Consider the following 576,716-nt stretch of genomic DNA (forward strand, 5'->3'; position numbering starts at 1 on the left):
CCTTATTAGCCGAGTTGCTAATAACTTGAGCCCAAGTTTTGGAAACTTTGGTAGAATCTGCTTTCGTATCTTCTCTTGTGTTCTCTTCATGGTTGTTTATTTGGGCAATCATTTTCCCTTTATCCTGGGATGATTTCACATTCATCACCTCTGTACTTCCACTACAGATTTCTTTATGTTTTGCACATCCGCCTTCATGCGCTGCCATTTTGTCTTCCCTATCAAGAGAGCTTCCTATAGCTATGCCACTTGTTCTTTTAACACTTTATTGCTTTTTGCTAATGCCTTGTTCTTAATTGTTATTATATGAATTTTATGATCTCTTTTCTGCCCTTTAGTTTCTAAAACCTTCAACCTTTGTTTTGCGTTTAACAATTCTTTCACATAAAGATCAGATCACCAAGTGAGAGGTGTGGATGTGGGACTATATAAGGCATAATCATCAATGACTTTTCCTCTTCCTCTGGACTTCTTGTTGCCACGTGCTTGTAGATGAGTCTTGCTTGAGTGCTTTTTGCGAAGGGCACGAGTACTTTTATTTTTAGACCATTTCTTCCTTGTTTGCTCCCATTTTAGGCGGACTATTCTTAGTTTTAAAATGCCCCAATATTGTTTGACATTGACCCAAACCCACTTCCCAGCTTTGGAGGATGAGGTCTCCTTCTTACTATAATGTAAAACACCATATTACTTTCTATGTAAATTTTTTCAATCACACAAAGCAAAAACAAAATTAAATATCAAAATTTTCAATTTTTTCAATCACACAAACAAAAAAAAAGTAAATATCAAAATTTTCTATTCTTTCAATTACACAAACCAAAAGCAAAAATAAATATCAAAATTTTCCATTCTTTCAATCATACAAACCAAAAACAAAAGTAAATATCAAAATTTTCCATTCTAACTCAACTAGTTGAAAGAGGGGAAAAGTAAATATCAAAATTTTCCATTCTAACTCAACTAGTTGAAAGAGGGGAAAAGTAAATATCAAAATTTTCCATTCTAACTCAACTAGTTGAAAGAGGGGAATGCCTTTCCAATTAATTATTAATTTGAATAATACAACTAGTTGAAAGAGGGGAAAAGTAAATATCAAAATTTTCCATTCTAATTCAACTAGTTGAAAGAGGGAAAAAGTAAATATCAAAATTTTCCATTCTAACTCAACTAGTTGAAAGAGGGGAAAAGTAAATATCAAAATTTTCCATTCTAACTCAACTAGTTGAAAGTAAATATCAAAATTTTCCATTCTAACTCAACTAGTTGAAAGAGGGGAATGCCTTTCCAATTAATTATTAATTTGAATAATAAGAAAATTAAATGACAAAAAGCAAAAAGTCCCCTAAGCTATAGCTACTGTCATGCACGTTAAATTTTCATTATGAAGTCTAAACTATAGATACTCTCATGGACGTTAAAATTTCATTATGAAGTGTAAAATGTGGAGGTTGACTCTTAAGGCTACGCGGACAAGGAAAAATAAGTAGATGTTCGGGTCGGTCGACGTTTGTGATAATATCGACAATAAAACCTAGAACTTTCTCCCTCACTAAAATTCGTCACTTTCTCCCCGCTCTTAAAATTCTTCACGCTGAGCTCCAAGGGGTTTTAGGGGTTTAAGACGGACACCGACATAGAAGCTCACAGTATCATATTGCAGCACGATAAACTGTTGCGAGGCGTCTGTTTCCTGACTGCTCCCTGTAAGTCCGTGGAGATTGAATCAGCAGGCAGCGAAGATGCAAGGAGAAGGCAAAGGTCAAGTTTGGGGTGGCGGTCGTACGGAGTTCAGGTGGCAAAGAGCGCTGGAGAGATTTGTGGCTCGTAACCCCACTTTGAGGGGTAATCCTGCTATTCTCAATCTTCTCGCAAAGGTTAGTACTTTTTCACACAAATCTGTAACGCACTTGCATTTTCATTGAAGAATGTATACAACTGTTAGATTCTGAAGTAATTTTCTCCACAGCTCTTACTTCATTAAAGTCGAAATTATTGATAAATATGGATAAAACCAGACTAGACTAAGCTGGCTGTAGGAGATGTTGCTGGTTATTCCAGACATAGCCTCAATAGGAATCAATTTTATTCTCATGAGTACTTGCAACATGGACAGTCGATGAGAGATGTGTGAAACATTTGCAAATATAGAATAGAACATATAGCGCCTCCCATAATTGAGAAGCAATAAAGAAATACGTGTTTGCAACAAATATATAATGTCCTTTAGCTGTGGGAATGGCAGCAACCTTTTATCACCAAAAATGTTCGGTACTTTTTCACACAAATCTGTAACGCACTTGGATTTTCATTGAAGAATGGATACAACTGTTAGATTCTGAAGTTATTTTCGCCACAGCTCTTACTTCATTAAAGTCGAAATTATTGATAAATATGGATAAAACCAGACTAGACTAAGCTGGCTGTAGGAGATGTTGCTGGTTATTCCAGACATTGTCTCAATAGGAGTCAATTTTATTCTCATGACTACTTGCAACATGGACAGTCGATGAGAGATGTGTGAAACATTTGCAAATATAGAATAGAACTGTAGCGCTGCCCATAATCGAGAAGCAATAAAGAAATGCGTGTTTGCAACAAATAGATAATGTCCTTTAGCTGTGGGAATGGCAGCAACCTTTTATCACCAAAAATGTTCAGTACTTTCTCACACAAATCTGTAACGTACTTGCATTTTCATTGAAGAATGGATACAACTGTTAGATTCTGAAGTTATTTTCTCCACAGATCTTACTTCATTAAAGTCGAAATTATTGATAAATATGGATAAAACCAGACTAGACTAAGCTGGCTGTAGGAGATGTTGCTTGTTATTCCAGACATAGCCTCAATAGGAGTCAATTTTATTCTCCTGACTACTAGCAACATGGACCGTCGATGAGAGATGTGTGGAACATTTGCAAATATAGAATAGAACATATAGCGCTGCCCATAATTGAGAAGCAATAAAGAAATGCGTGTTTGCAACAAATATATAATGTCCTTTAGCTCTGGGAATGGCAGCAACCTTTTATCACCAAAAATGTTCAGTTTCTTGAAGAAGTGGCTGTGCAGCTGCAAGGGGGCGTTGATCAGTGAAAACCAAATCATCCTGGCATTCAATTCAGTCCAGTACACCTCAGGCCGGCTTGTACATGCCATGATGAAGTATATGGAAGCACGTGCTTCTTGAAAGACTTCATTATAGGAAACTTTGTTGAGTTTCCTCGATCGCCAAAATTACCTTATTGGGTGTCTCTCATAGCTCTGAAGCAGGAGTCCATGCTCTGACCTTCCCCCCCACTTTTTTTTTTGTGTTGGCTAAATTAAATACTTGTATTAGCTGGAAATAGTTACATGCTATCTAGCCTCTTGTATGCCTTTGGTCTACCATTGGGGAAACCAAACCACTGGCAAAACAAGAGGCTCTTGACCAAAATAGAAATATATAGCATACAGTCTCAAAAATAAAGCAGGACCATTGCTTAGCAGTCTGAATGTCTACAGTGAAAAACATGCAGAAACTAACATCCAAACACCACAAACGAACAACAAAGCAAAGAGTAACAACCTTGACAGGCAAAACCAGCTAAGAAACCAGAGATACCAAAAACCCCAATTATTCATAGAATTAAGAGGAGGTGGAGACATCCACCTTGACAGGCACAGGATCCACGAGACTGTCAAGAGGAGCAGGTCCTTTGCCACACATGATAACTATCTCTATCCTCACCAGGCATTTGTCCATTTTTTTGAATTGCAGTTGGAGCTTCTCCATCATCAGTAAATTTTCATCTTTTGTGTCATTCCTTTCTAGGAGGATTTTACCCAAGAGTGACTTAAGCTGCCAATAGATGTCGATTGTGTGCAGATATTGGTTCAGACGACCTCTTGTGATTGGTGTCAGGTGTCACATCCATCATTAAGCAATTGTACATGGAAAATCTCAACTGTAAAACAGACAGAACTGTAAAACAATAATGACAGAAGGATCATGAAGAGACAGTTAAACACAAGAGACACAAAATTTTACCCGGGGAAAACCCAAACTAGGGAAAAACCCAACAACCTTTTCTTAGAAAATTTCCAATTCAACAAGAGATGCAATCTGATTTTTCCAGACAAATAAAGTCAAACTGACCAGTAAACAAGCCCAGGTCAAACCTGGTTAAACAAAGATATTTTCAGCCTCCTGTAACAGCTGGCAACCCAGGTCAAATAGGTCGAATTTTGGCCTCCTGTACCTCTCACAGAATTTCGGTCTGCTGCCCAAAAAACCTCAAAAAAGTTCGTGCTGCGGCCACATGTGCAAAGTGAAAACAGAGATAAAAGATGCTTGGTCATGCTCGTTAGACTTGGTCAACTTCCGGTCTGCTTCGTTTTTCTTTCCTTTGCTTGGATGAACAGAAGATTTGATGTTTTTGTGATCCAAATTGGTGCCACTGCAGGAGGACGAATTGCAATATATAGTGGATGAATTGTATATTATTCCTTGGCAGTCCAAAATCAGGTCTATGTTTAAAAAACGATCACAAACACACTAAAATGCCACAACACAAAGCACTTTGCACAGCGGAAAATGTACAGCAGTGAATTAATGAAGTACACCAGATTTTTTTTTTACGCAACCCAAAACTTGCTTGTATCACAACTTTAATACAACAAACGCAGAGCTCCTGTACCGGGGATCATGGCCCTTATAATTAGCTCTGATACAAGGAAAACTAGGGCTTGATGTTAACAACACTTGACTATCAATCTGCCCAAGAACAAGAACAACTTGACATACTTGCTAAAGAAGCGCTTACACCAGCCCTTTCAGTCCACTTGTCTTGAACATCTGGCAGGTCCTTTGCCGCCTATACTTACAGAGAATATGCTGCTCCAATACCTCTGCCTTAGCTGCTCACAAGGTCCTCTGCTGCTCAAGATTCTCTTGCATACATCAGCACATCAAATTCTGCTTTCTATCAATGACAATGCTCCTCCAATGTCACTGAACATAGGCCTTCACATGTCTGCCCTCTAACAACAACTCAGTTGCTTCAAAGTCACTGCACTTAGGGTCTTCAACAAATCTGCCCACACAACAATGATTTGAGACATCAGTCACTGTACTTAGGGCTCACAATGATCTGCCTTCTAATAGTGGTTTGGCTCCTCAAATGACATTGTACATAGGATTCCAAGTTAGGTCTTCACCACAGCAATTTTTCCTCTACAAATGGCTGTTCATTAGGCCTTCAAACATTATTTCCACACACAACTAGATGAACAGTCATTGACACATCACTCCAACATCTATCTCTAATAAATCTGCTCCTCGCTAGCCCTTCTTCCCTCACACTATACCAGCCCTTACTTCTGTCCCTTCACTCACACTTCTGTCCACAACCTGAGGCTGTTTCAGCCCTCTTTAGGATCAGACAACACCACAGAAACCTGCGAAGTGCTCTGAGGTACTGCGAACCCTTATCACAGAGATAAATAACACTTTGTTTCACCTTCTTGGGGTCACGGCCCTTCCCTTGATGCACAGAACATAGAGCGAGTATCTTTAGACTTCAGGACAGATCTATAAATGACAACGTATCATAGAAGGAGCCCTAACTAGGGCATAAACCAGCATCCTCAATCCTGCACAAACAGACCTCCTTAAGTGCATGAAAATCACAGGTTTGAACGTCCTCTTACCTGGGCATACTTGGCCTCCGTCCAAGCACAAGAAAGACCATAACAGCTCCAACTTTATTCTTCCTTAAGGCCTGCGGCTCACTGAGGTAACTCACACTCTTCTTGGGCAGATATCACTTGAGATTTGATGCTTACATGGATGATTTGACCTCCACTTAAGCCTCTCATATTTATGTCTTCTCTAATCATTGTCTTAGGGGCTCCAACATCATTTAGACAACTCATCAATGATTAGATTAACCAATTATTTTTTTGGGTCTTTAGCCCACCCCTTTCGGTCTAAAGCCCATCACTTGGGTACATTGCCCACATAATCACATTTATGTGGGTCAACTCCTCACAAACCCAGTACCCCAGGGGTTGTTGGAGTACCTCCCAAGCTACACATCTCAACATGAATGAGCTTGAATAGGTGTGTCCCTTAGCTGGGTTGACTTGACCAACTTTGGAGGAAAAATTTTGAATTTCAAAATTTGGCTTTTCCCTTGGAGGAGACTTAAATTCAAATTTATGTTTTTCATTTTCCTTTTCTTTTGTGGGCTAATACAATTAAGGAATATCGATTGTAGCTACAAGAATTCAATAATTGTCAGAGTCTGTGATAATTTCCTCCTTTGCCTCCCTAAACTCCTATTGAATTTCAGGAGGTGTTTGCATGTGAAAGAGCCAAGCGGAGGACTGAGCTCCAACCTTTGCACGTGCACTCCTGTGCAAACCCCTTCCACCTGCACCAAGGTGAGACTTGGCTTGTTGCCTTGGCATTCTTCTGGTGATCAATGTTGAGTTGAGACTACTTATTAGCAACCACCCACTAGAATATAAGTCTAGACCAATTATTGGAGACAACTGATACTTGGGGTTGCGTCAAGTCTTGACCAATTACTTGGAAACAATTAGTCTTAAAATCTTTTTGGCATGTAATGAAAGCTGTGTCTGCCCCTGGCCCAAGCCCTCTAACCACAAGACAAGAAGAGGTAAACCAGAACTAAAACCAACATAGGGTGTAAGGACATAGGCCAGGAGGGCCTGCTCCTTAGCCCAGAAAGGTGCTGAGCAAAAGCATGACTACACCAAATGACCAACTCACAACAAAGAGGCAAGATTACCAAGTTGTGCCCAAGAAAATCAATGGGAGATTGCGAGGGTCAAAAGCATAATAACATTACCAAACTGAAATGCACGGAGTGCCATCATGAACCAGCGCGTAAGAATGTTGAGAAACTTCCTGAATCTAAAACCCAATTAATACTTGAGGTGACGGTGGTTATGCTAGCCTAAGTTCTAACCCCCTCCTATGTCGCTGATCACCCCATAGAAGGTAGTTCATGCTTTGACCTGAGAGAAGTTATTACAAAGGCTTTTCTTTTCTCTTTTAAAGATCGTTTATTTTTGGGCTAAATATACACTATTTTGAATTGTGTCTTGATCAACAAAGGAATATTTCTTTGAAAAATGGAAAGACAAGCTATGTTAGAAAACTTAAATAGAAAATGTTTTTGTCAGATGGAAAGTAATATAGATAAGATAAGATAATTATATCAATGTCCAACAGATGACCACAAAAGTAGGTCAATGGGATTGAAGAGTACAACCGGTATGAATACAATGTGGAAGTGCAAGCACAACTCCTAGAAATGCCAGAAATAATAGAAACAAAGAAACCTGCCGAACAAGCAAATGGTTTTCAGACTTAGTACTTGCAAGTATAATTTGGCAATTGAAGAATGTAAGATAAACTATTAAAAACAATGTAAATGAAGTAAATAAGACAAAGGAGAGAAAAAATAAAAATAAAATAGGAGAGAAAAGGCGTAGGAATGGGAAATGAAAGTTTAGGCTTGTTGGCCTTCCCATTACCCTGGCACTCCCTGTTTGTTCCTATACTATCACTCTCAAAGGGTCTTTTTCCAAGTAGAGGAGGATGCACAAAGAGCCATTAGTTGCATTGTAAACTAGAGATAGCAGAAATGAAAGCTGAACAACCAATTAGGAACTTGAGTCATACACAAGAAGAAACTCGTTCTGGCTCCTATGATTAAGGCACAAATCAAGGAACCCTTTTCTCGCTAATATTTTCAACACTCCCACTTAGCTAGGAAGGTGTTCTTGTAAGAACCTTGTCCACCTGGTTCTGTCTTCAACTCTACCAAGTTCTCCACTACTGCAACTGCTCCCTCTAAACTCGAAGACTTCCCTGCTTTCTTTTGTAGGATTTGCTTTGAAGACCTGTTCTTTCCCACCATGTTTTGCGAGTCCACCACTTTAGTCACAAGTGCCATGTACCTTGTGTACCTAGTTGTCTGCTTCTTGATGTTGAGAGACTCAACTCTCTTCTAATCTCCCTTAACCAAATCCTCTGGCGACTTGGCTTGAAATTTCCCTATACTGGAAGTCTTTGATTGAGTGGTTGCGTCCACTCACCCTGGGCTATGCTCCTCATCATCCTGCTGGTCAACGCAACTGCCAACTAGCTTAACCTGAAACTGAGATACTAGTTGGGGCTCCATCTTGAGAGCTCTATCTTGCTCTCGCTCAACAACCACATCTCTACTTTGAGAACTCCTTGCCTTGTTGCTAAACGCTGCACGTGACTCTACCAGCAACTTGTAGAGATTCTTCACCCTCACACCTATTTGCTTCTTACATTTAGAAGCCAAGTGCTAGAGGTATGTCTTACCTCTGCTGAAGATGACATCATATCCCTTGTGCTCAAGGGTAGCTACCGAAACATGATTCTGCCTCAATCTTGGAACATAGAGAACATCTCTGAGACGAAGAGGACTGCTTGACTCCCTCAGAAAACTAACAATACCAACTCCTCAAGCTGCATATTAACCATCATCTCCTAGCTCAATCTGAAACTACATGTCCTTCTCATTCAGGTGGTTGAAAGTCTTCTTGTTCTCGGTCATGTGAAAGGAAGCCCCTGAATCAATATACCGTATACTACTATCTGTTGAGCTTGCCATGCAAGCAATCAATGAGAAATCTTTCTCGAACTGGGCAGAAAAGTCATCTACCTCCGTTGATGTATAACATGATCCTTCCTGACCCCTTTCTTCTTACTAGGACACTTAGAAGCATGGTGTCCAATCTCATGGCAATGAAAGCACTTGATCTTGCTTAGATCCTTCTTCTTGCCCTTTTGATTGGATTTGACCTCTCCTTGGCCCTTCTCGCCCTTCTTCTCGTCCACTATCATAAATGATTTCCCTTCTATGGTTCCTCTTTTGATCTCTTCCTGTATGCAACTAGTCCAAAACCTTTCCCAATTTGGAAAGTTCTCTCTCCCACTAATAGCATCCTTGAACCCTTTTCACGACTTGTGAAGTCCAAGTAAGGCAAAACTCACAAGGTCATGACCAGATACAACCACCTCCACCCCATGTAGTTCATCTCGTACCTAAGTGAACCTTGACAAATATGGGACAATGGGCTCATCCTTGCTCATTCGGATACTCCTCAACTTCTCCTTTAGAGCCAACTTCTTGGTATCACTAGTACTCTGATACAACTTCAGGAATGTATTGTACATCTCAAACGCTGTCTTCTTCTCATGGATATGATGCACTATATGATCTTTGATGCCTTCTAAAATGAGCCTCTTTGCCTTGATATCATTCTTATTATGTTGGGCCAATTGTTGGGGGTCTTGAAGGTGGTGCTATCGTCTGCTTGATGTACTCTCCCACTCCATTATTTTCCAATACTATCATGATCTAAGTTGCATGAAACATAGAAATGTTTCGGAGTTTCTGAAACAAGTACATTTAGAAATGTCACCTTCCAAAAATGGAAACGTCGGTCGAAACATCAATCGAAACGTCATATATGTATATATATAAAATATATATGAATAAATAAGTGCATAACACATTATCTTTGCAAGAAAAAAGGGAATACGACTCATAGATGACAATTTAGAAGGAAAAACAAGTCTATATTAACTCTCATAGATGATTACATGATGGTTGAGTTTCAACCAAGTTTCAAGTAGGTACGGCTTGAAACGCCGGGTTCCTAGAAGTTTCATGCAACATAGATCATGATCCTCCCTTTCCATGGAACAAGGTTCATTGCTCCCTCCAAACAATATCTTCTCTCAACCCTTGGTAAGACATCTTGCTTCTTGTATGGTTCTCTAAAACTTTCACACTAATAACCTATAATCCTTCACTTATGACTGTACTTAGGGCTTGGAGACTGCCCACTTCACTGCTCCTTTAGTCTTTCAAAATTTGTAAACTCTTGGGCTTCAGTATTTTTGCCACTGCTAGCACTCTTGTCGCTCTTGGGTGTGCTATCTTTATTCTGATCAACGCTCTGATACCATGTAGAAAATCCACGAAACTCTGATCTACTAGTATGACCAATCTTGTTAAAATTGGCAACTAGGGCCAGATTCCACTATTGGACAACTCATTTGATGGAGATGATTATTGCATTGAATTCCTCTTCGAGAGGACCAAAATTGACCTAAAGATCATCAAATTTGGACAAGCAGAAATAAGTTTTTGAATTTATGCCTACACGTGTAAATTGTCAAGGTCGGCCACATCATCGTGTAGGTTCATGAAGCCCAAGAGACATGTCACTTCACCCTCAACGACTTGTATAAATATAAATGACCTCTCACCTCATTTGGCATCATCATCACTCACACATTCTTCTCTCTCCTCTCATTGGTTCGTACAACTATTGGACATATTATCTCACTCGCACGTGTGGCAAAGGGGCACAAATTTTAGATAGAATTACAAGGCCAAATTTTTTAGATTTTCTTGTAGTTTGACCAACGTTGACTTTGACTTTCTAGGCAGATTTTGACTTAGATTTTCTGGGCATATTTATGTTTGGGCAGGGCGTACACTTTGGCACAAAAACCGAGGCATTTTGTGCACTTTGATTGTAGCAGAAAATTGTAGGTTGACCACAAACTTCAGGGCAGAAGTTTGTCCAAGTTTGACCACTGACTTTGGGACTGTTTTGGGCTAATTTTGACCTCCTGTTCAGGTTGAGTTTGACCGAGCTTGAAAGGAAACATTTTGCCTATGTTTTGACCATCGTTGACTTTTTGGTTAAAGGCTAAATTTGATTGTAGTTGATTGTAGATTTTCCAAGTTTGTTTTGACTTTGATTTGGCAAGTCATCTTTGACTTTTGTACCCTCTCTCTCTCTGCTGAACATTTGATATAATAATAAGAATATTTGATCAAAGGGTTTTCCCCACATTGGGGTTTTTCCAGTGTTCCACGGGGTCGTGTCCCCCCACTTGGGGGTCGAGTTTCCTAGCTCCCTTGCATTCTGGGGACTTGGGGATGAGAGGGGGTTGTTTTGCAATGCTCCCAAAAAACAGGGTACACGTGGAAACTTGAAAGGGGCCGTTTCCTAGGCGAAAGGGGTCTTGAGGGGTCGTTTCCCTAGAAAAAATTCACAATTTTTTTTATGAAACAAAAAATTGTATTTTTTAATATTTGTTGACTGACCAGGAAGGGTTTATGTTATATTCATTTCACATTTCATTTTTTGTTTGCTCCTTCGTTGAACTGGACACTGTTGCCATCGTTAAGCAACCTTCTGTTTGCTCCTTCGTTGAACAGAACGCTGCCGCCATCGTCAAGCAGCGTTTTGTTTGCTCCTTCGTTGAACGGATTACCTTGAGCAATTATGCTCATTTATCTTTTGATATGTTCTTATGTTATTTTGACTCTATAAAGTTAAAATTTTTGATTCTTGATGTATCAGACTTGACTTTTATAATTTTATTTCAATATTCAGTATTCTATGTTCATAGTTGGAAGTGGAACATCAATATGGTTTAAAGTTTAAAAGTTTAAACATTTATAATTTATTTTCATTGTGCATTTTTAGTAAGTTAGTAGACTAGTAGTTACATTATACAAATACAAACGTACATGTATGATGTATGATTATAATTTATATGATATTGATATCAATGATCACGCTTTTCGTTTTAAATTTGTTTCAGTTATATGATTCATCGATTTATATTTTATATTTATAAGTTTTTAAGACCCCGACGCCCCCCCCACGTTTCCTAAAAATTGGTGGGGAGCTTTTGCATAGTCCGCTCCTGCATAGCCCCGCTCCCTCGCCTCCTCGTCCCAGAAACTTGGTGGAACATTAGGTTTTTCCCCGGCATCCGCCAAATTTGGTGTCCTCTTGTCTTGGTTTGTCTTTTGCATTTTATTTTATTGTTCTATCTATAGTTCTTGTTGATGTGGTTGCTATTGGAAAACTAAATTGGAAATTGTCATTGGGTTGTTAAAGGAACATTGAAGTAATTGTGCTAAGCATGGAACATACCATTGTTAACTAAAGTTAAAATGGGATCAGAGGCCAGGTGAAGACAAATCCCAAGCAAGAGAGAGAAAAGCAAATCACTAAGGGAGATCTGTTAGACAAGATTGGACTAGCCTCAATGACCACTACATCTTATTTCAAATTTGAGAATAAGCTCAAGGACAAATTTGACTATCATGCATGGAAGATAACTTTGGACTTGACTTTGGAAGAGCATGGTGCCATGGACTATGCGTAGGGAAGAGTGGTGGAGCCTCTTTCAAATGCACCTGTTACTGCAAAGACGAAGTATAAGAAAGGTGAGGTCAAAGCTAAGAGAATTATCATAGTCTCCATTCAAAAACATTTGGTTGCCTATATTACAGATTTGGGAACATCTAAGGAAATGTATGATAAGCTGGTTGGGATGTTCAAAGTAAACAATGCAAATCAAATCCTCTTTCTTAAGAACAAGTTGAAGGACATCAAGATGGATAAAGGGGAGTCTATCCAATCCTACTTCATGAGGATCACAAAAATCAAGAATGGCCTTCTATCTATTGGAGAAGTTATTGTTGACACATTGCACTTGGAGGTCTTCCAAGATCATGGGATTTGTTTAACATCAACATTCTCAACAATGACAGGATACCTAGTTTCGATGAATTATTGGCTAGATGCTCTCAATAGGAGATAATGATGATGGAGAGAGACAAGCCCTCAAATGGAAATGAACCTACTTCTTTCTCTACTCATGCAAAGAAGAAAAATAATGTTGGTCCAAGGAGACAGGTTCAAGGGTTTAAGCAAGGATTCAAAGAAGGAAGGAAGGAAAGGAAGGTGCTACAATTGTAACAGGTTTGGCCATAATGCAAGAGAGTGTCCTCACAAGAAGGATTCTCCAAGGGATGACGACGACAACAACAACAACAATTACAAAGGCAATGACAATCAAAGAAACAACATGTTCAACAATAAAGTAAAGAGGAATGCTCCCGCTGCTCGATATGGAAATGGTTGACCTCCCAAAAGGATGAAAAATTCTAGGTATGAGAAAAGTAATTTTGTAGAAAAAAAATGGAGTTTTATCTTATTTTCGCTTTATCTACTACCTCTTCTCCAGATACTTTGGATCATTGGTTGATTGATAGTGGAGCCTCAAGGCACTTCACTGGGTACAAGGCGGCCCTCTCAAATTTGATGGAAAATAAGACTAATTTGGAGATCATACTTAGAGATAATGTCACATACCCCTTGAAGGGATATGTACTGTCACTCTTCACTTGAATCAAGGTCAAACCATTCATCTACAAGAAGTGTTGTATGTGTCCAATTTGAAGAAGAACTTGGTATCTATTTCTGCGATGGAAGATAAAGGCTTCAAGGTAGCATTCATTGATGGAAAGGTATGTATTTGGCAAAGAAATCCTAAAGATGCATTCACACTTGGATTTAGGGTTGATGGTCTCTATCAAGTTGGAGGAAGTCCTTATGGAGCTGTGATTTGCTATACTTCTCTTCAATCTGAATTATGGCACCGAAGCTTTGCCCACTTGGGTAAGGAAGATAGTCACAGGTATGCCCGAATTCAACTTGAATCATGAAGGAGTTTGTTAGGGTTGTGTAGCTGGGAAACTCACAAGGGGACTATTCCCATCTAGTGAAAGCCAAGCTACCGATATTCTTCAATTAGTCCATTCTGACCTATCTAGTATGTTGCTTGTAACATCATTGGGAGGATACTTATACTATGCGATCTTTGTGGATGACTTTTCACGCAAAACATGGATTTATTTCTTGAAGAAGGATGAAGTGTTCAAATGGTTCCGTTCTTTCAAAGCATTGGTGGAAAATCAAACAGGGAAGAAAATCAAGATATTGAGGACCGACAATGGAACCGAATATGAATCAAATGAATTCAATGACTTTTATAGAGAGGCTGGCATTAAGAGGGAGAAAACTGTTCCATACACTCTTGAGCAAAATGGAGTCGCTGAAAGGAAGAATCGAACAATCATGGAAGCCACCCGTGCCATGCTCCATGATCAAGGTCTATCGAAGTTTTTATGGGGAGAAGCTGCCAACATTGCCGTGTATGTTCAAAATAGGAGCCTGCATCAAGCATTGGATTTCCAGGCACTCGAGGAAATCTTCATCGGTAAGAAACTTGATGTTTCTCATTTTAGAATATTTGGTTGTCCCATGTATTTTCATGTGTCTAAAGAAAAAAGAAACAAGTTGGAAGCATTTGGGAAGAAAGTTATATTTGTTGGCTACAGTGAAAATTCAAAAGCATATAAAATCTATGTGCTTGGTCAAAGAGATGTAGAAGTAAGCCATGATGTCACCTTCGATGAAGATACTGCCCTTGGGAAAGCCAAAGATCTCCCTATCCCAAGGAAGGATGATGATGTTGTGGAAAAACATGATAATGCTCCAACAGATGAGCCTATGCCCGATGGATCCCATTGATCCACCTGTTGGTGATCCCTCCACCTTAAGGAAAAGACCTTTGTGGCTCAAAGATACTCTTGAAGATGCTGAAAAACATACTGCTCCAAGAGGACATTCTGTGAAAGTAAAAAGCCGAACAGGTATCAAGGGTACTTGGCAGCCATGAGTACTATCGTTCAAGCATAACCATGTAAGAAGCCGTAAAGCACCAAGTCTAGAAGGATCCGATGAATGAGGAATATGAATCTATCATGAAGAATGATGTCTGGGAAGTGGTGCCTAGACCCAAGGTTAAGTTTGTAGTCACCTCAAAATGGCTATACAAAATTAAACATGGCGCTGATGGGAGTGCTGAAAAGTATAAGGTCAAGTTTCGTTGCTTGAGGCTTCTCTCAAAAGGAAAGAGTGGACTATGATGAGATATTTGCATCGGCTGCCTGATATACCACTATCTGATTTATCATTGCTCTTGCCGCCACTCAAAGATGGAGTCTACATCAAATGGATGTTAAGATTGCTTTCTTACATGGCTCGCTTAAGGAGGAAGTATAGTTGGAACAACCTATGGGGTTCGAAGTACAAGATCAAAGGACACATGTATGCAGGTTGAAGAAATCTCTCTATGGGTTGAAGCAAGCCCCTAGGGCTTGGTATGAGAGGATTGGCAACTATCTTATGAAGTTGGATTTACAAGAAGCGATGCTGATCCTAACCTATACTTCAAAGTTAAAAAGGACATGCCTCTCTTTTTGGTCCTATTGTCGCTCAGATTGTACAGGCACAGTGCTACAAAAACTCAGGTCGGGGGCTGTCACTCTGATCCCCAACCTCTCTGTTCTAGCTGTCTCCCTATAATAGGCTATGGGGGGTAGTCCCTATGGAAGATTGAAATGAAAGACAAGTTGGCAACCAACGCGTCTGGGAGACACGATAGAATGGCCTAGCCACTTGGTTGATTTTAGCAAGTTTCAAAGGATTAGATTAAATTATCAATGAGACCAGTGCCATATGGAGTCAACTAAGTTGCTTTTAGATCAATTAAAGACCAAGTAACCAAATGAACAACCACTGCTTAAATGCCTAATTAATATATATGCTATGCAAATCCTAAGACCTAGGTGAAATGCAAGAGTTTTGCTTCTAATTATTTGCCCGTTCTAGATGATTCCTTCCTCCTAACTATTTTGGAACTAATCTCTAGAGTAGGTTGTGGGATAGAAGCCAACAGGAAGCAAGCAGAGGCTTGATTAACGAGACCTCCCCTTGTGTTCTAACCACTCGATGCCTCCGGCGCTGTAGAGACTGTGGCTTTGACGACTGCAAGGTCACCCTGTTAACCACTAAAGAGGTGCTAAGCTTCTCAAGCTAAATTGAGAAAGGTGGTCCTATTATTTCTATCAACCAAGTTTATGCTTGGAGGTAGGTTATTAAGTCCAATATTAGCTTAGAATGATGTGCAAGGTGAATGCGTGATTCTTGAGTTAAGATTGCTTAAATGTTTCCTTAAGTATTTAGTTATGATTTACTTCAAGTTAAGATAGCAAGTACTTAAAAATGCTTAGAAAAAGGCAATCTTAACCACAAGACAAGTGCCAATTTAACAAGTGCCAAAAAATGAACAAGAAATCCTTTCACAACAATTACCCAGGTGCTCAAGACAAAATTCTCTTCCACAAGATATTAACCAATAAATGATGATAATGATAGCAATTAAGGAAACTTAGAGCACTTATCCACTTAATAATTAGCCAATGATTTTCAATACGAGATGCCAAGAACAATTACTTGATACAATTAGAAATCTTCCAAAATATTCCAATGATGATTCCACAACAAGATTATCAATGATCTTATGCCAATATTACTTAATTCCAATTAAATTAGAAGCCTTCAAGTTATTAGATTTTCAATCAGCCAAATTCACAAATTGCTTAATAAACATTCAATGATATTCAATCCTTGATTAAGTTTTCATGTTAGTGAACTTAGTGCAAAGTTAATGATCTTTAGAGATTATGAATGAGCTTACACGAGACAAGCAAATGTTAGATTCCAAATAACCAATGCTAGCAACTTTCTTCACAATAGTACTTAAAATCATAAAACAAGTAACAATTAGAGCGTATGACAATGAAAGCACTCATGTAACTTGTATTCCAATGTTAAGATAGATCTATGACAACAGTGAGTTAATTATGATATTCAACGAACAATAGGACAGCAACAAGATTATTTTTATGAGATGTCCAATGCAAGCAATAGAAACCCAATTACCGAATTAACTTTGCCAACTCAATAATTTAGTTGTATTACCCTTTCTAAAGTGCAATTTGCCACTGCTATATCAGATCTGATTACTCTTATGACAGTCAACAATAAAACATAAAACAAGCCCAATGATGGGTGCTCAACTTATGTAATTAATTCCTTAATATGTCAAGCAACTTATGTATTGATTTTAGGCTTAGTCAAATGAGATGTTACCATTGTTATGCATTAGTTTACTTGCTGAAGCAAAACAGTGAGGAAGCAAGGGTTTAGAGATCAAACCCTTAGGCCTTAGGGCCTTGAAGTTCACTTGCCTGACTTGCCAAAATATTTCCGATGATTGGAACACTTGCAAACACCAAAATTTGTACCAAACACCTCTGCAAAACGCACCAATATTCAGCCCCAAAATCAAATTTTTACCATAGAGCTCAAAAGAGGCCAAATTAGGCAAGGAAGAGGGCTGGAAGAGGGGGAAACAAGGCTTAATAGGCATGCGGCTAAGGCTAAAGGCCTAGATAGGCTTGCGACTAAGGCCTAGAGGCCAAAAAGGGTTAATGACAAGCCTTGAAAGGCTGCTGCTAGGCTAAGGAGGGTCTGAGAGGCCCTAAAAGGCTGCGGCCTAGGGCTTTAAGGGCTTAAAGGCCTGCTACAGGGGTCACAAGGGCAAGCCAAGGTCTTAAAAGGCCTGCGGCTAGGCTTGAAGGGTAGGCCGAGGAGGAAAAGAGGGCAAGAGGGCTGGAAAAGGCCCAAGACAAGGTGAGAGGGAGTGTTAAAATTGGAAAGTAGGGCCGAATTCCACTGTTGGACAACTCATTTGATGGAGATGATTATTGCATTGAATTCGTCTTTTTGAGAGGACCAAAATCGACCTAAAGATCATCAAATTTGGAAAAGCAAAAATGAGTTTTTGAATTTATGCCCACACAAATATAAATTGTCAAGGTCGGCCACATCATCATGTAGGCTCATGAAGCCCAAGAGACATGTCACTTCACCCTCAATGACTTGTATAAATATAAGTGATCTCTCACCTCATTTGGCATCACCATCACTCACACATTATTTTCTATCCTTCTCTCATTAATTCGTCTTTTTGAGAGGACCAAAATCGACCTAAAGATCATCAAATTTGGAAAAGCAAAAATGAGTTTTTGAATTTATGCCCACACAAATATAAATTGTCAAGGTCGGCCACATCATCATGTAGGCTCATGAAGCCCAAGAGACATGTCACTTCACCCTCAATGACTTGTATAAATATAAGTGATCTCTCACCTCATTTGGCATCACCATCACTCACACATTATTTTCTATCCTTCTCTCATTTGTTTGTACAACTATTTGGCATATTCTCTCACTCACACGTGTGGCAAAGGAGGACGAATTTTAGACAAAATTACAGGGCCGAAAATTTTAGATTTTCTTGCAGTTTGACCAGTGTTGACTTTGACTTTCCAGGGAAATTTTGACTTTGATTTTCTGGGTAGATTTCTGTTTGGATAGGCTGTACACTTTGGCACAAAAATCGAGGCAATTTTGGCAATTTGACTGCAACAAGAAATTGCAGGTTGATCGCAGACTTCAAGGCAGAAGTTTGATCAAGTTTGACAGTTGATTTTGGGACTGTTTTTGGCTGATTTTGACCTCCTATTTAGGCCAATTTTGACTGGGTTTGTCTGAGCTTCAAAGGAGACATTTTGCTGCTGTTTTGACGATCGTTGACTTCCTAGTTAGGGCTATTTTGACTTTGATTTGACAAGTCAACTTTGACTTTTGTACTTTCTCTCTCTTTCTGCTGAACATTTGATATAATAATAAGAAGATTTGATCAAAGGGTTTTTCCCCACATTGGGGTTTTTCCCTGGCATCCACCAAATTTGGTGTCCTCTTGTCTTGGCTTGTCTTTTGCATTTTATTTTATGTTTTATCTACAATCACTGTTAATGTGATTGCTGTTGGAAAACTAAATTGAAAATTGCCATTGGCTGCGAAAGGAACATCAAACTAATTGTGCTAAGCATAGAACATACCATTGTTAACTAAAATTAACAAATCTGAAATAAAATTTCTTTTCACATAAACACAAAATTTCTCTACTAAAATTTGTAGCAAAATAGGAACACATATAAAACCACAGTCACACAATTCGAAAACACATAATTATCTAGGGAACCCAACTGGGAAAACCCTATGCTTGTTTGAGAAAAATTGACCAATACTCTTACAAATACCATTGTTTCAATTTGAAAGACACACTTTTCTTTCCTGCTTGTTTTAAGCTTGAAACCCTTGCAAGACTGCTGATTTTTCCTGCCCTCTACCAATCTGTGCACAAGCTTCTTTGCACACACTTCCTCTCTCAAACTCCACACATAAACTCATGCTTCCTATTGCTTGGTCTCACCAACTCGTGCTCACCAAAACAATGATTAAACTTGTGCCTTCGTTGTCCTTTTAAAGGCAATCCAAATGGTTAAAATTAGTGAGTTTTCCAATTAAGGAATGATTTTGTGATTGATTGAGTTAGCATGAGTTAACCGCTTATGCAACTCATCCTAAATCTTGAGACTCAACCACAAGTACTTTTCCTCAATTAACTTGCACTAGAAAAGAAAAAACTCGACTTTCAATTTCAACACATCAATTAATTGCATCCTAAATCGTCCTAGTTTTTAGGGATTGATTCCTCAATTATATGAACTCATCCTAATTTATAGGGAATCTCCTAATTTTTAGGAAGTCAAGCCATGCACAAGAAAGAACTTGTTTTGGCTCCTATGGTTATGGCACAAATCAAGGAACCCTTTTCTCCTAATATTTTCAACATACCAGTAGCTTGAAAGCCTCCATTGTTGGATGCCCAACTACTTCTGGAGATTGATTTTTTTCATTCCAAAGCTATCGCAATAGTGTAGGGAGTTTTTAAATTGGTTGGTTTTGGGGTTGGATGTTTTTCTCTTTCCTATGTTGAATTCTGTAGTTTCGAAGGTCTTCTAACTTGGTGTCTTAGCTAGTAAGATCTTGTTTTGCGGGGCTTGCATGTGCCATCGACGTATGCATGGGGGTTGTATGTGACATGCAAGGCATGCATGAGGGTTTCATGTGATATGCTATGTTACATGGTTCGGGTTTGAATTCGAGTTTGGCGACAATTAAGTTCGATTGTAATTCAAATTTTCCGATGAGGTTCGACGTTAAGTTCAAATATATATATGACAATAATAAAAAATAAAAATCAATCAATAAAGCTATATGAGTAGCAATGAGCAACCACGAGCCACAAATCATGACCACTATTCACTTCATGCTCTGGGCGGCGGGGACAAGCAGCGTCTAGAAATTGAATTCAGGAAATTGCAGAGAATACAACATGCAACTGCAACACTGAGCACCCTAGAGCGAGTACACTCAGACTGAAGTTGGCTTGTGAAAATCTATATACAGCCATGGTAAATAAAGCCAAGCCAGTGGCCATTGCGGGAAACTAATTTACGGGAAGCGAAACAAGAGAAAACCATGTGTTTCCCATGGCCTTTCTCATAAACCTTAAATTAACTGACAAAAAGCGCCCGAACTCTAACCTCGAACCCTAAAAAAAGTATAAAATCTGGCTTTAGGTTTGCGTTTAGGTTCGCCTTCAGGTTCGAATTTGAGGTTCGACTATCAGGTTTGCCGAACCTCAACGAATTTGATTTTTTTTTAGGTTCGCCAAATTTCGAACCTCAAGGTTCAAATTCAGCGAACCCTGTGACATAGGTGATATGCAAGGTATGCATGAGACATGAGACATGCATGAGGGTTGCATTAGACATGCATAACATGCGAGCTATTTATAAATTCTTTTCTATGTTTAGGAAAAAAGGGCCTAAGAAAAGTAAGTTACCTAATGTAAGTGACTTATCTTTATTAAATCAACAATTTAATCTTAGCCATCAAACTAGGCCTTAATGAAGTTATAAATTGAGCTTAAGGGAAAAGGCTAAGACCATACAATCATTGTTGAGCGTTTGAGCGAGTGAATTGCCTAGTGAGAAGGCTCGACTTGACCAAGGAGATTCAGGAGGACACTGAGGAGATTTTGGGAGGAAATCTAGAGGTTGAATTAGAGGAAGGAAGCCAAGCAACAAGTAATCAAGCCACAACCCACATGTAGATGCTCCTTAGATGCTTCTTAGATGCTCCCTCATGGTAATGTTAAATTCTTAAAGTAAAAGTGATATTCTCCTTTATTTTTCATTTTCATCCCTTTACTTAAATTTTTAACATTACCATGAAATGACTTGGGATTCAGCATCAATGGGATTGTGGCATTTCATTAGATTAATCATTATATTATGTATAAGGGTATGTGATTAGCATTTAATCAAGAGCACCAAATCCTATATGTACCCTAGTGTTGGTGGTGTTAATTGTTGAACTCCTTTGTCATGCCCTTAGCAAAAAATTACCTTTCAATCAAGTCAGAATCATCGATCAAGCATGTTAAGCTTTTTCTACCATATTTTAAGGCTTGGATTAGGTAGTTTGATCAAAATTGGGTAATGTTGACTAATATCCCTAGACAATCGAGTTAGAGGCAAAGGCTAGACAAGAGGAGAAGAATCTAGATTCTAGATGGTTGGTGCATCTAAAATTCTAAATGGTTGATGCAACGAAAATTCTAAATGGTTGATGCTCGAATAATTAATCATTTATGTACAATGGATGCCATATCTATCTTGTTTTTTGTACAAAATTCAAATATGCATGCTTCCATATCTTTTACAACTAATTTGGTATTATGGATGTTTTTTTAATATAAATGCAATATATATATATATATATATATATATATATATATAGTAGACGCTTCTGAGACGTTTCGCTCCCTAGAATTTTGGGAAATGACGCTTCCACGTCCCTGCTTCCAAAAAACGTCCCCGCTTCGTGCAACGTTGGCCATAGGCCCATATGTTCTAGTTTTGCATCATCCACCTTTTCTCTAGTTGTTGCAAGCTGATCATGTATCTGTGTGATCTTCATGAGGTAGTTAGTAACATTGCTAGCTTTTGACATCTGAATGAATTTAAACTTGCTTTCAGGATTATCTTCTTGTTCATGTTATTTTGGAACAAATCCATTAGAGCATTGAACATCTCCTAGGCCATCTTCTTCTTTGCTAAGTGAGGGATCAAGTGATCATTCATGTCATTCATAATAACCCACTGTGTTTTCATGTTACTTCTTTTCATGAGCTGCTAACTGCACTGGATCTGTTGGTGAAGGAATTACCTTATCCACAATTTCACAAAGGTCATTTTCCTAAAATAGCAAATTAACCCTTATCTTTCCAGGTAGGAAGTTTAAAACCCCATCCAACTGGTCTTCAAACCTGAGACTCGTTGCTATTTCTAGATCTGATAAGAAATTGCTGTGTGCTAATTCCTTCTAGCACCTACAACAATTTTTCTGCTGCTGGTTTATAGATTTGCGAAGATCTACTTGCAGATTTAATAAATCTGCTGAAACCTATTGTGGATCTGCGTTTGGTCCTTTAAACACCCACAAATTTTAATTGTTGGCTGATCTACTGTGCAAACATGAAATCAGCCTTCGTCTCAAAGTGTAAGCTTTGATAGCAGATTAAATTTCCTTAGTCTGAGCAACTGGCAAATTTATTTTCTAATAATTTCCTAACTGTAACTTAATTAAAAGTTTAGCTAAATAAGAAGCACTGCTGGGATTTTAACAGTAACTAAAATAAATCTTCAGTGGAAGCAAAATAAAACTATTCTCACTCATGTACACAGAAATTTCTGCCCTTCAATCTGCTGTTGATTAACTAAAATCACAACATACAAGGGCTCTCTTATTGGGAAAATGTGTCTGAGAAAAATGCAAATTACAACAAATTATTTTTGAATTTACTGGGCACCTTTACGACTTGTATGGTTGTCAAAAAATTTCTGGAACATCCCTCTGCCTACCAACTTGCTCTAAGACCCTCTTTACTAACCCGTGTGACTGTTTTCTGTGCAGCCATGCAGAAGTATGGCTGTGCTGTTGCCTATTGTATGACCACACATCTGTACGGCTGTTGCTCTAAGGTTCTGTCACCCTGTATGCCACCCCGAATGTCTGTTATACGGCTGCGTGGATGCTGTTGTACCTACTTCCCTGTACAATCTGCAGACTATTTCGTGGCTGCCCAGAAATTTATTTTTTGATTTCTGGCTGTTGGGTTCTCCTCCTCCCTTTGCTATTTGCTTGCACTCTTCTCCCTTAGACTTTGATCTCTGGATGAAATTTCTCCTTCACTCTTGGTGAGATCTCCTTGAATCACTGTCTTTCGTGAATCAATCACTTAATTGATTCTCATATGTGTCTTTCTCCTTCACCTAGCCTTGCTTTCATAAGTTTGAGCTATTGACTGAATCCACAACCCTGATCTCCAAAGTGTTTGACAATTGAGATTAAATCTCAACTCATTTGATATCAATGGTTGAGATTAATCTAAGTCACTAATGCAAGTAACCTTTGCATTCCATTAGATTGAACTCACTTTTCTTATAAAAATCAATTACAATTTAGTAATTTACTATAAATCTTTTGAGTAAAGTTATTTTGCTGAGGTTGAAGGCTTTGGACCCCTTCCACATGTCTAGACACTTAGATATGTGTGGAAGTACCTGTCCAATGCTACAGACATTAACAGAATTTTCACCATAAATTCGTCTTTGGCATCAAATAAAAGATGCCATGGTTAAATTTCCCTAACCCCAGCAAACAGGTAAAATATATTCTAGTAATTTTTCACTGTAAATTAAATTAAATTACAGATTACTAAATAAAATGCACAGCTGGGATTTTAACTGGCAAATAAAAAAAAATTAGCAGAAGCAAATTGAAATCGGTTTCGCACATGCACATATACTTTTCTGCCCTTCAAATCTCCTGTTCATAAATTAAACCTTCAGCATAGAATGACTTTCTTGACTGGGAAAATAAGCTTCCCATTGAGAAAAATAGAATTACAGCAAAACATTAATTTTTGTGTTTGAGGAAACCTCTGTTTCTCCAGCCCATACAGCCTGTACAACCTCTTTCTTCCCATTGTATGGTCCAACAATTCAGCCCCAGTACAGCCCTGCATTTTGGCTCCTGTATGGCTGCTCCTTTGCCTGCTTTTCTTGTTGCCCGGATTTGTCCTTCACATTCTGGTGGCTGGGTTTTCTCTCTTTGCTGCTCTTTTGCACTCTCCTCCTTTGGACATGATCTCTGGATGAAAGTCCTTCTCCACCGTTGCTGAGTTCTCCTTGAATGACTGTCCTTTGTGGCTCAATGCCTCTTTTTATGGATTTGAGAGATCTGTGGTTTTTATCTTTTGAAATGATCGGAGAATCCACAATAGAATTATTTTCGAACCAACGTTTCGAATCCCAAGTGGGATCCATCATCAGGGTAGAAGAATGATGATAAAAGAAGAGCAAACAGGAAGAATAAATACTAAGGAGGAAAAATTCAAATGGAAGAACAACAGTCGGCTATGCAATCTATGCTTAACCTGAGCAAAAGGAGGAATGAGATTGCTGTCCCTACAGTATTTTAGAAAATCCAAGTCTGCTGCTCTTCTTTTTATCCTCACTCTAAAACTTTCGAGTGAAAGGATATCACTCCAAACATCCCCTCCGTGCAGGGATAAGATTTTGGATTTGAGAGATCTGTGGTTTTTATCTTTTGAAATGATCGGAGAATCCACAGTAGAATTATTTTCGAACCAACGTTTCGAATCCCAAGTGGGATCCATCATCAGGGTAGAAGAATGATGATAAAAGAAGAGCAAACAGGAAGAATAAATACTAAGGAGGAAAAATTCAAATGAAAGAACAACAGTCGGCTATGCAATCTATGCTTAACCTGAGCAAAAGGAGGAATGAGATTGCTGTCCCTACAGTATTTTAGAAAATCCAAGTCTGCTGCTCTTCTTTTTATCCTCACTCTAAAACTTTCGAGTGAAAGGATATCACTCCAAACATCCCCTCCGTGCAGGGATAAGATTTTGGATTTGAGAGATCTGTGGTTTTTATCTTTTGAAATGATCGGAGAATCCACAGTAGAATTATTTTCGAACCAACGTTTCGAATCCCAAGTGGGATCCATCATCAGGGTAGAAGAATGATGATAAAAGAAGAGCAAACAGGAAGAATAAATACTAAGGAGGAAAAATTCAAATGGAAGAACAACAGTCGGCTATGCAATCTATGCTTAACCTGAGCAAAAGGAGGAATGAGATTGCTGTCCCTACAGTATTTTAGAAAATTATTTTCGAACCAACGTTTCGAATCCCAAGTGGGATCCATCATCAGGGTAGAAGAATGATGATAAAAGAAGAGCAAACAGGAAGAATAAATACTTGCTGTCCCTACAGTATTTTAGAAAATCCAAGTCTGCTGCTCTTCTTTTTATCCTCACTCTAAAACTTTCGAGTGAAAGGATATCACTCCAAAGTTTTTATAAGCTTGATTTATTGACCGAATCCACAGCTCTAATCTCCAAAGTGATTGACAACTGAGATTTGTTAATTTTAGATAACAATGGTATGTTCTATGCTTGCAACAATTACTTCAATGTTATATTAGGCCAATATCAATTTCCACTTTGATTTCAATAGCAATCAGATTAATGATTAATTCACATCGACATCAACTGAAGATTGAACATAAACAATAAAAATGCATGACTCATTGAAGTGTGCACAAAGATTAACCCAGGCTAACAAGAACTAAAATCAAATCAACTTTTATATGTACAAAACAATCAGGTAAAATATGTATGTTCCATTTCTCATCGTTTTTCACAATGCTTTGCTTTTAAAACATTGTTGCCAAGATGATGCTTACAACTTTCTATCACCAAAACTATCATAATGTCATGGCTATGAGTCATCCCAGCAATATATTCACAATCTACTATGAGTTAGCACCCATAGCCACAAATATGCTATGAATGCCAGTTGAATGCATGTAACAAGTTTTCAACAGCTCAGAAATTATATTCCTCTGTGGATGCACATCACAAATGCTTAATAGGGGCAGGTCTTTCTTTGCCATGTGAATGGTGCTTTAATGTATATTTTATGTGAATGGAGCAATACATGGTTGACTGTAAACAGTAGCTACTATTTACAGGCTAAAATGTTTAAGCTCTGTTTTTTCTTTAAATCTGTTAGAAAGTTGAAGTGAGACCTGTATCTCAGGGCTGGATTTTTATAGCTAATACTACCAAAATCAATGTACTACAGCAATAAGTCAGCATACCAAAGAAAATTACCTATTACGGAGGCAGACCTTAAGTCAAGAAAAGCAAGTAAAAAATCTCCCCTGGAAGAATTTTTTTAAACATTCTAAGCTTAAAAGGAACTCTAATGAAGCTTTTTTAAGCTCAAAAGGAACTCTGATGAATTTATACTTTCTGAATATTCACAAGAATGCTACTACAGATCAACTTGAACTCAAGTTCTCTTTTAACAATGACAGAAGAATTTCATCTGTTGGCATAGCCCCAATCATGAATCTTTCCTATTCCATGTGTTGTTTTGTTTCTCGGTCAAAATCAGATTTAATCCCGGGGAAGGGGCACGCAAGTGTCTTTGGAAAACTAATATTAACTTGAGCACAGCAGAACCAATGAAAAATTATGACTTAGACTATGGCATTAAGACAAACACATTAATCAACAATATAACTATAATTCAAAATCCGTTAATCAACAATATAACTATAATTCAAAATCCGTTAATCAACAATATAACTATAATTCAAAACCCACTCAAAAGCTTCAGAATTAACATCACGATAGAGAAATATAGGAGATGCCCTCTTTTCCAATGCCCATAAATCAAGATATGAATTTCGGGTTAGTAGGGTAAATCTAAGCCATGTTAAACGGAATCGATTGGATCTGAACCCACAACCACATTAAAAATTAGCTATATGATGAAGATGGTTTTGATTATTCGCAGATATCCCTCAAAAAAATACATATAATGGGGAAGAGAGGAGAAATGGGGAAAAAAGAAGTAACCTGTTTGAAGGAAGATGGCGAAATATGAATTGCAGTGTTTTTCGAAGGCTTTGAGGCGCATTTGCCCTGCAAGCAATAATAACAACCCTGTTCCCAAACCTCCAGCCAAGGAAACTACGCTTCCTTTTCTGACATATCCCACCACCCCTCCTATGATGACCGCCAGGCCATAAGGAATTGTGAAGCAAAAGTTGTGCATTATTGCTGTTGCCCGCTCCTCTTCTTTTACAAATGCGAAAGATATATGGATCTGCCTACACTCCCTCCACTGTTCTGATCTGTTGAAAATTCCTCCGCTCAAATCGCCTCCGTGTTTTTGTTCTGCCTGTCTCCATGGGGAGAACTCTACGCATGGTTCTGCCTGTCCGGGGGATGACCTCTGACTTTGGCATTGACCGGTGTAAACATAATTTTGAACTTTGCAAGCAATTGTCTCTTAAAAGTTACTTGGAGGTGGTTCGAGTGGTCAACCTGCCCTCAGTTTTAGTCAGCGTTGTTTGTGAATTGATCGCAGTGTTGTCGATCTGGCCTCAATGTCAGTAAGTGTCCGGGTTGCACTATTAATTTTTTAAGTAAACTAGGTTTATGCATTTTAAGAGTAAATGATTCCACAAATATTATTTATGACTAAAAATGCGAGAGAAGTACCTCTGGTCCTCTACCAATTTATCACAAGTGAATACATATATTTAAATAGATATTTAGAACATACAATGCGTGGTTTTTTTTAATGGTTTTCTTTTAATAAGAGAATTGATTCAAGGTGGAGGTCTCGGCTAATATCTTTCGACGCCAGTTTTTTCAAAGCTCTACTGCTTATTGTTTGTTGGGATATTTGGCACGAAATAAGATGAATTTTCAAGATAAATTATAATATGAATGAATGATATTTTAATGTCCACGGGATTAAAAATAGTGTATAATACTACTAGTTTCCTTGTTTTTTGACTTTTGTAATTCAATCTTTTTCTTACTCAAATTGATGATGAGCTGATCCAACCTTCTAACAGTCCTCTCATTGAAAAGACAATGCCAAGGAATTGATGCTATAACATACTCCTATAATTGTCCCTGATGTCTGTAAAAACATCACATTCCAAAATGAAATGTTTTTCCGATTCCACTGCCCTAGAAGTGCAAAAAGTATACACCCATTCTTCCCAAGCTTCTTTAGGCCTCTTCCACTGCCTCGTTTCACACCGAAGTTGATGTGAGTTAGTTCTTAATTGAGCAATAAGAATCTTTGCTCTTCACGGAATGCTAGCTCCAATGTACTCTTCTTGTTGGAGATCACAAGCGGGGTTAAATTCCTGAACATATTACTTCTTTCTACCCAACTCTTTCCCCATATACTCTTACGAAACTTCTCCATAACAAAATTCTTTAACTCCTTGCTATTTGTGGGATATGCATTGAGGTAAATATTCCATTTTTGTAGCCAAGGGTCTATGCCAAAACTTGATAGTTCTTGAAGATCATGTTCCTATTTCATTGGGGATTCATATACCTTCAGGTCACTCATCAACGTCATTGGCATAACACAAATAATAGTGAATCCATCACATTGCAATATCACACCATCCTCTACCAAATCATGCATTGCACTACCTCATTAGTCGTCTACCCTTATGGCTAGACATCTTGGTCCTCTTAGTGTATGCACTAGTAATTCATCCTACTCAATTTGTTGTTGGCCCCCACAAGTTAGTGAACAAGGTAGCCAAACCCTATAGATTCACCATGCACCCTTGACAAAGGTTGTCCAATGTGTCATTTTTCATGTCATACCACTTGCACCTCAAGTAAGGTAGGGATTTGATCTCACACTAAAATCCTTGCAATCTCCCCCATGTGAATTAGTGATGGCTTTGTCAACATTGTTTCATTAGATCCTCAAACAAAAAAGGAGTTGATGAAGATACATGTTTACAACATTCAAACATGGCTTTGATACTAAGTTGCACTGAAACGAATACGGATACGAGGTTTGAAACAGATACGACAAATTTTCAAAATATCAGGATATGACACGACAAGGAAACGACATGCATATATATATATTTCATATTACCATTCATCTTTTAGAATCTAGAATCTATATCTAAAAATGCATAGTCATCATCATGAATTCAACATAAACAAATCATCATCATCAATTCAGCGTAAACATTTTCATCATCATTAGTGATTATTATAACATTCGACATATTATCATCATCATTAATATTGTAATTAGAAATGCTACAACCTTTGTGCTTTCGGGTCCAACTCCTTCAAAGAACGTGTCATGCATGGCAGATGATATCTATCTTCCTTGCATGACAATTAAAAGGCCCATGGAATCATTGGGATATTCCATCAAGACCTATTTGAACATTTCAATCTTCTCAATGTCAGCTTGGTCTCATGACTATATGCAGGAATAAGATTGGCTAGAGAAGATTTATTATATTGGAGGGATTTATGAAATCAAGAGCAAAATCAATGACCATTAACAAAACCTTAACCAAAATGAAAATTAATCGCTCAAATAAATCTCTTTTCAAAGACATTCATCAAACCCTTTTATTTGCATTTTTGAACATCTATCTTTTTCTTAGTAAGAATCCTTGATAAATTTATGGAGTGTCGTTGTTTCTAAAGATTAAGAAAAGACTTTATGAGACTCGGTATATAGTGAGTTTATTTGCAAATATGATTTCTTCATTTTTATTATTTATTTATGGCTATACAAATTTTCAAGCTTTTAAACATTTTAAGGGTGGATTTTGATCACAATTTTCGTGGATTTGTTTTCGGAAATCCGGAAACGGATCCAAAAAAATTTAAATCCCTTGGAAACGTATCCAATTCCAAATCTAAAGTTTCCGATTTTTTGAAACGGCACAAAAATGTTTTTACAACATTTTGGACAAGAATCGTATCCGTTTATGTATCAGAACCGGGGATCCGCGTTTCCGGAAAATTTTTCAGGAGTTTCCGATAACTTAGCTTTGATACCATTTGGCAGAAGCCTAAACTTTTCATTTCACTTGAATACCCCATGCCACTCTAGAAGCCTAGTCACTACGTGGCATTAGTGGGATCTTACTAGTTAGCCATGGCCATTAGTTAGTACTTAGTAGTATCCCACGAACTACAAGTAACCAACATGCCATGACTAAACCCAAACTAGGAAATTTAGAGTAAGTGAAATGTCAATTTGATTTCACCATATATGATGCTAAAACATCACCATGCAACCATATGCAATGTGACATCGTTGCCTCCCCCAAGCCAACTATGCTTGAAATGTTGATTGGCCAACATAAGACCATGTTGTCATCCATCTATGTCAATATTTAACAAATCTAATATGCAGCGTTGTTGCTTAGTACTTGCCTCTTATGCAAAAAGTAATTGACAACCAAATTTATTGATGTCCAAAGTATATATATATATATATATATATAGTGAGAGAGAGAGAGAGCTTGAATTTTTATTAACTCCAAATCTGGTAGGTCTCTATAATACTAGTATAGCCCCCTTATTGTTATTATTGGTGTAGTCCCCTTATTGTTATTTTTAGTGTAGCCCCTTATTTTTATTGTTGTGCTCTTACTTTATTATTGTTATGTAGGCTCTGATTATATTGTGACTCCTTAGATTCCTATATATATATCAAGGAGGTCTTGTGATTTGTATCATCCAAGAATTGTTCATTTATGTGATGTAAAGGAGGTTGCCTCCTCGAAGAGGCTAATTTTCAAGAAGTCGATCTATATATATATATTTTTTGTGATCTGATTGCATAACATTTGGGATCAAAGCTTTAGATTTGAGGGTTTTGTTGCTTCAAACATGCCATCTTGGAATTTTCACTATCTTTTTTTCTACGAAGCTTTAGAAGTTGAAATTTCGATCACATGGAGACGAAATCTTGGTGATATTTTTGTAGAAATTTCAGATCTTGGTTTGCTATATTTTCTGAGATATGGTTCGAAGAAGTTAGGGTTTTTGCATGCTCGAGAATTCAATTTCGAACATGGGACCTTGGTAATATCATCATAACTTTATTTCCAAGAATCAAATTTGAATTTCGTAATAAGTGATTAAAAAGTGCATGGGTTGTAGTTTTTTGGCTATCAATTTAAGGGCCAAAGGTTGAAACTGTGACATGTGGCATTCCATACAACTTCACTTTATTGAACTAGTCCATAATCAGGTCATCGTGGGAGATTTGGCATAACTTTATATTGAGGAATCCAATCTTGGTCTGACTTGTGGCATTAGAAAGAAGATTGAGAGTGCTACCACAAGACTGGATTTCAAACCTTGGGAGGCCGAAATTTCAGAGATATAACAATTTCAATATCAAGCTCCAAAATGTAAGAAGAAAAAGATATATTTTTTAAAATTTCCATAAGTTTTGTTTGAAAAATCAGGTTGAAGTAATTCAAAGGGCATAGTAAAACATATATATCATTATTTGGTTCCAATACGTCTTGAAACAAAAAAATGGATACTCTCGGTAAACAACTAGAAAACCCTACTATGATACATGAAGAAGAGGAAGAAATGCAACATGATATATCAAAATTATGTGACCAAGTGCAACAAATTTTGCTCTCGCAAAGAGTAACCAAATATGAAATGGAAGCTAAGATGGATGGTTTAAAGAATGGTTTAAAATCATACATGGAAGGTTTGAATGATGGATTTAAAAAGAAACATATAAGCTAAGATGGATGGTTTGAAAAATGGTTTAAAAACAGACATGGAAGGTTTGAACGAAGGTTTGACAAAGTTGTTACAAGAAATGCTTCCTAATAGCTAAAAGATATTCCATGAAACTCATGATGAGAACAAAATGAATTTTAATTATGATTTTAGAGACTCTAACTTTGGATTGAAGACCAACCACATTCCAAAGATTGATATGAAGAAGTTTGATGGCAAGGATCTGGTAACATGGATACTACAGATGGTGCAATATTTTGATCTACAAGATGTGAAGCACACACAAAAGATACACATTACATCTTTATATTTAGAACTCCATAAATTTGTATGGTATCGATGGCTTTGTTCTCGTAACGACTAGCATTTGGTCAATTTTTACGGAGGAAATGATAGCACGTTATGAAGATTCCACATGGGAGGATGATAAATTTATACAGAAGCATCCAGAACTACTCAAGCGTTGAGGACAACACTTTTTTGAGGGAGAGGGGCATGTTAGGTCCCTATAATACTAGTATAGTCCCCTTATTGTTATTATTAGTGTAGTCCACTTATTGTTATTGTTGTGCCCATGTAGCCCCCTTATTGTTATTGTTGTGCCCCATATAAGCCCACTATTTGTTATTGTTGTGCCCTTGTAGCCCCCATATTGTTATTGTTGTGCCCCTCGAAGAGGCTAATTTTCAAGTCGTTGATCTATCTTTTGTTTTGTTTTGTGATCTGGTTGCATAACAAAATCAATAGAGCAATGAATAGATTTTATTAAAATTATAGAAATATAGAAAGTTTATAGTTATTAACATTTTGCTATGTGAAAGTTTTAACATATTTGACATTCCTTTGCAACTAGTAGAAATATGGTGAAAATAAATGTGATTAGGAATTCCTTTACAACTTCTCGACATCAATGGTGAGAATAACTACAATTATTATAATATGGTATAAGAAGAACACAAATCATTGCAATTATTATAATATGGCATAGGAAAAACATGAAGAGCATGCATAAAACATTTAAGTAAATAAGTAATGTGGCAATCATTTTTATTCAAAAAAATTGACTAGGTGAAAGAGTTAAGATTGTTAGGTTAATAGTGGTAGTTTGGAGTATCTACTATTGATGGTCCATGGTATTACATAATAAATATATTTAGTTTAATATCTACTTTTTCAGAACTTTAATAAACTTAAAACAATATTTCCTGAACATGACGAAAAAGGAAATATCATATTGGATTCTGAAGCAATCACAAAAACAAGAACCCGACAACTATGGAATCGATCAATTTCAGAGTATCTCATTAAGTGGAAGAACTGACCCGTTGAAGATTCCACATGGGAGGATGATAAATTTATACAGAAGCATCCATAACTACTCAAGCGTTGAGGAAAACACTTTTTTGAAGGAGAGGGGCATGTTAGGTCCTATAATACTAGTATAGTCCCCTTATTGTTATTATTAGTGTAGTCCCCTTATTGTTATTGTTAGTGTAGCCCCCTATTGTTATTGTTGTGCCCATGTAGCCTCCATATTGTTATTGTTGTGCCCCATATAAGCCCATGATTGTTATCGTTGTTTCCTTGCATTATTATTGTTATGTAGGTTTTGATTCTATTGTGACCCCTTAGACTCCTATGTATACCAAGGAGGTCTTGTCATTTGTATTATCCAAGAATTGTTCATTTATGTGATGTAAAGGAGGTTGCCCCCTTGAAGAGGTTAATTTTCAAGTCGTTGATCTATCTTTTGTTTTGTTTTGTGATTTGGTTGCATAACAAAATCAATACAGAGATGAATAGATTTTATTAAAATTATAGAAATATAGAAAGTTTATAGTTATTAACATTTTACTATGTGAAAGTTTTAACATATTTGAAATTCCTTTGCAACTAGTAGAAATATGGTGAAAATAAATGTGATTACGAATTCCTTTACAACTTCTCAACATCAATGGTGAGAATAACTACAATTATTGTAATATTGCATAAGAAGAGCATGAATCATTGTAATTATTATAATATGGCACAGGAAAAACATGAAGAGCATGCATAAAACATTTAAGTAAATAAGTAATGTGGCAGTCATCTTTATTATAAAAATTTGACTAGGTGAAAGATGTAGAAATTTTGAATAATAAACACATATTCAACAGAGATTATCCTGATTATACACTATTGATGAATACATGCATAATACATAACCTCCTCTACGTTGATCAACAATTTAGCAACATCAAAAACAATGAAACATCAATCGCATGCACACATTAACACATTATGTAACCCGGGGAAAGCTTACAGCGGAAAACCCCACACTATCTGTATATTAATGATTGAGAACATGTAACATTACATAGTACAATACTCCTCGCAAGTATCCAGCACTATCTCCACCTGTTACACACAAAACTAGCTCAGATTTGAACAAGTCATAGGTTCAAATCTTCTCCGCTGCTTTGCCTGCCTCTATCGCACAATACCTGCTGAGAATCACTCACACTGGAAATCACGTGAGCACAGGCTATTCTACTGGGCATATACTGGGTAATACTCATTGGCATGCTCAATACATTGCTTGTGCAAGACCTCATGCACAACTATAGTCACAACTAAGAGTAATCTCAACCTTTAACACCTATCTCCACTGAACTGTACATGCACTGAGTTAACTGATGTATTCTTCAGTTGCATTATGAGTTAATAATTAGTGAATTAATTTAATAAATTAATTCACATCACTCATCACTAGTCTATTTGCAGTTAGACTAATTACAACTAGTTAACCAAGTCAAACTGAACACAACTCCATCAACTCCACATCCAACTCCACAGAACTCACATGCATGAGTTCTAACTGATGTCCTGCATGCAATAGCTCAACTGACTCATAAGAAAAGCGTATTTCCTTCTGACAGTTGCATGTGCCACATCTGTAGCTCAAACTGAAGTGCTCCAAGAGGATAAGATAAAGTTTATAGTCTAAATATTATTATGAGACAATAATATTGGACTTTTCTATTTTTAGCCTAGCAGTCTAAAAATAGACTTTGATCACACCGCTGTGAACCAGAAATAGAAGTCCATCTATTTTTCCCAACATGACCAATCATCCATAAACAACATTCTGCAACTCATAGACATGATCCATATGTCTAAAAATAGACATAGTCTAAAAATCGACTTTGCGCCACAATTTGCCTGTGGGCCCACTTAGTGAAGGCGGCTCCTTTCCACTAAGCTCCATCATCTTGTTGCATTCTCAACACTCCCTCTCAACAAGATATGGATTATCAACAACCCCTATCCTGCCTCGGTGGTATTCGAATTTGCTCCTGGCGAGCGCCTTCGTCAAGATATCAGCATCCTGATCCTCCGTTGGAATGTATGAAAGTAACATGATTCTCCGCTGCACACAATCTCTGATATGATGGTATCTGATGTCAATATGCTTAGATCTATCATGAAATACAGGATTAGCTGAGAGTTTAATGCAACTCTGGTTATCACAGTAAATCACAGTAGGCTCCAAGTGAGAACCGAACAAACCGACTAGAATCTTCCTCATCCATAGCCTCGCATGCAGCCAAACTTGCTGTCATATACTCGACCTCTGCTGAACTGAGTGCCACAGATCTCTGCTTCCTGCTGTACCAAGAAACTGCTGTCGACCCGATATTGAAGACCCCTCCTGATGTGATTTTTCTGTCCGTTGGGCTCCCTGCGCAATCTGCATTCGTGAAGCCACATAGCTTCACCTCATCCTCCTGTTTGTACCACAATCCATATCCCGTTGTGCCTCTCAAATAACGCAATACATGCTTGCCCGCCTTCCAGAAGAGCTTGGTTGGCTTAACCATAGCTTGTGAAAGCTGGTTAACGGCATAGCATATATTGGGTCGTGTATTGACCAAATACATAAGCGACCCCACCAACTGTCGATAAACAGTGGCATCCACTTCTTCTGCCGAAGTGGCATCCTCCTTCCTCCAACCTCCAGGAAGAGAAGTATCAACAGGCTTGCAGCCATGCATGTTGAACTTCTGTAGTATCTCTCGAGCATACTTACCCTGAGAAACAAATAGTCCACCACTGCGCTGCCAAATTTCCAATCCCAGGAAATAATGAAGGAGGCCCAAGTCCTTCATCTCAAACTCCTTAGCAAGATCATCCTTGCATGAAAGTATCATCAACTCATCACCCTTTAGAATCAAATCATCTACATAAAGTACAATGATAAGCAACTTACCCTCCACCATAATCTCGTATAGGTTAGGATTCGCCTCACTCTTGGAGAATCCAAGTCCGGTGAAATAACTGTCTATCCGTGTGTACCAAGCATGTGGAGCTTGTTTCAACCCATACAACGCTCTCTTGAGCCTGCACACATGCGACTCGCTGTTGAAGATCTCAAAACCTTTGGGCTGCTCAATGTACACCTCCTCCTCAATGACTCTGTTGAGGAACGCAGTTTTCACATCCATCTGATGAATGTGCCATCCCATCTGCGCTGAGAGAGCAAGAATCGTCCGTATGGAAGAATACCTTGCGACAGGTGCAAAGGTCTCCTCATAATCGATCCCCTCTATCTGTGAAAAGCCTCGGGCAACAAATCTTGCCTTGTACTTCTCCACACTCCCGTGAGCTGCCTGCTTAACTTTGTAGATCCATCTCGAACCCACCACTGATTTCCCTTCCAGTCTAGGAACAATCTCCCATGCACTGTTTCTGACAGTCGAATCATACTCTTCCACCATGGCGTCTACCCATGCGGGATCCTCCACAGCTTCCTCGAAAGATGATGGCTCAGTCACAACACATTTGCTCATAAGAGCCATGTATCCAGTGTATTGATCAGGTGACTGTCTCTGCTTGCGTTGGGCTGTAGGTGGTCCTACAACTTTCTCTGCATCTTGATCCAGTTGCTTAGCTTTTGTTAAGCGCTTTCGCCCTCTGATGGTTGGCGCTGGATGAGTGGTCTCTTCCACTCCATGAATCTCGTCCTGTGGCTGATCCACGTCCTGAAGCTCATCTTTAGGAACTAATAGCTCCTCATCTGCATGCAAGTGTGGCTCCCTCTCAAGCGAACACTTCATGGCTTTCTCCTCCTGAAATTTTATATCGCGTCACACAACAGTGTTACCATTGTCTGGAAAATACACACGATAGTTGTGGGGCGTATCAGTGTACCCCACAAATATTCCAACCTCTGCGGTCGGTTCCAACTTCTTCCTGGCATCCTTCGTCACATGCATGTAAACGCTAGCACCAAAAATCCTCAAATGAGAAAGATCAGGCTTCTTACCAGAAGAAGCCTCCTCGGGTGTACTCATGCCAAGTATCTTGTGAGGACTGCATGCTTCCGCCCACAAGTGAAGGGGTAGGCCTTGATCATGCAACATCGCTCGTGCAACACCCACGATCGTTCTGTTCTTCTGCTCAACAACCCCGTTCTGCTGTGGGTTATGGGGAGCTATGAGCTCTTTTCGAATCCCTTCTGCACTGCAGAAATCCTTGAACTCGCCAGAGATGTATTCACCACCATTATCGCTCCTAAAAGCCTTCACCTTCTTCCCCGACTCCTTCTCGACCAGTGCTTTGAATTCACAGAACTTTGAATATGTCTCGCTCTTCTTCTGCATGAAGAAGATCCAGCGCTTACGAGAGAAATCATCAACAAAAATCACATAATACCTGTGTTTTGCTGTCGAAGCTACTGAGAAAGGTCCACACACGTCTGTGTGAATTCTCTCAAGGATCGTCGTGACGCGACTATCCTTCTCGTGAAAGGTGGCTTTCACAAACTTTCCCAAAGTACACCCCTTGCACTGATTTGACTGCGCAAGAGTGCCTTTAGGAAGCCCTGTAGTGATCTCCTGCAGTATCTTCAAGGCTCCATGGTGAAGGTGACCCAATCCCCTGTGCCACAACTCGCCATCATCCCGACTCACCAATCCTTCTGCCTTGCATGCCATTGCTGCGCATCCATCTACATGCAACTGATAAAGGTTCCTCACTTGAACCCCTATCTTCCGGGTTTCTCCAGTTGTCTTACTGCGCAGGAAAGCCTTTCCCTCGCTGAAAACAACATCATATCCCTTGTCTTCTAACATCGCCACAGAGATAAGATTCTTCTTCAATCCTGGAACATGCATCACTTCCTTCAATACGAAGGGTTTACCAGACTCCCTCTCAAAGGAAATGGTACTGATACCGGTCGCACTGTATCTACCATCATCGCCCATCTCGATGTGCACTCCAAGATCTTTGTCCTCCAGATTAGAAAACAAATCTCGATCTCCTGTCATGTGAAAAGACGCACCACTGTCCAAGAACCACACCGATCCCATCACACTTGAAACCAAGCATGCGATCAATGAAAAATCAAGCTCAAACTGCGAGGCTAGAGCCTCTCCTGCTGCAGATCCAGCAACTTGCTTGTTCTTCTTCTTCTGCAGACAATTAGTGGCATAGTGTACGTGCTGGTGATAGTGAAAGCACTTCACCTTGGACATGTCCTGCTTCTTGCCTTTCGCACTAGACTGAGAAGCTTTCTTGTTCTTCCCCTTCTTTGCTTTGGCAGCCAAAGCACAATTTTCTTCATCAGTTCCCTTTGATGAAGATCCGTCCCTGGTATTCCGCCTGATCTCCTCCTGCACAAGATCTGACCAAAGTCTCTCCCATCTTGGCAATTTCTCTCGACCATTGATAGAGTCCTGATAGGAATGCCAACTCTTCGGAAGACCAAGGAGAGCCAAGCTGACCAAGTCCTCATCATCGACAGTCACCCCCACACTTCCCAGCTCATCTCTGCACTGAGTGAACTTCGTGAGATACTTGGGCATACTGTCTCCCTTCTCACATTTGATGTTTTTGAGTTTATCCTTGAGCGCCAGCTTCCTCTGATCGCTCTTTCTTTGGAATAGATCTATCAAAGCTTTCCACATCAAGTATGGAGAAGCCTTACCATGCAGGTTGGACACAATGTGATCCTTCACGCCCTCCAACAGAATCCTTCGACACTTTGCTGTCTTCTTTTGCCAAGCATCAACCTGCGCAACATCAATAGGCTTTGGGACCTCAGCCTCTATGAAATCCTTCAGCCCGTTATCATCCAACACTGCCTCCATCCTGTCCTTCCATGCAATATAGTTTGAGCTGCCCTCAAGAGCATACTCCAATCGCAATCCGTTGAAAGACATTGCCTCGTTGATACCAAGAAAACACTGCTGCAAATTCGAATTCCACCAGCTCCAAACTCAACCGCCTCTGATCTAAGATTCGTGAGAACAAAGTATTTCTCGTACAGAGATTGACTGTATGGGATTTTACCGGATATCTCACCTTCCAAAGGAAGGATGAATCCAGAGGCTACCTGGCCCGATTACAGACTCTGCCTGAAGAAATAGAATGTAAACACTTCCTGAATAGTAGATCTGATGATCAACAACTCTGATACCATGTAGAAATTTTGAATAATAAACACATATTCAACAGAAATTATCTCGATTATACACTATTGCTGAATACATGCATAATTCATAACCTCCTCTACGTTGATCAACAATTTAGCAGCATCAAAAACAATGAAACATCAATCGCATGCACACATTAACACAGTATGTAACCCGGGGAAAGCTTACAGCTGAAAACCCCACACTATCTGTATATTAATGATTGAGAACATGTAACATTACATAGTACAATACTCCACACAAGTATCCAACACTATCTCCACCTGTTACACACAAAACTAGCTCAGATCTGAACAAGTCACAGGTTCAAATCTTCTCCACTGCTTTGCCTGCCTCTATTGCACAATACTTGTTGAGAATCACTCACACTGGAAATCACGTGAGCACATGCTATTCTACTGGGCATATAAAGGGCAATACTCATTGGCATACTCAATACATTGCTTGTGCAAGACCTCATGCACAACTATAGTCACAACTGATAGCAATCTCAACCTCTAACACCTGTCTCCACTGAACTGTACATGCACTGAGTTAACTGATGTATTCTTCAGTTGCATTATGAGTTAATAATTAGTGAATTAATTTAATCAATTAATTCACATCACTCATCACTAGTCTATTTGCAGTTAGACTAATTACAACTAGTTTAACCAAGTCAAACTGAACACAACTCCATCAACTCCACATCCAACTCCACAGAACTCACATGCATGAGTTCTAACTGATGTCCTGCATGCAATAGCTCAACTGACTCATAAGAAAAGCGTATTTCCTTCTGACAGCTGCATGTGCCACATCTGTAGCTCAAACTGAAGTGCTCCAAGAGGATAAGATAAAGTTTATAGTTTAAATATTATTATGAGACATTAATATTTGACTTTTCTATTTTTAGCCTGGCAGTCTAAAAATAGACTTTGATCACACCGCTGTGAACCAGAAATAGAAGTCCATCTATTTTTCCCAACATGACCAATCATCCATAAACAGCATCCTGCAACTCATAGACATGATCCACATGTCTAAAAATAGACATAGTCTAAAAATAGACTTTGCGCCATAATTTGTCTGCGGACCCACTTAGTGAAGGCGACTCCTTTCCACTAAGGATCCATCAGGCCGTCAACATCGAGCATAGGCTCATCCATTGGGGTTGTTGTTTTTCAACAACATCATCCTTCCTTGAGATGGGGAGATCTTTGGCTTTCTTGAGGGCAGTGTCTTCATCAGAGGTAACATCTCTACTTACTTCCACATTTCTTTGACTATATGCCTTTGAATTTTCACTGTATCCAACGAATACACCTTTCTTCCCAAAAGCTTCCAATTTATTCCTTTTCTCTTTAGGCACATGAAAATACACAGGACAACCTAAGATTCTAAAATGAAACACATCAAGCTTCTTACCGGTGAAGACTTGCTCGGGTGTCTTGAAATCCAAGGCTTGATGAGGGCTTCTATTTTGAACATATACAACAATGTTAGCAACTTCTCCCCACAAGAAATTCGGTAGTCCTTGATCATAGATCATGGCATGGGTGGCTTCCATAATAGTTCGATTCTTTCTTTCAACAACATCATTATGCTCTGGAGTGCATGGAACAATTGTCTCCCTCTTAGTGCCAGTGTCTCTGCAAAAAGTCATTGAATTCATTGGATTCATATTCGGTTCCATTTTCAGTCCTCAATGCCTTGATCTTCTTTCCCTTTTGATTTTCCACCAATGCTTTGAAAGAACAGAACCATTTGCACACTTCATCCTTCCTTTTCAAGGAATAAATCCATGTTTTGCGTGGGAAGTCATCCACAAAAATTACATAGTATATGTATCCTCCTAATGAAGTTACGAGCAAGGCACTAGACATTTCAGAATGGATCATTTGAAGAATATCAGTTGTTTTGCTTTCACTAGAAGGGAATGGTCGCTTTGTATGTTCCCCAGCTGCACAACCTTAAAAGATTCCTTCATGGTTCATATGAAACTCGAACATTCCTGTGACCATATTCCGTACCCCAAGTAAGGCTTTGTAATGTAAGTGGGTAAATCTCTGGTGCCATAGCTCACATTGATTAAAGTATCACTTGTCAATGCTCCCAAAGGACTTCCACCAACTTGATTAAGACTATCAACCCTAAATCCATGAGTAAAAGCATCTTTGAAGTTTCTATGCCATACACCTACCTTTCCATCAATGAAAGCTACCTTGAAGTCTTTGTTTTCCATCGCAGAAATAGACACCAAATTCTTCTTCAAATTGGGCACATACAAGACTTCCTGAAGATGTATGGTTTGACCATAATTCAAGTGAAGAGTAATAGTTCCTATCCCTTTTACGGGGTAGGTGGCATTATCTCCAAGAATAATCTTTAGATTAGTTTTCTTCTCAACTAAATTTGAGAGGTCTTCCTATCCAGTGAAATACCTTGAGGCTCCATTGTCAATTAACCAATGATCCAAGGTATCCAGAGGAGAGGCAATAGATAGAGCAAAAATTAGATAGAACTCATCTTGTTTTTCTACAATATTTTTTCATCATACTTGGCATTTCTTGTCCTTTTGGAAGGTCGATTATTTCCTTCTCTGGTTGCGGGAGCATTCCTCTTTCCTTTATTGTTATAGCTGTTGTTTCTTTGATTGTTATTGCTTTTGTAATTGTTGTTGTTGTCATCCCTTGGAGGATTTTTCTTGTGAGGACACTCTCTAGCATAGTGGCCGAACTTGTTGCAATTTTACCATCCTCCTTTGAATCCCTTGTTAGATCCTTGTACCTTGTCTTCTTGAATTAGATGGACGGACATCATTTCTTCTTTTTGCATGTGCAAAGAAAGCAGTAGGATCATTTCCATTGTAGGACTTATCTCTCTCCATCATCCTTGTTTCCTCTTGAGTGCATCTTGCTAGAAGCTCATCAAAACTAGGTATCCTATCATTATTGAGAATAGTGGTGACAAATGTATCCCATGGCCTTGAAAGACCTCCAAGAGCAATGAGAGCGAGTTCCCTGTCAACAATAACTTCTCCAATAGATAGCAGGTCATTCTTGACTTGAGTTATTCTTATAAAATAGGATTGGATAGACTCCCCTTTATCGATCTTGATGTTTTTCAACTTGTTCTTGAGAAAGAAGATTTGATTTGCGTTGTTCACTTTGGACATCCCAACCAACTTATTATACATTTCTTTAGAAGTTCCTAAATCAGAAATATAGGGAACCAAATGTTTTTGAATGGAGTCAATCAAAATTTTCTTAGCTTTGACCTCACCTTTTCTATATTTTGTCCTAGAAGCAGGTGCATTTGAAGGAGGCACCACCACTTTCCTTTGCACGTAGTTCATTACTTCATGCTCCTCCAAGGTCAAATCAAGAGTCATCTTCCAAGCATGATAATCTGACTTGTCATTGAGCTTATCCTTAGTCTTAAAATATGAAGTAGTAGCCATGGAGACTAGTCCTTGTCAACAAATGTCTTGGTGATTTCTTTTTCTCTTGCTTGGGCTTGTCCTCACCTGAACTCTGATAGAATGTTAATTTTAGATAACAATGGTATGTTCTATGCTAGCAATTACTTCAATGTTCTATTAGCCCAATAGCAGTTTCCGCTTGGATTTCAATAGCAATTAGATTAACCATTAATTCACATCGACAATAACTGTAGATAGAACGTAAACAATAAAAATGCAGAGGACAAGTCAAGACAAGAGAACACAAATATTTGGCTCAAGCTAGGGAAAAACGCTAGAAGGGGAAAACCATTAATCAATCCTTCTTATTATCAAATATCAAATGTTCAACAGAGAGAGAATATCCAATAGAGTACAATGAATAAAGTCAAAGTCAATGTGACTTGTTTTTTGTAAAGAATCCAAACCGATATCCAAAGACAAATCTGATCTTTCTGCAAATGCGAATTCCTGTAACCATACACAAATTCCTGTAAAAGAGAATTCTTGTGACCATACTCGAATTCCTGTAATTGCACGTGAATTCCTGCAATTTGTACGATCCAATGAAGAGATGTATGTGATGAGAGTGTTCAAATGAGGTTGGTACATCATGTATTTATATGCGTTTGAGGAGGGCTAATTAGTTTCTTAGGCCGACCTTAACAATTTGTGTACCTGTGGGCTTGACTTCAAAAATACACTTTTCTTATCCAAATTCAGTGCCTCCAGAGTCAATTTTGGTCCTCTCAAAAAGAGGAATTTTGTCCAAACATCATCTTAGGTCAATGAGCTGCCCAAAGTGGAATTCGGCCCTAGCTGCACATTTTAACAAGATTAAATCTCAACTTGCTTGAGATTAATGGTTGAGATTCATCTAATTCAGTAGTGCAAATAACCTTTGCATTTTATTAGATTAAAGTCACTTTCTTATAAAAAACAATTACTTTAATAAATCCTTTGATTAAGGTGAATTTGCCAAGGTTGAAGGCTTTGGATGACTTCCACACGTCATAAAACTTAGACCTGTGTGGAAGTACATATCTGATGCTACAAACATCAACATATTTTGCTCCATAAACTCGCCTTGGGCATCAAACAAAGGATGCCATGAAGTACATATCCGATGCTACAAACATCAACGAAGTTTTCTCAATAAACTTGCCTTTGGCATCAAATAAAGGATGGCATGGCTTCATGGATAGGAAAGAGCTATTCATGAACCATGGTCCTGAGAATTAATAGAGCTTTCGCCTCAGACTTGAATATGAACCTGGCCATCCATGAGAGAGAATGTGAAAGGATGAACTGTAACCAAGAATGGGAACCCATTTCTGTTGTGTCCAACTTCCATGCTGTTCCAAACTTGCCCTCCAACTTATGAATTTCCCTACTGAAGTCTTTTTTGTCAAATCGATTCTTTGGCTTATACCCATGTCTTTGTGGACCACCAATGAAACCCCACTTCCTTGACTCTTCAACACCTTATTCCGCTTGTTGCTTCTCACCTCCTTTACTCTCGTCTCTCCTTGCAAATTCTGTTATTCCAGCTGCCCAGCTATAAAACTGCCATCTCCTCCTTCTAAAACCCTATTACTTCCAATATCTTGGGGCTAGATATCTTTGCTTTTCGCATAGTAGAACTGTCCTCTCCCTCCAATGAACTCTGCTGACCATCGAACAAAGGATGATCCGAATCCTCACAATAGGACTGCAAAAAGGCATCACATTGTACCTCCTGCCAAGTTATCATTTGAGCCACTTACCCTAAGTTTGGATTTAGCAACATATTGTCCCCCTTTACCTCCCAAGGTCCTAGGGAGCCTTTCCACCAACATAGCGATACCACGGTAGTTAGCAAAAATTTCATCTTCAGGAAGCTGTCTTCAGAATAATCCATGAGCTGAATATCTTCCTCCATCCCTCAGATCCTTGGGTGGGAGATCAACATATCAGGCATTGAAACTGGCAGTCCATTTGTCAATAAAACCATTGATTTCATCACAGTTTATGACCACCTTTTAACTATTTAGTTTTATATTCTGTTTTTCTTAATCATATTGGATGCTTTGCATAATTTTAGGTTGTTGGTTATTTTAGTTTTGTATAGATATTTGGGAATTGATACTTACCTATGTTTTATGGTAAGATGACATTGGCACTTTAACAGGTCATTTCTAATGACCTTGGAAGTTTGAATGCGAGGAATTATGGATCTATGATGCACAAATATGATGCATTTTTTGTACTTATTTGTTGAGTTTTTGGAAAACAGTTATAAATAGCAGTTGTTTTTGTACAGGGGACCTATTTAAAAGCCGAGGATGTAATGGATGTTTTTTCAGAGATGCTGCTACATCCACACCTGACAGTTTCTGTTATAGGATGTTTTCGACCTCACTTGGTCAAAATTATAAATAATTTGGTAGAGATGCTTTACAAGTTACGGAGTTCGGGAGAACACACAGACAAAGGTTATGAGAAATTTGTTGTATATGAGTTTTGCGAAATAAAATTGAATCAGGCAAAATGGAGTCCAAAGCTCCATGAGTATGTAGTTATTGCATTCAGTCGCAGTCTTGAACTAGCACCCTTTTTGTTGAGGTCAGTATCATCTAATCTCGAAGTTGCATATTCAATTTCATATTCTTGTTATTTCATTTGATGGTGTTATTTTCCCAAAAGCAAAAATGAATAAATTTAGACATAAATTGGGACCACCTAGCCACAATTAACCTAAAAATAGTCATAATACTGAGAAAATCTGCCTGGATAAATACACCAATGCTTCGTCTCTCTGTTATATACAATTCCATCTTTAACAAGCTATTTGTCTTTGATATAACTTGTGACCCAGATGCCATCAGCACGCTCCTAAACTCTCCATGAGGAGAAGCTCGTGGCTGCTCTTGCCAGGCTGTATCTTGGTTCCTCTTACTCAGCCTATCTCACTGAACGTCAATCGCTTCACCATTGTTATGAATTTTCTCCTTATAGCCCATTGTTCTCTAGTTGCTTCTACTCCATTGCCACTGTCTCTCTCATCCACTGCTGAGGTATTTCAGCATTCCTAACATCTGCTCCAAGCTTGAGTGTATTGTATATTATGGGACTCAGGGAATTCAATTTAAAATTGCCTCAACTCTCTCCCTCATTTACTTTACAAAAATAAAAATGTCTAATTTTGAGTAATCCCAAATTTAGTACTTTCTTGACATCTTGCTCACATTGGGGATTGGCTTCCTACATGGCCTCTTACTGTCAGCTGAATACCACTCTGCTTTTTCCCTTATCTCTCTGTAACTTCTTTCTCCTACCCAATTCTCCATATAACACTATTTGATATCTGCTAATTGTCTCATTTTGCCTAATATGAATGGAGATTGTAATTGGGGTGCAGCCCAGTTAAGGCTACAGAAGTCGCAAAGCACTAATGTTATGTCTTACCATCCCTATTTTTTCATTAAGCCTACACCAGAAGTGTTCATGGACCTTTAAGAATGTGGATCTTCCTCCTATCAACTTAAAACTTTTGCAAGCCTGTGACAATTCCCTTTACATATTGTAAGAGATGACTATATTCACTTTGGAAGGTTCTAACCTATCTCTTTCTTTTGTTTTTTTCATCTGGATGTGTATTCAGGTTATGTTTGATACACCAGCACTTGAATTCTATGAACATTAGATCCCTTTATTCCTCCAACAGATCACATTCTCCAGTTCATTATTAGAGTTCACTCCCTCAAGATCAACAAACTTGTAGATGCAAAAGACCTTGAGCCAAGGGTATGGTTTTATCTTTAGGATTGGTTATCGATTAAGAACCTAAGAAAGAAAATATAATTACCCTACCTGTATCATGTTCTATCACCCCACTATCTCTAGCCCTAACTGGATTTCCTTTATCATCCATACCAAAGGATCTTTGTGGATTGACCACTCACTAATTGTGTTTTAATAGAGTTGGTGGCATTCTTTATTTTCATGTTATTTTCAATTATATCCGTGAAAGTTTTCTGTTTTTGATGAAATTCGCATGTTTGATGTGGTGCCATTTTAGCACTAATGGAAAAAAATGGCAGCAAAACTAGACCGAAGGGTTAGAGGGTTTATTAGGTATAAGGAATGGGGTACTCGATTTGCTAGTGGTGTCTATATATATATGTTAAAATTGGCAACTAGGGCCAAATTCCACTTTGGACAACTCATTTGATGGAGATGATTATTGCATTGAATTCCTCTTTTTGAAAGGACCAAAATCGACCTAAAGATCATCAAATTTGGATAAGCCGAAATGTGTTTTTGAATTTATGCCCTCACATGTGCAAATTGTTAAGGTCGGCCACATCATTATGTAGGCGCATGAAGCCCAAGAGACATGTCACTTCACTCTCAACGATTTGTATAAATAAGAGAGACCCCCAACCTCATTTTGCATCAATCTCATCTCACACATTCTTCTATCTCCTCATTTGATTGGTTCGTACAACTTATTGGGCATCTCTTTTCCTCACAGATGTTGCAGCAGAAGGACGAATTACAAGGCCGAAATTTCAGAGTCTGTTGCAGGTTTGATCAGCGTTGACCAGGGGTGTTTTTACCACATTTTATTGTGATTTTTGGGTCAAAATTTCGTGTTTGGCAGGCCACATTTATTGGCATAAGAACCGAGGCATTCTATTGAATTTGACTGTAGACCAATTGCAGGGTTGACCACAAAGTTGACCGCAAAGTTTGACCGCTGTTTTCATGACTATTTTGGGCTGAAGTTGACTAGCAAAGAAGGTTGAGTTTGATTGGGTTGGACTGTTTTCTGTTGTGTTGACCGATGTTGACTTTCTGGTTAGGGCACAATTTGATCGCTGTTGACTATAGATTTGATAGGGCCGTTTTGACTGTGATTTGGCAAGTCAATTTTGAATTTTGTACTCTCTCTCTGCTGAACATTTGATATAATAATATGAGGAATTGATCAAATGGTTTTCCCCATTTTGGGATTTTTCCACTGGCATTCGCCAAATCTAGTGTTCTCTTATCTTGGTTTGTCTTCTGCATTTTGTTATTCATGTTCTATCCATAGTTACTGTCAATATGATTTATGGTTAATGTGATTGCTAATGGAAAACTAAATTGGAAATTGTCATTGGGCTGCTAAAAGGACATTGAAGTAATTGTGCTAAGCGTAGAACATACCATTGTTAACTAAAATTAACATGGTATCAAAGCCCAGGCGAAGACAAAGCCCAAGCAAGAGAGAAAATAATCACTAAGAGAGATTTGTTGGACAAGACTATTGGACAAGTCTCCATGGCATCTACATCTTACTTCAAGATTGAGGACAAGCTCAATGACAAGACTGACTATCATACATGGAAAATGACTTTGGACTTGAGTTTGGAAGAGCATGATGTAATGGACTATGTGTAGGGAAAAGTGGTGGAGCCTCCTTCAAATGCACCGACAACTGCTAAGATAAAGTATATAAAAGGTGAGGTCAAAGCTAAAAAAGTTATCAATGACTCCATTCAAAAGCATTTGGTTGCTTATATTTCTGGTTTAGAAACGTCTAAGGAGATGTATGATAAGTTGGTTGGGATGTTCAAAGTAAACAATGCAAATCAAATCCCCTTTCTCAAAAACAAGTTGAAGGACATCAAAATGGTAAAGGGGAGCCTATCCAATCCTACTTCATGGGAATAACTCAAGTCAAGAATGACCTACTATCTATTGGAGAAGTTATTGCTGACAGGGAGCTCACTTTCATTGCACTTGGAGGTCTTTCCCTTGGGATGTATTTGTCACCACTATTCTCAACAATGACAACATACATAGTTTTGATGAATTGTTGGCTAAATGCACTCAAGAAGAGATGAGGATGATGGAGAGAGATAAGTCCTCCAAATGAAATGAACCTACTGCCTTCTCCTCTCATCCGAAAAGGAAGAATAATGTTGGTTCAAGGAGACAGGGTCAAGGATTCACGAAAGGAAGAAAATGAAGGTGCTATAATTACAACAGGTTCAACCATTACGCTAGAGAGTATGCTCACAAGAAGAATACTCCAAGGGATGATGGCAACAACAACCACAACAATTTCAAAGGCAATGGTAATCAAAGGAACAACAGGTTCAACAACAAAGGAAAGAGGAATGCTCTTGTTGCTCGAAACGGAAATGGTTGACCTCCCAAGAGGACAAGAAGTGCCAGGTATGATGAAAGTAATGTTGTAGAAAAACAAGATGAGTTTTATTTTATTTCAGCTCACTCTACTGCGTCTCCCCTGGATACATTGGATCATTGGTTGATTTATAGTGGATCCTCAAGGCACTTCATTGGATACATAGAGACCCTCTCAAATTTGGTTGAGAAGAAGACTAATTTGAAGACCATACTTGGAGACAATGCCACCTACCCCATGAAAGGGATAGGTATTGTCACTCTTCACTTGAATCAAGGTCAAACCATTTATCTACAAGATGTACTTGATTTGAATAAGAACCTGGTGTTTATTTTCGCAATGGAAGATAAAGGCTTCAAGGTAGCAGTCGTTGATGGAAATATACGTATTTGGCAAAGAAACCCTGAAGATGCATTTACTCTTGGATTTAGGGTTGATCAGTGTTGCGAACATCCCGATGTTATTGCGCTTTTTTCAAAGAGGCGATTTAATTGGCCGATAAAATCGACGATTTTTTAAATTTGAAAAAATCGCGATAATTTGGTAAAAATCGCAAGTCGACCAGTAATAATTGTGGGCCTAGGAAACGATGAGTTTTTAAAGGTAAATTTTAGTTTTTTTGGTTCACTTGTAAACAAAGGGCAAGAGTGAGAGCTAAGGAGGAGAAAAACTCATCTACATGGTCAAGAGAGGAGAAAAGTGAAGGAATTTAACATCCCAATCAACAAAAAATTCAAGTTTGGACCAAGTTTTTTAGCAGTGCGTGGTTTTCAGGTACGGGCATTAAATTTGGCCTTTTTTTCTCTTGTTTTTCTTTGGGTTTCTATTACCCATATAATTTCCATCATTTTTGCTTGGATTTGAGTGTTTTTTTTGTCATTTTTGTTTCATTTAGTGGAGAGGGTTTTTTTGGGTAAAAAATGCAAAATCTTGATTGTTAGTTTTATTGTTTAATTTATTCTTGTGCACGAATTTCACTTTGCACAAATTCCTAGACATGAGGTAGGGCCTTGCTCAAATACAAATTCAAAAATCATTCGAAGGGCCCTCAAATCATTGGAAGAAATAGAGACAACCAAACTTTCCAAGGCAACTTTGAAGAGTCAAATGGTAGGCGGTGGAGTGCCAGGATTGGGAGGTGACTGTGAGAGTGGTACATGTTCTTTTTCAATATTAGCATCTACACCCAACCCCATAGCTATTTCATCATTTTTTGTTCCTAGAACCACACGGGGTGCACAACCATTTATCAAGTCGGTTCTTAAAAAAAGGGAGAAGGAAGAAGCTGACAAGTTGTTGGGCAAGTTTCTTCTTTTGCAGTGATATTCTTTTCAGCATTGCTAGGGACAATCATTTTTTCCAGTGCGCGATTGATGCTATTGCTATTGTTGGCCTAGGGTACGAAGCCCCTTCATATGATGACTTTAGAGGGCGCATTCTTCAGAATGAAAAAGTTGATTGCACTAAGAGATTGGAGGAGTTTAGGGGATCATGGGCACACATAGGATGCACTATGATGTCAAATGATTGGTCTAATCAAAAGGGTAGAATTCTTATTAACTTCTTGGTTAATTGTCCCAAGGGAACATGTTTATGAAATCTATTGATGCATCAACACATATCAAAGATGCACGGTTATTATGTGATTTGTTGAACTTGTTCATTCAGGAGGTTGGTCCACAACATGCTGTCCAAGTCATAACGAACAATGCTGCAAATTATGTTGTTGCTGGCAAGATGCTTATGGAGAAACATCCTAACTTATTTTGGACAACTTGTGCTGCACACTTGGTTTGATGTTGGAGGACATAGGAAAAATTCCTTTTGTCAAAGATATTGTTGAATCATAAAAATATTACAAAATTTATATATAATCATGCATCTGTGCTTCATTTGATAAGAACATTCACCACCAACAAGGAGTTGGTGCACCTTGCCATTACACGGTTTGCCACTAGTTTCATATCCCTTCAATCCCTTTTGAATTCTATGTGGGATGTGAAGAGAATGTTTCTTTCATTGGAGTGGCATGCATTGTCATGTAGCCACAAGCTACAGGGAGAGGCCATATGCAGGTTAGTCATACCAAGAAAGCTTCTGGGCGGGAGTGTAGGAGGTGTGTAGCCTTACTGAACCTTTGGTAAGGGTTCTTCGATTAGTTGATGGAGACAAGCCCGCAATGTGCTATTTGTATGAGGCCATGGATAAGGCCAAAGAATCCATTCACAACTACTATGATGATAAGGGGGATGAGGGGTTTGAGAAACAACTCATATGGGAAGTGATTGATGACCGATGGAACAATACACTCCATCGTCCCATTCATATTGTAGGGATCTACTTGAACCCCACATTTTCTTATTTCTATGGTTTCTTATTTGATGTTGAGGTCATGGATAGATTCTTCACTTGTGTTCAGAAGATGGTGCCATCTCCAGTGGAACGTGCAGAAATCTCCAAAGAAATGGAGATATTGTTTGCGATGGAGGGTATTGTTTCATCGCTCATCAATCACTCTCCATATGACCTGTTGTTTCTCTAACCCTTCATCTTCCTTATCTTCATAATAAGCACAAATGGCTTCTTTGGCTGTATCCATGGCCTCATACAAGTAGTCCATTGCGGGCTTCTCTCCATCAACCAACCGAAGAACCCTTACCAAAGGTTCTGAAATGGCACACACCTCTACTCCTGCCCAAAAGCTTTGATCATATGAAACTAGTCTGCATATGCTCTCTCCCTCTGCTTTGCGGCTAATAGATAAAGCATGTCAATCCTGTGAAAGAAACATGCTCTTCACATCCCACATAGAATTGAATAGAGACTGGAGAGATATGAAAGTAGTGGCAAATCGTGTAATGGCAGGACGCACCAACTCTTTGTTGTTGGTGAATCTTCTCATCAAGCTAAGGAGAGATGCATGATTTTATATCAATTTTGTTATGCTCCTGGATGATTCAACAATATGCCTCACAAGATGAATCTTACCTATATCCTCTAACATCAAGCCAATACAATGAGCAACACAAGGTGTCCAAAACAAGTTATGATACCTCTCCATAAGCAACTTGCCAGTTGCAACATAATTGGTAGCGTTGTCCGTTATGACTTGGACAACATTTCGTGGGCCTATTTCCTGAATGAAGATGTCCAACAATTCACGTAATAAACGTGCATATTTAATGTGTGCAGATGCATCAACAAATTTCATAAACATTGACCCCTTGGGACAACTAACCAAGAAGTTAATAAGGGTCCTACCCTTCTGGTCAGTCCAACCATTTGACATGACTGTGCATCTAGTGTGTTCCCATGATGCCCTAAACTCCTCCAATCTAGCAGTGCAATCAATGTTTTCATCTTGAATAAGAGGTCCTCTCAATTCTGCAAAGGTAGGGGCTTTATACCTCGGGTCAATAACAACAACAACATCAAACATAGGTTGGTAGAATGGGTTTGTCTTGGCAATGTTGAATGGAACATCACTCCATAAAGGAAACTTACTGACCAACCTGTCAGCTTCTGCCTTTTCTTTTTTATTTTTTATGTGTCGATTTGATGCTAGGTTGTGCAACAGGCGTGGTTCTGGGAACAAAAAAAGTTGAGAAAGTTGAGGGGTTGGGACATGTGGGTGTGGAAGTTGATGTTGAAGAACCACTCTCACTTCCCCCAACTCTTGAGGCCCATACAAGTTGGATTTTTAGTGCTACCCTGGTGTCTTTGCCCTCCTCTTTTTCCATCAACGATTTAATGGTCTGCCAGATGATTTCTGGAGATGGATCTGGGCAAAGTTCTACATTTTGACCGGGAATTTGTCCCAAATGGAATTTGCCCTGACATATGCTTACCACATAGATTGCAAGTCAAATACATTCTATTGACCCCCCCAGATTCGGGATAGTATCACGTTCACCATATTCCCATATACGGTCCAAAAGCTTTGGCATTTTGTTGAAACTTTGAACTTGAATTTGAACCTGGGCACTAAAAAAATTGTAAAAAATAAAAAAATTGCCCATCACATAAGAAGCAAACAAAAATTTAATTGTTGATTTTAATTTTTAAATGCGTCTTCTCACTCTCTTGAACACACTCAGATTCACTAAACAAGCGTTTGAATTTTGTCATTTGATTCTTGAAAGTTGAAGTTTTGCTTCAATCTACTTTCTAAATAATGTTTTGATTCAAAATTCTAAGCAAAAATAAGATAAAAACAAACTAATAGTATTATAGAAAGATTTAAGAAGCCCTTTGTGTAAGAAAGACTAAGAGAGAAATTAAAATACGTACTTGGCAACAACAAATCGACACTTTGAATCTCTCATGTTGAGCAGTGGACAAATCTCCAAATATCCACCACAAAACTAGCAAATCTCCTCCTCTTGGGCAATGGCAAACACCTCCTCTCTCCACAGGGACGAATGGGAGCAAAAACAGTGAAAAATGATGGTTTTTTTTTCACTTTTCCACCTCTTATACGCGACCTGGGAAGTCTTGGTGACTTTTTGGGTTGACTCCTGATTAAATCAGGACTTTTATGATTTAATCCCGATTTTTTCGGGAATGGAAAAATTGGCAAAAAATCGGCCAGCCAAAAAAATCGTGTTTTGGGGATTTAATCCCAATTTTTACTCGGCTTTTTCCACACTGCCAAACATGTAGCTCCTCGGGATGTGAGCGCAACCGGAGTGTATTTGAAAAAATACACACCAAGAATCGCAACATGTTAAAATATTCCAATTAAATTTCTTGAATTCATTAAATAATAATTTTTTATAATTATTAATTTATTATTTACAGTCCCAACAACTTAATGACATGGTCTACGTCTACTACAATCTTCGATTATGGGTGAGGCAACTTGAGAGGACACTTGTTGTGGAGGCCACACCACTGCTGCATGGAGGGTTGAGGTTGAGAGGCCTATCATGGAGTGGACCCCTGATTGGTTAGAGCAGGAGGTAGTGGAGGGGGTAGGGGGGAGGCGAGAGGAGGAGGAGGAGGAGGAGGTGACACTACCTACCCTTGTCACCAGTAGAGGACGTGGTCTACCTCCTATAGCTCCTAGTTCTTCAACTTCTAGAGCACAATGGAGTCCACTGCCAACCCCACCACCTTCTTCATTTAGAGGGAAAGCTGAAAGCTATTACATTTTCTCAGAAGAGGGGCATGGGAAATTAGTAGTATTAGTTATTTGGTTCATTTCATTGTATATGACATTATGACTCATGATATGAGATACATTATTATTTTTTTTGTTGATATTTTGAGGCTGAGTTGGGACCCAGGACTTGGTATTCAGGACATGATTCACTATTATGTGTGATGTAGCACTAGACATGATATTACACATCTTATATATTAGTTCTCTTTTCATATTAATGTGTCAATGCATTTATTTTATGTTGTGGATGATTTAGATATTAAAAAAATTGAATATTTTTCTATTTGCCGAATTTTTACTGATTTTTACCAAAATTTTCCTGATTTTAAAGATTTTTTCTTTTTGATTTCGGACCCTCGCCTATTTAATTCCGATTGAGATGTTCGCAACATTGGGGTTGATGGTCTCTATCAAGTTGGTGGAAGTCCTTTGGGAGCTTTGGCAAGCGATACTTCACTTCAATCTGAGCTTATGGCATCGAAGATTTGCCCACTTACATTACAGAGCCTTACCTTGGGTAATGAAAATGGTCAGAGATATGCTCGAGTTCAACATGAATCATGAAGGTGTTTCTCAAGGTTGTGCAATTGGAAAACTTACAAAGGGACCATTACCTTCTAGTGAAAGCAAGACTACCGATATTCTTCAATTGGTCCATTTTGACTTGTCTGGTATGTTGCCCATAACATTGTTGGGAAGATATTATATTATGCAATCTTTGTGGACGACTACTCTTGCAAAACATGGATCTATTTTTTGAAGAGGAAGGATGACGTGTTCAAATGGTTTCGTTATTTCAAATCATTGGTGGAAAATCAATCAGGGAAGAAGATTAAGATATTGAGGATCGACATTGGAACTGAATATGAATAAAATGAATTCAATTACTTTTGCAGAGAGGTTGGCATTAAGAGGGAGACAATTGCCCCATACACTCCTGAGCATAATGGCGTTGCTAAAAGGAAGAATTGAACAATCATGGAAGCCACCCGTGCCATGCTCCATGATCAAGGTCTACCAAAGTTCTTATGGGGAGAATCTGCCAACACTGCTGTATATGTTCAAATTAGAAGCACGCATCAAGCTTTGGATTTCAATACACCTGAGGAGGTCTTCACTGGTAAGAAACTTGATGTTTCTCATTTTAGAATCTTTGGTTGTCCAGTATATTTTCATGTGCCTAAAAAGAAGAGGAATAAGTTGGAAGCTTCTGGGAAGAAAGGAATATTCGTCGGCTATAGTGAAAATTCAAAGTCATATAGAATCTCTGTGCCTGGTCAAAGAGATGTGGAAGTAAGCCGTGATGTCACCTTTGATGAAGATACTACCCTTATGAAAGCCAAAGATCTCCCTATCCCAAGGAAGGACAATGATGATGTTGTTGTCAAAAAACAGGATGAACCTCAGACAGATGAGCCTATGCCCGATGGATCCTATTGATCCACCTCCTGGTGATCCCTTTACCTCAAGGAAACATTCATTGTGGCTCAAAGATACACTCGAAGATGTTGAAAGACATATTGCTCCAAGAGGGACATTCCATGGAAGTAAGAAGCCAAACAAGTATCAAGGTTATTTGGCTGCTATGAGCACTATTGTTCACGCTGAACCATGCACATTCGAAGAAGCTGTAGAACCCCAAGTATGGAAGGATGCGATGAATAAGGAATATGAATCTATCATGAATAATGATTTCTGGGATGTGGTTCCTAGACCCAAAGACAAGTCTGTGGTCACTTCAAAATGGTTTTACAAAATCAAACATAATGTTGATGGGAGTGCTGAAAAATATAGGGCCAGGTTCTTCGTTTGAGGCTTCTCTCAAAAGGAAGGAGTGGATTATGATGAGATATTTGTCCCAGTTGCTCGATATACCACTATCTGATCTATTATTGCTATCGTTGCCAACCAAGGATGGAGCCTACATCAAATGGATGTCAACGCTGCTTCTTGCATGGCTCGCTTATGCAGGAAGTTTACTTGGAACAACCTCAAGGGTTCGAAGAACAAGATCGAAGGACATACGTATGCAGGTTGAAGAAAGCTCTCTATGGATTGAAGCAAACCCCTAGGGCTTGGTACGAAAGGATTGACAATTATCTCGTGACGCTGGGATTTATAAGGAGCTATGCTGATCCTAACCTATACTTCAAGGTTGAAAAGGACATGCCTCTTATTTTGGTCCTTTGTGTTGATGATCTGTTTCTAACTGATCCAGACCCTCTCATTTATCAATGAAAGAGGGAGTTGACTTCTGAGTTCTAGATGAAGGACCTGAGTTTGATGCATTACTTCCTAGGCTTGGAGGTATGGCAGAAGCCAGGTGAGATTTTCCTTTCTCAAGGAAAATACATTATGAAGCTGCTAGAGAGATGTGGGATGGTGGATTGCAAGTTTATGTCTACTCCGATGGAACTCAACTTCAAGAAGCTATGTGGAAGAGCTGCTGGGCCCAAATTGGCAAACCCTTTTGAGTATTGACAGATTGTGGGGGCCCTGATGTTCTTGGTTAACTCTCGACCAGACATATGCTTCGCTGTGAATACTTTGAGTCAATTTATGATTGAGCCTCATCACATATATTGGATTGCTGTTAAGAACCTCTTGAGATATCTCTGTGGCACAATCAACTATGGGCTGAGATACACTGCCGGGAATTTGAGGCTACATGGATTTTCTTATGCTGATGGGGTTGGCAGTGTGGTGGATAGAAAGAGCATGTCATAATGTTGCTTCTCATTGGGCTCTGCTTTGATTTCTTGGACGAGAAGGAAGCAATAATCGATTGCTCTTAAGCACCGTCGAGGCCGAAGCTCATCAGTGGGCTATTTGAGCATGTACTGGATACCATCGTGATCTATTGCGACAACCAAAGTGGGTTTCGCCTTTCAAAGAATCCCTTGTTCCATGACTGTTCCACACATATTGACATCAGGCACCACTTTATTTGGGATATGGTACAACAGGGAGCAATAAGGCTCCAACACATCAGGACTGACGTACAGATTCCTGACATTTTCACGAAGACCTTGGGGAAGGCCTTCCAAGAGAGACTTGGAGTCGTGGAAGGACCCTCCCACGAGGGTCCTGCTTGAGTTGGACACTGAGTTCCTGGGGTTTTGGGGTACTTCTTGGAGCTATGAGCGACCATAGGGTGAGTGGTTCACTTTCCCCTATAGGTGTGCTATGTACAGGGTGAGTGGTTCACCTCCCCCTGTGCTACCCCTTGATGCTTTGCATGTGTGTAGGGTGAGTGGTTCACCTTCCCCAACGATCGTTGGCACGTGTGTAGGGTGAGTGGTTCACCTTCTCCTATGGCATATGAGCAGGATGAACGGTTCACCTTCTTTTATAGATGCCTTAGCATACATCCTACCCATGTAGTCAGGGACTCGTGGGAAGTACTTCTCATGAGCTGAGAAAAGTGGATAGAGATCTGATCTGAAGGTCACTCTTGAGTGACCTCAGTTAACTAATTAATGAATGAAGGTATTACAGACTCATGTGCTGGTGTGTGTCTATGTTATTTTAGGCAACGGATCGATCAGATTGCAAAATACACAGACACTGAAAAATGGAAAACAGCAGAGAAACACAGTAAGCAAATGCAAGAACACAACAATTAATAAGGAGTTCACCCTATCCTCCAGGGCCACGTCTCCGGTTCAACTTTCAGTGGTGGCCTTCTTTTATTGTGTCTTTAAAGCAGAGATTTTACAATGAGGAGCTCACTGGGAGTCTCTTGAAACAGAATAAGGTTTGGTAGGGTGGTTCTTGGATTCCCAAGCCACTAGAGTACATAAAGTCTTTGCCTTACCAGCTCTTGACCTCTCTGGTCTTTAATGGGAGGATCCCAATGTGGTGCTCAATTCCCGACAGATCCTCTCAGTGATGCTCGATGCTGCCTTATGCTGTAGGTCAGCTCGACTCTCTGTCTTTCTGCTTCTTGCTTCATTATCTTTTCCTTTTCTCTGTCTTCGTTCTCTTCTTCTCTTCGTTCTCTGTCTTCCTCTCGGTGTCCTCCGTTCTGTTTGTTCATGGCTTTAAAGCCAATCGATCTCATGACTGTTCGATTCCCCTTTCGCCTCCGTCGGATCGCCTGTTGCTGTTCACTTGGAATTCCCTGCGTCATCATCAGCGGCTCATAGGGAGTGGCCACTTGTCCTCTCGCGAACTGCACCAGCTCTTCCTCGTCGGTTCGGTTTTTCAGTGACATTGTAGAATGAGTCATCCGCCAACTCAGCAGTCAAATCGGGCTTCACAATTCTTTATGGCGCAGCTTAATCCCCTGTCAAATCCGGTTCCCCATCGGGCGCGATCTCCGCTGTTAGATTTGGAGCTCCGAGATCCGACGTTATTCGCTCATTTTGCGCGGTTGACTTGCTTGACCGTTAGCGTGCGATGAGCGGCAGTTTTCTCTCTCCTCCGCCTGCCACGCATTGGGCGCTGAATGGAATCACTCGTTTTTCTCCAAATCCGCTTATCGCCCAAGGGTGCCCTCGATATACTGCCGGTTTTGGAGTGCGGGTCTCGCCTTTAGCCTTTTGCGCTTTCCCCACGGTTTTCCCGGCTTTTATGCGACTGAGCGCGTCAGGGCCTCTCCTTCTCGAGGGGTTTTGCTTAGCGATGCCGCTAATTGCGCATAAGAAATGGCCTCCTTTTCCCAATCCGGGCTTCCCAAGTGCCAGTTTTGCCTCTTGCGCGGTCTCCATGGGCCTCGGTCAGCGCGCTTTGACCGATGTCCTCGTCGTTCCTCGCTGTCTGCAAACTGCCACTATCCAGAGGTCTTCTTGATCGCTTTGTGCTCTTGAATTCAAAGTTTTGTCCTGATTTGATACAGTCATGACACTTTGAAATCTTCATGGATCCAATTCGGATCACGACCTTCCCACTGAAAAAGCTTTTGGACCACCAAAAGTTGGTTTTCAAGCATCGACTAAGTGAGGGTATAATTGTCTCACTTGTCCAATCTCTATCCACTTTGCACTGCTCGGCTTTAAACCTTTGAGCCCAATTCTGAGGTACTCAACATCTCCTCTATGCGTCGTCCTCACCTTCCTATCCAAAACTGTCTTCCTGCAATTCATTAGGATATTCAGGTAGCAGGTCATCAATAGAAGGCAATTGACTCTACTCTTCGGGATCCTCAATTAGAGAGGGTTCAAACAATCTCAAGCAATTTGCATTTACGACTGAGTAGATGTGCATGTAAGCTGGTAGATCAAGGCGAAAAGCATTCTCACCAATCTTCTCAAGTATTTTGAAAGGTCCATACTTGGTCACCAACTTGGAAACTATGCTCCATCCGATGCTTGTCATGCCTTGCCTTGTATTTGGCTTGGCTCTTTTCCAGCTGTTCCTGTACTGCCTGGTGGATCTCCTGGATTTGTTCAATGAACCTAGTTGCCTTGTCCACATCACTGTGTCCCTCAACTGTGGTATCTTTACCAAAGACAAAATCCAAAGGAGACCTTGGTGTGATACCAAAACAAATCTCAAAAGGAGATCTCTGTGTAGAAGAATGTTTTGCTCTGTTGTAAGCATGCTGCACATAACACAAATGTTCATCCCAAAGCTTAGGATGTTTGCTGCAATATCCTCTGAGTAAGTGGATCACTGTCCTATTGACTACTTTTGTCTGGCCATCAATTTGTGGATGAAACACTGTGCTTTTTTTAAGTTTGGTGTCCATCAGTTCCCACAGACTTGACCAAAACTTTCCCACAAATCGGGTGTCTCGATCAGATACAATTGAAATGGGTAATCCAAAATGAATCCATACATGTTCAAAAAACAATTTTCCAGTTTGTTCAACTATAATCTGTTTATTGCAAGGTATCAAAATACACATTTTGCTGAACCTATTCACAACAACATACAAATAATCGTGACCTTTCCTAGATTTAAGCAGTCCTCTAACAAAATCCATGGAAACACTTTCCCAAGGGTGAGAAGGAACTGGTAATGGAGTGTACAAGCCTAGTTTTCTATTGCTGGGCTTGCTTTTAGCACACATAGTACACCCTCTTACATATCTAGAAACTGTCTCATTCATTTTTTGCCAATAACAAAATCTTTGCAGCTGTGCAACTCTTTTACTTACCCCAAATTGACCTGATATCAGAGAAGTGTGTGCTTCTCTAATTATCTTTACTCTCTCAATGTGTGGAATGCATAACTTCCCACAATGGTATAAGAGCCGGTCCTTTACATGATAATCCAATACTTCTACTCGTTTGCTTTGACTTAAAGTTGCATATACATCTTTAAAGTCTATATCTTGAGCATATTGTTCAATGTAGCTTTCATGTAGCACAAAATTACGCTTAAGTATAGTAGATGCATTTATAATGGGTCTAGATAACATGTCTGCAACTTTATTATGTATGCCTTTTTTATATCTGATGACTAAATGAAACTGTTGTAGAAAACCCATCCATCTATAGTGCCTTGATTGTTGCAACTTAGTTTGGGAGTGTAGATATTGAAGTGGTTGATGATCAGTATGTATTACTGTCTCTTTGCCCATTAAGTAATGTTTTCACTTTTTCACACTCTGTACTAATGCATACAATTCTTTATCATATGTAGGATAGTTAACTACTGCAAGATTAAAAGTGTCAGAATGATAACATATGGGCTTACCGTGCTTGTCAACACTGCTCCCATGGCATAGTCACTGGCATCCGTTTGGATTTCAAATGGTCTTTGATGATCAGGCAGTGCTAGTACATGTGCTATACTAATCTTTTCTTTCAAGGTGTCGAAGGCTTTTTGCTGTTTGCCTCCCCACTGAAACACCTTGTTCAATCCTGTTAAAGCATGTAAGGGAGTTACAATTGAGGAAAAGTTAGAAATGAACTTCCTCTAATACTGTGCTTCCCCTAAGAAGCTTCTCACTTCTGTAGCAGACTTAGGTTTAGGCCAGTTTACAATGACTGCCACCTTAGAGGGATCTATTTTCAATTCACCACCCCCTAATATATGACCCAAATAATTCAGAGATGTTTTGCCAAATTCACATTTTGAGAGTTTAACATGAAGTTTTTCTCTTTTCAAAACATTTAGTGTCTGCTTAACATGCTTTAAGTGTTCTTCCCACGTTTTACTAAAAATCAGAATGTCATCTAGATACACAATAACAAAATCATCAAGAAAAGGTCCGAGTACATCATTCATTAATCTCATGGAAGTAGTAGGAGCATTTGTTAAGCCAAATGGCATAACCAACCACTCATACAATCCCTGCTTTGTTTTGAAAGCAGTCTTCCATGCATTTTGTTCTGCAACTCTGACCTAATGGTATCCACTGCGCAAGTCTAGCTTGGAGAAATAAACAACTTCTTTCAATTGATCTAAAAGATCATCTATGTGAGGAAGGGGATAATGATTTTTGATTGTTATCTTATTCAGTGCTCGGTAGTCAATGCACATTCTCCACGAGCCATCTTTCTTTCTCACCAAAACGATTGGTGACCCACATGGTGATGTGGTAGGCCTGATGAACCCTTTCTTGAGCAACTCCTGCACCTGCTTTTTGATTTCAAGATTCTCTAACGTAGACAACCTGTACATTCCAATGTTAGGCAAAGGAGCATCTTGCTGCAAAATAATATCATGCACTATTTCCTTTTTGGGTGGCAGACCTTTAGGTTCTTGAAACAAGATATCATACTCTAAAACAACCTTTTCTAAATCAGTTTTCTGTTTAGCATTACAACCCTTAAATACATTGGTTTTTTCAGGTTTCTTTTCCTTTACAACCATTAGTAAGAATTGTTTGCATGAATTTATCATTCTTTTCATCTGCCCTGAGTTTATGAGAGTATAATTATTCTTGAGTTTATGAGCTCTTACAAAGTATTCGATTCCATCTTTGACAAGTAGATACTTGTTCTCAGCTCTATAGAAAATAGCTTTTCTATCATACAAGTAAGGACTTCCTAAAACAATTCTACATATATCCAAAGAAATTATGTCTAACTCAACCTCATCTACAAATGCTGACCCAAAAGAAAACTTGAGTTTGCACTGTCTAGTCACTTGTAGTTGTGCTTTATCATTCAACCATCCTAATGGGTATGGTTTCTTGTGAGGTGTAGTTGCTAATCCCAACTTCTTTACAATTGCTTCAGAAATTAAATTTACTTGTGAGCCACTATCAAACAAAGTATCAATTTTTTGATGTTTTGAAATAACTCGAATATGGTAAAGCTCATGTATTTTTCTCTTATTTTCTTCATCAATAATAGTTTGTGCAGAATTACTAGTAGATGCTTCAAAATTCTTATCTTTTATACCTGTGGCTGCAATGGTTGTTTCATCTCCTGAGTCTGACCCCAAATCTTTTTGAATAGCTGTAGCAGTCTTCTTCTTCTTGCCCTCGAACTTCTTAGGTCTTAGCTCTGGATGCAGAATCCAACAATGCTTATCATCATGCCCATCCTTTTTACAGTGAGTGCATGAGGCTTTGCTTTTTTGTGGAGTGTTAGCCTTCCTTGCTTTCCACTTCTGTTTTCTTTTCTTGCTCTTGCTTGCAGTGGGTTGGGATGGTCCCCCAACTTCTGGATTTCCATTCTTTCCTCTAGCTTCTAGATGAGTAGCTTGTACAGATACCTCATCTATACTAGTGGGATTAAACATGAGGATGGTATGCCTCATGTAGCTGTGTAGACCACCAATATACTTCAAAAGAGTTTTAGGTGAGTCTAATGAGATTCCTAGAATCAATGCTCTCTTTCTAAATTCTTGAGTGTACCCTTGCACACTTTGCCCTTTCAACTGCCGAAGAGTTTGCCAACTCATCATGGCTTGTTGCATGTAGGCCAATGGATAGAACTGCTTTTTGATTGCAGAAACAAATTCACTCCAGACAGAGATAGTCTTACCATGTCTTTTCATATCAGCTTGGGTTCTACCTTCCCACCAAACCAAGGCAGTGCCTCCAAGGCGTAGGCTTGCCAGCTGAATCTTGCTCTTGTCTGAGTCAATGTTTTGTACTCTGCAATAAACATCAATTTGTCTAATCCAATTGTCCAACTTTTCTGCATTTAACTCTCCATCATATATAGGTAAATCAAATTTAACATCTAGTTTGATCAAAGATGTTTTCTTTTTGTGTTCAGGGCTGTTAGGAGGTGTGAGAAAGCTTTCCTCTTTCCCTTTTCCTTTGGAGTGGTCATGGAAGTGAGACTCATCTTCTTCTTTGTCTTGTTTAGAGCCTGATGAATCTTCATCCTTGTGTTTTCTAAAGTCCCTATACATTTCTTCTACCATGGACTTTATGGCTAGGAAACTTTCTATGAATTGAGGGTCTGGCCCCGTAGAACCTTCCTCTGACATTGTCTTCTGAGGATAGACTCTCCCAATTTCAGGATTAGTTTCGACCAACTCTTCTTCTCCTAATTTGAGCTTTGATCTAGTTAGCATTCAACAACTAAACCAACACAAGCTTGTCTAACCTTACAACCTAGAGCTCTGATACCACTTGATCTGAAAATCACTCGAGTGACCTCAGTTAACTAATCAATGAATGAAGGTATTACAGACTCATGTGCTGGTGTGTGTCTATGTTATTTAAGGCAACGAATCGGTCAGATTGCAAAATACACAGACACTGGAAAATGGAAAACAACAGAGAAACACAGTAAGCAAATGCAAGAACACAACAATTAATAAGGAGTTCACCCTATCCTCCAGGGCCACGTTTCCGGTTCAACTTTCAATGGTGGCCTTCTTTTATTGTGTCTTTAAAGCAGAGATTTTACAATGAGGAGTTCACTGGGAGTCTCTTGAAACAGAATAAGGTTTGGTAGGGTGGTTCTTGGATTCCCAAGCCACTAGAGTACATAGAGTCTTTGCCTTACCAGCTCTTGACCTCTCTGGTCTTTAATGGGAGGATCCCAATGTGGTGCTCAATTCCCGACAGATCCTCTCAGGGATTGCTCGATGCTGCCTTATGTTGCAGGTCAACTCGGCTCTCTGTCTTTCTGCTTTTTGCTTCACTGTCTTTTCTTTTTCTCTGTCTTCGTTCTCTTCTTCTCTTCATTCTTTGTCTTCCTCTCGGTGTCCTCCATTCTGTCTGTTCATGGCTTTAAAGCCAATCGATCTCATGACTATTCGATTCCCCTTCCGCCTCTGTCGGATCGCTTGCTACTATTCACCTGGAATTCCCTGCCTCTGCGTCATCATTAGTGGCTCACAGGGAGTGGCCACTTGTCCTCTCGTGAACCGTGCCAGCTCTTTCTCGTCGGTTCAGTTTTTCAGTTACACGGCAGAATGAGTCATCCGCCAACTCAGCGGTCAAATCGGATTTCAGAATTCTTTATGCTACGGCTTAATCCCTTGTCAAATCTGGTTCCCCCATTGGGCACGATCTCCGTCGTTAGATCTAGAGCCCCCAGATCCAACGTTATTCGCTCATTTCGCGCGGTTGACTTGTTCGACCGTTAGCGTGCGATGAGCGGCGGTTTTCTCTCCTCCGCTTGCCACGTGTCGGGTGCTGAATGGAATCGCTCAATTTTCTCCAAATCCGCTTACCGCCCAAAGGTGCCCCTGATATACTGCCGGTTTTGGAGCGCGGGTCCCGCCTTTAGCCTTTTGTGCTTTCCCCACAGTTTTCCTGGCTTCCATACGATCGAGCGCTTCAGGGCCTCTCCTTCTCGAGGGGTTTCGCCCAGCGATGCCGCTAATTGCACATAAGAAATGGCCTCCTTTTCCCAATCCGGGCTTCCCAAGTGCTAGTTTTGCCTCCTGCGCGGTTTCCATGGGCCTCAGTCAGCGTGTTTTGACCGATGTCCTCGTCGTTCCTCGATGGCTGCAAACTGCCACTATCCAGAGGTCTTCCTGATTGCTCTGTGCTCTTGATTTCGAAGTTTTGTCCTGATTTGATACAGTGATGGCACTTTGAAAATCTTCATGGATCCAATTCGGATCAAGATCATAACACTACAGATGGACGCATCGTGTATTGCCATGCTTCTTATGTCTAGGATGCATGGTGTTCAACAACTTGATCATTCAGGATCAAATCCGATTGAGGTTCTAATCTTGGACTTACTTTTGTTAGTGGAGAGTGGCAAGGTCTTGTGACTCATTCTTGATCAATTCTTTTTCATTATTACATCATTGTTCTGTTAGGGTTCTATAATTTATAGGATCTAAGGTAATTGAGTATTGTATGTTAGGAATATTATTTTGTAAATACTTGTCAATTTGCCAATGATTTCCAAATAAAAGAAAAAGAATTAAAAAAATGAAAAGAGGGTTTACACCACCAAACCAGACCAGATTGATGTCAGCCTTTGACATCAAAGCAGGCAAGATGCAGGTATCATTTTTGCAGCCCACTGTTCAGCAACCAAAAGCCTTTGTTGACTATAAAAAGACAAATTTTGAGGTCTTTGCCAGGAATGTTCATCCCATTGATCAGATAGAGTTCCACAAGTAGGTTGGAGAAATGATTTACTCCACCCTTACAGGAAAGGCCATGGCTGCCCACAATCTGCAGGATTAATTGGATAATGTGATAGTCCAATACAAACTGGAAAAGGCCTCCTCACAAGCCAAAGATAATAGGATAAAATCATTGGAGGACTTGGTCATTGAACTCGGCCATGATCCAAGTGACATTAAGGCTGCTGAACATGTCCTGATATGTCCTTAAGTGAATGAGGACATATCAACCCTTAAGAAATGACTTTCTTCATTCACTTAAGGTGTTATGAATATAATTCATAACAATTAAATAAATAAAATAAAAATAAATATTAAATATAATTAATATATTTTTAGGTTAAATAGTCATTCAATTAAGTGAAAAAGGCATGTCTAAAAGACATGCCCATTCACGAAAGGTCACCTGCTGAGGTATAAAAGCAGGGCCTCATTGTACATTCAAATCATCTTATCATCTTCTACAATTTTTATATATTAATAAATTATATTAAATACCTGTGTATTTTTATATTAAAGCCTTCAAGCTACCAGTCTTCGTGTTCCAGCTCTAAAAGCTATCAGTTTTTCATACTTCAGCATAGTTTTTATGCTACAGTGGTATCAGAGCTAGGACACGATATAATCATGCGGGCCTTTGAACGTAGTTCTCCGCACATCGTGCCATTACGTTCACATCTTGATTACGTTGAACAGCGTATTATTCAAGAAGCATTTCAGCATTTAGAAAAATCATGTGCAGAAGTTAAAGTATGTATAAAGGAAATCAATAATAAGGAAGATGATAGTGAAAGTGAAGGAATAGAACAAGGTGAAGCAGGAGAAGAAGATGTTGACCAGAATAGTGATAATCAAAATGAATATGTAATAAATGATATATTTGATGAAGATAAAGATGATGATCCAAATGAAGTTGAAGATGAAAGTGAAGATGGAAAAAGGGGCTTGGACAGACAGTCAAAGAGATTAAAGTTGGAGGCATCAAATACCACTGAGGATTCACAAGATGCCCCCCAAAATGCACCATCTCCACCCAATGATCCAAAAGTAAAGAAAGTTGCTGACAAGTTAGCATGTTTTGTGGCAAAGAATGGGAGACAGTTTGAAAATATTACCAGGGAAAAAAATCCTGGCGATACACCTTTCAGGTTCTTGTTCGATGTACATTGTCCTGACTACAAATATTATGAATATCGTGTTTCTGAAGAAGAAAGAGCACTTGCACAGACGAGGGATTCTCAGAATGCTGGGACTGCCAGTACAAGCAATACAACATCACGACAAGGCAACAATTTGCAAAAAGGTGCTCCTCAACAGCGAACAAATTATCAAACTCCAGCATCTGCACTCTATGATGCTGGTGGTGTAGATTCAAGATGGTCAAATCAATCAACTCATGTAGCTTGTTCCTCTGGTGACTGCACCACTGAGCCACCACCCACAGCAGCAGATCCAGTAGCCATGATGGAATACTATGTGAAGAAAGCTGCAGCAGAAGAGCTAAGGAAACCACCTAAGCAGACCAAAGATGAAATGCCCCCTCCAGCTTCCCTATCGGGTCCACCAAAGAAAGGTCACCACATGGGTGACTACATTCCTCTTGACGAGCTAGAAAAATTTCTAGCATCTTGCAATGATGCTGCTGCCCAGAAAGCTTACAGGGAAGTAGCAGAGAAGGCAAAAATTCAGTCAGATAATGTTGGGCATAAGCTATTGTCAAAGATGGGTTGGAAGGAAAGGAGAGGGACTTGGAAGTGGGAAGACAGGTCGTGCAGATCCTATTGAGGCAGGCCACCCTGACTGCTGTTCACCCATCACCGCGGCTAGACCATTCCCGCCTTTCGGGCCACACTCTCAGAATGAACCCCTTGCACAACCAGATGCACGATTCCCGCCCTGTGTGCCACACTCTCAAAATGCACTAACATCTCTGCAACAATGTGGACCAGTTCAGCCATTTTATCAACAACCATAGGCCTATTAATAATGTTAACAGGTTACTTCATTTGCGGCCACCTGAAGAGCTTCAAAACTTTCAAAGATCGTTTATATCACTGGCTGGTCGATTAAGATATTTTGTGATAAAGAACGACTTCCCGGATACTTTACAATATGCTGCAAAATCAGGGTTGTGGAGTCCTCACCATGACATCAAAGCCAAACTGAACGATGCTTTCAGAACATGTGATCATGTCCTTCTCTTTTTCAGCAATGACAAAACTGAGAGATTTGAGGGCTGTGCAAAAATGATGTCCAAAGTAAGAGATGTTGTTCCATGATTATGGGATGACCAAACAAGTGAGGCCAACGCCCATGCTTTCTGTGGCATTTCGCGTCTCGCTTACCTTGAAGGTGGCTACAGGAAAGGCATGGACAAAATTGTGTGCATAACACTGATGATCACAACATGCTCGCTTGTTCTCGTTGCCCTGTCCGACGTTCATTGCATCGTTCACCGTGTTGTCCTACGTATCGTGCCTGGCTGTCATCACCGCGGCTGGACCATTCAAACAGGCCACCCCGACTGCTGCGTCTGTTCACCCATCACTATCCGGCCATCCACTACCCAACAAAAAATAGTCCCAACGATCCGATCGCCGGTCCGACACCAATTGATAACGTGTCCAAACGACAAATCGCCACAGCGTTTCAGACGAAATTACACAGCGTTCGGACGGAAATCTGGCATGAGGGTTGAACCCATATTTTTAACTTTAATTTATATAGTTACGTTTAACATAGTTTAATTAATTAAATTATTTAAAATAAATAAATAAATAAATGAAAACAAAAAAATATATTTAAAAAAGAATATTAAATAAATTCTTAAATAAAAACAAAAAAATATATTATTTAAAAAAATCTTAAATAAAGAGTAAAGATAGAGAAAACCTAGCTTTAATACAACTATTAAAAAAAAGAATAAAAAAAAAACGAAGGGAATAGTTCTGATAAGCTACATGACGAAGGGATGACCAGATTATATACATTGAAGAAGACATATGCTAAGTGAAGAAAAACCCCAGCATTAAAGCTTTGAAGACAAAGCTTCCGAAGGAAGAGGCTATGTTATGAATGTAATTCATAACAATTAGATAAATCAAATAAAAATAAATATTAAATAATTAAATATTATTTAGGTTAAATAGTCATTAAATTAAGTGAAAAGGCATGTCTAAAAGACATGCCCATTCACGAAAGGTCACCTGTTGAGGTATAAAAGCAGGGCCTCATTGTACATTCAAATCATCTTATATCATCTTATACAATTTTATATATTAATAAATTATTATATTAAATACCTGTGTGTATTTTTATATTAAAGCCTTCAAGCTACCAGTCTTCATGTTTCAGCTCTACAAGCTATCAGTTTTTCATACTTCAGCATAGTTTTTATGCTACATAAGGACATATCAACCCTCAAGAAATAGCTTAAGCTGCCTCATTCACAACACCGACAGACAAAGGAGGTCCTGGAAAGTCAGAGCAATCGTGAAGAGATGATGGACCTAGTGCTGCAACTGAATGATTATTTGAAGGAGATGGAGAAAGAACTTGATAGCTTGATGTAGCTCAAACAAGCTAGTCTTAATGATGCTCCTGCAACTGTCATTCCAACAGTTACTATTGCTGTACCTTCTATTTTGGCAGCATCCTTAGCTCCCATTGCTCCAATGGCCACTGCACTACCGACATCTACACCAACTACATCGGCAACAGGATTGACAACAACAGGCTCTACAGGTGATGAAGCAAATAGGCTGGTCAAAGCAATGGAAGAAATGTCCATTTAGACCACGGAGATGAACAGACTTAAGGAAAAAGTCACCAGCCTAGAAACAGATTACAAATTGGCCCAAATCATGCACAGAGAAGAACAACAAAAGGCCACAGGGATGACTGAAAGAATCAAAGCTTGGAAAAAGAATTGACATTGAATGAACCTCTAGGTCAGGCTTAAGGAGCAACTGTGGGCCAATATCATTGACTCTGTCAATGATATTTGGCCATCCATCCAGGTTATTTTTGAACAAATTGATTTGATAAAGCAGGCTACAGAAGCCATTCAAAGAGTTAAAGCAGAACTTGGAGATATGCCAGAGGAAGTTGCAAGAATCATCCACTTCCTCAACTCCAAGAACAAGTATGAGCTGCAAGAACTAGAGATACCTAACAGGACATGTACAATTTTGGAAGTTAAAAGAGTCCTCACTAAGAGGAATTTGATGTTGAACTTGGAGGATAAGTGTCAAACCATGCAACTGGCCATTGACAGGTTCATGGTTAAGTTCAAACTTTTGAGGCAAAAGGGATTACCAAATCCCTTAGTTATAAATGATAAGCTAATGACACAGGAAGATTACAATAAGAAGATCAGGGAAGTGGCCAAAGATTAGGTAAACACTTCATCCATGAAGGGCATACCAATAGGCAAAGTATTATACCAAACTTTTGAAAACTTGTTTTACCTCCAGCATGAGGTAAAACACCTTTTTATTAATAAGCCAACTTTTGCCAAGTATACAGAGGCAGATGAGATATACAGAAAAATGCTCAATATCCAATTACCAGATGCTGAGACATGGGAAAAACTCAATGATTTACTGTAGGAATACACAGTAAAAATATGAAATGTACAGTTAAAAGTAAAAAAGCACGGTAAAAGGATATTGACAGGACAGCAAGGTCAAAGAGTATCAGATGAAAGGTCATAAGTAAATATGACTTGCAGCGTGAAGACCAAACAACCAAGCAACTTAAAGGGAAAAAGATCAAATACTAAAAGACAATAGAACCTAAATAACAGGGACATCAAACAACAGTTCAATAGCTGTCTCTATCTTTTTGCATGAAGATATATCCTTTTCCTAGATTAGTTCTTAGTGCAGTTTGAGATATTTTGTATTTTTTTTTTTGTATAAATACTTCATAATTCGAAGTATTGAGTGTGGATTGCTATACATCTGTAGAGTTAATTTTGATCTTAAACCTAAGGGTGATTGTACCAATTTTCAAGTCAACAGACTGGAGCAAGTAATAAAAAGATTGCACTACAGGATTCATGAGATGAGCTATTGCAGTGAAATATCTTCTTAGTCTGATTTTGTTACTTTCTTATGTGTTTAAACTTTCATAAACTTAAATGTTATTCAAATTTGAATGAATTAACTGGAAATATAACTCAGAATTTGTTTAAGTACACTCTGTTTTGCACAGTTAGTCATTTATATGTTTTCCTCTGATATCCGGATTTGAGAACCCTTAATTGCTCTCCCATCCCGGTTGAGGTCTTTCATTCTGTTCATAATCCGGCTTAAGGAACCCTTAATTGCTCTCTGGATCTGATTAGAAACCATTTTCACCATCCAGCCTTTGAGATCTGTAATAACTCACCTATCTTGCCCTATAGACACTGTTTTTAAAGCTTGATCCAATCCAGTTTGTCTAACATTCGACCCCATAGCCCAATAGTAAAAACAAACCTCTGTTCATCTAAGTAAGTGATACCACCACCCAAATTCAAATAAAAAACACTAGCACAATCATAACTAGCCTAAAATCAATTAACTAGAACAAAGTTAAATCATAAAGAGAGAGCCCTCTTTGAGATTAAGAAGGCTAGATCTTGATCTCCAAGGTTTGTTTGTGGTTACCTCTATCATTTCTTTTTCTGAACAAATTACAAGAAATTTTGGAGTGATAATAGGACGTCCCCAAAAAGTCCCAAATTTTGCGAGGGACGGCCTTGAAGTCCCCAAGTCCCCGAGGGCGTCCGTGGCAAATTTGGGGTGTTTCCGACAAATTCCAAAGTACTCGGATCACCAGAACGAAGGAACACCATGAATTATGGTGGGGATGGGTCTCCGTGCAGCATAGATTTTTACAAATAAAATAATTATATTTATATTGCTTTTACCTCCTGTTTCCATGCCTTGTCTAGATCCTGGCTTTTCAAACATCTGGCAGATCTATATCCAGATCCACATCTGCATCTGCACAATCCTGGTCACTTAGCCCTAGTCTTAGAGTGTTAGAGCATCTTTGCTTTGCAAATCATGCATGCCCTAGCGTTTGAGATCCTTATAGGTTTGCAAATATTTGTTGTTGCTTGCTAGACTGCTTCTATCCTGGAATTTGCTTCAGGGATATAATATCATTGTCACTGTGGAGTATATAATGTGCTGAATGAATGGGGTAGTTTTCTGCTACTAGAAAAATGCTCTTTTCTTTCTGCAATACACATTCACTGTCAGTATTCAGCTTGATGCTAGATTACTGTTTAGAAATACTAAGAACATGCTGGCGGAATATAATAATTGCATTATAATGTTGCTGACTGCTATTATGTATTTGTGCTGTCAGTCAATCTTCTGTCGATGAGCTTGACATCTGAACAGATGCATCCGGGTTTGATTATCTGCCATGATGTCTAGCCTGTGTTTTTTTTACCAGATCCCCTACAACATCTTTCTCAGAAGCTTCATTCTTCTTTGCAACCTTCCTCTTCTTCATGTATGACAATATCTTAATTCATGGAATTATCCCTGTTCACTGTTGTTTGTGCCCTCAACGCTCCTTGCATTTCACACAGTTGAAAAATTGAAGTCACTCTCAGGAAAATAGGAGGAAAAGTTCTTGGTAATATGAATGAATTGTCTGTTTGTAGTATCAATGAATTGTCTGTTTGACTGACGATCTAGATAATTAACTATTATTGTTTGTTTTGATAGCTTGTTTTGATTCATATGCTTTGCTAATGCAGGTCCATTTTGCAATATTTCACATTTGCTCCTCCACCATTTGAACGACTTCTGCAACTTCATAATTCCATCTCTATGACGGAAAAAGTAAATGATTTGTAAAATTTTTGAGCATTAGTAGGCAAATGCTTGAGATAGTATTTAGCTATTAGAAGTATCCAGTTTGCAATTACACAGCAAGTTCAAGTTATTCTGTTTTTGCTTAAATAATCTACAAGAACTATTCTAAATATTTCTGCAGGAATCTTTTCATTTATTGGATGTTGTACGGGCATCTTATCGTTTTCTGTATCTAGAGCCCAAAGTATTTTCTGAACTTTGGGATTGGAGTCCGTTCTTAGAGTTGCTTCAATGGCCTTGCTATTCTAATAGAGTTGCAATCACTTCAGAAACAGTTTATGATATTAGATGGTGTGCAGTTCAAGTACTGTCAGTAGTGCTGAGAATGAGTGATGATGCAACTCGGGTTATGGGCTCTAAACTATCTGGTCTGACAGAAAAAGTGGCTCTTGAATGTTTGCTACGGTAGTAATATAATTTTTATTTCTATATTGCCACAGCTCTTCTTTTTAGTAAATGCTAGAACTAGAATGGTTGATTAGCGTTGTGTTTTCGGGTAATTTGAAAATTTCTTACTGCAGGTGGGAGGAATTTTGTCAAGATGTTGCCTTGGAGAAGGCTGGATGGTATTTAGAATCAAAAGAATCAAGAAATGATGATCTACATAATGGTAACACGAGTTACTTTCTGGAATGTGATAAAGATGTGGTCAAATCAACAGCAAGCTTGAAAAGTTATGGTTCTGGACTTGCTTCTCATTTGGAGATCTGTGGTATTGAGCTTCCAGTCAGGAAAAGCTTGCAAAGTAAAGGGTTAGTAATTTGCAGTTCTATGTAATTCATTGGCTTTTCTGTAAAGTAAGTAGGTTATAATTGTTAGAGTCACGATTTATAGTCACGATTTATAGTATTTACTAATATTAATGACTATTTTTTACAGTCCCAAATATACTGCAAGCCCCTTTGTGATCACACCAAACATCAAGAAGAGCTTGGAATCGGTTGTCTTAGCAGTCAGTCAAGTCCAGCCTGTCCTTTTGGAAGGTCCTGCAGGAGCTGGAAAGACCATGTTGATAAATGAATTGGCCCAGATTACTGGAAATTTTGGTGAGCATGATTTGCGGTGCATTATGTGTTCTTGATGTGTATAGGTCTTTGTGGTTTTAATTCCGATATTTGTCATATTTCTGGGGCTTGGTACTTGATATCCAGCATCAATAAGTTTGAAAGGTATAGCGTGCTTGCTTGACTGTAACATACATAATACACCAATAATAATGATACTGAACAAAATTACATGTCTAGAAGGCATGTCTATTCAAGTACATGACCATTCAATCTATACTTAATAGTCCTATACATAACGTCACATGCTATTGGAATTGTCAATTATATTATATTATTAAATACATTATATTGATCCTAAATAGATTTCTCATTGTTTTCCTATATATTTTGCATATTCATTATATTAACCAGTTTGGTGCATTACAGTGGTATCAGAGCCCCTTTTGGTGCACTTCTGGTGATTATTGGCCTTTGGCTGCACACGTTTTTTTAGAGTTTCTCTGAGCCCAGTTTTTGACCACAAACTGGTATTTGGCCATTTAAATTTTAAAGTTTATAAATTATGTTGAATAAAGTATCAACTCCCATGCCAAATATTTGTAACTGGGAATCTTTGCAGAATCATTGAGCCAAGATCTCCATTATACAACATGATCAATTTGTGAAATAAGATTACATACAATAAATCAGTTGAAAAAGTAAGTATTGGGTATGTTTGTTAGTGGTCACCAGTTTAAGCATTCTGCACCCATACAAGCTGCCAAACGTGGCAGTAGCAGAAAAATAACAAAATAATTATAAAATAAAACTGCCACTAATCAGTGGAGGAGTCACAGTGTGGACTGTGAGGGTGATTCTTAGTCAGCAAATAACCATAGTGAAGACATACATGAGGCACATAACTAACCGAAAAAAGTTCGAGTGAAGATTTACTTGGGATGGATTGATCCATATAAAATGCAACAGTTCTCTTCAACACTTCGAAGATCATATTGTTTTGTTTCTTCAACCATGGCAATTTCAGCAACAAAGCATTAGGTGAAAGCATTACATGTATGAATGAAGATGCAGTTTTTCCAAATTATGCTTTGAGGACAAATCATCCTTGAATGGGGTGGCAATGTAACAAACATAAATATACCAATAACCAAAAGTTACATGTCTGAAAGGCATATTTATTTAAGTACATGACCGTTCGATTTGTATTTATGCACAACGTTACATCCTTTTGTAATCATCAATCATATTATATTATTGGATTCATTATATTTTCATATATGGAATTCTTATTGTTGTCCTATTTAATTTGGTTATTTATTATGTGACCCACTTGGGTTCATTACATTGATAAATATTATAGGTTCACTGATTTATAATTATGTAACGAACAAAGTTCGTACACTCAGAAGAATTCTTTGATACCAATGTAACAAACAAAGTTCGTTTACTTAGAGGAATGCTCTGATATCAATGTAATGAACAAAGTTTGTATATGCAACAATAATCTTCAGAATATTTCGAAGACAAAGACATCCATTGTAATACTAGTAATTGTATATTGAATATTGTATAGTAGAATTAATGAGATGATTACGATGAAGGTGAGCGCCTACTTATATACCCTAGGCAGGTACCTTTTCACCAACGGTTATGTCCTTCGGGACATACCTCTTCATTAACTAGTTACTAGCTAATTAATCATTATTTATTACTATTATTGTTTACATTATTTGTATTATTTTATATCGATTTTATTCATAACATTGCCTTCTATTCAAAAAGATTTGTCCTCAAAGCTTATCAGTGACAAGGCAATTATTTGTTCTTTGTCTCTGTAATCTATTCACATCTTTTGGAATTCTTTGATTTGTCATCTTCGTTGATACAAGCTGGAAGGATCCTCTAAGTGATAAACAAAATTCTCGCATTGAGAAGGGATCTAACCATCCTAAATCAATCTTTTGTGGAATCTTTCGATTACTGGAAACTTGTAATGAATTGTTATTGTAAGACTGGATGGTGCAAACATCAATTTTCTTTGGAACATAACTCTGTTCTTTCTGTTCGGAATGATACAGACTTGTAGATTCACTGAGATGTCTTTTCTTGTGATTCGGGTGTAGATAAGGAGTTCTTTTGCTTTGTTTTTCCGTTATCATGTGTGTGGCAATGTTTTGATTTATTTCAGGTTCTGACGTTGTTGAGTCAATTACAAAATCTTCACTTAGAATTTTCGTTGTCTGAATTGCAACATCTAAGTGTTTGTTTCTTCAATTGGCTTATCATCTTCTTGAGTTGTGGTATTCACTGTATCGATATTCATTGTTTTTTCTTCAACTTGAATTTTTACATTTGATGCTTCCTTCCCGATAAGTTGTTGTACCTTGTTTTGCAATGACTTCTTGTCCTTCTTAAGCTTTTTAAATGGAGTCAATGATTTTTCACTATGGTCTTTAAGCCGAGAAACTTCTTCATTCTTGTTAGCGGTGACATTGTCAACTTCCATTTTCATATTTTGTATCACTTTTTGATTTTCTTTAAAGAATTACTTTTGAGATATCTTGTATGTTTTTTGGCGTCACTAAATCTGGGTTCAGTGTAATGTCTTGTAATGTTATTTTTTTCTTCCTGTAGGAAAATGTCAAAAATTCTTTTTCACATTCAAGATAAAAGATCATAGTGTTTCCATCCAGGGTGATCCCAGAATAATGTCACCTTGTTCATTCCATAGGGATTGAATAGAGATTTGCGAGATAAAAGCATACTCCCCGATGTTTAACTGTAAATCAGTGATTTTGTATTGTTTTTTATCCAAGTCTAATTTTTGGATTATATTTGATTCAGGAATCACTAATTAGTTTGCGATTTTGGGCTTTATATAATTTTTATTTTCAGCGGATTAGATAGAGATAGTAAAATGTTTTCTTGCAAGAGTCCCTTTTACTTTAAATGGCCCTGAAGCACAATTATATGAAGTTTCTGGAAAATTTCTTTCCTTTATCTCTGAATTAAACTCCATCTGCATTTGTCAAAGATCAGGTTTAAAGGTAACCCCTTTAACTTTTATTAATCCTTCAACCCCTTTTTATGTAACTCCTTTTAATAACTTTATTTTATTTTTAAATAACCCTTTTTCTTTTAATATTAAAATCTTCTTTCAACCTTTTATAAAGTACTCACCTTAGAATTTTCATTAAAATATCGATAATTCCTTTTTTTTCTTATTTTAAATATATAGAATTCCTTTTGATATATTTAAACTCCTTTAATTCACTGAATATGTATATATAAACTTGGTAACTTGTACCCTTTACTAAACAACCTTTAAATAACCTTGACTATTATAACATGGATTATAATAATCATTTAATAACTTGTGTTAAGATTTTTGAATCAATCCTTGGGAAGTTGTGACTTTGGAATTATGGTGGCAATGGTTCTTAAATAAATGTTGGAACTGTTTAATAAGTGGTAGCTCTAAGATAGTACCACATGGATGCGATCGTAGGAAATAACCAAACAAATTGGAACTGACCAGTCAACGGATGTAAGAGTTAGTGACAGATAATCGGTAACCACAAAGATATGGAAAGGGATAGGATGGAATGATAACAATGAGATAGAGATGCAGTATAGCAGCTGGACAGACCTTCAAGTGGTGGCGACCTTCAAGTGATGGCGGTAGCAGCTCTCTGTGGCTGTGTTGTTGCTACAAGATAGTGGTGTCGCTCTACGACCAATGGCAGATTCACGTTGTGGTAGATGAACTGGGCACAATCGACACGATGGCGTTGGCGTCATCGACAACTCTGTGGCGGGCTTGACAACAGGTGCGATGGCGATGATGGGTTTATAGGTCGGACAAAAGCGGTTGTGATGTGGTTGTTCTTTGTTATTTTTGTTGTGGTCTTTGCGACAATGGTGGCACTGGCATTAAAGGTACGCACAAGCAATTATTTTTTGTGTTTTATTTATATAACCTAAGTATCCGAATTTGTCCAAACCCCTTGTCGAATCCGAATCCTGCGAATTGGATACGATTGGCTAGGAATTCGAATCCCAGAACAAGATTCCGCGTGTCTGTGCGAGATTCGTACGAATCCCGTACGGGCACATCGAATCCCGATTCCGGGATTCGAATCCCCTAAATCTGACTTCCGCGGACTTAAAAACGCGCTGTTCTTTTTTGTTTTCACCTTATTTCTCATTCACTTTTGCATAGTTTGAGCTGTGGGCAAGGAGCTAAGGGTTTGGAGCAAGGAGCTAAGGGAGTAGAGCGTTCGGTAAGGAGATTCAAGCACCAGGTAAGTGCATTTCTGCTCCATTTTTTTGCATTTCTTATTCTATTACAACAGTTTGTATATGATTTTTTGTTTATAAATTTGTGCATGTTTTGTTAATTTTTTTTACAGTATTCATGGCTCAATCAAAGGCAGCAGTTAGGGGGAAAAGGAAGGGGAAGAATGTCTCCATTGGAGATGCCCCTCCTCCCCCAGTATCATCAGAGTCTGCTGCAAGTAATGTTGAGGGAAGAGGAGGACCTAAAGACAACATTGAAAAATATCCCTTGTGGAAATATGTCACAAGAGAGGATGGGACAAGCACCAAGGAGAAGGAAGGAGGCAATGTGCAATGGAGATGCAACTTTTGTCACATTGCTTTCAAAAGCACATATTTCCGTGTGAAAGGCCATTTGTTAGCTTTACGGGGTTGTGGAATTGGAGCTTGTAAAGCTGTTCCTTTACAAAAGAGGAAAGAAATGGAAAAGGAGTCCACTAGTGGTATGGAAAATGTGGCTGCAAAATCAAGAAAAACCAAGAATGAAGACCCCCTTCCATTTTTGAGGAAAGGCACCACCAAATTTCCATTTGAGAGTTCTATTGGGGGATAAGCAACAAAAAGAAGAGCAATTACACTTGGTCCAATGGACAAGATTTTTCAAAAAGAGAAACGGGAAGAGCTTGATCTCACCATTGCCTTCTTTTTCAATAAAAACTTCATATCATTTAATGTTGCACGCTCACCTTTATTTATTGAGATGTGTCGAGCTCTAACTCACGAGTCTCCATCATGATATGTGCCTCCTGGTTCAAAGAAGCTTAGAACCACATTGTTGATGAAGGCAAAAAAAGAGATGCAAAAAATGCTTGAGCCTATTGTAGCATCATGGCCAACATCTGGGGTTAGCATTGTTTCCGATGGATGGACAGATCCAGCACGACACCTAATCATCAACTTCATGGTGTCTTCCTTGAATGGTCCAGTTTTCTTGAAAGCAGTGGATACACTTGGAGAATACAAGGATGCACAATTTATTGGTGAGTTATTTATTAAAGTTATTGAAGATGTAGGTGTTGATTCTTGTGTGCAAATCATTACAGATAATGCACCTGTTTGCAAGGCTGCTGGCATGATTGTGGAAGCTAAATATCCACAAGTGTTTTGGACACCTTGCATTGTCCATTCATTGAACTTAACACTAAAATCCATTGCTTTTGATGTGCTTTGGATTGGTAACATTATTGAGGATGCACGACATATCCGTAACTTTGTGCAAAATCATACAAATGACCTCACTATCTACAAGGAGTACACCAATCTATCATTGTTGAAGATTGCTGATACACGGTTCGTCTCTTCATTCATGATGTTGAAGAGGTTGAGGGAGGTCAAGACTACTCTTGGGTCCATGGTTATTTTTGAGTTTTGGTCTTTTTGGAGAAAGACGCATCAAGTAGCCTCTAAAAGAGTGAAGGACACAGTGCTAGATGATGCTTGGTGGGAGAGGGTAGATCTAATTATTCAGATCACGGACCATATCATTTCTTTGCTTCGATTTGCAGATAGAGACAAACCCATCCTAGGAGAGGTTTATGAGGGATGGGATTCCATGCTTGAGTTTATGAGGAGCATTATTCTACAGAGTGAGTGCCCCGAATATGAGACATCACCAGAGGCCTTCTGTGATACTATACATGATATTCTTGTCAGCAGATGGGACAAGAATTGTACACCTTTACATTGTTTGGCTCACTCATTGAACCCAAAATAATACAACCATGAGTGGCTGAATGGTGGACCTTCCCGCAAATTCCCTCCTCACATGGATGGTGAAATCTCACAGGGGAGGAAAGAGGCATTCAGGCAGGTTTTTCAGGATAGTGCATTGCTTGATGAGGTGGAGGATGCCTTTGTAGAGTTTTCCACTGGCACTAGTTGATTTGCAGGATATGATGTGATTAGAGACAGGGGGCTAAGAAGCCCTATTCTTGGTGGGCAAATCATGGGGCAACAAGCCCTCCTCTTCAGCAGTTAGCCATGAGGCTCCTCTCTCAGGTGACTTCATCCTCTTGTTGTGAGAGGAATTGGAGCACATATGGGAATTTGTATGGTGTGAAGAAGAGCAGGCTTGAGCAGTCCAGGGCAGAGACAATGGTGTATGTGCACACTAACCTTCGTCTTATTTATAGGCAGAGGGAAGAGTGGTTGAGGGGAAAGACAAAGATGTGGGATGTCTTTCCTGATGATATGGGTCTAGACAACAGTGTTGAGTTGGCATTGGCCAACATGGATCTCAATGATCCAATGCTAGAGCCTATTAGATTTGATGACAGTGATATTTTAGAGGGGTCATCCTCCACACCAACAGATGCAGAGGCGACTATGGATGCAGGGGAGGAGGGAGGATGCAGAGGAGAGCAGTGGTGACAATGATGATAAGGACATTGATGCTGATTCTGATGACGACTTTGAGGATTGATGACTACCTATTGCCTTGAGGCTTGTATACCTGTAGTTGTTTTATATTTTCTATTTCTATTTGCCATTGGCATTGCACTGGCACTACCTATGTAACACATTTTGATTTGATGACTTAATGAAAAAACTACAGTTGTCAGTGTCTTTATCTTACTATCTTGTAGTTGTAAGTTGTCTTTCTTTTATGAATTATGAATCATGATTTATGTGACCACTGACATGTATTTGAATTTTGTATGTACTATGCATGCTATAGATGAAGATCTAAGTTTGAAATCAATGAATTTGTATCATGAATTAGAATTTGTGTAAGAAATATCTAATTTTTAATATATATAGTTATATATATATTAATAAAATAATATATAATGAATCCTACGTGTCCTGTTCTGAGGGGTCAATGTGTCCGAATACGACACTCGAATCCTCGAATCCTACGAATCCCAAATCCCCATGTCAGGTGACTTAGTATATAACTTTATTTTTAATAATATTATTTTTATTTTGATTTTTGATTTTTTATTATTTATTTATTTTTTTAATAATTTTTTTTTGACTTCTTATTTCCAGTTGTATATATATAGAGTTCCCTTTTTTTATTAATTTTTTTTGAATATATATATATATATATATATATATATATATTACTAAACTTTAAAGGTATTGGATACAATGGTAGATCTACTTGGCCCTCAAACCTCGGCCTTTAACTTTGGCTTGCTGCTAGATCTACTTGGCCCTCAAATAATCATGAGAAGATGCTAAACCAAGATCCTTTCTCCTTCACCGTGGTTTGCTCTTGATCTGTAGTCAAGTTCAAATGTGCTTCCTTAGATTTCGTTGCTCTTGGATGATCCTTTGAGGTCTCACATGCTCCCTTATTTATATGTGTCTTGAGGCTAAACGACCAACCCATTAGGTGACACAAAACTTGCCAAGCCTACCTCCTTTTTGTGCCACTTTTACCCACACATATAAAGCAAAATTGATATCTTGCTTTGTAGACCTCTAATGTTAGTGCTTGAAGTTGCCCCTTGCTCCTCGAAGGGTCCTCTTCCATCTCCAAGAGTCAAACCAACAAAAGTCAACATGATTTTGGCCCAACTCCTTTGGGTGCAAAAACCCCACCTTGGGTTCTAAGCTCACAAACCACTTTTGTGGAACCCATTCCTTCAAAACCCTGAACCCTAGGGCTTGGAGTACCCTCCAAGTTTCAAATCTCAACACGATGTGCCTGGGGAAGCTTGATGGGGTCAATAGTCAAAACTCCACTTTACCAACCAATCAACCAACCCCCGTTGACACCCATTTCATGTTAAAATTCCATAAATATAAATGTATTTTATGATTTTGTATTCTAGAATCTATTATTCACTTTTATTTCATTTCAAAATTTCAATATTTCAACATTCATAATGGTTGATGGGGAAAATGTTGCAGTGGGTTCCGTATAGGAGGTGATAGATATGGTTATAGAGGCTATCAAAAACAAATATATGTGAGGATAAGAGTAAATGCATGCCTCTTTGGAAATGTTTGACGCTAGGTATGATATACAACAATATTGCTCATTGCATGGTAATGGGTATTTTTAAACCTCGACATAAATTTTGATAGCACTAAATTCAATGAGTATGAAAATATTACTAGAGGCCTTCTGACTTGCATCGAGAATTTTTTCCTCTTTGAAGTAATTCAAAGTTGCATAAGTAGACAATTACAAGATTACATGGCCCTTGTACAATTGTTTGCCTTTACTAGTGCAATACGAGAAAGTACATATTCTTTGTCAAGTACAAATTCTGAATTCTTAAAATTTGATGTAATTTTATTTCTTTTCATCTCTGATGTCCTTTATTCGTTTTTTAAATTTGATATGGCATATTGACCTCAACACTTTCTCAGTCTTTGGTGGAAAAATTTCGCTAGTGATATCCCTAAACTAACGAGATTTTCCATTTTCATCTTATGTTAAACCTACCGTGAGAGTATGTTCAAGAAAAGTCACCCTAAAATGCACAATTAGTTAATATCTATGTTGCATGAAACTTCTAGGAACCTAGCATTTCAAGCCATACCCGTACTCGAAACTCTGAAACTTCATCATCATATAATCATCTATGAGAGTTAATATAGACTTGGTTTTTCTTCTAAATTGTCATCTATGCGTCTTATTTCCTTTTTTCCTGCAGGATAATGTGTTATTCACTTAATGGTTGAGACATTTTATTGGTGTATTGTTCAAAATGAAGAAGATGTGTAATTTCTTTGTTGCCTAGTATGGAGTTAACACATGGTGTATATGTGTGTGTGTGTTTTTCAAGGGAAATCACTCTCTCTCTCTCTCTCAGCCTATCGAGTTAACACATGGTGTATATGTGTGTGTGTGTTTTTCATAGGCACGTAGCCATTAGAACAATATTTCTCATCATCATGTCATTCGTAGGGAATTGAATTTGGGTGGGGGAGATAAAAACCATGTTGTCGAACCACCTGAGATAACCCCAAATGAAAGCACATAGACACACACATATATAGAATTAGCATAGATCCATATTAACCATGGATATATGAAGTGTTGATAGGGATCAAATTTCTTGAGACACAAACTTTTCTTCAAGTTTTGCCCCTAAAAGAGATTTCCAGCTCAATTGATTTGATCCCTATCGACACTGGATAGATCTTGGGTTAAAATGGATTTACGCTGGTATATTATTGAAGGCATCAACTTAATTATTCTTGTGCTGTTAGTTGTGCCAGACAAAATATTGAAGTCTTATTATAATTACTATGTGATGATTTACTTTATTATTTTATGAAGTGGATCCCAAGTTAAGTCATGAGGCTATTAGTGTAGAAATTTTGAATAATATGACACTTACTCACAGAGATTGTCCCGATTATACACTATTGCGGAATACATGCATAATACATAACCTCCTCTACGTTGATCATCAATTTTGCAGTATTAAAAACAATGAAACATCAATCGCATGCACACATTAACACAGTATGTAACCCGGGGAAAGCATACAGCTGAAAACCCCACACTATCTGTATATTATGATGATTGAGAACATGTAACAATACATAGTACAATACTCCTCACAAGTACTCAGTACTATCTCCACCTGTTACACACAAACTAGCTCAGATCTGATGCCTCAAATCTCCTCCACTGTTTGCTTGCCTCCACTGCGCAATCCTGCAAGAGAATAATGATGAATGGCTCGTACGCCCTGGAAACGTGGCAGTACTGCCACGTTTCCAGGCCGTACGAGCCACGTTTCCAGGCAGTACTGCCACGTTTCCAGGCCGTATGAGCCACGTTTCCAGGCAGTACTGCCACGTTTCCAGGCCGTACGAGCCACGTTTCCAGGCCGTATTGCCACGTTTCCAGGCCGTACGAGCCACGTTTCCAGGCCGTACTGCCACGTTTCCAGGCCGTACGAGCCACGTTTCCCCAAATTTATGTGTTGTTTTTAATTTTTTTTTTTTAAATTTGTTTTTAATTTTTTTTTAGGTTTCCGGGATGTTCTAGAAACCTATTCTAAAGTTATAAAAGAGTAGTTTGTCTCATTCTCTCATCACACTATTCAACAAGTCGTTTCTCTTGGAGACTGACAGTTGTTTCAGCTAGGTCCTTCTAAAGAATGGGATGTGGATGCAGAAAATCCTGATTTGGATCTCTCTTGCTGCCCTGAATAGTGAGGTCGAATCTGATAGTGGAATTGGTGCATCTGCATCATCTTCTTCAGCACTACCATCCACTGTTGAGCATTGTGCTGCTTCTATTTTTGATGAGGATTGTTATGATGAGGATTAGTCTTTTGTGACTTGTCTCTATAGTTCTTGCAGCCTTATAGTCTTTATTGTACTTGCAGCCTCATATACTAATATAAATAAAGGCTGATTTTGGATTTTCCTATATTTTTATTCTCATTATGTGATCATTCATGACTCATGAGTAAATGTGATGTAAATTTAATCTTAATGTTTAAATGTAATAAATTATAATCATATAATGTAAATGTATCATTCATGCTTTATGATTGCACATATATATAATAATAATTTTTAAATATTTTAAATATATATATATATATATTATTATATATATTCGCGTTTCCCCGTTTCCAAAATTTGGGGAGGTCGCGTTTCGTTTCGCTTCCCGTTTCAGAACTCGTTTCTGTTTCCCCGTTTCGTGCAACTTAGGAACCGAACAACCCAACCAGGATCTTCCTCATCCATATAGCCTCGTATGCAGCCAAACTTGCTGCCATATACTCGACCTCTGCTGAACTGAGTGCCACAGATCTCTGCTTCCTGCTGTACCAAGAAACTGCTGTCGAATCGATACTGAAGACCCCTGTAGATGTGCTTTTTCTGTCCGTTGGGCTTCCTGCCCAATCTGCATCCGTGAAGCCACATAGCTTCACCTCATCCTCCTGTCTGTACCACAATCCATATCTCGATGTGCCTATGAGATAACGCAATACATGCTTGCCTGCCTTCCAGAAGAGCTTGGTTGGCTTAACCATGGCTTGTGAAAGCTGGTTAACAGCATAGCATATATCGGGTCGTGTATTGACCAGATACATAAGCGACCCCACCAACTGTCGATAAATAGTGGCATCCACTACTTCCGCCGAAGTAGCATCGTCCTTCCTCCAACCTCCAGGAAGAGGAGTATCAACAGGCTTGCAACCATGCATGTTGAACTTCTCCAGTATCTCCCGAGCATACTTACCCTGAAAAACAAATAGTCCATCACTACGCTGCCAAATTTCCAATCCCAGGAAATAATGAAGGAGGCCCAAGTCCTTCATCTCAAACTCCTTAGCAAGATCATCCTTGCATGAAAGTATCAATAGCTCATCTCCTGTTAGAATCAAATCATCTACATAAAGTACAATGATAAGCAACTTACCCTCCACCACAATCTGGTATAGGTTAGGATCCGCCTTACTCTTGGAGAATCGAAGTCTGGTGAAATAACTGTCTATCCGTGTGTACCAAGCACGTGGTGCTTGTTTCAACCCATACAGTGCTCTCTTGAGCCTGCACACATGCGACTCGCTGTTGAAGATCTCGAAACCTTCGGGCTGCTCTATGTACACCTCCTCCTCAATGACTCCGTTGAGGAACACAGTCTTCACATCCATTTGATGAATGTGCCACCCCATCTGCGCTGAGAGAGCAAGAATCGTCCGTATGGAAGAATACCTTGCGACAGGTGCAAAGGTCTCCTCATAATCGATCCCCTCTATCTGTGAAAAGCCTCGGGCAACAAATCTTGCCTTGTACTTCTCCACACTCCCGTCAGCTGCCTGCTTAACTTTGTAGATCCATCTCGAACCCACCACTGATTTCCCTTCCGGTCTTGGGACAATCTCCCATGCACTGTTTCTGACAATCGAATCATACTCTTCCACCATGGCATCTACCCATGTGGGATCCTCCACAGCGTCCTCGAAAGAGGATGGCTCAGTCACAACACATTTGCTCACAAGAACCATGTATGCAGTGTACCGATCGGGTGACTGTCTCTGTCTACGTTGATCTGTAGGTGGTCCTACAACCTTCTCTGCATCTTGAGCCAGTCGCTCAGCTTCTGTCAAGCGCTTTCGCCCTCTGATGGTTGGTGCTGCATGAGTGGTATCTTCCACTCCATGAACTTCGTCCTGTGGCTGATCCATGTCCTAAAGCTCATCCTTAGGAACTAATAGCTCCTCATCTGCATGCAAGTGTGGCTCCCTCTCAAGCGAACACTTCATGGCTTTCTCCTCCTGAAATTTTATATCCCGTCGCACAACAGTCTTGCCACTGTCTGGCAAATACACACGATAGTTGTGGGGTGTATCAGTGTACCCCACAAATATCCCAACCTCTGCGGTCGGCTCCAGCTTCTTCCTGGCATCCTTCGTCACATGCATGTAAACGTTAGAACCAAAAATCCTCAAATGAGAAATATCAGGCCTCTTACCAGAATAAGCCTCCTCGGGTGTACTCATGCCAAGTATCTTGTGAGGACAACGGTTCTGCACATATACTGCAGTATTGCATGCTTCCGCCCACAAGTGCAGGGGTAGGCCCTGATCATGCAACATCGCCCGTGCAGTACACATAATCGTTCTGTTCTTCCGCTCAGCAACGCCGTTCTGCTGTGGGTTATTGGGAGCTATGAGCTCTCTTCGAATCCCTTCTGTGCTGCAGAAGCCCTTGAACTCGCCAGAGATGTATTGACCACCATTGTCGCTCCTAAGAGCCTTCACCTTCTTCCCCGACTCTTTCTCAACCAGTGCTTTGAACTCACAGAACTTTAAGTATGTCTCGCTCTTCTTCTGCATGAAGAAGATCCAACACTTACGAGAGAAATCATCAACAAAGATCACATAATACCTGTGTTTTGTTGTCGAAGCTACTGAGAAAGGTCCACACACGTCTGTGTGAATTCTCTCAAGGATCGTCGTGTCGCGACTATCCTTCTCGTGAAAGGTAGATTTCACAAACTTTCCCAAAGTACACGCCTGCACTGATCTGACTGCGCAAGAGTGCCTTTAGGAAGCCCTGTAGTAATCTGCTGCAGTATCTTCAAGGCTCCATGGTGAAGGTGACCCAATCTCCTGTGCCACAGCTCGCCATCATCCCGGCTCACCAATCCTTCTGCCTTGCATGCCATTGTTGCGCAGCCATCTACATGCAACTGATAAAGGTTCCTGACTCGAACCCCTATCTTCCAGGTTTCTCCAGTTGTCTTACTGCGCAGGAAAGCCTTTCCCTCGCTGAAAACAACATCATATCCCTTGTCTTCTAACATCGCCACAGAGATAAGATTCTTCTTCAATCCTGGAACATGCATCACTTCCTTCAATACGAAGGGTTTACCAGACTCCCTCTCAAAGGAAATGGTACCGATACTGGTCGCACTGTATCTACCATCATCGCCCATCTCGATGTGCACTCCAAGATCTTTGTCCTCCAGATCAGAAAACAAATCTCGATCTCCTGTCATGTGAAAAAGCGCACCACTGTCCAAGAACCATACCAATCCCATCACACTTGATACCAAGCATGCAATCAACGAAAAATCAAACTCAAACTGCGAGGCTAAGGCCTCTCCTGCTGCAGATCCAACAGCTTGCTTGCTCTTCTTCTTCTACGGACAATTAGTGGCATAGTGTCCGTGCTGGTGACAGTGAAAGCACTTCACCTTGGACATGTCCTGCTTCTTGCCTTTCGCATCGGAGTGAGAATCTTTCTTGTTCTTCCCCTTCTTTGCTTTGGCAGCCAAAGCGCAATTTTCTTCATCAGGTGCCTCTGATGAAGATTTGTCCCTGGTATTCCACCTGATCTCCTCCTGCACAAGATCTGACCAAAGACTCTCCCATCCTGGAAATTTCTCCCGACCATTGACAAAGTCCTGATAGGAATGCCAACTCTTCAGAAGACCAAGGAGAGCCAAGCTCACCAAGTCCTCATCATCGACAGTCACCCCCACACTTCCCAGCTCAACCCTGCACTGAGTGAACTTCGTGAGATACTTGGGCATACTGTCTCCCTTCTCGCATTTAATGTTTCTGAGTTTATCCTTGAGCGCCAGCTTCCTCTGATCGCTCTTGCTTTGGAATAGGTCTGTCAACGCCAGTGTTGCACGAAGCGCCCCCCCGGTTCCAAGCCCCAAAGCGCGTCCTGTACGGAAGCGCCTAGGAAGCTTCGTCGGAAGCGGCGCTTCCGAATTCGGAAGGCCGCTTCCGAATTCGGAAGCGCTGCTTCGGCTTTTTTAGTCGCTTCCTGGAATTTCCGAAGCGCCGGACGGAAGCGCCGCTTCTTCCGAATTCGGAAGCGCTGCTTCGGCTTTTTTAGTCGCTTCCTGGAATTTCCGAAGCGCCGGACGGAAGCGCCGCTTCCATGCCTCCGAAGTGCGCTTCGTACGGCGCTTCGGGCCTCAAAAGCGCGACACTTCGGAGGAGGAAGCGCACGCTTCCGTACGCTTCGGGCAAGCAGGCCGCACGCAAGGGAAAAAGACACTTTTTTTTAATTATTTTTTTAAAGTTATGTTAACTTAGCATTAAGGGGGTGGGTTAGGGTGAGGTTAGAGTGAGGTTAAGGTGAGGAATGAAAAAAGCCCCCATTCATTCCTCATTTTCTCACTTTGAGTTTATGAGAGTTGGAGAAGAGAAGAGAGGAGAGGAGAAGGAAAAAGAGGAAAGGAGAGGAGAAGAGAGGAGAGCTGGGAGGAGTGAAGGAGGAGCTAGGAGAAGGAGGAGGAGCTTGGAGCAAGAGCTTGGAGGACTTCATCTACAAGAGCTAAAGAGGTAAGTTCAAAACCCAAACTCCCTTATTTTTTTGACAATTTTTTTGTATTTTTCTCCTCCCTCTCCTACTCTTTCCCATTGTTTCTACTTGCTGCTTTATTTACAGGTTGTCCACCACCTATATCCATATTCCAAGATGGCGTTCTTTTGGCTTCTATGTATCATTCCACTCTTGGTTTTAATGATGGCAAAGGTGAATAGGAATAGAAGGGAAGAAACATAAGAGGACAGTGGTGATGGTCCCAATATGAGTGACCCAATGTATGATGAGGAGGAAGGGTTTGAAGAGGAAGGGGATGAACCTGAAGGGGACACTGAAACACAAGATGGGAAAGCTACATCAACACCCTTGTGGAACTATGTGACCAAACTTGATGGGGGAAAGGGTGGTGGATCTTACAAATTTGTGTGCCCTCTTGGTTCTCATGGAGGAAAACCATATTGTGGTTCATATACCCGTCTGAGGAGGCATCTTTGTGGGGTGCTGGACAGTGATGAAAAAAAGGGTCTTGTGGGGGTACAAATTTGCCCAAACATTTCAACTGAAGAAAGAAGAAAATACATCCAAATAGAGATGGATGCACAACAAAAAAACAAGGAACAAAAAACTCATTCTAAATCAAGTGCAACCTCTAAATTTGGTAGTTGCTCATCTCCTCATGGTACTTCTGCAAGCTCTGGAGGTAGAAGAACAATAGGGGATTTCCTTAATGTTGCTAGGAGGGATGATGTGGATGGAAAGATAGTCCGTTTTCTTTGTGCTTGCGGTGTACCATTCAATGTGCTTCGCTCTCCCTATTGGCATGAAATGGTAAAGGCCATCAATGAAGCCCCAAAAGGATACAAGGCCCCCAACTATGAGAAAGCTAGAACAGTGTTATTAGAAAGAGAAAAAGCTAAGGTTCAAAGAGCTTTGACACGTTTTACAAATGAGTGGGTAGATTCTGGGGTATCCATTGTATCAGATGGGTGGACAAATATTAGAAACCAACATTTGATAAATGTTCTTGGTGTTTCTTCTAGTGGTGCAGTATTTATTGCATGTCATGACTCCTCCTCCATCACTGCATCTGCACAAAACATTGCAGATCTCCTATTGAAATCAATCAAAGATGTTGGTCCGAATAATGTGGTTCAAGTGATCACAGATAATGCAACAAATTGTAAGGCAGCAGGAAAAAATATTGAGCGTACTCATCCACACATCTTTTGGTCTGGGTGCCTGGTTCACACATTGAACCTTTTGATGCATGATATTGTGAAACACAAAGAATGTGGGTGGATTGCTGAGGTTTACAGGAGAGGGAAGCAGCTCACTAAATTCATCACAGGGCATACAAGGGTAAACTACTTCTATGGCACTTACTCTAAGTTGCAATTGCTTAAAATTGAAAAGACAAGATTTGCTAGTTATTACCTCACCTTTAGGCGGCTAGTGAAGGTGAGACAAGCTTTAACTAATCTGGTGTGTGCTGAAACATGGGATGAAATTAACACTGACATAGATGGTGCTAATGCAGTCAAGGACACTGTTCTTGACAGTTACTTTTGGGGACAGGTTAAATATGTTTTGCAATTCACCAAACCAATTTATTACATGATCAAGTTTGCAGATTCAAATCGACCAGTAATTGGGGAGGTGTATGAGCAAATGGATAGCATGTTGGGGTAGATTAAAGACATTGTTGAGCCTAGAGATACCACCTTGTACAATTATATTCGTGTAGAGGTGGAAAACCGATGAGAAATGCTAAATGTTCCATTGCATGCATTAGCATATGTTTTGACACCTAAATACTATCATCCATCATGGCTTTCAACACCAGCACGTGGGGGGGGGGGAAGCAAGAGAAAACCACACCAAGATCAAGAGGTTCACAAAAAATATATGGCTGCATTGAGTAAATTAATCCCCGATGAGGAGGAGGCTGCATTGGTACGGAGACAGGTGACCAACTATATGCTCAACACTGGTCCATTTGGGAGCATGCATGCAATTAAAGATCGAGAGACTTTTTCTGCTCTTGAGTGGTGGAACATGCATGGAGGGGGTACTCCACTTCTACAAAGTTTGGCATTGCAGGTGCTATCACAGGTGGTAAACACTTCTTCTGCAGAGAGGTGTTGGAGCTCTTATTCTTTCATCCACAGTGTTAAAAGGAACAGGTTGAATTTAGACCGGGCAGAGAGCTTGGTTTATGTTCCTTACAACTTGCGATTGTTGTCCCATTACTGTGAAGATGCAAAGTCTAATAAAGACTTTTTGATTTGGGACAAGAATCCAGAGGAGCCCAATTTGGAGGATGGAGTGTTGCGATTAGAGCAATTAGAGGATGCTCTTATCTAGGTATGTCCATTGTGGTATGAATTTTCCAATTTTCCCTTATAAAGCATTTCTCTAATTCATGTTTTTAATTTTTTTGTTAACTAGTGTTTTTTTTTTGCATGAATTTTTTGAGCGATTCTAGGATGATGATGGCCGTGTTGATATGCCACCCCCACCCCCATCTGGTCCCTTGGTTCCTAGGTTCCATGGTTCAACACCAACAGAAGGGGGTTCTTCTTCATCAGTTTCAGTGCCACGACTTCCACAGGCACCATCTTCTTCATTGCCACCACGTGGAGGCCCGCCACCACGTTCTATTCGTGGTGGAAGGAGGAGAGATTAGTAGATATATTCACAGTCTACTACTTTTTGTCATAGATTACTCATTAGACTTGTAGACTTGTGAATTTGAATTTTGAACCTTTTTGGCTTGGCGGTGACCAAGTGACATATTTTGTAAACATTATTATTTGAATTTTGGACATGACAAATGTTGACAGTTGCTCACTTGCTAGATAAATCATAATATGCTCTATGTTTTATGTTTTATAATATGCTTAAATGTTTTATGTTTTATAATATGCTTAAAAATTTGATGTATGTTTGTAATAGCTAGAATATAGATGATTGTTGTACATACTAGTAACTACAATGGAATCATGGATGCCATATCTATCTTGATTTATGCAAAAATATGCATGTTTTCATGTCTTCTACAATTAATTTGGTATTTGGGATGTTTGTTTTGATTATAAATGCAAAAAAATATATAATATATATATATATATATATATAGCAGACGCTTCCGCGGACGCTTCGCTTCCTAGATTTTTGGAAAATGACGCTTCGGCGTCCCCGCTTCCAAAAAACACTCCCGCTTCGTGCAACATTGGTCAACGCTTTCCACATCAAGTATGGAGAAGCCTTTCCATGCAGGCTGGACACAATGTGATCCTGCACGCCCTCCAACAGAATCCTTCGACACTTTGTTGTCTTCTTTTGCCAAGCGTCAACTTGCGTAGTATCAGTAGGCTTTGGGACCTCAGCTTCTATGAACTCCTTCAGCCCATTATCATCTAACACCGCTTCCATCTTGTCCTTCCATGCAATATAGTTCGAGCTTCCCTCAAGAGCATACTCCAATCGCAATCCGTTGAAAGACATTGCAGCGTTGACACCAAGAAAACACTGTTGCAAATTCGAATTCTACCAGCTCAAAACTCAACCGCCTCTGATCTAAAATTCGTGAGAACAAAGTATTTCTCATACAGAGATTGACTGTATGGGCTTTTACCGGATATCTCACCTTCCAAAGGAAGGATGAATCCAGAGGCTACCTGGCCCGATTACAGACTCTGCCTGAAGAAATAAAATGTAAACACTTTCTGAATAATAGATCTGATGATCAACAGCTCTGATACCATGTAGAAATTTTGAATAATATGACACTTATTCACAGAGATTATCCCGATTATACACTATTGCGGAATACATGCATAATACATAACCTCCTCTACGTTGATCATCAATTTCGCAGTATTAAAAACAATGAAACATTAATCGCATGCACACATTAACACAGTATGTAACCCGGGGAAAGCATACCGCTGAAAACCCCACACTATCTGTATATTATAATGATTGAGAACATGTAACAATACATAGTACAATACTCCTCACAAGTACTCAGTACTATCTCCACCTGTTACACACAAACTAGCTCAGATCTGATGCCTCAAATCTCCTCCATTGTTTGCCTGCCTCCACTGCGCAATCCTGCAAGAGAATAATGATGAATGGCTGAAGCAAACTCGTATTTCCTTGGCTGAACCACGCAATCCTCATTGGCATTACTCAATCCCACTGATTGTGCAAGATCTCATGCACAACTATAGTCACAACTGATAGCAATTTCAACCTCTAACACCTGTCTCCACTGAACTGTCCATGCACTGAGTTAACTGATGTATTCTTTAGTTGCTTTATGAGTTAATAATTAGTGAATTAATTTAACAATTAATTCACATCACTCATCACTAGTGTATTCTGCAGTTAGACTAAATACAACTAGTTTAACCAAGTCAAACTGAACACAACTCCATCAACTCCACAATCAACTGCACCAAAAACCAACCACATGAGTTCTAACTGAAGTCCTGCATGCAATAGCTCAACTGACCCACAAGAAAAGCGTATTTCCTTTTGACGGCTGCATGTGCCACATCTGTAGCTCAAACTGAAGTGCTCCAAGAGGATAAGATATATTCACAGTCCAAATATTATTATGAGCTAATAATATTCGACTGTTCTATTTTTAGCCTGGTAGTCTAAAAATAGAAACCGCCCATATGTCTAAAAATAGAAGTCCATCTATTTTTACCAACATGACCAATCATCCACAAATAGCATCCTGCAACTCATAGACCATGATCCATATGTCTAAAAATAGATTTTGCGCCAAAAATAGCCTGCGGGCCCACTTAGTGAAGGTGACTTCTTTCCACTAAGCTCTATCATCTTATTGCATTCTCAACAATTAGGAAGTCTAAATAAATCGGGTGAACAATTGTGTTTTCCAACCATCATTTGTATAAAAAGGTATCCTTTTTTGATTTTAATCACAGGTTGATGGTAAATCCTTTGTTTTATGAGTGTGATTTGATTGTTCTATTTTACTGTCATTCCAATTTGGTGACCTAGGGTTGATCTGTTCTCAATATCGCTTTTCCTTTTTCTGTTTCCATGTTTTAACTGCTTGTTTTGGGAATTAATCTTTGTCTGAATTAATGTAGATTTCTTGTAAGACATGTGGGAACAGTTAGACAACTTATTTGTTTTGCTGTTTTGTATTGGTTGTTATGGTTAATCTATTTCTTTTTTAAAAGAGGCCATAGTGGGTTTTTTGTTATCAATCTCGTGTTTGAGGACTTTCTGAAGAGTACTAATTATATTGTCTAGATCTCCGTTCATGCTTGAAAACTTCTTGTAAAAATGACATCTTGAATATGTAGTTTTATTTGCTTCAAGTACTTTTCTTGTGGAAGTACTGACCTCTGATGATCATATTTTGGGTTGCTTTGGTGTCTAGATGTCTTGTTCATACATTTGGATGACCAAATGGACAGCAAAACTTTAATTGGAAGTTATGTTTGTACTGAGATTCCTGGAGAATTCAAGTGGCAGCCTGGTTCTCTTACTCAGGTTGAATTTATCTGCTACCTTCATTCAGTTGGAGTCCTTTAGAATGCTTCATCAACAATTTGTGCAAAAGTATCTGTTTGACACATTAATTCGTTTTATAAGTTGTATTCTGCATATGGTGTGTTGCTTGTTGCAGGCTGTTGGCAAAGGCTTATGGGTTATTTTCGAAGATATTGACAAGGCACCCTCTGACATTCTTTCTGTTCTTACTGCTTTATTGGAAGACAGAAAATTACACATACCTGGTCGAGGAGAGGTATATGGGTGAAGTCTTTATTGCTTTTATTTTATAGATTCTAATTTACATACTACAGAGTGTAGATTTTTTCAATATGGCAAGTTTGCTGCTAGTTATGGTTGTTTGAATTTTCTAATTTTGATCAAACTCAGTTGTATCATTTTTACCAGTAGCTATATCCTTTGACAGGTTTAGGAGAATGGATTGGGAAATACTAAATAAGTTTTTATTTTTGTCGTAGCATACTGGAAACTTTAAACAATGAAGAAACTAGTGCTCTTAATGCTTTATTGTTGGTGTCTGAAGGAAATGTTAAAGAGTGCCCGATTACTTCTCATGGATGTGCACAATAAATCTAATGCTGTACATGCTTTGTTCATAATCAATGTTGAATATGAAGTTCCTTTTTATAATCTCTTTGCCACCAGTTGGTGTGATTATGGCATATTCAGTAGGCATCAATAGGTGTGATAACAGCAGTATTCAGTAGCAGGTACAAGATTCCATTGGTAGTTTAGCCTATTATACAATGTTGTACTTGTTCATAAGTAATGTTGTAATAATATTGGAGTCAGCCCATATGTTTTCTTGTTTGCATCTTTCTTCTTCTTGCATGTCAACGTTTACAATTGCACTATGATATCATTAAAATTAAACCACCAATTACTCGTTTTGAAACTCACCATTTGCTGTTATGATAACTGCTAGTTTGAAAATCTTCATGAATGTGAATGATATGTTTCATGGTATCTAATCATTGTTAGTGTCCCACGTCTTTGTTTTATTTCTGAATTGATGATTGAAGAGTTTTTAGCTGCTAAAGTAATTGTTGAAGTAGTTCTTTATGTCCTGAAATTTTTGTTTGTCAATGTGGAAATTTGGAGAATATCCCATGGTTACATGACTAAAGTTTTTAATGAGTTGGTGTGCTATGCATTCTTTTGTTGGTTAAATTGCTTGTGTGTGAACTCCTACGAAATATTTCAATACTTATACATTTGTGGCTTGGAGTGACATATCTCCCTTAGAATTTGATTTTACTGATATACTGAAAGAAAATCTTTGACAAAGTTTGTCATCTTCCTTTCTTGGGTGTAACCTTTTACATTCTTGTTCCAGGAGGTCTTTAGCAATGCTAGAGTTTAAAAGGTCATCACATAGCCAATATGAAATCAAACAGTGAAGACTGTAAAGCATGTCTTCTTTTGCAAAAGTGAGAAGATATTGGAAAATAGATTCAGTTGTAAATTTCAAATATGTTTTCTGGTCAGGGAAAACCATGGGCAATGCTGGAGAAAACCCCTGTTCCAGGAGGTCTTTAGCAATGCTAGAGTTTAAAAGGTCATCACATAGCCAATATGAGATCAAACAGTGAAGACTGTAAAGCATGTCTTCTTTTGCAAAAGTGAGAAGATATTGGAAAATAGATTCAGTTGTAAATTTCAAATATGTTTGCTGGTCAGGGAAAACCATGGGCAATGCTGGACAAAACCCCAGAACCAGTCAAGGTATCCAAAAGGATTGGGAGTTGAGACAAATTACAAGTGTCTGTAGGACGGCTGAATCTGAGAAAGTCTTGGATTTGGTGCAGTTCAACTTTAGTTAGGTTTAGGTTATTCACCTCTGGAGTTCTTAAAGTCTTTTTCAGTGACTTACTTTGACATAGTTTGCTAAACTTCTTCCTAACATTGGATACCTGTTAATCAAGTATTTGTGGACCCTTTGCTCCTGTAGTTCATCAGCTTTTGGCTGACATTATTTTAAATGAGGTTCTTGGCAGACATAACCTTTTTTGACCTTTTTGAGTTTTCCACATGAGTATAAAAGTGTAGACTTTCTTGATAGCCTTCAAAATTTTGAAACACTTGGACAAATCCTAGAGTACAAAGTCAGTTTAGTGTGGTAGTTGATTTGGAATGGTGCTTCGAGGGGCAATGGGACCTAGAGTGGTCAATGAGATTGAAGCATTTTCAAAAGCTTGATATGACACATAAACGGCCATTTATTACTCATATTTGGGATTTCAGATGTATATGAATAAAATGATGGTACTTGCTTTGGATAGAAATAATCATCCAACTATTTCCCACATTTGCTCATATCATTGGCTTGGGGATAGTCTCTAGTGGCAGTGGCATGCTACATCATGATAAACTATCGTTAAAATTATTGTTAGTTTAGGGTGTCGTATTTAATTTGTACACCAAAGCTATGGTAAAGTTTTGTTAGAATTGCACTGGTTTCCTTGGATGCAATGTAGATTGAAATAAATATCTAGTGCCATTAAGAAAATTTACCATTCTAAAGAAGGATATGAAAAAGATAGGACACGTGTTAAGTTTTGTAGATGTTCTATGCTAAGAGCAATTTCACTTTTCTCACAGCAATCATACAAGTAGATAAGCAAAATGCAGATAGAACATATAAGCAGATCTTACAGAAGACAAATCAGAAACAAGAAAAATGAATGTGTTCGTTTCGGCGGTCAACAGGATGCTTCAACCAGCAAAGTCTCCTTTGGTCAGCCAGCCCAGCATGTGTCACAACAACCCTCCAACCAGTAGATGAGTCAACCCAAGACGTGGAGAGGAGTTGTGTTCAAATTCTCTCCAACTTTTCCTGTATATATATCCATCAATGAGGGTGTGTGACACATCTGTTGGGCATGTGAGCCTACATTACAAAACTGGCTGACCTTGCACATATAATTTATTAAGAATAATAAATTCAAAATATAAGTTCTGCTCATCGGATTAAGACTATTTTTATATGGATTTTACACCTCTCAGAAAGAGGAATCCAACAAAAATATTAGCCTCTTAATCTGAGCATCAGAACATGGAGTTTGGACCTAGTTGTCCAATTTTAACACTCCCTCTCAACTAGGGAGAACTCCATCTATTAGTGCAATTAACATCGTGAGTCATCCCGCCGAAACTTGCTTTGCTGGCTTCTTTATTTCAGAACAGAAGTGGGTCAGTCACAAAGACATCATTCCCCGACTGACATAATCAGTCCAGAGGTCCCAGACCTCACAAATCTTGATCCCAGATCAAGTGGTTGGACCATGCCATCCTAGATAGAGAGTACGGCAATCTCTGATGCGTCCATCAGTCTTTGCTAATAGTCTCTAGCTTTTCCACACCTCATTGGCCAAATGAGAGGTACTTCCCATGAGCCCTGAACTCAATGGGTAGGATGCATACGGGGCACAGATTAAATGAGTGGCGAACCAACTCAATAATCACAGGGTGGGGCAGAAGCATTATGAGTGCTTATAGCTCCGAGAAGCTATCCCCAAAGCCCCCAGAGCTCCCAGAGCTCATCGTCCAACAGGACCCACATCATAGGGTCTTTCCACGACACCAAGACTCTCACGGAAGGTTAGGAACTTGACCTTCCCCAGGGGCTTAGTGAGAATATCCGCGACCTGCTCATCAGTTCCTATATGATCGAGCCTTACGGCGCCTCGCTGTACCATATCCCGGATAAAGTGGTACCTGATATCAATATGCTTGGATCGGTCGTGGAACACAGGATTCTCAGTCATACGAATCCCACTCTGATTATCACAGAGTATTACAGTGGTATCTAGCACATGTTGGAACTGCTCACTAAAGAGCTTCCTCAACCAAACTGCTTCACAACAGGCCATACTAGCAGCAATGTATTCGGCCTTCGCGGTGCTCAAAGCCACCGACTTCTGCTTCCTGCTCATCCATGAGATCGAAGCAGAACCAAGATTGAAACAACATCCAGATGTGCTCTTACGATCCACCACACTGCCAGCCCAATCGGCATCAGTATATCCCGGAGTATCACACTCCCGGCAGTGTATCTCAGCCCATGGTTTATCGTGCCCCGAAGATATCTCAAAAGATTCTTGGCACCAACCCAGTGAAAATGATGAGGCTCAACCATCTGTTGACTCAAAGTATTCACTGCAAAACATATGTCCGGACGGGTGTTCACTAAGAACATCAAAGCTCCTATGAGTTGACGATACTCAGTAGGATTGGCCAAGATAGGCCCTGCAGCGCTGCCACTCAACTTCTTAAAGTTGAGTTCCATTGGTGTCGACACGGACTTACAGTCCACCATCCCAAATCTTTCCAGAAGCTTCACAATATACTTTCCTTGAGAAAGGAAAATCTCTCCAGGTCTCTGCCAGACCTCCAGGCCTAGGAAATAGTGCATCAGTCCTAGGTCTTTCATCTCGAACTCAGCAGCAAGCTCCCTCTTGCATTGATGAATGAGAGGGTCATCACCTGTTAGGAAGAGGTCGTCCACATACAACACTAGAATGAGAGGCTTTCCTTCCTCAACCTTAAAGTAAAGGTTTGGATCAGCATTGCTTCGAGTGAAGCCCAGCTTCATCAAGTAACTATCCATCCTCTCATACCAAGCTCTGGGTGCTTGCTTTAACCCATAGTGGGCTTTCTTCAACCTGCAGACATAAGTGTCTCGATCTTGAACTTCAAATCCTAGAGGTTGTTCTACATACACCTCTTCCTTTATTGCACCATGCAGAAAAGCGGTCTTGACATCCATCTGATGAAGACTCCATCCTTGCGTAGCAGCAAGGGCTATGATGGATCGGATGGTGGTATATCGACCCACAGGTGCAAATATATCGTCATAGTCAATTCCTTCCTTTTTGAGAGAAGCCACGGGCAACAAATCTTGCCTTAAACTTTTCAGCACTCCCATCAGATCCATGTTTAATCTTGTAGAGCCATTTAGCGGTGACAACAGATTTGTCCTTCGGTCTCGGGACCACATCCCAGACATCATTCTTCATAATATCCTCATATTCTTCATGCATAGCATCCTTCCAGACTTGATGCTTGATGGCTTCCTCAAAAGATCCAGGTTCAGATTGTATAATAGTACTCATGGCAGCTAGATACCCTTGGTATCTACACGGCTTCTTACTTTCTCGGAATGTTCCCCTTGGGGCAGCATGACCCTCAGCATCTTCGGGGGTGTCCCTGAGCCATGATGGCCTCTTTCCTAGAGAAGGGGAAGGATCAATAGGGTCCATTGGCCCTTCAACATCAGGCATAGTCTCATCCTGGGGTTCTTCCAGATTTCCAGGTCTTTCTTCATGGTTTTCTTCAGATCTAGGAAGATCTACTACTTTCTTCAGGGAAGCATCTTCGTCAAAAGTGACATCATGGCTTATCTCTACTTCCCTTTGACCAGGTACATAGACTCTATATGCCTTAGAAGTCTCACTGTAGCCCACAAACATTCCTTTCTTCCTAGTAGCATCCAGCTTACTTCTCTTTTCTTTCGGCACATGAAAATAGACAGGTCATCCAAAAATTCTAAAATGTGAGACATCAGGTTTCTTACCAGAGAAAACCTCTTCGGGAGTTTTGGAGTCCAAAGCGGAATGAGGGCATCGGTTTTGAATGTACACAGCAGTATTTGCAGCTTCTCCCCCCAGAAACTTTGGAAGACCCTGGTCACATAGCATGGCACGGGCAGCTTCCACAATAGTCCTATTCTTGCGTTCAGCAACACCATTCTGCTCAGGAGTATATGCAGTGGTAGTCTCCCTCTTAATGCCAGCTTCTCTGCAAAAGTCTTTGAACTCATTTGACTCATATTCAGTGCCATTGTCAGTCCTCAAAATCTTGATCTTCTTTCCGGTCATATTTTCCACCAAGGCTTTGAAGGTACGGAACCACATGAAAGCCTCATCCTTCTTCTTCAAGAAGTATATCCAGGTTTTGCGAGAGAAGTCATCAGTAAATGTCATCAGTAATTACAACAGAAGTCAACACTTTGACTTGTCTGGATCTGTGCATAGATCATTTCTTATAATGATGAGATCAGTTGAAGACATTCTTCTTCTCTAAGGTGACGACTTCACCTATCCATTTCGTTCATCTGTTACACCTTACCATGTAGCACCATCATGCTGCATCATGCATCTTCATGCTGCTCATGATCACTGTGCTGCCCATACATCAAGCTGTCTCATTCATCATCGTGCTGCCCTTTACTGACATGCCCATGATGCTGCTTCTATCATTATGATCTGAGATTGTTCATCCTTATTATTTCCATTATGTTGAGTCCTTTTACAGGCATACGAAGGATCTCTTGACCATCATAGTTCTATCATTGTTGCTGTTCATCATTATGACTATTATGCCAAGACAGTCATATATATATATATAGATATGTAACACTGAGATAATCATTTAGTTGAGACAGTGTTAGAGCATGCTTACCCATATACATTTATATCCATGTGATTAGGTTGTTTATAAGGTAGGTCCGAAGTGGTCTTAAACCGAGACATATTGAACCTGTACTCACCAAATCTTGACTGTAGTTCTGCATGTATATAAATTGACTACATGTATATATATATATGTTGCCATCGTGTATATACATATCTCTGCATTGTTTGCCTGCATATATAAATATATTGCAGCGTTGTATCATAGCTTGCGTACATCATATCTATTTACTGTATATGATGACTGCCCAGCGTATATTCATGACTGCAACGTATTCATTTCCAACGGCTTCGTCATTTTCACTTGACTACAGCTACTTCATTTACTGCGGCTTCGTTATTCCTCAACTGCGGCTACCCCTTTCCTTGACTGCAGCTATCGCGGTTATAATTTCCATATACAGCGTATATATGTATCACGTAGAAAGGCCACACATGATCCAGGCTTCCCGTAGAATAGCCATACCTGTATACCGTATATATATAGCGTATATATGTATAGAATGGCAGAGAGGAATGCGTGAAAAGGTCTTGTTGACTCACTGTGTCTTATTGACCCATTGACTGTGTTTATATTTCTTCATAAGCCTGGTGCTTACTGCGGCTAGGGCATTACTGCGTCTAGGGTATCTGGACAGCGTATGAACTGTGTGGATGTCGTTTCATAACTGTATAAACCCTTTATTAACAGCGCGTTAATAAGTCTTTATCAAAACTGCGGCTCACCTTAGTTACGTGGCACCCTTGCACTTAACTGCGGCCTTGCCTTTCCATCATTGCGGCTTTCTGCGGCTTGATTGTGGCTCTCTCCATATCACAACAGCTGTGCTTACCCTTTATGACAACGACTTCTTATATCACTATGGCTACCATGTGGACAACGGCTAAGTGCTCCAGTTGTGCGTGTATAGACTACGTTCCACATATGACTGCGGCTCTTCGTAGCTGCGTTGCTTTTGACATGCGTTCTTCTGCGTATACATGACATCGTTGAGTTTCCATGACCGTTATACTGCGTATACATAACAGCGTTGACCATGGCTGCGTTATTCTGCGTATACATGATATCGTATGAATGTTTCCGTCATTTCACATAGGGTCTTACTACGGCTTCATAAACTGTGTATAAAAGTTTCCATGGATAGCGTATAAGGTTTGTTTTCATCCTCATAAGCCTGCGGCTGGCTAGGGCATTACAGCAATTAGGGCATCAAAGCAGTTAGGGCACCATAGGCCAGCGTAATCCATAGTGTATCTCCTTCTCCAAAAACCCAAGACGTGGAGAGGAGATCACTTGAAGTGAGTTTGTCTTCACCTCAGCTTTGATACCATGTTAAGTTTTGTAGATGTTCTATGCTAAGAGCAATTTCACTTTTCTCACAGCAATCATACAAGTAGATAAGCAAAATGCAGATAGAACATATAAGCAGATCTTACAGAAGACAAATCAGAAACAAGAAAAATGAATGTGTTCGTTTCGGCGGTCAACAAGATGCTTCAACCAGCAAAGTCTCCTTTGGTCAGCCAGCCCAGCATGTGTCACAACAACCCTCCAACCAGTAGATGAGTCAACCCAAGACGTGGAGAGGAGTTGTGTTCAAATTCTCTCCAACTTTTCCTGTATATATATCCATCAATGAGGGTGTGTGACACATCTGTTGGGCATGTGAGCCTACATTACAAAACTGGCTGACCTTGCACATATAATTTATTAAGAATAATAAATTCAAAATATAAGTTCTGCTCATCGGATTAAGACTATTTTTATATGGATTTTACACCTCTCAGAAAGAGGAATCCAACAAAAATATTAGCCTCTTAATCTGAGCATCAGAACATGGAGTTTGGACCTAGTTGTCCAATTTTAACAACACGATTGTTAGATTTTGTTGACACCTAATCTTCATGATTGGGTGAATTTATGTAAATAATTAAATTAGGAATGTGAACCGTCATCGGGAGATGAACTGAACAGTCACTCCCTATTGTATATAACAAAGACCTACCTAATGAAATAATACGAATCAGTTTTTTGCCTAATGGAGTTACTGCCTGGCCTGACATGTTATTAGAGCCAGCTCCTCTTTTAGCTCATGCTCCTTGTAACTCCTCTGTCTGTCTGCCATATTCCTTACCTACACTCTCTGTCTGCCTGTCTGCCATATTCTTTTTATACAGACCTGCACTTGACATTGCAAACGCTCCTCTCCCTGACACTGCCAACACTGCCCCTCCATATTGTCTTGACTGTCCTAGCGTTTCATGGTAATTATTAGCGCTGTCCTGGTAGCTTGCTCCACGTATTAGGTGGTAGCCTGAAACGTTCCTCTGTGCTCTGGTGGCCTATGCGCGACTTCATCGATTATTGCAAGAAACCGAGTAGCAAAATTGAACGTTGGTCTGACTGTTCTAATAGTTGAACGCTGGTCATGGTATATTCATTTCAAATAGTTGAACGATTGGCCCGGATTCACTGCTGTTACTGCGTTTTTTGTGAGAAGATGGAACGCTGGAACGCTGTCCTGTCTTGTTAATAGACCTGATATGCGTATGCGTGGTGATGTTTTTTGGATTTGCGTGGTTATTGTGGTTATAACACTTCATATGCATGGTTGCTCTTGTTGACTTGCGAGGCCGTAGTCCTTCTCGTCGTGGCAAAGATGTTTTAACTCTATTTTTCTTTCGTGTGACCGGACTGGACTGTTCATCTTGACTAGGATTATTATCAGCTTTGACAATAGAGGTCTGATATGTCCGTCTCATCAAATCTGCATCCTCTGTGTCTGTATTATCTGTCTCATAATCTTCTAGATTGACAGAAACTTTTCTTTTCCTAGTAGAACGACATAAAGTGATTGTATGCGACTGTTCATTCAAGTTCTCCACTTGAGTTGGTGGAGCTGCAACTGATTTGTAACTCGTGGCCTTTGAACGCTGATTGGTAACTTGTGGCCTTTGAACGCTGATTGGTAACTTGTGGCCTTTGAACGCTGATTGGTTACATGGTATATATATATATATATATAAGAGGTTGTCACAACGAATTTCACCTCCATCCAATGATTTTGCATTGACCCGTTGACCACATTGCCAGCGAGCCATCTCCTACTCTTTTTCTCTGCAATGATACCAGCAGTTTTGGCAGAGTGGCGCTGATATGTTAATTGAACGCTCTTTGCTCCATATAAAACTCCATATAAATGCTGTTGCCTTGCTTTGAAGAACGCTGGTATTGACTAACTAGATTGCGCCTTTTCAAAAAGGTCTTTTTATTGATCAATCTGTTGTCCGAACTTTAAATGAAGACATGACTCATTCCTACATCGCAGTTTTGAATGGATGAAGTTGTATGAAATGATGGCATTAGGGCTTATGTTGTTTGTTGATAACATGACATATATTGCATGATTGCAGTTGATTCCATTTTTGGAAAGTCATAGCAAATTATTGTTAGTGTTTTGCTACGAATACTGTAATTATTTTTGGGCTCAGTTCAAATTTTATAATGGAGAAGTTTGTTGAAAAAGTGAAGGGTTTGGAAAAGAAGACAACTCTTCTTGCACATAAAGAAGATAATCTTACTCAAGATTCTTCCAGAGCAAGAGGTAGAAGAGATTTCAGAGGCAGGGGGGGTAGAGACTCTCAAGGAGAAAAGGCAGATCTACACTGTATTCGCTGCAAAAGAAATGGATCACATGATGCCTCTACATGCAAGCTACCATGGGACAAAATTGAGCAGAAAAGAAACCAACAGAAAGGTAAAACTGATGATACAAACAAAGGTAAAGCACCTGAATCCGCTCACTATGTTGAGGCACAATGTAACATTGGAGTAAATTAAGATTTGTTTAATGCTTCACTTGCTTCTTGGAAAAATGATTGGTTGCTTGATTCAGGAGCAACCGGTCACATGACTCACAGAAAAGATTTTTTTTGAAGATTTCACTGACAATGTTGATGGAGCAGTATACTTTGCAGATCAATCAAAAATCAAGCCATCAGGGCTTGGCACAATCAGGCTTAAACTGCCCGGTCTTCCAGACTTTCTTCTGGATCATGTTCTATATCTCCCACAGCTCAAAAGAAACTTGCTGTCCTTGGTCCACATCCGCCAGCAAGGTCACTCCATTCATATGTTTGATGGCAAGCTTGAGGTAAGAAAAGCATCTGACCACTCACTTGTCATGAGGGGAATAGAAGAAGAAAGGCTTCTCAAACTGCAAGGAACCTCTGCTCATGCACAACATTTCTCATACAATGCTCACCATGAAGAAGGTGCACTTCCATCAAGTTTATTATGACATGCTAGATTTGGACATTTGAACTATGACAGTCTCTGCTTGTTGAAGAAAAATGGTGTTGCTGGTTTGCCGACAATTCCTAGAAAACTTAAGCAATGTGATGCTTGCATTCTAGGAAAGCATAGCAAACAATCTTTTCATGATTCACGTTCAAGAGCACATAGGAAACTTGAACTCATTCATTCAGATTTATGTCGTCCAATGCCTATTCCTTCTGCAAATGGAAATAAATATATCATGACGTTTATTGATGACTACACCAGAATGTGCTGGGTTTATTTATTGAAGAACAAATCTGATGCTTTTCAAACATTCAAGAATTTTCATAAATGGATTGAAAATGATGCACAATCTCATATTGGGTCTATTCGCACTGATAATGGAAAAGAATACACATCAAATGAATTTGAAAACTATCTTCGCCAACATGGGATCAAACATCAAACAACTGTGCCTTATAATCCCCAACATAATGGTGTAGCTGAAAGAATGAATAGAACAATCTTGAATATGGTACGATCCATGCTTTTCTTCAAAAATGTAAAGATAATGTTTTGGGCTGATGCTGTTCTATGTGTTGCATATATAAAGAATAGATGTCCATCTAATGCTATAAGAAACAAGACTCCTTATGAATTGTGGTATGGACATGTTCCTTCAGTAAAACGTCTCAGGGTCTTTGGTTCCACCTGTTATGCTTTGATATCAAAGGTACATAGAAACAAACTTGGTGCTAGAAGTCGTAAATGTATCTTCCTGGGGTACTCAAACACCTCCAAAGCATACCGCCTCTATGATGAAGTAAATAAAAAGTTTGTTGTATCTCGAGATGTAATTTTTCTTGAATCATCCAAAACTGACACTGTTGTTGAGCGACAACTTGATCGCTTGGATAGATTCGCAAAAGCAAAATCATTTCAAGAATTTGATAATCAGATTCCACATCTTGAAGGGGGGATTCCTATACTAGATCAACATGTGGAATCTTCTTCTCAAGAACACTCTCTCCCGCATGAAACTCCAACAACGGATGATGCTTTACGTGATGTAATTGATAGAATTGGGAGACTCAATCTTGACTCAGTCCCAACTCAATCAACAGAGCAGCCTAGACCATCTCAGAAAGGTCCCCCAAAGTGGCTGACAAAGACACTTGAAAGTGTTCATCCTGATGAAGTTGGAAAGACAGGAACCAGAAATTCAAACCGACAAAATGGAGGTGATGTAGATGACTCTAATTCACCTATTGATATGATTGTTTCTTATGATTGTGAATTGAACTTGTCTACAGATTTTGAACCAACTTCCTTCAAAGAAGCTGCTTCTCATGATGAATGGAAAGAAGCAATGCAAAAGGAGTATGATGCCCTCATAAAGAACGACTCTTGGAAGCTGGTTGATCCTCCATTTGGAACCAAACCAATTGGCTGCAAGTGGGTCTACAAGAACAAGTATAAAGCTGATGGCTCACTTGACAAGCACAAAGCTAGGCTTGTGGCAAAAGGTTTTGCACAGAAGGAAGGGGTTGATTATGAGGAGACTTTTGCTCCCACAGCAAAATGGGCTACCATCCGGACACTCTTTGCACTAGCAGCTCAGAACGGTTGGAAAGTCCATCAAATGGATGTAAAAACTGCTTTCTTGAATGGAGATCTAAAAGAGAATGTTTTTATGACCCAGCCTGAAGGATTTGCTGTGAAAGGACATGAACATAAAGTATGCAAACTTGTGAAGTCCGTGTATGGCCTCAAACAAGCACTGCGAGCCTGGTATGAAAACTAACTGAGCATCTTCTGAAAATCAATTTCAATCATTTTGATCTTGATGATGCAACTTTATTTGTCAAGAAAGTTGGGAAAACAGTTGTATATCTTGTGGTATATGTAGATGATCTTTTAATGACAGGGAACAATGAAAGCTACATAGCATCCATAAAGAAGGAATTGGGGAAAAGTTTTGAAATGACTGATTTGGGCTATGTTCATTACTATCTTGGCATTGAAGTAACCCAACATCCAAAGTCCATATTTCTTTCTCAAAAGAAATACATTGGAGATTTGTTGAACAGGTTTGGCATGACAGAGTGCAATCCTCTTACTACTCCAATGGAACAAAACTTAAAGCTCACATCTATTGAAGGAAAGGAATTTGAGGATGCAACAAAGTATAGACAGCTTGTAGGAAGTCTCAACTACCTAACTACTACCAGACCAGACATTTCATTTGCTGTTGGAATCCTCTCCAGGTTTATGCAAAAACCTTGTGAGGGACATTGGTCTGCTGCAAAAAGAGTTCTAAAGTACTTGAAGGGAACTCAAGACTTTGGAATCAAGTACACACAGGTGGATGACTTCAGCTTGATCGGATACTCTGATTCAGACTTCGATGGAGACAAAGAAACTGGGGTATCTACTTCAGGATATGCTATGAGTCTTGGATCAGGAGCTGTCTCTTGGAGATCACGCAAACAATTAGTTCCAGCAGATTCCACAACAGAAGCAGAATACGTGGCAGCAGCTGAAGCAACAAAAGAAATTGTGTGGCTCAGGAAAATTCTTGAAGATTTGCAGGTAAAACAAGTACAATCAACTCCACTCATGATTGACAACACTTCTGCAATAAAGTTGGCCAAGAACCCAAAGTTCCATGATCGAACAAAGCACATCAATACTAAATATCATCTGATTCGACATCATGTTGAGGCCAAAACAATCCATCTCCGTCATTGTTCCACAAATGAGCAAATTGCAGACATCTTCACCAAAGCGCTTGGAAGGGAAAAGCTTGAACGATTCAGAATGATGCTTGGACTCACCAACATCCTTTCAGATTAAGGGGGGGAATGTTGACACCTAATCTTCATGATTGGGTGAATTTATGTAAATAATTAAATTAGGAATGTGAACAGTCATCGGGAGATGAACTGAAAAGTCACTCCCTATTGTATATAACAAAGACCTACCTAATGGAATAATACGAATCAGTTTTCTGCCTAATGGAGTTACTGCCTGGCCTGACAGATTTGACTTATTGAATATAGTGCAATAGAAGGTCATGGTTGAGTTTTATGTGATAAGATATCTCCTGTTATAAGACTTCTGTTCACTCTTGTGAATTGAATATAGGTGCAAATTTCTAAACTTGACATAAGAGGTTGGAATGGAGTAAATCAGGGTTTGCCAGCCAACTTAGAGGAAATAATATAAACTTCAAGCAAAGAGACCTCTTCGAACTATCAAGAATGTCTTAACAATCTCTGCATTGATAATAACATGTTTTTTTTTTGGTTTTTAGTTTCCTTCGAACAATTTTGGTATAACCTTTGTTAAGATATTAAAGTAATATCTAGTACTTGCTTCATCCAAGCAATAATCCGATAAAATTCAGGAGATGCTTAGAAAGTTTTTGTTGGCCTTTTTGTTTATAAAGGATAAATACTGTAAAAATAAGCGAATCAAAATACGTGTCTTTGTCTGTGTATATATTCTATTACATATTAAAATGTATACAAAACTGCAAAAACTGCAGTTACATGTCATTCAAATTAGCAGTAGGTCCGAGACATTCTTGACTGACATTCCATTCCCATCTTAATAGTGTTGGTATTTTTGAGCCCATAAATTTAATTTAACAAGAAGAAAAATGCACAAACAAGCAGGAAACTGAAATTATAAATATTGACACAGGATATACATGGTAAAACCATGACAGTGTGTCAAGGAAACCTCCATGGGGCAAGGGAGTGGAATATGTTTATTAATCAAGGTGAAACAATGAATCTCCAATACATTTTACCTGTCAAGGTACAATATTTTAATCAACAGGCACTGTTACGAACTACCTATCATTATACAACTGCCGGATCAGTGAAACAAGATTTATTGAGGTATATTATTACATTTACATAATTCTTTAATGTTGTCATTTTTAACAATCTCCAACTTGACAACAATTTTCCTAATCCCTTTTCCATGTCCCTTCATCTTTTTTGCAAGCTAAGAGAAGCCAAACACCACTGCAGCTTCTCTACCAATTCTGGTTTCGTGAACCTCATTCTCTCATCAACCTATTCAGCAAGTCGTTTCTCTTGGAGACTAGCGATTTTAGCAAAGGAGAAGAGAGGAAGAGAGCAGTTGTTTCAGCTAGGGTGTTTTGAGCAGTGAGCAAAGTAGATTTCAGCAGCAAGAGCAAGAGATTTCAGCAGCAAGAGAAAGAGATTTCAACAACAGATTTGGAGTGCAGAGTTTCCAGCTATGACATTCTTGGCTTTTTGGCTCAGCTACAACCATATTTCTCTTCTCTTTTCTGGCATTTTGGGGTAGCTTCAGCTACAAAAAATTAATTTGGGTAAGCAACATTCATTTTGTTAGTTTTTTCCTACTATTTCTTCAATTTTTCTAGGGTTTATGCTGCCAAAAATATGAAAAACGTTTTTTATTTACAGATTTGTTTTTTTAATTTATTTTTGCAGCAATGGCTTCCAACCAAAGTGCAGCTGCAAGTTCAAGCCCTAGGGCCAACCCAAGGGCTGAATATTATCCTCTTTGGAGGCATGTGACGAAGCTTCAAAGATGTGCAGGTGGTGGCTCATGGGAATGGCGATGCAATCTTTGCAATAATTCGTACAAGGGCTCCTACCCAAGAGTGAAGGCACATCTTTTGCATGGAGGAGGACAGGGGATTGCAGGTTGCACAAAAACAACAGATCCATTGGCAAGGAGGGCATATCAAAGAGAGCAAGATGAGGCGGATGGTACTAAGAGAAGGCATGATGACCTTACTCAAGCTCCATCTAACATTGAGCCAAGGATTGTAGCTGAAGCAAGAAAGAGGAGAGCTGGTCCCACTCAACAACATGAACAACCAGCACCCAAAAATACCAGAGGGGCATCCCCTTCAGTTCAGGATAGCAGAATTGCTAAATTGGTGAATGTGCAAGCAAGAGAAGAAAATGATTCCAGAGTGGCTAGGTGCATTTATGCATGTGGTATCCCATTCAATGTTGTTCGCTCTCCTTACTGGCAAGATATGATGAGGGAAATTAACAAAGCTCCTCAAGGGTACAAGGGACCCAACTATGAGAAAGTCAGAACCCAGCTTCTCAAAAATGAGAAGGAGCTTGTGGAGGATATTTTAGCTCCAATTCGTTCTTCCTGGAGTAGCTCTGGGGTTACCATAGTCTCAGATGGATGGACAGATACAAGGCGCAAACCATTGATAAATATCATTGCCACTTCCCCCAAAGGAGCAATGTTTATCAAGGCAGAAGACTGCTCAGGAGAGGTGAAAGATGCACAGTTCATTGCTTATGTTATTATAAAAGTTATTGAACAAATAGGGCCTAACAGGGTGGTGCAAGTTATCACGGATAATGCACCAGTTTGCAAAGCTACAGGTTTAATTATTGAGGGGAGGTATGACCACATCTTTTGGACACCATGCATTGTCCATAATCTGAATCTGATCTTAGAGGAGATCGACAACAAAGTTTCCTGGATAAAGGAACTCACAGGGGAAGCAAGGGAGATTGTCAAATTCATCACCAACCACCACTAATCTCAGGCCATATTTCGAGAGTACTCCAAATTGGAGTTGTTAAAAGTTGCTGAGACAAGATATGCCTCAAACTTCCTGATGTTGTGCCGCCTTGTTGAGGTTAAGCATGCATTAGTTTCTATGGTGGTGAGTCAACTTTGGATTGAGTGGAGACACGCAGGTTCAGAGCGGGGTTCTATGGTGCGTAGATTGTGCCTTGATGAGGATTGGTGGAGCAAGGTAGATTTCTTGCTAAAGTTCACAACCCCTGCATTTGAGCTTCTTTGGAGTGCTGACACTGACCAAACTTTCTTAGGAGAGGTATATGATGGCATGGATTCCATGGTTGAGAAAACTATGGAAATCATTTCGCAAGAGTCTCCACAACTTTTGTTTGTTGATGATAATTTTGCTGGTTTGGTCAAGAAAATCATTGTTGATAGATGGAACAATTTCAACACTCCATTGCACACTTCAGCACATGCTTTGAACCCCAAATTTTATGACGAGGAGGTTATTGCTCGAAGCAATGGGAAGAGGAAGGCACCCCATAAGGATAGAGAGGTGGCTAATGGGGTGAAAAAAGCCCTTATGAGAATGTTTCCTTCTCATCTACACAGGGAGGTAAAGGAGGAATTTGCCAGTTTTGCTGTAGGAATAGATGATTATGCAGATATGTCAGCTTTGGAGGAGAGAAGCACCATGAATCCAATTAGGTGGTGGATTTGTCATGGAGCAAATGGTGTACATTTGCAAAACCTTGCCATTCGTATTCTTTCACAAGTGGCAAGCTCTTCATCAACAGAAAGGAATTGGAGCACTTATAGTTTTATTCATTCTATGAAGTGCAATAGGTTGGGCTCACAGAAGGCAGAGGATCTTGTTTATGTGCACTCCAACCTTTGCCTTGCATCTCGTAGGGGTCCAGAATACAACAATGGTCCTTCTAAAGAATGGGATGTGGATGCAGAAAATCCTGATTTGGATCTATCTCTCGCTGACCTGAATATTGAGGCCGAGTCTGGAAGTGGAATTGGCGCGTCATCTTCTTCAGCACCACCATCCACTGTTGAGCATTGTATTGCTTCTATTTTTGATGAGGATTAGTCTTTTGTCTCTATAGTTCTTGTAGCCTTATAGTCTTTATTGTACTTGCAGCCTCATATATTAATATAAATAAAGGCTGATTTTGAGATTTGGATACATAATAAAGGTTGCTTTTGGATATCCGATATTTTTATTTTCATTATGTGATCATTCATGAGTAAATGTGATGTAAATTTAATCTTAATGTTTAAATGTAATGAATTATAATGTATCATTTATGCTTTATGATTGGACATATATATATATATATATATATATATATATATTTAAATATTTTTAATATATTTATATATATATATATAATATATATATATATATATTCGCGTTTCCCCATTTCCAAAATTTGGAGAGGTCGCGTTTCGTATCGCTTCTCGTTTTGGAAACTCGTACCCGTTTCCCCGTTTCGTGCAACCTTGGTTGGCTCACTTCTAATTCTCGCTTAGGCCATCCTTTTACTTAAATTTTTAACATTTCCATGAAATAAATCAAGATGTCTGAGAGTGGTTCCAACCTCATTGTTTTTCATATGGAGAAAGAAGAATTTTAGATCTCCATCAAAGTCCAATAGGCAATAGTTTTTCAGGATTGGAGGGATTGCAACGTTTCCATTGGATTTTGTCATGTATGAGGTTATGGAACTAGTATTTAATCAAGAACACCAAGCCTTCTATGTACTTTGATGTTAGAGGCATTGGTTGTTGAACTCCTCTATCATGACTCTACTAAAAATGTACCCATCACTTAAACAAAATCTTGACCTGACAGGCCACGTTTTTTCTATCTTATTTTAATTCTTAGAGGGTTATATTAATGACGAAGATCCCAATATAGGCAATGATTTTGTTGATATGTAGGTATTTGTTGTAGCATGATTTTTTGTGGATGTTAGATGCCATCTAGAGCCTATTTGTTGATGTATTTTCGGTTCAAAGATGGATTGCACTTGATGCACATGAATATATATGCTTTTCTTTAAAATTTGAATATTTTGTGTTCTTGGTCAACTAGGTTTTTGGTCTAGTTTTTTTTATCGATTCCGCCATGTTCCTTGTCCACAAGGTTTTTCAGTTTGGTCACTGGTTCGGTTCTGGTAACATTGGGTTAGAGACTTGGTCATGTATAAACTCTCCAATTTGCTCCACAGATTTGTTGTTGAGCTCTCTTCAACAATGTTGAAGAGAATGTCATGCGCAGGCTCAACCTGATGATATTGAGAGCTGGGCATCCAAGTCCTCCCAGTCCAAATTGGTCACGCTGACAGGGCTCTTTCTTGCCCCATCTAATGCTTTGTGCAAGCCTTGCACTAGCAATTCCCGTACCTTCAACTTACACAATGCAAAATTATTTTTGCTGGTGAATTTCTCCACCTCAAGCTTGACATTAGTCATTTTTTCCATTTTCCTCCTACATGAGCTCCTTTAACAATTATAAAAAAAATTACTATCCCTTTTACTTCACAAATTGATTTTTGGGTTTTTTCACAGTTCTGATGTGAATCCTTCAACTAGGGTTTAAAAAAATTTCGTGCTTCCTGGTTTTGAGTTTTATAGTTTTTGTGTTTTCCACTAGGGTTAATTTTTTTTGTTGTTTCCTTTTTCAAAAAATACATACACCAATTTGATTTTCTACTCGGAAATAAATTGCATGAAAAATTAAACCACCATACTTGGCTTCCTTGACTTTCTGGCGACTTGTAGGGTTTGTGATTTACTTTATGGCCTCCTTCATTTGGCGACTAGTCCCTGGTTCTCTCAGCGTGCGACTACTTCTGCTCTCTGGCTCCCAATTATGGGTAGATTTGGTCCGTCTTCATTCTCTCGGTCACGAGACATAGTTGGCTCGTCATGAGCCCACCTTTTTTTCTTCTTCTTGTACTCGAGTTCTTCCACCGATGGGCCTAGACTTGACTTCTTTCACACTCGACGACAGCGAGGGTTTCACTCTACATGCATTTCTAAAAAAAAAACTACTACTCGACGTGTCTTTTACCTCCTAGTCTCAAGATAGAGTCGGATAAGTCTGAATTCATTCCATGAATGCCCGATTTCCTTCAATAGCTGAGCTCATTCGGCGTGACTCTCTTCATAGCACAAATGGTTTCTCTACTTTCTTCAATGGTTGAGCGTGTGGTTGGGCATAAATCTCTTCACAACGCAACCCAGTTCATGGTGGAGTCGGCTAGGTTCGAGTTTATTCAACGACTGCCCATAATCTCTAATGACTGCTATATATATCTATATTTTAAATGGTCGAGCCCGACTTCCTTCAACAAAGTTTATCATTGGTTCCTTTCCGTTGGGCGTGTTAGATCCACACAACATATCTTTTACCTCCTAGTCTCGAGATAGAGTTGGCTAAGTCTGAATTCTTTCAATGAATGCCCGACTTCCTTCAATAGCTGAGTTCATTTGGCGTGACTTTCTTCACAACACAAATGGTTTCTCTACTTTCTTCAATGGTTGAGCGTGTGGTTGGGCATGGATCTCTTCACAACGCAACGTAGTTCATGGTGGAGACGACTAGGTTCGAGTTTATTCAACGACTGCCCATATTCTCTAATGACTGCTATATATATCTATATTTTAAATGGCCGAGCCCGACTTCCTTCGACAAAGGTTATCATTGGTTCCTTTCTGTTGGGCGTGTTAGATCCACACAACATACATTCCTTTGGCGTTGCTCTCTGCATTGACAACTCTTGTGAGTTATTAGTGCTATACCTGGTGTGCTACCTGATATGCCTCTTCTAGGCCTAGACTGCCCTCTGTAGATCTCGAGCAACCTCCTTTCCTTAGCAGGACTGGTCTGCTTTAGGTCTGCGACCTATCATTTGTTTGCGGCCTACTAAATAGTCCTTCTGTCCCCCTTTCTTGCTACTGTAGGCCTCGACCTACCTATCTTTTCTGCTGCAAAAATTGTAGGGCATGGGCAATCCTCTCTTGCAATGCGGCAAAACCCTTACCTTAGCTTGCGAGTGCATATTTGCCAGAACAGGGTTTGGTCTACCCCTCCTAAATTGTTCCAAGCTCTGTCTAGGTGTTCCGGGCCTCGACCAGGTCTGTTACAAGTACAACCTTCAAAGATCTTTGGCCCCCTTTGCAATAGCTCTTGAGACCCTTGACTCCCTTGATCAGACCCTCGACCCTCTAGATCAAACCCTTAAGGCATCTCAGCCAACCTTCCAGTCTTGCGTCAAACCCTTTCTATGATTGTCGCTGACCTGACCAACTGTCTGCTAGGGCTCAACCCTAGTCCTGGGAAGATTGTGGCCTATTCAACCCTACTAGTATCTTTGGCTAGGGCAAACCAACCCTTCCTTTCCACATATCAGACTTCCTAACTTGACCTCATAGAACTCCTTCCTGTCCTTCAAGCTCTTACTCGACCTCTTTCCAGATGTCTGCGACTCTTCTAGGGTTGTCTAGGCTAAGTCTCTTCTAGCCTCCTCACACAACATAAATGTCCTCCCTTATGCCTTTAACCTCTCCATCAGCTTGTTAAAAGAGCCTGGATAACTCCATAAGCAAAACTGATAAATTTCTACATATTTTTGATTGAAAATGAGGGAAATATATACAATTTGAAATCAAAGGGAGGCAGTTTTTGTCTGCATAACTAAAAATATGGGAATTACCTAACTATGGCCTAATCTAAATAATTTACAAGAAATCCCGAAGGATTAGTTAACATTTTCCCCCTTAATCCGAAGGTACATCTGACATGCAAAGTAACATTCTGACTTTTCAAACTTTTCACATCCCTGTGCTTCGGTAAAAATATCTGTGATTTTCTCTGAAGTAGGATAATTTGTCAGATGAATTGTTTTGGTCTCGACATGATGTCAAATGAAATGATATTTGGTGTTGATATGCTTGGTTCGATCATGAAATTTAGGATTCTTGGCCAATTGAATTGCAGAAGTATTATCAATAAGAAGAGGCGTTGAAGTCTTTTGTTTCTCCTGCAAGTCTTCAAGTATTTTTCAAAGCCAAATGATTTCTTTTGTAGCTTGAGCTGTTGCAACATATTCGGCTTTAGTGGTAGAATCAACAGGAACAAATTGCTTTCGTGATCTCCAACTGATAGCAGTTGATCCAAGTGTCATCAAATAACTAGAAGTAGACATCCCATTCTCTTTATCACCATCAAAATCAACATCTAAATAGCCAGTGAGATGGAAGTCTGAAACTTTGGAATATTTGATGCCATATGTTTGAGTACCTTTAAGATATTTGAGCACTCTTTTTGCTGCTACCCAATGACCTTCACAAGGTTGATGCATAAATCTGGAAAGTATCCCTACAACAAAAGTTATGTTAGGATGAGTAGTGGAGAGATAAATCAAACTTCCAACAAGTTGCTTGTACTTTGTTGGATCTTCAAATGGATTGCCTTCATTTGAAGTAAGTTTCAGATTTTGTTCCATTGGAGTAGAAATAGGATTACAATCCATCATTCCATATCTATTCAATAAATTTCCAACATATTTCTTTTGAGAGATAAAAATATGTTGAGGTTTTTGATCAACTTCAATCCCTAGATAATAATGAAGTAAACTCAAATCTGACATATCAAAAACCTTTTGCAGTTCCTTCTTAACAAAAGCTATATAGTCATCATTGTTCCCTGTAATCATCAAATCATCAACATAGACAACTAGATATACAACTGATCTTCCAACCTTCTTAACAAAAAGAGTTGCATCATCTAGGTCAAAATGCTTATAATTCAACTTAAGAAGATGCTCGGTTAGTTTTTCATACCATGCACGAGGTGCTTGTTTCAAACCATATAAAGACTTCACCAATTTGCATACCTTTTGTACCTTACCTTTGACAGAAAAACCCTTTGGTTGAAACATGTAAACATCTTCCTTCAAATCTCCATTTAGAAACGCTGTTTTTACATCCATATGATGAATTTTCCATCCTTTCTGTGCTGCAATAACAAACAAGGTTCTAATAGTGCCCCATTTAGCTGTAGGAGCAAATGTCTTTGTATAGTCAACACCCTCTTTTTGTGCATATCACTTTTCTACAAGCCTTGCCTTGTGCTTATCAAGTGAACCATCAACTTTATACTTAGTTTTGTAAACCCACTTACAACCAATGGGTTTGATGCCATCAAGAGGATCCATCATCCACCAACCTCCAAGTACCATTTTTAATGAGTGCATTATATTTCCTTTACATTGCATTTTCCCATTCATTATGACTAACAACTTCTTCAAAACAAGTAGGCTCACTATCAACAGAGAAACTTCTATTTCAAAATCACCATATTTTCTTGGAATTGTTCTAATACGAGTTCTTCGTAATGGTTGCTCATCTTGTGGAGCAGACTCTTCTGGAATGCAAGTATTTTCTGTCCTTGTAGAAACACTTCTATCATTCAATTTCTCTTCAGCAGAACCATTATCATCAAGAGCCAAATTGATTGAAGGAAAATGCACAAACTAGTCTAGAATGGGAATCTCCCCTTCAGGATGTGGAAGATTATTATCAGATTCATAATAAAACTTTTTAGACATACACATTTCTAAATGACTGAGTTGTCTATCAACAATGGATGTATCTTTATCTGATTCAAGGAAAACCACACCTGTTGATAAAATAAACTTCTTATTTTCTTCATCATATAGCCTGTATGCCTTAGAAGTATTGGAATATCCCAAAAATATACATTTTCTGCTTCTTGCACTCAACTTGTTTCTTTGTTGTTTAGGAATCAAAGCATAACATTGAGAACCAAAAACTCTGAAATGTTGAACAACAGGAAGACGATTATACCACATCTCATATGGAGTTTTATTATTGATGACAGAAGAAGGACAACGATTTCTAATATAAGTTGCACAAAGCACTGCTTCTCCCCAAAACATCAACTTTACATTCTTAAAGAACATCATTGATCTAACCATATTAAGAAATGTTCTATTCATTCGTTCTGCAACACCATTTTGTTGTGGATTATAAGGAATTGTTGTTTGGTGTTTGATGCCATTTTCTTGCAAATAATTTTCAAAAGCATGTGAAGTATACTCGCCACCATTATCAGTTCTTAGAGTGCCTATATTAAGTTGAGTTTCATTTGTAATCAAGAGATGGAATTTCTTAAACACATAAAAAACTTGTGACTTTTCTTTCAGAAGATAGACCCAACACATCCTCGAATAATCATCAATAAATGTCAGTATATATTTATTACCATTAGCAGTTGCAATAGGCATAGGTCCACATAAATCTGAATGTATGAGACCTAATTTTCTTGAAGCTCTAGAAGTAGAACTTTGAAAAGACTGTTTACTGTGCTTCCCCAAAATACAAGCATTACATGGAGTAAGTTTTCTTGGAATTGTTGGAAGCCCCTTAATTCCCTGTTGTCTCATAATTCTTATACTATCATAATTGATATGACCAAAACGAGCATGCCATAATAAACTTGAAGACAAAGTATCATTTTGCTGGACCGAATGAGTAGTATTCAATGCAATGGATGACATACCTTTCAATTTTAAGAGTTTGTCTTCTTCCACACCAGTCATTACAGTCTCATTATTAGCTGCTCTTTGAATCTCCACTTTTCCATCAAATATGTGTATTGAATGTCCTTGTTGTCTGATTTGTATAAGAGACAATAAATTCCTTTGAAATTGTGGAATGTAAAGAACATCATTTAGAATATAATCTGCAAGTCTTGGCATCTTTAATTGAATAGATACGATCCCTGATGGTTTAATTTGAGATTTATCAACAAAATAGACTGCTCCATCAATGTTATGTTATGAATATAATTCATAATAAGTGACATAAATTAAATTAATGTAAATAATAAATAATCAAATATTAGTTAGGTTAAATGGTCATTAAGTTAAGTGAAAAGGCATGTTTAAAAGACATGCCCAGTGACGAAAGGACACCTGCTTAGGTATATATAGGCGGGCCCTCATTGTAAACATTCATCATTTATACATTATATATATATATAATAAATTATTATTTCGAATATCTCGTGTATTTTTACATTCAAGTCTCCAAGCTATCAGTTTTCTTGCTTCAGTACCAGTTTTTATGCTTCATGTTATCACTATATTTTTTCAAACAAATCTCTCCTAAAGGTCATATGACAAGTGGCACCTGTGTCTAAGATCCAACTGTCATGCCATGAAGAAAATGAAGTACTAAAGACATCAACGATATTGAAATTACAATGTGCAACAACATAATGTGCATTCTCAAATGATTTTCCTTTATCTGGAGGTGGTTGGTCTTTCTTTTCATTCATTTGTTCTCTTCTTTCACTGACTTTCTCCCAAGGAATTCTACAATTAGCAGCAATGTGACCACTTTTACCACATCTAAAACATTTGATAGCAGGCTTATCATTAAAATTCCTTTGTTGTCTATCATTTTGTTCCCTGTCTCCCTGATTATTTTTGCCCCCTACCTCTATAATTTCTCCTACCCCGACCTCTTCCACCCTTATTATTTCTAGCTGATTCTTCTTGAGATTTTTGATCTTTTTGAGCAAGCCACAAAGTTTCAACATTAGAATTGGGTAGTGGTTCTTTCTTACCAAAAGCCTTCTCTCTTTCTGCCATTTTCCTACTAATTTTTCAAAGTCTAACTCTTTTAATTGTCCACTAGCTTGGAGAGATTCCAAGTAATGTGAATAACCGGGGTAGAGAGCTTTTATAAAAGCAGTAAGCTGTAAATCAACTTTAACACTGGTAGACTCAGTTTCATGATTGATAGCTTTAATTTTAGAAGCCAGTTTCAAAAGATCATTATCTTTCATCTATAGATTAAACAACTTCCATATTAATTGGTTGATCTCCAATTTTGAATGTGAATCATAAATCTCTTTTAATTTTGCTAATGCTTCATATGCTAATTTACTTTGAATAATATATCTGCTTACCTCTTCTGTCACTGAAGCAAAAATCAACGCATAAGCCTTTTTATCCTTACTCTGCCAAATCTCTAGATGTTTTTCCTCTTCAGGCTGCTCTGGTGCATTACCTCCTTTTCCTTCACAAATTCCTTCCCACAGATCATTAAAAACAAGTGTATTTTTGACTTTTCTGTACCATTCTTGATAATTTTCCTTTCTAGAAAGGACAACACCAACTAATGAAATCAAAGAATTCATGTTTGCTATAATATTTGGTAGCGTATCATCTCTAAGGAATGCTCATTAACTTTTGTTATCCTCAAAATGCACAAAAATGTGTTTTTTATTTTTATCTATTTTATTTTTTTATTTTGTAAGTTGTAACTGTGAAAGGCAATTTCACAGTGTTTGTTGCTGAAACAAAATGTTTCTGAATACTTTATGAGAAGGATAATAACATCAAGCATTTAAAGTTCATCATAACGCCGCAAACAGAGTCTGAATCGATTATTTGTATAAAACAATTACGCTGTCAAGTATACAAAAACCAATCTCCAGGGATAAACAATGCTCAACAAACCATTGAATTTCCTTTCTATATCAATCCTTGTTCTGCTAGTTTGTTGTTCTATACTATATAAGTCGTATGAAATTTATGTCAGAGAAATCAATTGAAGACTTCTTTCACTTTTATTGCCATCATCATGGAAAGTAGGAAGCTACTTCTCAATGGGAGACTTTTAAAATTTCGAAGCATCCTATAACAAACATCAATAGCAAGGTTATGCGACTTACATGATTCAAATAATTTCTGATCTTTGTAAGTGCAAATTTTTTTGGGTACCAAAACTTCATAACAAAAATACAATCCAATTTGAGCCAGAACCCTTGCAAGCAGTTATGCACTGCACAGTTCGACCTTCACACACTTGAAACAGTCTGCAAGGCTTCACGACAATGCACCTGCTGCAAAATCCCCTTGTATTTGCCCTCGGTTGCATCCATGCTAGGCTCCAACACTATTGACATTGCAAAATCCTTGCAACATTTTTTGCCAAACTTCAATACTCAACAAGACTTACTAATGCAGTTGGGGTTTAATACGTCTTCGCAATTCGCCCACCTAGGCTCTGATGCGTCCACAACAAGATTCTTCAACTGTAGTAAGGAACTTCGAACCAGGCATGCTCTTAATCCCCCAAAACAATGGATCACCACCTGTGCTGTGCCTCTATCAACCCTTATGCTCTGATACCACTGTTAAAAGAGCCTGGATAACTCCATAAGCAAAAATGATGATTTTTTACGTATCTTATTGATAAAAAATGAGGCAAATATATACAATTTGTTAAACACACATGTGCAGCAAGAGAATTTGAAGGATAAAACATGAGAATACATTTTTATTAGCAAGAGATATACATTTATAGCACATAGTTTGAACGTTGGGTTCCACATCCCAAGGTCTCTTGGATTCCTTTTGTCTATTTGGCTTCCACACTAACCCATTGAGGATTAGGTGTCCAACATTCCCCTCCTTAATCCGAAGGGTTATGTATGAGTCCAAGAAGAGAGCTGTAATACAAAATGTGCAAAAATGCATGGCAACACTAGGCTGAATGTGCTCTTTTAAATGTTGGTATAAAGGGTGGTGGTTTAAGGATGACCACCAACACTGGAACGCTTACTGCAGTTCTCTGAACTCTTCCAAAACTGGCAAGAAGCTGAAGTCTTCTACTAGAGGAAGTGCTCCTATTGTTTTGAAGAGGGAAACCTTCAACCATGAAAGGGAGGTCTCACGTCGCATAAAAAGGGAGAACTTCAACCTAAAAAGGGAAGTCTCAACCTGTGATGGTTTAAGGATGACCAACAACTCTGGAATGCTTAATGCAATTCTTGGAACTCTTCCAAAACTGGTAAGAAGATGAAGTCTTCTGCTAGAGGAAGTGTTCTCAATTTTGTTCTTGGAATTCTTCCGAAATCAGCAAGAAGCTGAAGTCTTCTGCTAGAGGAAGTGTCCTAGATTACCAACTGATGGCATGCTTAGGGGCATCTTTGTCTCTGGCTACAAATTTGAAACTGGTGTGGCAGATTGTGGCTCAGGCTCGCTTGATGTGGCTTTGAAGCTTGTAGATGACCATCATTTCCCCCCTCTGTCAGATACAAGGTGAGATGATGGAGAAAACTCAACTGCAAGACTGTTCAATATTCTGGAACAAGTTTTGACATGTGATTGGAATATCTTTTGCCCGTTGCCAAGAAGTGATCCATTCAAGATGAATCTTTGTTCTTGCAGGATGTTTGTTTCTAAAGCATTTGTTTGAAGAATGATTGGTTTTATGACAGTGCTGACATGGATGAAGATCAAAACTGTGATCTTTTAAATGGCCAACTCGGTCACAGTGTTGGCATTTCACAATCTGTTGTTGTTGCTGTGGAAGAGGAGCAGAATCTGGAACTGCTGGACGTGAACTGTCGTGAGGAGCAGGTGAACTATCATGAATGAATCCAACACTTTGAAATTGGATTGGTTTGGAGTAGTCTGGAATATGAAAGGACAAGTCCTTGTCATATCCAAGACCAGTTCTGTGCTTGTTGTGGACAAGCTGTTCCGAAGGTCTGATGATGGGTTTGGGAAGTGCAGATTGAGTTTCTGCATCTGCATGTACAACTGTTGCTTTATGGGACCCTGTTTCAATCTTCTGAACAAAAATAGGTTCAGAATGACTCCTCTGTTTTAATTCTTCTTGTTGTAGCTGAGATTCGAGCTACAAAAAATCAATTTTCTCTTGTGCATTTTGTAGACAGACCTGAATGTCTGTGAAAGAAACTTTGCTAACTTTTGAATGTATCATGAGTAGTAGACAATATGAGAGTTTTGAGGAACTCTAATACTTCATTGATTCTGGCCATTTTTTCTTCAATGTTAGATTTACACCTTAAAAACTGATCACACCTACTACTCAATGCAGAAAATTAATACCCACTCACAGTACACAGCAATATCCTTTATAAATGTCAGCAAATGATTAGTGTGCAACCAGCAAGCACCAATTACAATCTATTACATAAAAAATAAGAGTTTACTCATGACCAACATTATGTTTGACAATACAACCGACAAAACTTTTCTCCATAAAAGATTACAATCAGCCCACCAAACTCTTTATGCAGCATTCGAATCAAGGAATCAATGCACTATAATGAGTTTTAAATACAATGCCACACTCGGGCAACAACAATTGCAAACTTGCTTGGATCCTTCAAATACTCCTTCAATTTCAAAGCAGAAATGATGGCTGTCAAAACTTCAACAACTATAGCACCATGTCATGGACAGGACTTGAATGCTCATATATAAATACTTTGACTAGGGTACTAATCAATATTCTATGATCTTTCCACTTTCTTCAAAGAAAACAATAGTCCACTGTAAGAAACCCAACCAGAATAACTAAGAGAAAACCACAAAGAGTCCTAAGTTTGTATGGTTTGGTCCAATGTAGTATTTTAACAAACAGTTTGTGTATCAACCAATTCTTTGTGGTTGCCATAGACCGTCACCACTGCACACATAGGAAAATTCCCTAACATTCCAATATGAACGAATCACCTTCTTGTTTATGAAGTCATTGAACATTAAATTGTGAGAAACAAAGATTACATGATAAATAAAATGCATTGCAGCTATTGTTCTTAAACACTACAAAATCCATGAAAAGTTGTAGCCTCCATGGAAAATGTATCTTTGGATCATACACAAAATATTAAGCATTTGAGTGGTTATTGAAGTCGAGAATAGACATCATCCTCTGCTAAAAGGAAATCCCAAGAACTTGAAGCTCTTTTAGCCATAAATACAACTAAATAAATTGCAATAATACGTGTTTTTTTTCCAGCAACAAAATATGCACACATTCAGTAAAGTCTCGTTTCAAGAATGAGCGTGTAATGGCTATACTCGTGTGACTGCATGGCAAAAAGGGGAACTGAATCTCCTTTCCACAGGGTCAATATCCTTTATATCTCTGATAACTTTGTAATGCTTGCAAGCTTATACATTGGGATTTCAGATGAACTTCCAAATCTTTAAATTGCCAGCTAAATCTAGCCGATACACATTTCCCCTTTCTCAGGAATGTCTAGAAAGTTTCCCAATTACTTCCAGATAAATCCAGTAGAGAAAATGTTCTTTAAGAAGGCATACATGATCAATTAAAACTTAAGACACAATTCAACCCTGTACTTGAGCTGGATATGGCCAACTGCGTTCAATTTCTAACAAGCAAGTAGCAATTCTATGTTAATGGATACGAGTCATCCTTTCCTCCATGCAAAGAGAATTAAGCCATCATTCCTGGAAATACAATCAAAACAGACGATAAATCAATTATGACTGTACTTCATAAAGAAGGATGTAAAGCTTTGTCCATTGCGACGCTGCAATGTACCATATTAATTACTCCGAACAACACTGGGAGCCAATCCTTCGTTTCTCAGATTAACCTCCACCACGAAATTCGATATCTGATACCAAGTGTTTTATAAATCCCGACGAGTTTTCTGTTTCACAAATGAAACCTAGAAAGGAAGAAGCGAGCAGACTACCGATATGCAAGTTTGGAAATGGTGAATGGAAAATACCCAAATATGGTAACGACGACAACATTCATTCTCTTGGTTGTCTCAGGAACTGCCAATTCAGAAGAATGCTGTATTCATCTTCAATTACACGTCCAGTGGGCCCGAAAAGAAGGGCAGATCAAGCTATAGAGCTGTTGTTCATGCAAGTTCATTGAAGGAGGATATGTATGGAGTAGATGAATTAGAAGCAGGGCGTCACAATCCAGAGCTTTCAGGAAACTATCGCCCAGTAACTAAGTTTAAGCCGAATCCCACAGTGCTGGAAGCCCAAGCTCGAATCTGTACCGGGCCTACTCAGACGAGACCCCTCAATGAACAACAGGCATTTAAGGTTCTTGACACCATCCTGCAATCAGCAAGAGGAGAGCTTAGAAATGAAGAAGCAGTTTCAGCGACACAACTTGGGGCATTCTTTGCTGGAATGACAATATGAGCTAATGCTTTTCCTGGAGCTACACAATGGAGTGAGGGAGAAACACGAGCAATGGGACTGTGATAGTGGATTGTGAGGGCCGAAGGAGCATTAATACCAACGTTCATACAATCCAGGCCAAGATAAACTCATAACTACGTCCTCCCGATTCTTCTAGAACAAGAGTAAACTTGAAAGGGTGTTGCTACATCTTTGAAGTGTGCTCAATGCAAAAAATGGGTATTGATTTGACACAGAGAGAATCAGGCAGAATTGTCAGATACGTTAGGGTGGCAAGGAGAATTTTGGTGTTGTCCGAGCAACAGAAATCAGATAGATGTTGAATAGAGTAGCTGGCAAAGGAACGCTAATGGAACACTGACAACACTGTAGGAGCAGGTATTCGATGGGAATACCAAGCGTTACCCATTATCACGCAGAGAGCAGATTATTACGACTGAACAGATTCAGAATGGCAGAGACATAATTAGATGAAATGGCTTGGTGTATGTAAGTAGCAAACTTGATAGACAGAGGTGGCAGCTAGAATTTTGTTGAGAAAATATTCATGAAATGCATAATTGATGGCAGAAATGATCTGCACATAAAGGCCATAAAACAAATGGCTCAAAGAAATTATGCAGGGCAAGAATATGCCTGCTCTGATACCATGTTAAACACACACATGGCAGCGATAAATATGAAAGATAAAACATAAGAGTACATTTGGCTAAAATAGTACAAGCAAGCCATAACTCCATAAATCTACTCCGCTACTATTGAACCCACTTATTAACAAGAGATATACATTTATAGTACATAGTTTGACCAATTGGGTTCCACATCCCAAGGTCTCTTGGACTCCTTTTGTCTATTTGGCTTCCACACTAACCCATTGAGGATTAGGTGTCCGACACAATTTGAAATCAAAGGGAGGCTGTTTTGTCTGCATAACTAAAAATAGGGGAATTACCTAAATATGACGTAATCTAAATAATTTACAAGAAATCCCGAAGGATTAGTTAACATGGCCTTCTATTGATACTTTTCCTTTAGGTGTCTTGGGTGCCCTCTTAGTCCTTCAAGATACCCTACTTCACCACTGAACAATTAATTAGAATATTAAATTCATTTCCTTGAGTTCTAACCCATTCCTTTGGGTCAAAACCCCAAACTCAAAACCATAAAGCCCCCAAGGCTTTTCCACTCGGAAATACCTTTTGAGCTATCAAATTTCAAAAATACTTTTGTGAATGCATTCTCAATGTTTGTTGATTCTAAAGGTGATGTTTCCGTGAAAGATATACTTTCTCGTTCTACAAATGCTTTTCCATCCTCGATACAAAATCGACATTATTGTGACTAGTTTCCTTGCTTAAGAGGTGATTATGCAAGGTATGCTATGGATGAGACATTTCAAAAGGAGAGCAAACAATTATCAGGCATTAAATGTCTTACCACCAGCGGACAATAATTAGAATCCATGACCTTTTACTCCACAAAAGCATGCCAAACTCTGCAAATCCATTGGCCATCCTTATGCAATCTACATGTAAGCAGACTCTCAATTCATGCATCAACTACGTTTCACCATTACCAAAATGAGCACGAATGTCTCTACTGCAAGTGCTATAGACCTTAACACAATCTCGATATGACTTTTCATGCTTAATTTAGTTCCAAAAACTACATTTGTGCTTAACAAATCTATGTTGTGACCATAATAATTTTATGTAGAAAATTCACAAGAAAAATTTGAAGGCTAATCAAAGTTACAACATTAGTTAATTCCATAACTAAAATCACAATAAAGGTCTTCGAGAGCCTGTAGAACCAATCTTGTAGGCTTAATGGTTCTTTGCAATGCCTTTTGCATTCTCTTAGCAAGCTCCATAAATTCCACCAAAAGCAGAGGAGAGCCAACCTAAAGTGCGATTTGTGTGTGAGGGTCCTTGTCACGCCCCTACACCTGCGGTAGTCTTCCAACCGCTTGTAGCAAGGTGCGGCACCACCGAACACGTTCTTTTCACCAATACTAACATTCGTGGACTACGCCTACTTTCACATTAACATACTTAGCTTGTGTTTCGCAACTAAGTAAAAGCAATTATCCTTTATACTTAATGAAGCCCATACTCATTCATTATCATCATGCAATTAACCAAGAACAACAATTGCAAACAAGTATAAAGGGGAGGGGCAACTCCCGAACAAGCCTGCCCGACAATATATTATATCAGTTTTCCAATAATACAATCATCAAGTATACTTGGCAAAACTCCAAGTCTATACTTAGAATATTTTACAACCAAGGCATAGAACAGCCTTTTACAATCATGTGCACCCTTGCACAAAGAGAAGTGCTCACCCTAGCCACTTATCCTTTCTACCAAGTCCTGCACATATAACCCGAACCTCAGCACGCTTGCCTACACTTCAACCGGCATAAGAAAACCCAAATCTGCACTTAGATAACCTACGCATGAGATATGCGCAGTCCTCATCTCCCTTGCGCAGATTCTACCTCTCTTCTATGTGCGTAGAAGTGATGATTCGTTGGTGTTAAAATGAGCCTCATGCTCCTTTACTTATACCAATCTTTGCGTATGTTTTAAGGGGTGTGCAGCCCCATGGCTGACCCCACAAGTTCATTAACATACGCCCATGTAACTCTATTACAAGTCGGCTTCCATATATTTTATATCGCATATAAAAGTGCTCACGCTCACACTTAGTCGCATTAAGTGTTTGCACATATCGTCGCTTTTATGTCGCATGTAATGTTGCATTATCGTCGCACAAACGTCGCACTTCTGTCGTTTGGCGCGCCCGCGTGCACGACCTTGCCCGGCGCCAGTCGCACCGCGGCTCGAAGGCCTTACAGTCCTTGTTTAATTAGTAATCCATATTGTCACGGGCTGCCTGTGGTTTGGTGGCAGTTTGGTTGTATGACCTGTCCATTATTCTCCGTCAACTTCTTCTCCAGTATGTTGTCACTCTATTGCAAAATCTATTGGCTCCCACATTTTGGATTGCGGGTTTTTTGATGGACTTTAATCACTGGTCATCAATTGTTGCAAACAATCCAATGTGATGCTTTCCAACCATTGCGGTTCAACCCTTGGTGTTTATGCCCATCTACTTCTGGTTTGGTCAACAAAATTTATGCACTTGCGTGTCACCGCTCGTGTGGTGAAGCCACAGAGACGACTTAGTTTATCAATGTGTTCTTGAAATGAACTCATCAGTTGGAAGCTTCAACATTATTTCCTTCAGGGTCCTTACAGTTCCCTCCTTCCATCATGCTCATCATTTTCAATGAGTCACCAACAAGCACAAGTGTTGCTTTGCTTTGTTCTTTCATTCTTCTTATTTTGCTTCCTTTGTTTTGACAACCTTCATTATGTGCCTGCAATTCTTAACAAAAGTACAACCAAGAAAAATATACAAAAACAAAAGCATGATGTCAATTCTGTCAATATAGGGTTTGCATGATCTCTCAAAAGGTGTACTTCTAGGGTTCTGATCACAAACCCTATATTTCTATTCTAACCCTTATTAGGGTTTTAGTGGAAACTTCAGCCCTAGGGTTTCGTCTTTCAAGCCTCATGGTTTATTCAATTGAACCCTCGCTAGGGTTTTATCATATACCGTAGATTATTCTTTCAAAATTTAAATCTGCAAACCCTTGATGTTATATTTCAAGTGTTAGGGTTTCCTTAGAGGGAACAACCAATTAAGGTTAGGGTTTTCACTATTCTAGGGTTTTCCAATCCATGTCCCATCTAGGATTTATGAACCCTAGATACAAAAACCTTAAAAAATTAAGATCTACAAACCCTAGATTCTTACAATGCAAAGTATGTTGCAAAACCCTAGTTAGTTTTCAAAGCCTTTTCAAATCATCATAACCATATGGAATGCACATAAACAATGTGCATACCTCTACAATATTACCATAGCTTCAAGGATCTGCTCCTTTCTTCATGTGTCAGTACCTCTTCAACAGATGCCTCAACTTCTCTAGAGCTATGACAATCTTCAGATATCATTACATTCTTTTGAACCAAGTCATCACATTTCTTGGAGATGATATAAACTGCTGTCCATTGACCATAATAATCGTCAAGTCATGCATTATTGTTATGACTATTTGATTATTGCCATATGTATCTAGTATCTGTTTCACACCATTAAGCTCTTTCTCATTGTTATATAAGAGAATGATATCACTGCTATCGTAGTGAAGTTATCAAACCATGGATACTGGAAATTGGTTAGACTGTTATAACGTTGTTGCCGTATAAGTCAAGATCGAAAATTAATTTGAAAGCAGTGTAGGCGTTGACAACGAGCTAAGAGCTACATGTACTGTTGCGAGCCATAGATAATGGTGAGATCATAACAAGATCATTGAAAACACCATTGCACGGGTCTGTCTCATCGAGTGAGACATCCGCTGAATGCAAGATTGCTCTAGATCATGTATAGAGTGACCATTCACAGGTGCAAGACCATCTGCTTGTGACACATAACAAGTCATAACCATACGGATGCGATCTTACAGTTAGGTTGACTTTCCATAACATATCAAGTATATAAATATCACTTAGAGTATTTGGTGGCCACAGTTACAATGTTGTTGACTGGAATATTCCCGAACTTACAACAAAGATCATCATGCCACTATTTTCAATGTCAGATCCCTAAGAACCATACAATGTTAGAGTGTGATCTATGAATCACCATCTCACATAACAATAGTTGATATAAGTCATAATCTTGGGCGTATATATTGAATCCCGGTACAAGCATCCGAGCCACTTAGTAGTTCAATGTGATGCCATACGAGTTACTGATTAATTTGAGTTACAAAGTATTACGTATCAAATGGAGCAAAGTTACTATAGAACAAGCTACAAAGATCACAAATGTGATGCATCCACTATATGTTTGAACCACAAAAATCTATTGCGTATTGCAATTGTAGTCATTTTCAAACTCTTACAAGCAAGTTACAGTACAATGAATCATTTCAGGATCTAGTAATACGAGATCCAATAACGAGCCATCAGAGTATATAATATATATATGAGCCTCTTACCTTAGAAATAGAGTGATCATGTTCATCAAATTAAGCGAGCCAATCCCGAGCTATTATAAATTTGATCCGTCACAGAGTGTAATATGTGACCACAGTGGATTTGCGAGCCATCAATCTAATATGAGCTTGGCACTTTGTGAATTAAGCCACTGCCAGTTAACGATTCCACGATGTATTGACTTATGCGATATCTTTATGCAATGTCACCATAGATACGATCCATAATAAAGTGAATCATAGAGTATCATAGTAAATATGATCTCAATGCGGGTCATTCAATATAATGATCCATTGTCTTTAGTGCATATAATGAGCCACTCATTTGAGCTTTTAGATTTGATCCACAGTATTCAATTTACACTGTGAGTAAAGCGAGTCACAATGAAATTACAGGTGTGTGAACCATAGTTGAGATGTCCCCAACATCTCGATTAGCCCACAAAGATTATTTTCAAGGATGCATTAGACTATGAATCTTCACCAACGGATGTGATCTTCAGCCTCCTGTTCCAGACCTTAGCTCTGATACCATGTTGGAAAATCGGGAGTCTTGTACTTTAATTTAGATTTTCCTTTCCATAGTAATTGCTTGTGAACTTAATTTACTTCTTTATTAATCTTGATTCTGATTCTTTCATCAAATAGTTACCATGACATGAACAAAGATCATAGAAACAAAAGAACACAAGATATAGGGTCCTAAGTCAGGGAAAAACCCCTCCTATGGGAAAACCCCCAAAAATCTCTTCTTATAGAATCAAATCAAATGAGATATCAAAGACCCATAACCACAGAAACTTCCACCCCTAGATGCCAAGTCAAACCTTCCTTCTTTCCAACAGATTCATCAGTGAGAGACCAACAACAAGAGATGTACAAAAGCAGATCTTCCACAGACTCTAGCTCAGGAAGATATGCACTCTTTCAGACTTTGCCCCTCCACTTCTTCTCTGCCCTTCTCTGCAATATTTCAGACCACAATCCATCAAGTGTGAGTGTCCAATTGAGATCCATCTTCCCTCTATTTATATAGTTCAGAGGGGTGTGAATAGCCATGTCCATTGGGGCATGGTAGATTTGACATGTAGGTTGAGTTGGCACCTAGAGGGGTTTGTGACCCAAAATTACATATTTAAAAAATCAATTTTTCCTTTTTCTTTACAATAGGTCCAAATAGGACTTTGACTCTTTTGACTCAAAAACCTAGAAGCATGAAGAACATGCTTGTCCAGAAAAATGATAATAATATTTCTTTTTCGTTTCTTTTGCTTTTTAAATAAAATATGTAATGTTACAAATTATGAGGACTGAAACTAGTTACATTCTCCAAGAAATGGGAGGTTGTTGGGTAAATGCAAGATGTTGTGTATACGACTGCCACCAACTTCCATTTAAACACTCATTGATATGAAGGTGGGCTGTATTTGGAAGCAAGCCTCAAGGCTTCACATTCATGAATTAATCTTCTTGCCATCTAGTCTGCAGTCAAAATTTTAATGGTAATCTTTGTATCCAATCGGAAGAGGGTTGTAGTGCTTAGTCACCGCATTCAGCAATTTGATAAAATTTGTTGAATCTCAAATATTCATGAACTTTTCTATTTATTTTGATTTGGATATTCGAACATTCTTGAAAAGTTTGCCTTCTATATATTTAAAATATACATACAACTTGTGTTCTTAGATTTTTTGGTTTCACAGGTTGGTCCTTTTCTAACTTGACTCCAGTCACAGACACACAGGCTGTTGTTTTTTTCCAAGCCAATGTTGATTTTATGTCTGAACATGCTATGGGAGATCTATGGAATTTAAACATTTTATTAAATGGAGTCTAACATTAAGTTTGCTACTGTTTTATTCATAGGGTCAGTTGTTGAGCTTCCAGGTTCCCCTAACTACCCAATATTAGTGACATTAATTTGGCTTTATCTATTTGAATGATATTATAATGGGAGTGTTAAAACTCCAGATCATTGTAGAGGAGGAAATAGTTGGATTGTTACCTAGGGAAGTAGAAAGCAGCAAGGGGAGAATCATGGAAGATTCTATTGCATAAAAGCTTGATAAAAATGGGAGGATATCAATATTTCAAATGTTTTCCTGAAGCATATTAGCAGGATAGTATACTTGATGTCCACTCTTCTAGATAAATATTAAAAACTAAATTATCTGCAGCTAAAGGTGTTTTGTTTTTTGGCCTGGGGCTTTGAGATCCAGTAAATGCTTTTCTTACATTCATCCAGTTGAGATCCTTTCGCAATAGGGTTACTTTCAAGAACTGAAGTTTAAATGGAATTGTAAATGTTTTAATGTTTTAACTACTGGGAAAACGACATTATGCTGTGATTTTACTTCTCTACATTTGTGTTTCTGAATATTTCCTTATCTGGGTGCTTTTCCAGTTATCACTTTCTCCTTTGCTACAAAATTCATTCCATGAAAATCCAATGAGTTGGTTTGTGTTGGTTGATTTAAGTACATTAATTTCTAGCTTCCTAGGGATTGTAATCTTGTATGGCCATTTTGAGAGTTTACCCTGTGATGTTTTCGCTTGGGCTTCACTTTGGTGCCTGTGAAGGAAAATCCTGGAGTGCTGTCTAATGTTTCATAGTGCAACAGGAGTATAAGGTTTTGTAGGTGGAAATTGTTATATCTATTTTGAAAGATTGTTGAGCTTAGAGCATTGTTCCTCCTGGCTATTATCAAGTTCAGTTTGCTAACAATTCTGAAATGAATTTGCCCAGTCGATACCTGCTGCAGAGGGATTTCAGTTATTTGCCACTATAACAAAAGTACAAACCGGCTCCAGTCATGGGATATCAGGTGTGTATTGATTTTTAAGTGGGATTATCTGGCTTACTGTTGAAGTATATGATATTTTATTTTGGGATATTTCAAAATTTCAGACAGGTATTATGAATAATCAATAAAAATTGGGCATGGATTTCTCCATATTGTAGTGCTCTTGTTTCATAGGTCCATTGTGTCAGATGCATGTCATTGATTTTTTCTGTTGGTTTAATATTCTTGTTGAGAAAAACTGTGTCTTATGTTACAAACTTACAAAAAATACGTCAAGTGATATCAAAAGCTTTGCTCTAGGCTGTCTTTTTTTGTGGCTGTTTGGGGCTGTTTTTGAATCTTTAAGACTGGTCTTGCTTTTACGATCAAATATGATGGATTAATTATCTTTAGAATAGTTTATTTAAATTTAAATAACACTTGAGCATCTATGGATGCTTTTGATCAATAGGCAGGGAATCATTTTACAGTTTGTGGAGAAAGGTTGTGATTGATGCTGCAAGCAGTGATGATTTGCTCAAGATTGTAAAGGCATGTTTTCCAATGCTGGAACCTATTGCTCCTAAATTGATAGGTGTGTATATCTACAAAATTACGTTATTTTTTTGTAATGGTTAACTATAATAATTTTTCTGTTATTTTTAGTGCATAATATAGATAGTTATTACATTTTACAGATACCTTAAACATGGTAAACACAAGTCCCAAATTTGGTGGCTATGATTCAGTCTGTTATGGTCAGCGTTTCTCAACAAGGTACTATATCGTTATTTGAATATGAGTTTTTTTTTTAATATTTATCTTCTGAATAAGTGCATTAATGTCTAATCCACGACATGGCTTGCAGGGATCTCTTGAAATGGTGCAAACGGATACTGGATTTGAACTTGAACTTTGATATTAAGTTGCTGTCAGTCTATGCACGTGAGCGTATTTTTAATGAGGTAACTTAGAGTATTTGCCCCTTGTGTTTTGGGTTGAATAATTGCCATTTCATGAATGGCTGTCAATTTGGCTTGAACTGGTGACCTCCACCTAGAAAGCACTCCTGGAATCCTGACTGTTTCATATATTATCTTTGCCATTACAGGCGGTAGACATCTTTGCAGCTTCTGTTGCTTGTAAGAATAGCAGACAATTTGTTATGAGAAACATTGCAGAAATTTGGTGTATATCTCAATCACAAGTAGAATATTTGGATCAGCTACACAAGCCCCAGATTCAGGTTTTCTCTCTACAAAATAATCTTGTTTTGGGCACTGTGCATACTTCCTATTGTCAAGTGTAAATTGTACTTACAATACAAATAATTTATGTTTCAGGATATGCAATCTATCATTCACATTGGGCGTGTTCCTCTAGATGTCCATAAAAAACAGGTTGATTCACAAAGACCTTATTTTAGGATTTTGGCCACTTAAAACATCATACATTGTTAGTAATGAGGGTTGTGTTCTTCATTCAGAATAAAACAACTTGGGCACACACTTTTGCAAATACTGGGAATGCATTACGATCCCTAGAGCGTGTAGCATGTTCTGTGAAGCATAATGAGCCTATTCTTCTAGTTGGTGAAACTGGTACTGGGAAGACTACCCTTGTGCAACATCTTGCAGTTAGGCTTGGTGTGCCTCTGACAGTCTTGGTATGTCTTGTCAAACTTTTTCGTGATTGATTTTATCGTTTATCTTTTATATTGTATTCAAGTCATAGAAAGGTAGTGATCGTGCGTGGTTTTTGTGGCAGAACCTTAGTCAACAGAGTGACAGCACGGACTTTTTGGGTGGATTTAAACCCATAGATGCTCGATCAATATGCATTCCTCTTGTAGATGTGTTTATTCCTCTGTTTTTTTCAACCTTCCCTTCAGAGGTACATTCTGGAGAGTTCCTTCTTATCTTCTGTTTTCATTGTCTTGATGAGATTTGGTGTTTTTAATTCCCTTGGTTGTAATTTTTATTTTGCTTTCTTGAAATTTACTTGAGTGCAGCGAAACACTGAATTTCTTGGGAGAGTTCAGCAATTCGTGGAGAAAAAGAAGTGGGAACATTTATTAAGAGCATTCCAGATTGCAGTTGATAAAGTGGCAAAGCTTGTGGAATCACAATCTCCCAGGAATATTGTACTACAGCCAGTAGCTTCCAAGGCAACAAATAATAGTGATGACGGAGCAACAACTACACTGAAAAGAAAGAAGTTTCTGGACACAGAGATAATAGAAAAATGGCATGTTTTTTCCGTTAATCTTCACAGAGCCGAAAGGCAAATTGAAGCTTCACAAACCTCATTTGCATTTTCTTTCATGGAAGGAGCATTAGTAAAGGCCATGAGAAATGGCCATTGGCTTTTATTGGATGAAGTAAATCTTGCTCCTCCTGAGACGCTTCAGAGGCTGAGTGGAGTTCTGGAAGGAGAAAAAGGATCTCTTTGCCTTACTGAAAAGGGAGATGTGGAATATGTTACTCGCCATCCAGGCTTTCGAATATTTGCTTGCATGAATCCTGCAACTGATATTGGCAAGCGGGATTTACCATTCTATATCAAGAATAGATTCACTGAATTCTTTGTTGATGACTTGCTAAATGTGGAAGATTTGAGTCTTCTTGTTTATCAATATCTTGAGGGTATGCTGCCTACTCTTCCTATTGATGATATTGTAAGGTTTTACAAAGAAGCTAGAAAAGAGTCAGAGACTAGATTGCTTGATGGGGCTAATCAAAAGCCTCAATATAGCTTGCGTTCACTGGCACGTGCATTGGAATACACAAGAGCAGCAACTCCAACATATGGTTTTCATAGAGCTCTTTATGATGGAATTTGCATGTTGTTTCTGACACTTTTAGATCAGCCAAGTGCGGTAGTAATGGAAGGAATTATTGCTTCAGTGCTGTTTAAGGAGCCTGGAACTACATGTGCACAGACATTAAATTCACTACTTAAGGCACCTCCTTGCCCCAGTCATAATCATGTTCAATTTGAACAGTACTGGATTGAGAAAGGAACATCTCAAGTGTCTCAGGCATCTGTTGAATTTTGCAAACACTATGTTCTCACAAAGAGTATAAGAGGACACCTGAAGAATATTGCAAGGGCTGTTTTTATTCGTAGATATCCTGTCCTATTACAAGGTCCAACCTCTAGTGGTAAAACAAGTTTGATTGAATATCTTGCAACTGTTACTGGTCACCGTTTTGTTCGCATCAACAACCATGAGCACACAGATTTACAGGAATACCTTGGGAACTACATCACGGATTCTTCTGGAAAGCTAATATTTCAGGAAGGAATATTGGTTGAGGCAGTGCGTAAGGGTTATTGGATTGTTTTAGATGAGCTTAACCTAGCACCTTCAGACGTACTGGAAGCTTTAAATCGTTTGCTTGATGACAATAGAGAACTCTTTGTACCTGAACTTCAGGCAACAGTTAAACCTCATCCTCATTTTATGTTATTTGCAACTCAGAACCCCCCTGGAACTTATGGTGGCCGTAAAGTGCTCTCTCGTGCTTTCCGTAATCGCTTTATGGAAATTCATGTAGATGATATCCCAGAAGATGAATTGTGCATGATATTAGAAAGACGATGTGAAATTCCTCCCAGCTATGCAAGCAAAATGGTAGAGGTTATGAAAGACCTACAGAGGCATAGGCAAATCAGCAAAGTTTTTGCGGGGAAGCATGGATTTATTACTCCCCGTGATTTATTCCGGTGGGCAGAGCGGTTCAAAAAGTCTGGTAAATCTTATGAGGATTTGGCAATGGATGGCTATATGTTGCTTGCCGAAAGGCTGCGAGATGAAGATGAAAAAGCTGTTGTACAAAGGGTATTAGAGAAACATCTTCGTGTGAAGATTGATATTGGGAAATTGTATTCAGAGGTATGTTAGCAATATTATGATTTTCAATTTGGAAATAATTTGACATCTCTTTTCCTCTTTTCTCCAGGATCATTAGCTATCTTGTGTGGGGGCTTGTCTGTTTAAGAAAAAAAATTACATATTTCTCTTGGTAGTGAAAAATTTAGGCTGAAGTTGTCGAGGCAGTTTAATTGCCTTTGCTAATAACATGCTGACTGGCATGGTTTAAACTATCCTTTGCTTGTTTTATTAACTAAATGTTATTTGTTCGAAACATATGTTAGTGTCTAGCTGTTGGAACAAATATTATTTTTGTTTTTTTGGACATTACTTTGTTCAGTTTGAAAATTGCAATACCTATGTGCAGAGTTGTCTTGCAAAGGATACCTTAATGTATTTTATGGAATATGGGTGGTTTTACAAGTTCCATTTTACATTTTTTTTTGAGTTAGTTGTGTAGCTAATGGTGGGGGGTGCTAGTGTCGTAGACTATGCCATATCAATACTAATATAAATATTATCCACAATAGGAGCAAGAGAAATAGCAATATCTTTTCTTTTAAGTGTCCCTCGAGTCTAAGTAACATGAAAACATGTTTTGACGAGGTTTTACAAAGTCTTGCTTTCCTCATTACTAGACTCCATATTCTTTGTTGATAATTTACATCAATAATACTTTGATTATGAAGCTCATGAATTCTTCGTAATGAGTGAGTGTACAAGGTTTGAGAGGTCCACTTGTTTAGTACGCCTTCAATATGTAATTTGATATATATATATATATATATATATATATACACCAGTGTTGCGAACATCGCGATTTTTTCATGATGCCAATTTAATCGCATAATAAAATCGGTGATTTTTTTGATTTGAAAAAATCACAAGCCGAAGGGAAAAAATCGCCGGTCTGCGTTGTAGAGCGATTTTAAAGGTCATTTTTTGGTTTTTTTTCCTCTCATTTTGCATACAAAGGGCAGAGGTGAGAGCTAAGGAGGAGAACTCATCTACAAGGGTATGAGAGGAGAAACGTGAAGGAATTTAGCATCCCAAGCGAACAAGTTTCAAGTTTGGACCAAATTTCTTTAGCAAGGCATGGTTTTCAAGTATGGGCATCAAATTTGGCCCTATTTTTTGTTTTTTTCTTGTTTTTCCTTGGGTTTCTATCATCCATATATTTTCCATGATTTTTGCTTGGATTTGAGTGTGTTTTTTGTCATTTTGTTGCATTTAGTGGAGAGGGTTTTTTTTTTTTTGAATATTTTTCTGGTAAATAATGCAAAATCTTGATTGTTAGTTTTATTTGTTTAATTTCTTCCTGTGCCCTAGTTTTTTTCTATTATTTTTTCTTGGGCTTGATTGTGTTTTTTTGCCATTATTGTTGCATTGAGTTTAGGGTTTTTTTGGTCAAGAATTCAAAATGTTGTATGTAAATTTTAATTCGTTTGTTTAACTTGCAATTCTTTTTGTGCCCTAGGTTCAAACTTCAAACTTCAATTTTACATTAAAACTCAAGATTTAACAAAGTTACAAACATGCCAAGGAAATTGGACTCTCTATGGGAATTTAGTGAATGTGATGGAGGATTTGACTAATCAAATTTGAGTTGAAAGTTATGTGGGCATCATATGATAGGGGTATACAGATTGAAGTTCCACCTTGCACAAATTTCTGGGCATGAGGTAGGGCGTTGCACAAATACAAATTCAGAAATCATCTGCAGAGCCCTCAAATCATTGGAACAAATAGAGACAACCAAAGTGATCAGGCAACTATAAAGAGTCAAGGTGGTACTGATTCTTCAACATCAACATCTACACTCAACCCCTTAGCTGTCTCATCATTTTTTGTTCCTGGAACCACTCCTGGTGCACAACCATCTATCACGTCAGCTCTTAAAAAAAGGGAGAAGAAAGAAGCTGACAAGTTGTTGGGTAGGTGTCTTCTTTGGAGTGATATTCCTTTCAACATTGGCAGGAACAAATCATTTTTCCAGCTTGCGATTGACGCTATTGCTATTGTTGGCCTGGGGCACAAAGCCCCTTCATATGATGACTTTAGAGGGTGCATTCTTCAAAATGAAAAGGTTGAATGCAGTAAGAGATTGGAGGAGTTTAGGGTCTCATGGGCACACATAGGATGCACTATGATGTCAGATGTTTGGACCGATCAAAAGGGTAGAACCCTTATTAAGTTCCTCACTAATTGTCCTAAGGGGACAATGTTTATGAAATTTGTTGATGCATCTGCACATTTCAAAGATACACGGTTATGATGTGATTTGTTGGACGTGTTCATTTAGGAGGTGGGTCCACAACATGTTGTCCAAGTCATAACGAACAATGTTGCAAATTATGTTGCTGTTGGCAAGATGCTTATGAAGAGGTATCTTAACTTATTTTGGACACCTTGTGTTGCACATTGCATTGATTTAATGTTGGAGGACATAGGAAAAATTCTTTTTGTCAAGGATATTTTTGAATCACGAAAAAACATTACAAAATTTATATATAATCATGCATTTGTGCTTCATTTGATGAGAACATTCACCAACAACAAGGAGTTGGTGTGCCTTGCCATTACATAGTTTTCCACTAGCTTCATATTTCTTCAATCCCTCTTGAATTTTATGTGGGATGTGAAGAGAATGTTTCTTTTAGAGGAGTGGCGTGCTTTGCCATATAGTCGCAAACCAGAGGGAGAGGCCATATGCAGGCTAGTTTCATACCAAGAAAGTTTCTGGGTGGGAGTGCAGGAGGTGTGTAGCATTACTAAACTTTTGGTAAAGGTTCTTCGATTAGTAGATGAAGACAAGCCTGCAGTGGGCTACTTGTATGAGGCCACGGATAGGGCCAAAGAATCTATTCACAGCTACTATGATGATAAGGGGGATGAGGGGTTTGAGAGACAACTCATATGGGCAGTGATTGATGAGTGATGGAACAATACACTCCATCGTCCCATTCATGCTGTAGGGATCTACCCGAACCCCACATTTTGTTATTCCTGTGGTTTTATATTTGATGCTGAGGTCATGGATGGATTCTTCACTTGTGTTCAAAAGATGGTGCCATATCCAGTAGAACGTGCATAAATATCCAAAGAAATGAGGATATACAGGATGGCAAGTGGCACATTTAGCCTTGAAATGGCTATTGTGGATAGGAAGATTAAAATGGCAAGTAAGCTTTAGCTTGTTTCAAATTTTATTGTCTCTTTATACTTTGCGTCAACTTTCCAATTTCAATTTTTTTCTTATGTTTATCTTATTTGTTGTGGATGCATGGTGGAGAAGCTATAGTGATAGAGTACCCAATCTCTAAAGGCTTGTCATTTGAGTGGTCGACCAAACATGTAGCTCCTTTGGATGCGAGCGCAACTAGAGTGTACTTGAAAAAATACACACCAAGAAGTGCAACAGGTTAAAAATATTCCATTTAATTTTTTAAATTCATTAAATAATATTTTTTTATAATTATTAATTTGTTATTTATAATTTATTAATTTATGACCCTTGTATAGGTTGGAGTTCTAGCGACTTAATAACATGTTCTACGTTTACTACAATCTTCGATTGTGGGTGAGGCAACTTGAGACGACACTTGATGTGGAGGACATCTCATTTGATGGGATTGACACCACTGTTGCATGGAGGGTTGAGGCCAAGAGGCTTATCATGGAATCGACCTCTGATTGGTTAGAGGAGGAGGTAGTGGAGGGGGTAGCAGCTGCAGGGGAGGAGGAGGAGGTGACACCACTTACCATGGTCACCAATAAAGGACGTAGTCTATCTCCTATAGCTCTTAGTTCTTCAACTTCTAGAGCACAACAGAGTCTACTGCCAATGCCAACCTCACCGCCTTCTTCATCTAGAGGGAAAACTGTTACATTTTCTCGCAAGAGGGGCAAAGGAAATCAATAGTATTAGATATTTGGGTCATTTGATTGTATATGATATTATGACTCATGATATGAGATACATTATTATATTTTTTGTTGATATTTTGAGGTTGAGTCGAGACTCAAGACTTAGTATTCAGGAAATGATTCACTATTATGTGTGATGTAGCACTAGACATGATATTACACATCTTATATATTAGTTTTCTTTTCGTATTTATGTTTCAATGCATTTATTTTATGTTGTGGATGCTTTAGATATTAAAAAAATTGAAAAAAATGATTTTTTTAGTATTTGCCGATTTTTTTCCCGATTTTTACAAATTTTTCTGATTTTGGACCCTCGCTGATTTAATCGTGATCGCTATGTTTGCTTTCAAGCCGTACACTGGTTTTGGGGTTATGCTTGGAGGAAAAACTCAATTAATGATTAAGTCCTCGTAAGGTCCTATTAATTAACCAAGTAAAAAAACCTCCCAGAGTAAACTCACTTGGTGACAAGGTCGCAAGTTACTTAGGCCCGTTACATGACTCAACCCATCATACTAGCATCACTTTACATCATCCCTGTAGGGCTTGTGGAATCTGAGTATAATAGAAGAAGATGAGAAGAAGAAGTAGAGGCGAAAAACTCTAATGATATGGTGAACTCTGATGGTACATGAAGCCTTTGATGCATCCTTGGGCATGGAGTCCTCAAAAATCTTTGGGTACACTTCAGTGTTAAACAAAATCCATGCTCGAAAAATAATATTTTTTTCTTTCTTTTGCATTTTACATAAAATATATAGGGACATAGTCTTGCAATTATGAAGACCGAACCTAGTTACATTTTTCCAACAACACCATACCAGGGTATTGCGATTTTTTCATAGATTCACCATAGGAATATGTTCATGATTTTGAGTATGTTCCAAGACTCCTTATTGATAAAAATAAAGGAAAATTACAATTAGTCATTCTTCTGGTTTTTGATGTAAAGGATTTCCTTATTGTTTTGATGCACCAGTGAGGTCTTAATTTTGGTTATGTCAACGAGTATAATATCCTTATACATTGGGTCCTGACTGCCTTTTAGTATATCAGTTGTGACATGTGCTGTTGTACTGCTTGTTGCTTTCTTCAACAGAATTGTGGCTTTCTTTGCACTAGAGATTCACTGCTCATGAAGTTGACACTTTAGGAAATTCTTGGAAATGTTGCTTCATTTTATAATGTTGTTGAGGTTGAAATGTTTACAATGCTACTTTTGTTAAAATTGGCAACTAGGGCCAAACTCCATGTGAGTCATCTTATTTATGGCAACTGATATTTTTCTTGGTTCCCTCTCATCGAAGGTGTATTATTGATCTAAAGATCGTTTGATTCCGATAAGTATTCATGGAGTTATGAATTTATTTGCGTTATAAGACAATTCGTCAAGGTCGGCCAAGAACCAAATAAACCCCACATGTGCTCAACATTTTAGTATAAATAGAGTTGGCCTTCAAGTCATTTCAACACACTAGGGATCTCTTCCTCTCTCTACTTGTCTTTGGGTTTTAGTAGGAGGAGAGATCCTCAAGAATAACGTTGCCCTGATTTAGAGGGCAAAAAGCCGGAACTACCGGAAAAGCTGGAAATGCCGGAAATGTCGGAAAAGCCAGAAAAGCTGGAACCACTGGAAAAGTCAGAAAAGCCGGAAATGCCGGAAAAGTCGAAAAAGCAGAAAATGCAGGAACTGCTAGAACTGCCGGAAAAGCTGGAACTGCCGGAAAAGCAGGAACTGCCAGAATTGTCGGGAACAACCGGAACTGCTGGAACTGCCGGGAACAGCCGAACTGCCAGAATTGCCCGGAATTGCTGAAACAGCCGGAGCATCTGTCTCCGAAGGACAGCAGCATGCAAGGGACAACTAACTAACATTGGGACAGTTGTATGGTACTTAGCAACGAATACAACAAGCATGCTAAGGACAACAAGCATGCTAGGGACAACAAGCAAGCAAGGTGCATCCAACACATAAGTCAGGATGGGAACATGGTGCAACAATGGCACATAATGCAGTACAATGATGGGTACAGTCATGATTAATGAAGTGTGATGAGATGCAACATAGTGATGATGGGTGCATCATTGTGCAGCACGGTGAGGTGCAGCATGATGACGAAATGCAGCACAACGATAGGTGAAGGAGTCACCTCGGAGAATTAGTTGAAGCAACATGTCTTCAACTGATCTCATGTATCATCTTCTTAGATGATCTATGCTCTTATCTAGATAAGTCAAAGTGTTGACTTCTATTGTAAACGTACTATCTCTCTCCCTCTCTCTGCTGAACTATTGAAGAACATATAAGAAGAATTGATCAAGGGTTTCCCCACATTGGGGTTTCTCCCTGGCTAGCGCCACATCTTGTGTCCTCTTGTCTTGGCTTGTCTTCTGCGATTTATGTTTATGTTCTATCTGCAGTTTACTTTAATGCTGATGTGATTGCTAATCTGGAAAAGATATGGAGCTAACTGTGAAAATTGAAATAAATTGCTCTAAGCATAGAACATACCTAAAATTAACATGGTATCAAAGCTGAGGTGAAGACAATGCCCAAGCAAGAGTGAAAGAGCAATCACCGAAGACAGTTGGGAAAGGACAAAAGGATCAGTGGATTCCTCATCCCTCTTCAAATTCACCAAGGGTGAAGTCGAAGCAGAGAATATTATCAGAATGGCGCAGCAGAATATGGCCTACCTAAAGATCACTTCATTGGAAGACCGAATCTCAGGGTGGAAGGAAAGGCAGATAACTAGTTCGGCCATTATGCGAAGGAGTGTTTGAATGGCAGGGCCACATCACTTGATGATGATAACAATCATTCCAGGGACATCTTCAGTGATCAAAGGAATGACAGGTAATGCAGGTCATCAAGGAAATGGCCGACTCTTCATAGTAAGCAAGGAACCCCAGGTATGAAGAATCAAATGTTGTTTTTGATAAGATAAAGAAGCGTTATCTTGTATTGGCCCTCTCCTTCAAATTATTTGGGAATCTGGCTTATAGATTGTAGTGCTTCAAGGCACTTCATTGGATAGATGGGTGCACTCTCTAATTTGGCAGAGATGGAAACAATCGTGGGATTATACTTGGAGCCGATGCAACCTATCCTAGAAAGGGTGTAGGGAATGTTAACTCTCAATTGAATAAGGGTAACTCGATTCATTTACAGAATCTCTTTTATGTACCTGATCGCAAGAAGAAACTGGTATCCATCTCGGAAATGGAAGTCGAAGGTTTCAGGGTGGCATTCATCGATGGAATGGTATGTGTCAAAAAAATATAATTTTCAAAGATGCTTTTTCTCATGGGTTCAGGGTTGGCAATTTGTATCAAGTTGTAGGATGGTCCATTGGGGATCATGTCAATTTACATATCGTATCTATAACACCGGAGGTCTACTTATGAGGCCCTACCTGATGTGAGTCAAATGGTGATAGGGATGTCTGAATTCGAGTAGAGCTTGAAGGTACATGTCTGAGATGTACCGAAGGAAAATAGTCTAAGGGGACCATTCCCCCCATGCAGTAGGTCCACAGGTTTGGAACAACCCGAGATTCATGATCGGGAATCTCATGTATACAGGTGGAAGAAAGCCCTCTATGGCTTGAAGCAAAACACCCCGGGTGTAGTATGAGAGGATTGATAGGACTAAGATGAAAGGTAAGGTATGGATATCCTAGCAATGGTGTCTGGTGGGGAGTAAGAAAGGTAAGGATGAGGTTGTCGCTGTCTAATGAAGCTGAGATTCACTAGGAGTGAAACCAATCCAAACCATTACCCGAAGGTTGTGGATGATAGACCTCTCATACCGACACCTTATGAGGACGACCTTTTTGTGACAGGTGCAGACCCTTTCATTTGCAGAAGTAAGAGGGAGTTGGATTCCGAATGTGGAATGATAAACTGCAAGCCTGTGACTACCTCGAGGATCTTAACTTTCAAAAGTTATATGGTAGTGATGTCGGACCAGATTTAGGAAATGCCTCTGAGTTTCTTTAACTCATTCGCGTTGATGTTCTTGGTGAACTTCAATCCAGACATATGTTTTGCAGTTAGCATGGTGAGCTCATATTTGGTTGAGCCTCACTGGGTCGGTGCCAAGAATCTTCTGAGATATCTTCGGGGCACAATCTCTCATGGATTGAGATACACTGTCGGAAATATGAAACTGCATGATTATTTGAATGCTAACTGGGCAGGTAGTGTGGAGGATCACTAGAGCACTTCTCAGTGCTGGTTCTCTTTGGATTCTGCTTCGATATCATGGATGAGCAGGAAGTAGAAGTCGGTTGCTATAAGCACCGCCAAGACCGAATACATAGCTACGAGTATGATCTCGTGTGAAGTTGCATGGTTGTAGAAGCTCTTAAGTGAGTTGTTTGTACACATGATGAATACCACTGTGATTCTCTGTGCCAACTAGAGGGGGGATTTGATTATTGAGAAATCCCGTATTCGATGATTGCTCCAGCAGATAGACATCAAATATTGCCTTATCCTGCGATATGGTAAGTCGATGCGCGAGGAGGCTCCATCACATTGAGATTGATGTACAGGTCGTAGACATTTTGTTAAAGCCCCGGGGAAAGGTCAAATCTGTGACTTTCCTGAACGACTTGGAGTCGTTGAGAGACCCTCTTATAAGGGTCCTGCATGTTTCATGCATTGAGCTCTGGGAGCTCTGGGGGGCTTGGGGTACTTACTGGAGCAACATACAACCACAGGGCCACTCACCGTCCCCTGGTGGTGCGCTATGAATAGGATGATTAGTTCTTCTGTGGGCTAGGATGATTAGTTCTCCCGTGGCAACTGTGGAACAGGATGATTAGTTCTCCTATGGGCCAGGATGATTTGTTCTTTGTGGCGACTATGGAATAGTATGATTAGTTCTTGTGTGGGCCAAGGTGATCTGTTCTCCGTGGCTACTGTGGAATAGGATGATTAGTTCTCCTGTGGGCTAGGATGATTAGTTCTCCATGGCATCACTAACAAGATGATTCGTTCCCCTGTGGACAGGATGATTAGTTCTCTTGTCGTGGCATCCTACCCATGCAGTCTGGGACTCATGGGAAGTACCTCTCATCTGATCAATGAGCAGGGAATGAGGATAGGGACCATAGTAGTACTATCGATTGACGCATCGCTATATCTACCGTACTCCCTATGCTAGGATGACCTCCATTGATCTGGGATCAGTTTGAGTGGTTTGAGGCACTCTCTTGTTATATTGATCTGGGATCAATAAAACTGACTTCGGGTCAGTAAGAGTGATGCGACACACTCTCTTTAGATGAAATTGACTTCGGGTCAGTAGAGAATGGTATGAGACATTCTCGATCAATTCTTCTTCTTCATGGTCCAGCAGGGTAGGGTAGATCAGAGCTAAGCAGAGCAGTGCAGGGCACTGATGGCAGAGATAGTACAGTCAGACATATGGATCAGCGGATGGAGTTCTCCCTAGTTGAGAGGGAGTGTTAAAATTGGAAACTAGGGCCAAACTCCATGTGGGTCATCTTATTTATGGCAGCGGATATTTTTCTTGGATCCCTCTCATCGAGAGGTGTAGGATTGATCTAAAGATTATCCGATTCCAATAAGTATTCATGGAGTTATGAATTTATTTGCGTTATAAGACAATTCGTCAAGGTCGGCCAGCAACCAAATAAACCCCACATGTGCTCAATGTTTTAGTATAAATAGAGGTGGCCTTCAAGTCATTTCAACACACTTGGGAACTCTTCCTCTCTCTACTTGTCTTTGGGTTTTAGTAGGAGGAGAGATCCTAAGGAATAACGTTGCCTTGATCTAGAGGGAGAAAAGACGGAATTGCCGGAAAAGCTGGAAATGCCGGAAAAGCCGGAACTGCTGGAAAAGCCGGAACTGCTGGGAACAACTAGAACTGTCGGGAACAGCCAAAACTGTCAGAACTGTCGGGAACTACCGAAACAACTGGAGCATCTGTCTCTGAAGGAGAACAACATGCAAGGGACAACTAACTAACACTGAGATAGTTGTATGGTACATAGCAGCAAATACAACAAGCATGCTAAGGACAACAAGCATGCTAGGGACAACAAGCAAGCAAGGTGCAACCAACACATAGGTCAGGATGGAAACATGGTGCAGCAATGACACATAATGCAGTACAATGATGGGTACAGTCATGATTAATGAAGCGTGATGAGATGCAACATAGTGATGAGGGGTGCAACATGGTGCAGCGTGGTGAGGTGTAGCATGATGACGAAATGCAACACAACGATAGGTGAAGGAGTCACCTTGGAGAATTAGTTGAAGCAGCTTGTCTTCAACTGATCTCATGTATCATCTACTTAGAGATGATCTATGCTCTTATCTAGATAAGTCAAAGTGTTGACATCTGTTGTAAACATACTATCTCTCTCTTTCTCTCTGCTGAACTATTGAGGAAAATATAAGAAGAATTGATCAAGGGTTCCCCACATTGGGGTTTGTCCCTGGCTAGCGCCACATCTTGTGTCCTCTTGTCTTGGCTTGTCTTCTGTGATTTATGTTTATGTTCTATCTGCAGTTTACTTTAATGCTGATGTGATTGCTAATTTGGAAAAGATATGGAGCTAACTGTGAAAGTTGAAATAAATTGCTCTAAGCATAGAACATACCTAAAATTAACAGCTTTCTACTTTCTTTGGACATTTTCTGAGATGTGTAGCATTTATTTGTGTTTTTGGAAGCTAGTACTTCATGGTCGAGACCTATACAGAGAATAATTATTTGTGCTATATTGCTGCCTTCTAGTTGTTGACATCTATTATTGAATACAGACCTTTCACAATCAATATATTTTCAAAGAGATTGATTTAAGCTTTAGCCATAATGCTTCTTTGTAGCTTTCGAGGTCTTTTTTTTCCAGAGTAAATATCCAGGCAGATCCACCCAAAGGGATCACATCTTGCTATCTTAAGAGTATTGATCCTGTGACCTCCCATTAGCGAGGTGCTTTAGTGGCGGGAACTCGACGAATTGAGCTATAACCCTAGGGGCTTTGTAGCTTTTGAGGTCTATTATCAAATATAGGAACATTTAAGATGCCATTAATACAAATGGGAAATGATAGGAGATCGCAACCTCATTTCGTTGACATACCTCTCTGGAAACTGTGGGGGTCCCACGTTTACTATTTCTATTTTATTTAATCATTTATGCTATATGAATTAATCTATTTCATTATTGAATTTGAATTCGAACCATGTTATTCATATATATATATATATATATATATATCTATATATATATCCTGACGTCCCCATGCCCCCTAAATTTTCCTTAAAATTGGGGATGTTCTCACATGTCCCCCTTTGTGTCTCCTCGTTCCTGCATTCCCCCTCCTGGAAGCTTGCTGGAACATTGGTGAGTAGCCTAGTTAAATTTTCTGGTGGATTCCAATTGCAACAAAAATTTTCTTGGCAACAAATTGATCTTTAGATGACATTTTTGGGCAGTTCTTAAGAAATTATATCGTTCTTTGGCTAGGGCAGTGTGTTATGCAACCAACTGACAAAATAGACGAAAAGATAAATCAACGACTTCAAAATCAACCTCTTCAAGGGGGCAACCTCCTTTACATTACACAAATGAACAATTCTTGGATGATACAAATGACAAGACCTCCTTCCTATATAGGAGTCTAAGGGGTCACAATATAATTAGAGTCGACATAACAATAATAATTTAAGGGCACAACAATAACAATAGTGAGATTCTATCGGGCACAATAATAACAATATGGGGACGACATGGGCACAACAATAACAATAATGGGCTACAATGACAATAATAATAAAGGAATACACTAGTATTATAGGGACCTAACATGCCCCTCTCCTTCAGAAAAGTGTTGTCCTCAACACTTGAGTAGTTTTGGATGCTTTTGTATAAAATTCTCATCCTCCCATGTGGAATCTTCAGTGGATAAGTTCTTGGACTTGATGAGATACTCTGCAATTGATCGATTTCGTAGCTGTCGGGTTCTTGTTTTTGTGACTGCTTCAAGTTCCAATATGATCTTTCCTTCCTCGTCAAGTTCTGGAAATATTGTTTGAACTGGGAGCTTGTCACCTATAACCTTCTTTAAACATGAAACATGGAAAACTGGGTGCACTCGGGGAGCTGCAGGAAGCTCCAATTTGTATGACCTAATACTAATTTTTGCAACACCTTGTATGGACCATAATACTTTGGTGATAATTTATTATCGTTCTTTAGTTTGATTGAGGGACATTTGTCTATATGGTTGTAGCCGTAGGAATACCCAGTCACCTATGTACGGACCATAATACTTCGGTGATAATTTATTATCCTTCTTGGCTTGCTTGAGGGACATTTGTTTGTATGGTTGTAGCCGTGGAAATACCCAGTCTACATCAACACTTCTTTCATTGCGATGTTTATCTGCTTCTTGTTTCATTCTATTATACGTCGTTGAGGTTATCCTCTAAGAGTTGGAGAACTTCTTGTTGATGCTCGTTGTGATCTTCCACTGCTTGAACCTTAGAATTTTCTCTTAAATATGAGGTGATGGACGGTGGATGATATCCATGAAGTGCCATAAATGGGGTCATTTTTGCTGCAGTATGGAAGGAAATGTTATACCACCATTCAGCTAGAGGCAACCATTTGACCCATTGTGTCTATTTATCTAATACAAAGCAATGGAGATATCCTTTCAAACATTTGTTCACTATCTCAGTTTGGCTATTAGATTGAGGATGATAAGATGAGCTATGAGCTAACTGAGTACCCAGACAAGAAATAATTCAGTCCAAAAATTTTCAGTGAACATGGGATCTTTGTCGCTTACAATAATCTTTGGGTTTCCATGTAGCTTTTGAATTGTTTCCATAAATGCAGTAGCAACTGTACTGGCTTTAAAAGGATGAGATAATGCACAAAAGTGTGCATACTTGGTAAGTCTATCAACTACCACCACGATGACACTCTTTCCTTCGGACTTGGGTAAACTTGTGATAAAATTGATTGAAACCTCATCCCAATGTTGACTTGGAATGGATAAAGGTTGTAATAGACCCGGGGTCTTAATTGTTTCAACTTTATTTTGTTGGCAAACCAAACATTCCGCCACAAACTTGTAAGGGAGAGGTGTGCAATTCCATAAGACCATTTGTTTGAGTTGGAAATTCTTACAGAGGTCTAAGCGACCTTTGTACCATAACAAATTTCTTTTCCATCTAAATGTATTAGAGGTACTGAGATCTTGTTGTAACTTTTGAACGAGTGCCCGCACTTCTTCGTCATTCTTCCTTTCATCCCTTGCTTCGTTTATTTAATCTGGTTGGATAATAGAAATGGCACAAAACAATGCTTTCACATACTCATCCTTTCTTGAGAGTGCATCTATAACAACATTTTGCTTCCGTTTTTTGTAGATGATTTCAAAGTCATAACCAAACATCTTTATGACCCATTTTTGCTGCTCTTTTGAAGATAATCTTTGTTCTAAAAAATATTTAAGACTATCATGATCTGTTTTTACCTTGAAGTGGCTTCCCATTAGGTAAGGTCGCCATTTCTTAAGTGCATGTAGTATTGCCAACATTTCCTTCTCATAAATAGCTTTGTGTAAATAATTTTATTTGATTGGACGACTTTTGAAAGAAATGGGTCTTTCTTCTTACATTAAAACAACACCAATTCCATTTCCAGAGGCAACACATTCCACAATAAGGTTCTTGTGAAGTCTGGCATAGCTAAGACTAATGCTTGGCACATTGCCTATTTAAGATGTTCAAAGGCCTTCGTTGCTTTTTCAGTCCAAAAATATGCATCTTTCTTCAATAGTGTTGTTGGAGGTGCTGCTATTCTTCCATAATTCTTAACAAACTTGCGATAATACCCTGTCAACCTAAGTTGCATGAAACGCCAAAACGTTTCAGAGTTTCTGAAATGAGTAAGTTTAGAAACGCCACTTCCCCCAAAAATGGAAACGTTGGCTGAAACATCATATATATATATAAATAAGTGAATAACACTTTATCTTGCAAGAAAAAAGGGATTAATACCCATAGATGACAATTTAAATAGAAAAACAAGTCTATATTAACTTTAGTAGATGATTACATGATGGTCAAGTTTCAACCGAGTTTCGACCAAGTTTCAGGTACGGGTATGGCCTGAAATGCCGAGTTCTTTGACGTTTCATGCAACATAGCCGTGAACCCAAGAAATCCTCGCATATGCTTTATGGATGTGGGGATTTTCCATTCCTTAATGCCTTTTGCTAGGGTCTACCTTAACACCTTCATGAGATACACTATGACCCAGATATTCCACCTATGACCCAGATATTCTACCTCGTGTACTCCCAAGAAACATTTGGAGGTTTTTGCATATAATTGTTTCTCCAATAGTTTGAGCACCCTGTCAACATGTTGAACATGATCCTTCCAAGACTTGCTATAGATTAGTATATCATCAAAAAATATTAACACAAATTTTTTAAGGAGGGTTTGAAAATGGAATTCATCAAACCTTGAAATGTAGAAGGTGCATTAGTAAGGCCAAAAGGCATGACGAAAAATTCATAATGACCCTCATGAGTTCTAAACGCTGTTTTCAAAATGTCTTCAATCTTCATTCTGATTTGATGATATCCTGAACGAAGATCTAACATGGTGAAGTAAATTGATCTATGCAATTCATCCAATAATTCATCAATGACAGGAATGAGAAATTTATCTTTAATAGTGAGCTTGTTGAGATCCCTATAATCCGGACACATGCGCCATGATCCATCCTTTTTGTGCACCAATACTACTGGAGCAGAGAATGAACTTTCACTATGTTGAATTATACCAGCCTCTAGTATTTCTGCAACCATACGTTCAATTTCACTCTTTTGGGCATAGGGATATTTGTAAGGCCTGATGTTTGGAGGAACACTTCATGGAATCAAATGAATAACATGAATCATGATCACGAATAGGTGGGAGTCCTTTGGAAGTCTCAAATACCTTGGAATGATTGTCCAAGACTTTTTGGAGATCTGGAGAAATAGAAGATTTCAATGTGGGAACCTCTAGTGAACATAATTGTGCAATTGCACCTCGTTGTTCTTTCTTTAGAAGCTGTCATGACGTTAGAGCTGATTATCTTTCCCAATTTCCTCGTGATACCCCCTAATTCAACTTCCTTTCCTTCCGAAACAAATTTCAAGAAAAATTCTTGAAAATTCAAAGCTATCGTATCAAAAATTGTAGCCATTGGACTCCTAGTACAACATCAACACCACTCATTGAAATGGAAAACATTGGACTATTCAATGCATATTCTCCCATAGATATCTTGATATTATGGCACTTTCCAGAGCAATATATCGTTCCCACATTTGCAACCATCACTTGATACTCTGGTGCTTGATATAGGAAGCAATTCAATTCCTTGGCTATCTTACAATGAATAAAATTATGGGTACTGCTCGAATCAATCAACGCTATTACCTTTTTCTTCTTGATATGTCCTTCTATCTTGAGAGTTTGAGGAGTGGTAATTTCGACCAATGCATTACAAGATATGGTCGGATTCATTTCTTCTTTCTCTAGGGTTTGTTCCTGGTGTATATCCTCTTCTTTTGACGTTTCTTGTTCTTTTTCTTCCTCCTCTTCACAATCTATGTAAAATAATTTCTTCTCAGCACACTTATGACCTTTAGTGTATTTGCTATCAGAACTGTAACAAAGCCCTTTTGCTCTTTTTTCTTCCAAGGGTTGTGGTGTCAACCTTGTAGGTTGTGGAAGGCTAAGGGAAACAACACTTCCATCTTTATAGTTGTGAGTGGTAGGCTTATTTGTTACCATAATTTTGCTTTCAATTTTTCTTGCCAACTTGAATGACTTCTCCAATGAATTAGGTTCCCAAAGACAAACCTCATGCTGGATGTTATCCTTTAATGTCCCTATGAACACATCAATCTTGTGTTCATCTAGAATATCTTTTACCCTTATATTCAATTTTTGGAAGTCCTCAATGTGCTCCACCATTGAACCCTTTTGTTTGAGATTTATCAATTGGCTAACAAAAATGTTACTTTTTTGTATCCTCATAATGGGCTATCATTTCTTCTGTAAAAATTGCCCGAGTGACAATTTGTTTACGAGAGCAAAGCCATCGATACCATACAAACTAATTGGGTTCCAAATATAAAGTTGCAATGTGTACGTTTTGTCTGTTTTGCATATTATGGAGATCAAGATATTGCTCCATCTGTTGTATCCATGTTACGAGATCCTTGCCATCAAACTTCCTCATATCGATGTTTGGAACATGGTGGGTCTTCAATCCAACGTTAGAGTCTATAAAATCATGATTAACATTTCTTTTTGTCTCATCATGAGTTTCCTTTACTACCTTTTTGCCATTAGTAAGCATTTCTTGTAGCAACTTTGTCTATCTTCAAAATTTCCATTTTTCCTTTAAGTTTTGCTTCTATATCACCCATCTTAGCTTCCATGCCTTTCTTTAAACCATCCATCTTATTTTATGTTACTTTTTGTGAGAGTGAAATTTGTTGCACTTGGTCTCGTAATTTTGATATATCATGTTGCATTTCTTCCTCTTCTTCATGAGTCATCGTAGAGCTTTCAGGTTGCTTACTAGGTGTTTCCATTTTCTTTCTTCAGGGCATCAATTAATGATAATTATGCTTCACTATGTCCTTTGAATTCCTTCAAACTAATTTTTCAAACCAAACTTATGCAAAATTTTAAAAATACTACACATCTTTTTTGTCTTTGTAGGAGCTAGATATTGAATATGTTGTATCTCTGTAGTTTCGGATCTCCAAGGTTTGAAATTTTGTCCTGTGGTAGCCCTATGAGTTCTGGTTCCAACCCCACAAGTCTGATCATGATTGGATTCTCCAAGAAAGAGTTATTCCAAATCTCCCACGATGACTTGATTATAGATTGGTTCAGTAAAGCGAACTTGTACGAAGTGCCATGTATCACTGTTTTGACCTTCGGACCTAAAAACGATACACAAAAAACTGCAGTGCGTCCTCTTTCTGTACCTTTTTACGAAATTTCAATCTGATGCTCAGAGAGAAAGTTATGATGATTTTCCCTAGGTCAACTGTTTGAGATATAATTCGGGATCCTGTAAAAACGCTAATTTCCTTGGATCATATCTCCAAAAATATAGCAAGACAAGATCTCAAATTTATTTCAGAGGTTCATGAAGATTTCGGCTCAAATGGGTTTTTATTTCAGCGTCTGAAACGTCGTAGAAAAAAGTTATAGCGAAAATGTCACGATGCCTTGTTTGAAGCAACGAAACCCTAGAATCCAAAGTTTCGATACCAATTGTTATGCAACCAACTCACACAATAGAAGAAAAGATAGATCAACGACTTCAAAATCAGCCTCTTCGAGGGGCAACCTCATTTACATTACACAAATGAACAATTCTTGGATGATACAATTGACAAGACCTCATTTCTATATATAGGAGTCTAAGGGGTCACAATATAATTAGAGCCGACATAACAATAATAATGTAAGGGCACAACAATAACAATAGTGGGCTTCTATGGGGCACAATAATAACAATTTGGGGACAACATGGGCACAGCGATAACAATAAGGGGTTACAATGACAATAATAATAAGGTAATACACTAGTATTATAGTGACCTAACGCAGTGAGGTTTTCTGACAACTGAAATCTGTAAGGTGACCGTTTTTTAGTTTAGTTTGGCTATCTATTGTACTAGATAGTTTTTAAAATCTTCCTGGAATCTGTAGATGATTCAGGCACTTCTTTAAAACTTTCTGATGTCATCTCTTTTCATTAACAAGTTTTGTTCATCCTGGGACGTGCAATTTCTTCAAGCAGTACTTTTGGACAGGGGGTATCTTTGAGGTTCAAAGTGTTATATAGGTTCCTAACTTTAGAGGGAGGGGAAAGGATTCATAAGTGCTTAATTCTGCTTGTGTTAACCTCAATTTCTGCCTTGGCCATCTATGTTGGTATCTAAGGGTTTGGTATATTATGATACATTTTTTTTATTTTAGATTGGAATGTAATGTGAGTGATGTTGATGCTTGTCTATTTTTGATTATTGCATTATACTATATCTTTGTTTCAGGATTCTACAAGATGGCAAGAGATTCTTCAGTTATCAATGTCACCTCAAGCTTTGGCAACACTTGGCAAGTAAGTTCGACATCTCCAAAATTATATCAAATTTGCTGTTTTCTGGTTGTATGTTCGTGCAGTCTTGCCGTTGAGTTTATAATAGTGTTATGTTGATTGGATCATGGTCAATACAGCATTGTATGGACCAAAAGCCTGAGAAGATTATTCCACCTTGTGGAGCGTTGCTATATGCACCGTGAGCCTGTGCTTCTTGTTGGTGAAACTGGAGCTGGAAAAACGACAGTTTGTCAATTACTGAGCCTTGTTTCGGATCGCTATTTGCACATGATAAACTGTCATCAGCACACTGAGTCATCAGACTTTCTTGGGGTAAACCACATACAAAATTTATCTGTTTCCCTTTTAGATAATTCTTGATAATAAATTTTATGCATTATAATATAATTTTAGTGATCATAGCATGTAAACAAAATTAGTGATTCAAAACTCTTGTGCTTGGAAAGGTCTGATCCATTTTTTTGGTAGGGATTCCGGCCAGTGCGTGATAGGAACAGTATTGCAGGCAACTTTCAAGATAAAGTCCAAAAATTTATGGCATCACAATTGTTTTCTCAGTTTCATAAAGGGGAAGTATGTAGTTGTTTGGCCCATGCTTATGATATTTATTTTTGTTATTCATTGTAACTTTGATTGCCCTGGAGGTTGCTGGCTGTTCTCTTAATCAGAGTCCTTTCTTGTCGACTACTACAGGCTTTATCTTCAAAGATTGATAATGCTGCTGTCACACTGGGTACCATTAGGCAGGTTTTGAATGACATTAGGTCAACTTGTATATCAGAAGATGATTGCGGACAACTGAAGCTTCATGGTACAACAAAAGATGGAATACATGATCTCGAGCAGGTTGAACAGGAACTGATTCTGTTGCAAAAATATTGGCAATCCTTGTTTCTGTGGCATGATGGGCCCCTTGTGCAAGCAATGAAGAATGGCCATTTCATCCTCATTGATGAAATATCTCTTGCTGATGATAGTGTTCTGGAAAGGTTGAACAGTGTTCTAGAGCCTAGTCAGATCTTGGTAAGATGAAGCTTCACTTCCTGTCCATTTTTTACCCTCGTAAAGTTGAGTACTCTTCATTTTTAATAAGGAAAACCTCATGGAATGCCCCCTTCTAATCCAGAATATCTTGGTGGAGGTCATGTCAACTGCCAACCACAATAGTGGCTGGTAACACCAAGAGATTCGACCTTATGAAGTGTACTGTATGTCCTTCCCCTCGGCAGCATGTCTTGGGTGGATGGTTCAACCGATTTAGCTATCCCTTGTGCCTCAAGTCTAGCACTCTTCTTATGGAAGAAGCCTTTCAAGAATAAATTTACATGCAATTTTTCTGTTTTGCTGTTGACATTTCAGATGCTTTCTGTATCTTTACAAGTTTATCTATCTCTACCTTTTTTTCCGCAACTTTTGCAGTTTGATGCTATCTTAACCGACTGTTGTTTTAAATCTAAATGTTTAATAAAACCTTTGTTAGCTTTATTTGTCTTGAATTCATGATATGGACGGCAAGAGGATCAAAGATGAGGAGAACTGGACAAAACATTATTCTGATAATGCCTGCCAACCTAGTTATTTTTTGTTGTTTTTAATTGTTGATTTTTATTTCTAATTATCCATTCTCTTAAAACATGAATAGTTGAGCCATCGTAATTAAAAGAATGATTATGATTATACTATATCAATGTTAATAAAGATTTTGGTCGGAGTTTCCTCTTCAAACATGACTGTCCTGAAGATAAACTAGTCTCTCTTGGTTTGAAATGTTGACACTAAACCTGACACGTGGTATTTCCCCTGAAAATATGGATGATGATATTAAATTATTGATAACAACAAAAACATGAAATCTGAAACAGTTATATGACAGTATAGCTTGCTTTGAGAATCAAAGATTGTATTCTTGGAACTCTGGCAGCATGCCCAATGGAGAACAACTCTCTAAAGTAGACAGGGCAGTGTTGAATGAGAAAGCCACCTAGACTTTCAAGTGTGCAAAAATCTTACATGCAGTCATTTACGTCTTGGAATTTGCCGCTGACACACAAATGACTCTTTTCCATTCAATCTCAATGTTGGATGGTTCTCGGTTTCTACTGGGTGGATGGTTCCCTTCTAAAGGATCACGTAGAGGTTAAAGGCATGTTTGGATTTCATTTTCAAAATTTTCTCTACATAGGTTATGGCTGATCATGGGCTGGTTGCCATCAATGAATATTTTAGGGTTGTCCAACACAAGGTCTCTAGTTGAGACCAAGATAGGTTGGAAAATGACTTCTCGAAAGATAAGTTTTTTTCAGCTCACGGCTTCATCAAGAATGGTAAGTCACTGGGGTTGGATGGCTCTCCTTGTGAGTTTTACAAGGCCACGTGGTGTTGAAAGTTGTAACTAGGTTCGATCTTCATAATTGTCATTTGCATTATGTATTTATATATTTTATGTAAAAAATAAAAAATAAAAAAGAAATTTTATTTTTCAAGCATGGGTTTCATGCTCAAGTCAAATTATTATTTTAGATAAGCATGTTCTTCATGCTTCTAGGATTTATTGAGTCAATGAGTCAAAGTCCTATTTGGACCTGTTGTAAAGAAAGAGGAAAATGGATTTTCTAATTGTTATTTGGGTCAAAACTGCCTCTAAATGCCATGTCAGCCTACCTGTTAAGACGGCCCTGCCCCAAAGGACATGTCTATTCAAACCCTTTGGACAAGTATAAATAGAAGGAAATTGGAGCCGATTTTGGACACACAATTTTGCATTGATTGGTTCTGAAATATTGCAGAAGAAGGAAGGAGGCTGAAATCTGATGTTGACAAGTGAAGAAGGGTTTCTCTCAAGCTCAAATGTGTGGAAGTTCTCGCTCGATACATCTCTTGCTGAAGGCTCATTTCTGATGCTGTACATATTGCTGGTCTCTTGCTGTTGATGGGTTTGCGGGGCAAAAGGAGGGTTTGACTAGGCATCTAGAAGGTTGGAGTCTTTATTGTCATGGGTCTTGGATATCTCACTTTGATCTGACTCTAGAAGGAGAAATTTTTTCTAGGTTTTCCCCTTGGAGGGGTTTTTCCCTGGCTTGGAGCCTATATCTCGTGTTCACTGTTTTCTTATGATCTTCATGTTTATGTTTTGGTAATTGTTTGATGAAAGAAGGACATAATAAAGATAGTAAGAAGCCAACAACTTTCACAAGCAATTACCAATGAAAGAGAAATCTAACCTAATTTGCAAGCCTCCCAATTTCTCAACATGTGGGACATGATCGAGGATGATTTTTGTTTGACAGTTAAGGAATTTTCTGATGTAATGTTGTTTGAATCTTTTAAGGTCTCATCAATCTCATTTCGAAGAAGACAACTAGGGACACCATTGGTGTTGGAGGCCTATTACCTTGATTAGTAAAACAATGGCCTTACAGATTTATTTAGTTGCACTGGAGGTTGTCAAATAGGAACATACATTGTAATCTTGACTTGGGAAGCCTTGGAGTAAGCACAAGAGACTAGGCAACAATTCCTCTTCTTGAGGGTTGATTTTGATAAGGCATATAATTAAAATAGATTAGATGTTGACTTTTTGGACCATAGTTCCTGGCCATGGTTAACATATTGTTTTTCAATGTGTCCACATTTGTTTCAGCTAAGAAGTTATTGTCCTTTGGATTTTATTGCATCAATCTATTCGACAAGGGGACGCCTTGGCCTCTTGTATGTTTTCTTTGCAAATTCCTTTGGGTATTTGTTTGAGGTTGCTTGTATTCAAGGGAAAGTGTCAAATATCTTGCTTCCTGATGGGTTAGAGATGGTGAACAACCACTTTGTGGATGACTCTCCTCTTTCTATGGTGGAGTGAAGTTCCGTAGATAGTTCCTAGGATTGCTTGGATGTTTTTGTTTAGCATTAAGCGTTGTTCTCAATGAGCACAAGATGGACATTTGGTTGATAGGGTTGGAATTTCCACCTAATTGGGTTTTTGTTGCTTGGACTTATACTAGGCTAGGGGTGACTGTAAGATATCTAGGCATACCATTTGGAGTGGGCTCTTGTTGGTGTCTTTGTCGGATTGGTGTCTTTAGAGACTTAAGCTTCATGTTTGACATCATAAGGACCTCCTCCTATTTTCCAAGAAGTTGATAATGGTTGGGTAGATCCTCCAGGGCTCATATGTTTATTATGGATCTTGTTGGTTGCTTGGTAGGGCTCCATTTTGGTGCTTGGAAGAACTTCTAGGTTCATTATTTTGGTTGAAATATGGTGGAGAGAAAGGTCTTCCTTTGGTTCCCTAGGGTGTGTGCATTATGCCCAAGCTTGGGTTGATTAATGTTGCAACCTAGGATAGTATTCTCATGGCCAAGTGGGTTGTGTTGTGTTTAGAGGGGCTTGCTCCTTCGAAGGTTCTATTTAGACATCCATTGATGACTTTGTAGCATGTTGGCAAGATCTAGTGGGTGGATGACTTGTGGGATATTATTTCTTCCCCATGCTTGTTTTAGGCTTTGGACTTGATTATTGTCAGGAGTATCTGAACAATGTGGATTCAGATGGAATTTAGAGCACAATAGGGAGGTTGGGATTGAGCAAGATGTCCCATTTGGAGTTGGATGTCTAAGGGTACTTGCGTTATATAGTTGTCGTGCATCTAGGCTCATTGCCTAAGAAAGAAAGACATCTTCTTTTGGGAAGTTTTGTGTGCTACAATAGCACACTCCTCGAAAGATTGGCATGCCTTGTGCTTTTGGGAAGATTTATGTGCTACAATAGCACACTCCTCGAAAGATTGGCATGCCTTGGCACATGAGTATCATCTTTTTCCATCAAATTGACACATGCTTTTGGATCTAGTTGGGCTCATCCCATTGGAGGACATGTTTAAAGAATGTTGTGATGTTGGCACCATATTGGAGGTATTAAGGTGGAGTTTTGGTTGGCCGTTGTAGCAAAATATGATTTGTGATGGATGTATATTTTGGCATCAACATTATTAATTAAATGCTGATTTTAATAATGTGAGATGGATTTTCGTTGGTCGAGAAGACAGGTGGGCATGTAGATTATGTTGAAATTTCACTTACACCCTAGGTTTGAGCTATGGCTAGCCTTTGTTGAATTTTTGAAGCTAAGGTCAGTCTTCATAATATGTTTTAGCTTTCCTGATAAAAGAAAATGATAAATATGAAAGTGACTTTCAAGTCGGCTTCAAGAGAGGGAAAATGAATTTTAAAATCCAAATTATTCTTGCCTCCAAAATCAAGTCGGCCAACCCCAAAGGTTCAAGTCAACCTGACCCTTTAACACACCTATTCGGGCTCATTGATTTACTATATAAAGGCATTCGACTTCCTCCTCAAAGAACACAATTCAGATGACCATCTCTTATTGTCTTTGTTCACCCGTGCGAGAATAAGAGGATGAATCTGGGGCAGACTAGAAGGACGAATCTGAAGCAGATAGAAATTTTAGGAGGCCGAATTTGTCTCTGTTTGACTAGGTTTGGTTATTGGTTAGTTTGACTTTTTTTTGATTGGGAAATCATATTTTATCTCTTGTTGAATTGGACTATTTCTCTAAGGGAAAGATTGTTGGTTTTTTCCCTGTTAGGGTTTTCTCAGGATAAATTTTGTGTCTCTTGTGTTTCCTGTCTCTTTATGATCCTATTGGCTTTATTGTTTTCTTTGTTGAAGATTTTCTATGTATAATTGTCTAATGATGAATGTGACACAAGTTAAACTAGTGAAAAAATCACTGAAAGTATATATCAATCTAGGAAATCATGAGAAATCAACACAGTACCATAGTGAGGTAAATGAAAAGCCATTGAAATCGGTCCAAGAAGAGAAGCCTAGTATTTGAAAATCCTGTCTATAAGGTCAAGGGTTCTGTGTGATAAGAGGCACTAACAACATTTCAATTGTATTGAAACTTTTGTTATTCATTTATTGTTTTGTTTCTCAATTAGTCACAGGAACATGAGTTTTGGACACAACTTCAAGATGTTAATCTCAAACGGTTTATATTGTTATGTTGTATATACAATCCGCATTCGATGGCTTTTGTATTAGTCAATTGCCATTTGGTGTAGCGACAGTCTGAAATTAAGGGAACACATGGTAAATTATGATCTAACGAAGCCATGATAATAAGAGTGCAAGCCATTTTCGTGTGCGTGGTCATATTGTTGATAGCAATATAATACATTTCTCATTGTTCTGGTACAATTTGTAGAAGGTCTGTGATCACATAGCAAAATTAATATATATAAATGAATATCACATTGGTCGAGTGCGTTGTCTAAGGTCATGTGGAGGAACTCGTTACATGTTGCAAACCTCACGACACATTTTTTTTTGTGATTTCTTGTTTCATTCTAATTTGACGAAAGTACTTGGTCCTAGTCAAACAATCTATTGGTCGAATGACTAGGTTCAAGAGCAATAGAAAATGCTTTAATTCTGTGGTTGAGTTTGCGTGATTAACGATTCTGCTTTTGGTTACAACTCAAGTGATTCATCGCAGAGTTTTCTTTGAGCCTGTAACAAAGGTTCTTCATTTAGTTGCAGATCTTTTCCTTTGATCACAAAAGAAGGTATATAGTTTGAATGGATACGTAGTGTTGTGTCTTTGATTTGTGTTGGTATGGTGAAAGTCTGGTGTTACAAATATAATTTATATCTATGTTGCGGGGCAGCGCTCCCTCCCCTCCTCGATCCCGCTCCCAATCCGCGCTCTGGGCGGGAGCGGGTCGGGAGCGTGCTCCCGAAATCGCTCCTGAAATGGGAGCGATTTGGGAGCGCGCTCCCAAAATTTTTTTTCGCTCCCTGCGTTTTTGGGAGCGATTTCGAGAGCGTTTTTCCTTTTTTGCAATTTTTTTTTTTGTAGTAATGTTTGAAATGCAATTTTTTTTGAAAGAAACAATTAATTTTTGAGTGGGGCAGCTTAATGATCAAGTCTAGGCCCTAGTATTGATATGCTATTCATGGTAATGTTAAATTCTTAAAGTAAAAGTGACATTCTCCTTAATATTCATTTTCATCGTCGAGGCTCAATACATGTTGTTAGTATGGCCTCATGTGAACCTGTTTGGTTGAGGTAGCTCTTTAGTGAGCTATTTAGGCATGTGTTGGATACCACCGTAATCTATTGCGACAACCAAAGTGGGATTCGTCTTTCTGAGAATCCCATGTTTCATCACCCTTCAAAGCATATTAATATCAGGTACCACTTTATCTAGGATATGGTACAAAGGGGAGCAATAAGGCTCCATCATATTGGGATTGATGATCAGGTCGCAGATACACTTACGAAGCCCCTGGAGAAGGTCAAATTCTTAACCTTCCGTGAACGACTTGGAGTCGTGGAGAGACCCTCTTATGATGGTCCAGTATCAGATGGATGTTGAGCTGTCGAAGCTCCGGGGGACTTGAGGTACTTCTTGAAGCAATGAGTGACCATAGGGTGAATGGTTTACCTTCCCCTAGTAGTGCGCGATGTACAAGGTGAGTGGTTCACCTGCCCCTATGATACCCCATGTTGAGATATGCATAGGATGAGTGCTTCACCTTCTCCTATGGCATATGAGCAGGATGAGTGGTTCACCTTCTCCTGTCAGTACATCCTACCCATGAAGTTTGAGACTCATGGGAAGTACCTCCATCTGGCCAATGAGTGGGGAAATGAGGATAGGGACCATATTACTATCGATGGACGCATCGTGTACCATCGTACTCCCTATGCTAGGATGTTTGATATTGATCTAGGATCAATGGAAACTGACTCTGGGTCAATTAAGAGTGGTATGACACTCTTGCTTATTGGAGACTAACTTCGGGTCAGTGGAGAATGGTATGGTACATTCTCTATCATTTCTTCTTTCTTCATGGTTCAGCAGAGCAGAAGAGAGACAAGGATGGTATAGATTGTCAAACAGTTTGACACATAGTTGCAGGCGAGCCCCCCGCCCCCCCTCGATCCCGCTCCCAATCCACGCTCCAGGCAGGAGCAACTCGGGAGCGGGTCGAGAGTGCGCTCCCTAAAAAAAATTTCGCTCCCTGCCTTTTCGGGCGTTTTTTCCTTTTTTGGATTTTTTTCTTTTGTAGCAATGTTTGAAATGCAATTTTTTTTGAAAGAAATAAATAATTTTTGAGTGGGGCAGCTTAATGATCAAGTCTAGGCCCTAGTATTGATATGCTATTCATGGTAATGTTAAATTCTTAAAGTAAAAGTGACATTCTCCTTAATATTCATTTTCATCCTTTTACTTAAATTTTTAACATTACCATGAAATGACTCAGGATGTTTGAGAGAGGTTTCGGCCTCACTGGATTTCATATGGAGAAAGTAGAATTTTAGATTTCATTCAAAATCTAGCAGACTTATCAGTTTTTCAGGATTTCAGGATTGGGGGATTGCAATGTTTCCATTGATTTTTGTCATGTATTAGGGTATGGAACTTGTATTTAATCAAGAACACCAATCCCTCTATGTACCTTGATGTTAGTGACATTGTTTGTCGAACTCCTCTATCATGACCCTCCTAAAAATGTACGCATCACTCAAACAAAATCTTGACTTGACATGCTATGCTTGTTCTATCTTATGTTAATGCTTAGAGGGTGATATTAATGACAAGGATCCCTACAGATACAGAGGTAATGACAAAGATACCTCTAGATATTAATGCTTAGAGGGTGATATTAATGACAAAGATCTTGTTTTCCAACAAGACTAAAAAATTAGACATTTCTTCGTGGTGGCAAGAGCCCAAGCATAAGAAATAGATAATAATTTTACTTCTCTATTCTAGTTTCTTCTAGTAGCTTTTATAGCTATTGACTCTTTCATATTTTATTAATGATTATTTTCTTAAACAATATATGACAATTTAAGTTTGAAGTTGGCAATTATAACTCATTAGTAATGAATTATGAATATGATGCTTCATGAAAGTTGAAAGTTGTTTCATTTCATTTCATTTTATAACATTTCATTTCATGTTAGATATTATTTGTTGTAATGGTTACACTTAGCTTACAAGTACAACTTTGGTGATCAATAATGATAAATGTTATATATTGAATTTTGAAAGCTTGAAACTTTAAGATTGATGAATCATGAGACTCAATATGTTGTATGCTACTATGTTACTAACTTGTGGACGTGGTTGATGAAGATGATAACTTCTAGATGATTGTTGTTGTATGGTTCAATCTATGTTTTTTATATCTAATTAATTATTCTACATGTTTTTGTTGGCATATATGTATCAAAATGTAAAAAATATATACAATATATATATTATATAAAAAACGCTCCGGGATTTGCTCCCAAACCGGGAGCTTCTGAAAATGTCACTCCCGCTCCCGTTTTCGCTCCCGCTCTCCGCTCCCACTCCCAAGTAGCATTGATTTATATAAAAATAAAATAAATATAAGTGAATAAATAATAATCATAATTATAGTTAATTAATGATTAGTTAATGAAGAGGCATGGCTCTAAAGGATGTGCCCAGTCATGAAGAGGCACTTGCCTAGGTATATAAGCATGCCCTCATTGTAACATTCAGTGATCCTTGTACTATCATATTATTAATAAAAAATATTACTTACAATACATTTGTGTATTCTACAATTTAAAGCACAAACAACTCTAAGTATTGTTGCTTCAGTGGTATTAGAGCCATTCGAGCCTTTGGACGTTATCCACAACACAAATATTCCATTAAGTTTAGGTGCTGAAATCATGGAATAAAGTGAATATCATAAATCTTAACTGTTGTATGAAATTGGAGAAGCATTACAACAACTAAAACAAATAAAAAGATTATTTGCAATATCAACAAAACATCTTGAAGCATGTGCAACATGTCTAATGGAAGTTGAAATTGACATGAAAAGAACTAACAATGAAGAATGTTCTCACATGGAAAAAGATTTTGAACATGTTGGATTAGGAAATCCTCAAGGAGACATAGATAAGACTATTGAAGGAGATGACAAATTGATGTTGCAAGCCAGGAAATCGTGGATTCTGATCTAGTTAAGTCAATTTCCAATACAGTCAATTTGCAGCAGACAAAGGAGGAAAATACAGTGCATGATTTGTCTAGCAGTAGCTGTCATGACACGTCATTTTAAACATTTTGAGAGTGTAAAGTATCTTAGGTATCACTTTATTGAAACAAGCCAACATATAGAAGAGGAGGATGAAATTAATAAAAATACATCACGTTAAGATGTAGAAGTTGTAAATGAGATTGAATCAGAAGAAATATAGTGTGAAGTCACTCTTCAACTAGAGCTAAATATGTGTAGAATTTCCAATCAAGAACATGTATCTTCAACGATTAAGGCTAAACTACATAACCATCTAGTTTCAAAGTCTGAAGCTTTGGCTTCTCAAAATGAAAATTCTAATGCACTGAACAAATATTCTGAAATCAACCATGTAAGTTATAGGGATGAAATATTGAAATATAGAAAATATGAAGGCTACCACATGACATGGAAACTTGAAATACCAATCCCCATTTAAGAGAGTGGAACGAGCAGTCAGCAAGACAGCTGCAGAGATGGAATGCACATGCATAGAGGTACTGGTAATGGGTAGTCTAAGGGTCCTTTTGTGACAGTGAAAGTGATGAAGCTGAAAAGAAGAACTCAAGCCATAATTACAACAATGTTTATCTGCTACATCGGAGAAAATTTAGCTCAAATCTTATAGTTCCCAATCGATTTAAGCAAATGAATTTATTTCATGACTTTCACTAATTTGATATTGAAACACATGTCAGGAAAGTTTGCATCAAGGATCACAATGTGTTTATAGAATCTGATATATCAGAATATGTGTTAATATTTGATAGAGAAATAAAAACAATGAATCTCACAAAAAGAACCTTTTGTGAAACGTTTTGCTACAACGAGCATGACAATTCCTTGATGATAGTTAAACATAGCTGAAGGTGGAAAAAAGGAGATTGAATTCCTACGTAGATCTGAGAATCAAATTCGTGGCATTCAAAGTTCAAGCGATATAATGAAGCATTCTGACATAGAATAATCAATGACGTCGAGCTTTCCACATTGCCTCTGTAAAAATGCTGTTGCTGACTTTAAAGCTAAAAAAAGGCCAGGTGGCCACCCGCATACTACTAAAGCCCTTAGTACTAAATGCTCGGCCAGAGTTAGAGCCCTCACCAAAGAAGTCATGTTGGATTCCACCTGGCATCCTTAAAGGAATGTTGCCTTTAAAAAGAAATGCCGAGGTGCCAGCCCTACCAGCGGCGACATGTGAACCGATGCCGAAAGTGCCAATGATGCAGAAAATGTGTCGTGGAAGGCAACGTAAGGGTATTTTACCCTTAGTGAACACAATTGAGTCAAAAAATGTCCTCGTCATTTCAGATGAACCAAAGATAATAAAACATGCTGGCAACAAACGTACTCAACATCAGCCACGAGAAAACTGCTACCTCCGCCGCAATTGTTGAGACATAGAATCGATTTATTTGAATTTGTAAAATTACCCAAATTTAAATTGGAATCCATATATCATCATCAACCTACAGTTGTCACAATGGCCAACAATGCTTCAATATTCTCCTTGACGAGAAGGGAACCTCAAGGTAGTCGATATCAGGGTGAGTGCAATAAAAGAGAACGTAGGGATGAACAAATTATTGCACATTCGGATCAAGATTCCTGTCTATTCGACACCTGAGGTGATAAATGTGCAAAAGCGCGAAGCACTTCCCTGAGAAATTCATTAAATGCAACTCACCCTTATTATTGAGATTAATGTAAGAAATAAAGAAAGAAAATTATTTTAACGTCCACGAGGCTAAAGATAGCCTACCGAACATATTGCTTCTTCATCTGGTTGATGTATTCAACCCTTTTCCTGTGAAGCTTCAAAATAAACAATCCCAGCTTCTCGAAAAACCCCTAACAAAATAGATTATCCCAAGAGCTAGCTGCCAAAATATCTGCATAATTTTCCCTGTTGTCTTTGAAGGCCTACTTTGGGTGCGCGGTCCTACTCCTTTATCCACAAATATTACTCTCTTTCCACTCATTGTACCCCATTCATCATTTCTCCCACCTGGGTCCACATTTCCATTCTGGGTTCGCATAGGGCTAGCCTCCGTATCCCCTTGCCCCTAGCTTGGGCCAGGCTTGGAATGATGCCCCAGAAGTTGAAGCAGCTAAAAGAAGAAGAAAAAAGCATAATTGGCCACATTTAACAGGAAATGTACCACAAAATGCAAAAGATGGCCGGGACAAAATAATTAGCACATGGGCAAAAGCAAATACATGAGCCCCCAATCCATGGTCATCACCCTGATTCCATAGGCCCTAGATGAGCGCCATTTATCATTAAGGAACCCATGATTGTCCCATCCCCTGGACGGCAATGAACTGCTCTACCTAAAAGGGAGTAACCACTGCTATATCTTACACATCATGCTCTTGTCCTTTGCGCCCCGAGCAGTTAATTAAAGAAAATTCATAAAAGGCAAAAGGCATATAAAGAAGGGTGGAAAAATAAAGGCCGGGGCTCCTCATGTACTATGATTGCTCCGTCCTACACATTACATGCCTAGGTGTGGGCTTCCCCTTATCTAGCTAACCCTATGCCCCAATATCTGGCCTAGAATTGCCCCTCTCATTCCCAACTCCATTGCACTTACTTATCACTTGCCACCCCCATTAGAGGGATGTACCTTGGACATACTATCCCCTTTAAGGGATGAAACCACCTAATAAGGTACTTGGTTAACTCCCTTTGGAGCTTGGAGACACTCGCACATGCCAAAGCCCACTACAGAAGGGCATGCCATTATGAAGTGCCCACTTTGTTATCCATGGTTTGTATACTCTTTTCCCAATTATTTTAATGACTGGTTGTATTGGAAGCCTAGGGGACACATTAGATCTTATGTAGGATTACAGGTTGTTTCCATTTGGGTTTGGTCTCCCTATACGGGATCCTAACCCTAGAGGACTACATTGGCACATATAGGGTGTGCATCAAGAGCCATTGGCCTCCACAACAACGGATAACAGTCCACGAATCTTCATCGATGCATAGAGACTACTAGCGATCCACTTTTGGGATGATGGTCATATGCTTGGTACATTATGCTCAACAGGCCCCCACAAGAGCCCCACACACTTGGCAGGTGTCCCACGACTTGTACGATGTCATGGCAACATTCATTCCACCACTCAGACCCTTGCAGAGGATCTACATGCATCTCCAATTCATATGGAGACCCATGGGGTCATTTATGTGCCCTCAGATCCACTGGGAGCACCATAGGTCTGCTACTTGGAGAACAAGAGACCACCCCCTTGTCCATCATATTCTGAGGAATTTATTCCTCGGTATGGCACTTCAGGACATTATTAGGCCTTTGGAGGGGCCCCTGACGTGTACGTATTATTATTTGGCCCCTTTGTGAGGCTTATTTTTACACTTCTGAGCTAGTTTGGTGGGCTTGTCACCAATAGGGGTTTTATTTGTACATTATTTTATCATTAGGGGCTAATGTAGGCCCATAGGCTAATTCGAACTCCTTAGGAGGCTATATCTTGATGTTAGATTACATTCATTTGGATCATCATCACATGACTTGGGATCTCTCTAATCATAGAGAACTTCACATTTTTTCCTTGGAGAACATTTTTGTAGATGGATGAATTTTAACGTATGGATTTGCGCTATTTTTCTTGTCTTGGAGCTTTGTCTTGCAAACAAAATGCTGGTTGGATATATTCTATAACGTTGTAAGTAAACTTTGACGTTGTTATTCTTCTTGCCGCATATTGCTAAAATTAGGGCTATTTGCCGCATAATTGAAATGTGGAATTAACCATGTTTTAGCTAATTTAATGTATGGGCCAATGTTATATGAATGAAAAGTCCTAGAGATTATTTGTCTCGATAAGATTTCATCATTTGCTTTGAAGTATAAATGCTTGAAGGTCACTTTTCGTTTCTTTCTCTCAACATTGGATGAAGCCGTCTTTCTGGGCCTCCTTGATCAAGAAACCAGGTTCTTACTCATCATCATCCTTGACTCCATATGCCCAAGTGAATTAGGCATTGATCCCTCAAAAAGGGTTCATTTTAACCCTCTTTTTATCCCTTTCCCTTTTTCCCTAGGTCTTTAGCCCCATTAGGTCACCTAGGGCATCAATTTCCTGGGAGTTAACCCAAGGAAAATTTTCCATCTCTTACAGGCTACTGCGCTGGTGGGTCCCCTCACTCTCCTCCAAATTTGAGGCAATTCTATCTGTAGAATCTCTGGGAATCACAAGCTCTAGCTCTAGGATCAAATTTTGCCTAGGCATCCCTAAGGCTAGACCTCAACAGGATCAATTCAACCTTTCGAATAAATATTCTTGTTTGGTCCTTTCCTTTCACGTTGTCCAGGGTAGGAATATCATTGGTTGCTAGATTCCATCCCCGAACCTGGACTGGGTCCACTTGGCCCCGTGTGGTCCCACTTCTCAATAAAGATTATTTGTCAAGGACTATTTGGGAATCCAAGTTTCCCAAGGATTATAGGGATTGAGAACCTCGTCTATAAGCCTATTCCTTCTCCCTCAACCCTCCAATCCTCACCCCTTTACCCTTGGATGACCAAGTCGTTTTCTTAAAGAGCAAGCAAGTTCCATTCTTCACTCTATCCTTGGGAAAGGGTTGCCAGGGTCTCTTTCCATCTATCCATTGACATATACTTTACAAGTGATCCCTACACTACCGGGACTCCTCCCATCGATAAAAGTCTGTAAAGAGCAGGGAGGCTTAGCTGTGGTGAGAGTGGGCTAAGCCTCCACCGTTGCCCGTAACTTAGTAGTTGCTCTCTTAAGAACCCCTTTTTGGTCCCATGCTGGTTTGAGTGGTAACATTTTTGGCGCTGCAGCTAGGGACACGAAACGTGTGTTTTGTTCCCCATACAACATATTGACATATCATTATTGGCAACTCCATTGGAAGAACAAAGCCCTAATTCTTCATTGAACTTTAAGGTCGATGCTTGTAGGGTGAAGCAAGCATTTTTCTAGGCATCTTTAATTTCATACTACCGACTCTTACATATGTTTCATGTATACCTCAAATAGGTTGTCATTCTTTCGTAAATTTCCCGCTTTGGACATTGCTAGCATCCTTGGACAACCTAATCATGTCGTATGAAGGATGCTATGTGGGATGTCTGTGTTTGATGGTGATCCATTCTCTGCAGTTGACCACTTAGAAAGATTTAATGTGCATGCTTCAAGAGTGAAGGTTGTCCACCAAGATGTCCTTTTGTTGTTGTTCATGGGGTCACTTGGTGGTCATAACTCTTGGATGCATGATCACGGACCTAGTAGCATTTCATCTATTGAAGAGTTCGTTGAGGGATTTCTTAAGCATTTTCAAGTACTCCCTGCATTAAGCATCCAAGAGGAAGTTTTCATCGAGCATCATCAAGACACTGAGAATCTAGGTAATGAGCAAGAAGACTAGTCCTCCTTTGGTCCACATGATGAAAGTGATGATCTTGAGGACACATGTGCTGGGAAGGATGAATTTATGGAAAGTGAAATTGAGACCAACAGTGCCTTTCTCAAGGATATTACTCTCGATGAATCCTCTTTTGAAAACCTTGAGAGAGATGATCCCATTAACCCCTTGAAAGATGACATTGAAGATTATTTCCACATTGAAAAGGAGAAATGGGAAATTGTTGGTCCTCAATTTGATTGTGCTCCCATTTATGACACCGACAAGGAGGATGAGGATGAGATTGGTCTTCCCTTCCCCTCAGGCACTATTTATGATGACATACCCATTGATACCCTTGGGAAGGAGAATCTTCATTTGCCTTTGCATAAAGAGGGGCAGTTGGAAGTGATCAACTTTCCTTTTAAGAGAGACCTGATCTTTGATATTAAGGGAATTGATAAGGCTCCCACTTCTCCTGAGTATGATTCTATGTTCAAATCACTTGAGCCTTTAGATTATGACTTTGGGAAAGCACAACCCGTTGAATACAATACTTCTTTCTCTTTGTTTCCTATTGTTCATCATCTTGGTTCTTCATCAAATGATTCCCTCACCCGCAGTCATATGATCTCGAGTAACTGTGAGCCCTTTTCCCCTCTCGAGTATAGTGTCAAGGAAAAGCCCATCACTAATTATACTTTTCCCCCTTGGATGCACCCTCAGGGTTTTAATCACTCCATAGTCTCCCCTCTCTAGTGTAATCGTCATGTGCAACCTACTTGTGTTTCTCCATCTCGTCGACCTCTCTTTCCTGCCAATCATGACCCCATGAAGGCCATAAGCCATGACGTAAATAATAAGGATGATGGTGGAAGTGATATGACGAAGGTCGTCATCCATCGAAAGTTTATGAGCTTGGTTGTTGATATCTCTATATATTGGTGGCAAGAGAAGATCTCATGGACTAGATTACATCCTTTTCTCACATCTTCCCACATAATTATCCATGTGTGGGCATCATGTTTTCCCACCTCCCGCCCACAACGTCCTCTGTGTGTTTGGATTTGCATTCGCTTTAGGATTTGCTACATAAGTAGTCATACTAGCAGGCATATGTATATTGATACGATGATATGTTGGTTGCACTGGCTTTATTATTACACTTAGCATTAGCATTATCACATGCATCTTAAGGTAGGATGCATTGCATGATGATTTTTTAGAACTAACTACATATGATGTTTCTCATGATAGATTAGATTGCATTTAGGTTAAAAAAATGAATCTTTTATTTCTTGTTGGTTTATGGGCTAACATTAAGCATGGGTGATCATAAGACATCGTGAAAAACATGCTACCCCATGGCTTTGATCTTTGACATGTGTAGATAACAGGGCTACAGTGATCGAGAGATTGCTGGAGTTCTTATGACCTCTCGTTCGAGAGATCACGTCCTAGTTGGAGCCAGATGTTACCCACCACTTCGTGGGTGAACCGTGCTATCCCTAGGACAATTTTTTCTCCATGATGAACCTCAACCGACAACCAATACATGAGCTCTAACCCAATTCATGGTCATCACCCTGGGTCCATAGGCCCTATGTGAGCCTCCTTTATCATTCAGGAACCCATGATTGTCCCAACCCCTGGAGGGCAATGAACTGCCCTACCTAAAAGGGGGTAATCACTGCTATATCTTACACATCATGCTCTTGTCCTTTGAGCCTCGAGCAGTTAATTAAAGAAAATTCATAAAAGGCAAAAGGCATATAAAGAATGGTGAAAAAATCAAGGTCGGGACACCTCATGTACCAAGATTGCTCCCTCCTACACATTACATACCCAGGTGTGGGCTTCCCCTTATCTAGCTACTCCTATGCCCCAATATGTGGCCCAGGATTGCGCCTCTCATTCCCTACTCCATTGCACTTACTTATCACTTGCGACTCCCATTAGAGGGATGTACCTTGGACATACTTAAATTCAAAAAGAGTAAAGGGATCTCTACTTGAATGGTTCATGAGGCACAATACTTGCTAAGGTTTTGCAAATGGGGTAGCAAGCTAAGTGGGCTTGATTGTGGGGAAAACTCCACAGTTAAGCGTGCTTGAGCTAGAGGAGATCTGGGATGGGTGACCTCCTGGGAAGTCCTGGTTACCGGGTGCAAGCCTTGGAAGTGATGATTGATGCTATGTGATTCATTTCACTAGTTTCAATCCCACTTCTTCACCCCTGTGAGCATCACCCGATGCAATGAGTGCTAAGTGAACTATTCAAAAATCATGAGAAATTAGTCAGTTATGACTACCTCTCATGGAAATGGTCATACGTGAATGACTTACTTAACGCAGTTGAATCCCAAAAATGATATCTAATATAATGCACTGCGTAAACCCCCATACTTAAATTCAAAAAGAGTAAAGGGATCTCTACTTGAATGGTTCATGAGGCACAATACTTGCTAAGGTTTTGCAAATGGGGTAGCAAGCTAAGTGGGCTTGATTGTGGGGAAAACTCCATAGTTAAGCACGCTTGAGCCAGAGGAGATCTGGGATGGGTGACCTCCTGGGAAGTCCTGGTTACCGGGTGCAAGCCCCGGAAGTGATGATTGATGCTATGTGATTCATTTCACTAGTTTCAATCCCACTTATTCACCCCTGTGAGCATCACCCGTTGCAATGAGTGCTAAGTGAACTATTCAAAAATCATGAGAAATTAGTCAGTTATGACTACCTCTCATGGAAATGGTCATACGTGAATGACTTACTTAACGCAGTTGAATCCCAAAAATGATATCTAATACTATCCCCTTTAAGGGATGAAACCACCTAATAAGGTACTTGGTTAGCCCGCTTTGGAGCTTGGAGACACTAACACATGCCAAAGCCCACTACGAAAGGGTACGCCATTATGAAGTGCCCACTTTGTTATCCATGGTTTCTAAATTCTTTTACTCGATTATTTTAATGAATGGTTATACTGGAATCCGAGGGGACGCATTGGATCTTATGCAGGATTATAGGTGGTTTCCATTTGGGTTTGGTCTCCCTATACAGGATCCTAACCCCCAGAGGACTACATTGGCAATTCCCCTTATCTAGCTATCCCTATGCCCCAATATGTGGCCCAACATTGCGCCTCTCATTCCCTACTCCATTCCACTTACTTATCACTTGCAACCCCCATTAGAGGGATGTACCTTGGACGTACTAGCTCCTACAAGGGATGAAACCACCTAATAAGGTACTTGGTTAACCCTCTTTGGAGCTTGGAGACACTAGCACATGCCAAAGCCCACTATGGAAGGGTACACCATTATGAAGTGCCCACTTTGTTATCCATGGTTTCTAAATCTTTTACCCGATTATTTTAATGAATGGTTGTACTGGAAGCCTAGGGGACACATTGGATCTGATGCAGGATTACAAGTGGTTTCCATTTGGGTTTGGTCTCCCTATACAGGATCCTAACCCCTTGAGGACTACATTGGCACATATAGGGTGTGCATTGAGAGCCATTGGCCTCCACAACAACGTACAACACTCCACGGATCTTCATCGACGCTCAAAGACTACTAGCGATCCACTATTGGGATGATGGTGATATGCTTGGTACATGATGCTCAGCAGGCCCCCACAGGAGCCCCACACACTTGGCAGGTGTCCCAAGACTTGTACGATGTCATTAAAACATTCATTCCACCACTCGGACCCTTGTAGAGGATCTAGATTCTACAGGCATCTCAGATTCATATGGAGACTGATGGAGTCATTGATGTGCCCACAGACCCATTGGGAGCACCACAGGTCTACTACTTGGAGAACAAGGGGTCACCCCCTTGTCCATCATATTTCGAGGAATATATTCTTCAGTATGGCACTTCAGGACATTATTAGGCCTTTGGAGGGCCGCATGACATGTACATATTATTATTTGGCCCCTTCTGAGGCATATTTTTACACTTGTGAGCTAGTTTGGTGGGCTTGTCACCAATAGGGGTTTTATTTGCACATTATTTTATCATTAGGGGCTAATGTAGGCCCAAAGGCTAATTCGAGCTCCTTTGGAGGCTATATATTGATGTTAGATAGATACATTTGGATCATCACATGACATGCGATCTCTCTAATCATAGAGAACTTCGCATTTTTTCCTTGGAGGAGGCTATATATTGATGTTAGATAGATTCATTTGGATCATCACATGACATGCGATCTCTCTAATCATAGAGAACTTCACATTTTTTCCTTGGAGGATATTTTTTGAAGATGGATGAATTTTGACGTATGGATTTGGACTATTTTTCTTGTCTTGGAGCTTTGTCTTGCAAACAAAATGCTGGTTGGATATATTCTATAACGTTGTAAGTAAATTTTGACGTTGTTATTCTTGTTGTTGCATACTGCTAGAATTAGGGCTAGTTGCTACATAATTGAAATGTGGAATTAAGCATGTTTTAGTTACTTTAATGTATGGGCCAATGTTATATGAATGAAATGCGATAAACTTGCATCATTTGCTTTGAAGTATAAATGCTTGAAGGTCACTTTCCTTTTCTTTCTCTCAACATTGGATGAAGGTGACTTTCTGGGCCTTCTTCATCAAGAAACCAGGTTCTTACTCATCATCATCCTTGACTCTATATCCCCAAGTGAATCCGACATTGATCCCTCAAAAAGGGTGATCATTTTACCCCTCTTTTTACCCTTTTCCCTTTTTCCCTAGGTCTAGCCCCATTAGGTCACCTAGGGCATCAATTCCCTGGGAATTGACCAAAGGAAAAATTTCGATCTCGTACAGGCTACTATGCTAGTGGGTCCCCTTCCTCTCCTCCAGATTTGAGGCAATTCTAATTGTGGAATCTTCGAGAATCCCAAGCCCTACCTCTAGGATTGAATTTTTTCTAGGCATCCCCAAGGCTAGACGTCAACAGGATAAATTCACCTTTTGAAGTAAATATCCTTGTTTGGTCCTCTCCTTTCACCTTGTCCAGGATATGAACGTCATTGGTCGCTAGATTCCATCCCCGAACCTGGATTGGGTCCACTTGGCCCCGTGTCGTCCCACTTCTCAATAAAGATTATTTGTCAAGGACCATTTGGGAATCCAAGTTTCCCAAGGATTATTGGGATCGAGAACCTCATCTATAAGCCTATTCCTTCTCCCTCAACCCTCAACCCTCCAATCCTCACCCCTTTACCCTTGGATGACCAAGTCCCTTGCTTAAAGAGCAAGCAAGTTCCATTCTACACTCCATCCTTGGGAAAGGGTTTCCAGGGTTACTTTCCACCTATCCATTGACATATACTTTACAAGTGATCCCTACACTACTAGGACTTCTCCCATCTGTAAAAGTCCGTAAAGAGTAGGGAAACTTCGCTGTGGTGATAGTGGGCTAAGCCTCCACCATTGCCCTTAACATAGCAGTTGCCCTATTAGGAACCCCTTTTTGGTCCCCTTCTAGTTTGAGTGGTAACAGGCCTTAGCAATTATGTACCCTTCACTCAACCCAAAATCATAGATCAGGCATGTTAAGCTTTCTCTACCATATTAGAAGGTTTGGATTAGGCTGTTTGATCAAAATTAAGCAATGTTGACTAATATCCCTATAGAATTGAAGTAGAGGCAAAGGCTAGACAAGAGAAGAGGAATCTAGATTCTAGATGGTTGATGCTGGAATAATTAATTATTGATGTACAATGGATGTCATATCTATCTTGATTTATGTAAAAGTATGCATGTTTTCATGTCTTCTACAACTAATTTGGTATTTTAGATTTTTTTTAATATAAATGCAAATATATATATATATATATGACGCTTCTGAGACGCTTTTCTCTTCCTAAATTTTTGGGAAATGACGCTTCCGCATTGCCGCTTCATGGAACGTTGGCATGACTGACGTTCCGAAAAGTGTAGAAATTTAGAATACACCCATCTGCACAAGAAATCTGGACCCTTGCAGGTTCCATCAATAAATCACTGATGATTTGCTTCTCTATCATTACTTCTTATCTGCCTTATGATTCTGGCGTTAACTGGAGACTTGCAATGATTATATATGCCACTGGGTGCAAACCTCAAAAGATGGAATATACCTGTTCTCAAATATGATAGAATTATGCACCAGCCATATTCCCTCGGACATGGTAATAGGTAGTGGTCTATAAATTTTGAGCTCCCTTCTTCCATACCAATCTTGAAGACAGCTGTCCAAACACTCCTTCCAGAGAATGTCTATGACCAACTGATGAGACACTTCTTTCCAAATCTGCTGAGAAAACAGCAGATTGAAAAAATTGTGAGGTTGTTTGTGGACCTTTTCTGCACAGCAAGCATATGCCTGGGCTGTCCCTGTTTCTGTTTTGTAGCATTACCTAGGTAAGAACTTTATTTGTTAAAATAAGCCACATGAAATTCCTTGACTTCAGGGGAGTCTTGTTCTATCAAGTCTTTGCCCACCACCATTTCATATGCTGATAAATATTGGTCTGCACTCTGTAGTGCCTTATAACCCAGTTTAACAGTATAAAGCCTTCCTTCCTCCCTCCTAGACCAAACTAAATCATCTGAAGCTGCTTTCAATCTGATGTGGGTTCTGTGCATTTCTGTTTGAAAGGTGTGCCAAACATGTTCATTGTGATCAGTAGTGAAAGGCTCCCCAAATAAATTGAAAGTAGATCTGCAGTGCCCTGAAAGTATTGAATGAAGGAAGGATGAAGAAAACCCCCAGGGCCACATCCCACTATGGCAAATGCACTGATCCATATCTGGGTTCCATCCTCAACTATCCAAGCAGGATGAGGACCATTTAAAGAGAAAGCTATAGTCACTGCTTTATTTTGATTGGAAACTTTGGTTATAATTTTCTCACCACTTCTGATCCAATCAATTAAGGACTTTGGGGCTATGCATTTCTGAATGATTATATGCCTCCATAGACTATCCTTTGTAATCAAATTCCGTTAAGATTTTGTAGCTAGTGATAAACTAAAATCTTGAATTTCCCCTCCAGAGAAAATTGGTGGAGAGCTTCCTGATCCTGTTCTAGAATTCATTTCGGTATGTGTGCCAGAGTATTCCAGTATACCAGGATTGCCTCTAGAACAAACTTAATTAAAATCTATCTGTTGCCCCTGGACAGTGAACGCGAGAAATGTATCCGGTTCTCAATCCTGGTTACTGACCAAGCCCATTTCTGTGTACGATGTCCATTAGGCTTAAGATTGAATCCAAAGTATTTGAAATAATCCTGAAACTGAAGCATTCTGAAAGGCGAAAAAACCCCTTAATATCTGAGAGGCTGTGTCATCAATCCCTTTAAAGTTAACAGCAGAGTTATGCAAATTATTTTCCATCCTTGTTGCACAGTTGTATAGTTGTAGAATTTTCTTGATCCTTGGTCCTTCTTCCACTGATACATCTCCAAAAGGTAATGCACTATCCATGAATAGTAAGTATGCGAGGACCTCGTTTCCTTCTACTTTGATCCCTCGGATAATTCTGGATTTCTTAGCTGCCTGAAGTGACATGCTGAGCCCCTTAGTGACCAAGAGAAATAGGCATGGAGAGAGAGGACATCCTTGCTGAAGGCCTTGTGAAGGTTCGACAAAGAAAGAAGTGGAACCATTGATTAAGTCTGCAAATGTAGCAGAAGTAACAGTCCCCATAATCCAGTTTAGCAGAGATAGATTAAAAGCGATATGTATCAGTCGTAATTTCATAAATAACAAGCACACCTTTGTATGCGTTTGAAAGGTCCAGTTTGATCACCATGCTGGTATGCACTTGGATTTTATAGTGTAGAGTTGTTTTTCAGCAGACCTGATTGCTTCATGGATTTGACAACCATTTAAAAACCTAAACTAGCTCAGGAGAAATAACATTTGATGGCCACATCTTCAATCTAACTGTTGGGATCTTGGAGATAATCCTATAGACAGTTGCACAAGCAAATGGGCCCAAAGGCATGAAATGTCTCTTGGTGGTCCTCTTTGGGGATAAGAGCAATAAAAGTTGAGTTAAGAGAGATGGGGATTCTACTTGTCCTGATCTTCTGCACAACTGTAAGCAGGCCATCCCCAAGTATGTCAAAGAAACCCAAGTAAAATTCAATGGCCTATCCATTACTAATTAGGGCCAGGGATTTTATCCTTGTGAAATATAGGTATCACCTGAAATGGCTCTTCTATAGTTATCTACTCCAGCATCTATAGATTGTCTTCTTTTGAAACTAATCTTGGAAAAGAAGATGCCACTTAAATTATTTTTGCAATATTACTCTCTTGTCCATCCCAGTCCTTTATGGCTCACAGTTTCACTCATGAGTGCTAGCAAAGCCAAAATCTCTCTTGGTGAGTTAGACTTGTCGGTAGCAATTCAGTTCAGCCTTGTTTTTTGCACTGTTCTGAATTTGACTATGGAGTACTTGACAAAGTGGACAAGTTTTGTAACAAGGGTACAAAACCGTTGATGGTAGGTTTCTGTTTTGATGTTCTGCTGATTCCTTCAACTATGTGATTGAAACTTTTGTCCAGGGCTCCGTTTCTGTTACAAAAATGTCTTCCGACATTGTACAAACATGCTCCTTATTTATTTTAAAGAAGAGGCATGCGTGCATCCTACACGCTGAAAGATAAAAATTAAGGTTAAGAAAACAATAGAGAGACAAATTGTCTACTTAATTTTTTTAAATGTAGAAGCAACATCTATATTTATGAATGACTTTTTATCTGTATGGTCCCTATAGCACAAAATTTTGTAAGTTTGATTTTGAAATCTATAACATATTACTATTTCTAGAGGATTTCATTCTTTTAGGGGATAATCCGGGACATTAAAGTATCTCAAAGATTTAAATTGCTTATTCGAGTTTGGCATTACATTCAGTAAATATTTTTTTGGTACAACATATTATTTGTGAAATGTTTATGTCAAGACTGAAGTTTCTAGGGTATGTGAGTGTGGGTGTTGGTATGACACTTTTGAAACAACGGATGGGTTTTTGTCATGGGGGTATATAGAAATAAATTATATATATATTTTATTATTATTTATACGTTTTTATTTATTTAATTTTCCCGAAGAGAGAAATCTGCCTTCCTCTCAGCCTGAGGGCTAGAGTGAGGTTGCTGGTACTAGGCCAGCCCATAGTTATACTCACTTAAGATTTCACAAGGCTTGAAGTCTATATAACAATATTCATAGGCATGAAGCCATTATAACAATATTATATATATGAAATAAATTACATATATAAATTTTATTTCATATATATATAGATATAGATATATTTTAGCAATGTGTTTGTTTGATGTTGATGTTGCTTAAGAAGTCTAAAAAAATGGAAAAATGATTAATTTCATAGTTTTTAAAAGTTTCCCAATAATTTTTGATATTTTCGCAGATAATACCAACAATTTAAATTTTGGACCCCTGGTGATAACTTCTCGTCTGAGAGTGTATAGATGGCAGTTGTAGCTTTGGAAGATAATGCCAAAGAAGCAGAAAGACTGAAGACTTAGAATAAGAATGCAATTAGTTGTTTCTTTCAGTGTGTATATCTCCTATTTGTAATCATTCCTGATTATGAGTATGACAAAACAGAGGCCATTTTTTGCTGGTTTTGCCAAATGGGTTTCCTCTGTAAAATCTGAGTTATTACTATGTATTTTTTATTTTTTATTTTTATTTTTATCTATATTAGTATGTACGTGATTTATTTCTGCAACTCTATTTTCTGCATTTTAATTACATTCTGCAAGTATTACAGGATCAGATTTAGCACATTCTGATATAGAAAACAATGATTTGTAACTATTTTAATTTTCTGCAAAGTTAGTTAAGGTCTGTGCCAATGAATCAACATGGCTGTTACAGATCAAAGATGGTACTTAAAGTGAGGCTTTATCCCTTTTCATAGAATTTGTCATATAAGTGTAGCAGCTTGATTTATTAAAATATAAATTATCTATCTAACATAGGCTACTAGAAGGTTTGGCTACATATTTACTCATCTGGCAAATCCTCTCAGCTATATGTATTATGTACATCTTGAAGAGGAATAAAAGTCTTTAGAAAACTTGTTCACTCAGTTTGTTTGTTTTATAATTGATGACACTGGTAATTTTAACATATTGAGTTTGGGGGACTGGAAACTGTTACCCTTTGAGTGTGTGTGTGAGAGAGAGAGTATTGCATGTAGATCTTGAAATTTTGGTGTTTGGGCTTGTATGCTTGCAAAACTGGCTTCAGTTATGAAGTTCTTAAACCACTGAATTGTGTAGGTACTGGCCGAGAAGGGAGGCCCTGATTTGGAGGAGTTGACTGCCCATCCTCAATTTTTTCTACTTGCTACTATGAATCCAGGTGGGGATTTTGGAAAGAAAGAATTGTCTCCTGCACTTCGGAATCGATTTACTGAGATCTGGGTGCCCGCTGTTACTGATTTGGATGACCTGAGAAACATAGTTCTCAACAGGTTGGTTTGAAGTGTTGGATAAAACATAATGTTAGTGTGTCAATTATTGTGAAAGGACAATTTTTATCATGTCTTAATTGCTTATGAAAGTTAAATTCTTTGCTTTTCATTCTTTTTTTGCAGGTTCTCAAAATCAGAGCTCTTACATCTTGCTGATCCTCTCCTTAATTTCTGGAAAGTAAGTTCCCTGTCATGTCTTCTTTTCTTGATCACTGTTTATTGATGGTCTTCCATCAATGTGAATATGTCTCTGATCATGTCAATGGGGCTTGCTGGGTCGGTGAAAGTGGGCGGTTGATAGTACCCCTGCTAGGGTTCAATTCCCTCAAGTGACATGTTTGTTCCTCATGGGTTGGTGCATCACTTAAAAGTTAAAATGGCCTTTTGAATAGCTCAAGCCATCATGGCTGTTAATTTGGGCCAGGATATTAAATGCCAATAACCGCAACATGATGTCACACCACTTGATAGGTGGTGGATTCTCGTGTTAAAAATCTAAAGGAAGTATCCTATATACTTTTCGTTAACATCTCTTAACATGTTTTCTTATTACTTGAAGCAGTTTTGGCCTGTTCTACATATCTTTTATGTAGCTTTGATGGCATGACACGTAGGTCAGTCCTCTGATATAGTGGTTTTGACAACAGTGTCTGTGTAATGGTAACCATGCAGTGGTTTCACAGTATGGAGACTGGAAGAGTGCTGAGTGTTAGGGACCTTTTGTCTTGGATAACATTTGTGAATGCTACGGAGAAAGATATTGGAATGGATTCAGCTTTTATACATGGGGCCTTCCTCGTTCTTCTCGATGGTCTAGGATTAGGTAGTATCCCTTTTCTGCACATAAATTTCTTCATAATTGCTTGAATGTAAAGTAGTGGTACCATCTTTTTGTGTCTGCTTTTGTGCTTTTATATCTTTTATTATCTGTATTTACAATAAAGATATTTTCTCGTCTTTATTTTGACTTGTTATAATTTACTATACTGTAACATTTTTGATATTTTTATGTGGTGTATCTTGTTGCCTAGCTTCTAAAGTGGCAATATTTGTTGGTTATTAAAACATTGCAACTTGTAAGGTCAACTTTAAGAGAACACGATAAAGTAATATGTCATTGGATTTGATAAACAGTGAACTCACATTTTTGTTGATAAGATATAAGGATGTGCATTTATGTTGACATAATTTGCATTGAATTCTTAACAATGCGAGTATATATATTCATATTCAAATGATTAGTGTCTCAGGGAGGTATTTTCCTATAACTTGTTTATTCTGACCCAATTGTTTGCCCTTTTCACAATCATCACCATTTCTTTGAAGTTTTGACGTCATGTAAGTTGTAACACTACTTTGTTATGAACAAAGTTCATATACACAACAAAGTACTCAGAAGATATGAAATATATAAATATCCATGATAGGACAAATATATTTATATAAGAATGTACAAAAGATATGAGATGATGGAATTGTTAGAAATGAGGGCCCACTTATATACTTAGACAGGTGCCCCTTCATGAATGGTCACGTCCTTAGAGACATGCCTCTTCTAGACTAATCACTAATTTAATCATTATTTATGATTTTTATTATATATATATTGCCTTCCTTTTTCAGAAAGCTTTGTCCTCAAAGCTTATTGCTGACAAGGCGTGTCATCTGTTCTTTGTCTTGTGATCTATTCACATATTTTGGACTTTTTTGATTTGCCATCTTTGATGATACAAGATGATTTGATCCTCTTAGTGAAACAAAATTGTCAAATTGAGAAAGAATCTGACCATCCTAAATTAATCTTCCATGGAATCTTGCGGTTACTAGATACTTCGTGTGAATTTTTATCACAAGACTAAATTACACTGACATTAGCAATCTTTGGAACATAAGTTTGTTGTTTATGTTTTTGAGTGATACAAATATGTAGTCTGATTGAGTTGTCTGCCCTTGTGATTCAGATGTCGATAAGGAGTTCCTGTGGTTTGATATTCCCTTATCATGTTTGTGGCAATTTCAAGATTTACTTCAAATACTGATGTTGTTGAGTTGGTTACAAAATCTTCATTTGGATTTTTCATTGTCTAAACTGCAACATCAAAATATGCTTTTAGTTCAACTGGCTTGTCATCTTCTTGAGTTGTTATATTCACTGGATCGATATTCGTTCTTTTTTCTTCAACTTGAATTTCTACATTTGAAGATTTCAACCCTTCCTTCTTGACATGCTGTTGTACCTTGTTTTCCAATGACTTCTTGTCCTTCTTAAGCTTCTTAATTTGCGTCGGTAATTTTTCATGATGGTCCTTAAGCTGAGAAACTTCTTCATTTTTTTTAGTGGTGATTTTGTCAACTTCCCTTTGCATATTTTGTATCTGTTTTTTACTTTTTTGAAAATTTGCTTTTGAGATATCTTGTTTGCCTTTTGGTGTTATTGAATCTGATTTCAATGTAATGTCTTGTAGTGTTATTTTTTTCTTCTTGTAGGAAAATGTTAAAAGCTTCTTTGTATTTAGGATGAAGGACCTTAGTGATTCCATCCAGGGTGAACCCAAAATTATCACTATCGTCACAATATAAGGTTTTAACTGTGAATTGTGAGATAAAAGTATAATCTTCAATAAGTAGATTGGTTATGTCAGTGTGTTTATTATTCATCGAATACATTGTTTCGATTATATTTGATTCAAGAATCACTAATTGGTTAGCACATTCAACACTAACATAATTATTATCTTGAGTAAGATCAATAGAGATTATAATATCCTTTCCTGCAAGTGATCTTTTGATTTTAAATAGCGCACTAACATATTTACTATAAGTTTTAGAAAATCTTCCATTACTAGTCTCCATTTTGCTTTTCCGTGATGAGCTTTTAAAAGTAACCTTAAATACCTTCTTTGTCTTAAATTGAGTACCTTTTTGACTTTAAAGATTATTTTTATAATATCTGAAGCAACAAAACTTATAGCTTGTTAACTTTAATGTAAAAATACACAAAGGTATTTGTATTAATAATTTATTATATATTAAATGTACAACTGATAATGAATGTTACAATGAGGCCCTGCTTTTATACCTTGGCAGGTGTCCTTTCATGATTAGGCATGTCTTTTAGACATGCCTTTTCACTTAACTAATGACTATTTCAACTAATCATTATTATTTACATTTATTTTATTTTATATAATTTGTATTCGTAACATTTCCCCTTCCTTCAAAAGCTTTGTCCTCAAAGCTTGTAGCTGATGATTTCCTTCACGTGGGCGTTGGTCATCTCGGCATGTATAATTTTTTAGTGATACTCACGTGGAATTAGGGTTTATCTTTCCTTCTTTTTTTAATTTTTTTTTTAATAATAATAATCTAAGTTTGCATGAAATGATGAAATGTTTTGGAGTTTCTGAAACAGGCACACTTAGAAACATGACCTTCCAAAAATGGAAATGTTGACTGAAACGTTAGCGAAAACGTCATATATGTATAATTAAAAAATATATATAAATAAATAAGTGAATTAACACATTATCTTGTAAGAAAAAAAGGAATAAGAACCATAGATGACAATTTAAAAGAAAAAACATCTCTATATTAACTCTAATAGATGATTACATGATGGTCGAGTTTCGACGGAGTTTCAGCCAAGTTTTGGAGTTTCAGGTATGGGTACGGCCCGAAATGCCGAATTCTTTGAAGTTTCGTGCAACATAGATAATAATATTATTATATATATATATATATATATTTTAATTAAATAACATAGTTAATTAAATAAATTTAATTAATTGAGTTATGTTTATAATATATCTATATGCGGCTATTGACCACGACTTTTATTACGACGCTCAAATCAACGGTGTATCGAATCCCTTATATATTACGCTGAGCCATTTACGAATCAACGTCCTCTTTACCTGTTGAATTTTTAGCCGGGGCCACTTGTTTGACTGCGGAAGTCGGTGCTCTTATCAATTGCGTCTGCGTGGATGCTGTCACAATAGTGACGTGGAATCGAGTGATATGTTGCCAATGAAAAATGCAGTGGAATGTGTCGACGGAGAACACGTAGGGGGTGGACGTGGATGCGTTCAGTGGCAGGAGGGTTGTCAAGCAAGCGTATTGTTCTGAGAATTTCTCGGTGAAATAGTTCGGACCCTTCAGTTTTAACATGGCGAAAGTAGGATCTATACATTATTTCTCGTAAACATACAATTAAGGAATCGTCGGAGAGAAAGCGTCGACGACTTCTAGGGTTCATATGGAGATTGAGGCACAGTTAATTGAGCTTCTTCCATGCATTGGACCAATTATCCTCACGCATTTTGCCCAACTCTGCCTCCTCTTTGGGGAAAAAAATATGAACTCGAAGGAGAAAATTTCGAATCTCAGGCAAAGAGAGTAGCTGAGGATAGTCAAGAATGACTCCCCATCCTGTGTAATAGGTGCCCATAAAATCTTGAAAATATTGTCTCATTCCTACTCTGAGAGCAATGTTCGGAGTTATATCAACGACAACAAAAGGTTGGCGAGTGTGCGGGATGGTTCAGTTACGTGGATTTTTCACCAGCCATGTCTCTGCAGTGTTTCAATCATAGAGAAAAGTAGCTGGGGTTATATTCAATGGATCGAAAGCAGTGCTTAGACTCACAGTACATTGACATTCCTCCTCCTCACACTCGACTTCTTTCATCTTAAAATGGCTTTCATTGTAATCTATATTTTCTGTAAGAGAATCCCTAATTTTGCTTCTTTCCAACTGTTTTGGCAGTGAAGCCATGTGAATCCATATGTTTGATCATCGATGAGTTTTCGTGTTTCGTAGACCTGTGTGTTTTGATGAGACAACAAGCCCTCAATCTTATCCAATACTGTCTTGTTTCCATGTGTAGTCGAGGATGGAATATGGCCTAATTTTTTCGAGCCCTGCAAAGAGCTCTCTCGAGATCTTGACAATATAGATAAATTCTCAACTATATCTGGTTTCCCCATAAGAGAGGTATTCTTTGATGTAGAAGTACAATTATCTAATGAGTTTACCATTTCATTTAAGTTAGTCTGCATTGCTAATCTAGGATCATCATTGTTCGTAGCACCATTAGGTTCTCTCCCTTTTTGTTGAGGAGTTGGAATGTTCTTGTCATGGCCAGAGATCTTTTGAATGGAATCCAGCAAAGTCATTCAAATTTTGTTATAGGACCTGGAGAATGATTGTTGTTTGCATTTTCTCTAGATAGACTATGCCTCTCTAATGAAAGTTGCATTGAAGCCACTACCTTACTCATGTCTTTAGGTTCTGCTTTCGTGGTTATATCACTAATGCTCTCCTTAAGATACAATTTATGTTTTAAAGTTGTAACTGGTTTCCTGGTTGTGCTTTCTTTTTGCATAATCAGAAAAGAAGGCTTTAATGGTATATGTTGATATTCTATAAAAGCTTCTGGATTCTAACATTGATTCATATGTCCTTTATTGTTATCATCCATATCCTTCTGAACCACAATATTTACCCTATCATTGGGTACCTTCTTACCATTGCTTGTATCAGAACTCTTTAAGATGCTTCCTAGCATGTCTTGGATTTTGTTTGGCATATCAACCTCCATCGATGTGTCTGCAACATGTTCCTTAATAGTTTTCCTAAGCTAGAAATGTCATCTCTATCATTTCCATTTGGATCATCATCTTGATTATTTTTTGCAACATCTTCATTTTCAACATTATCATCATTCTGATCAAAATCTTCTTCTCCTGCTTCACCTTGTTTCGTTTCACCATCACTATCATCTTCCTTATTATCAATATCCTTTAGACGTGCTGTAACTTCTGCTTATGATTTTTCCCATTGTTGAAGCTTTTCTTGAATTTTACTAAACTGCTCAGGATGTAAACTTAATGGCATATTGTGTGGCAAACAACGTTCAAAGATTCACATGGTTATATTATGTGGTGGATAATGTTCAAAGTCTCGAATGGCTTTGATACCATTGAAGTAACAAAACTTATAGCTTGTTGACTTTAATGTAAAAATACACAAAGGTATTTGTAATAATAATTTATTATATATAAAATGTACAAGTGATAATGAATGTTACAATGAGGCCCTGCTTTTATACCTAGGCAGGTGTCCTTTCATGTTTAGGCATGTCTTTTAGACATGCCTTTTCACTTGACTAATGACTATTTCAGCTAATCATTATTAGTTACATTTATCTATATTTATTTTATTTTATATAATTTATATTCGTAACAGTGTCCCCTTTTTTATTTAAAAAGAAGGGTTTATTATTGCACCTCTCAGTCCTTGATAATTAGGTATAATAAAAACTCTAAATACTTATATAATTTAAATATTAAATACTTATTAATAATTTTTTTAATACTTTATTTTTCTGTTTTTTTGCTTTATAATTAAAATGCCCTTCTCTTTTAAATTTAATACTTATGACTATATAAAAGCTTACATATTACCTCTGTGTTTCCCCAATATGAAAATATATTTTATTCCCTTATTTACTTTAATTAATATCCAGTTAAATCTACTAATTAATCATATGCCTCCAACAATATCTTTTTTTAATTTAATAGGAGCGATGTTGCTTCTTAGTTTTTCTTTTTAACCTATAGCGTTGATGACGAGTTAGTGTGGCAATTTAATTCCTTTAATGTTTTTAACTGTCGTGTCCTCTCTGTTCGGACTCAACTCCTTGTGCTAGGTTTTACCTAGAATGTTTCCTTGTGCATTGGGGTTGTATGATTAATATTCTATACACAAGGAATGGTAGCAGGTCTAGGCTAGACAACAACGTTGGATTTCTTGTCGACAACGCTGGGTTGCTTGTCAACGATGACAGTATCAGAAGATAGATTAATCACGGTGGGAACTAGAACAACAACGTTGAGGGAAAGATGGGACTATGGGGTCGGCGACACGAACGGTTGAGGTTATGTACGACGGATGATGTGGTGGCAATTTTGCGGCTATGCGCAAACGGGTGAGCAGGGTTGATGGATGTGCGTTGTGGTTGGCTACTATGGTTGATGGCGGTGGCAGTGGTTGGTGCGGCTACAACTAGAGGCGGCAAATCTGTATGGAATGGTTGCAGATGACCGTACGATTGTCATCCTTTTTTGTTTTTTAATATATCTATATATATATATATATATATATTTATTTATTTTTTCTTGATTTTTTGTTTGTTTATATTTATATTTCCTTTTTTTCTCTCCCTTTTTAATATATACTTCCTTTTTATATTTTGAATTTTTTTATGTAAATTTTTTTGAATATATATATATATATATACCAGTGTTGCACACATCGCGATCGGGATTTAATCGGCGCCGGGAAAAAAGCGGAAAAAATCGTTAAAATCGGGAAAAAATCGGAAAAAAGCGGGAAAAAATCGTTTGGCACAAAAAATATTTTTTTTCATTTTTTTCAATTTTTTTAATATCTAAACCATCTACAACATAAAATAAATACATTGACACATAAATATGATAAAAAAACTAATATATAAGATGTTTAATATCATTTCTAGCGCTAAAATCACACATAACATTGAATCATGTCCTGAATAGTAAGTCCTGAGTCCCAAGTCCAACTCAGCCTCAAAATATCAACAAAAAATATGATAATGTATCTCATCATGTCATAATGTCATATACAATAAAATGAAAGTCTAATCCTATTGATTTCCTCTGCCCCTCTTGCGAGAAAATGGCACAGCTTTCTCTTTCCCTCTAGATGTAGAAGCTGGTGCCTGTGCTGGTGGAAATGGCAGTGGAGTCTGACATGCTCTAGAAGCTGAAGAACTAGAAGTAGGAGCTATAGGAGGTAGACCACGTCCTCTACTGGTGGCAGGGGTAGGCTGGGCGGATGGTGTCACCTCGAAACATTACAATCTCCCAATCCTAAAATCCTGAAAAACTGATAAGTCTGCTGGATTTTAAATGAAATCTAAAATTCTACTTTCTCCATATGAAATCCAATGAGGCTGGAACCACTCTCAAACATCCTGAGTCATTTCATGGTAATGTTAAAAATTTAAGTAAAAGGATGAAAATGAAGATTAAGGAGAATGTCACTTTTACTTTAAGAATTTAACATTACCATGAATAGCATATCCATACTAGGGCATAGACTTGATCATTAAGTTGCCCCACTCAAAAATTATTTGTTTCTTTCAAAAAAATTGCATGAAAAAACCCAAAAAAAGTTATAAAACTATGCTGTCCCAAGCCCCCACGATTTTTTTCTTAAAAATCGCGATTTTTTCGATAAAAATCGGTATAAAAAAAAGTGGCGATTTTTACGAATAAAAATCGCGATTTGATCGGGCAGAGGAAAAAATCGCGATTTTCCGATAAAATCGCGATTTTAACAACACTGATATATACACACACACACACACACACACATACATATACATCGTTTCTTTTTATTTTCTTTTATTTTCTTTTTTTATTTTATTTTATTATTTATTTTTATTTTTATTTTTAATTTTTTTTAATGGCTAAAGGCCTCACAGGGAAATGGGGAATTTCGAAAAATTGTGTAGCAACTAGCAAAACGCTTCAATCACGATGACAACGAAGTTGACAATAGGTTGATGGCTAAAGGCCAGATCAGATCAGCTCTATGCACTGGTTGAGCGGCCAGAGGATCAAAGAACTTTGATACCAAATGTTATGAAGAATGTTCATATATGCAACAAAATACTCAGAAGATCTGAAATATATAAATATCCGTGATAGGGCAAATGTATTTATATAAAAATGTACAAAAGATATGAGATGATGGAATTGTTACAAATGAGGGCCCACTTATATATGTAGGCTAATGCCCTTTCATGAATGGTCATGTCCTTACAGACATGCCTCTTTTATACAATCACTAATTAATCATTATTTATGATTGTTATTACTATTTATATTTATTATATTCATAACATAGATCCAAGTTCTGTTATTGTTTAGGATCTGACAACCTATTATCCTTGCAATATACATAATATATTCACTATAATAAATAATGGTAAATGAAAGAACACGTCTTATCTAGTAGACATAACCTAGTGAAAGGACATGCCCCACCAACCTCATGACTCGTCATTGTGTATATATACCATCATGAAGGTCATTGTAAATTATACCATTCATTTCTATCTTATTCGATTATTTGCATATCCTTTATAGATATCTATTATTTATCATTTTGATGTTGAATTTTTATTAGTCAATTAAGTCTTTTCATTTCATTGGTATCACTACTATGTTTTGATTATGGATTTTGGCCACACTCTTATCAGATGCTGCTTGTTTGGGCTTTTTGCTACTGTTTTTCAGAGAATTTTTGAAACCTAGTTTGTTGACCAAAAAAACTAGTTGCAAATAAAAAAAGAACACCACAAATCAAAGGAAAAACACTGAAATTGTAGGGTAGAGTGTTTGAAATAGGGATGTTAAACTGTTGAATCGAAGAACACTTATCGACCATCTGTTGCAGTTAAGTACTAGTGAACCAATTAGGATGAAAATGTTGTTGGAGTCATTCATACTTTGTTAGGATTGCCAATGTGGCACTTTTATCAATCAATGCTAAACCATAGTATTCAAAACCAGTTGAGTTGAACCGCTAATAAGTCAAACTGACTGGTTCATTAGTCTTAGGAGTCAACTTGACCAATGAACACAGTTCAAGTCTAGGCAGAGATCAGTTTGGTACCAAACCAGCAAGTTAGGCCATAAACATGCTGATTCTGTCATAAATAGATGTGGTTAGATCTCACATTTGTGGGGGAGTCCGGGACCATCAATGGCCATTTTTCAAGTGGTTTGGGAGTAAACTTGGGGTGGATTTCCTTCCAAAACATGCCATCTTGGCCATAAAACCAACCCCCCTCATAAACCCTAAAACTAAATAGAATACCTAACTCAACCCTAGAAATGCTGGGAATCAATTGTAATGTTAAAGACTTAAAAAATCACTTTTACTTAAATTTTTAACATTACCATAAAATGACTTAGAATGTTTGAGAGTGGTTTTGACCTCATTAGATTTCATACAGAGAAACTAGAATTTTAGATCTCACTCAAAACCCAACAAACATAAATGGTTTTTAGGATTTGAGGGATTGCAATGGTTCCATTTGATTCTATCATGCGTGAGGGTATGAGATTGACATTTGATTAAGAGCATGAAGCCCTTTAATACTTTGATGTTCGTGGCATTGATGGTTGAAATCAATTGATGTAGATGGTATTTATTGTTGAAATCCTCTACCATGGCCTAACAAAAATGTACCCTTCACTCAAATGAAAATAATTGGTTAAGCATGCTAAGCTTTTTCTACCATATTATAAGGTTGAGGAGATGAACCCTTTACTCAAAGGAAAATAACATGTTAAACTTTTTCAACTTCTACCATATTATAAGGTTGGGCAAGCAATGTTTGAAGACTTTGAGCTAGATGATGTTTATGTAGGTCTTGTTGTCGATTCCATTTTTTTTTCTTTTTCTATGTGGTTCATGGACCTCGGAAATTAGTGACCACTACGTCCTTGAAATATTTGTACCAGGTAGATCCACCCGAAGTGATCACTTCTTGTCGACTCAAACAATGAAGCCTAACCCCGAAGGTGTTGAGTGAATTGAAATTCTAACCTCTCAATAGTAAAGGTGCTTTAGTGATGACGACTTGACCAATTGAGCTCACCCTCAGGGCTTGATGGTCCTATTTCTAGTAGCGCTAAACCAATGATGAGTTTGATGAGTGATCATGTTGATTAGCGATTTGTAGTTTTGATGTTTAGTTTTGCTGATGCTACCACTACTACTGAGGTTGCAAAGGAGTGTAAGGAATCCTTAGATTCTGAGGTAGATGACATTTGTGTAGCTCCTGTTTATGATTTCATGTCTAGTAGTGGTGATAAGTTTGATGATGATGAGTGATCATGTTGATCACTGATATGTAGACTTGTAGTAGGCCATTGGCCCCATAACTTGTAGCATTGTTTTTGAACTCTAAATGCTATTTAGAGCCTCATTTATTATGTATTTTGTTCTTGATATGTGTCACACTAGGTGCCATTTTGATATATTCAAAATTTGCATATTGTCTCTATTGGTTTGCAATTATGGTTTTATATCTTAAAAATAATGTTTTTTTCATTAAAAATGATTATTTCATTTATTTTTTTAAGACTTGTTCATTGAGATTTGACCAGTCTAATTTTCTTAGTTCCAGTTTGTAAACAGGATTGATAGGTGGACTGGGTTGGCCACCGGTTCAATATTAATTACTACCCACTAAACACATTGCAGTGTATTAAAACTCTATAGAGAGTTGATTGAGGAAAGATTGAATATAAATTTGTTGTAGGTTCGTGGGTCAATGGAACAATATAGACATCTCTGTGGTATGGAACGCTGCCTAAGAAAACAGCCATGAAAGAAGTTATCATAGGTACATCGAGAGCGACAATCTATAGTCATTTTATGAGGAGTCTAGTGCAATTGAAGTTGAAAATAGTGGTTCCATCAAACCTTAGATTACAAGCCATAATAAAATTGTTCTTCGGTGAAATTGTTATTGGCCACCCTTTATTATTTTCAAAGAAATGAATCCAACCATTGTGTCCTTATCTCGTCAATCCCATGTATTGAATATTTAACTTGTTAAGTCAAGGTGAAATGAATTAGTGATGCAAAGTGAGGTATATAAAGTGAAGGATTGATATATGTATTAAGTGATTATGTTTGTATGTGTGAGTGTTACCCAACCTTGCTTCATATATTATAAGCCTATAAAGGAAAATCAAATTTATGTTAAGGTGGTTTTTTAAACAGTAAAGTAGAAGGGTATTCAAAATTGTTGAACACCTAATCTGTTAAGGGTTGGTGTGGACGAATTTGAACAGTTGGAGAAGTACAAGAGACCACTTGGAATATGAAAACCAAGGGTTGTAAAACATTTGATAAAATGTATATCTTTGTGAATAATATGCATTCAACAATTATGCTAATTCTGCCTACCATTTTTGTGTAGTTTAACATGGTATCAAAGCAAGCAAATTAATTCCCTGCTCGAATTTGAGACACTAGTTTTGTGGCCTTAGAAGTGTGTGACCACTAGTTTTGTGGTTTTTTGTTGGTCGGGGCACTCAGCCACTAGTTTTGTTGCCTTAGAAGTGTGTGACCACTAGTTTTGTGGTTTTCTGTTGGCCTGGGCACTCTTCCTTAAGAAGCTGAGTGATTATTCAATTCATTGTATATGTCGTATCTTACAATATGTGGCTACTGTGAATGTCAGTCCTATACCTCTGCCCATTGTCCCAAAATAGCAAAAAATGGGCGTTCTCCCTCATACTTAGATCTGTCACTTGTCTTTGCACCTTATTATAGCCTATTAGCAAGCAGAGCGACTGTTATGTCCCAGATTCTAAGCTGCACCACTAGAAATCTCTGTTGGAATTTCCCAGTGACCTTACTCAAAATTCCTGGATTATGCCCTTGTTGACATCTCGACTCGTCATAATCTTCATGTGAAAATCCAGGCTTTGAATAGAGTCGATATCAATGCATCGACTCCCATTTTCCATAGGAGATTTGGTATTGAGCACTGTTGCTTAAAATCGAAGGCATTGCATCTAATTTCCTTTGGGAGGGTTACAGTAGCTCACAATGGCATAGTTTCATCTAATACCTATGCGAGCAAGTGAGAAGTATGGTCACAGAGTTTTAAGACAAAGCTGGGCAACTAACGTTGGTTGATCTTTCAACATGCTTGGCTTAAGGTATACTAGTGGTGATCAAGTTGTCTTATTCGAGTGGTGAAGCTTGCTTTTTTATTTTCAATAAGCACACAAAGCCATATATGAGGAAGAAGTAAATCAAAAGGCAAGAAGATATGATCACCGAACCAAGTTTCTAGTTTGCTTGAAGAAAATATGAAAGCAATCTTGAATGGGGAAGATTTCAACCTTCACATGTTGTGCCAAATGGTTTTAATATGCATTCATATTTTGATAAACAATGCTACTTTTATTTTGAATGTTGAAATTGTTTAATTCCAGTTGGCATTAACGAAATGTTGAGGAATATATCGTAATGTTTACATGGGTGGCATGGAATTCAATCAATTTTTGGTTCTCTTAACATTTGACATTTCCTAAAGTTTGAGCAATTTATTACAACAAAGGTACTAGGGATACTATTGCAGTCATTGAGGATTTAATCGCTGTGTCCAATGAAAGGAATTTGTAACCAACAATGTGCCTTGAATATCAATGTTCACCAAAACAAGTAGAACTTTGTCTTTGAAGTATTCTGAAGATTCTTGTGAAGTACGAACTTTGTTCATTACATCGCTCTCGAATGCTCCTGGCATAAAAAATTTGCTCCCTGTGGGCGAAATTAGCGCGACGAATTTTTGGAGGGAGAGGAGGGGCCAAAAGAAATAATAGGCCCTCCTCCCCTCCCACAATTCATCATTTGCATATTGGGGTAGCAAGAGAGGCATTTTGGAATTGGAGCTTTAGTTGAGGAGGAAGATTGAGATGGTTCTTTTCCAACTTGAACTTAGTCTTCATGGCCTCCGTGAGGGCCAAATCACTACCCTTCCCTTCCGATATGGTTGCGGGGTCCTTCCCTTTGTATGGAAACTGGGAAACGTGATGAATTAGGTCTGCCGTGATGGGGATGGGCTACTCCAGCCATAAATACCCATCATGCACTAGGCAAAGCAGCTGCCTGATGATGAAAATGGTTACTGGGGCGCGGTGGAAATGCGACACCCATACTAGGTTCAGCTGCCTAGCCTTTTCCACACCGCGCAACTACTTCTACGGCTCTAATGTTGTCACCACCCCCGCGGTGTTCTGCTTCATGAGGTTTTCGGTCTCAAGGTGAGGGAACTTCTCGCGGTTAGCGAGGTCCCAATCTTCAAATTTCATGGTCGGCACGCAGCCCAGGTATGTACCTTCAAACATAATTCCATTTGGGAGGAACAGGGTCTGGAGCAAACTCTTGGTCTCGTACAGGTCCTTGGGCACTGTGCCCTTCCCTTTTTGCAGGGGGATATAGGTGGGCAGTTTTGTCGCAGAGTGCATAGGTTGAATATCCACCTCCATGCCTTCGTCTTCTTCCTCTGCGATGATAAGGGCCTGCATATCTTCTTTTTCTTTGTCTGTTTCTCTAGTGACAGCTTTCCCTTTCTTCTCCATCGACAGTTTGTTGCGCAACGGGTTTCGCGGGGACACATGTACGAGGGCCATTGCTTGTTTATCCTGCTTGGGTCTTGGTGTGCACGGTGATTTCGGGATTTCTGCCACAATCCTGACGCCTTCTGTAACATCCCCCATAGTTAGGGGCTGCGCGGCATCGCCGACGGTCACCTCTGCTATCCCCATACCATCCTTAGTTGATGTCATTGTATCTGTGCAGCAATTTGTCACTCATGAATTCAGGGGCTTAATCAATGCTCGGCTCACAATACTCAGGGCTCTGCTCAATCTCTCAATTCGCAAATGACCAAGTGTTGTTTGCTGGGCAACCCTTTGTATTTTATAGTGCTTTTTGAATTTGAATTCGACCATTCCCCTTAATTCTGGTTCATTAATGCTTTCTTGGCCACAGATTTTCCGAAATCTTTCCCATAAATCGCGTATTAAATGCCTACTGCCCGCTCCATTTGGCCTTAAGTCGAGCATCCCATTGTGAATAGTGACTTCAATGGTTAATTCCTAGCCAACCCGCGCGGCAGTGCAGCCCCCTGTGTGCGGTCGCAGACTTTGTGACACTCTGCTTCTGCGCGCATCTCCAATATCGCACAGCTCTTGGGCAGAATAGTTTATAGTCCCACGCTCCCTTTCAACCGCCTGGAGTGCTAAGGCTGTCCTTCCCTCCGCTAGTCAGGTGGCCGTACCACCCATGTAGAGTTTCATCCGGTCGTCCGTCATGGCCCCTGGAGAATCCCCACCTTGTATTGTTACAGTTGACATCGCGCACTTCACCATTTGCAACGCGCTACCTTGGTCACTATGCTTAGCAATATGCGGTTCAAGCTAAGGCATCAGACTGATAAATTTGCGACAATAGGTCTTAACCCTGTCATCGGGATCGCATGCAACCTGTCTTACCAGCATGATATTTTTGCCGAGAAAATCTTTTGTTATTTCGTCCTCCAACTTCTTGACTTCCCCGTCCATCAACGTGCTTTTCTTTCTTAACCGTACCCTGTCTTCTTCAAGTTCTTGGAGTCTAAGGTGTCCTTGTTGGATTTCTTTCTCAAGTCCCATGCGTTCTGTTTCTTGCGGTTGTGTGATCCCTTGTTTCCGAGCTTCGCGAACCGTCGTATCTACGGGCGCTACTACGCGAGGACTAGGCTTTGCATGCTCCATAGGGATTACAACGTCTGCTTCATACTTCAGCTGCGGAAGTGCCCGCGTGGTCAGGGTTTTGCGCATGGTCCTATAAGCCCATAGAACCGCTGGTACACGCAGGTACCAGTCAGTGTGTTTCACATGGTGGATCGCGTTCAGTACTTCACATACTTTGTCAAAGGCTTCCATGCAGATAATCTTCAACGCGCTTGGTCTTTTCATACTTCCTGGTCGTTATTCGCGCCGTCGTCTTGCCCGCTCGTACTTGTCAGTCGTTTTTCCTATCGTGAGGACGGTGTACAATTGTGTAGGTTGTGCACCATGCACCTGTACCCACATGGAAAGGTGGGCGTGCAGGCTATTCCGTTCGTCATACCCGGCTTTAATTTGCATCTGTGGCTTTCCAAATCGCATGAGTAACATCCTTCTGCATCTGCACTAGTCCTCAAAAATTCTTTGATGCGTACCCCACCATCTTGCAGGTGTAGCATGCAGTACCCATTTCAAAGCGTCAAACCGCTGTTGTTCTAGTACTTCTCTTTCAAATTGGTTTAGGAAATCGTCCACTTCAGTCAGTCTGTCATACATAGGTAGATCTATTGCCTCTGTTGTCACGTAGCACAACGACCTTGTCATCATGTTGCAGTTGAGCGTGGTTACCTCGTGTAACCGGTTCTGCTACTGTTCTATCTCTTCGTCCGAATTTGAGGTGTAGGAGCTTTTGACACTCCCACAAAATCCTGCCATCCGCTGTTGGATTCACCCAGTCCTGCTCCCGAGCGATTATCCTGTAGATACGGTCTATATTGTCATCGCTGTCGTAGTCGTGCACTGGTTCTGTGTTGCGCGATCCTTCTGCAGGGTCCAAAGGTACCACTACGCGTAGTGACTTTTTCTCGAAAATCATCTTGCGCTTCTTTAGATTGATTACTCCATTCATGTCAGTGGCCCAATCTATTCCCAGTAGCGCGGGATAGGGATTGCTGTCATCAACAATCTCTATCACTTCAAAATCTGCGAGCGCGCTCGCACCTTCAATATCCACTGTTATTCCCTTCCATCCTTCCATGGGTAGGATCTTTTGTTGGTTCACCATTCGCGATTAAATAAGAGATCATTGCAACGCGGGCCTGCCCATGCGTTCCCATCTCTGCTTTTGTAGGATGTTCGCGTCCGATCCTAGATCTGAAATCACTTGATCCATTCATATTCCCTGATCTGCGCGGTCAATCTCATCTCCCTTCCTGTTTGCGTTGTGTGCTTCCCGAGCTTCCGGACTACGCGCAGTTCTCCTGGCATGGGATGGAAATAAACAAATAGAAATACAAACTGTTGGAAGTGTGTCAACACAACAAAGTGCCAAATACATAAAGGAAGAGGAGGAAGCCCAATACAAATCTAAAAGATCAAAGGGTGATTTTGAACATGATAGCCCACAATCACATAGACAAAGAACTCCATCAACATCCTTCCATAGCAGTGGATATGGAGGCATGGGAACAAACATTCATTTAAGGTTTAGAACCATATTAGATTTCCTTGATGAAGGGTGTAGGAATGATGTGGATGCAAAAATTTACCGATTTCTCTATACATGTGGGATACCATTCATTGTTCTTTGCTCACCTTATTGGCATGAAATGGTTTTTGCCATTAATGATGCCCCCAAAGGATAAAAGAGCCTTGTGTATGACAAGGCTAGAACTGTGGGACTTGATCATGAAAAGCAAAAATAGCAAAAAATGCTTTGGGTAAAATGACAAATTCTTGGAATGAGCATGGGGTATCTATTGTATCTGATCGCTGGACAAATGTAAAAGGCAAGCCATTGATAAGTGTTCTTGCTGTGTCAAATAGTGGTGCAGTCTTCCTTTCAACATATGATTAATCAAAACGGTTCAAGAACGCCATGAACATTGCAGAACCATTACTTCAAAGAATTGAAAGTATTGGGCGATACAATGTCATCCAAGTCATCACTAATAATGCTTCTAATTATAAGGTAGTGGGAGTAAATTTTGAGTATAGATACCCCAACATATTTTGGTTTGCGTGTTTTTTTCGCACAATGAATATTTTGGTGCATGATATTATTAAGAACAAACACTTCAATACAAATGGATTGGTAATTTGTACAAGAGAGGCAAGAGAATGATAAAATTTATTATCAACCATAGCAATATCCATGGGCTTTTCCATAGTCACTCAAGGTTGTAGTTGTTGAAGATTGCAAAGACCAGATCTGCAAGCTATTACCTCACCTTCAGGTGCCTTTTGAAGGCCTTTTAAAGGTAAGAGAGTCATTCGCTAACATGGTATGAAGTCAACGCTGGCAGGTATTTAAGGACAGGGCTCCGACCGCAGTTGATAGGCAAGGTTTTGAATAGGTGGGGGAGACCACTCTTGATGGTGTGTTTTCGGCAAGTGTGAGGGAAATTTTGCAATACACCAAGCCCATTTATAACATGATTCGTTTTGCAGATACATATGCACCAATGATTGGGAAGGCGTATGAGCAGATGGATAACATGTTGGAAAAATACAAGATATTGTTCAGGAAAAAGATCCCAACTTGTATGATATTATTTGCAATTTTTTGTGTGCACAGTGGGATAAACCTAATGTTCCATTACATGCCTTGGCGTATATCATTACGCCAAAATACTACTCTCCATCTTGGTTGGGAAACCCTGCACTTGGGGGTAGGGTTAGGGCCAAACTCTATACAGATCTAGAGGTACAAAATGGATATATGAAAAAATTAGACAAGCTAGTCCCTGACAGGGAGGAGTGTGCTAATCTGCGTCTTGAATTAGACAGATACTTCAATAGCACTGGAGTGTTTGGTTCTTTACATGCAATGGAAAATATGGACAAATTTGATGCTATCACATGGCGGGACACATATGGCAGCCAGGGACTTTTGCGAAAAGTGGCAAAAAAAGTGCTCTCACAGGTTGTAAATACTTCTGTTGCAGAGAGGTATTGGAGCACCTATAGCTTCATCCATAATGTGAGAAGAAACAAACTCAATGAAAGCCAAGTAGAAAGCTTGGTTTATGTGCACTACGACTTGCGGGAAAGAAACTATAAATCCACCAAAGTTGAAAGAATCAAAACTTCAAACGTCATGGCTATATGGCTTGGCATTCTCTTAATGTTGGTTCCTTTATTTTGTTATTATGGTGTTGGAGAGTAGGAGGGTTGATGGGGAGAATGAAGAAGTGGGTAGTGGTGGATTTGAAAGCCTTGGAGAGGAGGAGTACCTTGGTGAGGAGGAGGAGAGTGGAGATGATGAGGGCACAAAATCTAAAGCAGACCAAACGCCATTGTGGAAATTTGTTTCTAGCCTTGAAGGAGGGAAATGGGGTGGAACCACTAAATTTTCATGCCTCCATTGCAGAAACACCTACATAGGTTCATACACCTGTGCCATAAAGCATCTATGTGGGAAAATTCCACGGGATGGAAATAAACAAATAGGAATACAAACTTGTGGAAGTGTGTCAACACAACAAAGCGCCAAATACATAAGGAATGAGGAGGAAGACCAATACAAATCTAAGAGATCAAAGGGTGACCTTGAACATGATAGCCCACAATCACATAGACAAAGAACTCCATCAACATCCTCCCATGGCAATGGATATGGAGGCATAGGACCATACATTCCTTTAAGGTTTAGAACCATATCAGATTTCCTTGATGAAGGGTATATGAATGATGTCGATGCAAAAATTTACTGATTTCTTTATGCATATGGGATAACATTCATTGTTCTTCGCTCACCTTATTGGCTTGAAATGGTTTCCACCATTAATGATGCTCCCAAAGGATGAAAGAGCCCTGGGTATGACAAGGCTACAACTATGGGACTTGATCATGAAAAAGCAAAAATAACAAATTCTTTGGGTAAAATGACAAATTCTTGGAATGAGCATGGGGTATCTGATGACTGGACAAATGTAAAAGGAAAGCCATTGATAAGTGTTCTTGCTATGTCAAATAGTGGTGCATTCTTCCTTTCAACATATGATTACATAAAAAATTTCAAGAACGCCTTGAACATTCCAGAACCATTACTTCAAACAATTGAAAGTATTGGGCCATACAATGTCATCCAAGTCATCACTGATATTGCTTCTAATTGTAAGGCAGTGAGAGTAAATTTTGAGGATAGATACCCCAATATATTTTGGTTTGGGTGTTTTGTTCACACAATGAACCTTTTGATGCATGATATTATTAAGGACAAACACCCTCAATGCAAATGGATTGGTGATTTGTACAAGAGAGGCAAGAGAATGATAAAATTTATTACTAATCATAGCAATACCGATGGGATTTTCCGTAGTCACTCGAGGTTGTAACTGTTGAAGATTGCAATGGCTAGATTTACTTGCTATTACCTCGCCTTTAGGTGCCTTTTGAAGGCCTTTTAAAGGTAAGAGAGTCATTGGCTAACACGGTATGAAGTCAACATTGACAGTTATTTAAGCATAGGGATCCGACCGCAGTTGATAGGCAAGGTTTTGAATAGGTGGGGGAGACCGCTCTTGATGGTGTGTTTTGGGCAGGCGTGAGGGAAATTTTGCAATACACCGAGCCCATTTATAACATGATTCGTTTTGCAAATACTTATGCACCAATGATTGGGAAGGTGTATGAGCAAATGGATAACATGTTGAGAAAAATAAAAGATACTGTTCAGGAAAAAGATCCCAACTTGTATGATATTATTCGCAATTTTTTGTGTGCACAGTGGGATAAACTTAATGTTCCACTACATGCCTTGGCTTATATCGTTACTCCACAATACTACTCTCCATCTTGGTTGGGAAATCCTGCACTTGGGGGTGGGGTTAGGGCCAAACTCTATACAAATCTAGAGGTACAAAATGGATATATGAAATAATTAGACAAGCTAGTCCCTGACAGGGAGGAGTGTGCTAATCTGCGTCTTGAATTAGGTAGATACTTCACTAGCACTGGAGTGTTTGGTTCTTTGCATGCAATGGAAGATGGGGACAAATTTGATGCTATCACATGGTGGGACGCATATCGCGACCAGGGACTTTTGCCAAAATTGGCAAAAAAGGTGCTCTCACAAGTTGTAAATACTTCTTTTGTAGAGAGGTATTGGAGCACCTATAGCTTCATCCATAATGTGAGAAGAAACAAACTTAATGAAAGCCAAGCAGAAAGCTTGGTTTATGTGCACTACAACTTGCGGGAAAGAAACTATAAATCCACCAAAGTTGAAAGAATCAAAACTTCAAACGTCATGGCTATATGGCTTGGCATTCTCTTAATGTTGGTTCCTTTTTTTTGTTATTATGGTGTTGGAGAGTAGGAGGGTTGATGAAGAGGATGAAGAAGTGGGTAGTGGTGGATTTGAAAGCATTATTCCACCAAGACTCTAGGACGGGAGACGCAGGTGCAAGGAGATGCACAAGGGGGCGTGTGGGAGTACTCTCAAATTTTAGGGAAATTTAGGGGGGACGGGGGGACGTCGAGGTATATAATTTTTTTCATTATATATATATATATATATATATATATATATATATAAATCAAATTCATTTTCAATAATGAAAGCATCAATACAATGATACATACATAATTGAATTAAGTAATGAAATACATTAATCCATACTCATCATCCTTGCTAATACATACATGATTCATCCATAGAGCACGAGATTCAATATTGAAATACTCTGATCCATATTCATCATTCATTATTCACCATTCTAGAATCTACATTGATTTAAAAATTAAATTCATCATTCATCATTTTAGATTCTAAATTGATTTAAAATTAAAATTCATCATTTTAGAATCTAATTAGTACTAAGCAAAATAGACTATAATAGATACTAAAATCTAAAGCTTGGAATAGTAAATTGATATAACTAAAACTCAAAAATAGTGGATGATGAGTCTAAAAGTCACTCTAAAGTACACAAGGGGCTTGGTGGTCTTGATTAAATACTAATTCCATACCCTTGTACATGATAAAATGCAATGGAAACATTGCAATCTATCGAATCCCGAATTCTCAAAAATTTGTTAAGTCTGTTGGATTTTGAGTGTGATCTAAAATTCTACTTTCTCCATATGCAATCCAATGAGGTCAGAACCACCCTCAAACATCTTGAGTCATTTCATGGTAATGTTACAAATTTAAGTAAAATGATGAAAATGAAGATAAAGGAGAATGTCACTTTTACTTTAAGAATTTATCATTACCATGAATTGCATAACATTACTTTAAGAATTTATCATTACCATGAATTGCATAGCATTAGTAATATGGTCAAATACTAGGTGTCCCCTGTCATAAATCTTTGTTTACAAGCACAAACTTAAGGGGTGATGCATAGCTCATTTTGAGGGGGGATGCTTGGGAGTCGCATCCTCCACCCTAGGGAAATGCCCCCCCACCCTGCGTCTCCCTATGTCTCCCCAAAAGGGGGATGCGGGGAAATGTTTCCTCAGATGTTCCGCCATCCTGGGTGTGTGGGGTGTGAAGGGTGCACGCTCCTGACCCTGGGGGACGTGTCCTTGTGGAACATTATTTGAAAGCCTTGGAGAGGAGTACCTTGGTGAGGAGGAGGAGAGTGGAGATGATGAGGGCACAAAATCTAAAGCAGACCAAACCCCATTGTGGAAATATGTTTCTAGCCATGGAGGGAAATGGGGTGGAACCACTAAATTTACATACCTCCATTGCAAAAACACCTACACAGGTTCATACACCTATGCCATAAAGCATCTATGTGGGAAAATGCCATGGGATGGAAATAAACAAATAGAAATACAAACTTGTGGAAGTGTGTCAACACAACAAAGCGCCAAATACATAAGTGAAGAGGAGGAAGCCCAATACAAATCTAAGAGATCAAAGGGTGACTTTGAACATGATAGCCCACAATCACATAGACAAAGAACTCCATCACCATCCTCCCATGGCAGTGGATATGGAGGCATAGGAACAAACATTCCTTTAAGGTTTAGAACCATATGAGATTTCCTTGATGAAGGGTGTAGGAATGATGTCAATGCAAAAGTTTACCGATTTCTCTATGCATGTGGGATAACATTCATTGCTTTTCGCTCACCTTATTGGCATGAAATGATTTCCACCCTTTAATGATGCCCCCAAAGGATAAAAGAGCCTTGGGTATGACAAGGCTACAACTGTGAGACTTGATCATCAAAAAGAAAAAATAACAAATTCTTTGGGTAAAATGACAAATTCTTGGAATGAGCATGGGGTATCCATTGTATCTGATGGCTGGAGAAATGTAAAAGGCAAGTCATTGATAAGTGTTCTTGCTGTGTCAAATAGTGGTGCATTCTTCCTTTCAACATATGATTACACAAAAAAGTTCAAGAATGCCATGAACATTCCAGAACCATTACTTCAAACAATTGAAAGTATTAGGCCATACAATAACATCCAAGTCATCATTGATAATGCTTCTAATTGTAAGGCAGCGGGAGTAAATTTTGAGGATAGATACCCCAACATATTTTGGTTTGGGTGTTTTGTTCACACAATGAACCTTTTGATGCATGATATTATTAAGGACAAACACCCCCAATACAGATGGATTGGTGATTTGTACAAGAGAGGCAAGAGAATGATAAAATTTATTACCAATCATAGCAATACCCATGGACTTTTCCGTAGTCACTCGAGGTTGTAGCTGTTGAAGATTGCAAAGACTAGATTTACTAGCTATTACCTCATCTTCAGGTTCCTTTTGAAGGCCTTTTATAGGTAAGAGAGTCATTGGCTAACATGGTATGAAGTCAACACTGACAAGTATTTAAGGACAGGGACCCGACTGCAGTTGATAGGCAAGGTTTTGAATAGGTGGGGGAGATCGCTCTTGATGGTGTGTTTTGGGCAGGTGTGAGGGAAAGTTTGCAATACACCAAGCCCATTTATAACATGATTCGTTTTGCAGATACATATGCACCAATGATTGGGAAGGTGTATGAGAAGATGTATAACATGTTGGGGAAAATAAAAGATATTGTTTAGGAAAAAAATCCCAACTTGCATGATATTATTTGCAATTTTTTATGTGCACGGTGGGATAAACTTAATGTTCCACTACAGGCCTTGGCTTATATCGTTACGCCACAATACTACTCTCCATCTTGGTTGGGAAAACTTGCATGTGGGGGTGGGGTTAGGGCCAAACTCTATACAAATCTAGAGGTACAAAATCGATATATGAAATAATTAGACAAGCTAGTCCCTGACAGGGAGGAGTTTGCTAATCTGCGTCTTGAATTAGGTAGATACTTCACTAGAACTGGAGTGTTTGGTTCTTTACATGCAATGGAAGATAGGGACAAATTTGATGATATCACATGGTGGGACGCATATGGCTACCAAGGATTTTTGCCAAAATTGGCAAAAAAAAGTGCTCTCACAAGTTGTAAATACTTCTTTTGCAGAGAGGTATTGGAGCACCTATAGCTTCATTCATAATGTGAGAAGAAACAAACTCAATTAGAACCAAGCAAAAAGCTTGGTTTATGTGCACTACAACTTGTGGTTGTTGAGTCATTATTGTGAAGGAGCTTGTGAGGATACATCATATACAATTTGGGACAACAACCCAAAGGAAGATAATTTGGAGGATGGTGCTCTACATCTAGAATAATTGCAAACAAAACTTTTGAAAGATGATGATGAAGCAACATTGACCATGCTTGATGTGGAACAGTGCTTGATGTGGAACATCTTTGCCTTTGCTGCTGCCACCTCCATCTAGATCCTCACATGGAGGGCATGTGCCCTCTGGTTCTGGTTGTCCGACTAGGTGCCTTCTGGTTTTGGTCGTCTGACTTTGTGGGAGGAGACTCCCAGTGGACCACCACGACCTTGTCAGAAATTAGACATTTATCGAGGTGAAAAGGGGCCCAAGCTTTAGCAATAGATAATAGATTTACTTGTCTTTTATAGTTTCTACTTGTTTTTATAATTGTTGGCACTTTCATATTTATTATGATATTTTTTGTAAACAACATATGACAATTTAAGTTTGAAGTTTGAAGTTGGCAATTATAACTCATTGGTAATGAATTATGAATATGATGCTTCGTGAAAGTTGAAAGTTGAAACATTTCATTTCATGTTAGATATTCTTTGTTATAGTTTGGTTACTTGGTAATGGTAATGGTTACAAGTACAACTTTAGTGATCAATGATGATAAATGTTATATATTGAATTTTGAAAGCTTGAAACTTTAAGATTGATGAATCATGAGACTCGATATGTTTTTAGTTACTAACTTGTGGACGTGGTTAATAAAGATTATAACTTCTAAATGATTGATGTTATATGGTTTGATCCATGTTTTTATGCTTTTTATATCTAATTCATCATTCTACATGCTTTTGTTGACATATATGCATCAATATATATATATATATATATATATTCACTCTCAATTCGCTTCCGAACCGGGAGCTTTTAGAAATGCTTCTCCCTGCTTCCGCTCTTGCTTCCTCACCCACTTCTCATTCTGCTCCTGCTACCATGTAACCTTGGTGTAGAATGAGGTTGCCTTAGGGTTTATTTTGAATTTTCTAAGTCTATCCGTTAGAAAATTAATTTGTATTCTGCTAGTTTCTTTCTTATACTTGTAAATTTTGAACAAGTTATTTTAAACATTTAAATACCCAAATAAACACAATACAGTCACAACATCTACAGATCATCCACTGAAAGAAAACAATCGCACAAGTGACACTGTTATTTTTGGAAAAATGTTCCCGGAAAAACCCAATGCAGGAAAATTGGTGCAACTATTCAGAGGGTTATATTATTATGTAGTCTTTCTGAGTACAACTCGGTGCCTAACCAGCTTACCCAACAGAGAAAAATACACGACAACAATACCTCTATATCCGGAAATAGGTTCTAAGAAAACCTCTCCCACGAAACCCTCTTTGGCACAACTGAAGCTCAGCGTTGGCACTTCCGACCTCTGCGTCAACTTCCTCCTGACCTGCGTCAGCCCCAGGACCCTCTGCGTCATCCATTTGAGGCACTGCGCAACCTCTAGGACCCTCTACGTCACTCCAACAACCTCTTCGTGGATGACGCAGTCCCTCTTGCTTCCGCACTGACTCTGCTGGGCTCTGCGTAGTCTGGACTGGCTTCTGCTCTTGCTCTCTCTGCTTTTGCGTTGGTCTCTCAACACTGTCTCTACCTCTCTTCTTTGTATTCACTGCCCCTCCTAGCTGATCACTGATTCAACTTTGCTTAGCAACCCTGCTCTAGCAAAATGAATGACTGATCACTCTGGTGTGTTCTTCAACTTACCCTCAAGCCTCTTCTTATACTTTTCTCGTTGGTCTTTCAACGACTAAGATTAAATCTCTAATTAACAACTAAGATTAGATTTGGCTTGATCCATGACTTTTGGAACCTTCTTACCCAATTTTATTTTAATATCCATTAATATTTTATTTTTCCTAAGTTTAGGCTTAGGAACTCCATTAAAAATATTAATTATTTTAATATCTCCCAAACCGGGTAAAATCTGTCCAAACCGGGTATTACTAGGACTGTGTTCTAGTAATATGCCTCACTGAGCATCACTCTGATTATACGGCACCAGTACTCGTGCTGATGCTAGGCCTCCCCGCCCAACATCCTTTGCACTGCTGCATCCTGTACTACTGCCCATGGCTTTGCCACTGCCATTGCTGCATCCGTACGACAACTCCCTCTGCATCCGTGTTGTTGCCGGTCTAGGCTCCCAACACTGCATCTGCACTGCATCCCCTCTCATCATGCTGCATCGTGCTACTACTCACTCCTACTGCACTTCACTGCTACTGCACTGCAACTCAGTGACTGAAAAGTAGGTAACTAATCCACCCAACCACTGATATCCCTGTCAGGCTAGAAACACTCCCGATGCTGAAGCTCCCTCTGTCGCTCACAAGTGCTCTCTCATTATGATGATAAATGTTATATATCGAATTTTGAAACTTTAAGATTGATGAATCATGAGACTTGATATGTTGTATGCTACTAACTTGTGGACGTGGTTGATGAAGATTATAACTTCTAGATGATTGATGTTATATGGTCCAATCCATGTTTTTATGCTTTTTATATATAATTCATCATTCTACATGCTTTTGTTGACATATATGCATCAAAATATATACAAATATATATTATATAAAAATTAGCTCCTGAACGAAGAGCTTTTGAAAATGCCCCTCCCTGCTCTAGTGTTAATTTTTAGATTGTTTTATGTTGTATCAATTACGCTAGCCCAATTCCGAACTTCAATTAGCAATATTTCCAATTACAATTAGTCTTTCCATTCATCAACAGTGATTGAAGATAGAACAATATATGTAATGACAAAGAAGACAATGAACACATCAGCAAGAGACACTAGATTTGGTCAAAGACCAAGGAAAAACCCCACTAGGGGGAAAACCCTTTGAAATTCTTCTTCTATTAGATTGTCATGAAATGTTCAACAAAGAGTACAATGAGCCCAATACAATATGCTCAACAATACAACCCAACAACTTCAGAACCCAATTTACAGGGGTAGAATATATCAGAGACAACTTGATTCAAACTTCAGACAACTTCAGAAAACTTCAGAGGATGGTTAATCGCAGTCAAAATCCCCATATGCTCCCTTCAAGTTAGCATATGAGCGCCTATAACTTCCTATACGTTGTCTTGACCATAGCATGCTAGCGTCCTGGGACAAAATTTCCTAGTTCTGTGACAATGTCGGGAACAAAAACCCTAATTTTGTGCGAGCTTCGGATATGAGATTTCGAACCTCCGTACGAACTTTTCCTTTGCCAATGTGTCGAACCAAATTAGATAGAAGAGAAGAAGGTGCTTGATGTTGTGATGTCCAAATGAGCTTCTAGGTCACTTGTATTTATCTTTGTTTTAAAAACTAGAACCAGTGACTGGACCGGTCCACCTAATGAACTGGGACTAGTCAGGGCTAAATGAACCAATTAAAAAAAAACATTAAATAATTAATTTTCAATGAAAATAAACTATTTTTAAGATTTAAAACCATGATCCCAAGCCAATAGAAACAAAATAGGCAAGGTTTTCTCATCTATATACCATGTAAAGGTGAATATATCAAAATGGCATCGTGTGCAATACATATCCACAACAAAATACATAATCAATGAGGCTCTAAATGGCCTCTAGAGTCCGAAAACGATGCTTTAAGATATGGGGTCACTGAACTACTACAAGTCTAGATATCAGTGATCAACAACTTGATCACTCCTCATCATGATCAAACTCATCACCACTTACTAGAGAAGAGATCATCAACATGAGCTACATAAATAACATGGCTTCGAGTTTGAGGACTCCTAAAACTCCTGTACAACTTTAGTAGTAGTAGCAAAAATAGACATCAAAACTACAAATCACTGATCAACATGGTCACTTGTGAAACTCATCATTGATTCAACGCTACTAGAGATACATAAACATCTTCAACAAGAGATACATAGACATCTTCAACAAGAGATACATAAACATCATCTAGCTCAAAGTCTTCAGACTTGGTTTAGTCAATCTTATAACATGATATAAATTGAAAAGGTTTAACACGCCTAACCAATGATTTTGGTTTGAGTGAAGGGTTCATCTCCTCAACCTTATAATGTGGTAGATAAAGTTTAGCATGCCTAACCAGTTGTTTTCCTTTGAGTGAAGGGTGCATTCTTGTTAAGGCCATGGTAGAGGAGTTCAACAATCAATACCACCAACATCAACAAAGTTCAACAATCAATGCCACCATGCTCAAGGTTCTTAAAGGGATTCATGCTCCTGATCAAATACCAATCTCATACCCTCACGCATGATAGAATCAAATTGGAAACATTGCAAACCCCCAAACCATGAAATCCTAAAAACCATTAAGTTTGGTAAATTTTGAGTGAAATCTAAAATTCTAGTTTCTCCATATGAAATCCAATGAGGTCGAAACCACTCGCAAACATCCTGAGTCATTTCATGGTAATGTTAAAAATTTAAGTAAAAGGATGAAAATGAAAATTAAAGGAAATGTCACTTTTACTTTAAGAATTTAACATTACAATTAATTGCCAACATTTGCCAACATTGTTAGGGTTGATATGTGTCAGGAAAATGAGAGGGTAGGCATGTTTTTCTTGGAGGGATTATTTTTGGAGGAATACAACCCCAAATTTCCCTAAAAACAACTTCAAAACTCACAAAAATGCATTATGTGGGGTTTATAGTTTCTTTGGCAATAAATCGACTGGTTTAGGATGTGTTGTTGCGCAGAATGTCTAGGCACTGTGACAACGACTCAGATCGGGGGCTGTCACCCTGATCCCCAATCTCTCCGTTTAAGCTATCTCCCTACAGCAGGCTAAGGGGGGTAGACCCTATCGAAAAGTGGAATGAAGAAGAACTGGTTGGGAACCAACCAGTTTGGGGGACATAGTGAAGCGTTCAAGTACTTGATTAAGATTTAGCAAGACTTATAGGATTTGATTAGATTTTAAACGATTGGTACCGGTGCGTTATGGAGCAACGATCTTGGTAGGAGACCAAGTAATCGATTAGCAACTGTTGCTTAGATCAATGACTATTTTATATGAAATGTAGATCCTAAAACTAATGTGAGATGCAAGAATCTTGGTTAATTTTAGTTAAATGCCTATTTAAATGAACCCTTCAATCATTTCTGTGTTGAGCCTGATTTCGTAGTAATTGGTAGAGAGAAGATCAGGAGAAGCACATTAAGGTGTGATTAACGATACCTCTCCTGAAATTCTGACATACCCGATGCCTCCGGCGCTGCAGAGAACTGTGGCTCTGACGACTGCAAGGTCACCGTTTTAAGTACTATTAAAACAAGCTTCTCAAGAAAAGACAGATGGAGATCTATTTGTCTATCGACCAAGTTTATGCTTGGAAGTAAGTTTTATCTATGCAAAGTTAACTTATATGCAAATGCATCGGAAGATGAAATGAAGTTAGACTCGAGAATGGGAAAGCACTTATGCTGCAAAAGCCCTCAATTACCCAATTGAAATGCTCGCCTTTTTTTAGATGAAAACTTAGAAAATAAACTCTTGAAGATACTATAGTTAAAACACCAACTTATTTCAAATCTTGTTGATACACTTTAGCTCAAAAAGAACAAAAACAACTTTGCAATTCGATATCAATGTCAACAGATGCTCAAAAAATTACTTATTTTATGAAACAAAGGATATGCATTTTATCACAATTCCATGACAAAGTATTTAATTTTTAGAAATTAATTTTTAGGACAACAGTAAGAAAAACTTTATGACAGCAGCAATATGACAACGAAAATAGTAAGCTATCAATGATATCTTTATGCCAAAAATTGACCGAAAATTTTCCAAACTTGCCCACATGAATTATAAAAAATTTTCAGCCTGTTGTGATGTGATTTCCGAAATTATATCAGATCAGATATACTTATTACAGCCAGCAATTAAAACATGAAATAAGCTTAATGATGAATGCCCAACTCAAGAAATTAATTCCTTAATGTATTAGACAACTAAGGATTGATTTTAGGCTAACCAACATGAAATTTTTCCACTGTTATATTTCAGACTTCAGAAATAGAATTATTCAGAGATAATAATGACTCAAACTGTAGATCTAGGCCAAATTCTTGATACACATCAAACATAAATGACTTATTAATATATTTAGCAATTTTTTAGTTAATTTCAAACCATTTAGATGTATTTTTCACCACCATTAGAAACGTATATGACTGTTGTAGCAAACAATGAGAAAAAAGATGGTTTAGAGATCAAACCCTTAGGCCCTAGGCCTTGAAGATCACTTGCCCAAGTTTCCAAAAAAATTTCAATACTTGAAACACAAAGTTTTACTAAATTTTCTGCAAAAACCCACCTATGATTAGCTTCAGAAAATTAAATATTCAAATCAGAAATAGAGTAAGGGAATCTAGGGCCAATGAGAGCTAACACTAGGCCCAATAGAACTAGCTTTGGGCTAGGAGAAGGCAGATCTGGGTTTAGGAGCCCCAAAACTTGAAACCCTTGTTCTGAAAAAAAAATTATTTTGCTTCAGATCTTCAGATTTATTTCAAAATCTTTAATGGCTAGCCTTGTAAAAAGATTCAGGATAAGATATTGCCCTCCAGGGCCTAGATTTGTCTCCAAACTCCCAGATCTGCTTGAAAAAATCTCAGATCTGAAGATTTACTTGGTTGATTTCTCAGATCTATTCCTGCAAACAATCTTTGAGCCCAGATCTTGTCCTCTAGGGTCTTGATCTAGCTCAGATTTGAAGATTTTCTTGGCTGATTTCTCAGATCTATTCCTGCAAACAATCTTTGAGCTTAGATCTTGTCCTCCAGGGTCTAGATCTAGCTAAGATCTGAAGATTTTCTTGGCTGATTTCTCAGATCTATTCCTGCACAAGTGAAAAGAGAAAAACTCAATACCCAGTATGTACAAAAATAGAGAAAATCCCAAAAACCCAAGTGTTAAAATTCAAAATTATGTTCTAAATTTCAGATCTACACAAGTAAATAACGGATCTATACAAATAATTTATAGATCTATCAGATATGGGGACTATGAGTCAACCTCCGCTCCCAGATCTAATAATCTAAGGCTCTTAATAGCTAGATCTATGAAAATTTTCACAAAATATTTAAAAGATTTTGAAATTTTAGAAAGGTACTAGCCCAAAAACACCCTACAGAAAAAATATTATCATTAAATAAATCCTGAGGCTTATATGAAGTAGGCTCTTTAGAAAACATGTGTTGAGAGTTGGCTGGTCCAACCGAAGACTATCCCCAAACGCTCAATGAGAACCTGATAGATTTTCTGCAAACACTAGATCAACTATCAAATCAAGTATAGAAATAGAACAACAATAAAATTCTGAAGAAATAGAGATGCCTGCTACTTCAATCAAAATTAAAAATGTTACCCTAGATTCAACAAATTGAATAAGATACATGTATTCAGATTATTCTATGAGAGCTATTGATAGACAGTTTTCACATAATATTAAGCAGAAATTAAAACATTGTTACCATAAATTCATGAAGAGGAACACTACAGCACGTTGAAACCCCAAAGACTTTTGCAATAATTGAAAAAAGTATACAAGAGAGCTTGAGAGCTTAGTACACGATCCAGAGATCAAATGGACTGACAGACAAATAACTTCCTATTTAAAGATGAATCCTCCAACGGCTAGTTCAAGTGATCATCGTCAAAACAATCTCGACTGTTGATGAGGACTAAAATTTCTTTTAATCTCATCTGTCGAAATTTTAAATTTTTGAGGAAATTCAAAATTTTCAATTAAATGCATTTTAATTAACTCAAACATAAAATTTTTGAGTTAATTTCCTCAAAAATTAGACTTTGACTTAAACCCCATGGACCAAAGGCTTAAAATTTAGCAAAATAATTAATTTACCTTAGTCCTTGGACCTTTTAAAATTTGAATTTGAAGGACCCACGAATTTTGCCTTTGAAAAATTTAAATTTACCTAGGACCTATAATTAATTAAATTTCTAGTTTAGGATTTTAATTAATTTTTGGCCAAAAAAATTAATCAATTAACCTATGAGGGGATAAATTATTTTTCCAACCCTCAAGACACTTTACATCATCATTTTCAACCCATCTGAAATAGACCCCTCATAGACTACCCATTTCTGCGACACAAATATAATCCAACAGACTAAACAATTTGTAATAAAATAACATAACCAAATAGTTAGGATTATTCCCAAATCACTTTTACATAGTCTTGATCTATAAAACTAGGGCTCGCCTAAGATTCCAGTGACAAAATTCATTCCACCTTTGGGGTAAGGTTGAAGGAAAACTTTGCCGTCCATCCAAGAATGGATCAGTGAGACAAAAACCTTCCCAGAATGCAGATCGTCACCAGAAAAATAGGTTTACCTAGGCAATTACATAAATGACACAAATCTGCTGAGATTATTTACATCATATACGTGCAGAATGGGTTTACATTATAACATGACAATCAGGTTGATGATGAAAGCTGGATGGCACGGACACATCGATCATGTGCTATCCCTCTTGTGAAAAAAGGGGGTGTACTGCTATGGGTCGTTGACACGTAGTGGGCAACAGGATGGAGCCGGCCAGTTTGACCACAAACTAGCTGGTTTTGTCCTAAACCGGTCGGTTAGGACCGGTTTGTCCACTTTTTTGGCGAAACGGAGGGTCAAACCAGGTTTTCCTACCGGTTTGACCCGGTGGGCTAGCTAACCGGCTGGTTTGAACCGGTTTAGACCGGTTGGTTTTTAAAACACTGGTATTTATAGGCTTCAAGGGGTGTCCAACAATGTCCATTTAATGTTGAGGCCGATCTGTCCAAGTGTGCATGAAAGTGAAGCCGACCTAATCCAATTTCCATGAGTGCGTGCACAAAATCAAAAACCAACTTATGCTTATTCGAACGATGTGATCTTTAAGTCAATTTTGGTCCTCTCGAAAAGAGGAACTCAATGCCATCATCATCTCCATCAAATGAGTAGTCCAAAGTGGAATTTGACCGCAGTTACATATTTTTAACATCTTTCTCCCGCTCCCAAGTAATAATTTTTTTTTTTTATCTTTATTCGTTTGCTTTTTACGTAAAATACATAATGGTACAAATTATGAAGACTGAACTTAGTTACATTCTCCAACAGTTCCCATGTGTTCAACAAACCCCTCAAGTTTGGTTTACATTAAATAGTAAATACCGACCCACCCCTCCCTCAAACACAATTTGGAGGATCTATGAAGGTAGCATTATGTCAGAATATTGATGTTTCCAGAATTCATTTTGATCTTCCATCAAATAATAATTGACGGAACAACTTCTGAAAATTTGTATCAATGTATATTTCTTTTTTAGAACTTATGTTAAGTGTCTTTACAAAATCCTAAATGATGGAAGGATGCTTTTAAGGTAATTACAACCTATCTCTTTCATCTATTTAGTTGCTTTAGTTAGTATCTTATCACTATTGTCTTTCAATTTCACTAAATGTTCTGAAATTGATTCACCTTCCTGCATTTGTATTAAAACACACGTTTTCAATGCAAAATGTTCTACCTTTGTCTGGAGTTTACCACATCTTCCTTCATCTCTTGTATACTTTGGAAGCATCTTCCACATCTGACACTTGGGGAGCATCTCGTTTTCCATTGACATCTTGATAAGTATGACTACGTCTCCATTCTTGCAGTCATATTCATCTTGTTCTATGATTACTTGGTTTGTTTGTTCTTCACATTCATTGTTTGGGTCTCTCAAAACTTTCTCGATCACCACTCTGAATAGACACGTGTATTAAAAATTGACAATCATCTTCAACGTCCTGTATTTGAAATTATATGCATTAATTCTTTAGCTCAAGTGTAAAGTTAGAAAGAATAGGCATCTTTTCGTCAGAGATTGTAAAAGATCACCAAGCATCTTCAACTCAAGTGTAAAGTTAGAAAGAATATGCATTTTTTCCCTCAGAGATCGTAAAATATCACCAAGCATTGGTAGAATTCAACTCCAACCTCAAAAGAAATAAATAAGTACATCCAACCATGTGTGAACTCCAGCATGTTACTGTTTCGTAATCTTTTTGCCACTCAGAATCTGATCTCCAAATTCGTCTGCCTTTGAATTTTTCTACAACCTAGACTTTAGTTTTCGTAAGCGTTGCGGGGGAGGCCCCCCCCGTCGAACTCGCTCCCAATCTGTGCTCCGGGCGGGAGCGAGCTCTCGGAAAAAAATTTGCGCTCCCTGCCAAAACAGGGAGCGACTTTGGGAGCGTCGCTCCCGTTGCTCCGGGAGCGATCACTCCTTGATCGCTCCCGATCGCTACCGGGGTTTATTTTTCGCTCCCGGAGCGACGCGCGCTGCCGCCGGGAGCGAAACTCGCGGAATAAAAAATCCGGATGTAAGAAAAATAAAAAATTGTTTTAAAGAAAGTTTTTGTTATATAAGGGGTTGGAGGGCTTTTGTAAGTCATTGTGACTTGAGAGAGTTGGAGGAGAGCCAAGGAGCTTGTGCCAAGGAGCGAGGAGGAGCGAGGAGCGAGCGCCGAGGAGCAAGGAGCAAGCCTGCAAGGAGGTTAGTAACTTAGTAATTTAGTAGGTTAGTAACTTATTTCTAGAATGATGAATCTAAATAAATAAAATTAATAAATAGTAAATACATTTTAAATTTTCTCATTCCCATTTCCATTCCGATTCCCATTAAATTTTGCAGATTCAAAACTACAAATTTCAAACATCATGGACCTGGTTATATTTCTTGGCATTTTCTTCTTCTTGGTCCCTTTTCTGGTTATTATGGTGCTGGAGAGTAGGAAAAGGAGGGGTCAAAATGAAGAGGGGGATGAAGAAGGGGGACAAAGTGGATTTGATGAAAACCCCGATGAGGAGGAGCTGGAGGAGGGTGAAAATGAGTCTCGAAAAACTAAACAAGACCAAACCCCATTGTGGAAATATGTTAACAGGCCTGAAGCAGGGAAAGGGGGTGGAACCATTAAATTTCATTGCCCCCATTGCAACAATAATTACACAGGTTCATACACCCGTGTCAGAAAACACCTCTGCGGGAAAAGGCCATGGGATGGAGATAAACAAATAGGAATCAAAACTTGTGCAGCGGTGTCAGCAGCAGATAGAGCCAAATACATAAGGGAAGAGGAGGAAGCCCAATACAAATCTAAAAAATCAAGGGGTTTCTTTGAACCAAGCTCACAATCACAAGCACAAAGAACTCCTTCAGCATCCTCCCAAGGCAGTGGATATGGAGGCATAGGGTCACTAGCTTGAAGGCATAGAACCATATCAGATTTCCTTGATGAGGGGTGTAGGAATGATGTGGATTCAAAAGTTTACAGGTTTCTCTATGCATGTGGGATACCATTCAATGTTCTTCGCTCACCTTATTGGCACGAAATGGTTTCTGCCGTAAATGATGCCCCTAAAGGATATAAGAGCCCTGGGTATGACAAGGCAAGAACCATTGGACTTGATCATGAAAAAGCAAAAATATCACATTCTTTGAATAGAATGACAAGTTCTTGGACTGACCATGGGGTGTCCATTATATCTGATGGATGGAAAAATGTAAAAGGCAAGCCATTGATAAGTGTTCTTGCTATGTCTGTTAGTGGTGCCATCTTTCTAAATGCATATGATTACCCAGAGAAGTTCAAGACCGCATCAACATTGCAGAAGCATTACTTGAAACAATTGACCGTATTGGGCCATACAATGTCATCCAAGTCATCACTGATAATGCTCCTAATTGTAAGGCAGTGGGAGCAATTATTGAGGATAAATACCCCAACATATTTTGGTCTGGGTAATCATTGAACCTTTTGATGCATGATGTTGTTAAGAACAAAAATGAACAATACAAATGGATTGGTGATTTGTACAAGAAAGGCAAACAAATGATAAAATTTATTACAAATCATAGCAATACCCATGGCCTTTTCCGCAGTCACTCAAGATTGGAGTTGTTGAAGATTGCGAGGATTAGATTTGGTAGCTGTTACCTCACCTTCAGGCGCCTTTTGAAGGTAAGAGAGTCATTGGCTAGCATGGTATCAAGTCCACACTGGCAGGTATTAAAGGAAAGGGCTACAAATGCAGCTAACAGGCGAGGTTTTGAACTGGTGGAGGAGGCCACTCTTGATGGTATGTTTTGGGCAAGTGTGAGGCAAGTATTGGATTTCACCAAGCCCATTTATCACATGATTCAGTTTGCAGATACAGATAAACCAGTGATTGGCGAGGTGTATGAGCATATGGATACCATGTTGGGGAAAATAAAAGATATTGTTCATAACAATGATCCCAACTTGTACATACTGATTCACAATTGTGTGTGTGTACGGTGGAATAAACTTAATCTTCCACTACATTGCTTGGCGTATATCCTTACACCAAAATACTACTCTACATCTTGGTTGGGCCAACCTGCACCAGGGGGTGGGGTTAGGACCAAACCCCATTTAGATGAAGAGGTAACTAGAGGATATTTGGATGCATTAGAAAAGTTGATACCTGACAGGGAGGAATGTGCAGCTGTGCTTCTTGAAATAGGCAGATACTTCAGTGGCACTGGTTTGTTTGGTACCTTCCATGCAATGGAAGATAGAGACAAATTTGATTCTCTCACATGGTGGGAGTCATATGGCGGCTAGATACTTTTGCCAAAATTGGCAAAAAAAGTTCTATCACAGGTTGTAAATACTTCTTCTGCAGAGAGGTGTTGGAGCACCTACAACTTCATACATAATGTGAAAAGAAACATACTTGATGAAAACCAGGCAGAAAGCTTGGTTTATGTGCACTACAACTTGAGGTTGTTGAGTCATTACTGGGATCGGGCTTATGAGGATCCAACATATAAAATTTGGGACAACCACCCAGAGGATGACAATTTGGAGGATGGCACTATACATCTTGAAGAACTGGAAGAGGAATTTATAAGGGATGAAGATGAAGCAGCTGCAGCAGCCATGCTACCTCCACCATCCAGTAGCAGTGCTCGAGTTCCGAGTCTTGTTCCTTTGCTGTCGCCACCTCCATCTACACCCTCACGTGGAGGGCATGTGCCTTCTAGTTCTAGTCGTCGGTCTGTGCGAGAGACTCCTAGAAGACCACCACGACCTGCTCATACAGTAGACTCTCGTGGCAAGGACCACATGTAGTAGTAGATAATAGATTTACAGTTTACTTGTCTTTTCTAGTTTCTATTAGTTTTCATAACTGTTGAGTCTCGAGTCCTTGACTCTTGACTCTTTCATATCATAATGATATTTTTTGTAAACAATATATGACTGTGACAATGAAAGTTTGAAGTTTGAAGTTGGAAATTATAACTCATTGGTAATGATTATGAATTATGAATATGATGCTTCGTGGAAGACTAAAGTTGTTTCATTTCATTTCATAATTCATTTTATAACATTTCATTTCATGTTAACAGTTAGAACTTAGAAATATCTAAGATATTATTTCTTGTAATGGTTAAACTTAGCTTACAAATACAACTTTGGTGATCAATGATGATAAATGTTATATATTAAATTTTTAATTTTGAAAGCTTGAAGTTGAAACTTTAAGATTGAATTTAATGAATCATGATTGACGATACTCAATATGTTGCAGTTGTAATATGTATGTTACTAACTTGTGGACGTGGTTGATGAAGATTATAACTTCTAGATGATTGATGTGATATGGTTCAATGATCAATCTATGTTTTTTTATGTTTTTTATATCTAATTCATCATTCTACATGTTTCTGTTGACATATATGTATCAAAATATAAAATATATATATATATATATATATATATATATATATATATATATATTTTTTAAATCGCTCCGGGATTCGCTCCCAAACCGGGAGTTTCTGAAAATGTCGCTCCCGCTCCCCGCTTTCGCTCCCGCTCGCAAGTAACACTAATTTTCATATATATGTTATTCTGCCACTCATACAGATATGTACGACCCCAATTTAATTCAATCTCTATTAAAAAAATAAAATTATTTGTTACCTCTGCCTGTTAGACCGTTGTTGTGGTAACTGCTATGCCTAGTTAGAAATTTCGAGCTACCTGCCCATGCTGCCACATAATTGAAAACACAAAATCTATTTGTCTGGGCCAAAAAGATTCCTGTGTTTGTTGTTTGTCACATGTAATTGCTAATGCCTGGGTGCCAATCTGACTACCATCTATTGTTGAGCAGTCATGCTCACACTGCACCCAAATTGTTAATTGATTCTGTTTCTCCAATATATGTCCTACTCACTGCCAGTGAAGAAGTTTTAGCACCCGACCGTTGATCTAATTGATTGCAGGTGAGTTTATTATGACCTTGCTGTTCTCTCTCACTATGTCACCAGACACATGTCCACCTGCTGCGTTGCCTTTCTGCACCCAGGTTTGTGCACCCTTACTTTGTCAGACATTCAAGAGACTCCCTGCCTTTAATGCATCACTCGCATGGTTGTTGCTATGTAAATTTTTCTATCTGCTTGTATTTGTCACAAAAAATTAATGTTTCTTAAAAATTTATGTGCTCTTCCTAGGCTTGTAAAACACTAGGAAATGATTTAATTTATTAATCTCCTTAATAAATAAAATATTAACAGTTAGACTTAACTTTTACTGCCCGTGTGTATGCCTTGCAAAATTATACAATTGTGTGATTTCCCATTTGGCTCTGCTTGACTATGAATAAAATATATAAATATAAATAATGATGATAATTGTAATAATGATTAGTTTATTAGTAATTAGTACTGAAGGGGCATGTCTAAATGGGACATGATCTTCCATGAAGAGTTACCTGCCTAGGGTATTTAAGCATGCCTTCACTCTCATTTGTAACATCATTCTCATTCTATATATAATATATATAAATAGAATTCTTGTATCTTCAATGAAGATCTACGTATTCCAAGTCTTTTGGAGTGTTTAACTTGTTATAACGAACTTTGTTCGTTACATCCTCTTTTGCGCTTCATGTGGTAAAAACCATGAGGCCTTGTTGATGTGCCCATACTGAACCAACTATTGAACACATTTCTCAGTTGTCGGATTCTATTGTGTTTCTGATACCATTATAGACTAAAAGCAACATGCAAAAGAATGGAGTGAGAAGATATGACTTTCTTATATTCATGGTAAGTTATAATAGATGTTTCTTTTGTTGTTAATATACTCATGTTCATGGTTTTTGTTTGTTTGTTGTTATTCACGCTTTGCTGCTTGAGCCAACCTACTGCTTCTCTCCTCGCAGCCTTGGCCTTTCGCCGCTACCATGGCCCCTCCGGAACCTGCTCCGGGAGGGGTTCCTCTCCCTGAACCACATCTTATGGCTCAACACCCTCTAGTCCCGGAGTTCCTCCCCCTGAACCACATCTTACGGCTCAACACCCTCTAGAAGAGTTTGCTTCAGCCTTCGCTAGTCTCATATCTTCATTAGGACCTCCTCGAACTAGACCTGCTGTCTCCAAATTTGTAAAAAAGTTTGAAGATATCCCCAAAATCATTCTTCCTCCTTCCTTGCCCAGTCGAGTTGCCCTCTTATTATCGGAAAGAGGCTTGGTGGATTAGTTTACTGGCCTTTGGACCTCTCGAAAAACTGTGCAAAAATGGGTTGAAAGGAACTGGTCTCATTCAACCCATGGGAAAATCTCCATTCGATTCTGTGGTAGAGGATTTTTCACCTTCCATTTTGAAACTAAAGAGGACAGAGATTTGATATTTAGGAATGGGCCTTATTTCATGGATACAAGGGTCTATATCTAAACAGGTGGACGCTAGACTTTGACCCTAAGTTGGATGTCCCAAGCACTGTTCCAGTCTGGGTCCGTCTTCCTCACATCCCCCCTTCATTGTTGGGGAGATGAGTTGGTAAAAGCAATAGGAAATGCAGTGGGAAAATACATAGACATAAGTGAACCAAAGAAGAATATGCATTCTTGCACAAGGATCTACGTCAAAGTCGACCTAGGCAGAGGATTCCCTGAAGTAGTAAAGATCAAGGTGGATAGCGAGACACATTCAACAACTGGACTACGAGCAGATCCCATTCAAATGCAAGGTATGTCACGAGTATGGTCGTTTCACTAGTAGATGTCCAAAAAAATAAGAACCTGAAGCAGTCGAAGCTCAAGAAACAAAATGGGAACTAGTAGCAAAAAAGAAGATTGCGAATAAAACATCTGCCCCGCCAACCCCCTCCTCGTCAGCTCCTCTCCCCTTGAGTGCTCCCCCAACTCATTCATCTAATTTGCAACCCCTCTCATGTAATCCCCTCCTTGAATCAAATCCCTTTGGACCTCCCGACTCTTCCCTCGACCCTCCTCTTGCTTCTCAAAAACCTCTCGTCGCTAATCCTTCTTCATCCCTCGCCACCCCTCCCCACTTGGCCCCTCCTCCCTTCCTATCTTTTCCCTCTCCTCTAACCCCCAACCTCCCTTTCAAGCCCCCTCCTCCTTCCTTTGAAAGAATCCTCACAAGGAACCAGTGTAGAGAATCCCTCGTCTCTTCAGACCTCCACAAAAGACAAGGAAGAAAGACCAATAAGGAAATAAGGGATGAAGCAGCAACAAAGGAAATGGCAATGGGAACACAACAACCAATGGACTCTTTCCTTGAAAAAAGGACAAGAAACAAGGAAAAATCCAACAACCTAACCAAGGGAAAGGTCCCTCTGCATCAATCCAAAGCAAGTAATGAATTTGGTCTCCTGGAATTGTAGAGGCCTGGGACACCCTACGAAATTCAATGCAGCAAAATACCTCCCAACAATGGAAAACTTTGATATATTCATGATCCAAGAGACCAAAATCAATGAACAGGAAAAGGGAAAAATGATTCAAAAACTAAGGAATTACGATGGCTCTGTTCTCCAGGCAACTAGGGCATTGGAAGGAATATGTACAATGTGGAGGAAGGACAAATGGGAAATGCAAAACCAACAAATAGATCAACATTGGATCAATACAGAATTAAGAAATAAATTATCTAATCTACAAATTTGCCTTTACAATGTTTATGACCCAAATCACTACAGAGATAAAGAGTCCTGTTGGAGATCCCTCAAAGAAAACCTATTGCAGGATCAAAACAAAAGCCTTATAGTAGGAGGTTATTTAAACATGGTTCTGAATGCTAAGGAGAAATCAAGAGGTATTTTTCATGTAGACCCTTCTCGAGACTCCCTCGAAAGTATAATAGAATGTCACAACCTAATGGACATTCCCCCAAAGAATGGGAAATATACTTGGAACAATAAAAGGATTAGAAAAAGTAATATAAAAGAGAGACTAGACCGAATTTTAATACAAGACAACATCATAGCAGAATTCAACTCTATATCTTCAAAAATCATTCCCTCAATGGCCTCTGATCACAAACCAGTGGCTATCAACTTAGGGTCAATAAAAAACGTGGGCCCTGTCCCATTTTGATACAACCCTTTATGGAACAAAAAAGAAGAAGTTAATCAAATAATGACAGCAACTTGGACTCAAAAGATCATGAGCTCGCCAAGCTATGTGTGGGAAACAAAATTAAAAAGTGTTAAGAATAGTCTAAAAGTTTGGGCAAAAAATAATCAAAAGGAACCATAGAAAAGAAAGAAAGAATTCCAGAGAGAAATGGAAATGGTTCAAGAAAATATAGAAGGCAGGGAAGACACAAAAGAGAATCAATTGAAGAAGAAGGAGCTACACTGGGAATTCTATAGAAACAACAAGAAAAAGGAAGAAGAATGGAGGCTCAAATCCAAAAATCTTTGGAATCAGGCCGGGGATAAAAACACCTCATTCTTCCATAACACAACAAAGATGAGAAGAATCATAAATCAGATTGACACATTAAAAGGTGAAGGAGACCAAGAGATCAAAGGGCAAGAAGCACTTAAAAAAGAAGCATATAACCATTTCAAAAATTTATTAACAATTGAGCTAGTAAATCCAGATTTCGAGAGCTTCACAAAGCACATTTCTAAGAGGATAAATGAAGAAACAAATTCAGAACTCTTGAAAGAAGTTGAAGAAAGTGAGGTTCAAGCAGTGGTGTGGAGCCTTCGGCCTGATAAAGCACCAGGATCGGACGATTTTTCAATAGCTTCCTATTGCTTCTATTGGCCCATCATTAAAAAAGGATCTAATAAGAATGATCAGAAATGTCTTCCGGAAAAAGAAGCTTGGAGGTTACACAAAAACTCAACCTTCCTATCTCACATCCCAAAGGAAGCAAGACCCTCAACTTTCAATCGCTTTCGGCCTATCTCTCTATGCAATTCATCATATAAAATCATCACCAAAATCCTAGCCTATCGCATAAAACCTCTCCTACCCAACTTAATCTCAGAAAACCAAGGTGGTTTTTTCCTAGCAGATAGATCGTGGATAACATCATGATCATTCAAGAGGCACTGCACTCCAATTTAGCAAGAAAAGAGCAGGGCTTCATTCTAAAACTTGACATGGCAAATGCTTTCGACAAAGTCAATCTGTCTTTCTTATCAGTTGTCCTAAATAAATTTGGCTTCTCTATCGAGCTTATAGAAATTATAAATGCATGTATTGTCGACCTGTGGATAGCCCCTCTCATCAATGGAAGATCGTGTGAGTATTTTCAAAGCTCTCGGGGATTGAGACAAGGCTGCCCATTGTCTCCCTTCCTCTATATATTAATGGCAAATTCGTTGAGCAGAAACCTTGAGCATTGTAGAAGAAACTGTACCCTAACATGCCTCTCAATAAGCTCTGGAACTAAAAGTATAAACCACTCCCTCTTCGTAGATGACACTCTTCTAATGGGAGGAGCTTCTTGTAGAGTGGCACGAAGATTCCACAAAGTGCTTGATAAGTTTATGGAAGCATCAGGCTATTTACTCAATAACAAAGAGCAAAATATATGGATGGAATGCACCCTCCCGCACCCTCCAAAGAATTTCACAAATCCTTGAGATCCCCCTCCAAGCACAGTGGAACCATTTCCTATATTTGGGATTACCAGTGTCAAAAGAAAATCTGAGAGCAGAACTATGGACAAGCTATATAGAGAAAATGAAAAAGAAAATACAAACTTGGGGAATGATTTGGCTTAATCTAGCTGGTAGAGTTACACTAATCAAGTCAATCCTGACAGCTCTTCCCCTCTACCAATTTGCAACAATTCTAGCTCCGACAAGTGTGCACAAGCAAATCAAATTAATCATAAGAAGCTTCCTTTGGCAAGGAGGTAAATGAGAGACAAAAAAATTCAGTCTCATAAAATGGGAACAAGTTACATCTCCCTATGAGAAAGGAGGACTCTCAATTAGACTTCTGGGAATGATGAACTTGGCCTTAAGCGAAAAAATAGCTTGGAGATTCATCACTGGGGACAACTGCTAGTGGAAGAAGGCGCTGGAATCCAAATATCTGAATTACTCTCGCTTCTCCTTTCTCTCAGGGAAAACACCAATCAGGCCCTGCACCCAAATGTGGAAACTCATAAAAAAGGTACTACCTCTCATCAAGGATAATACATCAATATTGCCAGGTGATGGTCGAGACATAAATATATGGAACGATAGTATAATGGGAAAGCCTCCTTTATCCACCCACCCAGAAGGGTTATGTACATTGGAGTCAATATCACAATGGGATCAAGATGACAACTCATGGAAAGAATGGAAGACATCTGATTTACCTCAAGATCTCAAACATCAGTGGGACTCTTTAATCTCCCTCCTCAAAGGAGCAGCGCCAATCAATCAAGGAATCCAAGACTCTTTCATATGGGACCCATCCGAAGGAGACTACTCAATAAAATCCAGATATCTAAAACTTTAAGAACAACAAGGGCACTAGGACTAGTCTCCATGGAAATCGGTATGGAAAACTGGAAGTCTCACAAAAATAAAAATATTTATATGGACACTTTAAAAGGGAAAATCCTTACAGCTGACAATCTTAGGAAAAAAGGTTTCATCAGGCCTTATCAATGTCCTATGTGTCTCATTGCAGAAGAGAGCATCCAACACCTCTTCCTTGAGTGCAATTTTGCAAAAGAATGTTGGAATCTTCTTGTATGCCCTTTGGACATAGTTGTGAATCTATCTCGTCCCATCGCTGAATTCTATGTAGAAGGGAAAAACAAGTATCCTTACTCTCTCAAAAATAAGAATACCATTAAAACATTTTGGACAAGCTTACCCTCCTTCCTCTGTTGGTAAATTTGGCTTGCAAGGAACAATCAATTTTTTCAGAACTCTAAGTTGGCAAAGTGCTTTCAAAAACCTGGGGGCTAGGAACACAATTCCTATCAGCCAAAGGAACAAGAACAATAGATTTCAATCATCTACAACAGGAAGAAAGAGCATGGATTAGCTATGTAGACAACAGGCCAAAACTGCCAAACATACTCAAAAGGAAAGAGGTCAATAAGAGTTGGAAAATCTGCTTGAAGGAGGAAGAATTCATACTATGGTCGAATGCTCTTAATAGACCTTGTCTTTTCTTTGATGGTGCATCAAAGTCTAACCCAGGAAAAACAAGTGCATGAGGCATTATTCTCGACCAAGACAAACAAAACACTACCTCTTTTGAGTGGGGATTGGGCACAGTCTGAAACAATAAGGCAGAGGCATATGTGTTCCTTTTGGGAGCCAAAAAAAAGAAAAAAAGAAATCTAATGAACTAGTCATTTTGGGAGATTCCTCCATCCTCATCCAAGCAATGGTCAAGAAGACCAAACCGAAAAACGTAGCGTTAGGCCAAATCTCAACCAGGATTAGTCAACAACTAAAGGATTTGGGACAAATCACCTTCCTGCATATCTTAAGGGAAAATTACAAAAATGCAGACATTCAAGCAAATAAAGTAGTGGCATGATCCTCAGGGGAAGTGTGGATTGGAAATGAAACTTTTTTTCTTCCAATTCCATAATCGTTGCTCCCCCCTCACAATACAATCATAGTCACTTCGTAAATTGGATTGACATTCATTAAACTTTGACCCTCTCTGTCTTCCGATGACGTCCTCCTGTCCTTTTCCCACATGCTGTTCCCCTCCCTCCTGTTTTTCTATTTATTCTCTCGCTTCCCCGCATTTCTCTCCACTCCCTCCCTTCGCATTGCTTCCCTTTGCATTGTTTCCCTCCCGCAGGGATTTTCCCTTATCCCTTCTGCTCTTTCTGCAAGACAAGGGTGGGCAACTAACTTCGTTTCGGGCTTCCCTGCTCCTCGATGCCTCTCTGCCCTCTAGTATAAGTTGGAACTCCTTTTGTCAGGCCACAGTTCTTTACAACCTCCTCTTTCTCTATCAAGAACTGTTGTATCAATCCTTACTTTGTCAAGGCCTATGGATTTGAGTTTCTCTCTATCCAAGCCTCACTATCCTCATAACTCTAGTCGAAATTCTACAAAGGCTTCCAATCACAGCAAAGGGCAAATGGATCCCCTCGATCGAGCATCCAAGAATGAGGCATGTGTTTATTGCCGAGCCAACAAGTTTATGATTGATCAACTGAGGGAAACAATAAAAGAAATTCGATGCTAGTCGAAGTCAGAAAATGCATTCTTAATGGGACAACTTGCCAACCAAAATGCACAAATTGAAGCTCTGAACAACAAGTGCGCACATTTGGAGAACTCCATAACATTCCTGAAAGGTATCCTCACCAACAAGACTAGGGAAAACAAAGTCTCAGGTGACAAAAGCAGCGTAAACAAGTCAAGAGAAGAGCCCACTGTAAATCAGAAGTAGGATGAACCAATGTTCAATCTTTTATGGATCTTTTTTGTAGTTTTTACCCTGCATCAACTCTAGTAATTCAAGCATTGTAACTAAGTAGTTTCTTGCATTATGAAATGTAAATGTCAGGTATTTCTGCAGCAATATGTTAGAATCTATAAGAAATCAGTAGTAGGGAAATTTGGAATTTATGAAATCAAGAACGCCGCTGATTGGGGAGGTGCCTTCTTCTTGCCCTCCCTCTCAGTCGGGCAAGCTCCAAAAATCTTCTAATGGGAGCTTGCTCCCTCCTCTTTTTTGAATAGAAATTCCAATATCCGATTTTGTTAAAAAAACGTTATAGTAGACGTTGCATAAGAGGAAAAGATGGAAGCTCAGGTACTAATGTCTTTACATTAAGTAGCTTATGACTAATTTACTTTAAATCACGTTATTGATAATTAATTTTACAAAACTCTATAACATGACCATTATTAAATACTCTAATAAAAGATGTGTGTTATGAATGCCATTCATGATGGGGTTGTTAATTTGAGGTATGTTCCATGCTTAGAGTTATTTAATTCAATTTTCACAGTTAGCTCAATATCTTTTCCAGATTAGCAATCACATCAGCATTAAAGTAAACTGCAGATAGAACATAAACGTAAATCGCAGAAGACAAGCCAAGACAAGGGGACACAAGATGTGGCGCTAGACAGTGACAAACTCCAATGTGGGGAAACCCTTGATCAATTCTTCTTATATGTTCTTCAATAGTTCAGCAGAGAGAGAGAGAGAGAGAGTACATTTACAGCAGAAGTCAACACTTGAGACTTTCTAGATAAGAGAATAGATCATCTCTACATGAGATCAGTTGAGGACATGTTGCTTTAACTGATTTTCCAAGGTGACTCCTTCACCTATCATTGTTATGCATTTCGTCATCACGCTGCATCTCACCGTGCTGCACCATGTTGCACCCATCATCACAATGTTGGACCTTATGACTGTTGCACCTTGTACTAGCTACGCCTTTTACTTGTGCCATCAGACTTCATTGCTGCTCCATGCGTCACCATGCTTGCAGCTGTCTATGCTTTACCATTTAGACATGCTGTACCTTTGCATGCTTGGTGTACTTGCTGCTAAGTACCATACAACTGTCACAATGTTAGTTTGCTGTCCCTTGCATGCTGTTGTACCAATGTGCTTCCAATTGGCTCCAACAGGCTGCAAAGAAAATTGGTGTATCTCCAACTGCTCACGTTGACCTCAATACATGGCACTTATAGGCTACAATAATCTTGTTCACACTAGCACTGATCCGCTAGCACCAAAATCAACATAAATACATACTTTTGCTTCTTCAAGGGCTGGTGATTATTCTCTCCACTTAGGTCACTGGTCAGGGCTTCCTTGTTGCCTACTACAACCCACTTTTCTTGACTTAGAGACCTCCCAAATAGTGTGACCTTCTCCCACACATATATCTTCTCCTATGCCATTGTTAAGTCCACCTTCTAGGCCTCCAAACGCTGCCCTACAACCTCTTGTTCACACAACAACCTGCCTGTGTCTTTCTGCCTCCTGAAAAGTGCCTTTTAGGCCCGCGACTATGCTGTAACAGGTCCTCCTAGCTGTGGCTCACTTGTGGGAGGAAGATACCACAAGGAGAAGGCTTATCTACCACCCAGAACGACCCTGCATGGCTGCAGCCTCCTGCTATTGAAATCTGAGGCCTTGTAAGCGACAAATTAACCCAAAAGCATCCCCTACAAGCTTCTCCTTCTCCCTTAGCAAATTCGGCTATCTCAGAGGTGTATTACTCATGAATGGATGCACTTTGGATCCCTTTCTTCCACGCTGTCCAGACTCTTCAACTCCTCCCGTTCTCTTCTAGGCTGCTGCGGCTAGGGCTTGATATTGTTGATTTGGGGTAGTGTCAGATGTGCTCTAGCCTCGAAACTTGGTGGAGAGCCTAAGGCACATGAGATCTCCAATACCCAGAAATGGTTTGGTAGAATCTAAAGAGTTTGGGAGATATTAATGTAATTAATATTTTTAAGGGAGTCCCTAAGTCTAAAATTAGGGAAAATAAAATATTAATGTGTATTAATATAAAATTGTGTTTGAATGGTCCAAAAGTCATGGATCAAGCTAGAATTAATCCTAATCGTTGATTAGGGACTTAATCTCGGCCGTTGATTTGTCAACGAGAAAAGTATAAAAGGAGGCTTGAAGGTCACTTGGAGAACACACCGAGTTGATTAAGATTTTGACTTTCTGGGGTAGGGTTTGCTGAGGAAGTCGAGAGAGTGATTAGAGTTGTAGCTGAGGGGCAGTGAATACAGAAGCAGAGAGTCAGATATAGTGTCGGGAAGTTCAGCGCAACAGTCGGGAAAGCTGACGCAAAGGGGAGAAGTCGGAACTGCGGGGAACAACCGGAACTGCCGGAACAGCCGGGAAAGCTGACACAGAGGGCAAAAGCCAGAATTGCCAGGAACAACCGAAACTGTCGAGAATTGCCGGAACAATCGGGAAAGCTGACGCAGAGTGCAGAAGCCAGAACTGTAGGAAACAACGAAACAACTGGGACAGCTGACGCAGAGGGTAGAAGCTGGAATTGTTGGGAACAACTGGAACTACTGGGAACTGCCGGGAAAGCTGACAGAAAGGGCAGAAGAGGTTGACGCAGTTCCTAGAAGCTGACGCTGGGGTTTTTCATGGGGCAGATTGGAGCTGAGGAGCTGCTAGAGTGTTTATTCGGGGTTTCAGCCGGAGCATCTGTCTTCGAAGAAGAGGTACAACTGCCGAGATTATTCTCTGTTGGGTGAGCAGGTTTTGGCACCTAGATTGTATTTAGAAACTGCATAATAATAAAACCCTCAGATAGCTACACCAGTTTCCCGCATTGGATTTTTTCAACGGTGTCACTTGTGTGCTTGTTTTGTTTCCTTCAGTTGATGATCTGTAATGTGTTGAGCATGTACTTATATTTATTTCTAGTATTTACATGGTAAATAACTTGTTAATTAACAGAACAAGTAGGTAGGAATAAATCAGAAAGTACATGAAGGGTTTCTAACGGGTTAGGCTTAGAAATTCCAACATGGTATAAGAGTGTGGTTGCAGATCACTGGACAATTGAGGACATCAGCCGAGCAAAGTAGCATTAAACAGAAATCAACTGTCCTGAGTGACAGAGCTGACCCTTGCAGAAGGCGATAGAGGAAGGAGTGACGCAGAGGGACTACGTCATCATTCTAGGCCAGAGAAAGACAATGCAGAGGCTAAGGGAGGCAGAATCAGGCTCATGCAGAGGCCAAGAGGGCTCACATAGTTGGCTGGGGGAGTTGATTTGCTGGTATCGGGATTGTGCAAAGCCAAGTGGCTCAATCCTTCAGCTGCTGGGGTATAGGAGGCTGTGGGTAAGTTTAAGAGTGAAGCTGGTGGGGTACTTTAGTCAGAACAGTACCTAACAAGGCAAGACCAAGGGGAGGGAGTTGCTGCCGAGGCAGATTTCTAGCCAAGGAATCCAGATTAGTGGTGCAGTTGCACAGAAGATCGGAGAGGGGCAACCCTACAGTTGACAGAAGGATTTCTAGGAGGGGAATCGGTATTCAAAAGGAGTCCAGAAGAGAACTTCCAGACGGGAAGTAGAGAGACTTGGAGGAATTGAACAGAGAACTTCTAGATGGGAAGTAGAAAGACTCAGCAAGAGTCAAACCAAGAACTTCCAGGCGGGAAGTAGAGAGACTCGGAGGAGTCGACAGGGAAGAGTAAAGAGATGGCCATGAATGGGATGAGGGATTAGGATAGGCTGGATGGAGCGTCCAACTTTGTGGTCTAGAAGGCCAGGATCCTGTCCATTCTAGATAAACATCGTATCAAGGCCTTCGCCTTGAGGGATGACGATTGCGCCATGAGTACTCATGTGCCACTTGAGAAAAAGTGGGGAGACATCGAGCTGTATTCAGGTGGACTACATGTGATAAGGGGCAGGATCCTCGAGGTACCGAACCTCTTGGATTATACCTTACTACGGGAGCCTCGATGAGGAGTAGTAGTACTGGTGGATGTCGATAGAGACGAATGAGGATGGCACAGTAGAGGGAGCGACAATGCAGGATTCCCAGGACAACGCGAGGCTAGCAGGCTGCAACAGTGTGAGAGGCATGGGAGTGTTGCACCAGTGCAGGATGGCACAAAGAGGTGTGCAACGGTGTGAGATGCAAGGAGTTGTTGGAGTAGCACAAAGGTCAGAGAGGGAGCACTCGTCAGTGACAGAGGGAGCTTCAACATCGAGAGTGTCTCTAGCCTGACAAAGATGTCAGCGTTGGGAGATCAGTTACTTACTTCTCAGTAACTGAGTTGTAGTGCAACAGTTAGTAGTGACGGTGCTATGGGCAACTCGATGCAAGATGATGAGAGGGATTGCAATGCATATGCAATAGTGGCAGTGCCAGAGCCATGGGTAGTAGCACGGATGCAGAGGGAGTTGTTGTATAGATGCAACAATGGCAGTGGCAGGACCATGGGTAGCAGTCCATGATGCATCAACTTCAGAGGATGTTGGGCAGCAAGCCTAGCATCAACATAAGGACCGATGCCAGATGATCAGGGTGATGCTCAGTTAGGAGTATTACTAGACCACAGTCCTCGCTAAGAGAGATTGTTGATTTGGGGAAGCATCAGATGTGTTATAGCCTCGAAACTTGGTGGAGAGGCTAAGGCAGATGAGATCTCCAATACCTAGAAATGGTTTGGGCAAAATCTAAACAGTTTGAGAGATATTAATATAATTAATATTTTTAATGGAGTCCCTAAGTCTAAACTTAGGGAAAATGAAATATTAATGTGTATTAATATAAAATTGTGTTAGAATGGGCCAAAATTCATGGATCAAGCCAGAATTAATATTAGCTGTTGATTAGGGACTTAATCTTAGCCGTTGATTTGTCGACGAGAAAAGTATAAATGGAGGCTTGAGGGTCACTTGGAGAACACATCGAGTTGATCAAGATTTCGACTTGCTGGGGTAGGGTTTGCTGAGGAAGTCGAGAGAGTGATTAGAGTTGTAGCTGAGGGGTAGTGAATACAGAAGCAAAGAGGTAGTGATAGTGATGGGGGGATTAGCGCAACAGTCGGGAAAGTTGACGCAAAGGGAAAAAGTTGGAACTGTCGGAACAACTGGAATTGCTGGGAACTGTCGGAACAGCCGGGAAAGCCTACGCAGCGGGTAGAAGAGGCTGACACAGTCCCTAGAGGTTGACGTTGGGGTTTTTTGTGGGGCAAATTGGAGCTAAGGAGCTGCCAGAATGTTTATCTGGGGTTTCAGTCGGAGCATCTATCTCCGAAGGAGAGGTACTACCACTGAGATTATTCTCTGTTGGGTGAGCTGGTTTTGGCACCCATATTATATTCAAAAACTGCATAATAATAAAACCCTCAGATAGCTGCACTAATTTTCCCGCATTGGGTTTTTCCCGGGACATTGGTCCAAAAACAACGGTGTCACTTTTGTGCTTGTTTTGTTTCCTTGAATTGATGATCTGTAATGTGTTGAGCATGTACTTGTATTTATTTCCAGTATTTACATGGTAAATAACTTGTTAATTAACAAAACAAGTAGGTAGGAATAAATCAGAAAGTACATGAAGGGTTTCTAACGGGTTAGACTTAGAAATTCCAATAGATATGACAACAGTTAGGTCTTCTTAAGATCAAGGATTGGCCTCGTCTATACAGCGTATAGGAGCCTTTCTTCAATGACAAATATATGACTACATTCGACCTTCTTTTGCTGCGGCTAGGGCATGACTAGATCCCCTTCAATTGCGGCTAGGTGTTCCTCTCTTCAACTGCGTCTAGGGCACCTTGATTTGCTGCGTCTAGGGCTTCTCCCTCTTGATCTCTCTAACCACCAAACCCAGACGAGTGGAGAGAGATCTTAGGAGAAGTGTGTGTGTGTAAAATGACTGTCAAGTCAACTCCTTTTATACTAAAACGTTGAGCACTTGTGGGGTTTATTTGGTTGCTGGCCGACCTTGATGAATTTTCCCATAACACAAATAAATTCATATCTCGATGAATACTTGTTAGGATCGGATGATCTTTAGATCAATCCTACACCTCTCGATGAGAGGGATCCAAGAAAAATATCAGCTGCCATTAATAAGATGACCCCCATGGTGTTTGGCCCTAGTTGCCAATTTTAACAGAGGTTTGAGTTTTTCTAAAATAGTCATATAAATATTTTCCTTGGATTGATTATATAAAACAGGAAGTTATATTTTGATTTGAGGATTACACTAGGATTAGTGGCCAAACTCTCTACCTGCAAAAGTTTTTGATCCATGGGTTAAACCAAATCTATTGTGCCATTGGATGTGCATGTAACTGAAGCATGTTCATGCACATACAGTCCAGGAAGTGCAACATGTTGGCCCAAGAAAGGCATAATAATCTGATCAAGCTTCACAATAAACAATTGGAACCAAAGAATGAAGTTGCCAGCAGTGTCCTACATAATATCAATCCAACATTAGTTTTGATGTGGAGAAAGGGAGCTAGCTTTCCTTGCTGAGGACCGACCTTGGTCAGTTGAAAGAGGTAGTGCCCTGTCCTCTACAAACTTCAGGGTTTATATTATTTCATTCTTTGTATCCCATGATCCATCATCCACGGTGTTTAATTGTTGGAAATGCTAAGAAGGGGGGTGAATCAATATTTCACTTCTTCTTACAGTTTAGTGTCATAGAGCATTTACAAATCACATCACATCAAAGGTACACAACATTTATCTTAATAATTTATTTTTATCTAGAGTGAAGCTAAAACTTCCGGTTTTACCATCGACTACTGGAAGGAGCTACAATCCCTGGCTTGCTAGTGCCCATTGGAAAGAGGCGACAACCTGCTGAAGGAAGCTACAACTTCCTTTAATAACACCACCCTGCAACCCTTAAAATGAAAGATAAAATAGATTGTGGGCTCTTGTACAAGGGATCATGACACACTTGCAATAATAGTGAACAAGCTCAACATTTATACAATCATGTCACTGTCCTCTTACTCAACACTGCTACTCATCAACTTCTGTCTTACTGCATCATCATCACTGAATTTGCACCCATGCAAATTCACGTCCTCAAGCAGCTTTCACAAACACAATTCAATGTGCCCTTGGTTTTCCTTATGACCAACTTCTAACTGCCTCAAGCTCACTTTATAACTACACAAGCTCTTACCCTTTTTCAACAACAATTTTGAGTAATGAATTAATACTAGTATGCTCAAGACTCTTTCAATAGGCGTACTCCAGAACTGCTGATTTTGAGTAGCATCGGATGTGCTCTAGCTCCAAAATTTGGTGAAGGGGCTAGAATACATGAGATCTTCAGAGCCTAGAAATTGTTTGGAGAAATTCCATCCAGATGAGGAGTTATTAAAATAATTAATATTTTTCATGGGTTCCTAAGTCTAAACTTAGGAAAATAAAAATATTAATGTGCATTAATAAGAATATGGGTGAGAAGGTTCTAAGTGACGAGGATCAAGCCTGTTTTAATCTTAGTCGTTGATTAGAGATTAGATCACAATTGTTGATTTATCAACATGAAAAGTATAAGAGGAGGCTTGAGGGTCAGTTGGAGATACACTGTAGAGATCAAAGAGTTCGATTTTTCTGGGGCAAGGTTTGCTGAGAAAATCGAGCTAGTGATTTGACTTGCAGTGAGAGGGGCAGTTTGGCTGAGGGACTTCAGTGCAAGGCCGAGAGTACATAGCAGAGAGGCAAAGCAGCACCAGGAGAGGCATTGCAACTCCAGAGAGGGCGATGGAGAAGCCAAAGGGGCTGACACAGTCATTTACAGACAGTGCTGGGGTTTCTGTGAGGCAGAGAGAGCATCAACTCAGCATATCGATTTCTGAGCAAGGGAGGCTCACTAGGAGGGTGACACAGCTCCTAGAGGAGGTGACGCAGTTCCAACGCAGAGCTTGGAGCAACCATCACTGCCCAGCACTGGGAACAACATTGTCATCTGTGGGGTTTGATCATCCAGTTGTTGGAATTGTCAAAATATCTGTCTCCGGATAGAGGTACTTTTGCCAGGGTTATTTTCTGTTGGGTGAGCCGGATTTGGCACCCTAGTTGTATTAAAAAATCTGCTTAATAATAAATATTAAAAACCCTCTATATGCTGGACCAGTTTTCCCGCATTGGGTTTTTCTAGGGACGATTGTCCATAAATAACGGTGTCCCTTGTGTGATTGTCTCAATTTATTTCAGTTCATGATCTGTATATGTGTGTAGGCGGCAATAGTGTTTTCATCGCTGTTTAAGTAATTAAATAACTTGTTAAATGTAAAGAACAAGTAGGAGATGATAAACCAGTGATTGCAATAGGATTTCTGATGTGTAGATTCAGAAATTTTCACAAGAACAGCTAGCAACACATCCCTGCAGCACAACTCAGTCCTCAAGCAACTTTTGCACACAACACAGGCTTCCATACAACTCTAAATGTTCATGCAAGTACACATATTTCTCTGTCACAAACTCAGTGATTTTCTGGATCAGAGACATTATGCTAAATAGATCCAGATCAAACCAGGGCTATACCTTTCTTTATTCAATCATTCACAAGATTGGACAGATGAAGCCTTAGAGTATTGCGACTGATCAACCCACTGCAGTTCGTGCCAGAGTCAAGCATGTCGTGCCAGGACTAACTTGAAATGCTCTATACCAGGTTAAAACAATGATTTGACGTGGAAGTATAACCAACCAGCTACGGGTAAAACCTATCTTATTACAAAAACCCTTGAGCAACGTACTGGGCCTCATTCATTTGGCATGTATCGGATCTTTATGTTTACAATAATAGATCTGGGATCAGATTGGACCTAAAACACAAAAGTCTTCTCAGAAGAGTGTGCACAACAGAGAACTCAGTCTAGTCTCAGAACTGAGGTTGGGATCTGAGATCTTTTCTTCAACAAGAAACACAGTATCAGATTTATGAAATCACCTCAGAGAATGTCCTGTTTTCAGCATGTGGCAGATGCTTTGTTCTAATCTCGGCCTGTTCAAAATCAGAGAAATTTGTCTGTGTAGATCTATGCTTGAATCCACCTTTTGAAGGTTCATGGATTGACTTATTTATTAGAGATTGCATGGGCTTTAATTGCTGGGTCAAACTGCTCACAAAACCTTAGTAGATTGCTTAAAAAATTACCCCTTTTGATGTAGCCGACTTGAGGTTTTTCATAATAAAAATATTCTGTTAAGTTTAAACCAATGCCACCTGTGGTGTAGCAAAGACTTATTCTTAGACCATGAATTTTGCACCCTTTTTAAGATTTCATGAATGTGTTATTAATTTTGTTTGATCATGCATTTTATGGGGTCAAACTCATTCAAATTTGGGGCAGCACAATTCAAACATGAATATCTTTGTAACCAAGATGACCTACAGGGTGTGCCTGGTGCCACCTTCTGTTGGAAACGACATGACGAGCACAATCAAATGATGATGGTCTTGCTAACAAATTCACAACCCTTCACATTTATTTGTCTTAACATAAGCGGGGTTCTTCTAGGGAAGACATTGATGACGATTATTCATCCTCTGCCATCAATGGCAACTTGGTCAGTTGAAAGAGGTAGTACCCTGCCCTGTATGAACTTTGGGATTTATATTATTTCATTCTTTGTATCCCATGATCCATCATCCATGGTGTTTAATTGCTAGTCTTTATCGATTATACTTTTAAATTATTTTTTATATAAATTTTGGACAAAAGAGCATCAAAATCATTTGAAGATTTGATGTCCTCTGTTGATTGTTTATCTCTATCATGAAAATCAATATTATTTATATTTACATAAGCTTATGTGTATGCTGTAGAATATAAATTTATGGGTTTGTCAGGAGATGAAAAATTCTTGAATTTTTTCTTATGAATTTCATATATTATATGTATTTTTAATAAACTGAGCTATTGTCTAGTTTTGTGCCAAGATTTACAGAGTTACTTCTCTCTTTTGGGTTTGTTAAGTCATCATAGAGTTTGAGTAATATGATGTTATGGATGAGGAGTAGATCGTGACATAGTTGGTTTGATGTTGCCTATCCAGTATTCTTGCTTCATCGTCTCGTCTGTCTTGCATTCATTTTGCTGGAGTTGAAGGTACATGAATAATGAAGCAAGATAAATAGAAATTAGGTTTGCCTGACTTGCCACTTGATTTGGTTTGAGTTAAATACAAAGGTGCCCCTGCATTATCTTCCACTAAAATGTACTTTATGAGAAAATCCTTCCTGGAAATATGTGTTAATTGTGGTTTGTTGCTGATGCCATTTATTTGGACAAAAAGGACAGGAAGGATAATAACGATAATCAACATCATGCACTCTGTCAACTTTTCAGCCTTGCAAAAAATATTATGTTTGATTGTCCCTAGACTTGAAAAACCTAACTGTTACATGGTAAGTGATATAGGCTTATACTGTACAAATGTAATGTAATTCACTATATAGTATATACCTTATTATAGCATATTAAATGGATAAAGTATTTTTTGTTATGTGGCATGTCCATATGAACATGACTATGTGTAGGGGCATCTATGCTCTATATAATTTTTCACTATGAATGTTGTATCATTATTCCTTTTTAAATATATATGACCTCAGCCTATACTCCAATATTAGTGTCTTTAAAATATTACCATTTACATAACAGCCATCAGGCACGTGACAGTGATAATGTTAAGTAATGATGTTTTATTAATATGTATGTAATATCGTAACATACATTTGTTGTTACCTAAAATTTGAATGCATATTCCTTTTTGTTTTTTCATTCATATGTAGCTCGTTTCCCTGAATGTAGCTGTACATTCCTAGCATTTGGTGAGTGAATGGTGCTGTGTCATGGATTCTTTTTGGAGATCTGTGTCATGTTAGTCTTCCTTGGACTTCTTTACATTCTTGCATACTGATTCTAGTGTCTCACTATATGCACTGAGTTGTCTTGGCAGGCTCTGGAAGGTCTAATGTGGCAGTTGTAAGATTGAAAGAGGCCTGTCTGAACTTTTTACTGTGTCAGCTTCATGTATGTATTTTTCTGATGTATTTTCCAGGAATTTATTTTGTTTAACTTGTGCTAATGCTTGTCTGAAATCATATTTTCAGTTACAGTTAGAGGGGTAATGTTTTCCACCATTTTAATGATTATCAGGGTGAACAACCAATTTCTGTTGCACATCTTAGAGAACTACAGTATGGCAGGGGTTATCCGCCGAAGGCTATCAGTCGGATGAATCTCGAAAATAACGAGTCTACTGACATGTTTGGCATTGATCCATTTTATATCATGAAAGGTATCAATGTTATGTTATATCCATAATTTAAAACAGTAAATGAATTATAAATTGTACTCACTGGAATGCCATCATCTACTATCATTAATTCTTCTCTATACTTAAAATGGTTGCATGACCACTTGATTTCTCGTGGATGTATATTCTTATATTTTATAATTTATCTAATGTCAAATTTGAATCGGTTTACTGAATTGGTTATTGACATTTTGTATGGATCAAAACTTTTATATCTGTGGGACAAAGTTGTAATCCTAATTTTAAACTTAATATGTTCCTTATCTGATTATGACTGCCTGTGTAGGTGTCCATGAAATTGAAAGAAGTAGTTTTGAACTATCAGCTCCCACAACCAGTAGTAATACCTTGCGTATTCTGCGTGCAATGCAACTTCATAAACCAGGCAAATTTTAATGTTCTTTCATTGTTTTATCTTTTGGTTTTCGTATCAGTTCCATTGCTTTACAATTTTTTATGTTAAATATTATATTGTGTAACAGTTCTCTTGGAGGGTAGTCCAGGGGTGGGTAAAACGAGCTTAGTTGCTGCCATTGCAAACTCCTCAAATCAGAAACTTGTTAGAATAAATCTTTCGGAACAGGCAAGTAAACTGGTTTCAAAATGCATTTTTCACCAGCTAATTTTCAGAGTTGACATCTGGGTGTATTATGGCAATATATTGTATGTTAATCCTTCGTATTCAAGAAATCATGCAATTATGTTTGACTGGGAAATGGCAAATGCTCACTGGCTCTACATCTGTGGATAGGAACTTTTTATATAAAATATCAATAAAATAAAATCTATAAATTGTGTTCATTTGACATGTATGTCAGATTCCATTGCTGCCATTTATTTTTTTTCTTCAACTACAAACAGATCTGAGTTCATTGTTGGCAATCTATTTAATATACAATAGTGATATGGCTAAAATTTGATTAATTATTATTTTACCTTTACCACTTCTTCCACTCATGAAATGAAATGAATTTGTGTTTAATTTTTAACATTACCAAAGGACTGAAATTGGTCAATGGGACTAGGAAGTACAATCTTTGGCCACACCAATAGGGAATGCTTTTAGCAACTGCAAAACAGTTCTAAAACAATACAGAGTTGTGAATGCAGAAATTCAGTCTAATGTGACAGCTTATAAGTTAGAAATGCCGACTGGAGATTGAAGGGAAGAGAATTTTATTCCAAATGTTGTTCTAGCTAACTAGTTGATACTATTATAGGCCTGTGCTGACGTCCCTGATAATGCTTTACACGTTATTTTTATGGCAGACGGATATCATGGACCTATTAGGTTCTGATTTACCTGTAGAAGGAGCAAAAGGGATTGAATTTCAGTGGTCTGATGGCATCCTCTTGCAGGTTGTCATTGCTAGAGTACTGCATTTATAGGGCTCAATTTTCATTTCATAACTTTTAAAAACTGGATCATATTTTTTGGCCATGGAGATAATATCTTTACAAGTTGGTAATGCTTGGAGACAGGCACTGAAGTCTGGAAGTTGGGTCTTGCTGGATGAACTAAATCTTGCTCCACAGTCTGTACTAGAGGTGATCTGTGTAGCACATTAGCACATTCTTTTGTGAAACTAGGGTTGATTATGTAATTGGGGCAAGTTGCGATAAATGCTTAATGTTCAGGCTAAATTTGTATATTTTAATGTCTGAAATAACAGGGATTGAATGCGATCTTGGATCACCGTGGAGAAGTTTATGTTCCAGAGTTGGGACGCAGTTTTAGATGTCCGCCCTCATTTCGGATTTTTGCTTGCCAGAATCCTTCTCATCAGGGAGGTGGCAGGAAAGGTCTTCCAAAGTCCTTTCTTAACCGTTTCACTAAGGTCTGTAATATTCTTTTTCATGGTTGTCCATTACCTCATTTAAGGATAAGTTGGACACTTCAAGAGGGAAATTATAAGTGAGTGCAAGATCATTGAGCTAGCATAAAGGATTTGTTGAAATATAGGTTTATTCAAATTTAATGAAGGGCTATGGTTTGATGAGTGCAGGTTTTTGTGGATGCATTACATGAAGATGATTTCTTGTTTATATCCAGTGCTTTACATCCATCTATTCCCAGGACATTTCTTTCAAAGCTGATAGAGTTTAATGCTCGTCTTCATAATGATACAATGGTTCAGTGTAGATATGGGCAAATTGGATCCCCATGGGAGTTCAACTTGCGTGATGTGTTGCGATCTTGTCATCTTATTGAAGGTTGTGAATATGATGTCAAGGCATATTTTTTGTTTTTTACCTTTAAATTTACAGATGTATGTTAATGAGTAATCTGATTTTCTTTAATGCAAGGTCTTGACAATCTTGCTACTTTCAGGTGCCCAAGGCTGTTCAAAAGAAGACTGTTTTCTTAATGTTGTATATTTACAGAGGATGCGCACCTTTGAGGATCGTCGACAAATCTTGAAACTATATCAAGAGATTTTTGGTGTTAGAGCATCTGTAAATGCTTTTCCAAAAGTAAAAATTACCCCCAAAAGCTTTTTTGTTGGGGAGGCTGCTCTTCCACGTAACACCATTTTGCATGGTCGAGATCTAAAATGTCAGCTTCATCTTCTTCCAGGGCTTGGTAACTCTCTGGAAGCTATGATGCACTGTGTGGAGCAAGGCTGGATGTGCATTTTGGTTGGCCCATCTTCATCAGGTAAAACATCAATAGTAAGGTTGCTTGCTGAACTAACTGGAAATATATTGCGGGAGTATAATCTTTCGGACAGAACAGATACTTCAGAATTACTTGGTTGCTTTGAGCAATATGATGGTTTTCGGTATTGGCATGATACCATCATTCAGGTTCATGGTTATCTGGAAGATCTTTGTGCAGCATGTTTAGGAGCTCCTGCAACATTATTATCAGCAGAGGAAAGCAAAACTGTTGTCAAGGATTTGCTTGGTAGATGGGCTGCATTTCAGAACTCTATCAATAGTCAGTGTGCTGTTCTGTTTTCTTGTTCCACAACTTTTAATAAACATATAGACAGTGGATCCATTAATCATCTGACAATAGGATTGTTGAGAAAGATTGTAGAGCACTTAAAACATATTGCCAAATCAACTGGGATATCAATATCATGGTCTGATTTAGATATTGACAAAGTTATAAAAATACTTGGGCACCTCGAAAAAACCTTGGACATGAAAGGAATTGCTGGACAGTTTGAGTGGATCAATGGAGGTCTGATCAAGGCATTAGAGCGTGGTGAATGGGTTGTGCTTGAAAATGCAAATCTTTGCAATCCAACGGTTTGTATATTTTATTATTAAATTGAAGGGAGAGCTGATTTTTTCATATTCTGAAGATTTTATTTTGTCGAATTTTTTGTTGATATAGATGCATGACAGAGTTGTCTCCTTTTAGACCAAGTGTTTTAGTTGCTTTTCTGGACTTTCTGATTTATACAGGTGCTTGACCGGCTTATCTCATTGCTCTTCTGAATTTTCTGATTTGTACAGGTGCTTGACCGGCTTAACTCATTGCTTGAACCAAGTGGTTTGATAACAGTAAATGAGCGTGGACTTGTAAATGGGGAGCCGATGGTGGTTCATGCTCATCCTAAATTTCGAATGTTCCTTACAGTAAATCCAAGTCATGGGGAAGTGTCAAGAGCTATGCGCAATAGAGGAATTGAAATATACCTTATGCAGCCAGATTGGCTAATGTCCTCACCATATGGTGAATCTGAAGTAAATAGAAGTAACATGGAGGATCTGAAAAGGTTCTTAACGTTATCTGGCCTTCCTGTTTCAAACTTGATTGATGCAATGGTAACTGTGCATTATTCTCTGAAGATTGAGCTTTCATGCTTTGGTATTGTAGTTTCACTGCGTGAGCTTTCCCAGTGGGCACAACTTTTACAGCAATTACTTATGAGAGGGGAAAATTTATCTTGGTCTTTGTACTCTAGCTGGGAGCAGATCTATTTGTATTCTCTTTATAAAACTGAAGCAAGAAATGCTGCTTTTCAAGTAGTGAAGTCTCATTTGTCCAATATTGGTATCATTGATTCAGATAACTGGTGTAGACTTGGTTTGTCTTTGCCAGGAGGATGGCCAACACCTCTGGAACTGAGAAAATATTTACAATTTTCTAATGAAGCAATTGTTAAACGCGATTGCTTGTATTTGGAGATTCTAGGAGCACAATATGCATCCTTTAAAATAAGTGTGGAGGGAAAGTCAAGTATCAAGTTCTGTAAAGATAATAAGGAAGATGGTTTCATTATGTGGCTCAAGACTGAACTGTCTAGAGCTTCATTCTTTCCTTCTTTTTTCATACGATTCCTCTTGTTTCCTAGTTCACTGACATTATTAGATGTGGAAAATGTAAGGCTTCCAGCTTTTGATGCCATCAGTATTGATCATATGCTATTCTATGCAGCAAGTTGGATGATAGAGCAAGCTAGTTTTAGTGATTTGAGACTTCGTGTTCAGTGGCTTAAATGGTTTGCTTCTAAGGTGGCACCATACTGCCAGTTCTTCAAATATTTCGTGATAATGGTGGAGGATGCAATGAACCATCCTGTTGGAAAATGTCTTGAATCTGTTTGGGAAGAACTGAAGTCCATCTTTCCTGGACTGTTAAACCTACAATTGTTACCATTTCTTTCTACAAGGTCAATAGAATCAGTTCCCTTAAGTGATCAAGTGAATCCTGTTGTAAAGCGGTTGAGACAGTTAATGAAGAGCTTTTCAATGCTGAGATGCATGATGTGGCAGTGGAAGACTGAGAATGAAGCAAATGATGTGACTCTTCAGTACCAGCCTCTTGACAATGGCCACGGATCAGTGCCGGGGAAACTTTATGAAGAGTTATATTCTGTCTTGAACAGTCTAAGGTTGATAGAAAAAGAGGTTCTCATAATGTTTGGAAATGTACTGTGTGACGTGAGCGTCAATGAACTCTTCGCATCGGTACAGGAATGCCATGTGGCATTTTGGAAGGCAGTTAATAGGCCCATGTTTGATGATGATATATTGTTAATATGTTGGCAGAGGCTGAAAAAGTCCGTAGTACAACTACTGGATTATGTTTCAAGTAAAGGACTTGTTTTTCCGGTATATAGTGGGATATTTATTTATACTTGCTCTACCTTTCTGTTGTTTTAATTTTTCCTATTGGTGATATACTCTTTCTTGATGTCCAGGGATTTGAAAGTGCAAGTAAAAAGCTGGATGCACAACTATTCTTGGGTTCCAATTATTCGAAGTCTTGGCTGTGGAAATATGCGGGCCATCCAATGCTGACATCCTCGCAAGAGCATTTTTGTCAACAACAACAACTACTAGATTTTTGTCACAAAATCTGGCCAGTGGCTCCACATCGGAAACAATTATTTGAGTCAGGTCTGTTACTGCTTTGTAGCTTGCAATTTTAATTTTCTTAATACTGCATTGAGTACATATTTACAAGGATTCTTTTAGCTAATTCTGTGCATGGATGTACAGGGGAATTGTCTTTGGTGGGGATAGCTGTTTCCACCAACCATGATTTCAGATATCTAGCTATGCAAGGTATGTGGTACTTTGGGATCACCAGCTCCTCTTTGAGTTGACGCGTGCTTGAATGCAAGATTTTCCCTTTTCCCCGAGGTTAGAATGACAGTGTGTCAAGGCCTGTTATGTGACCTACACCCTTAGAAATGGTGTGACCCATTTTATATAGGTGATAGCATCATTGAGTTATAAATAGAAATTCTCAATGTCTCTTCTGATGTAAACGCTTTTGCAGTTATCTGGAATGTTGTAGATGATTGGTTCAAGATGTTTCTGGGGGAATATGTCATTAGATGTCTTGTAGATATTCCTATCCTCTATGCAATCTTCCAAAAAGATCTTTCAATTGTAATAATCATAATTGCTTCAACTGGAATGTGAGAATGTTATCCATCGTGATTCAATGGATGTTATCCTGCCGAGAGGCTCATTCTACATTCTACAACCCAGTATGAGGGGATGTGTAAGTATGTCCATCCATCTGTTGAGTTGACACATGTCCCTTTAAAATAAAAATAAATTATGCTTTAAAGAAAAAAATAATGTTGGCTATAATGACAAAAAAATGAATATGTTGTAAAGTAATTAGAAGTAAAAAAAATGTGAGTAAGATATTTGAATTCTATATTTTTAAAAAATATTTCAATAAGGTATTTAAATAAACTATTTGAAGATCTATGTTATCTAATTTATATAGATATCAACTTCATATATATCTATATATAGAAATTTTTTTGTTTAAATAAAATATTTTGATGTTGTATATAATAATATATTCAATGTAGGTTATCAATAAAATATTGTAATATGAATTAATATTGACATATACTTCAAAATATATTAATAATAAGAAAAGAATTTAACAATGAAATTTAAACAATGAAAAATTATGCATTGTATTTTGCACTCTAAAGAAGTTTACACGTGAAGAAATTTGATCCCTCTCGGCCCATGTTAGATCCGTGCTTAAGATGGATATATGCTGGTGTAAACGCTTTTGCAGTTATCTAGAATGTTGTAGATGATTGGTTCAAGATGTTTCTGGGGGAATATGTCATTAGATGTCTTGTAGATATTCCTATCCTCTGTGCAATCTTCCAAAAGGACCTTTCTAATGTAATAATCATAATTGCTTCAACCGGAGTGTGAGGATGTTATCCATCGTGATTCAGTGGTGTATGTTTAGGGTTTGTGAGTCCATTTTTTAATTAAACTTTCTCATGTTTTAGCCAATCAATATCAAATTGTTGTCAATTTTTTTCATTGTTATTCTTATCATGTTTTGAGAAAATATGTTTTATATTAAACAGAAAATATTTATAGAGAGCAGAGATGTTTATAAAGAACAGTATGTACGAAGAACAGCAAAAAATCAAAATATTTTTCTGTTTGCTACTAGAACTGGAACGAAATCTGAATAAGCAAAATCATATACTTTCTTGGCATCTCTAATTCGGAGACAACCCTTGGCCTGGAGATGGATACTTACCTTTTCCTGCGAAATCCTACAGAGTGAATGAACAAAACTAAGCTTGTTGTCAAATATACATAACAATTTAGAGACAATTCAAAGAACCATAAAAACTGGGAGAATTGACTCTTAGAGTCACTTAATAGTGCTACCCTCCAATGGATAGCTTTGTAGAATTTAAAAGGTTCCTGCATCTGAACCTCTGCTGCCAACAGCATCTGTCTGTTTGAAATTCCCTCAATTGTGCTTAGGAGACTCCATATTACCACAAATCAGACACAGGTGATCTGTAGAGCCACTTCTTGTTGGGGGCAGGGTTTTGTTGGTAAACCCGTTACCCTACTAAATGACCAACCAAGCAAAAACTGGTAGTTTATAAGAAAGAAGAAAAGACCATACACTACAAATTCTTTGAATTTATATGCTCTGTGGGTTGAAAAATACAATTTGGCATTCAAACCTGGAGCCAACACTAGTTTTTTATACAACAAGGATTATAGTTTCTTTATGTCATAGATCTTAATATGCTTACCATATGTCTATTACCAATCCCTCCAAATTGGGCCTCTTATCACAAAATCTAGCACCTTAGTGCAAAGCATTTGCAAGGTGTCAAGACTTGGTTGAATATCAGAAGTGTTTCCACTGACACCTCAACAACTTCCCTCGTTTTAGTGAGGGATAAATCCAACACAAGGGATGCTTCCCTACTAGGACATAAGACTCCTAAGGAAAGATAGAGTTAAGACTAAGGCCTCCTATGTGGATACCCAAAATTAAAAATACTACCAATGAGTTTTATCAAATGATTGTTAGCACAAAAATACACTCCCCAGAAAAGTAAATTGATGAACCCACAGTAGAAATTTCAGTGCAACATTTAGAAGAATCTGCCCAATAGTGTCATATGTAAATTATTCTCCCCATGTTTGCTAACCTTAGGGGGTTGTCCATAGACTTGCATGCACTGCTTTATCTGTAGATCTACAAAATAGACACATAAAACAACACACAAAAAACTTCTTTGGCATGTGATGAAGCTGCAAAAGGGATTATAAAAATGTTTTGTAAGTAGTGGTGGAATTTCTTTTGATGTTAATTTTAAATGGTGAAAGAAAATTAAAAAGAGTAGTTCTTTAAATGGTAGATTTGTTACCTAGATAAAGGCCTAAAAATTTCCAACAAGAAAACATGAAAACACCAACAAGCTTTGAAAGCCAAATAAAGGCATGACAATGCTTTATTTTGCATATACCAAGGGGCTGATTGCACCAAAGATATTGATACAGAACCGGAGAAACAATGTTTCCTGCACAAGATTGTTGAAGCTAGAAGAGAGAGAGAGAGAAAACAAGAGAGATAATACTGCTGCTGAAGAAAATTACCTTCCAAACCGAAGTGACCTCCTTTTAATGATTAATTGATTATTTCCCCTTATTCGCATTATTTAGAAAGGGAGGTCGATTTAGCCATGCAAACCAGCCTCATGCACATTATTTATTTTAGTTAACTGATTTTTCCATCCAGCTCCCATCAGGTGAAGGCATGCCTTAGTCCAAGTGAATGTGAACTCTCTTGATTCAGAGAAAGTGTAAAGTGGCTAAGCGCTTGAGTTTGATTGGCGAAGCTTTGAGTTGTCTTGAGATGAAGTATCCTTGAGTGTCGTTTGAGTGGACTCCAACTGGAGGAAAAGTGTTTATACACACTAGTCAAAGTAGGAGTTGTCACTCAAATTGTACACGAGAATGCGACAATGCCCAGAGCAGGTGTTGTCACTTTGATCCTGACCCTCTCCCTTTAAGCTATCTCCCTAAATCAGGCTAAGGGGGTAAGTCCCTATGGATGAGATGATCTGATGATGAGTTTGAGAGATACAAATGAATGGCCTATTAACTTGGTTAAGGATAATTGACAATTCTAATTATTTAGCACAACTTGATTAGATCCTAGGATTTTTGAGTGTGAGACCAGTGCCTTTACAAATTATTTACTTGCACAATATAGATTGGCTTCCAAGTTATTGGTTGAACAATTGTTGCGAGGATGAAGAAAACTACCTTACACGAGGTGCACCACCTAAATCTAAGTGAGATGTAAGATCCTGGTTAATTTTAGTTAGAATTCCTATTCTAGGTGAATCCTTTCTCTCAAATGTTTTGAAGTTAGTCTTGAATGTAGGTCGTAGAGAGAAGTACATAGGAAATAGGCTAAGGCCTCATTAACGAAAGCTCCCGTGGAGTTCTAACCACCCAAGTGCCTTTGTTCTTACAAGGGATTTCTTGCCAGAGAACTACAAGGTCTAGGTAGAATTCCTATTCTAGGTGAATCCTTTCTCTCAACTGTTTTGAAGTTAGTCTCGAATGTAGGTTGTAGAGAGAAGTCCATAGGAAATAGGCTAAGGCCTCATTAACAATACCTCCCTTGGAGTTCTAACCACCCAAGTGCCTTTGTTCCTACAAGGGATCTCTCGCAAGAGAACTGCAAGGTCCCCTGTGTTATATAGGAAATTTGAGAGGAAAAAACTCCTCCAAGTGGAAATAATGGCTAGTTGGGTTGATCCTCGTCAAATTAATCTCATCCATCAATTTTCTTTTGAAATAACTTGATCCCTTCCCTTATGGAATTTTATTTCTTTAACTTTGAGGATAAAAACGATTTTCTTTTAAAATCCCTTTTCTCCTAGTTCAAAAAATAATATTTTGGACTTTTATCCTTAAAAAAATTAACTTTGACTTAACCACCAAGGTCCAAGGGGTCAATTTCTCTTAAAAAATCCATTTTTCCGTTGGTGGAGGACCTCTAAAATTTAATTCTTTTTTGACCCACGAATTTTCTCTTAAAAAATCCATTTTTCCCTTGGTGGAGGACCTCTAAAATTTAATTCTTTTTTGACCCACGAATTTTTGATGATTTTCCTCTTGGAGAGAATTTATTTTCTCTTGAATTAATGTTTGACTCAAATTTAATTAATTTTATGGCTTATAATTTTCTTTCTATTTTGCCAAAAAAATTAATTAAAAGACTCAATAGGGGATTAATTATTTTTTCGACCCTCAAATACTTAAGACATGGTGTCTAATTATGAGTAACCATGCTCTAAAATATTTTTTAACAAGATATTACAATTTAAATCAAACCCTAGAGGGGAAATACGCATTTGACATAGACTCTCAAGACGTTATCCAATTCTGCGACGAGACACATGATGTAGTATGAAAAATACATAGACTCGATAAACACTAAGACTCACCTAAGACCTTGTCAATGACTTACACCCTAGCTTTGGGGTATATCTGGGAGAAAAACTTTGCCAATTATCCTTGTTTACAAACACAAATATTTTGGGGAGGTTAAAAAACTCCCTAGAGTGAAACCCTTTGATAAAAATCATAGGCTTACCTAGGTGTTGTTACATGGCTTAATAGTCTTACTAGAATTATTTGCAATATAAAAGCATATTTTTAGTTTACAATGATAAAGCTGAGGCCGAATGATGACAATGTTCTTTGAAATTCTTTTTCCATTGCTTTGTACCCTACTTCTTGGATTGTTGACACGTGTGGTCAACATTTGGCTCTACTTTGGGACACGTTGCTTTAGTGAAGGAATGTGAGAATCCAGAAACCCATTTCCAAGAAAACAAAGTAACATTAGGTAGGCATCCGCCCAAAATCAAAATCATCATGTATGCATCATTAAATACATATAGACATCATTAAATACATATAGACCATATCCTGAATAGAAATCTTATTGTAACAATGAAATCATAAATGCAAACGCTGAAATGAAAGTATCTAATAACAAAAGTGAAATTCCACTCTAATGACATAAATGAAAAGAGAGTAGGGTTAGAGGTACTATTCAAAAATGCCCTATGGCATCAAATGTCTTCAATGAAGTTCATGCTGAGCATCTTTCGGCTTTTAGGTAGATCCATGGGTTGTTCTTTTGATGTGCCATGCTGAATTCTGAAGATGCTAGGGTTTTGACTTATCGAAATATCATGTTGTTCCCAGCCATCAGATGCATCAAACTTCTTCCTTCTTTTACACTTTTTACTTTACTTCCCAGTGGGTTGTGACGCTAATAATGCAAATAGTCTAGATTTTCTGCCTTGATCTTGAAAATGTTCGGATGAAAAATTTGAAGTATCTGAGGCATCCCCAATTTTATTCTGAATATATTCTGTCAAAGGTGATACATAAGTCCCACAAGCATTATGATTGAGCTCTGTTACTGCTCAATCTAGCAGGGGTCCTAGAGGGGGATCCTTGAAGGGCTACTACTAGGCTAAGGGCAATAATGGAGCAACAACCCATTGTCACCTCGGCTAAGGCTTCCTATTGTTTACAGACTTTCACTGATGGGAGGAGACTTGTTATGATGAGGATCACTAAATGGATAGACCAATGATAGGGTGAGGGGTGATCCTAGAAGCCTATCAATATAAGAGGCTCAAATATGTGGCTTCCTTGCTTTGGGGGCAAGGCTTAAAGCTCTCCAGGAAGGGCTTAAGGGGAATTTCAAGGTTTAAGGTTAGGTTATGTATCTTATAGTGGAGGTTCCTAGGCCTTGAAATTCTTGTGAAAGCTTGGATTCCCAGTGATCCTTGAAGAATTACCCTTAATAGTGTATAGGACCACACCAGGGCAAGTGGACTCGGGGGGTACATCAAGGGGGTAGGGTTTAACAACCAATAATATGCTTGACCTATTCCAGAGAGGGAAAGGGACGAAAGAAAGAATTTTTAATGCAAGTCAATGTAGGGGTCCCAATGAGGCTTCAAGCCTAAGGAAACCAAGGGCAAGATTCAATCTCGAGGCTAGGGCTTGAGATATCTCAAGATCCCATTGTTGAAATTTCATCAAAATTGGAGGGCACCTAGGAGACACACACCAACGCAGTAGGGGCCAAGAGATCAAACTCTTTTGTTGGGTGGTTTGCAAGATAAATGATGCCCTTGGAGACCTAATGTGGCTAGGCCTAGAAAAGGAGAGGGAGTAGGATGAAAATGGTTTAAGGTGATCACCTTTGGGTGGACTAGTGCCTAATCCTTTGGGGAGAAATGGAGTTAATTAGAATTATGACTATGGACCTTCGAATTTTCTAGATAAGGAGCACTGGGGTAGAAACAAAAGAAGCTTCAAAGATTTTATACTTCGTTTTGCAAGATAAATGGCTTGTCAAGATGAATTTTAGTAAGGAAACATCCCTAGGAACATTCATTCATTATACATGGCCCATACGTGAAGTATTCACTATCTAGAAACAAATTTTCCACAACTTCGCATGAGAGATCCAACAAATACGCCCTAGTATAGCAAAATATTAACAACAATGTATGGGACAAATTTAGAAAGAAAGAATAGCATTAAAATGTACTTACATGTATAAGAACATATCCCACCATCCAAAAACTTGCCATTAAGAAGCTCCAAAACATATGAAAACTATCCAAACATCAAAATTCATTCCATGCTCCAAAAATTCATCCTCCAAGAAGGATAGTGAAAATCTCTCAGGAGATATAAGTTCCAAATCCAAGTGATGGTGATTAAATGAATCCCCATCACTTCTATTTATACACTTCCAATGAGTTCGATTTAGCTAATCGGGCCTACATTAGCCCCTAAAATAAAAATAATGTGCAAAATAACTAACTTTTGGTGACAAGCCCACCAAACTAGCTCATAAACGAAAGAATAAGCCTCTCAAGAGGTCGAATGATCAACAATACATGTCGTTGGGCCTTTTAAGAAGCCTGATGAAGTCCATAAATGCCACAATGATGAATAGGACTCCTAAAAGTAGTGGACAAGGGGTTGGCCCTTTGTTCTCAAAATAATTAACCTATGGTGCCCCCAGTGGGTGTGAGGGCACACAAGTAACGTCATGGGTTTCCAAGTAGGTCGAATATGGCCGTGGACTATCTGTAAGGGCTCAGATGATGGTGTAAGTGATGTCACATCAGCATACAAGTCTTGGGTCATTTGCCAAGTGCATGGTACAATTGCGGGAATCATTGAGCATGGTAAACCGGGCGCATCTTCCTCGTCCAATAGGTGAATCTCATGCAATATTTGAACATATTTGGGGATCCATGGAGTGTTGTCTACTACTGTGGAGGCCCATGGCTCTCAACACACACCCTACATGTGCCAATGTTGCCCTCTGGAGGGTTAGGCTCCCGTATAGGGAGACCAAACCCAAAATGGAGACCATCTGTAATCTTGCATAAGATCCAATGCGACCCCTAACCTTCGAGTACAACAAGTCATCAAAGGCAATCGAGTAAAAGATCTTACAAACCATGGACAATAGGTGGGCATTTCATAATGGCATGCCCTTCCATAGTGGGCTTTGGCATGTGCTAATGTCTCTAAGCTACAAATGGGGTTAACCAAGTATCTTATTAGGTGGTTTCTACTTTTAAAGGGGATATTATGTCCAAGGTACATCCTTTAAAGCGTGGTGGCATGTGATAAAGAGATGAATGGAGTAGGGAGTAAAAGGGGAAACCCTGGGCCACATGCTGGGGTACAAGGATAGCTAGTAAAAGGGAAGCCCACACTTGGGTATATAATGTATAGGAGGGAGCAATCGTGGTACATGAGGTGCCCCGAACTTGACTTTTCCACTCTTCTTTATATGCCTTTTGCCTTTTATGATTTTTCTCTAATTAACTGCTCGGATCTCAAAGCATAAGAGCATGATGTGTAAGATATAGTAGTGGATACCCCCTTTAAGGTAGGGCAATTCATTGCCTACCAAGGGTTGGGACAATCATGGGTTCTTGAATGATAAAGGAGGCTCATCCAAGGCCTATAGGAACCCGGGTGATGCCCATGAGGATGGGGTAGAGCTCATGTATTGGCTTTTGCCCACGTGTTGAATGTGTTTGTACTAGCCATCTTTTGCATTTTGTGGTACATCTTTGTTATGAATAAAATATATATAAATGTTATATATATATAATGATGGTAATTGTAATAAAGATTATATATATATATATATATAATGATGGTAATTGTAATAAAGATTTTATATATATATATATATATATATATATATATATATATATATATAATAATGATGGTAATTGTAATAAAGATTAGTTTATTGGGAATTAATACTGAAGATGCGTGTCTAAATGAGACATGACCTTCCATGAAGAGGTGCTTGCCTAGGGTTATAAGCAGGCCCTCACTCTCATTTGTATCATTCTCATTCATGCATTTTCAATATATATTCTTGTATCTTAAACGAAGATCTTATTCCAAGTCTTTTGGGGTATTTAACTTGAAGTACGAACTTTGTTTTGCCATTGGTATCAGATTTGTTCGATCCTTTGGCTGTTCAACCGTTGCATAAGAGCATCATTCTCCAATCCAGGTCTTTGACTGTCAAATTCGTCAACATCGTTACTGTTTAAGCATTTTGCTACTAGAATTTGGAGTTTCTCCATATTTCCATTTAGGCTTTTGGCCATTTAAAAAAAATTAAAGAGTCAATATATATTGGAAAAAAAGTAAAATAAAAAAATAATATTAAAAAATAAATAAATATTAAATAAATTTAAAAAATAAGGGAAATCATTTATAAAGAAAGAAAGAAAAAAAAAAAAAAAACCAAGGAAAACATAAAAAATCGAACTACCTAAGGCCACAACAGCCACTGCTCCACCGTCGGGCCTCATGTCGTTGCTAACTATCCACCCCGTCACTTGTAGCTCCAGATTTTGTCAAGTTGTGCTCGAACATGACCGGCCACCTACTTGTATGCAACCACTAGCTGCTCTCCCCTGTTCAATCTGCAACCAACCATTAATACGCCTTGCCAACCACTATTCCTGCCACTGCACAACTGCCCCTTGCAGCACAACCACCAACAACTGCTAAAGCCACCAATTGCTGTCAGGCTTACATTCCACAATGACAATTGCAGTTGCAATTTGGTCTGTACCGCTCGACCCTGGCACACTGCTAGTCACACTGTCGTTAGAAATATCACACAACCCTCACAATTGATTCCATCGTCATAGCGAGCACCACAACCATCGCTAGTCTACTCCCATTTTGCAAAAAACGCCCATCAGTAGCATCCAACGGAGCCTTTGTCGTTCCATATTAAGCCGCAACCTGAAATTCCTCACGCTGTTGACTATCACGGTCCCTAGGCACTACTGTTGATTGAATCCAACCGCCACCTGTGCAAACCCATACCACCCCCATCAACTCTCCTTGCAACCATCGTCATCATCATCTCTCGTTACAGTGGCCCGACCATAATCTATCCAACTGCACGAAGTCATAGCCGCTGTCCAGAGTTGTGGCTATCTTGCAACCATAAACTCCACTGCTGCAGCAAGTTGTCGACCTTGCTGTTGCAACCCACCACCAACCACTACCACCTCTGCACAATTCGTTTAACCACAGTACATCAACATATCACCAATCAGAGGGCTACTACATGCCAATTATCACATCCTTTCATAAGTGACGGTTAATCAAGAATTATCTTTCCATTGAAGTTATAACATTTGGTATTTAAAATTAAATTGAAGTCAAACTTAATTAAAGGATTACCATGCTAAGGAAAGGGTAAAAGCACATTTCGAAAGGGTAATTAATCAAGAAAAGATTATAAATGATTTTTTAAAGTTATAAAAGGAAGTTGTTTAATATATATATATATATATATATCTATATATATATATATATATATATATATATATATATATATATATATATGGGATATTTTAAGGTTCAAGTTGATTAAAAAGTCCGAGATATACTATTATATCACTAAAAAGGAGAGACATTATTAAAAAAAGGAAAAAAATAATTAAAATTTTTGAAGATTTAAAAAAAGAGAGTATAAAGTGTTATTCTAAAGATTGAAAAGGGGTATCTTTAAAATCCCAAAGCCGATAAAAATGGAGTCTAGATTGGAAATGAAGGTCAAAAGATTCCCAGAAACTTCATATAACTATGCCTTGGTTCTATTTAGAATTAAAGGGTCTATTGCGGGAAAAGATGTTACTATTGCTATCTTGTCAACTGAAGATAAAAATGACAAAAAACCTAAAATCGCAAACCAATTAATTTCGAAATTTGACCTCAAAATTCGCCGAATGCGGTGACAAAACTTATGGAAACAACAGATTGGCCACCACTCTCACCTTAGTGGCTTCTCTCCAACGATTTAGTGGTGGATATTATTCTGACAAGGGAGCCTTCCCTACAAAAGATCACTAGGAAGATATTCAATTAACGAGGGCTCAATGGCAATGCAAGGTCTAATAATTGAAAGAAAAGGTATGGCCCAAACCTTGAAAGGTTGAGATAAAAGTTGCCTAGAGTTCAAATACACTTATCTAAGACCTTTGAAATATAGAAGAAGGCTGCTATAAGTTAGGCTTTGCATGATATGCAGATTTGGGGCACACAATGGAATATAACAACTTTAGAAAATAGTTTATGAATAATAAGATCAACAAAGGAGCAAAGGTTATGAAGGAGGCAAATTAGTGGTAAGTAAACAATGGTTTTAAATGCTCGAAAATGCATGTCAACAATAAAAATCAGCTCAACCCTGAACTTGGGGTGAGGACATTCAATTAATCATAGATTTTACCTTTTTATATTTTATTAAACACAATCCATTTTAAGAGGGAAATACCTAATGGAAAATAAGTCGCTATTAAATGCAAATTTAATTTAACCCTAACCCTAGTAACCATCAATTTAAGAGGAAAAGAAGAAATTTTAAATTTCCAACACAAGTAGTCTAGTGCCTTCTCTCAATTGAGTAATGGTGTCAATGATGGCTAGGTCAATGATAGAGGGACTTGGATGAGGTGGGTGGAGGACTAAGAAACCTCTCTTAGAAACCCTAGTGACTTTCTATAAATAAAGATTTAAAGTCATGGGATGCATGTACCAAGTTTCCTTGATGGATTCTCGAAAGACTAATTCGCAAAGCATAAAGAAACAATATTTCTTAAAAGATATTGCACTTTTTAATATGGCACAAAGAAACCATAACTTCATATATTTGCATGCAAAATGGAAGCAAGTCAGCAACAAACTTACACCATTTAGTCAAGAGTCACTTCATCAAGCCAAGACAATTCCCCTCATGCAAAAATCTTCCTCCCAAGACAATTGATCCTCCAAAATCACATTGCGTCCAAGAGAAAAGAACAAGAGAGCTCATATGCACTTCTTCAGAGAGAGAGAAGTGTTGTGTTGTGTGGTGATTCAAAATGAAAGTGACTCACCTCTATTTATAAGATGGTAACCAAGTCACTTTTAATTAATTTACAAGTAAAATCCGTAATAAGTGTACTCGAGTGTTCAACTAGGCATAAAGGTGACAAGCCAACCTTAAGAAAGCTTTAAGGATGATAAATACATCAAATTTTCCCACACATGTGGGAATAAACGCTCTCCATGATGTCATCCCGTCAAAATGATCAATCTTCATCAAGCAAGTGATAAAGAGGCTTATGGGTGCTCCTCAATCCAAGAAATCATCAAAGTGCATGGGTATATCCCCAAATAACTCCTCCTCCACCTTGATGTCATCTCCAAGAAGGCTTATATGATGCTTTAAATGCATGTGAGGATGACATGGCATGCTCTCTGGCAAGCATTGGGACATGGACATGTTGTACTAGCCTTCCCAAGTCATCTTAGTCCATTCTCATCTGTGCTCTGCCATGGCCTCCCGTACTGATATCTCTATGTCTAGAATAAAACTACATTTTACAAAACCACTTCATTCCTGACTAACCACACAGGCTACACTTTTTTGAATGTGTAAATAAAAAGCCTTGGCTAAGATTTTGTAGAAGACCATTCAACAATTTAATGGGTTGCCTTCACCTAATGGTATCTCTAGGTGAGTTCTTTGGAGTAAGCTTGATCAAACCCTAATTCAAAAATTTATACAAACAACAAGAAGAGAAGGATTTTTTTTTCCATCCAAAACAGATCATCTTTCATTGTATCCCAATTCCCTCATACTTTTAAAAATGTCATAAGGTAAGCCAGGCCAAGGGATTTACTGTTCTTCATAGACCTCAACATTGAGAAGAGTTCATTTTTAGATATTTCACTATTCAATCTGCCCTATCCAGTGTTGCAGGAAACGTCCTCCCCCCCAAAAGCCTGATCCACATCTTGTATGGAAACGTGAACAATTCGCCCTCCGAAATGCGGTTCGAAAAACCGAAACGCGGATTGGGACGATTCCTGGCCTGTGGGAACCATGCTGCCCGATCTGCATTTCAGAAAGCGGATTGAGCCGTTGATCCACCGCGGATTGTTGATTTTTGTAGCATCGGATGTGTTCTAGCCACAAAATTTGGTGGAGAGGCTAGAATACATGTATTTTCCAAAACCTAGAAATCGTTTTTGGGAATTCCACCTAGAGATGACTTAATTAAAATAATTAATCTTTTTTTAATGGTACCTAAGTCTAAACTTAGGAAAATTGATTATTTAAAGGGTATTAATTAAGTTATGGTGAGAATCTTCTAGAAGAAGACATGGATCAATTTCTAGTTAGTCTTAGCCATCGGTTATGTTTTGATCTAGGCCATTGAAGCCTCAATGAGAGATTATAAGAAGAAATTCGATGGGGGCTGGAGGATACACATGGAGCCACCAAGAATTCGATATTGCTGGGAAATCGAACCCTAAAGTAGCAGTTGTGCGTTGTCGGAGGTGATTCAGTAATTTCAAAGCAGTGAGAGAGGGGCAGGGATAGTAAGGTTAAAAGGAAGTTTTTCCAGTCCGGTGAGAGCATAGCAGAGAGACATCGTACTCGACACAGAGGCTGACACAATGCAGAGAGGCGACGCAAAGCTTCAGAGGGAGATCCATATTTTGCTAAGGAGAAGTCGAGATTCAGTGGCAGGAGACGGAGAGGGAGCCCAGCGGCTAGAAGATCGAGTTTCCAGAGTGGGAGTTTATCAACAGAGTGAGAGAGGCACTAGTCCAAGGAAGGCTGACGCAGATCTGCGTAGGGTGACGTAGAGGCAACACAGAGCAACTCATCTTGAGCTAAGGTCTGTGTTGGATCACCGGTGGATGTGAGATTTTTCTGACTAGACTTCTGTCAGTCATTTTCTCTGCATGGATTGCTAGATTTGAGCATCCATAGATTTGTACACAGATTTACTACTGTATAATTATAAAACCCTCAACTATTGCACCGGTTTTTCCGAGTTGGGTTTTTCACATTGGTCCCAAAATAACTGTGTATATTGTGTGTGTGCATCTATTCTTCCAATATTTCTATTTCTTTTGTAGTATTGTATTTGTGAAGGCTGCAGTGTATATGTTTCGATATTTGCCGAAGGAAACTGCAAGTAATTTGTTTGATTAATTTGACAAATAGAAGAAACATTATCAGTTGCTGCAGTAGGATTCGAGATCACCGAATTTTCACATGGTATCGGAGCATAGATCATAAGCTGGAGAGCTCAGTAGCAGAAGAGGAGAAGGAGATTTGAATTTCTGTGTAGGCAGCAATTCGTAACCCTAGAGGCAGTGCAGTCCTTGGGCCAAGAGGGTCGAGTTTTGAGGAAAGGTCTATTTCTTTGAGTGAGTCGACAAAGAAATTAGATTTTCCATATCAAAGCTTACCAGAGGTAGAAGGGAGCAACAATATTTTCCTTGCAGAGCAGATCTTCAGCTGGGACACAGATTTTGCAGCAGTTTGCTAGTGCAAATATCGTCAGGAGGAAGGAAGAGCACACACTGGGGAATTCTTTCCTCAGGGGACTGCTAGCTAAGAAGTTTGAATTTTCTCGCTCCAGAAGGGAGTGGGAGTAGCTGGGTATCAGCTGCGCAGAGGAGAAGAGGAGGAGTTCAACATTTTCAGAGAGATGGCATCAATAGGGTTCAGAGATCAAGATTGCTTGGAGGGAGCATCCAACTATGTGATCTGTAGGGCTAGAATTTCTTACCTTCTAGATGAATATGATATCAAGAATTATATTGATAGTGTGGTAGCTGTACCCGCAGATGTAGATCCGCTTAAGAAGTACAAGAAGGAGATGGCGAAGGCAAAGAGGTTGATTCTCGATGGGGTTCGAGATCACGTGGTGTCTCACATAGCTGGCAAAGATACTGGTTGACAAATGTGGGAGGCACTTGTTATGCTGTACGAAGGATCTTCAGAGCAACGAAAAATGTATCTTGAAGAGAAGCTGAGATGCACGAGGATGTAGAGAGGGGCGTGTATAGGCCCCTTCTTGACTAGGCTTCAGGATGTCCGGGACCAACTGTCTTTAGTAGGGTCAGCACCCTGGCCTACAAAATTGGTATGGTTAGCTCTGAACAACGTTTCCAAAGAATGACAAGTTTTTGTCCAAAGTATCGTGGGCAGAGAAAAACTGCCAGATAGGGATCGTATGTGGGCTGATCTGCAGTAGTAAAAGATGAGGCAAGATTTGGTGAAGAGCACCATCAGTGGTAGCAACAAGAGTAGTGGGACGAAGCAAGTAAAGGAAGAGGAAGATGTGGCCCTCGCATCAAAGGGATCGTATGTGGGCTGATCTGCAGCAGTAGAAGATGAGGCGAGATCTGGTGAAGAGCACCATCAGTGGTAGCAGCAAGAGTAGTGGGACGAAGCAAGTAAAGGAAGAGGAAGATGTGGCCCTCGCATCAAAGGGCAGTAGGAGTAGCGCAGGAGGAAGAAGGATATTTCCAAGGTCAAGTGCTTCAGGTGTGGTGAACTTGGCCACTACAACACTCAATGTCCTCTCAGAAAGAAGGACAAGGAGGAGAAGCAGGATCAGCAGGTTGCATTCGCTGAGATCGATAGGCTGTCCTCCAGGAGTGAGGTGGGGTGATTTGGTTTTGTAGCCCCAGGGAGCTATAGGATGGGCAAGATTCTTGAGGAGATCCACCTCAAGAATAAATACCTTGCTACGGGAGCCCATAGTATGCAGTAGCAGGATGGATCAATGGCAGATGGTGCAGTGAGGTGCTAGAGTGACAATTGCAGTAGCTAGTAGCAGGTCAAATACTGGGCAACACAGAGCAGAGTTGGCAACATTGCAAATGGCACATAGCAAAGTCAACAATAGCGCAGAGGCTTCTGTGACAACGCAAAGTCTAGCAGCAGTCAGGACTTAAGTGAGAGATGCATCATACTGACCACAGTTGGTTCTGTATTTTGGATGCTTTTCCATTGTAGTTATTGCAGTTGCAACAACAACAGAGGGAGAGGGAGTTGCAGTGCAGATGTAGTGTTGGCAGCAGTTCAGCAGGGCCAACAACAACACAAATGCAGAGTTTATCAGAGTTGCGCAGTAGTTGGTGGGCAACAACAGGTAAACATCAACAGCGTAATAGGAGGTGGTGCAAAGACATGATGTTGCTTCAATGGGTTGCAGCACTAGAACACGTTCCTCGCTAAGAGGGAGTGTTGATTTTTGTAGCATCGGATGTGTTCTAGCCACAAAATTTGAGAGGCTAGAATACATGTATTCTCCAAAACCCATAAATCGTTTTTGGAAATTCTATCTAGAGACGACTTAATTAAAATAATTAATCTTCCTTTAATGGTACCTAAGTCTAAACTTAGGAAAACTGATTAATTAAAGGGTATTAATTAAGTCATAGTGAGAATATTCTAGAAGAAGACATGGATCAATTTCTAGTTAATCTTAGCCATCGGTTATGTTTTAAGCTTGGCCGTTGAAGCCTCAATGAGAGATTATAAGAAGAAATTTGATGGGGGTTGGAGGATACACTTAGAGCCACGAGGAATTCGATATTGCTGGGAAATCGAACCCCAGAGTAGTAGCTGTGTGTTTCCAAAGGTGATTTAGTAGTTTTGAAGCAGTGAGAGAGGGGCGGGGATAATATGGTCGGAAGGAAGTTTTTCCAGTCTGGTGAGAGCATAGGAGAGAGACATCGTACTCCACAGAGAGGTTGACGCAGTGCAGAGAGGCAGAGCAGAGCTTCAGAGTGAGATCTATATTTTGCTAAGGAGAAGTAGAGATTCAGTGGCAAGAGCCGGAGTGGAAGCTCGGAGGCAAGAAGATCGAGTTTCTAAAGTGGCAACTGATCAACAGAGTGAGAGAGATGTTGGTTCAAGAAACGCTGACGCACTTCTACGTAGGGTGATGCAGAGGCAACAGGGAACAACTCATCTTGAGCTAAGGTAAGTGTTGGATCATCGATGGATGTGAGATTTTTCTCACTAGACTTTGGTCAGTCATTTTCTCTGCATGGATTGCTAGATTTGAGCATCCATAGATTTGTACTCAGATTTACTACTGCATAATAATAAAACCCTCAGCTTTTGCACCTGTTTTTCCGAGTTGGGTTTTTCTGGGGACATTGGTACAAAAATAACTGTGTATATTGTGTGTGTGCATTTATTCTTCCAATGTTTCTATTTCTTTTGCAGTATTGTATTTGTGAAGGCTGCAGTGTATATGTTTTGATATTTGCCTATGGAAACTGCAAGTAATTTGTTTGATTAATTTACCAAATAGAAGAAACATTATCAGTTGCTGTAGTAGGATTCAGGATCACCGAATTTTCACACAGATTAAGGCCGCTTTCGAGCAAATCCCAACTGCTTCTGTGGGCCCTCCGGCCGGTTCCATCGTGTGGCCCACTTAAACTATTTTTATTTTTATTATTTTTCTTTTTTTTGGGTTAAGTTGGGTTTGTTCACTCTTATGTTTTTGGAGAGCTTGTTGAAGAGAGGAGAAAGAGAGGAGAAGAGAGCTCGGAGAAGAGAGAGTTGAGGAGAGCTTGGAGGAGTGAAGGAGGAGCTAAGAGCATTGAAGGAGGAGGAGCTTGGAGGAGTAAAGAAGGGCTTCCGTATACAAGAGCGAAAGAGGTAAGTGCAAACCCCAAATCCATCATTTTTTTGTCATTGCTTTTTGTATTTTCTCTCCTCCCTCTCCTACTCTTTCCCATTCTTTCTTCTTGCTCATTTATTTGCAGGTTGTCCAACACCTGTATTCATATTCCAAGATGGTGTTTTTTTGGCTTATATGTATCATTCCACTTTTGGTTTTCATGATGGCAAGGGGGTGTAGGAATACAAGGGAAGAAGAAGAAGAAGAAGAGAATAATAGTCCCCATATGAGTGACCCAATGTATGATGAGGAGGAAGGGTTTGAAGAGAAAGGGGATGAACCTAATGAGAACATTGAAACACTAGAGGGGAAAGCTGCATTGACAATCTTGTGGAACTATGTGACCAAACTTGAAGGGGGAAAAGGTGGTGGAAGCTACAATTCTTTGTGCCCTCGTTGTTGTCATGGAGGAAAACCATATAGTGGTTCATATACCCTTGTGAGGAGGCATCTTTGTGGGGTGATGGACAATGATGAGAAAAAGGATGCCATGGGGATAGAAATTTGCCAAAAGTTTTCCTTTGAACAAAGAAGAAAATACATCCAAATAGAGGAGGCTTGCAAAAAAAAAACAAGAAACAAAAAACTCAATTTGAATCAAGTGCAACCTCTAGATTTGGTAGCTTATCTCCTTATGGTACTTCTGCAAGCTATGGAGGTAAAAGAACAATAGGGGATTTACTGAATGTTGCTGGGAGGGATGATGTGGATGGAAAGATAATCCGATTTCTTTGTGCTTGTGGTGTACCATTCAATGTGCTTCGCTCTCCTTATTGGCATGAAATGGTAAAGGGCATCAATGAAGCCCCAAAAGGATACGAGGCCCCCAGCTATGAGAAAGCTAGAACAATGTTATTAGAGAAAAAGCAAAGGTTCAAAGAGCTTTGACACGTTTTACAAATCAGTGGGTGTTTTGTGGGGTATCCATTGTATTAGATGGGTGGACAAATATTAGAAACCAACATTCGATAAATGTTCTTGGTCTTTCTGCCAATGTTGCAGTATTTATTACATGTCATGGCTCCTCCATTAATGCAACTTCCCAAAACATTGCAGATCTCCTATTGCAATCATTCAAAGATGTTAGTCCTAATAATGTGGTTCAAGTGATCACAAATAATGCAACAAATTGTAATGCAAAAGAAAAGTTATCGAGCGTACTCATCCACACATCTTTTGGTCTAGGTGCTTGGTGCACACATTGAACCTTTTGATGCATGATATTGTGAAGCATAAAGAATGTGGGTGGATTAATGAGCTTTACAAGAGAGGGAAGCAACTCATTAAATTTATCACAGGGCATACGAGGGTAAACTACTTTTATGGCACTTACTCCAAGTTGCAGTTGCTTAAACTGGCAAAAACAAGATTTGCAAGTTATTACCTCACCTTTAGGCGGCTAGTGAAGGTGAGACAAGCTTTAACTAATATGGTGACCTCTAAATCATGGGGGGAAATTAACAGTGATAGAGATGGGTGCTAATGTAGCCAAGGACAATATCTTGACATGTTCTTTTGGTCACAGGTTAAATATGTTTTGCAATTCACCAAACCAATTAATTACATGATCAAGTGTGCAGATTTAGATCGGAGAATATTTGGGGAGGTGTATGAGCAAATGGATAGAATGTTGGGGCAGATTAAAGACATTGTTGAGCCTAGAGATATCACCTTGTACAATTGTATTCGTGCAAAGGTGGAAAAATGATGGGATTTGCTAAATGTTCCATTGCATGCATTAGCATATATTTTGACAGCTAAATACTATTATGCATCATGGCTTTCAACACAACACCTGGGGGGAGGAGTAGGAGAAAACCACACCTAGATCTAGAGGTTCTAGAAAAATATATGATTGCATTGGATAAATTAGTCCCTGATAAGGAGGAGGCTGCCATGGTACGAAAACAGTGGATCAACTATACTTTTATGACTGGTCCATTTGGGAGCATGCATGCAATTAGAGATCGAGAGACTTTTTCTTCTCTTGAGTGGTGGAACATGCATGGAGGTGCTACTCCACTTCTACAAAGTTTGGCATTGCAGGTGCTATCACAAGTGGTAAACACTTATTTTGCAAAGAGGTGTTGGAGCTGTTATTCTTTCATCCACAGTGTTAAAACTTAAAAGGAACATGTTGAGTTTAGACTGGGCAGAGAGCTTGGTTTATGTTCACTACAATTTGCGATTCTTGTACCATTACAGTGATGATGCAAAGACTAATAAAGACCTTAAGGTTTGGGACAAGAATCCAGAGGAGGCCAATTTGGAGGATGGAGTGTTGCAATTAGAGAAATTAGAGGATGCTCTTATCCAGAATGATGATGATTGAGTTGAGATGCCAACCCCATCTCGTCCCTTGGTTCCCAAGTTCCATGGTTCCACACCAACAGCAGGAGCTTCGTCTTCATCTGTTTTTGTGCCACAACTTCCACGACCACTATCTTCTTCATTGCCACCACGTGGACGACCACCGCCACGTACTCTTTGTGGTGGAAGGAGGAGAGATTAGTAGATATATTCACAATTTACTACTTTCGTCATAGATTAGACTTGTAGGCTTGTTGCGAATTTGAACGTTTTTGTCTTGGTGGTGGCCAAGCAGCCCGTTTTGTAGACATTATTATTTGAATTTTGGACATGACTAATCTTGATAGTTGCTCACTTGCTAGATAATATGCTTTATGTTTTATGTTTTATAATATCCTTAAATGTTTTATGTTTTATAACATGCTTACAAATTTGATGTATGTTTGTAATTGCTAGAATATAGATGGTTGGTGCTCGAATAATTAATCATTGATGTACATTGGAATCATGGATGCCATATCTATCTTGGTCCTATCCATGGGAAAGACCTTGGGTGGGTTAACTTCATAACTTTTGTCTTTAGCTTCCACACTACTATCAAAGAAAGCATATGGGAAGAAGATATTTTGAAAGTGGATCCCAATTGTATTCTTAATCTGGGTAAGATCTTCCCAAAGAGACCCATCCAACCAGCTCAAACTAAGAACCCTTTCTGAATCATTTTATTTCTCGGGAGTTAGGTTAAAAGTTGAAAGCTTTTTCAACATCCCAATTCCACTGAAGACATGCATGAACCGGATCTCCCCGAGCAGTTTACTCCTTTTCACTTCTGATGATCGGAAGTGCTCTAGCTTCATTGCTTCCTCCTGCAAAGCTGCATTATACAAGTATTCCTCCAAAAAAATTTCTGATGTCTTCCAACTTTTCATTTGCTGATTTGATTCCTCTCCATATTTTTCGTTCCATACTTCCACAGCCTCAGATAAACTTCATTGTTCTTTGAATAGTTGATTCCCACCAAAAGTTACAACCCCTATTCTCCTGCAACAAAGGGGAAAGGTTCCAAACCTTGTGAAGAAGAGCCCTGAGGTCTTCTTAGTCCAAAGAGAATCGTTATTTTGAAGATAGAGTGAGCTTGCCTCGAACTTGTTTAAAGGTAATAAAACTGGTAATAGGTTGGTGGTCAGAACCAACCACATTTAAAACCATTGGGGCCGTAAAATCTGTCCAACCTGGCCTGCACCCTGTCATTACTTGGTGCAGGTTGGCCTACACCCTGCTTTGAATTGGTGTAGGTTGCACCAAGTAACCCATCCTTTGCAATCCAATCCATTCTTGTTCCAGTTAGGATAATAAACCTGAAGGGAGGCTTTGCACCTACACGAAGACTGCTTTTCTGTTCCACAAATAACATAAGCAGACCGTCCTTCTCTATCCCCATCCCATTCAACCATATTAAAAACCCTTCTCAAAATCCGATTAATAGCAAGGAAATAAGCAGGCCCATATAAAATAGTGCACCTATCAGAACTAGAATTAGGGGCATAAACTGAACAAAAGCCAACTAATTTGTCTGTCAGCAGGAGCGCTAACCATACACAGCTATTATTATGGTATAACCCATGATCCAGTTCAAAACTCTGAAGAAAATGAGATAGCCAGCATTACACCTCGTCCCCCTTGCTCATGATCTATAACCCAAATTGGACCATTTCAGGAGTAATTTTTATGACATTTTAATTCAAATCTGGCAGACTTTAACCTCTTGAAAAAACACGACAACTGGTTTGGCTTCAAAACATCTCTCACAATCTGCTTACGACTAGGGATTTTATTATTTATTTTATATTGATGGTCCGTAAGCTTTGTTGTCCAGATATCTAGTTATGTTTTTAATCTTTTTTAACCTATGAATTCCAGGAGTAACGATGGCTTTGTCTATGGATATTGAGGGCACTACGGATCAGTCTCACAAAGCTGCTAATGAATGCGAAGATATATCCAAGGCAAGCTTCTAATGTGCCTTCTTAAAGTGAAAATGTTATTAGATTAAGTTGAATGAGAGTCATGGAAAAAATTCTCATTTTAGATTACTTTTGAGATATTGACATATTTAACTTTTTGCAGAGGCTTTCTGAAAGATTTGAGGTGGAAAAAAGTTTACATGGAAATAAACTTACATCTAAGTTAATGCTATATCCAAGTATCCAGGGACCTAGAATGTTGACAAGTTCCTGCAAATGTTCATCAAATCATCTGGATAATTGCATTCCACTTGAGTTTTTTGGTTCCTCTTCAGCTTATGATTTCTGGGTTCAAATTCTCCCATTATTTGACCATAAGAGCTTGTGCCTGGATTTAGTATTGCTCAAATCACTCTCCGAAAGTCTCCTTCCATTTACCAAGGATCAGTGTCAGGTGAGCTGTTTGAAATTTAACACGGCTGCAAGGAACTATGTAATTTTTGTTTCATGCTGATAAAATAGCTGTACAGAAGAAGTCATTACATGATAATTTTACAATTTATCAATATTTGGGACCATTGAAGGTGGAATGGCATTTTCAGGTTTTGTTCCTATTGTTACTAGTATTTTATCTTTCAGTTAGTTTAATTTGTCTGTGACTTCTGCTAGGTGAAGAAATTGCCAGTTGCTGGGTGCATATTCTTTATTGCTGAATCTACCAGCCTCAATATTCTTCCATTTTATCTTGTCTGCTGAAAATTTTAACTTGTCATTTGTAACATCAGGTTACTTTGAAGATGACTGAGGCTTTGAGTAGGGTAATAACCTTTGGTCTGCGGTCAACATCGAGGTCGCCTTTAGATTTTATACCACATCAGACACTTTGGTGGTTGTTAGATGCTCATCCTCTGGATTATATTGGTAAGTATGATCATTCTTTGTTTGCTATTTATCTATCTATCAAGCTATATAATTATCTAGGCAGGTAATATGTGTGTGGAATATACATGTGCCCACCTAGAATGCTTGGCAATGATATCTGCATTTCAATATTTTGTTTACATCCGGAGTTTTATGCAGTACCTCATTTGAACTTTTTTGTATCTCCTTCTTCTCCTGGTGTGCAGGAAGTACAAAGTTTAGTAGTTTGGTTCATGATATGTGCTATAGATGGCATTCAGCTTTGTGGGTGTTGCCATACAATCTTGAAATGGTGAGGATTAAATTATTTGATTTGAAAGTGTGCTTTCTTGATCTAAAAATGTCATCTCTCTTCTTCTGAAAGATGTGATGCCATTTTGACTTATCCTCTATGCAGAGTAATATGACAGGAAAACATGTTGGGGAGATTCAAGACCCTGTCTTCCTTTTCCAGGCTACTCAGACAGTGTTTTTATCAAGCTTTTTGTAAGATTCTATTTTACTTGCTGAACTTACATGTTTGGAGTGATTTTATCACGATGATTGCCAATAATTACGTACTTCATTGCAATCCAAGTTACATTGCCTTTCTTCCTTTCATCATTTAGATTCATTTTCTTCGTTGGATCTAAACATAACCTCTCCACACATGCTAGTTCATGGAATAGAAAGATCTTATCATTCACCAACAATTTTGATTCAAAATCTCCAGATCCGAAGAAATAGATACTGGGCTCGAATTATCCCAGCATACAATTTATTAATAGATCTTTCATTGCCATTAGTTCAACTTGCATCCTAAAACTTTTGAGCACCACATTTGGCTGTGGAAATCTAATCTATATGCTACCGGGAAAAATGGAAACAGCTTTTGGAAAACACATGCAGAAATCTACACACATCGCTAATATTCTGAATTGGGAATCATGTGTGCTAAATAATATATCTATCATCCATTGATTAACATTATTGCCTGAGGACAGGGATTCACTTAGAGGTTTAGGCCTGTACAATTTGAAATGCAAACTGTTTGATTACACCCAAAGAGAAAGTGTCTCAAGTGCCTTGTGTCCTACTTATGCATGTGTTTTTTCTCTGTGGGAGGTTTTGTGAAGTGAGATAAGTTGCAATTTATTTTTCCTCTCAAGAGGAACTGACGTAGACATTAGTCTTTCCTAACACATTAAAATGCTTGTGAAATATTGATAATTCTAATTTGAATGTAGTGATCATGCCCAATGCCACTTGATTAGACAACTGGTGAAAGAACTTGTAACTATTGCTGAGAAAAGATGGAGTGAAGTTCATATTGTAGGTACTCCGTGTTAACTTGTGAACTGCTCTATGCCATGGAATCAGTTTGGGAGATTCTTAGTTCTAGTTTCCCAAGAAGTGTGCTTGTCCAATATGCCTTAGGGGCAATAGGACATATGTGCCTGAGCAAGTTCCATCTCAATTAGTTAATTCTACCGAAGGCCTTGGTAGGACTCTGGTCTAGTAAAGCAAAGCAATGGAAATAGAACTAGGATAAAACATTATGAAGATTACAAAGGTGGAGAAAGCAAACAAGAGTTTCCATCTAAGTTATATTCTAGTCTATCTTTCCTAAGCAAGTTATACTAACTGCCTATTGAAGAGCAAATTGATGCCTACATAGAAGTGTTGAAGGGGAAAATAGTTACCTTCAACTTAAAAAGTCTCGAGGATGCTTCCTTTAGATTTAATATACAGAGTATCTAGTACCTATCAAGAGGTGAGATGCAATGTTGCACGTATTGTCATGTGACCTTTGACTTGACTTAATGGACATGATGGCTTTCGCTCTTCGTGCTCAACCCCCTTATGGAGGTTTGTCAATAATGAGAACCCCCAGTAGTACCTATGGTACTGGAGGATTAAGATCCAATGAGATTCCATCACATTGGTTCCATTTCAGATGCATTTAGGCATTGACATTGATTAGCATTCCATCCATACTTAGTTTCATTGGATTTCAAAAAGTTGCTTCTTTTGGTAGTTTTGCTTTTTTCTAGTATCCAGAGATTCAGGATCCACATTTAGGTCAGTGAGATTCTTTTGTTTGCACAAGAGTTGATAGCTTTCACTTTCCTTTTTGTTATTTGCTTTTTTGTCAAGGATAGGCGAATGCTCTTTATAGTCATGATTAGTCTTTTATGCCTTTTGTTTTCTTCTCAGAGAAACATTGCTTTTTTTTTGGGCGTGTCTATAATTAGTAGTTTCCATGTATTGTGGGTGTTATGTGTTATAGTTCAAATCAGTAGTCTTGGCAAGGGCTGCCAAAGGAGTTAAACTGTAAGCACAGAACAGATGCCCCCATTGTCACCTCAGCCCACTCTCCTTTCAGTTTTGGTTAACTCCTAGAACTCAATGGGGGGTATCCCTACACAACACAACCTCACCAATTGCTTAAGAGAGATCAGTGCCTATAAATGCTTAAATGGTGAAGGTTAGGGGTTAAATGAAACAAACAATCTGATCTGATATAGGATATTCTATTGCAAAAAATACAGATCAACAAGCAAAATACTCAAATATATGAAGATTACACTGTGGAAATTGCACCAAATTTAAGTATCAAGGTCCTTACAAATATTAGAGATGATATTCTTGTTAAATATTGGGGGTGGAAATGCTTAATATGCTTGCTGTTATGAGTTGCGGAAAACTGTAAATCTGCAAATATTTACCGAAACCAGCAAGTTAAGGGCCAATTTGGGGCCTCAAACAAGCCGAAAGACGTGCCTAAAAATCAGAGCCGCTGACTAGAAGTGTTAGTACAATGAATTAACAATAAAATGGGCCCACTAGCACTTCAAATGGCTCAGTATATAAAAAGATATTTAGATCTGAAAATTATGACTTGGTTTTGGTGTCCAATCCCTAAGAGCTGAAAAATCAAAGTGTCCCAATGAGGATGATGCCTGTTGCAATTGTTAGGACAACAATAATACTTCTAAAGATAAATAATGTTCAATTAAAATGCTTACAAAAATGAAGCTCGGGAGTGTGAGGGGTAGAAAACACCTTTCATATATCCCAAGGCAAGGGTTTCACCAATCACTAGGTTGAAAATTTTGAAGATGAAATTCAGATTGATGAAATGACCTTCGAAACCTCCAAATGATATTAGATCTGCAAATAAAGCTCAATTGAAGGGGGCACTAGACTTCTAAGCTCTAGAGACCCTAGGAGGCATGAATCCCAAAAAACAAGTCTAGATTTGTAAAAGAATTTCATCAAAAAATAGTCTAGGCAATTTAGTGAAGAGATTCACAGGCTTAGATTTTATTTTTGATGGCGATTTTTTTATTTTTTATTTATTTATTTTTTTTCTTCACTTCAGAAGAGCCTCCAAATAATTTATCAACTATGATGCAAAATAATTGAAAGCTTTGTTGAGGAGCCTAGGGCATAGGCCAACAGGGAGAGACAAACCTTACTTTATACCAAGGTGATGCATGTGAAGCTCCAAGTTAAGCATGTTCATCAAGCAAGGGTTTGAAGCTATGTTGCAGGAAACATAGGACACCCTCTGTACCAGCCATGTTTTGGTATGGAACCTTGAAACACGTTTCAGCTAGGATGAATCTTGTTTTACTTTTTGAATTGTGTTTCAGGTGCCATACCCCGCGTTTCAGCGTCTGTACGACAGATGTGGGGTGGTACAACATGTGTGGTGCGTGCGGGTTGAACAAATGTTTTTTTAAAAAACAATAATTTTAATTTATGAGTGGGGCAGCCTAATATTCAATCCTAGGGCCATACTAATGCTAATTAATTATTGGTAATGTTAAATTCTTAAAGTAAAAGGTTGGAAATGAAATATAAAGGAGAATGACTTAAATTTTGAACATTACCATAATTGTTTTAGGATTTTTGAGAGTGGTTCCAACCTCATGGGATTTCATATGGAGAAAGTAGAATTAAGTAGAATTTTAGATCCCACTCAAAATCCAGCAGGCTTAATAGTTTTGAGGATTTCGGGATTGGGAGTGTTGGATTTTGTCATGTACAGAGGGTATGGAACTAGCAATCAATCAAGAGTACCAAACTGTTTATGTACCTTGATGTTAGTGGCATTGATTGTTGAACTCCTCTATCATGACCCTAGTAAAAGTGTACTCATCACTCAAACAAAATATGGATTTGACATGTTAAGCCTTTTCTATCTTATTTTAATGCTTAGAGGGCGATATTGATGATGGGATCCCGATATAGGCAATGATTTCGATGATGTGTAGGTATTTGTTGTAGCATGATTTTCTTGGGCCTCACACTTGCTCATTTATTCATGAATTTGTATCTGCTAAATTATAATGTTAATGTGATTATATTAATATATATATAGATATAAAATCACATTTCCCAGTTTCCTGATTTTTTGGGGGCCATGCTTCCAGCGCGTTCCCATTTCAGGTATGTGTTTCCATTTCCCCGTACCATGCAACTTAGGTCTGAATGTGAGTGCTCCGCAAGACTCTCTGTTCCAGCTGTATTAAATGCTCGTACTGCCACCTCCTAGACCATGTGCCCCTCTTTGTCCAAAATTCCATGATGCTCCTCAACCCCAATCCTCAAGTTGAGCACAAGTCTTCATTTAAGCAACCTTGCGGTCACGTACTACCTATGGTTAAGTGCCCCAATGCTTCTCGTCTTATATTAGTTCACCTTCTAAGCAAGCAATCATGTCCTCCATGTGTGCCTCATTCAAAATGTCACTGTGCCAAAGCATCGAGTCAAGGTCCAGCATTCCATGAGTAAGCTATTTGCAATGTGTATGCCCACTAAGATACAACTAAGGCAGGTATAATATCATGCACTCCACTTCACAAGAAGCATCCCTAGGTATGTTGTAAACATTTTTGGATTAACCCCAAAAGCTAACAGGTTGTATTTAAAAGTTTGTCTTTTGATATAGCAACATAGGAGCTAAGGATTTAATGTTCAGTCTTTTTCTTGCCAGTGTTTATTTTAAAAGATCAGGTTTCTTGACTTTGGTTTGTATCTCTAGGCACGAGGCAGTGCCTGCGGTGAAGGATTATAGCATCAAACGTTTACAGCTTAGAGTGGCTTCAACTCATCTTTGGAGATATTATAATCTGGGAAGTGGTTTATGCCAATTCCTCTTCTGTATAGCCAGTGCCCTTTTTCAACAGGTGAATATTTATCTGTATGTAGGCTCTTAGTAATCAGTTTCATTTGCATTGGACCTTATGATTTTGTTGCCCGTTCAGATAATACTTGTCCATTGGAAGTCTTTCAACAAAGATGACATGCAAGCTATCCAGGCAATGCTATGCGTTCTCCATCAGCAAATGACCAAGGTAGATGAGTCTCTCTAGGCCTGGTTTTGCGAGGATGCTTTTGTTTGTCACATTGTTATGGAATTTACAATGCTGTTTCTCTCAAGTATGGAAGGTCAATGATTAATAATTCTACTGTTTTGTAAGAGGAACCATGCTTATTTGCTGCTTCTTATTTACTCAGGGTGATAAAGTTGTTGATCCACACATGCTAGAGCGCTTAAAGTTGCTCCTTTCAGCATCTAATCACGAAGGATTAGTTAACTTAATTGAGTCCTTTGTTCAGCCGTTACTACAAGAATTATATTCTAGTGATCCAGTGATTGGTGATCCATCTTGTAAGGCTATGGTTATTCTTTGATTTTAATGTTGTATTTTGAATCTACATTACAATTTAAGGTGTGAAGTAGATATAGTGCATTTGCATTACATTTGTTGTGGTAAGTAGATATATTGCATTTAATGAATTATGATGGATTGTGGTTGCCTTATGTTTTAGTAGGTTCTTTGTACAAGCTGGCTCATGTATGGCTGCTTCTTGGTGGATTGCGCCTTCGTTTATTACTTAATTCAAATATTATTGATCCAGCAACAAAATGTATGCATAAATACTCTCAACTTTCAGAGAAGATTTCTCAGCTTGAACTTGAGATGAAGGTAAATTCATGACAAAAGTACAGTATGGCCTTAGTTTTACATTCAAGTTGAAGGTGGTCACTTTTTGTATCACATATGAAGATGTACGCAGGCCTTGTTGATGTAGTCTCTTTATCTAAGTTGACATTAATTAACATCTCTCTGTGCATGCACATGTGTTTGTGCATTGGGGTATGTATGTGGTAAAGGTTCATAACTTCATCACATTGGGAGGATAATTTTCCTAGCAGGCTGTGTTATAGAAATGAATTGGAGACATGGAGATTTCATTTCATGCTGGGACATGAATTTCTATGGTTGATAGTTGATACAACAGTCTATAATATTGTCAACTGCTATGCTTTCTATATCCCTTCCTGTGGGCATTACTGTTGAGGCTTGCATCCTCCCCTGTTCTGCGACATACTATTGCTTATGTGTTTTGCAATGATCAGATCTGGTTTTATTATTTTAAATTGGAGATTCTCTAACCACTTTCCCTTAGATTCTTTTGGATTCTCACTTTCAGTGTTTTCATTTTCCTTGGTTGCACCATATCATGGATCTTGCCTCCTTTCTGTACATTGGAATTTTGCATCGGATGTAAGCGTTTCTAAAATTCTATCCCATAGGCCAGTTGATCTTTTAATAAAATTCAATACAATATATCTCTCCCTCTTTCTCTGTATTATGTCTCTAAAGTTGCTTAGGCCTGCTGCTGCTCTATGTGTATCTAGCATATGTTATTTAGGTGCTTCCTATCAAATGTGCTACAAATAATAATGGTGTTGGATCTATGTTGCACAAAACTTCTAGGTACTCTGTTATGAATAAAATATAGATATAAATAATGTAAAAATAAATAATAACACATCATAAATAATGATTAATTAGTAATTAGTTAATGAAGAGGTCTGTCCCAAAGAACATGACCGTTCATAAAGGGACACCTGCCTAGATAAGCAAACTCTCGTAACATCATTCTCATTGAGTCATTCATACATTTTAATATATGTTCTTGTATCTTCAATGGAGATCTCATGTTCCAAGTCTTCTAGAGTATTTAACTTCTGAGTATACAAACTCTGTTCGTTACATTGATATCAGAGCCATGTTCACTGATCCTGACCCTTGACCATTAACTTCCATCAACCTTGTTGCCATGTGATCAAGCATCCAACTACATAGTTGGAGTTTATCCATTCTGTCGATTTTTGCCATTTTAGGCCTTTGGCTGTTAAAAAAAAGTCGAATACAAAAAAGGAATATATATAAATATATATATATTATATATATAATATATTTAAAGAAAAGGTTGATTAAAAATAATAAAAGGTTATATAATTTCTTTTTATTAAAAATTATAAACGTGATTTGAGAAAGGAATTCAAGAAAAGAACAAAAGATAAGTTCCAAACAACAAAGCATCTTTTCAAGAGGCAGGCGATGTTGTGTAAAATATATTTAGTGTAATTTTAGGTTGATTAGATGAAAGGGAACGATCATGCCCTTTCCCGAAAGGGTGCCCATGGCAGTATATAAGCCAAGAACTCATTGTAAACATCATAATTCAAGTAATTAATAAAATAGATATATTTTTATCATTTATGATTTTGTATGCTCCACCTGGTATCAGAGCTGTACCTGTACCCGAAACTTTGAAACTCAGCCGAAACTTGGCTGAAACTCGACCATCATGTAATCATCTATGCAAGTTAACATAGACTTGGTTTTCCTTCGAAATTGTCAGCTATGGGTCTTATTCCCTTTTTTCTTGCAAGATAATCTGTTATTCAATTATATATATATATAACGTTTCGGTCGACGTTTCCATTTTTGGAAGATGACATTTTTAAACATACTCATTTCAGAAACTCCAAAATGTTTCGGCACTTCATGCAGCTTAGTGTTGGATCGATTATGCTGGGAATCTGTTCAATGTACCAGCTATATGGTACATTGATTGACTAAATTTAATCATGTCAACTTTGATATAATATTTCTGCTGTCCTGCCCAACATGTGGCGCCCCCACTAAACACGCACACACACATGCTCTCTGCTTCATCCCATTTTTCTCTTTGTTTGTATATCTTATTTTTTAATACTTGTGTAAAGACTGATAGCTTATTATTGGTAGGTGAGGCAAGAATGCGAAACCCTGATTGGTGGGAGATCATCAGAAAGTGAAGTGCAAGAAAGAGCTTCTGAGCTTCTACAGTTAGAAAAGGAGTTGCACTGCTTAGCATTGAAGGTTTGTAACAATGTATTCATACAAGAGATAATATAAACTACGGCATTTGAGGTGAATGCTGTTTCTGAAATAATTCAATGTTTTACTTGGACAGGTTGTTTATCGTCCAATTCCATCTAAGTATAAAGCTGTCTATGCCAAATGTGTTGAATTTCTGAATTCTATGGCTGGTTATCTTCAGTTAGAAAGTTGGATGAATCTACTTCAAGATGGTGCACGTGATTTACCATTGCCTATTGCAGAAATTCAGAACTGGCAGGTATTGCATGTTGTGGGATAAATGTATATTGTTCAAAAATGATTCTGAGTGTAGTTTTTTATTTACCGAGGTTGCCAGGTGAAGGTAGTACCCAAGCCAATGTGTCCACTAGTATCAGTAAATATGCCCTAATTCCATGCCAAGGTCCTTGCTTCCACCGGTAGCAGTAAATATGTCCAAATTCCATGCCCAGGTCACATCTTCTACTGGGAGTAGTAAATATGTCCAAATTCCATGACCATGTCACTGCTTCTACTGGCAGAAGTAAATATGTCCTGATTCCATGGCAAGCTGTAGTTGAAAGTTGAGACTACAATGATGATGAAACCCCTTTCATGGGATGAACAATGAACTTTATGTCTTGAATTGTGATACATTATAGCTATCCACCATACAGCTATCTACGATAATGTAGCACATAGCAAGCAATGAGAAAAACCATAACACCATCTAGATCTTGGCTTGCTAGATTTCTTAGGAACACCCTCCCGGGTTTTGTTGATGCATTTTGTGAGCACTGTAGTTTCCCATAAATTGGTACCGCTGTTTAGCTTCACTACTCAAGTCATTTGTGTAACCATCAAAGTTTATAATCTGTAGGAGAAACTATTGCCTAAACCTAGTTAATATAGATATTATAGGTCAGTGCATCTAAGTCTCATGGCTAGGATGGGCAATCAACTACATACTGCTTGGCATTTCTATGAGTGATACTAGAATTTAAACAGAGTATACATAATGGAGGCTTTTGTCAATCTTGTGTGTTTTTGAAGATATTGGCCAATCAACCAACACATTTAGAAGCAGGTCACATTCAGGTTACCTCTCCACCCTCTTCATGCTTCGTATTCTTTGACAGTGACATTGGACTTTGGAGCAATGTTGCACTAATCGTTATTGGGATAATATCAGTGCAAGGAAAAAATTGGAAAAAATCGTAATAATCGGGAAAAAATTGGTAATAATCGGGAAAAAATCGTTTGGTACAAAAATATTCATTTTTTTTCAATTTTTTTAATATCTAAACCATCTACAACATAAAATAAATACATTGACACATAATTATGATAAAAGAACTAGTATATAAGATGTTTAATTTCATTTCTAGTGCTAAAATCACACATAACAGTGAATCATGTCCTGAATAGTAAGTCCTCACTCCTAAGTCTCAACTCAACCTCAAAATATCAACAAAAAATATAATAATGTTTCTCATATCATGAGTCATAATGTCATATACAATGAAATGAACCAAATAACTAAAGTCTAATACTACTGATTTCTTTTGCCCCTCTAGATGTAGATGTCGGTGGAGTTGGCAGGCCGTAGTAGACTATGGAGTCTGCTGTGCTCTAGAAGCTGAAGAACTAGGAGCTATAGGAGGTAGACCACGTCCTCTACTTGTGACAGGGGTAGCTTGGGTCACCTCCACCTCCCAATTTTTTTTTTTGTTCTTCTCCCACGATTTTTTCGAAAAAATCGTCTATAAAAAAAGTCCGAGTACTACTCGCGATTTTATCTTTTTGTTGAAAAAATTGCGAAAAAATGATAATATCGCGATTTTAACAACACTGCTCTGGAGAAGTCATTTGGGTGATGAAATGAGTAGAGAAGCAGACAAGGATGTTTCCATGGCAGAGTTCTTTAAACATCATCATCGTGCTTTGGTTCCATAGTAGGCTAATCTCTCTAGCGATGTGGTCTGTACAGGCTTCCCATTGACATGGTCACAACATATCATTTGTGAAAATATATTGCAGTTACTGGTAATTATTTTTATATCTTTAAAGATTATTCATCTTTTATAAATTAACTTCTGACAAATAATGAATAAAACCAAAAATAAGTCACAGGAACTGATTAAATAATGCACAGATAAAACTTGGAGATCGATATTTTGGACAAAATTGTCTTTGGGAAAACCCTAGTGTGGGGAAAACCAGTTCTTCAAATGAGGGTTTATCATTAATAGCTTTAGTAATAAAACTGCAATGGAGAAATACAATCTGCTTGCCTCTCATTGGCAAAGCTTCGGCGAAATATTTTCTTCACTTCTGCAAATGAAACCGAACCCTTGGAACCTAATCGACCCACTGGAAGCAACTTGGCACCACCTCTGGCAATTCACACTGCCTCAAACCGGAAACTTGCACTGCATCAACCAACTCGCTTTTCCTATTGGAAATGCACTCTACCTTCGGGAAATTATTTCGGCAAGATAAACTGCCTCAAAAACTTGCTAAAGCCACTCGCACTACCTCCAACTAATATGGTTGGCAACTTGTAATTTGATCTGTGACTCCCACAACTCGCACTGGAAAACTGGCTACTTCCTCTAGTAAATTTAGCCACCCTCTACAAAAATAAATAAGCCTCTTTCTATCTCTTGGAAATTGGAAGTGACTGTGAATAATTCTGCGACAAACTCTTCCTCTATCACTATTGCCGAAAACCTAGCTGATGTCTCCCATGCTATCACTGTAAATATGTTCTCCTGAATTGTTCGAATTGATCTCCAAAGGCCCCATTGATCTCCTCTTATAATCTCTTGTTGACGAATCAACGACCATGATTTAATTCCTATCAATGTCTAAGATCATCCTGACTTCTTCAAATCACTTTTCTAGAAGTCATAAGGGAAAAATCGTTCTCTCAATTAAGCTTGATTAATTAACCCATTTCTTGAGGTTAGGCTTAGGAAAATAATTAGAACTGACTAATAAATCTAATTGAGACATTTTCCCTTAGAAACTTTTTTTGGGCATTGGAGATAATTAATCCCCTTGTGTTTCTAGTCTCATTGACACCATTTGAGACTAGAACACTTGTCCAAGCTACAAAGACTAACGCTTCCTCATAGTGAGGAAGGTGTTCACCATGACTGCCAACTTATTCCTGCATAAAACAAACATTGCTTTACCCAAGGCCTTCGTTAGAATATCTACAACCTGCTGATTTGTGGAAACATATTGTAGTTGAACTGATCCACGCTATACATAGTCCATGATGAAATAGTATATGATGTTGATGTGCTTCGACCTATCATGAAACACTTGATTGTTAGAGAGTTTGATGCAACTTTGATTATCGCAATAGATACTGGTTGATTCCATCCTCTGACCAAATAGTGCCACTAGCAGCTTCTGAAGCCATATAACCTCACACGTAGCCATTCTCGCTGCCATGCATTCTGCTTCTGTAGAATTCATTGCCATGGACTTTTGCTTCCTGCTGTACCAAGAGACAAGACTAGGCAAGTAGTGCAGTGGACCGAAAAAGCACTTCATGGTGTTGCTTAAGTATTGAATCAAGATCTGACACCATCACCTCGAGTATATCTCAACCCATGTTCGACTGTACCTCGTAGATATCGCAACACATGCTTCATTGTTGTCCAATGCACCCTCTTTGGTTCAACCATGAACTGACTAAGAGTGTTGATCGTAAAGAAAATGTTTGGCCTTGTGTTTACTAGATACATAAGAGAGCTAATAAGCTATCTATACAAGGTGGGGTCCACTTCCTCCTCCTTTGACGCATCTATCTTCCTCCAATAGATAATCATAGGTGTAGACATGGATCTACAATCCAACATCCCGAATATCTTCAAGATTTCCATAACATATATCCCTTGATCAGTGAAGATCTTCCCATCTACCTGCCATACCTCCAGACCTAGAAAATAATGCATTAACCCGAAACCCTTCATCTCAAACTCTATTGCTAAGTCCGTCTTGTAGTTGTCTATGAGCCCTAGTGACCTAGTCAAAAATAGATCATCCACATATAACACGAGAATGAGAGGATCACCTCTTACCATCAAATAGTAGAGGTTTGTTGATTTTGGGTAGCATCGGATGTGCTCTAGCCATGAAAATTGGTGGAGAGGCTAAGGCACATGAGATCTCCAAGATCGTTTGGAGAGATTCTACCCAGATGAAGAGATATTAAAATATTTAATATTTTTAAAAAGTTCCTAAGTCTAAACTTAGGAAAATAAAAATATTAATGTGTATTAATATAATATGTGTGAGAAAGTTCCAAGTGACGAGGATCAAGCCAGTTCTAATCTTAGCGGTTGATTAGGGACTTAATTTCGGCTGTTGATTCGTCAACAGGAAAAGTATAAGAGGAGGCTTGAGGGTCAGTTGGTGACACACAAAGAGATCAAGAATTCGATTTTCTGGGGCGAGGTTTGCTGAGGAAATCGAGTTAGTGATGAGTTGTAGTGAGGGGCAGTTCAATAAGGGATTTCCATCCAAGGGTGAAGAATACATAGCAGAAAGGCAGTGAAGTGCCGGGAGAGACAACACAGGCCTTAGAAGGGCTGAAGCAGAGGCCGTAGGAGCTAACATAGATGTAGAGGCTGACATAGAAGCTGTAGAGGCTGACGCAAAAGTCGTAGAGGGGCATACCGGGAGCAGATCAACAGATTCTGCACCGGGATAGGGTGATGCAGCTCCTAGAGGAGTGACACAGTTGTTGAGCAGTGCTTGGAGTAGCTTTCGCTGTCTAGCATAGTGAACAACCGAAGTCGCTGTGGGGCTTGATCACCCGGTTGCTGATTTTCCGGAACATATAGAGGTACTACTGCCGAGGAAATTCTCTGTTGGGTGAGCCATTTCTGGCACCCTAGTTGTATTCATGAAGCGATTGCAAATCAGAGGCGACTGAAGACAATAGTCGAGAAAATTTGAGAAATTGCAGCAGAGAAGCAACTGTCTCGAGAGAAAATGCTGTTCCAGAGTTGAAGAGGCGAGAGGAGTGATGCAGTGCAGAGAGTGTGACGCAGAGGCTCATGCAGTGCCTGTGTCAGCATTCTGTGACGGGAGAGGAAGAAGCAGTCGCTGGGAGGAGCCCACGTAGTAGCTGCATCAACCATCAGGGCCAACGCAGAGGAGGGCATATCAAGCTCACGCAGAGCCACGTCATCTTTCTAAGCCAGGAAGGATTGACGCAATTGGTCAGGAGGAGTAGCTTGAGCCCACGCAGAGATTGTGCAGAGCCTGAAGGGCTCAGATTCTTCGAGTTGCTGGGGCTAACGAAGCTGTGCAGATCTTGATTTGTGGAGTTGGTGGGACACTGTGTCTGTGAGTGCAGAACAATGTCTAAGGAGATTGAACCAAGGTAGAGGGAAGCACTACCTTGACAAATTTCTAGCCAATAAATCTAGATCCGGCTTGCAACGACAAAGGAGGATTAGAGAGGAGTGATTTGACAGTGGGTCGGAGGATTTCCGAAAGGGAAATTAGGACTTAGAGGGAGTCTAGAGAAGAGGAGCAGAGATGGCAGTGAACAGATTGAGGGATCAGGACAGATTGGACGGGGTTTCCAATTTTGTCATTTGGAAGGCCTGGCAATCCTGGATAAACATTGCATCAAGGACTATGCCTTGAAAACGGTAGCTGTCTCAGTTGATCCTAATGCAAATGAGAAGTATGAGGAGGTCGAGGTGACGATGAAATGCATGATCCTAGATGGGGTCAAGGATCATGTCATACCACATATTGCTAAGAAGAACACAACAAGGGAGATGTGGTAGACGCTGACCATCTCATACTAGGGCTCTTCCATGCAACATAAGATGTTATTGGAGAATCAACTGAGGTCATATTAGATGCAGAAAGGAGAGGAGATAGATCCATTCCTTCTCAGGTTGTAATGAATTCGCGACCAACTTACTTCCGTGGGGTCTACATCGGTTCTAGAGTTCATGGTCAAGACTGCCCTGAATGCAGTCTCCAAGGAGTGGGAGAGATTTGCCCAAAGCATTTTGGGCAGAGTGACTCTCCCACGAAATCTGCTTAATAATACAATCCCTCAATATGCTGCATTAGTTTTCCTGAATTGGTTTTTTCGGGGACGATTGTCCAAAAATAACGGTGTCCCTTGTGTTATTGTTTCTGTTTACTTCAGTGCATGATTTGTATATCTGTGAAGGCTGCAATAGTGTTTACTTCGATGTTTATGCAATGAAATAAATTGTTAACGTAAAAAACAAGTAGGAGATTGTAAACCAATAATTGCAGTAGGGGTTTCTGATGAGTTAGATTCAGGAATTTTCACAATTCAAGTATGCCCGACTCTTCACGAAACCCATTTGCTCCAAGTAACTGTTAATCTGACCATACCATGCTCTGGGAGCTTTCTTGAGTCCGTATAGCAGTCTCTTCAATTTGCATACATGGGTATCCCACCCGTGCATCTCAAATCCCTTTGGCTGCTTGATGTACACCTCCTCTTCTATCACTCCATTCAAAAAATCTGTCTTGACATCCATTTGATGGATCTGCCATCCCATTTATGCTATTAGAGAAATCATGTTCTTGATGGAAGTGTATCTGGCCACTAGAGCGAAAGTCTCTTCATAGTCTATTCCCTCCTTCTGAGCAAATCCCTTGGCCACAAATCTAGCCTTGTACTTTTCCACACTGCCATTTGCAGTGTGTTTGATCTTGTAGATCCGACGGGAAACAACCATTGTCCTGTCCAATGGTGTTAATTTTAGATATCAATGGTATGTTCTATACTTAAGAGAAATTTTACTCCAATTTCTTATTAGCCCAACATCAGTATCTAGATTAGCAATCACATCAACATGATAGTAAAATGCAGATAGAACATAAACAATAACAGTAGAAGAGGACACAAGATAACAAGACAAGCCAAGACAAGAGGACACAAGATATGGCGCCTGCCAGGGACAAACCCCAATGTGGGGAAACCCTTTGGTCAATTCTTCTAATTATTCTTCAAAAGTTCAACAGAGAGATAGAGAGAGTACAATATGCAATATTCACTTGCCCAATCACAGTGAAATCTGTCCCAAGAAACAACAACTACAGAAAGCCCTAACCAAAAAGTCAACACTAGTCAACAGGGCAAAATTTGACCTCCAAAACAACTCGGCCAAACTTGGTCAACTCAACCTCCAATAGCAAGTCAAATTAGCCCAAAAACAATGTGAAAATATCCATTCAAACCTGGTCAACGAAATTCAACGCTACAGTCAATGTTGGTCAAACAATACAATCTGCCTCGTTTTCGGTGCCCAGAAATGCGGCCTGCCCAAACAGAGATAACCCTCACAAAAATATAGTCAAATAGGTTAACTTTGTTGTCCAACACTGGTCAACGCAAGAACAGAACTGACCCTCTTCGCACGTGTGGAGAGCTGCTTGAGAATTCAGTGCCCAATCAATGAAAGAGAGAGAGATATGTGAGTGAGTGAAGTGTCTAAATGAGGAGGCACCTTGTATTTATATGCAAACGTTGAGGATGAATAGACGTGACAGTTGGGCTTCTGAGCCTACATTAGTTTGCTGGCCGACCTTGACAAGTTGTCCATAAACAAAATAAATTCATAACTCCATTTGTACATGTCAGAATGAGATGATATTTAGCTTAGTCCTACAGCTCTCGGAGAGAGGAATCCAATAAAAATATCAGCTGCCTCATATGAGATGTCCAAGGTGAAGTTTGGTCCTAGTTGCCAAATTTAACACTCCCTCTCAACTAGGGAGAACTTCACTTACCAAACCAGTGTTACTTGGGAGCGGGAGCGAAAGCGGGGAGCGGGAGCGAAAACGGGAGCAGGAGCGACATTTTCAAAAGCCTCGGTTTGGGAGCGAATCACGGAGCGTTTTTTATATAATATATATATATATATATATATATATATATATATATTTATATTTTGATACATATATGTCAACAAAAACATGTAGAATAATGAATTAGATATAAAAAACATAAAAAACATAGATTGAACCATACAACAACAATTATCTAGAAGTGATAATCTTCATCAACCACGTCCACAAGTTAGTAACATAGTAACATACAACATATTGAGTCTCATGATTCATCAATCTTAAAGTTTCAAGCTTTCAAAATTCAATATACAACATTTATCGTCATTGATCACCAAAGTTGTACTTGTAAGCTAAGTGTAACCATTACAACAAATAATATCTAACATGAAATGAAATGTTATAAAATGAAATGAAATGAAACAACTTTCGACTTTCATGAAGCATCATATTCATAATTCATTACTAATGAGTTATAATTGCCAAATTCAAACTTAAATTGTCATATATTGTTTAAAAAAATATCATAATAAATATGAAAGAGTCAATAGTTATAAAAGTTACTAGAAACTAGAAAAGAGAAGTAAATCTATTATCTATTTCTTATGCTTGGGCCTCTTGCCACCACGAGAAATGTCTAAGTTTTTAGTCTTGTTGGAAAATCAGGATCTTTGTCATTAATATCACCCTCTAAGCATTAATATCCAGAGGTATCTTTGTCATTACCTCTGTATCTGTATAGGGATCTTTGTCATTAATATCACCCTCTAAGCATGAACATAAAATAGAACAAGCATAGCATGTCAAAGTCAAGATTTTGTTTGAGTGATGCGTACATTTTTAGGAGGGTCATGATAGAGGAGTTTGACAACCAATGTCACTAACATCAAAGTACATAGAGGGGTTGGTGCTCTTGATTAAATACGAGTTCCATACCCTAATACATGACAAAATTCAATGGAAACATTGCAATCCCCTAATCCTGAAATCTTGAAAAACTGTTAAGTCTGCTGGATTTTGAATGAAATGTAAAATTCTACTTTCTCCATATGAAATCCAATGAGGCCGGAACCACTGTCAAACATCCTGAGTCATTTCATGGTAATGTTAAAAATTTAAGTAAAAGGATGAAAATGAATATTAAGGAGAATGTCACTTTTACTTTAAGAATTTAACATTACCATGAATAGCATATCAATACTAGGGCCTAGACTTGATCATTAAGCTGCCCCACTCAAAAATTATTTTTTTCTTTCAAAAAAAATTGCATTTCAAACATTGCTACAAAAAGAAAAAAATCCAAAAAAGGAAAAACGCTCCCGAAAAGGCAGGGAGCGAAATTTTTTTTAGGGAGCGCACTCTCGACCCGCTCCCGAGTTGCTCCTGCCTGGAGCGTGGATTGGGAGCGGGATCGAGGGGGGGCGGGGGGCTCGCCTGCAACTATGTGCCAAACTGTTTGACAATCTATACCATCCTTGTCTCTCTTCTGCTCTGCTGAACCATGAAGAAAGAAGAAATGATCGAGAATGTACCATACCATTCTCCACTGACCCGAAGTTAGTCTCCAATAAGCAAGAGTGTCATACCACTCTTAATTGACCCAGAGTCAGTTTCCATTGATCCTAGATCAATATCAAACATCCTAGCATAGGGAGTACGATGGTACACGATGCGTCCATCGATAGTAATATGGTCCCTATCCTCATTTCCCCACTCATTGGCCAGATGGAGGTACTTCCCATGAGTCTCAAACTTCATGGGTAGGATGTACTGACAGGAGAAGGTGAACCACTCATCCTGCTCGTATGCCATAGGAGAAGGTGAAGCACTCATCCTATGCATATCTCAACATGGGGTATCATAGGGGCAGGTGAACCACTCACCTTGTACATCGCGCACTACTAGGGGAAGGTAAACCATTCAACCTATGGTCACTCATTGCTTCAAGAAGTACCTCAAGTCCCCCGGAGCTTCGAGAGCTCAACATCCATTTGATACTGGACCATCATAAGAGGGTCTCTCCACGACTCCAAGTCGTTCACGGAAGGTTAAGAATTTGACCTTCTCCAGGGGCTTCGTAAGTGTATCTGCGACCTGATCATCAATCCCAATATGATGGAGCCTTATTGCTCCCCATTGTACCATATCCTAGATAAAGTGGTACCTGATATTAATATGCTTTGAAGGGTGATGAAACATGGGATTCTCAGAAAGACGAATCCCACTTTGGTTGTCGCAATAGATTACGGTGGTATCCAACACATGCCTAAATAGCTCACTAAAGAGCTACCTCAACCAAACAGGTTCACATGAGGCCATACTAACAACATGTATTGAGCCTCGACGATGCTCAAAGCAACTGATTTCTGCTTCTTGCTCATCCAGGATATCTAAGTAGAACCTAGAGAGAAGCAACATCTAGATGTGTTTTTGCGATCCACCACACTGCCAGCCCAATCTGCGGTAGAGTAATCATGCAACCTCACATTCCTGACAATGTATCTCAGTAAATAAGTGATTGTGCCTCAGAGATATCTTAAGATATTCTTGGCAGCAATCCAGTGTATGTGATGAGGCTCGACCATAAGCTGACTCAATGTGTTCACTGCAAAAGATATGTCCAGGAAAGACTTCACTAAGAACATCAGGCCCCCCACGAGTTGCCGATACTCGGAAGGATTTCCCAAATCGGGCCCAACAACACTTCCGCATAACTTGTTGAAGTTAAGTTCCATCAGAGTAGTCACAAACTTGCAGTCCACCATCCCAAATGTTTCAAGTAGTTTCACAATGTATTTTCCTTGAAAAAGGAAAATCTCACTTGGCTTTTGCCAGACCTCCAATCCTAGGAAGTAATGCATCAGTCCTAGGTCCTTCATCTTGAATTCGAAAGCCAACTCCCTCTTACATTGATGAATAAAAGGGTTTACACCTGTTAGAAAGATATCGTCCACATAAAGTACCAAGATGAGAGGTCTATCATTCTGTACCTTAAAATAAAGGTTCAGATCAACTTCACTTCCTGTAAATCCCAGCTTCATCAGATAACTGTCGATCCTCTCATACCAAGCTCGGGGAGCTTGCTTCAACCCATAGAGGGCTTTCTTCAGCCTGCATACATGTGACTGACGATCTTGAACTTCGAACACCTCGGGTTGTTTTACATATACTTCCTCCTTAATTGAACAATGTAAGAAGGCAACCTTGAGATGCATTTGATGTAGATTCCATCCTTGCGAGGCAGCAAGGGCTATAATCGAATGGATGGTGGTATATTGGGCAACAAGAGCAAATAGCTCATTGTAGTCCACACCTTCCTTTTGAGAGAAGCTTCAAGCAACAAATCTAGACTTGAACTTTTCAGCACTTCCATCAACTCCATGCTTGATCTTGTAGAGCCATTTCGAGGTGGCAACGGATTTATCCTTGGGTCTAAGTACCACATCCCAAACACCATTCTTCATAATGGACTCATACTCTTCGTTCATAGCATCCTTCCAAACTTAGTGCTTTACAACTTCTTCGAATGTGCAAGGCTCAGATTGAATAATGGTGCTCATTGCAGTTAAGTACCCTTGGTACCTATTTGGCTTCTCACTTTCATCAAATGTCCCCCAAGGTGCAACATGTCTCTCGACACCTTCGAGAGTTACCCTAATCCATGAGGGTCTCCTTTTTGAGTAGGAGGGCTCATGAAGGGGTGTATCAATGGGATCCATTGGTCCTTCAATGTCGGGCATCAACTCATCCTGCTGTTCTCCCTACTTTCCTGAATCTGCTTCTTTGTCCTTCCTTCGAATAGGAAGGTTACTAATTTCCCAAGGGCATCATCCTCATTGAAGGTGACATCATGACTTATCTCCACTTCTCTTTGACCAGGCACATAGATTCTACATGCCTTAGAAGTTTCATTGTAGCCCACAAATGTTCCTTTCTTCCCAGAAGCATCTAATTTGCTTCTCTTTTCTTTCGCCACATGAAAATATATGGGGCTACCAAAAATTCTAAAGTGAGGAACATCAGGTTTCTTACTGGTGAAAACTTCTTCGGGAGTTTTGGAGTCCAACGCTTGATGAGGGCATCTAATTTGCTTCTCTTTTCTTTCGGCACATTAAAATATATGGGGCTACCAAAAATTCTGAAGTGAGGAACATCAGGTTTCTTACCAGTGAAAACTTCTTCGAGAGTTTTGGAGTACAACGCTTGATCAGGGGGTTGGAGCTCCCTTCCAATAGCCGCTGGAGAATGAGTGGAGGTTGTAGGCCGACGCCTACGTACTAGTAAACATATCGGGTAATACAAGAGCTAGGGGGGTGTAGTTCCCTTCCAATGGAAGTTGGAAAACGAGAGAAGGTTGTAGCCTTCTGCAGGTGGGTACCTACATACTGGTATGAGTCGCACTAGTACAAGATTGTAAACAGATTATTCTTTATATTAAAAGAAGACAGAGACAACAACAACAAGTAGTTTTTCTCTCTCATTGGGTTTCAACCTTAAATCTTGGTGTAAATGTGTGTTGCTTATGTGTGATGGTTTATTCTGTTTAATGTTTAATAAAGCACTGATGCACTGATTAAAGATCAACATATGATGAATTAACTGAATCATAAGTTCACTGGATATACGCTGGTTGCCTTAAGAACAGTTGCGTGCACATGCGAGTACCCTTCACTTAAGTAGTGTATATAAATATGACTATGGAAATGAAAAAGTTATTGATTTGTAAATAATGATACACCCCCCCTCTCAGTATTATTCCCAACATAATGAGCAGAGGAGAGTGATGTATGTGGTGTCGCGAAGTGGGACCACGCAACCAAAATCGAGATTTCCCATGTAGTGCCACCCATAAAGCTAGTAGCCAATAAAGGAGATTCCATGGCACTAGGATACAAGGTTAACCATCAAATTGGACAAAGGAGACAAGAGTACAAACCAAGCCCACTCTTTTTGCTGAATGCCCCCACTAATCCTTGCCCAAAAGTGTCCATGATAGGTAAATGAAAATATCCAACTATATAATGAAAAGCCATACTTTTGAGGTTGGAAGGCCCACCTTCAAACATAAAGTCATAATAGATGGGTGAAGGAGCATATGGCTGGCTCAGGTGGTTGAGATAGTGGCACATCGAGCTATCTAGTGGTTTCAAGGCACTGCTGGCTACCGACTAAGGACCATATAGTAGATTTTTTTTTCTCCTATTGATATCACCAAGAGGTGGTGGATAACAATTGGCTCCAATTGGGACATGATCTGTTAGAAGAGTGCACGAACGTACTCGAATGGGGAGGTCATGAGAACACCAACAATCTCTTAGGAAGTGAAGAGGAAGTCGATTTGTTGGAGAGGTCAATTTGCTAGGGTTGAGTTTCTTGAAGTGCTAAGGCTGTGTAAGGGAAAGGCGCAGGGTCGAGTTGCTGGTGAAGAGGTGGACCGAATTTCTGACAAGGCTGATTTCTGGTGGAGTGAAATTCCTAGTTTCAAATTCTTCCAATGAGGCTGAGTTGTAGGTTCCAGTCGATGCCTACTTCCTTGTAATTTTTTTGTGGATCGAAACTCTAAGTTTCCTTGGAATAATTAATGAAGGATAATTTTTGTGGGTGTTTATTTGTTGTAATGTGTTATTGATGTCTCTTTGATTTCATTTTTGTTGCATATAAATTTATGGATGTTAAAATACGAATGATTTTATTTTGCAACAATTCAAGATTTATTTGGTTAACAAAATAAATTACAATGAATAAATAATTGTTGCGAGAAAATAATCTGGGTTGGTATTAGGATATTTAACATTGTGCTAGAGCTCTATAAAAATTTGAGGGAGAGATCTGAAATCACAAGGTTTTGCAGTAGAGAATTTCTTCTTTTATGTCGGCAGAATTATTTTTAATTTTGCAGTTGGGGTTTTGTGGCCAAGTTACCAGGCACATAGATTCTATATGCCTTAGAAGTTTCACTATAGCCCACAAATGTTCCTTTCTTCCTAGAAGCATCTAATTTGCTTCTCTTTTCTTTCGGCACATGAAAATATATGGGGCTACCAAAAATTCTAAAGTGAGGAAAATCTAGTTTCTTACCGGTGAAAACTTCTTCAGGAATTTTGGAGTCCAACGCTTAATGAGGGCATCTATTTTGAACATACACAACAATGTTTGCAACTTTAGCCCATAAGAACTTCAGAAGGCTTTGATCATGAAACATGGCATGAGTGGCTTCTACGATAGAACGATTCTTCGTTTCAGCAACACCATTTTGCTCAGAAGTATATGCAGTAGTAGTCTCCCTCTTAATCCCAGCTTCTCCACAATAATTATTGAACTCATTTGATTCGTATTCGATTCCATTATCGGTCCTCAATATTTTAATCTTCTTCCCACTTTGATTTTCGACCAAAGCTTTGAAAGAACGAAACCATAAGAATACTTCGTCTTTCTTCAAGAAATATATCCAAGTCTTGCAAGAGAAATCATCCATAAAGATAACATAATATAAATATCCTCCCAAAGAGTTCACGGGCATCATACCACACAGATCACAATGAACCAATTGCAATATGTCGATAGTCTTGCTATCATTTGAGGGGAATGGTCCCCTTGTATGCTTTCCTTCAGCACACCCTTGACAAACACCTCCATGTTCTACTTTAAATTCGGGCATACCTGTCACCATCTTCCTCACATCAGGTAGAGCCTTATAATGTAGATGAGAAAACGTTTGGTGCCATAATTCGGATTGAAGTGATGTATCGCAAGACATAGCTCCCAATGGACTTGCTCCAACTTGATATAGGCTTCAACCCTAAATCCAAGTGTAAATGCATCTTTGAAATTTTATTCCCCACACGTACCTTTCCATCGATGAATGCCACCTTGAATCTTTTGTCCTACATCGCCGAGATAAATACCAGGTTCTTCTTTAGATCAGGTACATATAGTACTTCTTGTAGATGAATGGTGTTACCTTGATTCAATTGAAGAGTAACATTCCCAATTCTCTTCACGGGATAGGTGGCATTGTCTTTGAGGATAATTTCCGAATTTGTATCCTTTTCAATCAAATTTGAAAGAGCTTCCTTATACCCAGTGAAGTGCCTTGATGCACCACCATCAATCAACCAATTTCCCAAAGTATTCGGAGGAGATGCAACAAAGAGGGCAGATATAAGATAAAATTCTTTTTGCTTGGTAGCAACAACATTAGATTCATGATACTTGGAGTTTCTTTATCTCTTGGGAGGGCGACCATTTCCATGTTGAGTAGCGGGAGCATTCCTTTTTTCTTTGTTGTTGAATCTGTCATTCCTTTGATTGTTGTTACCCTTAAAATTGTTGTTGTTGTGGTTGTCATCATCATGAGGTGTATCCCTTCTATTAGGACACTTCCTAGCATAGTGGCCAAACTTGTTGCAAATGAAGCATCTCCCCTTCCTTCCATTCTTCAAACCTGGTCTTCCTTGATATTGCTTCTTTGAACTTGCATAGTTCTTCTTTTTAGCATGAGCGGAGAATGTAGTAGGATCATTCCTATTTGAAGGCATATCTGGTTCCATCATCCTTGTTTCTTCTTGAGAACATCTGGTCAACAATTCTTAAAATCTTAGAATCCTGTCGTTGTTAAGAATAGTAGTGTTGAACACGTGCCATTCACGAGGGAGTCCTCCAAGGGAAATGAGAGTAAGCCCCCTATCAGTGATAGCTTCTCCAATTGAAAGAAGATCATTTTTTATCCCAGTAATCCTCATGAAGTAGGATTGAATGTCTTCACCTCTTCCCTTTTTTATATCCTTCAACTTGTTTTTGAGAAAGAGAACTTGGTTTGCATTGCTAGCTTTGAACATGCCAACCAACCTGTCATATATCTCCTTTGATGTGTTCAAATCGGAGACGTAAGCAACTAAATGCTTATGAATAGAACCCTTGATGATCTTCTTTACTTTGACTTCACCCTTCTTGTACTTTGTCTTAGCAACATCGGGTGCATTAGAAGCAAGTTTAAAAATCTTTCCCAGCACATAGTCCATAACATCTTGCTCTTCGAAAGTCAAATCAAGGGACATCTTCCATGCATGATAATCATACAGATTTGAAGTAGGATGTGGAGGCCATTGACTCTTGTCCTTGTCTAACAAATCTCAGTGATTGCTCTTTTCACGCTTGCTTGGGCTTTGTCTTCACCTCAACTTTGATATGATGTTTATTTTATATAACAATGGTATGTTCTATGCTTAAGAGCAATTTTACTTCAATTTTCTTATTAGCCCAATATCAATACCCAGATTAGCAATCACATCAACATGATAGTAAAATGAATATAGAATCTAAACAATAACAGTAGAAGACAAGCCAAGACAAGAGGACACAAGATATGGCGCCAACCAGGGACAAACATCAATGTGGGGAAACCCTTTGATCAATTCTTCTTATGATTCTTCAAAAGTTCAGCAGAGAGAGAGAGAGTACAATATGCAATATTCACTTGCCCAATCATAGTGAAATCTGCCCCAACAAACAACAACTACAAAAAGCCCTACCCAGAAAGTCAATGCTGGTCAACAGGGTAGAATTTGTCCTCCAAAACAGCCTAGTCAAACTTAGTCAACACAGCCTCCAACAACAAGTCAAATAATCCCAAAAACAGTCTGAAAATTTCCAGTCAAACTTGGTCACCAAAAGTCAATGCTGTAGTCAAACCCTTCTGCAGTCAACGCTCGTCAAACAATACAATCTGCCTCGTTTTTTATGCTCAGAAATGCGGCTTGCCCAAACAGAGATAACCCTCACAAAACCACAGTCAAACAGGTCAACGTTGTTGTTCAATGTAGGAACAAAACTGCGCTTCTTTGCACGTGTGAAGAACTGCCTCAAAAATTCGTACCCAATCAATGAAGGAGAGAGAAATATGTGAGTGAGTTAAGTGTCTAAATGAGGAGGCGGCACCTTGTATTTATATCCAAACGTTGAGGATGAATAGACGTGACTATTGGGCTTTTGAGCCTACATTAGTTTGCTGGCCGACCTTGACAATCCGTCCATAAACAAAATAAATTCATAGTTCCATAATGTACATGTCAGAATGATATGATCTTTAGTTCAATCCTACACCTCTCGGAGAGAGGAATCCAATAAAAATATCAGCTGCCTCATATGAGCTGTCCAAGGTGAAGTTTGGCCCTAGTTGCCATATTTAACAAATGGTCTAGGCACAACCTCCCACATATCATTCAACATGATGGAGTTGTACTCCATCATCACGTCCTACCACACCTGATATTGTGCAACTTCCTAATAAGTGGAAGGGTCATTGTCAACGAGCTCACTCATCTAGGAGCTCCAACAAACTCCTGCACATCTCTTAATGTCTGAAGCACGTCTCTGTTTCTTCTCCCACTAGTGGTGGGTGAAGCTTCAGGCTCCTCTGCCAACTGCTACTGCTGCATCTGCTGCGAATTCGCCTTTGTAGCTGTGCCTTCCCTTGTACTTGTCACTGTACTTGTACTAGTGCCCTGATCCTGAGATCCATATTCATCCCTTTGCGCTTCTACGGGCCCACTTTGATCAACTGTTAGCAACTCGCAAGATCTTATGTAGGCTTTCTCCTCTTGGAACTTTACATCCCATCTCACGATAATCTTTCTACTACCTGGAATGTAGATCCGGTATGCTTTGGACGTTTCTCTATAGCCAACAAAATATCCCTTCTCTGCAGTCGAATCCAACTTGGTGTGTTTATCATTTGGAATGTGACAATAAACTATGTTGCTAAAATTCCTAAAGTGTATGACTTTTGGCTTCTTCATTGTAAATTCCTCCTAGGGTTTCATCTTCCCCAATGCCTTGTGTGGGACTTTGTTTTGAATGTATACTGTTGTGCTACATGCCTCTGCCCAAAGATATCTTGGCATGTCCTAGCCATATAACATTGCCCTTGCTACCCCAACTATCATCTTATTCTTTCTTTTGCAATCCCATTCTGTTGCGGGTTGTATGGAGCTATCCACTCTCTCTTGATTCCTCCTTTTGCATAGAATACCTTGAAGGCATTCTCAATGTACTCACCTCCATTATCTATCCGAAGAACCTCTATCTTTCTCCCTGTCATGTTCTCCACAAGAGCCTTAAACTCTTGGAAGCGACTAAAGACTTCGTCCCTAGTCTTCAAGAAGTAAATCCAGGTCATGAAATACTCATAAACCCCGAGAGATTTTCTAGTCTTGCACACCGTTGGCTCTACTGTCACTCCTTGGAAACGCTGCATTCGCAAAGTTACCAAACACACACTCTTTGCACACATCATCTTGTTCTGTACTTATATCTAGAACTCCTGTCACGGTCTCCCTGAGCAATTTGAGTGCTTCATGATCGATATGTCGCATCCTACTATGCCTTAATTCTCCCATATCTCTGCTACTGTTGTTGCTAACTAGTGCCTTTGGAGTGCCCAATTGCAACTGGTATAACTTGTTGCTTCTCACCCCAATCTCTTTCATTGACTTCCAATCATGGTGCTTTATCTACACGTTCTATCCTCAAAAGTAAACATCATATCCTTTATGCTAAAGAGCATAGACTGAAATCAGGTTCATTCCTAAACTTAGCACATGCAACACATCTGTAACACGAGTACTCTTGCCTGACTCACTCTGAAATGTAACTGTGCCCCTCCCAAGTAGAGTGCACTTGGACTTATTTCCCATATGAATCTGGAAGCATGTCTCCTATTTCTGGTAATTGGAGAAGTATTCCCTAATTCCTATCGTGTGACATGACACCACATTGTCAATATACTAGACCCCTGTGGGGGTAGAGCTAGATAAGCATGCCATGAGAGCGAACCCAAGACGAAGACCCACTTGCAATCGTCTATGAGGTCCAATGCATCCCTTCACCTTCGGGTACAACCCAACATCAGTGCAATTGAGTAAATGAGCTTACAAATCATGGAACCAAGTGGACACTTCATAGTGACATGCCCTTCCATAGTGGGCTTTAGGATGTACAAGTGTCTCCAAGTTCAAGAAGAAGGTTAATCAAGGACCCTGTTAGGTGGTTTCAACATCTAAGGGGAGTGACATGTATGTGGTACATTCATCAAATGGTAGGTGGCATGTGATATAATAATGGAACAGAGTGGGGCATAGGGGAAGGCTCCAAGTCACTTGCCGCAATATAAGGGTAGCTATGATAGGGAAAGTCCACACTTGGATGTATGAATGTAGGAGGGAGTAAATTGTGGTACATGAGTTATCTCGATCTTTGTTTTTCCACCCTTCCTCATATGCCTTTTGCCTTTTATGGATTTTTCTTTTTATAACTGCTTGGGACTCTAGGGGATGAGAGCATGATGCGTAAGATATAACAGTCAATATCCCCTTCAGGTGGGGTAGTTCATCGTCCACCAGGGGTTGGGACAATCATGAGTTCCTTAATGATGTAAGGGGGGCCCTAGGAACGAGGGTGATGGCCATAATGATATGTGGTAGAGCTCATGTTGGCTTTTGCCCATGTGCTACATTTGTATGTCTCAGACATCTTTTGTATTTTGTGGTGCATTTCCTGTTGAGAGTGGCCAAATTATGCTTTTTATTTTCTTTTGAGCTGCATCGATCTTTGGGGCATCATTCCAGGCTCGACCCAAAGTGTGGACAAGGGGAGGGGGAAGCTAACTCCTTGTGGACCCAATGGAAAAATGTGGACTTGGATGGGAAATATGGTGAAAGGGGTTACAATGTGTTGGCATTATGATGCATGTGTTGTACTTGATGAGAACCCACTTGTAGCAGAACAAGTTATGGCAACTAGATGAATCTATAGGACAGGTCAAAGGTGACGGAATGATGGAACATAATAATGGTCAAAGGTTTGATACAAGGAGATTGCTAGTATGTGTTGTCCTTGGTAACAATTGTTTTTTGATGAATGAGCTAATTGATAAAAGTATAAACAGGATGTGACAGAATGCATGGCTAGTCCATAGTCCTTGGGTGATGGAGTCTATGGGAGTGAAAATTTTGCTAAATCTTGGCAAGGAGTAAGGGAATATTGAAAACCTAAGTTTCAAAACCCCAACTATCACTTTTGTGAGGGAGAAAAATCAATTGGGAGAGCTAGTTTAAAGATTCACCAATGGGATTTCCATTCACATTCTATAAGTGAGTAATGCATACACTACTATCATCTAGTTTTCGTACAATGATTTTAAAAAATAACCAGCACAAGAACAATGTGCAGAGACCTCAGGATGAAGAAACCCAAACCCTTGTAGCTCATGCAAGGAAAGGAAAATGAAGAAGAAATTTTGATAAGAAGAATATAGTTGGAATGTTGATTTGGGGTAGCATCGAATGTGCTCTAGCCACGAAATTTGGTGGATAGGTTGGGGCACATGAGATCTCCAATACCCAGAAAGGGTTTGGGCAGATTCTAAATAGTTCAGGAGATATTAAAATAATTAATATTTTTAATGGAGTCCCTAAGTCTAAACTTAGGGAAAATAAAATACTAAGGGGAATTAATATGAAATTGTGTTAGAATGGTCCAAAAGACACGGATCAAGCCAGATTTAATCTTAGCTGTTGATTAAGGACTTAATCTCGGCCGTTGATATGTCAATAGGAAAAGTATAAGAGGAGGCTTGAGGGTCACTTGGAGAATAGACCAGCGTTAGTCATTCTATTCTCTAGAGCGAGGTTTGCTAAGAAAGATAGAATTAGTGATCGGGAGATGTAGCTGAGGGGCATTTGAGTATAGAGAGATAGAGAGGCAGAGATAGTGCCAGGAGAGCAGCGCAGTAGCCAAGGAGAGTGACGCAAAGCCAGCCAAGGCTCACGCAGGGCCACATAAAGCCTCAGAGAGGCCAACATAGCTGACGCAGAGGGCCAGAGGGCTGACGCGGGCCTCTTAGGGATGATGCAGACCCATCCGGGGTGATGTAGGGCCAACGTGAGGCATAGAGGGGCTGACGCAATCCAGAGAGAGGCTGATGCTGGGGTTTTTGGGGAAGATTTGTGTTGAGTAGCTGCCGAAAGGATTATCTGGACTTTCAACCAGGAGATTTGTAAGAAACAGAGAGGTACTACTGCAAAGGAAATTCTCTGTTGGGTAGGCCAGTTTCGGCACCCAGATTGTACTCTTTGCTTAATAAGGAAACCCTTAGATAGCTACATCTGTTTTCCCACATTGGGTTTTTCCGGGGACATTAGTCCAAAAATAATGGTGTCATATGGTGTGTTTGTTTCTGTTTCTTTTAGTTGCTGATCTATAATATGTTGAGCATGCACTAGTGTTTATTTTCAGTATTTACATTGTAAATAACCTGTTAAGAAAAATAACAAGTAGGTAGGAATAAATCAAATAAAGTGCATGGAGGGTTTCTAACTAAGTAAACTTAGAAACTTCAACATGGAAGACTAACACCAGTTCAAGATTAGAAGAAGCAGGATCTTTCAAAGATCAGGTGCTTCAAATGTTATACATTTGGTCACTATGCCTCCTAGTGTCCTTGTATGGAAAGGAAGGAAAGCAACATGCATCAACATCCGATGTTGATGATGATGATGATCAACATCTACCATAGAAGAAGACAAAGGAATCTAAACTTGATGAGATTGCAAATGAACTTCGAAAGGAATATTTCTTTGTCTCTGCTCTTACAGGCACTATTACTGACAATAGTGATATTTTGTATGGGTGGGCAGTGGTGCTTCTAAGCACATGATAGGTTCACGAGATTCTCTCATGGATGTGACAGAGAGGGATTCAACATTGTGGGTAGAACTTGGAGATAATGCCAAGTATCCAGTGAAATGAATTGGGACAACATTGTTTTAGTTGGAGTCCGAAGATTCTCTACACAGAGATGTATTGTTTGTACTAGGATTGAAAAATAAATTCTCTCTATTTTAGCATTGGAGGATAGAGGTTACAAAGTTGCATTTGTGGATGGTCAAGTTCTTGTATGGCCTAAGGGCTTGAGCATAGACTCAGCAGGAGTGATTGGTGTTCGAGAGGGAGGTCTATACAGATTGTTAGGACATTCAGGCCAGGCATTGGTACATGACAATATCAATTTATGTGAGTTATGACATCAGGGATTTTCTTTCTTGCATTATAGGGCTTTGCCAACATTGAGGAGGATGGTTACAGGTCTTCCAGAGCTTAGGCAGAGCTTGATGGTGTTTGCAGGGGTTGTGCACTTGGAAAGAATGCCAAGGGATCTTTTTCGAGCAGTGATAGTAGGTCCAAGGGGGTCTTGCATCTAGTGTATTCAAATGTATGCGAACCAATGAGAGTACCATATTTGGGTGGTTTCATGCTAAGGCATCTTTTTCGAGCAGTGATAGTAGGTCCAAGGGGTTCTTGCATCTAGTGTATTCAAATGTATGCGAACCAATGAGAGTACCATATTTGGGTGGTTTCTTGTACTTTGTGACATTCATCGATGATTTCTCCTGGAAGACATTGATCAACTTCATAAGACCAAGGATGAGGTCTTCAACAAGTTTCAGGAGTTCAAGGCTCAAGTAAAGAACTTGACAAGGAAGAAGATCAAGGTTTTGGGATTAGATAATGGAAGAGAGTATACTTTTAGGGAATTCAGTGGTTTCTGCAAGGAGGCATGGATCAAGAGGGAGCGGGTCCATATGGTAGCATTGAGAAGTACAAAGCGAGGTTTGTGGCAAGAGGGTTCTCCCAAAAAGAGGGAGAGGACCAATGTCACAGGGTTTGCCGAATTTGAACCTTGTTCGAATTTGTTTAGGTTTGACCTTCAGGTTCCGATTTCAGGTTGGGGGAACCTGAACGAATCCAAATTTTTTTTGGGGTTCGTCGATTTCGAACCTCGAAACCTACTTGAAATCCGAACCTTAAGATTGAACCTGATGGTCAAATTCTGATCAAATTCGAACCTCAAGTTGAACCTGATCGAATTTGAACCTAATTGTGGTGAACCTCAAGTCGAACCTAAAGCCGAATTTGATAAAAATATTATAACTACTTGGCATTATTGACTTCCTTTTTCAAATTTTGAAATTCGAATATGTTCTCCATGATTTTGTAATATAGTTGTATTGTATTTTGTGTTTAAATTTTGATTATGTTTAAATTTTGGGATTTTTTCAAAGATAATAAGTATTTGACATTATACACATTCTTTTAAATCTGGAAGATTGAAAATTATGCCATTTCGTTTTGCATTTGCAAACTACTATGGTGTATGCTTATATTTAACTAATGTCACTGATAATTAGATGTTATTATGATTAAGTTATTAATGTATGTTTACTAATCAAAATTCGTACTCATGTGTTTGTTAATTGATTTTATTTTTTTATTATTTTATGCCATATATATATATATATGTTGAAAAATATGTCTAGTGGAACTTAATACCGAACCTCATCGAAAAATTCAAATTCCAATCGAACTTAATCATTTCCGAACTCGAATTCAACCCTGAATCTTATGACATAGGAGAGGACTTTGAGGAGACTTTTGCTCCTGTCACCATGTACACTTCTATCAGGACTATTATTTGTCTTGCTTCATTTATGGGTTGGCGGTTACATGAAAGGGATGTAATGGCCGCGTTTTTCAATGGTGTGATTGAGGAAGTGTACATAAAGCAACCTTAGGGCTTTGTATTGCATGGGAAGGAACCCCATGCTTGTAGGTTGAAGAAGGCTTTATACAGACTCAAGCAGAATCCCAGCGCATGGTATTCCTGGATTGACGAATACTTGATGAGTTTGGGCTTCACGAAGAGTGATGCGAATCCTAACCATTATTACAAGGTTGTTGATGATCATCCTTTGATCTTGGTGCTATATGTTGATGATCTATTCTTCACTTGTCGAGAGAGGCTCATTGTCAGGTGAGATTTTCCTTGGACAAGGGAAGTACATAGTTGAAATCTTGAGGAGATTCAATATGATGGGCTATCAGTCCATGGCTACACGACCAATTTGAAGAAGTCAAGTGATTCTACTTCAGATTCAGATTTGGCGGATCCCACTATGTATAAGTAGTTTATTGGATCTTTGATGTACCTAGTTAACACTAGGCTTGATATTTGCTTTGCACTGAACAACTTGAGGGAGTTTATGGTTGAGCCGAGGCATGTATATTGGGTTGCATTGAAGCATGTATTGAGGTATCGACGTAGTACAATTGGATATAGTCCAAGATATCTCTCAGGTGGCGAAGTGAGGCTATAGGGATACGCTGATTCTAATTGGGCAAGGAGTGGAGTGGACAAACAGAGAACCTCATGGTGTTGCTTGAGTTTAGGATCAAGTATGATATCTTCGTTTAGTAGGAAGCAAACTTCTGTCGCACTCAATACAACAGAAGCGAAGTCTTATGAATTAAATATTTCATAACTCTATATAATAAAATGACAAAAATATTAAATAAATATAAATTATTAATTAAGTTAATAACTAAATTAAGTTAGGGTTTTCAATTAATTTTGAGGAGGCATCAATCCCATGGGACATGTCTTTTGAGGTTCATGGCCAGTCAACTCTTATAAAGGAGAACCGCCATAGCCTTGTAACGATCATCCATCAACTGAATAAAATTTATATATATAAATGTGTTAATATACACCAATGTTTGTGAGCAAATTGATTGTAAGTGAACAACCCAAGCGTTGCAGAAATGATAAAGGCACTTCGGTGGTATCGGAGTTTGCGGTTCTTTGGAAGACGTCCTCAATTTTTCGGTCCTGTCTGCATGCTCCTGTCCACACCCCCATGCTTCCCCATGCTTCACCATTCTCCATGCATTCCCTACGTTGCTCGACACTGTGTCCGCTGCTGCCCGTCAAGTCCTCTGTCCAACTACGCTGTCCACGCCATCACATTCCGATAGAGTCCTTTTCAGCAGCAGTTAGCTTAAACGTATTCAGTTGGATTAAGTTGGTGAAACAGTGTGATAATTGTTACGACCTTAGATTTTTTTTTGTCCATAAAAAATTAACATAACTATATTTACAATAAAAAAAATATAACATAACTATATAATACATATAGTTACATAATTAAATTCATTTAATATATATATATATATATATATATATATATTTTAGGCCCACTATGGAAAAGAACAAAATGGGTAGCAGTAATAATGACAATAATTCAAAGAAATTTCAAGAAGAACTCGACAAAGTGCGCAAGCGCCTTAACGAGGTTGAAAGGGAGCATGATTATTTTGGGAAGAGTCAAGACGAAATGGCAGAGAATATCATAACAATAAAAAGCATGATGAGCTAGTTTATGGGAGGAGCCAATCCAACTCTTAACCCGTTGGCTACACAAAGTCCCAAGACTCCGGAAGGCAGAATTTTTCCAAATCATGAATTTTTGTCGATGCACGAAAAACCACGAGTACCGCATATACAGTTTGAAGGTAGTCAATATCATACAAAGTTTCCCGAAAAATACTACCTTCAAATTAAAAGAGAATTACCTAAATACGATGGCAAGGATCATAAAGGCACCATGGACGCCATTTTCGGAGCAAACCCGCCAATAGGTGAACAAGAGAAGGTCATGGCCGCATCCAACTACCTGGAAGCAGAAACATATTATTGGTTCATATGGTGGTTTTACAAACGTGCAACTCGCTCGTTCAATTGGCAAAATTTAAAAAACGTCATGCTAAAAAGTTTTTATAACGAAGAAGAGAATGATGTTTACGAAAGATTCGTTCACCTCAAACAGAAAGGATCAATGAGCGAATACATTCACGAATGGGAAGTACTAGCTACAAGGCAAAGGGGATTCTTAGACGAAGAGCTGTTAAAAATGTACAGTTGTTGCCTTGAGGATTATATTCAGGAAGAATTAAAATTATATAAACCCCAAACCTTTGAAGATGCTAGACATGCAACAATAATTATTGACCGGAAAAATAAACTCCATAAAGCGCCATGTCTCAATAATGTATGTTGAAGTTTCTAAGTTTACTTAGTTTAGAAACCCTTCATGCACTTTTGCTGATTTATTCCTAGTACCTACCTACTTGTTATTTTTCTTTAACAAGTTATTTACAAAGTAAATACTGAAAATAAACACCAGTGCATGCTCAACATATTACAGATCAAAAACTAAAAGAAACAAGAATAAACACACCACATGACACCATTATTTTTGGACTAATGTCCCTGGAAAAACCCAATGCGGGAAAACCGGTGCAGCTATCTGAGGGTTTTCTTATTAAGAAATACCAAAGTATAATCTGGGTGCCGAAACTGGCCTACCCAACAAAGAATTTCCTTAGCAGCTATACCTCACAGTTGGAGAGAAATCTCCTGGTTGAAACCCCGAAAAATCCTTCCGGCAGCTCCTCAACACCAAAACTGCTCTGCAACCCCAGCGTCTGCCAAATCTGGATTGCGTCAGCCCTACTCTATCTCACGCTGGCCCTGCGTCAGCCTTTCTTGGACTGTGTCAGCCCCAAGAGGCCCTGCATCAGCTTGCTGGGCCTTTGCGTTAGACATGTTGGCCTCTCTGGTGCTTTGCGTAACACTTGGCTGCCTTTGCATGGCCCTGCGTGAGCCCTTGCTAGCTCTGCGTCACTCTCCATGGCTGCTGCGTTGCTCTCTCGACATAATCTCTGCGTTCTTTGTTTCTTTGTACTCAATTCCCCTCAGCTGCTCTCCCGAATCTCGATCATTGATTCTCTCTCTCTTAGAAAACGCTGCTCTAGAGAATAGAATGACTAATCACTCTGGTGTGTTCTCCAAGTGACCCTCAAGCCTCCTCTTATACTTTTCCTGCTGACATCTCAATGACCAAGATTAAGTCCCTAATCAACGACTAAGATTAGATCTAGCTTGATCCATGTCTTTTGGACCATTCTAACACAAATCCATATTAATACACATTAATATTTTATTTTCCCTAAGTTTAGACTTAGGGACTCCATTAAAAATATTATTTATTTTAATATCTCCTAATCTGTTTAGAATTTGCCCAAACCCTTTCTGGGTATTGGATATCTCATGTGCCCCAACCTCGCCACCAAATTTCATGGCTAGAGCACATCTGATGCTACCCCAAATCAACAATGTAAAATAAAAAAACTACTCCAAGGGGAAGTCAAGCAATTGTCTTCAGAAAACACTGGTAAGTACGTTCCACCACCGATGCGCAATGGAGGAAAACAACAATCTAATATTGAAAGAAAGAAGGATGGCAAGTGTTGGACATATGGAGACAAATATTCCCCAAGGCACAAATGCACTACGCAAAAACTTTACAACTGTAAAGCAGAACAAGAAGAAGATTCTTCAGAAGATAGCTTTGACGAAGAGAACAATGAAGAAAACGAGACCCCTAATCCAGATCCAGAAGAAGATATGCCACGAATTTCTTTGGCAGCTATCACAAGGATAACTCAACCACAAACACTAAAGCTTAAAGGACATATCAAGAAACAAAACATTATCGTTTTAATAGATTCAGAAAGTACACACAACTTTATAGATGTCAATGTAGCCAAAAGATTGAACATTTTTGCCTACCCCATAGCAAATTTAAAAGTTATGGTGGTAGATGGAAAACGAATAGATGGAGTAAGTAAGTGCCATAAAGTTAAAATGCAATTGAAAGAATACGAAATGGAGTCCAATTTTTATACGGTCCCCTTGGGAGGAGTAGACGCCGTCTTAGGAGTACAATGGTTACAAACACTTAGGACATATTCGACAAATCACCAAAAATTAGTTCATTAAGTTCAAAATGGATGGAAGAAAGTATAAGTTGTTCAAATTCCAAGCAAGGCCTACCCAAGTCATTTTTGCTTAGCAAATGAAAAAGCTTATTCACAAAGAAGCCCCAGTATTCGTTGCACAATGTCAACAGTTAGAGTTATTATCGATGGAAGGGGCTCACCAATAGTCTGAAGTTTCATCCCTAATCCATAAATATGAGAGGGTTTTCTAAGATCTACTGATGAAATTTCCCCCAGAAAGGAAAATTGACATATCATTGAAGTCAAACCAGATTCAACACCAGTAAATGTAAAGCCATATTGCTACCCCATCAACATAAAACAAAGATAGAACGATTAATACAGGCCCTGTTAAAACATGGAGTCATTACGAAAAGTAGAAGTCCATACGCTGCACTTGTAGTATTGGTAAGGAAGAAAGATGGATCCTTTCGATTGTGTATAGATTACAGAGGATTAAACAAAATTACTATTAAACATAAATTTCCGATTCCATTCAATGATGAGATGCTAGACGAGCTCCATGGCGCAGAATATTTCTCAAAATTAGATTTGAGATTAGGTTACTATCAAATTCGAGTGAGATTAGAAGACATAAAAAAGACGACATTCAGAACTCATGAAGGGCACTATGAGTTTAAGGTTATGCCATTTGGATTAACAAATGCACCAACCACCTTCTAAGCAACCATGAATGAACTTTTCCACCCATACTTGCGAAAGTTTGTGTTAGTCTTTTTCGACAATATTCTCGTTTACAGTAAGACATGGAGGGGGCGTGTCAAGCATCTAGAGGAAGTGTTGTTCGTATTAGAGAAGAATCAATTTTACTCCAAGTTATCAAAATGTACCTTTGGGCAAAAGGAAGTTGAATACCTAGGAGACGTTATATCCAGGGAAGGAGTCAAACTGGGCCCCAACAAAATCAAAGCAATCAAACAACGGACGAAACCCAAGAACATATCAAAACTAAGAGGATTTCTAGGTCTAACTGGGTATTATAGAAGGTTCATAAAAAACTATGCACATCTGACAGCATCCCTAACCAACTTGTTAATAAAGAATGCTTTCCAATGGAATAACCAGGTAGACGAATGCTTCGAGAATCTAAAAGAAGAGATGTCAACCACACTGGTACTGGCAACTCTGGACTTCTCCATACTGTTTGTAGTTGAATGTGATGCTTCAGGGTTTGGAATTAGAGCGTATTAATGCAAGACAACCACGCTATAGTATTCGAGAGCAAAAAACATAACAAATGAGAAGGCTTGAAATCAACTTACCAAAAGGAGATGCTTGCCATCATACACGCTTTAACAAAATGGCGACAGTACTTGCTTGGAAGTAGGTTCTCAATCCAAATTGATCACAATAGTCTTCAATTTCTACTTTAACGAAAAACATTGTCAATAGAACAACAAAAGTGGATGGAAAAACTTTTAACATTCGACCTAGAAATATTGCACAAAAAAGGAAAGGAAAATGTTGTAGTTGATGCACTCTCACGTAAGGATGATGATAACACAACATGCGCCGCCTTGGTAGTTGTTCCTGAGTTTTTAGACGAAATATACACTGAGTATGCTAGGGATTTGAACTATGGCTCTATGATTGAAAACATTAGTCAATATGCTAATTTTGAATGGAAAAATGACATATTATGGTACAAAGGTAGAATTTACCTAAACCCAACATCCAAATTTAGAATGAAAGGAATATCATAGTTCTCTTGCAGCTAGGCATGTTAGATTCTTCAAAACTTACTACAACATTGGACAATTGTTTTATTGGAAGGGTATGAGTAAAGAAGTCCAAAAATATGTCGCGGAATGTTATGTTTGTCAGAGAAATAAGAGTCAAAACATCCCAACCCTTGGTTTACTACACCCATTACATATTCCAAATAAAAAATGGGAGGATGTCTCGATGGATTTCATTGAAGGACTACCTATGTCTGAGGGTAAGGACAAGATATTTGTCATAGTCGACAGACTCACTAAATATGCTCAGTTCATGGCAATCAAAAAAATTGACACAACTAGGCAAATTGCGGAAGTATTTTGTAAAAACATTTACAAGATACATGGGTTTCCCAAGATTATTGTTAGTGATAGAGACACAAAATTTAAAAGCAATTTTTGAAAGGATTTCTGCCACCAAGCAGGAATATCTCTCAACATGAGTTTGGTTTATCACCCCCATATAGATGGTGAAACTGAAGTTGTAAATAAATGTTTCGAAACATATCTCCGCTGTTTCGTCATCGACAAACAAAAAAATGGTCTCAATGGCTAAACTTAGCTGAATGGTGGCATAATACCACCTACAAAAACTTCAGCTAAAATGACGCCTTTCCAAGCCCTCTATGGCTATGAACCGCTCAGGTGGAAGGATTTTACGCTACTTGATTCTAAGGTACAAGCAATGAACAACCATTTAGAAGAAAACCAAAGAAATATTAACTTGTTAAAGGAAAATCTAACAATGGCACGCAATAGAATATAGCAACAAGACAATCAACACCGCACCGAAAGAGGGTTTGAAGAAGGAGATTGGGCCTTTGTTAGATTTCAACCCTCTAAGCAGGTATCATTAAAACAACAAGGAGAAAACAAGTTATTCTCTAAATATTATGGACCATACCAAATAATCAAAAAAATAAGTAGCGTGGCTTATGGATTGGGTAACAGCTAAAAGTCATACATGCAGCGGAAATATTTAAAATATTTCGTAGATCAATACATCCATTGTAGGATAGTAAATGTAAATTGTATATTATATAAAGAATTGATGTAGGACAAGAACAATTGAGAATGAGGGTCTTGTATATATAGCCAGGTAAGTACCCTTTCACTAATAGGCATGTCTCTAAGACATGCCTTTTCATTACTAACTAACTAACCATTAGTTAATTTACTAATTATTTATTATTATATTTATATTATTATGATTATTATTTATTATCTATTTTTACATAATTTATGTTCATAACATTGCATTCTCCTTCGAAAAGCTTTGTCCTTAAAGCTTACTGATGAAGGATCAAATCTCCTTTGTCGTTCGGAATATCTTCTTGTTTATGAGCTTTTATTTTTCTTGATACAAGACGATATGATGCTATGGGGAATCTTTTGATCCTTGGAGATGTGTGGTGAAGAGCTATTGTATGACTGGATTGAGCTCACTTCAATATTCTTCCGAACATAAGTTTGTTTATGTTCTGCGTGATATAGATTTGTAGATTGATTAAGGTGTATACTCTTGTGATTCAGATGTAGATAAGGAATTTTTCTTGCTTGAATTCCATTAAACGTTTTTATGGCAGTTTCCTAATTTCCATCAGGTATTGTTGTTGTTGACTTAACTATTGAATCCTTATTTGGGCTGTCCTCTCTTTGAACGATAACCTCTGAGTACGTTTTTACTTCATTAGGGTTTGGATTTCCCTGAACTGTGAGATTAGTGATATTGATGTTTGTTTCTTCAGTTTGGACTGCTACATCTGGAGATTTTGATGATTCCTTTGCGACAAGTTCTTTTAATCTATTTGTCAATGATTTCTTTTCATCTTTAAGTCTTTTAATCTATTTGAATAGATTTTGGTTATGATTTTTGAGATGTAAGCCTTCTTCATTCTTTGAGTTAACTTTATTTTTGCCTTCATGCTTCTCATGTTTTAAACACTTGATTTGTTCTACTAATGTTTGGTTAAGGCTCTTTAAATGTAAATTTTCTTCTTGTTCTAATGAACGCTCCTTAAGTTCCTTCTTTGATGCTTTAGCTTTCTTGATTTGTTCGAGTAGTTTTTCTTGGTGATCTTTGAGGCGCGGAATTTCTTTGTCTTCGCTGCAGATGACTTCTTCCAGCACTTTTTGCTTCTTTGATATTTGTTTTTTCTTTATCTTGAAACATCAAGTCTGAGATATCCTTAAGGTCTTTTAGTGAAGATTTTATCGATTTTGATTTACTTGTTATGTCTCAAAATGTGACCATTTTCCCTTTATAAGGAAACATCAAAACTTGTTTCTCTATGTTTAACATGAAAGTACCCAAATCCTTAAACTACGGTTGATCGAGTATGATGTTAGTGTTTTTATTCGTCCTTACAACATGAAATTGAGATATGTATTCATGATGACCTATTATCACTTGTAGATCGCTAAGTTTATACTCTTTTTGGTCAAAAATATTTTTCCTTGCACCAATGGTTAGCTTTGGAATTAATAATTGATTTGCCAAGTTGATGTTGATATAATTTTTATCATTGCTTGGGTTGATGGCGACATTAAATTCTCTGCCTTGGATACTTCCTTTTAATGTAATTACTCTGCAATCTGTAACTGAAAGACCATTATAGGAAAAGCTTTCTTCCTTCGTCATTTTAGAATTAAGCTCCGTCATTTTTTTTCAATGATTGATCCCATTTGTTTTGTTGAGATGACTTAAGGTATTATGTAATCTAAATATATAAAATTTCTTTTAATTTGATGGCTTGTGAACACTTAGCTATCAATTGGAATATTCTCCAAATTCACGTTTTTATGTTTCATGAGAATATATATCTTCCCTTTAATCCACTAAGGAATAAAATTTAGTACTACTGTTTTCTTATATTCACTTATATATATTTGAATGTTTCTCTTTATACTTATATAGAGACATGCTTTCACATAACATTCTTAATTATATATATATATATATATATATATATATATTTTTTTTTTTTTTTTTAACTTTGTATTCTCTCCTTTTTCTTGACTTGAACTTTTCTTTAAAATACCTCTTTATAATATAAAACCTCTCTTTGTATATCTTTTATTTATAATCTTTTCTTTTTCTTTTTGAAAAGTTACAACCCTAGTGAAATGCAACTATTCATCTCTTTGGGGTATAATATAAAATATATGTCCACTTATTTTCCTTTGACTCGGTTAATTTTCTCCACGTAAAAGTAAAACTTACCATTCACATATAGAGTTTTTCTATTCCTTTTGTTTTCCTTTTAGCTTGAAAATACCATCGGCAATTACCATGGGTTGCTAAAACCACAGTTTTGTAAACCACTTAATGAAGAATCAAAATAATATTATATACTCTTCCTTCTCTTACATATAGTTTTAAAGATATTTGGAAAGGTTCCCTCTTAACTTTATCATGCGGTTTGTATCAATAATTTAGAACCTTTTTATATATATGAATGTTCTCCTTCATATTTTACACCAGAGTATATTTTCCTTTTTTTTAATAGTATATTTTTATATGATTTTTTTCTTTATTTTTATTTTTTACTTTATATATACCTGTTATGAATATAATTCATAACAATTAAATAAATAAAATAAATATAAATAGTACATAATTAAATATTAATTAGGTTAAATAGTCATTAAGTTAGGTGAAAAGACATGTCTAAAAGACATGCCCATTCACGCAAGGTCACCTGTTGAGGTATAAAAGTAAGGCCTCATTGTAAACATTCATATCGTCTTATATCACATATAAATTTTATATATTAATAAATTATTATATTAAATACCTGTGTGTATTTTTTACAGTCAAGCCTTCAAGCTATCAGTCTTCTTGTTTCAGCCATAGTTTTTATGCTATAGTGGTATTGTAAACATTCATATCGTCTTATATCACATATAAATTTTATATATTAATAAATTATTATATTAAATACCTGTGTGTATTTTTTACAGTCAAGCCTTCAAGCTATCAGTCTTCTTGTTTCAGCCATAGTTTTTATGCTACAGTGGTATCGGAGCCATGACACACGATATAATCATGCGGGCCTTTGAACGTAGTTCGCTGCACAATGTGCCATTACGTTCACATCTTGATTACGTTGAACAGTTTAGTATTCAAGAAGCATTTCAACGATTAGAAAAATCATTTACAGAATTTAAAGAATGTAGAAAGGGAGTCGATAATAAGGGAGATGATTTAGATGAGGATTCAACTAAAGCTGATCTTGATGAGAATGAAGATTATCTAGACCAAGATAATGATTTTGATGAAGCTGATATAGATCAAGAAGATTATAATGTTGAAAAGCCAGATGAAGTTGATCTTGATGTGGATGAGAATGCGATAAATCAGAAAGATGAGATCGTCCTAGAGTTGCAGATAAAACAACATCTCTCAAAATACGATGGTGGTTACGATTCACAGGCATTTATCGGTGGTGAACTTGTAAATCGGCCAGCTTTGGGAGTTTCTGATATTGTTTGCACAGAAGATATAGTGTTAGCAGTGTGGAACAATCATGGAATAATAACGATTCTTAATGACACGTTGTCATGGTGGAACGAATTGCCTGGGGATCTTGAAATTGAGATATTGTCTTGGCTGCCAGCGAAATTTGCGTTTAGGTATCGAATCGTGTGCAAGCAATGGAAGGACTTGCTTTCGTCAAAGTATTTCATAAGTCGGTTGCGGAAGCAGCCACTTCTGGTAGTAGTGGATTTAAATCCAGAAAAGCCATGTATGTGTTTCGACTTCGTCACACACACCTGGAATATCAAATCCTTCCTCACCCATTCTTTTGTACAGGAATGGCTACGAGTCCCCTTTCCCAATACACCCAGACGTATTGTCCATATCAGTTGCGCACAACCCGTGAAAGGACTCATGTTGGCATGCGCGCCAACAGGAGTCAGTGGCCCTCTGGTCTCTAATCCTTACACGCAAACGTTCGCCGAAATTCCGGCATTTTCTACACGCTCCAACGTTATCGGAGAGTGCATCGTGGTAGATGAAAAGAAGAATGAGCTATCGGAGAGTGCATACAAAGTGGTGGTTGTTAGGTATGCAAATGGATTTGGAGCACTTTCAGTGGAGATCTACGAGCCTTCTCAAAAACAATGGATTGTTGCAGGATACCTTCTGGATAATTTAAATTTGCATTTCGGCAATACACTTCTCTTTTGCGACAGGCCATTCTACTGTTACTGGCGATTTTCTATTCTGTGCTTCAACATACCGTTGGAAGGAAACGACATTTTAGTTGTAGACCCCACGCCCATTCCCGTGCTTCTTCTACCATTCCCCCACAAATTCGACATGCTTATGGGAGTGCTGGGCAGGGATTTTACTGAAAATGGGATTAGAAACTCGCACGGTATAGATGAAAGGAGGGAAACCCAAAATTTGTGCCAAGAGATAGTTAAACTATTGGAGATTTTAGGGTTTGGCCCAGACAGACCGTTCCCAATCTTTTACCAGATATTCTGTGGCATCGTGCTTGTGTTGTACTTCGGGGGCGGATACTTGAGCGACAGGGCCAGTATCGTGCGCGTGTTCATCTTGCACGCTATGCTTTACGATGTGGAGATGCAATTTTTCGATGACTACAACTTCATCATAAACTACTTGGAGGATCCAAATTCGTGCAGTAGTGAGCTCTCCCTGTGCGCAGATGTCACGAGTCAGTTTCTGGTTCGAGGTTACGACAATCACATATATACTTATTGTCCTTTGTCTAGAGCGCTTAGTACAAGGGTATATCGGATGTATGAGTTATCTCGGTATTCTCATTGGGTTAATGAAAATTTTCGCGAAGAATCCGCGGTCCTAGGGAAAGTTATGAAGCTTCTCTTTCGGCTCTGCGTAAAATATGGAGCCATTCCTGTTTTAGGTCTGGCTAGGTCCAAATACGGCGTGATGGGGGCAGTCACTAAGATTTTAAGGCATGCCCTCTTTCATTAGAGACCGGGTGCAAAAACGTTCAACGTCAGGCACCTGCTGTATGCTTTGCTGCTGGCTAAATACATTTATGAGTGTCCAGAAGGGAACTATAGAGCAACACTGGAAGACGTGAAAGTGATGTTGGATTTCTCCATGAGCGATTTGCCCAATCGTTACCTTTTCAACGAAGCAGGGCGACTATTGACGACCGACGATTCAGTGATTAATACAACCATGTTACAATTGATATATATATTAATACGACTGATACTACTGTCATTACATACTCTATATAAATCATAATGTATATATATTATAACTTTATAATAAATATATATATAGTTATATAATTTAATATATTACAAAAAAATCAGTGTTTAAAAAAAATCAGAATATATATATATATATATATATATATATATATATATATTATATGTATATATATATATATAATTATTATTAATTAAAAAAATAAAAATAAAAATAAAAAATTTTGAAGCTATCTTTATATATATATATATATATATATATATAGAATTTAAAAGAAAAAGAAAATAAGAGTTACAAAAAATTAGATTAAAAAAAAAAAAGGTAGAGTTAACAAAAAAAACCTTGGACTCAAAATAGAGTTATTAGCGAATTATAGACGCTGAGCCACCACTGACAGAGACTTTCCGCCTTTCATATGCCAAGACGACAACCGCAAAGACAATTGCCAGCAATATAGCTTTGAGGACAAAGCTTCCGAAGGGAGAGGCTATGTTATGAATATAATTCATAACAATTAAATAAATAAAATAAATATAAATATTAAATAATTAAATATTAATTAGGTTAAATAGTCATTAAGTTAGGTGAAAAGGCATGTCTAAAAGACATGCCCATTCACAAAAGGTCACCTGTTGAGGTATAAAAGCAGGGCCTCATTGTAAACATTCATATCATCTTATATCACATATACAATTTTATATATTAATAAATTATTATATTAAATACCTGTGTTTATTTTTTACAATCAAGCCTTCAAGCTATCAGTCTTCTTGTTTCAACCATAGTTTTTATGCTACAATACCTTTATTTTCTTTGACTATTTTTTATTTTTATTTTTATTTTTTGTTTAATGGCCAAAGGCCTCTAACGAATTAGTGACGGAGAAACTCCCAAAAGTGTAGCGAAACGCTTCAATCTTGAGGACAACAATGTTAATGAAACCTAGATGGCCAAGGGTTTGGATCAGAGAACGTGACTTTGTGCAGCGGTGGAGCGACCAAAGGATCAGATTGCTCTGATACCAATGTAACAAACAAAAGTCGTACACGCAACGGAAATATTTAAAATACTTCGTAGATAAATAAATCCATTGTAGGACAATAAATGTAAATTGTATATTATATAAATAATTGATGTAGGATGAGAACAATTGAGAATGAGGGTCTTGTATATATAGCTAGGTAAGTACCCTTTCACTAATAGACACGTCTCTAAGACATGCCTTTTCATTATTAACTAACTAACCATCAAGTAATATACTTAGTATTTATTATTATATTTGTATTATTATTGTTATTATTTATTATCTATTTTTACATAATTTATAATCATAATAGACTGAAGCTATGAGACAACTGTCGAATTCACAACACGTTCCATGTATCAAGTCTCAAAAGAGTACTGGGGCAAAATCAAACAACTCAAATCGAGATACTCGAGACTGATGAAGAAGGAAGAGTCATCTTAGAGCTTGAAGGTATACTCGCTACGAGAGAGAAGGTATTACGATCCAAGACTATTTAGGAGTACCTCATCAAATGGAAGAAACTACCAGAGGAAGATTCATCATGGGAGACAAAACGTTTTCTTCAACAACACCCAACGTTGCCTCTGCTTTGAAGACAAAGCATTTTTAAGGGAGACGCAATATTATGAATTAAATATTTCATAACTCTATATAATAAAATGACAAAAATATTAAATAAATCTAAATTAATAATTTAGTAATTATAATTAAGTTAGGGTGTTCAATCAATTTTGAGGAGTCATCAGTCCCAATGGACGTGTATTTTGAGTTTCATGGCCAATCAACTCTTATAAAGGAGAACCTCCATAGCCTTGTAACAATCATCCATCAATTGAATAAAATTTATATGTATACATGTGTTAATATACATCAATGTTTGTGAGCAAATTGACTGTAAGTGAACAACCCAAGCGTTGCATAAATAATAAAGGCGCTCCACGAAGTATATCATAGCTAGTGCTACAAGTCAGGAAGTAGTGTGGCTATGGAAGTTGCTTGCAGGGCTATTTTATTAGTGTCTAGAGATGACCTTGATATATTGTGATAATCAATGCCATGCCAAGCTTTTGAAGAATCCAATATTTCATGACACGTAGAAGCACATTGAGATTGAATATCACTTCATCTGAGACATGGTGTATAAGGGAGCAGTGAAGCTCCAATACGTATCCATAGACGAGTAAATTGTGGACATTCTCATGAAGCCTCTATCTAGGGGGAAGCTTGTATACTTCCGAGACAAGCTTGGCATGATGCAAAATGTCTCCCTTGCAAAAGGGGAGTGTTGATGTTTTTACAACATTGGGCAAATGTTCTACCATGGGGTCATGCTGATTTTACTAGGGGAGAATGGTACATTTAGCCATGGGGCCATGCTGATTTATCTAGGGGTGAATGGGCCAAGGGTAGTCTTTCTCTCAAGAAACCATGCTAATTTTGCTAAGGGAGATTGGCCCACGATGCTCACATTATGCTCCAGTATAGAGTGATGGATTTTTTATAGAGTGGGTTTGGATTGTTTATTGATTGTGGTTTTTCACCCAACAATGGGGTAAATAATTCTAGTCTAATGTTGAGTTGTGATGTAGGCTCCATTAGTGAAGGGGTTTCTTGTGATGACGAACCACCTTGATGGGTCTCCACACAACATAAGAGATCTATATAAAATAGGTAAGCATGTGAGAGTCAAATCATCAACATAGCAAGCTCATTTATCTTTCTTAGTGGAGGGAAAATTTTTAGCTAAGGAGAAATCTATTTTAGAGAATCATCTTCATCTTTTTTCGCCATCATTCCAGCTCTTCTTAAGGCCGCATGTGTGATTGAGTTGACTGAGTTTGACTAAGAGTTGACCGAGTTGTTTTGATCGAGTTTGACTAAGAGATGACTGGGTTGCTTTGATTGAATTTGATTGAGAGCTGATCAAGTTGTTTGATTGAGTTTTTGGAGGCTGCACATGTGGGTTTGAACACATGTCGCATATGCCGGTTTGGCTGTTGGCCACACATGCAGATTTCACTGTAGGATTTGATCGCATGCTCGAAGTTTGACCACAGGGAAGTTTGATTGGGCCATTTGACCAACATTGACTTTTGAGTGTTTTGGATGGTTTGACCAGCATTGACTTGCAATGGTTTGACTAGTCTTGTTTGGTATTTGACATGTATTATTGGCACAACTTTCTAGACAGTTTTTTGATTTGTAAACCTTATTGAAAAGATAATTTCTCCTGAAGAAAAGATTGCTCTGTTTTTTCCCAAGGTTGGGTTTCCTAGGTGAAAAGTTTAGTGTCTATTGTGGATGGATGTCTTTCTATGATCTTTGCTCTTTTTGCTACATTTACTGTTGATATTTTTTGAGTATAATTATTTAATGACATTAGTTGTATGAGAAAAATTGTTTGAAAACCATTCAGAAGTAATTATCAGGTAGAAAATTGCATTTTGTTGCAGTTGCGATTGAAATTCAACATGGAGTGGGTGCCCAAGGCCTGCGCTGTTGAGCCATCTGACAAGAACAACATGGATTCTATTGATAACAACCAATCATTAGTGACCAAGATCAATTATGTAGTTATGTGAGTGAAACTTGAATGTCAAAGGCAATTCAATACTTCAATTAAGGATCTCTTTCCAAAATCTGGACCATGACCTCACAAAGTGTTTTCTCCCTAAGTAGGGGTGGCTAAAGGTCAACTCTATTAGGTGCATCTAGCCCCTAAGTGGAAGAAACACCCTGGTCCACCCTTTAATTGATAGGTGATAGTGAAGAATAATGTGGTAATGGAGGGGAGAAGACTTCATAGCTAAGTGCCATTGTCAAAGGGACCAACTAATGGGGGTGTCCACATCCTTAGTGTATAGATGTGATGAGGGAGCATTCCTGGATGCATAAGTTACCAACTCAACCTAGGTTTTTCCACCCCTCTTCTGTGCCTTTTACTTCTTGATTATTCCTTGCACTACCACTTATAACTTAGGGGTTAGACCTTGATTTGTATAATGTAATGGTTTTGTTACCCCTTTAAGATGAGTCAGTTTATTGCTCACGGGGGTTGGGACATGCAAGGGTTCCTTCTTTGATGTAATGGAGCCTCATGTGCTCAGGAGTCAAGTGATGGCTTTTGCTCACGTGCTAATTCTTATGGTCTTGCCTATCATAATGCGTTTTATTTTCTTTTGTTGCATCAACCTCCCAAGGCAAAGTTTTTAGGCCTTATTTCAACATATGTGAGCATATGATTGCCAAATTCCCAAGAAGCAATGACAAGTTGTACCTGAAGAATAGAGGTGAGATATGGCCTTGAAATGTGGGATGGAAGGTGTTAAGCATGACATAAGGGAGATGGAACATGCTATCTCAATCATGGCTTCTAGGTATTGCCCCTCCTATAACCCAAGAAGCCATAACGAAGGCCCCACTGGACTAGGGTCAAAGATTAACCCCCTTGATAAGGTGAGAGGACAAGAATATGGTCAAGGTCTTTCAATCTTCTAGATGACCACATTATCCATGCTAAATTCCCTTTGCAAACAACTATAAGCACCCGATTGCAAAATGATCAAATTATCGTTTGAATGGAAACCCACCATCGTCCAAGTGCTAATGTCAGATGAGTGAGAAGCACATGGCTGATGCAAGTGGTGGAGGCACATGGCATATCATCAACTAATGGTGGCTAGGAGGGGCTACTGGCTATATAACTGACCTGTTGGCTGCTAAATGTAGGAGAAAAAAATTCTCCTACGGGGTTACCCATTATGGTGGGTAATAGGGCCAAAAGGAGTTGATCCCACCAAGAAACTAATAATTGGGAGAAGGGAGAATAATCTTCATTAATTGATAGGACAACTCGCGAAGGCTCTCGAACATGAGAGTGACAACTAGAGAAAGCTTTGGCATGGGAGGATAGGACGCCTACACTAGAAGGCTCTTCCTATGTTATGGAGAATGGGTATAGGTTTTCTAGAGATTAGGGTGGAGAAAGAGGGATTGTGCAAGCAGTGTGCTCTTGGCAAGCAGGCCAACGTTGTGTTTCCTCATAGTGAGTCCAAGGGTGTGTTGGACATGGTACATTCAAACATTTTGATCCTATGTCAGTGGAACCAATCATAGGGACATTGATAGATGATTTTTCCAGGAAGACTTGGATCTACTTTCTTGAGACAAAAAATCACGTCGCCAAAGAGTAGCCTAGTAGAAATAGCTAGGTTAGATGTCTAAGACAGGTTGAGTTTTCCATGAGTGATGATGAAAAAAATGAGAGAGGTGATCCTCTATTTATACGAGGTCTACCTATTCTAATTTCTAACTAAAAGCCCCTACACAAGTTTGATGTCGAGTGTAAAAGAAGTACAATTTTGGTAACAAGCCAACCCTTTGGCTTTACAACATAATATGGCAAGATAGGCCCACATGAGTGTTCTGTAAACCTAAAAAGGTGATGATTTCATGCCATTTTAGGGGTCCAAATGCTCCGTCAAGGAAAACTCAAGATTGAAAATGTGTCCAAGCATCATGATCATCCTCCATTTGAGGAAAATACCGAAATCATCCATGAAAGCAGCTCCAAGGTTCCAAATCCAGTTATGGGTGCCACCCATCATCTCCATGGGTGTTAAGTGAGCAACATGGTGCCTCCTCTTTCCAATGCCAGGGATCCATCAGGTGGAAAAAGCCCTTCGTCAATGATCATAAGGATGACCATCATCATGTGGGCCTTGGATCATGGCATGCCAATCAAGAAGTGTCAAGGCCAACCTGGGGGCATGCTTGGTCCATTGGTACATCATCAAGAATCGTCCATTCCAGGCAAGAGAAGCCCAATGTTTTGGCTCCTGGGGGTGCTCTGGGATGTGCATCAACTGCTCAAGCCATCAAAAGGACCAACACTTTGCCAAAAGTGGGCAACACTGCATTTGCTAAGTCATCACCCTTTATGGAATATAGTTTATGGCTTGGGCATCATGTGGAGTTTGGTGCCCTCAAGGCCTCTGCTGCAAAACCTACTCAAGCTGAAGTGAAAGCAACCATTCATTAGAGGCTAAGATCATAAATGCATCTAAATGGATCATACATAAGTGTTAAGACCATATTAATACTTCAAATTGAGATCACTTTCAAATATCTAACTAGACCAAGCCTTATAAAGGTGTTCTCTACCTTTGTAGGGGTGGCTAAGTAGTCAAGCCTATTAGGTTCTTCCAACCTCCAAGAGGAGGTACCATTTCCAAGATTAATCCTTCAATTAGTAGGTGTTGGTGTAAGTAAGTGACAATGGAGGGGAAAGATTTCGTGGCCAAGTGCCATGGTTAGGGGACCAACAAGTGGGAGTCCACATCCTAAGCATATACATGTATTGGAGGGAGAAATTGTGGATGCATGAGTTACCCTACTCAACCTACTTTTTCCATCCCATTGGTGCACCTTTTACTTCCTTTTTATAATGCTTTGTTTTTAGGCAGTGTTGTGAAAATCGTGATAAAATGAAAAAATCGCGATTTTTTCCCTCTGCTGATAAAATCGTGATAACTAAACGAAAAAATCGCCGTTTTTTTTTTGCCGATTTTTATTGAAAAAATCGCGATTTTATGAAAAAATCGCGATTTTATGATAAAATCGCGATTTTATGATAAATCGCGATAAAAACTTAAAAATCGCCGGGGGTCACGACAACATAGTTTTATAACTTTTTTTGGGTTTTTTCATGCAATTTTTTTTGAAAGAAACAAATAATTTTTGAGTGGGGCAGCTTAATGATCAAGTGTAGGCCCTAGTATGGATATGCTATTCATGGTAATGTTAAATTCTTGAAGTAAAAGAGACATTCTCCTTAATCTTCATTTTCATCCTTTTACTTAAATTTTTAACATTACCATGAAATGACTCAGGATGTTTGAGAGTGGTTCAGCCTCATTGGATTTCATATGGAGAAAGTAGAATTTTAGATTTCATTTAAAATCCAGCAGACTTATCAGTTTTTCAGGATTTCAAGATTGGGAGATTGTAATGTTTCCAGGTGACACCACCTGCTTGGGCTACCCTTGCCACCAGTAGAGGACGTGGTCTACCTCCTATAGCTCCTAGTTCTAGTTCTTCAGCTTCTAGAGCACATCAGACTCCACTGCCATCTCCACCAGCACAGGCACCAACATCTACATCTAGAGGGAAAGGGAAAGCTGTGGCATTTTCTCGCAAGAGGGGCAGAGGAAATCAATAGGATTAGACTTTCATTTTATTGTATATGACATTATGACATGATGAGATACATTATCATATTTTTTGTTGATATTTTGAGGCTGAGTTGGGACTCAGGAGTCAGGACTTACTATTTAGGACATGATTCAATGTTATGTGTGATTTTAGCGCTAGAAATGATATTAAACATCTTATATATTAGTTTTTTTATCATATTTATGTGTCAATGTATTTATTTTATGTTGTAGATGGTTTAGATATTAAAAAAAGTGAAAAAAAATGAAAAAAATGAATATTTTTGTACCAAATGATTGTTTCCGATTTGTTCCCTGGGCTGATTTAATCCTAATCACGATTTTCACAACATTGTTTTTAGGTGCATAACTCAAGGATCAAAGCTTGGTCTTTATGATATAACATTTGATTTACACCTTAAGATGAGGTAGTTTATCAATCATCAAGGTTGGGACATGTAAGGGTTCCTTTTGATGAGATGGAGCTTCAAGTGCTTAGGCCCCGGGTGATGTCCAATGAGGAGGGTAGACCTCATGCTAGGATTTTGCCCAGATGCAAACTTATTTCTCGACCATCTTTTGCATTTTGGTTTTCTTTTCTTTCATTACGGCCCTATTATGGTTTTCAATTCTTTTGGTTGCATCAACCACTAGGGCAATGTTTACCTGACCCTATTCAAGGATGTGGATAATAGGATGTCAGATCTTGATGAATTAATGACAGTTCAACCTGAAGAACGAAGATGGTATCAGGTACTAATGATGTGATATGGAAAGTGTTAAGTATGGTAAAAGGGAAAATGAACACACTATTTTAGTCAAAGTATTCCAAGAAGTACTTGTCTAATAACCCTAAGGCCTTAAGGGAGGTCCCATTGGACTAGGGATAAAGATTAACCCCCCGGTAAGATGAGAGAATGAATTTACAGTCAAGATTGGTTAATTCATGTACCCAAATAAGTAGTGAATTCATGTGCACTTGAGTGATTAAGTTTCTAATTTTCTAGGAGTATGATACTAGAATTTTAAGATGGAATACATAATTATGCCTTTTGTCAATGTTGCCTTTTTGATGATATGGGATGATGACCCAACACAATTAAAAGGACAACACATCAATGATTAAAGCAAATGTTTTGTGTACCTTTGGAACCACATAAGCAATGCATTGATATACACCACTGCTGTGTGCTAGAGATCAATGGGAAAGATGTGTTTGGGGGTTAGCCATTATAGTGTGGTCAGAGAAGAGTGCAGGCAAATCAGGGATGTACAACAACTTCGGTAATTGTTGTCAGACGCATCCAATGTGGTGACTATGAGGCCTAACGCCGGTTCTGGAATGACGACAATGCAAAACAACACCAAAAGAAAGCAGTGGCAATTGCAATGACGAGCAACAAATAGACTTAGTTCTGGAAATTGGGCGAGCGACAATTGGTTTAAATGGCGGTTTGTGGTGTATATGATGCAGAGATTGGGCACAAACATGGCAATAATTATTCAACTAGTGAGACAGGGAATGCAATGGGAGCCATGGTTTGGTTACATAAGGTTGCTACGCATTCCAAGCTGCGATGAAGGGCCATTGGGTTGACTACGAAGTCTGTTGCAAATCACAATTTCCGTTAGACCAAAACTCGCAGGTTTTAGTTAATGATCGCATCGTTAGAGATAAGAATCCACAAGAGGCGGTTAGTCAATGTCACGAAACACACGGGGAGCGTTGGTTTATGTAATGTCAAACAATCTCCCCCCAACGTGAGTTAGGTATGTATCGAACTTGTGACCTACGTTCTGATACCACTTGTTGGAAATACAGAGATGGGGGGTGAATCAGTATTTCTTAGCAATTAGCACTTTATTAATCTTTTTCGGAGCATTAGTTAATCTTCAGTTATTATAATTATTCAGTAAAAACAATAAACAACAATGCAAAAGATAGAGACAGTAGGCACAAGATTTTTAGGTGGAGAACCCTCTCTGGGTCAGAAACCACTGAACGATTTTCTAATAATTTATTTAATCTCCATACCCAACTGAAAAGAAAGCTACAACTTCCTAGAACTCTAGAAAAACATTCTTCTCCAGCTCCCACTGGAAGGATGCCCCAACGGCCTGGTTTTATCAACAATTAGCTAAAAGAGTGCCCCAACACCCTAGTGAGCCACAACTCACCCTAGCACCACCCTACCACTTTGAAGTGTTTACAGGTCCCAACCTGAAGGTGAGTTCATTCACCAACCTAGCACCACCCTATAAAGACAATAAATAAAAGATGTGGACTCCCATACCAGGGACAATGATCCACGTTACAATGATTTTCAATAAATGATAGATAACACTAGGACATAAACCCTTGTCCCGACAAACCAAGAACCTTTGTCCTTATCAAAAAACAAATTTTCCTTCTTCAACTCTAGGCGATGACACAAACTCCTTACAAATGTGGGCTCCCTTACAAGGGATAATGGCCCATTTAAAATGATGTAGAATGTTTGATAGATGACACCGACTCTTGGACAAACTTCTTACAAAACAAGAGACATTGATGTGGATACTGCTGAAAATGCTTCTGCTCTTTGTCGCATGCTTGTTTGTCCTTTCACTGCTTTATTACTTGATCTCTTCTCCAATATTCATTGTTTTGTTGCTTGTGCCTATCTACCTTACTTGATGTCACTGGTAGATTTTTCTTCATGCCACTGTTCTTTGCATCAGTTGAGGGTGCTTGAACTATGTTGAATCTGCAATGAAGCAAGCCCAAATGAAACCCAATACCCAAAGACAAATAAACACAACAACCCTTTAAGAAAACTTACCACTGCCTGCAAAGATGGTTAGTACAACAATAATAAACATACTTAAGATTTTCTGTTAGCAATACAAGAAATTTAACAGTACTTACCTGACTCTTTGCTTGATGACACTGAAATCTTGATGATGCTCAGACCTCACCCTTTAGGTGATTCTAAAACTTTTGCTAGACCCTAGACAAACCTAAAAACTGACCCCTTTGATGACACTATACTATACATGAGCTAGACCTTAGTCCTAAATAGACTCACTCAAATTCCTCAATTGTGCTAACACTAACTCTCTACAATTGTGCCCTAGCAAAGGGCCTAAAAGCTACATCAAACCTAAGTGAAAGTTAAAGTAAATATAAAACAAGACCTAACCATATTCTAACCCAAACTGTATGCAATACAGTTTTGAAATGAAAGCAATGAAGAATCAAAACCTTTAGCCGTTAAAAATCTGGATATGAATCCTAGATCTAACTGTAACAACGAATTACACTTAATCGTTGCACTTATTAAATACAGATAAATCCAAAACAGAGATTACCTTTGACTGAAGCAAAGAATGTTGTATTCAGCTCTGAATTTTCACAGATCGAACCTTAGAAGTGTGATCAAGTCGAGTCTTGGAAGGATATACTCACTGTCCAGCAACTATAATCAGATCTCCACAGGAAGCGAAGGTAATGAGAAATGTCTGAGATTTCTATTGGTGACTGCAACTAACACAAGTTGTAATCCAAGTCACCTAACATGTGGATTCGGGATTCGATGGATACGAGGATTCAAGTGTCGGATATGGACACATTGACCGCCCGGAACAGAACATATTCAGATACGTTATATATATATATATATATATATATATATATATATATTAAAAATTAGATATTTTTTACACAAATTCTCATTCATGATACAAATTCATTGATTTCAAACATATATCTTCATCTAGATGTAAGTTTTACTGTTTACAAAGTAACATTATGCATAGTACATACAAAATTCAAACACAATTGTAATTTCTGACATGTCACATAAATGATAAATCATACATTCATAATAAATATTCAATTCATCAATGATCCAATAGGAGAAAGAAAAGATAGTAAAATAAAGATACTAACAACTATAGTTTTCTCATTAAGTCATCAAAATCAAAATGTGTTACATAGGTAGTGCAATACCAATGACAAATAGAAATAGAAAATACAAAACAACTACAAGTATACAAGCCTCAACGCAGTAGGTAGCTCATGACTCATGAGTCATCAATCCTCATAGTCATCATCAAAATCAGCGTCACTGTCCTTATCATCATGGTCACCACTACTCTCCTCTGCTGCATCCTCCTCCCCTGTATCCAAGATCATCTCTGCATCTGTTGGTGTGGAGCAATGTTGCACGTAGCGAAGACACGGAACCGTCATTTTCCAAAATTCTCGGAAGCGACGCGTTTGCTATATATATATATTATATATTTTTTTTGCGTTTATATTCAAAATAAACATCCCAAATAGCAAATTAGTTGTAGAAGACCTGAAAACATGATATTTTTGCATAAATCAAGATAGATATGGCATCCATGATTCCATTGTAGTTACTAGTATGTACATGAATGATTAATTATTCGAGCATCAACCATCTATATTCTAGCAATTACAAACATACGTCAAATTTTTAAGCATATTATAAAACATAAAAAATTTAATCATATTATAAAACATAAAACATAGAGCATATTATGATTTATCTAGCAAGTGAGCAACTGTCTACATTTGTCATGTCCAAAATTCAAATAGTAATGTTTACAAAATAGGTCACTTGGTCAACGCCAAGAAAAAAAGGTTCAAATTCACAAACCTACAAGTCTAATGATTAATCTATGACAAAAGTAGTAAATTGTGAATATATCTACTAATTTCTCCTCCTTCCACCATGAAGAGAACGTGGCGACGAGCCTCCATGTGGTGGCAATGAAGAAGATGGTGCCTGTGGAAGTTGTGGCACTGAAACTGATGAAGACGAACCCCTTGCTGTTGGTGTTGAAACATGGAACCTAGGAGCCAAGGGACTAGATGGGGGTGGCATCTCAACTCAATCATCATCATCCTGGAATCACTAATTGCATGCATGCTCCCAAATGGACCAGTGCTAAGCATATAGTTGCTCAATTATCTCCATATGAAATGCGTTTCGGAAAAACTGAAACATGGATCAGAAAACTGAAACGTGGATCGAAAAAAATCGAAATGAGTTTCGGAAAAAACCGTAACGCGGATCGGGCCATAAGGTTCCAAAATGGCAGGAACCGCATTTTTCAGCTTGATCTGCGTTTCATTTTTTCCGAAACGCGTTTTGGAGGGCGGATCACCCACAGATCCGTATGGATCGTGGATCGGGCTTTTGATCCGGGTGGGACGTTTCCTGCAACACTGGTGTGGAGGATGACCCCTCTACAATATCACCATCATCAAATCTGACAGTCTCTAGCACTGGATCATTGAGATCCATGTTGGCCAATGCCAACGCCAACTCGACAGTGCTGTCCAAACCCATATCATGAGGAAAGACATCCCACATTTTTGTCTTTCCCTTCGACCACTCATCCCTCTACCTCTAAATAAGATGAAGGTTGGCATGCACATATGCCATTGTCTCTTCCCTGGACTACTCAAACCTGCTTTTCTTAACAGTATACAAATTCCCATATGTGCTCCGATTTCCCTTGCAACAAGAGGATGAAGTCACTTGAGAGAGGAGTCTCATGGCTAACTGCTGTAGAGGAGGGCTTGTTGCCCCATGATTTTCCCACCAAGAATAGAGCTTCTTAGCCCCCTTGTCTCTAACAAGATCATATCCGCGAATCGAGCAGTGCCAGTGGAAAACTTTGCAAAGGCATCCTCTACCTCATCAAGCAGTGATCTATCCTAAAAACCCCGCTTGAATGCATCTTTCCTCCCTTGTGAGATTTCACCATCCATGTGAGGAGAGAATTTGCGGGAAGGTCCACCATTCAACCATTCATGGTTGTAATATTTGGGTTCAATGAGTGAGCCAAACAATGTAAAGGTGTGTAATTCTTCTCCCATCTACTGACAAGAATATCTTGTATAGGGGTGAAGAAGACCTCTGGTGATGACTCATACTCGGGGCACTTACTCTGTAAAATAATGATCCTCACAGACTCAATCATGGAATCCTATCCCTCATAAACCTCTACTAGGATGGGTTGGTCTGTATCTGCAAATTGAAGCAAAGAAATGATAGGGTCCATCATATCAATAAGTAGATCTACCCTCTCCCACCGAGCATCATCTAAAACTGTGTCCTTCACTGTTTTAGAGGCTACTTGATCTGTCTTTCTCCAAAAATACCAAAACTATGAAATAACTATGTCCCCAAGAGTGGTCTTGACCTCCCTCAACCTCTTCAACGTGATGAATGAAGAGGCAAACCGCATATCCACAATCTTCAACAATGATTGATTATTGTACTCCTTGTAGATAGTGAGGCCATTTGTATGATTTTGTACAAAGATACGGATATGCCGTGCATCCTCAATAATGTTACCAATGCAAAGCACATCAAAAGCAATGGATTTTAGTGCTAAGTTCAATGAATGGACAATGCAAGGTTTCCGAAACACTTGTGGATATTTAGCTTCCACAATCATGCCAACAGTCTTGCAAGCAGGTGCATTATCTGTAATGATTGCACACAAGAATCAACACTTACATCTTCAATAACTTTAATAAACAACTCACCCATATATTGTGCATCCTTGTATTGTCCAAGTGCATCCACTGCTTTCAAGAAAGCTGGACCATTCAAGGAAGACACCATGAAGTTGATGAGTGGGTGTCGTGCTAGATTTGTCCATCCATCAGAAACAATCCTAACCCCAGATGGTTGCCATGATGCTTTAATATGCTCACGTATTTTTTGCACCTCTTTTTTTGCCTTCATCAACAATGTGGTTCTAAGCTTCTCTGAACCAGGAGGCACATACCCTGATGGAGCCCCTTGAGTTAGAGGTGAGCATGCAACATTAAAGGATATGAAGTTTTGATAGAAGAAAAGGCAATGGTGCGATCAAGCTCTTCCCGTTTCTCCTTCTGAAAAATCTTGTCCATTGGACCAAGTGAAATTGCCTTTGTGTTTGCTGCTTGTCTCCCACTAGAACCCTCAAATGGGAATTTGTTGCTGCCTTCCTCAAAAATGGAAGGGGGTCATCATTCTTGGTTTTTTATTTATATTTTGCAGCCACATTTTTCATACCAATATTGGACTCTCTTTCCATTTCTTTCCTCTTTCGTAAAGCCACTTTTGCACAAGCTCCAACTCCATAACCTACTAAAGCCAATAGATGGCCTTTCACACGGAAATATGTGCTCGTGAAAGTATTGTGGCAAAAGTTGCATCTCCAATTCGCATTGTCTTCTCCCTTCACCTTGCTGCTTGGCCCTTGCTTTCTTGTGACATATTTCCACAAGGAATATTTTTCAATGTTGCATTGAGGAGGAAGTCTTCCCTCAACATTACTTGCAATAGAGGGAATACTTGCAGTAGACTTTGATGAATTTGGGAGAGGAGGGGCATCTCCAATGGGGACATTCTTCCTCTTCCTTTGCCCCTTCGTCGCTGCCTTTGATTGAGCCATGAATAATCTAAAAAAATAAACAAAAAATGCACAAATTCGTAAAAGAAATGCATATGCAAATTGCTGTAATAAAAATGCAAAAAAAAATAGAGAGGAAATGCACTTACCTATTGTTTGAATCTCCTTGAAAACGCTCCCACACCCTTTTCTCTTTGCTCCCAAACACTCGCAATAAACCCACAACAAACCCACATCAAAGTAGAGAAGTGAAAGTGAAAAAACACAACAACAAATTCACCTTTTAACATTGCGCATGTGACTTTTTTCCGAATTCGTGTCAGGAAATCAGGACACATTGTGTATCGATTGGGACACGATTCGGATTTGATCGTGTCCCAATCACAGATGACGTTTCCCGATTTCCGGACACAAATTGGCACGAATCTTGTTGGATTCGATAGATTCACGACACGTCGACCCTTTTGAATGAATCCAGTTTCATAGGTTGTAATGTGTTTGCAACAAAAGTTAAGAGTTTTGTCTTTGGTTTTTAGACCAATGAACCTTCAAACAGACCCAAAATCTTAATCAAAATCAAGCCCTAACCCTTCTCCGTGATGCTTGCGTCGTAGCTTACGGATGGCCGAAAAAATTCAGAGCTAGCCTTTTTCAAGTATGTGCTCATATATCATGAGTGAAGGCATAGGCCTTTTTTATAGTCAAATGAATGAATGTTGGGGTGGGCTTTATGAGGTAGACATTAGGGAAGGCATTACTAGGAATCTATGAAACCAGTTTCATTCAAAAGGGTCGACGTGTCGCGAACCTATCGAATCCGAAATGTTTTGTGCCAATTCGTGTCTGGAAATTGGGACACGACGTGTCTGATTGGGACACGATCGAATTCGGATCGTGTCTCAATTGGGACACAACGTGCCCTGATTTCCTGAGACGAATCTGGAAAAAGTCACTCGCGTGGCATTAAAAAGCGAATTTGTTGTTGTTTTTTTTTCACTTTCACTTCTCTATTTTGTTGTGGGTTTATTGTGAGTGTTTTGGAGCAAAGAGAAAAGGGTGTGGGAGCATTTTCAAGGAGATTCAAGCAAATAGGTAACTGCATTTCCTCTCTATTTTTTTGCATTTTTATTACAACAGTTTGCATATGTATTTCTTTTACAAATTTGTGTATTTTTTGGTTTATATTTTTACATTATTCATTGCTTAATCAAGGGCAACAGTGAAGGGGAAAAGGAAGAGGAAGAATGTCCCCATTGGAGATGCTCCTCCTCTCCCAAATTCATCAGAGTTTGCTGCAAGTATTCCCTCTATTGCAAGTAATGTTGAGGGAAGACTTCCTCCTTAATGCAACATTGAGAAATATCCCTTGTGAAGATATGTCACAAGCTATGTTGCAGGAAACGTTGGCAGAGGGGGCGTTTCAGTGGGGGAAACGAAACGAAACTGGTTTCCCCGTACCGTACGGCCTGGAAACGCGTTTCCAGGCCGTACGGGCCCCGTTTCCCCCAAAAAAATATTTGTTTTTTTTTTTTTTTTTTTTTTTAAATTGGTTTTTAAATTTTTTTAGGGTTTCCAGGTTATTCTAGAAACCTAATCTAAAGTTATAAAAGAGTTGCTTCTATCATTCTCTCATCACACTATTCAGCAAGTCGTTTCTCTTGGAGATTGGCAGTGGTTTCAGCTAGGGTGTTTTGAGCAGTGAGCAAAGTAGATTTCAGCAGCAGGAGAAAGAGATTTCAACAGCAAGAGAAAGAGATTTCAGCTGGAGATTTCAGTAGCAGCAGATTTGGGTCAGCTACAGCCATATTTCTCTTCTCTTTTCTGCCATTTCAGGGTAGTTTCAGCCACAGATAATTAATTTGGGTAAGCCACATTCATTTTTTTAGTTTTTTCTTACTATTTCTTCAATTTTTCTAGGGTTTAGGCAGCCAAAAATATGAAAAACGTTTTTTATTGATAGATCTGTTTTTTAAATTTATTTTTGCAGCAGATTTGGCTCAGCTACAGCCATATTTCTCCTCTTTTCTGGCATTTTAGGGTAGATTCAGCCACAAAAAATTAATTTGGGTAAGCCATATTCATTTCTTAGTTTTTTTATTACTATTTCTTTAATTTTTCTAGGGTTTATACAGCCAAAAATATGAAAAACGTTTTTATTATTTACAGATTTGTTTTTTTAATTTATTTTTGCAGCAATGGCTTCCAGCCAATCTGCAGCAGCAACTTCAAGCCCTAGGGCCAACCCAAGGGCTGAATATTATCCTCTTTGGAGGCATGTGATGAAGCTTCAAAGATGTGGAGGTGGTGGCTCATGGGAATGGCGATGCAATCTTTGCAATAATACGTACAAGGGCTCCTACCCAAGAGTGAAGGCACATCTATTGCATGGAGGAGGACAGGGGATTGCAAGTTGCACAAAAACATCAGATCCGTTGGTAAGGAGGGCATATCAAAGAGAGCAAGATGAGGCGGATGGTACTAAGAGAAGGCATGATGACCTTACTCAAGCTCCATCTAACATTGAGCCAAGGATTGTAGTTGAAGCAAGAAAGAGGAGATCTGGTAACACTCAAGAACATGAACAACCAGCACCCAAAAATACCAGAGGCCCAGCATCCCATTCAGTTCAGGATAGCAGAATTGCTAGATTGGTGAATGTGCAAGCAAGAGAAGAAGCTGATTCCAGAGTGGCCAGGTGCATTTATGCATGTGGTATCCCATTCAATGTTGTTCGCTCTCCTTACTGGCAAGATATGATAAGGGCAGTTAACAAGGCTCCTCAAGGGTACAAGGGGCCCAACTATGAGAAAGTCAGAACCCAGCTTCTCAAAAATGAGAAGGAACTTGTGGAGGACGTTTTAGCTCCAATTCGTTCTTCCTGGAGTAGCTCTGGGGTTACCATAGTCTCATATGGTTGGACAGATATTAGGCGCAGACCATTGATAAATATCATTTCCACTTCCCCCAAAGGAGCAATGTTTATCAAGGCAGAACACTGCTTAGGAGAGGTGAAAGATGCACAGTTCATTGCTGATGTTATTATAAAAGCTATTGAACAAATAGGGCCTAACAGGTGGTGCAAGTTATCACGGATAATGCACCAGTTTGCAAAGCTGTAGGTTTAATCATTGAGGGGAGGTATGACCACATCTTTTGGACACCATGCATTGTCCATAATTTGAATCTGATCTTAGAGGAGATTGACAACAAAGTTTCCTGGATAAAGGAAGTCACAGGGGAAGCAAGGGAGATTATCAAATTCATTACCAACCACCACCAGTCTCAGGCCATATTTCGAGAGTACTCCAAATTGGAGTTGTTAAAAGTTGCTGAGACAAGATATGCCTCAAACTTCGTGATGTTGCTCCGCCTTGTTGAGGTTAAGCATGCATTAGTTTCTATGGTGGTGATTCAACTTTGGATTGAGTGGAGACAAGCAGATTCAGAACGGGGATCTATGGTGCGTAGATTGTGCCTTGATGAGGATTGGTGGAGCAAGGTAGATTTCTTGCTAAAGTTCACAACCCCTGCATTTGAGCTTCTCCGGAGTGCTGACACTGACCAACCCTTCTTGGGAGAGGTATATGATGGCATGGATTCCATGGTTGAGAAAACTATGGAAATCATTTCGCAGGAGTCTCCACAACTTTTGTTTGTTGATGATCATTTTGCTGGTTTGATCAAGAAAATCATTGTTGACAGGTGGAACAATTTCAATACACCATTGCACACTTTAGCACATGCTTTGAACCCCAAATTTTATGATGGGGAGCTTATTGCTAAAAGCAATGGGAAGAGGAAGGCACCCCATAAGGATAGAGAGGTGGCTACTGGGGTGAAAAAAGCACTTATGAGAATGTTTCCTTCTCATCTACATAGGGAGGTAAAGGAGGAATTTGCCAGTTTTGCTGCAGGAATAGATGATTATGCAGATATATCAGCTTTGGAGGAGAGAAGCACCATGAATCCAGTTAGGTGGTGGATTTGTCATGGAGCAAATGGTGTACATTTGCAAAGCCTTGCCATTCGTATTCTTTCACAAGTGGCAAGCTCTTCATCAGCAGAAAGGAATTGGAGCACTTATGGTTTTATTCATTCTGTGAAGCGCAATAGGTTGGGCTCACAAAAAGCAAAGGATCTTGTTTATGTGCACTCCAACCTTCGCCTTGCATCTCGTAGGGGTCCAGAATACAACAGTGGTCCTTCTAAAGAATGGGATGTGGATGCAGAAAATCCTGATTTGGATCTCTCTCTTGCTGCCCTGAATATTGAGGACGATTCTGGAAGTGGAATTGGTGCATCATCTTCTTCAGCACCACCATCCACTGTTGAGCATTCTGCTGCTTCTATTTTTGATGAGGATTAGTCTTTTGTGACTTGTCTCTATAGTTCTTGCAGCCTTATAGTCTTTATTGTACTTGCAGCCTCATATACTAATATAAATAAAGGCTGATTTTGGATTTTCCAGTTCCTATATTTTTATTTTCATTATGTGATTATTCATGACTCATGAGTAAATGTGATGTATATTTAATCTTAATGTTTAAATGTTATAATGTAAATGTATCATTAATGCTTTATGATTGCACAATGCACATATATATATTAATAATTTTTAATATTTTTAATATATATATATATATTCGCGTTTCCCCGTTTCCAAAATTTGGGGAGGTCACGTTTCGTATCGCTTCCCGTTTCAGAAACTCGTTTCCGTTTCCCCGTTTCGTGCAACTTAGGTCACAAGAGAGCAAGGACCAAGCAACAAGGTGAAGGGAGGAGGCAATGTGAATTGGAGATGCAACTTTTGCCACAATACTTTCACGAACACATATTTTTGTGTGAAAGGCCATTTGTTGGCTTTACCAGGTTGTGGAGTTGGAGCTTGTGCAAAAGTGGCTTTACAAAAGAGGAAAGAAATGGAAAGAGAGTACAATGTTGGTATGGAAAATGTGGCTGCAAAATGACAAAAAATCCAAGAATGATGACACCCCTTCCATTTTTGAGGAAATGAAGCAACAAATTCCCATTTGAGAGTTTTAGTGGGGGAAAAACATAAAAAAGAAAGGCAATTTCACTTGGTCCAATGGACAAGATTTTTCAGAAGGAGAAATGGGAAGAGCTTGATTTCACTATTGCCTTTTTTTCTATCAAAACTTCATATCCTTTAATGTTGCACGCTCACCTCTATTTATTGAGATGTGCCGAGCTCTAACTCAAGGGGCTCCATTAGGGTATGTGCCTCCTGGTTCAAAGAAGCTTCGAACCTGTTGACACCTAATCCTCAGGATTGGGTGAATATAATGTAACTAGATAAATAAGTAATATGAACAGTCAGCGGGAGATGAGGTGAACAATCTCTCCCTTATGTATATAATGAAGACCTACCTGAAGGAATAATACACACGAATCAATTTTGGTTGAGGAGTTACTGCCTGGTCTGACATTGGTATCAGAGCTAGCTCTATTTTTAGTATTCCTGCCCTTGTAACTCCCTTTTCTGCCCATATTGCAGAACTGACCTCCCTCACCTAGTAGCAGCGTTTCCCTGAATGTTGTATACACGTTGGTCTTGTAATCTGACATTCGAAAAGTGTTCTCTGCATTTTTCTGAACGTTGAATACACGTTGGTCCTGTAATCTGACATTCGAAAAGAGTTCTCTGCGTTTTTCTAAACGTTGAATACACGTTGGTCCTGTAATCTGTCATTGGCGTGTTTCATGTTGATCTTGGTGTCTCCATTTACGTTTGGAAGGTGAAACGGTTCCCAAATTATGATGCCGCTGCTGGTAGGACCTTGAACGACCTTGAAGGCCTCTCCAGCGATTCCCATGATGACGAGGAACTGGTGATCCTTTGGTTCTCTGTCCATTGCTTTGCTTTACTTTGAAAATTGATAGCAGAAACACATTGTTGTTTTTCTACCAAATGTGGCGCACCTGCTCCTGCTGAATTACTAGTATTTCCCACCGGCCTGTACCTGTATATATAGATGAGATAATTTAATGGCGTGAGAAGGTAATGGTCAAGCTGGGAATGTGAATAGAAATGGCATCTTCACGATGCTTCATGTGAGGTTAAACTCTTTCATTACTTCCTTGTACTTGACAGAGACATCGATATTAGCAGCAAAAGGTAGAGTCTTGCCATCACTGCAGGGTCAAGATTCAAAACATATCCTCATATTTCTGACGTCTTTGTGTGAGCAATAAGTCAATGCAACAACGTTGTCTTGCCACTGGTGCACATCCATTCCAACCACAATGACGACAACCAGCTTCCTTTTGATGTGACCTGCTGTGGTGTGCTTGACTATGGACACCATTCAAAGTCTTCAATTTTGAGGGCAGCGTGGTATGCATACAGCCGTGAATGCTGTTGCATCTGACTTCACAATAGAGTGGCGCAGTGGAAGAGTTGAACGCTGCTCCGATTAAGGTATATGAACGCTGCTCCATATATGCAGTCCAGAAGTTGTTCACATATATACGAAGTCCAGAAGCTGAGTTTGAAGACTCGCTCAAAAGTCCAGAAGCTGAGTTTGAAGACTTATATAATAACTTATATATTATTTCTCTTGAATTGCAACCATATTGTAATACAAAAAAAAATTGTGATAGTCTATATGCATAGAATATAGTTTTGATCTTTGTATATTAAATGAAGAAGGAAGAATAACGTTGTAGTATTTTGAAGCACATTTTCCCAGTAGAAGTATTTTTACAGTACGCAGATTTTTTTTTTCCAGTAGAAGTTTTCTTTTACAATATGCATTCAATCATATCTATTGTGGGAACAGTTCTCATTGGCAAGGAGAACTATCTTGAGTGGTCCCTGATGATAAAACACATCCTCATTTTCAATGAGTTGTGGAAAGGAGTGTGTGTCGGAGACAGAGACAATGAACCAAAACAGCGTACCTCAGACAAAGCATAGAAAACAGTGTTTTCATGATTCACATTCAAGAGCACATAGAAAACTTGAACTCATTCATTCAGATTTATGTGGTCCAATGCCTGTTCCTTCTGCAAATGGAAATAAATATATGATGACATTTATTGATGACTACACCAGAATGTGTTGGGGTTTATTTATTGAAAAACAAATCTGATGCTTTTCAAACATTCAAGAATTTTCATAAATGGATTGAAAATGATGTACAATCTCATATTGGGTCTATTTGCATTGATAATGGAAAAGAATACACATGAAATGAATTTGAAAACTATTTTCGCCAACATGGGATCAAACATCAAACAACTGTACCTTATAATCCCCAACAGAATGGTGTAGCTGGAAGAATGAATAGGACAAGCTTAAATATGGTATGATCCAAGCTCTTCTTAAAAAATGTAAAGATAATGTTTTGGGCTGATGCTGTTCTATGTGCTGCATATATAAAGAATAGATGTCCATCTAATGCTATTAGAAACAAGACTCCATATGAAATGTGGTATGGACATGTTCCTTTGGTAAAGCATCTCAGGGTCTTTGGTTCCACCTGTTATGTCTTGATACCAAAGGTACATAGAAACAAACTTGGTGCAAGAAGTTGTAAGTGTATCTTCTTGGGGTATTCAAACACCTCCAAAGCATACCGTCTCTATGATGAAGTAAATAGAAAGTTTGTTGTATCTAGAGATGTAATTTTTCTTGAATCATCCAAAACTGACAATGTTGTTGAACGGCAACTTGATTGCTTGGATAGATTCGCAAAAGCAAAATCATTTCAAGAATTTGATAATCAGATTCCACATCTTGAAGGGGGGATTCCTATACTAGATCAACATGTGGAATCTTCTTCTGAAGAACGCTCTCCCCTGCATGAAACTCCAACAATGGATGATGCTTTAAGTGATGTGATTGACAGAATTGGGAGACTCAATCTTGATTCAGTCCCAACTCAATCAGCGGAGCAGCCTCGACCATGTGAAAAAGGTCCCCCAAAGTGGCTGACAAAGACACTTGAAAGTGTTCATCCTGATGAAGTTGGAAAGACAGGAACTAGAAATTCAAACTGGCAGAATGGAGGTGATGTGGATGACTCTAATTCACCTGTTGACTCTACAAATTTTGAACCAACTTCCTTCAAAGAAGCTACTTCTCATGATGAATGGAAAGAAGCGATGCAAAAGGAGTATGATGCCCTCATAAAGAATGGCACTTGGAAGCTGGTTGATCCTCCATTAGGAACGAAACCAATTGGCTGCAAGTGGGTCTACAAGATCAAGTATAAAGTTGATGGCTCACTTGACAAGCACAAAGCTAGGCTTGTGGCAAAAGGTTTTGCACAGAAGGAAGGGGTCGATTATGAGGAGACTTTTTCCCCCACAACAAAATGGGCTACCATCCGAACACTCTTTGCCCTAGCAGCTCAGAATGGTTTGAAAGTCGATCAAATGGATGTAAAAATTGCTTTCTTAAATGGAGACCTAAAAGAGAATTTTTTTATGTCTCGGCCTAAAGGATTTGCTGTGAAGGGACATGAACATAAAGTATGCAAACTTGTGAAGTCCTTGTATGGCCTCAAACAAGCACTGCGAGCCTGGTATGAAAAACTGACTGAGCATCTTCTGAAACTCAATTTCAAACATTATGATCTTGATGATGCAACTTTATTTGTCAAGAAAGTTGGCAAAACAGTTGTATATCTTGTTGTATATGTAGATGATCTTTTGATGATAGGGAACAATGAAAGCTACATTGCATCCATAAAGAAGGAATTGGGGAAAAGTTTTGAAATGACTGATTTGAGCTATGTTCATTACTATCTTGGCATTGAAGTAACCCAACATCCGAAGTCCATATTTCTTTCTCAAAAGAAATACATTGGAGATCTGTTGAATAGGTTTGGCATGATAGAATGCAATCCTCTTACTACTCCAATGGAACAAAACTTAAAGCTCACATCTATTGAAGGAAAAGAATTTGAGGGTGCAGCAAAGTATAGACAACTTGTAGGAAGTCTCAACTACCTAACTACTACCAGACTAGACATTTCATTTGTTGTTGGAATCCTCTCCAGGTTTATGCAAAAGCCTTGTGAGGGACATTGGTCTGCTGCAAAAAGAGTTCTAAGGTACTTGAAGGGAACTCAAGACTTTGGAATCAAGTATACACAAGTGGATGAATTCAGCTTGATTGGATACTCTGATTCAGACTTCGATGGAGACAAAGAAAATGGGGTATCTGCTTCAGGATATGCTATGAGTCTTGGATCAGGAGCTGTCTCCTGGAGATCACGCAAACAATCAGTTCCAGCAGATTCCACAACAGAAGCAGAATACGTGGCAGCAGCTGAAGCAACAAAAGAAATTGTGTGGCTCAGGAAAATTCTTGAAGATTTGCAGTTAAAACAAGTACAATCAACTCCACTCATGATTGACAATACCTCTGCAATAAAGTTGGCCAAGAACCCAAAGTTCCATGATCGAACGAAACACATCAATACTAAATATCATCTGATTCAACATCATGTTGAGGCCAAAACAATCCATCTCCGTCATTGTTCCACTAATGAGCAAATTGCAGACATCTTCACCAAAGCGCTTGGAAGAGAAAAGCTTGAATGATTCAGAATGATCTTGGACTCACCAACATCCCTTCAGATTAAGAGGGGGAATGTTGACACCTAATCCTCAGGTTTGGGTGAATATAATGTAAATAGATAAATAAGTAATATGAACAGTCACCAGGAGATGAAGTGAATAGTCTCTCCCCCATGTATATAATGAAGACCTACCTGAAGGAATAGTACACACGAATCAATTTTGGTTGAGGAGTTACTGCCTGGTCTAACAGAACCACATTGTTGACAAGGCAAAAACAAAGGTGCAAAAAATGCTTGAGCCTATTAAAGCATCATGGGGTTAGCGTTGTTTCACATGGATGGACAGATCCAACACGACACCCACTCATCAACTTCATGGTGTCTTTCTTGAATGGCCTAATTTTCTTGAAAGCAATGGATGGAATTGGAGAATACAAGGATGCACAATATATGGGTGAGTTGTTTATTAAAGTTATTGCAGTTGTAGGTGATTCTTTTGTGCAAACCATTACAGATAATGCACCTGTTTGTAGGGTTGCTGGCATGATTGTGGAAGCTAAATATCCACAAGCGTTTTGGACACCTTGCATTGTCCATTCATTGAACTTAGCACTGAAATCGATTGCTTCTGATGTGCTTTGGATTGGTAACATTATTGAGGATGCATGACATATTCGTTACTTTGTACAAAATCATACAAATGGCCTCACTATTTACAAGAAGTACAACGATCTATCATTGTTGAAGATTGCAGATATACGGTTTGTCTCTTCATTCATCATGTTGAAGAGGTTGAGAGAGGTTAACACTGCTCTTGGGGTCATGGTTATTTTAGAGTTTTGGTCTTTTTGGTGAAAGACAGATCAAGTAGCCTCTAAAAGAGTGAAGGACACAGTGCTAGATGATGCTTGGTGGGAGAGGGTAGATCTACTTATTCAGATCATGGACCCTATCATTTGTTTGCTTTGATTTGCAGATACAGACCAACCCATCCAATGAGAGGTTTACGAGGGATGGGATTCCATGATGGAGTCTGTGAGGAGCATTATTTTACAGAGTGAGTGCCCCAAGTATGAGACATCACTAGAGGCCTTCTTCACCACTATACAGGATATGCTTGTCGACAGATGGGACAAAAATTGCACACCTTAACATTGTTTGGCTCACTCATTGAACCCAAAATACTACGGCCACAAGTGGCTGAATGGGGGACCTTTTTGTAGATTCTCTCCTCAGATGGATGGTGAAATTTGGAAGGGGAGGAAAAATGCATTCAGGCGGGTTTTTCAGGATAGAGCATTGCTTGATGAGGTGGAGGATGCCTTTGCAGAGTTTTCCACTGACACTGGTCGATTTGTAGGATATGATCTGATTAGAGATAGGGGGGCTAGGAAGCCCTATTCTTGGTGGGAAAATCATGGGGCAACAAGCTCTCCCCTATAGTAGTTAGCCATGAGGCTCCTCTCTCAGGTGACTGCATCCTCTATTATTAAGTAGAGCAGGCTTGACCAATCCAGGGCAAAGACAATGTTGTATGTGCACACCAACCTTCATCTTACCTGATGATATGGATCTGGACAACAATGTTGAGTTAGCATTGGTCAACATGGATCTCAATGATCCAGTGCTAGAGCCTATCAGATTTGATGATGGTGTTATTGTAGAGGGGTCATCCTTCACACCAACAGATGCAAAGATGACCTTAGATACAGTGGAGGAGGATGCAACAGAGCAGAGCAGTGGTGAACATGATGATCAAGGCAATGATGTTGATTTTGATGATGACTATGAGGATTGATGACTCATGAGTCATGAGCTACTTACTACCTTGAGGCTTGTATACTAGTAGTTGTTTTGTATTTTCTATTTCTATTTGCCATTGGCATTGCACTACCTATGTAACCCATTTTGATTTTGATGACTTGATGAGAAAACTGTAGTTGTTAGTATCTTTATCTTACTATCTTGTCTTTTTCCTATTGGATCATTGATGAATTGAATATGTATTATGAATTTATGATTTATCATTTATGTGACATGTCACAAATTACATTTGTATTTGAATTTTGTATGTACTATGCATAATGTTACTTTGTAAATAGTAAAACTTACATATAGATGAAGATCTATGTTTGAAATCAATGAATTTGTATCATGAATGAGAATTTGTGTAAGAAATGTCTAATTTTTAATATATATAATATATATATATATATATATATAATATATATATATATATATATATATATAATGTCCTATTCTAGGGGGTCAACGTGTCCGTATTTGACACTTGAATCCTTGTATCTGTTGAATCCCGAATCCATGTGTCAGGTGACTTAGCTAGGAATTAAAGGATTCAACTTAATGTATGCTTTGTATACAAAATAAAGAGGGTCATTGGCCTTTAGGTGGTCGATTTTTTTTCTCTTTTAATTGGTAAGAGCCACATCCTATGGATGGAGATATATAACGTCATGTCAAAAGTCAATAAGCACCCTTTAATAATTAATAAATAATAATAACTAACTGTTAAGGATCTTATTTAAAATTTGAAATCAATGATTAACTTAGTGCATATGGTCTTGCCTGGTTGTGAAGTCAATGATTGAGTTACTACCTTTGGTGCTTGAAGTTGTTCAACTTATACACAATGAGATTTCAACGAGAATCACTATCCTATATTGACAATTGTAGGGGAATAAGGTGTCATGTTACTACCCCTGTGGTTTTAGCCCACAAAATTGGGTCTTCAACTTAAAATGCAATTAACTTTCAAACCGTAAAGAATTGTGTGGGGTAGTATTTATCATCGAAAAGATCTTTTCGAGGAGAAGCTTACTAGATTGATTAGGAGACAAAAAACCACGAATTTCCATTCCAAATTCGCTGACAAAGATCACGGTAGCTCCTTGTGCTGCTTGGGTTGACATCAATGACAACTGCCTATCAACAATCTCCCCCTTTGGCATTGATGGCAACACAAGTGCTTCCCCATTATCATAACTCCTCCTGACATCATGCTTCTAACCTTCCTAACGCTTTCACTCCCCCTTTGACATCAATGGCAAAGGGTAACTCCCCCTGACAACCTGCATCTCCTGTGGACCTGTAACCTACCTCAACTCCCCCTATCTACTTGACTAGATAAAAAAATAATCTAATGGCAACTCGAGAGTATCCCAAGTTTTTGGTGAAGATACTCGAAGGTTTCATGGGGTAATGGTTTGGTAAAGATGTCAACAATTTGTTCTTTGGTCCCAATCTATTCAACTTTTATGTTCTCTAACAAAATGCTACTTGATCGGAATGTGTTTCATTTTTGAATGCATCAGAAGATTCTTGGAGATATTGATGGTGTTGGTGTTATCACAGAGGTTTGGAATGGGCTCATCAAAGTTAACTTGAAGCTCTTGCAAGGTTTGTTTCATGTGGAGGACTTGCGTACAACACGCTGTTGCTACTATGTACTCTGATTCTGCTGTGGATAATGAGATTGAAGATTGCTTCTTGCTTAACCATGAAAAAAGACAAACACATAGATAGAAGGCTGCTCCATTAGTGCTCTTACGGTCATCAGCGCTTCCTGCCCAATCTGCATCAAAATAAGCTTCAATGGTTAGCTCATTTCCTTTAGGATACTATAGTCCATATTCTATTGTTCCCTTAAGATATCGAAAAATCCATTTTATCGCAATGACATGGGATTCCTTTGGTGCTGCTTGGAATCTTGCAACTTGCCCAACTACCTGCATCACATCTGGCCTAGAAGTGGATACATATAGACGACTACCAATCATAGATCTATACATCCTTTGATCAATATCTTTGGAAGAGTAATTTATGCTCAACTTGCAACCTGTCACCATTGGGGTGAGAATTGGCTTGCAATCTTCCATTTGAAATCTCTTCAACATTTATTTGATATATTTGGCTTCACAGATAAATATTCCCTTGTCTTGGTGAGACATTTGAAGTCCCAAAATGTATGTCAATTCACTAAATAGTGACATTTTGAACTCACTCTGCATATTTGCAACAAACTTTTTACTTAACTTGTCATCATCACTCCCAAAGATTATATCATCCACATACACATCAATAATCGTCAAACTATAATGTTCAATCCTTACACAAAGGTTACTATCCACACTTCCCTTCTTAAATCCTTGTTGTTGCAAATACTTGTCAAGGTGAGCATACCATGCTCGAGGAGCTTGTTTGAGACCATACAACGCCTTCTTTAATCTTCAAACATAATCTTTCTGTTTAGTGAGGACAAATCCTTCAGGTTGTTCTATATATACTTCTTCTTCTAATTCGCCATTTAGAAAAGTTGCTTTTACATTCATTTGATAAACTTTGATTTGTTTTGAACATTCATAAGCCAAAAACATCCTGATAGCTTCCATTCTGGCAACGAGAGCAAATGTCCCTTCGAAATTGATTCCTTCAACCTGTGCATATCCTTTGCAAACCAACCTTGCCCCATCCTTGGTAACCTGTCCATCCTCATTTAGCTTGTTCTTAAAAACCCATTTTGTTCCAATAACATTTTTATATTTTTGTCATGGGACCAATTCCCAAGTGTCATTCTTCTCAATTTGATCCAATTCTTCATTCATGGCAGCTAGCCAATGTTCATCTTGACTAGCTTCTTCAAAATTGTTTATTTATTTATTTTCTTTGAGTTTACATATGGAGTCTTTTTTTTTAATAATTTCTTTGATATATTTCCTCTCTATTTTTTTCATATATATATATATATTAGTTAAATGCCAAAAGGCCTAAATGGCGAAATTGGGAAAATAGAGAACTCCAAACTCTTGTAGCGAAACACTTCAATGACAACAAGGTTGATGACTTTTGATGGCCAAAGACCTGGATTGGAGAACGTGGCTCTGTGCAGCGGTTAAGTAGCTAGAGGATCGAACAACTCTGATACCGATGTAATGAACAAAGTTCGTATACGCAACAATAATCTTCAAAATACTTCGAAGACAAATACATCCATTGTAGGACATGTAATTGTGTGTGTGTGTGTCTATATATATATATATATATATATATAATAATTGATGGGATGATTACAATGAGGTTGAGGGCCTCTTATATACCCTAGGCAAGTGTCTCTTCACAACAGTTATGTCCTTAGGGACATACCTCTTCATTACTAGCTATTTAATTAATCCATAATTAGGATTATTATTGTTTACATTATTTTCTATTATTTTACTATAAATTATATTCATAACGCTTGTGCATTTGAGAACATGGGATACCAAATAAGTCCCACAATCCTTAGTTAGTTCAAAGTTAGTTCAACAAATTAGATTGTGACTTCAGCTAAAAATTCAAGTATAAAAATATTAAACAAATGAACTCATGAAAAGTTCAGAATCGCTTACGTGGTTGATAAACATTTGTTTGCAAGGCTTTTGTGGAAGGTATTGTGGCTCTAATCTTCAAAATACTTCGAAGACAAATACATCCATTGTAGGACATGTAATTGTGTGTGTATGTGTCTATATATATATATATAATAATTGATGGGATGATTACAATGAGGTTGAGGGCCTCTTATATACCCTAGGCAAGTGTCTCTTCACAACAGTTATGTCCTTAGGGACATACCTCTTCATTACTAGCTATTTAATTAATCCATAATTAGGATTATTATTGTTTACATTATTTTCTATTATTTTACTATAAATTATTTTCATAACGCCTGTGCATTTGAGAACATGGGATACCAAATAAGTCCCACCATCCTTAGTTAGTTCAAAGTTAGTTCAACAAATTAGATTGTGACTTCAGCTAAAAATTCAAGTATAAAAATATTAAACAAATGAACTCATGAAAAGTTCAGAATCGCTTACGTGGTTGATAAACATTTGTTTGCAAGGCTTTTGTGGAAGGTATTGTGGCTCTAATCAAAGCACTGATTTGTGGGTGTATTTCCAGCGACTCACTCTCAGTAGGTACCATGCACTCTAAGCACACATAAATGAATCCTTGACCTCCTCAATTTGATGTTCTCTTAATAGAGGATTGTAATGATATCTATTATTACTGATCTCCCAGATAGGCCCATACTTAGCTATTTCTATTATGCCCTCATCACCTCCTCCTAATACATACCCTCATAAATGTTACCCATGGCCATTTTTCCCCATCCACCAATCACAACACTTTAACAAGGCGCTCCCCAATCACAACCTTTGTTGCTTTGTGTTGCAAAATGTGTGCTAATTTTTTTTTCTTTTTGGTGTCTTTTCCATGTTTTTTTTGTGGGTCCATCACGATCGATTTCTTTTACCAATTGAAAATAGTTTTTCAAATTTGTGCTTAGAAAAGGAGAGATTGTAACATGAGGAAGTGAGTTGCAAATCTCATGATGGTAGGAAAAACAAGGTCCTTGCCCCTTCTGTTTTTCCTCATTAGGTTTAGTGCCCATGGGCCATCAATGGTTGTAGATCCATTCTTGTTTGCTTATATCCTCAAGCATGAAGTTTATGCAATATGCAACAAATGGGGTCTAAAATATGTTTTTGGATTTAGTCTTTAACATCTTATTAACAAGAAACATTTAGAGACATTTTCTGTGATGATTTGAAGAACATATGCCTTCACCATTGACATAACAATCTCATCCAAAAGTTGAAATAACAAGGCAAGGTATTATAGAAACGAAGAACATAAAGAAACCAAGGAAACTGGAAGGAGTTCCTTGTATTGAGTGAAAAGTGAGAAAGCAAAGGCTTTCTTATATAGATTACATTGGACTCGAGTCAATCCACTTTATGAATGTGGAATAGACTGAAATACACACTAAAGTGAAACAAGGCATAAAAAGCATAAAATAAACTAAAGTCCAATTGACTTTATTAATGCCCAAGTCTTGTACCTAACTAACCATAATAACATTTACTTTAATACCCTCCTTTAATGGCCAATCTATTAACTACATACCTGCAGGACTTGGAAATGTAGGCCAACTTGGCAGCGTCTAGGCCGACTTGATCTTGGAGGGAATTTCAACACTTTAAAGACAAACAAATTTTTCTTTACATGATACAATGTGCCCATAGGGTCTTCAATATATGACAATGACTCTTAAACCCTAGAAGCACTCAATGGGTGCTTGACCTATAAAATAAAAGGACTTGAGCATGAAACCCATGCTTCAATAATAATTTCTTTTCATTTTATATTTTACAAGAATACATTTCATACTTATGAAGACTGAACCTAGTTACACATTTTTCAACACTCCCTCTTAACTAGGGAGGTATTCATAAGAGGTACATGGTCATTCTCAATCTGAATTGATCTAATAAAAAGAGTTGGATTGGTAACCCATTTGTCTAGCGTCATATATAACCGACATTGTAACATAGCAATGCCTATACTAACAGCTCTATTTCTTGACAAGATCAAAGCACAATGTTGGTGAGACCAATGACTTATAGACACCATAATCATTGTCTCTCAAGGTACATACTCCACCCGGGTGTTCAACGAGTATGACCTTCGTTGGACTATTCTTATCTTGGGTAGCTAATCCTCAAAGAATAACGGTCCACGACTACACTTATCTTGAATGCCATACCACATTCTCAAAGAGTATCGAATGCTAGATGGTTACCTAATCCTCCATTCTTTCTTCCCAAGTGAAGGCAAGAGCGTAGTGTCTATCGCTCCCTCTCAATTAGGAACGATACATCAACCAAACCAACCTTGTCTCTCAAGTACACAAGCTTCTTGTTTGGAAGTGACTTTGTTAATATGTCAGCTACTTGCTCATTGGTGGAGATATACTGTAATTGCAACACACTGTTTTGCACTAGTTCTCAAATGTAGTGATACTTCTTGTTTATACGCTTCTTGTCTTTCCATGAAACACTCTATCCTCAGACAAACGTATACAATTGGTGTTATCACAAAGTATCACTGTAGGGTTCATCAGTCCTTCAAATAGGTCAGATAACAACTTCCTTAACCATACTGCTTCTCTGATTACTTCACAGGCTGCAACGTATTGAACCTCAACTCTACTTAAAGCAACTACGTCTTGCTTTCTGTTCATCCATGAGATCATGGAGGATCCCGAATTGAAACATTCTCTCGTGGTGTTCCTTCCATCTTGTTCACTACCTCCCTAGTCAGAGTCTGTATATCCAATCAGTTGGACATCATTCCTTCTATCATACTTCAAATAGTAGTGGAATCCTCGTATATATCTCAGAATATGTTTCGCTAGTACCCAATGATCATGCTTCGGCTCCACTTGGAATTGATTGAGAACATTTATTGCAAAACATATATCTGGTCGAGTATTCACCAAGTATATCAATGATCCAATAAGTTGCCTATACTTGGAAGGATCCATTGGATCAGATTCAGAACTTCTTAGTCTCTTCAAATTTGTGATCATCGGAGTAGTCATAGGTTTGCAATCCATCATGTCAAACTTTTTCAGCAACTTGATCACATATTTTCCTTGACCCAAATAAACTTCATCAGGGCCTTGCCAGACTTCTAGTCCCAGATAATAATACATCAACCCAAGATCCTTCATGTCAAATTCTATTGCTAGTTGCTTCTTGCAATCTTCAATTCGACCTTCTACACCTGTTAAGAGAAGATCATCTACATACAGAATAATGATAACAGGTTCTCCGTCTACCACCTTGATATAAAGGTTCAGATCTGCAAAACTTTTTGTGAAGCCTATTCTTTGAAGATGTGCATCCATTCTAGCATACCACGCCTTTGGTGCTTGCTTGATGCCATATAATGCTTTCTTTAATCTGCAAACATATGCCTTTCTATCTTTAACTTCGAACCCCAAGGGTTGTTCTATATAGACTTCTTCATCTATTGTGCCATTTAGAAATGCAGTCTTGACATCCATTTGGTGGATGTTCCATCCCATTGATGTTGCCAGAGAGACTAATGATCGAATTGTTGTATATCTTGATGTTGGAGAAAATGTCTCTTCATAGTCGATGCCTTCAAGTTGAGAGAAACCCCTAGCCAGAAATCTTGGTTTATACTTATCTATACTTCCATCAACCGCATGTTTGATCTTATAGATCCATTTGGAAGTAACCACGGATTTATCTTCGGGCCTAGGTACGATCTCCCAAACTCCATTCTTCATTATAGATTGATATTCTTCATTCATGGCATCCTTCCATTCTTGATTGTTTACAGCCTCATCAAAAGTGGATGGTTTTGCTTCTATTAGTTTTTTCATGTATGCAACATACCCAGAATATCTTTTGGGTTTCTTGCTTTCTCGAAATGATCTTTTTGCCGCCTCATGACCTTCTGCATCAAGTAGAGTAGATTTTGACCAATTAGGCCTTTTTCTTGTCTCAGGGATAACCACAGGTTGAACAGGCTCACTAGGACCTTCTTCTTCATGGTGTGATTCATCTTGTTCGTTATCTACTTCCTCCTCAAATACGGGAAGTTCTTCATCATCAGAGTCTATGGAAAGTTCCTTTGATTTCTTGAAAGTTATGCTTTCGTCAAATATGACATCACGCTTGACTTCGATGTGATGTCTTTCATGTAGATCCTATAAGCTTTTAATGAGTTACTGTACCCAACAAATGTTCCCCTCATTCCTGAAGGTTCCAACTTCTTTCTTTTGTCCTTGGGTACGTGGATATATATAGGACACCCAAAGATTGGAGATGATCTATAGATGGGTTCTTTCCAGTGAACACTTCTTCTGGAGTTTTGTTGTCTAGAGATCTATGGGGACTTCGATTCTGAATGTAGACAATGGTCTTCGTGGCTTCTCCCCACAGGAACTTAGGAAGATCCTGATCGTGTAATATTGCTTTACACTTTCTTCAATAGATCTATTCTTCTGTTCTGCAACTCCATTTTGCTCGAGATTGTATGGGACTATCAACTCCCTCTTAATCCCAGACTCCTTACATAATGCTATAATCTCTTTGGATGTATATTCTCCTCCATTATCAAATCTTAATATGTTGATTATTTTTCCTGTAAGGTTCTTGTTGGAAATACTGAGGGGGGGGGGTGAATCAGTATTTCTTTTTAATTGTTCTTTTTATCATGAAAACATATATGTATATGTGGAACACAGAAATAGATAGTTGGAATAAATGTTTTTATTAACACAAATAGTGCAATGAAACAAATACAATATATAAATGGTTGCAATCAGTTGCCAAACACGAAATTGGACTTTTGTGAGGCTCCAACCTCCAGAGCACCAACTTCGTTTTGCTAAGGCAATAGTTTTGCACTTAGGAGCACCAACTCCCAAGAATTCCAATCCTTTCAGTTCTAAGGCTCCAACCTCGTGGGCTCCAACCCTAACCTGGTAGAAACTATTTTGCTATAGTTCTCTGCTCCAAGCCTACTGAACTTTTGCTTCACTCCTGTTCTCTTGCTTCTCCTGGCTCTCCTGCCTCTACTGCCTTTGCTTGAACTTCGACTTCCTCTCACATTAATTATTTGCACACACTTCCTTGTTTTTTTCCTGTTTTTGTATCCCTGATGCCTCTGACTGTTTGTTTCCACTTCCCACTGACTCTTCAGCTTCTTCAACGCTCGCTTTAGCTTCCTCTCTGCTGGCTTGTCCTTTGGTTTCCCTCTTCTTCATGAATTTGGCTTTTCGGTTTCCTCTGTGCTGGATTCCCATTCGGCGTCCTGGCTTTTCGGTTGTTGTATGTTAAAAAACTGTAACAGAGCTATGTTTTTTAATGATAATAGGCATACACAGAGACTGTATTGTTTAACGGACATGCCACGTCCCAATCGCAATCGCAATTGGCTTTAGTTCAGCCTCCTGAACTATCGGGAGCATTTCTTAATGCATTTTTGCCTTCAAAACCCCACGCAAGGCAAATATTCAAATACACAGTGAATATGAGAGAAACCGACAAATACATTAAAGGGCAGACTTCAAATTTATTGCACCCTCATCTATACCTGCATTGGGTCCGCAGTGAAATCGCAATCGGTAGTCGCAATATATCGCTCAATCCCTTTATAACTTGCAATGGTCACTTCCGACATGGCAGACGGGATATAGCATTAAGTCAAGTGTAATGTTGCATCGAATCCGCAACATTCATCGCAATTGGCGCTTGCTCTTGGTGGAGGTTCGATGCGATATCGCTAATCGCTATCGGCGATTGCAATGGGCTGCTTAACACTTTATAACTCTCGCTCCCAAAGTGCCGATGCGATATACGTCGACAATCGCAAATCGCAAAGGTTCAGGTCTAGACTAGTGTTTTCAAAACCATTTTTAAAAAGCGGTTACCGGTCTAACTAGCCGGTTAGCAAGGCCGCCAGTCTAAACCGGCCAAAAAACCTGGTTGGAAAGGCCATTTCGCCATTTTTTTCCCTAACCGGTGAAAACCGGCTGGTTTAGGACGGAATCGGCCGGTTTGTATCAAACCGGCCAGTTCTGTCCTAAACCGGCTGGTTTTAGGCACGCCCACCGTAAAGTTAAAAAAGCATATTTTTCACTGTGTTTCAGGGGTTTTGGGGGGAAACTAAGGGTGTTTCAACCCTAACAATGTTGGCAATTAATGGTAATGTTAAATTCTTAAAGTAAAAGTGACATTTCCTTTAATTTTCATTTTCTTCCTTTTACTTAAATTTTTAACATTACCATGAAATGACTCAGGATGTTTGAGAGTGGTTTCGACCTCATTGGATTTCATATGGAGAAACAAGAATTTTAGATTTCACTCAAAATTCAGCAGACTTAATGGTTTTCAGGATTTCATGGTTTGGGGGTAAACAATATATGCAATCGGAGCTCCAAATGATGAGCAAAACTCCTGATCTAGATCCCATTGTGTTGGACGATATTGATCCAACATCAGAATGGGTGGAGGAGACTGAAGAACCTGTGTTTGAGGCTGATTTTGATATCGACATGGCTTTAGCGGGGGATGATGCAGACTATGTGGTGGCATTAGAACTAGGATCAGTAGCGGCATCAAGGAAAGGCAAAGAACTAATGGAAGGCACTAGTCATGTAGGTTGACAAACTCGTGCTTCCATTAGGTCCACTTCTATTGTCATTGGTGGCATTGATACTGAGGTTGCAGATCAGGTTGAGGCATCCTCAGACTCTGAACCAGATGATGTCTATGTAGCTCCTGATGATGATCCTGTGTCTAGTAGTGGTGATGAATTTGATGATTGATCATGTGTACACTGTAGACTTGTAGTAGGCCAATGGCCTCATAGCTTGCAACATTGTTTTTGGACTTTATAGGCCATTTAGAGCCTCATTTCTTATGTATTTTGCTATTTTGTTGATGATATATATTGTACTCGGTGCCATTTTGATATATTCACCTTTAGATGGTATATAAATGAGAAAACTTTGCATATTTTGTCTCTATTGGCTTGGAATCATGGTTTTACATCTTAAAAATAGTTTTGTTTCATTAAAAATTAATTATTTAATGTATTTTTTTAAAACTGGTTCGTTTAGACGAAACCAGTCCCGGTTAGACCGGTTCCGGTCGGTAAATCGGTTCATTAGGTGGACCGGTCCGATCACCGGTTCCGGCTTTAAAAACATTGGTCTAGACCTTAACGTAGACCACTCACTTATAGCGATGCGATAATATGCGCCGGACCCAATAAGACTCAACACTCCTGTACATAAAATTTCAAGTTCGCTTTCCCGAATCTGCTAAGTGTTTAGCGTGATTTCTCTGTGTAAAAGGCATTCGGCGACAAACAAGTAAATACACAGGAGTGATGCTATATGGGTTCTACGAACCCGATAGCATTAAAAATTTGCCTTCGATAGTGTATTTGCAATACACCCAAGTCTTCCGCCTCCGATAGAGTATTCTTTGGCATTCTTGCTCCGATAGCTCTATCTGCTTCCTTCGATGGCTTCGATAGCTCTGATTGCTTCCTCCAATGGCTTTGTCTGCTCTTTGCTTTGTTTGCTCCTCTGATGGCTCTGTCTACTCTTGGCTCCTCTGATAGCTCTGTTTGCTCCTCTGATGGCTCTGTTTGCTCCTCTTGGCTCCTCGAATATTGCCATATTGACATCAATGACAATCTATGTCAACAATTCTCTACTTTAGCTTTGAATTCTTAAAATTTTGAAACTATTTCGTCCTTGGTTTTCATTAAGTAAACCCAGGTTTTTCTTGAATGATCATCAATGAATGTGACATAATACAGATGACCTCCAAGAGATTTAGGATTCATAAGGCCACATACATTTGAATGAATGAGATCCAAGATTTCTTTTGACCATGAAGCACTACGTCCAAATGGTCTCTTGGTATTCTTGCCCAACACACATCCCTTACAAACTCCTTCATGATCTTCCTTTAGATTTGGAATTCCGTCTATAATGGAACTTAGAGTTGGAAGGAGTTTGAAATGTAGATGACCAAATATTCTATGCCATAGTTCACATGGGCCAATTTAAATGTGAACTAGGGCTTGGGCCAGATGAGACATTAGTCTGTAAAGTCTTCCTTCTTGAATGCCAATGACTTTAGTTTGATCTATACTTGAGTCTTTACTCCATACGACGACCTTACGATCAATGAAAGCTACTTTATCTCCCTTTTCTTCTAGACTTGAAATGGAAAGTAAATTTTTGTGCAAACCTGGGACAAGTAGAATGTTTCCGAGGTGAATGTTGCTTCCTTCTTCCAGCTTTATGGAGGTTGATCCAATACCTTTCACAGGATAGCTCTTTTTATCTCCAAGTTCCACTGAATAAGTGGATTTTCCTTTTGATACGGTCTTCAATTGATTGGAGTGGCCAGTCATGTGCCTTGATGCGCCACTATCAATTACCCAAATGTCTTCATCTTGGAATGTTCCAGAGAGAGCCGAGAAAAGACCTTCATCATTTTCTTTGATTAATACCTTCTTTGTAGAAAATAAGAAACTCCATGCATCCTTTATACTTTTCTTGAGATGGCTTGCAATCTTCTTGATGAACTTCTTCACTGTAGAGGAGATCTTCATGATGCCCTTAGATGACCTTACCTTTGATACCATGTTGAGAATTCAATAGGGTAGTGAATATGTTAATTCTCTTTAACTTGATAACTATTTGTGTTACCTTTTACCTTATTAGCTTTGTTCCTTATTATTATATTGTGAGATACATCAAACAACTACCAAAACAATAAGAATAGTGACACAGTATATAGGTTGCAAGCCAGGGCCAAAACCCCTCCTCTTGAGGGGAAAACCCTTAAATCTTTTCTCTTCTTATAGATCCTTCAATTGATGAATACCATGACCTAGAGACTCAGACAAATACCCTCCAAGATCAAGATCAACTCGGCCTCCTTCTGCAAGATCTTTGACCTCCTATTTCTGATCTGAATTTTTGTTCCCCGGCAACTGCTGCTGCTCCTCAAGAAGACTTCGATCTTCTTCGTATGGCCTCCTTTCCTCTTCGCTTGCCTTTCCTTGAATCTTAGGGCTAGTGAGACACCCTAAGACACCTTCGCTTTACTTCTTTTCTCTCTTGTCTCCAAGATCGAACCAAAGATGTCCCCAGTGCAAAAACCCTAGCTTCGACTTTCACGTGGGAGAGAGAGACTTAACCCAAGCACTTCGACTTCCTTTTCTTCCTCTTCGTCCTTTTTTGACCTCTTTTAGCCTTCTTCTTTGCATAGAAAGAGATGTGTGTGAGTGTGTCTAATGGAGGACGAGTTCCTCTCTCTATATAGGCTTCTTCAAGGGTAGAAGTGGCTCTTCATGTAGGCCGACTTGGTAGCTTCTAGGCCAACTTGATCTTGGAGGGAATTTCGACACTTTAAAGACAAAAACATTTTTTTCTTTACATGTTACAATGTGCCCATAGGGTCTTCAATATATGAAAATGACTCTAAACCCTAGAAGCACCCAATGGGTGCTGACCTATAAAATAAAAGCACTTGAGCATGAAACCCATGCTTCAATAATAGTTTCTTTTCATTTTATATTTTACAAGAATACATTTCATACTTATGAAGACCGAACCTAGTTACACATTTTTCAACACCTAAGGTCTTTGCTTCTGCTGTATAGAGTGCCAAAGTCAAGTGTCCCTTTCACATATCTCAGCACTTGCTTCACTATTGTACAGTGCTCTACATTTGGCGTCGCCATGAATCTGGAAATAAAGCTCCCAGCGAAATTAAAATAAGGTGTAGTGGCTGTAAGATATATGAAGTTACCCACTAGTTGCTTGTATACTGATTCATTAACTGTCTTATAGTCAGTTTTGGCTGAAAATTTCAAACCTTTATCCATGGGTGTAGACGAGATTTTGCGATATGTCACCTATTTGCAATGAACGTTGAGTGGGCTAAGGGTTAGATAACATAAAGATAATGGTAAATTTATTGATGTCCTTTTGACAATATATTTTTGGACAAGAGGTCCTCTTAAAACATTTCCAAATTATAGCCTTACAATGATAAAATACATGCACAAAAATACCAGGCATGCATTAAATATTTGTTTATTTAACAAAACACTGGTAAAACAAAATACATGACCACAAAATTTGGGACTAAAAAATAAAATCACGCAAGGCATTCTGGCTGACCTAGGTATCCATTAGATCTCAGGAAAAGAGCAACAAAGCATCTCCAAAGCTTGGATATCATATTGAGGATATGGGCCACTGACCAATTACAGTTAGATGCACATCGCATCCAAGGTTGACGAGAGTTTGGTTGGTTGATAGGCTTGTTCGCGTATAAGTATTGAATTCATATAGTGATTCCAATTGTGGTTAGAGCCATGTTTTATGAGCTCTAGCGTTAGATTACATACCCCTAACCCTAACAATCATTGTGGCCTAATTAATAGCCCATAAATGTTGATTAATAAATGTCATTAATGACTACTAGTAGGGGACCACTACGTGAAGAGTGACCTCTTCATGAATAAGCACCAGTGTGGGTTATAACTTATAACCACCAAAAAATGTGAGATATAAATGATATTAATACCACTAAGTCAAGCGTAACCACCATTAAACCAACATGTTTCTCTTTCTTTTGCATATGCTACTTCTAGATAAATCTCTCCCTGTGTGTGTGTGTGTGTGTATATATATATATAGATAATGTTTGTTACTGTTTCATTACTTTTTGGTTAGTTGTATATCTTATTTCAGTGTGTTAATATAACTTTTCTGTTTATCAGGAAACTTCATCTTGCTTTATTCTTCAACTTTCAGAGGAATATGCTCCTTATAAAGACTTTGTTCAGCCAATACAGCTTGCTATTTATGAGCTTAAATTTGGTGTGTCATTGGCAGTGACAGCCTTCCACCAAAAGAGGTTTTGTAGCAGAGTTAGAGTAAATAATGTGGACAACATAGTGGTGAGCCCCAGAACACAATCCTTTTATTGTTATTGTTATTCTTTTTACTGTGCTCCTGAACTATTTTTCTATTCTGATTTGCAGGAGGTTCTTGGCTTATTAATGGGGTTTCCAAGTGGATTTAAAATGTTTCGCCCTTTAACTGGTAGTGATAACAAGAAGCCAGAAATTGAATATGCTAGTGATTGTGGACAAGAATGGATGTTGGATGAAAAATTGTTGAAGTGCTTATCTGCAGTAATGGTATCTGGTGGTGCTGATAAGGAGGTCTGTTCTGGTTTCTTTAAATTTGACATATAGCATAGTGTTGATTTAATCCCATGGTTTTTAGTTAAATCAGTGGGTAAGCGGCATACCCACACATCCTGGATGGATTTAGAAGGACATTGTGATGTTTGTATTCAGGTTGTAGAGTTGCAGTTAAAGGTAACAATTCTGCGTGTTTGTCTTCTGCGTACTGGCAGTAGCATATTGCAATCCCTTGTTATGAATGATTCTTCAGTGCAGGTGAGGCCTTGCATAAGGTCATTCTGATAGGATTGTTCTGCTGTGTCAAGAAGATGTCTCTGTATCTGTCCATAGAACCACCATTTTTTCTATTAATAGGTCCAGTACTGATTAATGTTTTCATTGGCTTCAGCTGTTGAATACCATATTTGCCTCTTTGACGGCTTTATGGTTGGAAATGAAGGAGAGAGTGAAAGGCAAAGCTGATCATGAAGCAGAAGCATACCGGTTTAAGCCTCGCAGTTGTAAGATTGATGATGATTTAGAAACAGATGAGCTCACTTTCAGCAAGTTATTTCCAAAAGAAAATTGGGTATCTGAATGGGAGGATATTTTGTCAGAGTCAGTTGCTGACCAGGACCATGTATGATTTTGCTTTCATAACCTTTATTTTTAAAGCTTTTTGTTTGCTTTTGATTACATTTCTTTTGTTTCTATTACATGTTTCTAATGGATTACAAAGTGGATTGTTAAGGATATTTCTTCATGTTTTCAGGCCAAGTTTCCAGGACAGGGACATGAACAGCTTGAGGATGTGTGGGCATCCCTTGAGGAACCACTTTTGCAGGATGTGGTTAGAATTCATAGTCAGTTGTTTGGATCTACGAATATTCTGCAATATGTGAGTGGCCTTTAGACCAGATAATATCTGAAGAATTGCAATCAGAAAAATAAGTTTTATACATTATATGCTTAATTCTGCAGGATGTACTACAAGCAAGATGCTTGTTATGGTGAGTGAATTATCAATAATCAATGCCTGTATAAAATGAGTGATTTGGTCCATTTCAAGCATGCAAATGTTCTGATCATCAGCTCTTAGTTGAATGCCTTTTCTTTTTTCCAAGGAAAACCTTATGGGGAAACTCTTGGTCACTTCTCTGCATTCATGGATGGTACCAATTGTAAATGCGTCAGTAGTGATTATGGTCCCTGACCTAGAATGGACATTGAAGGAGGCACACAAAAAACTGGTGAGGGGGGTTCATCCTGATACCTCCTACGTTGAGCTCAAAGCAGTCAACCACTTGAGCTAGTCCACTGGGCTAGCTGAATATCTTTTTTGCACAACATTAAATTTAAGTTTTCCCTACAATCATGATCATGGTGATCTTATTTCCTTTAAAATGTATACTTTTTACAAACAATTTTGTTTGATAATTACAAATGTCCAATATAGATAGGATAGAGTTGAGAAATCCAGTTAGGATAAATTATAATTGTTATATCATTGAATCATGATTGATACAAGTGTTCATGACATTATGAATACTATTGAATGGTCACAACCCCCAGGGACTTTGTTTTATTCATTATTATTGATATTTATTATATATTTTTATGTGTTATTTATATTAATTATGTTCAGTACCATTGACGTGAGAAGTTGCTTCATCCTTGAAGCACAATGAAGGACAGAGGTTAGGCATCAATTCATCATGAAGTTGGGAAGCTCAATTCCTTGAGCAATTAGAGGGATGTCATACATACTACATGGGTTTTTGAAATTGTGATTAAAAGATTGTTAATTTTTCAATGTTCTATGCAGTGTTGATAATATCGCCGATATTTCGGCGATATTCGTAAATATCGCGCGATTTTGGTGAAAACGAAATTTCCGCTGGAAAATAGCGCGATATTTTCATGTTTTTAAATTCTCGCGAGATTTCCGAAATTTCGGCGATATTTTCATAAATATCGCGCTACGACTGTAAATATCGCGGGTTAGGTTTAATCGGGTTATAAAATGGTTATAGTGTTTTGCTTTTCCCGTCACTTTGTTAATGTTTTCGTGCGAGCTGGAGAGAGACGGAACCGGTGGCGGTCGGTGCTGCGAAGGAGGGTTTACCCGGTGCAATCGTCCGAGTCCCGACGTCTTCACTGTTCAATAATACAACCGTCAACGCAATGCTGCAGCTTGAAACACATTATATTGGTAATATGATATATCTATTGAGAAGCATAACCAGAACATACAAATAGCGTGGAGTTTTCTTTATCTTTTGAGTTACAAAGACCAATAATTTATTCTTGTTCATATATCTCTAATACTCTAAGACTATAAGTATGCCGAGACAGAGTGAGCTACTATAGGATCATCGAGATCCTTCTCACCACAATGATGCTTAGATTGTGACTGTCTATAGAGCATGTCGAGAGTGTATCACAAAGATCCTCATAATTATGCCAATGATGTGTGATGTTATTTTAATTTTTGTTTGAGTCCTTGATTGGACAATTATCAAGGATGTGTGATGTTATTTTAATTTTTGTTTGAGTCCTTGATTGGACAATTATCAATTTATCACTATCAGGGATCAGCAGGATTTGGTATCGCCTTTGAAGTTTGATGTATCATTTCTATTTGACATCATATATATCAGTGTTTTCTTCATATTTATGTGCCAATGTGTTTAGTTCATGTTGTTATTGCTTTATATGTTTAGAAATCTGAAAAAAAATGAATATATTATGCATTTTTTATGCTTGCCGATATTTGCCGATATTTTGCCGATATTTTCGCCGATATTTCCGATAAGATATTTTCCGGACCCTCGCCGATATTTTCCCGATATCGATATTATCAACACTGGTTCTATGCTGTAACAATCACTTAACAAATTCTTCTTTCAATAGCAATCACTTTTCAGTTTCTTTTTCAATCACCCAATAACAGTCAGCAATTGTAGATGAACAATAAACCATATGCACAATAGAAGACAGCCAAGGTCAATAGAAACCTAGAGATTTTTGGTCAAAGACTAGGGGAAAACCCTGCAAGGGGGAAAACCCTAACCAGATTCTTTGTCTATTAGATGTTCATCAAATGTTCAGCAGATACATAGTCCAAGTACATCAACAACTAGTCAAAGGTCAAAGCCTTGACCAACCAAGTCGACCAATCAATATCCAATCAACTATGAGCATAAAATTCAAATATGGTCAAATACCAGTTCTTTAATTATTCAGTCAAAGTCAACAGTAGTCAATGCAGCCCTAACCGGTCCACAGTGAACGGTCAAATCAGCTCCAAAAGGTTTGGTCAACCAGTCAAAGAATGCAGCCTCTTTTGGTCAGTCAAAATTGGTCAAAACAGTGAAAAAATTCTGCCCACAAAATTCTGGTCAAAGTCAAAGTCAACCTGTGGAAACCCTAGCTGTACATCTGCGGTCAATGCTGGTCAAAATGCCCAGAAAATTTCAGTCAAAATACCAGCCAGCTCGGCCTTCCAACACAGGTCCAAAACTGGTCAAACAAAGTCAAACTCCTCAAGTCAACACTGGCCAAGCAGTCCCAAAACAGAAGGTCATTGCAGTCAAATCTTATTGCTTCTCTCCTTCACACGTGTGAACTTGGACCCTGCAATTTCAGACCAGATCGAACCAAGCGAAGAAGAAATGATGTGTGGTCTGATGCCTTCAAGTGATGCCAAGTGAGGTATTTATTTGTCGTTGAGGAGGTCGAATTCCTTCTTTAGGCCGACTTGTACTTTTTGTGGGGTCTCCTTAGGGTTTGTAGGGCTTCTCAAAGGAGGGAATTGCTCTCTAAGCTGCCAATTTTCAACAAAGATGACGCCGAAAAAGTAATGCAACATGGTGTTGATTTTTGGTAGCATTGGATGTGCTCTAGCCATGAAAATTGGAGAGGCTAAGGCACATGAGATCTCCAAGAGCCAAAAATCGTTTGGGGAAATTCCACCCGGATGGAGAGATATTAAAATAATTAATATTTTTAATGAGACCCTAAGTCTAAACTTAGGAAAATCAAAATACGAATGTGTATTAATATAATATGGGTGAGAAAGTTCTAAATAACGAGGATCAAGCCAAATCTAATCTTAGCTGTTGATTAGGGACTTCATTTCAGCCGTTGAATCGTCAACAGAAAAAGTATAAGAGGAGGCTTGAGGATCAGTTGGAGACACACCATGTTGATCAAGAATTCGATTTTCTGGGATAGGGTTTGTTGAGAATTCGAGTTAGTGATTTGTTGCACCGAGGGGCAATTTGGCAGAAGGCCAAGAATACATATCAGAGAGGCAGAGAGAGTGCCAAAGAGACAACGCAGAGCCTTGGAAGGTTAACGCAGAGCTAACCAGGACCGACGTAAAGGTTGAGGAGGCTTGCGCAGAGGACACAGAGGGCCAAGTGGCTGACGCAGATGAAGCAGAGGTTGACGCAAAGGGCTGCAGAGTTGATGCTGGGTTGAGGAGGCAACGCTGAGGAATTTTTGTGGGGTAGACTGAGAGATGGTTAGCTGACGCAGAGTCGTAGTAGGTGATGCAGTCTTTGGAGGGTGACGTAGTTCCTGAGGTTAGCTTGGAGCAGGTTTCGTTGTGTAGCTAAGTGAGAAGTTGAAGTCACTGTGAGCCTATTCATCCGATTTCTGATTAGCCAGAATATTTGTCTCTGAAGAAAGGTACTTCTGCCCTAGAAAATCTCTGAAGGGTGAGCCATTTTTGGCACCCTAGTTGTATTCAGAAAACTGCATAATAATAAAATCTTCCTATCTGCCGCACCATTTTTCCGCATTGGGTTTTTCCGGGGACGATTTTCCAAAAACAACGGTGTCCCTTGTGTTGTCTCAGTTTATTTCAGTTGTTGATTTGTATATGTGTGAAGGCTGCATTTGTGTTTATTTGGTATTTATATTAATAAATACCTTGTTAATGGAAAGAATAAGTAGGAGATAATAAACCAGATAATGCAGTAGAGATTTCTGATGTGTCAGATTTAGAAATTTCCACATGGTACCAGAACATTGCAGATCACAGGAGGACTGAAGACACCATCAAAAATCTGAAATTTGCAGCAAAAGTAGCTGTCCTGAGAGACAACATTGTTCTTGGGAAGAGGCAGCAAGAGAAGAAGTGATGCAGAGCCTGCGTCATCATTTCGAGCCAAGGAAAGGGCCAATGCAGAGGCAGAGAGAGGTAGAAGAGGCTCATGAAGAGCCACGTCATCCTGGTCAGCAAGGTAGGATTGACACAGTTGGCCGGAGGGGCAAATTCAACCTTTGCTGGGATTGCATAGAGCTTGAAGGGCTTAGTTTCTTCAGTTGCCGGGGCTTGGGGAGCTATGGGCAAATTGTAATTTGAGGAGTTGGTGGGACGTTCTTTCTGCCATAGAAGAATAGTGTCTAAGGAGAGAGAACCAAGGTAGAGGGAATCACTACCTCGACAAATTTCTAGCCAAGGAATCCAAATTCGTGTTGTAGCTGCAAAGGAGGATTGGAGAGGAGTAGTTTGACAGTTGGCAAGAGGATTTCCAGGAGGGAAGTCGAGACTCAGAGGGAGTCTAGAAGAGGAGCAGAGATGGTAGTCAATGGATTGAGGGATTATGACAGATTGGACGAAGCTTCAAATTTTGTCATCTGGAAGGCCAGGATCTGGCAATCTTGCATAGACATGGCATCAAGGACTAAGCCTTGAAAACCGTAGCTATCCCAGTTGACCCGAATGCTAATGAGAAGTATGAGGAGGTCGAGGGGAAGGCAAAATGCTTGATCCTAAACGGGGTCAAAGATCATGTCATACTTAGTGTTTTAAAAACCGGCTGGTCTGAACAGGTAACCGGTCAAATCGGTCGGTTAGCAAGCCCACTAGGTCAAGCCTCCAGAAAAACTTGGTTTGACCCACCATTTCACCTGGAATTTGCCCTAACCGGTCCTAACCGGACGATTTAGGACGGAACCGGCCGGTTTGTGGTCAAAGCGGCTAGTTTGTTGCAACGACTGCGGTGGACATACGCAACACTGTTTTCCAAATTTTTAGGGTGTTTTGGAGGGAAAGTAAGGGTTCTTTCCCTCCAAAAACACCCTCTCCAAGCCTTTAAAAGACCCTTCTCCCTCTCATTTGCCTCACACATCTCATTTGGAGTATTTGTGAGTTTGATTGGGAGCTTGGAGAGTGTTGAGTTTTTGTTGGAGTAGTGGAACAACATAGAGTTTAAGCTAAGTAGTAGTCATCATGCCTACAAAAGCCAAAGATACTACATGGACTCATTGTGATATGATTGATGGCAAAATGATCTGCAAATATTGCCAAAAGTCTATTGAAGGAGGGGGTATTAACAGGTTCGAACAACACTTGGCTGGGATAGGAGGCCATGTAAAGCCACTTGGAGTAGCAAATGAAGTAATAGGGCATATTAGGGCAGAATACCTTCAGAAGTTTGAGACTCAAGTCACTGAACCAATAGAGAAGTTTGTGACTGCAAAGTTTGTGAGTCGAGACTCAACCAACTGAGTTTGATCATGATGACTCATGAGAAGTTTCAAGTGATAATGTTGATCACTATTATCATATATGTAGACTTGTAGTAGGCCACTAGCCCCATAGTTTGTAGGCTTTGTTTTTTCACTCTAGAGGCCATTTAGAGCCTCATTGCTTATGAATTTTGTCGATGATATGTATTTCGCTCGATGCGATTTTGATATATTCACCTTTACATGGTATATAAATGAGCAATCTTTGCATATTTTGTCTCTATTGGCTTGGAATCATGGTTTTAAATCTTGAAAATAGTTTTTTTCACTTAAAATTAATTATTTAATGTATTTTTTTTAATACCGGTTCGTTTAGACCTGACCAGTCCCGATTCGAAACCTGGTTCATTAGGTGGACCTGTCCGGTCACCAGTTCCAGTTTTTAAAACATTGGTCATACCACATAGTGCTAATAAGAACACAACAATGGAGATGTGGGAGGCGCTGACCACCTTATACTAGGGATCTTTCGTGTAGCGGAAGATGCTATTGGAGAATCAGTTGCGGTCATATCAAATGCAAAAGGGAGAGCAGATAGATCCATTCCTTCGTAGGTTGTAGGAAATTCATGACCAACTTACTTCCTTGGGGTCTACACTGGATCCAGAGTTTATGTTCAAGACTGCCCTGAATGCAGTCTCCGAGGAGTGGGAGACATTTGTCCAAAGTATTTTGGGCAGGGCTACTCTTCCCAGTTGGGAGGAGATGTGGGCAGCTCTTCGCTAGGAAGAGATCAGGAGGATGACCAAGGCAGGGAGTAGTGGCGAGGGAGGTCAAATCAAGAAAGAGGAGGAGGAGGATGTGGCTCTAGCATTTGCAGGACATCAAGGGAAATGGAAGAAAAAGGACATCTCCAAGGTTATGTGCTTCCATTGTGGGGAGCTAGGACATTATGCATCCCAGTGTCCCAGGAAGAAAAACAAGGGAGAAGTTTCCGATTCAAATGCAACTCCAGCTAAGGCTGAGAAAGAGGTCAAGACTGACGACGATTGTGCCATAAGTGCTCATGCACCTCTAGAGAAGAGGTGGGGTGACATCGAGTTGTAGCCAGGAGGACTACATACTAAGGGCAGGATCCTTGAGGTGCCCAAACTCTTGGATCACATCCGGCTATGGGAGCCCTTAACACAGTAGCATGATGACAGGTGTCAGATGGATCAGCGTGTAGTGGAGCAGCAAGGCAGTGCTTGAGTGCATAAATCCGAGGCAACGCAGTGGAGGTTACAACAATGTGAGAGGCACAAAGGTGTATGCAGCAGCGCAGTAGCAACAAAGGGAGCACATGATAGCAGTAGAGGCAGCTTCAGTATCACGAGGCTTCTAGACTGACCGAGATGTCAGCATTTGGGAGAGGTCAGTTACTTCTCGGTAATTGAGTAGCCGTGCAGTAGTTAGCAGTGGCAGTGTTAGGGGCAACATATTGAGAGGGAGATGCAGTAAAGATGTAGCAGTGGCAGTGGCAGTGTCATGGGCAACAGTATAGGAAGTAGCAGTGCAGGGGATGTGAGGCAACGGACCAAGCAGCAACAGAAGTACCGATGCGGAAGATAAGTGTGATGTTTTCTATAGTGAAGCATTGTTAGAGCACATTCCTCACTAAGAGGGAGTGTTGATTTTTGGTAGCATCGAATGTGGTCTAGCCATGAAAATTGGTGGAGAGGCTAAGGCACATGAGATCTCTAAGACCCATAAATCATTTGGGGAAATTCCACTCGGATGGAGAGATATTAAAATAATTAATATTTTTAATGAGACCCTAAGTATAAACTTAGGAAAATTAAAATATTAATGTGTATTAATATAATATGGGTGAGAAAGTTCTAAATAATGAGGATCAAGCCAAATCTAATCGTAGCCGTTGATTAGGGACTTAATCTCGACTATTGAATCGTTAACAGGAAAAGTATAAGAGGAGGCTTGAGGGTCCATATGAGACACCAAGTTGATTAGGAATTCGATTTTCTGGGGCAGGGTTTGCTGAGAAATCGAGTTAGTGACCTGCTGCAGTGAGCGATAGTTTGGTAGAAGGCCGAGAATACATAGGAGAGAGGCATATAGAGTGCCAGAGAGACAACACAAAGCCTTGGAAGGCTGGCGCAAAGGCAACTAGGACTGACGCAGAGGCTGAGGAGGACAACGCAGAGGACGCAGAGGGCTAAGAGGCTGATGCAAAGGCAGCACAAGGTTGACACAGGCAGCGCAGAGGATTGGAGAGTTGACGCTGGGCTAATGATGCAACGCTGAGGAATTTTCGTGGGGCAGACTGAGAGCTAGTTAGCTGACGCAGAGCCATAGAGGGTGACGCAGTCTTTGGAGGGTGGCAGAGTTCCTGAGGGTAGCTTGGAGTAGCTTTCGCTATCCAGCTAAGGGAGCAATCGAAGTTGTTGAAAAATACCAAGAGGGGGGGGTGAATCAATATTCCTTAGCAATTAGCACTTTTAAATCTTTTCAGAGCATTAGTTAATCTTCAATTATTATTAATGTTTATGCAGTAATAACAGTGAATAAAAGAACACAAGAGGCACAAAAATTTTAGGTGGAAAACCCCCTTTGGGTCAAAAACCACCGAACGTTTTTCTAATAAATTCTTTAATCTTCAGCTCCAATTGAAATGAAAGTAACAACTTCCTAGAATTCTATAGAATCATTCTTCTCCAGCTCTCGCTAGAAGGACGCCCCAATGCCCTAGTTTCTTTAGTAATCAACTGAATGGATGCCCCAACACCCTAGACCAACCTTACCCCCCTGAAGTGTTCACAGGCTCCAACCTATAGGCGACTTCATGCACCTGCCTAACACCTCCCTGCCACCCTATAATGACTGAAATGAGGCAAGAGTGTGGATTCCCGTACCAGGGACAATGATCCACAATACACTATGATTTACAATGACTTTGACCGAACACCCAATCACACTATGACCTACAACCCAACCATGACATCATCCCAACAAAGACTCCTATACCTCCCAAACAATGCCTTTTTGACTCTAGGCAGATTGATTCTTTTGCAATAATGACTCTTCCAATTGGTGTAGGACGAGAACAATTGAGAATGCGGGTCTTGTATATATAGCCAAGTAAGTACCCTTTCACTAACAGGCATTTCTCTAATACATGCCTTTTCATTATTAACTAACTAACCATTAGTTAATTTTCTTATTATTTATTATTATATTTATATTATTATAATTTATGATTATTATTTATTATCTATGTATTATCTATTTTTACATAATTTATGTTCATAACATTGTGTTCTCCCTGGGTAGGAGTGGCTAATAAACAATCCTCTTAGGTGTTCCCAACCCCCAAGGTGAAAGACAGGTCCTTAGTAAATCACCAATCATAGGTGTCCTGTGAATAATGATGGAATAAAGGGGGGAACAAGCAGTTTCAGGACCATATGCCATGGTCAAAGGGGTAACAATAATGAGGAAATCCACATTTTGGGCTTACAATTGTGAGGAGGGAGCAATCGTGTATGCATGAGTTACCCTGACCTTTGTTTTTCCACCCCTCTTATTACTTTTTTCTTTTTCTTGATTTTTCTTTGTATTACTGTTCGAAGCTCTAGGAAATGAGACCATGCTGTGAATGATTTGTAGTAGTGGTTACCCCCTTAGTGGTGGGGTAGTTCATCGTCCACCAAGGATTGGGACATGCAAGGGTTCCTTTTATGATATGATGGGGCAACATTGGTGCTAGCTACCGGGTAATGACCGTAATTATAAAGGGTAGAGCTCATGATCGACTGTTGCCCACATGCTAATATTAATGTCTTGACTATATTTTGCATTTTATAATTTTATTTTTCATTTGTTTCTTGTTTGTGGCCATGATATGCTTTTTACTTTTCCTTTCGCTGCATCAACCTCTTGTGGCAAAGTTTCCAGGCGTGATCTATATGTGGACAAGGGAATGTTATGTGCTAAAAGTTTGTGAACCCATGGTCATGTAGACCCAGAGATGGGAGGTGGAGTATAGGGTTCATAATGTATGGAGTGAAGTGATAAGTATGGAATGGGGAAAACAAGACCACACAATTTCATTCGGGCTTTCCCAAGTAGGGCCCTTCCTAAAGATGTGGACCATTAGGGGAGGTCTCACTAGACTAGGATTGAAAATGAACCCCCCATTTACGGTGAGAGAACAAAACCATGGTCAAAATGCTTCCTTCTTCTAAGTCACCCAATAATCCATGCCAAATGCCCAAATGAGAAACTAGCATAACCACCCGATTGCATAATGAATAACATACCTTTTGCAGTGGATTTCCCACCTTCTAACATGTGCTATTGAAAAATGGGCAACGAAACATATGGTTGATGCAAGTTACAAGGATAAGATGGTACATCACTCGACTACCAAGTGGCTGTCAGGGGTTGCTAGCTGCCGGTTGGAAGAAGATGATTAAGAGAAAAATTCTCCTAGTGCCTTGACCTTGGGTGTTGGAGTCTACAGTATTTCTAACTTAGGAGAAAAGTACTAAACCCGAACAAGGAGTAAGGGAATTATGAAACCCTACATTTTAAATCCTAGCTATCATTTTTATGAGGGAGCAAAGACAATGAGGAGTGCTAGTTGAAAGATTCACTCATGGGATTGAGATAAAAATTCTATAGTGTGTAATGCATGCAATACTATTGCTAGGATTCTAGAGAATAATTTTCAATAATGATGACGACATAGAAACCCTAGACAATTATCCATTCCATACAATAACCCCAAGCTATAAAAGATACATCAAATACAAGACACACTTACAATATAGGATGCGTGAATTAATCCTTTATTGCTCCAAAATGACATCTCCAACACCAAAGAATAGCTCTGTAAGCAAAAATCCTCAATAGAACACATCTCCACTAGATACAAGGTGAAGTTTAGCTAGGCCAAAATCTCTAAGAAGGCCAAATTTGATCCCCACAAGACATGTTCGTCTTCCTTTTCCAAAATATTTGGAAGGCCATCCACCATTTTCTTATTTGTCAAAAAATAAAGATAACACAAATTAATCCTCAATAGAACACATCTCCACAAGATACAAGGTGAATTTTAGGTAGGGAAAAATCTCTAAGAAGGCCAAAATTGATCCCAACAAGAGACGTTTGTATTCCTTTTCCAAAATATTTGGGAGACCATCCACCATTTTCTTATTAGTTAAAAAAGAAAGATAACACAAATTGATATGGCGATGCAACTGATACCAAAGTGAACAATTGTCTTTCCCACTGCTAGCCATTAAGTCATGCTCCTGAACTTTATCAACACTCACCAAGCAAAACATCCCAAGCTCTTCAACACCCATAACAACTTTTTTTTTTCCTTTGTTGCAAGGAATATTCCTATCCTATCTCGAGACAAATGATACATTAAAAAAAACAACTTTTTCTACCTTGCATTTCTATCTGCTCATTTTCTTTTCCAGCAATTTTATGTTCCTCGCCTACAAAAATGATAGAATCTAAGACTGCCTTATCTTCTTTAAGATGAAGACACCAATCTTTTCTGTTGGTGAAAGTACAAGAAACACTAGAATCAATATACCAATCACTCTTGTTGACATGAGCCTCCTTGTTCCTAGCTTTAAATAATAAAAACATAACATTCAACCTCGTTATTATGCTCAACCACTTTCTCATGCTTCTAGTCGGTTTGAGTAGCCCTTGAGTTGAGCTTGTCATCTAGTAAATTTTTTCAACAAAATTTGCTTTTTTTACAATGCTTTCAATTATAAAAGCTTTCGAAAATATTTTGTCTTCAGATTCCCTTAATCATTTTCCTTGTCACTTTCTTTCTTCCCACTTGTAGTTTTTCTACCCCTGCCTTTTCTTTTATAATTCATTGAGAAGTCTATGATTAAAGTATCATGAACACTATTATTTCCAAAGTGCTTCCTCCAACTATCTTTGTGCAAAATCCTATTGCGAAGTTGATCAAATGTTAACTCTGTTGAAAGTTGTAACTAGTTTCGGTCTTCATAATTGTATTTGGAATTTTGGACCATGAATTGATGTAATTATTATTGTACGTATCAAACGAAAGAAAACGATGTTGAAATATGTAACTAGTTTCAGTCTTCATAATGACTTATGTAATCATGATTTTATTTGATATAAAGGGAAAAATAAATTTATTATTGTTATTCTGGATTCATAAGTTTCATGCTCAAGTTTATTTTTATAGGTCAAGCACCCATTGAGTGCTTCTAGGGCTTTTCATTTAGTCAACAAGTCAATTGAATCATTGTCATGCATGGAAAATCCTTTTGGGCATGTTGTATATTGTAAAGAAAATATATTTGAGTCAAAATTAGAGTAAAATACCCTCCAAGACCTTGTCAACATGCAAGAAACAAGTTGGCCTTCAAAGGAGATGTAGTCGGCGTACAAAGTGACAAGTCAGCCTCATGGAAGGGTTGTTCGACCACCTTAAGAAGCCTATATAGAAGGTAGACTTTGACCTCATTTTGAATCATCCAACCAGCAAAAGAAGTTCGACCATAAGCTCAAGAAGACAAGGAATAGCCACCGAGGAAGAGAAGTAATGAAAGGGAGGAAGAACGAAGGTTTTGGAAGACTGTTCTTGGACAGAATCTCTCACATGTGTGGGCTGCAATTAGGGTTTCTAAAGTGAAGTATTGCAAACCTTAAAGGATACAAAATATAGCATGCAAAGGATCATTCTTGCACGCTAAAGTTCTAAGAAGATAAGCCCAAGACAAGTGAAGAGGAGCACTCGAACTCTGCCCTAGATTGATCACAAGTGCGAAATTGCAGGGATAACAATCAGGCTGAAAAATGCAAGTAAGGAAGGCCGAAATTGCAATTGTAGTGATAGGTTTGTCGAAGGAGAAGTTGCAGCTACTACAAGGCAAATTTGACTAGAGTTGACTTTGTGAGAAAGAAGTGCTTCAGGGAGAAAAAATTGACTTGGTCTTGGAGGAGTCTTGGTCAAGGGTCATAGATCTTGGAATTCGTCATTTGAAGTTCTATAAGAAGAGAAGAGTTCTTGTGGGTTTTCCTCTCAAGAGGAGAGGTTTTGAACCTGGTTGACAACCTACATTTTGTGTCTCCTTGTCATATGGATCTTCATTGTTTGATAGCTGTTTGATGATAGAAAACACTAATAATAACCAAGTGAAAGAAGAAGCTAGTCAAGTTCAGTGAAAATACATCACAAGCAGTTATCAAAGAAGAGAAGTCACCTAAATCTAGATGTTGATTTCTGGTAGCATCAAATGTGCTCTAAGTCTCAAAATTTTGCAGGGAGGCTTGGGCACATGTATTCCAAAGAACCCAGAAAGCCTTTTGGGAAATTCCATCCGGAGACAGTTTCATTAAAATAATTAATTATTTTTAATGAGACCCTAAGTCTAAACTTAGGAAAATAAAATAATTAATGGGGTATTAATATAACTGTGGGTGTAACTTCTGGAAGAAGACAAGGGTCAAGCATAAATGATCTTAGCCATTGATTAACTTCTTGTCTGGGCCGTTGAATGTCAACGAGGAGATTATTTAAGGAGGCTTGAGGGTCATCTGGAAAACACATAGAGAGTTGATCAGTCAGATGGAATTGCTGAAGCTAGAGGCAATACAATGATTTGTAGTGATCACACAGTGAGGGGTAGAGGGAGTTTTGGCTGGAGGATCTTCTCTAGAGCGAAGAATACTTAGTAGAGAGGCAGAGAGACCCATAGAGGAGGTAGCGTAGAAGCGAAAGAGGGTGACACAGAGCCAGGAAGGGCTCACGCATGCCCCACGCAGAGCAACATAGAGTCTCGAAGTCTGGGATTTGCTGGGAGGCTGACGTTTCTAAGTCGAGAGGGATGGAATCAGCTCCTGGAGGCAAATCGATCTCCAACAGAGGTGACAGTGGATGTAGAGCCTTAAAGGTTAATGCAGTCCCAACAGGGGCAGCGCATAAATAGCCCAGGAACTCATTGGTTGCAGCCGAGACTTGCAGTGTAGAGTGACGTAATCTCACTAATTTCTTTTTCCAAGTGATATTCTCTGTAACTGGATTGTCGGGAAAGCATCCAGTAGATGTATTCAAAAATACCTCAGCTTAATAATAAAACCCTTAAATCCGCTGCACCGATTTTCCCGCATTGGGTTTTTCCGGGGACATTTTTCCAAAAACATCTGTGTCATTTGTGTGTATCTTTCTCTATTGTTCAGTTTCTTGTTTCGGCATATTATTTAGTTGGTGTAGGCTGCAGTGTATGTATTTCGATGTTTTCAGTAGGATAACTTGTTCATGTAAATGTAACAAGTAGGAGAAATATCATCAGTTGTTGCAGTAGGGAGTCCGGTTTAAGGAATTTTCACACTAGCTGCCCCAGATTTCTCAACGGAAGAAAAATATTTTTGTAAAAGAAAAATATTTATTTTGAGAATGGGTTTCTTGCCCATGGTCATTGGTTCTAGGTCCAGCACCCATTGTGTGCTCTAGGGGTTTAGTCTTGAGTCAAAGTCAACATAATGATGTAAAAGACCCAATGGGCATTTGTATCAAGAAAAAGACATTATTTTTGTTGTATAGAAAGGTCTAGAAAGACCCCAAGAGGAAGTCGTCGTAGAGAGGCCCTTCTAGTTTATGCAATGGCTATAAATAAAAGAGGATTTTGACCTATTAAGGTACACTACACCTCATCATAATTCTGTTCCGTGGTTGGAAATGAAGTGCGAGGGTGCTAGAAGAGAAGGAGAAGGCCAGCAAAGATGAAAGGAAATTGCCTGATTTATGCAAAGTTTGTTTTCTGCTCCAGAAAAGCGAAATTTTCTGTGGATGGCTTGATCTAGGGTTTTCACAGGTTGGAGATGTTACAGCATCAGTGGCATATATTCTTGGTGGCTGGCTTGATCTTTGCAAGTCTGGTCTGTGTCTTTGTCTTGGAAGTTTTCCTTGAAATTTTATAAGAAGAGAAGATTTCTAGCTTTTCCCATGTTGAGGGATTTTGCGCTGGCTTGGAGCCTATATCTGGTGTCTGTTGTTTGCACTTGTGATCTTCTTGTTTGACATTTATCTTGATGATAGAAAGAACTTAATAATGATGATGGGCTAACATAATAAACATCACAAGAACTTGTCAAGTTAAAAGAGAATTCTGTTAATAAAGCATAACAACTTGATGCCCTAGAATTCTCAACAAACTGATCATTCAGAATACAATCTCAGTGAAATTTCCAAAATAAGAGGGAAGATTCTTCAGAGTTAGAATAACAAGATCTTACACTTCCACCTTCCTATCAATAACCTTCAACTGGTCTTTGATATATTTAATGTTCAATAATTGATCTGGAATAGAATCATGTTCTTCCCTCTTAATTGAAAACAAAATATTCTTCAAGAAAAAGTGTCTATTTTATCAGAGGTTTCATGCAATTCCATATATTTTGTAAATGGTGAATGCATCTTCCCCAGTCTGAACTTCAGGGAGCATTTCATTCATGATGGAAAGTCTAATAATCCTGGCAGCCTCTCTATTCTTTACATCATATTTTGCTTGGGCGTCTTTATAGGATTAATTCTGGATTTCCTTTCCCAAAATCAGCTTGTTCAAACTACAAACACTTGTACTCAAATGTAGCAAGCATCTGCTCTTTCCATGTATTAAAATTTTGACTGCCTTAAGCACAATATTACACAATGTGGCCATAATGTGACACAAAGAAAATAATTTATCTATACAATGCAAAAAGAACTGATATCCTTGAAATAATAAATGTATAACAAATAATAAATGATGGTTTATTAAAAAAAACTCCTGATAGGACAATATGGTAGCTGTACGACCGTATTAAAAGGACTCTTTAAATCCTGTCCAGACAGTGGTGTATGACTTGTTGTCAGACTTCAAATTTGATAAGAAAATCCATGAGTTTGCTTTCAAATTGTATGGCAGCTCTGAAATTTGTATGGTGGCTCTGAAATCTGTAGAATGATTCAAAACAGTGTTGCATGATCCTTCCCCCCCACAAGGATTCAAGCCCAGAACTGCATCCTGTACGGATCCTTGGGCGATCCTCCGACGGAATCGCGGATCCGAAAATCGGATCCTTGGTTCCACCGTTTTGAAGCAATTCCTAGAAATTCGGAACTGCGTACAGGTCCGAATTCCTGTTCCGCAGATCCGGAAAAGGATCCACCTTGGATCTGTGGAGGTTCGGGCACGGATCCGGAGGGAGATGGGCTGTTCCTAGGGGGCTTGATTTCTAAATTTTTATTTTTATTTTAATTTTTTCTTTGACTTAAGTTGGGTTAGGACTTTTTGGACACTCCCAAGGTGCTCCATTGATGCTCCCTCATGGTTATATTAAATTCTTAAAGTAAAATGATGAAAAAAAAGACTCAGGATGTTGGAGAGTAGTTTCAGCCTCATCGGACTTCATATGGAGAAAATAGAATTTCATATCCTATTCAAAATTCAGCGGACTTAACAGTTTTCGGGAATTCAGGATCAATGGGATTGTGGCAATTTATTAAATTATATCATGTATGATGGTATGTGATTAATATTTAATCAAGAAAAACAAGCCCTATATGTACGCTAGTGTTGGTGGTGTTAATTCAATTGTTGAATTCCTTTGTCATGGCCTTAGCAAAAATTTACATTTCAATCAAGTCAAAATCATTGATCAAGCATGCTAAGCTTTTTCTAGATGGTTGATGCTCGAATAAGTAATCATTGATGTGCAATGGATGCCATACCTATCTTGATTTATGTACAAATATGCATGTTCTCATACCTTCTACAACTAAGTTGGTATTTTGGATGTTTTTCTTAAATACAAATGCAAAAAAATTATATGAAAACATTGGATGCTTCGCTTCCAAAAGATTGTCCCCACTTCGTGCAACATTGGTTCAGAAATCTATACGGCATTCTCTAAAATATGTAAAGAAATATATGGCACCTTTAAAAATCATGGTTCTGAAATCTGTGTGGCAGCTTCTCCAAATTTTTGTATGGTAATGTACAGCTCCCTTAAAAAATTTGCATGGTGACTTCAATGTGATATCTCTCTGCTCTATAACGCAGTTTTTGAGACCATTACTGGATAGGCCAGTTGCTAGGGCCTTCAGTCTCTTTTAGTCATGGTTTCTTCACAACCCGGCGCTGATACCATGTAAGAAAAATAAACTAGAAAATAAGAGAGGGAATCGTACAGCTGGAAGAGAGAACCATCAAATATTTGTTCATTAAAAGTAGAATAATTGTTTTTACATTTATACGAGTGAAGAGGGAAAGAAGTTATATGAAGTCTTTCCATTAATTTATTTATTAAACTGAAGTACTGTATTGTACTTTTATTTATGTAACTGAGAATGACTATAAACATACACTAACAAAATGTTTGTAAAGAAACGTCCCAGATATTTGTGAAACATTTGTGTTAAGTCACCATTTTTTTTTGAGCATATAGTTTTTTCTGTTCTGTAATAGAATATTTGTGGTGAAAACTTCCATAATTTATTTCTGATGCTATGTAACTATGGGGCATCTTCTATCAAATGACTCTATTTAGATTTTAAAGTAGATGGGCGATATGTCATAAACATTTTTGGCAATGGTATTGACTTTGGCGATATCTTGTGGCAGTTTGGAAAAGTTCAGATCTCAGATGAGGAAAGACTTCATGCATTTACCACCGCATATGATGCTGGCAAGAAATTTGTTGAAGGTTGTGCTAAGTGTACACTGTCTTCTTTGCAATATGTTAAATGACTGGCAATTTCTTCAGTAATGGAAGTAAAAATATGTTCTAGTATCACATCCATCCTAAAGTGCTAATCTGTTTATACTGACTGAGCCTCCTATCCTTCTCATGTGCTTTCCAACTTTTCCAGGGACTGGGTATTCTTTACCTGCAAGATTGGATGAAAAAATTTTGTCAGGCCATTTGTTGCGTTTGTGTTTGGAGCACCAGAAGCTTTCCCAGTCATCCTATGCAAAATACAATATTTACAAGGTTATTTACCATGAATAATTGTAGAACATCTGGTTTTGTTTGAAGATATAGTGTAAGAATGTGACAGTTCTCTTAATCTCATGTTTTGGTTGCATGCAGGATTCAAATACATACGAGATGGCATTAATGGTAGAACCCCTTCTGAGACTTCAGGAAAGGGTTAATGTTCTCCTGAAGGAGTTTCATGAACATCCAATGTTGCAGCAGATTCTACAAATTATTGGGACACTTCTTGGCATCTCTCTTAATTCTCCATTAATGAAAGTTAGTTTCTTCGTCCAAGGAAGCAAATCACGGCTTTATTTCTTATCTCTTTAGAATACAATTTAGATAATTTCATTTTCAGATTGTACTTTAATTTTGACAAACATGCAACATACTTTATGCAGGCCCTCATTGGTGTGCAATTTTTACTCCATAGATCACAACTATATGAGGAAACTGCTTCAAGAATGGTTTCTTTGAAAGGTATTCAAGGTTCTTATTTGGTGAAAGTTCTTTGCATTCATTTCTGTTGGACCTCACAGGATTTTCATTTTTGCAGATGAACTTAATCCATTATCATCCTTAGTGAGTCGTTGGAGGAAGATTGAATTTGAATGCTGGCCTACTTTGCTGGATGCAGTTGAGCAACAACACAAGGTTGATGCTGAGAAGGTCAGTTATAAACTTGATATTGTAGTTGAGTTTGAAATTTTGTGATTAGATTTTTACCATTATGACCATATGGTTTTGGCAATTACAGTTGTGGTTTGCCTTACACTCAATACTATTTCGGAGAATGCCTGTTGATCCAGATGTGGAAATCAACTCTACAATTTTGAGGTACAAGCTTTATATTTTTGCTTGTATTTGTTGGAGAAACTTGAAAGATATATGAGTTGAGGAATCTTTCCTAACTTTCTTTGTGAACTTGTAGTATCGAAGAGTTTATGCAAACTGCGACCATAGGAGAGTTTGGGAAACGCTTGGAGCTCTTGCTTATGTTTCATGGGCAGTTTTCTTTACAAATCTGCTTGGAATCATACCCTATAGATATGCCAAAGTAATAGTTTACCTGTCTTAATCTTGTTATTATTCTACGATTTAATACTTCTCCCAAGATTTTTTAGTTGTGAATATATATTTTAACTTGCAACATGGCTTTGGGATAATTAGGCGATCCACTGAAAGAGGGCCTGTTAAGTTTCAAGGATTTATTCACTTGTCATTATGGAGCTTATTGTCTAATGGAAATGTTCTAAATGAATTCCTTGAGAAGAGCATTTCAGATGGATACTTCTGCTATTTTACTGACTGCATTTCTTACATTTGCAGAACCCTTGCTATAAAGCTTTCACAAATTACATACAACATCTTTGGGTATTATGTGCAGTTCTTACCTTTGTAAGTATTTCTGTGCTTTTCAAAAGGAGTACACCTCAGAGTAGAAATTTTATTTTGATTAGGAGTATTCCAAAGAACTACAGTGATTCAAAGTATGCTATAAGGATTTAAGCTGCTTGCTCAACCAATGCAACAAAAAGTATGATTGCTGATGTCTTGTTTTCGTCTTCCTTACTAGAACGGGCTTCACTGTTATTTCTTGCAGGATTCTTCAATCACTCGAAGCAGGTAGAAAACTTGTTGAGAAGGAGTTGAAAGATTGTTCAGATCTTTGTAAATGGGAGGGAAATTGCTACTATTCGATTGAATCATATAAGAAGACACATCAAAAGCTTCAGAAACTAGTTCAGAAATTCAATGTAAATATTTATCTCATATTTCCTTTCTGTGTAAAGGCATGCCCCTTATATTGCATGAAAAAGTAATATGATTACATGAGATTATTAATTGGCTATAACTGTAGATGACTACCCCTCCCAAGATAAGCAAGCACTTAGCAGAGTGAATGTGAATACCTTAGTACCTAGCTTAGGAGAATTTATGTGTGTTCTACACTGCTAGATCAGCTTAAAATGTACCAGACTCTGCAATGTGAAGATTACCTGAATCATCATTAATAGTTTCTCTACATCTCATCCAAAGGAAGGTGATCCTGTTAACCTGATAGCACCTAGTTTCACTGTCATGTTTGAAATCCAAAAGTATTTCATCTAAAATTGGCCGTTTTGAGGTGAGAAGCATAAGTAAAACAGTTATCTATTCTGAGAAGACTAATTACAACTCCATAAAGCATATTTTGCTATATCTTCCTTCCGCAAATTTGTGCACAGACCATTAGTTAGCTATGAATTTTAAAGTCTGGCTTAAACTTGGTTATCAACAACCTGAGATTCCTGGATTGAACATGATTCTTTCTGTCTGTATGCCTTGACATAGTTTAATATTCTGTAACATGAATCAACCATCCCTTTTTGAATCTTTCTACTATTGGGGGTAAACTGGTCAACTTTTACCCATTCATATAGTGTTTTAGTCTCATAACAGAAGATGGGCTTGCCAAAAGTCCATTTGTAATCCTTTTAAATAGGTCCTCTTCTAACCGTTTGCAGTTTAAAAATTCTGGATTAACTTTGTACAGCTCCATAAATGAGACTTCACATACAGGTGCAAGTCATTAAGATCCAACAGTGATTGTCAGAGCTCCATTATTGTTCTCTGAAGAGATTCTACCTAACATTCAAAATTCTTGCAAGTATGGGTGATTTTGATCATTTACAAGCACTGGGACTCCAATTATGTCACAAATCCCAAAGGGGTCCTCTTGCCATTACTATATAAGCAACTGATCCTATACTATATCTAGTCAATGTTTACCACGGGGCTTCTTTTTTAGAGATCTGACCACCCATCTGCTGCCAAAACTTTTTGTGTACAGATACTAGTCCAAGACTTCCTCTGTTCTTCAAAAATATACAAATTTCCAAGCTGTCTAAATGTGATTCCTTTTTCCATCTGCTTTTCCCATAGGAACATCCTGAAAACTGTCTCCAATATTTTGTAACATATAGGAGAGGGAGAGAAGTGGGAGAGCGAAAAATTGGGCAATTCCAGATCCATTAATACCATCCCTTTTCTTCAATAACTTAAACTCATTTTTCTTTTGCAAAGGTGTTGAGGCCAGTGTTTTACGACTCCGACTCGGACTCCGACTCGGCCGAGGATCGACTCCGACTCTGACTCCGACTCGGTAATGACTCGGCCTAGTCGATTTCAATGACTCGGTCGTTGTAAAAAATACATTAAATATTTATTTTTTTTATAAAAAAAACATAATTTTAAATATTTTAAACATAATTTTAAAGATTTTCATTCATGTTTCCAAAGTCCAAACACACAGCATTATAATATAGATGGAAGACAACATATGATCAAAGTAGGCTCATGAACCAATCCATTATATCAAAATGGTACCCAATGGCAATACATAGTCAACTGTCATACATGATCAAAGACTCAAAACAAAATACAAATAACCAAGGAGGCTAGAAATGGCCTCTACAACAAAAGTAAACTGTGATGGTGACCAGACTCCAATACTAGTACTACTGCAGCACTGCTAGCAGCTACACTACTACTGGCTAGTAGCTACTGCCAGAGGAGCCAAGATCATCTCGACCAATCTCTGGAGTCTGGATCATCATCATCAGAACAGTGAAAAAAATATACAGTAGCTCTAGGTGTCAAGGTAAGGGTTTCAATTTGTATTCCTTTGTGTGTTCCAAATTTCCAATGGAATTTGTTTGGGTAATTCTTTGAGTATAATTTCAGAACTTTATTGTATTTTTGATCCGTTGGTGTTGTTTTACCTTGAGTCTAGGGTTATTTTAAATTTTTATCCTTAAGATCTGTTCTCTTCCTTTTTCCCTTGTGATTCGGTTGGGATTCCTTTTCAATTGCACACCCAGAATTTTATTACAGACCTGCTCCAAAGAACTCGACATCCACTAACAATGAACTACAGGACTTATGCTTGACTGTGGATAATCATTTGCACTGAAGAGTCAAGACTCAAGTAAAGTGTTTAGGGCTCGGACATGTGTAGTAGGGCTTGAGGAAAAGTTATATTAACTGCAGATTTTAGGCCTTATAACCAGCAGCATAGTACTGTTTAGGTCCTTTTTGCATTAATTTGTTTTGTAACTTTGAGTCTCTTAGGTATTCTGTTGAGTGCAAGAGTAGGCCCTCATCCAGGGCATCGTTTGACATTTCAATTGTAATTTGGACGATACCTTATATATAGAGTCTAGACTGATATATATGATTTATCATTTAACGTTAATCTTGGCAAATATAGGGCAGATTTACTGCTGTTATTTCTGCAGTCATGAAGTGATTTTCAGATCTGTTTTATGCATGATAAGAATGCCTTATAGTGCTGATACATGTTGGCATACACTTGATGTATTTTCTCTTGATTGCCTTGCTAATTGGGGTTGTTAAGAGATGGAATAGTGTCTGCTGTTTTGACTGTTTTTTTTCCTATTTCATAGTGCAGCCCCAAGACTGAAAATTCTTAAGGTTAAGATTCAGGGAAATTATGGGAAAGAGGTGGAATTTTCTGAGTTCCTGAATTCCAAAATTTCGACAATTACCAGTAAACAGATTGTTAGAACAAACGTTTTTCAACTTGATTAGGCATCAATAATGTTATGAATGTTAACAATCCGAAGGTGTCTGAAGTTATAAGATCTGTACATTAAACAGATATGAAGAACCTGGGCTTATTTCAAAGGGATTGACCACTGGTATCTTCAACAATGATAGTGATATCAGCCCTTTCACTCTTCAGCTCAGAAAATCAGTGCATAACCATGTCACTCCAACAATGGACACGATCTGAAATAATTGTGGAATGAGGAAACACATACAGCAAAACTCAGCTCCCTTCACACTTGAATAGTCAACAGTGATAATAGATATATGGCAGATTTCGATTCCATATTAAAGCATATGTGACTTAAACTGCATTAAACAGTTTGGAATCCTTAAACTCCATTAAACATTTGAAAAATACCAAAAAAATGAATTTTTTTATGTCTTTTATGCCTGCCCAGCCGGTTTTCATTGACTCGGCCTGGTCAATACGGACTCGGCCTGGTTGACCTAGTCAACTATGACTCGGCCTGGTCATTGGATGACTAGGCCGAGTCATAGTTGACTTGGTCAACCGAGCCGGTTTGCTGGCCTGGTCGCAAATTTTTTTAATGGCTCGGTTTGACCCGGCCGTTTCCGAGTTGACTCGGCCTGGTTGTAAAACACTGGTTGAGGCAGCGCACTGTTCTTTCTTTGATTGCTGTGATGATTCTGGAGTGAAGTGAATGTTGAGTCATCCACATAATGAACATAAAAATTGTGAAAATTCTTACACTCGAAGGAACCCCTACTACAACAAATCTGAATCTACTTCACCTACTTGATTGTCTAACATATATTATCAAGTTATTCCTCTTAATACTGAAGCTAATTACTTCTGCAGCCTATACTAATTAAATATTTGATCTCATGAAACAGAAAACAGAGAAAAGAACAAGATACATAGGACACACTTATTTTGGGACACAATAGTCCCCGGAAAAACCCAATGCGGGAAAACTGGTGCAGCAGTTTTGAGGGTTTATTATTATGCAGGAGAAATATCTGAATACAACTCTAGGATGCTCATATAGCAATCCTTTACAAGAGAAAATACTGACAAAAAATCTGAGTGAGTTTTACTTCATTTCATCCGGCTGAATTCCCGCTGATATGGCACAAGATTGGCTCAGCCCTGCGTCACCTTCTCTTCTCCCGACTATTTCGGCAGTTCCTGACTGTTCTGGATTCTGCGTGACATGCAGTTTTCTTGCGTTAGCTCTCTCGGCTACTGGGCTATCTCTGCGTCAGCTCTCCCTGTTGTTCTGGTAGTTCCCTGCAGTTTCCGACAATTCCCGGTAGTTCCCGACAGTTTCGACAGTTCTGGATTGTGCATGATAGACAACTTTTCTACATCAGCTCTGCAAGCTCTCTTCGCCTCTCTATTAGTATTCTCCAGAAAGTCCTCCCGGATTCTCAATATCCCTCTCATGCAAGATCTCCCCAATCGATTTTCCTCCTGAGAACTTCTCACCTTAGAAAATCGATTTCTTCAATCTCTTAGTGTGTGTTTCCAAATGAACCCCAAGCTTCCATTTTATACTTTTCTTGTTAAGTCTTCAACAACTGAGATTAACTCTCTAATCAATGGCTAAGATTAAATCATGACTTGATTTACCTTCTAGATCATTCTCATCCATATTTTGATTAATACCCATTAATATTTTAATTTCCCTAAGTTTAAACTTAGGAACCCCATTAAAAATATTAATTATTTTAATAAAATACAATCCGGTGGAATTTCACCAAACGGTTTCTGGGTTCTTTAAAACTCATGTGCCTTAGCCTCTCCACTAATTTTCAAGGCTAGAGCACTTTTGATGCTACCAAAAGCTAACAGTCTTTCTTAGCGAGGAAAGTACTCTAGCAACAACGTCCACCTGCATGTTGCTCTGTTTTTGAAGCACCTCCTTTCTGCATTACTGCTGCCACCAACACTGTGTTGCTGTTGCTACTATACTACTGCCCACGACACTGCCACTGCCACTGCCACTGTTGCATTTGTACTACAACTCCCTCTCAAATGTTGCATTTGCAATGCTGCTAGCATTGCCACTGCTAACACTGCATCTGTACTGCAACTTAGATGCTGAGAGAAACAACCAAAAAAACATCCAAAATTAGCTAAATTTAACTGTGTTCAGCATAATACAATGAATGTTGGAATTTGACGACTGCTGACCCTTTGAGTCTTCTACGCTGCTGCTGACTTCTGCACTATGTCATCTGCACTGCTGCCAACCTTGCTCTGCGCTGATCTGTCTCTGGTCCCAAGCCACTCATCTGTCCTCCAAACACTCCACTGCATTATTTGACACTAAGTCCATCTCGCTACTGCTAAATCTTGGGTTCCTGTAGCAAGGAATTGATCCTAGAGGTGGACTTCTTAAGGATCCTGCCCACAGGTAGTCCTCTCGACTACAACTCAATATCGCCCCATCTCCCTCCTCGAGATGCGTGGGCACTCATGGCAAACTCATCCTCATCAATCTTTGCTAAAGCAGCCTTAGGATCATGTTTCTCATCCTTGTCCTTTTTCTTCAAAGGACACTGGGATGCATAGTGTTCCAGCTCACCACCTTTCACTTTGGCTTATGCTGTCCCTTCGACGTTAGAGTTGCATTCTCCTCCTCCTCCTTTGTCTTTGTGCCACTCCCACCGCTGCCACTGAGGTTGACCTTCACTAGGTCCCTGCTTAACTCTTGTTGGAGAGCCGCCGACATCTCCTCCCATGTAGGTAGTTTTTCTTTGCCCAATATGCTTTGGATGAAAACTTGCCATTCATCTGAGAATCCATTCAGGGCTATCCTCACCGTTGTGGTTGGCTTAGGAGTGGACCCCACTACAGCAAGCTGGTCTCAAGTGTCCTGAAGATGTTGAAGATAGAGGTTCACCCCTTCTCCTTTCTGCATCAAGGTCTGCTGCAATTCTGCTCTAAATACATCTTCCGCTGTTCAGAAGAGCCTTCATATAGAGACGACAAGGCTTCCCACATCTCCCAGGTTGTATACTTGCTCTGCAAGTGTGAGACCACATGATATCAAACTCCATCGAGAATGAGCCTCTTCACCTTCCCCTGCTCGGCCTTGTACTTCTTTTGATCATTGCCAGCAAGAACAACTACAACACTATTGACGTAGTCCTCGAGATCATATTCCTTTAGAATAGCTAAGATTCTGGTCTTCCATATGACATAGTTGGAAGCTCCTTACAACTTGTCCTGATCTCTGAGTCCATGCATTGCCATCTCACCCAACTGTCGAATTGACTCCTCTAGTCACTATTCAGCTGCTCAGCAAGTGAGAAATTCGAACTTTTTGGCGGAAAGTTCTCTAAGGAGAAAATTCCCCTTCTACATGTCTTCGTTCTTTTACAACGAATTTCTGCCGCGCCAGAAACTGCGCCCTTCAAGCACTGTGTTGAGGCTCTACGTGACTCCCTATGCCTCTACAAACTCATAAACTCTAAATCGTACCTCTCTGTCATCTCACTTAGAGAGAGATTTCCTTAGACCTGTTTTCGGCATGCACTACGCAATCCCTTCAAGGGGATTCGAATTGTTGCTAAGTACAGCTTTTGGCTTTACTGCTTAGCACTTGATCTCCTCTTCCTGTTTCAAAATCAATCCTTTAATACCATGTGAAAATTCTTACACTCAAAGGAACCCCTATTGCAACAAATTTGAATCTACTTCACCTACTTGATTGTCTAACATACATTATCAAATTATTCTTCTGAATACTGAAGCAAATTACTTCTGTAGCCTACACTAATTAAATATTTGACCTCATGAAACAGAAAACAGAGCAAAGAACAAGATACACAGGACACACTTATTTTTGGACACAATAGTCCCCGAAAAAACCCAATGCGGGAAACTCGGTGCAGTGGTTCTGAGGTTTTAATATTATGCAGGAGAAATATCTGAATACAACTCTAGGATGCTCATGTAGCAATCCTTTACAGAAAATACTGGTGGAAAATCTGAGTGAGTTTTACCTCATTTCACTTGGCTGAATTTTCGCTAATCCGGCACAAGACTGGCTAACCCCAACTATTTCTGCATTAGCTCTATGTCAGCCCTGCGCCACCTTCTCTTCTCCCTGTTGTTCCGTCAATTCTAGATTCTACGTGATAGGCAACTTTTTTGCATCAACTCTCCCGGATAGACAACTTTTCTGCGTCAACTCTCCCGGCTACTTTGTTGCCTCTACGTCAGCTGTCCCGACTGTTTTGGTAGTTCACAACAATTTTGGCAGTTCCCGACAGTTTTAGTTGTTTGGGTAGTTCTAGATTCTGCGTGATAAACAACTTTTCTGCGTTAGCTCTCCCGTCTTTTGCGCTGCCTCTCTACAAGCTCTCTCCGCTCCTCTGTTAGTATTCTTTAGAAAGTCCTTCTCCCGGATTCTCACTGCCCCTCTGCTGCAAGATCTCCCCAATCGATTTTCCTCCTGAGAACTTCTTACCTCAGAGAATCAATTTCCTCAATCTCTGTGTGTGTGTTTCCAAATGAACCCCAAGCCTCCATTTTATACTTTCCTATTGACTCTTCAACGACCGAGATTAAGTCTCTAATCAATGGCTAAGATTAAAACATGGCTTGATCCACCTTCTAGATCATTCTCACCCACATTTTGATTCATACCCATTAATATTTTAATTTCCCTAAGTTTAGACTTAGGGACCCCATTAAAATATTAATTATTTTAATAAAATACAATCTGGGTGGAATTTCACCAAATGGTTTTTGGGTTCTTTAGAACTCACGTGCCTTAGCCTCTCCACCAATTTTCAAGGCTAGAGCACTTCCATGCTACCAAAAACTAACAAAGATGTTGATTACCTTCTTGGAATGAAATGCCTTTAATATGATACTAACTCTTGAAAGATAAACAAGGGAATTTGCTGTAATGGCATATAAATAAAAGGACAAACGAGGTTCTCTAATGGGTTGATCATAGCTGTTTGGCTTCCCAAAGTGTACCATTCACATGAACTTTGGTAGATTTATTAGTGGAGACTTGAGACAGTGCCCATTGTTTGAGTCATAAAGGAGCGATTGCTCCCGTTTGCTCCTTGACCGCTTGAGTTCGCTCTAGGAGAGATTTTTTTAAGGCGGTAGTGGTCGCTCCTGACCGTCCCCACCTTAAAAAAATGGTAACCCTATGGGCAAAATGGGTGCGCCGCACAGCGGCAAGGGAGGGAGGGGAAGGGCCAAAAGAAATAAAAGGCCCTCCTCCCATTCCATAATTCACTATTTTCACATTGAGAGGGCAAGAGAGGGCTTTTGGAATTGGAGTTTGAGTTGAGGAGGAAGATTGAGAGAATTTCTTGGGAGCTTGAGGAGCTTGCAAGGGAGATTGGAGCTTGGGATTGAAGGCCAAAGAGGTAGGATCTTGACTCTAATCTAGCATTTGTGTTTTTTATATGTTCATTGTTAAATGAAAATGTTCTCTTCTCTCTTTCCCATTCCCATTCCTCCATTTTATTGCAGGCAAGAAACTATAACTCCACCAAAGGTCAAAGAATTAAAACTTCAAACATCATGGCTATATGGCTTGGCATTCTCTTGATGTTCGTTCCTTTTTTGTTGATCATGATGAAGATGATGAAGATGTGGGTAGTTGTGGATTTGAAATCCTTGGAGAGGAGTACCTTGGTGAGGAGGAAGAGGAGAGTGGAGATGAGGGCATGAAAATGAAAGCAAACCAAACCTCATTGTGGAAATATGTTTCTAGGCCTGATGTAGGGGAAGGGGGTGGAACCACTAAATTTACATTCATCCATTGCAAATGAAATTACACAAGTTCATACACCTGTATCAGAAAGCACCTCTGTGGGACAATGCCATGGGATGGAGGTAAACAAATAGGAACCAAAACTTTTATAAGTGTGACAACACAACAAAGAGCCAAATATATAAGGGAAGAGGAGGAAGCCCAATATAAATTTAAACGATCAAAGGGTGACTTTGAACATGATAGCCCCCAATCACATAGACAAAGAACTCCATCAACATCACCCCAAGGCAGTGGATATGGAGGCATAGGAAAAAACATCCCTTTAAAGCGTAGAACCATATCATATTTCCTTGATGAAGGGTGTAGGAATGATGTGCATTCAAAAAAATTCTAGTTTCTCTATGCATGTGGAATACCATTCAATGTTCTTCACTCACTTTATTGGCATGAAATGGTTTTGCCATTAATGATGCCCCCAAAGGATACAAGAGCCCTGTGTATGACAGCGCTACAACTGTGGGACTTGATAATGAAAAAGCAAAAATAGCACATGCTTTGGGTCAAATGACAAGTTCTTGGAATGAGCATGGGGTATCCATTGTATTCGATGGATGGAAAAATGTAAAAGGAAAGTCATTGATAAGTGTTCTTGTTGTGTCTAAAGGTGGTGCAATCTTCCTTTCAGCATATGATTACTCAGAAAAGTTCAAGGCCGCCATCAACATTGCAGAACCATTACTTCAAGAAATTGAATGTATTGACCCATACAATGTCATCCAAGTCATCATTGATAATGCTTCTAACTATAAGGCGGTGGGAGCAATTATTGAGGATAGATGCCCCAACATATTTTGGTTTGGGTGTTTGGTTCACACAATGAACCTTTTGATGCATGATATTATTAAGAACAAAAACCCTCAATACAAATGGATTGGTGATTTGTATAAGGGAGGCAAAAAACTGATAAAATTTATTGCCAATCATGAAAATACCCATGGGCTTTTCCTCAGTTAATCAAGTTTGGAGTTGTTGAAGATTGCGAAGACTAGATTTGCTAGCTATTATCTCACCTTCACGTGCTTTTTGAATGTAAGAGAGTCATTGGCTAGTATGGTATCAAGTCAACACTAACAAGTATTAAAGGACAGGGCTCCAATCATTGTTGACAAGCAGGGTTTTGAAAAGTGGAGTACACTACTCTTGATGGTTTGTTTTGGGCACATGTGAGGGAAGTTTTGCAATTTACCAAGTCGATTTATAACATCATTCGTTTTGTAGATATAGATGCACCAGTGATTGGGGAGGTGTATGAGCAGATGGATAACATGTTGGGCCAAATAAAAGATTTTGTTCATGAAAAAGATCCCAACTTGTATGATATTATTCACAAATGTGTGTATGCATTGTGGAATAAACTTAATGTTCCACTACATGCCTTGGCGTATGGAAAACCTACACCTAGGGGTGGGGTTAATGCTAAACCCCATATAGATCCAGAGGTACAAGAGGGATATATGAAAGTATTAGACAAGATGGTCCCTGACAGGGAGGAGTGTGCTGATCTGCGTCTTGAATTAGGCAGATAGTTCACTAGCATTGGAGTGTTTGGTTCTTTGCATGTAATGGAAGATAGGGACATATTTGATGCTATCACATGGTGGGACGCATATGGTAGGCAGGGAATTTTGCCAAAGTTGGCAAAAGAAGTGCTCTCATAGGTTGTAAATACTTCTTCTGCGGAGAGATTTTGGAGAACCTACAACTTCATCCATAATGTGAGAAGAAACAGACTCAATGAAAGTCGGGCACACTACAACTTGAGGTTGTTGAGTCCTTATTGTGATCAGGGTCGTGAGGATACATAATATACAACTTGGGACAACAACCCAGAGGAATATAATTTGGAGGATGGTGCTCTACATCTAGAAGAATTGCAAACAAAAGTTTTGAAAGATGATGATGAAGCAAGACCAGTCATGCCACCCTCACCATCCAGCCGCAGTGCTCGAGTTCCAACATCTTTTCCTTCGCTGTTGTCACCTCCATCTACATCCTCATGTTGAGGCCATGTGGCTTTTGGTTTTGGTCATTTGACTATGCAGGAGAAGACTCCTAGTCATAGTAGAGCACCATGACCTTCTCAGAAATTAGACATTTCTCGTGGCGGCAAGAGGAAGCAGTAGATAATAGATTTACTTGTCTTTTATAGTTTCTAGTAGTTTATATAACTATTGACTCTTTCATATTTTTTATGATATTTTTTGTAAACAATATATGACAATTTAAGTTTGAAGTTTGTAGTTAGCAATTATAACTCATTGGTAATGAATTATGAATATGATGCTTCGTGAAAGTTGAAAGGTGAAACATTTCATTTCATGTTAGATATTTGTTGTTCTAGTTTGGTTACTTGGTAATGGTAATGGTTAAAAGTACAACTTTAGTGATCAATGATGATAAATGCTATATATTGAATTTTGAAAGCTTGAAACTTTAAGATTGATGAATCATGAGACTTAATATGTTGTATGTTACTAACTTGTGGACATGGTCGATGAGGATTATAACTTCTAAATGATTGATGTTATATGGTTCAATCCATGATTTTATGTTTGTTTGTTTGTTTTTTTTTTTTTTTTATTCTTATATCTAATCCATCATTCTACATGCTTTTGTTGACATATATGCATCAAAATATATAAAAATATAAAAATTCGCTCTCAATTCGCTCCCAAACTAGGAGCGTTTGAAAATGTTTCTCCCCGCTCCTGCTTCCACTTCCTCTCCCAAGTTACCTTGCCTCCGATACCATGATCAATTATCTAGCTTCTTCATCTTGACAATTCTTGTTTCGATCTTATATTTATCCAAAACTTTAGCCAACACATTATAGAACACATCAATAAGGGCCATGTGCCTTTAATCCCCACCTAACCTCTCTTACCTCGCTTTGGTATAAGTTTGATTAGCCTTTCAGCAATTGCTTTTTCTCAGAATGTCATTCTAAGATACAAATTTACACCACTGTTTTAAAAACTGGCCAGTTTGAATCGATAAACGGTCAAACCGACTGGTTCACTTGCCGACCGGGTCAAAGCGGCAGAAAAACCCGGTTTGACCTCTCCCTTCTCCAAAAAATTAGCAAAACCGGTCCTAACCGGCTGGTTTAGGACGGAATCGACCGTTTTATGGTCAATCCAATCAGCTCTATCATAAACCCCACAAAATGCATTTTTGTGAGTTTTGAAGTTGTTTTGAGGGAAATTTAAGGTTGTTTTCCTCCAAAAATAGTCCCTCCAAGAAAAACATGCCTACCCTCTCATTTTCTTGACACATCTCAACCCTAGCAATGTTGGCAATTTCCTTTAATTTTCATTTTCATCCTTTTACTTAAATTTTTAACACTATCATGAAATGACTCAGGATGTTTGAGAGTGGTTTCGACCTCATTGGATATCATATGGAGAAATTGGAATTTTAGATTCCACTCAAAATTTAGTAGACTTAATGGTTTTCAAGATTTCATGGTTTGGGGGTTTGAAATGGAAAGTTTGGGGGTTTGGAATGTTTCCATTTGATTCTATCATGCGTGAGTGTATGAGATTGAAATTTGATCAAGAGCATGAAGCCTTTTAAGAACCTTGATGTGGGTTGCATTGATTGTTGAACTTTGTTGATGTTCGTGGTATTGATTGTTGACTCTTCTACCATGGCCTTAACAAGAATGCACCCTTCACTCAAAGGAAAACAACTAGTTAGGCATGCTAATATTTTTCTACCACATTATAAGATTGAGGAGATGAACCCTTAACTCAAACCAAAATCATTGATTAGGCATGTTAAACCTTTTCAATTTCTATCATGTTATAAGGTTGAGCAATCCAAGTCTGAAGACTTTGAGCTAGATGATATTGATGTATCTCTTGTTGATGATGTTTATGTATTTCTAGTAGCGTTGAAACTTGAATCAATGATGAGTTTCATGAGTGACCATGTTGATCAATGATTTGTAGTTTTGATGTCTATTTTTGCTACTGCTACTAAAGTTGTAGAGGAGTTTTAGGAGTCCCCAAACTCTGAGCCATATTATTTATGTAGCTCATGTTGATGATATGTTGTCTCGTAGTGGTGATGAGTTTGATCATGATGAGGAGTGATCATGTTGTTGATCGTTGATATGTAGACTTGTAGTAGGTCAATGACTCCATAACTTAGAGCGTTGTTTTCACACTCTAGAGGCCATTTAGAGCCTGGTTGATTATGTATTTTGTCGTTGATATGTATTGCACTCGATGCCATTTTGATATATTCACCTTTACATGGTATATAGATGAGCAAACCTTGCATATTTTGTCTCTATTGGTTTGGAATCATGGTTTTAAATCTTAAGAATAGCTTTTTTATTAAAATAATTTTTTCATGTACATTTTTAAAGACTGGTTCATTGAGACCTTACCAGTGCCGATTTGACCGGTTTATTAGGTGGACTGCTTCGGTCAGTGGTTCCGGTTTTTAAAACTATGATTTACACTGACTATAAAATAGGGTAAAGAAAAAACCCATGGCCATATAATAGGAGAAGAGAAACACCAAAAAACAGTAGTTGTGACAACATAGATAATGGCATTATGCTTTTGTTCAATAGAACATTCTCTTTGCATTATTATATGTGATCACCATATATGGAGATATGAGGCACATAGACAATAATTCCTTCATTATTGTAAATGGAGGTGGGTTTCATTTATGAGGATAAATGCATGATTTACAAATCTTGCTTACATTCAGGGTGTTTTTCACCATGACACCATCATTTTCAGCTAAGTCACATGATTTCTGTCCATGATTGAATTATATGTCAATGTAATTTAGAAAAAATTGACAATGCAAAAGGATAGGATAATATTTTCCATTATGTTTGAAAAGATACATAATTCAAATTGTTTTCAAAATTTAAAAACATGTGATATATGATAAAATTCAGTGCACTGGTGCATTTCATTTGAAATTATTTGTATTTATTCTGGAATTTTATGAATGAATTTGAATACAATCAAGTTTATTCAACAATTAAATTTGAACTTGAATCCGTTCAAATTGAATTTAATAAATCTACCAAAATTACTTGAATTTATAAGTTGGGCCATGGTGTTTGTCAAACATTTTTATTTTTGCTTTAAGTTTGAGGAACACAATTATTAAGCCTATCAATATGAAGGGCATCCCCACTAGGTACGTTTTCCTCAACTGACAAGCCATCCATCACTTGTAGGTTGTCCTCCTTGGTTAGTCCATCTATCACAGATTCACAACTTTGATATTCTCAAATGAGAAGCCATATGTGAATTGTTTTTTTTTGTAAGTTGACAAGCTGCCCACGACTTTCATATGTCCACATTAACTAGGTCATCCTCCACAACTATGCTAGTGTCACTGGCCAAGTTGTTCTTTTACATGCATCAGTGATGTCAATACTTTCACGAACAACCATTTTGCATTAGCCCTATTGATCGCTTTGGATTTTTTTTGTTAGATGTTTCCATGGGCCATCCTGCTCGGTGTAAGTTATGTGTATACCATTTGTTTGGAAAAGTTAATTCTTGGAAATTTTCATGCTTTTTAGTTTTTTAACATTCTAAGGGTGGATTTCGGTCACGATTTTCGTGGATCCATCTACGGAAATCCGAAAACAAATCCAAAAAAATTAAAATCCCTTGGAAACATATCCAATTCCAAATACGAAGTTTCCGATTTTTTGAAATGACACAAAAATGTTTTTACAACGTTTCAAACAAGGATCGTGTCCGTTTCCATTTCGAAAAAATAGGGATCCACATTTTCGTGAAATTCTTTAGGCGTTCCGGTAACTTAGTTTTCATCGTTTTATTTAAATTTTTAACATTACCATGAAATGACCCAGGTTGTTTGAGAGTGGTTCCGACCTCATTGGATTTCATATGGAGAAAATAGAATTTTAGATCTCACTCAAAATCCATCGAACTTATCAGTGTTTCAGGATTTAGGGATTGGGGGGATTGCAATGTTTCCAGTGGATTTTGTCATGTACTAGGGTATGGAACTTATATTTAATCAAGAGAACCAAGCCCTCTCTTTGGGGGAGACTACCAATAAGCAAGAGCACCTAGAGGGTATTGAACTTGTATTTAATCAAGAGCACCAAGGCCATTTGACCATGTGGGAGGAGACTCCCAGTAAACTGCGAGAGAAGAAATTAGAAATTTTTCGTGGCAAGAAGGTCAAGCAATAGATAATAGATTTACTTGTCTTTTCTAGTTTCTACTACTTTTTATAACTATTGACTCTTTCATATTTATTATGATATTTTTTGTAAACAATATATAACAATTTAAGTTTGAAGTTGGCATTTCTAACTCATGGGTAATGAATTATGAATATGATGCTTCGTGAAAGTTGAAACATTTCATTTCAAATTTGTTATAGTTTTTTATGGTTACAAGTACAACTTTAGTGATGACAAATGTTATATATTGAGTTTTGAAAGTTTGAAACTTTAAGATTAATGAATATCATGAGACTTGATATGTTGTAACATGTAACTTGTGGACATGTGGTTGATGAAGATTATAACTTCTAGATGATTGATGTTATATGGTTTAATCCAATGTTTGTATGTTTTTTATATCTAATTCATCATTCTACTTGCGTTTGTTGACATATATGCATCAAAATATATAAAAATATATAATATATAAAATTCACTCCCGACCCTGGAGCTTTTTAAAATGTCGCTTCCTGCTTCCGCTCCCACTCCCTAGTAACCTTGACTCAACTTGTTAAAGAGAATAGAGAATGCCAAAAGTATGGTAACAAAATCAACTCATAACACTTCCAAATTTGCTCCATTTCTGCCAAAGTCTTCTTCCTCGTCAACAATGAAGTGCAATGTTGGAACCGGAGTGACTTCGCTCCAATACTAAATAGGGTGTATAGTTTCAACACCAAAACCAACAATCAGGATGAGGGTTTCCAAAACCCTAGACTCTTCTCAAGAGCTTTCAAAACATCTATTTTTCAAGTGAGTGAATGCGAGAATCCTCATTTCTCTTTTTTATAACTCACTTGACTCTTTTGTCACTCTTTTAACTTTTATTTTGATAAAGTCACTTTAGTGGTTTTTCTCATTTTATAATTTAAAAGTGACTTTTTGTTAGCTTAGGACCCATGTCCGCTTTTTTTCACTTTAGCTTTTATAAGGTCTTCTCCTAGGCGAATTGTGTTCCCTTGATTAATTTTCCTCTCTTAGCCTACATGAACTTAATTAGGCTACCAAAATCTCCATCTTATGTCTCCTAAGTGGATTGGGATATTATTTAGATCATGTGACATGTCATGATCCTTCTTGGGACAAATGGATCCCTGTCATTATCAGCTATTATGGGAGTCAATGCCCTTGTAGTATATCTTAGGATGTCCATATAATAGGGAAGAGCCCTGTTACCACTCAAACCAGCAGGGGAGCTAAAGGGGTTCCTAAGAGGGCAACTGTTAGGTTAAGGGAAACGGTGGAGACTTAGCCCACTATCACCACAACTAACTCTCCCTGCTCTTTACAGACTTTCACCGATGGGAGGAGTCCCGATAGTGTAGGGATCACTTGTAAAGTATATGTCAATGGGTAGGTGAGAAGTGACCTTGAAAACCCTTTACCAAGATCGGGTGAAGAATGGGACTTGTTTGCTCTTTAAGAAAGGGGCTTGGTCCACCAGGGGTAAGGGGTGAGGATTGGAGGGTTGAGGGAGAAAGGGTAGGCTTATAAACAAGGTTCTCAATCCCTATAATCCTTGGGAAACTTGGATTCCCAAGTGGTCTTTGACAAATAATCTTTATTGAGAAGTGGGACCACGCGGGGCCAAGTGGACCCAACCCAGGTTCAGAGATGGAATGCAGCAACCAATGATGTTCCTATCCAGAACAAGGTGAGGGGAAAGGACCAAACAAAAATATTTGCTTCAAAAGGTTGAATTGATCCTATTGAGGTCTAGCCTTGGGGATGCCTAGGAAAAATTTGATCCTAGAGCTAGGGCTTAGGATTCCCAGAGATTCCACAGTTAGAATTGCCTCAAATTAGGAGGAGAGGGAGGGGACCCACCAGCGTAGTAGCCTGTAGGAGATCAAAGTTTTTCCTTCGGTCAATTCTCGGGAAATTGATGCCCTAGATGATCTAATGGGGCTAGACTTGGGGAAAAAGGGGAAAGTGGTAACAAGAGGGTTAAAATGATCACCCCTTTAAGGGACCAGTGCTTAATTCACTTTGGGGATATGGAGTCAAGGATGGTGACGAGTAAGGACTTGGTTTCTTGATCAAGGAGGCCCAAAGAGTCAACTCCATCCAATGTTGAGAGAGAAAAAGTGACCTTCAAGCATTTATACTTGAAAGCAAATGATTCAAGCTTATCGAGATAAATAATCTTTAGGACATTTCATTCATATAACATTGGCCCATACATTAAATTAGCTAAAACATGCTCAATTCCACATTTCAATTATGCAACAACTAGCCCTAATTTTTGCAGTATGCAGCAACAAGGATAAGAAGGTCAAAATTCACTTACAATGTTATAGAGTATATCCAACCAATATTTTGTTCACAAGACAAAGCTCCACGACAAGATAAATAGCCCAAATCCATACGTCAAAATCCATCCATCTCCAGAAAATATCCTCCAAGGAAAAAATGCAAAGTTCTCTATGATTAGAGAGATCCCAAGTCAAGTGATGATACAAATGAATGTATCTAACACCAATATATAGCCTCCTAAGGAGTTCGAATTAGCCTATGGGCCTACATTAGCCTCTAATGATAAAATCATGTGCAAATAAAACCCCTATTGGTGACAAGCCCACCAAAGTAGCTCACAATTTAAAAAATAAGCCTCACAAGGGTTCAAATAATAATATGTACATGTCGTAGGGCCCTCCAAAGGCTCAATAATATCCTGAAGTGCCATATTGAGGAATAAATTCCTCAGAATATGATAGATAAGCCCCCCCTCCCCTTGTTCTCCAAGTAGTAAACTTGTGGTGCTCCTAGTGGGTCTGAGGGCGCATAAATGACCCCATGGGTCTCCATATGAATCAGAGATGCCTGTAGATCCTCTACAAGATCCGAGTGGTGGAATGAATGGTGCCATGACATCGTACAGGTCCTAGGACACCTGCCAAGAGTCTGGGGCTCCTGTGGGGGGTTTACTGGGCATATTGTACCAAGCATATCACCATTGTCCCAAAAGTGGATCGCTAGTAGTCTTTGAGTGTCCCTGAAGATCCATGGAGTGTTGTCTGCTTCTATGGAAGCTCATGGCTCTTTATGCACACCCTACATGTGCCAATGTAGACCTCTGGGGGTTAGGATCCCATATAGGGAAAGCAAACCCAAATGGAAACCACGTGTAATCCTGCATAAGATCCAATGCGTCCCCTAGGCTTCCAGTACAACTAGTCATTTAAATAATTGGTTATAAGAGCTTACAAATCATGGATAACAATGAGGGCACTTCATAATGGCATGCCCTTCCCTAGTGGGCTTTGGCATGTTTTAGTGTCTCCAAGCTCAAAAGGGGGTTAGCCAAGTTCCTTATTAGGTGGTTTCAACCTTTAAAGGGGATAGTATGTCCAAGGTACATCCCTCTAATGGGGGTGGCAAGTGACAAATAAGTGAGATGGAATAGGGAATGAAAGGGGCACTCATGGGCCACATAGTGGGGCATAGGGGTAGCTAGATAAGGGGAAGCCCACATCGAGGTATGCAATATATAGGAGGGAGCAGTCGTGGTACATGAGGTGCCCCGACCTTGATTTTTACACCCTTCTTTATATACCTTTTGCCTTTTATGAATTTTCTTTAATTAACTGCTCAGGGCTCAAAGGAGAAGAGCGTGATGTGTAAGATATAGTGGTGATTACCCCCTTTCAGATAGGGCAGTTCATTGCCCTCCAGGGGTTGGGACAATCATGGGTTCCTGAATGATAGAGGAGGCTCATCTAGGGCCTAGGAACTAGGGTGATGGCCATGGATTGGGGTAGAGCTCATGCAATGGCTTTTTCCCACATGCTAATTATTTGTCCCGGCCATCTTTTGCATTTTATGGTACAATTTCCTGTTAAATGTTGCCAATTATGCTTTTCACTTTTTCTTTTAGTTGCTTCAACCTCTGGGGCATCATTCTAGGCCTGACCGGATGTGGGGGCAAGGGGATAAGGAGGCTAGCCCTATGTGGACCCAGAATGGGAATGTAGACCCAGGTGAGAGGAAAGATGAATGTGGGTATAGTGAGTGGAAAGGGAGTAATATGTGCGGGTAACGGAGTGGGACCACGCACCCAAAGTTGGGGTTTCCCAAGTAGTACCACCTTAGATCAAATGGTCAATAAAGGAGATCCCACATGACTAAGATCCAAGGGTAACAACCAAAAGAGATCAAGGAGACAAGAGCACAAACTAAGCCCACTCTTTCCACCAAATCCCCCCATCAATCCATACTCAAAAGTATCCATGATAAGTAAACCCAATACTCAATTACCAAATGACAAGACATATCTTTAGATTCGGGAGGCCCACCTTCAAACATATGATCAATACAGGTGGGTGAGGGACCACATGGCTGGGTCAGGTGGTAGAGACATGGCACAACGGGCTAGTAGGGCTGCTGGCTGAGGCTCACCATGGAGAAAAAATTCTCCTGGGGATATCACCCACAAAGTGGTGGGTAACAAGCTCAATTCTTGTTGAAGAACACATGATGTCTTCTCACAGGATGAGGTGTGTTGTACTTGTCCCACACCTGATGCAGGACACAAACCTGGGTCTGCACCTGGTGCTAGAACATTCTCCCTGGCCATACTACCCTAAAAGGATACAGAATACAGAAGTTCAAGTTGTTGCTTCAAACATTGAAAAATTGATGATAAAAGTAATTCTAGACAATTGGTGGCACATTACTTCTGTTAATTGATTCGCATTGTCAATCTATTTATCCACACCCAGAATATGAAATCAAAGCTCAATCCATTTATCCACACCCAGAATATGAAATCAAAGCTCAAAAGCTGTTGTTTCTCTAATACTAGGCTTAGATAAAGGCTCTAAAAAAGCTCTTTAGAAGAATTGTAGTGTTGCTGAGATGAGTAAAAAATGTTGTATAGAATTCAATGATTATTACCGGAAAAATTGTTATTCAATTCTCTACTTGGTCTAAGAAATGCTGCCAATCCACATTTTATTCTCTATTTGCTGTTGCAACAGTAAATATTAGTATTTATCCCATCTTACAGTCCTCTGCCTAGGGACCAGTTATAAAAATTGTGTACATTAAGTTATTGAAAGAATAGTTGGTATATACTTGGTCAATAATTGCATATCTTGGATTCCATAGTCCTATTGATTTTTGGTCTGCTTAAGCCTTAAACAGCGTTCTTACTTAAAAAAATTTAAATCGCATATATGGTCCACACATTTTTTACCTGTTTTTACTTATTCTGTAAGTTTTGCAACTCCAAGATGTCAGGATTTAGTTTGAAAAGCTAGCATTAGAGAATTATGAATTTAATCAGTTACTACAAGCTACTCTTTTGAGAGTCTTAATTTCTCTGTATTATAATGGTACGTTCATGATTAGTGCTGAAGATTTAATTCTAATGGTTTTGAGAAATTGCTGGATAAAATAATTAATTTTATTCACATTTATTTTTCATCCATGCAAACGCTTGAATAGCATTGAAGAAGCAGCATATTGGCCTCCTGATACATTGTCTAAATGAGGAGTTTTTCCCTTTTTAATATCAACAATTGTAAGAGTCAAATAATTGCAAAATCATTAACATTTAAATATTTGTTTCCACTTGCCCAGAGAGTAAAACTGTGTCAAGACTACAAAATAATCCTTTATAAACAAACCTAAGTTGCACGAAATGGGGAAACATGTACGAGTTTCCAAAATGGGCACGGGTACGAAACATGACCTCCCCAAATTTTTTAAACGGGGAAACTCAATATATATATATATATATATATATATATATATATATATATATATTAGGACATTTAAGAAATATGTGCAATCATAAAGCATATATGATACATTCTAATTTATTACATTATGATTAAATTGTCAATTGTCAATGCATAAAATACATGTCTCTAAATTTACATCACATTTAATCATGAATGATCACATAATGAAAATAGCAATATCAAAAATCAGCCACGAGAAATTTCTAATTTCTTGTCTCATGCTTGATTGAGAGTCTCCTCCTACATAGTCAAATGACCTTAGTGCTCTTGATTAAATACAAGTTCCATACACTAGTACCCTACGTGCTCTTGATTATTGGGAGTCTCCCCTGCATAGAGGGCTTGGTTCTGTTGATTAAATACAAGTTTCATACCCTAGTACATGACAAAATCCAATGGAAACATTGTAATCCCCCCAATCCTGAAATCTTGAAAAACAGATAAGTCTGCTGGATTTTGAGTGAGATCTAAAATTCTACTTTCTCCATATGAAATCCAATGAGGGCGAAACCACTCTCAAACATCCAGAGTCATTTCATGGTAATGTTAAAAATTTAAGTAAAAGAATGAAAATGAATAATAAAGGAGAATGGAGAATGTAAAAGGATGAAAATGAATAATAAAGGAGAATGTCACTTTTACTTTAAGAATTTAACATTACCATGAACTGCATATCAACACTAGGGCCATAGGCTTGAACATTAGGCTGCCCCACTCAGAAAATCCTCTTTTTTATAACTTGAGAGGCATCTAGAAGCATCCAAAAGATATTTTAATCTTCCAATAAAAAATTAGAAGTGAAGACAAAAAAAATACAAGAAGTCAAATTAGAAGAGGAAACTCCACCGTACAGCCTGGAAACGCGTTTCTGGCCATACTGGCCACGTTTCCTCCTCGAGAAACGGGCCAATACGGCAGGAAACGCATTTCCAGGCCATACGGTACGAGTTTTCTCGTTTTCGTTTTGTTTCCAGCCGGAAACAGACCCTTCTCCAACGTTTCCTGCAACTTAGAAACAAACCTTTACTGCATCTTGAGATAAAAGTTATGGATGAGCAACCATTTTGATCCTTTAGGAATCCTTGGCTTTTGTATTTGAATTGCTAGTGTTAATTTTAAGGACAAAAGCATTTATAAGTACAATCCTGTTGGTGAAAACTTAAAATCAGCTGGTTATGCTGGTCAAACGTTACTATTATAGATGCTGGAGATTTAAGGAAAAGGCTAATATTTCATTCTGACATTAATTTCCCACCATTTATGTAATCCATGATACAGTTAGCTAAAAGCGTTTCTCAAATTGAGGCAGATTATTTGACTTCAACTGTAATTGAGTTTAGAAGCTTCTTAGCCAGATTTCACTTGCAGGAAATGCAGCTCATAGTATTCACTGCATGCCATTCCTGCCTAGAGTTGCAATAAAATGTTGAAGCTTGATTATAGTTTAGCTAGGTTTTATTTGTGAGGAAGCACAGCTCACAGTATTCACCGCATGCCTTTCTGGCCCAGAGATGCATTAAAATGTAGAGGTTTGATTATAGGTTGCCTTTGTAGCTTTCTGGTTTTAGTCAAGCTGATCACTCCTAATTAGAGGGCTTGCTTTCTGCTGTTGCAACAAATATGAAAGCAGATTTTGGATTTGCATTTGATTTTGTTAAAATTATTTAATGATTCAATGCAGGATATTTTGCGACAACCTGTTATGGAATTACTCAATCAGGAATTGATGAAAATTGGTACGGCAAATCTTGATTCTCCTGTTTCTAAACAATGGGAGAGTGAGGATGAAATTTCTTTAGAGAAAATTCCAAGTCAGAATAAATACATGGAAAACAGTGCCGCTGAGAGGTTAGTTATGCTTTCATTTTGCATGTACTTGATCTTTTACATGTATCTTTTGGAAGGATTGTTTTACGAAGATCTTATGTTCTGTTTACAGGTCATATTTACACAGCTGGCAACAATACAGTCAAACACAAGTACAATTGATAAGCCATATAGCTTCTGATGTTTATTCAGGTTGGCTAAGGCCATTTTTTCTTGCCTATTTCTCGCTGAGATACAATGATGTGTTATATTACTTTTATATTTCTTCCAGCGGTCAATGAGGTGTCTTTCTGTGTTCATAATGTAATTTTTTTTCCTTGAAGATACAGGTTCAAAGGGAGCATATCAACAGAAAATTGCTATTCTTATAGAGAAAGTAGAAAGCTGTGTAAGTAAGTCCATATTTTCGAAAGCTGCATTGGATATGCGTCAAGAAGGACATAAGTCACTTGAGACGCTTTGGAGGAGTGTACTTCGTCGTGCATATGATCTCCGTAAAAATGATGCTAAGCGTTCGGTTAAGAAGAAAGCTTTCACAGACCTCCTAAAGGCCTTAAAGTCTATTGGTTTATCGCATCACAAATCAACTGTGCCAAAGGTGTTTTTGTTGTGAATATTTTTATGTTCATAAGTTTATTCTAGTTTTGATGAAATGTGCTAAAATTTGTTCTTATGGTTTGAAATCTTTGCTTTTTAGGAGGAACGTGATGCACACAGCTGGTTTCTACAGCCCTGCTTCAACGTGACTCATTTACTTAAGCAAGAATCTCAGTGTGCAACCACTAAAATGGAATCTAGTAAAGATATTGATCTGTTTAGAGGATTGAAATTTAAGGAGAACAATGTGGACTGGAGAATTGCAAATGAATACTATTTCAAAAATATGGCATTGATGCAGCAATTAAGGAAAATCTGTCTTAGTTTCCATAAAGATCTAAGTTTAAGAGAGGTAATGTTAATTTTTATATCATACCTTGGGCAACTCTGTTCTGGCAACAGGAATAGCGATTCTAACTTTGGTATTTTGTGCAGGTCGAAATTTCTATGTCATTTTTGGAACATCTTCTTTTTTTGCAACGTAAACAAAGATGCACTGCATATGGGTTCTCTTTGAAGCTAGAAAAGCTATCTAAGCTCGTTCTGTCCCTGAAAGATTCTGGTATTGGAGTCTTTTCATATGTTTCAATTTGATTTTATGTTTTTCAATAATGATTAATTTATGAAAAAGTGTATTATGTACAGTTTTGCTTACTTCCTATTGCCTTCCATGAATTGAAGATCTTTTGTTATCCACAATGTTTGACTATTTCAAGGTTATCTTGTAGTCATATCTTAATATTTTACATATTGCTTAACTATTTTTACACAGTAAATGCTGGTGCAACAGAGAGCATGGGACTTCCATCCCAGCAGCATGTTATCTATAAGTGGATGTGGCAGCAGAAGGTAGATGTGTTGTAAATGGCCATCTTTTGGTTATCTATTTGGAGCATTACTAATAATAAGTTGCTATTGAATATTGTAACTATACCTATTTTCTTTTTCCTTTGCAGCACCTTGTTGACTGTCTATGCACTGTATCTATGGAAACTTCTTTGCTCTTGAAAATGGTAGGAAGAATCCATAATTGCCCTCTTACAAGTCTTGGTGGGGAGGTGAACAAATTACAAGTCTTCATTGATAAATTTATCCCTTCTTTGAACAATTCCAAGGTATGCGCATTGCAAAGTGTTGTTGCGACATTGTCATTTTGTTTAAGGTTTTAAATTTAAATTTATTATTGGTTCGTACTGATAGACATACGTGCTTGGCAGGATTCTTTAAATAAGTTTCTTCTTGGAGGTCAGTTGATCACTGTTGACTTCCACAAAGAATTATGCACATTTATCATTTCAAAACAAATGGAGGAAGTAGTGTATCAAACCTTTTTGGTTATAAAGGAAATGCAAGCAGATTTTTCAGCATTAGTTGAAGAGGGCACTGGAGAAGATAGTGTAATGCCCACCTTGAGTCAGATGTTAGACCTCCTTTCTCAGGTGATGTTCAACAAGTGATATTTTGTGCTTACTGCAAGAAATGTTTTATTTTCCAATTCAAATAAGCTGGAAACCTTCTTGCAAGGAAGAAAATGAGCAATTTGGTATGGACCATGTTGTATAAAAGATGTCAAATATTCCATTTAGAGGATTGCATGTTCCTATGACAATTAGAAATGTACTTTTCTTTTGGTTTCTGTTTCATATTTTCAATCTTAGTGGTCATGTGGTTTGGAATTGAAATTTGAAAACGTCATGATCTCCATTCTGTTGTATAACTTCTAGTCATTTTTGTCTATTTTATTTGTAGAATGTAGTTACTCTTGGATGGGTGGGATTAGAAAACATTGTAAAAATAGAATTAAGTCCCTTTCTATGACATAGCAACAATTAAATCACATACAGTTTTGTCCAACTAGGGATTAATAAGTATCCCAACAAATGGAGCTGGGAGCCGAAGGTTTCCAGTCAAAATACACATCTGAATAGCATGCCATCCGCCAGTTTCTAATATTTTGATCCTTGTATGAAAGTCTGGTATGCAAATCATATTTAATTTGCTCTTTTATTGGTAGTTATAATAATGCATTTAACCTGTGACTTGTTCTGATCTTCTGTTCTGTTGGTAACTGTTATGGTTTTTAACATTTATTTTGCCTCAATATGTGAAGCCACCTGTGTTTCTTTTGAAAATGTAAGCAAAACACAGAAGCAAATATGAAGTATACTTATTTTGGCTAATAGATCTAAGGTATGGCTGGTGGATATTTCCTTTCAATCCACTTTTAAGATTCAAAGAGGGGTAAAAGTCATCCTCCTGAAAATCAGGGTGAAGTAAGCTTATTGTAACAGTTCACTACTTTTCCCTTTCTTCATACATAGTTTATTATGTGTACATCAACTAATATTTGCCTTATTGATGAGATTTCCCTATATTGATGTGTATGAGATTCAGACTGTTGTGTGGATATATTGTAAAGTGTTTAATGTTTTTCCTTTTCTCAGATCTAGCAGCAAGCTATGTCCCTGCAAAAGTGTAGAATATTGTAGGAATCTAATATTATTTTCAAATTTCATTAACGATTATTAAAAAAATACTATAATATGCATCTTGAATATTTGAACTCTAACATCTCATTTGTAAGTTCACTGGTTACTAGTCATCCTACTGCACTTTTAAATGTTTGAGTGGAATGTTATTGTGCAATGGTATGCTGCTTTGTCTTTTTCTTTGTATATAAAGCTTTCTGGCAGTGATATTGCTTGACATGGGAAATTATTTTTTCAGGGAGTTCAAATGTCTAATGAATTCATCTCAGAGAAGAATACACAAGGTGTCTTATCCAGCGTCGAAGAACTGACTACTTCATTTATGGAATGTCATGACAAAACTATTTCAGAGATTCTTAAATTCACTGATAAAGCATGACACTGTTTTGTGCCATCACGTTCTTTGGACGAGCACACCATGCATCCTGGAGGAACCTTGCAGACATGGGAATCCATATTTAATGAACAAATGACAAGCTTTCGCTTAGATGATTTATATGATGCACTTATGAAAACAATAGCTGCTTCTGTACGATATTCCTACTCATGCTAATATGATGATATATCTGCTTCCTGTTATCAAAGTGTTCCAGTGTCTTGCCCTTTTATATCTGGTCCATTCAGTTTATATTTAATGACTTGCTTTTTCTTTATGGGTTTTGTCTATTAGGTTAAGCTCTTCAACTGTGGAGCACAAAAAAGTGAGCCTTGTCTCTCTGCAAGAAATATGCTTGGATGTCTTCACATATTTGTGGATATAGTCTTAAATGCTGGAAACAGAGTCTTGTCTGATTATCTGGATATGCATAAGACAGTAAGTTTTGTTTGCTTGTCTTGTTATTGGCTCTGTACACTTGGTTGATTTTATTAACCAAGTGTTTTGGTTATAACCTGTTATTCTTAAGTGAATCATATTTATCTGTTGATACTAGTTTTAATCTGTTCCCTAAATTTCATATATGAAGTCTCTATTGTTTCTATTGATGCAGGTAGCAAAAATGGATTATATTCTTTCAAACGTCTTTGCAGCATTCTATGTAGATGGATTCTTTGTAGCCAAAGAAGAGCTTGAGGAAGAGGGAAATAATCTTAGGTTTGAAGATGCAAGTGGAACAGGTATGGGTGAAGGTGAAGGTGTGAAGGATGTTAGTGATCAGATAGAAGATGAAGATCAACTACTTGGGGATTCTGAAAAGGTGAACCTTTTATGGTTTAGCTTGCTTCATGCTTCTCTGAGATTACCAATTGCATTTCTGTGGATCTTTCTAAGTTTTTGTACTTGACAATTTCTTATTTCAGCCAAATGAAGAGCACACTGCATCCCAAAAACTCTCAACTGATCCTGATAAAGGCATAGAGATGGAACAGGATTTTAATACAAGTGATATGTTTAGTGTCAGTGAGGATTCAGGTGATGAGAGTGGGGATGATGATAAAGAGGAAAATATTGAGTCAGCCATGGGGAAGACAGGCGAGGATGAAGATGTGGTTGATGAACAGCTGTGGAACAAAGATCAGGATTGTAAACCAGAAAATCCAAAAGAAAAATATGAAACTGGGGCTTCTGTCCAGGATACCATGTCAGACTCAATGGAGCTCAGAGCGAAGCAGGATGCAAGCAATGATGAAGCAGGGGCACAAGATAAAAATTATGAAAGTCATGACACAACTCCAGAGGATTCAGGAGTTGGTGATGATGAAAATGACATCCCTGAGGATCTGACCATGAATAAAGAGGATGCTTATACTGATCCTACAGGGATGCAACCTCATGCAGAGGAAGAATTTCTTTCTGAAGATATGGAAGTGGAAGAACCTACAAATTCAGAAATAGATGAGGAAGAGCAACCTGGCTCCAATCTGGATGATAAGACTACTGAGAATACTGTCAAAGAAGACAAGGATCATTCAGTTTTAGAAGATTTTGATATGGATGCTGGCGAGCAAGGTGGTGACTCTGGTGGAGAGTTGAAACAAGAGGAACCTATTGAAATTAATGAAATCAATGAAGATCCATGTGGAGGAGATCACGAATCTGATGATATTGCCTCTCAAGTGGATGCTAATCATACACTACCAGATTCTCAATATACTCCAAATTCAGATAAAAGCAATGAAAATCTAAATCCAGTGAACCAGGCCTTAGCAGATGGTGTTATTTCAGATCTGCAGAATGATATTATCCTTGGAGATAATCATAAAGAGGGGCGTGATTTTATGAAAGGTGCATTTAGTGAAAGTATTTCTGAGCCACCGACAGTCCCTTATGATGGCATGAAAACGAACCCTAGTTCTGATCCTAAGTTGTCCTCTTCATCTGCTAAAGAAGAATTGCAATCATTAGAAAGAATGAATGCAAATCCTTTGCGCAGTATTGGTGATGCATTGAAGGAATGGAAAGAGAGAGTAAAAATATCAGATATCAAATCTCAAGATCATAATACAAGTGAAATTTCCAGCAAAATAGAGGAACTGGAAATCGATGGGGGAGATGAATTCCAATTTGTGTCAGAAGGGCAAAAGAGTAATTCCCAAGCATTAGGTGCTGCTACTGCTGATCAACTTGATGATAACAAAAATGTGAACAAATCAATTACAGTGGAAGATGATCTTATTGAGAAAGAGGCTGCACCCCCTGTAAATGAGATTGAAGATATTGTAGATGTAGAAGACAATGGTGTGTTACAGCAAAATGTTAAAAATACTAGTGTGAATATGAAAATTGAGAAACAAGTGCAGAATAAATTTGTTGATAATGTTCCGTCTTGCTCACAAATTGGGGAGAATGAGATGGATATTGAGTGTGAAAACCAAGACAGAGGTCAGTCAGAGAGTTTTGTGTCAATTGAAAGACAGGATCAAGGTACAGCTAGACAACCAAATAGTCAATTTGCAACAAGTGACCAAGCTTGGACTGAAGAAGATGTAAAAAATTTGAGGAGGGATATTGAGATGATATTTAAGGAATTTCACACCAGTCATGAAAATGCTGCTATAGTTTGGGCAAAATACGAGCAGCTTACTACAAGACTTTCCCAAGACCTGGCAGAGCAGTTGAGATTAATCATGGAGCCAACCTTAGCAAGTAAGCTTGAAGGGGATTACCAAACAGGGAAGCGATAAATATGAAAAAGGTAAAGGTTTCTTTCTCAATTAGTCATTCTGTTCATGAAATAAGATATGTTTTTAAAGTAAATTCCGTGTTGTACTTCAAATGGATTTGGACATTTAGTTATGTTACAATTTCAGGTTATTCCTTACATTGCAAGCCAGTTTCAAAAGGATAAGATCTGGCTTCGGCGCACAAAGCCCAACAAGCGACAATACCAGATTGTTTTGGCAATAGATGATTCAAGAAGTATGTCTGAAAGTCGTTGTGGGCACATGGCTATAGAAGCTCTCATTACGATATGCAGGGCAATGTCACAATTGGAAGTGGGACAGTTGGCAGTTGCAAGTTTTGGAGAGAAAGGTAATGTCCATATGCTGCATGACTTCGATCAGCCTTTCTCCAGTGAAGTGGCCCTCCAGGTGAACATTATATTGATTATTTCTTGTTAATAATTACTAGAAGGAGCTTTCCTTCCTTTTGGCCACTGACAATATTGAGGGATTACTAACTGACTTAGCACTGATTTGGTTACCACAATTGTAGATTATTTCAAAATTTTCCTTCAAGCAAGATAATACTATAGCAGATGAACCTGTTGTTGACCTCCTCAAATACTTGACCAATTTGTTGGATCACGTTGCAATGAGATCACGTGCACCTTCTGGTCGAACCGACATTCAACAACTTGTTTTAATTATTGCAGATGGCCGTTTCCATGAAAAGGTATGGTTGGCACAATCTTAGTACCATATAGATAAGATTATACCTTTAAGCTCAAGATATTAGTTCTGCAATCATTAGAAAGGTTAATCTTGGTTATTATTTATGTTTGTGCTTAATATCAATCAATCTTGTGTTAAAATTTACTCCCCACCCTTATAATTTTCTATTGTTCTCTACTGTCAAGTAGCATTGTTGCATGTGCAGTAACTTCCTTTAGGCAATCAATATTCTTGTCATACAAGGAATTTTTTATTTTTCTTTCTTTATATTTTACTTTTTTTTTTGTTTCAAGCCATATAGGCCTTTTTTTAATGAATGTGATCTTCTCCCAGAGTGCCTCATTTTTAGTTGCAATAGAGATAATATATGGAACTTTTTAATTTTTATAAAGTCATATACTGCATTACCTTTGCCTATGTGGTGAATTTCCTGTTGATTTGGGGTAGCATCGGATGTGCTCTAGCCACGAAATTTGGTGGAGCGGTTGGGGCACATGAGATCTCCAATACCCAGAAAGTGTTTGGGCCTAAGTTGCATAAAATGCCGAAATGTTTCGTAGTTTCCAATATGGGTACGTTTTGAAACGTCACCTCCCAAAAATGGAAACATTGGCTGAATCACCATATATGTTTATATATATAAAATGAAATTTATAAATAAGTGAATAACACATTATCTTGCAAGAAAAAAGGTAATAAGACCCATCGATGACAATTTACAAGGAAAACCAAGTCTATATTAACTTTCATAGATGATTACATAATGGTCGAGTTTCGGTCAATTTTCGGCCGATTTCGGGTACGGGTACGTCCCGAAACGTCATATTCCTAGAAGTTTCGTGCAACATAGGTTTGGGCAGTTTCTAAACAATTCAGGAGATATTAAAATAATTAATATTTTTAATGGAGTCCCTAAGTATAAACTTAGGGAAAAGTAAAATATTAATGTGTATTAATATGAAACTGTGTTAGAATGGTCCAAAAGACATGGATCAAGCCAGATCTAATCTTAGCCATTGATTAGGGACTTAATCTCAGCCGTTGATTTGTCAATGAGAAAAGTATAAGAGGAGGCTTGAGGGTCACTTGGAGAACACACTGAGGGAGACTAGTCTGTTCGATTTCTCGAGCAGGGTTAGTTGAGAAAGTGAACCAGTGGTCTGGAGAGGAATCAAGAGGCAGCAAGTACGAAACAAAGAGACGGGAGATCAGTGCAGAGATAGAAGAGGCAGACGCAGGGGCCAGAGGAAGCCACACAGAGGCAATAGAGACTGCGCAGAGCCAACAAGGCCCACGTCATCCACGCAGAGGGTGCAGGGGTGACACAAAAGGCCAGAGAGGCTGCGCAAAGCCTCAATAGGCTAATGCAGAGGGTTTCAGGCTGACGCAGAGGTCAATAGGGCCTATGCCGGGTTCAGTAGAAGTGTTGGAGAATTTGTCTATCTGTGGATAAGCCAGTTTGGCACCCTGTTGTACTAGAAAATTGCTGAATAATAAAATCCTCCCTTGCTGCACTGGTTTTCCCACATTGGGTTTTTCCGAAATTAGTCCAATAATTCTTGTGCAATATGTTGTTTCTGTATTACGGTGTGATATCTGCAGCAATATTTATTTTAATATTTGTTGAAGTAATTTCATGAATAACTTATGGTGAAGTAAGTAGGAAAAGTAAATCAGTTGTTGCAGTGATAGAATTTTCACATGGTATCATAGCAAGTATCAGAGACAGAAAGGGAAAATCAGTTATGGGTCGATACTACGATGTAGAGGCATCTACCTCAAGGGACTCACATAGATTTTCAGAAGATTGCACAAGAGAAAGAGATTTTGATTTCTCTATGTTGGCTTCCAGGTTGGAAGAAAAAGTGGCGTGCATGACTAGTGCTGCATCATCAGAAGTATGGTATATAGACAGTGGAGTCTCGTGGCATATGACGGGAATCAGGGAGTGTTTCTCAAAATATCGAGAAGAGAAGATGAACTTTCAGATCACCATGGGGAACAAGGCAAAGTGTACTCCAGTAGGAAAGGGTACCATAGTTTTTCAGACAGAATCAGGAGAGCAGTTTCGTGCCACAAATGTGTTGCATGTACCAGGATTGGGGATGAACTTACTTTCCGTGTCACAACTACAAGGCAAGGGTTGTGACATCTACTTCATCAAGGAAAAGGTATACGTCAAACATCTGAGCTAGAAAAAGAAAGTGCAGATCGGGATCAAAAGTAATCGGTTGTATAGATTACAAGTAGAATCTCCAATGGCATTAATAGGCTGTGATGGGGACAAGGACTTGAACTAACTATGGCACAGAAGGATGGGTCACTTGCACCATGGAGCTCTGATAATTCTCAGGAACACTGTAACAGGAGCTTTGGATCTGAGTACGAAACGAGATGATGTTTGCAGGGGATGCGCTCTAGGGAAGTATGCCAAGGTGACATTTCCTAGAAGCAAACACAGGGCCAAGAGTGTACTAGGATTGATACACTCAGATATCTGTTGACCTATGTCTGTCAAAGCTCTTAGCGGTGCTGAGTATTTCCTTACCTTCATTAATGACCACTAGAGGAAAACTTGGATCTATTTTCTGAAAACCAAGGATGAGGTTTTTGGTCAATTCAAGGAGTTCAAGGCTCTAGTGGAGGAGAATCTGACTGGTAAGAAAATAAAAGTCTTGTTCTCAGATAATGGTGGAGAGTATGTCGATAAAGACTTCACTGATTATTGCGCTAAGGAGGGTATCAAAAGAGAGTGGACAACTCCCTACAATCCGGAGCAAAATGGGGTGGCAGAAAGGAAAAACAAAGCCATTGTAGAAGTAGTTAGGGCCATGCTATATGATCAAGATATGTAAAAATTCTTGTGGGCGAAAGCATACCACACAACTATCTACGTTCAGAACAGGACTCCTCATGGAGCATTGGGCAAGATTACTCCAGAGAAAGTCTTCATTGGGAAGACGCTTGAAGTCAGTCGTTTCAGGATATTTGGGAGTTTAGCATATTGCCGCGTACCCGAAGAAAAGAGGAAGAAGTTGGATCAGACTGCAGAAAAGGGGTATTTGGTGGGATATAGCGAGAATGCTAAGGCATACAGAATTTATCTTCCAGGGAACAGGAAGGTAGCAGTACGACGAGATGTAAAGTTCATGGAGGACAACGCTTTCAGAAGATCTCGCGAAATGCCTTTCAAGGTGCAGTGGAAAGAGGATCCGTTGGTCATGCCTCTTCAACCAATGGAAGTGAAGAATCCTTCCTCAGGTGAGGAAGATTCTCAGGATGAGGAGGAGGAGCAAACAAAGGCACCTGCTGGCAGAGGAAGAACTAGCAGAGAACTTCGTCAGATTTTGCGTGATGCAGAGAACTTCATCGGTGAGCCAAGGAACAGTGGGAGGGAGAGAAAACAGTCAGATAGGTATCAGGCGTTAGTAGCTCAGGATGGGGAGCCTGCCAGTTTCAAGGAGGCAATTCAACATTAGGTCTGGCTAGATGCAATGGTGGAGTATAACTCCATAATGGTGAACAATGTCTGGGAGGTGGTGTCAAGACCTCATGACAGATCTGTGGTAGGTTAAAGATGGATCTACAAGATCAAATATGCTGCGGACGACAGTGTTCAGAAATACAAGCCCAGGTTTGTGGCTAAGGGGTATGCTCAAAAGGAAGGGATTACTATGAGGAAACCTTCGCCTCGATAACCAGGTATACATCTATTACGACCGTGATATTTCTTGCAGCCCATATGGGATGGGAGATCCATCAAATGGATGTCAAGACGACATTTCTGAACAGGGTAATAGAAGAAGAGGTATACATTGAACAACCAGAGGGCTTTGAAACTCATGAGAAGAAGTCTTATGTATGCAGACTGAAGAAAACCTTGTATGGGCTAAAGCAAGCATCGAGAGCATGGTATGGTTGAATAGATGGCTACTTGCAGAAGATGGGGTTTGTCAAGAGTGACGCGGATCTAAATCTCTACTATCTGGTCATAGAGAACAAGCCACTTATCTTAGTATTATATGTGGATGATCTCTTGTTGACAAGATCATCCAAACTCATTGAGGACTGCAAGAAGAATCTAGCCACATAGTTCAATATCAAGGATCTGGGACGAATGCACTACTTCCTAGGGTTGAAAGTTTGGCAGCAGAAAGGAGATATCTTCCTTAGGCAAGGGAGGTATGCTACAGAGATCCTGAAAAGGTTCGGAATGGGAGACTGTAGACGTATGGCTATGCTAATGATCACCAACTGGAAGAAGATTGATGCATTAGAAGACAAGGATGTCGATCCCACCCTATATCGACAGCTCATAGGGTCCCTGATGTATCTGGTCAATACTAGGCCAGATATTTGCTACGCTGTCAACACCCTCAGTCAGTTCATGGTGGAACCAAAGAGGGCACACTAGGCAGCAGCCAAACACGTTCTCAAGTATTTAAAGGGAATAGTTGATTATGGGCTCTTATACACCAAGGGGAAGGATATCAGGTTGTGTGGATTTACTGATGCAGATTGGGTAGGAAGTTCAGTGGATCTGAAAAGTACCTCTGGGTACTATTTCAACATTGGATCAGGAATGACCTCTTGGTGCAGTAGGAAACAGAAGTCCGTGGCTCTGAGCTCATCTGAGGCAGAATATATGGCGGCAAGCACAACTTCGTGTGAGGTCATATGGCTTAGAAAACTACTGGTGAACCTATTCAGAAGAAACATGGAGGCGAACAGGATCATGTGTGATAGTCAGAGTTGTATCAAACTCTCCGAGAATCCAGTATTTCATGATAGGTCAAAGCATATTGATATCCGGTGTCACTTTGTCAGAGACTATGTCCAACGGGGAGCTGTACAGTTGAGCTACACTCCTACAGGAGAACAAGTGGTAGATATCCTCACCAAGGCCCTTGGAAAGTCAAAATTTGACTACTTTAGGGAAAAGATGGGGATGGTAAAGAACCCCTTTCAGAAGTAGTGTGTTAGCAACACGAATGAAGAGGGAGTTGCAGTGCAGATGCAGTGTTGGGAGAAAGGACCAGCAACAACACATATGCAAAGGGAGTTGCAGTGTGGATGCAGTGTTGGGAGAAAGGACCAGCAACAACACGGATGCAGAGGGAGTTGTCATACAGATGCAGCAATGGCAGTAGCAGAGTCATAGGCAGCAATATAGGATGCGACAATGTAGAGGATGTTGGGCAGGGAGGCTTAACATCAACACAGGGACTGATGCTGGATGATCAGGGTGATACTCAGTGAGGAGTATTACTAGAGCATAATCCTCGCTAAGAGGGAGTGTTGATTTGGTGTAGCATCAGATGTGCTCTAGCCACGGAATTTGATGGAGAGGTTGGGGCACATGAGATCTCCAATACCCAGAAAGGGTTTGGGCAGATTCTAAACAATTCAACAGATATTAAAATAATTAATATTTTTAATGGAGTCTCCAAGTCTAAACTTAGGGAAAATAAAATATTAATGTGTATTAATATGTAACTGTGTTAGAATGGTCCAAAAGACATGGATCAAGCAGCAACATGGATGCAGAGGGAGTTGTCATACAGATGCAGCAATGGCAGTAGCAGAGTCAAGGGCAACGATATAGGATGCAACAGTGCAGAGGATGTTGGGCAGGGAGGGACTGATGCCGGATGATCAGGGTGATACTCAGTGAGGAGTATTACTAAAGCACAATCCTCGCTAAGAGGGAGTGTTGATTTGGGGTAGCATCGGATGTGCTCTAGCCACGAAATTTGGTGGAGAGGTTGGGGCACATAAGATCTCCAATACCAGAAAGGGTTTGGGCAGATTCTAAACAGTTCAGGAGATATTAAAATAATTAATATTTTTAATGGAGTCCCTAAGTCTAAACTTAGGGAAAATAAAATATTAATGTGTATTAATATGAAACTGTGTTAGAATGGTCCAAAAGACATGGATCAATCCAGATCTAATCTTAGTCGTTGATTAGGGACTTAATCTCGGTCGTTGATTTGTCAATGAGAAAAGTATAAGAGGAGGCTTGAGAGTCACTTGGAGAACACACTGAGGGAGACCAGTCAGTTCAATTTTTGGAACGGGGTTAGCTGAGAAATTGAACTAGTGGTCTAGAACGCAGTCAGGAGGTAGCAAGTACGGGACAGAGAGACGGGAGATCAGCGTAGAGGTAGAAGAGACAGACGCAGGGGCCAGAGGAAGCCACACAGAGGCAACAGACATTGTGTAGAGCCAGCAAGGCTTGCATCATCCACACAAAGGCTGCAGGAGTGATGCAGAAGGCCAGAGAGGCTGCGCAAAGCCTCTGTAGGTTGACGCAAAGGGTTTCAAGCTAACGTAGAGGTTAGTAGGGCCTATGCCGGGTTCAATAGAAGTGCTGGAGAATTTGTCTATATGTGGGTAAGCCAGTTTGGCGCCCTGTTGTACTAGAAAATTGCTGAATAATAAAATCCTCCCTTGCTGCACCGCTTTTTCCACATTGGGTTTTTCCGAGGACATTAGTCCAAAATAACTGTGTCAATGTGTTGATTCTTGTGCATATGTTTGTTTCTTTATTACAGTGTGATATCTGCAGCAGTATTTATTTTAATGTTTGTTGAAGTAATTTCATGAATAACTTATGGTGAAATAAGTAGGAAAAGTAAATCAGTTGCTGCAGTGATAGAATTTTCACATTTCCTTGTGAAACTATGAATGGATCTGGACTTCACTTCCCAATTAACAGATTAGTTCTTGATACCCTTCCAATTTGCTTTTCCTGTGAAAACACCATGAGAAAGAATCTAGTTTGACCTTAATATGAGATATAAAAAATGGCTGTTCAGTATGATATGTTTCTCAGAATTAAGAGTACTGACTTTTCTTAGTGTTAACAATACAGGAGAATTTGAAGCGCTGTGTAAGGGATGCTTTGAGCAGGAAGCAACTGTTGGCATTTATTGTCTTGGATAGTCCAGAGGAATCAATAATGGATGTGCAAGTAATGCTTCACTTTGTTGCAATTAGATTATAGTACTTATATCATTGCGCTCTTTTGGAATTTAATGCCCAGGAAAGCATCTGATTTTGTGCGGCTTGATTTTTGCAGTCTGTATCATTTACTGATGGAATGCCTAAGTTCTCCAAGTATTTGGATTCATTTCCTTTCCCATACTACATTATTTTGAAGGATATTGAGTCTTTACCAAGGACACTGGCAGACTTGTTAAGACAGGTATCTAAATGAAATCTCCTCCTCTCTAGTCCATTTTTTTGTAGCTTGTAAAAACCTTATTGGGTATTTTGTTGATTGAATTAAATGCTTATAACACTGGAAGATGATTTTTTGAAAAACGTATAGTGGACATATCTGGGTTTTGGGATGTTCATTTTCCCTCCTATTGGAACGTATTATGATTGAAAGAGTATGAGATGCCACAATCATATATAGTATATAGTATATATGAGAAGCGGTTGTATATCGTATATATCTAATTTATATCTGTCATCTTTTCTTTTGATTCTACTATCCAAGTTACCATTCTAGTTTATGTGCAGCTCAGTCGTGCTATTTTGATGAATACTGCTTGTCAATTAAATAATAAATTCATAGTAGCCAGACTTTGGTTGGTAGTAAATTGGAGTATGAATAACTCCTGTGTCTTTAATACAATTCCTTTCTAAATGAGGGCAGCGGATGAATTTATCTTATATTACTTTCTGATGTGCAAGGTCCTGAAAACAATAGTCGTTTTTTCAGCGCAGGATTTACCTATCGTTAGTATTTAGTAATAATTCAGTGCAATGACTGGTTAGGTGATCTAACTATTCAGAACTGTTTCAATCTGTTGGATGAGAAGACTCATGTCAATGCATGTTTTGCAGTGGTTCGAGTTAACACAGCTGAAAAACGTTTAAGAAGACCGAAGGAAAGAAATATTTGATCTTTCCACCTTGTTACAAGCATAATATTCAGCTGGTTCGAGTTAGCACAGCTGGAAAACATCTAAGATGATTGAAAGAAAAATATTTCATCTTTCCACCCTGTTATAAACGTCAATTTCCATCAGATATATGTCATCCATACTCGATGATTATGCTACGTATAATCTGGTCATACAGGCTACCTATCAGTATGACCTTCCAGATTTTTGGGTTGAAGAAACATCAGAAAATTTTGGGCACCATAAAGAAACAAATATTTATCCCCAGTTCCTTAGAACAACAGAGGAAAGTGGTTCTTGAGTTGTAGGTAAGATTTGTTTCATTTAACAAAAAAAAATGTAAAACATTTTAGAAGACTAGGCTGGACAGAAGCAAGAACTGGAAGGATGAATGGAGGCAATGTTGTTGTTGGCCTTTTGTGCCAGTTCATGTTAAAATTGGAAACATTTATTGTATCAATTGATGTTGGAAACTTATGAGAACCTTTTGACATTCAACAAGACTATGTTAGTTGCACTAGGTTGGAAACACATTTCCTTACTAGAATATTGTTGGATGTAGTTGCTTTAGGCAGTTTAACATGTTGCTCGATGTTGAAAGAATGTTAGTGAACAACACTTGATTCATTTTGGATGTTTTTGATGGAACAACTAATATTCCGATTTGGCCTCTTCTATTGATAGGTTCTTCCACTTGATGAGGTACTCAATGATTGCTCAATCTCACAGTTGCTTAATCCATGTTTCAAACAACAATATATGGTAAAATGGTTTAAATTGAGGTCTTTTGTTGATTACCTTCTTTAAACAAGAAATGTGGAAGGCTTGATGTATATGTGAAGATGCAGGCAACTCCAATTTGTAAGGCATACTTCCAATTCTCTGCAAAACCTTGAAGGACATTTGTTTGTATTGCAATAGCTTCAAAAATACCAATCCCTAACTTCAAATTCCTTTTTGTGTGATGTTGATTTACTTCTTGTTTCATCCTATTTTGTGATATAGCAAAGTTGTCTTTGAAGAACCTCTTATTGGTGTCGTATGTGGTCATCCATTACTTGAACCTTTTCTGTCCCTCTTGATGGTGACATGATGGATGGAGGATGATAACCATAAAATATGATAAATTGAGTTTTTTTTTATGAAGAATGGAAAGGCGTGTTGTACCACCATTTTGCCAAAAGCAACCATTTGACCCATTGCCTATTATTATATGCCAAGGAATACAGATATCCTTCTAGGCATTAATTCACAATGGAAGTTTTCCCCTGGGATTGAGGATGGTAAGAGAATCTACGAGTCAACTGATTAGCCAAACAAAAAAAAAACAATTCATCCAAAAACTTTTAGTGAAATTGGATCTCTTTGCTTACAATAATATTAGGGATTGCATATAACTTTTTCATTGTTTCCATGAATGTTGTAGCTTTTGTATATGTTTCAAAATGATGAGAAAGTGAGTGGAAATGGGCATTCTTTGTGAGAATTCACCACTACCATGATGACATTCTTCCTTTGTACTTTGGTAGACTTGTAACAAAATCAATTATTGATTGGAACCTTTTCCTATTGTTGACTTGGTATGGCTAATGGTTGTAGAGGACATGGGGTCTAAATTCTCTCTCTTATTCTATTAGTAAGCCAAACTTTTAGTCACAAACTTTTGAAAGTTAGATTACCAAAAAAAATTCTACCTATCTTATGTTAAGTTGTTAGGAATCATGAATGTTCTCATATAGGAGATGTGTAATTCCAAAATGATCTTTTGTTTGAGTTGAGAATTTTTATATAAATATAGGCGATCTTGATACAATAGTGAATCGTTTTTCTAGACAAATTTATCTCACGCACTCTAACTCCTCTTCTAGTCGTTGAATGATCTTGCATAATTGTCATTCTTGCTTCTGTTTTATCCTTATTTCTTCCATCTAATCATGTTTCTGTTTTATCCTTATTTCTTCCATCTAATCAAATTGTAGAGCTGAAATAACACAAAATAAGTCATGTACCAAAACATTTTTTTGGGGTTAAATAATCCAAAGTCATAACTTATCGTCCATTTTGCAACCCATTTTTTTTTACTTTTTATAAAATAATAATTGTTTGAAGAAGTATTTTAGAGTATCATCTTGAAGTCTCATCTTATTAGGTAAGGACGATATTCTTATTTGCATGTCCTACCAACATAGATCCATCTTAAGTATGGATATAACATAATCTGAGAGGGATCAAATTTCTTCACGTGCAAACTTCTTTAGAGTAAAATACAATGTGTTATTTTTAATTGTTGAAATTGTATATTTGAATTCTAAATGGAGTATAAATAGGACCAAATAAACATGTTAACCATAAAAGTTTAATTTTGTCATGATGTATACATCAATTTTTTAAATTGATATATATGTATAGGCATTTGACATTAAAATATTTGACATAACATGTACATCCAGACATTTATGACACAAATTAAAATGGTTTTTTTACTATTAACATATTTTTAAGTATAAATCAATATTAATTCGCATTAAAATATTTTATAACATATTCCTTTTTTTATTATAGCCGACATTATTTTTCAATTTAGAACATAATTTTTAACTTTTATTTTCATTTTAAAGGGGACGGATGGATGGACAGACAGTTACACATCCTTCTCATACTGGATTGTACAATGAGCCTTTCGGCGCAATGACTACCATTTTCTTTTCATAAGCCTTTTGGCCCAATGACTACCATTTTCTTTTCATAAATGGACTTAAATAAAGTATTTCCTTTAATTTGGTTGTTTTCGAAGGCAAGGGGCCTTCCATCTTGCTTTATAATTGCATCAATGCCATGCTTTGAAGCATGACAATCCAAAATAAAGATTTTTGCGAAATTAGATGTGGTCAAGTCATGAGTTGCCCACATAAACTGCTTAAGTGTTTCAAAATCTTTGGTTGCTTTTTGAGTTGAAGAAAATGTCTCTTTTTCTTTCAATAACTTTATTAGAGGTAGTATTATTTCACAATGATTCTCGACAAATTTGTGGTAATTTCCCATCAATTCAAAAATCTTTCTAAGCTTTTTGGAATTGGCTATTCCATCATAGCATTAATTTTGTTAAGATCCACTTTAATTCCCTCATGAGATACAATATGAATTGAATATTTCACTTTTTGAACCCTAAAGGCATACTTAGAAAGTTGTGCATGTAGTTGTTGCTATGTTCTTTTGAAGATGTGTTGTAAATTAGTGTATCATTAAAAATAATAGTGCAAGTTTTATAATGAAGGGTTTGAAATTTTTTAATCTAGATTTGAAATGAGGTAAGTGCATTATTAAGTCCAAACGACATCACCAAAAACTCATAATGGCCATCATGTGTTCTAAAGGTAGTTTTGAAGATGTCTTCTGGTCTCTTTTTGATTGATGATATTCAAAACAAAGTTATGAGTTGGTAAAGAAAATTGCCCCTACAATTCATCAATGACAAGAATATGAAACTTATCTTTAATGGTCATCTTCCTGAGTGATCTATAATATGGTGTTGACGGTGTTGGAAATCCATCAACCATTCACATATGAATTATTACCTCAAAATGGGTACTATAGCAAAAAAAAAAACATGAAAAAACACCCTAAAAACGAAAAGTGTTGATGTTGGAATAACTTCTTCTTCTTCTTATTTTTTTTTTTTAATCGGGGTAAAATTTCAACAATTTTTAAAAATGGAAGTGAAAATGAAAAGTGTTGATGCTGGAATAACGTTTGGTCCGTCTTTTTCTTCTTCTATGTTGGGGGTAAATTGTCAACATCTTTAAATAATGATGTTAAAGATAAAATATTATGACTCTGAAAAACCTTAAAATTCCAACGACAGACATGACATTAAAGATAAAATATCAAGTCTTGAAATTCCAACAATTTGTAGGCATGGTATTAAAAATAAATTATCACGTCTTTGAAAAGCTTTAAATTTGAAGGATGACATCAAAGATAAAATATCACGTTTATGAAAATCTTTAAAATTTCAACAATTTTCATAATGTTAATATTATTTTAAAAAATTATTACAATTTAATTTATATTACTTTATTTATATTAATAACAATTTATTAAATATAATGTTTCTGATAGTCACTGCATTAAACATTTGTTTTTTTTAGATTTGTGTCAATATTTTATTTTTAAATAATTTTGAAATTTACAAATTGTTTTTAAAAACTATAATAATTTAATATTAAAATTAAATTTCTTTTGAATTTAATAAATCAAAACTAATAAACATTTAAAGATTATGCAAAAAAAATTGTTATTTCGAGAATCCTATGATCACCAAGGATGCCATCAACAAAAAAAATTGTTCTTCTAGACTTATTACTTTTACATGTTTTTTATTTTGGATATATTTCCAATAAAATATATTGAGAATATGATAACATAAAAAAGTAAAAAACACGACCTAAAAAAAATAACTTATAAAATATCAAATTAAAAAAAATCATACAAAAATATATCTCAAAAAACATAACTTAAGAAAAAAATTTAAAAATAAGCAAAAAAAAATAGAAACATAGAAAATAAGGAGTTGTCTTTTGTGTGACAATTTGGACTTTTGGATGCCAAAATCCCCTAGAAAAATTTGAATTGAAATGTTGATTTGTGTTATTTAAACTGATTATTTTACTGTATATGGATCCAACACCCTGAAAAACCCACTCTTCGATTATGCAAGGGTTATCCATCAAGCTTGTGATATTAAAAAAATTCTGCAAGATTTTAGGAAAATTAGACCGGAAAAGCTTCCAAAAAGTCTCATTAAAGGCAACTCGATAAATAAATAATATTGATGAAAACAATTTAAAAAAAACATTAAAATTAAAATTAAAATAACATAATATAAAATAAAAATAATTAAAAAAATTAAAAAAAAACTTCTAAAATGATTAACTTGTAAAAAAAACATTAAAAAAATAAATTGAAAACAAAAACCATAAAATAAAAATGAAGAAATTAAAAAATATTTAAAAAAATAATAATTTAAAACATTGAAAATTAAAAAATAAAAAATGAAAAACAGTAAAACATTTTTTTAAATAACAAAAGGAAAAAAAAACATATAAAAAAACAAATTAATATCTATTAAAAAAATATTAAAAGTAAAAAAACAAATTCATTAAAAAAAATAATATTTATTGAAAAAGCAAAAACAAAAAAGTTAAATATCGAAACAAAATAAAATAAATAAAATAAATAATATACAAATAAAAAATAAAATGAAATAAATTAAATTAAAAAAACAATAATATAAAAAAATTGAAGTAGGTTTGCCTATCCCGACTACCACCTAGACTGGGAGGCCGATTCCAGGGATTGACTTCCCCACCTAGGTAGCCACGAGGTGGGCCGATTTTTCTTATTTTAATATTTTTTTTAATCGTATATATAAAAAATGGTTTAGTATTTAGGTTTTTTTTTTTTTTTTTTTCTAAATTTAGATTCATATTATTTTGTTTCTTAATTTTAATCTCGTAAAAAAAAGATTTTGATGTTTTGGTTTTTTGGGTTAATGTATTTTTTGAATTATATATATATATATATATTTCGCAAGTCAATTTTGTTTATTTTTACAATTTTATGGGTTTATTTTTTCTTTGTTTTTTATTTTTTATTTTTTTATATTTGATTTTTTTGTCATGTTTTTATATTATTTTTATGTTTTATTACCGATATGAAAATCACCAACATTTGAAAAAAGTTCCACACTTAATACATTAGAAAACTTAAAGTGTAAAAATTAAGCCCTCTAAACAATAAGGGTTGATGCGGTATCAACACTTTTCAAAATCAAGATGAAAATCACTAACATTAAAAAAAAAATGTTCATACTTCATACATAAAAAAGATTTAAAGTGTCAAAAATAAGTCTTAAAAAAATGTGTTGATGTTGCATCTACATTTTTTCAAAATCAGCGTGAAAATCACTAACATTTAAAAAAAAATGTACATACTTGACACAGAAGAAAAATTAAAGTGCCAAAAATATGCTCCAAAAAAAAGATCATAAAATAAAAATGAAGAAAAAAAAAATTTAAAAATTATTTAATAAAAAATAATAATTAAAAACATTGAAACATTGGAAAAAAAAATAACATTAAAACATTTTTTTAAAATAACAAAAAAATAAAAAACATGTATTGCCATTTTTCAAAATCGGGTGATTTTTTGCTACCTAAAAAAAGACAGGTATTAGGTAATTTTCAGAAAATTTAAAATGAAAAAATATGTTCCAAAAAAAAAATGTATTATGAATCACCACTTTTCAAAATCGAGTGATTTTTTGCTACTTCAAAAAAAACGGGTACTAGGTAATTTTCTCGTTTGATTGGTAACTATGTTCCATTCGAAATATCGGTCTGATTGCCATGTATTATATATTTTCCTTGGCTCTAACTATCAGCAAGAGAGTGGAACGCATGGTTCCTTCCAAAAGCAAGGGGGTGTGGTTGGTGAGTGTTCGATCGTATGTGTGTCAAAGCTCTTTCACTGTGGAGGGGAGGAAAAGTGAGGCTGTAAGAGAGAGGAAGTAGTACCACCATAGTAGAGACACACACGAATAAGAAGGGTCCATACGACATCAATCAGAATAGTCCACAGAGATGCGACAATCATTGAAAGCAATATAACGAGGAAGGTATGTCTAATATCCAGTAGAATAGTCCACGAGGATGCGACGATGATAATAGCAATTACAACACATTCTCAATATGATAAGTACCAGAATAACCAAAATAGTTCAACTACTTTAGCACAAATGAAAGCAAACATGAATTACAAATATTCGTAGAATAGTCTTACAAATATCCATAATCCATGCATGAAGAATGTATTGGCCCATAGGGCTTCTCATATTACGTAAAAGTTCCAAGTCACATGTATATAATGAACACTACTAGTTCTAATAGTGGAGCATTGGAGCCACTCCTTGCTCCTCAAAAGAACTAACTTATCTCTTTGATGCCTTGCGGGAGGAGCCAAGGTGAAAAGTCCTTTGCTCAGACAGTGATGGTGTATATATAACCAAAGGGTGATGCTTCACCCTTCTCATGACTCTTTGACTACTCTTATGACTGTTTGACTTCCTATGACTTTTCAACTTACATGACTTCATATTCCATGTGTGTCCTTTGGACTTCCACTTTATAATACATTTCGAATAGGTAATTGCATAATCCACGATAATGATGTGGCATATGATGATTTGTAACAAGATGTGACATGACACTGACATGGACTGCATGATGATGTGACAGTGCCAAGTTGTCCTTTTTGTTTCTTTCTTTGTGTCTTTTTGAACAAATGGTACATGTTCCTCTTCCTCCTTATGACTTGAAGATGAAGAGTCTTCCATGTGATCTTGAACTCCATCTTCTATTAAAGTTCAATGTTCCTTTGTCTTCTCGGTTGTTGATCATCTTATCTCTTCAACTCCATATGTGTCTTCTAGCATGTCCTTCTCCATCTCCTTCTTTATCATCTTGCCATAACATGATAGAATTCCTATATCTGCAATTTACTTAAGATAAGACGACATCAATCTAATAAACCCCTAGTCTAAGATGGTGCACATTGATCCACTAACTGAGCCAGAGCTAGATGACAGGTTGGGAAAGAGGCTTAGTGACTGCTCAATTGTGCAACTCAGGCAGTCAGGGGTGAAGCTTGAGCCTTGAGACTATGTAGTGTGTAGCTCAGGCTGGGCTGAGGGAGGAAATTGCACAATTCTGGAAGCCAGTGAGATAGGCTGAGGGGATGGGCACCTGATGAACACACTACACATTTTTAGGAGGTGGAGGAGGTTGGGCGACTACGAAATTGCTTAGATCAGGAGTTCAAGGGATGAGCTTGAGGCTAGAGATTGCGAAGTGTGCAATTGAGGCCAGGCTGGGAGAAAGAATTGCACAATTTTGGAGGTCAAGGTTGGGGTATAAGCACAAAAACTACGTAGTGCAGTAGTCTTGGGAGGTAGGAACTACACATTGTGTAGTGCTAAGAGGTAAGGTCACATCTAGAGGACTGAATCTGTGGAGTGCATAGTTCAGGGACACCGGGTGAAGCTAGGTTTCTTGGTCAAGAAGCCTTTCTAGAAATGGTTAAGTGTGGGATCAACGAGACTGATGTGAATAGTGATAAGACTTTGAATGTGATCGCACGCATAGAAGACTTGACAACACAACAACATAGGTCATCCATAACACATGAACAATGCATTTCCCTTTGTGTGACAACTTTATGACAAGTTACGGCAAGTGCGACACTTAAGATACGCTTTACGACGACCGTGATGACACTTGTGCGACAGTGCTTAAAAATTTGGGAAAGAGTGTGATTGATGTTTACATGGCTAAACCAACTCATTCACATAGAGACAACCCCTTGAAACCACCAGAACAGACATTCATACATCATGTGATAGCTAACATGTGAAAATGTGACAATTGCTAAAGTGTGAACAATTTTTGCAATATGCGAATGACATTGAATGTAACACATGTCAGAGGAAAGATGACATGAAAACAAAACTAATTAGAGTGAAAGCAAGTGAAAGAAACAACCAAAAACATGAAAGCGAGGTTCGTGAAAACAAAGGTGTGCGAAAGCAACAATTTGCAAAATTCAACGGAATCAAAGTACAAATGCAACTATATTGTGATAAATTTTCGTTGTCAGTGCGCACTGACTGTCGACATGGATAAGACATTGCACATGCACAGTTTTGATGGAACATGCCATGCTTGTCCAATCTTGCGTAAAATAATGCGCTCATGAACTTGTTGTGGAGTGAGCATGTGTGAGAAAGCGACTTCCACGCTTTTGATACAAGAAGGGAGCTTAAAAGCATCAATTGACCAAGAAGTGATTATGGAACGATTGATCACAAGATCCACATTAAGCTCCAAAATTTGAGAGTATGCAAAATTTTGGAGGGTGTTTGTCACAACGACAACATATGGATAGATACACCATTGGTGCAAGGTACACATGCACATACCCACAATATGCAATAATCTGCATAACACAACTATCCCAGGTATTTGACTCTACAATGGAGTCAAATCTTCATACATAAAATGGTTAAGGCCCGCTTATACAGTTCCTTTGTATCGGAACCAATCACCCCGCTTTGAACCTTCCTCCGGGACTTATTAACCCATAAACCTAAGTTTATGTCTTTAGTCAACTCATCGGCCGCATATATATAACTTTCCCTCTTAACCTTTGGTTAATACGTATTTAGCGTATAACCTTCTCATCGACGCTTTAATTCCCTTTTTAACCATTTACCACAGAAAATACACATAAACTTACCTTCCTCCACTTTTATAAAGCCTTCACACATTTTTCGAGGCTAACCTCATTGCAAGCACAATCGAGTTCTTCACGGGCCCTCATCACCCCTTCCTTTCCGATATGCAATTATCGTAACATATTATATATGTTTTAGTCTTGGAAGGTCCGGCCCACACTTTACGCCAATACATAGGAAAACCACTGGGAATCACATATAATGGATCTCAAATGTTATAGATGCACCACTATAACCTTCTTCGGGTCTGTGTCTTTATCGCTTCACAGCGTTGCTCCGACCTCCACCTTCTCTAATCACTGATACCTTCGACTCCGCTTATCAGCTATCGCTCTTCTCCTCACTCCGATGTGATCATATCTTCGAACCCGATAGGGATTTAAATTCGTCGTTATGGAACTTCGGGTTCGGTTATATCGCTCTATCGGAGTTCGGCAGTTCCATTGTCCGGTTTCTCTTCCACCTGAACTTTTGCGATGCGATATTTTGGTGCCGATTCGATCTCAACCGCTGATCTTCCCAGATCTAACGGTTCCTGAGCATCGATCTTTATTCTTCCGCTCGTTTTGTTTTACTTAGAATTTTTCGCCATTTCCAATGTTTTCTATGGTTTCTAGGTTTTCTTCAGGTTTCAGCCTTACACTCTATTGCTGCTCAGTTCATTTCCACTTGAGCTTAACTTCACATGCTCCATTAACCAACGTCCTTCCAGAGCATTACTCGACCCTTTGAATGGATTTCAACAATCCATTACGATTTCTACGAATCGTTCTGCACCTCTGCGCAATCTCACTTCGCTATTTCTTCAGAGCTTCACTCTGTCCATCAATTGGATTCAATGACCCATTGTGATTCCTCTGAATCACTCCATTCCTCTGCATCCTTCAGAATTCTGCCTGCAACCCATTATAGAGCCTACGAATTCACAGTAAATCATTTATGAAATACTCTTCAATACTCTGACACAGTCAGGAACAAACTCTACATATATTAATGTAAAAGCAAAGATTACATTCGAGCCTCCTTGGTCTCGCACAGGCCTATTTTTCCATGTCAGTGGCCTCCTCCTTCTGACTCTGCCCGTAGGCTTACATATATGCCAACATTGGTTCTGTTGAACTAAATCTGGGGTAAATCCTAAACTGACTCCTAAATCCTCTGTACTGACTCCTAAATCTTCTGCCCACTTCTACTTCCATTAATTCCTAAAGTCTCTCTCTCGTCCCTCGAATCATGGACTGCTTTAAGAGTTCTGATTGACTTTGGACTCTTGTCATTTATTCATCACTCAGTTCTCATTTATTTGAGAGCACTTACAATTTCCTCCCATTATCTAATTTAATCACTAAAAGGCCTAAATTACATTAACTTGAGACTTAGGAAAGCTATTTCCTAAAAATACATGACCCCTCTATGTCTATTTATCTACAATGATTTTCTCTTGGGTGAATGCTCTTGCATCAACCATGAACCTTCATTTTTGTAAACCACCACCATTAGTGAAAAGAAGCACTTTGGCTAGGTTAAATGATGCAAACACATGTTCAATCTCACTCTTTTGTGCATGTGTACCTGTAAGGTCTGATGTTATGTTATACACTCCCTAGTTGCAAATGAATAACATGGTCACGATCTTGAGTAGGTAGAAGAGTTTTAGGTAGCTGTCCAAATACATTGGATATATTGTTGATAACTTTTTGGAGATCCACAAGAATAGAGTGTCTAGATGGTTGAATATTTAGTGAACACAATTGTGGAATTACACCATGGTGTCCACTTGTTAGCAATATGTCATGTTGTTTTAGCTTATCTTTGTTAGAGGGTTTTCCTTCAATATATCTAAGTTCAATTTCCTTGCCTTTTGAGGGAAATCTCATGAAAAGTTATTGAACATCAAGAACCTTTGTTTTGATTGATTATAACCATGGAATCCTGCAAACGAATAGCATGGTCATGATTTTGAGCAAGTAGAAGAGTTTTAGGCATCTCCCCAAATACATTAGATATATTGTTGATAAATTTTGGAGATCCACAAGAATAGAGTGTTTAGATGTTTGAACATTTAGTGAACAGAACTGTGAAATTACACCATGGTGCCCACTTCATGAAAATGAAAGCATCTCACCTTCGACTTGTAAAACTTCTTCCCTCCTTGAAAAAACTTGGATTGGGATGCCTTCCCTTTCCCTTTCTTAGCTTTAGTTGCTAAAGCTAAATTCTCTTCATCATCATGTTTTGATGAAGATCCATCCCTGGTGTTCCGTCTGATCGCTTCCTGCATCAAATCTGACCATAGTCGTTCCCAATCTGGAAGTTTATCCCTTCCATTCACTGAGTCCTGGTAGCTATGCTAGCTCTTAGGAAGGCCGAGGAGTGCTAGACTCACCATATCATCATCAACAGTCACAACCCCTACACTTGCAAGTTCATCCCTACAAGTGGTGAGCTTATTCAGGAACGTAGAGATAGTGTCACCCTTTTCACACTTGATCTTGCAAAGTTTGTCCTTTAGTGCCAGCTTCCTCTGATCACTGCTATTCTGATATAAATCTTTCAATGTTTTCCACATTGAAAATGGAGACTCCTTCCCATGGAGGCTCAAGACTATGTGATCTCAAACTCCCTCCAGGATGATTCTCCTAGCTCTAGCCACACACTTCCTCCGTTCAGCAACCTCAGAGGCATCAATAGGTTTCGGGACTTCTTGATCAATGAAGTCCTTAAGGCCATTATCTTACAATACCACCTCTATGCGATCCTTCCAAGCTATGTAGTTTGAGCTGCCATCAAGGGCATACTCAACCCTCAAACCATTGAACGCCATTGATGAAATTTGAATTGTGATAAGAACTTGAGATCTATATCCCGAATAATAAACTTCAAATTTCTTCTCCTTCTATATGTTGTTCTATGATTGATTCACCTTTGCTCTGATACCATGTAGAAATTTCACTTGTAGATCAACCTGATATATGCAATGTACTAAAGCATAATACTAGATCTAGTTCTACACACAATTTAGCAGAAGCTTAATCGATGAGAGAAAAATCAATAAGAACACATATAACTGATTCAAAAGAAACAATCACACATAACACAAGATGTATCATTGGGGAAAGCACCCGCCTAAAACCCCAACACTGTATTATCAATCAAGTGGGAATCCTCTTCAATTTACAAAAAGAATCAGCTCAAAAGCTATCCTTCTCTCTCTGCAATCAGAAGATGAAGCTCATAGACTACCTAGGCCTCAATATATAGGCCACAAGTCCTCCAAGCCCCTATTTCCTTACGTAATTTTGATTGGGGTCCAATTACATAACATGTGTGAATCGATCCCAATCATACCTATTGTCAACCTTAGGTCCAACTACGCAATCCTTGAGGAATAATATTCCTCCTGCATGCAAGGAATATTCACAAGGAATATCCAAGCAACTGATAGTACATTGTCCCTCCATCTAATCTCAACTGGGTCTCTGTCTGAACTATCATGCATGAGTTATCCATGAGTAAATACTCAAGTATCTGAAATACAGTAGTTACATGCATGCAAGCATTAACTAACTGAACTCTCATTAATTTAACAAACTGTTAAATTAATCTAACTGGACTTGACTAAGTAAAACTAAGTCAACTGATATACTCAATATAGAACTCATCCTTATCTCCTTTAATCAAGGGATAAATTTCTTAATCAAAGGAGAAACTATTGTATGTTCTCACATAGACTTCAAGTTCATAATTCCTTAACTAATTTACTCAAACTGAATTAATTAATTAATTTACAAACTACTGTTAATATCAAATTCGTTTTTACTTCCTATATTTAGTCCAGGGACTGACTAAAATGGGAAGGGACCATGAAATGCTATTTTTAGCAGTTTCACTTCTCACCCAATGTTGCTAATATCCACATTGGCAGAACTACTATTTTTAGCAGTGCTATTTTTAGAAGTTGATATTTTTAGCATTTCTTGTTGCCCACTTTCAACACATTTTCACAATTGAAACATAGTCCCTTGGTTATTCTTTTAATCCATTTGTTGAAGTGACAACATTGTGGATTGAGTGAGTTTATGAGAGGGAACACACCACTCTCTATAGTTGTTAGTGGCCACCTTTCTAGTAGCCATTTTTCTACTCTCAACATTCCTTTCCACACTAAAAGCATGCTAATGGGATTTATGTTGCAAGTGACACACATCATGGTGAATGTTATCCTTTAAAGTGCCCATTAATAGATTTAAAATTTTGTTCTTTGGAATGTTCTTTACTCTAAGACTCATTTCTCGAAATTGCTAATTATGCTTTGTAATTGGACCTATTTGTAGGAAGTTTATCAATTGACTAAATAATTTGTTGCTCTCAATATCCCTATAATTTGCTATCAAATCATTTGTAAAAATGGACTAAGAGACAATAGAATGACTTTTTTGTTCATAAAGCCATTGGAACTAGAAAAATTGATCATGTTTTGAATATAGGAATGGAAAGGTTACCTTTTGTAAAGTTGGCACTTGGTGTAGATCCAAGAATTACTTGATTTGGATTATCCATGTTATAGGGTCTTGAACAAAGCTTCCTCATATCAGTTTTGCAAATTAATAGTTCCTTGTTCTTAATTTGAATCCTAAATGATGTAGATCTTGGAGTGATGAACAATCATGATTCCAAGGTTCAATCTTTGTGTTCACCAAATGTGTGAAAATATTCCCAATATGTGATTGGGGCTCAACAATTTTGTTCTCCTTATTTTTATAGGTTACTCGGGTCCCAATATCACTTTTAAGGAACCTCTCATCTAGGGTATGTAAGATCATCTCTTCCATGGAATATTGTAATGTTTTCATCTTTTGATCCACCCACTTTTCTATCTTCTTTCCTTGAATAAATATCCTTATACTCCATATGAGGAATATACAAGTTTTGTTCCTCGATGGACTCTCAAACAACAAGGCTCGAAGTCAATGCAAAGATATACACACTATGAACTCAACATGTTATGCAAAAATTGAACTTGGGTGGGGAGGATAATAAATTTTCCCCAACCACTTGAGCTACATCCAATTGACAAATCCACTTTTATATTTTATCTTCAACTTCTTTTAATCCATCTACTTTTCCATCTTTTGATCCCACAATTTTTTCATTTTATCATCATTTTTCCTTTTAAGAATTTATTATGAATTTTCCAAATCAACTTTAAATGCAGTATCACCCATGCCATTAAATTGGTTCCTTGAATTGGGATACTTCATTCCCTAATCCTTCACATTCTTCAAGAGTTATCCATGAGTTATTTGAAGGTTAGTAGGTGAATAATCTTTTTCATCACCTCCATCACCTCTTTCTATGTGAGCCCAAAATAATATTTATTTAGATTTGTCATCTATTTTCTCTTTACCATACCTTTTGAATCACCTTAAACAAATCATCCAATAATTTTTTTTGTAAGTTATAAGTAATACCTTTTTAAAACCTTGATTTGGAGAATCTTATGTAGAATGACATTGCACCTAAGATATCTTGAAAACATTTGGATCCTTGAGTCTAAGATTTTGATGTATGGTATCTTGATATAATGTCTCATATTCACCCCTGACCAAATTTTGATGGGCCAAGAAAAGAATATGTTAGCATTCCTAAACTTGTTGATTTTGGTTCTTTGAGGAGAGAGAACTTATATGGACCACCATGTGCTCAAGGTTTCAAATATACTTTTGAAATTTGATCCGAAATACTATGGTCCATACTCTATTCAATACAACTAGTGGCACTCAATTTGGATCCTTTTGTAATCAAATATGACTAGTTTACCTAGAACACCTATTTAACATTTATTAAAAACAATAAATTCAATAGTGTGTAGCATGAAAAATATATTGCATAAAAAAAAGAGATTTTTACCATTAGTACTTTACTATGTCATCTTAGTGTTGAATTTTGTAGCTATGGTCGGTCTTCATAATAGTTTCATTTGTATTTATGAATTATATTTGCAAAAGAAATTTTATTTGAGGCATTTTCTTCATGCTTGCAAGAAAAAGAAAACATTTATTTTCACACTCAAAAAGAAAAATATTATAAGACTTACCAAGAGCAGAAAAGTGAAAATTTGAATTTTGTATTTTCCTCCAAACATGCCCCAGTTGGCCCTCCACAAGACATGTCAGCCTACTCAGCTGAGGCAGTCATTCGTATGATTGGAAGACTATAAATAACCACTCACATCCCTCCTAAGCATCATCATCTAGTGTGAGGCTTATGTGAAGTCTGAGACTAATATGAAGGGTCTGAGGCACATATATTTTGTGGCATATATGTGAAGTATGAGGCACATCTTTTGTGCAATAAATACAAGACCGTATGCACTTTTTCTTAAGGAATCATGTGAAGATATGAGAGACATCTCTTATGGTTTTGAGGCATGAAATTTTGTGACATGATCCCAACTCTTATGCTAAGACAAAGGTTGAAATTTGGCCCCCTTGAGACCTTGTTTTCTGTGGTATATCTCCATGACACAGTACGAGTTATGGGGCAGAGTTGTTGGACATTTTTTGCTCTCCTTGAGACCTTGCTACAAATATCTTTGTAGACAAAATTATGGTGGGTCGATTAGGTCCTCGATGGTTGGTAATCTTGCTGGTTAGTTGACTTTGATGAATCTCTCGTTGCATTGGTTCTCTAAGGAAAAGGTTGGTTGTGCTTTTCCCCATGGTGGTTTTCCCAGGTAAATCTCATGTTCTTGCGTCGTTGTTTCATTATGATCATATTGTCTTAAATATTATATGATTGATGTCTTCTGTGTAATTATTGAACGATTAAATGTTGAATAAGAATATGAAAATATCAAAACCATCAAAATTAATTACCAATTTAGAAGACTATTGTAAAATCAACATGGTACCTATTTAGATGACCACTGTAAAATCAACATGGTATCAGAGCTATGGGTGGAAGCGCAACAATCTTAGGGTTCTTTTTTTCCCTATTCAATCTCTAGGTAGAAATTCTCCCAAAAATATTTATGCCCTAAAAGATCCTAGGAAAAAATCAAAGGAGCTCTGTGATGGCTAGAAAGAAGGGCTAAAAATTTGTAGCTTGCATTTTACCTTAGAAGCTTGTAAGAAGTAAAAAAAGGATGATCAAAATCCTCATAAAGTAATACCAAATCAAGAATTAGCCTCAGGAGTTTATGACAGAAAAATATCTTAGGATGATTTTTCTAAATCTAATCTTTTATAGGCAGACTGGAGTTTATATTGGGTCTCATTTTTGTAACCTTTCCTAAGCCTAAGAATAAGCTGAAATCTCTAAGATCGAAGTCCTAATTCTTGTCTCAGTGAAAATGCCTTGTTACCAACCACCTGTGGGTAATGTATACAGGAAAAAATTTCTCTCCCAGATGGTCCTTAGTTGGCAACCAACAGTCCCTTCCAACCCCTAGATAACCCATTGTGCCATTTTCTTCACCACCTAAGCCGACCATGTGGTTCTGTTGACGGTACTGGACCCGCCAACATGTAAGGGGATCTCCCCGATAAGAAGTCCCAATTAGACCTCAGAATGTTTGTTGTAGGAGTCCCAGTAGTGGGTCGTAAGGCAATGCCTTGACCACGATGTTGCATAGAGTCAAGTAGGATAACTCTATCAGTAGCAAGGGTGTGACCACTGTAGTGCATCAAAGAAGGTGTATGAGAGGTTCTAACACAGATGGGTTGAGATGAGGGTGAAGGTGAGTTCCAGGTTAAAAGGGATCAGTCCCAACTTGGATAGGAACACACAACACACATGACATACAAAGCTTCCGGCGGAGCAGTCCACACAGATGAGGCAGTCACAACATACAAGGTAAGATAACACGTCAAACACTCATAGATCAGTCCGAATGAGTGTAATGGTTGTTACAACGAGCTTCATATGAAAGGTCTATCTAATGTCTGGAAGAGCAGTCGACATGGATGGGACAACATTAACAACATATACAACACATTTCCATTAATAGATTATGCATTAGAACAAATGAAAAATTAATATGTAGAACACAGGTTAAAGCAACATGCATTACAAGTGTTAAAGATCAGTCTTACAACAGATAAAATACATGTGTGAAAACGTGTTGGCTCTTATTATATAAAGAAGTGTAAGTTCCAATCATACAATACATCCAAGTAAACCTGCTAGCCCCAACAGTGGAACGTTACAGCCACATCTGCTTGCTCCTCCAAAGAGATGAACTAGCTCTGTGTAATGGAGAAGCCAAGGCACGTTACAATACTGTCCAAGCTCTTTCTAAGATAGTCTTATCAGAAGATTGGCTGACCAAAAGCCCATACAATGGGTTATGAGGCACTATTTATAACAAAAGTTGGGATGACCCTTGACATTCCCCTTTGTGACAATTCAACTACCCTCATGACTCTTCACCTACTCTATGACTGTTATATCTGACACTTGACTTACACTTGACATGACTCAACATTACAATGCACATGTACTCATGTGAGACAACATGGCTTGAGCAAGCCATGTAACACATCATTGACACTCGGTTCTCTGTGATGAGACCAACTCTTTCACATGCTTGTGATGGTGAAGGTGGTGAGTTGATGCCAAGCTTGGTTGTCCGTGATGGTGTGCATGCACTTCATGGTGACATCTTCCTGAAGCAAACTCTTGCCTCTATTGCAATCGGTGCATTGGTTCGGCCCCTTCATCCAACTCTTCTGCTAACATGCTCATGGTTTTCTTGGGTGCGGCTGAACCGGCAACACATTGATGCATAGTGTCTGTGCTGATCTTCAAGTGTGTACTAGTGGTCATGCGAATCAACTTGCCGAAGTGCATGTTCAACTCCAGTTGGACTTGCTTCTTGTCTTCGCCTTGGTGAGTGTATTGAATAGGTTGGATTGAATGCATGCACACAATGACATGCATGTTGCTTAATCCCTTGCATGTGATCAACAACACTACTCACCATGTCTGATCCGCGTCAGCTGCTGTGATGGACTTTTAACTTGTATGGGCGTAGTTTCATCCATGAGTTCCTATTGAGCCCACTGATGTTCTTGTTCCTGCTACAACTCATTCATTTGTCTGTGCAGCTTCATGTTCATCCTGATGTTCTTGTTCCTGCTACAACTCATTCATTTGTCTGTGCAGCTTCATGTTCATCCTTGAGTTGCTGCTTCAGCACATGCAAATCCTCCTTTATTCCATTCTCTATCTTCACGCGATCTTCATGTCGTGTCGTCACCTCATAGCATGAGTCTCCAAAGTTGCTTTCATCATCAATGGATCTGTTTGAGCTCAGAACTTTGTTCCGCCTTTGTGTTGTCAACAACCTTCCTCTTGCACTCATTGCATTCGTTTCATTCGTTGCATTCGGTATGCTACCTTCAGCTGTTATTAATGATGCTTCTCGTTGTGACATCTTGATGTTCTTCTCTATGAACAACTTGATATCTTCATGACTAGGCAAGCTCATAGACTTTTGATCGACTGCATATCTAGGTGTGCTCTGAATGAAGTCTTCGACTCTTCTCTCTTGGAAACCATTGCACTTGAGCTACTGAGAGGCAGATGAACACCTGCAATACCTGGAGACATGGCAACACTCATGGCAAGCAATCTGTTAGTCGAAAACCAAAATGAATTTTAGAACTAACTTGCAACAGACCTGTGTGACTGATCATGAAGGTTGCGCAATTTCGGCTGTGAGGTGGGGAGATTGACTACCAAGACTGCACAAGGCACAATCTAGGCTGCTGGGAGACTGACTGATTGCCGGAACTGTGCAATGCACAGTCCAGTCTAGTTTCTGATTGTTGGGATTTCACAATGCGTAATTTCATATGGCAATGGCTACAGGCTCAGTGACTGCATTACGCACTTTTCTTGCCCAGTAGTCACTGTCCCTCAAGATTACGCAAAGCAGGCCTAGGTAAAAGTTGCTAGGTAGAAATGCACATTTATGGGGAGGAAGGCAAAGCCTTCCATCTCAGGAAAGTGCAATGTTGTCTTGGTGAGGCAGAGTCCGGGCCGAGGTTGGCTAGACTCGTTGACGGGCAACTGAAAGTGATTGTGAGTGGAAATGCATGCTGATACTGAGTGTAATAATAAGTGAATGATCATGCATGCAAATGGCGAATGACAGAATCAAAAAATGGAACACCATGCATGTGGGTGAGGCGAGTCACCGAATCGACGATCGTTCGTGAAAAACAGTTTCATGCATGCGACAATAGTGAGATGTCGATGAAAATTGAAACAGTGCTAGGACAAGCTAATATACATGTAAATGACAACAAGAGTTAAAATAAATCAAGAAAAAAAATACTCATACAGGTGAAAACACAAAAAGCGACAGAAATGCAACCCAAGGCATGGGAAGTGGGCTTACCCCAATAACAATCGAGCTGAATGTGCTAGTTGCTCCTAGATGTGATGTGGGATGCCAGAGATGCAAGGTTGATGTGAGGAATGAGCTCTAGAGAATTTGGTTGATGAGTTTTGATAACATCGAGGTTGTGATGTGCATGCCACAAATCTAGGTAAAGTGACACTTGGTGGGATGTTTCTGAAATGATGTTTGCATGTAACCTCCAACTGCTAGAAAAATATCCTTGAAAAAAGGGATTCCTTTGCATGCTTCCTTGGGAGAAACAACCCATGCATGCAATTCAGTTTTTCTCAGTCCCGAAGGGAACCGATCAACTCAGTTGCACATGCAAGAGACTGCTCGAGAGCTAGGAGAAAATGCACATTTCTGGCTGGGAGCTGGGCTGGCTGCCTAGGAGATTTGTGCAATTTCTGGGTAGAGTAGTTGACTGCTGCCCAGATTTGCACAAATTCTGTGCTGAGCAGCCCTGCAGGGGAAAATTGCGCAATTCCTGCTGGGAGTGTTGACTAGTAGAATTACGTAATCTTGGAGCCCATCATGCTACCAGATAGGATTGCACAGTTTCTGTAGGGAAGGTTGGTTTCCCTCTAGAAATGCACAATTTTCTTAGGGAAGTTGCTTATCCTGCAGCTGGACCAAGTCCGGTTGAATAGCCTGTGAGGGGAATGCAACCAGCTATGATCGATAGGCTGCCTTCGTGCAAGAAAAACATTGAAGCTTGTGAACCTAATGAAGCAAGACAGGCTGTTGTGAAGGTTGGAAGGGAGGCTCCAAAACGAATCTAAGGAAAACTTTTGGAGGGTGGTTGTAGCCACTACAACACTTGGCGACACATTGGTAGAACTCGAGCTCTTTGAATGGACCTTGTTCGTGAAAAGCAAGTCTAACACCTCCGGAAGTATTGCTTAGTTCTCAGCTCCTCTTGGTTTCACACTAGCTTGATTTTAAGATGTAGCATCCGCCAAACTTTTGGTCGATTGACACACATTCCAAGCCAATTCAACACAGTTGTTTGAATTGGGGCTGAGGGGTATATTGATGCACAAGCGGTATAGTCGTCAGAGTCTTGGTTTCATCTCTGGTGTTGCTATGCTGCCAGTAGGCATGGACAGTACCTCGACGGAGTCACATAGGAACACAAGCATGTCTCCGTTGCTAGCGAGCCTAGTCAATACTCCAGCAGGGTTACTTGCATCATCTCTCTACGTAGGAAGCCTTTCTCTTCTTCCACCTGATTCATTTTCAAACTTTTTTCACTTTTTCATTTTCTTATTTTCATCTTCGGCATAGAACTTATTCATTTCAGAGGCAGAAGAGGGATCCTAACTTATTGGGAGCAGAAGAGGTTATCCTTGCAGAGAAGTAGTTTTTTATACTTCTAATGTGGCTATTAAGGTTTTCCCCCTCACCTTACTCTACTTGACTAAGTTGACAAAGGTTAACCCAAAAACAATTGGCTAGAGTAGGTGACACTAGTTAGCGCGCAATCATTGTGTCTTTACCAAGGTTCACTTTGAACAATATGTATTTTCCATTGACGTATCATGGACTGAAAATAACAAGTTCTTCATACAGAGGGAGGACGAAAGATAACCAAGTAGTGATAGCAACACATAGCCTCTTGTACTTTACCCAGCTTGCTTCAAGAGTCATACATGATTTCATGCGAAACTATCTTACAAAATGAAACAAGCGAACTAACAAACAACAAAGCAAAGCAAGAGCATAAGCCAAAAGTGAAAGAAAAGCAAGTAATCAAACAAGAAAGAGGACAAACAAACAAATAAAGCAAGTAAGAAAACAAGCATGCAAGCAAACAACTCAAAAGAAAACACTACTCCTACTCCTAAGCTAACAATGCATGGGTCATATCACGTGAAGTGATACTTCCAATGCAGCCACCGACGCATTGGTTGATCCATGTTGGTGAAGGCAAGGTTCGTGAACAAGACAGTTGTGCGAACCAGCAAACAAGAAAAATGCAACAGTGAAGAAAAACATACTTCGGGCTTACAAGTGACCACAGAACAAAGATGAGTGATAGTGCATGACATGCATTCTATGGTGTTGCCATGATATTGTGCTACACTACGTGTAGATGTTGAGTGTATGCATTCTCTTGACTGTGACATGCAAGCAAACATGAAAAAAGTAGACCACTTGTGTTGTGCATGTGTGCTTTCTGTGTAAGATTCCTCCAATGCATGAGCGATGGGATTGTATAGTTCGGGTGGAGGAAGCAAAATTTGGGTATTTGGTTGATCTAAAGTGCAAAGGAGAGAGTTATGAGGAGCCTTGAGTATTTCAACAATTTCCTGATTGGAAGTGAGACCAACCTCAAGACAACGAGGGCCCGACATAACCATCAGTTTAGGCTGAAGTGCCTTGACAGTTTGGGAGGTTTCAACCTCATGGATAGATATATCATCGTAGAGTAGTGTCTTGGATAGACTAACAATGGTTGAATCAACATCGTGATTGGATGAGGAGGTGAATATATCACGACAACCAAGATCAGAAAATTCTGGATGTTTGTCGACATCCTCATGATTTGAAGAATTGGGTAGAGGGGTAGATGAGAAGCAAATATGTTCACCCTTTGTGTTTTCAAGAATGTTAAATGATAGATTGAATAGATTTTCCAAGGAAGATGTGTCCTCTCCGCACTGTAGTGATAGACTGACATCCGAGGTGTCCCATGAATGATCGGAAGTAGAAGCATCTGGAAATGAATTTTCAATGGGAAAATCAACAGTGGCAGAGTCACAAGGGATGTCAGGATGAAGCGGATGAGGCATGGCCAGAAGGGAGTCACCCTTCACTGCAGGCTCTTCTTTAGATTCCCGCACACACTCATCATGAATGATGGCATAGTTGGTTTCATAACACCAAATCCATCGACAGCTTGATCCTCATTCACAACAGGTGAGGAGTTCGGAATGGGAGAACACAAGAGAGTACACTCCGGAAGATCAATGAAGCGCGAGGACGGAGGTCGAGCGAATGAATCCACGTGACAACCAAAAGGCTTGAAAGCCAAATATGCGCAAATCTCAAGAGTAGGTGGGGTGGGAGGATGTGATAGTTCAATAGAGGTATGTGCATGATCTTTCACATCACTCCATGGTGGTGGAGCTATTGGATGAGATGAAGGTGGACAGTCACTTGTGATAGTAACTGTGCCTGCCTATGATTGCACAGCTGCATTGCTGAAGTGCGTTGAGCGGGGTTCGAATATGTGAAGAAGATACTCAAATCTTCCATCAAGAAATTCCCAATCAATATCATCTTTCGGGAATCACTATGCAAGATTACAAAAGCGTGTGTGAAACTGTTCAATGGATTCATCAGGTGCTTTTTCGTAATTTCAGAATTTCTTTGTTGAGTGATTTACGATCGAATTGATTGAAAGCATGGTCTATCTCTGTGACCAGATGAGAAAGATAATGAATATATTTTTCGGGCAGTGTGGCACACCAGTGCATTGGGTGCCCTTGAAGCGTGTATATGAACAACGCGCAACTCATGTATTCTTCAAAGAATCCATGTCTTTTGCATGGGCCTATAATGCCGACCGCATGCCTTACCAAGGCTACATATCCTCCACCATCAAATGTTTTATGAGATAAGTTATCTGAGAGCTTTTTTGGGATGATGAAATTGTTTCCATAAGACATACATTCCGGAAGAGAAATTCAGTAGTTAGTCATGATAGATGTGTAGAGATTCAAAATAGATGTGAGGACTCAGCTTGTCATTTGGCCCTCCTACTGCCAAAATGTTGATGGTGTTGGACCTGCCAACATGTAAGGGGATCTCCCTGGTAAGAATTCCCAATTGGACCTTATTCTGTCTAATGTAGGAGTCCCAATAGTGGGTCGTAAGGTAATGCCTTGATTGCAATGTGGCATAGAGGCAAGTAGGATAACTCTGTTAGTAGCAAGGGTGTGACTGCTGCAGTGAATCAAAGCAGGTGTATGAGAGGTTCTAACATAGGTGAGTTCTAGGTTGAAAGGGATTAGTCCCAACTTGACTAGGAACACACAACACATAGGACATACACAGCTTCTGGTGGAGCAATCCACACGGATGTGGAAGTCACAACATACAAGGTTATATAACATGTACAACACTCACAGATCATTCTGAATGAGTGCAACAGTTGTTACAATGAGCTTTATATGAAAGGTTTTTTTGATGTCCGGCAGAGTAGTCGACATGAACGGGACATCATTAACAACATATAAAACACATTTCCATTAATACATTATGCATTACAACAAATGAAACATTTCATAAAGTCCCAAGGGTTAGCTCAACTGGTCAAATCAGTGCCTCGCCGATCGGGAGGTCACAGGGTCAATTCCCTTCGAAGCTCTTCGGGTTAGGCCTAGTTATTGGCTGCGGGGCTCGATTCCCTTCGGGGTTGATCAACTAAGATATTGCTATGGACATAGCAGCCACCCAATGACCAGGGTGTCTGTGAACCACACCAAAAAAAATGAAACAGTTTAGATGTAGAACAAAGGTTAAATCAACATGCAATTCGATAGTTAGTCCCTTCGTGTGAAAAATTTACAATAAGTTACGGCAAGTGCAAGAATTAAGATATGCTTTACAATGACCGTGATGACAATTGTGCGACAGAGCTTAAAAATTTGGAAAGTGTGACTAATATATACATGGCTAAACCAACTCATTCACATAGAGACAACCCCTTGAAACCACCAAAATAGACAGTCATACATCGTGTGATAGCTAACATGCGAAAATATGACATTGCTAAAGTGCAAATGACTCTTGCGCTATGCGAATGACAGTGAAAGTAACACATGTCAGAGGAAAGATGACATGAAAATGAAACTAATTAGAGTGAAAGCAAGCGAAAGAAACAACCGAAAACAGAAAGCGAGACTCGTGAAAACAAAGGTGTGCGAAAGCAAAAGTTTGCAAAACTCACCAAAATCAAAGTACAAATGCAACTATATTGTGATAAACTTTCGTTGTTAGTGCGCACTGACTGTCGACATGGATTGGACATTGCACATGCAGAGTCTTGATGGAACGTGCTATGTTTGTCCAAGCTTGTGTAAAAGAATGCGCTCATGAACTTATTGTGGACTGAGCATGTGTGAGAAAGCGACTTCGACACTTCTGATACGAGAAGGGAGCTTAAAAGCATCAGTTGACCAAGAAGTGACTATGGAACAATTGATCACAAGATCCATAGTAGGCTCCAAAATTTGAGAGTATGCAAAATTTTGGAGGGTATTTGTCACAATGAAAACATATGGATAGAGAAGTCGACATGAACGGGACATCATTAACAACATATATAACACATTTTCATTAATATATTATGCATTACAACAAATGAAACAGTTCATAAAGTCTCAAGGGTTAGATCAACTGGTCAAATCAGTGCCTTGACAATCAGAATGTCACAGGGTCAATTCCCCTCGAATCTCTTCGGGTTAGGCCTAGTTATTGGCCGCGGGGCTCGATTCCCTTCGGGGTTGATCAGCTCAGATATTTCTGTGGACTTAGCGGCCACCCAATGACCAGGGTGTCCGTGAACCACACCAAAAAAAAATGAAACATTTCAGATGTAGAACAAAGGTTAAATCAACATGAAATTCGATAGTTAGTCCCTTCGTGTGACAACATTACGACAAGTTATGGCAAGTGCGACATTTAAGATACGCTTTATGATGACAGTGATGACAATTGTGCGATAGTGCTTAAAAATTTGGGAATGAGTGTGACTAATGTTACATGGCTAAACCAACTCATTCACATAGAGACAACCCCTTGAAACCACCAGAATAGATAGTCATACATCGTGTGATAGCTAACATGCGAAAATATGACAATTGCTAAAGTGCAAATGACTCTTGCAATATGCGAATGACAGTGAAAGTAACACATGTCAGAGGAAAGATGACATGAAAAAGAAACTAATTAAAGTGAAAGCAAGCGAAAGCAACAACCGAAAACATGAAAGCGAGACTCGTGAAAACAAAGGTGTGCGAAAGAAACAGTTTGCAAAACTCACCGAAATCAAAGTACAAATGCAACTATATTGTGATAAACTTTCATTGTCAGTGCACACTGACTGTCGACATGTATTGGACATTGCACATGCACAGTCTTGATGGAACGTGCTATGTTTGTCCAAGCTTGCATAAAAGAATGCGCTCATGAACATATTGTGGACTGAGCATGTGTGAGAAAGCGATTTCGACACTTCTGATATGAGAAGGGAGCTTAAAAGCATCAGTTGACCAAGAAGTGACTATGGAACGATTGATCACAAGATTCACAGTAGGCTCCAAAATTTGAGAGTATGCAAAATTTTGTAGAGTGTTTGTCACAACGAAAACATATGTATAGAGTACTCGACATGAATGGGACATCATTAACAACATATATAACACATTTCCATTAATACATTATGCATTACACCAAATGAAACAATTCAAAAAGTCCCAAGGGTTAGATCAACTGGTCAAATTAGTGCCTCGCCGATCGGGAGGTCACAGGGTCAATTCCCCTCGAAGCTCTTCGGGTTAGACCTAGTTATTGGCCGTGGGGCTCGATTCCCTTCGGGGTTGATCAGCTCAGATGTTTCTGTGGATGTAGCGGCCACCCAATGACCAGGGTGTTTGTGAACCGCACCAAGAAAAAAATGAAACAGTTCAAATGTAGAACAAAAGTTAAATCAACATGCAATTCGATAGTTAGTCCCTTCGTGTGACAACTTTACGACAAGTTACGGAAAGTGCGACACTTAAGATACGCTTTACAATGACTGTGATAACAATTATGCGACAATTCTTAAAATTTTTGGAATGAGTGTGACTAATGTTTACATGGCTAAACCAACTCATTCACATAGAGATGGCCCCTTGAAACCACCATAATAGATAGTCATACATCGTGTGACAGCTAACATGCGAAAATATGACAATTGCTAAAGTGCGAATGACTCTTGCGATATGCGAATGATACTGAAAATAACAGAAGTCAAATGAAAGATGACATGAGAACGAAACTAATTAGAGTGAAAGCAAGCGAAAGAAACAACCAAAAACATGAAAGCGAGACTCATGAAAACAAAGGTGTACGAAAGCAACAGTTTGCAAAACTCACCGAAATCAAAGTACAAATGCAACTATATTGTGATAAACTTTTGTTGTTAGTGCGCACTAACTGTTGACATGGATTGGACATTGCACATGCACAGTCTTAATGGAACGTGCTATGTTTGTCCAAGCTTGCGTAAACGAATGCGCTCATGAACTTATTGTGGATTGAGCATGTTTGATAAAGTGACTTCGACACTTCTGATATGAGAAGGGAGCTTAAAAGCATCAGTTTACCAAGAAGTGACTATGAAACGATTGATCACAAGATCCACAGCAGGCTCCAAAATTTGAGAGTATGCAAAATTTTGGAGCGTGTTTGTCACAACAAAAACATATGGATAGATACACCATGAACCTTTATTTTTGTAAACCACCACCATTAGTGAAGAGAAGCACTTTGGCTAGGTTAAATGATGGAAACATATGTTCAATCTCACTCTTTTGTGCATGTGTACTTGTAAGGTCTGATGTTATGTGGTACACTTCCTAGTTGCAAATGAATAACATGGTCATGATTTTGAGTAGGTAGAAGAGTTTTAGGTAGCTCTCCAAATACATTGGATATATTGTTGATAACTTTTTAAAGATCCACAAGAATAGAGTGTCTAGATGGTTGAATATTTAGTGAACACAGTTGTGGAATTACACCATGGTGTCCACTTGTTAGCAATATGTCATGTTGTTTTAGCTTATCTTTGTTAGAGGGTTTTCCTTCAATATATCTAAGTTCAATTTCCTTGTCTTTTGAGGGCAATCTCATGAAAAGTTCTTGAACATCAAGAACCTTTGTTTTGATTGATTATAACCATGGGATCCTACAAACGAATAGCATGGTCATGATTTTGAGCAAGTAGAAGAGTTTTAGGCATCTCCCCAATTACATTAGATATATTGTTGATAAATTTTTGGAGACCCACAAGAATAGAGTGTTTAGATGTTTGAACATTTAGTGAATAGAACCATGAAATTACACCATGGTGTCCACTTGTTGGAAATTTGTCATGTTGTTAGAGAGTATCTTTATTAGAGGGTGTTCCTTCAATATATTTAAGTTCAATTTCCTTGTCTTCTTAGGGAAATCTCATGAAAAGTCCCTAAACATCAAGAACATGTGTTTTGATTGATTATAACCATGGGATCCTTGATACAAATTCAATGACACCCATTTAGATTGCAATCATTGGACTATTCAATAGATAACCCTCCATAGTGAGTTTAATACTTGGAAATTGCTTAAATATTTTATGGTACCTCTATCTGCAACCATTACTTGAAACCATAACGTTGGATATAGAAAGTGATTGAGAAGTTTAGCTAACTTGAAAATTAATGAAGTTGTGGATATAAATAGAATCAATCAATGCTAATACCCTTTTCTTTTTTATATATCCTTCTATCTTGAGGGTTTGATGAGTGTTGATGCTATCTAATTCATGAAAAGATATGCTTGGAGTATTCTCTTCCTTCTCTAGATGTTGTGATCATTCACGTCCTTGATATTATTCCTCTTCACAATTATGTAGAATAATTTCCTCTTGTTGCACTTATTCCCTTTACTATACTCATTTTCACAATTGAAACATAGTCCCTTGGTTATTCTTTTTATCCATTTGTTGAAGTGACAACATTGTGGATTGAGTGAGTTTAGGAGAGGGAACACAATGATCTCTATAGTTATTAGTGGCCACCATTCTAGTATCGATTTTTCTACTCCCAACTTTCCTTGCCACACTGAAAGCATGCTATAGGGATTTTTGTTCCAAGCGACACACATCATGGTGAATGTTCTATTTTAAAGTGCCCCTTAATAGATTTAACAGTTTTTTCTTTGGAATGTTCTTTACTCTAAGACTCATTTTTTAAAATTGCTAAATATGCTTTGTAATTGGACCTATTTGTAGGAAATTTATCAATTGACTAAATAATTTGTTCTCTCAATATCCCTATAATCTTCTATGAATTCATTTGTAAAAATGGACGAAGAGACAATAGAATGACTTTTTTGTTCATAAAGTCATTGGAACTAGAAAAATTGATCATGTTTTGAATGTAGGAATGGAAAGGTTACCTTTTGTAAATTTGGCACTTGGTGTAGATCCAAGAATTGCTTGATTTGGATTATCCATGTTATAGGGTCTTTAAAAAAGCTTCCTCATATCAATTTTGCAAATTAATAGTTCCTTGTTCTTAATTTGAATCCTAATGTGATGAATGATCATGATTCCAAGGTTAAATCTTTGTGTTCAAATATTCCCAATATGTGATTGGGGCTCAACAATTTTGTTCTCCTTATTTTTATAGGTTACTCGGGTCACAATATCAATTTTAAGGAACCTCTCATCTACGGTATGTAACAACGTCTTTTCCATGGAATATTGTAATGTTTTCATCTTTTGATCCACCCACTTTTCTATCTTCTTTCCTTGAATAAATTTCCTTATACTGCATATGAGGAATATACAAGTTTTTGTCCTCGATGGACTCTCAAACAACAAGGCTCGAAGTTAATGCAAAGATATACACACTATGAACTCAACTTGTCATGCAAGAATTGAACTTGGGTGGGGAGGATAATAACATTTGTCCCAACCACTTGAGCTACATCCAATTGACAAAGCCACTTTTATATTTTATCTTCAACTTCCTTCTTTTAATCCATCTACTTTTCCATCTTTTGATCCCACAATTTTTTCATTTTATCATCATTTTTCCTTTAAGAATTTATTATGAATTTTCCAAATAAACTTTAAATGCATTATCACCCATGCCATTAAATTGGTTCCTTGAATTGGGATACTTCATTTCCTAATCCTTCACATTCTTCAAGAGTTATCCATGAGTTCTTTGAAGGTTAGTAGGTGTATAATGTTTTCCATCGCCTCTTTCTATGTGAGCCCAAAATAATATTTATTTAGATTTGTCCTCTATTTTCTCTTTACCATACCTTTTGAATCACCTTAAACAAACCTTCCAATAATTTTTTTTGTAAGTTCTAAGTAGTACCTTTTTAAAACCTTGATTTGGAGAATATTATGTAGAATGACATTGCACCTAACATATCTTGAAAATTTTTGGATCCTTGTGTCTAAGATTTTGATGTATGGTATCTTGATATAATGTCTCATCTCCACCCCTGACCAAATTTTGATGGGCCAAGAAAAGAATATGTTAGCATTCCTAAACTTGTTGATTTTGGTTCTTTGAGGAGAGAGAACTTATATGGACCACCATGTGCTCAAGGTTTCAAATATACTTTTGAAATTTGATTTGAAATACTATGGTCCATACACTATTCAATACAACTAGTGGCACTCAATTTGGATCCTTTTGTAATCAAATATGACTATTTTACCTAGAACACATATTTACCATTTATTAAAAACAATAAATTCAATAGTGTGTGACATGAAAAATATATTTCACAAGAAAATGATATTTTTACCATAGGTAATTTGCTATGTCATCTTAGTGTTGAATTTTGTAGCTATGGTCGGTCTTCAAAATATTTTCATTTGTATTTATTAATTATATTTGCAATAGAAATTTTATTTGAGGCATTTTCTTCATGCTTGCAAGAAAAAGAAAACATTTATTTTCACACTCAAAAGGAAAAATATTATAAGACTTACCAAGAGCAGAAAAATGAAAATTTGAATTTTGTATTTGCCTCCAAAAGTGGCCAAGTTGGCCCTCCACGAGACATGTCTCCCTGCTTAGATGAGTCACCCATTCGTATGATTGGAAGACTATAAATAACCACTCACATCCCTCCTAAGAAACATCATCTAGTTTGAGGCTTATGCGAAGGTCTAAGACTAATATGGAGGGTCTCAGGCACATATCTTTTGTGGCATATATGTGAAGTATGAGGCACATCTTCTGTGCAATAAATACGAGACCGTATGCACTTTTTTGGGAGGAATCATGTGAAGATATGAGACACATCTCTTATGGTTTTGAGGCATGAAATTTTGTGACATGATCCCATCCCTTAGGATAAGACAAAGGTTTAAATTCGGCCCCCTTGAGACCTTGTTTTCTGTGGTATATCTCTGTGACACAGTGCGAGTTATGAGGCAGAGTTGTTGGAAATTTTCGGCTCTTTTTGATACCTTGCTGCAAATATTTTTGTAGACAAAATTATGGAGGGTCGATTAGGTCCTCGATGGTTGGTAATCTTGCTGGTTAGTTGACTTTGATGCATCTCTCGTTGCATTGGTTCTCTAAGGAAAACGTTGGTTGTGCTTTTCCCCATGGGAGTTTTCCCAGGGTAAATCTCATGTTCTTGTGTTATTGTTTCATTATGATCATATTGTATTAAATATTATATGATTGATGTCTTCTGTGTAATTATTGAATGATTAAATGTTGAATAAGAATATGAAAATTTCAAAACCATCAAAATTAATTACCAATTTAGAAGACTATTGTAAAATAAACATGGTACTAGTTTAGAAGACTATTGTAAAATCAACATGGTACCCATTTAGAAGACTACTGTAAAATCAACATGTTATCAGAGCTATGGGTGGAAGAGCAACAAACTTAAGGTTCTTTTATTCCCTATTCAATCTCTTGATAGAAATTCTCCCAAAAATATTTATGCCCTAAAAGATCCTAGGACAAAATCAAAGGAGCTCTGTGATGGCTAGAAAGAAGGGATAAAAATTTGTAGCTTGCATTTTACCTTAGAAGCTTGTAAGAAGTCCAAAAAGGATGATCAAAATCCTAATAGAGTAATACCAAATCAAGAATTAGCGTCAGGAGTTTGTGACAGAAAAAGATCTTAGGACGATTTTTCGAAATCTAATCTTCTATAGGAAGATTGAAGTTTATATTGGGTCTCATTTTCGTTACCTATTCCTAAGCCTAAGAATAAGCCAAAATCTCTTAGATCAGAGTCCTAATTCTTGTCTCAGTGAAAATGCCTTGTTACCCACCACCTGTGGGTAATGTATATAGGAGAAAATTTGTCTCCCAGATGGTCCTTAGTCGGCAACAAACAACCCCATGCAACCCCTTGATAACTCAATGTGCCATTTTCTCCACCACTTAAGCCAACCATGTGGTTCTGTTGACGGTGCTGGACCTTCCAACATGTATGGGGATCTCCACGGTAAGAAGTCCCAATTAGACCTCAGAACGTTTGGTGTAGGAGTCCCAGCAGTGGGTTGTAAGGTAATGCCTTGACCGCTATGTCGTACAGAGGCAAGTAGGATAACTCTGTCAGTAGCAAGAGTGTGACCGTTGCAGTGAGTCAAAGAAGGTGTATGAGAGGTTCTAACATAGGTGGTTTGAGATGAGGGTGAAGGTGAGTTCTAGGTTGAAAGTGATCAGTCCCAACTTGTTATGAAACCAGCTCAAGAAAAGATAGAAAAGATAGATCAACACCTTAGAATTCAGCCTCTTCGAGGGGGCAACCTCCTTTACATTACAAAATTGAACAATTCTTGGATGATACAATTGACAAAACCTCCTTTCTATATATAGGAGTCTAAGGAGTCACAATATAATCTAGCCGACCTAACAATAATAATATAAAGCCACAAAAATAACAATAGAGGGATTCTATGGGGCACAAAAATAACAACATGGGGGTAATAGGGGCACAACAATATAAATAAGGGGTATAACTACAATAGTAATGGGGTAATCACTAGTATTATAGGGACCCAACATGCCCCTCTCCTTCAAAAACGTGTTGTCCTCAACGTTTGAGTAGTTCTGGATACTTCTGCATAAAATTCTCATCCTCCCATGTGGAATCTTCATCGGATAAGTTCTTCCACTTGATAAGATACTCTGAAATTGATCGATTTTGTAGCTGTCGAGTTCTTGTTTCTGTGACTGCTTCTGGTTCCAATATAATTTTTCCTTCCTCGTCAAGTTCTGGAAATATTGTTTGAACTAGGAGCTTGTCGCCTATAACCTTCTTTAAACATGAAACATGGAAAATTGGGTGCAATCGAGAAGCTGCAGGAAGCTCCAATTTGTATGCCATAGTACCAATCTTTTGCAACACCTTGTACAGACCATAATACTTTGGTGATAATTTATTATCCTTCTTAGCTTGCTTTAGGGACATTTGCTTATATGGTTGTAGCCGTAGGAATACCCAATCACCTACATCAAAACTTCTTTCACTGCGATGTTGATATGCCTGTTGTTTCATTCTATTTTGTGCCAACACAAGGTTATCCTTTAAGAGTTGGAGGACTTGTTGTTGATGTTCGATGTGATGTTCCACTGCCTGAACCTTAGAATTTTCTCTTAAATATGATGTGATGGATGGTGGTTGATACCCATAAAGTGCCATAAATGGGTCATTTTTGTTGCTGTATGGAAGGAAGTGTTATACCACCATTCAGCCAGAGGCAACCATTTGACCCATTGTGTCTGTTTATCAGATACAAAGCAACGAAGATATCCTTCCAAACATTTGTTTACTATCTCAGTTTGCCCATCAGATTGAGGATGATAAGATGAGCTATGAGCTAACTGAGTACCAAGACAAGAAAATAATTTTGTCTAAAAATTTCCAGTGAAAATGGGATCTCTGTCACTTACAATAATCTTTGGGTTTCCATGTAGCTTTTGAATTGTTTCCATAAATGCAGTAGAAACTGTACTGGCTTTAAATGGATGTGATAATGCACAAAAGTGTGCATACTTGGTAAGTCTGTCAACTACCACCATGATGACACTCTTTCCCTCAGACTTGGGTAAACCTATGATAAAATCCATTGAAACCTCCTCCCAACGTTGGCTTGGAATGGATAAAGGTTGTAATAGACCCGGTGTCTTAATTGTTTCAACTTTATTTTGTTGGCAAACCAAACATTCCGCCACAAACTTTTGAATATCTGATTTAAGGCCATCCCAAAAAAATTCCGTCTTAACCCTGTGGTAAGTTTTTAAAAATCTTGAGTGCCCTCCTAAGGGAGAAGTGTGCATTTCCATAAGAATCTTTTGTTTTAGCTGGGAATTCTTATAGAGGTATAAGCGATCTTTGTACCATAATGAATCATTTTGCCAGCTAAATGTATCAGACGTACTGGAATCTTGTTGTAGCTTTCGAATAAGTGCCCACACTTCTTCATCATTCTTCCATTCCTCCCTTGCTTCGTTTATCCAATCTGGTTGGATAATAGAAATGACGCACAACAATGCTTCCACATCCTCATCCTTTCTTGAGAGTGCATCTGCCACCACATTTTGCTTCCCTTTTTTGTAGATGATTTCAAAGTCATAACCCAACATCTTTGTGACCCTTTTTGTTGCTCTTCAGAGGATAACCTTTGTTCTAAAAAGTATTTAAGGCTATCATGATCCGTTTTTACCTTGAAGTGTCTTCCCATTAGGTAGGGTCGCCATTTCTTAAGTGCATGGAGTATTGCCAACATTTCCTTCTCATAAATAGCTTTGCTTAAAAACTTTCCCTTGATTGGACGACTTTCAAAAGCAATGGGTCTTTCATCTTGCATTAGAACAGCACCAATGCCATTTCCTGAAGCATCACATTCCACAATAAAGGTTTTTGTGAAGTCCGGTGTAGCTAAGACCGGTGCTTGGCACATTGCCTCTTTAAGATGTTCAAAGGCCTTTGTTGCTTCCGGAGTCCATGAAAATGCATCTTTCTTCAATAATGTTGTTAGAGGTGCTGCTATTCTCCCATAATTCTTAACAAACTTGTGATAATACCCTGTCAACCCAATAAATCCTCGCAGATGCTTTATGGATGTGGGGATTTTCCATTCCTTAATGGCTTTAATTTTGCTAGGGTCTACCTTAACTCCATGAGATACAATATGACCCAAATATTCCACCTCCTGGACTCCAAAGAAACATTTGGATCTTTTTGCATATAATTGTTTCTCCTCCAATAGTTGTAGCACCCTGTCAACATGTTCAACATGATCCTTCCAAGACTTACTATAGATTAGTATATCATCAAAAAATACTAACACAAATTTTCTAAGGAATGGTTTGAAAATTGAATTCATCAAACCTTGAAATGTTGAAGGTGCATTAGTAAGGCCAAAAGGCATGACCAAAAATTCATAATGACCCTCATGAGTTCTAAATGTTGTTTTCGGAATGTCTTCAATCTTCATTCTGATTTGATGATATCCCGAACGAAGATCCAACTTGGTGAAGTAAATTGATCCATGCAATTCATCCAGTAATTCATCAATGACAGGAATGGGGAACTTATCTTTAATAGTGAGCTTGTTGAGCTCCCTATAATCCGGACACATGCGCCATGATCCATCCTTCTTGTGCACCAATACTACTGGAGCAGAGAAAGAACTTTGACTTGGTTGAATTATACCAGCCTCCAGCATTTCTGCAACCATACGTTCAATTTCACTTTTTTGGACATAGGGATATCTGTACGGCCTGATGTTTGGAGGAACACTTCCTGGAATCAGATGAATAGCATGATCATGATCACGCACAGGTGGGAGACCTTTGGGAGTCTCAAATACCTTGGAATGATTGTCCAGGACTTTTTGGAGATCTGGAGAAATAGATGATTCCGATGTGGAAACATCTAGCGAACATAATTGTGCAATTACACCTCTTTGCTCCTTTTTTTAGAAGCTTTGTCATACCATTAGAGCTGATTATCTTTCCTAGTTTCCCAGCAATACCCCTTAATTCAACTTCCTTTCCTTCCATAGAAAATTTGATAAAAAGCTCTTGAAAATTAAAAGCTATTGTACCCAAGGATTGTAGCCATTGGACTCCTAGTACAACATCAGCACCTCCCATTGGAATGGAAAGCATTGGGCTAGTCAATACATATTCTCCCATGGATAGCTTGATATTATGGCACCTTCCAGAGCAATTTATTGTTCCTCCATTTGCAATCATCACTTGACACTCTGGTGCTGGATATAGGAAGCAATTCAATTCTTTTGCTCCCTTACAATGAATAAAATTGTGGGTGCTTCCTGAATCAATCAACACTATTACCTTTTTCTTCTTGATTTGTCCTTCTATCTTGATGGTTTGAGGAGTGGTAATTCCCGCCAATGCATTACAAGATATGGTCGGATTTATTTGTTCTTCATCTAGGCTTTGTTCCTGGAGTATATCTTCTTCTTTTGACCTTTCTTGCTCCTTTTCTTCTTCCTCTTCACAATCAATGTAGAATAATTTCTTCTCAGCACACTTATGACCTTTAATGTATTTGCTATCACAACTGTAACAAAGCCCTTTTGCTCTTTTTTCTTCCAATTGTTGTGGTGTCAACCTTATAGGTTGTGGAAGACTAGGGGCAACAACACTTCCGTCTTTATAGTTGTGAGTGGTATGCTTCCTGGTTGCCATAATTTTGCTTTCCATTTTTCTTGCTAACCTGAATACCTTCTCTAATGAATCAGGTTCCCAAAGGCGAACATCATGTTGGATATTATCCTTTAAAGACCCTATGAACACATCAATCCTATGCTCCTCTGGAATATCTTTTACCCTTATGTTCAATTTTTGGAACTCCTCAATGTGCTCCATTACTAAACCCTTTTGTTTGAGACTTATCAATTGGCTAAAAAAAGTGTTGCTTTTTGTATCTTCATAATGTGCTATCAATTCTTCTGTAAAAATTGCCCAAGTGATAAATTTTTTACGAGATCAAAGCCATTGATACCATACAAACTGATTTGGTTCTAAATATACAGTTTCCATACGTACCTTTTGTGTGTTTTTCACATTATTGAGATCAAATAACTGCTCCATCTGTAATATCCATGTGGCGGGATCCTTGCCATCAAACTTCCTCATATCGATTTTTGGAATATGGTGGGTCTTCGAACATTAGAGTCTATGGAATCATGATTAACATTACTTTTGTTCACATCATGAGTTTCCTTTACAACCTTTTCACCATTAGTAAGTATTTCTTGTAGAAAAATTGTCAAATCTGTCTTCAAATCTGCCATGTCTGTTTTCAAATCTGTCTTCAAATCTGCCATGTCTGTCTTCAAATCTGTCTTCAAATCTACCATGTCTCTCTTCAAATCTGCCATGTCTCTCTTCAAATCTGTCTTCGAATCATCCATCTTAGCTTCCATGCCCTTTATCTTAGATTCCACGCCATTTATCTTAGATTCCATGCCATTTATCTTAGCTTCTGTTAGCTTTTGTGAGCGTGACATTTGTTGCACTTATTCTTGTAATTTTGATATATCATGTAGCATTTCTTCCTCTTCTTCATGAGTCATGCTAGAGCTTTCAGGTTCCTTACTAGGTGTTTGCATTTTCTTTCCTTGATGCATCAATTACCGATAATAATGCTTTACTATGCCCTTTGAATTCCGTTAAACCAAGCTTACACAAAAAGTTTAAAAAAACTACACACCTTTTTTCACTTTATAGAAGCCTGATATTGAATTTGATGTATCTCTGTAATTTTGGATCATCCAGTTCTAAAGTTGTGACCTGTAGTAGCCTTCTGCGTCCTCTTTCCAATGACACAAGTCTGACCCAAATTGGATTCTCCAAGGAAGAGTTATGTGAAATCTCCCACAATGACTTGCTTTTAGACTAGTTCAGTAGAGTGAACTTGTACAATGTGCCACGAGTCACTGTTTCCAATTTTGGATCTGAAACACACATAAAAGAAACTACAGTCCGTCCTCTTTCTGTACCTTCTTACGAAATTTCAATCCAATCCCCAGAGAGAAAGTTATGACGATTTTCCCCAGGTCACCTGTTTTGAATGTAATTCAGGAGTCTGCAAAAAGACCAACTTCCTCAGATCATATCTCCGCAAATATCGCGTGAAAAGTTCTGAAATTCGGGCCCAAGGTTCAACGCGATTTCTTCTCAAATGGTTTTTTTTTGACTTCTGAAACGTCACAGAAAAAAATATAGCGAAAATGCCACGATGACCTGTTTGGAGCAGCGAAACCCTAGAATCCAAAGCTCTGATACCAAATGTTAGGAAACCAGCTGAAGAAAAGATAGAAAAGATAGATCAACGCCTTAGAATTCAGCCTCTTCTAGGAGGCAACCTCCTTTACATTACATAAATGAACAATTCTTGGATGATACAATTGACAAAACCTCCTTTCTATATATAGGAGTCTAAGGAGTCACAATATAATCCAGCCGACCTAACAATAATAATATAAAGCCACAAAAATAACAATAGAGGGATTCTATGGGGCACAGAAATAACAACATGGGGGTAATAGGGGTACAACAATATAAATAAGGGGTACAACTACAATAGTAATGGGGTAATCACTAGTATTATAGGGACCCAACACAACTCGGCTTGGAACACACAACACACACGACATACACAGCTTCTGGCGGAGCAGTCCACATGGATGAGGCAGTCACAACATACAAGGTAAGATAACATGTACAACACTCACGGATCAGTCCGAACGTGTGCAACGGTTGTTACAACGAGCTTCATATGAAAAGTCTATCCGATGTCCGGCAAAGTAGTTGACACAGACAAGACAACATTAACAACATATACAACACATTTCCATTAATAGATTATGAATTACAACAAATGAAACAGTTCATATGTAGAACACAGGTTAAAGCAACATGCATTACAAGTGTTAAAGATCAGTCTTACAACAGATACAATACATGTGTGAAAACGTGTTGGCTCTTATTATATAAATAAGTGTAAGTTCCAGTCATATAATACATCCATGTAAACCTTCTAGCCCCAACAATGGAACATTACAACCACATATGCCTGCTCCTCCAAAGAGATGAACTAGCTCCGTGTAGTGGAGAAGCCAAGGCACGTTACAATACTATCCAAGCTCTTTCCAAGATAGTCTTATCATAAGCTTGGCTGGCCAAAATCCCATACAATGAGTTATGAGGGACTATTTATAGCAAAGGGTGGGATGACCCTTGACATTCCCCTTTGTGACAGTTCAACTACCCTCATGACTCTTCACCTACTTTATGACTGTTACATCCAACTATTGACACTTGACTTACACTTGAAATGAATCAACATTACAATGCACATGTACTCATGTGAGACAACATGGCTTGAGAAAGCCATGTAAGACATCACTAACACTCGGTTCGCTGTGATGAGACCAACTCTTTGACATGCTTGTGATGGTGAAGGTGGTGAGCTGATGCCAAGCTTGGTCATCTGTGACGGTGTGCATGCACCTCATGTTGACATCTTGCCAAAGCAAACTCTTTCCTCCATTGCAATCGGTGCATTGGTTCGACCCCTTCATCCAACTCTTCTGCTAACATGCGCATGGTTTTCTTGGGTATGGTTGAACTGAAAACACACTGATGCATTGTGTTTGTGCTAATCTTCAAGTGTGTGCTGATGGTCATGAGCATCAACTTGCCGAAGTGCATGTTCATCTCCAGTTGGAATTGCTTCTTGTCTTCACCTTGGGGATTGTGTTGAATGGGTTGGATTGCATGCGTGTGCACAATGGCATGCATGTTGTTGAATCCCTTGCATGCGATCAACAACACTTTTCACCATGTCTACTCTGTGTCAGCTGCTGGGATGGAATTTTAACTTGTACGGGCGCAGTTTCATCCGTGAGTGCCTATTGTGTCCACTATTGTTCCTATTCCTGCTGCAATTCATTTGTTTTTCTGTGTAGCTTCATGTTCTTCCACGGGTTGCTGCTTCAGCACATGCAACTCCTCCTTTGTTCCAATCTCTATCTTTACGCGATATTCATGTGGCGCCATCACCTCATAGCCCGAGTCTCCAAATTTTCTTTCATCATCAAAGGATCTGTTTGAGCTCTCAACTTTGTTCTGCCTTTGTGTTCTCAACAACCTTCCTCTTGCACTGATTGCATTCGTTTCATCCATTTCATTCGGTATGCTGCCTTCAGCTGTTATTCATGATGTTGCTCGTTGTGACATCTTGATGTCCTTGTCTATGAACAACTTGATATCTTCGTTAGTAGGAAAGCTCATAGACATTTGTTCGACTACAACTCTAGGTGTGCTCTGAACGATGTCTTTGACTCTGCTCTCTTGGAAACCATTGCGTCTGCACTGCTGAGAGGAAGATGACCACCTACAATACCTGGAGACATGGAAACACTCATGGCAAGAAATCTGTCAGTCGAAAACCAAAAAGAACTTGAGAACTAACTTGCAACATACCTATGTGACTGATCATGAAGGTTGTGCAATTTCGGCTGGGAGGTGGGGAGACTGACTACCAAGACTGCACAAGGCACAGTTTGGGCTGCTGGAAGACTGAATGACTACTAGAACTACATAATGCACAATCCAGTTTGGCTGCCTACTGTTGGGATTGTGTAATGCACAATATCAGATGGAAATGGCTACAGGCTTAATGACTGCATTGCGTGATTTTCTTGGCCAATAGTCACTATCCCTAAGGATTATGCAAAATAGGCCTAGGGAATAGCTTCTGGGTAGAAATTTGCATTTTTATGGAGGAAGGCAAATCCTTCCCTCTCAATATTGCACAATGATGTCTTGGTGAGGCAGAGTCCAGGCTGAGGTTGGCCAGACTCGTCGACAGGCAATTGAAAGTGACTGTGAGTGCAATTGCATGCTGATACTGAGTGTAAGCATAAGTAAATGATTATTCATGCAAATGGTGAATGATAGAATCAAAAAATGGAACAACATTCATGTGGGTGAGGCGAGTTGCCGAATCGACGACCATTCACGAAAAACAGTTTCATGCATGCGACAACAGTGAGATGTCGATGAAAACTGAAACGGTGCTAGGAGAAGCTAATATACATATAAACGACAACAATCATTCAAATAAATCAAGAACACAATAATAATACACACAAAAACACAAAAATTGATAGAAATGCAACACAAGGCATGGGAAGCGGGCTTACCCCAATAACAACTGAGCTAAATGTGTCAGATGTTCCTAGATGTGATGTGGGATTCCAGAGTTGAGCTCTGTAGCACTTGGTTGATGAGTTTTGATAACATCAAGGTTGTGATGTGCATGCCAAAAATCTAGGGAAAGTGACACTTGGTGGGAGGTTTCTGAAATGATCTTTGCATGTAACCTCCAATTGCTAGAAAAGGGTCCTTGAAAAAAGGGATTCCTTTGCATGCTTCCTTGGGAGAAACAACCCATGCATGCAAGTCAGTTTTTATTGGTCTCGAAGGGAACCAATCAACTCAGTTGCACATGCAAGAGACTGCTCGAGAGCTGGGAGAAAATGTGCATTTCTAGCTGGGAGTTGGGCTAGATGCCTAGGAGATTTGTGCAATTTCTGCGTAGAGCAGTTGATTGCTGCCTAGATTTGCACAAATTCTGTATTGAGCAGCCCTGCAGGGGAAAATTACGCAATTCCTGCTGGGAGTGTTGACTGGTAGAATTACGCAATCTTGGAGCCCATCAGGCTGTCGGACAAGATTGCGCAGTTTCTAGAGGGAAGGATAGTTTCCCTCCAGAAATGCGCAATTTTCTTGGGGAAGTTGCTTAGCCTGCAACTGGACCAAGTCCGAGTGAAAAACTTGTGAGGGGAATGCATCAAGTTGTGATCGACAGGATGCCTATGTGCAAGCAAAACACTGAATCTTGTGAACCTGATGAAGCAAGACAAGTTGCTGTGAAGGTTGGAAGGGAGGCTCCAAAACGAAGCTAAGAAAAAATTTTGGAGGGTGGTTGTAGCCGCTGCAGCACTTGGTGACACACTGGTAGAACTCGAGATCTTTGAATGGACCTTGTTCATGAAAAGCAAGTCTAACACCTTTGGAAGTATTACTCAGTTCTCAGCTCCTCTTGGTTTCACACTAGCTTGAATGTAAGATGTAGCATCTACCAAACTCTTGGTCGATTGACACACATTCCAAGCCAAGTCAACACAGTTGTTTTGATTCGGACTGAGAGGTATATTGATGCACAAGCAATATAGTCATCAGAGTCTTGGTTTCATCTCTGGTGTTGCTCCGCTGCCAGCAAGCCTGGACAACACCCCGACGGAGTCACATAGGAACACAAGCATGGCTCCACTACTAGCGAGCCTAGTTAGTACCCCGACGAAGTTACTTGCATCACCTGTCTTCCACCTTATTCATTTTCATTTTTTTCAAACTTTTTTCACTTTTTCACTTTTTCATTTTCATTTTCGTAACTGTGCATAGAACTTATTCATTTCAGAGGTGGAAGAGGGATCTTGAATTATTTAGAGTAGAAGAGGTTGTTCCTGCAGAGAAGTAGATTTTTATACTTCTGACATGCCTGTTAAGGTTTTCCCCCTCACCTTACTCTACTTGATTGAGCTGACAAGGGTTAACCCAAAAACAATCGACTAGAGTAGGTTACACTAGTTAGCACACAAGCATTATGTCTTCACCAAGGTTCACTTCGAACAATACGTATTTTCCATCGATGTATCATGGATTGAAAATAACAAGTTCTTTATACAGACGGAGGACAACATATAACCAAGTAGTGATAGCAACATACGACCTCTTGTACTTTACCCATCTTTCTTCAAGAGTCATACATGGTTTCATGCGAAACTATCCTATGAAACGAAACACGCGAACTAAAAAACATTAAAGCAAAGCAAGATCATAAGCCAAAAGTGAAAGCAAAGCAAGTAATAAAACAAGTAAGTAGACAAACAAACGAACAAAGCAAGAAAACAAGCATGCAAGCACACGACTCAAAAGAAAACACTACTCCTACTCCTAAGTTAACAATGCATGGGTCATCTCACGTGAAGTGATACTTCCAATGCAGCCACCGACGCATTGGTTGATCCATGTTGGTGAAGGCAAGGTTCGCGAACAAGATAGTTGTGCGAACCAGCAAACAAGAAATATGCAACAGTGAAGAAAAACATACTTCGGGCTTACAAGTGACCACAAAACAAAGATGAGTGATAGTGCATGACATGCATTCTATGGTTTTTCCATGATATTGTGCTACACTGCGTGTAGATGTTGAGTGTATGCATTCTCTTGACTATGACATGCAAGCAAACATGAGAAAAGTAGACCACTTGTGTTGTGCATGTTTGCTTTCTGTGTAAGATTCCTCCAATGCATGAGCAATGGGATTGTGTAGTTCGGGTGGAGGAAGCAAAATTTGGGTGTTTGGTTGATAAAGTGCAAAGGAGAGAGTGATGAGGAGCCTTGAGTATTTCAACAATTTCCTGATCGGGAGTGAGACCAACCTCAAGACAACGAGGGCTTGACATAAGCATCAGCTTAGGCTGAAGTGCCTCGACAGTCTGGGAGGTTTTGACCTCATGGACAGATAGATCATCGTAGAGCAGTGTCTTGGATAGACTAACAATAGTTGAATCTGTTAGCGCTTGAAATTTCACCTCAGGCTGAAAAAGGTAAACTCCAAGGCAACATCAAACCACTTAGCCTCGTAGCTAGCCCTACGGGGCAGGAGAGGGCTCTCTCCGGTCTATCTCGATAAAGATCTTCAAAGGGCGAGATAACCAATAAGGAAACACTGATTTTAGGCTAGTAAACTGATAAAAGGTTTGAATTGGGAAGTTTTAATATTTTGGTGGAAAATCGGGGAAAGGCAATTTTGGGTGCGGGGATTGGACATAGTTTTTGCAGGGGGTTCTTTGGGGCAAGGTAGGAGACTGTATTGATGCCTTTGAATTAAGTGAATGGATAGGAATGACCGATGAGGGGCTAAAGAGAGCAAGAAACCTTCAAGAGTTCTCTTTAGACAGATGAAAACATAAATATTAAGCAAACTTAAAAGCAGAGCATGGCAATCATGAATTCTACTTTATAACTTCATTTGCCTAATTTGCAGAAGGAAAAGTGAGAAGATGAATCACATAACAAATTTACAAGTACAAAGAGAAACACACCATCAATACATGTCACCACAGGAATCCCAAAAAGGACTGCAAAACCCTGGTCTTTCTTCCTTTGCCAAAATTGCAGAGATACAATGAGTAATACAATAGAAGCTTTCTCCCTCAAGAGTCCAACCTCTCCAACCTCTGAAAATGAATAAGAAAATACATAATATAGGCAAGCTAACACCTTTCCTTGACTCTAGGGGTTGAGCTCATCATCCTAGGAGCTGTTTCAACCAATTCTAAACTGAGCACTAAAATCTAGGCAGTCAAAACAACTTGCCTCTATAAGCTAGGAAACCAATTCATTCATTAAATGTTTGCTATTTCATGAATGAATCTTCTAGAATAGGTAAATAAGTGTCATGTCAACATGAAAATACATTAATTACATCAAAGAGGGTGAAAAATCCCATCACAAGTCAAAACTGGTCAAAGCTGGGCGAATTCCTGAGCTGTAGATTAATTCCTGTGAAAACTGCCCAACGGGTCGCGCCCTCTTTCTGAACGGGTCGCGCTACTTTGGAGCTGATTTTGAGGTACTTCCAGGTGTCCAAATGAGGCAAAAGTGGGCTTTTTTGAAAGGTCTGGATGTATAATTTCCCACCCAAGTGGAATTTCTGAATTTGGTGGTCATTTGCCCCTCCAAAATTGCAATCTCCCAAGACTGCTTCCTGTGTGTCAAAAAGGTGGCAGAAAGTCATTTTTTGCTTGTTTTTTGACTTTCTGGAGGCCCAAAACTTGGTGAAATTTCTTGGAAATGGCTGAGAAAGTGTATCTTTGCATGAAAAATCCAAAAATGCTGAGTTTTCCCAAAAAGGAGTTGCCCAACGAAAAGGTCGCGCGCGGCGCGCCACCCGTTGGTGGAGAAAACCTGTGTTTGGCACAAAAAATTCATAATTGACAAAATTTTCTCCAAATTTCTTGAAATTTGGGCTGGGAGTCCCCAATAAAGTACCATGCTCAGTCAAAGAGGCTTTGGCCAAAATTTGTAGTGGATCGGGCCTTTTCCGTCGTTTTAGTGCCTTGGCCAACCTCCTTGGATCTGGCGATTGCAATTTTGACATTTCTCTAAAACCATGACACCTGTGCAAAAAGTGAAGGAGGTTTTTCTTATTTGGCATGTTATGGACAAAAAACTCTCTCATTTTTCCAAAATTCATCTTTTATTGCTCTGGAACATCATTTGAGTGCGACTTGTCCCGATGTGTGAAACAAGGAATTTTGTCGAAATGGAGCGAAATGAAGGGGATAGGGGGCTTCTAAATTCTTGGGGAAATTTTTGGGAGTGGGGAGGGATGTTAGGAAGCAGGGGAAAGTGGAATCTCAGAGATTGAGCGAGGGGAAGGGGTCCAAAAGGGCAAAACACAGGCCAAACCTAGAAAATTGCCAGGTTGTAGCTAGAAACTAGGGTTTGTGCAAAAATGAGGAATTTGGGGGATCTCAGTGATGGGAAGAATTTGATAAGGTACATGAAGGATAAGGGAAGGTGTATGAACATCTGGATACAAGTTTTGCCAATGATTTGACCGTCCACGAGAAATCGCCTTCAAAACCCTAGGAGAGGGAAATGACCTTACCTAGGCGCAACTGAAGCATGAACAAGGTGTAAAATGACTCATTAGACACTGAGATGATAATGAAAACCCTATGAATGATGATAGAATCAGCTGAATAGTGACATAGATGGGCATTTGGGCAACTTTGAAAAGAGTGGGAGCAAACCCTAGACCTAATGCCTAGTGACCAAATTTTGCTTGAAAACTCTTTGAAATGACAAAATTTGACTTGGAAACTATGAGACCACTTTGTAAGAGCATATTTGATCACTGGAGGAAGGCTGGAAAGACTGACACTAACAGAATCAACATCGTGATTGGATGAGGAGGTGAATAGATCATGACAACCAAGATCAGAAAGTTTAGGATGTTTGTTGACATCCTCATGATTTGATGAATCGGGCAAAGGGGTAGATGAGAAGCAAATATGTCCACCCTCTGTGTTTTCAAGAAAGATAAATGATTGATTGTATGGATTTTCTAAGGAAGATGTGTCCTCTCCACACTGTAGTGACAGACTGACATCCGAGGTGTCCTGTGAATGATCGGAAGTAGAAGCATCCAAAAATGGGTTTTCACAGGGAAAATTAATAGTGGTAGAATCACAAGGGATTTCAGGATGAAGCGGATGAGGCACGGCCGGAAGTGAGTCACCCTTTACTGTGGGCTCTTCTTTAGATTCCCGCACACACTCATCATGAATGATGGTGCATGTTGGCTCCATAACACCAACTCCATCGATAGATTGATCCTCGTTCACAGTAGGTGAGGAGTCGAGAATGGGAGAACACAAGATAGTACAAACCAGAGGATCAACGAAATGCAAGGACGAAGGTCGAGGGAATGAATCCACGTGACAACCAATAGGCTTGCAAGCCAAATATGCTTAAATATCAAGAGTAGGTGGGGTGGAAGGATGTGATAGTTCGACAGAGGTGTGTGCATGATCTCCCACATCACTCCGTGGTGGTGGAGCTATTGGATGAGATGAAGGCGGACAGTCACTTGTGAAAGCAATTGTGCCTGCCTGTGATTGTGTAGCTGCATCACCAAAGTGTGCTGAGTGGGGTTTAGATATGTGAAGAAGATACTCAAATATTCCACCAAGAAATTCCGAATCAATATCATCTTCCGAAATTCAGTATGCAAGATTACAAAAGCACGTTTGAAACTGTTCAACGGATTCATTAGGTGCTTTTCGTAATTTTAGAATTTCTTTGTTGAGTGCTTTACGGTCGAAGTGATTGAAAGCAAGATCTATCTCTACAACCAAATGAATAAGAGAATGAATATATTTTTCTGACAGCATGGCACACCAGTGCATTGGGTGCCCTGGAAGCATGTATATGAACAACGCACAGCTCATGTATTCTTCAAAGAATCCATGTCTTTCGCATGAGCCTACAATGCCGACCGCGTGCCTTACCAAGGCTACGTATCCTCCACCATCAAATGTTTTATGATACAAGTTATCTAAGATATTTTTCGGGATGATGAAATTGTTTCCATAAGACATACATTCCGGAAGAGAAATTTGGTAGTTAGGCATGATAGATGTGTAGAGATTCAAAACAGATGTGAGGACTTAGCTTGTCATCTGGCCCTCCTTCTAGCGCCAAAATGTTGAAGGTATTGGACCTGCCAACATGTAAGGGGATCTCCCTGGTAAGAAGTCTCAAGTAGACCTCAGTCCGTCTGGTGTAAGTGTCCTAGCAGTGGGTCGTAAGGTAAAGCCTTGACTGCGATGTCGCACAGAGGCAAGTAGGATAACTCTGACAGTAGCAAGGGTGTGACCACTACAGTGCGTCAAAGAAGGTGTATGAGAGGTTCTAACATAGATTAGTTCCAGGTTGAAAGGGATTAGTCCCAACACAGCTAGGAACACACAACACATAGGACATGTACAGCTTCCCGTGGAGGAGTCCACACGGATGCAGCAGTCACAACATACAAGGTAAGATAACACGTACAACCCTCACGGATCAGTCTAAACGAGTGCAACAGTTGTTACAATGAGCTTCATATGAAAGGTTTGACTGATGTCCGGCAAAGTAGTCGACACGAACGGGACAAAATTAACAACATATACAACACATTTCCATTAATAGATTATGCATTACAACAAATGAAACAGTTCATATGTAGAACACAGGTTAAAGAAACATGCATTACAAGTGTTAAAGATGAGTCTTACAACAGATACAATACATGTGTGAAAATGTGCTAGCTCTTATTATATAAAGAAGAGTAAGTTCCAATCATACAATAAATCCATGTAAACTTGGTAACCCCAACAATGGAACGTTACAACCACATCCGCTTGCTCCTCCAAATAGATGAACTAGCTCCGTGCATTGGAGAAGCCAAGGCGCATTACAATACTATCCAATCTCTTTCCAAGATAGTCTTATCAAAATCTTGGCTGACCAAAAGCCCATACAATGAGTTATGAGGCACTATTTATAGCAAAGGGTGGGATGACCCTTGACATTCCCCTTTGTGACAGTTCAACTACCCTCGTGACTCTTCACCTACTCTATGACTATTACATCCAACTATTGACACTTGAATTACACTTGACATGACTCAACATTACAATGCACATGTACTGATGTGAGACAACATGGCTTGAGCAAGCCATGTAAGACATCACTGACACTCGGTTCGCTGTGATGATACCAACTCTTTGACATGCTTGTGATGGTGAAGGTGGTGATTTGATGCCAAGCTTAGTTGTCCATGATGGTGTGCATGCACCTCATGGTGACATCTTGCCGAAGCGAACTCTTGCCTCCATTGCAATCAGTGCATTGGTTCGGCCCCTTCATCCAACTCTTCTGCTAACATGTGCATGGTTTTCTTGGGTGTGGCTAAACCGGCAACACACTGATGCATAGTGTTTGTGCTGATATTCAAGTGTGTGCTAGTGGTCATGTGCATCAACTTGCTAAAGTGCATGTTCAACTCCAGTTGGACTTGCTTCTTGTCTTCGCCTTGGTGAGTGTGTTGAATGGGTTGGATTACATGCATGCACACAATGGCATGCATGCTGCTGAATCCCTTGCATGTAATCAACTTCTCACCATGTTTACTCTGTGTCAGCTACTGGGATGGACTTTTAACTTTTACGGGCACAATTTCATCCGTGAGTTCCTGTTCCTGCTGCAACTCATTCGTTTGTCTGTGCAGCTTCATGTTATTTCTTGAGTTGCTACATCAGAACATGCAAATCCTCCTTTATTCCATTCTATATCTTCACGCGATCTTCATGTCGCGTCATCACCTCATAGCATGAGTCTCCAAAGTTGCTTTCATCATTAATGGATTTGTTTGAGCTTGCAACTTTGTTCCGTCTCTGTTTTTTCAACAACCTTCCTCTTGCAATCATTGCATTCATTTCATTCGTTGCATTTGGTATGCTGCCTTCAACTGTTATTCATGATGCTGCTCGTTGTGACATCTTGATGTTCTTTTCTATGAACAGCTTGATATCTTTGTGCGTAGACAAGCTCATAGACATTTGATCAACTACATCTACAGGTGTGCTCTGAACAATATCTTTGACTCTGCTCTCCTGGAAACCATTGCACATGCACTACTGAAAGGCAGATTAACACCTGCAATATCTAGAGACATGACAACACTCATGGCAAGAAATATGTCAGTGAAAAACCAAAATGAACTTGAGAACTAACTTGCAACATACCTGTCTGATTGATCATGAAGGTTGTGCAATTTTGGCCAGGAGGTCGGGAGAATGACTGCCAAGACTACACAAGGCACAGTGTGGGCTGCTGGGAGACTGACTAACTACTGGAACTACACGATGCACAGTCCAGTTTGGCTACTAACTGTTGGGATTGCATAATGCGCAATCTCAGCTGGCAATTGTTGCAGGCTCAGTGATTGCATTATGCAATTTTCTTGGCCAACAGTCACTGTCCCTCAGGATTGTACAAAGCAGGCCTGGGGAACAAATTCTGGGTAGAAATGTGCATTTATGGGGAGGAAGATAGAGCCTTCCCTCTCAGGATTGTGCAATGATGTCTTGGTGAGGCTCTTGGTGTGGCAGAGTCCGGGTTGAAGTTGGCCAGACTTGCCGATGGGTAACTGAAAGTGATTATGAGTGTGAATGCATGCTAATACTGAGTGTAATAATAAGTGAATGATCATGCATGAAAATGGTGAATGACAGATTCAGAAAATGGAAAAACATGCATGTGGGTGAGGCGAGTCACCGAATCAGTGACCGTTCTCAAAAAACAGTTTCATTCATGCGACAACAGTGAGATGTCGATGAAAACTAAAATGGTGCTAGGACAAGCTAATATACATGTAACGACATCAAGTGTTCAAAGAAATCAAGCAAACAATACTCATACAGGAGAAAACACAAGAAGTGACATAAATGCAACACAAGGCATGGGAAGTGGGCTTACCCCAATAACAACTAAGTTTAATGTGCCGGTTGCTCCTAGATGTGATGTGGGATGCCAGAGCTACAAGTTTGATGTGAGGAGTGAGCTTTGCAACATTTGGTTGATGAGTTTTGATAACATTGAGGTTGTGAGGTGCATGACACAAATATAGGGAAAGGGACACTTAGTGGGAGGTTTCTAAAATGATCTTTTCATGTAACCTCCAACTGCTAGAAAAAGATCCCTAAAACAAGCGATGCCTTTGCATGTTGCCTTGGGAGAAGCAGCCCATGCATGCAAGTCAGTTTTTCTTGGTCCCGGAGGGAACTAGTCAACTCAGCTGCACATGCAAGAGACTGCTCAACGACTGGGAGAAAATGCACATTTCTGTCTAGGAGCTGGGCTGGCTGCCAGGAGATTTGTGCAATTTCTGGTTAGAGTAGTTGACTGCTTCCTAGATTGCACAAATTCTGGGCTGAGTAGCCCTGCTAGGGAAATTTGCGCAATTCCTGCTGGGAGTGTTGACTAATAAAATTGCGCAATACTAGAGCCCAACAAGCTGCTAGACAAGATTGCACAATTTCTAGAGGGAAGTCTAGTTGCCCTCCAGAAATGCGCAATTGTCTTGGGGAAGTTGGTTAGCCTACATCTGGACCAAGTCCGAGTGAACAACCTGTGAGGGGAATGCATCAAGCTATGTTCGACAGACTACCTTTGTGCAAGAAAAACATTGAAGCTTGTGAACCCGATGAAGCAAGACAAGCTACTGTGAAGGTTGGAAGGGAGGTTCCAAAACGAAGTTAAGGAAAATTTTTGGAGGGTGGTTGTAGTTGCTACAACAGGTTCCTTGCCCATCTGTTATGAATGTATGTTTGAAAGTGGGCCTTCTGACCCCAAAGGTATGTCTTTTCATTGGTGTAGTTGAGTAGTTTTCCTTACTTCTCATGGGTACTTTGGGGCATGAATTGGTGGGGGGATTCAACAGAAAGAGTGGGTTAGACTTGTATACTTGTTTCCATTGCTCGATTTCATGGTTACCCTTTTATCCTAGTCCTATGGGATCTCCTTTAATGACCATTAGCTTTAGGATTGGCACCACATGGGAAATCCTGATTTTGGCTACATGGTCCCTCTTCCTGATACCACCTACACTATTCCCTCTCCACTTATTTGAGCCCCATTCATCTCTTTTCCCATTTGGGTCCACATGTGTCCTCTAGGTCCACATAGGGTTACCCTCCCCCTTCCCTTGTCCATACCTTCGGTTGGGCCTGAAACAATAGCCCAAAGTTTGATGCAACTAAAAACAAAGTAAAAAGCATAATTTGGCCACTTTCAACAGGAAATGTACCACAAAATACAAAATATGGTTGGGACATACAAGTTTAGCACGTGGGAAAAAGCCAAACATGAGTTTTACGCATCATTCATGGTCATCACCCTGGTCCCTATGGGCCCTCGATGAGCCTCCTCAATCATTAAGGAACCCATGATTGTCCCAACCCTTAGTGGGCGATGAACTGTCCCACCTCAAGAGGGTATCTGTTGCTATATATCCCAAGAAGATATGAAGAAGAATCAATATAAGGAAAAATGCATATGAAGAAGGGTGGAAAAGCAAATGTCGGGATAACTCATGTACCACGATTTTCTCCCTCCTACACTTATATATCTAGGTTTGGAATTCCCTTTATAGCTACTACCCATGCACCTTGATATGTGTTCTAGATAATTCCCTTGATCCCCCACTCCATTCCATTATTATATCACTTTCCACCTACCTATTAAAGGATTTACTATGGACATGCCACCCCCTTTAGAGGCTGAAACCGCCTAATAGGGTCCTTGGTTAACCCCCTATTGAGCTTGGAGACACTTCTACATGCCAAAGCCCATTATGGAAGGGCATGCCACCATGAAGTGCCCCATTGATCCCATGATTTGTAAGCATTACTTCTTGATCATTATAATTATTTGTTGCATTGGAGGGAAAGGGGATGCTTTGGATCTTATGCATGATTGCAGATGGTTCTTCATTTAGGGCTTGGTATCCCTATACAGGGTCCTAGCCCTCTAGAGGGGTACAATGGCACTTGTAGGGTCAGTGTTGAGAGCCATGGGCCTCCACCATAGAAGATATTATTTCATGGATCCCTAGCAGTGTTCATTTAGTTCCCATGTTCCATCATTTGGATGAGGATGATGCATCTGGTCCACCATGCCCAACTGGCTCCACAATTGCACCATACACTTGGCAGATGTTCCAAGATGCCTCCCACTATGGAGGGAGGTCTTATGTCATTAGTTCATCCCTTATAGATGGTCTACATGCATATTTGATCTATTTGGAGACCCATGAGGATGTTGTTGCGCCCCCACACCCACTTTGGAGCACCACGGATTCTTGATTGGATAACAAGGGGCCAACCCCTTGTCCACTATGTTTGGAGTCCATTTATTCATTATGGAACCCCTTGGACTTCATCATACCTCCTCAAAGGCTCAATGAATCACTTTTTTTATCATTCGACCCTCTTGAGAGGCTTATCTTTACATTATTGAGCTATTTGGTGGGTTTGTCACCAAAAAAATTGTTATTATGCACATTATTTTATTTTAGGGGCTAAATTAGGCATAATTAGCTAAATCAAATTCATTAGGAAGTGTAATAATAGAAGTGTGATGGAATCATTTGATCATCATAACTTGGATTGGATCATTCTCTATTGGGATATTTTCGCTATTCTTTTTGGAGGACGAAATTGGATGAATGGAGGAATTTTGATGTTTGGATTTCTTCATTCTCGTCTTGGAGCTTCTATAACCTACTCATTGAAGGCACATAAGTTTGTGCAAGGATTTTTGAATGGTCATAGGGGATCTTGAACAATATAAGGTTCATGGAAGTACATGACAAAGTCTTTCAGAATATTAATTCTGAGATTTATGTTGCAAATTATCGATTCTTAATCTGAAGCCTATTCCTTATAGTCTTGCTCTTCTGTCGTATTCACTAGTCCAACCCCTGCTTGAATGATAGAGATAAAAGTGTGACTAAAATGGTAGCCTCTCGGTTTGAAGCTCATAAAGTGGTGATGGATCTAGAGACTGAACCAAATGATTAACCATAGTAATTGTGCTTTGGAATACAATGAAGCGAAAGGGTTATTCTGAATTCCTTTTCCCTTGGTTGAGTCCTTATTTCACCCTACTAAGGAGAAATACTGCAACGAGTAGATTCACTAGCATCTTCGCTAGAGACACCATCTGTAGAAAAGGCGTATTCAGAAGTAAAGCAAGCAACACTAGTTGATCTTGATCCAGTGTAAGTTTTTTCACAGACTCATGCTAGTAGATAGAGAAAGTTTGAAATCTATTTTATTATTAGCCTATTAGACTAAAATATAAAATTTTTGCACCAATTGATAGAGATTTTATTGTTTTGATAAAGCTTTGTCCTCGAGACATAGTGCTCCTGGCGAAAGAAGCAAAGATCAGAGCACTACCTCCCATTACGCGTAGTGCATATGAATGAGCTTGGGGGATGGATGATGTATAAGTAATGTCCATTGAGCTCATTTGTGTGTGGATCAAAGGCATGAGTTTCAACGTCTTTAGGATCCATAACATAGTTATAGGGATTATAAGTGTTTGCAACGTGACAATTGAGTATATATAGATTTATAAAAAGTATCGATCTACGATGGTTGATGGGTCGAAGTAAATAGGATAAGGTGTTTGTACGAACTAGGTTGGTGTGATTGTTGCATTGGCCCATGCCTCGACCGATGACGCTTTGCTACGAGCCTGTTAACCGATTCTTAATAAGCTATTTGCTTTTGTTTTATTAATCATATGGTTCTTTAGTTTGGTTGCGTTAACCCTTTATCCACCCAAATGTCTCCAGTTTCTCAGATGCCACCTTAATCTACATATGTAGGTCGATCTGCATCAATGTCTCTGTTCAACATGTTTACGAAGCATACATATTTAGTTCCAGAAATCAAAACCAAGGTTGGTGTCACTAAAAATCCGACATCTTGTGAAAACGTGATCTCTTCCTTGAATAAAGATGAGTAATCTAGTGCTATAATCTCTCGAGGTTGAAACAGTAAAAACTTACATCCTTGATCTTAACATCCGAACTTTTGAATATGAAAAAGGAAGAATCTTGCATATATCATAGAATGTTGAAATTGCAAGAATATGTAAAATAATAGGGTTTGAAGACTAAAAGTCTTGCAATATTCCAAAGTTTCAGAATCTAAGGTTCTCAAACCCTAGAAATTTTGTACTAAAGGTCTAGGAACAAAACCCTAGAATTGGATGTTTTTGCTAAAAGTAGAAACCCTATCCTTTGCAAGGAAGAAATGTCATCAGGATGATGGTGTGGTTAAAGTGAAAGATGGATGCAAGGAGTTTAAATATCAACAGGCAGCTGATATTCCTCTCAAAATATAATGTTTTATATCTCTCTTATTTGATCATTACTATTGTTGTTGATTTTACTAGTAGTTAAGTCTCTTGTTCTTGAATTCTTTCGTTTGATGTCATTGTTCTTTCTTGGCCTCCTAGTGAGGATTACAGGTACATAATGAATATGTTAAGACTCTAGTAGTAGATGAAAAAGAATGGAAGAATAAATCTTGTGACAAGAGGACTTGTATTGAGAGATATTGTCCTAGTTGGGATCTGAGCTCAGAGGGAGTAGACATATCAACCAAATTGAAGTGTGCCTTGATCTATATTGGAAAGAAGTCATTGGTGACTTTCAAAACAAAGCATGATTGGATGGAAAAAAAAATACAAAGCGAGGGATTACCTCAGTAAGAGGGAAGAAGACTATGAAGAGACATACTGTTAGGCACACTTCTGTTGATTTATGATTTATGTTGATGGATGTAAATATCATCTTCCTCGATGAAAGAAGAAGTGTGCATAAAAACTACCTCAATATGGTGAGATACATGAAGAAGTCTTATACTTATAAATAGAAGGAAGTCTTTGTACAAACTCCTCTTGGATTGATGGATCAATATTGATAATATATTGTTTGTTTTCTAACGAAAGTAGAAGAGCTCGTGTGTTAGATGGAGTTGCATTGATTGGAATACTTGTTTTAGAGGGAGTTAACCTCAAAATTAAAAATATCTTAACTAGATAATTGGTAGCATTAGTAATAGAGGAAGCAAATTAGGAGTGCCATGGTCGGATCTATTTCAGAAAGAATACCTAGTTAGGTAATTGATGTAACCAAGATGAGATATCAAGTGAAGGAAGAAGATCAATTATGGTTGAGCAAGGAACGACGCTCAACATGTGTTCATGACATTGTCAGTTATGGTTTGAGAGATGTCTCAAATAGAGAAGTGCAACTATAAGGATTCACATTAGGAAAAGAGCATTGAAAATAGAGAGTTTGTCTGATTGGGATCTAATCTCATGGATGAGTAGGAGGTAGACATTTGTTACACTCAAAGGCCAAGTATGTTGCAGTGTGAAAGTCGAGTTATAAAGCAGTATCACTGCACCTTACAAGATTGGTTGATCAGGTGCGAGTGACAACATGATAACAAGTCAAGCCACATTAATATCTAGTACCAATACATGGTATAGGAAGAGAGAAGTAAGGCTCGAGTACGTCTCCATAGATGAGCAGAAAAATGATATTTTGACGAAACCATTACCTAGAGAGAAGTTTGTGTACTTCAGAGACAAGTTGGGGCTTATGGATATTAACCCTCTCATTAAGAGGGAGTGTTGATATGATAACGATATGGATGGACATTCTTCTGAGAGGGAGAATGGTTTGAGAGGCCTATACTACTCCCCAAGTAGGGTAGAGTAAGTGCCTCTCAGTGAGGAGGTCCAATTACTCACAAGGAAGGGTTGAGTAAGGCCTGGACCCGATCACACACCGGGGAAAAGTGGAGTGATGTATTTCAACATCTAGACCCGATCACACACCAAGAAAGGGTGGAGTGAGTTCTTTCAAAATCTATATCCAATCACTAACCAATGAAGGGTTAAGTGATTTATTGGCCTAGAGTACTCCCCAGGAAGGGTGAGTGAGTTCTTACTAATTGTATTAGCATCTCAAAAAATTTTCCTAGTGAGAAGCCTTCGGATTTGAGGACCGATCACTCTAGAAGAGTGGGTCCTAGGAATGATCACTCTGGAAGAGTGAGTTCTAATATGTTTACGATAAGCCATGGGTTAGGTACCACCCTAAATATGGTCATTAGAAAATGTTGATGGTAGATGAAGATGTTGATGATAAGTTGACGATAATGTGGAGAACCCGTCTATGAGTGAGAGGGAGCATTAATGTGACATCAACAGGGGCATGGTTTGGACCTATTATTACCAATGAGAGCATGGCCCATACTATTGGTGAGCGAGCATGAGGGGCGTACATTCTAGAGAGAATGGTCCCTTAAGCCTGTACACTCAATAAAGTAGGTTCCTTTTTCAGCATTATGGCCTAAAATGAGGCCTTTGGAGTTGGGACATGGGTGTCCCTACGGTTTGACCATTGGTGATGGAAACCTTGAACTAGTCAGAGTACCATGAGGTAAGGCACCCACTAGATCATGGTGACTAGTTGAGTGAGTTCCATTGGTTAGGAATGCTAACCTAGGTTGTGGTACCTATTGATGATGTTGATGTAGATCAAGATTTGTGACCTAGATGATGATGTTATCAATGAATTGAACATTTCCTTAGAAAGATCATGTATACCGAGAACATATGGATAGTCATTAAATACCTCCCTAGCTAAGAGGGAGTGTTGAATTTTGTAGCTATTGTCGTTCTTCATAATATTTTCATTTGTATTTATGAATTACATTTGTAAAAGTAAATTTATTTGAGGTATGTTCTTCATGCTTGCAAGAAAAAGGAAACATTTATTTTGTATTCAAAAATAAAAATATTATAAGACTCACCAAGAGCGAGAAAAAAGAAATTTTATATTTTATATTTTCCTCCACAAGTGACCAAGTCGACCCTGCAAGGGACATGTCAACTTGCACTAATGAGGCACTCATTCACATAATTGTAATTCTACAAATAGCCACTTACATCCATCCTTAGTAGCATCATTTGGTATGAAGCTTATGCGAAGGTTTGAGGCTAATGCGAAGGGTTTGAGGCACATATCTTTTGTGGCATATATGCGAAGTTTGAGGCACATATCTTTTGTGGCATATATGCGAAGTCTGAGGCACATATTCTATGGAATAAATGTGAGTTCTGAGGCATTATTTTTCTAAGGAATAATGGAAATATATGAGATTCATATCATGTGGTTATAAGGCATGAAATTCTGTGACATAATTTGAACTCTTAGAATGCGACAAAGGTTGAACTTCAACCTCCTTGAGACCATGTTTTGTATGGTATATCTCTATGGAACAATGTGAGTTTTGAGTTAAAGTTGCTAGACATTTTCGACTCTTTTAGAGACCTTATTGCATAGATATTTGTGGATAGAATTGTGGAAGGTTGACTTGGTCCTTGATGGTTGGTCATCTGGCTGGTTAGTTGAATCTGATGTATCTCTTGCTGCATTGACTCTCTAAGGAAAAGGCTGGTTGGGTTTCTCATAGGTAATCTTTTGTGTTCTTGTGTGGCTGTCTCTTTATTATCATACTGTCTTAAATGTTATATGGTTGATGTATTTTGTGTAATTATTAAAAGATGGAATCTTGAATAATAATATGAAAATAAAACATCAAAAATAATTACCAACTTAGAAGACTATTATAAAATCAACACTTAGGTGCTCAAAAAATTCATTATTTGAAATTTTCTAGGAAAAAAATTATAGCAAAAATGTCGAGATGACTGTTTTGAAGGATCCAAACTCAAGAATCATATTTTATAAATACCAAATGTTATTCACCAAATATCCAAAGAGCATAAAAATAGAAATAGTAACTCCATGCAAGGAGGATGAGACAGAAGAATGAATAAGAACCGTCTTTGAGGAGGAAAAATCCTTTCATAAACAAATGCACAAGATGAGATGATCACTAACACCAAAGGCTTCTTGGTATATATAAGAGCCAAATGGTACAATTTCAATTAAAATGTTTATTTTACTATTAAATAGCCTAGATGGTTTGTAAGGACAATACAAGTATAACAAAAGAGACATAATAACTCAATATCTAGGGCTTAAACTTAGCAACGTGAAAAAATACAATGAGACTCTTCGTGGCATGTATACCAATATTAATATCCAACACCCTCTAGAAAACCTTGAAAAGAATATTTTTTAGAAACATATACATGTGATCGTCTTGCAAGCAAATTATTAGTAGCATGAAAAAGGACTTAACTAGAAATATTAACCAATAATGTCAATTATAAAGTGCACCCAAAATACATAAAATAACACAATGTTTTGGAAAATTTAACAAAGTTGAAATAACATGTACAATAACACTAATGACCTTTTCTTAAATTTGTAGGTTAAATATTTCAAAAACATTGCCACCATAACATAAAACGTGTTAAGACAAAGATCTCAGTGAACATTTTAGAAATTACTTGAACATTTTTTTCAGCCCAACCAAGAAGTTTGCATATTAGATGGATCAAATTTTCAGTAAATTGGTTTTAGAAACTTCCATTGTTTCCTTGAAGGGGGTACCACTATGAATCTCAAATAGTTAAAGGAAAATAAAAATGAACGTTACCAAATTTATAGAACAAAAAAAACATGATGTTCTGTTCAATTATAAGTGGTATAAAATTAACTTATATTTAAGAATGTCTCTTATAATAGACCAAAAAATATATGATTATGCAAAATATTCCACTCAAATTAAAAATTTCAAAATTGTTGGAAACATAAAGATTATATTGAAAATGCAACAAAAAAATCCTAATTTAATTTTGTCCTTGAATAAAATTGGGAATAAAATTGTAATTCCACATCTCATGACAACTTGTATTAGTTAACTAAGTTAATTTGAATTAGTTATCTCAGTTAATTCAAGTTGAGGGTCTAACTTGAGCCATGTAGAGTGTCTCCTACATTATAGGAGCCCTGGTTGAGTTTATTTTGAGTTGTAGTTAATTAATTAAGTTTAACTGAGTTAAAGTCAGTTAAATTAGTTCCAACTATTGGAGGAACTAATGGGAGGTCTAGTAGTGTGGTGTTACCTATAGTGTAGTGTGGTGCTACTTGTAGTGATCAACCAATAAACTGATGATTCACACATAAACAACTCATGCATGTTAGATCTAAGAGTTACCTAGTTGAGAATGGAGTTCAGGGACAATGTGTTATTAGTTGTATAATCATTTGAATTATACAGGTGGTTCATGCAGTTAGAGGAAGGCCTATGAGAATTTCACAATTCCAATTGAGGAATTTTCCTAATTAATAGGGGGATAATTACCAAGGATACAACACAAGGAAATAGGGACTTGAGCAAGCAGAAAACTAGTTAAGTATTGGCCTAGGCTTGTCTAGGAAGTAGTGAGACAGATAGAGAGTTTCTCGATCTTGAGGAAAACATTGTAATCTTCTCATATTTTCTGATAATGCAATATACAGATAGTAGGGGTTTTTAGTTGTGGCTTTCCCTAGGAAATCATTGTGTAATGTGTTGATTGAATTCTTTCTCTAATATGCTTCGTGATTTCATGATCATTTAATTGTTTACGATGATGATTCAAGTAGATTCAAGTCTATTTTTTAGCATATTACAATTAGTAGTTTGAATCTACAAGGAATTTCTACATGGCATCGGAGCAGAAATCACTCTAGAAGAGAAGAATATGAATTTGTCTTTTGCAGGTGAAATCGAATTTCAGTATCATACTTTAGAGCCAGTAGAATGTCCTTCTATAGATTGATACTAGAATATTCCCTTGAGGGTAGTTAGAACTATATTGCTTCAAAGGACAGGATGGAGGCAGTGTTGGAAGACAATGGGCTTAAGGAATTCATAGACAAAGATATTCCTAAGACTCCAGCAGTTGATGCTCAATATTTGGTAGAGTGGAGAAAATGTGTTGCAAAGGCAAGAAGGGTTATCCTAGAAGGAGTTCGAGATCATATTGTCTTGAACCTCCATGGTAAAGAGACTCTCTATGCAATGTGGAAGGCCTTGACATACCTATTTCAAAACAACAGTGACCACATGAAGCTGGTACTGAAGGGAAAGCTCAGGAAAATCAAGATGGAGAAGGATGACACAATACCAAAATACTTGACCAAGTTCACCCAATGTCGGGATGAGCTTGGAAGTGTCGATATTATAGTTTCTGAAGGTGATATTCTCAGCCTGGCACTTCTAGGCCTTCCCAAGTGTTGGCACAACTACCAGGGCTTAGTAAATGGGAGGGAGAAGCTACCAGAGTGGGAGTGTTTTGTTCTAACTTGGTGCAAGAAGAGATTCGATGGAACACCAGAGATGGGAGTGTTTTGGTCTAACTTGGTGCAAGAAAAGATTCAACGGAACACCAGATATGGATCCTCATCCAAGCATGATGATGAGGAGAACTATGAATTAGCTAGAAAAGAGAAGAAAGGGAAAGGGAAATCATCCCATTGCAAATCAAATTCCAGTGAGGGCGACAAGAAGGACTTGTCGAAGATTAAATGTTTTCACTCTCATGAGATGGGACACTATGCCACGAAGTGTTTGCACAAGAAGGCTGATAAGAAGCCCTTAGAAGGAGCGACAAGTGAAGCTCTTTCTTCACAATTTGAGCATGATTTCACCCTCATCACTCGGATGGTGACATCACTATGGGTAGTGTGTGGTATATGGATAGTGGAGAATCATTTGATATGAAGGGCAACAAATAATTTTTCAGTGAGGAGGAGAAAGACCTTTAGATGCACATTGAAATGAGAGATAATGTGAGGTACAACACGACCGACATTGATACTGTTACCTTTCAGAGGGAGTCTATTTCTCCTCTCACATTAAAAGATGTCATGTATGTTTTGGGTTTGAAGAAGAATTTGGTTTCAGTTTCCATGTTGGAGGACTGTGGCTACGATGCGATATTTAGCAAGGGAAAATCTTTTCTTCTTCACATAGCCTCATGACAAGTGAAGCAGATTAGGGTTTGGGTGAAGAACCTCTACAAATTGGATGCAGTAGTCTGTGTTTCTTTTAGCACAAAAGTAGAGAAGGTAGAAAGTCGAGACATCGATGAGTTTTGGCATAAAAGATTGGGTCACTTGCACCATGGAGCTTTGAAGATCATGCGACAAATTTCTACAGGAATTCCCAAGGGTACACTACAATAGAGAGACACATGCAAAGGTTGTACATTTTGGAAGTACACCAAAGCTACCTTTTGTGATAAGGACAGTCGAGCATAAGTGATCCTTGAAAGAGTTCACTCAAATGTGTGTGGACCGTTCTTGATAGCCTCCATGGCCAAGAAAATGTATTATGTAATATTTGTAGATGATTTCTCATGTAAATGTTGGATTGTCTTCATGTAGAAGAAAGATCAGACGTTAACTAAATTTTTTGAATTTAAGGCACTTGTTGATAAAGAAACTGATAGGAAAGTTAAATCTCTTAGGAGTGATAAAGGTAGAGCATATGTGTCGAATGAATTCAATACCTTCTATGCATCAGAAGGCATTCAACAGGATTTAATAACACCCCATAAACCACAACAGAATGGGGTGGATGAAATGAAGAACAAAAGAATTGTGGGAGCTGCACGAGCGATGTCACATGATGAGGGCATACTATTGCACTTGTGGGATGAATCATGCAACACAGTTGTATATGTGCAGAATAAGAGTCCTCATTGGATTCTCAAGATGAGTACACCAAGAATATTTTTCAAGTAAGAAACTAGAAGTGGCACACTTCAATGTCTTTATTTCATCAATTTATTTTCATGTTACCAAGGATTCAAGGAAATATCTACAACCAACAGCTGATTTGGGCATATTTGTGGGGTACATTGATACACCTCACAACTATCGGGTGTACCTACCATCTCATAGGATGACAGTGGTTCGTAGAGATGTGAAGTTTGATGAAGAGAAGGCCATGAGATGTTCCCTTGAGAGGGAGCTTCAGTTATATATAGAAGAGGATATTTTAACTCCAAAGTAAGAACCTTAGGATGATGTGGAGCAACCACATGCATAAGAGAAGAGAGTGGAAGCACCCACTCATGCAGAGACTTCCACAGATGGAAGGAAGCGCATCGATAGGCTGAAAAATTGATGCATGATTCTAGAGAGAATGTGGGAGCACCCACATCATAGCGCAGGCAGAGGAGGTCACTAGATCGGTACACTAACTACATGGCTCTAATGAGTTAGAGTGTAGATATTGAGCCATCCTCATTCGAGGAAGGAGTGAAAAAGCTAATATGGGTTGATGTTATGGTTGAGGAGTATGACTCTATTACCTGAAATAGTGTTTGGAAAGTTCTCGCAAGACCAACAAACAAGTCAGTGGTGAGTTCTAGATGGATATACAAGGTAAAGAAAGCAGCAGATGGGAGTATGGAGAAACACAAGGCCAGATTTTTGGCCAAAGGGTCCTCTCAGGTGGAGGGAATTAATTACGAGACATTTTCTCTAGCAGAAAGGTACTCTTCAATCAAATCTATTCTAGCACTTTCAGTGTAGATGGGATGGAAGATACATAAGATGGACGTGAAGACAAGATTCCTCAATGGTATGATTGGGGAAGAGGTGTACATTGAGTAGCCGGAAGGATTTGAGACCTTCAATAGAGAATTTCATGTGTGCAGAATCAAGCGAGCGTTGTATGGATTGAAACAAGCACCTCATGCTTGGTACATCAGGATTGATAGTTATTTCACGAGGTTTGGCCATATGGAATTCGTTCTCCAGGTCGAGATGCCAAGGTAGTTGACCGAGTGGATCCAACAGCATCAGTAGCAGAGACATAGGTAGCAAGCGTCAAAGCATCTGAGTCAGTTTCATAGCTTGTTTTAGCCCTCGTAGCATATTGAGTTCTGGATACAGATCCATCTCGAGCAGATTAAGTGATGAAAAGAAATCTTGGGGTAAGCCCAAAATCTCTTTTCATGGAAAAGTCTTGATCCTGGGCCTGTGGGTTATGGCCCACAAGCCTTATCGGAAGCGGAAACCTTTGAACTTATTGACGTGGATCTTCAATTGAATCGAGCATCACCTTATCTGAGCTTAAAACCCCATGCAATATTACCAAAGACGTGATCGGAATCGGAGATCCTCCAATCTGTTCCAAGCGCAACACCGCTTGTCACAATCCACCAGAGAAACTGTAGCATGACCGCCGATCTCAATGTCGTTACATTTAGCAGAGTCCTCTGCTGCTTTCGAGGACTTTAGTGGCACATATGGTCTGGATTCGCCATGGTTGGCGGCCAAAATATCTACCAGAAGAGTGCCGTAAAAATTGAGGGCTCCAGAATACTTGGCAAACAGAATCGGCAAATATACTCCTCCGGCGCTTATCACCAGAACCGCGGCCATGAAAAATAGCTTCAGATCTGATGCGCCATGGCTGTCTCTGTAATGACTTTCTGTCCTCTCCGCCCGATGCGATGGTTTGAAGCGGACCCGACTCTTCTCAGAGTTAGTACTTATATTAATTCAGAGCAACACGCCAGTGCTCTTCATACACAGCGTTTAAACAATAACATATATAACAGCTACACAATATATAGATCTCCACCGACTTCGAAGAGGTCAATGTCGATCAACAACTCACACACAGAAATTCATAATTCAACACGCAACAGGAAATGAACAGAATATAATAAATTTATTATATACAAAATCACTTGCGTCTAAGGCATTGCAGCCTTAGAACAAGCTCACCCTCGGTTACATCCTAGCCACTCACAAATGCCTCTCTATTCTCCTACGCACTCTATCTCATTACTTTTAAATAAGACGTTTTAGATCGGAAGGATCGATCCGATCCTTTCCTGATTTTCCTCTAATGAAGTTCTCGAAAATACATGCACGTAGATAACAATCCATCAAATCCTCTCTAAATCTGTTTTAGAGTAGATTTTCTCCTATTTTCTAGCTTGACTGCCCACGTCTTCATCGCTTCTCTTGGATTCCTCTTTAAATTAGAAAAGGGTCAGATGCTCCTGCATCAGACTCCCGAAGTATAAATTTTTTATGACCTCCTGGTCATATTCTTCTCCTGGTCCTTAGCAATTCTATCCAGTGCATTCCTTCAGTAGAACTGCTTTCATGATCTTCTGTGAGCTGCAACCAACCTCTGCAGTAACAGTCTCCTCTGTTACACGATACCTCACCAAGCCCTCCGCACTCGGTCTTTTTGCATCCCTCTGGTTCTCTTCTCTAGAACCAATTGAGCACACCTTGCTCTAGGTTGCTGCAATTCTTCTCACCTTCCGCTGCCGCCATCTGCATGATAGTAAGACCATAAAATCTCTAGCTTTAACTCAACTGTACCTCTTTCCCCTTCTGCTTGCATTCTTCTTCTCGCAGGAAATCCTTTCCCCGCTCTGATACCACTTGATGAAAAGAAATCTTGGGGTAAGCCCAAAATCCCTTTCCATGGAAAAGTCTCGATCCTGGGCCTGTGGGTTATGGCCCACAAGCCTTATCGGAAGCGGAAACCTTTGAACTTATTGACGTGGATCTTCAATTGAATCGAGCATCACCTTATCTGAGCTTAAAACCCCATGCAATATTACCAAAGACGTGATCGGAATCGGAGATCCTCTAATTTGTTCCAAGCGCAACACCGCTTGTCACAATCCACCGGAGAAACTGTAGCATGACCGCCGATCTCAATGTCGTTACATTTAGCAGAGTCCTCTGCTGCTTTTGAGGACTTTAGTGGCACATATGGTCTGGATTCGCCATGGTTGGTGGCCAATATATCTACCAGAAGAGTGCCGTAAAAATTGAGGGCTCCGGAATACTTGGCAAACATAACCGACAAATATACTCCTCCGGTGCTTATCACCAGAACCGCGGCCATGACAAACAGCTTCAGATCTGATGCGCCATGGATGTCTCTGTAACGACTTTTTGTCCTCTCCTCCCGATGCGATGGTTTGAAGTGAACCCGACTCTTCTCAGAGTTAGTACTTATATTAATTCAGAGCAACACGCCAGTGCTCTTCATACATAGCGTTTAAACAATAACATATATAATAGCTACACAATATATAGATCGCCACCGACTTCGAAGAGGTCAATGTCGATCAAAAGCTCACACACAGAAATTCATAATTCAACACGCAGCAGGAAATCAACATAATATAATAAATTTATTATATACAAATCACTTGCGTCTAAGGCATTGTAGCCTTAGAACAAGCTCACCCTTGGTTACATCCTAGCCACTCACAAATGCCTCTATATTCTCCTACGCACTCTATCTCATTACATTTAAATAAGACATTTTAGATCAGAAGGATCGATCCGATCCTTTCCTGATTTTCCTCTAACGAAGTTCTCCAAAATACATGCACGTAGATAACAATCCATCAAATCCTATTTAAATCTGTTTTAGAGTAGATTTTCTCCTATTTTCCAGCTTGACTACCCACGTCTTCATCGCTTCTCTTGGATTCCTCTTTAAATTAGAAAGGGGTCAGATGCTCCTGCATCATTAAGTGCCTGTCGGAGATCCATATCCAATTGGAGATTGAAGACAATTTACTAATTGGCCGCCCTGATATGTCATAGAATTTTTCTGTAGCCAATAATCCAATTATTGGTACAATCGGAACTATTGGATCCATTTAATTGGTAATAAGAACGAGGATGAATAACTCATCTAGCGTTTTGGTTCTGACCAAAAGAGGGTTCATCCGAACCCTAAAAAAATAACCTGGAGAAGAAGAACATATGTGAACCCTTAACATATTGTGGTTGAAGGTAAATTGTTGATTATATTAAATTATATGTCGATGATTTAATTCTATCAGGTGGTGAGAAGCTGGTAAAACCTTGCAAAGAGGATATTGCAAGAGAATTCGAGATGAAGGACCTCTAGCTCATGCAATATTTCCTTGCTATGGAAGTATGGTAGGGAGATGAGGAACTATTTGTCTCTCAGGGAAAGTATGCCAACACAATATTGAAGAAGTTCCACATGGAGAGCATACAACCCATGGAGACTCCTCTAGAAAAAAAATGGAGAAAGGAAGATGTTACTTCAGGTGAAGTAGTGGAGGCTACTATTTACAGGTATCTTGTGGGTTCACTTATGTATTTGGTGAACAAATGACTGAACATATGTTTTGTAGTTAACTAACTTAGTCAAGCAATGGTTAGCCAACCAAACTCTATTGGAAGGTAGTTAAACATGTGTTGAGATACCTCAAAGGCACCACTCAGTTTGGTCTTTGGTACAGACGGACAGATAGAGTGAATCTTCAAGGCTTAACAAATGTAGATTGGGCAAGGAGTCCATCCGATAGGAAGAGCACATCAAGGGGAATCTTCAATATTGGGTCAACAACAATTTCTTGGTACAACAGGAAGCAGACATCAGTTGCACTTAGTTCAGCAGAAGCAGAGTCCACGAAATTATGCTAGTCAAGCAACTTGTCGGGGTATTTGGATGAAGAAGATCCTTGTTGGGTTATTTGGTTAGCAGAGCGATCCCACTGTGACAATAAGAGTCATATCAAACTATCCAAGAATCTAGCTTTTCATGATCGGTCCAAGCATATTGAAATCCGGTATCACCATATCCAATATTGTGTGTAGAGGAGAATCATGTTGCTGGAGTACATTCCTACAGAGGAACATGATGCAGATATTTTGATAAAGGTATTATCAATATGAAAATTCGAGTTTCATAGAGGCAAGATCAGGGTAGCAGATAATCCCTTTCTTGTTGAGAGGAAGTGTTGAAAATGCAACAAGAAAATCCTAATTTAATTTTGTCCTTGAATTAAATTGGGAATAAAATTGTAATTCCACATTCATGACAACTTGTGTTAGTTAAATAATTTAATTTGACTTAGTTAGCTCACTTAATTTGAGTTGAGGGTCTAACTTGAGTCATGTAGAGTGTCCCCTACATTATGGGATCCCTGGTTGAGTTTATTTTGAGTTGTAATTAATTAATTCAATTTAATTGAGTTAAAGTCAGTTAAACTAGTTCCAACTATTGGAGGAACTAGTGGCAGGTCTAGTAGTGTGGTTCTTCCTACAGTGTTGTGTGGTGCTGCCTGCAGTGATCAACCAGTAAACTGATGATTCACTCATAAATAACTAATGCATGTCAGATCTGATAGTTATCTAGTTGATATTAGATTTCAACTATCAGTTGTATAATCATTCAAATTGTATAGGTGGTGCATGCAGTCAGAGGAAGGTCTGTGAGCGTTAGGAAATTCCAATTGAGGAATTTCTCTAATTAATAGGGGGCTAATTCCCAAGGAAACAACACAAGGAAATAAGGACTTGGGCAAGCAAAAAAATTGTTAAGTATTTTCCTGGGCTTGTCTAGGAAGAAATGAGACAGATAGAGATAGTGCAGAGCTTGCTTGAGCTTGAGAAAAGCATTGTAATCTTCTCATATTTTCTGACTAATGCAATATACAGATAGCAAGGGTTTTTAGTTGTGACCTTCCCCAGTAAATAATTGTGTAATGTGTTGATTAATTTCTTTCTCCTGTATGCTTCGTGATTTCACAGTCTTTTAATTGTTTTCGTTGATGAGTAGAGTAGATTCAAATCTATTGTTTTATCATATTACAATTAGCTGTTTGAATCTACAAGGAATTTTTATAGATTACACACTTATGTTATCCTAGGGAAAAATGTGTTAGAATAAATTTCCTATTAGTATTTCTCACTAACACATCGAATTGTGGTACAACAAATAATTGTTTTTCAAACCAATTAAAAGAATTTTGGCATATTGTAATAAGTTATGTAAGTAACACATCAAGTTAGATATGATAGTGGTAATTAGGACTTTGGGCATACTTTTTTCCATAATAAATAATGTTGGATCCTTGCTATAAGGTGATGTCTAGTTGTTTGCATAATGTTATAAAAGGCATCACATTTACCTCAACTTGTCCAGGGCAATTTAAAATCAAATGTTGGTATTACGATAGACTTATGTGAATCAATAGTTTTAAGATTAACTCAAGTCAAAGATCATCCTTGTCACGTGCCATTCAAGTTTTTCATGAGTTATTATCTTTTAACATACACCTTCTTTAATATATTTCAAATTCTCTTCTATATATACCTAAAAGAATGTATATTGACATAGAGATGTTACCTTTGTGTAACTTTTCTTACTTTTTTGACATAATTATTTTGTATCGCTTGTATAAGAAATATCTTTTTAGACCCAATATAAATAAAATTTTAAAGAAAAGAATGGAATTGCATGTAATATTGAAGCAAGTAGAGTCTATTGAAAGGAAACAAAGGCACAAAATAAGATTCTTACTCTTCCAAAGAGACAAATGTGTAGAAACTAAAAACAGAATACTTTTAAACAAATGAAATAAACAACATACCATTAATAACATGAAATATTAAGGAAAACCCTACACTTCAAAGAAAGAACAATGTATTCCTCAATAATGAACAATGACTATAATATGATTTTAGAGTTGCACTCTTAATACGATTAATGAGTAGCAAGCTCATTATTTTTTGGCCTACACTATAATGCTCTCTCCCAACCCCTTAAAGTATCTTGGGTTGTGGGAGGTGTCACTTAACGTTTAATCCGATCTCCACGGTTTCTTTATGAAAATAGGGTTATAAAATCCCCTTGTTTCGAGGTACTCAAAACAAAATGTCATCGTTGGTCAACATGTTGACCATGTGGTGCCCATGTGGCCTATACATAATCCTAACCAGTCAATCTGGTGGGTCTTGGACTTGAAATTAAAATTTAACTTTAATTTGATGTCCATTAAAGACCAAATTATGTTCATAACCCCTTCATAAATTTACTAAAGCAAGATCCAATATATCTTGAAATTTCATGTCAAATTGAATTTTGATTAACATGAAATAGGTTGATGAAACCAATAGGAGGGAAAATGAACATCCCAAAGACCAAATATGTCCACTAGAGATTTTTGAAAAAATCATCTTCCACATTCATAACCATGGCCCAAGTTCCACTATTCTAATACTCTTCTCCCCAAATGTTATAATCATTTAATTCAATCAATGAAATGGCACGACCACTGAACTTGTGATTAGAAGAAACCACATGTGTTGAGCTTGGCATAGTGTTACACAATATTTTGTCACACCTCTTGCATTTCCCTGTGTCATACCTCTAAGTGCTCGAAACTTGGAAATCATGTAGTATACCCATCCTAATATGCAGCTTAGATCCTCCCTAAAACACTGATGAAAACATGCCTTGAGCCTTCCCTGAAGAGGTGAGATCTAAAACCCTAATTTTTGGATCAGCACAACCCTGACATTGCAAACTCGTGTTGATCGCTAGTTGCACCATACTAGCCTCGCGATGCCAGCACACTTTTTGTTCAGATACCGCCTTGATCCCTAAAAGGCAAGTTTTCCCAAAGAGGACAAGAAGCTTTGTGATCTAGAGGCTTCTAGAATGACAAGCTGGAGGTTGTTCGGTGTGGATGTGATTGAATTCTCCCAATATTTCCCTTTGATTTTATCCCTATGAGCTACCTCCATGAGATGAGGGCCTTCTCCTATCTTTGGAGTGATCCTAGCCCCCTTTCCCTGCCTATATATTCATCCTCTCCCATTCCCAAATGGTTGGTCTTTGGCTATTTGCACCCTTATTTTGAGATAGTGCATACATGCTACTCATTTGACTTGGAGAGGGAGTGCTTGGAGACCTTGAGATTGGACTTGGACGTTCACTCAAGGAGAGATTATTGACATCAAGGCTTGGTTGTATGCTTCCATAAATGTATGTGTTAATGCATCATTTATCTTAATGTTCCTTGATCTGTTAAGAGGATTACTTTCGATTATGCTATTTGTACTTGTATGCTTTTTTGTTCTTTTGAACTCTTGTGCAGATATATAAACGCTATGAGCAGTAGAGTTGAGCTTGAGGCTTAGGTGATTCGAGGTCTTCAACAAAGGAGTATGTTATAACATCAGAATGAGGAAGGCCATCTTCCTCTTCTCTCATTTCGATTGTAATTTTGGAAAGTGTCCTTGTAGATTGTCACGTAGGTTTCTACTCCCACTCATTGGGCTAGAGGGATCATCTCTGTCCACAGAGAGGATTTTCATAGACAACAAAATGGTGACTCCACTGGGAAGGCTATAACCTTTCCATCCATTCCTTCGATTGAATTCTCTGATGAGTTTGACCAACCGTCCAGTTTTCAGTTAGATTGAGTCAGTATAGGTCTACACAATCATTGATTACTACCTTAGAGTGCTAAGTTTGGATTGTTTTTAAAAATATTTTTTGGCTTTTCCCATTTTATTTGCTCAGCATGAGTTTTATCAATGACAGTCATGTTGGTAGCGCTTATTTTTACCAGTGAAGTCACGCTAAAAACCCTGTTTTCCACTGTTTGTTCGCATTGCAAATCAACACTACTTTTTCTATATAAAGTAGTCCTGATAACCCCGACCAATGTGGGTTTTTCTATGAAAAGTAGCACTAATAACCCAATCAACACTATTTCCTCTATATAAAGTAGCGTTGATCCTTGAAAGTGAGAATTTTTAAGGTTTCTTCCTTAGAATCCAGTGTGTGTTGGCCTCTAAGGTCTTTTCCCATTCTATTTGCTTGGATTTGTTAGTTCTTTGATTGATTGATTGTCTTGATTAATTTGCAAAATTTGTCCCATTGGCTTCTTATAAAATTGGCAACTAGGGGCAAACTCCATGCAGGTCATCTTATTAATGGCAGCTGATATTTTTCTTGGATCCCTCTCAACAAGAGGTGTAGGATTGATCTAAATATCATCTGATTCTGACATGTATTCATGGAGATATGAATTTATTTGTGTTATGGGACAATTCTTCAAGGTCGGCCAACAACCAAATTGCCCCCACATATCCTCAACGTTTTAGTATAAATAGAGGTGGCCTTCAAGTCATTTGAACAATCATCTCTTGTGATCTCTCTCCACTTGTCTTTGGGTTTTGGTGGTAGGAGAGATCAAAAGGGATACACTGTCCTAAAGGATGCCCTAACTAATACGCAGTCAGGGAGGAAGGTTTCATAACGCAGCAAGGGAGTGACCTAAACGCAGGTCAAATGTTCCATTGATTGGTTTGCATATCTACTAGTTCGTGGAATATAGAAGTTCGCAGGACTGTCTCACATATGGTATGACCGCAATCCCTTTTCGCATAAGGTATATCCGTGTATGTCATAATCTCTGGCCCACATATGGAATAACCAGTGACTCGCTGAAAAGCACAATCACGCTATCAAATTGCATTATATATTATCACCACACTGTGTATGGCATGGTATGGCAAACAACATATGGCAGACAGTGTTTCTTTGACATGGCAGACAATGTCATGGTATGGCAAACATCATGCTGAAACATGGTATGGCAGAAAATTCTTTGACATGGTAGACAATGTCATGGTATGGTAAACATCATGCTGAAACATGCTATGGAAGACAGTGTCATGGTATGGCAAACGTCATGCTGAAACATGATATGGCAGATAATGCTTTGACATGGAAGATAGTGTCATGGTATGGCAAACATCATGCTGAAACATGATATGGCAGATAGTGCTTTGACATGGCAGACAGTGTCATGGTATGGAAAACATCATGCTGAAACATGATATGGCAGACAGTGCTTTGACATGGCAGACAGTGTCATGGTATGGAAAATATCATGCTAAAACATGATATGGCAGACAATGCTTTGACATAGCAGACAATGTCATGGTATGGAAAATATCATGTTGAAACATGATATGGTAGACAGTGCTTTCACATGGCAGATAGTGAACAACATGTATATACATGGTATGGATGACAGTATTTTGGTATGGCAAAAAATGTATATATTATATGACATGGCAAACATAGTACCCATGACACGGTAGTCTCCCAGTGACATCATATAGTAGACGTGGCAGACAACTTGATGTATCATGATCCATAGTATGTATTCTTTGTTTCTCTTGATCGATACACTTTGTTTCTCTATAATATGGTTGGCATCAAGATGCTATGGTTTTCTTTAGATATGACATCAACTCACATTGCTCCTCTATATGGGAAGCATCATTGTATGGAGAGACCTAGTTGCAGTTCACGGCTGGGCTAGGCCACAGGCCATAGCCAGCAGTGGAGACCTTTTTAGGAGTTGTGTTCATAAGCAATCCTATAGTGCAGCACAGTGATGATTAGTGCAGCATGATGAGATACAACATAGCAGTGATGGGTGCAGCATGGTGATGGAATCACCTTGGAGGATAAGTTGAAGCAGTTTTCCTTCACCTGAGGTCAGATCAACTACCTCATGTGTCATCTTCTTAGAGAAGATCTCTGCTCTTATTATGACAAGTCAAAATGTTGACTTTTGATGTATATGTACTATCTCTCTCTGATGAATTATTGAAGAACATAAGAAAAAATGATCAAGGGTTTCCCCACATTGGGGTTTGTCCCTGGCTGGCACCACATCTTGTGTCCTCTTGTCTGATTTATGTTTATGTTCTATCTGCATTTTACTATCATACTAAATGTGATTGCTGAGATGGAATTGATATTGAGCTAATATGGACAATTGAAGTAAATTTGCTCTCAACATAGAACATACCTAAAATTAACATGGTATTGGAGCTAAGGTGAAGACAAAGCCCAAGCAAGAGTGAAAGAGCAATCACTAAAGATAGTTGGAAAGGGAAAAAAGGCTCAATGGGTTTCTCATCCCACTTCAAATTCACCAAGGGTGAGGTCGAAGTAGAGAATATTATCAGAATGGCACAGCGGAAGTTTCTAATGGTCTACCTAAAGATCACTTCTATGGGAAGTCCGGATCTAAGGGAGGAAGAAAAGGCAGATGCCTTGGTTGAAATAAATTCGTTGATTATGCGAAGGAGTGTCTGAATGGTAGGGATACATCACTTGATTATGATAACAATCATTCCAGGGACATCTTCAATGATTAGAGGAATGACAGTGTAGGTCATCAAAGAAATGGCCGACTCTTCAGAGAAAGCAAGGAACCCCAGGTATGTAGAATCAAATGTTGTTTCTGATAAGATAAAGAAGTGTTATCTTGTATTGACCCTCTCCTTCATATTATTTGGGAATCTGGCTTATTTATTGTAGTTCGTGAAGGCACTCCATCGGATAGAAGGGTGCTCTCTCTCTAATTTGGTAGAGATGGAAATATTTGTGGGATCATACTTGGAGTGGATGCCACCTATCCCGAAAAGGGTGTTACCCGTCAATTGAATAAGGGTAACTTGATTCATTTACAAAATCTATTTTATGTACCTAATCACAAGAAGAACCTGGTGTCCATTTCAGCAATGGAAGTCAAAGGTTTCAGGGTGGAATTCATCGATGGAAAGATACGTGTTTGAAAATAGAATTTCAAATATGCTTTTACTCATGGATTTAGGGTTGGAAATTTGTATCAATTTGTATGAAGTCCATTAGGGACCATGTCAGTTGACACATCTCATCTACTTTATGCGCCCCTACCCGATATGAGTCAGATGGTGACAGGGATGCCTGAATTCAAAAATAGCATGAAGGTACATGTCTGAGATGTATCAAAGGAAAATATTACAAGGGGACCATTCCCCTCATATAGCAGGTCCATAGGTTTGGAACAACCTGAGGAGGTTTGAGATTCATGATTGGGAATCTCGTGTGTGCAGGTGGAAGAAAGCCCTCTATGGCTTGAAGAAAATCACCCCAGGTTTGATATGAGAGGATTGATAGCTGTCAAATTAAGCTCAGATTCACTAAGAGTGAAGCCAATCCAAACCATTGTTTGAAGATTGTGGATGATAGAACTCTCATACCGGCACCTTTTGAGATCGACCTATTTCTGATAGGTGCAAACCATCTCACTTGCAGAAGTAAGAGGGAGCTGGATTTCAGATTTGGGATGGTGAACAACAAGCCCGTGAGCTTAACTCTTAGAAGTTTTGTGGTAGGGATACCAAACCTGATTTGGGAAATTCCTATGAGTTTCACAAACTCATACTACTATTGATGTTCTTGGTGAACTCCTGTCTGGATATATGTTTTTACGTTAGCATGATGAGCTCATATATGGTTGAGCCTCACTGGGTTGGTGCCAAGAATCTTCTGAGATATCTTCAGGGCACTATCTTTCATGGAGTTAGATACACTTCTGGAAATGTAAAGCTACATGATTATTAGAATGCTGACTGGGCAGGCAGTGTGGAAGATCACAAAAGCACTTCTAAGTGTTGTTTCTCTTTGGATTCTGCTTCGATATCATGGATGAGTAGGAAGTAGAAGTCGGTTACTATAAGCACCGCCGAGACCGAATACATAAATACGAGTATGATCTCATATGAAGCTGCCTGGTTATGGAAGCTCTTCAATGGGTTGTTTGTACACATGATGAATACCACTGTTATCCTCTACGACAACCAGGGGGATTCGATTGTTGAGGAATCTCGTATTCAATGATTTCTCTAGAAAATAGGCATCATATACTACCTTATCTGGGATATGGTAAGTTGATGAGTGAGGAGGCTCCATCACATTGATATTGATGTACAAGTCATAGACATTTTGTCAAAGCCCCAGGGAAAGGTCAAATCCGTGACTTTCCTAAACGACTTGGAGTTGTTGAGAGGCCTTCGTATAAGGGTCCTGCATGTTGCATGCATTGAGCTCTGGGGAGATTGGGTTACTTACTGGAGTAACACACGACCATAGGGAAACTCACCCTCCCCTAATGGTGTGTTATATACCTAGGGGGGATAATATGGGGTACCAAGGGAGGTACCCAAGGTAATAATGTAAGAATGGGATGGGCCATAGTAATAAATAAGGTGGTTAACCCATGTCATGTAAGGGACCACAAGTAGTTAATAATAATGTAATGGGCCCATGGTATTAGTTGATGGTATGAGGGAACCATGGTAATGATGCATGGTATTGTATGTATGTGGCCTATATAGAGGCTAGAGACTCCACATGGAGAGATATGAAGAGAGGTATTCTTGTATGAACAGGCATATGGCTTGTGGAGTGTTCTCCTTCCTTAAGGAGTGAATGTATGGTGTTGCCCTACCTTAAGGGTTTGATCAATAAAGATTCATTTCTATCTATTTCTATTTTGGTATCATTTCATTCTATTTTGATCTTGTTCTTTCTTGGGTTTATTTCTGTTATCATATATCTTTTGGATCAGATTTACAACAAGTGGTATCGGAGCACTTTCTTGGGAAAACCGTGGAGATTTTTTTTTTTTTTTTTTTGCAGGGTTTCGGGAGCGGCGACTTTGCAGGTCAGATCTGTACATTTTGGTGCAAGATCTATAAAATATAATTACAGATATGGATTATTTGTGCAAAAATAGTCGAATTCAAAAAAAAAAATCAGTTGAATCGGTGTCCGGATGAAGGAGGTATCACTGATCTAAAAATCAGTGGGGTTGCAGACAATTTTCAGGGCAGCGATTTTGCGGCGCAGATCTAGACGTTCTGGTACAAGATCTGCAAAATCTAATTACAGATCTGGATTCTTTGGGAAAAAATACCCAACTTCAAAAAAAAAATCAGTCGAATCAGAGTCCGAATGAGGGAGATATCGCTGAATTAAAATCAGCTCTTTTTGCAGAAATTTTGGGTGACGGCGGGAAAGTAGCAGCGCAGATCTGTAATTCCAGTGTCTAAATCAGGATTTCTATCACATGGGCAGATGCAGAATGGTTGCTCCATTTCCAAAAATAGGTTATAATAGAGATTCTGAGCAATATTGACGAAACTGTGACAATTACAAATTTTCTCCAAGTAAGTGAATTTTTTCTTCATGGCGACTCTACATTTTACAGGAAAAGATGATGGTCCTACTATTGAAGAATGCATACAAAGATACAAGTCCACATATGGGATATTTTGGAAGTTTTGAATGCTATCTAATATGAGAGATGAGGCTCAAAAATGGAATTTCTCACTTGATAACAACCAGTTGACCAAACTCTCCGATGAAGAATTTGAAAAATTACTTTTAGACAGATGGTCTCATGCTAGAACACAAGATAAGGAGAAACATGTGGGGTTATTTCCTACTGGTATATCCTTATTGCAGATTCATGGATTGATTCAGAAGGAGAAAATCATTGTGTCTATAAATCCGAGTTGCAAGCATAATTTTATCAATGTTAATTTGGCAAAAAAATTGCAAGTCCCAGCAAAACAAATTGAACATACACAGGTTGATGATAAGGATGTTCAAATCTATAAGGATTTGAAGCTTTCTATGGATAAGTATGTGTTTCATGGTGATTTTTATGCTTCAGATATGAATAACATGGATGTTGTTTTGGGATACCCTTGGATGGAATTAGTGGGTACTACCAATATTAATGTGCAGAAGAAATTCCTGAAGCTATGGTATAAAAAGAAGAAAATTAAATTACAGGATATTTCCATCAATAAACAGGTAGAGTCCACGGAAGTCGACGCAGAAGATGTTACAGGGACTGACATATCAGATGATGAGCAGTTGATGGTCGACAATCAAACACAAACAGAGGCTGAAGAAGAAAAGGTTACAGGTGATGATACATCAGAGGAGGGATCAGTGGTTGAAGTCATATTGAAAAAGAAGACACCACAACAGGCACCACAACAGGGTGAAGTAAAGAAACAACCATCATGGGTTAAAACTTCAACATATCATCACCCACATCACCCAGCGAGACAACCATCAAGATGGACACCAAGTCGTCACATGACGGATCGCGAGGAGAGAAGATCCACCCACTGCACATCAACACAGAAGAGCTGCCACGGTCAACTTCCATCTCAAGCGAGCGAGGCACCAGCGAGATCGAGGGTTCACCTTTCTCTTGGATGGCTAGATGCACGTGCATGGTATCAGTGGACTACTCTTTTGAGTAGATCTTATTATTTGTGTTCTTCCCATGTTTCGGGGACGAAACATGCTTAGGGGGGTGGAATGTTATATACCTAGGGGGGATAATATGGGGTACCAAGGGAGGTACCCAAGGTAATAATGTAAGAATGGGATGGGCCATAGTAATAAATAAGGTGGTTAACCCATGTCATGTAAGGGACCACAAGTAGTTAATAATAATGTAATGGGCCCATGGTATTAGTTGATGGTATGAGGGAACCATGGTAATGATGCATGGTATTGTATGTATGTGGCCTATATAGAGGCTAGAGACTCCACATGGAGAGATATGAAGAGAAGTATTCTTTGTATGAACAGGCATATGGCTTGTGGAGTGTTCTCCTTCCTTAAGGAGTGAATGTATGGTGTTGCCCTACCTTAAGGGTTTGATTAATAAAGAAGTATTTCTATCTATTTTGATTTTGTTATTCTTGGGTTATTTATATTTTCATATATTTCTGGGTTAGATCTACAACATGGTGTGTTGTGTATAGGGTGAATAGCTCAGCCTTCCCCTGTGATACCCTGAGGCGACTTTGGGATAGGATGATTCATTCTCCTGTGAGCCAGGATGATTAATTATCCTGTATGATCAGATGATTAGTTCTCCTGTATGATAGGATGATTAGTTCTCCTGTCGAGGCATCCTACCCATATAGTCAAGGACTCATGGGAAGTACCTCTCATCTGATCAATGAGTATGGAAATGGGGTTAGGGACCATTAGTAGTACTATCGATGGACGCATCATTGTATCTATTGTACTCCCTATGCTAGGATGACCTACATTGATATGAGATCAATGAAATCGATCTAGGATCAGTATGAGTGGTTTGAGACACTCTCTTGTGATATTGATCTGGGATCAATAAAACTGGCCTTGGGTCAATAAGAGTGATATGACTCACTCTTTTGGAACTGATATGGGATCAGTAAGAGTGGTATGACACACTCTCCTCATATGAAACTGATTTCGGGTCAGGAGAGAATGGTATGATACATTATCGATCAATTCTTCTTCTTCATGGTTCAACAGAGAAGACTAGAGCTTAACAAAGCAGTGCAGGGCACTGATAGCAGAGATAGTACAATCAGACATATGGATCAACGAATGGAGTTCTCCCTAGTTGAGAGGGAGTGTTAAAATTAGCAACTAGGGCCAAACTCCATGTGGGTCATCTTATTAATGGCAGCTAATATTTTTCTTGTATCCTCTCATTGAGAGGTGTAGGATTGATCTAAAGATCATCCGATTCTGACATGTATTCATGGAGATATGAATTTATTTGTGTTATGGGTCAATTCTTCAAGGTCAGCCAACAACCAAATTTCCCCCACATATCCTCAACGTTTTAGTATAAATAGAGGTGGAATTCAGGTCATTTTAACAATCATCTCTTGTGATCTCTCTCCACTTTTCTTTCGGTTTTGGTGGTACGAAAGATCAAAAGGGATACACTGTCCTAAAGGATGCCCTAACTAATACGCTGTCAGGGGGGAAGGTTTCACAATGCAGCAAGGGAGTGACCTAAACGCAAGTCAAATGTTTCGTTGATTGTTTTACATATCTACTAGTACGTGGAATATATAAGTTCGCAGGATTGTCTTACATATGGTATGATCTCAATCCCTTTTCGCATAAGCTATATCTGTGTATGTCATAATATATGGCCCGCATATGGAATAACTGGTGACTCACTAAAAAGCACAGTCACACTATCAAATTGCATTATATATTATCACCACACTATGCCTGGCATGGTATGACAAACAACATATGTCAGACAATGTTTCTTTGACATGGCAGACAATGTCATGGTATGGCAAACATCATGCTCAAACATGATATGTCAGACAGTTCTTTGACATGGCAAACAATGTCATGGTATGGCAAACATCATGTTGAAACATGATATGGTAGACAATGCTTTGACATGGCAGACAGTGTCATGGTATGGAAAACATCATGCTCAAACATGATATGTTATGAAACTAGCTCACAAAAAGATAGAAAATATAGATCAATGACTTAGAAATTAGCCTCTTCGAGGGGCAACCTCCTTTACATTACACAAATGGATAATTCTTGGATGATACAAATGACAAAACCTCCTTTCTATATATAGGAGTCTAAGGGGTCAAAATATAACCAAAGCTAGCCTAACAATAATTATATAAGGACACAAAAATAACAATAGTGGGCTTATATGGGGCACAATAATAACAATATGTGGACAATAGGGGCACAACAATAAAAATAAGGGATACAATGACAATAGTAATAGGGGAATCACTAGTATTATAGGGACCTAACATGCCCCTCTCCTTCAAAAAAGTGTTTTCCTCAACGCTTGAGTAGTTCTGAATGCTTTTGTATAAAATTCTCATCCTCCCATGTGGAATCTTCAATGGGTAAGTTCTTCCACTTGATGAGATACTCTAAAATTGATTAATTTCGTAGCTGTCGAGTTCTTGTTTCTTTGACTGCTTCAGGTTCCAATATGATTTTTCCTTCCTCATCAAGTTCTGGAAATATTGTTTGAACTGGGAGCTTGTCACCTATAATCTCCTTTAAGCATGACACATGGAAAACTCGGTGCACTCGGGAAGCTACAGGAAGCTCCAATTTGTATGCCATAATACCTATCTTTTGCAACACCTTGTACGAACCATAATAATTTGGTGATAATTTAGTATCCTTCTTAGCTTGCTTTAGGGACATTTGTTTATATGGTTGTAGCCATAGGAATACCCAATCACCTACATCAAAACTTCTTTCATTGCGATGTTGATCTAACTGTTGTTTCATTCTATTATGTGCCAAGGTGAGGTTATCCTTTAAGAGTTGGAGAACTTGTTGTTGATACTTGATGTGATCTTCCACTACTTGAACCTTAGAATTTTCTCTTAAATATGATGTGATGGATGGTGGATGATATCCATAAAGTGCCATAAATGGGGTCATTTTTGTTGCAGTATGGAAGGAAGTGTTATACCACCATTCAACCAGAGGCAACCATTTGACCCATTGTGTTTTTTTATCAAATACAAAGCAACGAAGATATCCTTCCAAACATTTTTTTACTATCTCTGTTTTCCCTTCAGGTTGAGGATGATAAGATGAGCTATGAGCTAACTGAGTACCAAGACAAGAAAATAATTTTGTCCAAAAATTTCTAGTGAAAATGGGATCTTTGTCGCTTACAATAATCTTTGGGTTTCCATGTAGCTTTTGAATTGTTTCCATAAATGCAATAGAAACTTTACTGGATTTAAATGGATGCGATAATGCATAAAATTGTGCATACTTGGTAAGTCTGTCAACTACCACCATGATAAAACTCTTTCCTTCAGACTTGGGTAAACCTATGATAAAATCCATTGAAAACTCCTCCCAACATTGGCTTGGAATGCATAAAGGTTGTAATAGACCTGAGGTATTAATTGTTTCAACTTTATTTTGTTGGCAAACCAAACATTCCGCCACAAAATTTTGAATATTTGATTTAAGGCCATCCCAAAAAAAATCCTTCTTAACCTTGTGGTAAGTTTTTAGAAATCCTGAATGCCCTCCTAAGGGAGAGGTGTGCAATTCCCGAAGAATCTTTTGTTTGAGTTGGGAATTATTACATAGATATAACCGATCTTTGTACCATAATGGATCATTTTTCCAACTAAATCTATAAGATGTATTGGGATCTTGTTGTAACTTTTGAATGAGTGCCCACACTTCTTCTTCATTCTTCCATTCATCCCTTGCTTCATTTATCCAATCTGGTTGGATAATAGAAATGGTGTAAAGAAATGCTTCCACATCCTCATCCTTTCTTGAGAGTGAAACTGCCACAACATTTTTCTTCACTTTTTGTAGATGATTTCAAAGTCATAACCCAACATATTTGTTACCCATTTTTGCTGCTCTTCTGAAGATAATCTTTGTTCTAAAAAGTATTTAAGACTATCATGATCTGTTTTTACCTTCAAGTGTCTTCCCATTAGGCAGGGTCGCCATTTGTTAAGTGCATGTAGTATTTCCAACATTTCCTTCTCATAAATAGCTTTGTGTAAATACTTTCCTTTGATTGGACGACTTTCAAAAGAAATGGGTCTTTTGCATTAAAAAACACCAATTCCATTTCCTGAGGCATCACATTCCACAATAAAGGTTTTTGTGAAGTCCGATGTAGCTAAGACTGGTGCTTGGTACATTGCCTCTTTAAGATGTTGAAAGGCCTTCATTGCTTCTAGAGTCCATTAAAATGCATCTTTATTCAATAATGTTGTTAGAGGTGTTGCTATTCTCCCATAATTCTTAACAAACTTGTGATAATACCCTGTCAACCTGAGAAATCCTCGTAGATGCTTTATGGATGTGGGGACTTTCCATTCCTTAATGGTTTTAATTTTGCTAGGGTCTACCTTAAAACCTTCATGAGATACAATATGACCCACATATTCCACCTCTGATACTCCAAAGAAACATTTGGAGATCCTTGCATATAATTGTTTCTCCTCCAATAGTTTGAGCACCTTGTCAACATGTTGAACATGATCCTTCCAAGACTTGTTGTAGATTAGTATATCATCAAAAAATACTAACACAAATTTTCTAAGGAAGGGTTTGAAAATGGAATTCATCAAACTTTGAAATGTAGAAGGTGCATTGGTAAGGCCAAAAGGCATGACCAAAAATTCATAATGACCCTCATAAGTTCTAAATGCTGTTTTTGGAATGTCTACAGTCTACATTCTGATTTGATGATATCCAGAATGAAGATCCAACTTGGTGAAGTAAATTGATCCATGCAATTGATCCAATAATTCATCAATGATAGGAATGGGAAATTTATCTTTAATAATGAGCTTCTTGATCTCCCTATAATCTTGACACATGCAACATGATCCATCCTTCTTGTGAACCAATACTACTGGAGCAGAGAAAGAACTTTGACTAGGTTGAATTATACTAGCCTCTAGCATTTTTGCAACCATATGTTCAATTTCACTCTTTTGGGCATAGGGATATCTGTAAGGCCTAATGTTTGGAGGAACACTTCTTGGAATCAAATGAATAGCATGATCATGATCACGAATAGGTGGGAGGCCTTTGAGAGTCTCAAATACCCTGGAATGATTATCCAAGACTTTTTGGAGATCTGGAGAAATAGATGATTTTGATGTGGGAACCTCTAGTGAACATAATTGTGAAATTATGCCTTGTTGTTCTTTCTTTAGAAGCTTTGTCATTCTGTTAGAGTTGATTATCCTTCCCAGTTTCACTGCTATACCCCTTAATTCAACTTCCTTTCCTTCTTAAGAAAATTTCATGAAAAGTTATTGAAAATTAAAATCTATTGTACCCAAGGATTGTAGCCATTGGACTCCTAGTACAACATCAACACCACCCATTGGAATGGAAAGCATTGGTCTATTGAATACATATTCTCCCATGGATAGCTTGATATTATGGCACTTTCCTGAGCAAGTTATGGTTCCTCCACTTGCAACCATCACATGACAGTCTGGTGCTGGATATAGGAAGCAATTCAATTCCTTGGCTATCTTACAATGAATAAAATTATGGGTACTGCCCGAATCAATCAACATTATTACCTTTTTCTTCTTGATATGCCTTCTATCTTGATAGTTTGAGGAATGGTAATTCTAGCCAATGCATTACAAGATATGGTCGGATTCATTTCTTCTTTCTCTAGGGTTTGTTCCTGGTGTATATCCTCTTCTTTGGACGTTTCTTGTTCCTTTTCTTCCTCCTCTTCACAATCTATGTAAAATAATTTCTTCTCAGCACACTTATGACCTTTAGTGTATTTGTTATCACAACTGTAAAAAATCCCTTTTGCTATTTTTTCTTCCAATTGTTGTGGTGTCAACTGTGTAGGTCATGGATGGCTAGGGGCAACAACACTTCCATCTTTATGATTGTGAGTGGTAGTCTTCCTTGTTTCCATAATTTCACTTTCCATTTTTCTTGCCAACCTGAACGCATTCTCCAATGAATCAGGTTCCCAAAGGCAAACCTCATGTTGGATGTTATCCTTTAAATTCCCTTTGAACACATCAATCCTATGCTCCTCTGGAATATCTTTTACCCTTATATTAAATTTTTGGAAGTCCTCAATGTGCTCCATCATTGAACCCTTTTGTTTGAGATTTATTAATTGGCTAAACAAAGTGTTGCTTTTTGTATCCTCATAATGTGCTATCATTTCATCTGTAAAAATAGCCCAAGTGACAATTTGTTTACAAGAGTAAAGCCATCGATAACATACAAATTGATTTGGTTCCAAATATAAAGTTGCAATGTGTACCTTTTGTGTGTTTTGGACATTATGGAGATTGAAAAATTGCTCCATCTGTAGTATCCATGTTGCTGGATCCTTTCCATCAAACATCCTCATATCGATCTTTGGAACTTAGTTGTTCTTCGATCCAACGTTAGAGTCTATGAAATAATGATTAATTTTTTTTTTTTCTCCCATCATGAGTTTCCTTTACTACCATTTCACCATTAGTAAGCATTAGTTGTAGAAAGGTTTTCAAATATGTCTTCAAATATTCCATCTTAGCTTCCACTCCATCCATCTTAGCTTCCATGCCATTCATTTTAGCTTCCACGCCATCCATCTTAGCTTCCACGTCATTCATCTTAGCTTCTATGCCTTTCTTTAAACCATCCATCTTAGCTTCTACACCTTTCTTTAAACCATCCATCTTAGTTTCCACACCATACATCTTAGCTTCTATATCTTTTTTTAAACCATCCATCTTAGTTTCTATTACTTTTTGTGCGAGTGAAATTTGTTGCACTTGGTCTTGTAATTTTGATATATCATGTTGCATTTCTTCCTCTTCTTCATGAGTCATGCTAGAGCTTTCAGGTTGCTTACTAGGTGTTTTTATTTTCTTTCTTCAGGGCATCAATTACTAATAATAATGATTCACTATTCACTTTGAATTCCTTCAAACTAATTTTTCAAACCAAACTTATGCAAAAATTTTAAAAAACTACACACATTTTTTCACTTTGTAGGAGCTCGATATTGAAATGACTGTAACTTTGTAATTTCGGATCTCCAAGGTTTGAAATTGCGACCTCCAGTATCCCTTTGTGCCCTCTTTCCAATGCCACTAGTTTGATTGAAATTGGATTCTCCATAAAATAGTTATACCCCACCTCACAAGTGACCTTCTTATATACTTTTTTAGTAGAGCGAGCTTGTACAAAGTTCCACGTGTTACTGTTTCGACCTTCGGACCTATTTAGAATGTAATTTGGGAGTCTTCAAAAACCCCTAACATCCTCATATTATATCTTCGAAAATATAGTGAGACAAGATCTGAAATTCGGACCCAAACTTCACCAAGATTTAAGCTCAAATTGGTTTTAATTTCAGAGTATGAACCTTCATAGAAACAAAATTATAGTGAAACTTCCACAATGACCTATTTGAGATGAAATTTTGGAGCTTGCAAAAACCCTAACTTCCTCAGATCATATCTCTGAAAATATAGCGGGACAATATTTGAAATTCGGACCTAAGGTTCAGACCAATTTCTTCTCAAATGGGTTTTTTTTTTAGCTTATGAAACTTCGTAGAGAAAAAATTTATAGCGACAATGCCACAATGACCTGTTTGGAACAGCAAAACCCTAGAAAATAAAGCTCTGATACCAAATGTTATGAAACCAGCTCAAAAAAAGATAGAAAAGATAGATCAACGACTTAGAAATCAACCTCTTCGAGGGGGAAACCTCCTTTACATTACACAAATGAATAATTCTTGGATGATACAAATGAAAAAACCTCCTTTCTATATATAGGAGTCTAAGGGGTCACAATATAACCAAATCTGACTGATGAGCCCCAGTTTTTGGTATAATTTGGGCTCATTTGGCCTACTTGCTTTGCTCAAACCATTCACTTTTTACTGCTTATGCATGCATTTCTTAGTTTATTCGTGTTGTTTGTAGGAAGAAGGGTAGACATTTTATCTACGTGACTAATGCATGATGCTTTCAGGTTTTTGGCATTAAAAGGGAGAAAAAGACAACGAAAAAGGAGACAAGGAGACAATGAGGTGGCACTGCTGGTTTTTAGGAGAGGATGTCCACGGTCTTGGGGACCTTCCTCGTGATTCCCACCAAGAACTCCGAGCTCCAATCCATCTCCCCACCGAGCTTAGAAGCAGCCAGCTGTTTTACAGGAACAACAGTTATAACTGTTCTACATGAACAGTAGTTATGACTGTCCTACAGGATCAGCAGTTAAACTTTAGTTGGACAGCCGAGCTCCTAAAATCAAGGACATCTGTTGGATGATTGTTTTTGCATAAATACTGAGGCCGTAGCCTTGCAGAGAAGCTTTTTTGAACCTTGGCATTACTCTTGTAATTGGAAAGTACGAGCTAGAGCTCAGTCTTTGTTCCCTTTTGTAAGCCAATTTGGCATGACATCAGATTATGAATAAAGAAGGCAGATTTTGATCTAGTTCTGAGTTTTCTCAAGGAGCTATAGCTCTCAGGTTAGGGCCCAACCTGAGAGAAATAGATCTCCTCAGTGTTGTAATGTGTTTGCATTTCGTTCCAGCACTTTGAGTTTGTTTATTTTCACATGCAACTCGAATTCACAGTTTGGTAATTTAGTCGCTTTCATGAGCATAGATAGGACTAGTTTATGGTGATTTGCTTTTAGTTGCTTAAGTTTGATAGGAGGATAGATATAATCTCTTGGAGCTCCAGCAAAAAGGTTATAAAGGCTCACTGCCATCTCTGTTTGGAGATTGGAGTGCAGCTTATACCAACCACAAAAATATGCAGTTCTTCACTTTATACATGCTGCAACATAGTCTCGTTTATGATAGATCTTTCCATGCACTTCACTCTTGCACCATACACCTTCATCACCGCTTCATGCACATTCCTCTACACGCTTTATAGTGTTGTTCATTGAGTTCATAGCACAGGTAGCATAGGTTAATGCATTTTCATCTTGGTGACAATCATAAGCCATTTGTGTTATTTACACTGCTCTTCATCGTTCTATTACCTTCTTCTTCGTCTTGATCACGCATACAACCACATCCTTGACCTCTGCTCCGCTCTGTTATCTCCCAAACTCCTCCACTCCTCACGTAACTTCATTCTTTAGACATTTCGTTGTTATAACCTTCCATCCATCAACCCACTTCATACACTCGTTCTCCATCCTACTTCTCCACTCCTGAGCCATCACCAGCTTTATTCCTACCTTGCACATCCCCCTACCATTCCATCACTCCACCATCACTTCAAACACCCACGGTAGGTCATCCTGTAGCAATTTGTAGACTTCCTGTAGAAACCCCTGCGTTTCCTGTAGAATCCCCTGCAGACATCCTGTAGGAGGCCACTCACTCGGTTGCTGAGCCTCTGAACGTGAGGAACCTCTGTGGACTGATGCTAAGGATCTCTGGGGACCTCTCCTAGCCTCCCCAACCTTTCCCAAGCTTTCCTTCCTTCCGCATCACATCTGCACAACCAAACCCTAATAAGCACAAAATCACAATCACTCCATCCACTTAAAGAAAAAATATAAAAACATGTCTTTTAAGATGCAAGTAGATTAGATTCATGCATTTTCACTTATTAGAAGTAATGGCATCATTGGTAGAAGTTTCCTTCACATTCTTTGCATCATAGAGGTTAGACTAGTTAAATTAGGGTTTCCTAGGGTTTCCATGTTTTGATTTGCTTTCAGTTCATTTTTGCCAAGTAGATTAGTCTTCTTTGAGCTAGCTTTCGTCCATCATTTAACAAGCTTCTTCTGAGAGCCTATAGAAGTTGGCTTGAGCCCTAGCGGACTTGTGCCAGCTGACCAAGTGACAACTGCGACAAGAGCTAGTACTTGTGCATACAGCACCGTCGCTTCCAAGTTTGTACGAACTACCGGGTTGATAAAATTAAGAGACAGGAAGCCCCAGGAGTTGTAGCATTATTGCTACAATACTGGAGCTCACCATCTTTTTGGCGCCGTTGCCGGGGAAGCGTTAGAGTATTAGAAATTGTTGCTTTTCTTCTACTTTCTTACTCCTACCTTCTGCTAAGTAGTTTACTTCATTTCCATTCTGCAAAAGTAGCATAGACATTTCATGCTTTCATAGATTAGCATTTCCTGATTTCATAGATTAGCATTTCCTGCTTTCATAGATTAGCATTTCCCGCTTTCCTAGATTAGCATTTCAATTCCGCAATTTCAATTCCGCAAGCGTAGACTAGCATTTCATTCCTACAATTTCATTTGAGCAAAGTAGATTAGTCCTTTCCTGCTTTCAGTTAATTTTGCATCTTTCATAGATAGTTGTAGATCAATCTGTCTCAGTTTTGTAGGTACCAAAAGAAAAGCAAAGCAAAAGCAATCAAAGAGAAAAAAAGAAAGTCTTTTCCATTTCATGCCTCGTAGGAACCGAGATAGATCAGGCAAATTCCTACCAAACACCCCCACCACATCACTGAGTCACCCTTCTCTCCTCTTTGGTGACAGTGACCCAGAAGAACCTATAGGTGAACATCCGAGATATCTAAAGATCCTATAGTAGAAGAAGAGTTAGAGACTACTCCATTTGAAGCTATGGCTGATAATAGAAGAGAAGATGAGAGAATAGAAGGTGCCTTCCCCATCCGAGAGACCAATGGAGAGATGAAAATGAAAAACATTAGCCCCTCCACCTTACCTCACTTCCATGGGTTGACCACTGAAGATCCAGATACCTTCCTGTTTGAGTTTGCTGTCCTTTGTAGAACCTATGACTATACTGAAGATGAGCAAAAGTTGAAACTTTTCCCTTCCACTCTCAAGGATGCAGCACTACGCTGGTTCATGGGTTTACCTGGGAATAGTATCACTACTTGGGCTCAGATGCAGCAAGCTTTCAACACCAAGTACCGGGATTACTGTAGGTCCAAGGAAACAAAGGGGGAAATCTTTCGGATGTCCATGGGAAATGATGAGTCCTTAGAGGATTATGAGGAGAGGTTCCAACTAAGCTATAAGCGGGCCAGGTGCACACTTGACCCTGAATCCCTCAAGTTGGTCCTACTCCGAGGAGTCCCTGAAGACCTCTTAGATACCCTTCACATGTTAGCTGGGGGGGACATTTACCAACTGCCTTATGAGGACATCAAGACTGTGTTTAGAAACCACTCCAGGGCAGCTCGGAAACGAGGTAGAGGAAACCACCTCTCAACTAGTGTCCCTTTCTCCAAACATGAGCTCGCAAACCAATTAGAAGATCTTAAGAGTGAGGTGAGACAAACCATTGCAATGCAGCTTGATACATTCAGGATTCAGCAAAAGAAAGAAGAGGCTGAGAGAGCCTTGGCTGTCTTCTGTCCTATGTGCACAAGGAGGCACCCTAAGAACGAATGTCCATTGCATTCGGTTGAAGTGTGTTTCGTTTGTGAGGAGGACCATCCCACAAATCAGTGTCCAACCTTACCTGGGTTTAAAGCCATGTACCAAGGGACCGAAGCTCCCACAGAGCCTCTCTATTACCTCAACCAAAGGAGGCCACAAGGATCTAGACCTTATCAGCAGGGGATGCAAGGGGCATCTCAAGCTTATTACAACCCCAACCAGTCAACTCCTATGCATTCCTGGGGTCCCCCTGCTCATCCTTCATGGTCCATGCCTCCTCCATGGTCTTATCCACCTCAGTACCCCACTCAACCTACTTCTCATCCATTTCACTCACATACCCAGCCACAGCCTCAATGGAATGCACCTCAGTCGGGGTGGAGGCCCCAATACAACACTCCTCCTGCCATTTTGCCTCCACCACCAGTTCAACCTCAACCATTACCTCCTGCTCCTCCAAGGCAACCTCAAATGCCTGCTCAACCGAACCCGAACCCCAACAATAGACAGGCCCAGCAGGTATACACTGGGGAAACCTCATGCCCTACCTATGCTGTGGAGATCCAGGAGATCAACCTTCGATCTGGAAAGACTCTACCAGATCGCCAACCTCCTCCCCCAGAGGATGAGGAAGATAAACAGGAAAGTGAACCAAAGGCTATTCCACCCTTTCCTGAGAGACTAACAGCCACCACACAACCTAACCCAGAAGAAGATGAGCTTTTGGGTGAGCTCAAGCAGTTGTGTGTAAAAATCCCACTTCTCCAAGCCATCAAGGATGTGCCAATATATAACAAGCTGGTTAAGGAGAAGTGTTTCAAACACCCAGGCAGATGGAAGAAAGATGCCTCAACTATCAATGTCATAGGACAACTATCTAACCTTATGCTAGGACAAGTCATCTGCCCAAAGTACCTAGATCCTGGAAGTCCTGTAGTAGATGTTCACATCAATGGCACCATTATCCCCCACACCTTGATTGATCTGGGGGCGGCCATCAATGTGATGACCAGGGATACCATGCTTAAACTCAATCTTCAGGGTTCCTTGAGGAAGACCTCGACAGTACTACAATTAGCAGATCGCTCCACCGTGACTCCCGAAGGGATTGTGGAGGATGTCATGGTCTCCATTGATTCTTGGGAATACCCTGCAGACTTCCTGGTTCTGCAACCGAAGGCCAAGCTTACTGGATATCCTCTCATTTTGGGAAGGCCTTGGTTAGCTACTGCAGATGCTTACATAAGTTGTCGGGCAGGAAACATGACCATCAAAAATGGTCCCATGTCCAAGCAGCTAGTCCTATACCCTCCTGCCCAACCTTCTTTAGAGCATGATTTACCAATCTGGTTGGAAGAAGGAGAAGAAGACAAGGTGTACTCAGCACCTCTGTGCACCTTAGATACCACTAGAAAAGACCCCCCAACCGAGGATGACTTGATCGAGACATTGATCCAGAATCCACCTTCCAGTGCACTACCCTTAGAGGAATTGGTGGAGGATGCCCAAGCTAGCACCTTAGTGGATCTCTGTACAACCAACCCTGTTACTCCCAGAGTCAAGAATGTGGAGTTCGGCCCTGAGAAAGCATTGAAGATCAGCTCCTCCCTATCTCCTTCCCAGGAAAAGGAGCTGTGTAGTCTGTTGGCCAACCACCTAGATGCTTTTGCTTGGAGCTATAAGGAAATGAAAGGAGTCCATCCTTCGGTCTGTACCCATCATATATACATCAAAGAGGATTGTAAACCGGTTAGGCAACCTCAGAGGAGAATGAATCCAGCCCTTAAAGACATTGTCAAGGAAGAATTGCAGAAACTGTTGGATGCCAGATTCATCTACCCCATCTCAGATAGTGAATGGGTGTCCCCTCTAGTGTTGGTTCCCAAGAAAAATGGGAAATGGAGAATTTGTGTGGACTACCGAGAACTGAACAAAGCTACCAAGAAGGACCATTTCCCTCTACCTTTCATAGATCAAGTGTTGGATGGACTGGCAGGAAAGAAGTTCTTCTCTTTCCTGGATGGGTTTAGCGGGTACAATCAAATCCAAATCAGCCTTGAGCATCTTCTTGGAGCTGGTCCATGATGCAGTGGAAATATACATGGATGACTTTACTCCTTATGGGGCCAACTTCCAGGAAGCATTGTCCAACCTGGGGAAAGTCCTAACCAAATGCACCGAGATGAACTTGTCCCTTAGTCCTGAAAAATGTGAATTCCTAATGACTGAGGGGACCGTGCTAGGCCATACCATTTCTTCCCAAGGATTGCACGTGGATCCTAACAAAATTGCTCTCATCAAGAGGGTTCCACCTCCTCAAAAGGTAAGGGATGTCCGGAGTTTCTTGGGATTAGCAGGATACTACCGGAGATTCATTAAAGATTTCAGCAAGCTAGCCTCGCCATTGTTTGGTCTGTTGGCAAAAGATGTGGAGTTTAAATGGACTGACGATTGTCAGAGGGCTTTAAATGAATTGAAGGACAAGTTGGTGTCAGCCCCAATCCTGAGAGGTCCAAACTGGGCCCTACCTTTCCACATCCACACTGATGCCTCGAACAAAGACATAGGTGCAGCTTTAGGACAAGTTGAGCAGAAACTTCCATATGCCATTTACTTTGTTAGCAAAAACTTGTCCAAAGCTAAGCTGAATTACACTGTAACCGAGAAAGAATTCTTGGCTGTGGTCCATTCATTGAACAAGTTCCAACATTATATTACTGGTTACCAGACCTTTGTACATACTGACCATGCTGCTATGAGATATTTGATGAATAAACCAGATGTGAATGCTCGTATTATTAGATGGTTACTTTTATTGCAGCAGTTTGATCTAACTATTGTTGATAAACCAGGTAGAGAAAATGTTGTTGCTGACTTTTTATCTAGATTGGATTTGTCTGTAGATGAGGATGGAACAGTGGACGATCAGATGCCTGATGAACATCTGTTTGCTATTTCAGTACTCTCTCCATGGTTTGCTGATATAGCAAACTATCTTGTTTCAGCACAGTTCCCTCCACACCTATCTTCGAGAGAGAAGAGCAGAATCATCAGAAAAAGTGCCTCATTCACTTGGATCGGGGGCAATCTGTTCAAGCTTGGCCCCGATCAGATCTTAAGGCGTTGTGTAAGGGAGGAGGAAGTCTTTGATATCCTCCTCACTTGTCATGATGGGCCTTGTGGAGGACATTTTGCAGCAAAGAGGACTGCCTTCAAGATCCTGCAGGCAGGCTACTATTGGCCCACACTTCATCAAGATGTCAGAAGATATGTCAGTCAGTGTGACCAATGCCAAAGAATGGGGAAACCGACCCAAAGGGATGAGATGTCTCTCCAACCTCAAGTGACTCTTGAGCCATTTGAGAAGTGGGGCATGGACTTTGTGGGCCTAATCAACCCCTCTTCGAGGCAAAGGACTTACATCATTATGTGTACTGACTATTTGACAAAGTGGGCAGAGACCAAAGCAGTAACAGAAGAAAAGGTGGCCGAGTTCCTAAGATAGAACATCTTCTATAATTTTGGCTATCCAAGAGAGCTGGTCACCGATCAAGGGAGCCAGTTCACCTCCAACCTGGTTGAAGATCTCCTAGCTCATCACAAGATCAAGCACAGGACTTCCACCCCTTATCACCCTCAAGCAAATGGGCAGGTGGAAGTCACCAACAGAGCATTAGAAGGGATCTTGACTAAAGTGGTGAGCAGCAGCAGAAAGGACTGGGCAGATCGCCTGGTAGAAGCCACATGGGCCTACAACACCACTTGGAAGACCACCACCGGTTTCACACCATATGAGCTGGTCTATGGGAAGAAAGCTTTGCTGTCCATTGAGTTTGAATACAACACCTTGAGGATGGCAGCTCAGCTGGACCTAGATCTCAGCCATGCTCAACAAGAAAGGCTGCTGCAGCTGAATGGCCTGGACGAGCACCGCATGCAAGCCCTCCTTCACTCAGAAGTGGTTCAACTTCAGAGGAAGGTGTGGCATGATCAACATCTCCATGACAAGCAATTTCAGCCGGGAGATTGGGCTTTGTTGTATGATTCCAGATACAAAGATTTCAAGGGGAAGTTGAGAACCAGATGGCTAGGACCATATACAGTGGAGAAATGCCATGACAATGGATCGTCCTCATTCGAACCATTGATGAGGAAGCCATTCCCATGCTTGTCAATGGGCATCGATTGAATATCTACAGGAGACCTCTCTCAAGGCAAGAGTTTATCAAAACTATGGAGAAATCTGTATTGGTCATAGAGAAGGGTTCTGCCTCTGCCTCTGGCACACCCTGAAAAAATATCTGAAAAAAGAAAAAAGAAAAAAGAAATAAAGATCCTTGGGCGAAAACCTCTCTGAGGCGCCCAAGGTAGGTAGTAGGGGTGAAAACCTCATTGAGGCGCTCCTATTGCTTTTGTTTAAAAAAAAAAAAAAAAAAAAAGAGAAAAGGTTGAAAAAGATCCTTGAGTGAAAACCTCTCTGAGGCGCTCAGGGCAGATGGCACGGGTGAAAAACTCCTTGAGGCGCCCCTGTTATCTTTCAAAAAAAAAAAAAAAAAAAAAAGAAGAAAAAAGAGAAAAGAAAAAAAGAAAACACAATAAGCAAAATATGGTAAAAATTGCAGGTTGCAGATGCTCTATGGAGAAGAGGAAGCCCTTCAACTCACAGCCAAGGGTCCTTATCATGCTGTCAGGGAACCTCATCAGTACCTCCTCCAAGAGCACCCATGTTTTTCAAGGTATGTGCAATTTTATCATGGTTTGAATCTTCTATAGGAAGCTGCTGTCTTTCTACAGGAAGGCGCAGTCTTTCTACAGGAAGGCGCGGATTTTCTACAGGAAAGTGCAGACTTTCTACAGGAAGGCCAAACTTTCTACAGGAAGCTCTGTGTCTACAGGAAACTTCCTGTAGGAGTTTTGGACGGCCAGAATTCATCTTAAAAAGAGATTTCGTGACCATGGATTGGTTTGGATGCATGCAAGCCTCTGTTGGCATCCTTGCACGTTGCTGTCACCATGCTCCACCACCCGTGTCGACATGCGGCCAAGTCCCTGCACAAACAAAGAAAATCAATGAGTTCTCGCGGGAGAGCCATTTCAAAGATTAACAAATGATGGAATCTCATACCACATGCATCAAGAGCTCCGGGATTGTGATCGAGAAGCCAGAACCGCCATCGTGCAGCATGCACCCAAGGAGAAAGGACTGTTACGAGACCCTCGCGGGGATCCTGTAACAGTTCAACCTGCACGAGTGGATACCATTCACACACCGCCATCCGAAATGAAACGCGGGCGCATGCAAGCAAAATCACCCACTCCAGCGTTGGCAGCCTGTAACCACGAGCTTCCGGGTCTGTGTAAGTCGCACGCAGCAGGTAGATCCGCTCCCATCGTCGAGAACTGGAAAAATCGTGTGCAACCGCGCAGGTAAGTGTCTCCACCCTTCCTTCATCAAATCGCATGAATCTAACTTTGAAATTGTTTGCAAAGCGTTAAAATTGAATGGTGGTTGAGCGGCCGTATGGCCAGTCGACTGGCCACGTCGGCTAGTTAAAGTGTAATTGGATGTTTGGGTGGCGGCCACGACAAAGAGAATGAACGGCATGCACGTGGGAACACTCTCGTCATAAGCATAAGTTAACAGGAAAGGCGCGGCGGAAATCTGTGGGAATGAATGCAGAGCAAGTGAATACGCAGGCGGAGGATGGATGACGTCGCCCAACGGTCTGACGGGGACTCGTCTCCTGCGCCCGGATTGCGCCGATTCAAATCAATCGGCTAAATCACGCGCATGCAATTTATATCTCGACCTTCAACTCGGATAGCTATTCTGATCTATGCACTTTGATACGCCGAGTTGTTGGCTACCAGAATGGGTCAAAGCCACTGCGAGCGCGGCCAAACAGTCTCCCCGAGAATTGGCACCGGCTTCTACAGGAACCGTCAGTTCTACAGGAACGCAGTTCTACAGGAGAGCGAGTTCTACAGGAGCGCAGTCTACAGGATCACAATCATCTACAGGGAAAGCGGTGTTGCACTCGCGAAAAAAGTGGCCAATAAGGAGGTAACCATGAACTCTTAATGTAACTGGTTATTTGAAGTGGCAAGACCATGTCACGGTCGGGTTATAAAGATATTGGTGGAATTGTTGTTTGTTGTGTCGTTGCTACCATTCTACAGGATGTTGGTATAAGAAGTCTGTGTTGAAATTTGTATGTGCATGCTCTGTCTTCATAGACCAAATCCTTTTGCATTTGCCACCTTTCGTTAAAACGACCGTGTTTATCATGCGGGTGGGTTTATAAGACGAGAGCCCACTGATTCAACTAACTTAAGAGAAAACCCGGCAGTGGTAGAGCTCTTCACCAGAGCACAATGGATGCCTTTTTGTGATAAGCTGCAGGCTACGATGATGAAGTAGCTGAGAATTCTTGCAGGCTTTGAAGCCTAAATCCCAGACACTGGCCACGTAAACTTCAGAGGTCTAAGCCTCAAACTCACCCCAGAACATATCAGTCGGATCACAGAACTTCCTATGGGTCTGCCGTGGGATAAAGAGGAGAGAAAGCTGAGTCAGCAGGCAAAGAAGGAATTCTTTCCACCTGAGGAAGAATTCTCGGAGGATAAAAACGGGGTGAGAAGAACGAGTCTATCACCACCTTGGAATGAAGTCAGTTTGCAAATCATGAAATATATTACTTGTGAAGGCCGGTTCAACATCGTGTATGCATTGTTAGAAAATTATATATTACGGAGCAATGGAACACATAAAATATTGCAGAAATATAAACACAGAAAACGCACAAAACCAGAGAGACACAGATATACGTGGTTCACCCAGTTTGGGCTACGTCCACCCCGAACAGCCAGTCCTTCCTTTCTATTATCCAGCAAAATGAAGAGATACAACCTACAGCAAAACGCTGTAATATCCTCTGTTTTCTCTCACAGTCTCACCTCTATGTTTCTCGCTCACCGAATACACATCTATATACAGCCTCAAATACAATGCCCTCATATAAAGAGAGGGGTTGCCTTCTAGGGCAAAAAACCCTAAACTAAACATAAGTTCTACCGTCAGATCATCCGCCTAATGAACGGCCCAGATTGACTAGAAATTACTATACTTTTACAAGGCAATTTTACAGCTGTTTTTAGCTTCGGGGGCGCTGCCCCCGAAACCCCCCGCCAAGGGGGGGCTCCATGCGGCAGCGATCATTTTACGGGTGGCGTTGCCGCCCCATTTTGAACTGGGGTCCAAAATGCCGGTACTATAGAAGATAATCAGGCTCCACACCCAACAATCTCCCACTTGGAGACTGATTGTAGCAACTCCACCGCTGCTCCATTTGTTGGACAATGACTCCTCTTTGGACCTGGCTGTTTCTCATCTTCATCGTCATCCTTGAAGACCAACTGAAACTGAGCATATTCTCAGTTTCTCCCTGGTTACAACTTTTGTTAGCATATCTGCAGGGTTCTGGCTAGTGTGTATCTTTTCCAGCTTCAACTCTCCATCTTCCAACACTGATCGTATGAAATGGTACTTGAGCTGTATGTGTTTTGTCCTGGAATGAAATGCTGAGTTCTTTGCAAGATGAATGGCACTTTGACTATCACTGTATAACGTGCCCATATCATGCTCCTTACCCAATTCACCCATAAACCTTTGTAACCAAATCATTTCTTTACTAGCCTCTGTAGCAGCAACATACTCTGCTTCTGTTGTTGAGAGTGCAACAACACTTTGGATTTTTGAAACCCAACTGACAGTTGTTCCTCCGACAGTAAATACATATCCAGTAGTGCTCCTCCTATTATCTCTGTCACCTGCCATATCTGCATCAACATATCCTTGTAGGGATATGTTTGAACCACCAAAGCATAATGCCTGATTTGTGGTACCTCTCAAATATCTGAGAATCCATTTCACTTCCATCCAATGTTCCTTTCCTGGATTGTTCATGTACCTGCTTACAACTCCCACTGCATGTGCAATATCAGGCCTTGTGCAGACCATTGCATACATTAAACTTCCAACTGCTGATGCATATGGAACTTTAGACATATAATCCATGTCTTCTTGGGTCTTTGGGCACATTTCTTTGCTAAGTTTGAAATGGCTAGCAAAAGGTGTACTAACTGGTTTTGCATTTTGCATGTTAAATCTTTTCAACACCTTTTGTATGTACTCATTCTGAGACAATGTTAATTTTCTATTTTTCCTGTCTCTAGTTATTCTCATACCAAGGATTTGTTTTGCAGCACCCAAATCCTTCATTGCAAATGAATTTGCCAATTTTCTTTTGAGCACATTTATTTCCTGCATGTTAGATCCTGCAACAAGCATGTCATCTACATACAATAACAATATAATATAGTTGCCATCATTTTGCTTTTTCAGATAAACACAATGATCAGAGTGACATCTAGTATAACCTTGTTCAGACATAAACTTGTCGAATTTTAGATACCACTGCCTTGGAGCCTGTTTTAAACCATACAAGCTCTTCTTCAACCTGCACACAAGTTTCTCCTTCCCTTTCACCTCATATCCTTGTGGCTGCTGCATATATATCTCTTCCTCCAAATCCCCATGGAGAAAGGCTGTCTTTACATCTAACTGCTCAAGATGCAAATCTTCAGCTGCTACAAGACTTAAAATAGTTCTGATTGAAGTCATTTTAACAACAGGAGAAAATATTTCATCAAAATCAATACCTTTCTTCTGTGCAAACCCCTTCACCACAAGTCTAGCTTTGTACCTTTGCTTTCCTCCATCTTCTTCCTTCAGCCTGTAAACCCATTTATTCTTCAATGTAGTTTTTCCTGCAGGCAACCTGACTAAATCCCAAGTCTGGTTATGCATTAAGGAGTCCATCTCTTCTTCCATGGCTACCTCCCACTTCTTCTTGTTTTCAACCTGCATTGCTTCTTCATAACATTCAGGTTCACCGGAATCAGTCAACAATACATAATATAATGAAGGAGAGTATCGTTTAGGAGGTCTACCTATCCTGGTAGATCTTCTAACACCACTTTCAGGTGTTTGGGGTGCCTGTTGCTGTTGTGGTGGTTGCTGTTGTTGTGGTTGTTGATTATTATTATTTTCAGGCACCTTTACTTTTTCAGTGATTTCATCAAGGACTGCGTATTCCTTGTTTTCCTTTTCCTGTTTCTTTTCCTGCAACTGATTCTTATACAAGACCTTTTCATTGAATATTACATCTCTGCTCCTAATGATTTTGTGATTTTCGTAATCATATAAGCGATAACCAAAATCATTAACACCATATCCAATAAAGGTACATTTCTTTGACTTTGCCTCAAGCTTTGTTCTATTTTCTTTATCAATATGGACAAAGGCCTCACAACCAAAAGGCTTTAAAATAGAGTAGTTTACCTTTTTACCTGTCCATGCTTCCTCTAGAACACCACCATCCAAGGAACTTGAAGGCCCTCTGTTTATTAGATAAACAACAGTATCTACAGCATCTGCCCAAAACTGTAAAGGCAATCCTGCATGCAATCTCATGCACCTTGCACGCTCCATGATTGTTCTGTTCATCCTTTCTGACACACCATTTTCTTGTGGTGTTCTTGGAATTGTCTTCTCTCTGCGAATTCCATGCTCTGAACAGTACCTATCAAACTCTTTGCTGCAATATTCACCTCCATTGTCTGATCTAAGACACTTCAATTTCTTTCCTGTCTCAATCTCAACAAAGCTTTCCATTTCTTGAAAGTATCAAATACATCAGATTTATTCTTAATACAATAAATCCAAGTTTTTCTAGTTGCATCATCAATAAAAGTAACATAATAACGAGAGCCACCAAGAGATGATACCTGAGCAGGTCCCCATACGTCTGTATGCACAAGCTCTAATTTTTCGTTCTTCTTTTCTTTCCCAACTCTGAGAAATCTGACTCTCTTCTGTTTTCCATAAATGCAGTTCTCACAGAAGTCCAAATCAACATTCTTCAAACCTGGCAACAAATTCCTTGAGTGAAGAATCTTCATCCCTTTTTCACTCATGTGTCCGAGCCTATGATGCCATAATGCTGCATCTGCTCCTTTGGAAGTCAAAGCATTAACAGAGTTAGAAATACCATTGCATAAATACAATGTACCAACCTTTTCACCTTTTGCTATTACCAGGGCTCCTTTTGTGACCTTCCAAGCTTTATCTGTGAAAGTTGTCACACAACCTTCACTGCCTAACTGCCCTGTTGAAATCAGATTTTTCTTTAGATCTGGAACATGCCTTACCTCCTTTAGTAGCCATTGGTTTCCATTTTGCTGTTTTACAAGAACCTTACCCATTCCAACAATTTTACAGGGTTTGTCATCACCCAGACGAACTTGTCCAAAATCTCCTTGAACATAGTCATAAAAGTATTTCTTTTCACGTGTGGCATGGAATGAGGCCCCTGAATCTACCACCCAGGAATCAGTAATATTTTCGAAAGAAAGAATCAAAGCATCTTGTAACACCTCACCTGTCACATTTGCTTCATGATTGTTTTCTTGTTGTGCATCTCCTTCTTTTCCCTTCCGAGATCTACAGTCTTTCTTTAGGTGTCCTTTCTTTCCACATTTCCAGCACACTATCCCCGTTCTGGACTTGGATCTGCCTTTCCTTGATTTACTGTGATATCCTGAGCTCTTTCCTCTTTCCATTTTTCTTCCTCTAGACTCTGCACTCAAAGCATTTCCCGATGTCTCACCGGAGCTTTTCCGTCGCATTTCCTCGCTAAGGATAGCACCGACAACATCATCAAACTTTAAAGTACTAGATCCAAAAACGGAGTTACTAATGGCCATTACCAAACCATTCCAACTTTCTGGTAATGAGCACAAGAATAACAAAGCTCTAACTTCATCATCAAAGTTTACCCCTACAGAACTTAACTAGCTTGTAACTGTATTAAAATCATTTAAATGGTTTGCAACAGATCCACCTTCCGACATATTCATATTAAATAACCGTTTCATAAGAAATACCTTGTTTGAGGCCGAGGGTTTTTCATATAGTTTTGACAACGTCTGCATCAAACCCTCTGTCGTGGTTTCCTTCGAAATGTTGAAGGTGACTGACGCAGCAAGACACAACCGTATTGTTCCGAGTGCCTTTCTATCGAGAAGGTTCCATTCTTCGTCTTTCATACCCGTCGGCATCTTTGTTTTTCTGCCAATGGTAGGTATAGATCTTTCTGATACAGATAATCTTCCATCTGCATCTTCCACAGCGAGAAGTTTTGGCCGTTAAATTTCTCGACCCTAAACTTACCATCTTCCGCCATTGCTCCCACTCGAACCAGGAACCCTTCTTTCCTGCGAGTTTATCAGCCAAATAGACCTTCGGCGCTGATACCAGTTGTTAGAAAATTATATATTACGGAGCAATGGAACACATAAAATATTGCAGAAATATAAACACAGAAAACGCACAAAACAAGAGAGACACAGATATACGTGGTTCACCCAGTTTGGGCTAACATATCTCCACAATGGTATGATATTGTCCACTTTGGGCCTAAGCCCTCATGGATTTGCTTTTGGACTTACCCCAAAAGGCCTCATACCAATGGAGATATTTGTCCATCCTTATATACCCATGATCCTCCCCACTTCTAGTCTATGTGGGACTATTTGGTCGTATACCCAACATGCATATCACTTTCGGCTACTCACTGAGTTGAGGCACCGAATTGACCTTCCTGTAGAGCAAAAACTGAGCATCCCTTATTATCTCCTGCAGTCCCTAATGGAGTGTGCTACAAAGCTAAGAGAGGGCATACCTGATCAGATAGCCCACCATGGGTTAATAAAGCTGCTTGTGGAAGATGCATTGCACTCATATAAGGTCCCCCTTTCCTGGGAATCCTTCCGCAATTTGACCAAAGATGGGGATATTAAAATGTTGATCGAAGAAACGGGTTCCTCTAGCAGTGAGGAACACGAAGCAGTGGCCGAAGAACAAAGGAAGAAGCATGAGGAAAAGAAGGACCAAGAAAAAGGTGGCACACCTATCCTGTCAGCAAGGGAAAAGAGGATGAAGAGCAGAATGGACAAAGCAGAGGTGGCCCACGTCAGCCCAAGTACCTCAACAACACCTGCACCTAAAGCAAAAAGCAAAACTCAAGCAGGCAAGCAAGCGGAAGTGGAGACACCTGTGTCTACAGGAAAGCAAAAATAGGCTTCTACAGGAAGCCCGAAAACACAAGCTCAGGCTTCTACAGGAAGCCCAAAAATCATTGAAAAACAGGCTTCTACAGGAAGCCCGAAGATCAGTGAGAAACAGGCTTCTACATGAAGCCCAAAAGCAAAGACCAAGGCTTCTACAGGAAGCGCGAAAATCGTTGGAGAACAGGCTTCTACAGGAAGCCCAAAAACGGAGACAAAGGCTTCTACAGGAAGCCCGAAAGTGCAAACACAGGCTTCTACAGGAAGCCCGAAGACAGAGACAAGGGCTTCTACAGAAAGCCCGAAATTGGAAAAAGGGGCTTCTACAAGAGGCCCGAAAGTCATTGAGAAACAGCCTCCTACAGAGAGTCTGAAGGCAGAGAGAGGGCCTTCTTCAGGAAGCCCAACGGCGGGAAAGAAAGAATCTTCTACCGGAGGCCCAGAAGTGGGAAAAGCAGGGTCTTCCACAGGAAGCCCAAAATCTGAAAAGGAGGGGCCCTCTACAAGGAGCTCTGAGAGAGCAAAACGCAAGAAAGAGAAGGCTGGAATTCTCGAAAAGGAGGCAGCAGCAGCACTGGCTGCCCTCAGTACACCTCCAAAACCGAAGGAGAAAAGGGAGAGGGAGACCCCTCTACCATCTGAAGCCAGGAGAAGCAAGAGGATAAAAACGGGCAAGCCACAACCTCCACCCAGCAGCCAAACCACTTCAGGGGACGTCCCTACTTCACCCAGTGCAAGAACCCCCTCTAAAACATCAGCCACCCCCGAAAAGGGGAGCCCAAAAATAACTTCCTGGACACGAAAAATAGGCCAGTCGCCTTCCGAAGCCCGGCTCAAGGAAATAGGAAAGGGGAAGGAAGCATCACCTTCATCACCACCAGGGGCAGCAAAGGCAGGGCCGCCAAAAACGGGAAAGGAAGAAGCGCCACCCTCGGCAGAAAAGGCAGAGCCACCAAAATCAGGGGAGGAAAAGCGTGCTCCGGGCTCTAGTTCTCGGCCAAAGACGAGGAGCCAGGGCAAAGTTGGTCAAGGATGAGCAAATAGTTTAGCTGGGGGGGTGATGATGAGCCCCAATTTTTGGTATAATTTGGGCTCATTTGGCCTACTTGCTTTGCTCAAACCATTAACTTTTTACTGCTTATGCATGCATTTCTTAGTTTATTCGTGTTGTTTGTAGGAAGAAGGGTAGACATTTTATCTACGTGACTAATGCATGATGCTTTCAGGTTTTTGGCATTAAAAGGGAGAAAAAGACAACGAAAAAGGAGACAAGGAGACAATGAGGTGGCACTGCTGGTTTTTAGGAGAGGATGTCCACGGTCTTGGGGACCTTCCTCGTGATTCCCACCAAGAACTCCGAGCTCCAATCCATCTCCCCACCGAGCTTAGAAGCAGCCAGCTGTTCTACAGGAACAGCAGTTATAACTGTTCTACAGGAATAGTAGTTATGACTGTCCTACAGGATCAGCAGTTAAACTTTAGTTGGACAGTCGAGCTCCTAAAATCAAGGACATCTGTTGGATGATCATTTTTGCATAAATACTGAGGCCGTAGCCTTGCAGAGAAGCTTTTTTGAACCTTGTCATTACTCTTGTAATTGGAAAGTACGAGCTAGAGCTCAGTCTTTGTTCCTTTTTGTAAGCCAATTTGGCATGACATCAGATTATGAATAAAGAAGGCAGATTTTGATCTAGTTCTGAGTTTTCTCAAGGAGCTATAGCTCTCAGGTTGGGGCCCAACCTGAGAGCAATAGATCTCCTCAGTGTTGTAATGTGTTTGCATTTCGTTCCAGCACTTTGAGTTTGTTTATTTTCACATGCAACTCGAATTCACAGTTTGGTAATTTAGTCGTTTTCATGAGCATAGATAGGACTAGTTTATGGTGATTTGCTTTCAGTTGCTTAAGTTTGATAGGAGGATAGATATAATCTCTTGGAGCTCCAGCAAAAAGGTTGTAAAGGCTCACTGCCATCTCTGTTTGGAGATTGGAGTGCAGCTTATACCAACCACAAAAATACACAGTTCTTCACTTTATACATGCTGCAACATAGTCTCGTTTATGATAGATCTTTCCATGCACTTCACTCTTGCACCATACACCTTCATCACCGCTTCATGCACATTCCTCTACACGCTTTATAGTGCTGTTCATTGAGTTCATAGCACAGGTAGCATAGGTTAATGAATTTTCATCTTGGTGACAGTCATAAGCCATTTGTGTTATTTACACTGCTCTTCATCGTTCTATTACCTTCTTCTTCGTCTTGATCACGCATACAACCACATCCTTGACCTCTGCTCCGCTCTGTTATCTCCCAAACTCCTCCACTCCTCACATAACTTCATTCTTTAGACATTTCGTTGTTATAACCTTCCATCCATCAACCCACTTCATACACTCATTCTCCATCCTACTTCTCCACTCCTGAGCCATCACTAGCTTTATTCCTACCTTGCACATCTCCCCCTACCATTCCATCACTCCACCATCACTTCAAACACCCACGGTAGGTCATCCTGTAGCAATTTGTAGACTTCCTGTAGAAACCCCTGCGTTTCCTGTAGAATCCCCTGCAGACATCCTGTAGGAGGCCACTCACTCGGTTGCTGAGCCTCTGAACGTGAGGAACCTCTGTGGACTGATGCTAAGGATCTCTGGGGACCTCTCCTAGCCTCCCCAACCTTTCCCAAGCTTTCCTTCCTTCCGCATCACATCTGCACAACCAAACCCTAATAAGCACAAAATCACAATCACTCCATCCACTTAAAGAAAAAATATAAAAACATGTCTTTTAAGATGAAAGTAGATTAGATTCATGCATTTTCACTTATTAGAAGTAATGGCATCATTGGTAGAAGTTTCCTTCACATTCTTTGCATCATAGAGGTTAGACTAGTTAAATTAGAGTTTCCTAGGGTTTCCATGTTTTGATTTGCTTTCAGTTCATTTTTTCCAAGTAGATTAGTCTTCTTTGAGCTAGCTTTCGTCCATCATTTAACAAGCTTCTTCTGAGAGCCTATAGAAGTTGGCTTGAGCCCTAGCGGATTTGTGCCAGCTGACCAAGTGACAGCTGCGACAAGAGCTAGTACTTGTGCATACAGCACCGTCGCTTCCAAGTTTGTACGAACTACCGGGTTGATAAAATTAAGAGACAGGAAGCCCCAGGAGTTGTAGCATTATTGCTACAATACTGGAGCTCACCACTGACCTAACAATAATAATACAAGCACACAAAAATAACAATAGTGGGATTCTATGGGGCACAATAATAACAATATGGGGACAATAGGGGCACAACAATAACAACAAGGGATAAAATGACAATAGTAATGGGGAAATCACTAGTATTATAGGACCTAACCTGATATGGCAAGCAGTGTTTTGACATGGCAGAAAATGTCATGGTAGGGCAAACATCATGTTGAAACATGATATGGAAGACAGTGCTTTGACATGGCAGACAGTGTCTTCGTATGGAAAACATCATGCTAAAACATGATATGGTAGACAGTGCTTTGACATGGAAGACAATGTCATGGTATGGAAAATATCATGCTGAAACATGATATGACAGACAGTGCTTTGACATAGCAGACAGTGTCATGGTATGGCAAATATCATGCTGAAACATGATATGGCAGACAATGCTTTGACATGGCAGATAGTGAACAACATGTATATACATGGTATGGTTGACAGGATTTTGGTATGGCAGACAATATATATATATATATATATATATATATATATATATATATATATATATATATATATATATATATATATATATATATATGACATGGCAAACATAGTATCCATGATAGGGTAGTCTCCCTAGTGACATGATATAGTAGACGTGGCAGACAACTTGATGTATCATGATCCACATTATGTATTCTTTGTTTCTCTTGATCGATACACTTTGTTTCTCTATAATATGGTTGGCATCAAGATGCTATGGTTCTCTTTAGATATGACATCAACTCACATTACTCTATATGGGAAGCATCATTGTATGGAGAGACCTAATTGTAGTTCACTGATGGGCTAGGCCACAGGCCATACCCAGTAGTGAAAGTTAGTGGAAGGCATGTTGTTTGATGCACTATAGGTTGAGTTTCTTCCCTTGGTTAGTCTAGATTTCATTGAAGTGGAAAATTTTCCTTTTCTCATATAGTTGCATCTTAGGGATTCAGGTGACATCGTTTTGAGCCTAAAACCGAAACATAATTGAAGATAAATATTAAAAATTTACCTCAATTAACCTAACGAGCATTTGGAACTTGACTCAAATATATAGAGGTCTAGGCTAGGGACGTGTTCCGCCATCTTTAAACATAGCAACTATTGTTAACTTCCTGCATTGTATGCCGGGGGTGAAATCCCATTCTAATACAAAATTATATTAAAGGTTCTCCAATACTTTCGGGTATATAGGAGGCACTTCAGTATGGAAAGTATATGGGAACACTCTCACTGAATGGTTATGCATTAGACATTGCTAACACAGACTTGTTCTCCCAATACCATCGAGTATATATTGGGATACCCCACTAGGTTTCTATCCTTTAGCCACAGGTAACGGAGTCAGCCACCTTGTAAACATAATACACCTAACACAACATTTAGGGAGATTGGTCATCGTACATTAAGTCATTGGTTTCGGCTAAGGTGTATATAGTGGTTCATGGTTACTTGGTAAACCCTTGTGCCTAGATTACCGCTTTTTGATTTATTTTTGTTAAAGTTCTAAAATCAATTAACTGACCACGAAAAAACATCCTTCCTGTGGGAATAAACCTTAGTAGATATTAGGTTGATACCAATGGCAACATTCCCTGAGTCTACCAGTCAAGGAAAACCCTCTTACAGGAATCCTAGTCCTTTTCCTTCTTTTGGAAATATTGGTGCTCCTTATATGGCAACGGTGTCTCTTCCTAGATTGACCATTGGTTTGCCAGTTTGGTTATTTTCAGCCTTGATGATTCGAGTGTCCAAACATATTTTCAGCCAAGTTCTTCTCCACTTGAACAACACCAAGCTCATGTTGATCCTAAAGTTTACCCCTTGCCTTCTTCACCTATTTCTGCACCCCGTTCTTCCTCTTCACTGGTGAAAGTCTGGATTCTAGTAACCATGAAGCTAAGAAGAAGAAGAAGAAGAGGACGAAGAATAAGAAGCAAAATAAGCAAGGGGAGAACCAAGCAGCCATTTCTACGGATGAAACTGATGTAAAAAAATCTTCAAACCATCTCTGGAAAGTAAAATTCCCTTGCATGTTATGTAAGGGTGACCACCTTCTTTGAAATTGTCTTGGTATTCCCAAGGTCCTAGAAGTGCGGTCCATAGGTTCACATCAAACTTTCTCATCAGCCTCTGGAGATCATTCCGGTGATAAACCTTCAACTACTAAAGTCCATGGGAAAAAGGGAAAGGTAAATTTTCCTTGTAAGTTGTGTGGAGGTAATCATCCCATTCACCTAATTTGTCCTCTTATGGATGAAGCTTCCAAGGAATTGGAAAACCTTACAAATTTTGAGCCTTGTCTTCCAGTTGGTTATTGGAAGTTTTCCCTTGATCCTCGACTAGTTGATCTAGTGAATGACCAAAATTCATCTTTGATCAACCCCTCTCTCTCTGAAATCAAGTCTCGTGAATCCATTCTTGACCAACCATTGGTTGAGCAAATGGTAGACTTGGCTCAACCTTCATTTAACCGAACTTCTCTGGTAGATAGTGAACCTCATACTACTAATGTCCTTCTAGTTTCTTCAGTTTCAAATGAACTGGAGGGAAATCCTCCCATTCCCAAGGTACATGAGAGCAGTTCTCATGTTCCCATAGAGAAAGAGATAAACTCTCTTGTTCCTACGACACCCCCGCCAGGTAGTTTGGTCACTTCTTTTGGTTGGGGTCGACTGGCAGTGTATCATCTTCCATCTTATGTGCCTTTCTAGATTACAATATAGAATTACCATATGGCCATACCTAGCACAGTCATATATGAGGGCACATCTGTTAGCATCCTATCCTCAACTGTTTGGAAAACTTTAGGTTCTCTTTAGCTTGTCCTCGTCACCCATAATCAATTAGCTTTTAACGAAGGAACCATTCAACCGTTAGGGATCCTTCGTAAGTTTCCTATTACTTTGGGATGAAAGGCTATCTATATAGATGTGATGGTTGTCCAAGGCCCATTGGATTTTAGTCTACTCCTTGGTTGTGACTATGTTTACGTTATGGGAGATCTTTGTTTCTTCCCTTTTTAAGTGATGTGTTTCCCACATGAAGGAAGCATTGTGATAATTGATCATCTTACATTCATTGGTCCTGAATTAACTCCCAATCAACCATCATCCCTAAATGGTTCTTATATGCAAGCGATATCACCCTACCATAGGTTAATTATGTGGCCATGTGTTCCATGCCCACATCTACTGATGATCTGGTATGTGATGTAGTACATCATGTACTGGGGGCATTGGAGCCCGATTTTTCATTTGGATCTCTGGACATGTATCCCTTCCAGAGTTTTGTTCTCCCATCTGATGAGAACCACGTGGAATCCATGGCCTCTTTTGGTCTGTGATCAAAGATCTTGGAGAAGAGTTCATTGTCTTATGTCAAGCTCGTTAAAAAATTAAATAAGTACCATGAGGATAATTCATTTACTATGTCAACCTCATTAAAAAATGAAATAGGTTCCCATGAGGATGGTTCCTTTCCTATGTCAACCTCATTAAAAAATGAAATATGGGAAATGAGGATAGTTCTTTTAATATGTCAACCTCGTTAAAAAATGAAATAGGTCCCAGGAGCATAGTTCCTTTACTTGTGTCAAGCTCGTTAAAAAACGAAAGAAATCCCCTTCCAATTCTAGTCTTTGATTAGATATCGTAAAATCCTAGTCAAGTCTACTTAGGTGAATGAAATTAAGCTTGGGGGTGTGTTCCTCGAATTGAGTCTTTATGTTGGGGGCATGCAAACTTATCTCTAGCATATTTTTTCTTTGTATCAAGCTTGTATAAAAATGAAACCGTTCCCACTTTACATCTCATGATTGCCATCTTTATCAGCTTGTTTTGCTAGAAGAGCCTTGGTTTTTTCATTCCATCTTCACCATCTCTTTGGATGATCATATGCTTTCATTTGGTTGTTTTTCCCTTGCCTGAGGAACATCTACGATGAGTGGTCTTATTATCCAGACTCTTGACCTTTGTGTGTTTTGAGCAGTTCCATCATGACCGGTGTTAGGGTCCTATAATAATAGGATTCATAATTTTGAATTGACTATGATTAGTCTTGTAATATTGTACATACCTTTGCTTGCTGCAAATTTTTTTCCCATATCAAAAATAAAAAATGTAAAGAGGGTGGCGTACTAAAAGAAAAATCAAAGGACTAATAAAAGAAAAATATAAAAAAGAGTATAAAGTATAAACCTCACCAAAAAGAGATAAAAAATAGATTCTGAAAGTGATGCAAATTCAAATGCCACTACTTTTTACTTTACTTTGAAAAATAAGATTGTGTGCAACTTGTCAAAAATTCCACAATCCATGATGGTCAAATATTTTAATCTTGATTCATTCATGATTTAAAATTCATGCTGATAGATAGAGAATAAATATCTAGCCAAACTGTTTAATCTTGGCAGATCAGTAGTTAGGTAGAGAATAATAATGATCTCAACAGTTTAATCTGAGCCATTGGAATGTCATAAGGTTATAATTATATAGTTTGATTACAAAATAAAAAGAAATAAAGGGTCAGCAAGCTCAAATGCACCTAGTAAATGAAGAAAAAATGTTATGGTAAATGATGGGTAGGCAGAAGCAATTTTCACAAGGCATGGAAAGAATCAATTGGTTTATTTAATATTACTAACTTCCTTCCAAACTGATTTACCCCTTGTAAAAATATCCCTTCCCCTTAATTTTACCTTTTCCCTTATTTCATCTCACTTTCCCTTGTAAAATAACCCCTTTTCACTTTATTTTACACCCTTCCCTAGACATTTCCTTTTAAAAATCATTCTCCCCTTATCAATTTCCCTTTTTTTTTTAATTTTAACCCACTAAAACCCCCTTATCCTAAGTTTAAATAATTAAAATGTATCGGGCCCCATTGAAAAACCCTCCCCGATACCCTTTTAACTCATATCCCTAGTATATTTTTTCCCCGCATACCATTTCATTAACCCCCATTTTCATTTGATAAACTATAGTTTATTTTATTAAACCCCCGCTGTAATATCTTCCTGGGTCCCACATTTTATTAACCCTCATCGCATATATTAATTCCTGTATTTACTTTTTAATTAACTACGTTACATTTTAATTAACCCGACCCCACACCCCGACTCATCCCTCACAACTCCGCCACCCGATAACCCTCCGATCACCCACCTCTAGATCCAATGGCCCACATTCCATATTGCACGCTCCTACGTCCGGCTTTTAACATCACAAAAGTATGCAAGATAAATTGTTTTCCTTGCCTGCCTTTTTGCTATGTGGTAGCCCCATGTTATATTGCATCCTCCAAAATAATACCATCATACCACTTTTAAGCGCGCGATAAACCACCTTACTACCTCCTTGCGTTAGATGAAACCACCCTGCTATTAAGTTTAACCCCACGCCCAAAGATTAACCAATGTTGGTTAAAAACAAAAGAAGCCACCCTTTCCAATCTTTTCACCATTATTCTATTAAGGATTGCAGAAAAGAACCGCCACCGACCTATTCTAAAGCACCAGAATATCTGTTGAACTATTTTAAGCCATTTACAACCAGAATTCAAACTTTTACTACCACAAGACACTGCCGACTCCAATTTGAAGTAGTATAAAGACCATTGAAGCCTCATAAAGCCTCTGCTGCCCCCAAAGAACCCTTTTGCATACCAAAGCTTCATTTTCCATGTATTCCTGAAGTGCCCAAAGCCTGTACTTAAGCTTTGCACAAAATTTCTAATAGGTTAATCAATTGAACCAATTTAAAAGCCTTTCCGACCTAAAGAAAGCCACTGTTGCATCCAAAACCCTTTTTGTAGACTGTATTCATCTTTTCACACTATTCCATAGATCCTAAGCCTACTTGTTAAGCTAGATAATGATAAATTGAATAAAATAAACAAATCTATCACTTCCCAAAGCATTCTGAACGCAAAACCCCTGCAATCTCCTCACCTAGATATTGACCACCGCCCATTGACCGATAGATATTTCAAGATCAAAGACACAGCCCCCCTAAAAATATGTTAAAACTCCACTGCTAGAGAAAAGATAAATTCCTCAACCAGAATGATGATATTCAACTATGGGAGTCAAATTTACCCAAATACTTGTTCCCACAGGTATACCAATTCTTTGAAATCATCCACCTAAGCCAACTCTGCTATTTCCCAAGTCAAAGAGCCATAGTCTCTCCTAACCAGCAAATTTTATTCACAATCATTGCAGGATCAATAAATGAAATGTTGAAGATCCAACAAAAGCCTAATGAAGCCCCATTTTCTATTAAAAACCTAATTGATCTGTACTTAAAGCTGGACCTTCCCAAGAGATCCCAAATTTTTCAGACTTTCCTCCTAGAAAAAGCTCAAGTTCCTATAGACAACCCTCCATATTCTGCCACCATTTTCTCTGAGAGAACCAGACAGATTGTAACCATGATGTCCTGTGTTCTAGGATATACTACTAATGAACATGTAGATGAACCTGTACTTGGTTTCCTTTCTATTATTTTCCCAGGCAACCCTCCAGCTACAGTTTTAAATTTTCCCAATTCTTAGCAGACAAAATCCATGATCAATTGATCAGATTGCTAGATGAAAGAGTATTCACATACTCTTCAGTATTGTTCCATATGTTTCTATATTTCCAATAAGAAAGGTTTACAGTTAACATCCAAAAACTGGACACTAAGGGCAATCCTAGATCTGTTATTTTTTGGACACCCTTAATTCGAAAATATTCCACTAATTTCAGCTACAAGGATTTCATTGGTTCATTTGTTCACCCAGTTATTAACATGCTAAGCAATAGCAATCAACCCAGGGTTAGTGAGGAAATAAAGAAACTTTTATAGTTGTCAAAACACAGTAGAACATGAGACTGGTATTTATACTAGAACTATACTAAAATTAGGGTGTATGGATGTCAACTCACTCCATATACGTTGCCCAAATATCTCCCCATGAGGATATTTGCACTACAATATATTAGGCAGATTATAAATTCAGATGATGTTAATTTTCTATTAGCCAAGAATAAAACACAATTTAAAATCAAGAACCAGCTTGGTCCTTTTATCTGCAATAATAGGGATGTTGGGGAGGAAGCAGAAAGATGTTTACAAGAAATGAAGTTCAGTGATAGTTTCTTGTGGTAGTGTCATAAACAAACTGAGACTCAAGTTTAAATTGAGCCCTTTTATGCATGAGTCCAAGCCAGAGATTGAAAGATATGCCAACGAATCAGAGTGGTTGGAAAACACCTTACTGGATATGGAGAAGCATATGGAAACTAGTTCCATTCTACATACTCTAGCCCTACAGGATAAAAATGCAGAAAGGACTAGAGAAGAAGGTTCTTGCTAAAACAAAGATACAACAGATAACAAATTTGAATGATGTATAGAAAAAGAACGAAGCTAAATCCAATAAATGAGTAAGAATAAGTAATTGATACAATTGAGATCATTGATACAAACACTGTAATTAAAGAAAATGCACTTCCATCTGTTTCAAAGGAAACTCACCAGCCTTCAACTTCTAGTGCTCAGATCATCAAGAAGCAGCATAGTGTTGAAGTCTCTTCTTCAAGTAAACCAATGGATATAGAAATAGAAATAAAAGAGAGATACAAAGATATTAAGGAAAAAAATGAAGAAATAAAAGTTGAAATATATTCACAGTACTTGAAGCAGACTCTTGGTAGACATAATAGATTACTTTTTGCATTTGATTATAGGATTAAAAAAATGCAGATGACCTTTTTGCAGCCCATAGTACAGCATCCTAAGTCATCAGCAGATTACAAAAAGACAAAATTTGAAGTTTTTGCCAAGAATTTTCATCCTATAGATCAAATTGAGTTTCATAAGCAAGTAGGAGAAATGCTATACTCAACTATGACCAACAAAGCTATGAGCGTACAAAAACTACAAAATTCTCTAGAGAATATCAAAGCATAGTTAAAACTAGAGAAGGCATCCTCACAAGCAAAGGATAGCAGAATTAAATCACTTGAAGACTTGGTTATTGAAATTGGCTATAATCCAAATGACATCAAGGTAGTAGAAAAACTCATAAAAAAAGAAAAATGAAGACATTGCTACATTGAAGAAGTAGCTGAAATTACCTCCTACTGAAAATCCACAAGCAAAAGAAGTTTGCGAGAATGAAGCCCAAAAATATGAAATGATGAATCTCATCCTTCAGTTGACAACTCAACTGAAAGAAATGGAGAACGAGATGGACAAATTTGTGCAGGAAAATAAGGTCAGCATCGAAGTAGTTACTGTCACTGCCATTCCTACAGTTACTACAACAGTTCCATCTACATCAGCAACAGATTCAACAGCAACAACAACTCATCCTAGTGATGAAGCAGGTAAACTGATCAAAGATATGCAAGATATGTCCATCCAAACAAATGAAATAAATAGACTTAAATAACAAATAAAAGGTCTAGAGGATGAAAAGAAGCTAGTTCAAATCATGCATAAGAATGAAACACAGAAGTCAAATAGATTGAATGAAAGGTTACAGAAGTTAGAGAAAGAATTAACACTCAAAGAGCCTTTATCCCAAGCAAAGAAAAATTTGTGGGCCAATATCATTAACTTAGTTAATAATATTTTTCCTTCTATACAAGTGATATTTGAGCAGAATGATTTGGTCAAAGAAGCTGGTGAGGCAATTCACAGGGTAAGAGCCGAACTTGGAAATAAGCCAGAATAAGCCTCAAGAATAATCCAGTTCCTTAATCCAAAAAACAAGTATGAATTGCAGGACCTTGGAATAACTGACAAAACAAAAATCATACTAGAAGTAAAGAAAGTAATCACCAAAAGGAATCTGATGATATAGCTTGAGGAGAAATGCCAAACAATGGAGCTAGCAATAGCTAGGTTCATGGTCAAATTTGATGTTTTGAGGCAGAAAAGTTTGCCTAATCCATTGGTGATTAATGATAGGTTGATGAAACATGAATATTATGACAAGAAAATCAGAGAAGTGGCCAAAGAACATTCCAACAACTCCTCCATGAAAGGAATTCCTATAGGAAAAGTGCTTTATCAGACTTTTGAGAACCTCTTTTACCTCCACCATTAGGTAAAACATCTATTTTTTTTTTCCAAAGAAAAAAGAAAACCATCTATTAAAAATAATAGGTAGTTACAAAGCAAATGCAATGCATCGCAAGAGGACTCATTCTTTGCCATGAGGCAGGGGACAGAACGGAGTCGCAGCTGAATGTAAAAGAAATCAGCACCGTCAAGCGCGCCCGGAAGGCAATGAACCAGCGCAGAGATCCCATATGATTTACATTCAAAATGGAGAAATCGTGCGCCGAAAAACAAATCAAAATGAAGAGAGGCATATAAACTGTCTAAGGAAAATAACACGCCTCCCTGGGGCCCGAAGGAAGGCAGTCCGACGAAGAGTATTACATATGCGGAAAAACAAAGATTTCGCACAGGGAAGGAGTACCCATCATCCAGGAAGAAATCCTGCGTAAACACGATCAGGATTCTGGAGAAAAGGAAGAGAGAAATAGAAACCAGGTCGAAGCGAGCCTCCTTTTACAAGGAAAGCAGCCCGAGAGACCTGAGAAGGAGCAATGAAGCAGAAAAGAAAAAAACAAGAGAAACAAGACATATATGTACAGAGCACAGGAAAGAGAAACTCAGAAAAGAAATCTAGGCGAAAATGGGCTGCTCAAGAGGGCGAGCCACCCCATTTTCTTCTTCCAGGACAATCCACGACCCCATGATTTGATTAACACCTTCTTTGGAGAGACAATCGACATCAGAATTTCTTTCCCTGTAGATGTGACTAAGGGAGGGCTCCATCAAATGATTTTTTAGTTGAGAAACTTCTCTGAGCAAGGGAAGTAGAGTGAAATTGTTGCATAACTGCATCCCATTGAACCAACGCACAGTGTTCATAGAGTCCCCAAAGATCTGAACCTCATGCACGTTCCGCAGGACAAGCCAACAGAGAAGAAGGTGGAGGGCTTTCAATTCAGCAAAATTATTGGATCCTTGGCCAAGGCCAACTGAAGCTTTAACAGTCTTATCCTTTGAAAGATGGATTATCAAACCAGCCCCACAGCGACCATTTATGTCTGAGGCTCCATCATAATAAGCCCATGGGATTGAAGATCTTATTGTTTCTTGTCGAACCAGCCTGGGAGAAGGAGAAGTAGGCGGAGCAGGGATACTATCGAATATTGCAGCTCCTTCAGCGGCCAATCTTGCGATCGGGAAGACAGAGTCCTTGAAGATGACCTGGTTCCTAGCCAGCCACGTCCCCCAGGTGATGAGGAGCGGGATGGATCTCTCTCTGTCATTTGCAGCTTCTTTCCACCACTTCTGCCAGGCTTCCGAAATCCCTTGCCCTTCCCACCTATAAGGGATTTTGAGTAACCTTAACGTTTCAGTCCATAGACTAGAGTTGAAAGGGCAGAAGAGGAACAGGTGTTGAACTGATTCAATGTTGTCTTTGCATAGAGGACACCAGCCAGGGCCTATCCTACCCCGTCTTTGAAGAAAATCCCAAGTAGGGACTTTTTGGAGTAGAGCACACCAGAAAAAAAGTCTGGTTTTCGCTGGACCTTTTAACTTCCATAGAGATTTGGCCCACCAAGTCGGATTTTCCCACCCTTTCTGGGTCATCATCCATTTGTACCCCATCTTTGGAGAGTAGATGCCATTCTGAGCAAAAACCCATCGAAGTTCATCTGGGGCGTCGGAGAGCCTGACTGAAGAATTAAGGAGGTCATTCCTGTACGAATCCCATTCCTCCAGCCATTCTTCATCCAGCTGAAGATCTATTCCTTGCATCCACCCTTGGCTCCATATGGAAGAAGTCCAGGGATCGGCCACCTGGTTTAATGTGTGGAGACCCTTCACTTTTAACACCGCAGTCAACCCCTGAGATAGGGAAAACCGCTCAGAACAGCCAATCCAAGGATCTCTACCCAACCTTATTTGAGTGCCATCTCCCACGCTCCAAGCCAATCCCTTTTCAATGATGTTGACAGAGGCAACCACGGCTTTCCAGACCACCGATGAGTGTTTGCAGGCCTTTGATGGCAGTCTGATCCAATCTGTCATTGATAGGGGGTCGATATATTTTCTCTTAGTAACAGAAGTCCACAAATTGTCGAAAGAGATTAACCTCCAAGCAAGCTTCGCTGCTAGAGATTGAGAGAAGCATTGAAGGTTTTTGATCCCCCATCCTCCCCACTCTTTGGGACGAGCCACTTTATCCCAGGTGATCCACGGAGTGACCTTTTCTGACTTGGAACCTGCCCACAGAAACCTGCTGCAAAGTTTATCGATTTGGGAAAGGACTCCTTTGGGAACCCAAGTCAGGCTAGCCCAGTAGACAGGCACAGCCATAAGCACAGATTTTATTAGCACAAGCCTTCCCGCCCTGGAAAGCCATCTGAAGCTCCAGTGTTTTAGCTTTGATTCGATTTTAGCAAGAATCCAGGTCCAATCTTTGTTCCTGTAGTTGTTCGGTTTGAGAAGAAAGCCCAAGTATTTGAAGGTATCCTCCAGCGCTTTGACATCAAAGTTTAATACCAACTTCATGCTGTGCACCATATCTATGGATAGACCTGAACACGTAAGAGAGGATTTCTTCTCGTTTATACAGAGTCCAATCGCCTTCAGGAAAAGGTCCATGATCCTTTTGAGCGTCTTACAATCCTCCAAGCTGCCATTACTGAACAAAATTATGTTTCCACGAATAGAAGGTGGGTAACCCAGAGATTTTCAGCTGCTTCAATGCCTTTGAGAGTTCCTTGTCTTTTAGCATCCTGGATCATAAGGCTGATGCCCTCTGCAGCCAACAAAAACAAAAGGGGAGAGAGCGGACAACCTTGACGCAAGCCGCGTTCAGGGTTGAAAAAACTGGAAGCCGCTCCATTAATCAGAACAGCTATGGAAGAGGAAGAAATACAGCTCATAATCCATTTCACAAAGTCATACCTGAAACCCAGATGAGTTAGCAGTAGCCTGAGAAACAGCCAGCTGATTCTGTCAAAAGCCTTTGACAAATCGATTTTCACTACAACTCCTTTTTTTTTCCCGATTTTGAGACTATGGAGAGTTTCTTGAGCAACTCCAACCGCTTCATGGATTTGTCTGTCGTCGAGGAAGCCAAATTGCTCAGGGGATATGTTTCGGGAGAGAAAGGGTTTTAATCTGGAGGCAATGACTTTAGCTATGATTTTGTAAACACAGGTGCACAAGGATATGGGTCTGAAATCTGCAAAAGAGCCCGGGAGGTCAGATTTGGGGATAAGAGCGAGAAAAGTGGAGTTGAAGGGATGGAAAATTGATCCCGTGCACCTTGACTCTTCTACAACTGCCACAAGCTCATCACCAATGAACTCAAAAAAGTGTTGGAAGAATTCGACAGTCCAGCCATCCGGGCCAGGGCTTTTGTCCTTTTGCATGGATTTGAGAATGTCCTCTACCTCTTCCTTAGAAACAGGGGCCATGATGGAATCGTTGCCTTCCTCCTCTATGAACCTAGGGAAGAACTGAGCAACTCTTATGACTTCAGCGATAGTTGCTTCCTCTGGTTCTTTAAAGAGATTCTTAAAATAGGAGTTCCCAAGAGAAGCTAGCTCTTCAAAAGAAAGAGCCCTATCACCATTGGCTTTTTTCAATTCCCATATGGTGTTGGAATTTTTTCTCCCTTTTGCATAGTTCTGGAAAAACTTGGTGTTGTCGTCCCCCGCCTGCAACCAGATCGCTCTACTTTTTAAGCGCCAGCTTTCTTCCCTGTTCTGAAGAATCCGCTTCCTTTCCAACTCCAGATCTTTGAGTCTGGCCCGAGACTCTTCAGTTCTATAGCCAATACCTCCTGTATCTTCAAGAAGGGCTATTTCCGCATTGACATTTTCTAGAGTTTTTTCTTCATTAAGTTTCTTCTGGTGAGCCCAATCCTTGGAGGCAGCCTTCATCCTTGTTAGATTTTCCATGAAAGCCTTGCAACGACTTCCATCTTCGTTGAGGTTATCATTAATCCAAGTGCTGTAGAAGAGGCTGATATAGGATGCGTCCAGAAGCCAGGATGCATTAAATTTGAACGGAGTGCCCGGTTTTGGGAAGGCACCCTTCACTTCGAGGAAAACAGGGAAATGATCCGAGAGACCTCCTTCCCCAACCCAGTGTCTGAAAGCCTGTAGCTTTTCGGACAGCGAATCACAAATTAGGAATCTGTCGAGCTTCTTCCCAACCCAGTCTTCACCTATTCTTCGGTTTCTCCACGACGGACGCATCTTGAGCGGAGTGACATCCACCAAAGGAGAGGAGGCCAGTTTATTTATAAAGAAATCCGTGAGAGGGTCTGCTCGTGCTCTGACCCCCCAGGACTCTGTCATCCCCAGAGAAAAGTTGAGGTCTCCGCCGATTACAAGATTAGGGTGCGCCATAAACGACTTAGCAAAAAAGGGGTTCCAAAATCTCTCCCGATCCGTAACAGGACCGTATACATTGATAATGAGGAAGGGGATGCAAAGTTCGCTGGAGAATAGTTCCACAGCCAGAACATTTTCCCATCCCCACGACGAGATCTCTCTAAGAACCTTCGAATTGAAACCCAATGCCACCCCTCCTGAGTGGCCATTGGCGTCTAAGACATGAAAACTCCAGCCCGGAAGAAGCTTATTGAGACAGCCTGTGACTTCTTCCCCTTTTCCCAAAGTTTCTTGGAGTAAAATAATGTCAGGTTTATTGGACTTGACCAATTCCTTTAGAGCTAGCTTTTTGGGTTGGCTAGCTAGACCCCTACAGTTGTAGGATAAAATGATCATCGTAAACTTGAAGAGGGTTTCTGCTTTGCTCTAAGCACCCCTGGAATAGATAGCTGCTTCCCATCTGCAATGTCTATGACTGCCTTCAATTGAGCCTTCGACAGATCAGTTTTCCTTCCTCTTTTGTTCCTCAGTCCAGAAGTCTCCATATCCAGCTCCAATCCACTCAAAGCGAGCCCTTTTCCTTTTCTATTGGCCAAAGGTCTGAGGTTATATGGGGGCTCAGGACTTCAGACAGAAGGAGGGGCAGAGCAAACAATCTCGAAGGGAAAAGAGGTCGGAAGAGGGAAGGAGGGGAGGGTCATAATAATGTTGTCATAGGAGGTTTGCCCCTTCCTCAAATCCAGCGATTCATTCAAGAGCTGTCTTAATGGACCAGCCTCATCACAACAAGGCATAGATGGAGCAATTGAAAGACATAAAGAGATAAATCAACAAAATATCAATGAAAGCAAACAACAAAGCCAAATAAACAGGGAAAGTTTGCATTAGTTAGATAACTGTCTCTATCTTCTTGGATGAAGATATTTCATTTTCCTTGAATAATTCCTAAATCAGTTTTAGGATATTTTGTAATAGTTTTTGTATAAATAATTCACAATTCAAAGTATTGAGGTGGATTTTTGAATATGGTTGTAGCTGACTAATCTATCAGCTAAGGGTTATTGTACCAAAATTCCAGTTGACAGACATGACAAGTTATAAATAAAATTCTTTGTAGGATTCATGTGTTGAGCTATCTCAGTGAATTACAAATTTCATTTGTTCATGTTCTTTTCTAAGTATTCCATAAATTCATATGTGTTCTAATTCTAAATGTTATAACAGGGATGTTGCTACAGAATTTGCTTAAATATTACACTTTGCTTTTACTGTTATGCATTTCTATGTTTTCTTCTGATATCTATTTTAGAGAACTCTTAATTTCCCTCAGATCTCGATTGATTCTCTTCATCCTTCTTCATTGTTTGTTTTAAGGAATTCTTAGTTGCTCCTTGATCCCAATTGAAAAGTCATTTCACCATCCAACCTTGAGATTTTCTATTGCTCACCTATCTTTCCTTGTAATGTTTTCTATATAATTTGTTGTTGTTATGTTTTCAAAGCCTTATTGACTCCATAGCCCAATGGAAAATGGAAAAGAACCTATTCCTATACGTCACTAATTCCACCAACACAATCAAAATCAACCCAATTAAGCATACATAACTCGCCTAAAATCCATTAAAATAAACAAAGTTAAATCATATCGAGAGATCCCTCTCTGAGTTTAGGAAGACTAGACCCTAAGCTCCAAAGTAGGTTTGTAAGTTTCCTCTGATATTTCTTTTTAACACATTGAACAACCCTTGGAAATTTTGGAGTGCTAACATAGTGGCCACCACACTGGGGAATTCAGTCCCTAGTTAAAATCAATCTTAAAGGAGACAATTTTTCCTTGTTTTTCATCCTAAGGTTGCAAAGAGTTGCTCGAGATCATCCTTATAAGTTAAAATTCTGGCTTCTAAAAGAACATACTATACCAAGGCTCATCCTGATCCACAACCTGCTACGATTGTTGATGATCCTGACAGAATTTTAAGAAAACCAAGAAAAGTAGAAAGTTGAGAAAGCATTAGTCAGCTAATCAAAGAAAATTCACTTCTTAAAGAGTTATCAAACTTAGAGGATTTTCAATTTGATTTATCATTTGACCATTCTTTGTTTCATACCAAATCTGAAAATTCAATCCATGATACTGTAATAAACCCTAATTTTATTCAATTTATTGAATCAAAGAAGAATACTATACATCCTGATTTAGATCAACATGTTCTAGACACTTTTGGCAAACTTGATGCTTTAACCTCAACTTTGATAAGGCACATAGATGAAGCCTATTTTCAACAGTTAGTTGAATTAGCTGCCGTAATTGCTGCTACTCCTAAACTCTCTACATAATCTTTAGAAGCTATAAATACAACTTCATTTAGTACCACCTCACTTATAATATCCACCACAATTCATTCCACCAAACCGTTCATACCTAAACTTCCTCTCCAACCTAACATTTCAGCTTCATTTTCAAGCCTTCCAAGTTCATCTTCAAGCACCACTACTCTACCTCCCAGTCAAACCAAAGCCTTAGCCATGGTAGGCAGATATGTACCTTTGGCCTTAAGGGCCCCTTTACATCTTATGCCATTGGATTAGCAGAGTAAAATTGTTCAGTTTGATGGTATTGGTCAGTATACTGCTCAACAACATGTAAACAAAATGACAGATTATTTTGAGTTACATGAAGTTGATGAGGCTGATGTACAAATGAGATTATTTGCACAAATACTGGCAGGGGATGTTAAAAAATGGTTTAAATATTTGTCTATTGACCATATTACTGATTTAGTTGGTTTCCACCAATTGTTCATAAATAGGTGGGAAAGAAAGAAAAACCCTCTCCAGATATTATCTGAATATGAGAACATTAGGAGATCTCCTAGTGAATCTATTCAAGATTACTGCACTAGGTTTAACAACATTTACAATGCAATTCCAGTGAACATCATACCTCCACCAGACTTGGCCTTGATTAAATTTCTAGATGGATTTGATGCTAACATGTCCTATCAATTAAGAGAAAGAAACCCTCCAACTTTAGAATAGATGCAGAGTGATGCAGTTAGTGTAGAAGCTAACTTGTTGGCTAAAAGAGCTAGAATGAGGAATGAGAGGAGAGTTACCATTAAGGAAGAACCATCCACTTCAGATGTTAAGATAGATAGTTTAGCTAAAAGTTTATAAAATATAATGGATAGATTAGAGAATATGGAAAGAAAACCTCAGTGGGAAAATCAACAAGGACCTCAAATCAGAAACCGTAACTTTAGGAAAAATCCGAATACTGGAAAATCAAGAGAAGGTACACCCGATCAACAAATTAGGCCACCTTTCCAGGAAAATTATGCTGAAGGTTCACAACAGCTTGAAGAAGATCAGGACACCCAGATAAACTTGATGGGAGTAAACAATTAAGATGCCATTTTTCTTACCCAGGAAGAACAGGAATTGTACATGTTATGGCAATTACAATTAGAACAAGGCTATGAATCTGCTATCTATGAAGTTCACAAACAATATAGCCTTAGAAGCAAAAAGAACACAAAAGTTCCTACTAAAAAATCAATCCAAACCCAAACAAAGAAAATAGAAGAAGCTCCTGTGACCAAAGTTCTACAAATTCTACCTAGAGGAACTCAGGAGGCTTCTAGCCCAAAAATTGTAGACATAACTTTAGCTGAAACTTAAACTTCAACTGCTACTCAAACTATTCCAAACAAGAAAATTGAAAACAAAATTGTTGATACACAAACTGAATTACCAAGTGTTGGTAAATAAGACAAAAACACACAAACCCAAATTGCTAAAGATGAAATCATTCAACTAGGAAAAACTAAAATGCCATTCAATATCAAAATTGAGATAGCAAAATTAAAAATAACATTTCCTTTAACAAAGATGGTGAAAAATTAATCATACAAAGCACAAATTACTGTAAAACTTGACATAGGTGAAGACGAAGATGTTGTAAACCTTAATGATGATCAACCTGAGTTATTATTTGGTCCAGAAGTGAATGGAAAACATCAGCAAGGGGGTATTCCTCCATTCTACATTAGCTTAAATGTTCATGATAAAATCCTACATAATGCTATGTTAGATTCAGGATCATCTCATAACCTAATGCCTAAAGCAGTCATGGAAAGATTAAACTTAGACATCACGAGACCCTACAAGGACCTGTTTTCCTTTGATTCTAGTCAAGTCAAATGCCTAGGCTTAATAAAACATCTATGTGTAACTCTAGTCCAATACCCAGCAAAAAGTATTGTTATAGACATAGTAGTTGTTGATATTCCACCTAAATATGGTATGTTGTTATCTCGCTCATGGGGAGAAAAATTACAAGGATCTCTACAATTAAACATGACATATGCTACCATTTCGGTATTTGGACAACAAAGAAAGATTTACAGAGAAACCTTGATGAATTACATGGTAAGTGGTTTAGAAAGACCACATAATTACCCTATTTATTCCATGCATTCTGATCTGGACTCATTTATCTTGTATAATTCATACAATGGCAAAGATGAAATCACAACTTTAGAAGAAAAACAGAAAGAACCTGATTGTGAAAACATAACACATCAGTCTCTATGGCATTTAGATTTTGATGGCTTTGTGAATAGATTAGGAGTAGGAGCTGGAGTATGGATCTATAATTTAGAAAATGATCATTCAGAAGGACATGCCTTCAGATTAAACTTCAAATGCACTAACAACATGGCAGAATATGAAGCATTGGTTCTAGGCCTTCAGATCATAAGAAAACTTGGATCTAAAAGAGTTTTCGTCATGGGAGACTTAGAACTCATTGTAAAACAAGTCAAGGGAGAGTACATTACCAATAACCCTAGACTTAGCTGCTATAGAGAAACTATCCTAGACTTGATAAATTGTTTCCTTGAAATTGACTTTGTTGTCATTCCCAGAAAGCAAAACATGCAAGCTCATATCTTATCCACTTTTTCCAGCACATGCAATTTACCATTCCATCCAAATCATCAGTACACAGTTGAAGTAAGGCATAGACCAACCATACCTGACAATTTAAAGTATTGGCAAATTTTTTCACATGACAATCAAATTCGTGATTTTATGATTTCTGAAGGATAATTTCGAAATAGTAATATAAACACTGAATGCACATCAAATTATACCATCAATAGTGAAATAGATGTAAATTATATAAATAGGTTAGAACCAACTAAATTCACTAAATTAGAAATAGATAAACTAGAAACAATAGCAATTGAGGAATTAATCAACGATGAATCAGAAGTTTTAAACCTCCAAGACAACCTTTTTCCTAAGGGATTAACCCCTCTAGAAGACATCTTTGACTTCAATAATGTAGCTCAAAAACCTAAAATGGAGCCTCTAAGATCATATATAGAGGAATCAAATATAGAGGCAGAGGAAAATCCTAAGTTCATCAAGATATCTAAGTCATTACCCCTAGAGGAAAAGCTGAAATAGATTAGTTTGTTTAAAGAAAACCAAGACATCTTTGCCTAGAGTTATGAAGGCCTCAAGTCTTATGATACCAGCATTATCCAGCATAAGATCCCAATTAAAGAAGATCAGAAGCCCTTTAAACAGAAACTAAGGAGAATTAACCCTGTTCTTATGCCATTAATAGAGAAAGAAGTTAAAAGGATGTACGATGCTCAGATCATAGCACCCATCAGATACTCTGATTGGGTCTCTAATTTAGTCCCCACTAGAAAGAAAACAGGAGAAATCAGACTCTGTGTTGATTTTAGAAACTTGAACAAAGTATCACTAAAGGATAACTATCCCCTCCCTAAAATGGACCACATTCTCCGGAGGGTAGTAGGGTCATCTAGAATTTCATTACTTGATGGATTCTCTGGATACAATCAAGTCCTAGTCCAACCCAAAGATCAAGCAAAGGCTGCATTCACCACTCCCTGGGGAACTTTCATGTATTTGAAAATGCCCTTTGGATTGATGAATGCTGGAGCAACATTCCAAAGAGAAATGGACATAGCTTTTGCAAAAGAAATCCATGACTTTTTAGTCATTTACCTAGATGATATCACAGTGTTTTCCAAATCAAATAATGAAAATTTAGATCATCTAAGAAGAGTATTCATAAAATGCATAAAATCTGGCATATCCTTAAATCCTAAAAAATGACTTTTTGGATTAGAAGAAGGAAAACTCCTAGGACACATAATTTCAAAAGAGGGAATTAGAATTGATCCAACTAGAATAGAAGCAATCCTAAACATCAGTCATCCTAGGAACATTAAAGAATTGCAATCATTCTTAGGTAAAATAAATTTTCTTAGAAGATTCATTTCTAACTTAGCAGAACTAATTAGATATTTGAATAACATGTTGAAAAAGGATTCAACGCTGTTGTTGGGAAAAGTATCCAATACGGAATGACCCTATCCCACTCTAAGGGTGATAGTACCTCAGCAACAATCGAAGCAAAGCTATCTAAGATTTCTTCTTTATGAAAGTAAAATAGGAGAGAAAGAGATCCACTAACCGATGTCTTGCGCTAATGGTTGATCCAATCTTCTCTCCTTGCTGCTTTGCTCCCAGCTCCTTGCTCTTTCACTGGCCCAGCTACACCAAGATCCTGCAAAATAGCAAGAGAGGGAAACTACAAGAAGCATACATTCATAATTGATTAAAGGATTAGAATAAATCAAATACACAAGAATAACAATACATCATTGAGATACATGCATATAGTAGAACCTCAAATGCTTTATTAATGGAAGAAGTAAAGTTCAGGAAGTGATACAACCATAAGAGGCCCAATCCAGCATCACCTTCCCAGCAGAAAGAAATCTCCTCTTCACCTCCTTCAAAGCAAATCACCCAATAGTTCTAAACTCAAACCAACAGCACTTCCTTACATTCACCAGATTCCAGCCTCCCTAGACCTCATGAGAGAGATCTATATATAGGATTTTTGGAGAAAGGATGAGTCAGCTTGAGAGCTGACTAGTGTCCTTTCTCACTTCAGTTATTCTTCAGTTCTTGAGTCCACTTGGAGGTTCTTGCTTCCACTTGGAGATCTAGACCCTCTTACTCATCACCAGTCGAATTCCCTGATCCAAGTGTCATTTTGGAAGCTTCCTGGGCATTGACACCTTGAGGAATGACTGTGCCACATGTCCCAACTCGCCCAGCGCAGGTAGCCTTCTTTGCAGTTGACATTCAGCGCAGGTAGACAGTGGAGCAGTTGACATTCAGCGCAGATGCTCAGTGGAGCAGTTGACATGATCCAGAATTGCTTTGTTTTTGAGTGTTTTCAGGTGGAGAACTGTTATTCAGTGCTGTGGTTTGCTGACCTTGTTCCTCTAGGGGTAGGAACAACATGTTTAGGGACTTTGGATCCCTTAGATTATGGACATTTCATGCTTCATGCTGTAAGGCACAAAAATGTCTATAAAAAACACTTAAGTGGACAGTAGAGGCTAATCAGTCTTTTGAAGTAATCAAAGGAGCCCTTACTAAAACACTTGTCCTCATAAGTCCTAATTTCAACAAAGACTTCATTATTTTTTCATTTGCTTCAGAACACACTATTGCAGTAGTGTTGTTGCAAAAGAATGATGAGGGTTATGAACAACCCATCACCTTCTTCAGTAAAGCTTTAAGAGATGCTACACTAAAGTATAATATAATGGAAAAACAAGCTCTTGCTTTAGTGAAAGCCTTAAAGGATTTCAGAGTATATATTTTTTACTCTCACATAATAGCATATGTTCCAAACTCAGTTGTAAAGGACATTCTAACTCAGAATGGGCTTGATGGAAAAAGAGGCAAATGGATTGCCACCATACTAGAATATGACGTTGAGATCAAGTCTACAAAATTGCTTAAAGGCCAAGGTTTATCCAAACGCATGGCTGAATTGAACTGTCAAGCCTTAGACATAAATTTCATTGCTACTATAGATGACCATGAAGAGATGGAGACTCCACAAATCAGTGAAGCTTTCATAGATTCACCCTGGTATGCAAACATTATTTTCATTTTACTCAACTTACAAGCTCCTCTTAGTTTGTCTAGAACTAAAAGTAGATTCCTAAAGATGAAAGCAATGAAATATTGTATCTTAGACAATGTTTTTTTTTGGAAAGATAATGGTGGAATTTTGTCAAATTGTTTATTAAAACATGAAGCTGAGAAAGTCATGCAGGGTTTTGTGGGGGACACCTATACTGGAAAACAACTGCTGATAATATTTTAAGGGTAGGTTTTTACTCGCCCACCCTTTTTGCAGATGTCAGAAAATATGTGACCTCCTGTCACAAATGCCAAATATTTGAAGGCAAGAAGAAACTCTTATCATTATCCCTCAAACTTATCTCAGTAGAAATGCCTTTTCAACAATGGGGCTTAGACTTCATTGGGGAAATACACCCACCCTCCTCAGCCTAACATAAATGGATTTTTACAACCAATGAAAGTAGTGCGTTTAATCGGCAGGCCAGCCAGGGGTTCTTCCTTCTCCCAGCCCCAACCACTCACACATCCCCATCTAGCTAGCAAGCCCTTTACTCCCGCCAACCTCATCCATCCTCGGTTCTCCCGGCCCTCGGGTTCGACCATCCAAACGAACGTTCAAGCATCACGGGTTACTTTACTAAATGGATAGAAGCCATCCCTTCTAGACAAGCCACATATTTTGTCATCATTTCATTCCTTGAGAACAACATCCTTTCTAGATTTGGATGCCCACAAAAGCTCATCACTGATAATGTTGTTGCCTTCAAATCCAAGAAAATGGTAGACTTTTGTAACCAATACCACATTACCCTTGGCCATTCCATGGCCTATTATGCTCAAGGTAATGGAATTACAGAATCCTCAAACAAAATCCTTGTTAATATCATTAAGAAACTGTTAGAAGACAATAAGAAGACCTGGAACAAAGAGTTGGTTAATGCCTTATGGGCAGACAAACTAACTACAAAAGAGTCCATTGGTACATCTCCTTATCAACTAGTATATGGAATGGATGTTGTTTTTCCATCCTCTTTAGGAGTACCAGTGATGAAGATGATCCAAGAACTGCAGGTAGAATCCAATGATATCCAAAGGAGGATAAATCAGACAATACATTTGTAGCAAACTAGGGAAGAAGTCTATGTCAAATCCCAAGTGATCCAAGATAAAATCAAAAATATTTTTGATAAGAAAACCAAAGATGATGATTTTTACATAGGTGACAAAGTACTCAAATGGGATTCCAGAAGAGAAGAAAAAGGTAAAAATGGTAAATTTGATTTCCTATGGCAAGGCCCTTACATCATTTATGGTCACAGAGGTAACAATGCATTTTTCTTGAAGCAGTTAGATGGAACAGATCTACTAGGTGGACCAATCAATGGTGGAATGTTGAAGCATTACTTTTCCCTAGATTAACATTACTTCATTCGTTTACTTTGCTCATTGTACATAACATTGCAAAGTTTAGATTGGATTGGATGATTACCTTTTGAGATTGAAGCTCGAAGAGAAGGCCCTAAGCTTTGAAAGGTGTAGCATCATATGTATGAATAAAGCAGATCACAGAAAAGCAGTTACATGGCAAGAACAATCAAAGTTTCAAATGTTGTTGATCTTAAAGTTCTTGACATTTCACTAGGAAAAGTCATCCCCATGTGGAGCCACTGTTAGGGTCCTATAATAATAGGATTCATAATTTTGAATTGACTATGATTAGTCTTGAAATATTGTACATACTTTTGCTTGCTGCAAAATGTTTTCCCATATTAAAAATAAAAAATGTAAACAGGGTGAAGTCCTAAAAGAAAAGTCAAAGGACTAATACAAGAAAAAGATAAAAAAGAGTATAAAGTATAAACCTCACCAAAAAGAGATAAAAAAATAGATTATGAAAGTGATGCAAATTCAAATGCCACTACTTTTTACTTTACTTTGCAAAATAAGATTGTGTGCAGCTTGTAAATAATGCCACAATACATGATGGTCAAATAGTTTAATCTTGATTCATTCATGCTTTAAAATTCATGCTGATAGATAGAGAAAAAAAAACTAGCCAAACTGTTTAATCTTGGCAGATCAGTAGTTAGGTAGAGAATAATAATGAACTCAACAGTTTAATCTGAGCCATTGGAAATTCATAAGGTTAGAATTAGATAGTTTGATCACAAAAGAAAAAGAAATAAAGGTCAATCCTAGATCTATTATCTTTTGGACACCCTTAATTTGAAAATATTCCACTGATTTCAGCTACAAGGATTTCATTGACTCATTTGTTCACCCAATTGTTAACATGCTAAGAAGTAGCAATCAACCCAGGGTCAGTGATGAAATAAAGAAAGTTTTATAGTTTTCAAAACACAGTAGAACAGGGGACTAGTATTTATACCAGAACTACACTAAAATTAGGGTGTATGGATGTCAACTCACTCCATATAAGCTTCCCCAATATCTCCCCATGAGGATGTTTGCACTAGAATATATTAGGCAGGTCATAAATTCATATGATGTTAATTTTCTATCAGCCAAGACGAAAACACAGTTTAAAATCAAGAACCAGCTTGGTCCTTTTATTTGCAATAATAGGGATGTTGGAGAGGAAGCAGAAAGATGTTTACAAGAAATGAAGTTCAGTGATAGTTTCAAATGGTAGTATGATCCTTTGGGTGTCATAAAAAAACTGAGACTCAAGTTTAAATTGATCCCTTTTATGCATGAGTCCAAGCCAGAGATTGAAAGATATGCCAACCAGTCAGAGTGGTTGGAAAACACCTTACTGGATATGGAGAAGCAGATGGATACTAGTTCCATTCTACATACTCCATCCCTACAGGACAAAAATTCCAAAAGGACTAGAGAAGAAGGTTCTTGCTCAAACAAAGATACAACAAATAACAAATTTGAAATGATGTATAGAAAAAGAACAAAGCTGAATCTAGTAAATGAGAAAGAAGAAGTAATTGATACAATTGAGATCATTGATACAGACACTGTAATTAAAGAAAATGCACTTCCATCAGTTTCAAAGGAAACTCATCTGCTTTGAACTTCTAGTGCTCAGATCATCAAGAAGCATCATAGTGTTGAAGTCTCTTCTTCAAGTAAACCAATGGACAGATAAATATACATCAAAGGGAGATACAAAGATATTAAGGCCAAAAATGAAGAAATAAAAGATGAAATATATTCACAGTACTTGAAGCAGACTCCTGGCAGCCATAACAGATTATTTTCTGCATTTGATTATAGGATAGGAAAAATGCGGATGACCTTTTTTCAGCCCGTAGTACAAAATCCTAAGTCATTAGCAGATTATAAAAAGAATGAAGTTTTTTCCAAGAATGTTCATCCTATAGATCAAGTTGAGTTTCATAAGCAAGCAAGAGAAACGATATACTCGACTATGACCAACAAAGAATTACAAAATTCTATAGAGAATATCAAAGCACAGTTAAAACTAGAGAAGGCATCCTCACAAGCAAAGGATAACATAGTTAAATCACTGGAAGACTTTATTATTGAAATTGGCTATAATCCAAATGACATCAAGGCAACAAAAAAACTCATAAAAAAGAAGAATGAAGACATTTTTGCATTGAAGAAGTAGCTGAAATTACCTCCCACTGAACATCCACAAGCAAAAGAATTTTTTGAGAATGAAACCCAAAAAGATGAAATGATGAATCTCATCCTCTAGTTGATAGATCAACTAAAAGAAATGGAGAATGAGATGGAAAAATTGGTTTAGGAAAAGAAGGTCAGAATCGAAGCAGTTACTATCACTACCATTCCTACAGTTACTATAGTAGTTCCATCTACATCAACAACAAGTTGAACAACAACAACATCTCATCATAGTTGTTATCACAAAACCTGACCCTGATAGGCTGTTAATCACATAGAATTTGAGTAACTCTTTCAAACTAATATTTTGGTTGAGGCTTAGCCTCTTCATCCTGAGAGGGCTCTCTCAATAGGTTTAAGATTTTTGATTAATGATTAGATGGCTAACTCTAGGAATAAAACGAACAAAAATGTATAACTGGTTGAATCAAATATTAACAAACATCTATTGGGCTATGGAGTCAATATAGTATTCAACAAAACATCATAATCAGAAAAACATGGAAGTCAAGGCACTTGGAGTTTAGGTTTATAAGTGAAATAGTAACACAGTGAATAAACACAGTTTACAAGCATGTGAAAGAAGTTAGAGAATTTTCTAATGAATTCTAAGTAACACATGCTCATACCACTACAAATAAGTAATTGGAAAATGCCATAGAAATATCAAACACATAAACCCCTCGTGAACCTTGAGTAGTAAAATTGATCTCTGTATTAAGTTTGAAAAACACACAGTCTATTAGAATAATACAACTTCTTTTGCTAATAAAAATGCCAACCCTGAGAAATTCGACCTCATGCTTCATATAGAGTTTTTACAACCTTGGATTCTATGATCCATCCTTAGGAGAATCCGAATATCTAAAATTGACACCTATCTACTCATAAAACAAAATTCTTAATTACAAACTGACATCTAACTATCTTTTAGCAGTCCTAATACAAATAGGAGTGGAACTCCTAAAAAATGTTTCAACTATCTTATCTATGACTTAAATACATTCTTTGACAGCTGCAAATCCATATTTTTGACCTTTATGATGCCCCCCAACATTGTTGCAAACCCTACTGATTCATGACCTAACTGTCCTAAAAACAAGGAGACAGAGTTCCTCCTTTTTAGTCCTTAATCCCTTAATCCTTTATGCTTTTCTTCGAGTAGTTTTGCTGGAATTGATGATTGTTTCATATATGGGACATGTGTTTTTCCACCTGTGCAAAAGGAGAACCTTGAACAAATGGAGAAGGAGATGAAACATGACTACGCTAGGTAAAATATCGTTGAATGTTGAAGAGAAAGTTGGCATATATCTCTTTGATGTGGTTCCTTGGAATTGCCTTGGTTAAGTTTGTTTCTGCAAACTCTGGTTTCAAAAACACTTTACATGGTTCCATGTCAAATATGAAGTTTTTGAACCATCTATCTTGCCTCCTAGGAATATTTGTCACCAAAGCTATGATCTCAGGAGTAATTTACAAGTTTAGGATTCCAAACTTTGTGTTTGAGCCAATGAAATGTAGGGCAAACTCCTTTGTTACCTGAGTGTGTCCTCCCTGCAATTTTTCACAAAATTTCCAACATCCTATTTTCTTGAAGGCTTCCATTACTGATTTATCTCTGGCTAAGACCTCAGTACTTTCAGGCTTTGTTCTTAAAAAATGACCAGACATGTGCTTTTTCCTTTCTTCTGTCATATTTGCCTCTAAATTCCTGTAACAAATCAACCTCGCTTGAATTTCTGTTTATCAGTCTCTCTTGCCTATGATGGTCAGCCTCACTTGAATCATAGATGAGAGAAGCTTTGGTAAGAGATTACCATACGCTTATCATTTGAAAATGGTTTGTTTGAGTGTTTGCATGAAAACTGTAATAAGAAACCAGCTAGCCCTTTCGAATTTGAAATTACCTATCATGATGACCCCTACATTAGAAATGATGGATTTGGATGGTTGCATGCTTAAGACCTGACTCCTAGCTGATACCTAATAATGAAAAATTAACGGAATTTGAACAAATTGATGTTTTGACAAGACTGCATATGAATCCGTGCTTTCATAGCACACTTACTATTTTAGGGGAAAAGTGCTACGAAAAGAGCAGCGTTTTCGTAGCGCAAAACAGACCTTTTACACTGTTTGCATTACGAAAATGTGGTTTCGGGGCTAATTCCAATTTTTTTTCAAAATGGTTTAAGATATGAGTCCTAAACAGAATGTGAGACTTCTAAGACATGGAATAAGGTTGTTAAACTTTATTTGGATATGAAAATGAGACTTTTGAGACTCTTAACCCATCACCTACCCATTAAAACATAAAATGACTTGACACCTATCTAGGACCAATGACTAGGAACAATGTAAACTATTCAGGTTTAGAAAAAAAAACTTTTATGGTGATAACAGTGGCTCCACTTGGGATAGTGTACCCCTGTGGCACACTAAGAACCCGTAGCTCTAGTGCTGTCCAATTTTTGATAAAACAGAAAAAACTTTTATTTGATTTGACAAGCATCTTCTTCAAACTGTTTGGGCCTTCACCTCGGGCTTAAGCTTTCTGTTTCAGCTTGTCATTATTAGCAATAAAACTGACAAAGATGGAATATATACAATGTCATGAGTGATTGATAAAACTTCAACAAGTATAATGCTTTAGGAACCTGCCATTAATAGGCCCTCCAGCATATGATCCTCCATCAATTTCCTGCAATATATAAGTGTTGTTCCCATGAAAACCAACAATCTTAAAAGGACCCTTCCATAAATTCTCAAACTTACCATGCTTGCCCTTTTCCTCAATTTTGGCCTCCCATTTCAGCACTTTGTCTTGTATTTGGAAACTGTCTTCTTTAATCTTCTTGTCAAATGTATTTTTAATTTTGTTTTGAGCATGTTGATGGTTGTCATAGACTTCATTTCTCTTTTCTTGCAAAGCTATCAGCTGGTTTATCCTCCTCTAAATGGCATTTGGTTCCTCTTCAAGTCCTTGAATTAATTTCATGACCGGTACCTTAAGTGATGCCAAAAAAATAGCTTCAATACCATAAACTAATTCATATGGAGAAGTCCCAATTGATATTTTTGTACATATCCTATCAGCCCATAAGGTGTACTTCAGCTTTAAGTGCCAAGCTTTCTTGTCTCCTGCAATACCTTTTTGATGATTATTACAATGCTCTTATTTGATGATTCGACAAGACCATTTCCTTATGGATAGTATGTTGTAGAGTGTCCAAGAGTGATGTGGTATTGATGACAAAAATTAATCATTTTCTTAGACTTAAATTCTTGAGCATTATCTGTTATAATGTTCATGGGGTAGCCAAATCGAGACAATATATTATTCTCTAGAAAAGAAATAATTACATAATCATTAGCTTGCCTTGTTGGGATCACCTCTATCCATTTGGTGAAGTAGTCTTTTTATGTGAGAATCCAACAATGTTGTCCTGATGATGATGGATGTATCTCTCCAATAAAGTCTAACCCCCACTGCTGAAAAGGTGCTTCCACATAGATAGGAACCAAAGGTAGAGGTACAAGTTTTCTTCTTCCTTCAAAAATTTGGCATTCATGACATGCAACAATTCTTTTGTAAATGTATTTAAACATTGTTGGCCAAAAATATCCCGCTCTTAGAATCTCATTTGCTATAGCCTTCCAATAATGGTGTCTCCGCAATCACCTTTATGGAATTCTTCAATGACTTTTTCAACATCTTCTTTAAGTAAACAATTCTACAAATTCCTCCCGTATCTTTCCAAAACAGATTTTTGTCAAATATAAAATATCTCAAAGACTTCAGCTTAACAAACTTTGCTTTGGACTTTGTTAGATCAGCAGGAGCTTTGTGATGTTGTAAAACAAAAACAACATCCTTATACCAATCTGAAACAAGATATTTCTCATCGATTGGGACCAATTCTTCCTCATCATCAGAAATTTCTGATATTTTTGCATTTAGATTTATGTCAAGACAATCCAAGTTTGACTGAGTCATTAACTTCACCAATCCTTGTCCCTTCACTAATTTAGTTGGTTTGATGTTTATATCATATTCCAGCAATTTTGCGATCCATTTTCCCCTCTTACCATTGGGATCTGCCTGAGTTAGAATGTCTTTCACCACAGTACTTGGAACATATGCTACAATGTGAGAATGCAGAATGTAAATTATGAAATCTTTAATAGCTTTCACCAAAGCATAGGCCTATTTTTTTAGAATGTTTTTCTTTAGCTCAGCATTCGTCAATGTTCCACTGAAGAAAGAAATAGGTTGTTCAGTACCTTGCCTTCCTTTTCGTAGAAAAACTCCAGCAATTGTATTTTCGGAAGCAAATGTAAAAACCAAAAATTCTTTGGAAAAATATGGACTGATGAGTACCGGTGCTTGAGTGAGTGCCTTCTTGATTTGCTCAAAATAATTCTTTGCTTTAGTTGTCCATTTAATCTCAACTCCTTTCTTTAACATCCTTGTTATATCTTTAACAATCTCAGCAAAGTTAGGAATGAAGCGCCTAACAAAACTCACTTTCCCAAGAAATGATTGAATATCTTTCCTACTTCTTGGCAGATCTACTTTTTAAGTTGCATTAACTTTGTTAGGATCAACCCTAATTCCATCTTCAGAAATAATATGACCAAGTAATTTTCCTGTAGTTAAAGCAAATATGTTTTTACTAGGATTAAGAGAGAGACCAAACCTTCTACATTTCAGCAAAAAAATTTCTAGGTGTTTCAAAGGATCTTCTTCTTTCTTTGAAAAGATTGTTATATCATCAAGATAAACAACAATTGTCTTGTCCTTTTCTTCAGGAAAATCAATGTCCATTGCTCTTTGAAAAGTAGCTCCCCCACTCATGAGACCAAAAGGAATCTTGGCGTACATGAATGTGCCCCGTGGTGTTGTGAAGGTTGTTATCTCCTGATCATTCGGATGCATAAGAATTTGACTGTAATCTGAAAAACCATCAAGCATAGACATTCTTTGTGAACCAACAATATTTTGCAGAATTCAATCCATCTTGGGAAGAAGATAGTTGTCCTTTAGTGAAGCCTTGTTCAAATTTCTGAAGTCAATACAAATTTTGATTTCTCCACTCTTCTTTCTAACTGGTACCAAATTTCCAAGCCAATTTGAGAATCTGATTGGGACAATGATTTTAGCATCAAAAAGCTTCTTAATCTCCTTTTCAATCAATGGCATGAGAAGGGGATTAATTCTCCTCAACTTCTGTTTGAAAGGTTTCTCATTTTCTTTGATAGGAATAGTATGCTGAATAATGGAAGGATCATACTTTTTTAAATCAGCATAACTCCAAGCAAAAACATCAATAAACCTCTTCATCAGCTCAATATATTTGAATTTCATATCAGCTGAAAGAAACTTTGAAATTTTGATCATTTTAGGCAAAGCTAATGTACCAAGATTACAGCTTTCTACTTCCTCTTCATCAGCTTGTATCTTTGGTGATTTGAAAACATCATTCTGATCAAAAAGCTTCTCAAGGGGAATAAGACCCTTTGGTATTGAATTATTCGTTAATTGAAACACTTCAGAATTTTCTTTAGACTCAGCAAGCATGTTTTGTTGATCTACTTGAGTACTTTCAAATTATTGAACTGAGACTTCTGTGATCCATATCAAATTTTTATGAAGAATCTTCGGCGAAAATCACATAGAAAAACTTATGTCGACGTGTTTCGAACCTTCCAGTGCGGTTCATCATCAGGACAAGTTGAATGAGCAGATCTCATTTAGCACATTAAATAGACAGGGCAGAGAACTCAACGGCTAAAAAATAACAGCTAGAAAATGATAACGGTTAGTTTGACCGAGATAAAGGGAAATTAATAATAATAATAATAATATTATTAAAAATATTTTCTTTTAAAATAAAATTGATAATAAGTAAATCAACATTAATAATTTTAAATATGTTGAAAAAAATTAAAATGAATTAAATTATATAAAATGAATCACTTTTTAAAAATTTAATAGTTAGTTATACATATCAAACCTATTATTATTATTATTATTATTATTATTAATATTTTCTTTTAAAATTAAAATTACTAATAAGAAAATCAATAAATTCAAATATGTTGAAAAAATAAAATGAATTAAATTAAAATTACTTTTTATAAAAAAAAATATAGTTAGTTATAACGTCAAACATGGTAATATATATATATATATATATATTTCAAATTAATTTAAGGAACCAAAAGTATATTAGTTTTAAATTAAAATTAGATTAATTCCTCTTTCAGCTCAATAAAATTCTTCAAAAACTTGCCAATTGGTGATATTTTATGGTAAAGTTGGTCTATGACGAACTTCAATCTCATATTTCTCATAAGAATGAATAGGAATGATAAAAATACTTGCCGAAACAGCAAGAGAATCAGCAATGGAATTTTGGTCTCTAGTTTTGACAACAAAAGAATAAGCCTGAAAATTCTCCAACATGTCTAAAACTAAATTTATGTATGCTCTCATTCTTACATCCTTTGTTTGATAAACACCTTCAACTTGTCTAATAACCAATTCAGAATCTCCAAAAACAGAAATATTTTGAGCCTTCATTCTTATCAAAACATCTAGACCCAAAATCAAAGATTCATATTCAGCCATGTTGTTTGTGCAATCAAAATTCAGTTTGTAAAAGTAAAACTTACTCTCATCACTTGGATTTGTAATCCAAATCCCTGCTCTGTTAGAAAATTATATATTACGGAGCAATGGAACACATAAAATATTGCAGAAATATAAACACAGAAAACACACAAAACAAGAGAGACACAGATATATGTGGTTCACCCAGTTTGGGCTACGTCCACCCTGAACAGCCAGTCCTTCCTTTCTATTATCCAGCAAAATGAAGAGATACAACCTACAGCAAAACCGCTGTAATATCCTCTGTTTTCTCTCACAGTCTCACCTCTATGTTTCTCGCTCACCGAATACACATATATCACAGCCTCAAATACAATGCCCTCATATAAAGAGAGGGGTTTCCTTCTAGGGAAAAAAACCCTAAACTAAACATAAGTTCTACCGTCAGATCATCCGCCTAATGAACGGCCCAGATTGACTAGAAATTACTATACTTTTACAAGGCAATTTTACAGCTGTTTTTAGCTTCGGGGGCGCTGCCCCCGAAACCCCCCGCCAGGGGGGGGGACCCCCCACGGCAGCGATCATTTTACGGGCGGCGTTGCCGCCCCATTTTGAACTGGGGTCTAAAATGCCGGTACTATAGAAGATAATCAGGCTCCACACCCAACAATCTCCCACTTGGAGACTGATTGTAGCAACTCCACCACTGCTCCATTTGCTGGACAATGACTCCTCTTTGGACCTGCCTGTTTCTCATCTTCATCGTCATCCTTGAAGACCAACTGAAACTGAGCATATTCTCAGTTTCTCCCTGGTTACAACTTTTGTTAGCATATCTGCAGGGTTCTGGCTAGTGTGTATCTTTTCCAGCTTCAACTCTCCATCTTCCAACACTGATCGTATGAAATGGTACTTGAGCTGTATGTGTTTTGTCCTGGAATGAAATGCTGAGTTCTTTGCAAGATGAATGGCACTTTGACTATCACTGTATAACGTGCCCATATCATGCTCCTTACCCAATTCACCCATAAACCTTTGTAACCAAATCATTTCTTTACTAGCCTCTGTAGCAGCAACATACTCTGCTTCTGTTGTTGAGAGTGCAACAACACTTTGGATTTTTGAAACCCAACTGACAGCTGTTCCTTCGACAGTAAATACATATCCTGTAGTGCTCCTCCTATTATCTCTGTCACCTGCCATATCTGCATCAAAATATCCTTGTAGGGATATGTTGGAACCACCAAAGCATAATGCCTGATTTGTGGTACCTCTCAAATATCTGAGAATCCATTTCACTGCCATCCAATGTTCCTTTCTGGATTGTTCATGTACTTGCTTACAACTCCCACTGCATGTGCAATATCAGGCTTGTGCAGACCATTGCATACATTAAACTTCCAACTGCTGATGCATATGGAACTTTAGACATATAATCCATGTCTTCTTGGTCTTTGGGCACATTTCTTTGCTAAGTTTGAAATGGCTAGCAAAAGGTGTACTAACTGGTTTTGCATTTTGCATGTTAAATCTTTTCAACACCTTTTGTATGTACTCATTCTGAGACAATGTTTAATTTTCTATTTTTCCTGTCTCTAGTTATTCTCATACCAAGGATTTGTTTTGCAGCACCCAAATCTTCATTGCAAATGAATTTGCAATTTTCTTTTGAGCACATTTATTTCCTGCATGTTAGATCCTGCAACAAGCATGTCATCTACATACAATAACAATATAATATAGTGCCATCATTTTTCTTTTTCAGATAAACACAATGATCAGAGTGACATCTAGTATAACCTTGTTCAGACATAAACTTGTCCAATTTAGATACCACTGTCTTGGAGCCTGTTTTAAACCATACAAGCTCTTCTTCAACCTACACACAATTTCCCTTCCTTTCCTCATATCCTTGTGGAGCTGATTATATCTTCCTCAAATCCCCATGGAGAAAGGCTGTCTTTACATCTAACTGCTCAAGATGCAAATCTTCAGCTGCTACAAGACTTAAAATAGTTCTGATTGAAGTCATTTTAACAACAGGAGAAAATATTTCATCAAAATCAATACCTTTCTTCTGTGCAAACCCCTTCACCACAAGTCTAGCTTTGTACCTTTGCTTTCCTCCATCTTCTTCCTTCAGCCTGTAAACCCATTTATTCTTCAATGTAGTTTTTCCTGCAGGCAACCTGACTAAATCCCAAGTCTGGTTATGCATTAAGGAGTCCATCTCTTCTTCCATGGCTACCTCCCACTTCTTCTTGTTTTCAACCTGCATTGCTTCTTCATAACATTCAGGTTCACCGGAATCAGTCAACAATAAATAATATAATGAAGGAGAGTATCGTTCAGGAGGTCTACCTATCCTGGTAGATCTTCTAACACCACTTTCAGGTGTTTGGGGTGCCTGTTGCTGTTGTGGTGGTTGCTGTTGTTGTGGTTGTTGATTATTATTATTTTCAGGCACCTTTACTTTTTCAGTGATTTCATCAAGGACTGCGTATTCCTTGTTTTCCTTTTCCTGTTTCTTTTCCTGCAACTGATTCTTATACAAGACCTTTTCATTGAATATTACATCTTTGCTCCTAATGATTTTGTGATTTTCGTAATCATATAAGCGATAACCAAAATCATTAACACCATATCCAATAAAGGTACATTTCTTTGACTTTGCCTCAAGCTTTGTTCTATTTTCTTTATCAATATGGACAAAGGCCTCACAACCAAAAGGCTTTAAAATAGAGTAGTTTACCTTTTTACCTGTCCATGCTTCCTCTGGAACACCACCATCCAAGGAACTTGAAGGCCCTCTGTTTATTAGATAAACAGCAGTATCTACAGCATCTGCCCAAAACTGTAAAGGCAATCCTGCATGCAATCTCATGCACCTTGCACGCTCCATGATTGTTCTGTTCATCCTTTCTGACACACCATTTTCTTGTGGTGTTCTTGGAACTGTCTTCTCTCTACGAATTCCATGCTCTGAACAGTACCTATCAAACTCTTTGCTGCAATATTCACCTCCATTGTCTGATCTAAGACACTTCAATTTCTTTCCTGTCTCAATCTCAACCAAAGCTTTCCATTTCTTGAAAGTATCAAATACATCAGATTTATTCTTAATACAATAAATCCAAGTTTTTCTAGTTGCATCATCAATAAAAGTAACATAATAACGAGAGCCACCAAGAGATGATACCTGAGCAGGTCCCCATACGTCTGTATGCACAAGCTCTAATTTTTCGTTCTTCTTTTCTTTCCCAACTCTGAGAAATTTGACTCTCTTCTGTTTTCCATAAATGCAGTAATCACAGAAGTCCAAATCAACATTCTTCAAACCTGGCAACAAATTCCTTGAGTGAAGAATCTTCATCCCTTTTTCACTCATGTGTCTGAGCCTATGATGCCATAATGCTGCATCTGCTCCTTTGGAAGTCAAAGCATTAACAGAGTTAGAAATACCATTGCATAAATACAATGTACCAACCTTTTCACCTTTTGCTATTACCAGGGCTCCTTTTGTGACCTTCCAAGCTTTATCTGTGAAAGTTGTCACACAACCTTCACTGCCTAACTGCCCTGTTGAAATCAGATTTTTCTTTAGATCTGGAACATGCCTTACCTCCTTTAGTAGCCATTGGTTTCCATTCTGCTGTTTTACAAGAACCTTACCCATTCCAACAATTTTATAGGGTTTGTCATCACCCAGACGAACTTGTCCAAAATCTCCTTGAACATAGTCATAAAAGTATTTCTTTTCAGGTGTGGCATGGAATGAGGCCCCTGAATCTACCACCCAGGAATCAATAATATTTTCGAAAGAAATAATCAAAGCATCTTGTAACACCTCACCTGTCACATTTGCTTCATGATTGTTTTCTTGCTGTGCATCTCCTTCTTTTCCCTTCCGAGATCTACAGTCTTTCTTTAGGTGTCCTTTCTTTCCACATTTCCAGCACACTATCCCCGATCTGGACTTGGATCTGCCTTTCCTTGATTTACTGCGATATCCTGAGCTCTTTCCTCTTTCCATTTTTCTTCCTCTAGACTCTGCACTCAAAGAATTTCCCGATGTCTCACCGGAGCTTTTCCGTCGCATTTCCTCGCTAAGGATAGCATCGACAACATCATCAAACTTTAAAGTACTAGATCCAGAAACGGAGTTACTAATGGCCATTACCAAACCATTCCAACTTTCTGGTAATGAGCACAAGAATAACAGAGCTCTAACTTCATCATCAAAGTTTACCCCTACAAAACTTAACTGGCTTGTAACTGTATTAAAATCATTTAAATGGTTTGCAACAGATCCACCTTCCGACATATTCATATTAAATAACCGTTTCATAAGAAATACCTTGTTTGAGGCCGAGGGTTTTTCATATAGTTTCGACAACGTCTGCATCAAACCCTCTGTCGTGGTTTCCTTCGAAATGTTGAAGGCGACTGACGCAGCAAGACACAGCCGTATTGTTCCGAGTGCCTTTCTATCGAGAAGGTTCCATTCTTCGTCTTTCATACCCGTCGGCATCTTTGTTTTTCCGCCCAATGGTAGGTATAGATCTTTCTGATACAGATAATCTTCCATCTGCATCTTCCACAGCGAGAAGTTTTGGCCGTTAAATTTCTCGACCCTAAACTTACCATCTTCCGCCATTGCTCCCACTCAAACCAGGAACCCTTCTTTCCTGCGAGTTTATCAGCCAAATAGACCTTCGGCTCTGATACCAGTTGTTAGAAAATTATATATTACGGAGCAATGGAACACATAAAATATTGCAGAAATATAAACACAGAAAACGCACAAAACAAGAGAGACATAGATATATGTGGTTCACCCAGTTTGGGCTACGTCCACCCCGAACAGCCAGTCCTTCCTTTCTATTATCCAGCAAAATGAAGAGATACAACCTACAACAAAACCGCTGTAATATCTTCTGTTTTCTCTCACAGTCTCACCTCTATGTTTCTCGCTCACTGAATACACATATATCACAGCCTCAAATACAATGCCCTCATATAAAGAGAGGGGTTGCCTTCTAGGGCAAAAAACCCTAAACTAAACATAAGTTCTACCGTCAGATCATCCGCCTAATGAACGGCCCAGATTGACTAGAAATTACTATACTTTTACAAGGCAATTTTACAGCTGTTTTTAGCTTCGGGGGCGCTGCCCCCGAAACCCCCCGCCAGGGGGGGGGACCCCCCACGGCAGCGATCATTTTACGGGCGGCGTTGCCGCCCCATTTTGAACTGGGGTCTAAAATGCCGGTACTATAGAAGATAATCAGGCTCCACACCCAACATGCTCTTGCCCCTTCTTTTCCTGTTGATCCATCGAAGTACAATGACCACCATCCCTCCATCTCTTTGTCATTTACTTGCTGATTTTCTGAGTGCTGATTTTTTGCTCTCATTTCTTCCTCAACACTATCAGCTGACTCATTGAAAAGAATGGCAGATCCAAGTTCAATATCGAATGCATAAATAGGAAAATTTTGAGGTTTATCTTTGCTACTTACCATATAATCCATTCTAGTCTCCTGATACAATCTCCTTTGTTCACCAAAAACAAGAATTGTGGCATAAAGGTCCATCTGCATTGTGCCTTTGATTTTTGCTGCCCAATATCTTGATAATAACATCCCAAACTTTAGCGGAATATCAACCACAACAATGTCCATAACAACAGTGTTTGCTAAGATTTGTATTAGACCAACAACAACATCTTTGATTAGACCAATACATTGAACCCTTTTTGAGTCAAAAGAAAATAAATCCTTATAAGGTCTTGTTATTTGTAACCTCATCCTTTCCATAATTTCTTTGGGCATAAGATTAAGAGAAGCCCCTAAATCTAAAATAGCATTATGTAAAGTCATATCATGAATACTAATGCTTACATAGAAAGGAGGAAACTCTTCATTCCGATCATATTCTAACCTTGGACCCAAATATATAGTAGGATTATCTTCTTGGACATTTAAAGTATCAGGAGCTCCTGGTTGTGAATTCAACATCTTAACAATCTTGCTTCTTGAGAATCTCACTAAAAGGGATTGATATTTTAATCTTTGAAATTTAATTCTTAAGGTTGAAATCAAGAACAGAATTTTCAGCTTCTTTGATAAGAGGAGGAATTTGAGTGTCTTTCTTACCAAGCAGAGTTCCTTTCTTACCTTCAGCAATCTTTGGGGTAACATTTTTAGCTTCAGCAACCTTTGGAGCATCTTTCTTAGGCTGCGCTTTGTTTGCAGTAATAGGCACATTTCTATTTCTAAGATTATATTGTTTTTGCATTTCAAAGATGGCATGTTGATACCCTTTAAAATAATCCGAAGGTTCTTCTTCTTGATTGACTAAATCTAACTCATCATGCTCTTCTTTAGTCAAGAAAATTCCTGACATCTCTTCGTCAAGACAATGGATAGATTCTTCAGGAATTTCAGGATCATCTTCTTCATCAACCAAATTCTGCTGAAAAGGAGGTCTCACTAGAGGATTGTTGAGTGATAAAAGGTGTCTTTATAACTCCTATTTATCTTCACATTCATTATCAATCCAAGTACGATTTTTTATCTCAAGAGTGTACTCAGTCTGAGGCGGTCACTTGCTCAAGAGTAATGTTTTGCAGTATAGGGCTTTAAAATGCAAAGATAAATGAATGCTGGAAACAAAATCTAATTGGAACAGCAAGAAACTGAAATGTTCTGAACTAATTCATTCACTCAAACAATCATCAGTCGAGGACTCAGTAATGATAACTCTCTCCCCTGTAAATTGATGCAAATGAAAATCAATCATAGGCAAGATCTCCAATCTGAGAACTTAGACAGTGGTAGTCAGTGTCCTTTACAGTTGTTGATATTTCAATTCACACTAAAGCAAATAACTAGAAATGGCAATTCAATTTGAAATGCTCACTAAAACACACTTGCTGCAATATCAGTTAAAAGGTGAAATCAAATCCTTGCAGAAAAGAACAGCGACTAAGTATATTGAAAAACTAAACAACAAAGCTTAACTTTAGTGGAAATGAATTGAACAGCAAAGCTCATCTTACAGAAATGAAATATTAATGGAAAGGAATAGTAATACTAAATTATTGAATATGAACAACAACGCTAAATGGAAATGAACCACAAAGCTAAATGAACAACAATACTAAATGAACAGAACTATGAAATTAATAGAAATGAGCAGCAATACTAAATAAGCAGCAACTTGTAATGCACGGAAGAATCTGAAGTGAACAACGAAGCTTTATAACCAAAATGAACAGCATAACAATTTAAGTTGTAGTGAATAATAATCTTGTTATGATGGAAGAAAATGGCAACGCGATTCAATTGCAGAAGGTAATCATTAAACAAACCACACTTGCAGAAATTAGAAAGACATAATACAGAGCAGCAGCTTAATGCACCCGAGGTTGGGCCCTTAGCCGCTAGCGAATGCTGCTGGGCTACTTCAGATAAGGCGAATGAACAACAACCTCCAATTTATATATTAATCATTGAACTTGAGTGAAATTACAATATGATCTCGTTCTCTTGGCACCACAAGTTTGTAAATCAGAATTACAATTTGAAATAATAGAGATCCATCCCATTTCCTCCTACTCTATCCTATCCTATCTCTAATCTACTAACCCATTTAATTCTCTCTCTAATCATCCATCATGAATCCTCTATCCCTTTCTCTGATCTATGTTTTCATTTAAATACAGAGAGAGCAGAGGGCAGTTACAACAGAGATGATTACAATATGATTCTCATTACAAAATTAGATTGATCACAACAAATTGATAAACAAGATCCTATCTGAAATATCTCTTCATCAATCATTCAACAGGAACAGGTCAAATTTGGCATTGCAGCTGAGATATTTTGGAAAACGGCCAAAACAGTGAATCTGAGAAAAATGTCTTCAGAGAACCTTCTGTTTCTTTTAGTACGAGCCGAATTTGGGAAAACAACTAGTTACAAAACTAATTTGGTCCGTTTTGGACAAAACCCATGTTTCGAATTTTCTAGATTCTTCTCCATTTGCCAAAAACGTCCAATGCAAAATTGTCACTTCTTATTCCAGCGAATTTCTGAGTTGGCACATTTAATGATGAGCTGGAGATCAAATCTTCAATTTGGAAAATATCTTGGAGGCTTAAATGGTGAACAAATTTATTAATAAACCATCATTAGTAAAAACATGCATAATAATCAATTTATTTAAAAATAAAGGAGAAGAAATAATATTTATCCATAAGAGCATAAATCATTATAAGATGGAATTATATGATAAACCATGATAAATTACATGATAAAGAAGATTAGAAATGGATGAAATAGGTGTTAAAAAGTGATAATAATAATGACATATTAACGACCTGTTGAGGGCCCCGAAGTCGGGTCAACAACAAGGGGGATACCCACCCGGTCCGGAACCTGGTTGGCGGCTCCTTGCCCGTTTGGAGTAGCGGGTCCGACTGGGGATAACGGGACCAGCTTCCCGATGCATGGGATGTGTATGTGTGTGTGTATGGAATTTTGGTTAGGTTACTTCTAAGAAACGTTCTAAAACTACTGTAAATCTATCTTGCAAACTTGAATCTAAATTACTATAATCAAATGAAAAACAACACACAGAATTTACATTAACCCGGGATGTTTCTTTTGTTATGCGATCTAGAAAGATTTCTAACAGCAGCTGGTAATAAAGATCATTCAACTGATATCAGAATATAAATCAATAAAGATAAACCATTCTGCATAAGAAGTTAGGCAGAGCGGTTGTGAACAGCACATCGCATAATCAAATCATTCGCATATTAAGCATGAATAGATAAATCCACCGTACAGAAGTGCCAAATGATAACTTATATATTCATACATTAGCATGCAAACAATATCAGCTGTATATCGCTTTAAGAATACAAGCAGAAATTAATCAAGAGATAAAAGTACCATTAATGACTAATTCTTACTCATAGACTTCAAACAATAACGATCTACCTCTACTTGCTTCTAACGTCTACCAAGAGTACAGAAGTGCAACATCAGTAGCAGACATAAAAATGCAAACATAAATAAATCACGATCCTTCCATTCATCAAAACCTCCTCTGAGGGTGCAGAAGTGCATGTTCTGAGGACAAGTTTTTGACAAATTTCTGGACCCTTCTCCAAAAACCATGAGAAGGGTTAAATACTACTAACTAATCAATCTTAATTACATGAAATTAGGGAATCGGCTTCAAATGACCGCCCTTTTACTAAAAGCAACTTTATTTCTAAACTTAAAATCTAATTTCTGACCGTTTCTGTATATTCTCTTTAGTGCTGTCAACAGTGCAACGTTTTCCTGGGAAGAGTCGGCTGGCCGCTTTCTTCTTTCGCTCTGGAGATAAAAGTGGAAATAACAGGAGCTGGCACTTCCTTCCGGCAGACCAAAAGATATTTTCGAAAACCTTTCTCTAGCTGGGTGTATTCGCCACGTGTATACTTAGCATAACCCAGGTTCTTCTCGAACTGATTTTGCTGTTGCTGTTTTCAGTTTTCGGTCGTGCGAATGACTGAGTGGGTTAGGAGTCGTGCTGTATGGACATCCCCCTGTTTTAAGAATTGTTTCCGTTCTTTGTTCCAGGTTTTCCTGAAGCGTCTTCCTTCTCATGCGCTTCTTTCTCTGCTTTACCAAGTCTGAGCTTCAGGATCTTTTCTGAACACGTTGCTTTTGTGCGCCTTTGACTCTGAGTCCTGAATAGTCTAATGTCATCAGTGCCGGTTGGCTGATAGTCTGGAATCTGCGGTTCTGCTGCATGCGGCATCCGTTTGCGGAGGCATTCTCTCTTTACTATCTGATTGGCGCTTTCCTCTTTCCCTCAAATGTTTCCTGCATATAAACTTATATTAGTTGCGTGTCTTGCAGTCTACGCAAAGAAGAAGGGAAATGAAAAGATTTGACGTGAAAGTATTAATCTCTAATGAATGCATAACCCTGACATTCATCATGACTTGACTCTTCGATAAATGTAATGCAATCATTCCTAGATACTCAAGCATGCGGTCATTAAATTCCTTCAAGGCGTGCACTTAATCCTGGGTTTATCGTGTGATAAGTCTTTTCAGATCGCAGATCGCAAATCGCTGCCATCGCAGATCGCAAATCGCAGATATCGCAAATTTTGTTTAATGGTTATGCCGTATAGCGCGATGCTTGCGATTTGCGATATCGCATATCGGCGATCGACATTTCTCGAAGGTCTTCTTTTAAAGGGGCGTGTGTGATGTATGCGACGCGATGAACTTCACATCGCTCCTTCGCAGTCTTGCTTTTCACCCTCGAGCAATGCTTCGGCCTTTCTTTGCGATGTGATTTAAGCCTTAGGGAGAGAAATACAAAAACTTTAGAGAAATATTTTTTGGGATTTTTGTTCAGGGTCCCCTCTTTGCTTGACGTTATTGCTAATGTCAAGTGAAGAAGGGGGGTTGTTGGTGACCACAACACGACCCAACAAGGATCAGGCTGTTGGTTTCTATTTTCTCTTGGTCTTTGTTGGTTTTGAGGTTTCCTGAATTGAGGATTTCTAAATTGAGGTTCATGTTGCACAGGAGGAGCAGAAGTGTTTCCAAGAGCTAACCTATCCATCAACTTCTCCATGGTTTTCATCATTCAGTCATATTTATCTTCAGAAGTTGAAGAGGAAGGTTTCCCTTCTTCTTTCAATTTAGTTTTTCCCATTTTTGACTTTTTAACAGTTATCATGTTTACCTCTACCTTTACTGCATCACTTTGCATTTCAGCAAGTGTAGGTGATTCTCTTTCTCTCAACAAGATAGAAAAGTCATAATCAAATGCTTCAGCATATCTCATTTGTGCTAAGGCTTCCGGAGGTTTCAAACGAGCTGGAATTGAGTCAAAAACTTTATTAAATCTTTTTGAAAAGTTTTGAACAGATTCATCAGGTGCCCTTCTAAGATTGTTATATTCAGTAACTTCAAACTCATCCCAATTTTGAATGCTTCCCTGTGAAAGAGCTTTAAACCATTTTCTAAATTCACCAATAAAACTCTGTGCAAACAGTCTCAACTTCACATCTTCTTCATCAACTTATTCTCTGGCAACAAAATCATTAAATTTGTCTACATGTTCTTCTGCTGTATTTTCTTCATCACTACCCCAAGTAGGGATCCTAGCAGCGTATTTACTAGGAAGGTCATGCAAAATAGTAGGGATTACAAGTGGTGCATACTTAGCAGGTGCAGTCATGATTAAAGGATGAACAGTAGTTTTAGGAATGGCAGAAACAGAAGATGAAGAACTGATATGAGGAGGAGTATTTGGATCAACAGTAGTTTTAGGAATAACAGAAATAGAAGATGAAGAAATGATATGAGGAGGACTACTTGGTTTCTGTAAGCCACTAACAATTGAGCTCCAATTTGGAAGGTGTAAACCAACTTTAGAGTTCAGCAAGACTTCGAAACGGTCAAGTTCTTTCAATTTATCTAGAGACTCTTTTTCTAACAATAGCTCAGAGGTAACAACTTTCCAAAATTCTTCTTTGTCTTCTTGTGTTACTAAGGCTGAAGTGTCAATTCCTCTCTTTTGCAGGTCCAAGATAATATCAATGAGTTCCTTTTCACTTTCTGATCTAAACAACACTTCATGAATTTTATCATCAACTTTTTTGTCTTTAGGACTTCTTAATATTTCAGAGAGCAAAGATTTCGAATGAGATGGAGTACCTGATATTTCTAAAATTCTTCGACTGCCTCTTGAAACAGTGTTTAGATTGTCCACAATGGTATGTGGATTAGGATTGGGATTGCTCTGCATGTGTCTTCTTCTCGAAGCTACCTTTAAACTTTTGAAATGTATGGAGTCACCAAGGTAGATTACAGCCTCGAAAAACTTTCTAAGATCCTGCTACCTTTAGAAGTTCAGCTTCTTTATTTCGGGAATGAGTAATCTTCAGGCTCCCGGTAGACAAACCAAAATGTTATCACAAAACCTAACCCTGATAGTCTACTTATCAAGTAGACTTTGAGTAACTCTTTCAAACCAATCTTTTGGTTGAGGCTTAGCCTCCTCAACCTGAGAGGGCTCTCTCAATAGGTTTAAGATTTTTTTATTAATGATTAGATGGCTAACTCTAGAAATAAAATGGACAAAAATATATAACTGGTTGAATCAAATATTAGAAAACATCTATTGGGCTATGGAGTCAAGATAGTCTGCAATAAAACATCATAATCAGCAAAACATGGAAGTCAAGGCACTTGGAGTTTAGTTTTATAAGTGAAATAGTAACACAGTGAATAAAGACAATTTACAAGCATGTGAAGGAAGTTAGAGAATTTTCCAATGAATTCTAAGTAACACATGCTCATACCACTGCAAATAAGTAATTGAAAAAGGCCATAGAAATATCAAACACATAAACCCCCTAATCTTGAGTATAAACTAAATCTGTAATTTTAAAAACACACACAATCTGCTACAATAACACAGCTTCTTTTGCTAATAAAAATGCCAACCCTGATAAATTCGACCGCATGCTTCATATAGAGTTTTTACAACCTTGGATTCTATGATCCATCCTTAGGAGAATTCGAATTTCTAAAATTGACACCTATCTACTCATAAAACAAACTTCTTAATTACAAACTGACAACTAACTGTCTTTTAGGAGTCCTAATACAAATAGGAGTGAAACTCCTAAAACATGTTTCAATAACCTTATCTATGACTTAAATATATTCTTTGACAGATGCTAATCCATATTTTTGACCTTTATGATGCCTCCAACACTTTTTCAAACCCTACTGATTCATGACCTAACTGTCCTAAAAACAAGGAGACAGTGTTCCTCCTTTTTAGTCCTTAATCCCTTAATCCTTTATGCTTATCTTCGAGTAGTTTTGCTGGCATTGATGATTGTTTCATATATGGGACATGTGTTTTTCCACTTGTGCAAAAGGATAACCTCGAACAAATGGAGAAGGAGATGAAACATGACTGCGCTACGAAAATAGCCTGTTTTCATAGCGCAAATTTTATATCACTGTAAGTAAGATGCTTCTTTGAACCATTCTTTCTACATCTCTGCAATCTGAACTTCATCTATGACCTTCATATGTCTACTAGCAACATTAAAACTTGAAACTTATCAGACCTTACCTCCAAAATACATATATAAAGTGCTAAAGTTCACCTTCAGCAGTTTCGTAGCGCACTACAAAATTGTTGTGTATGCTCTTTTTTCAACACAGTTTTCATTGTTGTTGTAGCCTCTCTTCATATTTTTTTAACTATGTTTCTAGGTCTTCAACATATCTCTTCAATCTCCTGTTAGCATCTCTCAACTGAACATTCATTATCCTTACAAATCTGGCTTCTTTAATTGCAGGTACAATCCAAGTAAAGCATCGAGCTTCATTGCTGACTATTTCTGGTTTGGAAACTTTTTCAACTTCCTAGAGAGCATTTATCCTCTTGAAATCTGTCTTCACAATGGCATGCCTTCTTTTTCTCCTCCTTAGTCTAGCAATTTCATTATTAGCTACTCTTAACCTTTATTCTATTTCTTCATAACTGGTTTTTCCTGTTTGAGTGGAAAAAACTGTTTTTGTCACCTTCAGGTATTTGTGATGAAAGGTCTATCAACTCTTCCTGAACAATGGAAGCTTCATCTATTTTCCCTAACTCAATATTGGACTCTTTCATATTTTTAGATTGCATGGTTAAAGGCTTTCTGGGCTTGAACACAAATGCTATAACCTCATCCTCAAATTCCAATTTCTTAGAAGATTTCATCTTCCTCGATTTTCCTTTATCAGATTTTATGAAATCCGCCTTCACCAAAGGGGATTATTCAATATAAATGGCTTGTAAAATGTCATTTAAATTACCTTTTAAGCCTGGACTTCTTGTGGGATCACTGATTTACCCTTATCCTTTGCAATTTGAATTCTAGTCGATCTCCTTTGAACTGGTTTATTAGCTCGTTGTTCTTTTGTCATTTCTTTAACTTCAACTATCTTTTCCTTTGTAGATTGAGGAGTCTCAAGACTAACCACTGATGCTTTACTCACTTGATCTTTCACCTGCTTTCTAGGTTTCATCTTAACAAATATTTTTGACCTGGTCATTACAGGCTTACTGATTTCTGCTGGTGTAGTTTCTTTAGCCTTAGGGTTAATGCCCATATCTTGATTTTCCATTCCAAAACCACATAAAAACAAAAATGAAGACCATTATTTGTTTATCCTTTTGAGTTCATGTAAAACTATCAGTTTCATTAGACCATGATGAAAAAGGGAGGTTTCATATCCTTGAGACTTCATTTTCACTTTCTCTGCCATCTTAGTTATAATTTGATACAAGAAGAAAGGAAAATCTAAAGAAATCATACCAGTAAAATGCAACAAGAGTTTAAAATTATATGAATATACTTTATGATATCTTCCCTCATAGGTAAAATACCGTTGAATGTTGAAGAGCAAGTTAGCATAGATCTCTTTGATGTAGTTCCTTGGAATTGCCTTGGTTAAGTTTGTTTTTGCAAACTCTGGCTTCAAAAACATGTTACATGGTTCCATGTCAAATTTGAAGTTTTTGAACCATCTACCTTGCCCCCTAGGAATCTCTATCACCAAAGTTATGATCTCAAGAGTAATTTGCAAGTTTAAGATTCCAACCATTGTGTTTGAGCAGGCGGAATGTAGGGAAAACTCCTTTGTCACCTGAGTGTGTCCTCCCTGCAATTTTTCACAAAATTTCCAACATCCTATTTTCTTGAAGGCTTCCATTACTAATTTATCTCTGGCTAAGACCTCGGTGCTTTTAGGCTTTGTTCTTAAACAATGACCAGACCTGTGATTTTTCCTTTCTTCTGACATCTTTGCCTCTGAATTCCTGTAACAAATCAGCCTCGCTTGAATTTCTGTTTATTACCCTCGCTTGCTTATGATGGTCAACCTCACTTGAATCATAGATGAGAGAAGCTTTGTAAGAGATTACCATACACTTATCATTCGAAAACGGTTTGTTTGAGTGTTTGCATGCAAACTGCAATAAGAAACTAGCCAGCCCTTCCGAATTTGAAATTACCTATCATGATGACCCCTACATTTGAAATGATGGATTTGGATGGTTGCATGCTTAAGAACTGACTCCTAGCTGATACCTAATAATGAAAAATTAACAGAATTTGAACGAATTGATGTTTTTACAAGACTACCTATGAATCTGCGCTTTCGTAGCATGCTTACTATTTTTGGGGAAAAGTGCTACGAAAAGAGTAGCATTTTCATAGTGCAAAACAGACCTTTTATACTGTCTGCGCTACGAAAATGTGGTTTTGGGGCTAATTCCAAAAAAAATTCAAAATGGTTTAAGATATGAGTTCTAAACAAAATGTGAGACTTCTAAGACATGGAATAAGGTTGTTAAACTTTATTTGGATATGAAAATGAGACTTTTGAGACTCTTAACCCATCACCTACCCATTAAAACATAAAATGACTTGACACCTATCTAGGACCAATGATTAGGAACAATGTAAACTATTTAGTTTTAGAAAAAAAAAACTTTTCTGGTGATAACACCAGTGATGAAGCAGGTAAACTAATCAAAGCTCTGCAGGATATGTCCATCCAGACAAATAAAATAAATACACTTAAAGAACAAATAAAATGTCTAGAGGATGAAAATAAGCTAGTTCAAATCATGCATAAGAATGAAACACAGAAGTCAAACAGATTGAATGAAAGGTTACAAAAGTTAGAGAAAGAATTAACACTCAAAGAACCTTTAGCCCAAGCAAAGCAACATTTTTGGGCCAATATCATTAATTCAGTTAATGATATTTGGCCTTCTATACAGGTGATATTTGAGCAGAATGATTTGGTCAAAGAGGCTGGTGAGGTAATTCAAAGGTTAAGAGTCGAACTTGGAAATAAGCTAGAAGAAGCCTCAAGAATAATCCAGTTCCTTAATTCAAAAACAAGTATGAATTGCAGGACCCTGAAATAACTGACAGAACAGAAACCATACTAGAAGTAAAGAAAGTAATCACCAAAAGGAATCTGATGATATAGCTTGAGGAGAAATGCCAAACAATGGAGCTAGCAATAGCTAGGTTCATGGTCAAATTTGATGTTTTGAGGTAGAAATGTTTGCCTAATCCATTGGTGATTAATGATAGGTTGATGAAACATGAAGATTATGACAAGAAAATCAGAGAAGTGGCCAAAGAAGAGTGCAAAAATTCCTCCATGAAAGGAATTCCTATAGGAAAAGTGCTTTATCAGACTTTTGAGAACCTCTTATAACTCTAGCATGAGGTAAAACATCTCTTTATAAACAAGCCTACTTTCGTAAAGTATGTAGAAACTAATGAAATCTATAGAAGAATGGTAAAAATCAAATTACGAGATGAAGAGGCTTGGGATAAACTCAATGAGTTACTTTGAAAAGTAAAAGTAAAACAGGTTAAAACAAAAACAGAGCAATCAAAGATCGAAGTAAAGCAGTAACAGAGTATAAGGAGCATCAGATGACAAGGCAGAGTAAAGGGACAACTAGCATAAAGCAAAACAACAAAAGAGATAAAGCAGCAAAATATCAGTGAAAGAAAACAACAAATCCAAATAAACAAGGACAACTTGCATTAGTTAGATAGATGTCTCTATCTTCTTGTATGAAGATATTTCATTTTCCATGAATAATTCCTAAATCAGTGTTAGGATATTTTGTAATAGTTTTTGTATAAATACTTCACAATTCAAAGTATTGAGGTGGATTTATGAATATGGTTGTAGCTGACTGATCTATTACCTAAGGGTTATTGTACCAAAATTCTAGTTGACAGACAGGACAAGTTATAAAGAAACTTCTTTACAAGATTCATGTGTTGAGCTATCTCAGTGAAGTACAAATTTCATTTGTTCATGTTCTTTTCTAAGTATTCCATAAATTCATATGTGTTCTAATTATAAAAGTTATAACAGGGATGTTATTACAAAATTTGCTTAAATATTACACTCTTCTTTTACTGTTATACTTTTCTATGTTTTCTTCTGATATATGGTTTAGAGAACTCTTAATTTCCCTCTGATCCCGATTGATTCTCTTCATCCTTCTTCATTGTTTGGTTTAAGGAATTCTTAGTTGCTCCTTGATCCCGATTGAAAAGTCATTTCACCATCCAGCCTTAAGATCTGTGATTGCTCACCTATCTTGCCCTGTAACATTTTCTCTATAATTTGTTGTTGTTATGTTTTCAAAGCCTTATTGACTCCATAGCCCAATGGAAAATGGAAAAGCACCTATTCCTATAAGTCACTAATTCCACCAACACAATCAAAATCAACCCAATTAAGCATACATAACTAGCCTTAAAACCATTAAAATAAACAAAGTTAAATCATATAGAGAGAGCCCTATCTGATTTTAGGAAGGCTAGATCCTAAGCTCCAAAGTAGGTTTGTAAGTTTCCTCTGATATTTATTTTTAACACATTGAACAACCCTTGGAAATTTTGGAGTGCTAACAATTAGAACTAGTTGCTATCCTTTTATACAACTCGTTCTTCTAGGTGGAGTCATCTTTATGCTCCTTTTTTACTCTCGAAAAATGAAAAAAACGTCAAGTACTTGTCATTTGAAATTCGTAAAAGTAAATGAATTGATGTCATCTCAGTATACGTTTACCCCTTTTTCAGGTTGTGTTCGAATATTTACGAAAAAGGAACACCTTGATCAACTTGGTCAAGAGGTTCTATTGAATATTTTTTTCTACCTTTTCTGGTTCGAGAGACAATTTACGAAAAAGGACCTGATGGAGTTTTCCTTTTTGTCTCTTTTTCAAACTCTCTAAATATGAAAAAGACACCGAGTTACTCTTCTGTTGGACACGTAACAATTAAAACAACGAAATACTTGTCACTATGACAAGACTGTGTTTCTCCTTCCTAGGACTCGTAAAAATTACTAGGATGGATTCATCTGAAGGGTGAACTTATACGACAATCATATGGTATCCCCTTCAAGCTTGTGATAAAAATAATTGGGGTACTCATTAGAAATAGTCGGGAAACATTAAAGTGAAACATCTCTTGTATAGGCAGCATGTTGCTCTTGAACATGACACTCATTCATGTCTCGTGTCAGGTTTGGGATATCTTTGCTTAGTCACTTTTCTTTACGGGTTTGGGTGATCCTTTTTTCCTCTCATTTGACTATTATATTTTGTCATCATGAACCATGGTCCTATGTTGAGTCCAATGCTGCCACACTCCGGAGTCATGTCGCTGATATGTTCAAGAGAAGTCCTATCTACAGTTTATGACCTATACATTGTCTAACCTTTTTTTATAGTCTTGATCATACTCATTCATTTCACTTTATTCTTTGTTTCATGTCGATGATGGGGGAATCATCATGGCCCTCCTTTGATGAGTCATTTCCTATCGACTTCAGCTCATGATCCGGGAAGATGACTTAGAAACTCCCTTTCAGTACCTGTTGTGGCTAGCAACAACCCCCCTTCTTATTTTAGTTTTATTACTAATACTAAATAAGTGGGGACCCTTCATCTAAAAAAATAAAAATAAATTAGAACTTGTATTCCCTTTTGAATAAATCTTACTATCATAAACTTAGGAGAATACCCGCAAAAATCCAAAAGGACTTAAGTTTTATGATAAGTTCGAACAAAATTTTTCTCTCAATAATAAAGAATCGCATCGCAAAAAGGTAATGGATGACACCATATAAGCAAACTCCTAAGATTGCGAAATCGTGATGTGAGATCGCACATTGAAGAAGCTCATCGCACGTCGCAGTTTTCATATGCCTCAAGTATCACTTAAGGTGAAATACCTCAAACTGGCGATATGCGATAACGCATCTCGCAAATCGCATTTCGCAGAAACATAGGGTAATAGATGATTGTCAAACATAACAGATTAGTGATATTGCAAAGAAAATCGCAAAATTGCTTTATCGCAGATCTGCAAGGCACATCGTTCAAAAAGGTTTTTCGTAATTTGATGTCAAGTTATGCGCATTAATGCTAATTTAATAAGTTAGTTGATGATCATTAATGAGATAAGGTTTCGATCTGATCGAAAGTTCATTTCATGTAGGGTGGTATATTTTATATGATTTCAGCATTTAAAACTTTCCCGTCACCTTATTTATTATCATTACTCTTTCCTTATTTGTAAATTGTAGGAGCAGAAAGCAGAAAGATATACGTAGCAATGTTTAGAATATAATGGGAAAGAAGGAAGAAGATCTGATTTTTGAGGTCATCTAAAAAAACGCACAAGAGGCGAAAACTGGCACCAAGGAAGCCCGGATCGAGAAACAAAGGTAGTTTCTGATGCGCGATTAGTGTTTAGCGCTAATCGTGCATCGCTGGGCAAAACCCCTTGAGAAGGAAAGCCTTTGAGCACTCAGTCACCTGAAAGCCCGAAAAATTATAGGAAAAAGTGCTAAAGGCTAAAAGGCAAAACTTGAAGCCCCAGAAACCAGTAAAATTATCAGGGATATCCTTAAGTAGTATGAAAATTCCTGATCAAATTCACAGCATCCACAGACCAACTGGAGACAAAAGGCTGAAGAAAGAGCAGATTCCATCAAGAGGTTAAGCAAGTTGAATTGGGATTCTTACTAGAAATACTTGGTTAAACCACATAGTCAATGCATGACTCTCAAATGTCTCACTAATTCTACCGAGAAGATAGCGCCAGCACTTTCCGATTCTGTTTTTGCAGGGCAACTAAAGTCAGAGGTCGGCCAACCAACTCTCCTCAAGCTGATGCTGAATGCTTGCGACCACAGAGAACAGATACATAGATAGTAATTTCCAGATTTAGTTTTAGTTTTAGTTTTGCCTTAGATGAGGACGGTCATTTAAACCTCCTATATTTTTGTAATAAACTATTTTTAGAATTTAGCTAGTAGTATTTCAACCCTTCTCATGCATTTAGATAAGGGTCTTGAAATTTGTCAAAAACGTTTCCTCAGAACATGCACCTTTGCACCCTCGGAGGAGGTTTTGATGAATGAATGGAAAAAGATTTATTGATATCTGTGTTTAATATCTGCTACTGAAATGTACTTTTGTACTCTTAGTAGATGTTGAATTAAGAAGAGATAAATCATTATTGTTGAAGCTCATGAGTAGAACTTGTTATCAATGGTACTTTTATCTCTTAACGATTTCTGCTTATGTGTTTAAGTGATATTTATGTTCAGTTATTTATATATGAATGATTAAATGTTTGAGTTATCATTTGGCACTTTTGTACGGTGATGGCTATTCTGTTTATGCTTAATATATGAATGACTTATTATGCGATATGCTTCCCACAATTGTTTCGGCTAACTTTTTATACAAAAAGGTTCATCTTTATTGAATTCTTTTCTCATAGTGATTGAATGATCTTTATTACCAATTGTTGTTATAAATTATTTTAGATCGCATAACTGAAAGATTAAATCCCAGGTTAGTTTTAGATTATATATTTCTATTCATTAGAATACAATTGCATGTTGTTAAATTAGATTTAGAATAAAAGCATTTTACTTAGGAATTATTAGAAAGGAAATATCAATTCTCAACACACACACACAAATTAGGAAACTGGTCCCATTATCCCCAGTCGGACCCACCATCCCAAATGGAAAAGGAGTTGCTTTCAAGGTCCGGACGGGGTGGGTAACCCCCTTATTGCAGACCCGATTTTCGGGGCTTCAACATATTTGGCACTAGAAGGAGGGCCCGAACTATGAATGGCAAGTAAATCTAAATCTAAATACCATTCTGAGAGTAAATCACCCTCAACATCTCCCCTGACTTCTCCATCGCACTTAGAATCTTTAAATCTTGAGCGAGAAGTCGTTAAAACAACAACCACTGCCAAAAACTCAAACATTTCAGAAAAATTCACTATTGAACCTCCTGAAGTTGAATCTTTGATCCATAAACCTCAAGGATTTTCTATATCACCCCAAAAATCTGAAATATCTCAAGGTAGTGTGACTTCGCAATATAACCCTTCTCATCCTCTTACCAGATTGCAGAGTGAAAAGTTTGGTATTGAACCAACTGAATTACCTCTACCTAAAAGGAAAAGAGCAAGGAAATCACCTAAAGGGTCTGATAGTGAGACTCTTTCGTCATCATCGTCCATCTCGACATCTCCACCGTGAAGTCAACCATCCACCCCTCCACTTCAAATTATTGTCCAACATATTACTGGAACTTCAATATCTGCTTCTCAATCATCTGGAACTGTAATATACTCATCTTCCTAACCGCAAGGAACATCTTCTGTGCTTTCCTCTGTTAGTAGTTCAACGATGGCCCAAAACCCATGGAATAACCCAGGGGAAGTCTTAATGCCTGCACCCTTGAGTCAATTACCGGCCCATCCTGAAAAATGGCTACCTAAGTTTAATCCTGAAGCAGGCATGCTAGCAGAAGAACACATAAACAACTTTATGTTATCTATAAATCTCAATGGAGTTACTAATGAAGATGTTGTTGTCTGGCTCTTTCCTTACACTTTGCAAGGAGCAGCCGGATCCTTGTATTTTTCATTACCATCCGGATCTATCACTAGTTGGGATATTTTTCCAAAGCAATTCTTAACTAAGTTCGGTGATGACAGGTCTACTGTGACATTGATCAATGACCTGTCAAATCTTAATACTGAATCAAGGGAACCTATCAAAGATTTTAACTCGCGTTTCAATAAACTTTTGAATAAAATTCCTGCCGCTTCCAAGCCTAGCGAAGAAGTTTGAAGTGAATGGTAAATATCTTCTCTACCATCAAACATAGTGATCTTTGTTAATAGGGCTACCAAAACAACTTTGGCTGATAATATGAAAGAAGCAATAGCGGTAGAAAAACGTATCATAGCCTTAGAAAAGAAAAACATTGTTGATGAACGAAAATCTAAGAAGGTCACTTTTAAAGAAGATCCCAAGAAAAAACAACCAAAAGACCCATTTGATTTAGAAGGATTGCAGAAAGTTTTGAAAACTATGTCTAACGAAATGGTTGACATTAAGAAACAAGTAGCAGAGACTTCTTCTAAAAATCCTTACAGGCCTTATAGAAAAAATCCTTCAACTGATTCAAAGCCTTCGAATGCTATTAAAAATGCAGAATTAGAAGAAGAATAAGAGGAAGTTTCTAACGAAGAGCCTACCAATGAAGAAGAAATTGTAGAAGTATAGGGAATGTGAGACTTCATTCTCCTAGAAGAAGAGGATCAAGAGGCATCACTAGTCAGTACCAGAAGTAGAAATCAACTCGATCCTCCATAACCAACTCCTAAACAGAAGAGCGCAAGCTCGATATCTAAAGATAAAGTCGTAGGTAAGAAAACGTCACCCAACGACTCAAACAAGCCCAGTCCAATCTGATTCACCAAATCCATCTAAAACATTGATTGTTTCTGATGAGATGGAGTATAATATCGTAGAGGACATGAAGAAGACTAGGGCTAACATTACCTTTCATGAATTGAGAAAATTAAAACATCAACAAAAACTGCTTTTGAAAGAGTTACATGTGATACCTGTTGCACCTCTGCCTACTGCTGTAATCTCGCAAGCTTCTCATGAGATCGAAAGACCTCCAACTAATCTGACTAATAAATTTGATCCAAACGATATTGCATTAATTGGAGGAAGGTCAAGATCTCATACTCCCCCATTTCTTCTTACTTATGAAGTTTTCAACAAAAACTTGCATAATTGTTTAGTAGATTCAAGATCTTCATCTAATATCTTACCTAAATCAATGCGTGCAAAGTTGAATGTTCAACCTCAAAAATCTGCAATACGCATAGTTCAGCTGGACCAGTCGCAGGTTGAAGTGATTGGTGAACTAAATCAAGTTACCATAAGGCTGTCATCTAATCCAAAGGTATGTCAAGTTATTGATATTCTAGTTGCAAACATTCCAGAATTTTATGGCTTAATTCTTAGTAGGGATTGGTCTGAAAATCTTCATGGATACTTTGCTACCGATTGGTCGCATATGTGGCTCCCTTACAATGGTAAACTGAATCAGATAAAGGTTGAGCGAGAAAGACATCAAAAATACAGAGTAACAGAATTGGAAGGAGAAAATGAACCTGTAGCATACAACAACAATATAATTGGCAACTATTCTGTTGACTCTTTCTTAGGAAATTTTAATGCTCATACTTCGCCTTACTTAGAACATTCTGTTTTGTCTCAAGTAGAAATTTTTTCTCAAACAGATAGTTCTAAATGTGTTAATTTTATAGATAGTCTTGTAAATAAATCTTTATTTTGGAAGTTATTTTTTGACAGTTCTAATTCTAACGATGGAGCAGGAGTAGGATGCATATTAGTTAGTCTAGAGGGAAACAAAACTATGCTAACTTGTAGACTCGAGTTCGATTACACCAATAACACTGCAGAATATGAGGCTTTAGTCCAAGGATTATACAACGCAATCAGATTAGATATCAAGTATCTACAAGTCTTCGTAGATTCTGAAATTATTATTAGACAGGTACGAAATACTATACATTTCCTATTAGGTCATTTAAAGCATTATCAATCTTTAGTGCAAGATCTGACTGAACATTTTATAGCATCCAATATTTCACCAGTTCCCAGACTCCAAAATGCTAGTGCTGACCTCTTGGAAAACATAGCTTCCAAGCTCATTCCCTCAGAAGACTATAGCCCAGACAGATTCTCAATTGAATTAATGTTTAGACCCTCAATTCTTGATAATGTTACAAACTGGAGAATTTTCAACGATGATCCTGATATCGTAAGCTTCCTCAAATCAGAGGGATCTTACACTAATCAGATAATTGATGAGGACCAACATGACAAACAGTTGCAACAAGAAAGCACTAATAATGCTATGCCAAAATCAGTAGTCAATTTGGAAGACCTATATGATTTGAAATACCGATTCAAGAGATCTACCAATTCAAAACTTCAAAGTTCAACTCTGAACTATGAATTAGTAAATCTAGGAACTGATACCAAGCCGCAGAATATCAACCTAGGCCTTGGCCTAGCCCCTGAAGAAAGATTAGCATACGTTCGTCTCCTGAAATAGTACAAAAGTGTCTTTGCCTGGAACTACGATGACCTTAAGACTTACGACACTTCTATCATTCAACATACTATCCCAATGATAACTGATGAAAAACTTGTCCAGCAAAATCTGAGGAAGATCCATCCTAATCTGGAAAGCCAGATTAATTCTGAGCTCAATAAATTACTGAAAGCCAAAATTATTCTTCCCGTTTGACATTCTAGATGGGTTTCCAACTTGGTTCCCATCAGAAAGAAAAACAGAGACATTAGAATTTGTATTGACTTTCGAAACCTTAACAAAGCCTGCCAAAAGGATAATTTTACCCTGCCTCCCATGGAGCAAATATTGCAAGCAGTTGCAGGACCAGAATGAATGTCCTTTTTGGATGGTTTCTCCGGCTACAACCAGGTTTGGTCCATCTTGATGATCAATTAAAGACCACGTTCAGAACCAAATGGGGTACTTACGCATATCAAAAGATGCCTTTTGGTCTGATCAACGCTGGCGCCACATTTCAAAGGGCCATGGACATCACATTTAAGGGATTAGTAAACAAATCAATAGTAATATACTTGGATAATATAACTTTATATTCTAAAAAACGTGGGAATCATCTTAGAGACTTAAAGTAGATCTTCCAATGTTGCCAAAGGTATGGGATTTCACTTAATCCAAAAAAATCCTTTTTTGCATTAAGTGAAGGAAAACTTCTTGGATTTATAGTGTCAAAATCTGGAATCCATATTGATCCCGATAGAATCAAGGAGATTTCCGAAATACCCTTGCCTCACAACAAGAAAGCCATGTAATCCTTCCTTGGCCAAATTAACTTTGTTAAGAGATTTGTTCTAGACTTCTCAAGGATTGTATCTCCCTTACAAGCAATGAGTAAAAAGAATTCAATCTTCAAATGGGGCCAGGAGGAATATGAAGCATTCAATCTGATTAAGCAAGCGATTGTAAACACCCCATTCTTAGTAACTCCAAATTTTTCCAATCCTTTCCTTTTGTATACATTTGCCTCTGATAGATTATATGTTGCGATACTCACTCAAGCAAATCAAGACAAGGCGGAAGCCCCAATTGCCTTTTTCAGTTCAAATATACAAGGGGCTGAATTAAATTATTCTGACGTCGAGAAACAAGCTTATGATGGTTTCAAAGCAATCAAGCACTTCAGACCCTTCATGCTTAAAACCCATATAAAAATCATAGTGCTGTTTTTAGCGGTAAGAAATATCTTACTACAGAAAGACGTGGGTGAGAAAAAGGCAAATTGGGTCAACAAGAATACGACGCTGAAATTAAACTAGCAAATATTGTAAAAGGTCAAGGATTTTGCAAAATGCTGGCTGGAGCATCGCTTATTTCCGAAATACCATCTTCAGAAGTACAAATGTACGAGGTAAGCCTAAACGATATTGAATCATTATATGCTGATATCATATTTTATCTAAAGAACGGATATGCTCCTTCAAACCTGGATTATACAAAGAAAAGAGCCCTAAGATTGAAGGCTAAGCAATATCAACTCGTAAACGATGTACTTTTTAGGATGAATTATGATTTTGTTCTCCTTCGATGTCTTGAGAAATCTGAAGCTGAAAAAAGTGTTGCAGGAACTCCATGATGGACCAGCAGGTGGACATTATGCTGGAGATGCTACAGCACATAAGATCTTGCATGCAGGGTACTATTGGCCTACACTATTTAAAGATGTGCATAGCTATGTAAGGAAATATCAAGTTTGTCAAACTACTGCTGGAAGACAAAAGAAACTTTCATTGCCTTTGCAACGAGTTAATATCGATCAACCCTTTGATCAATGGGGATTGGATATAATAGCTGAGATCATTCCTCACTCTTCTAAACAGCATAGGTATATCCTTACAGCTACAGACTATTTTACTAAATGGGTAGAAGTCGTTCCTCTCAAGACAGCTAATGCTAAACACATCATTGATTTCATAGATCAGTTCATAATCACCAGGTTTGGTTTACCCTCTGCTTTAATGTTTGATAATGCATCGTATTTTCTGACAATTCTATGATTGAATTTGCGCTCAAAAGAGGTTTTAAGCTTAAATACTCTGCCAATTATTACCCACAGGGGAACGGGTTAGTCGAATCAACAAATAAAAACTTAATCAGAATCATTAAGCGAACTATCGATCAAAATCATAAGAATTGGCACAAATCTTCGATGTATGCTCTATGGGAAAACCTAATAACGCAGAAAGCCTCCATTGGCACTTCTCCCTTTAGTTTAGTTTATGGGAAAGAAGTGGTTCTCCCAACTCACCTAGCAATTCCCTCTTTGGCCTTAGTTCAATTTATTGACAAAACACCAACTTCATCCTTACAACGAAGACAATTGCAAATCCTTAAGCTAGAAGAGCAACGAGAATAGGATAAAATAACTCATGCTCATCATCAAGCATTAGTAAAGGCTTCTTTTGATTCAAACATGGTATCCAGAAAGGACTTTCAAATTGGAGATTTAGTTTTAAAATGGGATAAGGCTCACAAAGAAAAAGGCAAACATGCGAAATTCCAACAAATGTAGCTTGGCCCATTCCAAATTGTGGAAATCATAGGTCCATCCACTTTTATGTTGTAGGATTTAGTAGGGAAAAGAGAATCTTTACCTGTTAAGGGTTAGATCCTCAAAAAATACTTTCCATAGAAGATCATTTTTTCTATTTTTTGTAAATTAGTTTTTCCTTTATTTTGATAATAAAACCAGTTGTAAATGGTTACATTTGGAATTCACAAAAAGGACTAGTATTTCTTTTAGATTTTGTTTTTTCGCTTGTATAAATAGAACTGATTTGGAAAATTGGTCATTATTATTGAAAGCTACAGTCAAAGGCTATAAGCCTGGAAATGATACTAGTTTCAACCTTGAAAATTTTGATAAAAAGAAACCTTTAGTTGGAATTTGTTTAATATCAGTCAATGAAAAGCATCAATAACAAAAAAGAAAGATTCTCTGTAGAAAATCTCTTTCCAAAAACTCTACCATTGTCGTCTAGGGCTATTCTTAAGGGACCAATGACTTCCTCCCCACCTAGAGAATTACAACCTTCAAGGAATAATCCATTGGTACACTTTAAACTTAAAGAATAAGAGGTCTCATCACGAGCCGACTTATCATGATCATAGATATTATAACTTGCTGACTTTGCCAAAACTGTATACCACAACAGGGCAATGACTCAAGATTGTTGCAATCAAAATACAAGGGGTCTCATCATGAGCCAGCTTGTTCAGCAAAGTTATAAATCAAGTGAGTGGCACTGTCATAATTTGGCTACCAAACCAATGCATTTTTCTTTAAGAATTAAAAGAAAATAAAAGCAATAAGTGTGGATATGGATTTCCCTTTGAAAATTGTATATTTCTCCAAGTAGCATACAAGATCATTGCTGGGTAACAGGTAACTCCATTGAGGCTATAAACTCCTGCTGGCAGCAAAGGCTCTACCTACGACAAATGAGCACGTATAAAACTGATTTATAGAGGAGCCTTTTTTTATCTTTACAAACCAAGTAGTGGCTGATGTAAATATGATGACTAGATTTAGGAAGTAAATAATCAAAGTCAACATATAAGAAACAAACTAGCATTAACAGCTGATAGCATGATATACTTTATCTTTCTATAATAAAGTTTGATTTTCCAAAAAACCCTTCTGTTTTGGAAGTTTAGAAAATTCAAAAGAAAATCAGAGATAACTGGTTCTTCCAAGTGAATCGCCAATTGTTGTGGCCAGCAACAACCCCCCTTCTTATTTTAGTTTTATTACTAATACTAAATAAGTGGGGACCCTTCATCTAAAAAAATAAAAATAAATTAGAACTTGTATTCCCTTTTTGAATAAATCTTACTATCATAAACTTAGGAAAATACCCGCAAAAATCCAAAAGGACTTAAGTTTTATGATAAGTTCAAACAAAATCGTTCTCTCAATAATAAAGCATCGCATCGCAAAAAGGTAATGGATGACACCATATAAGCAAACTCCTAAGATTGTGAAATCGCGATGCGAGATCGCACACTGAAGAAGCTCATCGCGCGTCACAGTTTTCATATGCCTCAAGTATCACTTAAGGTGAAATACCTCAAACCGGTGATATGCGATAACGCGTGCCGCAAATCGCATTTCACAGAAACATAGGGTAAAAGATGATTGCCAAACACAACATATTAGCGATATTGCAATCTGCAATATTGCGAAGCAAATCACAAAATCTCTTTATCGTAGATCTGCAAGGCACATCGTTCAAAACGGTTTTTCATAATCCAATGTCAAGTTATGCGAATTAATGTAGTTCATGATCATTAATGAGATAAGGTTTCGATCTGATTGAAAGGTCATTTCACGTAGGGTGGTATATTTTATATGATTTCAGCATTTAAAGTTTTCCCTTCACCTTATTTCTTATCATTACTCTTTCCTTATTTGTAAATTGCAGGAGCAGAAAACAGAAAGATATACGTAGCAATGTTTAGAATATAATGGTAAAGAAGGAAAAAGCTCCTATTTCTGAAGTCATCTAACAAAAACGCAACAAGAGGTGAAAACTAACACCAGGGAAGTCCGGATCGAGAAACAGAGGCAGTTTCCAATGCGCGCTTAGCGCTAATCGCGCATCGCTAGGAAAAACCCCTTGAGAAGGAAATCCTCTGAGCACTCAGTCACCTGAAAGCCCAGAAAATTATAAGAAAAAGTGCTAAAGGCTAAAAGGGAAAACTTGAAGCTCTAGAAACTAGTAAAATTATCAGGGATATCCTTAAGTAGTATGTAAATTTCTGATCAAATGCACATCATCCATAGACCAGCTGGAGGCAAAAGGCTAAAGAAAGAGTAGATTCCATCAAGAGGTTAACCAAGTTGAATTGGGATTCTTACTGGCAGTACTTGGTTAAACCACACAGTCAATGCATGACTCTCAAATGTCTCACTAATTTTGCGGATAAGATAGCGCCAGCACTTGTCGATAGCAGCAAGGAAAGCTGCTCAACATGTGTTCATGACATCACCAATTATGTTTTGAAATATGTCTCAAATAGAGAAGTTCAACTACAGGGATTCACATTAGGCAAGGAGTGTTGAAAATAGAGAGTTTTTCTGATTGGGCTTTGAACTCCTGGATGAGTAGGAGGTAGACATGTTTTGCATTCAAAGGCTGAGTATGTTGCAGTGTGAAAGATGAGTTATGAAGCAGTATGACTACATCTTACAAGATTGGTTGATCAAGTGCAAGAGATAACATGATGACAGGTCAGGGCACCTTAATATCTAGTGCCAATACATGGTACAAGAAGAGAGTAGTAAGTCTTAAGTACGTCTCCACAGATGAGTAGTCACTAATATTTTGATGAAACCATTACCTAGAGAGAATTTTGTGTACTTTAGAGACAAGTCAACGCTTGTGGATATTATCCCTCTCATTGAGGAGTGATGATATGATAAAAATATGGATGGAAATTCTTTCGATAGGAATAATGGTTCGATAGGCCCAAAGTGCTCCCCAAGTAGGGTGAAGCGAGTGCCTCTTGGTGAGGAGAGCCATTTCCTCACCCAGAAGTGTTGAGTAAGGTCTGGACTCGATCACACACCAAAGAAAGGTGGAGTGATGTCTTTCAACATCTAGATGGACTCTACTACATTAAAAATGAGAAATACATGAAAAACGTGATTGCAATCACAATTTTTCATGTATTTCTCATTTTTCATGTAGCAGGGTCCATAGAAAGCATGCAATATGTGTACTCCTTGGATGAGGAATTAAATTAAAACCTTAGGCAGATAAGTTGAAAATATGAGTTGAAAAAGTAGTTTTATCATTTTATTTATTTTTATTATTTTTACTTTTTTACTCCAAAAATGATGAATCATCCCCCATGGTTGATATCATCATCTTGAATACTATTGGTTCTTATAAAGTTTATTTTGGTTGTACATTTTTCTTAGGAGGCCCATTTTAGACCTAAAAATAATTGATCATGTATTATTTGCTTTCTAATGAAAGTAGAAAAGCTCATTGTGTGAGATGGAGTTGCATTGATTGGAATATTTGTTTTAGAGGGATTTGATCTCAGAATTCAAAATATCTTAACTAGATAATTGGTAGCATTAGTAACAGAGGAAGCAAATTAGGACTTCCATTGTAGGATTTTTTTTATAAATAATACCTAGTTAGGTTAATTTATGTAACCAAGATGAGAAATCGAGTGAAGGAAGCATACCGGTTTATGGTTGAGCAAGGAAAGCTACTCAAAATGTGTTCATGACATCACCAATTATGTTTTGAAAGATGTCTCAAATAGAGAAGTTCAACTACAGGGATTCACATTAGGCAAGGAGTGTTGAAAATAGAGAGTTTTTCTGATTGGGCTTTGAACTCCTGGATGAGTAGGAGGTAGACATGTTTTGCATTCAAAGGCTGAGTATGTTGCAGTGTGAAAGATGAGTTATGAAGTAGTATGACTACATCTTACAAGCTTGGTTGATCAAGTGCGAGAGATAACATGATGACAGGTCAGGGCACCTTAATATCTAGTGCCAATACATGGTACAAGAAGAGAGTAGTAAGTCTTAAGTACGTCTCCACAAATGAGTAGTCACTAATATTTTGATGAAACCATATCAGGTCTAGATGTTGAAAGACACTAATTTATCTTAATGATCCTTGATCTGTCAAGTGGATTACTTTTGATTATTTTATTTGTACTTGTATGCTTTGTTGTGCTTTTGATCTCTTATGTAGGTATCCAAATGTTGTGAGTAGTAGAGCTAATCTTGAGGCGCGGGAGATTCAAGGTCTTCAACAAAGGAGTATGATATAGCATCAGAATGAGGTAGGCCATCTTCCTCTTCTCTCATTTTGATTGTAATTTAGGAAAGTGTCCTTGTAGATTGTCACGTAGGTTTCTAGTCCCACTCATTGGGCTAGAGGGATGATCTCTATCCACAGAGGGAATTTGCCTAGACAACACATAGAGCTTGTGCTCCCTTAGTGATTGCAATACCACTTCCAAATGTTCTTCATGCCCTTCTTTGGTTTTTTAGTAAACAAAGATGTTATCTACAAAGACTAAAACAAAAGTCCAAATATGGGCTAACGACATTTAAACAAATAAATGTGGTTGGAGCATTTGTGAGCCCAAATGGAACCACCATGAACTCATAATGTCCATATTTAGTTATGAAGTTTGTCTTTTGGATGTGTTCATCCTTTATCCAAACTTGATGTTAGCCTAACCTCAAATCTATTTTTTAGAATATTTCAACCCCTCTCAGTTGATCAAACAAGTCATCAATTCTAGGCAGAGGATACTTGCTTTATTACGGCTTTAGTTGTGTGTAGTTAATAAACAGTCGTAGTGTGCCACTGTTCTTCTTCACAAAAAATGTTGGGCTCCATAGGGAGAACCACTAGGTTTGATAGACCCTTTTTCAAACATTTCGTTCAACTTTAGCTTTAGCTCAACTAGATTTGGTGTACTCATGTGATATGGGGCTTTTAAGGTTGGTATTGATCCTCGTAGCAATTCGATGGAAAAATCGATCTCCCTCATAGGTGGTAATCTTAGTATTTCCTTGAGAAACATATTAATGAATCATCTTAACACTATGCGTTGTTATATTGTGTCTATGATAGCTTCTGATTAATTTTTCTCCTATATCAGATGCAAGGAAAACCCTTTCATGTTGCATCTTTTCACCTATAACACTGATATTTTCCAGACGGTGACATGATTCCTTATTCCTTGTAGTCTTACTTTCTCTCCCTCGTTTCTGAGGCATTCCAACAGCTTGTTGTTGTATCCAATTTTGGTTTTATCGGTCTTTATCTAGTCCCTACCTACTAGTATGCCATATAAGCCTAATGGTAAAAGATTAAGATCAACTAATGTGGACATGTTGCTTACCATCACTGGGCATAATTTGACCACATTTTTCACTCACCTTTTGTTTCCCGTGGCTAAGTGAATAAAACAATATCTCTCATGGTTTTTCTTATGCAGAGAACATTTCTTTGTAACCTTTGGGATGACATAGCTGAAATTATAACCTTGGTCAATTAAAATTGAAACACGTTGGTTGATGACCATACCTTCCATTTCTATCATCGAGGCTTGATGATTTTCTTGTTATTTGTCAAAGGCCACATAGAATCATGGCATGCTATGGCCCACATGTTATCGAGAAATCTAGTGTCTATTCAGAGCTACTAGTCCCACTAAGACGGGTAGCTATCTTAGAAACAAACAGATTAAAATCATTTGTTTTTCCTTTACGAGAGGGAGATGAGAAAGAAGCAAAGAGTACCAACCTCAGTCTTCCGCTTGGCTCCTTGCTTGTTTCCTTTCCCCTTTGACAGAATCTCGCCACTGCTTCCTTACTTGTCCCACTTCAAAGAGCACTTGTAGATTCACAGTAGCATAATACCATCAAAGCATAGAGATCTTTCACTGTAAACAATATAGGATCAGATATATATTGACCATACAAATGCATATATCAATGCAATATTCAGAGATACACAAGAATATGGAGGAAAACTTAAATAGCTTTATTAGTAAAAGTCGTAGAAGAGAGGATTACAACCACTTGGTCTTACCCAGTGCCATCCTCCCAGCTTGAAAGCCCTCTTCACCTCACACAAAGCAAGATCACCCAACCATGTCTTCAAAGAGAAACCAGCAACACCTCTTTGCAAGAGAAATTCCAACCTCTGGATCTCTTGGATGAGGGATCCATTTATAGATATTTGCAGGGGGGTGAGTCAGCTTATGGGATTTTGATTAGTGTCATCTCTCTGATAGTTCTTAGTTCCACATGGAGATTTTAGATCTCTTACTCATCCCTGGGCGAACTCAGAGAGGCAAGTGTCAAATGAGTAGTTTCTAGAAGATTCTCTGGGTTTCCATCTAGCAAACTGCTTGTGCCATTTGTTTGCTCTCCCTCATCGCACCCTACAGAAGGGCTTTTCAGTATGCATCGCACTTTTTGCATGTGTCAGGTGAGATGCATCGCACCCTTTGCACTGGGCAGTCTGTATGGTCCTGCTTTGACTAGTTCTGAGTGGTTTTTCACGGAAAACTTCTGGGAGATGATGTAATCAGCTAACCTTGCTCCTTTAGGGCATGAAACAACACTTTTAGGGACTTAGAAGCCCTTGGTTTATGGACATATGTGATTGGGGTTGCAGTGCCCAAATATGTCTATAACAGTTGCCCCCTAAAGCATGAGGTCGTAAATCTTTTGATGTCAAGTGAAATGCTTTATAGTGAGGATCCGAGGTTTTTCGCATTGGAAGGTGACCTGTAATAAGATACAATACAATACATTATCTTCATAATATTTTCATGATCTAGCTGAGGCGGGAATTCCCATGCTCAGCTTGATAAATTCATTTTCATGTACATAGGACAGACAACCGTCTGTTTGCAGACTAATGATTCTGGTAGAGCCATCAGCCCTTAGTTTGGATGATTATCTGTGCAACAATGATGTACATTTGATGTCTTTATTCTCCTGAATATATCACAGCTCGGATGGATGAAACTAGATACGGGGTCTTCAAAACTCGTTCAATCTTTGCCCGAAGTACAAGTCGATCCATCTGAAAAGATGTTATGATGTCGAACATGGAAAGACATCGCCTCATTACCAGCCAATGATGTGAACTATTAACAGGCGCGAGAGGAATCACCGATGATGATGATGACCCTCAAGGTACTACAGTACAATTCACGTGGTGTGAATACATGAGTTGATGTTGAACACCACGCAAAGTCTTTCGGTCGAAGGCCATTAATGTAAACCTGTTGCTGGAAGTGAGAAACTTGCCATTGAGGCATGCAAGCTTCAAAGTACTGAAAGGGTTGTCCCTAGGTCGGCTTCTTGGATAATGAGTTGATGTCGACAAGAAGTGACTTGCCATTAGAGGGCAT

The 576,716-nt window shown here is 38.5% G+C and overlaps 2 protein-coding genes and 1 pseudogene across 3 annotated transcripts; all 3 read left to right on the plus strand.

The window, feature by feature from the left end:
* Positions 1 to 1,546: 1,546 nt before the first annotated feature.
* Positions 1,547 to 396,399, plus strand: LOC149168004 (midasin-like protein). Of its 2 annotated transcripts, XR_016260986.1 has the most exons (71): positions 1,547 to 1,877; positions 44,723 to 45,024; positions 71,980 to 72,064; positions 72,219 to 72,502; positions 72,619 to 72,849; positions 72,977 to 73,143; positions 93,596 to 93,708; positions 93,845 to 93,964; positions 131,942 to 132,020; positions 132,451 to 132,573; positions 132,677 to 132,755; positions 132,847 to 132,943; positions 133,090 to 133,224; positions 133,322 to 133,378; positions 133,465 to 133,644; positions 133,746 to 133,871; positions 133,990 to 135,876; positions 153,929 to 153,996; positions 154,113 to 154,308; positions 154,465 to 154,569; positions 154,690 to 155,019; positions 179,775 to 179,968; positions 180,092 to 180,146; positions 180,641 to 180,791; positions 236,757 to 236,830; positions 236,957 to 237,098; positions 237,403 to 237,501; positions 237,599 to 237,699; positions 238,386 to 238,475; positions 238,599 to 238,664; positions 238,790 to 238,954; positions 239,123 to 239,330; positions 239,449 to 240,374; positions 240,585 to 242,186; positions 242,276 to 242,474; positions 242,577 to 242,642; positions 264,227 to 264,312; positions 264,434 to 264,724; positions 265,056 to 265,191; positions 265,398 to 265,483; positions 265,589 to 265,677; positions 270,224 to 270,368; positions 270,447 to 270,536; positions 270,700 to 270,853; positions 271,015 to 271,172; positions 273,291 to 273,404; positions 273,499 to 273,663; positions 349,367 to 349,546; positions 349,631 to 349,813; positions 349,952 to 350,053; positions 350,187 to 350,417; positions 350,550 to 350,675; positions 367,930 to 368,011; positions 368,178 to 368,299; positions 368,399 to 368,563; positions 368,689 to 368,767; positions 368,844 to 368,956; positions 369,045 to 369,124; positions 369,219 to 369,344; positions 369,617 to 369,685; positions 369,891 to 370,044; positions 392,351 to 392,517; positions 392,609 to 392,688; positions 392,820 to 393,094; positions 393,194 to 393,445; positions 393,529 to 393,655; positions 393,866 to 393,942; positions 394,050 to 394,208; positions 394,311 to 394,532; positions 395,821 to 396,111; positions 396,253 to 396,399. XR_016260986.1 is itself a non-coding variant. In XM_089433292.1 (70 exons), the coding sequence occupies exons 1-70, from the start codon at positions 1,743 to 1,745 to the stop codon at positions 395,959 to 395,961; spliced, it is 13,863 nt and encodes a 4,620-aa protein (XP_089289418.1). In that variant the 5' UTR covers positions 1,547 to 1,742; the 3' UTR covers positions 395,962 to 396,113. The 2 variants fall into 2 exon arrangements, 1 of the variants encoding a protein (XP_089289418.1); XM_089433292.1 differs by lacking the exon at positions 396,253 to 396,399 and having other exon boundaries at positions 395,821 to 396,113.
* On the plus strand, positions 65,844 to 67,191 carry LOC149168005 (SURP and G-patch domain-containing protein 1-like protein; annotated as a pseudogene).
* Positions 396,400 to 398,576: 2,177 nt separating the features above from the next.
* On the plus strand, positions 398,577 to 407,445 carry LOC149168006 (midasin-like). The gene is made up of 6 exons (XM_089433293.1): positions 398,577 to 398,716; positions 398,832 to 399,113; positions 399,238 to 399,417; positions 406,294 to 406,392; positions 406,501 to 406,626; positions 407,277 to 407,445. The coding sequence occupies exons 1-6, from the start codon at positions 398,708 to 398,710 to the stop codon at positions 407,307 to 407,309; spliced, it is 729 nt and encodes a 242-aa protein (XP_089289419.1). The 5' UTR covers positions 398,577 to 398,707; the 3' UTR covers positions 407,310 to 407,445.
* Positions 407,446 to 576,716: the final 169,271 nt, after the last annotated feature.

This window comes from Pinus tabuliformis, chromosome 5_1 (genome assembly GCF_031772625.1).
Source record: "Pinus tabuliformis cultivar Carrire ecotype Pingquan chromosome 5_1, CPIR1, whole genome shotgun sequence".
NCBI lineage: Eukaryota > Viridiplantae > Streptophyta > Pinopsida > Pinales > Pinaceae > Pinus > Pinus tabuliformis.

Excerpts from the sequence above, each read along its gene's own strand:
- LOC149168006 (XM_089433293.1), top strand. Across the intron at positions 399,114-399,237 it reads CCAGTGAAGTGGCCCTCCAG|ATTATTTCAAAATTTTCCTT; the intron begins GTGAACATTATA and ends CCACAATTGTAG. Across the intron at positions 406,627-407,276 it reads TGGCAGACTTGTTAAGACAG|TGGTTCGAGTTAACACAGCT; the intron begins GTATCTAAATGA and ends CATGTTTTGCAG.
- LOC149168004 (XM_089433292.1), top strand. The coding sequence starts at position 1,743 with ATGCAAGGAGAAGGCAAAGGTCAAGTTTGGGGTGGCGGTCGTACGGAG. Across the intron at positions 237,099-237,402 it reads TCCATTTTATATCATGAAAG|GTGTCCATGAAATTGAAAGA; the intron begins GTATCAATGTTA and ends CTGCCTGTGTAG. Across the intron at positions 265,192-265,397 it reads TCATCCTCTGGATTATATTG|GAAGTACAAAGTTTAGTAGT; the intron begins GTAAGTATGATC and ends CCTGGTGTGCAG.